The sequence below is a fragment of the Canis lupus genome, chromosome 32, assembly GCF_003254725.2.
Source record: "Canis lupus dingo isolate Sandy chromosome 32, ASM325472v2, whole genome shotgun sequence".
In the NCBI taxonomy this organism is placed as follows: domain Eukaryota; kingdom Metazoa; phylum Chordata; class Mammalia; order Carnivora; family Canidae; genus Canis; species Canis lupus.
In genome coordinates this window covers 23,930,308-24,449,066 of record NC_064274.1, presented here as the reverse complement: position 1 = coordinate 24,449,066, position 518,759 = coordinate 23,930,308, and the positions used below count along the sequence as shown (strand labels likewise).

General features: G+C 37.9%; 7 protein-coding genes and 8 long non-coding RNA genes across 43 annotated transcripts; 8 read left to right on the top strand and 7 right to left on the bottom strand.

Moving 5' to 3' along the window:
• Positions 1–1,147: 1,147 nt before the first annotated feature.
• LOC112644242 (uncharacterized) lies at positions 1,148–2,257 on the bottom strand. Its single transcript, XR_004811336.2, has 3 exons — positions 1,856–2,257; positions 1,536–1,596; positions 1,148–1,326 (listed from the first exon to the last, which is right to left on the bottom strand). It is a non-coding gene; the product is annotated as an uncharacterized LOC112644242 (long non-coding RNA).
• SLC9B2 (solute carrier family 9 member B2) lies at positions 1,148–64,766 on the top strand. Of its 3 annotated transcripts, none has more exons than XM_025422925.3 (13): positions 1,148–1,614; positions 3,153–3,223; positions 14,984–15,118; positions 15,782–15,962; positions 20,669–20,839; positions 24,484–24,626; positions 25,168–25,295; positions 26,820–26,995; positions 34,496–34,602; positions 38,563–38,712; positions 53,314–53,422; positions 56,344–56,480; positions 59,899–64,766. In XM_025422925.3, exons 3-13 carry the CDS (start codon positions 15,029–15,031, stop codon positions 60,118–60,120), a joined length of 1,614 nt encoding a protein of 537 aa, XP_025278710.1. In that variant the 5' UTR covers positions 1,148–1,614; positions 3,153–3,223; positions 14,984–15,028; the 3' UTR covers positions 60,121–64,766. The 3 variants fall into 3 exon arrangements, with proteins under 3 accessions (XP_025278710.1, XP_025278722.1, XP_025278701.1); XM_025422916.3 differs by lacking the exon at positions 1,148–1,614 and adding an exon at positions 2,263–2,442; XM_025422937.3 differs by lacking the exons at positions 1,148–1,614; positions 56,344–56,480 and adding an exon at positions 2,262–2,442.
• A 2,722-nt stretch (positions 64,767–67,488) lies between these two features.
• On the top strand, positions 67,489–127,373 carry SLC9B1 (solute carrier family 9 member B1). Of its 9 annotated transcripts, XM_049104930.1 has the most exons (15): positions 67,492–67,629; positions 67,899–68,028; positions 76,541–76,630; positions 88,062–88,131; positions 90,261–90,396; positions 100,755–100,925; positions 102,133–102,275; positions 103,400–103,527; positions 115,806–115,981; positions 119,883–119,989; positions 120,873–121,022; positions 124,537–124,645; positions 125,096–125,232; positions 125,609–125,765; positions 127,033–127,373. In XM_049104930.1, exons 4-15 carry the CDS (start codon positions 88,063–88,065, stop codon positions 127,197–127,199), a joined length of 1,650 nt encoding a protein of 549 aa, XP_048960887.1. In that variant the 5' UTR covers positions 67,492–67,629; positions 67,899–68,028; positions 76,541–76,630; position 88,062; the 3' UTR covers positions 127,200–127,373. The 9 variants fall into 9 exon arrangements, with proteins under 9 accessions (XP_048960885.1, XP_048960887.1, XP_048960888.1 ...); XM_049104931.1 differs by lacking the exon at positions 76,541–76,630; XM_049104929.1 differs by lacking the exon at positions 67,899–68,028 and having other exon boundaries at positions 67,495–67,629.
• An 18,311-nt stretch (positions 127,374–145,684) lies between these two features.
• CISD2 (CDGSH iron sulfur domain 2) lies at positions 145,685–162,533 on the bottom strand. The gene is made up of 3 exons (XM_025423060.3): positions 162,299–162,533; positions 148,185–148,399; positions 145,685–146,717 (listed from the first exon to the last, which is right to left on the bottom strand). Exons 1-3 carry the CDS (start codon positions 162,399–162,401, stop codon positions 146,628–146,630), a joined length of 408 nt encoding a protein of 135 aa, XP_025278845.1. The 5' UTR covers positions 162,402–162,533; the 3' UTR covers positions 145,685–146,627.
• Positions 162,534–162,554: 21 nt separating this feature from the next.
• On the top strand, positions 162,555–185,785 carry LOC125754190 (uncharacterized). The gene is made up of 2 exons (XR_007407761.1): positions 162,555–162,826; positions 185,588–185,785. It is a non-coding gene; the product is annotated as an uncharacterized LOC125754190 (long non-coding RNA).
• Positions 185,786–191,232: 5,447 nt separating this feature from the next.
• On the bottom strand, positions 191,233–198,536 carry LOC118353099 (uncharacterized). The gene is made up of 2 exons (XR_004811331.2): positions 198,320–198,536; positions 191,233–196,491 (listed from the first exon to the last, which is right to left on the bottom strand). It is a non-coding gene; the product is annotated as an uncharacterized LOC118353099 (long non-coding RNA).
• A 14-nt stretch (positions 198,537–198,550) lies between these two features.
• UBE2D3 (ubiquitin conjugating enzyme E2 D3) lies at positions 198,551–229,493 on the top strand. 14 transcript variants are annotated; one of them, XM_035709641.2, is made up of 9 exons: positions 198,554–198,691; positions 199,991–200,147; positions 214,890–214,953; positions 215,040–215,071; positions 222,512–222,589; positions 223,931–224,036; positions 225,885–225,978; positions 226,410–226,459; positions 228,001–228,105. In XM_035709641.2, exons 2-8 carry the CDS (start codon positions 200,124–200,126, stop codon positions 226,456–226,458), a joined length of 447 nt encoding a protein of 148 aa, XP_035565534.1. In that variant the 5' UTR covers positions 198,554–198,691; positions 199,991–200,123; the 3' UTR covers position 226,459; positions 228,001–228,105. The 14 variants fall into 14 exon arrangements, with proteins under 14 accessions (XP_025278807.1, XP_035565534.1, XP_048960894.1 ...); XM_035709640.2 differs by lacking the exon at positions 198,554–198,691 and adding an exon at positions 198,765–199,049; XM_035709644.2 differs by lacking the exon at positions 198,554–198,691 and adding an exon at positions 198,829–198,905.
• LOC118353100 (uncharacterized) lies at positions 200,171–208,033 on the top strand. Its single transcript, XR_004811332.2, has 2 exons — positions 200,171–201,272; positions 201,942–208,033. It is a non-coding gene; the product is annotated as an uncharacterized LOC118353100 (long non-coding RNA).
• A 1,286-nt stretch (positions 229,494–230,779) lies between the features above and the next one.
• LOC112647231 (uncharacterized) lies at positions 230,780–253,150 on the bottom strand. The gene is made up of 3 exons (XR_003128207.3): positions 252,808–253,150; positions 251,599–251,702; positions 230,780–242,524 (listed from the first exon to the last, which is right to left on the bottom strand). It is a non-coding gene; the product is annotated as an uncharacterized LOC112647231 (long non-coding RNA).
• Positions 253,118–368,552, top strand: MANBA (mannosidase beta). Its single transcript, XM_025423089.3, has 17 exons — positions 253,118–253,511; positions 268,512–268,606; positions 272,064–272,169; positions 273,173–273,343; positions 280,159–280,282; positions 295,521–295,696; positions 296,570–296,680; positions 320,797–320,948; positions 324,034–324,151; positions 325,845–325,931; positions 329,427–329,594; positions 340,361–340,579; positions 348,575–348,739; positions 358,401–358,545; positions 362,298–362,440; positions 363,380–363,637; positions 366,083–368,552. The coding sequence occupies exons 1-17, from the start codon at positions 253,317–253,319 to the stop codon at positions 366,305–366,307; spliced, it is 2,658 nt and encodes an 885-aa protein (XP_025278874.3). The 5' UTR covers positions 253,118–253,316; the 3' UTR covers positions 366,308–368,552.
• Positions 368,553–374,549: 5,997 nt separating this feature from the next.
• LOC125754188 (uncharacterized) lies at positions 374,550–380,728 on the top strand. Its single transcript, XR_007407758.1, has 2 exons — positions 374,550–378,580; positions 378,717–380,728. It is a non-coding gene; the product is annotated as an uncharacterized LOC125754188 (long non-coding RNA).
• Positions 380,363–478,166, bottom strand: NFKB1 (nuclear factor kappa B subunit 1). Of its 6 annotated transcripts, none has more exons than XM_049104925.1 (24): positions 478,148–478,166; positions 472,505–472,550; positions 467,540–467,615; positions 463,675–463,715; positions 459,093–459,191; positions 432,095–432,243; positions 420,589–420,752; positions 418,599–418,757; positions 417,007–417,111; positions 414,520–414,611; positions 412,996–413,134; positions 406,008–406,151; positions 404,574–404,663; positions 401,991–402,176; positions 400,722–400,863; positions 397,256–397,370; positions 390,863–391,064; positions 390,220–390,389; positions 389,586–389,688; positions 386,074–386,198; positions 384,613–384,679; positions 383,779–383,951; positions 382,900–383,080; positions 380,363–381,213 (listed from the first exon to the last, which is right to left on the bottom strand). In XM_049104925.1, exons 2-24 carry the CDS (start codon positions 472,541–472,543, stop codon positions 381,056–381,058), a joined length of 2,919 nt encoding a protein of 972 aa, XP_048960882.1. In that variant the 5' UTR covers positions 472,544–472,550; positions 478,148–478,166; the 3' UTR covers positions 380,363–381,055. The 6 variants fall into 6 exon arrangements, with proteins under 6 accessions (XP_048960882.1, XP_048960880.1, XP_048960881.1 ...); XM_049104923.1 differs by lacking the exon at positions 478,148–478,166 and adding an exon at positions 474,291–474,309; XM_049104924.1 differs by lacking the exon at positions 478,148–478,166 and adding an exon at positions 474,291–474,309 and having other exon boundaries at positions 463,675–463,712.
• On the bottom strand, positions 444,559–447,156 carry LOC125754189 (uncharacterized). Its single transcript, XR_007407760.1, has 2 exons — positions 447,091–447,156; positions 444,559–445,413 (listed from the first exon to the last, which is right to left on the bottom strand). It is a non-coding gene; the product is annotated as an uncharacterized LOC125754189 (long non-coding RNA).
• A 6,120-nt stretch (positions 478,167–484,286) lies between the features above and the next one.
• On the bottom strand, positions 484,287–488,160 carry LOC112644588 (SURP and G-patch domain-containing protein 2-like). The gene is given in 6 exon segments (XM_049104922.1): positions 484,287–484,550; positions 484,553–485,263; positions 485,266–485,995; positions 485,998–486,463; positions 486,465–486,783; positions 486,786–488,160. Coding segments are annotated over 6 exon segments (3,261 nt in total). The 5' UTR covers positions 487,768–488,160; the 3' UTR covers positions 484,287–484,497.
• Positions 488,161–498,048: 9,888 nt separating this feature from the next.
• On the top strand, positions 498,049–498,463 carry LOC112644599 (uncharacterized). Its single transcript, XR_007407759.1, has 2 exons — positions 498,049–498,132; positions 498,345–498,463. It is a non-coding gene; the product is annotated as an uncharacterized LOC112644599 (long non-coding RNA).
• Positions 498,464–518,759: the final 20,296 nt, after the last annotated feature.

Sequence of the window (518,759 nt, the reverse complement as noted above, 5' to 3'; positions counted from 1 at the left end):
CTATTTTCTTAGTTCAACTAAAAAAATCTTTCTTAAAATAAGCAATGACATTTGGCATGCGCCTAAAAACTTACAATGAACTAGCAGTATTGTTAGTTTAAGTGATATTTTTTAGATTAAGTGTAGATTTTTTTTTTCACCAAATTCCAGGCTAACAGTAAGAGGACATGAAATTTAGAAGCAATCTCTGGATCAATAAATATAAGTGAATCATATAGCATGAAATAAAATTAAAGAAAATAAAATTTGCAAGGGATGGTTGAAATAGATAAAGAGAATTAAGGAATACAAACTTCCAGTTATAAAATAAATAGGTCACAGAGATAGAAAGTACAGCATAGGGAATACAGTTAATAATATTGTAATTACATTGTATGGTGACTACACTTACCATGGTGAGCACTGAATAATGTACAGAATTACTGAATCAATACGCTGTACACCTGGATTTAATATAGCATTGTATGTTAATTATAATTCAATAAAAATGGTTTAAAATTTTTTTTCAAGAAGAAGCTTAAGCAGATTCATGGATGATAATTCTGTACGAGAATAAGAAGTTTTTTCTTGTTCCTTTAATTTTAAGGTTCTATGTTTGTTTTTTATTTGTTGTTACTTCAAAAGACCAAATGGTATGATGCACATATACTCAGTAAATGAGCATGTAGTCTTTCCTCTTAGAACCTTAATAATTAATATTAATCCATATTAACAAGGAAAATTTTGAAATGGACAATGAAAGGATAACATTTTATGTGTGAGGAAGAATATTATGTGGTTGATGAAAAAGTTAAAATTGACAGCAAAAAATATTTTGACTAGCATTCCCAAAGAGTTCATTGATTAGAAGATTTGCTTCGGGGTTCTGGACCAAGTATTCCACAACTGCATCACAGATAGCTTGGTTTGTTATCTAGACCAAGTCACCCAATTTACTTTGGATTTTAGTTTTCTGGTTTGTGAAATTAGGGAGTTGCACAAAATGACTTGGGTTTCTTTTGGTGTATCGTAACCAAAATGCTGTACTTCTCCTCAAGTGAAGTGATGGGACACTGAAGCTTATAATTATGTTATGAAGTACTTTATACTGTGAGTGACATACATGTGAATGTATAGCGAAGACGAATAAATTCTAAATAAGCACACGATGAATTCTGCAAAATGAATTCTAACATTAGCAAACGCTTCCTCGGAGTTCTCTCACCTAATTATGAACAGTAAAACATTATAAACAATAAAGGCAGAGGTAAAATCTAACCAAAAAGTTCAATGTTCTCCAAAGTCATGTTAATCAAATCCGGTGATGAGTCAATGAAGATCATATGACTGAAAGAAAAGGAAAAATCTATTTTATTCCTGTGGTAAGAGGAAGCTGGATACCACTAGAAATTTCTGCAAGCTTTAGGAGAAGAAGAGTTCAGTTCTTCTGAACACAGTAATCACTTTAGATGCTCTGAAGACCATTGGATGGAATGTAGGTTAAGCCATCCTACCCACAAAGTAAGACCTGAGAGAAGGGAATGAACGGTTTTTACCTGGTGGAGACATTTCCTTGACGTTGTCCCTCGTGCTTGAAAAGTGGTGATTAAAACTGGCCTGAGGAGTGAAAAACAGGTAAGAATTTTTATTTCTGAAGGAAATGAAAATGACCCGGCAAGGGGCATGTGCGTATACACACACACTCACTTTGGGGGGAAGGGGGGGGGGGAGGTAACACAGGAAAGGAAGACCCAGAAGTGGAAGGGAGTTTTACAGAAGAAAGTAACTGTTGATGGGAAGGTCAAAATCTAAGATGATGCGGTACGAAGGCATCGCGTTAAAGAAGCAATAAAGAGTCGAGGAGGGCAAGTCTTACCTCCCCTCATTGGTCACCCACACCGAAGAACCCTGTCTTCCCACCGTACCGGAGAAGACGCTTCTAAAAGCACACCGAAAGGTGGCGTTTGAACCCAAAATGTGGAGGTTGGTTTGGGGATCGTTAAACCCGGTAACCGGCTGTGGGGCCTGCACTCCTGGCTGCAGAGGAGCCGGCGCTGCGCGTCCCCGCCAGGGTCTCGAGGTCGCCTGGTCACCGGGGTCTGCGCGCGCTGGGCCACGCGCTCTCCGGGCGGCAGGGGCGCCGGCTCCCGGCCAGGGCGCACGGCCGAAACCCCACGGGCCCGCGCCGAGGTCTCGGGAAGCGGGCCGGGACCCTCCCTCCCGGGCTGGCTCCGGGGACCGAGACCGGGACCCTCCGTCCCGGCCTGGCTCCGGGGACGGCGGCGCCGGGAGCGCGCGGGGGAGGCGGAGCCTCGGAAACCCGCGGCGCCGAGCGCTCCGACCTCTGCGGGTCTCGCAGCCTGGGGCTCCGCCTGGGGTGATGCGCTGCGCGCTGGGCGGATCGAGGCTCACCTGCGGACCGTGTACCCTGTTGCGCAGCCCTCCTGCGCGGGAGGCCGCGAGGTGAGTAGCCCTCAGGGGACTCTAAGGGCCCAGAGCGTGTGTTTCTTGTTTGCCGGTGTTTTCCTTCTCCTCTCAACCAGACCGTGTTGCTGCTGTGGGCCACGTTAGCACCACCGAGGTGCTGAGAACCTCAGATCCTACTGACCCAGCCATCAGCTTGTTGTCTCATCCTTATTGTCTCACGCTAGACCCTGGGGATTTCTTGCCCTAAAAGATTAATATCAGAAAGCCACCGTTTCCTTTAGCCTCCCGTGCAGGAATGGGCACCACCAGTGGACAGAGACAAGGCGGGTACCTCACTTGGCCAGGTCAACCTCTGTGTTCACTGAAAGACACACACCCCGGCTTCCACTCTGTAAGGAGGCCTCCACGTGACATTATTGCTGCCACCAACTGCTCTCATGAAATTCTGGTTTACTGTTTCTCTCTAAGCTAAAAATGAAGCATTTCACTTCAGCAGATATCTGTGTGTCTTCTCTGGGCCAAGCTGGCATGGAGACAGGAAATCCAAATATGAATTAAATACAGTTTCTGTCATCCAACACCTCAAAAAAAAAATCCAATGAATCAGAATATACTTAAGTAATTAGTGTGATTCATGCTATACTAGTGATGTGAGCAAAATGCCAGATTCACCTATTTTCTTGAATATTAAGATCTTTAGCATTATAATCCTACTGACTAGATCTTTGCTTTTTTTTGTTTTTCAGGATTGCTGTAGAAGCGGGAAAAAGTCAGTGATAGAACTCTACTCCAGAAGTTGCTGTGCCAGATATAGAAGGTTGGCACTCACATCCATTCCTACCTACTTCTAGTATGTACAGGACAAACTGGAAAGCTAAAAACGCTTCTTAGACTCCATTCCAGCTAGAGTTCTAGGTGTAAAATTAGGATCTGGCAAGTAGATGATGAACTTGTCTGAAATTTCGAAGGCAAAGGCCATCTCCCTGCTATTTTTGGCTGTTTTCTGTTGGCAGGGAAGGTCCAGGACATGCCAGTCCTAGTCTTCAGAACTGTGGGTGTGGGAAGGGCCTTAACAGCAGTGGTGACGGCCAGACTCAGCATTGTCATGTTGTATCACCACCTCTGTGGCTGTCAAGAAGCAAATGAGGAAGGTAGTGAACATATTCTTCTTCATAGTGTTCCTTGTTCCAGGCAGCTTCCAGATCCCAGCTTCTCCGGGGTCACAGCTACAATGGTGTTCTCGAACTACATAGTCCTTGCAGGGCCTTCAGATTGTAACGAAAGTAGTACATTCCTCTGTGGTTCATTTATTAGTGCTTTAGATGTCATTCCTGGAGGCCCAGCCTAGAACCTGCACTTCTAGCCCTTTCAATAATCTCTCAGCCTTTAAACAATTCACTTAATTCCCTGTATAAAACTCTCTTCCTGTTTAAAATACCTGACGTGATTTCAATTTTATGCAATGATTAATATGTTTACCATGTGGCTTCTAAGGGTCACCTAAACCAAATCTCTTCTATTTCTTTAGATGGGAAATGAAACCATGAGATTAGACTCAGGGGCTTGCAGTGATGTGAATGCCTTCAGTTTGGCTCCTCCCTCTACAGTTGCCATAGACGCCTTACAGCTGAGTTTGGCTTCTGAAGATATTTGAGTTTGTTACCCATTGACTGGTAATGAGATAATTCAGAGATAATTAGATAATTCAGAGATTCAGAGATAATTCAGATTATCTCTGAATTCTCTTTATGTTACAAATGTAACGTAAAATACTTCTTCATTTAAAACATCTATAGAATATGTTCTGTGACAAAGGATTGTTGAGTATCTGGTTCATGACCAACTATTTACTAGTCCTGTTGATAATTGGCAGGTCAGCGACTCTTGGTCAGCACACAAACACCAATGACAGAACAGATCTTTCCTCTGGGAGAAAGGATTTATATCTTTGTCCACACAAAGCCTAGGAACATTGTATGTGGAAAAATGGAGCTCCGTATATGTGCACTTATATAATGAGGAAGTGTCCTCAGTATTGTAGTCATGTGTCATACAGGTTAAGAAGAGTATAATTATGATAAGTTTTAAAGAGTTAACAGCCTTATAAAGTCATCGAATATCTCTTGTCAATATAATAAAAGCTCTTTACCTATTTTAGAAATCTATTATTTCTTTTTCTGCAGTTTATATGAGGGACTAAAAGGCTTGAATTTGGCAGTGTCCCTTTTCTTTGCTTTTCAGTACAGTATATGTATGCTTTTTTTTCCTTAAGGAAAATATTATAAAAGGAAGATAAAGCATGGGGGAGTACTTTATTGGGACTCTATGATGTACTTAATACTATATTACAATTTTCTGCAACATAGGCATTATCGCCATTTTATAGTTGGAAAAAACTATCCAGACTGGTCAAGTAACTTGCCCAAAATGGCCCAACTGGGAGGCAGTGACACAAGGATTTACATTCAGGGTTTTCATCTCCATTTTCCTCTGATCGCTGCACATTTTGCACCGTTATGCTCATTATACTCTAATTAATATAAATATGCTTAGAATTCCCTTCATGCACTTTCCTTTTCACTAATCATCGTTTATTTTTTTTATTTTTTTTAAAGATTTTATTTATTTATTCATAGAGACACAGCTAGAGAGAGACAGGCAAAGACACAGGCAGAGGGAGAAGCAGGCTCCATGCAAGGAGCCCAACATGGGACTCGATCCCGGGTCTCCAAGATCACACCCTGGGCTGCAGGCGGTGCTAAACCGCTGCGCCACCGGGGCTGCCCCCATCCTTTATTTTTTTAAAAGATTTTGTTTATTTAGTTGACGGAGAGAGAAAGCACAAGCAGGGGGAGTGGCAGGCAGAGGGAGAGGGAGAAGCAAGCTCCCCGCTGAGCAGGGAGCCAGATGTGGCGCTCATCCCAGGACCCTGAGATAACCTGAGCCAAAGGCAGACGCTTAACTCACTGAGCCACCGAGGCGCCCCACTCCTCATCCTTAAACATGTGGTTCCTTTGCCAGTAATGATCTTTATTTTTTATAAGGCTGTCATCTTTCAAGACTTTTTTTTTTTTTTTATTCATGATAGTCACACACACAGAGAGAGAGAGAGAGAGAGGGGCAGAGATACAGGCAGAGGGAGAAGCAGGCTCCATTCAGGGAGCCCGATGTGGGATTCGATCCCAGGTCTCCAGGATTACGCCCTGGGCCAAAGGCAGGCGCTAAACCGCTGCGCCACCCAGGGATCCCACCTTTCAAGACTTGACTCAAATATCACTTGACCCCAGCTACACTGGGCAATACCTCCTCTCTCTGTTCAGCTCTGGGCCTGCACTTCTCATATCATAATTAAATTACCTTAAGATAATACTGTTATAACATATAAACTCCAAAATCTCAGTAACTTAACACAGTAGAAGCTTCTTTCTATTCATGTAAAGTCCAATCAAGTGTTCAGCTGATGGCATTCTACTCAGTAATTGAGGAACCCATGGCTTTGTCATCGCCTAAGACTTTAAAAGTTCTTAGGTTCCAGGCATTGGACAAGAAAAGAGAGGGTATGTAGCATATTGCATGGAGGTTTCTTATAGGTAAGAAATAAGAGTAGCATGCATTATTATGCTCACATCCCCTTGGCCACACCTCACTGACATGTAAGAGAAGCTGGGAAATGTCTACTATCTGTGTGCCCAGGCACCACAGGAAACTGATTTGATGAAACATACTGGTCTCCATCCCTCCCTAAAGAACAGGGACTACATCTCAGTAATCTTCGTATCTCTTGTGCTTTACACATTATAGAAAATCAGTAAAAATCTAATGAACTTTAGTAACTGTGAAGGGATGGAGTTGCTATCTCATGTGCCTAATATAAAAACTTAGGATGCTTTATTATGGTTGTTTAAGGAGTGATCTATCATTCTCTGACTAGGTTGCAACCTTTGAGTGTGGGAACCATGTCTGACCACTTTTTTTTTTACTGTTTTCTTTTTTAATTGAAGGATAATTGACACAATGTCACATTATTTTCAGGTGTGCAACATAATAATTCAACAAACCTATATGTTATGCTGTGCTCACCCCCAAGTACCATTTGTCACTACCACTGTCACCATAACATTATTACAATGCCATTGGCTATATTTCCTATGCTTTACCTTTCATCCCTTGAACTCTTCACTCTTGAATCCCCAGAACAAGAGCTAAAATCTGGCAAGAGCTTAATAGATGTTTGTTGAATGGATAAATGAGTCCTCAGAAAGAAAGAGGGACAGAGCAATTGCTGGGTCGTAGGGCAGGTCTATTTTTAACTCTTTGAGGAACCTCCACACAGTTTTCCAGAGTGGCTGCACCAGTTCACATTCCCACCAACAGTGCAAGAGGGTTCCCTTTTCTCCGTATCCTCTCCAACATTTGTGGTTTCCTGTCTTGTTAATGTTCCCCATTCTCACTGGTGTGAGGTGGTATCTCATTGTGGTTTTGATTTGTATTTCCCTGATGGCAAGTGATGCGGAGCATTTTCTCATGTGCGTGTTGGCCATGTCTATGTCTTCCTCTGTGAGATTTCTCTTCATGTCTTTTGCCCATTTCATGATTGGATTGTTTGTTTCTTTGGTGTTGAGTTTAAGAAGTTCTTTATAGATCTTGGAAACTAGCCCTTTATCTGATACGTCATTTGCAAATATCTTCTCCCATTCTGTAGGTTGTCTTTTAGTTTTGTTGACTGTATCCTTTGCTGTGCAAAAGCTTCTTATCTTGATGAAGTCCCAATAGTTCATTTTTGCTTTTGTTTCTTTTGCCTTCGTGGATGTATCTTGCAAGAAGTTACTGTGGCCGAGTTCAAAAGGGGTGTTGCCTGTGTTCTTCTCTAGGATTTTGATGGAATCTTGTCTCACATTTAGATCTTTCATCCATTTTGAGTTTATCTTTGTGTATGGTAAAAAAGAGTGGTCTAGTTTCATTCTTCTGCATGTGGTTTATGTATACAATGGAATATTACTCAGCCATTAGAAACGACAAATACCCACCATTTGCTTCAACGTGGATGGAACTGGAGGGTATTATGCTGAGTGAAGTAAGTCAATCGGAGAAGGACAAACAGTGTATGTTCTCATTCATTTGGGGAATATAAATAATAGTGAAAGGGAATATAAGGGAAGGGAGAAGAAATGTTTGGGAAATATCAGAAAGGGAGACAGAACATAAAGACTCCTAACTCTGGGAAATGAACTAGGGGTGGTGGAAGGGGAGGAGGGCAGGGGGTGGGGGTGAATGGGTGATGGGCACTGAAGGGGGCACTTGACGGGTGAGCACTGGGTGTTATTCTGTATGTTGGTAAATTGAACACCAATAAAAAAATAAATTTATTTAAAAAAAAAAGAAAGAGGGACAGAGTTATTTACATATAGTTGGGAAATAGTAACTGAGAAAGTGACATTAGAGTTAGATCTTGAATGACTGGTAGAATTTTACCAGGTAGAAAAAAACAAAAAATGAAACCCCAGACAGCGATAGTAGTGCTGTTTTGTTGCGGTTTTATTTGCTTCACGAATAAACAGGACACAATCAGACGTTTATAAGCTCAACTTTGTTTTTATTCAGTATTCAAATATTAAAACTGAACTTCAGGGACAGGGAAGGAAAAATATATAACCTTACAATCTATATAATCTCTATTAACTAAAAGAATGGCACTAAAAACCTTGACACTGATTTTTTTAGCTATTAAAATATTATTTTCTGAATATCTTTGAGAAATATCAGTACAGAGACAGTGTTCTGATTGTTCATCCTCCATAAAGATTTTGCACCATGTCAAGATGCTAGGGAGGCACATATAAGCCAAAGGTTCCTCATGACTGCTCTGAGCTGGCTCTGCATCAAAATCACCTGTTGTATTTGTTAGGACGCTTTTGGTGGCAGGTAACGTGACATTCAGCCAAAATTGCCGTTGAAAATACAAGTTTATTTTCTCACACGAGATGTCTAGAGGTAAGTAGACCCAGGGTTTGTTCAATAGCCCCAAAATATTAAGGTGTATGTTGCTTTCTATGAGCTAATCTTGACTTTGTCTTCATGAGTAAATGATGGCCACTAGAGCTCCAAGAAACACAGGTCCTATCCTCAGCTCCATCCCCTCCAACACACACATACACACCATTTAAAGGCAAAAAGAGGAGAAGAATAATGAATAAATAAAGTTTTAAAAATTAAGTTTTACAATTAAATAATTTTTTAAAAAAGGAGAGGGTTCTTTCCTCTCTTTGGAGGAAGGAGAATCATACCCAGTGGTGCCCAACAGCCCTTCCCACAGATTTCATTGGCAAGATATGAATCATGCTCAGTCTTAAACCAACAGCTGGCATAAAGGAATGGTGTTATAGAGACTGATTCAGACCAAGCATGATTTATCCGTAGGGGTGGAGAAGGTACACACTGGCATACCTGAGCAATAGCTCTTAGTAGGTAATAAGTTGTGTTGCAGCACTTGGGGAGATTAAATCTCTGGAAATTCTGATTTTACTAGGCCTAGAGGTAATATTTTAAACTTTCAATTAAATGCATTTGTCCTTGGTAGGGAGAGAAATTAGAAAGGAGAAAGCAAGTATTGGGCCCCTTCTTACCAAAGGATAATTTCCTTGTATTCATATCTCATTATGTAGTGTTTTACTTCACAGTGATTCAGCCAAATCACTGTATCAGTTAGCCAAATAGAATAGCAGTTGTTTTCCTTGGTTTCGTGTGGTCAGCACACCTAACACTTTCAGATAAGGTCATTTTGTTCAGGGAAACATTCTTAGACATTTTAATAATTAAATCAAGGAAATTTTAAGTCCCTCCGTTCACCTGACCTCACTGCTAGGTAGGTATCCTTTTGAAGGAAAGAATATTAGATCAGAGTTGATTAACAGAGAATCCAAAAACTGAAAGGTTTCTGTATGTTCTACATAAACATACTGTATCAGACTGAGAACCTCCACTTTCAATACATGAGTGGATAAACCTCGAAGGTAAGAGTTTTTCATTACAGAGCACTTAATGAACAATCATGGAGATGTTCTTTCAAATGTATGAATATAGCACATATAGTACTCCGGCCATATATATAAATTCTCAGTAAGATTACCCCATGAAGTATTGGTCTGTTCCTAGCTCAGACACACACAAAAAACAAGAATTACCAGGCTTTATCTGTGTAAAGATCTGTTAGCGTAATTTATCTGATAGTAGTAAGCATATTTTACTTGACCAAGAGCCCATGGACATTCACAAATTGAGAGTTCTTTGATTTCCTCTGGAATATTACAGAAAACACTTTTAAACATTGAGATTAATAAAGTACTCTGAAAAAGAGAAGGCTGATTTTACAGACATCTTTCTGTATATGAAATCGTATTTACAGAAGTGGTTTACAAAATGTGCTTTGCTTCACTTGCCAGGAGGAATAGGGGTCAGTGGACAGGGCTCCTGCAGCTCCATCTTTATTTGTCTCATGTGTTGGATTTCAGGATAGGGTTTATTTGATAAAAGATTTCCTTGGGCTTAAAAAATATTTGAAAACTGCTGTAGAAGATGTTAGGCAGTTCCCCCATCTTCTTTGAAAACCACAAAAACAAACAAAAAGACCTTAAATTGTATGTGGGATTAAGTTATCTAAAATGAAATTACCAGATTTTATCTCTGAAAAATATAATTATTGAGGAAAGCTGTATCATTTTCTTTTCTCTAAAGCTTTAAAAATTATATAACTTTTTAAAAATGAATTTTGAATTGCATAAGAATATCTTATTATAAAAATCCTTATTGTAAAAATGTAAAAATATAGAGAATAAAAATGAAATTCCGATCACTCTAATTCCATTTCCTTCCCCAAAGGCAACGACTATTATCAGACTTTTTCTATGTATTTACATACATATGCATATACATAATTGCTCATATTCTTGATCTGTTATTCTTGATGTACAATTTTCTCTCAAGTTTGGAGGAAAGATATAGGAGACTGCTCTTTTCAAGTCCATAGCACTATGATTTTGGTGGCATATGTCCCTAGTATTGCAACATGAAGCTCAAACTAAGCCAATATGGTTTCTAAGCATGTGGATCAGTTCTATGAGAAATTCTGTATACAGGGAATGCTAAAGAGAGACATGAGTGGCCAACAACCTTTGCATAAGTTTTTAGAAAACCCTTGACCTGCTAACCTCCTAGCAAGTGGCAATCATAACAGCCACATTCTTTGGCTTAGGTCAAACACATTCTTCTGTTGAATTCTATATTTGAGTCACATAACTTTGATTAAATTAACATGATTTACTAAATTTGGAACCTATAAAGTTCTACCATTTGACATGAATAAATTTTTTCTAATATGCCTTACTGTTGTGTTTTGGTCTGAATAATGCAACATCTTGGTTGAGGAGCAGAAAAAAACTGTTGCTTCTGTTTATAGGCCCTTTTAGTATTTATCTAAGATGTGTTTTGCCTTCCTACTTTTTGGTGTCCTTTTTTTTTTTTAAGATTTTCTTAAAGCATAGGGATAGAACCCATGGGCAAAAAGAGCAGCTGCCTCAGTATCATTTTGTATATACAGAAATCTCTCAAAGCATCTTAGTTTAACTGAATTTCTTTTTAAAAAGAGCTCCTTAATCCTTAGACTCTTAAGGCATATTTAAATGGCAAGTTGTCAGCCAATTAATAATTCAGAATATGTAAATAATATTTGTTGTGGGAACAGATTAAAAGTTCTAGTTTCATTTATTTTGTCACCAATGTTGTGCAACCTAAATGTATTAGTAACATTTTTTTATTATAATAAACTCTGTAACAGTCATAATAATGGGAAAGAATAAAGCTGAAGATAATACAAGATAGAAAACAAAAATATTTTCTTATAGGATGTATTTCCAAACTTCTAATAGAACATGTTTTCAAACTTACAATTAATTATAACTATATATGAGATTTTAAACAAAATATTACAGCAAAAAAATATAATGCAGTGATTTGGTAGAAATGACATGAAATCAAAGATATAGATTAAAGAATTCTATCATTTCACAAGTTTTTACACAGTTTTACTATGAGACTTGGCTGATACTGGCTATGTTGATTGAAAATAGTTATTTCACTTCTCTAGGCTTTAGTTTTCTCATGTGAATATTAAAGAGATTGAACCAGGTAATTTCTAAAGGCCTTTCCAACTTTTATTATTCCATTAAACTATGGTTCTTAATTACTAGGAAACCATCTAGTTTCTCCATATTTCCCCACTTTTTAATTTTTCCATTCAAGACACCCAAGTATCTCAGTTTAACAGCTTTCTTGAAGCTTTTATGGGATGAAAGATTTGAAAAGACTTTCATGAACACAATGAAAAATAATTGTCTCATTTAAATAGCATTGTTGAAAATGAAGAATTCCATTTAAATTAACTTTCTAGATAACTAACACCTATTTTATTGAATACCACATTTTTTTAACATTCTCTTTACATTTCTAAACCATACAATATACTTTAATGACTCTTAAAACAGAAAATATTAGCACATCATTTTTTTCTTTCCATTTTCTTGAAGATGTAAAATCACCTTCCTAAACATCTGTTATAAAGGGGATCCTTCAGCCAATTCAAGGTGTAAAGGTTCTTATTGAGGATTCATTTGGTGGCAAGTGACAGAAATCTAACTCAAACTTAAGGAATTTATTGGCTTACCTATAACTGAAAAGGAGCTGCTTCAAGGTATATCAACAATGTGGTTATTAATATGGGGCTTTCCCTTTTTCTCCTTCCATATTAAGGATCTGCTTTGCTCTGTGGTCACTTCATTCTTTGGAAGGCTTTTCTGTATGTCAAAAGAATTGTCAATAGTGAGTGTGGGCTTAGCAACCCAGAAAGAAAGCTCTTTCTCCAGGATTCCAGTAAATACCTTAAAGCTGACTCTCACTGGCCAGCAATGGATCACATGCTCATGCCTGAAACAATCAGTGTGACTGGGAAAGAAGGTCCTCATTGGCCAGGCCTATCCTCATCTCCAGAGCATTGGTAGAGTATTGGGAAGGTGAGGAGGACAGGAGTATCACATGAACCACATGGGTGGAGAATAGAGGAGATGTGGATTACATAAAAGAAAATTAATATGCTGTTACCAAAAGTCAGGGAGAAAGATGCTTGGCAGGCCAAAACTGGAGATATAGGAAAGATATTAATCCCCACATTGTATAGCCTTAAATTTCTGTCTTTCCATCTCTTTCCTGTCACCTATCACTTATGCTGCTCTCAGTTTGCCTCTTTTACAATCTCTTCCTACATTTTAACTTATAACATCTTATCTTCTGAGAGTTTAGAAACCAGATGAGCAAAGTCATTTGAATTGTTTTCAAAGTAAGAGTTAATGGGCGCTGAGTTGAGAGCTTCTCTATAAGCAAGGAGTATAAACTTTCTATTTTTTTAAAGATTTTATTTATTTATTCATGAGAGATCCAGAGAGAGAGAGAGAGACATAGGCAGAGGGAGAAGCAGGCTCCCTGCAGGGAGCCCAATGCAGGATTCAATCCGAGAACTCGGGATCATGCCCTAAGCCAAAGGCAGATTGTTCAATCACTGAGCCACCCAGGTGTCTCTAAACTTTCTACTTTTTAATGGATTTCATAACATCTAGACTCCACAAATGGTCATTTTTGTGAATTTTCTGATTTCTTTGCCAAAACTGCCTTCTTGGTAGGGGATACACTATTGTAATTTTAAGATTCAATGACTGTGAACAGCTAGTGCCATGAACATGGGTGCTTTACAATAAAGGTTACATTTTTGTCATTTTCATAAATTTAAGCGGGTTTCTAGAGTGAGACAGATGGTATAAGTGTTCTTTTAGACATGGAAACGTAGCAGAGAATAAACAACTGTCCAGTTGTAAGTTGTTTTCCTGGCTTTATTAAAATACTAGTATTTTATTTTACCTTTTCTCTCTGCAATACCTCTCTGATCTCAAATAAGTACTTTGGCATCCATGATGGAGATTTTAGGAGAATAGGGAATTTTTTTGGAATGTGAAAACCTATGTAAATTCCCATAAATAGCATACTATGCAAAATGCCAGGTTTTGATTGTTTTCATTAAAAGAGACTAGAATAATAAGTTCTCAAGACTTCATTTTAGTCAATAGCTTATGTCTATTAGAAATAATCATTTATACTTGTTGGCTGTTCAAAAATATTCTTCATTAAATGGAAGAATTGACTGATTTTTGAAATTTGATAAAGGAGGTGATTCTAGTAATACTGCCCAAGAGTATGATCCTCAAAAAGCTTGGCTTATTGTCTGGGAATAAAAGCCACCTCAGGGGTGGGCTTTTATATCTATATCGTATATCTCATTACATAGAACTGTGATATATGGTCATCTACAGCTTCAAAAATGAATAGGAAATGGAGTTTTTGGCTTTTCAGCCAATAGCATGGGAATCCAAGAGAGAAGAGATTAATGTAGTTGTTTATGGAGTCAACCTATAGGTCTTTCCTACAGATTTTTTTGTTACTTTATGTAAGTTTATTTTTCCTGGCATATTGTCAGCCTGCAAGGGAAAAAAAAAAATGTTTTGGTAATCTTCTAATTACTCACAATGACTCCCAAGAGACTAGGTGTCTAAGACATTGTGGCTATTCAATCAGTGTTGTATTATTTTAACTTTAATTTAGAAATATGAACCAGAAGGCAGCCCCGGTGGCTCAGTGGTTTAGCGCTGCCCCCAGCCTGGGGTAGGATCCTGGAGACCCAGGATCAAGTCCCACGTCTGGCTCCCTGGACGGAGCCTGCTTCTCCCTCTGCCTGTGTCTCTGCCTCTATCTCTCTTTATGTTTCTCATACATAAATAAATAAAATCTTAAAAAAAAGAGAAATATGAACCAGAAAGGAATTAGTGATTCTAGTTTCTTTGAAAATAATGGAATCCACCGATTTCTCTTTGGTCACTCATTTCAGCATTGAAAAATTGCCTACAACTTTCCTGTTTCATCAAGTTGACCTATTAGAGAAAACAATTTAACAGTAATATTGCTTGTAATATTGGAAATATAACCCAGAAAACAGGGTGGGAAAGAAATCATATAAAAATATAAACAAAGTTTTTTCAAGAGAGGTAAAGGTAAATAAGAATTAGTATACTAAAAAAAAAAAAAAAATTAGTATACTAGGGGGATCCCTGGGTGGCTCAGCGGTTTGGCGCCTGCCTTTGGCCCAGAGTGCGATCCTGGAGTCCTGGGATCGAGTCCCGCTTCAGGCTTCCGACATGGAGCCTGCTTCTCCCTCTGCCTGTGCCTCTGTCTCAATCTCTCTCTATGTCTATCATGAACAAATAAATCTTTAAAAAAAAGAATTAGTATACTATATTGTAATCAAAGAAAATATTAGCAATTTAAAGCTAAGAATAGAATAATTTAAAGTATTTTAGATATTTAGAGTTCTAAGGGAAAAAATAAGTGCGATTCATTCATTTAAATTGCTCAAATTGCTGCTTAATTCATTCATGTAAATCTCAAGTTTTTGTTCCATATCTATACTATTTCTCCTTCAAAACAGATCCTATTCCTTTTCTCTGTGTCATCTTGTTTTTAATTATAAATCATGGGGGACGAAGATAAAGCAATTGAACATGAAGATTTGGAACCATCTATAGGAATGGATCACACAGCCTCTACATATCAAGAAACACAGGTAACCTATGATCAAATGTAGAATATTCCAACCATTTTCTTAAAAAAGGGACTATGTATTTCCAAATCTATGATAAGATTGTGTTCTCTTCATTCTCTATCACTCAGTTAACAATTCTCCCATTCTTAATCTCCAAAATCGTACAGTAGGTACTTCTACCAGTTTTCCTAATCATCATTAGCAGCTGGCCCCACATGAGGCTAGAAAAATAGAGAGCCTGTGAAATGCTTCGTGTTCCCAGCCTGACCCCTAGAATTCTATGTTCTTCCCTCTCTTTTTATTGCTTAAATTCAAGTAGATTAATGAATTTGAATTTGTTTTCACCACAAAAAGTTATCTTTTTCTGGACCACTTTGACATATTTACCAACTATTACTTTGATTAATACCTTAAATAGAGTGATTTTTAAAGCCAGTACTACAAAACAAAATGGAACGGTATGTGATTCAAGCATTTATAATGTTATCAATAGTGACTCAATGGTAAATACTCCTAACATAGTTCTTGTTCCAACCATTTACTGATTAGCTACTAATATAGCACTATAGAGTGTTAGCCTTGATTCTAGCAATGGAAATTTGGTCTGTGATGTGGTGGCTCGGTAACTATAAAAATGTACAGCAAACTTACAGTTTTAAGGATTCTTAAATTGCCTTAACACAGGAGGAAACAGTTATGAATGCCAGGGGAATAGATGCAAAAGAACCAACAGAAGGAAGTAACCTACTGAATAGCAGTGAAAAAAAGCTACAAGAAAGACCAACTGAATCAAATAATTTGCAAAGACTAAGACAAATATTTGCTTGCCCTCCACATGGTTTACTGGATAGAGGAATAACAAATGGTACGTAAATGGTAAAAATTAATTCAGAAAGAGAGTAAAAGATGAAATTGTAATAATGAGAGATTCCAAAATGATATGGTTTAAAGAACAAAAATAAGTTGACTTCTCTCACACACAAAAACTCCTGGGTGAACAATTCATTGTGGTAGGTAGGTCTGGTCCACAGTCATTGAAGGGCCCATGCTGACAGGTTCCATCATCTTCAACACGAGGCTTCCCACAGTGCAGTTGCCACCCATTCCAGCTGGCAGGAAGAGGAAAAGAGCAGAGATCACGACATTTTCCTTTTTTGTATCTGAGTAATTTCACAAGATTACATTTGGGCTCCAATGAGAAAAATTACTGAGAAATCACTTGTAAACAGAAAACCACTACATAAATGTTGGTTTTAATTATTATTGAATAATGCAACTAATGTTTGAACAAACACAGCTCAATTTATACTTCCAAATGAATCCATCATTTTATAAGTAAGAATCTTGGTTTCCAATTCAACTTATTCCAGTACAACTACTATTATGTAAAATACTGGGGGGATTTTTCTTTGGGAATGTAATCTGAGCACTACTTCAAATATTGTCTTTGAGGAATGGATTTGGTTTTGGGAGGCAGCCAAACATTATAATGATATAAATTTGATGAATAGATGCATGTTCTGATTCAGTAATGCTGTTTTTTGTTCAAAAAGGAAATGTGTGTGTGTGAGAGGGTATATATATTTTGTACATTGGAGGATATGTAAAGTAGTACCACTACTGGAGTACATATATATGGATTCTCAAAATAAATATGCTGAAGAATATAACACATTAGATTTAAAAGTTTTGTTTACTAAAAATCAGACTCACTTCTTTATTGTTATACTTTATTTGTAAGCTTTGAAAGACATTTTTACCATTCTGAACTGGGATGGAAGCTAAGTATAATATATTATACTTTAGGCTCTACATGTTTTTAATGAAATTAGGTAAGTCTCTAAACTAGCATGAGAAAAAAAAATATCGAACTTTATTTAAAACATGTAGAAAAAACCAGGTTCCAAAATATACACCAGTTGATAAGGCAACAATTTAATACCTTTTCTGTCCTTTTTATTATTTTTTTAAACTTTCACCATTCAAGTCATGGCATATTTCTAGTTAAAATATTTACAGTAAAACAGATAGGGATTGCATTAAGGAAAGGTTATAAATGAATGATGTGATTAGGGATTCATTTTTTCTAATTCTATGATCATCGTCCATAAAGCTGCCTGAGAAATGGGAAATCATGATATATAAACACCTCTTCACTTGTTTTCCTGTACTCCTTCCTGTGTTCCTTCAGTATACTTAACTATTTTTTCTTAAGAAGTAGATCTTACATGCGAAAATATGATTTTCCAAAATCATAAATGAGAAAAATTACTAACTGAATTACTAGCTGAATTAAATGTTATTTAGAGCAACCTTGTAAATGTACATTTACTATGTACTTAGAACTGCATTTTGAATATGAGAAAGGAAAGGAACATTAGAAGTTTCAAAGAAAAGTGGCCTTTTTAAAATCTTTTATTTATTTATTCATGAGAGACACAGAGAGAGAAGCAGAGACACAGCAGAGGAAGAAGCAGCTCCCTGCAGGGAGCCTGATGTGGTACTCTATCCCAGGACTCTGGGATCATGACCTGAGCCAAAGGCAGATGCTCAACTGCTGAGCCACCCATGTGTCTCAGAAAAGTGGTCTTGAAGTGGAAAACTTTATTCTATTTTTCTGAATTTAGTACAAAACTGTTTTTATGCTGTGATTAAGTAAAATTTAGTAGCCAGCAGTTCCTACTTTCCTATTACACCTCCCGTACTACGTAGAAATTTCAGCTCCTATTCCCAACTGAAAAATACAAAAGCTTCTTAGTCATTTCACTGTAATGGCATCATAGCCTACAAAACTATAATAATTCCATGAAGGTTAAAAAATGGGACATCGGATTTGATCTCCAGCAATATGGTAGGTGAGACTCAACCATCCTCTCATTTATGTAAGTGAAAACATCTGAAAACAATATTTTAAGTCTTCTTAAATGTATCTTTTATCTGTCAAGAAAACAGGAAGTTGTCAGACACCAAAAACAGTATGACTAGAAGAGATAAATAAGCACTCAAACTGGCTTCTACTCTGGAGGCTTCTGTAAAATACCAGTGAACTTGAGTTTCTTTTTGAGAACCATGAACGTATCAGAGGCTATGCTTGAGTCTGCCCAGGTTAGGAGAAGTTTCATAGGAGACATCATTCTCCCTCACCCACATTAGGAAGCTGGAACCCAAAGTGATGGTGAATTTGAAGCAAACCTGCCCTGCAGAGGGGCCTGCAACTAAACCTATTTGTCTCAACTGTAGTGTTGGCTGGAGGAATGAGTCTTTACTAAAAATGTGTGACTTCATACTGATTTGTGTTCCAAAGTCACAGAAAAAAACTCAAGCTGAAAATATATCTAAAAGTCATCCTCGATTGTTTGGATTCTAAGCACATGATAGGAACAAATTCAGATCCTATCTGGAAAAACTCACATTCAACTCCAACAATTCCCAAAGATGAAGTTTCACGGAAGAGCTCACTGTTGCCAAAAAAACAAAAAGACAAATAACAAAATCACAACATGTATAAGGAAGCAGATTTCAAAAATGTGTATTATTAGAAAATAAAATACAAAATATTTTTAATATCTATAAAGAAGTTAAAGAGGAGGTAGGAAATATAGGTATAAAACAAATAACTATTTACAAAAATGAACAGATTTTGATAAGCACCAAATTGAAGTTCTAGAAATGAAGGACATAGTACAGTAATTGAAATTTAAAACTCAGTAGATTAGGTAGCGATTAAGTGAAAAGAAGATTGATAATCTAGCAAAGATCTGAAGAGATTACAAGGCCATGCACACAGAAGAAAAATGGACATTATGAAAACTGAGGTTAGGCAAATGGAGAAGGGACTATGACTTTAATTATTTAATCATAGTTCCAGCAAAGGAGAATAGGAAGAAGAATGGGGAAGAGGAAATATTTGAAGAAATAAAGACAGAATGTTCCATAATTGATGGAAAACAAATCCTAAGCAAACTAAAGATCATACTGAAATTAAACATAAGTACTGAACATTTCCCACTGAAATTGCAGAAAACTGAAGAAAAAGTGAAGATCTTCAAAACATCCAAAGAAAAAGAATTCTCTAAAAGAGACTTAAAAACAATAATGAAAGCCAGAAAACCAAGGAATAATATTTCAAGGAACTGGGAGAAAGTGACTCTCAGCCTAGAACTGTATACCCTGAAAAACAATCTTTTAAGAATGAGAATAAAGGTAATTACAGATAAATAAAACTAAGAATTTACTACAAACAGATCTTCATGAGAAATATAGTGTGCCTTGCTACAGTGTTTCCACACCATGAATTAGTTCATATAAAATGGTAAATAAGGAATTGTGTCAGTGTAATATGAAAGTTTGCATTTGTACCTAATTTTTCCTGCCACATTAATGTTTTGCATCATCAAGCAACAGCGAGTGAATGCAAAATGCATTGAAAAACAAAAAAAGATCAGGTATATGGTTTCTTACAATTAAAGATAAAGCCTTCCTAAAATTAGGACTTTCTAAAAAGCTGAACTCTTTCAGGCAGTTAGTTGCTGGTTTAGGGGCCTCAAAGACTTTTCAACTTTCTACACCATTGAACTATCTAATGAAACCACATGTGGATGTAGAAGCTGACAGTACAGATAAAGTAGCTGCCAACACTTTTCCCTCAGTTAAAACATCAACAATAACAACAAATATTTGATTGATGGAGAAGGCTATAATCTGGGTCATATTCGGATAGAACTGCTTTCTATTTAAAGCAAATGCTTTCAGGATTCTACATCAGTAAGTGTGGTTCCAGGGTTTAAGTCCACAAAAAAAGAGACCATGAGATGCAAATATCAATGGAGATTTAAGTATGCTGGTATTTTTATTAGGATTCTTACTGTTTTTGTCAGTACAGTTGATGACAGTTGGTTATAAGTTGGTTATAAGTTTGAGTAGTCTGCCCAAGTGCTTTCCCATAAGTCTGTATTTTCAGTGTACAATTTAGTACAACACAAGGTTTTCAAACAAACCTATTTCACATTCTAATAGAAATGCCTCTATTAAAGGAAATACTTCAGGCAACAAAATAATTGTCCCAGATAAAAGGCCTGAGTTACATAATGAATAATGATCAAAGTAGAAAATAGGTATGTGGGTGATTCTAAACAAACATTGACCATAGAAAAGAAACAATAAGAGCATTTAATTAAAGACAGAACTAAAATCCTGGAATGGGATTGTTCAAGTATTCTCCTGTTCGTATGAAGAAAGAAAGATAACCATTGTTTCCCTTTTTATTAAATAATGAATATTTATGGTAAAATTATAAAGAAAAATAGGGGAATTCAAGGTAGTAGTTCCTTCTGGCAGGCGATGGGGGATGGGATTAGGAGGGGCCATAAGGGATCCAAAGGCACTGGTAATATCCTGTTTTTTAAGATAGTTGGTAATTACCCAGTTGTTCATATTACTGATGTTCTTTAAAATTACACATGGTTATAAATGTTTGTGTGTATATATTCAATTTTTTAAAATTTTTACATTATATTCAAACCTACATATGACAAGTTACTGGTAGAAACTAGTTTTCTTGGTTTATTTCAGTTACCATGGTTGTTCTTCTCTGGGCTGTAGTTTGGTCAATTACTGGTAGCGAATGTCTTCCTGGAGGAAACCTATTTGGAATTATAATCCTATTCTATTGTGCCATCATTGGAGGTAAACTTTTGGGGTTGATTAAATTACCTACATTGCCTCCTCTGCCTCATCTTCTAGGTAAGTGCTAAACACTTTCTGTTTTCTTCAAGGGTAAATCATATTTTAAAAATTATAGTTTGGAACACTTTGGGAAATAAATATAAAATATTTCTGTATTTGTTGTGCTGAAGCCAAAAGCCAGTTGTTAAATTTTGAGTTTGATGAGCCAGTTGTTAAACAGTAATTTTTAAAAATAAATTATATATGTTTACAACTAAATAATTTGCATAAAAACAAGACCAATAGATTCTCAAAACTGATCACTTCCTAATTATTTTACTGCATTTTCCCTTTATCAGTGCACTTGAAATTATATAATTAATATATAATGGTGTGCCACTGGCTAGCTCTTCCCAACTGCACATTCATTGACTTCATATTGGTAGCTTAACACCAACCATGGTAGAAATATCTATAAAACAGAAATCAGTTAATGATACAGAAGAGGGGGCTTAATATACTGTAAGTCACTCACATCATTGACAAAGGGGTGAAGGGGTCATCTGCCAAATCAATATCAGGTGGCCATGTCAAAGCAGACCATCAGCAAAGGAAACAGTATCCCAGAGAAGTTGTTTTCACATTCATTTGGGAAATAAAAAATGCTTCTTCCTGCCCCCCACCAGAAACCTCCAAAAGAAACTCTTAACATATTTTTGAGTTCTTATTAGCTTATTATTTCCTTTGAACTGTGCTCATTTCAGCACTATTTGTAATGAAAAATCTGAAAAGTTCCATAAAGTCCATTAATTGATCCAAAAATTAGAGTACTTCCAAACAATGAGATACTATTACAACTATTTTTTTAAAGATTTATTTATTTGCTTTAGAGAGAGAGAGATTGTGCACAAGCAGAGGTGGGGAGCAGAAAGAGGAGAGAATCTCAAGCAGACTCCATGCTGAGCATGGAGCCCTGTGTAGGGTATGATCCCAAGACCCTGACATCACAACCCGAGCCAAAACCAATAGTCAAATGCTCAACCAACTGAGCCAACAAGGCGCCCTGATACTATTAGAAAATGAGGCACATGCACACATACAGAAGCATGCTTAAATAGGTATAGAAACTTTCTGGAAAGGCACAGAAAACCCTTAAGAGTGAATACCTTTGGTAAATGAAGGTTGAAAATTTGTACTTGGGTTAGGGCAATGTGCTTGTCACTTTATACTTATTGATAATGTTTTAATTTACCATCAGCATGGGTTATCCATATTATTCTTTTAAAAACGACTGTTGTAAATTAGTTCATACTTCCAGCAATTCTGGAAAGACTGTAACTGGAGAATCCAGAACTTAAGAAACTTTCTAGATTAAATGGCAGCAATGAGAGATGCCTGGCAGTGATGCTTCCTGGCCAAACAGTGTCTGGAGCAAGTCACAAAAACTATGCTTGTAATTAGCCTCTATTCTTACAGCTTACATACAGAATGTTACATTAGTAAATTAGTTTAATCATTTAATGTGTAGTGCTTGTAAGGACATGCTGAAAAGAGGATCCTTCTGGGGAAGAACAGAGTCTGAAAGCCTCATGATGTCTGATGGAGGAGACTTTCCTGTTGAAGGGGCCTCACAAACTCCTCAGCTACTTCAATTACGTATACTTCCCAGATGTGTCACACTTGATCTTCACACCTTGGAAGAAACTTCTAGCCCATCCAGAAACTTCTCAACTTCCTAGCCCCTTCTTCCCTTCTGTGAATTCCTCTGACTCACCCCTTCTGTCTGAGCTCATGTAATACTTTCCTATGTTTCCATAAAATTGAAGTTGTCAGTTTAACTTGCTCCCCTAGAGACTGAAAGCTTGTTGAGGTGAATGAAGTACCAAGCTTTTTGTTTCTCATTATATTTCTAATACCTACCATGATGTCTAAAATACTGAAGGCATTTGGTAAATGTTGTATGGCTGAACAAAAGAAGAGTCAGCAGCTGACATGATAGCAATGTCTATTTCATCATACCATAACTCACCAATAAGCCTTCGTTTTTTTTTTTTAAAGTAAGTTGTATCTTTTTTAAGATTTTATTTATTTATTCATGAGAGACACAGAGAGAGAGAGAGGCACAGACACAGGCAGAGGATGAAGCAGGCTCCATGCAGCGAGCCCGACATGGGACTTGATCCCAGGTATCCAGGATCACACCCTGGGCTGCAGGCGGCGCCAAACCGCTGAACCACCTGGGCTGCCCACCAATAAGCCTTTGCAAAGCAAGTTATATATTTTTTATTAAATTATCTGGCTTGAAGGTAAAATAGAGCCCATACAGGTATTGTTGGTAATTCAGGTCATCTGACATAGCAAATAATTTCAGGAACTGTTTGCTATTTGCACACAAAAGAGTGACTGAATTGGGCGTTATATTAAAACATTTTGTGTTGAGAATTTGACCACATTTCTGTCCAAATACTGCATCCTTTCTGTTTCAAGTTCAATTATTTAGGAATGATTAATGATTGCAATCATTTTTTAAAGATTTATTTATTCATCTTAGAGAGACAGGGCCGGTGCAAAGGGAGAGAATCTTCAATCCAACTCCCCACTGAGTATGGAGCCAGACTCGGGGCTCTATCCCATGATCCATGAAATCACGACCTGAGCCAAAACCAAGAAAGTCAGATACTCAACCTCCTGAGCCATCTAGGGACCTCTAATTCTAACCATTTAAATCTGCATATTAAGACCTTGTCTTAGTTCTTCTAATATATTATTTTAATTTTTTTAATTAAAAGTTTAATATTATTTCATCTAGGGACTAAGGATAAAAGAAGTGTTTTCTGGGATTACAGGGTAGTCTCTTTCACATCTCAAGTGCAGAAAAATACCTGTCAGAATGGTAAAATCAACAACACAGAAAACAACCAGTATTGCCAAGGATTTGGTAAAAGGGGAGCACTCTTACACTGTTGGTGGGAATCCAAACTGGTGCAGCCACTCTGGAAAACAGTATGGAGGTTCCTCAAAAAGCTAAAAATAGAGCTACCCTACAACTAAGCAATTGCACTACTGGTATTTACCCAAAAGATACAAAAATACTAATTCAAAGGGACATTTATAACCTGAACATTTATAACAGCATTATCTACAATAGCCAAATTATAGAAACAGCCCCAAGTGTCCATCGACCGATGAATGGATAAGGAAGATGTGGTATATTCATATGCAATGGACTACTACTCAGCCTTGAAAAAGAATGAAATCTTACTATTTGCAAGGATATAAAGAGAGCTAGAGAGTATTATGCTAAGTGAAATAAGTCAGTCAGAAAAAGACAAATACCATATGATTTCGCTCACATGAGGAATTTAAGAAACAAAACAGATGAACATGGAGGAGGAAAAAGAGAGGCAAATCAGAAAACAGACTCATATTTATAGAAAACAAACTGATGGTTACCAGTGGGGAGTTGAGTGGGGTAATGGGTTAGGTAGGTAATGAGTATTAAGAAGGGCACCTGTCCTGATGAGCAGGTGTTATATGGAAGTGTTGAATCACTATATTGTAAACCTGAAACTAATATTATACTGTATGTTAACTAGCTGGAATTTAAATAAAAACTAAAAAACAATATTAAAGAGACATGAACTCAAAAAATAAATAAAATGCCAAAAATATTTTCTATATTTAACTACTAACTAAAGAGTTATTTTACTTTTCCATTTTAGGCATGCTGCTTGCTGGGTTTCTTATCAGAAATATCCCTATCATCAGTGATAACGTACAGATCAAGTACAAGTGGTCTTCCGCTTTGAGAAGCATAGCCCTGTCTGTCATATTGGTCCGCGCTGGCCTTGGGCTTGATTCAAAGGTATGCACTGTAAATTTCTAATTATTGACTAGGAATTGTAGTGGTAGTCTGCAATTAGTGGTAGTCACTAGTGGTAGTCACTGAGCTTTAAACATTTTGCATGACATCTCAAGAAGAGATTGGAGTTTATTTCATGCAGGACTGACTATTCCCAGAAGATGTTGCTATATTCTTTCTTGGAGTAACGTTGAATTCCTGTTTGGGGACAGCACTAAGAATAAAGGCTCCCCTTTTCTCTGACAGAGATGTAGATCATTCTTAAAACTAATGGTCAAGAGAGAAGATATCTCATTTTTGATGTGCAAAGCCTTATGCAAGTGTTTAGAGCTAACTATACCAGCTCAAGAAACTGCTTGGTACATAGGGTGAGTCTCAAGTATACTTATTTTATGCTATTACTATTATTATTCATGATAACCCAGGCATGGTCTGCATACTGAAGAAAAGTTTGTTTGTTTGTTTTTGAAGAAAAAGTATTTAATGTCATAATCTCTTTCTGTCTTTACAGGATTATTTTAGTATCTCTATTTGTATATTTCAGGCCCTGAAGAAGTTGAAGGGTGTTTGTATAAGATTATCCATGTGTCCTTGTCTTGTGGAGGCCTGCACATCTGCTCTCCTTGCCCACTTCCTAATGGGTTTACCGTGGCAATGGGGATTTATACTGGGGTAATGATTTTTCTTTGTCATATGAAAATAGTGCAGGGATGTTAGGGCTTTCTCTGATTCCATACAAGAGAATGCATAACAGCATTTCTTAGGACATCGGAAAATACAACATCGATATTTCAGCATAATCTAAATATTGTAACTTCAAAATATAGTATATGTCTAACTTTTACAGAGATTGTGATTTAAAGTATTGAAGAAGTAATGGTCTTTTACCTACACCTGATTCCATGCCAGTGAGAGAAATGTCATATCTCACCTCAAAGTCTGTAGAAAGGATGATAAATACATCAACAGTAGTCCACATCTAATACTGTTTTTCTCCTTTTTCTGTCACCAGTTATAATTAAGTGCTTCCACTGTCTCTTCCTTCCACTGCCAGTTCTTCTAATGGGTTAATAGCCATGAGAAGTAAATAAATATAAAAGTAGTTAGTAAGAATTTAGTATTAATATTTAGGGAAGAAAAAAGAAATTCTTACTCCTCATGGTTGAGACTGTGGAGCTGGACTGCCTGGATTCAAATCCCAACCCTGTGACTTTCCAGTATGTGACCTTTGGCAAGTTAATGAATCTCTCTTCATCCCAATCTCCTGATTTACAGAATGAAGATAGCAATTATAGCTACTTTCTAGGATTATTGTGAGGATTAAATTAGCTAATATATGTAAATCGTTTAAAATAGACTTTGGCACACAGTAAGCACCATATAACATTTTCTGCTGTTACTGCTCCTACTGGGGTTCTATCACCATCATTGCTACTATGGCCTTCTCCTAGTCTGTTGTCTATTTTATATACCAAGTCCCAAAAGAATGTCTAACATCAGTCGGTTCCTATTTATTTATTTAAAATTTTATTTATTTATTCATGAGAGACATAGAGAGAGAGAGAGAGACAGGCTGAGGGAGAAGCAGGCTCCCTGCAAGGAGCCCAATGTGGGACTCAATCTCGGAGCCCAGGATCACGCCCTGGGCCAAAGGCAGACGTTAAACCACTGAGCCACCCAGGTTCCTAGGTCGGTTCCAATTTAAAAAGCATGTGGCTGTGTTTTTCAACCCTCATACCATGAATGCTTTAGTTTTGTTTGTTTTTTTTAAAGGCAGATTCCTGGAACTGAACCCCATTAGGTCTTCTGTACCACCCATAATTAGATATTTTTGGGCAACCCAAGTAACTGCAGTATAGGTTGTCTGGCCACATTTTGACATCATTGTAGAACTTGTGTGTGTGTGTGTGTGTGTATTTCTGATTTAGTGCTTTACTGCCATTTGAAAGATGGCAGTTAAAAAAAAAGAAAGATGGCAGTTATCTAAAATATAACCTCTAAAACAATAGCTTTATCTATAATTTCAACAACAATAATCTAAAGTATAATCTCTAAAACAATAGCTTTACTATAATTTCAAACAATAGCTTTTACTATAATCTAAAGTATAACCTCTAAAACAATGGCTTTACTATAATTTCAACAACAATAATAATGAGTAAGCTGCTATCACATTTTAAAGTGCTGCCTACTTAGTTTTGTTTTAGGTGCTGTATCTCCAGCTGTCGTGGTACCTTCCATGCTCCTTTTGCAGGAAGGAGGCTATGGGGTTGAAAAAGGCATCCCGACCTTGCTCATGGCTGCTGGCAGTTTCGATGATATTCTGGCTATCACTGGCTTCAACACATGTTTGGGCATGGCCTTTTCCACAGGTAAACAAGGAGCTGTTTTCTTGTGATCTAAAGACATTAATCATGATGTTACAAGCTAGGGATATTTGCTTGATAATTGAATAAGGCAGACTGAAATAGGGAAAGCAACTCTAAGAGCTAGTTCTATACCTAAGGAGGGACCTGTAGCTTCCCATTTTATTCCCTTCATCCTCTGGACATGGGCTGTTCCAGTGTTCTGGTCATTGCATTAGTTAGGGATTCAGAGTAGCAAAGTTTAAGGAAGGATTCGAATAGTTTTTGCGTGGAGCCTTCTGGGAAAGTTAAATTTTGCAGACTTCACATTTAGTAGGTTTTTCAAAAAGCACAAATGACTAGAGAGCCATCCAAGTGGAAGGAATAGCATTCTTCCAAAACAGAAAGAGTTTCTGCTCTCTTCTCTTTAACATGTTACAGGCGATACAGCAATGATGGTTATCTTATTAATACTTACTAAGTGATATGGATGTCTTTTATGCTAAGTAGTAGTAAAAGAAAGGTGTAAAGCATTTTTTGTCCCACACTATTATCAATACTTTTAGTCTCCTTTGGAACAGGAGTTTATTTTTAATCCATGTCCAAGATTGGGAGATAAGATTTGCAATTCCATATTACTGACAAAATGTAATTGTAGCCTACCTTTAGCTTCCAATTATTGTGGGAACACACTTTCTTGGAAAGTTATGTGTTCTTAGTCTCTCTACCCCCACAGTTATCTTACCATTTTACATTTATGCTGATTACTTAGAACCTCACCCCTTTCATTGCCCTAAATTTGCCTTACATCCAGTAATTAAATTAATCTTAGCAAAACATTGTTTTCATAGTGTTACCTTTTGGTACAAGAACCAATGAGATTTCCTTATTATCTATTAGGTCAAATCTACACTCTCATCTTTCTTTTAATTCTACTGTACCTATCCAAACTTGTGTTCTCACTGCCTTCCTGGTATACATCTTTGTTTACCTTTTTTGTCTTCTCCTCCCCAGCTTTATTGAGGTATAACTGACAAATAAAATTGTAAGACATTTACAGCATATGGCATGGTGATTTGTTATACATACATTGTGAAAGGATCCTCTGTCGAATAAATTAGCACTTCCATCACCTCACATATTTACCTATTGTTGTTGAGAACATTTAAGTTCTGCTTTCTTAGCAAATTTCAGATATCCAATATAGTGTTGTTACAGTTACCATGTTAAACATTAGATCCTCAGACCTCCTTCATTTTATACCTGAAAGTTTGTACCCTTTACCAGCCTCTCCCTGTTTCCCCTACCCCCGCCCTCCCAGCAACCACTTTTCTACTGGCAGGTCTGAGTTCAACTTTCTGTTTCTTTGCATCTTTAAAACAATGGTTCTCAGCCTCAGCTGCATACTAGAATTACTTGGGGAGCTTTTAAAAATACTCATCTGTGGGCACTACCTTAAACCAATTAAATCAGAACCTTGGGAATGGAAACTAGGCATTAGAGCAAGAGCTTGCATTAGAATCACAGGGGAGGGGGAGAAGGAGGGGGAGAGGCGGGGTGGGGCGGATTTACAGGGGTTTTCATAATCTGGGGAGAGTATGGGTTATAGATAAAGAACTTTCCAAGTCAACAATGCTATGTTCCCTCTGTGCTGCTCCACTAAATGTGGTCCTTAGACATTATGGATGAGAACTACCCGGAGCCTCTTTATACTGTGGATCCCAAGCCCTGCCAGGCTTACTGAATCAGAATTTTAGAGGTGGGTCCAAGAAGTCTTTTTTTCTTTCTTAAGCAACCTTACATGCCAGAGACTGAAACTAATTAACTACTTTCTACACATTTATAGTAAATTATTTACTGTAATAGCTTGAGACATATGCTATTATCACAGCTAGGTGATTCTGACAGTCACACCATTACCTAACATAGAGCTGCCCAGCTAAATAAAATGACTACAGAGGTAATTATTTTTTTAAATAAGAGAAATGAGTGACAAACTCTCAGGAAGGAATAACTGTTGCCCCCCTACCCACCTTAAGTCCATTAGCTGGGGCCCTGTAAATCAGACTGACAAAAAACAAATTAACAAGAGAAAAGCAGTTTGTCAGCCTGTGCACCCTACTTACAGAGGGGCATACTCAGTGATGACTAACTCAAAGGGGTGGTTAGACTTTGGGTGTGTGCATGTGTGCATGCCTGCGTTCATGTAGCATCTTAGCAAAGAACAATAATTTTGTAGAGAAGACCAAGACAAAGGAAAAGAACTTTGAGCTTTCGAAGGCAGCAAATTGTGGAAAGGCAAATTGGGAAACTAATGGTAGCTAGGGCTGCTTTTAACAAAATTTGTTATGCACATTACTCTGGTCCTGTCTCTGGGCTGGTAAGGATCCGAAATTGTCTCAGTGGTTAACTTCTGTCCTTCCTGGTGGAGGGGAGAAAAACACTTTAAATATTTATGTCCTTTTAGGCAAATACAGTGAGATAGATGCCTTTTCTTGATTCTGCTGCTTCTCAGTTGTCTTCTGCTCGAAATAATCCTTATGCCAAAGTGACATATCTTGGATGGTATGTTCTGCTACCCTACACTACAATAACAAGAAACCACATAACTAGTTAGTACATTTTTTCTTACAACAGTGGGAGAAAGGACTTTATGTGTTGAGCAATTTATTTTCAATATAATATACTAACAGGTTTTTTGAAATTAAAGTATTCTAAATTCTGTTGGCTATGGACGAAAACTAAGATTCTACTTACCTATATATTATATTTCTTTCTTGTTGATTTTGGGGTTTTTTTGTTTTTTGGATTGATTTTTTATGTCAAGTTTTTATGTAAATGCCAGTTAACATACAGTGTAATATTAGTTTCAGGAGTAGAATTTAGTGATTCCTCACTTACCTATAATACCCAGTACTCAGGACTCAGTGGTTGAGCATCTGTCTTTGGCTCAGGTCCTGATGCCGGGGTACTGGAATCAAGTACTGCATCAGGCTTCCCACAGGGAGCCTGCCTCTCCCTCTGCCTATGTCTCTGCCTCTCATGAATAAATAAATAAAATCTTAAAAAAATACCCAGTACTCATGACAAGTGCCCTCCTTAATACCTATCACCCATTAGCCTACCTCTCTTGCAGCAACCCTCAATTTTTTTCTATGATTAAGAGTCTGTATTATGATTTGCCTTTCTCTTTTTTTTAATGCATGCTCATCTGTTTCATTTCTTAAATTCCACATGTGAGTGAAATCATATGGTATTTGTCTTTCTTTTGCTGACTTAATTCTTTTAGCATTATAGTCTCTAGCTCCATCCATGTCATTGCAGATGGCAAAATTTCATTCTTTTTTTCATGCTGAGTGATATTACATCTTCCTTATCCCTCAATCAGTTGATAGATATTTGGGCTATGTCCATAATTTGGCTATTGTTGATAATGTTGCTATAAACATTGCAGTGCATTTATCCCTTAAAATCAGTATTTTTATATCCTTTGGGTAAATACATAGTAGTGCAATTGTTGGATCCTAGGTTAGCTCTATTTTTAACTTACTGAAGAACATCCATACTGTTTTTCAGAGTGGCTGCACCAGTTTACATTCCCACCAACAGCACAAGAGAGTTCTTTTTTCTCTGCATCCTTGCCAACATCTGCTGTTTCATGTATTGCTAATTTTAGCCATTCTGACAGGTGTGAAATGCTATCTCATTGTAGTTTTGAGTTTTATTTCCCCAATGATGAGTGATTTTGAGCATCTCTTCATGTGTCCATTAGATATCTGTATGTCTTCTTTAAAAAAGTGTCTATTCATGTCTTTTGCCCATTTCTTAACTGGATTATTTGGTTTTTGGGTGTTGAGTTTTATAAGTTCCTTATAAATTTTGGACACTAACTCTTTATCAGATATGTCATTTACTAATATTGTCTCCCATTCCAAAGGTTGCCTTTTAGTTTTGTTGATTATTTCCTTCACTGTGCAGAAGTTTTTTATTTTGATGAACTCCTAATAGTTTATTTTTGCTTTTGTTTCCCTTGCCTCAGGAGACATATCTAGTAAAACGTCGCCATGGCCAGTGCCAAGGTGGTTATTGCCTATGTCCCTCTCTATGATTTTGATGGTTTCCTGTCTCACATTTAGGTCTTTCATCCATTTTGAATTTATTCTTGTGTATGGTGTAAGAAAGTGGTCCAGTTTCCCCAACACCATGTGTTGAAGAGACTGTCTTTTTTCCAATGGATATTCTTTACTACTTTGTCAAAGATTAGTTGATCATAGAGTTTGAGGGTTCATTTCTGGGTTCTCTATTCTGCTCCATTGATCTATGTGTCTGTTTTTATGCCAGTATAGTACTGTCTTGATGATTACAGCTTTGTATATAACTTGAAGTCCAGAATTTCGATGCCTCCAGCTTTGCTTTCCTTTTTCAAAATTGTTTGGCTATTCAGGGACTTTTGTGGTTCCATACAAATTGTAGTATTTTTTGTTCTAGCTCTGTGAAAAATGCTCATGGTAATTTTCATAAGGATTGCATTAAATGTGTAGATTGCTTTGGGTTGCATATACATTTTATAATATTTGTTCTTCTAATCCAAGAGCTTGGAATGTTTTTCCAAGAAATCTTCAATTTTTTCATTAGTGTTCTATAATTTTCAGAGTACAGATCTTTTGCCTCCTTGGTTAGGCTTATTCCTAAGTATCTTATGGTTTTTGGTGCAATTATAAATGAGATTGATTACTTGATTTCTCTTTCTGCTGCTTCATTATTGGTGTATAGAAATGCAACAGATTTCTGTACTTTGATTTTGTATCCTGCAACTTTGCTGAATTTGTGTATCAGTCCCTAACAATTTCTTGATGGTCTTTCAGGTTTTCTACATAGAGTATCACATCATCTGCAAATAGTGAAAGCTTGACTTCTTGCTGATTTGATGCCTTTTACTTCTTTTTGTTGTCTGATTGCTGAGGCTAGGACTATGTTAAATAAGAATGGTGAGAGTGGACGTCCTTGTCTTATTCCTGACTGCAGATGAAAAGCTCTCAGTTTTTCCCCATTGAGGATAAATTAGTTGTGGGTCTTTCATATATGACCTTTATGATGTTGAGTTATGTTCTCTCTATCCCTACTTTGTTGAGTGTTTTTGTCAAGAATAGATACTATACTTTGTCAAACGCTTTTTCTGCATCTATAGAGAGGAACATATGGCTCTTACCCTTTCTTATCATGTTGATTGATTTGCAAATATTAAACCATTCTTACAACCTTAGAATAAATCCCACTTGATTATAGTGAATGATTCTTTAACTATTGGATTCGATTTGCTAGTCTCTTGAGAATTTTTACATCCATGTTCATTAGGAATATTGACCTGTAATTCTCTTTTGTTGTGCAATCTTTGTCTGGTTTTGGAATCAAGGTAATACTGGCCTCATAATATGAGTTTGGAAGTTTTTCTTCCATTTCTATGTTTTGGAACAGTTGAAAAGAATAGATATTAAGTCTTCTTTAAATGTCTGATAGAATTCCCTTCGGAAGCCATCTGACCCTGGACTTTTGTTTATTGGGAGATTTTTGATTCTTGATTCATTTTTTTTTTTTTTTGCTGGTTATCAATCTGTTCAAGTTTTCTATTTCTTCCTGTTTCAGTTTTAGTAGTTTATGTCTCTAGAAATTTACCGGTTTCTTCCAGATTGCCGAATTTGTTGGCATGTAGTCTTTCATAATATTCTCTTATAATTACTGTATTGCTGTGTTGTTTGTTGTGATCTCCCCTCTCTCATTTGTGATTTTATTTATTTGGATTTTCTCTTTTTGAAAAGTCTGGCTAGGAGTTTATGAGTTTTATTAATTTTTTGAAAGAACAGCTCCTGCTTTCATTGAGCCTTCTACTGGTTTTTTGTTTGTTTCTGTATTATTTATTTCTGCTCTAATCTTTATCACTTCCCTTATTCTGGCTTTAGGCTTCATTTGTTCTTCTTTTATTAGCTCCTTTAGGTGTAAGGCTAGGTTATATATTTGAGATTTTTCTTGCTTCTTTATGTAGGCCTGTATTGCTATATAATTCTCTCTTATGACTGCTTTTGCTGCATCCTAAAAGTTTTGGAATGTTATGTTTTCGTTATCATTTGTTTCCATGTATTTTTTTTCTTTAATTTCCTGGTTGATCCATTCATTCTTTAGTAGAATATTCTCTCTTTTTAAAGATATTTATTTATTTATTTATCTAATTTATTTATTTAGAGAGCATGAGGAAGGGGAGGGGCAGAGGGAGAGGGAAAGAGAGAATCTCAAGCAGACGACACACTGAGCATGGAGCCCAATGCAGGGCTCAATTTCACAACCCTAGGATCATGACCTGAGCCAAAATCAACAGTCAGATGCTTAACCAACTGAGCCACCCACATGCCCTTACTGTAGGATGTTCTTTATCCTCCATGAACTGGTGGTCTTTCCAAATTTTTTCTTGTGGTTGACTTCAAGTTTCATAGCATTGTGATTGGAAAATATGCATGGTATGATCTGTCTTTTTGTATTTGTTGAGGCCTGATTTGTTACCCAATATGTGATCTGTTGTGGAGAATGTTCCATGTGCACTTGAATATGGACTTTGCTGCTTTAGGATGAAATGTTCTGAATATATCTGCTAAGTCCATCTAATCCAGTGTGTGATTAAAAGCCATTGTTTCTTTGTTGATTTTCTGCTTAGATAATCTGTCCATTGATGTAAGTGGGGTGCTAAAAGCCCTTACTATTATTGTATTATTATCGATGAGTTATATGATGATATTTCAGAGAAGCTATACAACTAATAAAGGCTCATCTGGGAACAATTTAAAAAATAATTTGTTTTCAGATTTACTTTTAGAAATAACTTTTAGAAACAGTAAGTCCCCTACATTCATTGTAGTAAGAAAAGATTCTTAGGGCTCCTAGCTAGCTCAGTTGGAAAGAGCATGTGACTTCTGATCTTGGAGTTGTGAGTTTGAGCCCCATGTTGGGTGTAAAGAGTATAAATAAATAAATAAATAAATAAATATTTTTTAAAAAGAGAGATTCTCGATTTTAAGTTACTATATTCTACACATCAGAGCTACTAAAATCAAAATACATTATGATTTTAAAAAATTAGGCTCTTAAATGGCAATTTGAAAACTAGATCTGTCTTTTCACTCAACCTTTACCTATTGTATAGTAGAACAAATTAGCTCTGATTCATAAATTTTATTTTATTCATATTTTCCTAGGCCCTTTAGTAATTTTTATTGAAATAAATGAACAAAAAGGCATACAAATCATTGTGTGTGCCTGTTTTGAAATTTATCTGCAATAATATACATAGCTTTCTTATAATACAGGCCCATTTTATTAGACATTTTAAGTCACATGTATTTAAGAATGTGGAGATCAGGAATTATCTATATACTTTTCCTTCTATGTAATTATATGCTTTATGTTGATGATTAAAGTAAAGTCTAAGTATTTATGGACTTAGAATTCTGTCTGAAGTTTATCTTTTAATATGTTTTTAAGGCTCCACAGTTTTTAATGTTTTCAGAGGAATCTTAGAAGTGGTCATTGGTGTGGCAGCTGGATCTCTTCTTGGATTTTTTATTCAGTACTTTCCAAGCAGTGACCAGGTAAAAGAAATAATTTATAGGAAAGTCATGCTTTAAAATGTCATTGGAAAAACATTCTGGAAGAGTCCTCTGAAAGCCAATGTGAAGAACATAATCTAGAAAATAGCTCCGCATTCTAAAACTGTTTATTGCTGAATCAGTGCTATCCATGAGATTTATGAAGACGGCTAGAGATAAAGTTGACCCTTGAACAACATAGGGATTATGGGTGCCAACCCCCTAAACAATCAAAAATTCATGTATAATTTTGACTCCCCAAAAACTTAACTACTAATAGCCCACTGTTGACTGGAAGCATTTCTGATAACATAAACAGTTGATTAACATGTTTTGTATGTTGTAGGTATTATACACTTTTTCTTACAATATAGTAAGCTAGAGAAGTGAAATTATTAAGAAAATCATAAAGAAGAGAAAATATATTTATAGTAGTGCACTGTATTTATCAAAAAAAAATTGGCATATAAGTAGACCTGTGCAGCTCAAAACTATGTTGTTAAGGGTCAACTGTGTAAGATTTTAATACAACCCTAGAATTCTTTTGAAAGATTTTACTTATTTATTCATGAGAGACACAGAGAGAGAGACAGAGACATAGAGGGAGAAGCTGGCTCCTTGCAGGAAGCCCGATGTGGGACTGGATCCCCAGACCCGGGATCATACCCTGAGGCAAAGGCAGACGCTCAACCACTGAGCCACCCAGGCATCCCTAATCCTAGAATTTTTTCTCTAATTTATAGTATGTAAACTTCAAATTTTACCAAAAAATAAATAACATCAATTCCAAATACATAAGCCTTTTTTATTATTTTTATTTTTTATTTTACTATTATTCATAATGTTCAGCTAAATCAAGATATAAAATAGCTTTTGGACTTCTTTTTTTAGTACCAGCATATCTTAGATTCTAATTTTATCAAATACCTAAACTTTAATATCTTATTATAATATCATCTAATATTTCTTACCAAGGAGATCAAAGTTCTTTATTTTTTTCAAAGTTCTTTATTATGCACAATGATTTTTTAATATTCACAGAGTTTGTTTTGTTTTGTTTTACCCTCCTAAGTTCCTTGGGATAGATAAACATATAAAAGTCTTTCTTTTCTCTAAGAACTGGTATTATTTTGAGATTTCAGGGCATTTTGAATGGAATTAGAAACTCAACTAAAGTAGAATTTTAAGAAAATTAATATTTCCATTGTCAGAAGGTATATTCATTTGAATTTTTACTATGCTTTTAAAAACTCCAACAAAAATTATAAAAGATTTTATGAATCATAAAATTGTGAGATTTTCTAATTACAACAAAATAAAGAGAAAAATTATGGCTTACATTTTGTTGCTTACTATACATAAAAATGATGTGGTAAGTACAGTAAAGTGCCACTCCATTTAATATGGAAGCCACTAGCTAGCTACATATGGCTATAGCAGATAGAGAACATTTTAATGGCAAGATACAGAAATTTCCATCATCCCTGAATGTTCTTTTGGAAAGCACTGATCTAAAGCAATCATATAAATCTATGTAGTCTAGTGTAAACCATGAAAAAGACCCATGAAGAGAGTACTATTAATATAATCTTTTTTATTGATGAGGAAATTGAAATTTATGGAGAAGTGACTTGAACAAGTTCACATAGCTGGAAAGCAGCAGAGCTGGGAATGAACTCTGGTAATCTACCACTAGAGCCTGCATGCCTCCAAATCAAGAACTTCTAAAGAAGTACTTGCTTGCCTTCTAAACTGATCATAAAGTTTGGGCCATGACAACATTTTTCTAAATATGTCTCCTAAGACGAGGGAAACAAAAGCAAAAATAAGCTATTGGGACTACATCAAAATAAAAAGCTTTTGCACAATGAAGGAAACCATCAACAAAACTGTAAGACAGCCTACTAAATGGGAGAAGATATTTATAAATGATATATCCAATAGGACTTAATATCCAAAATATATAAAGAACTTCTACAACTCAACATCAAAAAAAAAACAAACAATTCAGTTAAAAATGGACAGTACCTGAATCGTTTTTCAAAGAAGGTATACAAATGGACAACAGACACATGAAAAGATTCTTGTCATAACTCACCATTAGAGAAATGCAAACCACAATGAGACATTACCTTACACCTGTCAAAATGGCTAAAATAAAAAAGACAAGAAATAATGAGTGTTGACGAGGATGTAGAGAAAAAGGAATACTTGTGAACTCTTGGTGGGAATGTAAATTGGTGCAACTGTGGAAAATTGTATGGAGGTTCCTCAAAAAATTAAAAATAGAAATACCATATGACCCAGTAATTCCAGTACGGGGTATTTACTCAAAGAAAATACTAATTTGAAATGATTATGCACCCCTGTGTTTATTGCAGCATTATTTACAATAGCCAGGATATGAAAGCAACATTAGTGTCCATTAATAGATGAATGGCTAAAAAAGGTACGGTATATATATGGAATATTGAGCAGCCATAAAAAAGGATGAGATCTTGCCACTTGCAACAACATGGATAGATCTAGAGGGTATTATGCCAAGTGAAATAAGTCAGACTGAAAAAGACAAACAGCATATGATTTCACTCACATGTGGAATCTAAAACCAAAACGAATAAACAAACAAAAAGCAGAATAAAGCCTATAACAAACTGATGATTGCTGGAGGAGAGAGAGGAGGGGGATGGACAAAATGGATGAAGGGGAGTGGGAAGTATAGGCCTTCAGTTATGGAGTAAGTCATGGGAATAAAAGACACAACACAGAATATAGTCAGTGTTATTATAATAGTGTTGTATGGTGACAGATGATAGAGCTACACTTGTGGTGATCATGGCATAACATAGAGAAGTGAATCACTGTGTTGTACAAATGAAACTAATACAACATTGTGTGTCAAATATGCACAAAAAAATTAGAAATAAAAATTTTAAAAAGTGATCAAGAAGTTTAAAAAGTTGAAGAAGAAAAAGTAAAGGGAGAAAGGTGCACATTTCCTAGACTTTAAAAACCAGCAGCAACAGAAAACTACTCTCAGTCTATAGGCTCTTAAAGCTTCTCAGTTATCAAGGTTTTTTTGTTTAGAGTTTATGTATTTATTCATGAGAGACACAGAGAGAGAGACAGAGACATAGGCAGAGGGAGAAGCAGACTCCCCACAGGGAGCTCGAAGCGGGACTCGATCCCAGGACCCCGGCATCACGACCTGAGCCAACAGTAGATGCTCAACTGCTGAGCCACGCACGTGTCCCAATCTTCAAGGGTTTAGAAAGAAAAACCAAGGGAGTGTTACATTAAAGAGAAAATAGCCTAAAAATTATAGAGCTATCACATCTTTAACCTTCACAGAAACCCTATAACATAACTGCTTTCAGGGAGGAGAAAACAAAGCCTGAAGAAGCTAAATAATGTGACCACTACATATGCCAGAGGTAAATAAGAGTTAGAGTTTTAACTCTGGTCTGTTGGCTCAAAGCCCATGCACTTTTTTTTACTCTTGCATTCATCCCTGTGAAATTCCACTTTGATAACTACAGAGGAAGGTAACTAGAGTTCCTGAAAGAGGAGCTGGCATCTGTACATGTGCTGACTCTATCTACTCTTATTAAGGAAAAGAAAGTATTATGGTGTGCATTTATGGGCACAGACAGACATTTTTATTTTCCACTAAAGTCCTGAATATAGAAAAACCAATCTTTAAAAATCAGCTATATATTGGGACACCTGGGTGGCTACGTGGTTAAGCGTCTGCCTTTAGCTCAGGGCGAGATCCTGGAGCCCTGGGATCGAGTCCCACATCAGGCTTCCTGCGGGGACCCTGCTTCTCTCTCTGCCTCTCTCTCTCTCTCTCTCTTTCTCTCATGAATAAATTAAAATCTTTAAAAATAAATAAAATATAAAAAATATAAAAGTCAGCTATATGAAATAATTGACCTAATCAACTTTTTTTCTCTCCTCAAGGACAAACTTGTGTGGAAGAGAGCATTTCTTGTTTTGGGGCTGTCTGTGCTAGCTGTGTTCAGTAGTGTGTATTTTGGTTTCCCTGGGTCAGGAGGACTATGCACATTGGTCATGTCCTTCCTTGCAAGCTTGAAATGGGCCGGCGAAAAGGTAAATTTCATTTGAAGTTCTACTCATTTACTTTCTTTCTGATCAGATAATTTTTTTCTTTCCAGATACTTTCTTAATATCAAATTACTAAAATTATTTAAAATGAAAGCTATTTTCTATGCATATATAAACGTATGCCAAACTGTATACACATGCGCCCTCTTCCCCTTTATATAACAATATAATTTGATGTCTTTACTTAAAATACATCATAGTTATATTTCCATGCTGCCTTCCTTATTCTTTGTAAGGGCTACAGAGTATTGCATTGTATGTGGTACTATATTTAACCACTCTCCTACTAACAGACATTTAGATTGTTTCTGGTTTTCTACTAGGACAAAAACTTTCAGTAAAATATCCTACAAATGCCATATTTCATAAACTCTAAGATATTATTGAGTCTAAGATCACTATTATTTTACATGCCACCAAGAAAGAAAATCCATGCTGCCAATTAAACTATGATATGACATCCTAATTTCAGAAATGAGAAAATGTGAAAAAGAGTCAACAAAATATAGTATACTTTGAGTTTACCTGTAGGATAAATTTCTAGAAGTACAGTTCCTCTATGAAAGAATATGTACACCGATAGTTTTGATAATATCAGCTTACCCCTTTAAAAGACTGCACCGGTTTGTATTCTCACTAACAGTATGAGAAGGTAATCTGTTTTTCTTTTTCTTTAATTTTTAAAATTTAAATTCAATTAATTAACATATAATAAACTATTGGTTTCAGAGGTAGAGGTCAGTGATTCATCTGTTTTATATAATACCCGGTGCTTACTACATCATATACTCTCCTTAATGTCCATCACCCAGTTATTCCATCCTCCCAGGCCCCTCTCCTTCAGCAGCCCTCAGTCTGATTCCTATACTTAAGGAATCAAATGGTTTGTCTCAATCTCTGATTTCATTGTGTTTTATTTTTTTTCCTCCCTTACCTATGATTCTGTTTTGTTTCTTAAATTCCACATATGAGTGAGATCATATGATAATTGTCTTTCTCTGATTGACTTTTTTGGCTTAGCGTAATACCCTCCAGTTTCATCCATGTCATTGCAAACGGTAAGATTTCATTTTTTTGATGGTTGAGTGGTAGTCCATTATTTATATATATATACCACCTCTTTATCCATTCATCTGTTTATGGACATCTGGGCTTTTTACATAGTTTGCCTATAGTGGACCTCACTGCTATAAACATTGGAGTGCACATGCCCCTTTGGATCACTACATTTGTATCGTTGGGGTAAATACCCAGTTGTGCAATTGCTGAGTAATAGGGTAGCTCTATTTTCAACTTTTTGAGTAATCTCCATACTGTTTTCCACAGTGGCCTCACCAGCTTGTGTTCCCACCAAACAGTGTAAGAAGGTTCCCCTTTCTCTGCATCCTTGCCAACATCTGTTATTTTCTGACTTGTTCATTTTAGCTGTTCTGACTGACTGGTGTGAGGTGGTATCTCATTGTGGTTTTGATTTGTATTTTCCTGATGCTGAATGATGTGGAGAATATTTTCATGTGTCTGATGACCATTCGTATATCTTCTTTGGAGAAATATCTGTTCATGTCTTCTGCCCATTTCTTGATTGCATTATTTGTTCTTTGGGTGTTGAGGTTAAGTTCTTTATAGATTATGGGTACTAGCCCCTTACAATTGCAAATATCTTCTCCCATTTTGTCAGTTGTGTTTTGGTCTTGTCAACTGTTTCCTTTGTTGTGCAAAAGCTTTTGATCTTGATGAAGTCCCAATAGTTCATTTTTGCCTTTGTTTCGTCTTTGGATACGTGTCCAGCCAGAATTTGCTGTGGCCAAAGTCAAAGAGGTTGCTGCTTGTGTTCCCCTCTAGGATTTTGATGGATTACTGTCTCACATTTAGGGCTTTCATCCATTTTGAGTCTATTTTTGTGTGTGGTGTAAGAAAATGGTCCAGTTTCATTCCTTTGCATTTGGCTATCCAGTTTTCCCATCATCAATTCTTGAAGAGACTTTTTTCCATTGGGTATTCTTTTCTGTTTTGTTGAAGATTAGTTGACCATAGAGTTGAGGGTCTATTTCTAGGTTCTCTATTCTGTTCCATTCATCTGTGTGTCTGTTTTTGTGCCAGTATCATACCATCTTGATGATTACAGCTTTGTAATATAGCTTGAATTCCAGAATTGTGATGCCACCAGTTTTGGTTTTCTTTTTCAACATTCCTTTGGCTATTTGGGGTCTTTTCTTGTCTCATACAAATTTTAGGATTATTTGTTCCAACTCTGTGAAATAAGTTGATGGTATATTGATAGGGATTGCATTGAATGTATAGATTGCTCTAGGTAGCATACATATTTTAACAACATGTGTTCTTCTAATCCATGAGCATGGAACATTTTTCCATTTCTTTGTGTCTTCCTCAGTTTCTTCTCTTAGTGTTCTTAGTTTTCTGAGTACAGATCCTTTGCCTCTTTGGTTAGGTTTATTTCCAGGTATCTTTGGGTTTGGGTGCAATTGTAAATGGGATCAACTCCTTAATTTCTATTTCTTCTGTATCATTGTTAGTGTATAGAAATGCAACAGATTTCTGTGTGTTGATTTTCTATCCTGCCATTTTGCTGAATTCCTGTATGAGTTCTAGCAATTTTGGGGTAGAGTCTTTTGGGTTTTCCACACAGAGTATCATGTCATCTGTGCAGAGTGAGAGTATGACTTCTTCTTTGCCAATTTGAATGCCATTTAATTCTTTAGGTTCTCTGATTGCTGAGGCTTGGACTTCTAGTACTATGTTGAACAGGAGTGGTGACAGTGGACATCCCTGTCATGTTCCTGACTTTAGGGGGAAAGCTCTCAGTTTTTCTCCATGGAGAATGTTATTTGCTATAGGCTTTTCATATATGGCTTTTATGATATTGAGTTATGTTCCCTTTATCCTTACACCGTGAAGATTTTTAATCAAGAAAGAATGCTGTACTTTGTTAAATGCTTTTTTTACATCTATTGATTGTATCATATGGTTCTTGTCCTTTCTTTTATTAATGTAGTACAGCACATTGATTGATTTGTGGATGTTGAACCACTGTGGCAGTCCAGGAATAAACCCCACTTGGTCGTGGTTAATAATCCTTTTAATGTACTGTTGGTTCCTATTGGCTAGTATCTTGCTGAGAATTTTGGCATCCATGTTCATCAGGGATATTGGTCTGTAATTCTTTCTGACAAGTCTTTCTTGATTTTGGGATCAAGGTAGTGCTGCCCTCATAGAAAGAGTTTGAAGTTTTCCTTCCATTTCTATTTTTTGAAACAGCTTCAGAAGAATAGATATAATTCTTCTTTAAATATTTGGTAGGGTCCAAGTCCCTGCTCTGCTGTGTCAGGTATACTTGGACCCAAGCTCGAGCTTGTAAATAAACCCTCGTGTGTTTGCAAAACAATAAAAATAAAAATAAATAAATAAATAAATAAATAAATAAATAAATAAATAAATATTTGGTAGAATTCCCCTGGGAAGCCATCTGGCCCTGAACTCATTTTTTTTTTAAGATTTTATTTATTTATTCATGAGAGACACAGAGAGAGGCAGAGATATAGGCAGAGGGAGAAGCAGGCTCCCTACCGGGAGCCCAACACGGGACTTTAATCCCAGGACCCTGGAATCACGCCCTGAGTTGAAGTCCAACACTCAACCACTGAGCCACCCATGTGTCCCTTGTTGGGAGATCCTTGATTACTCCTTCAATTTCCTTGCTGGTTATCAGTTTGTTCAGGTCTTCTATTTTTTCCTGTTTCAGTTTTGGTATTTTATACGTCTCTAGGAATGCATCCATTTCTTGTGAATTGCTTAATTTGTTAGCATATAATTGCTCATAATATGTCCTTATAATTATATTTCTTCAGTGTTGGTTGTGATCTCTCCTCTTTCACTCATGATTTTGTTTATTTAGTCCTTTCTCTTTTCTTTTTGATAAGTCTGGCCAGGGGTTTATTGATCTTATTAATTTGTTCAAAGACCAGCTCCTACTTTCATTGATCTGATCTAATGTTCTCTTGGTTTCTATTTCATTGATATCTGCTCTAATCTTTATGAATTCTCCTGCTGGGTTCAGTCTTTATTTGCTGTTCTTTCTCTAGCTCCTTTATATGTAAGGTTAGGCTGTGTATTTGAGATCTTTCTTGTTTCTTGAGAAAGGCTTGTATTGTTATATACGTCTCTCTTAAGACTCCCTTTGCTGCATCCCAAAGGTTTTGAACAGTTGTGTTTTCATTTTCATTTATTTCCATGAATTTTTAAAATTCTTCACTAATTTCCTAGTTAACTCATTTGCTCTTTAGTAGGATGCTCTTTAGCCTCCGTGAATTTGAGTTCTTTCCAAATTTCCTCTTATGATTGAGTCCCAGTTTCAGAGTATTGTGGTCTGACAATATGTAGGAAATTATCCCAGTCTTTTGATACCAGTTGAGACCTGATTTGTGACCCAATATGTGATCCATTGGGGAGAATATTCCATGTACACTCAAGAAGAATGTGTATTCTGTTGCTTTAGGATGGAATACTCTGAATAGATCTGTGGAGTCCATCTTGAAAGAAACCCTTGTTTCCTTGTTGATCTTCTGCTTAGATGATCTGTCCATTGCAGTGAGTAGGGTGTCCCCTACTATTATTGTATTATTATCAATGTGTTTCTTTAATTTTGTTTTTAATTGGTTTGTATAATTGGCTGCTCCCATGTAATTGTAAATATTTACAGTTGAATAGACCCTTCAATTATAATATAGTGTGCTTCCTCATCTTTTATTACAGTCTTTGGTTTAAAATCTAATTTGTCTGATATAAGGATCACTACTCCATCTTTGTTTTGATGTCCATTAGCATGATAAATGGTTTTCCAGCTCTCACTTTCAATCTGGAGGTGTCTTTGGGTCTAAAATGAGTCTCTTACAGGTAGCATATTGACGGGTCTTGCTTTTTTATCCAATCTGATACCCTGTGTCTTTTGATTGGGGCATTTAGCTTATTTACATTCAGAGTAACTATTGAAAGATATGTATTTAGTGCCATTATGTTACCTATAAAGTCATTGTTTCTGTATATTGTCTCAGTTTCTTTCTGGTCTATATTACTTTTGAGCTCTCCATTTGCTAAAAACATATCCTTTAGTACTTCTTGCAGGGCTGGTTTAATGTTCACAAATTCTTTTAGTTTCTGTTTGTCCTAGAAGCTTTTTATCTCTCTTTCTATTTGAATGACAGCTTTGCTGGATAAAACATTCTTGGCTGCATATTTTTCTCATTTAGTGCTCTGAATATATTATGCCAGTCCTTTCTGGACAGCCAGGTCTCTGTGGATAGGTCTGCTGCCAGTCTAATCTTTTCCCCTTTTATGTTAAGGACCTCTTGTCCCAAGCTGCTTTCAGGATTTTCTTTGTCTCTGAAATTTGCAAGCTTCAGTGTTATATATTGAGGTGTTGACCTATTTTTATTGATTTTGAAGGGTATTCCCTGCGCCTCCTGGACTTGAGTGCCTGTTTCCTTCCCCAGATTAGAGATGTTCTCATCTATAATTTGCTCCAATATACCTTCTGCCCCTCCCTCTCTTTCCTCTTCTTCTGGGATTCCAATTATTCTAATATTGTTTTGCTTTATGGTATCACTTATCTCTCGAATATTCCATCCAGTAGTTATCTTTTTCTCAGCTTCTTTATTCTCCATCATTTTGTCTTCTGTATCACTAATTCTCTCTTCTGCCTCATTTATCCTAACAGCTAAAGCCTCCATTTTTTTGTATCTCATTAATAGCCTTTTTATTTCAACTTGATTAGGTTTTAGTTCTTTTATTTCTCCAAAAAGGGATTCTCTAGTGTCTTGTATGCTTTCTACAAGCCCAGCTAATGTCTTTATAATTGTTATTCTAAATATTTCCAGCATCTTATTTATTAGGACATCTTACTTAATCCATACTGATTAGATCCCTAGGAGCCAGTACTGTCTCTTGTTCTCTTTTTTGAGGTGAATTTTTCCATCTTGTCATTATGTCCAGAGAAGAATAGATGAATGAAAGAACAAAATACTAAAATAGCAACAATGACACCAGAGAGATAGACACTAAACAAACCAGAAGAGACTTGAACTGAAAAAAAAGAAATTAAAATTAAAAAAAGAGAGAGAGAGAATATAATCAGATAGGTGAACAGAAGAGAGCAATACACTAGATTCTAGGTATATTTGGGTCTATTTGTTAGAAGAAACTACATCCCAAAATTGTAAAGAAAGAAAAACTTACATATATATACAAAAATAAAATTAAATACAATGAAAGGATGGACTGTAACTGTAAAAATGAAAATTAAATAAGACTTACAAAAAGAGTTGATAAAATAAGAAATTGGTGGAAAAGGAAAAAAATTAAGATTGAAAGATTAAAGAATCTTGAGGAAAAAAAAAACATGAATTCTATATACTATTTCCCCCTAGCCTGGAGTTTTGCAGTTCTGTATGATCCTTAAACTTGGTCTGAGCTGGATCTTCTCAGAGAGGGGCCTGTTGTACTGATTCTCATGTGTCTTTGCCCTGGTCGGAATTATACTACCCTTGTCAGGTGGCCAGTCTAAGCAAGCAGCTTGGGATTGCGCTGTGTGGCTTTTGTTCCCTGAAGGCTTTCCATACAGCTTTAGTTTATGAGAATGAAAATGGTAGCCTCCCAGTCTCCAGCCCCAGACGTGAAAGCTCACTTCCCCCCACTCCTCAGTGCACCCTCAAGGAAAAGCAGTCAATCACTCTCATCTCCTTGGCTCCTGTCTGCTCTCTGTGTTCATCTAGCCTGTGACTGAGCATTTTTTTTCAGGCAGCAACTCCATTTGGAGTCTCTAAACTTTGCAGACTCCTGCAGAGCACACTCACACCACTCCTCCCCCTTGGTGGGGGGTGGGGAGGGAGTGTCCTGGGGGGGTGGAGGTGGGGTAGCAGGGGGGTCTCGCTGCAGTTCTGCCACTTGTTGAGGCCCTGCTTAGAGAGCAGTCACCCAGTGGTGCTATGATTTGTGGTTTATGGCAACCCCTAGCAGAAAGCCCATCCCTGGGCTAATTGTAGCCGGCTTCCAGAACTCTGCTGAACTCAGGCAAGCCTGTTCTTTCTGTGACCCAGGGATTCTGAGACCACACTGTCTCACCTAGCATTCCACCCCTCTTGGCTACCTGAGCACCTTTCAGGTGGGGATGTCCCTCACCAGAGCACACTTGTAAAAGTTCCAATTTTGTGCTCTGCTCTATCACTTTCCAGTAGCAGTTTACAGAGGCTCCCTCCCCCTGCAGTTTATTTATCTTTCCCATATATTGCCTGGGATTAATTTTTCAGCACCTCCTACCTTGCAGAAAGTGGTTACTTTGCTTTTTGTAGAATTACAGCAATTCTTTTCTTAGATTGCTTGTTGAGTTCACAGGTGTTCAGAATGATTTGATAGCTATCTAGCTGAATGCCTGAGACCAGACAAAACTAAGGTCTCCTGCTTCTCTGCCTGGGATGTTTTTCTGAAGAAATCATTAAAAATCAGATATTTGGGGCAGTCTGCATGGCTCAGCGGTTTAGCACTGTCTTCAGGCGTGATCCTGGAGACCCGGGATCGAGTCCCACATCAGGCTCCCTGCATGGAGCCTGCTTCTCCCTCTGCCTGTGTCTCTGTCTGTGTGTGTGTGTGTGTGTGTGTGTGTGTGTGTGTCTCATGAATAAATAAATAAAATCTTTTAAAAAATGTCAGATATTTTGCAAATATGATGGGTGAAAACTGTATTTCATTATTGATCTGATTTGCATTTCTTTATGAGTGAGGCTAATCATCTTTTCCTATACCTGCTAAACCATTCAAAAGCTTGTGCCCATTTTTTAAAAGATTGTTTTGGTTTTTCTTACTGATTTTCAAGGTTATTAAATTATTTATTTCTCGATATGTATGATGGAAATCAGTTGGTGGCCATTTACTAACTTTAATTTCAAGTTACATCTTTATAAATTTGAACTTGACAGGAGCACATGCTATTCTGTTTAATGAAGAAATTATCTGTAGCTGACCTAACTAAATGCAGATATATCATTTTAGACAACCTGGAAACAACTGTTCAAAATAATTATGCTTAAAATAATGCCATTTGGAAAAATAAATGACGGTTATAAAGCTTGAGGTTAAGTATATAATTAAATTCAGTTGAGTGAATCTCTGCAGAGGTATCCTAGAGACAGAATTTTCTTGTGAATAAAGAACACTCAGATGAGTGGCTCCCTATAAGGATGTGATTACTAAGTTAGGACAAGTAAAAGTGAATCGTCTTGCTTCAGAGGAGAGAGGGATAATAAGAGCTGCCTGGAGCATTGTCTACAGAAGGGTATTGAGGACACAGGAAGTGAGCCTAGATGTATTGGGCTTTGAAGGAAAAGAGAAAGTCCCTTTCAAACCCTGCTCTATGTATTAGATGCACACCTGGGTTTGCTGTCTTACAAGAGGTTTGGTTATAAGGCTTATTTCAAGTCTTTTTTTCTTTCCTAGCCGCACCTATGTTATTCAATTTTACTTTTTGATTTCAGGTAACCTAACATTTAATAAGGGCAGAGCTATAGAGTCAACTAACTTCCTAGTTATAAGTTGGGTACTCATCATCCCTCATTTCTTTTAAGCATTTGATCTTATCAAAACATTTGTTTCCATGGCTTCACTTTACTTGTGAGCTGAAGCACAGTTATCACCTATCCCTGGTCAGTCTTCTGTGTAATCTCAGCTCTAGACTGAAGGACTGTGCTTCCTCCTTCACTTCTCTCTGTGGACTCACTGCTGTCTGTCTTCAGTCCTCTCCTGGGCTGCTGACAACCATGCCCTGCTCTTTGAAGCACTCAAATCTATTGTCTGCTCCAGGACCAAGATCAAAGTTTTACTTTAGTGAAGGATGCTGCTACATTCAAGTTGTGAACCTTTGTCCAACACCTGGGAAGTTTGCCTGGCATTGGCATTTTACAAACTGTTCATTTCTTAATGGTAACAACTTTTTTCAGCATTATTTTTTTAAACGTTTTATTTATTTAATCGAGAGAGAGAGAGACAGAGGCAGAGACACAGGCAGAGGGAGAAGCAGGCTCCATGCAGGGAGCCTGACTGGGACTCGATCCAGGGTCTCCAGGATCACGCCCTGGGCTGTAGGCGGCGCTAAACCGCTGAGCCACCGGGCTGCCCTTTTTTCAGCATTAGAAAAGTAAATTACCACAACCATAATTTTTAAAAGAAAATTAATTTTATTTTTGAGTATGAAGGTGATATATGCTCATTTTTCAACTTTGGAGGGGAAAAAGTCTGAAAGGAAAGAGGGGCACCTGGGTGGCTCAGTAGGTTGAGCATCGACTCTTGATCTCAGCTCAGGTCTTAATCTCTGGGTCATGAGTTCAAGCCCCACATTAGGTTCCATGCTGGGTGTGGAGCTTTCTTCAAATTTTAAAAAAAGGAAAGAAATCATTTGCAATTCCTTCACCTGAAACCAACAGTTCTGTAAACTATTTAAATATTTTAGGTTATTTCCTTTCATTTATTCAACAGAAAAACTCAAAAATGCTTATAATAAGATTTTTCAAATTGAACTTTACAGGTAAATGTTTTTCTGTTGTCACCTCTTTTAAAATCCTCAAAAATCACAATCAACTCATTATTTTATACTGTAATGGGTAAAGAGGGAAGGGAACTAATAACTTTTTTTCATCTTTCTTTTTCTAATCAGATTTTGGTAATTAAATTTTTTAAAGATTTTATTTAAATTCCAGTTAGTTAACATATAGTATAATATTATTTTCAGGTGTACAATATAGTGATTCAGCATTTTTATACATAACCTGGTGCTCATCACAAGTGTCTTCCATAATCCCCATCACCTATTTCAACCATCCCCTCCACCCACCTTCCCTCTGGTAATCACCTATTTGTTCTCTATAGTTAACAGACTGTTTCTTGGTTTACCTCCCTCTCCTTTTTTTCCTCTTTGTTCTTTTGTTTCTTAAATTCCACATATAAGTAAAATCATATGGTATTTATCTTTCTCTGACAACTTATCTAGCTTAGCATTACACTCTCTAGCTCCATCCCGTCATTGCAAATAGCAAGATTTCATTCCTTTTCGTGAATATACCACATCTTCCTTATCCACTCATCAGTCAATAGAATTTTGGGTTATTTCCATAATTTGGCTATTGTTGATAATTCTGCTATAAATACTGGGGTGCATTTATCCCTTAAAATCAGTATTTTTGTATCCTTTGAGTAAACACCTAATAGTGCAATTGCTGGAGACATAGGGTAATTCTATTTTTAACTTCTTGAGGAACCTCCATACTGTTTTCCAGAGTGGCTGTGCCAGTTTACATACACAGCATCAGTGCAGGAGGGTTCCCCTTTCTCCACATCCTTGCCAACATCTGTTGTTTCTTGTATTGTTAATCTTTGCCATTTTGACAGGTGTGAGGTGATATTTTATTGTAGTTTTGATTTGTATTTCCCTGATAATCAGTGACATTGAACATCTTTTCATGTGTCTGTTGGCCATCTGTATGTCTTCTTTGGAAAAATGTCTGTTTATGTCTTCTGCCCATTTTTTAATAAATTTTTTTTTGCCAGTCTGTATGGTTCTATGCTAGGCACTACGTGGATATTCTCATTTATGTTCACACACACACACACACAAAAGCCTTAAAAAATATTACCGTTTCCATTTTATAGAGACTATAAATCAGAAAGACACAAATAACATGTCCAAAGTCACAAAATTAGAAAGTGGCACTGTGATTTAAGCTCAGGCTTACCTGACTCCCAAGTATACTAATCTATAATACAACTGTAGCATTATTGGGCAGGGAACATTTTTATATTTTTGACATCTATTTGAATAACATATACCAAGTATATTAAAAACATACTGCTGTGCTTCATAATTTTAAAATTAGTCTCTAAATTCATAAATGATAGGATAAAAAAAAACAAATAATTAAAGGGAACCACAGCATTTGGGATAGAGCATAAAAGAGTAGTTTTAGGGGCATGTGGTGACTCAAGTCAGTTAAGCATATGCCTTCAGCTCAGGTTATGATCTCGGGGTCCTGGGATCAAGCCCCAGGTCAGGGCTCCCTGCTCAGTGGGGAGTCTGCTACTCCTTCTCCCTCTGCTGTTCCCCCTGCTTGTGCTCTCTCTGTGGCTCTCTCTCTCTCAAATAAATAAAATATTTTTTAAAAGAGTAGTTTTAGCAATAGGGAAATCAAGGGAGAGGCTATTGCCTATGGTGAGTGCACATTAGCTACAGGCAGGGAAAGGGAAACTTTGATGACTTCCATTCACACTAGTCTTTGAAAAACTATAGTATGGGTTAGAAAAAAGATTGTTTATAAACCAAAACACAGCATTTGGTTCTTCTGCATTTGTCATAATTTTGCCAGAATTGCCTGCAGTCCAACCGATTATTAGGTCAGTGTAATCCCACAACTCAGTGAAAGAACTAAGAACAATTTTTTCATATTTATCTCAAATATACTCACTTTTTGAAAGCCTTTGTCATATTGTTTTATCTGTTTTCAAATCCAGTACTGCTTCTATGACCTTTGTAGTTGTGGGATGGTTTTCCTGACATATTTTGAACCTTCTGAATTTTGAAATGCTCTTTTCTCTGAGAAGGGAAGTATCAGCTTAAGTACATATTGAAGTCATGATAAAAACTCTGTTTCTGATCATTTTCTTCTTTTGTCTATCCCTAAAAGTGATTTATGTTTTTGAAGATTCTTACTACTAGTGTAAACAAATGTGTAAAGTAGCCCTAACATTCAGTGTGGGCAACATAGTCTTCATTCCCCTGTCTCTTTTACACTTAGCCTATTCGATGACTCCATTTTCTTTATAAGCACATTCGTTTTAGTTTTGATGTTATGAAAAAGCATTAAGAAGATACATTTTGACTCAACCCATTATTAAGTTTTACAGTATATAAGTCCATGTCTGATGTTCAACCAGTCTAAAGTGTTACAATCAAGAAACAAATGGTGACCTTTGTCTACAGTTTAGAGATAAGAACTATTTGATAGAGAAAACTTTTTAGGCCATCTGCTTTCATTGAAGTTCTGAGTATGTGAAATATTTTTGAGGCCTTCCCTTAAATAATTAGTCATGGCAACAAAAGGCTCAGTAACCTAGGAATAATAGAGCTGATTTTTATTCTACACTAACGTGGATATCAACTAAAGTCTGAGTTTTATCTACAGTGTACTCTAAAAGCCAAGTTAAAAAGTAAAATTTAAAGATTTGTAGAAAGTTTTGGTAGAACTAGTCATTGGCAGTAAATGATAAAGGATCTTGGATGTCATCTAATATAAACCTCTGATTTTACAGATGAGAAAAAATAAGATGCTGAGAGAAAAGTGACTTGCATTTAGCAGGTGGCAGAATTTGAACCTAAGTTATTATCTGATTCCTTATGATGTAAAAATGTAATTCTTTACATGATGTAAGAATAGAACAATATAAGTAAATCAACCAACCCCTTCACATATGCACTCAACATTTATAAGCCAAGAGGAAATAGAATCTTTATCGGAATAAACATACCAGAATTAATAAGAAAAAAAAGAAAATAGAGACACATTGTAATCATCTTTTGTTAAACTGCTGAAAATAGATATGGAAAACCAGATTCTCAAAGACGTGTAATTATAAATACAAAAGTGTTGTCCAAAAATATAGATTCTTATTAGTTGATTAGAAAAATTTGTTTAGTATAAAATTTTAGATACTGTAATGAGTACTGCTAAATTGCCCTCCAAAAAAAAGCACCATTAATTGTTCTAAGAATTAGTGAGTTTCCTTACAGTTGCAGGTACTTAACATTATAAAAATTTTTAGTATTTTTTTCTAATATGGTGTCCCCCCAAAAAAATGTGGCATATCATTTTAATTTGTGTTTCATTGATTGCTGAATTTTAGCATTTTATATTTTTTGGTGATTTGTGTTTTTTCAGTTGTGAATTACTTGTAGGTATGCATTGCCCGTTTTTCTATTAGGCTCTATGCCTTTTTGTTATTGCTTGGATATTGCTCCTTATTCTGTTATACACAGCGCAGATATTTTCTCCTGGTTTGTCATCTTATTGTTCTTTGTTTGCTTATGGTTTCTTTTGCCACACGACATTCTAGTCGTGCTACCCTAATTGTGTCTATCTTTTTTTTAGGGATTTCTCAGTATGTGTTATAAAGTTAGTACTTGTATTAGTTAGGATCTTATGGGGAAAGGGAAATCACCTAGTAACTGGAATAGGGAAAATTTATTATTAACCATACCAGGGGATTAGATAACCAGGGATTGGCTTGTAAAATGTAAAAGACCCCTGAGGAATATAGAAATAGCAACTATAAACTCCTAGGGCTGAGATTGAGCCATGCCCTGGCATCTCTCCACTCCACCCACCTACTCCCACCCCCAGGCCTCAGATTCCAGATCTTGTTAGAAAGCCTTTGTTCACTGGATGGTAGAAAAGACCCCTATGGTGCCTGGCTTGGACAATTTGCTGGAAATCTATACTCCAATGTGCAGGAAATTCACCCTCTAGGGTGCAATCCAACTCCCTTGGGTTGGCTATGAAACTCCCTTGCAGTAAGCTGGGGGCAGCTTCTGGCCACTCGGTGGTGCTGTCTGCCATGCACTATAGGAGTCCAGCACTGCAGAAGCCACCTGTGTACTGAAGAAACCCAAGTGTGCTACAGGATCCTACTGTGAGGAGCCCTGAAAATCAGGAAGAGCATCTTCCTTGCAATATCTCTTCAGCACCCTCTACTGACAAAATTTAATATAATGCCAGGTAGCAAAGGAGAAATATTTAAAGGGCTCAGCTTCATTTTCTGCAGAGCCAACAAGGGGTAATAAATTAATAAACACAGCACTTCACTATACCTGAATTATATTTTTGTGCATGATTTGAGGTCACCTTAAACTGTTTTTTATAAAGATAAAATTGGAGAGGGGGCACTTGACAGGATGAGCACTGGGTGTTATGCTATATGTTGGCAAATTGAATTCCAATTTAAAAATTAAAAAATAATAATAAATAAAATAAAAAGATAAAATTGGAAACAACTTAAAGGGCCATCAATAAAGAAATTATTGAATATACTGAAAATTCTATACCATAGATTACTATATAGCGATAATTAGATGTATATCTAGATATATTTACTATTATAAGATGTCTAAATCATATTGTTGAATGAAAATTAACATTTTAAGCTATAAAATAATACTAAGTATTACATATGTACACACATACATATTGTATATTCACAAGTAGAAGTCCTCCTAAGAGGAGTCTAACAGAATTACTAGACTCTTTATCATTATCATCTATTTGCAAACAACTCTAAAGCACCTCATAAAATAACTATGTTGGAAATATCTTTATATAATTTTTTGTTTTATTTTAGCCAACCTCTTATTTATCGATGTCACAGAAATAAAGCCTGGCTCAGGTCAAATTGACTCAAATTTCAAATTAGTAAAATTCTTAGAACTTGTAACTTCATATAATAAAAATCTGTGTGGGGTATGTATATGTGTGTTTCTTCTAGGCAGAGGTTGAAAAAATTATCGCAGGTGCCTGGTACATCTTTCAGCCCCTTCTCTTTGGACTGATCGGAGCAGAAGTATCTATTGCATCTCTCAGACCAGAAACTGTAGGTAAGAATTTCCAAGTAGCACTTGCTAAAATTAACTTTTGTTAATACCTTTGGAATACCTTTGGTAGGTATTTGTCACAATTATATAAAAAGCTAATAATCTAAGTGTCTTAGAGTAGTAGGTCAGAAAATAATATTTGTCAATCTCAGGCATAGATTTTATACCATTAATATTATTCATTGTAAAGAAAAGTAACACTGCTAACTACTATCCAAAAAATGCAGGTCTTAAAAGTTTTTTTCAAGGATAAAAATATTCAATTAGACTAGTTCTGATGAAGGGCAAGAATTGTAAAGATAACTCATCAGTTCTATAATATACACCCATGGAACAAAAATGTTTCTTTTTTCATTCATGCATTTATTTATTCATACATTTGAAAGCAATCATATTAAAACTTTTGATTTCATAACACTGCACTTAAAAATTTTTTTGTGTACATGTACTTGTTATTTTCTCCTTTCCACTCATTCCATATTTGTCCATCTTTACTGGGAATCCCATCTTCTGCTATCTCCTTCTTGATCTCACACATAGATTCTTCCCCTGTCCTCATGTATCTTCAGATATCCATGTGACAGTTTTCTCCTCTTTGGAATTTAAGCAAACTCTAATCTCTCCTGTCTTAAAATAATTTCTTTCTAGGCAGCCTGGGTGCCTTAAGCGGTTTAAGCACCTGCCTTCATCCCAGGATCCTGGGATCAGGTCCCACATCGGGCTCCCTGCATGGGGCCTGCTTCTCCCTCTGCCTGTGTCTCTGCCTCTCTCTCTCTTTCTCTCTTTGTGTCTATCATGAATAAATAAAATCTTTTAAAAAATAAAAATAAAAAAATAATTTATTTTCATTCCAACACATGCTACAACATGGATGCACCTGGAGGACATTTGTCACCAAAAGACAAATACTGTATGATTCCATCTATATGAGGTATCCAGGGTAGTCAAATCATAGAGACAGAAAGTAGAATGGTGGTTGCCCGGGACTTGGGAGAGGAGAAATAGAATGTTCTTTAATAGATCAGTTTTGCAAGATGAAAAAATCTGGAGTTTGGTTACACAAAAATGTGAATGTTTAAGTTAATGCTACTAAAGTGTACACTTAAAAATGGTTAAGATGGTAAATTTTGTTGTGTATATTTTACCATGATTTTATATGTGTGTATATATAAGTATATAAAATCTCCTTTTTTCCATTTAACTTACGCCCTCACCTGCCACACTTCCTCTTAATCCCCTGTTCAAACTTTTCCAAAAAGGTAAATATATCTCCCTTTTCCATTTCAACTCTCACTCTCTTCTTCAATACATTTCAGCCTAGCCTCTGCCCATCACACAATTGACCCTGCTCTCACCAAGGTTATATTGTTAAATACAATGAATACTTATCAGTCTCTTTTTTTCTTTACTTGATCACCCAGCAGCATTTGATACTATTGACCTCTTTAAAACACATTTTACATTGAATTCTGAAACTTCATATTTTTCAGTGCACTTTGAGTCCTCACTTACACTACATATAGTTCTTCATCTAAGTTCTTCAAAGCCTTCAATGCTTCTCACTCCATGTTATTTTTCAGAGCTCATCTACACTTAGTAGCTTTGATTATAAACTACATAATTCCAAAATTTTTATTTCTAAATCTATGTACCTAATTGCTGATTGAACATGACCACTTGTAAATCTCACAAAACGTCAAACTCAATATGTTCCAAACTTGTAAATCATCTTCTCCCCAAACCTTCAATGCTCCCTCCTGAGAATGGTATCATCTCTTTTGTTTCTTATATTTCAGGCAACAAATACTTTTGAAATGTCCATCCTAGGTGCAATATCCTTCAATAAAAAAAACACAACACAAGCCATATTGCAGGTTCACAATAAATCCTCCAGCAGTGTCTATCTGTTGTTTGACTAGCCTTTTGAGCTTAAGAAAGCCATTTATCCTTTTTAAACTTCACTTTTTTCAACTGTTAAATAAGTAAAATTACCCAACAGATTGTAAGGATTAAAAGATTAATGAATTCACTTAAAGCTTAATACAGAACCTGGCACACAGTAAACATTTAACAAATATTACTTCTTAGAAAATCACCCTATTCCTTAGCAGTCACCTTAGCTGTGCCATTCTCAGGTTCATTTTTCTAGTCAGTCCTTATTCTGCCAATCAAGATGAACTGATCTTTCTCAGCAAAGGATTCTAAAGGATGGAATAAAGTAGCTGTGTCAACCTGGCTAATGGGCAGTCAGTGTATACACCAATATGGTGAAACAGGTGTAGACTGCCAGTGTCTATTCTGATTGGTCAGTCCCCCGCCAGTTCTGGCTGATTGCTTCCATACTGGCTAATAAATATTTTTCATATCACCTCGGGTTTATACTCTGTAAAGAATTCTCAACCATTTTGATGAAAATACCAACTTTTTCCTCTTCTGTGACCTCTTATCAGTATGTTCATACTGCACTTACCCTATAGTACTATAGTATTCATTGTTTATATTTCTTTTTTCCTCCAGCTTTGAAGTTTACAGAGGCAAACAAAGTCTGTACATTATACATTTTTGTATACCCAATATCTAGTCCAAATCCTGTCATGCATAGTTATTTAATAAATTCATGTTGAATTAACACACAGAAAAAAAGTTTGGTTCTTGCTGTAAAGCATAAGAGAAATAACATTCAAATCTCCTTTATAATATATATCAAATATGTTTAATTAATTTCTGATTTAATCTAGGAAAAATACCTTCTTTTAAACAAATAGTTTGTTATTGCCATTTTGATAAATTATGCCTATTTTTGTCTTCTTAATTTTTTGATATATTTAGATAATTGCAATTGATAGTATTTTGAATCAACAACCATGAAATTCAGTTTCTCTCTCACTATTTTATTATGTCTAAAAAGAAAGCATTTCTTGCAGGCCTTTGTGTTGGCGTCCTGGGCATTGCAGTATTGATACGAATTTTGACTACCTTTCTGATGGTGTGTTTTGCTGGCTTTAATATAAAGGAAAAGATATTTATTTCTTTTGCATGGCTTCCGAAGGCCACAGTCCAGGTAAAGATGATAGGATGGCTTAGCATTTTAACTCCTATGTCTATATGATACCTTGAAATTTTGAATAAGAGGGCTTATTCAAATTTTTTCCTAATAATTACATTAGGAAAAAATTTAATCTAAGTTTGATTTATGAAAAGGTTTATACTAATCTACTCTTTAAAAGTTTTATTTTGGGCATATTGATTTCCTAAATATGATGGCTTATTTAAATTTATCTAGATCATCAGCTTTATTGAAGTCAACTAAAAATCTGAGAATTCCCTACACTAACTAGAAATCAGTAGCCACAGGAAGAGTTTGGAATTTTCATCAGTCAGAGCCCTTTAAATCACCCAGAGAAATAGCTGTTAACTCTTTTCATTTTAGTATCTTCCAAAAAGAGAGTGAAACAGAAATAGCATGGACCATCTTAGTATTTGGAGATATTTCAATGTATGATAGATAATCTGTTATGCCTGACTACAGCCTTTATATATAAAGGAGAAAGATTTTTTAAAAACCAGGGAGGGACACCTGGGTGGCTCAGTGGTTGAGTGTCTGCCTTTGGCTCAGGTAGTGATCCCATGACCCTGAGATCAAGTCCCACATCAGGCTCCCCCCGGGGAGCCTGCTTCTCCCTCTGCCTATGGCTCTACCTCTCTCTGTGTGTGTCTCTCATGAATAAATAAATAAAATCTTAAAAAAAAAAACTGAGGAAATACGTTATTGATTTCCTAGATTATTGGTTGATAATAAATTTTTCAAACTAGCTAAACCTGTTGTCAAATGTATCAATCACATACATTGACCCCAAAATTGTTCACTATAATGAATAAGCATGAACAGATATGTGCTTGAAATTATTAATCATGTATTTGGTAGAATTTCATTACTAATGAAATTAAAACTATATAGATTATTATTTGTTGTAAATGTAGTATATTTCTGATTATAGTCTTTATTTTCAAACTAATTATAGCAAACAAGATTTAACTGTCTCCTCCCTGATTATTTTGCAATTGTTTAAACATGCAAATCTCTGTTTCATGAAATGAAAATCAGATTTTTTTTTAAAGACTTATTTATTTTGGGGGTGGCAGAGGCAAAAGGAGAGGGAGAAAGAAAATCTCAAGTAGACTCCCCGCTGAGTGCAGAGCCCAAGATGGAGCTCAGTCTTATGACCCTGAGATCATGACCTGAGCTGAAATCAAGAATTGGATGCTTAACCAACTAAGCCACCCAAACACCCCCAAATCAGATGTTTTTAATTTAGGAAGCTTTAGGGATATTTATGCTGTGTAACTATATGCCAGATTTTGTATGGCTGTGGGCTATGGCATTATTCCAGAGTTGTTTTCATTTCCAACAGACTTTCAAAGAAGTCTGAGACACTGGATAAGAATACCGTGAGGTTAGTAGTACAATAAGTAGAAGAGTTTCTCCCTCAGAGTGCCTTCAGCTTCCTCACTACCTTTGGTAACCTTAGTGGGTAAATATCAAAATAATCACTCTAATAGCTTTAGTATGAAAAATGTGTTTTGAAACATTAAAATTTGAGACGTGGCACTCTCCTGCTATCAAAGCCAATTTAAAATAAGAAAATATTATCTAGAATGTGTTGAATAATGTATGTACTGTGAAGTATTGTACTTTTTTTTTCTCTTTTTGTCACTGCACAAGAAACAAAACTTTCTTACATACTTATTCTACTTTAGTGTTTTTCAAACTTTTTAAATCATGTAATACTGTAAGAAATATATTGGGACATCAGGTGACTCAATCCATTAAGTGTCTGCCTTTGGCTCAGATCATGATCTCGGGGTCCTGGGATCAAGCACCAACTTGGGCTCCTCTCTCAGTGGGGAGTCTGTTTCTCCCTCTGCCTCCCCTGCTCATGCCCTCTCTCTGTCTCTCTGTCTCTTTCTTTCTAATGAATGAATAAAATATTTAAAAATATTTTTTAAATCACAACTCAGCATGCATACAAACCCCAAAACATACATGCATACAAACACACATCATAATATGTGCAATTCCTGCCAAGAATTCTTGAAATGTTGTATTAGCTATGGTACAAGGTAACCTGCTATAACTGAAAGTCCTCAATAAATTCTCTGGGCAATCCAGAGCTGGCAGGGTGACCATTACCCTCAGTGTGTGTCTTCCATCCATGAGTCCACCTTTCACCATTTCTTACAGAGGGGTGGGGAGAAAAAAGTTCACGTGTTGATTTCTTTCCAGAACAGGCTACTAGTAGCATTTATCACTTCTTCTCACCTCTCAGTGGCTAGAACATAGATACATAGCTTCAGCTAGTTGTAAAGAAGGCTTAAAAAACTCTCTATTTGTACAGCAATGTGACCAGCTGAAACTGAAGAGTTCTATTATAGAAGAGTGTATTCAGATACTTGTGGGCAATTAGTAGTCTCTGCCATGCGTCTCATGCACATGATATTTTCTTTCCTGTTTCATCGTTCTAGAGGCTAACATTGTGTTCTGTAGAATAAGGGAATAATCAGATTGTTTACTATATTATTTTGCCATGTGCACTGATAATATTGTGTTTTGCCTATAAAAGAAAACAAGTTTTCATGAGACTTTCTAAAAGATAAATCTTAAATAAAACATTTTGCCAACTCCTGAGGCAAAAATTAACCAAATACCTAATAAGATTAACTTCAACTTTTGAAGATATCTCACATTTTCAAGTTCCCTAATGTTTAACAATTAGTCTCTAGGGACGCCTGAGTGGCTCAGTGGTTGAGCATCTGCCTTTGGCTCAGGAGCCTGCTTCTCCCTCTGCCTATGTCTCTGCCTCTCTCTCTCTCTCTCTCTCTCTCTCTCTCTGTGTGTGTGTGTGTGTGTGTCTCATGAATAAATAAATAAATATTTTTAAAAAAACAGTCTCTAAAAAAAAAAAAAAAACAGTCTCTAAAAGCAGTACATATTCTTATGGGTCTTTTTGTTTTTAATTTTGTTTTTTACATTCAGAACTTCACCATCTTTCGGTATTACTGAATTTTTTCATCTTATGTTTTCTTACTTTGAAATTACCAAAGATGAAAGAATGAGATGACTAATAGCTTTAGTAGCTTTCATCTTTACTCAGGGGGAATTTAGTAAATGGGATCATGTCATAGTTAATTAATATCATAAGTCAATATTTGCCTTGTGTTTTAAATTATATTTTCCTGATATTTTTGTAACTCTGCCTTATGCAAATAGGTACATATGAATCATTATGCTTTCCCCCAAGCAAGGGCAGGGAGCATTTTCAGACAATCAAAACTCACTGCAGTATACTTTGAAAGAAGACTAGTGTAACTTTCTTAGCTGAGCAAAAGAATAAGCAATTTGTTATTGCAATGACAAAATAATTTACCTTTTCTCCATGCACTTGTCTTATGTTTACAATGTTACCTTTAAACTTTTATAGGCTGCCATAGGATCTGTGGCTTTGGACACAGCAAGATCACATGGAGAGAGACAGTTAGAAGAATACGGAATGGATGTGTTGACAGTGGCATTTTTGTCCATCATCATCACAGCCCCAATTGGAAGTCTACTCATTGGTTTGCTGGGCCCCAGGCTTCTCCAGAAAGCTGAACATCGAAATAATGGTGAAGAAGTTCACGAAGAGACTTCTATACAAGTTTAGAGGTGAAAAGAGAGAATGTTGAATATATAATGATCAGAAAGCTTCTAGCAGCTACTTTTACCAATTAGCAGAGGCTATGTAATCTAGATGCATATTGTGATATGTAATATTCACACTTTAAATGTAAAAGAACCAAAAGTATGGCTGTTTCTTTAAGGAGCATTTTTAGCCATTATCCTTCTATGTGGATCGTAATATTCTACATCTCCAACCTGATTTCTTGACCGTTTTTGTTTTTTTTTTCCCCCAAATACATGTCTTCATCATGTATCTTAATTTGTTTAGGGACATATACACTAAAATGTACTACCACAATTTAAAATCAACATGGAAAAGATCAAGTTCAGTGTCCTGTTCTACTAGCCAATAGCTTGTTCTAACTTACTGTTATTGTCATAGTTTCATGATTAATGGTCACCTGACTAGTCATGCCTTGAAATGTTTTTGGCTCCTCTTTTTTCTTTTTAAATACTATAACGCAACCCATCATCAGTTTCTACCCCTACTTCCTGTCCCAGTCAGTCTCTTCTCCATTTCTACCTTTCTTGCTACCTTTCTGTGAATTATCGTAACCGTCCCACCAAAATTTTCAAGTATGCGAAGTGTCTTCATTGGTTCTTCCTCTTGCACATATCTAGATATCAAAAGACCTTACCCTCTCTCTGAGGAGGCAACACAAGAGTCTCCCATTTTAGTAGTTCATCTGAGTTTGCCTTCCCCTAAGGAGTGCCCTGATTCAGCCCTTTCTTACTTGTTTCTTGTGAACCACATCTTTGGGCTCTTCCTCTTGTCTTTGTAAGAGATAGTTAATTTACAAATCTATGCTAGACTTATCAACATAATATTAATTAGGGTAAGGCAAGCTGCTATAATGAAGAAACAAAAAATACAGTACTCAGAATAGAAATTTATTTCCCTCTCATGAAACTGACTGACTGGTTGATGCTAATGGGATTACTTGACTCATGAGTCTGCTCATAGATCCATGTCCTTCTATCTTGAGGCTCTGACATGCAGTAAGCCCTAGTTTAAGATGTAGGTTAAAGGTGAATCTCTCCCATGTCTCCTTTCTAGACTTCAGGAAGTGGAGGGGGCAATCCAAGGCAAGCAATTTATTTTTGAGGAAGTGATATGGAATTTGGCCACATCTCTCCTTTTGCATTCTACTAGTGATGACAACACCCAGCTCTGAGGAAGTCTCAAAGTATTGCCTCCTACTAACCATTTTTTAGTGAGATTCCTAGGAGGAAGGAAAGATCAGATTTGGGAGATAGGAGTACCACTGTATTGAGTGTTACCATCACTTAGTAGCATAATCTTGCATGTTAAGAGGCTTTCTACAGATTGTACCTTAAACCCAAAGAGTGATTTCTGTGGCAAGACACTGTGGCATGCCTGTGAAAAGATAGTAAAGAAAGACTTATGGGATCCCTGGGTGGCTCAGTGGTTCAGTGTTTGCCTCCGGCTCAGGGTGTGATCCTGGAATCCCAGGATCAAGTCCCACATCCGGCTCCCCACAGGGAGCTGCCTGCTTCTCCCTCTGCCTATATCCCTGCCTCTCTCTCCCTCTGGTCTCTCATGAATAAATAAATAAAAATCTTTAAAAAAAGAAAAGACTTCTCTACATAGATCACATTTTATCCCACTTATTCAACAGACCGTCTCTGCTTTTGTGCATCACATTTAAGTTCTTCTTGACACTAAGGCGACTCCTGCGCAGTTGCTAGAATAATCATGTTTGAATATAGTACACAGCTTTTCTCATGGTGTATGTATACCTGAAGCATTTATTACTCATATCTCATCTAAACTCTTTAATCTAGATTCCAAAGTTCAGTCTAATTTTGAAGTAAACATTAAATATATGTGTTAAATGAATCGATTCTAAATATTCTGATCCTACTAAGCTGATCTGTATGAAGCCTGTCCATTCCTCTCTTGACCTTAGACTACCTTCCAGACCCTTTCTCCATGACTTTCACCTCTGTTCAAAACCAGCTTAATTTTTATTAAGCTAACATAATATGAAGCTATAACAGCTTAATTTTTACATTAACTTGACTTTAGTTATGCTTTGGTACTGCGCTTTCTTCTAGTTTATGCTCTTTATTTTTTTCCCTTTTTAAAAAAATGTAAATTCAATTTGTCAACATATAGTATAACACTCAGTGCTCATTGCATCGAATGCCCTCCTTATAGTATATGCTCTTTATTTGGATTGGGTTAATTTATACCAAAAATCAGATGGATATTTCAAACTAAACTTAATTGGTTAGGTACACCTTGGTGGTAGCGACATAAACCTAATGCTCATCTGGTCCTCTCCTTTTATAGGCTTTAAAACCAGATTCATTCAACAAATACTTAGTGAAAGCTTAGGAATACCTAGGCTCATCCTCAGAACTGTTACTGTTTCTGTCCTTAAGGATCTGACAGTCTGATAGAGGAGACAATTAAATAAGACATTTCAAAACAGTATAATTAAGTTCTATGATGCAGGAAATACGGGAGTGTTAGGGGGCTCATAACAGGAATACCCACCCAATCCAGGGGTGGTGCAGTTTAGGTACGGTTTCCAGAGAAAGTAGAGTCTTGGCTAGGATGTGAGGGATGAAGACTGAGACAGAAAAACCCATGCAACACAGAAGGGTGCTGCATTTAATGCTAGGTCCCACATTTTCTAGTAGTTTTTGTCAAAGAAACAGGCTTTGAATGCTTGTTAACTTATACAAAATACAGTTAATATAGGTAAATGAGAATGTTGTTATAAGTATTCAAGAACCCAAAGAAGAATGAGAAGTGGAAATTCAGTGTAGAAGTGGTGGAAGAGGCCATTCAGCTGCTGCCAATAGCCTGTTTCATTGTGGAGAGTATGCAGCAAGTTCTGTTCTCCCTTTCCTCGGTAGGTGGCCACCATCTAAATCTCTGTAACTGTCCCATATGGGCCTGTGCAGAGCTCACCATTGAAGTCTCTGGTTTATCACCACATTGTGAGCCACAGCTGTTGACTTGGTTGACGAACTCAGAGTTAGCATGATACAGTGTTGACTCAAGCCAACCAAACTTCCCCAACTCAACCATAGATAGGAACAATTACTCCAACCTCTGAGTCTCTGAAAAAGGGATGTATGTACTCCATACATACTTCTGTCAAAGCACTTACAGCCCTTTTTCAATTTGTTTATATGCTTGTTTCCTATGAAGTCAGCTCCTTAGGGGTGAGAGCCTTGTCTTGGTAATCTTTGTCCTCAGTACTTTGCACGGGGCATGAAACACAATAGGCATTTAATAAACATGTATTGACTGAATCACTGAGGGGATCCTCTTCCAGTACAGAAAACTACTTGCCGGGCAGACCCGGTGGCGCAGCGGTTTAGCGCCTCTTGCAGCCCGGGGTGTGATCCTGGAGACCCGGGATCAAGTCCCGCGTCAGGCTCCCTGCGTGGAGCCTGCTTCTCCCTCTGCCTGTGTCTCTGCCTCTCTCTCTCTCTGTGTGTCTCTATGAAAAAATAAAATCTTTAAAAAAAAAGAAAAGAAAAGAAAACTACTTGCCATATAACAGTTAAGATCTTAGTCTACTTGCTCTGTCTTAGTCTGCTTGGGCAGCTCTAACAAAGTACCATAAACTAAGTGACTTAAACACAAACATTTATTTCTCATAGTTCTGAAGGATGGAAGGCCAACATGAGGGTATTAGCATAATCAGGTTCTGATAAGGGCTCTCTTCCTAGTTTGCTTTGGCCTCCTTCTTGTTATGTCCTCACATAGTAGGGAAAGAGATGAGAATGGGGTCCAGGGTAGTGGTGGGGTGTATGTAAATGCTCTGGTATCTTTTCTTACAAAGACACTAATCCCATCATGAGGGCCTCACCCTCATGACCTCATCTAAACCTAATTAACTCCAAAGGCCCCATCTCCACATAAGATCACATTGGGGATTAAGGCTTCAACATATGAATTTGGGGGAAAACAGTTCACAGCAAGAATGTGACACTACTAAGGACACTGCTAAAAAAAAAAAAATCACTATAAGCACTTGTTCTACAGTGTCCTTTTTTTCCTATGGTCAGTGCCATCCATCTCTCCCTGTGAGGATTTTATTTTATCTTATTTTATTTTATTCTGGCAAGCTGATGAGATTTCAGCTCTAAGTTATTTTCACATTCCAATATTTTTTTCTCTGGTATTTACTCCAAATAACCTTGTTTGGACTCGGGTGTCCTTAAAGTTTCCTCAGCCACACATTTGCAAATGATCTCATCCTTTCCATTCTTTAAAAATAGTATTATTTTTTCCTGATTGCAAAAAGAAGACATTTTCATTGCAGAAAATTTAGAACACAGAAAAGTACAAGGAACAAAACTGAAACTTCTCTTAATGTAAACAACCATTTTATTTTGGTTCTTTTATATTTTGCTCTTGCAGTTTTAGGGGATGTCTTATTTTCAGAAAGATACATCATCCACTGAATTAGGTGAAAGGCAACATAAATACTTTGTATTTGACTTCTGTGAAATATACATATTGAAGTACTTTTGTTGTATATAAAGAATACTGAGCCTTCCAAATAATCATTCATTCACCTGGTAATAAAACAGACAAATCCTTGCCTTCATGGAGCTTATGTTTTAAAATCCATTTAGTCACTCACTCAAAATGCACTTATAATATGCTTACTGTGTGCCAGCCATTATGCTAAATGCTGAGGAATACAGTGATAACCAAGATGTGTGAGGGCTCTGTTTAATGGAATTTGAATTCTAGTGGGAAACTGAGACTGTGAAGAAAACAGATATGAATGAAATATGATACTCGCCTTCAAGAGTCTTAAATGGAAACAAGGTATTTACAAACAGCTGTAATCCAAATGAATGATTCAAAAGTGTTCTAAGTGAGCAAAATTTCCTGAAGGAGGCAAAACTTGAATTGGACCTTCAATTTGAATTGATGGATTAATATTAGAGAGTAAGGTGAAAAAGGAAACAACTAGATCGAGGGCGGGCATATTAGAAAAGTTTGAAATAGAAAAGCCTGGAATATAGTAAATAATTGGCACTTAAGGATGATGAAGAGAATTAGTGACAGGACTGGAAAAGAAAATTGGCAGTTAAATTGTACCAAGTAGATCATTGACCACATTTCTATTTTTATTACTAGCAATAGCAATTTATTGCTTCCCAAAGTACAGAATCATTTATATAGAGGATTTTTTAAGCTATTTCATCATGTCAAACTTAGTGAAAAATGCTGTCATTAATAAGGTTCTCATTCGTCAAAAGTGTTTTGCTTTCAGTTAAATGGTTGCAAATATAATCAACTTAATAATTTTTAAGTTACTATTGAGTTTTTATAAGAAACGACATTGATGTTTTTTAAACCCTTATTAAATTTTCATCACTGTTATCTTTAAATAAAGGACATTTTTGAAATGTTTCAGAATGTTCTATTTCTGTATGAATAATTTATGTGGTTCTTTGTAACAGGTGAGAATTGTTTTGCACTATTTTAGGAGCAAGTAATACAGGTTTTAGTTGATGAACACAAATTAAATCTGCCTTGAGCCTTCTGTTCTGATGAGAATTCCAAAACACCACTTGTTGATGTGCCCTAAAGCACTAAACTATCCAGTCGTTTCTTGCATCTGGAGCACAGAGCAGTGTGCTGGAGGCCATCAGACTCCTCTCAAAAGCCTTCCTTCCCAGTTCTACCATTTGTACTGACACCAGTACCCTGCTTTTCCCTTCCCTACCATGAGAACAAAGCATTTCCCTAACTCTATAATCACAAAAAATCTTGTCTACTCTCCTAAAACAAGGAAGAAAATGACTTCCAATCCTTGTTGAGATGCCTATGCCATGCTGAAGATGAAGGAGAATTTTTGTATTTGATCACCCAAGAAAGAGTTGTAACTTAAGTCAGATTTTAAAGGACAAATAAGAAAAGGGGAAGGAGAACGCCTAAAAAAAAAAAAAAAAGATTTTATTTATCTATTCATGAGAGACACAGAGAAGAGAGAGAAACCGAGACATAGGCAGAAGGAGAAGCAGACTCCTGGTAGGGAGCCTGATGCAGGACTCAACCCCAGGATCACACCCTGAGCCAAAGGCAGAGGCTCAACCATGGAGCCACCCAGGAGCCCCAAGAACACTTTTGATAGAATAACTTTAGGGGCTCCTGGGAGGCTCAATCCATTATATGACCTGCTCTTGATTTCAGTTGAGGTCATGATCTCAAGGTCATGGGAATCAAGCTCCTCCTAGGGCTCCTGCTGGGCCTGGAGCCTGCTTGGGATTCTCTCTCCCTCTCCCTCTGGCACACTTCCATTCCCTCTCACATGTGTTCTCTCTCTCTCTCTCCCCCCCACCCCCCCAAAAAAAGGAAAAAGAAGAAGTACTTTAAAAAAAATAAGGTAGGCAAAAAAGGGATAGAGTGTGGGGAGTTGAAGTTTGGAGTATCGGGAGCAAAGTTAGAAAAAAGCTGTTTTTCTAAACAGTTTGGACTCTCTCCAATAACTGGTTTTCCTCTTTTAGGACACTTGGAGATTCCATTAAAGGAGGTTTAGGACTAAGAACCCAAAGCTTCTAGGAGCCCCCACCCTCAACTGGAGTAGTTCTGCTTTCATTTAATATGAAGGTCTCTCCACATAAGATTTCATGTGGAGGAAAGAAAAAGGGGAGAGGGGTTATGCTAACCTGTTTTATACTAACAGGACAGTGAGTATTTGCTTTGTACAAGCCCTGTTCCAGACACTTGTATCAATTAATTTTTCTCACACCACCACCAACCACATCCTTTGCAAAAGAGAAAACTGAAGCCCAGAGAGCCTATTATGTATTTGTCTGTCGTTCCATATCTATAAAGTGGCAGTGCTGAAATTTGAGCCCAGACAGTCTTAATTAACCCCAGGGACTATTCTCTTTTACAATTGCACTATATTTAAGCTGACTTATGGGGAAACATGATGCAAGTTGTGACAAGTCACTTCTGGCACTTGCAGCCCCTGGCGGTGCTTTTTGGCTGAAGGGCCCTGTGATGTCAACCCTGTCCCTGGACTTTGACAACCCAACAGGTCAATGTTCACAAAAGACGTGAAAAGGAAAGGGTCGAACAGACGGAAAGCACACCAGTCGGTCCCGGGGAACCCCCAAACCCTCACCTCCGCAGGCCAGAGCGCCCCCCAGGGCACTGACAGGCGCTGGCGCCACTAGCCCCGCCCCCGCCGCCAGGCCCCGCCCCCGCTGTCGGCCCCGCCCACGCTGTCAGCCCCGCCCACGCCGTCGGCCCCGCCCACGCTCCGCCCACGCCGTCAGCCCCGCCCACGCCGTCGGCCCCGCCCACGCCGTCGGCCCCGCCCACGCTGTCAGCCCCGCCCAGGCCCCCGCCCCGCCGCCCTGACCGGATCCTGGTCCCCGCCGCTGTCCTCCACGCGGCGCGGCGCGTGGTCCACGCGGCGGTTGCTGGACGGCAGGGCCACTCCCGGGGGAGCGAGGGATGCTGAAGGAATTGTAGGTACGGTCCATTTTTCTCAACTTTCTCCCTTTCCAGGCCCTTGGGCAGTCCTGGCCCCTCGCCTCGCGCAGTCCTTCCCTCTCTGCAGGCTCAAGGAACCCCTTTCCTCCTGCTTCGGAGCGTACAGGGGCTCCTTTGCCAGAGGCTGGGGAAACAGCCGCACACCTTCTTCTCTCCTCCCCCTGACTCGTTTCTTTACTTCCTCATCCCACATCTCTTCTTTATTTTTCCTTTATTTTCCTTCCTCCTCTGTTTTTCTCACTTTACAGGTAACTCGCAAGTAAGAAAAAAGAGGTCGGTCACTCAAGACTGACCGCAAAATTAATTTTATTAAAAGCACACCGTTGTACACATCGTGAATATCTGCACATGAACCTTCACATGCTCCTGGGACTGGAGGTGTGTTCCAGGACTAGTTGCTTATCCGGGGAAGGCTTTCCTCCCTAACCTGCCCACCTCTCAGGTCCTTCGTCCCCGGATGATTTCTGTTAGCTTTATCACAAAGGAAAAGCCTTTTCGATCAGTGCTTTTGAAGGATTAAGGACGGTTATTGCACAGGTACCATGTGTCCAGTACATCATTCAGGAGTCATAAGAGCTCTGCAGGCCCATATCAGGTCCCTGACACCCCTCTCTGTGTGCCTTAGGGCCTATGAAAAATTAGATGGTATGATAGAAAGGAGCAATTGACCTGAGTACTCCCTAATTTTCCTTAAGGGTAAATAGAATGATTACTTGTGCAACAACACTGTGAAAAATTAACACTTGTTTCTATCACAGCTAAAGAATTAATGACCCCAAATGGTGTAGTCACTATGTGCCTGTGAAAAGGGCATTCGTATTTATTGCCTTCTGTGAGTAACAAAATTTATATAGCGGTTTTTATCAGTTGGCTGTCTCTTGCCATGAGCTCCTGCCCATTACCAGACAAAAGGAAAGAGGCAAGCGCATTAACAGTACTATATAAATGACATGTATATGCTTCATCTCATTTTGAACATTATTTTCATATTCATCCTGTTTATACACTTATGTGAATTGGAGTTGGTTAGCAAAGCTCCATTTTACTGAGGAGAGAACTAGACATAAATTAAACAGTACCTGGAACTGTATATAATATGTATATTAGTATATGCATTCAGTAAAGATCTGTTGAAGGGATGAATGGATGAGATCCTCAAGGAGCCATGCCTTCTTCGCCTTTGTATTGCCTGGATACAGAGCTAAGTTTAGTACTAGTAAATTTGCAAATGTGAGAGAGGTTGAGTGACTCAGGAACAGACATCCAATAATGATCTTTAAGGAATTTACTGTCTTGCCTTTATTCTGAATACAGTGGTAAGAAACAATGGCAAGATTCCTGTTCTCATGGAACTTAAAATTTAGTGAAAGAAGATATGAACAGGGAAATTTTGAATAATGTTAAGTGTAGTGAAGAAGTAAGCAGTATGACGTAAGAGAGATACTGGGGAAGAAGTTGCTTTAGATTGATTGGTTAAGGAAGGGCCCTCTGAAGAGCTAACATTTGTGCTGAGACCTCAGTGATTTTAAAAAGCCAACCATAGAAATACTTAGGATCAGAGTATTGTAGTTAAAGGAAACTCCAATTGCAAAAATCCTACAGTAGGAAAGAACTTGGCTTTTTCAAGAAACACCATAAAGACTGCTATAGCTGGAATATGGATAAAGTGGTATAATATGACCTTGAAGAGATAGGTAGGGGCCAAATCATATAGGGCTTTGAACAAGTCATGGAGGAATTCATTTAAAATGTGATGGTAAACCAGCAGGGAGTTCTTCTGGAAAAGAGTAATATAATCTGATTGATTTGCCCTGAAAAAAAAGATGTGTTCGGCCTATTATGTGGTTAATGGATCATAGGGATTGGGGAACAAGATTAGTAGCAGAAGACAATTGTGATCCAGGAAGGAATGACAATAGTTTGGGCTAAAGTGGTATAAAACTGGATAGATATGAGATTTTTTGGAGGCAGAACCTACAAACTTGATGTTACGAATATAGGGGTGAGAAAGAAGAGAAGCCCCTAGGTTTTTCTCTTGAATTTGAGTGAATGATTGTGCTATTTACCAAATGAAAAAGACTAAAAAAGAAAATGTGCATGCATATGTATTGGGGGGGGAGTGCTAAGTTCTGTGTAAGGAACCAAATATACAAAGTTGAGAATCATCAGCATGTAGAAAAAACTACTTGGAGAAAATGTATTTATAGAGTGCATTCCAGTGATTAGAGAGAAAGCAGAGGAAAAGAAGCAAGCAAAGGAGTTGGAAAAGGAGTAGCCAGTGAGGTAGGAAGAAAACTGAAAGAGTGTGGTGACTTAAAAGCCAAGACAACAAAGCACAGCCAGTACTACTGAAACATGCTGAAATGTCAAATAAAATAAAGAGATCTGACCATTGGATTTTGGCAACATATAGTAGTTATGTGCCTTGACAAGCACAATGAGGAGAAAATGTAAGAAGAAATAGACATAGCACTATAGATATCTCAAAATATTTCATGAAGAAGAGCTGAAAAATGTTGGTAATAGAGGAATATGTGGGGTCAAAGTAGAATTCTCAAAGATGGAAATACTGAAGTGTATGTCTAGGTTAATGAGAATTATCCAGTAGAGAAGAGAAAAAGGTATAGTATGAGAGAATGTGTATATTTTAGGAGTCAAGTCTTTTAGAAAACAAAAGGGAATGGAATCCAGGTAATAGGTAGAAGTGTTGGCTCAAGAACATGAACATAAAATTTATAGTAATGAAAGACAGTGGTATAGATGCAGATAGATGAATAGATTCAGTGATTTCAGGAGAGAGTTTCTGCCTGAGACTGATTCTCTTTTTCTCAATAAACTAGAAGGTCTGAGGCAAGATCAGTAAGGAGAGAGAAGAAGAATGTTTGGTTGGGTAGGAGGCTTAAGGAGTGAAAAGAAGGCATAAAACAGTCATTTTAGAGGGCAGAAGGCTGTCATACTTGTCTTAATCTGTTTAGGCTGCTATAGCAAAACAGGATAGGAGGAGAGAGGAAAAAATAAAACCAGATGAAATCAGAGAGAGAGACAAACCATAAGAGACCCTTAACCATAGGAAACAAACTGAAGATTGCTGGAGGGGAGGAGGATGGGGGGATTGGGTAACTGGGTGATGGACATGAAGGAGGGCATGTGATGCCGTGAGCACTGGGTGTTCTATAAGACTGATGAATCACGACCTCTACCTCTGAAACCAGTAATACATTATATGTTAATAATTGGATTTTAAAAATTTATATACAATAAAATGAAAATAATTTTTATTTTTAAAAAATATTTATTTTTTAAAAATATTTTATTTATTTATTAGAGACAGAGAGAGAGAGAAGCAAAGACACAGGCAGAGGGAGAAGCAGGCTCCATGCAGGGAGCCCGATGTGGGACTCGATCCTGGGTCTCCAGGATCGCGCCCTGGGCTGAAGGCTGCGCCAAACCGCTAAGCCACCAGGGCTGCCTGAAAATAATTTTTTAAAATAGGCTGCTATAATAGTTTATAAACAATTTTATTTCTCATAGTTCTAGAGGCTGTGAAGTCCAAGGTCAAGAGAAAATAAAGCATAGCACAAAATGTAAAAGGCTACCTCAATGCTGTCTATTATTATCATTATATATTATTTTTATTATTAGAATAAATACAGATCAGGTCTCCCTGTTATGATCATCTCACCCCTCCAGCAACAGGATTTTCAAATTTCGTCCTTTATCTCCACTTTACCATTTAAGAAATAGGGTTTTGCAATTTAATAAACAAATATTGATGGAAGTGGTTTAAAAAAACCAACAAGGAAAACAAACCAAAAAATTTAACAAGCAAATATTAAAGGGATAAGAGATGGCAGATTCAGTGACTGGTGAGAGCCCTATTCCTGGCTCCAAGATGGCCAAAAGGGATTAGAGAGCTCTCAGGAACTCATATTAAGGTCACTAACCCCATTCATGAGGGCTTTGGCCTCCTGACCTAATTATAAACCAGAGACCCCCACCTCCTAAAACTATCACATTAGGGGTTAGTATTTCAACATACTCATTTTGAGGGGACATAAATATTCAGTCGATAGCAATATTAGAGAAGTATAGTAGCATAGCTGGGCAGGATCAAGTGCCTGTTTGAGATTTGTGGCCTTGTGAGTGGATGTTGAGATAAGGTGGCAGGAAAGATCATCGGAGCCAATGAGCCATAAGACCAGACTGTTGGGAGGGTTGGCTACCTGTTTACTAGTTATTACTGGTAAATTTGTGGCTGAGTGAGTTCTTAAACCCAGATAGCCTGGCTTCCCAGCTCAATAGGTTACCATTTTACTAAGAAAGGGGTCACAGCAGTACTCTTTTGTGCCACCTACCCTTCCAGTTGATATTAAAAAAAAAAAAAAAAAATGTGGCTTGATTTTTTTTGATCCATATATCCAAATTCTAGATTTTCATAGACTGCTGCTTTTGTCTCTCTTATCCCTTTAATATTTGCTTGTTAAATTTTTTGGTTTGTTTTCCTTGTGGGTTTTTTTTAACCACTTCCATCAATATGTGTTTATTAAATTGCAAAACCCTATCTCTTAAATGGTAAAGTGGAGATAAAGGACGAAACTTGAAAATCCTGTTGCTGGTAGAAGTGGGATGATCATAATAGGGAGACCTGATCTGTATTTATTCTAATAATAAAAATAATATATAATAATAATAATAGACAGCGTTGGGGTAGCCTTTTACATTTTGTGCTATGCTTTATTTTCTCTCTCTCATTTAATTTTATAACTACCTTTTTCAGATGAGGAAACTGAGGCTCGGAGAGGTTAAGGGTCTTGACCAAGGACACATACCTAGTAAATGGCAGAATTATTAACCACAGTGTTCTGACAATAGGTCCCATATTTTTTACTGTAGTAGTTTGCCTCTTTGCTTTTTACACTCAATTATATCCAAAGTGATATCAAAGAAAAACTGCTAGATAGAAAGTAATGGCTGGCTAGAGGCTTTTACAATTCAAAAACTTTTTTTAATATGTTTAAAACTCAACAGTTAATGGGATTAGATAATTACCAACCAACTATGTTAGGTAATTCAAAGAACTCAGAAATGATTATGAAATCAGCACTGATTTAATCTAGTAGGGAAGTGAATGGAAATGCAAGTCACTAATAGCATTTCTTGGGCCCTCTCCCACATACTGTATGTGCTTCCACAGTACCCTGTATCAAGTAAACCTATGTATAAAGGAGAATGAATACAATACCAGTTATATAGTGGGCTATTGCTGAATATTTGTCAAATAATAGAACGATGTTAGTTAAAAGCGATTGTAATAGCAGGATGAATGCTGTGATAAGGGATGGACGCTATTAAAAGATGCATCCTGTAGAGAACTTCTAAAGGAAGGGCCTCAAACTGTTATAGAGTTAGTTGTGCAAAAAACAGGGGTTTAGGATTGGAAGACAGCCCACAGAATGTATAAAGTCTCAGAGATATGAAGCTTGGCAAGTTTAAATAACTAAAATATAGTTTAGTTGAAGTTTAAAAAGCCAAGTTAAAAATTAGATAAGCAAAAAAAAAAAATTAGATAAGCAGGGAAGGGGTTAGCCTTTATTAAAGTGAGTTCCATAAACTGGGATTAAGGAGTTTGATCATTTTTCTTCTGTGAGAAGCCACTGACGAATATTAGGCAGGAAGTTGCCATAATCATGCTACATTTTAGATTCTGCTGCATTGTGGAGATTACAAGGCGAGGACCAAGACTGGAGGTAGGAAGAACAGTTGGAAGGCCATTAGAGAGCTTATGGGGAAAGGTGCTTATGGCCTGGACTGGAGCAGTGGCAATTTATAATGAGAGAAGGGAACAAAATTTTCAATTATTTAGTAGCTTGTATTAACATGATTTAGTAACTCACTGGATATCAGCAGGAAAGGAGAAGGAATGACTCCTCAGTTTCTAATTTTAGCAACTGGTATATAGTGGCTTCATTCTCTGAGATAGGAAATTCTCTGAAGAAGGAATAGATTTAGTGGGGGAAGGTCTTGATTCCAGTTGTGCATATATTGAGTTTAAGATGCTTGTAAAGAGAATGAAGTAGAGATATCCAATAAGTACTTAAATACACTACTTAAAAATCTCAACAGAGCTTCCTAGGCCAGATTCATCAGCATATTGGTCATAATTGAAGCCATGAGAATATAATAAATTTCTTAAGAAATATATGTAGAGTAAGAAGGAAGGGGGCATAGGGAAGAATGCCGAGGAACCCCAACATTCGAAGGATGGATAGAGGAAAAGAAGACCAAGAAAAGACAACCAGAGAGATAGAATGAAGGTACGCCAAGTGATAAAGTGATGTGAGAATTCAAAAAGGGAAGACGACTTCTACTTTTGTGCTGTGACTTGCAGGAAGTTCTATTGGAATGTCCCTTAAGCAATAGATTTCATTTACAAAGAAAAGATGCAGTGGTAAAGTATTACAAGCAATGAAAATAAAAATGCATGGGAGAACAATTAACAGTTTAACATAACTGAAATGTAGAGTCAAGAGAACTAGAGAGAAAGCCATGATAGTTTGATGCCATATCGTGGAAAACCATGGATTCTGGGTAAGTTGTTGGTAACTTTATTATTTGGTGAGAAAAACCATTGTGATTGGGGCTAAGGGAAATACAGGGATATAAAACATGCTCTGAACCCTGGAATTTTATTGTGGAAACAAGATCTAGGTTCCTGAAAAGAATAAAAATTCGAGGTAATATCTGTTTAAGGAGAATGAACACTAAATACTATAGGAATTTTTAACAGTGGCAAAGTCAGCTTGAATTGGAACACTAGTTTAGCCCAGATTTGTATTGTCCCGATTAAATAATAATAATGCCAGCTAGTCATCATCTTAAAACAAAAGCAAAACAAAACAAAAATTCCTGTTCTAATTTGAATTCTCTGTATAAAGAATATTCTCTTTGTGAATGTAGCTCTCAAATTCATTTGTTTGGAAAGGCTTATACTGTAGTTTTTACTTGATGATCTTTGATGTACACTCAAAAAGACTTCTTTGTATGAAAGACAACATTAGTTCCAAAGATCCTAAAGCAATACATATAAATAGATATTGATGAAAAAAAAAGATATTGATGCATATGCTTTCTAATATTCATTCAATAAATATATGTTAAATGGCCATTATGTGTCAGTAATGCCTGGTGGCTTAGGGCATGAACTACATATTGAAACACACCTGAATTCAAATCTCAGTTCTGCTTGCATTGGAAGAAAAAGAATTGCAATCTCGTTTAGAATAATTTATACTTTAAGTATTATGATTTTTTAAAAGAAATTTCAGTTATTATGTATCCCAATTATTATTGCTGCTGTCAAACTTAATTGATATTTTAAAAATCTTTAAAGAAGAAAAATAAGGGATGATTTTAAAGTATTTAGCTGAACTACAGAGTGAATCATCCGTATTTAGAGAACTAAGAATTGGCCAGAAATTTTGCTGAATGATGGGTGATACAGTCACTAGATGTCACCATTGCACAACATTGCTTCAAAATGATAAACGCAAAAGTACAGTATATAGTACAAGAACACATACCAAGGAAGTTGTTTCTATTATGTGATATACATACATATACACATATATATACATGATATTTATATAATATGTGTAGGTAGTTCCCAAGCAACATGTGTTGGTATTCTCTTATGCTGTTTCTTGGTAGTTCCATAAGTGAATAGAAAGAACCATAGATTAAAACTGATAAGAACCTTAGCTCATCTAACCACCCCCCTCTCTACCTCATTTTATAAGTTTGGAATTGAGGTACAGGGAGGTGAAGTAAGAAATTTACTCAATACTCTATAGCAGATTAAAAGCAGAAAGCTTAGATTTCCCAACTCTTTGTGATACCACACTGTGTCTGTTATTAATATTCACAGTGAAATAGACATTCTTTTAAGATTTAATTTATTCATGAGATACACAAAGAGAGACAGAGACACAGGCAGAGGGAGAAGTAGGCTGCCCCATGGGGAACCCGATGTGGGACTCAATCCAGGACTCAGGGATCATGCTCTGAGCAGAAGGCAGATGCTCAACCACTGAGCCACCCAGATGCCCCTGAAATAGACATTCTAATAAAACCAGAACCTCTTAAATCCATCAAAAATTTCCACTATTTAAAAAATAAGTTTAACAACAACAAAAAATAAGTTTAACAATATAACATTACCTATTTTTAATAAAAATTATCAGTTGAATACCATAGCTTTTGCTATGAACTGTATGTACAAACATCTTACTTTATCTGCATAATAGTAAGATATGTAATATGTATTTATTTATTTATGTTTTGTTCCAAAAAGGATTTTTAAGAAGCTTATTGAGGGGCACTTGGGTGGCACAGTTGGTTAAGTATCCCACTCTTGATTTGGGCTCAGGTGGATATCTCAGAGTTGTGAGATTGAGCCTCTCACTGTGCTCTGCACTCAGCATGGAGTCGGCTTGGGATTCTCTGCCCCTCTCCCCCACTCTCTTTCTCTCTCTCTCTCTCTCTCTCTCTCTCACAAATAAATAAGTAAATATTTTTTAAAAAAGAATCTTATTGAAATAAATATATAATAAAAATTTTTAAAATGGTCATCATAAATATAAGATACTAGAATATAAACTACTATGAAGTCTTCTTTTTGTTAATATATGAAAATCATGCCCTAATGTCTAGTAAAATCAAATTTAATTGGCTAGTCTCAAATTTTGTCCTGCTTTCTCTAGCTGTGAGAAAAAAGTAAGAAAAGTAGATAGTATTATGTTCACTAAAAGATGACAAGATACTATAATTTTGCCAAGATTATACAACTAGTATATTTCTGATTTCAAAACCCTCATTCTTTCCATTATGCCAGCCATCCAGACATATAATGAGAGGATTCCTAATAGGATACAGTCACTGTAACCCTTAGACACCTGGATTACCACAATTCTGATTTATACAGGTAGGCTTTTGCTTATATCAAATTTATTTTTAAATAATTGAGCTGTTGACAAGATTAATTCTGTCAAGAAATTTACTCCTAAAAAATTATTAAAAGAAAGATAAATTTTATGAGTTTATCTACATTTTAAATTACAAAATTTGTATTATATTAAGGAAATGAGCATTTGAAAAATTGATTATAAAAGAGAAAGATGTCTCCAGGGGAAGCGAGAAGTCCAAAGGAAAATAGGAGATACTCAGAACAAAGAGGAAAGCACATAGGCACAGTATTAAAAAAGAGAGAAAGGGGCAATGGGGAGAGAGCTAAGGCTCATATAGCCTGCCTAGCCTGCTTCTGATCCTCACATTACTCAGTTATCTGTATTTTTCTCTTTATCTTCCTCCATTTTTGTATCAAAAATCTACATTAGTCCTAGTTCTTTAAAACTTCCACTATTGTTTTTTTTTCTATAGATGTGGAACCTTTTTCTAATTTGTCCTGTTGATTTCTTGTTTGTCTTTGCAGCATAATCATTAAGGATCTTATTCATTCTATAATTTGCTTCCTTTTTCTTAATGTATTTGTAAAGCCTATTCTTGGCTTTGGAATATCTTACTCTTCAACGAAAGATTCCTTTCTTGTTAACGTGCAGAAATGTTTTTGTTTTTGTTGTCATCTTGAGTATCTGGCATTTTAAAATCCTCAGTTCACTCTATATTTATTCCACAAATATTTACTGAGTGCTCACCAAGTGGTAGGCACTATGTAAATCAAAGGTAAAACTGGACATTGTGCCAGCCATCCAGACATATAATGAGAGGACTCCTAACGGGATACAGTCACTGTAACCCTTAGATACCTGGATTACCACCTCCTCCTCTTGTGGAATAAACAGCCTTCCAGTTCCCTCCAAGATGTGATAAGTCCACTGCAACCTCTTTTTTACTGCTCACAGTCAAAAACTAGACAAATTGTGAAGAGCAACTACATGAAGATTGAAAAGTAAACAAAAGCAAGTGGATTGTGAAGGAGAGTCAAAACTACAAGAGTGAATTTCTCTTGCTTTTGCAGCTTTGACCTGAAGACAGACTCCAGTCATAAAACCATGCAAAGACAGCACAGGAGGCCAAAACTACAATAAAAAATATATATATTTTGGGGCCTGATAATTGGTAAAATGGACTCCATAGTTTAATAAGAGTGTAAGGAATCCTTGTTATTGTTGTTGTTTTCCTTTTGTGGTTTTTTCCTCCAGGGCAGGTCCTATTTATAATGTTTTGGGCAGCTAAAAATCAGAGAAAATCCCCATCTTCTGACCAGAGAAACCAGAAAAGAAGACCTGGAGAGATACAGCAGGGTGCAGATTCGGAAAGGAAAAAGGTGGAGAATGAGGTTCCTTAGTTCTGTTTATGAACCCACCCAAGTGCCTTGGGTTACCTCCAACTGTTCATGCATGAGACAGGCCTAAAGCAGCATAACAGCTTGAAGAACTAAAGATTAAAAATTTTAAATTAAATGGGAGGGAAACACTGCCCAAATCATAGACTTAACCCCTGAGTGGCTCATGTATGGGACAGACCAAAGACAGCATAGCAAAGGCTTTGAAAACAATTGACATTGGAACCAGTGCCCTCAGAAGGTAAGAGAGAACTTATGCTCTGCATCTAACCAAGTTGATTACCTACTGAAAGAAACAAAAAATTTAAATATTCTTCATAGGATTTTAATAGGACCCAGAGTCTATGCAACAAAATATTAAAGATATACTCCAAAACTACTTGACATACAAAGAACTAGGGGGACGCCTGGGTGCCTCAGTGGTTGAGCTTCTGCCTTCGTCTCAGGGTGTGATCCCCGGGTCTGGTGATCAAGTCCCACATCCGGCTCCATGCATGGAGCCTGCTTCTCCCTCTGCCTATGTCTCTCAGCCTTTCTCTCTGTGTCTCTCATGAATAAATAAATAAAATCTTTAAAAAAAAAACAAACCAAAGAACTAGGAAATGAATGTCTTATAAGAAAAGAAAATCAATAGAGTTGAAAATTGTCTGATAGGAAGAGAAGAATGAAATAAAAGATGGAAAAATAAAATGAACATAGCCTCAAGAACCTGATAGGAAGAAAAGAATGAAATAAAAGATGGAAAAATAAAATGAACATAGCCTCAAGAACCTGTGGGACACTGTTAGGGAGTTTACAGCCTAATGAGACTAACACACTGAACAATCACTCTAATGGATACATAATTACAAACTGAGACAAATGTTCTAAAGAAAATGATCAAGATTCTATAACTGCATATAAAAACTGGACCTGACTTAGCCTAAGGGTAGAGGTGAGGATATGGCCCTTGAGCTGAGGGATGAGAAAGAGAAATCTTTCTATGAGGATATGAGGATATGGCCCTTGAGCTGAGGGATGAAAAGGAGTTAACCAAAAATAGGGGAGAGTGGTGGTGGAGAGTGTTTCAAATTAGAGAGAAAAGCAAGTGTTAAACCCTGCAGAAGGAACTTCGTTCGCACTTTCAAGGAACTGAAAGAACATCGGAGTTACTAACAGTAGGGAAAAAATGGATGGGGAATGGTATGAAATTAGGCTAAAGAAGGGACCTGGGACCACACTATGTAGAATCCTGTAGGTCATTGCAATGGACTGAATGTTTGTGCCCCCCACAAATTTATTTTTTTTTTAATTTTTTTATTTATTTATGATAGTCACACAGAGAGAGAGAGAGAGAGAGGCAGAGACACAGGCAGAGGGAGAAGCAGGCTCCATGCACCGGGAGCCTGACGTGGGATTCGATCCTGGGTCTCCAGGATCGCGCCCTGGGCCAAAGGCAGGCGCCAAACCGCTGCGCCACCCAGGGATCCCGCCCCCACAAATTTATATATTGAAATCTTAACCCCCAATGGGATGGTATTAGGAGGTGGGACCTTTGGAAGGTCCCTGTGGGTATATCTCTTATAAAGGGATTAGTACCCTAATAAAAGCAATCCCAGGGAGCTCTCTACTCTTTTTTGCCATGTGAGAATACAAGAAGTTGGCAGTTTGTAACCCAGAAGAAGACTTTCAAGCTTACTTGCTGAGACCCTGAGTTTGGATATGCAGCCTCCAGAATTGTGAGGAATAAATTTCTGTTTATAAGCCACTCACTTTGTGGTACTTTGTTATGGTAATCTGAACGAGGACAATCATGTTAAATATCTTTGTCTTTTTTTTATCCTAAAGCCAGTGAGGATTATTAGGGCACTCAACCAGTGAACTGGTGGAGGATTGAAAGATGAAACCTTTAGGATACCCGGCGTATAGTAATTGAGAAGCTTGAGCCTGTAAAGAGAAAGAGAAGAAATAAGAAGAAAGATGGGGACTAGATGGATATGAGAGAGTTATTTAGCAAGAGCTAAAAGAAAAATGTTTCACCACACCCTTGGTCACTTGGAGATTCCTTATGACCTTTGCCAGAACATTTTTTTTTGGGGGGGGTGAAAGGAGTAGAATTTTCAACTAGAGAACAATGAGGGGTGAGAAGTTTATGAGAAAAAGAGACTATGAGAACTATCAACTCTTTGAAAAGTTTATTGGTAAAGGAACAGATGGATGGGGCAATCACTGGATGAGCTGTTGGGTTTCTGGGAAACTTTTATTAAGATTAACTCATTTAAAAGTCATTGGGAAGGATCTAGTTAAAAGGAAGTGTGAGGGGAGGGATAGTTGGTACAGGCAGAGAAGGATCCTTGATAGTATAAAATTCTTGAGACTATAGAAAGGAATATAATCCAAAATACAAGTGCTCTGATTGCCTTAAATAGGAGGAAGGACACTTCCTTCAATGTAAGAAGAGAGAAAAAAGAGGAAAATAGATTTGTATGTGGAAATGGGAGGTAAGGTTATCAACTGAGAAAGAAGGGGAATGTGTGAAGGATCTGTGGTTTGAGAAGAGTGGAAAAGGGTTGGAATAGTTATTGGGGAAAGTGACTTGACAGAGAATATATTTTTTAGTATTGGTACATTTTAAAGGCTCACTGAAGGCTGTTGGTTATGAATTTATAGTGATGCCAGGTTACTCTAGTGTAGCTTTCTATGGCAGTATTCAGTTGCTCAGTTAAGTGAATGAAAAAAATGGGTTGGTTCAGGATCAATCAATTTTTTTCTAGAAAGGTGCAATGACAGTAACATATTTCAGGAGAGTATAGGATATTGGTAATATTTTGGAGATGACAGATCACACATTGAATACGAAAGGAAATAATGAGGGCAAGGGCTAAAGGCTTGAACCAAAGGTATCATTTCACTACACATCCTGATGAGGTTGAAGAGTAATTGGAAGGGATGAAGCAAAGGTAACTGAACAAGCAAACTAAAGGAAGATAAAGTAGTATTTTTAGAGGTAGATGTTTGAATTAGTGATTATTGATTATAGAACATTTCAGATGATGGAAGGGTCTAGCATGGCCTTTACTTTATTAAAAAGGAAGTAAAGAACTGAGGAACCAAGGTAGCAGATGAATTATCCAAGTATATGTTTAAGACTCACAAGCATTACAAATTTGGTGTCAGGTGCTCATCATGCCTTTGGTGAATAATGGAAAGGGACCAAGATGAGGTCAGTAAATGACAGTGACTAGAAGAGAGATAAGGTGGTATTGTCAAATCATATAAGCTCAAAGAAGCAAGGTTGTTTTTTTTAATAATGTTTAGAAATAGCAGTAGGGTGTCAGAAGGAATGCTAGCAAATAAACAGGTAGTATGTAAGAACTATAGGGGAAACAGTGTCCTTAAGAGAAGGAATTGGTTTCAGAACACAGAATTTAAGAGAACGCTTTGAAAATAGGTTGAGAATGTAAGAGACCCAAGAGTTTGATAATAGTCCATCAGAAGTTCTGGAGTACTCAGTCAAAGGGGTTGATGGATGAGGGGCATGTAGAAGGCTGAATCACAGGCGATGAAATGATGGCTAGGGATCTTAACACTTTATAATTGACTTCCAATGAGCTATTTCTAAATGATGTTAGCCTTCTATAACTTATCATTTATACTTTGTTTTAATAGATTTACTTATGTATTTTAAAGAGAAAGAGTGAAAGCAGGGGCAGAGAGAGAGGAAGAGAGAATCCTCAAGCAGATTCCATACTGAGTGTGGAGCCTGACACAGGGCTGATCCCAGGACCCTGAGATCATTACCTGAGCCGAAATCAAGAGTCAGATGCTTAATCAACTGAGCCACATAGGTGCCCCTTGTTATTTATACTTTATTTTGAAGTTCTAAAACCCTTACTTTTAATAGTTTCTTTTCTAAAATGGAAAAGCCAAAAAGTTAGATATCTCATAGATTTTTCTTCTTTTTCAAAATAGATTTATTATGGCCATTTCCTAAATGTTAGCATCTAAACCCTTGTGAAAGATTTAGTCTATATGTGGCACAGTCTCTGGCATATTATAGGCCCTTTAGTTTTAAGAGTGTAGGCTCTGGAACCAGACTGCCTGATTCTGGCCCCACCCAACTCCTTTATTTATACTGTCACCCTGGAGAAGTTAATTCAACTATTCCAGGAGAGTAAAGCATGGACAAAAGGAGTGAACCAAGGGGAAGTGGTAAAGTATACTGATCTGTGAAAAACAAATGAGGCTACCATAATTGGGGGGGGGGGGAGCGGGGAGTATCATTCGAGGCAAATACTTAGAAAACTATTCCCTAGGAGCTGGGGCAAATTGAGGTAAAACTGAGTGCCGTAAAGCTGTATCAACCAACCTCAGTCTCTGATTTGCTTAGTGATTAACACTCTCTCCCTCCCCCACCTCAATATTTCTCTGGAAGGTATTATCTAGAGACTATAAATTTTTGTACACAGTGTCAAGCTTTCAATAAAAATTATTAACCATGAGGGACGCCTGGGTGTCTCAGTCGTTGAGCATCTGCCTTTGGCTTAGGTCATGATCCCCAGGTCCTGGAATGGAGTCCTGCCCCCATAAGGAGCCTGCTTCTCCCTCTGCCTATGTCCCTGCCTCTCTCTGTGTGTCTCTCGTGAATAAATAAATAAAATATTTTTTTAAAATTATTAGCCATGCTAGCCATTAGATAAAACTGTATGACTACAAGCCAAGAGAGAAAATTGAAAATAAGAGCAGACTCAAAGGTGACCGAGAATTTTTAGTTAGAGTTAGAAGACAAAAATGTTAAAATGACTATGACTGTAAGAACTAAAACTATAAAACTCTTATAAGAAAATATAGAGGGAAGTTTCATGATATTAGATTTGGCAATGATTTCTTTGATTAGATAGCTAAAACACAGACAATAAAAGAAATAGATAAATTGGGCTACATCAAAATTAAAAATGTTTGTGTGTTGAAAAACACCATCAAGAAAAAGAAAAGGCAACCCACAGAATGAGAAAATATTTGCAAATAATATATCAGGTAAGTGATTAATATCCAGAATATATAAAGAACTCTTACAACTTGAAAACAAAAAATAAATAACCCAATTAAAAACTGGGCAAAGGACTAAAATATACATTTTTCTGAAGAATATATACAAATTACCGGTAAGGACATGAAAGATGCTCAATAATCGTTAGGAAAATCGAAATGAAAACCACAATGAGATACCATTTCATTAGGCTGGCTATTATGGAAAACAAAATAACAGGTGCTGACAAGTATATAGAGAAATCAGAACCCTTGTGCATTACTGGTATGAATATAAGATGATATAGCCATAGTCACTGTGGAAAACAGTATGTCATTTCCTCTAAAATGAAACAGTTACCATATGATCCAGAAGCTTTCCTTCTGTGTATATACTCAGAATACAATGGAACATCTTTAAAATTCTTAAAGGAAATAGGGGTGCCTGGGTGGCTCAATTGGTTAAGCCTCTGCCTTTGGCTCAAATCATGATCCCGGGGTCCTGGAATTGAGCCCTGCTTTGGATCCATGCTTGGCGGGGAGCCTGCTTCTCCCTCTTCCTCCACCACTTACCCTGCTTGTGCTCTCTATCTCTATCAAATAAATAAAATTTTTAAAAAATCTTAAAATAACTTGTAATATGGAATTCTGTATTCAATGAGAATCTCTTTCAAAAGTGAAGGTGAAATAAAGACATTTAAGGCAAACAAATAAGGAATTTATTGCCAACAGATCTGTATTAAAACAAATACTGAAGACAGACAATACCAAGACCAGCAGGGATATTAAAAAACTGTAAAGACAGATTACAACTAGTACAATAAAGAAAGAAAAAGATAAAATATATAAAATTTAGAAAGGAAGAAATAAAACATATTTGCTGACCACATGCTTGGTACTTAGAAAATCCAAAAGAATCTATTAGAATAAAGTGAATTTATCAATGCCTAGATGTGAAGTGAATAAATAAAAATTAGTTGTATTTTTGTCTATCAGCAAAAAACAAGTAATAAACTTTTTAAGATGATACTGTTTGACACATCCCAAAAACATCAATACCTAGAAATAAGCCTATCTAGAAATAAGTCTAATGAAAGATATATAAGACATCTACACTGAAAACTATAAATACTATTAAATAAACTAAAGAAAATCTAAGTACATGGAGAGATCCATACAATGTTAAAGGATTAAAAGACTCAGCACTGTTAAGATGGTCAGTTCTCCCCCAAATTAATCTACAGATTCAGTGCAATTTCAGTCAAAATACTACCAGAGAGAGAGAGTGTGTGTATGAATGAACAACTTTATTCTAAAATGTATGTGGAAAAATAAATAAATAAATAAATAAATAAATAAATAAATAAATAAAATGTATGTGGAAATACAAAGAGACAATCCTACTCTGAAGGAGAACAAAACTAGAAAACTTACAGCACCAGGTAACAATTTCTATTATATAAGTACTAGTGTAGTGTTGGTATAAGGATAGAAAAATAAGGGCAGCCTGGGTGGCTGAGCGGTTTAGCGCTGCCTTCAGCCCCAGGCGTGATTCTGGAGACTTGGGATCAAGTCCCACATTGGGCTCCCTGCATGGAGCCTGCTTCTCCCTCTGCCTGTGTCTCTGCCTCTCTGTGTCTGTCATGAATAAATAAATAAAATCTTTAAAAAAAGAAAAATGGGCCAGTGGAACATCAGAAAATCCAAAAATAAATTAGCATATATGTAGTCACCTGATTTACAACAAAGGTGATGCCGGAATGCAATGGGTAAAGGATGATCTTTTTAATAAATGATACTGAGTCAATTTGATATTGATATGGGAAAAAATGAATTTGTATCTCTTCTCACACCATACATAAAAATCAATTCCAGATGGATCATAGACCTAGATGTAAAAGGCAAAACATTAACGGTCCTATAAGAATATATAGGAGAATACTTTTATGATTTCAGGATGGCAAAGACTCATAAAACAATAAAAGCTTTAATTAGAAAAAAGGTTAATTAGACTAAATTAAAATAAAAACTCTGTTCATTCAAAGACATCAGTGTGAAAAGGCATGCCACACACTTGACGGGATGAGCACTGGGTGTTATTCTATATGTTGACAAATTGAACACCAATAAAAAATAAATTTATTAAAAATTAATTAATTAATTAATTTTTTAAAAAGTATGCCATGGAGTAGACGACAGTATTAGCTATTTATATATCTAATAAAAGATTTGTTTCTGGAATACATAAAGAACTCAAAAAAATCAGTAATAGCCAATACATTTTTTAAATGGGCAAGAGATTTGAACACTTTACTAAAGAAAATATTCAAATAGCCAATAAATGTGTGAAAATATGTTAGTCACCACGAAAATGCAACTTAAATCCACAATGTAACATCACCAGAATAACTAAAAGGAAAAAGAAGATACCAAGGTTAATAAGGACTTGAATAGTATTAAAGAGTATTTGGTTCAAATTCCAACTATGCCACTTGCTAGCTGTGTGACTTTGGGAAAACCTTCCTGGGTCTTAGTGTCAACACCTGTAAAATGAGAATAACAAATATTTCATAGTGTTGTGGAAATCTAATGTAATGATTCATGTCAACTGCTTAACATAATCCAGCTTGTATAAGCTATTATATCATTTAATCCTCACAATAACCAATAAATTTAGCAATATTATATCATTACAGATAAGGAAGTTGAGGCCTAGGGAGATAAATCACTTCTCACAGTTATTAAAAGATAAAGGGAAGAGTGAAACACATTTCTATCTCAGCTCCAAACTCCTTGCTCTTAGTTACCAAGCCTACAACTACCTACGAATTCCTCTCTTGGCAGATATGTAAAGAGAGTATTGAGTAGTTGCCAGGCATAAATATTACTTGACACAGCATCAATCTTCTCTTATAGTGGCTAACATGGACATTTGTTGTTCAGACTCCTTATCTAGGATTTGAAGTTCTATTGCATGGTCTGCTTGCCTGAATTCCAGTCCTCCTATCCTAACCATGACATAGCTATAGATTTTTTTAAAGATTACCTTATTGATTTTTTAGAGAAAGAGAAAGGAGGAGGAGGGAGAAAGGCAGAGGGGGAGGGAGAGACCATCTTAAGCAAACTCTGTGCTAAGTCCAGAGCCAGACTTGGGACTCAATTTCACAACTCTGAGATCACAACCTGAGTGGAAACCGAGAGTCAGACAGATGCTCAACCCACTGAGCCACCTATGTGTCCCAACATAGCTGTAGACTTTAAAATATGTTGCCTGGCTTTTTGTATGATTCTTTTTTTTTTTTAATGTTTTTATTTATTATTTATGATAGTCACACAGAGAGAGAGAGAGAGAGAGAGGGGCAGAGACACAGGCAGAGGGAGAAGCAGGCTCCATGCACCGGGAGCCTGACGTGGGACTCGATCCCGGGTCTCCAGGATCGCGCCCTGGGCCAAAGGCAGGCACCAAACCGCTGCGCCACCCAGGGATCCCCTGTATGATTCTTGATATTATGTTTGCCTATTCTTGTCCATCTGCCTAGTTATGACTCATAGTTTCTCCTTATTTAGGTCACAGCTCAAATGTCACCTTGATCACTGTAATATCATGCGGGTTTATTTTCTCCAGTACTTCATCACAATCTGAAAATACTGTTTATTGTTTTCCTCTTCCAACAAGAATATAACATCCATGAGAGCAGAAACCTACATTTATTTTATTTTGTTTTGCTGCTTTATCTTCAGAGCCCAAAAGAATAGACATTCAATAATCACTGTGTGGATGGACTTTGTGACCTGACCTCACAACTCTTATGCACTCCAGCTTAATTTTTTTAATGATTCTAACCCTCAGTCTATCCTTTCAGAACTTGACACAGCTTAGGTGATTTACCCACCCTCTTTGTACTTGGAATTTACTCACATTTAGCTTCTAGTCAGAAGAACAGTCAATGACAGGTTGTCATTCTAATGACCAGGTAGTTTTTATATTCCCTTTCGTTAAAATGGAATTTTACTTTAAAGGGACTTAGAGATCTAATTTTTTCATCACATTTAAAAAGTAAATGTTATTTTCTGTTTTAATGTCATAAATTAGTTATGATCCCTTATAAGATTTTTACACTCTAATATTTTATTTCATTAAAATGAGGCAATATATGTAAAGCACCTAGCATATGTGATAGGTACTCAAATATTAATGCTCCTTTTCATTAAAAATTTTCATTACTAAAATTGCTTGCCTTTTAAAAAATATAGATACTTTAAATACTGTGGGGTTTGGTCTTATCAAGTACCTAAAAATTAAGGCTTAAAGCTTTTAATTTTGTCCTCACTAGTAACTCAGGAATTGAAAGATATTTTTATGGCAGATACTCTTCCTACGCTCAAAAGCATCAAAAATCACAGAGAAGGTAGAAACAACAGATAATTTAGAAGTCCAATACGCTACCATTGCGCCACGGAGCCACCTACAACAGATAATTTAAATAAGTTTCCAAACCTAAATCTTCTAATGTGGTCCTATTTCATACCCTTTTTTTTTAGTTCATTCTTATTAAGAATAAAATTTATTTTATTTAAATGTTGACCCTCAAATCTTTCAAATGGATCACAAATAAAGACAGTATGTATCAGTAACTTCCAGATGTAGGTATTAATATTGTTGATCATATTTAATTTTTAAAAAGTTTGGACTCTTTTCTGACATAAATGTGACTAAAGATAGAGTAAAGCAATTGTGGAAATTATTTCAGTGCATAAAATAAAGAACTGAGTTTTCTGATATATGCTTTTAAGATATGACCCACCATTATGAACTACTGAGAAGTATTAAGTTTCTGTGTGATAGTGGTTTTTAAAATTTATGATTTTGCTTCATAACTTTACAATGAATATTTGGAGTTGTCTTAACCACAAAAATATCTGACTTGACTGTGATACAACTTTATAATAAAAAAATCATTAAAAATTAATCCCATTTAACCATCTTTGTTTCAGATAGATTTACAGTACTATTTTTTCAAACTATTTTTCTTTTAAATATTAGCATGTACACCATAGAACCACAAAATGAACATTTGGAGGATAAAAACACCCCATCATCTACAACTCTTCAGGTAAAAACCTAAAACTATTTTGTAATACATGACATAAAAATCAATCTGATCTTAAAATTTATCTTTCAAGTTTACTTATTAGGCTTCTATTATATGTCTGGTTAAAAAATAAGAAGTGGTCATTATTTTAAAATATTTTATTTATTTAACAAAGAGAAAATGAGAGCATAAGCAGGGGGAGCAGTAGAGGAAGAGGGAGAAGCAGGCTCCCCTGTGAGCAGGGAACCTGATATGGGACTCGATCTCAGGACTCTAGGATCATGATCTGAGCTGAAGACAGACACCTAACCAACTGAGCCACCCAGGCACCCCGAGAAGTGATCATCTAAAAATAACTAATTTAAATAAGTCCTAAGAAATTAGCAGAAGGAATAAAAAGATGGAAAGGGGTGATTAAAGATTATTTTGGAGCTAAAGAGGGCAGATTTTAGGAATAATGGATATGGCTTATTATTTCTTCTATATCTAGGAAAAACTCAGTAACTTAGACTACATGAGGTAAAGACAAATTAAATGTGCTGTGTATTTGAAGAGAACCAAATTTTTATTTTTCCAACTGTACAGAGCAAGTCATATACCTTCTTTTGGTCTAGTTCTACTGCATAATAATTGCCCATAATTAGAATGATAAATTTTTTACTTTTAAAAAATTTGTTTACTTTTTTTTAAGAGGTTTCTATAGTTCTTAGGGGCCCAAATGTTCTTCTTTTGGATATTTAAAATATTTGCCATTGATTCTAATTATTTATCTGTAAAGACCTCATCCTAGTCTATGTCAGTTTCTTTTTTTTTTTTTTTAATTTTTATTTATTTATGATAGTCACAGAGAGAGAGGCGCAGAGACATAGGCAGAGGGAGAAGCAGGCTCCATACACCGGGAACCTGATGTGGGATTCGATCCCGGGTCTCCAGGATCGCGCCCTGGGCCAAAGGCAGGCGCCAAACCGCTGCGCCACCCAGGGATCCCTCAGTTTCTTATAAAATCTGAAATAATAAAACTTAAAATAATATGGTCTTACCTCATATGACCTTTTACCCACACTAATCAAAATTCACCTTTGTGTCTTTACCTTGCCCTTTTGTATAGTGACAGACTTTCCAAAATGTTTCTATACTAGAAATCCAACAAATTAATCATGATTATATAGAGAGAACTATGTTATTAATAAAGCTACATAATTCATTTATATTAGCTGCAGTGGTGCCTCTGCCTCCCTAGTCATTAAATGTTTCCTCTTCCCTTCCTTATTAATCTGTCCATGCCTCTAGCCTTTGTTACCATTTCTTGTGACAATGCAATATTCTCTCTACACTTCACTTAAAGTATTATCAATACACTCAAAGTGTTGGCCTGTGTGTGCAGGTACATACAGGCACATTCATGCACACACATACACACAAATACACACATATTACATCATGGTAACAATAAGGCAAATTTGAAGATTTCTGTTTCAGGGTTAACTCTGTTTTGTTTTTTTTATTTTTGTCTTGTTTTGTTTACCTTGGAAGAAGCCTCTCAATTTCTCACAAACTAAGATGTCTTTTTTTTTTTTCTAAATCAGCAGTTTCATAATTAGAGTAACTACCATTTAAAAGCCTGAAGATGTAGCTAAACTCATGAACTACCTGTGGGTGTTATCTATAATTAATAGTGGGAGCGTGAACCTTAAATTTCTGAAAGCCTGATCTACTTTTCTCATTTTTTCCAGTTATATAATTTTTCAAATGAAATGAGTCTAAGTAAAATTATATTTCACCTCCTTTCCAACTTAGTTGTATTTTCATTCTACTAAAGTTTTATTGAGTAATCTGTGGAGGTAAGACTAAAGACGGACACTTTTAATTATTCTGCCTACACTATAGGCTCACTTATTCAATATGCACAAATCACAAATGAAAATGGCAGGGATTCAAATCTATAAAAGCCAAATCAACATGCACTACAAAGTGCACTCCTGTGACATCCCCAAATACCTAATGATATAGTGCATGAATATTCTTTTATATGTGTAATTCTCATGGTGACAGTAATAATATGAATTTAATTATGAGATTAGGTGGTTTTGTACATTCATAAAATTGCATGGAAAATATATTTCTTAAAAGATTTCCTTGCTTTACCTCAGAACCTCAAAGATAGTAATAATAAACATGAAGAAACTACGGAAACTGTCTTGTCACAAACAGAGGAAACAAAACCACAGATGGAAAAGAAGTATTCTTGTCCTCCACAAGGAATATTAAATAAAGTTATTACAAATGGTATGTGAAATTAGAAATGTAAGTGGAGAAAAAATGAGAGATATATTTGATAAATATTGAAATATAAACCAACAAAGCCACTGCTTTATCTATATATACCAGATCAAATCAGCTGCATACCTCAGCTATATACTTCAGCTCTTATTACAAGCAATTTGTGGACAAAAAGGAAATATTTCCTTAACTCTGTCAGAATAATAATTGCTTAACAGATATATGTTTTAATGTTTTCCATGACTTCTTATATTAAATCTTGGGGATTATAAACAGCATTTATTAAGGGGCTGGCTCAGTCGGTAGAGTATCCAACTCTTGATCTCAGGGTTGTGATCTCAAGCCCCATATTGATTGGGTGTGCAGTCAGAAAGAAAGAAAGAACATTGATGAAAGATTTTTATTTAAAGCCTACTTTTGATATTTAGTTTTTTTAAGAACTATTTATTTGAGAGAGAGAGAGAGAGTATGAGTATGAGTAAGGGGAGGGGCAGAGGGAGAGAATATCAAGCAGACTCCCCACTGAGCCCAGAGCCCAATGTGGGGCTTGATCTCACAATTCATGAGATCATGACCTGAGCCAAAATCAGCAAACACTTAATCAGCTGAACCACCCAGGCATCCCTGTTATTTAGTTTTAAGTCAGCTGGAAGGAATATTCCTGGAAATATTAAGGTTCTTAATAAAATTAGGACCCACATTTTTATTTTATTTTTTTATTATTTTTTAAATAAATTTATTTTTTATTGGTGTTCAATTTACCAACATACAGAATAACACCCAGTGCTCATCCCGTCAAGTGCCCCCCTCAGTGCCCGTCACCCATTCACCCCCACCCTCCACCCTCCTCCCTCCTCCACCACCCCTAGTTCGTTTCCCAGAGTTAGGAGTCTTCATGTTCTGTCTCCCTTTCTGATATTTCCCACACATTTCTTCTCCCTTCCCTTATATTCCCTTTCACTATTATTTATATTCCCCAAATGAATGAGAACATATAATGTTTGTCCTTCTCCGACTGACTTACTTCACTCAGCATAATACCCTCCAGTTCCATCCACGTTGAAGCAAATGGTGGGTATTTGTCGTTTCTAATGGCTGAGGAATATTCCATTGTATACATAAACCACATCTTCTTTATCCATTCATCTTTCGACGGACACCGAGGCTCCTTCCACAGTTTGGCTATTGTGGACATTGCTGCTATAAACATCGGGGTGCAGGTGTCCCGGCGTTTCATTGCATCTGAATCTTTGGGATAAATCCCCAACAGTGCAATTGCTGGGATTAGGGCAGGTCTATTTTTAACTCTTTGAGGAACCTCCACACAGTTTTCCAGAGTGGCTGCACCAGTTCACATTCCCACCAACAGTGTAAGAGGGTTCCCTTTTCTCCGCATCCTCTCCAACATTTGTGGTTTCCTGCCTTGTTAATTCTCCCCATTCTCACTGGTGTGAGGTGGTATCTCATTGTGGTTTTGATTTGTATTTCCCTGAGGGCAAGTGATGCAGAGCATTTTCTCATGTGCATGTTGGTCATGTCTATGTCTTCCTCTGTGGATTTCTGGGATGTCTTTTGCCCATTTCATGATTGGATTGTTTGTTTCTTTGGTGTTGAGTTTAATAAGTTCTTTATAGATCTTGGAAACTAGCCCTTTATCTGATACGTCATTTGCAAATATCTTCTCCCATTCTGTAGGTTGTCTTTTAGTTTTGTTGACTGTATCCTTTGCTGTGCAAAAGCTTCTTATCTTGATGAACTCCCAGTAGTTCATTTTTGCTTTTGTTTCTTTTGCCTTCGTGGATGTATCTTGCAAGAAGTTACTGTGGCTGAGTTCAAAAAGGGTGTTGCCTGTGTTCTCCTCTAGGATTTTGATGGACTCTTGTCTCACATTTAGATCTTTCATCCATTTTGAGTTTATCTTTGTGTATGGTGAAAGAGAGTGGTCTAGTTTCATTCTTCTGCATGTGGATGTCCAATTTTCCCAGCACCATTTATTGAAGAGTCTGTCTTTCTTCCAATGGATAGTCTTTCCTCCTTTATCGAATATTAGTTGACCATAAAGTTCAGGGTCCACTCCTGGATTCTCTATTCTGTTCCATTGATCTATGTGTCTGTTTTTGTGCCAGCACCACACTGTCTTGATGACCACAGCTTTGTAGTACAACCTGAAATCTGGCATTGTGATGCCCCCAGATATGGTTTTCTTTTTTAAAATTCCCCTGGCTATTTTGGGGTCTTTTCTGCTTCCACACAAATCTTAAAATAATTTGTTCTAACTCTCTGAAGAAAGTCCATGGTATTTTGATAGGGATTGCATTAAACGTGTAAATTGCCCTGGGTAACATTGACATTTTCACAATATTAATTCTGCCAATCCAAGAGCATGGAATATTTTTCCATCTCTTTGTGTCTTCCTCAATTTCTTTCAGAAGTGTTCTACAGTATTTAGGGTATAGATCCTTTACCTCTTTGGTTAGGTTTATTCCTAGGTATCTTATGATTTTGGGTGCAATTGTAAATGGGATTGACTCCTTAATTTCTCTTTCTTCAGTCTCATTGTTAATGTATAGAAATGCCACTGACTTCTGGGCATTGATTTTGTATCCTGCCACGCTACCAAATTGCTGTATGAGTTCTAGCAATCTTGGGGTGGAGGCTTTTGGGTCTTCTATGTAGAGTATCATGTCATCGGCGAAGAGGGAGAGTTTGACTTCTTTGCCAATTTGAATGCCTTTAATGTCTTTTTGTTGTCTGATTGCTGAGGCTAGGACTTCCAGTACTATGTTGAATAGCAGTGGTGAGAGTGGACATCCCTGTCTGGTTCCTGATCTTAGGGGAAAGGCTCCCAGTGCTTCCCTACTGAGAATGATATTTGCTGTGGGCTTTTCATAGATGGCTTTTAAGATATCGAGGAATGTTCCCTCTATCCCTACACTCTGAAGAGTTTTGATCAGGAACGGATGCTGTATTTTGTCAAATGCTTTCTCTGCATGTAATGAGAGGACCATATGGTTCTTGGTTTTTCTTGGTTTTTCTCTTGCTGATATGATGAATCACATTGATTGTTTTACGAGTGTTGAACCAGCCTTGTGTCCCGGGGATAAATCCTACTTGGTCATGGTGAATAATTTTCTTAATGTATTGTTGTATCCTATTGGCTAGTATCTTGTTGAGAATTTTTGCATCCATATTCATCAGGGATATTGGTCTGTAATTCTCCTTTTTGGTGGGGTCTTTGTCTGGTTTTGGAATTAAGGTGATGCTGGCCTCATAGAACGAATTTGGAAGTACTCCATCTCTTTCTATCTTTCCAAACAGCTTTAGGAGAATAGGTATGGTTTCTTCTTTAAATGTTTGATAGAATTCCCCTGGGAAGCCATCTGGCCCTGGGCTTTTGTGTCTTGGGAGGTTTTTGATGACTGCTTCAATTTCCTCCCTGGTTATTGGCCTGTTCAGGTTTTCTATTTCTTCCTGTTCCAGTTTTGGTAGTTTGTGGCTTTCCAGGAATGCGTCCATTTCTTCCAGATTGCCTAATTTATTGGCGTATATCTGTTCATAATATGTTTTTAAAATCGTTTGTATTTCCTTGGTGTTGGTAGTGATCTCTCCTTTCTCATTCATGATTTTATTAATTTGAGTCTTCTCTCTCTTCTTTTTAATAAGGCTGGCTAATGGTTTATCTATCTTATTAATTCTTTCAAAGAACCAACTCCTGGTTCTGTTGATCTGTTCCACAGTTCTTCTGGTCTCGATTTTGTTGAGTTCTGCTCGAATCTTTATTAACTCTCTTCTTCTCTTGGGTGTAGGATCTATTTGCTGTTTTTCCTGTAGCTCCTTTATGTGTAAGGTTAGCTTTTGTATTTGAGTTCTTTCCAGTTTTTGAATGGATGCTTGTATTGCGATGTATTTCCCCCTTAGGACTGCTTTTGCTGCATCCCAAAGATTTTGAACGGTTGTATCTTCATTCTCATTAGTTTCCATGAATCTTTTTAATTCTTCCTTAATTTCCTGGTTGACCCTTTCATCTTTTAGCAGGATGGTCCTTAACCTCCACGTGTTTGAGGTCCTTCCAAACTTCTTGTTGTGATTTAGTTCTAATTTCAAGGCATTATGGTCTGAGAATATGCAGGGGACGATCCCAATCTTTTGGAATCGGTTCAGACCCGATTTGTGACCCAGTATGTGGTCTATTCTGGAGAAAGTTCCATGTGCACTTGAGAAGAATGTGTATTCAGTTGAGTTTGGATGTAAAGTTCTGTAGATACCTGTGAAATACATCTGGTCCAGTGTATCATTTAAAGCTCGTTTCTGTTGGATTCGGCCTTCGGCCGCGCAGCCCCCTCCGCGGAGCCGCCCCCGAGCCCCCACCACCCCCCAGCTGCTCCCGCCCCGCAGCCCCTCCGCGGAGCCTCCCCCGAGCCCCCCGAGCTGCTCCCGCCCCGCAGCTTCCTCCACGGAGCCGCCCCCGAGCCCCCCGAGCTGCTCCGGGTCCCGCCGTGCACGCTGCAGCCCTTAGGGAGCTCGGTGCACTCTCCCGGGGCGCAGGTGTCTGTTAGTGTCCCCGGGAGCCCGAGGGCATCCCCGCCCTCCTGGGTCCTGCTCCACCTCCCCGCGAGCCCCTTTCCGCCCGGGAAGGTCGGTGCAGCTCCTGCTCCTCCGGGACGGGGCTCTCCTGTCCTGGGGACACTCGCCCCGGCCTCAGCCCGGCTCCTCGCGGGCCCCTCCCCCTTGGAGGCCTTTTGTGTCTTTATTTCTTTTTCCCCGTCTTCCTACCTGGATAGAAGCGCGAACTCTTCTCCCTGTAGCGTTCCAGCTGGTCTCTCTTTAAATCTCAGGCCGAATTCGTAGATTTTCAGGATGATTTGAAGGTTATCTAGGTAATTTGGTGGGGACAGGTGATTTGGGGACCCTACTCTTCCGCCATCTCGCCCCTCCTCCCCAGGACCCACATTTTTAAAAAGCTGCTGCCTTGTAAAGAATTGTATAAAATTTGCTTTACCATTAAAATTTTAAAGCATCTCATTGTCATATATTTATAAGTTGTCACCTAATAACAAGAAATTTTCTTGATTTTTTTTTCTGGATATATGATTTAACTTAGATTGGCTTCCACGAGTATACAGCCTATAGAGAACAAAAATTAGACTAAAATTTGATAAAGGATAAGCAACTGGGATCCCTGGGTGGCGCAGCGGTTTGGCGCCTGCCTTTGGCCCAGGGCGCGATCCTGGAGACCCCGGATCGAATCCCACGTCGGGCTCCCGGTGCATGGAGCCTGCTTCTCCCTCTGCCTGTGTCTCTGCCTCTCTCTCTCTCTCTCTCTGTGACTATCATAAATAAATAAAAATTAAAAAAAAAAAAAAGGATAAGCAACTAAAGTTTTAAATTTTTTTTTCTTTTTTTTAAGATTTTATTTATTGGGAGGGAGAGGGTGAGAGAGAGTGTGTGCACATGCATGAGCTGGGGGAGGGGCAGAGGGAAAGAGTGAAAGAGAATCTCAAGTTGACTTTGTACTGAGCACCAAGCCTGATGTAGGGTTTGATCTCATGACCCTGAGATCACACAACCTTAGCAGAAACCAAGATTCAGATGGACACTTAACCTGCTAGGCCTCCAGGTACTCCTAAAATTTTATTTTATTTGTTGCTTGCTAACTTTAAACTTTTAAAACCAAATTTCATTAATTGAAGTTTTCATTTAGTAAAAGTTACTTTTTAAACTAATGTCAGTATTTTTAAGGTTCTAAATCTGAACTTGAACATCTGACAGTATAAAGTGATTGGACTCCTTTATAAATATAATTTCTGTACATCGATCTTACATGCATAGTCCCGGGACCCTATACTCCATATAGTGGGCATTGTCTATACAGCAATTGTTAGGAGTAGGGTTAGGACCTGTGAAGAGAGAAAAATGTATTGGTCACCAAAGATTATCCATTGAGATTGAGAACTACAGTTTGCTCAGGAATTAATTAGGAGTTTTATAGCACCAGTATTGAAACTACAAACATACTTGGATCTATAACTGGTTTTCCCCTTTGTTTTCTTTCATTTTTGGTTTTTTAAATTTAGAGAGGTTTATAGGAAAAGGATCTTTCATGTTTCTAGCTTGGGGGGTGTATATTCTTGTACCCTTTTTTTCTGTCTCTGTCTCTATCTCTTGGTCTCCATCTCCATTTGTCCGTCTGTTCTTGTCTCTGTCTCTCTCACACACACACCCATACACCCTACTTTCACTAAAGAAACTCTTAAAACATATTTTCCAGATAATAGCATATAGAGATAGAGCTGTGATTTAACATATTTAACATTCAACATATTTAACTCACCAATCCCATAGTGCATATAAGTTAATTTAAATAAGAAATCTAAACTCTCAACAACATGCAGAAATCAGTCTCATCACTTCTATTCACACTCTTTCGGTCTTTTATTTGGGTGGTACCTTGCCTAGTTCCAAAGAAATGGATATTCTGGGGAAATAGGCTTAGGTTTTAGGCTATTAGTCCTTTTTTGTTTCTTTTAAGTGTATTTTCAATAAAGATACTTTATTTTCAATAAGAAGAACTTTATAACTTTTTTCATGAAGTTGTTTTTCCTTTAAGTAAATGAAAGTAAGTAAAAAAAAAAATTAAAAAATAAAATGGTTTTACTAAGGATGCCCTGGGGAGCTCAGTGGTTAAGCGTCTGCCTTTGGCTCAGGGTGTGATCCCAGATTCCCAGGATTGAGTCCCACATCAGGCTCCTTGCATGGAGCCTGCTTCTCCTCCCTCTGCCTTTGCCTCTACCTCTCTTTCTGGGTCTATCATGAATACATAAATAAAATCTTAAAAAAAAAAAAGAAAAGAAAAAATGTTTTACTAGATACTGAATTCTTGATTTACAGGGTTTTTTTCCCTGCACTTTTTTTTTTTAAAGTAGGCTCCATGCCTAGTGTGGAACCCAATGCAGAAATTGAACTTACAACCCTGAGATCAAGACCTGAGGTGAGATCAAGAGCTGATTTCTCAACTAAGTGAGCCACCCAGGTGCCCCTTTTTCTACACTTTTGAAATGTCACTCCTCTGCCTTTGGCCTTTATTTTTTCTGATGAAAATGCTGCTGTTAATTGCATTATTATTCCCCTGTACATGATGAATCATTTTCTTGCTACTTCCAAGATTTTCCTTTTGTCTTTTGTCATTAGCAATTTGACAATGATGATGTCTCTAGGTATGGATCTCTTGTGCTTATTTCACTTGGGTTTTGTTGAGCTCTTTATATCTATAAATTGATGTTTTTATTAACTTTGAGAGGTTTTCAGACATTATATTTTCAAATATGTTTCTGCTCCTTTATTTCTCTTTTCCTCCTGGGACTTCCTTTATGCATATGTTATTACTCTTGATGGTGTCCTATAGGTGTCTGCGGCTCTGTCCATTTCTCTTTATTCCTTTCTTCCTTTTGTTTTTCAAATTGGTTAATCTCTATTGATCTATATTCAAGTTCACTGATACTTTCTTTCAGAAGCTCAAAAATGTTATTGAGCCTTTCTAGTCAGCTTTTCATTTCAATTGTACATTTCAATTCCAGATTTCCATTTTTAAATAAATGTTATCACTTTATTGATATTCTCTATTAAATGACACATTGTTGCATTTTCACTATTCAAACATTATTTATAATGACTGTTATGAAAACTTTGTAAATCCAACATCTGGACTCATATACTCATTGTCTATTGACTGCTCTTTTTTTTTCTGAATGTGTTGTATATTCTCATATTTCTGAGTGTCTAGTAGGTTTGGGTTGAAAATTAAACATTTTATTATACATTATGGCAACTTCAAATTCAGTTTTATTTTTTTTAAGGTTTTTATTGTTGTTTGAGTAATTTGCATGTACTTAAACTGTGGAATCATTCTGCCCCATGATTTGATTTGCAGCAGCTGATGTCTCTTAGTTTTTGTTTATTTGTTTTTAGCCTGATTTCCTCAGGGTTTCTCTTTTGTCTGAATAGCTTAATAGTCACCTAATGATTTGGGAGAGACACTGTGTTCAAGCCAATAAGGCTTCCACCTTCTGCCAAGTGATCTGTAGGTGGGTTTTCTGGAGGCATCCAAAATTGCTGCTGGTAGTCAGTCTCACATCGTTTTTTTAACTTTTTGCCATACTCTCTGGAGTCTTCTCTGCACTTGCATACTTTCCCAATCAGCCATAGATATGTGGGAAACTCAGTCTTTCTGACTCTGTCATATCTGAGATCTCCCAGTTAAATTTTTACCTTGTCTGCTTCTCATCTCAACTTGAACTACAGCATCAAACTAGCACCACTGCATGTTTTTTCTGCCTGTTCTGAAACCAATCTACCATTTTTAGCCAGCAAAGTCATGGGTTTTCTCCCTCCATTCCATATCAGATCTGCCCTACCTCTTCTGGCAACAAAGCTGCTGGTTTTTAATCAAGCTCCATTCTGATAAAACTAGTTTTTCCCAAATGAAGTAAGTGGGGAGAAATGAGGGAAGGAGTGGTAGCAATCTCAGGCAAGAAGGCCTCAGACTTTGACCAGTCCTACCCAAAATCCTGGCTTTTTTTAAAGAATAAATGCTTCTTTCAAGGAAATACAAATCAAAATCATGATGAGATACTACCTCACACCTGTCAGAATGGCTAAAATTAACAATCCAGAAACAACAAATGTTGACAAGGATGAAGAAAAAAAGGGAACCTTCTTACACTGTTGGTGGGAATGCAAACTGGTATAGCCACTCTGGAAAACATTATGGAGGTCCCTCAAAAAGTTAAAGATAGAGTTACCCTATGACCCAGCAATTACACTCCTGGATATTTACCCAAAGAATACAAAAACACAGATTCAAAGGGATACATGCACCTTGATGAATCAGCATTATCAAAAATAACCAAACTATGGAGGGAACCCAGGTGTTCATCAACTGATGAATGAATAAAGAAGATATATGTGTACAATGGAATATTACTCAGCCATCAAAAAGAATAAAATATTTCCATTTGCAATGATATGGATGAAGCTAGAGCATATTATGCTAAGCAAATAAGTCAATCAGAGAAACATAAATACCATATAATTTCACTCATATGTGGAATTAAAGAAACAAAAGCTACTCTAAGATACAAAATGAAGTAAAGCTCATCATATTGCCATGACATTTTTTTAAAAGATTTTATTTATTCATGACAGACACAGAGAAAGAGGCAGACACACAGACAGAGGGAGAAGCAGGCTCCATGCAGGGAGTCTGACATGAAACTTGATCCCGCATCTCTAGGATCAGGCCCCTGACTGAAAGCAGCGCTAAACCACTGAGCCACTTGGACTGCCCTGCATGACATTTTTAAAATGTCATATGACAACTGTTAAGCACTTTAAAGGACTCACATATACTTTTTAAATAGTTTTTTAAATTAATAATACTTTGTTAAAACTTGTCCATAAATTGATAGGGACTTTGGAATATATGTTTTTTTAATAAATTAATTTTTTCTTGGTGTTCAATTTACCAACATACAGAATAACACCCAGTGCTCATCCCGTCAAGTGCCCCCCTCAGTGCCCGTCACCCATTAATCCCCACCCTCCACCCTCCTCCCCTTCCACCACCTCTAGTTCGTTTCCCAGAATTAGGAGTCTTTATGTTCTCTCTCCCTTTCTGATATTTCCCACACATTTCTTCTCCCTTCCCTTATATTCCCTTTCACTATTATTTATATTCCCCAAATGAATGAGAACATACACTGTTTGTCCTTCTCCGATTGACTTACTTCACTCAGCATAATACCCTCCAGTTCCATCCACGTTGAAGCAAATGGTGGGTATTTGTCGTTTCTAATGGCTGAGGAATATTCCATTGTATACATAAACCACATCTTCTTTATCCATTCATCTTTCAATGGACACCGAGGCTCCTTCCACAGTTTGGCTATTGTGGACATTGCTGCTAGAAACATCGGGGTGCAGGTGTCCCGGCGTTTCATTGCATCTGAATCTTTGGGGTAAATCCCCAACAGTGCAATTGCTGGGTCGTAGGGCAGGTCTATTTTTAACTCTTTGAGGAACCTCCACACAGTTTTCCAGAGTGGCTGCACCAGTTCACATTCCCACCAACAGTGTAAGAGGGTTCCCTTTTCTCCACATCCTCTCCAACATTTGTTGTTTCCTGCCTTGTTTGGAATATATGTTAAACAGATATTTCTTCAACCATACTAGCAAGCAACACTAGTCTATGCTATGTATCATTCATTATACGGGACTATTAATAAGACATTTAATAAAATAGAATTCATCTTTTGTATATATATATGTCTATGTAGGTATATAGATATATGCCTTTTTTTATATTTCAGGAGTTGCATTTTTTATGATATGGTGTGTAGCCTGGTCATTCTCAGGCCCTGAAGTTCTCCCTGGCGGAAATTTATTTGGACTATTAATTATCTTTCATAGTGCCATTATTGGGGGGAAACTTTTGGAACTCATTAGAATACCTTCAGTGCCTCAACTTCCACCTCTTCTTGGTAAGTGTACAGTTAGTTCTTATTTCTTTGTTATTAACTATATGTAAATTATGAACATACTACAGTCAGAATAGATATAATTTAGAAATATTTCAATGTAACATGATCTTTATGTATGTATTTACTATATATGTATGGCCGTAGCTTACTCATAGAATATTTATTCTTTTTACACATAAGCACACAGATTTTTTTCTGAAATACATTTGCAAATAATTTAAATATGTTCAATATATGATTCCTCTTGCTTTATTGTTTAGTAGGACTTTTTAAGTTAGTTTTAAATATATTCTAAAAAGGAAACATTTGGAAAAGACTGAATTTTTCTGTAGATAATCTAATTCAAATATTAATTGTAAGATTCAAATACTATAGTGACTAGGGCATCAGAAGGCTTTAAGGTTTTAGAGTAAGCTATTTGGTTATCTCCACTATGTACATTCATGGATGCATCATCTGCCTAACCAATATTATATCCTATTTCTTCATTAACATTATTATATAATTCTCCATCTGGACAGAGGAAAATTAGTGGAAGAACTTCTATTAGTGGTGTCTCATATCTTCTAAGTATTAAATACACCCAAATATTCAGTACTCTGTAAGTAGAGATAATCACTCCATTCTATTGCTAAACACCCTTTCTATGTCCACAACATCCTTTCAGCACCTGCTAAGTATTCACTGAATCTTTTTTTTCCTCCAAAACTTCCACTCCTGCCCTAACTTAGGCTATTTGTTTTCCATCTCTTCCATGGACTATGAAAGAGCCTTCTAATTGTTCTCTCCTTCAGTTTTATGTCTATCTAATTCATCAAGACCATCACATAGAAAATACAAGATTCATTATGTCACTTCCTTCTAAAACTTTCCTATGGTGCAAAAGCATAAAGGCATTGCCAAAACCAGTGAGAATGGAGGCTTCAGGGGGATTAGCTTTATATTATTTGGCCCCTCCTACCCATCTCCCACTCCCATCCTTGTTTTTTATGTTCCAACAACACTCAATTACTTATTGTAGCCATTTGAGATATGTCATTTCTTATCTTCATTCCTTAACTTATACTGCCTTCTCTGTTTGTATGTAAGCTGCCCTTCACCGAAGTAATGAGACATAGTGTGTTTGAGGAAGGGAAATTAAATATTTCTATTTTCTAACTTAGAAAAATGAACTGAATCAGACATGCCTTATTTTCTTTCTTTTAAGGGATGTTACTGGCTGGTTTTGCCATAAGGAATGTTCCATACCTCAGTGATTACACCCAAGTTAATAGTACGTGGTCTTCAATTTTAAGAAACACTGCCCTTACTGTTATCCTAATACAAGCTGGGCTTGGACTTGATCCACAGGTAGGTTTCTAATTATATGTTGAATAAAGATATTTTAAATACTAGAGGCTAGTAGAAAAGAAAAAGGCAGAATTTTTGTTACTGCTGTTGCAAGTAAAGCCTGTAAGGGAAAAAAAAGACAAAGATTTTGCAGAAATGTGGCATCTTTTAAGTTCTACTTCTGGTCATCATTATTACTGATATAAGGCAAAATTATTATGACGTGAGATCTCTATTTGAGATCATCTTTAATGATGTGAGATCTTTATTAGAGCTCATCTTTAATTATTTGCATAGAGATACGTGCCCCTTGCACAGCATTTGTATTATTTAGCAGCTGTGGCTTTTCTCTGGAGAATTATTTACTTTTCAGTTAAAAAAGGATAAGATCTACTCCTAAACCGTTTTTGCTTTTCTTTTATTTTGTTTTTCAGGAGGATTAGGAATTTGATAATATTTTTGTTCCATGACTTTTTTCCTACACTGAAGTATGTTCCTGATTATCTTTGCATCATTGTAGAAGCTAATCTTTTTAAATATTTCTTAAAATATCCCATAAATCTATTTGGGTTTTAAAAAGATGACTAGTCATGAATATAACTGTACTCAAACACCAAATATATGAGTTTAGTGGAAATATTTCAAGAGCATAAAGACAGTGATAATTATATCCTCCAGTAGAAAATTTGAGCCAATGAGAAAATTTTAAAATTCACCTTTTTAGTGAGGTATGCTGTTTTTAAGTTATTTTCTCTTTTGGCACATTGATATTTTCTATTATAATTATCAAATTAATCAAACATATCATTTCTAAAAGTTAACTGATAGAAATAAACCTATAGGTTACTTTCATTATACTATTTACAAGAAAGATTGTTGAAGGTAGGAATAGTTATTTAGTTACAGAGAAATGGAACTTTTAAAATAATTTAGATACAACAATGTTTTATAAAATGTGAAATAGTTTATAATCCAATCTGTGATGACATATAAAATTAGCTGCATTTGCATTTCAAGCAATCTGGAAGATTTAACTTAGTGAAAGCTAATTACTCAGAAAAGACCATATATTTCAAAATTTACTTAAATAATTGTCTTATTGGCCATTATAAATTTGTCTAAATGTGATTATTTTTATATTTCAGGCTTTGAAGAATTTGAAAAGAGTTTGTTTAAGATTGGCTATGGGTCCATGTCTAATGGAGGCATGTTCAACTGCTTTTATTTCCCACTTCCTTATGAATTTTCCCTGGCAATGGGGATTTCTATTGGGGTAACTTTTTCTCATTTTCTCTATGAAAATATTGAGTTAAGAATGCTTAGTTTAAAATTACCAGAATATTATATAGACAAACTTCTCATTAGAATTCTTTTCACAGTGGTAGAAAATCTTGGAAATTTGTTGGTCAGAAGCAGAGTCATAAAAAAAAAAAAAAAAAAAAAAAGCAGAGTCATGTCCTAAATCTACCATGTCCTTAACAAACATGCATATTCCCTAAATGTTTAGTGCAAGATAATTCACTTCATCAATTTATTCCTTCTCTCCTATATTTTAATCTATTTCTACTGTTCAACCCATCCAATGCCTTTTTCCTTATACATTGTATGTATATATTACATACACATATGAGAGAGATTCTGTATAGATATAGATATTATAGCAAAAACACTCTTTCCCTATATCCAATGTCCCATCTGTTTTTACCCACTATTCATTTACCTTCATGTCCCAATTCCTCACTGTCTCTAGATCCTGACTGAACTCCTTTTCATTTTTCAATGCATTTACCTTTGGCCTCCACTTATCCATTTGAATGTAAAGTTCACCCATTACATACATACTTATTGCCAAATGCAATGTGTTTTTTAAAATTAGTTTTTATTATAAAATACCCAAATGAATTTTATTTTTGAAAAATTAGAACCTTACAGACAAAAGTAAAAAGCCTTTTAATCATGTTTTCAAATCCTAGTACCCATGGCCCTACCCAAAATAACAACTTTTATGAGTTTTATGTTATCATTCTAGATCTTTAAAAATAACATTTTGTGTGATTTATATGCAAACACACAAAAAATACTCTTTCCAGGGATATAGCTACTGTATACAAATATACTATATAAATCATATCAAAGAATATCACTTTGTTTGCAGTTCCCTTTTTTTAATTCAACAGTATTCTTGAGATTTATACCTATTAAAAAATATAGTTCATTTGTTGTTTAATTGTTGTATAGTGTTACTTTGCATGATAAGACCAGATTTCATTTACAGTGTTACAAAAAATACATTTTATTTGTCTCCTTTTGCACAAATGTGGGTTTTCTAGAATGGTTACCTCGATTATGTGCATTTTCAGTTTTGATGGAACTGCCAAATTCCTTCAACCCTATATCCAGCAGGGTATGAAAATAACCTATTATTTTCAAATCCTTGCAAATTCTTGATATTATCAAGCTTTATGATTTCTTCCACTCTGGTGAACAAAAAATGATATTTCTTTGTTGTTTTAAGATGCATTTATGTAATTATTAATGAGCTTAAGTATTTTGATACTAGCCTGTTTATATCCTTTTTCTACTTTTCTGTTGAGTTATTCTTTTCTTTCTTATTATTTCAGTGTTTTGTTACAAATATTGCAAATATCTTGTCCTAATATACCACTAGATATTTAACTTTGCTTATGGTGACTTTCTTTTTATTTAAAAAGGGCATTTTATTATTTCCAACAGATAAAAGAACAAATACATAATATTCCTTGACCTTGAAAATCAAAAAGAAAAATGAGGCCATGGGGAGGCAGTGTAACTGTTTTTGATATACCAAAGGGTTTTTTGATGTAATCAAACTTATCAATATTTGTGTTTCTGTTTAATAACTTTCTATGTGTCATTCAAAAGGTCCTTTTTACCCTAAGGTCACAAATATATTCTTCTATATTGTATTCTCATTACTTTTAAGTTCATTTTTTTAAAATTCCTTTAAAATAGCTAGTTTATTACATGTGAGGATCTAGCTCCATTGTTTTTCACATGAATAGGTAGTTGTCCCAACACCATTTATGGAAAACTTCTTTCTTTTCTCTATTGATTTGAAATATTGATTTTATAATCTGAGAAATACCATATATTTGTTTTTATAATTTGTGTTCTGCTTTCTTCCAATCTATTTTGTCTATTTCAATGTCACTATTCTACAGTTTTAATTATTTTGCCTTTACAAAAACAGCATTTTTTTACATTGACTTCATTTTTCATTCTAAACCCTTATTCTCCCAAATGAGTCTTATAATCAGCTAGTCTAGTTCAATGAAAAATCATGAGAATATTTTAATTGGCATAGCAACAAATTAATGAATTAATTTGGAGGAGAGATTATACCTTTATAAAATTGAGACCTCTCTCTAATTATTTAGGTATTATCTTAAGTTCTACAATGTTTCCAATTTTAAGAAAGATCTAGGCTATCTTCATAGTTTTTTTCTTAGGTATTTCGTGCTTTTTATTGATGATAGATTTTTTCATAACGTTTTCTACTTAGTTTTTGCAGATATTTGAGAAATCTACTAATAAAGTTTTATTGAGGTATAGTTCACATACAATAGAATGAGCACCTATTTTAGTGAACATTTCAGTGAGTTTTGAGAAATTTATATACACATGTAACCACCAGCACAACTGAGATGCCAAATATTTTCATTAACCCTCCAAAAATTTTCTTTACTCCCCCCAGTTAATTCCACATGAGCCATAGGCAATTCACAATCTACTTTCTGTCACAATGGACTCAATTTTTTAGAGTTTTATTTTTTTAATAAATTAATTTTTTCTTGGTGTTCAGTTTACCAACATACAGAATAACACCCAGTGCTCATCCCGTCAAGTGTCCCCCTCAGTGCCCGTCACCTATTCACCCCACCCCCCGCCCTCCTCCCCTCCCACCACCCCTAGTTCGTTTCCCAGAATTAGGAGTCTTTATGTTCTCTCTCCCTTTCTGATATTTCCCACACATTTCTTCTCCCTTCCCTTATATTCCCTTTCACTATTATTTATATTCCCCAAATGAATGAGAACATACACTGTTTGTCCTTCTCTGATTGACTTACTTCACTCAGCATAATACCCTCCACTTCTATCCACGTTGAAGCAAATGGTGGGTATTTGTCATTTCTAATGGCTGAGTAATATAAGTGTGGACTTTTTTTAGAGTTTTAAGTAAATGTAGTTATGTAACATGTACTGTTTCCTTTCTGGCTTCATTTGGTCAGTGAGTTGTTTTTGAGATGCATCCATATTATCCATTCCATTTTATTGCAGAGTAGTATTTCATTGTATGAATATACCACTAACCACTTCTTGATGGATGTTTAGATTGTTTCCAGTTCAGCCATTATAAATAAAGTTGTATGAACTTTTGCATTCAAGTCTTTGTGTAGACATATGTTTTCATTTCTTAGGGAAAAACCTAAGAATAGATTTGCAGAATCACATGGTAAGATGTTTAATTTTATTTAAGGGATCCCTGGGTGGGGCAGCAGTTTAGCGCCTGTCTTTGGCCCAGGGCGCGATCCTGGAGTCCCAGGATCAAGTCCCACGTTGGGCTCCCAGCATGGAGCCTGCTTATCCCTCTGCCTGTGTCTCTGACTCTCTCTCTCTCTCTCTCAGTAATAAATAAATAAAATCTTTAAAAAAAAATGGGGCACCTGACTGGCTCAGTTAGTAGAGCATGTAACTTTTGATCTATGTGTTGTGAGTTCCAGCCCAATGTAGAGATTACTTAAAAATAAAATCTTTAAAAGAATAAATAAAAATAAGTAAAAAGTGCCAGTTTTCCAAAGTATTATAGTACATTCCCACTAACAATGTATAAAATTCTAGGCCATCCACACCCTCTCCAATACTTGGTACTGTCTGTCTACTTAATTTTATCATTTTTTAGTGGATGCATAGTGGTATAAAGTTGTTGTTTTAGGCAAGGGAAACAAAAGCAAAAATAAACTATTGGGACTGCATCAAGATCAAAAGCTTCTGCACAGCAAAGGAAACAATCAACAAAATTAAAAGGCAACCTTTGGAATGGGAAAAGATATTTACAAATGACATATCTGATAAAGGATTGGTATCCAAAATATATAAAGAACTTATAAAACTCAATACCCCAAAAAACAAATAATCCAGTTTAAAAACGGGCAGAAGACATGATTAGACATTTTTCCAAAGAAGACATACAGATGGCTAACAGACACATGAAAAGATGCTCAACATCACTCATCATCAAGGAAATACAAATCAAAACTACAATTAAATAACACCTCACACATGTCACAATGGCTAAGATTAACAACACAGGAAACAACAGCTATTGGTGAGGATACAGAAAAGAGGAATCCTCTTACGCTCTGGATAGGAATGCAAACTGGTGGAACCACTCCGGAAAACAGTATGGAGGTTTCTCAAAAGGTTAGAAGTAGAACTACTCAACAATCCAGTAGTTGCTCTACTGGGTATTTGCCCAAAGGATAAAAAAATACTGATTCAAAGGAATACATGCACCCTAATGTTTATAGCAGCATTATCAACAATTGCAAAATTATGGAAAGAGTGTGCGTGTGTGTATATATACATATATTCTCTAGTTCTATTTATATTGTTGCAAATGGCAAGCTTTCATTCTTTTTTATGGCCGAACAATATTCCATTGTGTGTGTGTGTGTGTGTTTGTTATATCTTCAAGTTCATTGATCTTTGCTTCTAGTGTTCAACATTCTCTCAATCCTATCCAGTGATTTTCTTTTTAATTCAGATGTTGCATTTTTTGTCATAAGCCATCATACATTTCTTTCCAACTTTATTAATATGTAATTCACATAAAACATTTTGTAAGTTAGATATACAACATGTTGATTTTATACACTTATATATTCCAAATGATTACCAACATACCATTAGTTAACACTTCCATCTTGTCACATAATTACCTTTTGTTTGTGTGTGTAGTGAGAACATTTAAGACCATCTCCCTTAGCAACTTTCAAGTATATAATACAGTACCATTATCACCATGCTGTACATTAGATCTCCAAAGTTTACTCATCTTATAATTGGAAGTTTATAGTCTATTGACCAACATTTCCCCATTTCTTCTACCCTTCAGACCCTCATAACCACTATTCTATTTCTATGAGTTCAGTATTTTTAGATTCCACACATAAATGATATCATACAATATTTGTCTTTCTGTGTCTGACTGACTTCACTTAGCATAATGCCCTCAAGGTCCATGTTGTTGTAAATGGCAGCATTTCTTTCTTTCTTTCTCATGGCTGAATAATATTCCATTGCATACACACACACACACACACACACACCCCACACACACACACACATACCGCAACTTCTAGTTTATTTGTGCATTCTATTGTCAGTGGGAATTTACATTGTTCCCAGCTAGGGGTTGCTATTATTAATGTTCTTACAAACATTTTTGTAAATAACTCTTGGTACATAGTTTTCTATAGATACATAATTAGGAATTGAACTGTTGGTTCACACAGTAACTATATGTTTAAAAATTTGGATTACATCAAATTATTTTTCAGAATTCCTAATTTACATTTGCACCAGTAGTATATAAGAGTTCCTGTTATTCTAATCCCTGCCACTTCTTGGAATTATCAGTCTTTTTATTTTTTTTATTTTTTTTAAGATTTTATTTATTTATTCATGAAAGACATAGAGAGAGGCAGAGACACAGGCAGAGGGAGAAGAAGGCTCCATGCAGGGAGCCCGACATGGAACTCCATCCTGGGACTCCATTCTGGGACTCCAGGATCCCGCCCTAGGCTGAAGGCGGTGCTAAACCACTGAGCCACTGGGACTGCCCTATCAGTCTTTTTTTTTTTTTCCTATCAGTCTTTTTAACTTGAACTATTCACATGGGTATGTTGTGATAGCTCACTGGGATTATTTCTATTTCTCTGATTTCTAATAAAGCTGAAGAGTGCCTGTTAAGTTTCTTTCCCATATTTCTAATGGGTTTTTGGTTGTTGTTGCTTTTTCTGATTTGTTGATAGGAGTTCTTAACATATTCTAGTCCTCTGTTAAATATGTTACAAATATCTTTTTCCATTTAGCAACTACCCTTTCTACTCCCTTAATGGTAGAAATTATTCATTTTAATGTAGGCCAATCTGTCATTCTTTTTCTTCATTGTTAGTACTTTCTGTTTAAGAAGCCATTCCCTGGGCAGCCCGGGTGGCTCAGCGGTTTAGCGCCACCTTCCGCCCAGGGCGTTATCCTGGAGACGTGGGATGGAGACCCACGTCAGGCTACCTGCATGGAGCCTGCTTCTCCCTCTGCCAGTTTTTCTCTCTCTCTCTAATAAATAAATTAAAAATCTTAAAAAAAAAAAAAGCCATTCCCTATCCAAAATAATAAAGATACTCTCTATATTATTTTCTGGTAATTTTACTGTTTTACCTTCACATTTAAATCCATAATCTACCATAAATTGATTTTTGACGTGAAAGAGGGCCAAGTTTTTTTCTGTCTCCCTGCTTCTCTGCCCTCAATTTAGGAATATCCAATTGACTCTGCACTATTGATATAAGTGACTGCTTTTACCAGTCCTATTGCTCTATAGTGTATCCTTTGTCATAAATAATCTGTCCATATAAGTATGCGTCTGTTTCTGGACTCTATTCTTAATCATTGTCTATTTGTCTATCTTCTGTGTTAATTACTACAACTTTGTAATAAATATTGATATCTTGCATAACAAAACTTTTATGATCTCCAGATGGTCTTCACTATTAATAACCCTCTGTATTTCCATATAAAGTGGGAACCATTTTGTCAATTTTTACCAAAAATTTTCATTGAAATTATGTTGAATCTATCAATTGGGAGATGATTGATACATTTATTGTATTGAGTTATTCAGTTCATACTCATGACTTGCCCCTCCATTTATTTAGGTATTCTCTAATTTTTCTCAAGGGATTTTTATTTCCTACATAGAATTTCTCTGTATATTTAATTACATTTATTTCTAGGCATTTAATAGTTTTGAGGCAATTATAAATAGTATGTCTGCATTTTTTATGTTTTTATTACTTGTTGCTGGTATTTAGAAATATTGTTTATTTTTTATATTATTTTTGTCTCCAGAAACCTTGTGCTCATTAATTAAAATTTATCTGTAGTTGCTTTGGTTTTTCTACACGTATAGCTATGTCATCTGTGGATAATGACAGCCATACCTCTTTCTTTCTTCTTTCTTTCTTTCTTTCTTTCTTTCTTTCTTTCTTTCTTTCTTTCTTCTTTCTTTCTTTCCTATTTTTCTTTCTTATGGCACTGATTAGGCCCTTAAATATAATAATGTTGATTAGAGTAGTGATAGTAAACATCTTTGTTTTGATTCTATATCTGTCATAAGTGTTTTGTAGCTTCCCTTAATTAGATTAAGGAAATTTATATCCCTTCTTAGTTTGTTAAGTTTTTATTATACCTGGGTGTAGAATTTTATCAAATAATTGTTTGCTCCTATTGAGATGATAATATAAATTTTCTCCTTTATTTTATTATAGTGAATTATGTTGATTAACTTTCTAATGTAAGCCAAAACTTTCATTTATGAAATAGATCCAATTTATTCATCCTACTTGTAATTTTCAACTTCTCTGTACCATTTTGTATTAGATATATATCTTACTAACAACTCAGAGCTAAATTTTAAAAATTCAGTCAAAGAGGCTCTTTCTTAACAGGTCCATCCAACCAATTCTTTGTAGGTCAATTTTTACTTAACCTTGCTTTTATTTCACTTTTTAAAATATTATACATTCATGTGAATTTCATTCTTTTTTCACTTTTTTAATCTTCTGTTGGATTAACAGCATTTTCTTTGTTCCACTTTTGTTTATTCCTTTAATACTTAGAAATTACAAACACATTCTCCTTGTAATTACCCAAAATTTTTGAAAAACCATACTTAATGGCTTGTTTTTACATTCCTTCACTGCCTCATACATTTCCCCACCAGTTAATATAATCTAGAATTTTAGTCTAAGATTATTTTTAAGTTTTCTTCACAATGAACTATAGATTTAGCAATGAATTTCACTATTCATCATTATTTCTTATGATGATAATCATAATAATTATAGTAATAGTAGTAATAGCAAACATTTATATGGTGTTACCATGTGTCAGGCACTTTGTGAAGTACTTGATAATTTATTTAATCCTCACAAAGTTCTGTGAAGTAGATACTATTATTATTCTCATTTTTTGCATACAAATGGAGACAAGGAGATGCTACATGGTTTTCCTAACATCAGATGACTAGATAGATAGATCCAAAACTTTGGCTGTGCCTAGAGCCTTTATTCTTAATGTCTGCATTATGCTACCTATGCCCTTTTATTTTTTTAAACTCTTTTCTTTATATCCTTCCTAATGAGTTGATCTCCCAGTTCTCTTAAAACTGATCAGTGGATAATAAACTGCATACTTGAATGTCTGAACATGACTTCTGTGTGACTCAGAATTGAATTTTAGATTCAAAAGTATTTTCGCTCAATACTTCAAGGGTATTGGTGTTATCTCTTTGCATTAGTTTTGCCCATGAGGAGTCTCTTATCAAACTAATTTTTAATTCCTTTTCTAGGTAAGCTATCCCAATCTTGTTTTCTCTCTCTCTCTTTGGAAGCTCAGTATTCTGAATTATTCCAATTAATTTCTTGCTATACAAAGTATGTTCTTTGGACAGCAACATTAGTATCACCTAAAAGCTTGTTAGAAATGCAGAATCTTGGGCCCAGATCTTTTGAAATAGAATCTGCATTTTAATGAGATTCTCATGTATCTTGTTTTCATATTAAAGTTTGAAAAGAGCAGTCTCAGATAGGTCTCTTTACTTAGTGAAAACTTTCAAACTTGTACAGGAGTAGAGAGAATACTAACAAACTCCCAAATATCCTTAATTTAAACTTGATAGTCCCTAATGAATCCTAAAGTAAATTACACAAATAATGGTATTTCATCCCTGTATCCTACAGTATGCATTTCTAAAAGGTAATGGCATTTTTCTTACTAAATTAACAATTCCTTAGTATCATGAGGTGAATCTTTTAAAAATTTGTTCTACTCAATATTTGGTGTGATGTGTCAATCAAAGGGTTGTGTATCTATTTTTTTTTCCAGGTCTTGAGTATGTCTTTTTCCTCTCTGGAGTTCTCTTCTATTATGCCCTTTTGTAACTCCTCTATACCTATTAAGTTTTCTTTACACTTTTTTTGTGCTTACCTTTTTGCAGTACATGCTGGAAAATTTTCTCTGCACAGTCCTCTAACTTATTAAGTCACTTTTTAGCTATGTTTATATCACTAATTATTTTAATTTGGAGAATTTATTGTTAAATAAATTTATGTCTTCCTAGTATATCTCTTTTCTCAGGTATAAATTTTTTCCACTTAATGAGCATGGTGCCTCAAAGTGACAGATTTCTCTAAATATTTTGTGATCCTTTAATGGGGGCCCATTTTTGTATTTTACTCTTAACATTAATTTGTGATTAGTTTATCTATTGGGTTTTGTTTGTTCGTTCGTTTGTTTGTTTTGTCTTCTTGAAGGGAATAGTCCAACCATATTACCAAACAAGGTATCTCAGAGGCTCAGGCTGAGACTAAGATTCTTATGCAAGTAATGTATTGAGGGAGGTCTCAGTAGAAACCTCTGAGTGAAGGAAGCTACGGGGAAAATCAATGGTTCCCAAACTTTGCTATACATTAAAATCACCTGAGGAGCTTTCAAAATTCCCAATAATCAGAAGGATAATGTCAGCAAGATGGAAGAATACAAAGCCCCAGGCTCTCCTCACACAACACTGACTTAAAAACATAAGAACCAGATTACCTTTGTGAGAACTCCCTTCCAAGTGCAAGGCCAAAGACACATGGGAGCAGTTAGAACACCTCATTGCACTTACCTACCATACCTCATCCCCTCCCTGCACAGCAAGGGGCAATTGGGAGAAAGCTCCCAACTCCTGGCTTCTCCATCAGGAAGGAGAGAAAAAAGCTAAAGCATATGTTCTTCATTTTGACTTTTTGAGCTGAGGGACTTGTTTCTGTCTCACCTGACTCAGAATGCTGGCAGAAAAAAAGAGTGGCACACTTTGGATACCTGAGGCCTATTGAAAACAAGGGATCTCAGAAATATTTGCACATCGATGTTTATTGGAACATTATTTACAATAGCCAGGAAGTAGAAGCAGCCCACACTGACAGATGAATGAATGAAGAAAATGTGGTGTTTACATAGAATGGAATATTATTCACCTTTTAAAAAAGAAAGAAATTCTGTCCCATTCTATAACATAGGTGAACCTTCAGGACATTATGCTGGGATAAGTAAGCCAGGACAATACTGTATGATTCCACTGATATATCTAAAGTAGTCAAAATCATAGTAATAGAAAGTATAATGATGGTTGCCAGGGGCTGGGGTGAGGGAGAAAGAGGACTTGTTTGATGGTTATATAGAGTTTTAGTTTTGTTAAGACAAAAAAGTTCTAGAGATCTGTTATACAGCAATGTGAATACAGTTAACACTACTAAACTGCACATTTAAAAATGGTTGAGGACAAATTTTATATTATGTCAATTTCCTTGCCACAATTTTAAAAAATTGTTTAAAATGCTAGTACCAGGTCAAAGACCATCTTATATCAAATCAGTATGTCTTGGAATGGGAGCCAGGCATCAGTATTTTGAAAGATCCCCAAGTACATTGTACTCAGTATCTCAGATCACTCCCACTGATCCCTACTTTCTGATATTTACAACTTTGTATAACATCCTCTTCTTGAATATGGGCTGGACTTACTGACTTGCTTCTAACAAACAAAATATGGTGGAAATGGTAAAATGTCAATTCTAAAATTAGGTCATGAGAAGACCATGCCTTCTATCTTGTATGTTCTCTCTTGCATTTTCTTTGATTGCTTCTCTTGGGGGAGGCCAGCTGCCATATTATGAGTACAGCCCGGTTGATTGACAAGCACCCATGACAAAATATTGAAAGCCTGCAGCAGCCATGTAACTAAAGCAGATCATCTTCTACCTACCTCATGAGAGACCTGGATTCAGAGGCATACAACAAAGCCACACCCAGATTCCTGGCCCACAGAAATTGTGTGATAAGTGTTGTTTTAAGCTACTAAATTTGGAAATAATTTGTTAAGCAGCTACCGATAAATAATATACCAGGTGATTCCAAAGTGCTGTAAAGTTTAGAAACGATCAAGCTAGGCAAATAAATATTTTCAGAGAATTCTAGGCTCTTCTTGAGTCCATGGGGAAGTTTTGAGAGTAAACTGTATCAGATTGTATAGCCAGAGGCAAAGTACTAAACTATAAGACCCTCTACTTCAGTCAGTAATTGACAGGAGCTGTCTAGAAGAAGGAGGAGTGGGAGGAAAACCTCCTTAGCATCCCCAAGTAAGCTCTTCTCAGCAGAGTAAGACTGCTAGAAAGCTCCAGGTGTAGGGGTTAGCAGCCAGCAGCAGCATCTGGGGGATGTGTGCACTGGTAAACAGGTTCTGGTGGAGCACCAAAAACATCTCTGCACAAAGTATATACTTCAGTCTTTATAAAGTGAATGTGGAAGAGATGAGGTAAGGTACTGAATGGGATATACCAACGAAAGACATTGCATTCACCCCAGGAATTTTCTCATTTGCCTTTGCTCATTGTTCCTTCTTTGGGGCAGACATCTCTGTTCCTTACTGACTTGTTCAAAAGTTAGAAATGGGATGGAGAGTACATTTGTCTGGCCATTCTTACTCCAAATAATCATCCATTGGATTTCCTCAGAGATCCCTCCTGCTCCTGGCATCTATTTCTGAGCTTGGAGCATTTTTAGAAATACCTTTTGTAGCAATATTTCCTTACATACACTTGTCCTATGATTTTTTTCAATCTTAAACTGTGTCTTATCTTCCTTGGATATACTTGGTTTCTTACGCACTGGAGATTCTCCTTTTTTTTTTTTTTTTTCTAGTTAGGTTATGAGTTTTTGTATTATTTTTATATCTTCATCTCAAAGATTTAGGGATGAAGGTAGAGACAGTTTGTTCCCAAACCAGCATCTTCAATGAAATCTCTATAACTTTCAACCAGTAGTAAAAAACATGTAAAAAATTTTACCACCATTAAATGACATTAACTCAGCATTTTTACTTTGAAGTTATTGTAAATCTGTAAAGGTTAATGTATTTGTTGTACAGTTTAATGTAAAACACTGCTTTGTTAAAAGGATGTTTTAAAATTGGTTTTCAGGGATCCCTGGGTGGCGCAGCGGTTTGGCGCCTGCCTTTGGCCCAGGGTGCGATTCTGGAGACCCGGGATCGAATCCCACGTCAGGCTCCCGGTGCATGGAGCCTGCTTCTCCCTCTGCCTATGTCTCTGCCTCTCTCTCCCTCTCTCTCTGTATGACTATCATAAATAAATTTAAAAAAAAAATTGGTTTTCAAAGTCTTTCTATTAGTTTTGTACTAGGTGCTGTCTCTCCTGCTGTGGTTGTCCCTTCCATGCTTCTTTTGCAAGAAAATGGATATGGCATTAAGAAAGGCATCCCAACCTTACTAATAGCTGCTAGCAGTATGGATGACATCATAGCAATCACTGGATTCAATACATTCTTGAGCATAGTCTTCTCCTCAGGTAAACAAAATACAACTGCCATCTCATTCATAGCTTTTTCTGGTCATTAACCAAGGTTTCTGGCTTTGCTTCTTTATTAACATTTATTTATTTTTGCATGTAACATATTTTCATTCTTCATAGAAACTCATTCTAAGGCAGGGAAGAAGTTTCAATGGATTAAGAAACCACTATTTAACAAAAGATTTTATTTTAATAACCAAATATTGTAATGAATCTGATATCCCATATTATCATTTTTCTGTTCATGTTGCTTTGAAATTTTATCACAGTTTTCAATAGAAAATTTTAAGCAGAAATATTATTAATACTGGTATTTAATATATGTTTCTAAAATGTGCCTTTTTGGCCATCATTATAAATATTTGTTTTGTTATTAAGAGAACCTAAATATATAGAGCATGAACAGCTATGTATCTTTTTGGTAGTGGTGGGACAAGATCTGCAGCAATTCTGAATCCCAAAATATTTGATCTTGAATGTCAGTCTCCAGAAATTGTGAAAGTAAATGTTTCCTTGTTTTGTAATGCTTTAATTATCTGCAATGTTTGAAATTCAGTCTTCTGTATTATTGAAGCACCAAAATATTTCTTAAGTTGAGCAATAATTTGTATAGTTTCTCTTAAAAACGTAAGACATAAATAAGGAAAAAAAGGAAAAGATAAAAATAAACTCTGTAACAGCCACAGGAATAATAACTGACTCTTGATATGAATCTAGACTTCTCCTTCTCTCTCTCTCTCTCCCCCTCTCTCTGACTTCCCTCCCAATAGTCTTCGAAATTTATAAGAATTGGCCTTACTTTCTTGTAACCTGATTCTTTCCAGTAAATATATTTCCATGATATTTTAATTGTATAGTTTTCTGTTGGCTGCATCATACTTATTGATGTAACCTGTTGAAAATTGAAGTTGACTCCAATGTTCACTATTAAAATAATGCTTGGGGGATCCCTGGGTAGCTCAGCGGTTTAGCGCCTGCCTTCAGCCCAGGGCCTGATCCTGGGGTCCCAGGATCGAGTCCCACATCGGGCTCCCTGCATGAAGCCTGCCTGTGTCTCTGCCTCTCTCTGTATGTCTTTCATGAATAAATAAATAAAATCTTTAAAAAAATAAAAAATAAAATAAAATAATGCTTGGTTGAATGTCTTATAGCCAAATAGTTGTGCCTAACCTTAATAATTTTGAAATATAGTATATATCTATACTATATATCGTACTACAATATCATGTCCTACCAGGGTGTAAAAGTGTGCCTCTCCCTCTTCACCTTCTTCAAAACTTGGTATTACTAGTCTTTTATATCTTTGTTAATTTGATAGGCGAAAGGTAAGTTCTCTTTAAATGAAGTACTTTGTACTTTGAATACTAGTAATATTTTAAAATGTTCATGTTTGTTGACCACTGGCATCCTGAAATGTTTTATAAATTACTTTTCTTGAAGTCTTTTGCTTTTATCTTATAGGTGTATTCATCTTTGTTTCTTTTTGATTTGTTAAGATTCTGCATAAAATTGAGAATGATAACCTTTTGTTTTATATCCTATAATTTTCCATATTTATAATTTTACTTTTGATTTTATCTTTTTTTGTAATTCAGAATTTTCTAATTTTTTATTGTCAATCTGACAATTTTTTCCTTCATAACTAATATCAGTAATTCTTTCAAAAAATATTTTTTGTGCTCCTCTTCCATTGTGCCAACAACTGTGCCAAATACTGAGGATAATTTTACTGAGTAATTTCTTGGTACTTGCTCCAAGTTCCATAGCTATTTCCACTCATTTAATAGTCACACAACAGTACTAATTTTACAGAATAAGAAACCAAGGAACAGAGGTTAAGTAACTTGCTCAAAGTCAGAGAATCCAAAAGTTAGGGAAGCCAAGATGCAGTCTGGCAATCTGACCCCAGACCACACTTTTAAATGCTATTCTATACTGTTTACGCAGCAGAGAAGACCATGTGGCTCATGTTCTCAAGGAGTTTGTGTTAAACAAATAATTACAAACTGTGATGAATAGTATATAGTATAGGGTACTGTGGAACATGCTACCAGAGATCAAACCTAATTTGAGGACAGAAAGAGTAAAAAACCAAAAGCAGAAACATGCTTAGAAAACCCTCTTGACTCATGACTATGTAAACTGTCATTTAAAATGTTAAGGATTTGGGGCACCTGGGTGGCTCAGTCGGTTAAGTGTCTGCCTTCCGTTCAGGTCATGATCCTAGACTCCTGGGATCAGCTCCTAGTCAGCTCCCTGCTCATCAGGGAGCCTGCTTCTCCCTCTCCCCAACCCCCCACTGCTGGTATTCTCTCTCACTATCTCTCTCTCTTAAATAAATAAAATGTTTTTTTAAAAGGTCCTTTTAAAGTTTTATTTTTACAGTAGATCTTCAATACATCTATATTTTAGAATATGGTAGATATGGAGACCTAACCCTATCTTCTAGGTTAATTGGCCTTTTTATCATTATATAATGCCCTTCTTTATCTCTTGTGACTTATTTGTATTTGACTTAAATTTTAATTTGTGTGATATAAGTATGACCACCCTGCTGTCTTTTGGTTATCATTTGCATGGAATATCTTTTTCCATCCCTGTAGTTATAAAACCTTAGAGTGATACTTTAATTTCAATCACATATAAAAATTCTAATCCTTTACATCTCACCCTCTTCACTTTGTTATCCATGTCACAAATTATATCTTTTTATGTTATCTATCTACTAATGCTGTCTTACAGTCATTTTTATGTCTTTATCTTAAATTCTGTAACAGAATTGAATTCTGTTTCAACACTTTAAATATACCATCCTACACCTTTCTGGTCTGTAGGGTTTCTGCTCTGAGATCCTCAGATAATCTTTTTTTTTTTAATAATTTTTGTTTATTTATGATAGTCACACAGAGAGAGAGAGAGGCAGAGACACAGGCAGAGGGAGAAGCAGGCTCCATGCACCAGGAGCCCGACGTGGGATTCGATCCCAGGTCTCCAGGATTGCGCCCTGGGCCAAAGGCAGGGGCTAAACCGCTGCGCCACCCAGGGTTCCCTCCTCAGATAATCTTATAGGAGTTTCCTTGTACATGATAAGCCACTTTTCTCTTGCTACAACTTCTTAATTTGTTTGTGGAATTCCATCAAGTTTTGGACTGTATATTGTTGTTAATGCCTTCTTGGGGGATCAAGGTTCTGTGGCTTCCCATTCTACCACCTTGCTTTTGTCACCCCACATTTCTATTATATTTGCATGAAAAAATATTTCTAAAATATATATATTTACACACCTACATTGGGCTAAATACCCATAGCATAACAACTTTTTTGTGACTTAGAATCTTTTTGGCTTTTAATTTATTACTCTAACTACAGACATGGGTACATAAAATATGTTGGAAACTCAATTGATTGCTGACTGGAATATTCCTAAGATTGACACTGGAATAAATCCTTTTTTCTGTTGTTAAATTTTTCTTTTTTATCTTTGCCATTTGTTCCTTTGTTATAATAGTATATCAGAAAAGAAACATTCCCAGACATGTGCTAGGTGCTAGAGGTGCTCCTTTGTCCATCTCTGTCCATTCTTCCACTTCCCCTGGTCTTTTAGGTTGTGTTTATAAGGGAGGACGCACAGCTTATTACTTTCTTGTTTTCTGGCCTATATTTTCAATGAACATTTCTGAATTGTGTGTATTTATTAAATCATTTGAAAGTACATACTAAGTTTATCAAATAGACCATGATGTTTTCAACTATATAAATATTAAAGGTCCACTTTTATATATTTGCTCTAGAAGATATGTACCTTTCTTTATGAACTACGTAGATTTGGTCTTCTGTTTTGTTACGTATGTGAAAATATTATTCTTTGAAATGTTTCCCTTATTGTGTGCACTTACAGGTGGTATACTTAAAAATGTCCTTGTCTCTTTTCGGGACATATTTATTGGTGTTCTGGCAGGAGCTATTTTGGGAATTTTTCTTCAATATTTTCCAAGTGAAGATCAGGTAAATAAAAAGTTAATCTATTTTTTGTAAGTATAGTTGTAGACATTTCTTTCAAAAATTTGAACTTTTAGAAGATCCATGAATATTACATGTAATATTTAATTCTCTTTCCCCAAAATAGCTCCCAGTGCTACTCTCTGTTTAAAATGGAGCACAGTTGTAATTGATTCAGGTCAATGGCTTTGACTGAAGTCTCTGCATCTTGATTTGGCAAATAAGAATATCAGAGAAGTGTACATAACCCAGAGTACCTTCTCTATTCCACCCCAGCCCTTTATTCATTCATTAAATTTCCTATTGACCCCTGACAATTTTCCCTAATCTTTTTTCCCTCAAATTTTCCCTTGAACATTTTTGGGGAAATAGATTGCCATTTATCTCTGCATATTTTCTGACTTAAATTCACTCCCACTCCCTTTGACTAAGGCAACACTATTAAACTCTACCCATTACTTCCCTAAAGTATATGCCATTACTCTTGTATTTCTGTTAACTTCCACCTTAACTTCCCTGTAACAGCTGTCTCAGCTAAAGAGATATTCAAAACTTTGTTTTTAAAGAATTCTTTGGATATGTTATATATCCAAACTACAGTTTATGTGGGTCTCTGTCCTTTCTTCTTTACTTATAGCTAAAGTACTGTAGCCATTTCACTGACATTAATATCAGAGATGTGGCAAAAGTTAAAACTTAATAATTGCACATATTTTTCACTTGATACCAAGTCTGCTAAAATATTTGGAAAGGAAGAAAGTAAAAATTTTAGACACTTTAATATGACATATAGAGACATGATACCAAAGGGTTAATAATAAATGGTAGATGTAAACATTATATTAAATGTTAAATGTAAAGTAATTTCTAAATATCTACCTAATTCTAGACAAAACGTCCACTGAAGAGAGCATTTCTTATTTCGAGTTTGAGTGTTTCTGCTGTCTTGGGCGGCCATCGTATTGGTTTACATGCAGCTGGAGGATTATGCACACTAGTGTTGAGCTTTGTTGCAGGGTTAAATTGGTCCACAGAAAAGGTAAATATCTTTAATACATCATTTTAAGATAAAATAACTGTATTTTTAAAATATCTATAATAAACATTTAGGAAATCTCTTTGTTTCAGTTGGAAGATGTTCCAGAAATTTGTGTCTTCAAGGATGTGTATAAATCAATCAAAGAAGTAAAAATATTTGGGAAAAGGACCTGGGAATACACTAAAATGCAATTAGAAGTTGAGTTATCACATCAGGCTGCTTTCTTTTTCCCAAGTTTTGTGCAATATGATTGTATAACTTATTGATTTAATTATTTTATTCATTAAAATTTTAGTTATGCAGTTAATACATGACAAATGCTCATAACAAATTAGAAAAATACAGAAAGCCCACATACAGAATGAAATGTAAAAGACTCCTTTTCCCCTACCACTCCCAAATATCAGATCCCCTTTCCTAGAATCAATCATCTCATTTAATCAGTTCTCCGTTTGTAGACATTTAGTTCCTTTCCATTTTTGTTATTATAATGCTACCATGAACAATCCTGTTCCTGTGTCTTTTTGCATATGTACAAGTGCTTTTGTAAAAATAGATTCCTAGAAATGTAATTGCTGACTTTAAAAATGGAATGTTTCTATTTTTGATTAGTACTGCCAAATTATCCCTTCAAAGATTTTAAACAATCTGATGGGTAAAAAATGATACAACATTGGTGTTCTTTGTTTACATTTCTGATTAGTAGTGTAGTAAACTTCTCTTCATATACTGTTTTAACTACCTAGTCATCTTCTTAGCCCATTATTTTAGTTGATTGATTTGCCTTTTGTTCCTAATTTATTTCTCTATACCTTAGTGTTACTACTTTTTTGTTCTATATATATTGCACATAATTTTTGCTTATTTTCAACTTTGTTTATACTGTCTTTTGTATTGAAGTCAAATTACCTATAGTCAAAACTGACCTTTTTTTTTTTTGGTTCTATATCTCGTTTATATATATCCTCTATATCTATCTATATCTTCACCCCAGATTGTAAGATTGTAAACATAATGTCTTCTATAGTATCATCTAATACTTTGGTAGTTTTTTTGTTTTATTTTTGCATTTAGTGCTTTAATTCATCTGGAATTTATTTTTGTAAATGTTGTGAGATAAGGATATGTGTGTGTGTTCATAAATATGTATACACATACATATATGCATATAAACTGGTTAGTCATTTTTTAATAAATTATTTATTGACTAACCCATTAACTATTCAGTGATTTTTTTTGAAAGACTTTATTTATTTATTCATGAGGGACACAGCGAGAGAGGCAGAGACATGGGCAGAGGGAGAAGCAGGCTCCCATAGGATCCCAATGTGGAACTCAGTCCCAGGACCCCGGGATCACGACCTGAGCCGAAGGCAGACCCTCAACCACTGAGCCACCCAGGTGCCCTAAAGAGTATATTTTAAAAATTAAAAGTAACAGGGGCACCTGGGTGGCTCCGTTGGTTAAGCGTCTGCCTTCGGCTCAGGTCATGATCTTGGGATCCTGGAATGGAGCCCCATGTCAGGCTCCCTGCTCAGCGGGGAGTCTGTTTCTCCCTCTCCCTCGGTACCGCCTCCCTACCCGCCTTCTCATGCTTTCTCTCTCTCTCTCTCAAATGAATAAATAAAATCTGTATTAAAGACAAATAAGAGAGACACCTGGGTGGCTCGGCGGTTTTAGCATCTGCCTTTGGCTCAGGGCATAGTCCCCGGACTCCCACCTCGGGTTCCCCACAGGGAGCCTGCTTCTCCCTCTCCCTGTGTCTCTGCTTCTCTCTGTGTCTCTCATAAATAAATAAACAAAATCTTTTTTAAGAAATGGGATAATGTCCCACCAAGAAGAAAGGGTAATATTGGGTTTTTTTTTTTCCTCTTTTAAACTTCACTTTTATAAATCAGAAAACTCAGTCTTAAGGGAGATAGTTACAAACATAGTTTATACCCAAAGATATTACAGTTTTATCTTCTTTTAAAAAAAAGATAAATAAGCGCATACTGAAACTAAAATTTCTTTATCCAAATTCCTGGAGAAGAGCTAGACTACTGTTATATCAATAGGGGACTTTGTTGTAACCACATAATTGGGGAAGTAGCACTGGGAGAGGTTCACTCTCAGAAAGGAAAGCCAGGCAGGCAATCAAATTCAGAATCTATGTATGGGGCAGCCCTGGTGGCGCAGCGGTTTAGCGCCGCCTGCAGCCTAGGGACCTGCAGCCTAGGGACCTAGGTCTCTACTGGAGACCCTGGATTGAGTCCCACGTCAGGCTCTCTGCATGGAGCCTGCTTCTCCCTCTGCCTCTCTCTCTCTCTCTGTGTCTCTATGAATGAATAAATAATCTTAAAAAAAAAAAGAATCTATGTATGTTTTTGTGTTTTGGGTTTGGTTTTGAGGAAAAAATAAGTTTTTTTTGAAGTTTCAACATGGGTCCTTTGGAAGCAGGCCTGACAGATTACTGACAGTTTTTGCCTGGTAGCTTAGGACATATCAATTCACCACTTTCATGGGATTGGGTTCCAAGATAATTGTTAAGGGAGATCCTCTCAACTTTTTGAGAGCTGAAATGGTTGCATAATTTTGAGTATGTGCTCATCTGACATGATGTAGTTCTAGTTCTGTCTCTGTTCAGTTACCTTATAAACAAAAGCTAGAATTGTTACTGAGCCACTAGAACATGTCTGGAACTCCAAAGATCTTATTTGTTCCAAGACAAAATTACAAAATAATATTTTTATTGAATAGCTTTGTAGATTTTTTTTCTGGTTTCAAGGAGCATTTATTTCTATTCGCTTCTTTTTTAAAGTTTTTGTTTTAATTTCAGTTGATTAACATGCAGTTATTGTATTAGTTTCAGGTGTACCATATAGTGTTTTAACACGTCATACGTTATCCAGTGCTCATCACAACATGAGCACTCCTTAATCCCCTTCACCTATTTCACTCATCCCCCCACTTCCCTCCGCTCTGGTAGCCACCAGTTTGTTCTCTATAATTAAGAAACTGCTTCTTGGTTTCTCTCTCTATATATATATTTTTTTCCTCTTTGTTTTGTCTCTTAAATTCCACATATGAGTGAAACCATATAGTATTTGTCTTTCTCTGATTTATTTCACTTAGCAGTATACTCTCTAGCCCCATCTATATTGTTGCAAATGACAAGATTTCATTCTTTTTTTATGATTGAATAATATTCCACTGTGTGCATGTATAGGTATTTACATACCACATGTTCTTTATCCATTCATCAATCAATGGACATTTGGGCTGCTTCCATGTCTTGGCTACTGTAAATAATTCTGCTATAAGCTTTCCAGATTTTTTAAAACCAAATTCTACTTACATGTTTGAGTAAAAGAATTAACCTACTCAATCTTTAAGTTTTACCATTTCTTCTACAAATAAAATATCTTAAGTTCATTAAATGTTAAGAGAGATTTTCATTTCTAAAATGCAATTTATTTTTATGTGTTACAACCACTAAACACAATAACTGAAAATATATTATTCTTTTCTACAGGTTAGAGTCCAAAGAATTATTAAAACTACATGGCATGTTTTTCAACCCCTTCTTTTTGGTTTGGTTGGATCAGAAGTATCTGTTGCATCTCTTAAATCAAATGCTATTGGTAAGAATAATTAGAGACACAACAAAATACAAGATTTGAAAATATTTAAGAAAATTATGAATAATTTTTACTTTGTTTACAATATGTCTTTGAATGCTACAAGAACCTTCTTCAGAAACTCCTGTTGATAGAGTTACTAACATACACTTGCTCTCCTGTTACCCTGTGTGCTCTGTTACCAAAGACAGCCTTGACTATTTTCCCTGAGGCATCCGAGGAAATGCAGATTGGAATTCTTTTCTGACAGAAAGTATTACAGACCATTAGCACCTTTTGAATACTTCCATTTATAGCAAAAGTTCAAAGTCTATTAGCTCCTAATTAAATAAATATAATCTATACTATCTTTCATGGTACCTTTACTATCAGATAATCTCTTGTACTTTTTCTAGGCATAAAGAACCACCTCTTCCCAAATATTTTGTTTATGTTTATTTTTATCTGTTGTAGGCATTTGTGTTGCTACCATGAGTTTGGCATTATTGATTCGAATTTCTTTTACATTTGTATTGATGTGTTTTGCTGGCTTTAGTTTCAAGGAGAAAATATTTATTGCATTATCATGGATGCCTAAAGCTACAGTCCAGGTAAGAATATTTTAAGTCATTTTAATAATTTTTAATATTGATGAGTTTTTAAAATTCCAAATGAATGCTACTTTATTTTTTTAAGATTTTATTTATTTATTATGAGAGAGACAGAGAGAGAGAGAGGTAGAGACACAGGCAGAGGGAGAAGCAGACTCCATGCAGGGAGCCTGATGTGAGACTCGATCCTGGGACTCCAGAATCACACCCTGGGCCAGAAGGCAGACACTTAACCACTGAGCCACCCAGGCGTCCCATGAATGTTACTTTAATCACAAAATGTGGGCTATTAACCTTACTTTTAAAATGTTTGATTGTAACTACTCATTGAAAATAATGTAATCTTTTAAAATCTCAGTTTTATTTATTTTTTTAGTTTTACTTATTTATTCATGAAAGACACACAGAGAGAGGCAGAGACAGGCAGAGGGAGAAGCAGGCTTCATGCAGGAAGCTCGACGTGGGACTCGATCCCAGGACCCCAAGATTACGCCCTGAGCCAAAGGCAGACACTCAACCGCTGAGCCACCCAGGTGTCCCAAAATCTCAGTTTTAAAAGCAATTCTTCTGAGGTTAAAAAAGTGTACTTTTAATGACAAATGCTTCCTATACTTATGCAACATTTTTCTCTATTTTCCCAAAATATAAGAATATATCTGAATACTGGAATGTTTACATTTTGCTGAATATTGTAGGACTAAATGTAATGCTTTTAAAGCAGAGACACATTAATTATTTTAAAAATATATCTTTCCTACATCTGCACCCACTCCCCCATACATGAATGCATATATATTATTTTTAATTATGCATTTAAATTATATTATTTTAATTAATGACCAAATCTCCCCACCAGGCTATATGGGAAAGATAGGAACAGTGTCTGCTTTCTTTCATTATTCCTCACCTCATACTTAACACAGCGCCTGGCACACAGGAGGTACACAATAAGTTAGCACTGCATACTTACAGAATGAATGATGAATGAATGAATGAATAGGGAGACCTTATAGTTTTACCCTCTGATTCAATGGTATTCTGCTCCTACTAAAAGGTATTGCTACTTATTGTTAGACTTTTTAACCTGGCAACATAAAGTCTTCATTTCCAGAGATTTTTTCTATTGTTATTCCAAAATAGAAGTTTGTGAGTTCTCATGCAACAAAATTCTCTATGTGTCATGGTTAGAAAAGCAGGTCCATGGGACCAACCTGGGTGTTTTCAATACCATGTTACTTACCTATAATATTAGACAAGTTACTTAATAATCTCTCAGTGTCCACTTTGTAGATTCCAAATCTCTTTATCAGTTTTACCATACACTGCCTCCCAAGTAGGAAGAACAAAGAAAAGAAAAGCAACAAAATCCTGGAGAACCATAAGAAACCTTAGTATTTTGTGTTTGCTGTCTTATTACAGCCAAGAACCTGATAATCTATGGTAAAGACAAATAAGCAAAACCCTGCTTTGTTTAGAACTCCTGAGGTTCTGAGAGTAATGTGAGCACTAAATATATATATATATTTAAACGGGAAAGCCGAGATGATAAAAATACAAGATCAGCCCCAAAATGCATGCACACTAATTTGTCACTGTTTCACTTTTCATCCAGACATATTTGCTAGGGAGAACATAGAATTGATGAGTAATTTGTGAAATTCCTCAGCACTTTAAGGCTTGTCTCTTTTCTAATAGCCTACTACTAGGTTGTGTTTGTTTTAACAGGGCCATTAACTTTTATTATGTATTAACTATTTAACATTTTTCTTTATGCCTCATCTTTTTACCCCCTAAATGCAGGCTGTATTAGGTCCTCTGGCTCTAGAAACAGCAAGAATCAGCGCACCCCACTTGGAATCATATTCGAAGGATGTGATGACAATAGCATTTTTAGCCATCTTGATCACAGCTCCAAATGGAGCTCTAATTATTGGCATACTGGGGCCCAAAATACTTACACGCCATGATCCAAGCAAAATCAATGTGGAATTGACAAAAGTAGAACTTCATTAAAAAGTTTATTTGCCATCACCTGCCTGTGTCATTTAATAAATTACCTTACAAGAGGAAAATTAAAACATACAAATATGTGGAGATTGTACATAGAACCAAGGATTTAATAAATATGTGATTTCATTATAGAGCTTTCCTCTGATTTTTTATTCCAAGGTTAATTTAATAAGAACAATGAAAATAGAATGCCCTTTTAGTATATATGTATTTTAAGAACAAAGCAAATCTGCCAGTACTCCAGGGAAGTCTAGAGTAATCCATCAGGCTGAATCTGCTGTCATATTACAAACTCGGTATAATAAAAAGTTGAATGAACCCAATGACAGAACGTTAAGATAGCCTAAGACTCCAGACAGGAGCAGAACTCACCATCAGTTTAGTAATTCAGTTAAATAGATCACCAGAAAAAGAAAAAAAAATGCCAGAAATAAATCCACCACCTTTGAGTGAGTCAAAAAAATGGATATCAAATTCTGTTTTTAGTGACTATCTGAATAAATGATATGTTGAGTAAAAGAACCAAAATTAGACTTACATTACTTCTGCAGTACCCTTAAAATGACAAGTTTAATAGTTTGTAAATGAAACATTGTAGTATTTATTCATAGATATAAAATTAAATCACAAATAGAAATAAGCCCTGATTTTTTCAATGAGTATAAAATAAAGTAATAATTAGCCTGCAGAAATGAAAGATAAGTAGACTTGTCCATGTGAGATTTTTCTTTTCCATGGTAATACAGAATCATCTTTCAATTCTAGCTGATGAAATCTGCTTTGCTTATGAAGAACCCATCCCAAGCAAAATGCAGCTTCAGTTTATGTCAGGATTCTTCATTTTAAAGTTGGAAGGGTCATGTAAAAGCTTCTCAAATAGCCTTAGTGGATGGCTTCTTAGAAATCATTCAGACTTCTTTGGCAAAAGCCAAACGCAGGAACTAAACATTACATAGTTTCTCTCTTCCCTCTTCTATATAAGATAGTAAAATAGCACAGAATGTGAAATTTACACATATTCTTTGCAAAGTGAAGCAACTATAATGTAAGGCAACCAAAACTATATATATATTCCTATTAGGACTGGGACCTTTCACAAAATATAACACTAAAACTGTCAAAAGGTTTTTTTTTTTAAACTGTCAAAAGTTTACACACACCTAGATAACTCTGGGAGGAGCTAAAATAGCTACTGTTTTAGCAGCATTTTCTTCAATATTTTTACAACTCAGCATGGATCCTATGCCTCATTTTCAACTATTTTAATTCTAGTACTAAAAGTCTAAAAATTTAAAAGTCTAAAAATTTAAAATTCTAACTGCCCCAATGTTTTAACTATTATTTAAATCATCAGGGCATATCATTTTTACTACTACTAATAAATAAATGAAAATATATTTACATTCACAAGATAGTACTTTACATTTATAAGAGACTTTAAAATAGAATGTTGATCTTAATAAAAGAAAAAGGTACAATAAATCACTTTGAGAATTAGGAACTATGTTTTTTTAAGTAGGGAAATTTGTCATTTTTTTGTGATTTATAGATTTTTTTCTTAAGTAAATTTTTTTAAAGATTTATTTATTTATTCATGAGAGACACAGAGAGACAGAGACAGAGACATAGGCAGAAGGAGAAGCAGGCTGCATGAAGGAAGCCTGAAGTGGGACTCGACCCCGGGACTTCGGGATCATGCCCTGAGCCAAAGGCAGACAGTCAACCTCTGAGCCACCCAGGCATCCCTTTTAAGTAAATTTAATATATGTCCATTAGACTGAAACACTCTACTTTTTAAAGTAGTTTTGCAGGCATTCAAATAATATTAATTTAAGATTTTCTATTTATGAAAACTTTTTATAAAAATTAACTTCCATAATGTAATTTTAAAATTACAACCAGCTAACCTTGTGTACAGTATTCAAGTGTTCATAGTATTTAAACAAGTAATTACAAGTATATTGTTCCTTATAAATTTTTGGAGTATGTCTTGGTTTACTTAATATTTTTTCACTATTTAAGAAATTTTTATTAAAGCAAGAATTTTATAATCCAGATTACGTTTTCTTGGTCAGTTGCCAATTCTGTTATTTCAAACAGAAGTGACATTCTGAGCTCTTCCACAGTAAAGAATTATAAAATTAAAAGAATGCTTTAAATTTTTGTGATTTGCTGAAAACAGTTTTTCCCAGCACCCATAAAACATTAGTTTTTATATTGCTAGTGTGCGTGCATGTGTGTTTAAATCAGGACGTAATCTAATGCAGTGTGTTTCAGCCCAGCACTATTTACTTTTTGATTCTCACATTGTCCTAAATATGGCCCTTTGTAGACTTCATAATTGATTCTGTACTTTGGACATGATACCATAGTGTTTCAATGCTTTCTTCCTTTCCGGCATAACAAGCTGCCCCAGATTCACACACATTTTCCCTACTCCTGACCTGGAATCAGGTAGTCTCCAAAAGACTGGTATCTTTCCATGAACATTGGTATGTTAAAACCAAAATCTGAAGGTTAGGAATGTTATGACCGGAAGATCATTGCATCTAGACCTTTTCAGTAAACATTGTCAAAAAATACATGTTTCAGAAATTACGAAATACATGTTTTAAAATAAAACTGGTATTTTTTTTTTTGCTATTACTATCATTGGTGATTTTAGGATATAATTCATAGCTCAGATTATACTTAGTCAAAATCCCTTCAGTGTGGATTAATGAGGAGAAAAAGTAAATGTTATATAAAATAATGCAATTGTAGGACATAAATTCTATAGGATAATTAAATATTTTAAAATTTCCTAAGGTATCATAGTTTTTGAATCATTTAAACAAATAAAACTATGAGGGGTACCTAGGTGGCTCAGTCTGCCTTGGGCTCAGGTGATGATCCCAGCATCCTATGATCAAAACCGATGTTAGACTCTTTGCTTAGCAGGGAGCCTGCTTCTACTATTCCCTCTCCCCCACCAACCCGTGTGCTCTCATTTGCTATCTCTCAAATAAATAAATGAAATCTTTTAAAAAATTAAAATAAAAAAACTATTAAAAACATAAGATTGAATTGTTACTCTAATTCAAATGTAACATTATAGGGCTTTTACCTTTATCTTTTTTCTCTTATGCTGAATATCTTGGTTCCAAATATCATTAACATAATATTAGCTTTATTTTATAATATTTAAAAATTCCAAAATAGCAATACCAATAATTATTACTTACAATTACTGAATTAAGTTTAAGATATTTTACAGTTCTTTTTGTCTTTAGACTATATCCCACCAAAGATGTCCACCAAAAGTACTAAATTCTAAAGTCTCTTGAAATTATATATATGATTATATATGTAATTATGATATATATACTTTGATATACAGTTATATTTGTTTCTATTTGCTTTCAGTTCTAAGATTTGCTTTTAAATAAGATTTATGTATAATTTTGGTTACATAAAACATTTATAGTTTAAAAGTCAAAACTACATGAAAAGGTACTTTTGGAAACTCTTGCTTCTTTTCCTGTCCTCTAACAATTCTAGCCCACTTTCTTTTTCTTTTATTTCAATTCTGTTTTCTCCATCTCTTTTTTATATTTTAGTAAACATAAGCAAATAAATATTTATTGTTGAAAATTATCCCTCTTTAATTATACAATTGGAGCATTTTATGTACACTTTTCTGTTCCAGGTCTGTACATAGAAATTGTCCTTGTTTCTGTTTCCCACTGAATAGTACTACATTGTGGCCACGTCCCAGCAGTTTGAGCAGTCCTTTGCTGAGCAAAGTTCTTTCCAGTCTTTGGATGTTATAAATAATCCCACAATGATTGAACACGTGTTTATATTTCATGTGCACATGTGTGTGCTTGGGCAGTCTTTTTTGGGTCACACCAAGAGCATATATTTTCAAACTTTGGGATTTTTCCAATCTGATAAAAGAGATAGCCTTACAGTAATTTAAATTTTTTTTTAATCATTAGTGAGTGGGCATCTTTTTCATTGATTTAAAGGTCATTTGCCTTTCTTTTCCTGTTAACTCTCTGTTCATGTCCTCTGAACCAGATTTTTGGTATTTCTCTTTTCTCTTTTAAAAAGCTCTTTACAAAAAAATAAAAATTAAAATAAATAAAAAGCTCTTTACATAAAAGAGAATAGTCAGTTGTCTGCGATATAAATTACAAATGTTTTTCTTCAATTTTTCTTATCTTTTGATTTTGTTAAGCAAAAGAGTTTTCTATTCATATAGTTAAATATATTAATCTTTTCCTTTTATGCTACAGATATTGATTCGAAGTTAGAAAGGAATTCACTCATTTTCCCCTTAGCACCTGTGTAGTTTCATTTCTCACTGTGACTTCTCTGATGCATTTAGGATTTATTCTGTTATATGATGTGAGGTATGGATTCAGTGTTATCTTTTGCCAAATGGTTATCCAGTTATCTGATTCTGGGTCAATTTGGTAGAGCTGCCAAAACAAGGTACCACAAGTCGGGTGGTTTAAAACAGAGTACCACAGGTCGGGTGGTTTAAAACTATGAGAAATTTACTTTTTCATAGTTCTGGAGATTAAGAAGTCCAAAATCAAGGTGTCAGCAGAGCCATGTCCCCTCCAAAGCCTCCATGGGAGGGTATTTCCTTGCCTTTTCCAGCTGGTGGTAGTCCCAGGCATTCTTTGGCTTGTAAATGTGTCACTCCAGTCTCTGCCTCTGTCTTTACGTGGTTTTCTTCTGTGCATCTCTGCATCATTTTCCCTTTGTGCATGTCTGTTTCTGTGTCCAAATTTACCCTTTTTAGGATGTAAATCATACTGGATTAGGGGCTCAACCCACTCTACTATGGCCTCACCCTAACTTAAATAATTACATTTGTAACGATGCTATTTTCAAATAATTCTGACATTCTGAGGATTAGGACTTCACATATCTTTGGGGGGAACACATTTCAACCTGTTATAAGTACCATTTATTAAAATAACTATCCTTCTCCCTTTGTGATTTAAGAGGTCTTCTTAAATATTAATTTTAAGAATTTAATGTATATTAAATTTCCATATATATTTGAGTCTATTTCTAGAGTCTTATTTTATTCCACTGATTTATCTATTCACCTACTAATACCAGAGTATTTTTATTAAATATTTATTTATTTGAGAGAGAGAGAGAGAGAGAGAGGAGGAGGAGCAGAAGGAAAGGGAGAGAATCTCAAGCAGACTCCCTACTGAGTGTGGAGTAGGATGTGGGGCTTAATCTTACAACACGGGGATCATGACCTGAGCCAAAATCAAGAGTAGGATGCCTAACTGACTGAGCCACCCAGGTGCCCCAATATTTTATGCTAATAAAGATATTATGTTTTAATATCTGGTAGAGCTAGCTACCCTCAATGCTCCTTTTCCCCTATAACTTTCCTTGCTTATTTATTTTCCTCATGAACTTTAAGATGAACTGTTTAAATACAGAATACAATTCTTGCATATTACTCTGCCTGCATCTTGAGAACAGCATAGCAATGTGTGGTAAAGTATCCGGTCCAACATTCACTGCACAAGAAGAGACACAGAAGGAGAGTGTGGATCAGAAAACATAAGTGCTTTTCATTAAAGAATTGAATAGACTATATTTAAATGACTTTCTTTTGTTTAAGGGAAAGAATGATTGTTGTATTTAATACCCTTGCTACTACATTAGTTTTATCTTTATTTTTTATTTTTTTAAAGATTTTACTTATTCCTGAGAGACACACACACACAGGCGGAGGGAGAAGCAGGCTCCATGCAGGGAGCCAGACATGGGACTCGATCCCGGGTCTCCAGATTCACACCCTGGGCTGAAGGTGGCGCTAAACCACTGAGCCACTCGGGCTGCCCAACATTAGTTTTATACTGTACATTATACTCCCATGGTGAGAGTATTCCTAATGTCATATTATTTTTAATAGAAACTAATTTTGTTGTCCTTGTTCATAGGAGCTATTATCAATTGGAATGTACACATAATTACTTCATGGTGTAGGAATCTCTAGCTTTTGGATAATTATTTGTGTCATTGTATTAAATAATAATCTTCTATCAGTTAGCTAGTTACATGTTTAAAGCATTGTCCCCCAGTGCTACTTGTTTGTATTTGGGCAGAGGACCTTAGAATTTCAGAATACAAGAGCAAAATGGTACTCGGTGATCATTTAATCGAACTTGCCTCATCTCCTACATGAGAAAACAGAAACCCAGATATATTATTACTTGGCCAGTGTCCCAGTCTGGCCCTCAAATCTACTTCTCTCAGCTAACCCTGTGAACAACAGTGGCCTGCATTGACCGCATCATCATTATTTCCTCTGCTCTTACCAACAGTCTTCCAATAGTTTCACTCTATATCAGTTCATCTCAAGTTTTCTTTTTTCTTTCACTGACAACATATTACTTAAAATATTGTTGTCAATAATTCATATCGATTCTGACGCACCTGGGTGGCTCAATCGGTTAAGCATCTGCCTTCAGCTCAGGTCATGATTCCAGGATCCTGGGATCCAGCTCTGCATCAGACTCCCTGCCCAGGAAGGAAGTCTGGTCCTCCCTCTCCCTCTGTCCCTCCCCTGGCTTGTGCTCTCTCACTATCTCGCTCACTCCGTCTCTCTCAAATAAAATCTTTTAAAAATTTAAAAAATTAAAATTTCATATAAATTCCAATGAAGTAGTCTTTGCATGTGTACTGCCCCCAGGGAGGTAGTATAATTGGGGCTACATAGTTCCTTTTGTCTGAGGGCAATTAAGAAGGGTCTTGGCTGCTAACTCTGGGAAACGAACTAGGGGTGGTAGAAGGGGAGGAGGGCGGGGGGTGGGAGTGAATGGGTGACGGGCACTGGGTGTTATTCTGTATGTTAGTAAATTGAACACCAATAAAAAATAAATTAAAAAAAAAAAAAAAAGAAGGGTCTTGGTAGGGCAGCCCGGGTGGCTCAGCAGTTTAGTGCCACCTTTGGCCCAGGACGTGATCCTGGAGACCTGGGATCTAGTCCCACATCGGACTCCCGGCATGGAGCCTGCTTGTGTCTCTGCCTCTCTCTCTTTCTCTGTGTCTCTCATGAATAAATAAATAAAACATTAAAAAAAAAAAAAGAAGGGTCTTGGTTGTGATCCCTCAACAGACAACACTTAAAGCAAGCAGGGGAACATGTTCCTCGGTCCTGAAAGAGGGATAATTGGCTACACATCACCACCCTTGTACCATTTGGATCTTTGGATCTATTGCTCCATATAATTTCATTCCCATCTAGGAAAAGCTCCTCCAGGATTCTTTTCTTTTGCTGGGGAATTTATGAAAGGAAGATTAGTGGAATGGACTATGTAGCTAGCCTCTTCCCCCTGCAGCTGGTCTTGCACCTTCAACTGATTGTCTCCCTCCTCTACCACATACTATCTGTTCTACATTTTTCATTACTTCAGCTTGCACCTCTGCTGGTCTCTGTCGCTTATCTGGCAGGGTGACACAGATCTGAAGGGTCTTACCATGTCATCATTTCTGAACATAGAATGCCACACTCGGCCATGGTACTACACTTGTCTACTTAAATTGTGCCATCAAAATTGAACAAAAGATTACCTAAAGATCCCCCAGTGGATCACTTGGAATGTGCCAACCACAGTCCTCTCTCCTTCCATTTTGTAACAACATTGAGAGAGACAAGAAGCTAAAATTTCCCAAGCAGTTCACTGTGAATGATGGAAATGTGCCATTCTTTCTTCTACCCTTGATCCTCTGTCTGCTGGATATATGGGACCATATAATGGCCATTGATAGAGAGTGTATACTGGTACCCCATCTGTAGCTTCAAATGGCTTCTAAAGCTTTTTCTATCACTCCATCAGTTTAGCAGGTTCTGTTTGTAATGATTTTATGATTTTTGATGGGATCACTGATTCACATTGTCATGTGTCCACTGTTACAACTACTGTGCTATAAAAGTGCCCTCCATGGCCCAATGCAATGATGACCAGGATTCTATGTTGGTTGATCAAACATTCTGTTAACCCTTGCATGATGGTTCTGTTTAAGGCCATATGAGCAGGAAAGCAAACTCATACTCAGAATAAGTCTCAGTTCCAGTCAAGGTCAAGATGAATTGCTCTCGTTCCCAATGTGTTCAACTTGCCACCATGTCCCACCAGTGTCCCTGAAGGATGGTGCCATAATGAGGCGTCAGTGTTGGTCTCTGTTCCTGGCAGTTTGGACATTCAGCAGCAGTAGATAAATCAGCCTTGATCAGTAGGAACTTCTGCTGTTTGGGCTTCTTTATAGCCTCCATCCCTGCCACTACATTTATGCACCAGTCACACCAGTACTTAGGTGGTCAGTGGAAGAAGCTGGCTGGACATCAATTGACTGAATCATTTTGTCATCTTGGCTGTAGGTAGATGCCCTCTGTAAGAGTTAACATGTGATACAAAGATTTTCATATCTTGGGTCTATTCCCATAGTTTCATCCATATGCCTCTTTACCAGATTTCTTTGTCTTCAATTTTCCAAGCTTTCTCCTTCCAACCCCTGACTTATCAGCCAAGCCATTTGACCATGAATATGAATTATTCTTATTTTGGACCACTTCTCTATACATGCAAAATGAATGACAAGGTACACAAACCAAAGTTCTGACTACTAGGAGGATGTTATTTTTTTGCTATCTTTCCAGAGCTAAAGTAGGCAGTCAAACAATTTTGGCTTGTATCCACATCTTGAGCTAAACTCTCAATAAACCAAGTTCAACTTTTTTCCTCCCTAAGCAATATGGGAATACCTATACAACCATAGTTGCAGACTGAGGGGAGAAACTAGTGAAATAGTTTTTTATGACATGGGAACCTGGGGCACCTGCTCATACTGTTTACTTGTGCCCTGTGGTACTTAAGCCTGATCCTTGATGTGCTACTTCCATCTTATGATGGGTTACTACTAGGCCAAGTTGTCCTCATGACAGGATAGGTTTAACAAAACCAAGCTCATTATGAGAAGTTCCAATCACATGGTCACTCAATACCCATTGCCAGGTGAATCCAGTATCATTAAAGTGTATGACTTATACAATATGATTTATAATTATCAGTAGATAGCATGGCCTTGCTAGAGACCCCCATAGGACTATGTTGTGATTCCTCCTGTTGCACTTTACCATACACTCCACATGGTGTCTTTCCCACTGCATATATCTTTAATGCCAGAGTCTGCTGGATTGTATGGCCCAAGTGATAGGGCAGCTTGTACTGTGGCTTGGACCTGTTGCAAAGCCCCATCCCACTGTAAGCTCCCATCAAAGCTGGCAGCCTTCTCTGTCCCTCAGCAAATGTGTCAGAGCATTATTCCTAAATTTGGAATATGCTACCTCCAGAACTCAAAGATGCCTATGAGACATTGTGCTTCTTTCTTCATGGTGGGAATACAAGATGCAATACTTTGTCCTTTATTTTAAACCTATTGCAGACCACTAGGCCCTTAAAATCTCTATTAATGTGCTAGGTCCCTTAATCTTCAAAGGGTTTTCTCTTACTCTGAAGGATGCATGTGTCCCAGATGTCCAATATACTTGCTACTTTTTATTTACCCAGTCAGTTTTAACTGATCAATGTAATGAACAAATGTGATATTCTACAGAACATCTAGACAGTCCAGGTCTCTTTGAACTGTATTATGACAGAGGGTAGAAAAGCTAACATACACTTTGGAAAGACTATAAATGTTGTCCTTCTCATGAATATGAGTTGCTTCTTAAATTTCCCTTACAGTACTGCTTCAGCTATACTGCACATCTGTTGGTCTATAATCTTTTCATCTTCATTCAATTTTAAATATATTCTAATTTTAGTATAATTACTTCTTAGTTCCATAAATTATTTAGAATTGTGTTTTTACTTTCTAAACCTTATGTATCTCTTTTGGATAACGTTTTTATTGATTTTTTTTTAATTTATAAAAGGGGAGGAAGGGGCAGAGGGAGAGGGAAAAGCAGGGTCCCTACTGAGCAGGGAACCCGATGCAGGCTCAATCCCAGGACCCTGGGATCATGACTTGAACCGAAGGCAGATATTAAACCGACTGAGCTACCTAGGCACCCCTGGATAACCTTTTGTTATTGATTTCTAATACCAGTGCTTTGTTATCTATACATGAATTTTAAAATGTGATACCTTTAGGTCTAATACCTGGTCAGTTTTTATAAGTATTTCAAGTTTATTTGAAAAGAATAAAAGAATAGGGATTATTTAATTGTTGATTATAGTTTTATATCACTTATATAGCCTTACTAAGTTTATGTCCATTTAGTCAATTTCTAAAAATAATGTGTTAAAATCCCTCAGTGTATTTGTGAATGTATCAATTACTCTGTATAATTCTATTAATTTTGACCTTATTTATTTTGAGGATATATTATTAGGTATCTACAATTTTAGAATTAGTATATCTTCCTCGTGAATGGTGGGAATACAAGATGAAAAGGAGGGAGTTTGAGCATTTCAAGGCTGATCACAGGGGGGGAATATGGCCAGGAGGTGGCAGTAGCACACACAAGCTTTATTTGGGTGATCCTTTGAAGGTTTGCATATTGGGGAAGGCCCTGACAGTGGGAGATTATCCAGAGGCTTAAGGCAAGGAGGCCATGGTTCCAGAAGGGGAGGATAGCCAAGGAACTTCTGGAGGAGAAAGGCATCAGAAAGAGGGCTTATGTGTTTAGGTGGTTTTTGTATGGTGCCACTCAGTTGCATGTCAGGGAGTCTCTAGGTCAGAGAATTCTAAAGAGCAGCAGCAGGTTAGGATCTTTGTAGCCCAAGATTTGTTTTATCTGTGGCAAGCAGATTTAGACAATTTCGTAGGGTATGTGAAGCAGCCAAGCTCTAAATAGCTAAAAATTTAATTAAACTATGTTTAAAACAAATGGATGTATAAAATTTTGATATGGTGTCAGTGGGCTTTTGAGCTAATCAACAACCCAGGCACCAGTATACAGAGGCTTCCTTTGCTTCATTCATATACATAACAGTGACTCCCTTTATAGCTTTTTTTTTTTGCTCACTATTGTTCATTATATTTTACTCGTTTTTTTGGGTTTATTTTTATTGGCATTATTTTTGTAAAAAGTCAGTTCATTGTAGTCTGGTATCTTACCACTTATTATCAAAACTGCTGTAGCAGCCCCAGTGGCTCAGCAGTTTAGTGCTGCCTTCAGCCCAGATCCTGGAGACCTGGGATCAAGTCCCAGGTCAGGCTCCCTGCATAGAGCCTGCTTCTCCCTCTGCCTGTGTCTCTGCCTCTCTCTCTCTCTCTCTCTCTCTGTGTCCCTCATGAATAAATAAAATCTTAAAAAAAAAAAAAAGATGCAAAACTACTGTAATAGGAATTTTATTTCATTCTTTGTCCTGCTTAACTGAAACTGCTCCAGGTAAGGTCATCAATGACCTTTATGTTATCAGCTGCAATTAATGTTTTACATTTTCTTACAGTGTTTACGGAGGTTTAATTTATGTAATTCAAAATGGGATAGCATACATGGAATTTAATATTTTTTTGTTTACTTTCTCCTCTTTCTCCCAAATTCTGTCTTTACTCCCTCTACCCTCTCCAGACAAGTAATGTCATCCTCATTAGAAGATTTCATCCCATTTTTCTCCACACTCATAAAATCATATGCAAACACACATACATATACACACACATGACCCAAACTAAGAGTGTATATATACTACAAGTCTACATGTAAATACACAGAAATGTATTATCATATAAAGGGATTTGGGGATTAAACACCCATACTTCATCTTGCTTTTTTTTTTTTTTTTTTTTTATTCATGAGAGGCAGAGAGAGAAGCAGGCTAGGCTCCATGCAGGGAGCCAGATGTGGGACTTGATCCCGGGCCTCCAGGATCACGGCCTGGGCCGAAGGCAGGCACTAAACCATTGAGCCATCCAGGGATCCCCTCATCTTGCTTTTTATCACTACATAGAAATGCTGAGTCAATTAATACAGTTCTAATTGTATTTTCCACTAAGATGAATGTTACAATAAAAAACATATATATTTTTCCATACATACTGATTTTATTTTCATAAGATTTCTGTGACATATATTTTTTCTCCCGTTACCAAGTTATCTTCCAAAAAATCATAATAATCCATATTTCTTCTCAGCAATGTATAAGGGTACTTTGGTCCCCTACTCCAAAATCCTCACCAGCAATAGGTACTGTTCTTCTTGATAGATGACCATCTAATGGGGTCTAATGGGGTATAAAATGACAATCCTCAAATGCTTTATTTGTATTTTCTTGAGGCCTAGTGAGCTGGAGCATAATTTTACATTTTGGTCATTTGGATTTACTTTTCTATGGTCATGTCTTTATATTATTTACCCACATTTTTGTGTTGTATTTTCTTATAAGTGCTAATTGTATAATACATATTATCATTATATATTATAAAATACATGTTAGTATAGTATAGATGTTAACTCTTTGTAACCCACACTGTAATTTCCTCCATATCCATATTATTAATATTTGACTTTATTTTTATCACAAAAAAGTTAATTTTTGCCACATAGGTTTTCCCTGTCATTAGTCTATTTTCTCTCCCTCTCTTCGAGACGCCTACTCTCTATCTTTAAAATGATTTTAGACATCATTTTATGTGTCACATCAAAGCCCTTTAATGTAAATTGGGAATCCAGTTTTGTTTTCTTTGAACTGAAACACCACCTTTGTCATATATTAAATGTTCATATATATCTACTCTCAATTCTTTTCTTTTTAAAAAAAATATTTTATTTATTTATTCTTGAGAGACAGAGAGAGAGAGAGAGAGAGAGAGGCAGAGACACAGGTAGATGGAGAAACAGGCTCCATGCAGGGAGCTCAATGGGGGACCCGATCCCTGAACTCTGGGATGATGCTCTGGGCTGAAGGCAGGCGCTAAACCGCAGAGCCACCCAGGGAACCCCTCAATTCTTTTCTATCAATCTTGTTTATCCTTATTTAATGCAATTGCTTTTCTTATATCAGCTGACTTGATTCTAATGTGTCCTAGTATATGGTGATATCTGGTGAATAAAGTTCCTCTCAGTTTTTTTTTTTTGTACTTTTTTTGTTCTTCTATGTAAACCTTAAGATAATTTTTTAAAAGATTTTATTCACTTATTCATGAGAGACACAGAGAGAGAGGCAGAGACCTAGGGAGAGGGAGAAGCAGGCTCTCTGTGGGGAGCCCGATGCAGAACTCGATCCCAGGACTGCAGGATCACAACATGAGCCAAAGGCAGACACTCAACCACTAAGCCACCCAGGTGCCTCAAACCTTAAGACAATGTAATCCAATCTTTTAAATACTCTTCGATTCTAATGTGAATTTTATTAAATTTGTATATTAATTTTATTTTTCATTATATATTTTTTAAGTAGGCTCCATGCATAGCATGGAGCCCATTGTGGAACCTCAAATCATGACCCTGAGATCAAGACCTGAGCTGAGGTCAAAAGTTGGACACTTAACTGACTGAGCCAGCCAGGTGCCCTTATATATTAATTTTATAAGATTTATATTTTTACACTAGCAAGTTTTTTTCATGGGTTGAAATGTCATTGTCATTCCATTGCTTTTAATAACATGTTCATAGTTCCCCTACCCCCACCCCCCATGGCCTTTTGCCTTTCTTGGTAAATTTCTTTTACTTTTTTTTTTTTCACTATTTTTCTACTATTGTGAATGGAATATTTTTCCCATTACCATTTCAAGATGCTTATTGCTATTAAATTTTGTAGATTCATTGTTTCCAAATAACCTACAAAATCTTTTTGTTTTTCCTAATCTCTGATTTCTTAGGCATACAATTGTATCAACAGTTTTCTATTTTCCTCTATTTGTACTGATTATTTCACTTTTTAATCTTGTCACTTTCACTGGCTCCTCCAAGATACTTTTTAATAATATATAATGATAGTAGGCATTTTCTGCTAGTTCCTGATTTTAGATGAGTTTGATTTTAAATACTTGTAGGCTTTTCATAAATAACCTTCATTGTTTAGTTTCCTTCAATTTCTATTTTACTGAAGAATCTTCATTAAGGGGTGCCTGGGTGGCTCAGTTGGGTTAAGCATCTACCTTTGGCTCAGGTCATGATCCTAGGGTCCTCTAATTGAGCCCCGCATCCAGCTCCCTGCTGAGCGGGGAGTCTGCTTCTCCCTCTCCCTCTGCCTGCTGCTTGCTCTGCTTGTGCTCTGTCAAATAAATAAAGAAAATCGTAAAAAAAAAAATCTTCATTAGGTATGGCTATTGGATCTTAGCAATAGTACTTTCAGCATCTATTGATATGATCATGTTTTCTTTAATTCGTTTATGTGATTGTGTGAATAAATTTACTGATCAAAATACTCTAGAGTACAGTTTTCTTTGCCATAGTATATTAATTTTTTTAACTGTGCTGCATTTTTTATTAGAATGTTCTTTGATATGTGTGAGATTTCTCTCAGTTTTTGTGTTTATCAGCTTTTCATATTAATATTATATAACTAAATTAAATGAGTTGGAAAGTTTTTCCTATTTAAGAAATTGGGGGTAGGACCCCCTGTGTGGCTGAGTGGGTTGAGTGTCTGCCTTTGGCTCAGGTTATGATCCTGGGGTCCTGGGATTGAGCCCTGCATCAGGCTCTGTGCTCCGGGGAGAGCCTGCTCCTCCCTCTCTGGCTTGTGCTGTCAAATAAATGGATAAATTCTTAAAAAAAAAAAAAAAAAAAAAGAGGAGGTGTAATTTAACATTGGAATTATTTTCCTTGCAATCTTAGCACTGATTTTTTAAGGATTCATTTTAGAGAGAGTGCAAGCACATGGAGAGGAGAGGCAGAGGAAGAGTGAGAGAGAGTCACAAGTAGACAGTGTTAAGCATGGAACCCCATGCTGTGGGGGGTGTGTGTGCGCTAGATCTCAGGACCTGAACTAAAACCATAAGTAGGACACTTAACCAACTGTACCACCCAGGTGCCCCAAGTACTTTTTAAATATGGATTTAAGGGGGATCCCTGGGTGGCTCAGTGGTTCAGCACCTGCCTTTGGCCCGGGATGTGATCCTGGAGTCCCGGGATCAAGTCCTACATCAGGCTCCCAGCATGGAGCCTGCTTCTCCTTCTGCCTGTGTCTCTGCCTCTCTATCATGAATACATAAATAAAATCTTTAAAAATAAATAAATAAATATGGATTTAAAAACTCACTTAAAAAACCCTCACTTTTATGTTCTCATTTGACAATCTACTAACATTTTACATTTCATCTTAGGTCATTTTTGGTCATTTATATTTTTCTAGGAATTTATTCATTTCCTATAGGTTTTCCACTATGTTGCTTATAAAGTAGTATGCAGTATTTTATTTTATTTTAGTATGCAGTATTTTAAAGTGAGTATCATTCTATCTTCATTTTATTTCACTTCTTGGCAGCACTCAAATAGCTTAACTGCACTAAGTTTAGAGTTTCTTAAATTTGTTGAATGGGTGTTACTGATGCCTATCTTCATTGTGATTAAGGCAGAGGAATATATGATGGATACTTAAGGGAAAGTACAGTAAATTTGAAAATTTAGTAAATCATTTCTTGACATTTTTTACTTTCTCACTAGCACAGGGTTCACTTCTGTAATTATGCAATTTCCTACCCTTTGCCCCTTTTCTATATTATTGGAGAATTACAGCCTTATATCAGAGATCAGGAATTTAACATTGCAGCTGATCAATTTGACAACAGTAAATATTGAATTTGACAACAGAGAATAGAGTCACAGATATACTCTTTTTATAAGTAAAGAATCAAATATTTAAACCAAAGGACAATTAGAGGGTGATGTCATCTATGAGTAACAACATAGGTATGCCTCACTGAACAAATTTTCAATGTCCTTCAAGACCATAACTAATGTAAAATGGCATACTATAATTGCTAATAATTAATATGGACTGTCTACTTTTTATACTAAAATAATGCTTGCTATAACATGACTCCACTAAACTGGATTTCTGCAAAAGATAAAAGCACTCACTATCTGAACATGAAAAAATAAAGTGAGCTTCCAGGAAAAGACTATCGTGACAAAGTAAAACACAACTTCAGATGATGCAGTGTAGCTAAAAGCAGAACAAAACAGATGGGCGTCCTCTGCAGTCCAACCTTTGGTGCAAAGAGACTCCATGACCAGCAAGACAGTGAGGCAGTCATAGGCCTGCCGCTGAGTGGTTTTCAAGCAAGCATATTTTATCCTCTCAAAGGTGGAGGTCATCTAATATGATTTGTGTGGTTTAAGTCACTGTTCCTTTAGTTTTCCTCATACTTTAACAAATTATGTATTGAATTACAGTCATTAAGCTTAACAAATGATTCAATTAAATGGAAAAACTTCCTATGATAACCCTCCAAATATCCAAGAATGAGTCAAGATATATTCTGCATAAATTTTCCCCCTGGATATACCACTTTAAGTGGCTAAGCTTTTTAACTATTTGAAGTGGAAACTGGTATCTCCAAATGTAAAACATATCCTGTCTCCTACCATACACTGTCTATCTTGATTCAAATTCATCATTAAACATCACTTGTATTGTCTGATCACAGAGATGCTCTCAGGGACAGTCATGTGCAGGGTCCTATGTTAAATTGTCTCAAGCTGCTATGCTTTTAATGTTCACATTAAATTTATTGTTTGGTTCTCTCCCCTGCCATCAGCTGTTATATTTTATTATTTACCTGTCACTAGAGCAAGACCTTATCCGTATCTGTGATTTTTTTCAGAGAAATCAGATAACCAAATTTATTAGAATAAGCAGACTGAAAGTGGGGACCTGTGGTATTCAATTTAGATGTTTCTGGTGGGTAGTTAATAAAATATCCACCATAACTTAAGAACCCTAATGAACAGTAGAGTCTTAAAACTCTCTTTGCAGAGGGAGAGTCTGATAACATGTTTCTACTGGAAAACTATAGGAACCACAATTAGGAAGGCAGAACTATATGATCAGCAACTGGCTTAAGTAGCTTCCCATAAACTTATTAACAAATTAGGTTACAAAATACAAAAGCCATTTAATGAATCATTGTATGAGGCATTGAACTCAAAGCTGAATTGTAATGTGCTTTTATAATACAATTTGTTTAATTACTCATATGAATGAATCATTAATACCTCAAGCCTGCTCAACAGTTTTGAATACCTGATACTTATGTAATGGTGGTGCTCATTTGCTGATTAAGGCGAAGAGCAGTTCCCTGGGTAAGGAGAGGCAGGCCTCAAAGCCATCCCATGACAGTAATAGTGTTGTTTCTTAAAAGTTCTAGAAACCCAAGACTTGTATTTCAAGAGCTGTTATCTTCTGTTTTAACAATTCAGAAGCAGTTATTAGGTAACCATTTTTTAAAGTAGATAAATTCTGTGAATTTACAAGAGGAAGTGACAGCCATTAATAATGTTTACGTAAAGGGAGTCATTAAAATAACAGCTTGCTACCAGCCCTAGGCTTCTGAAAAATCTGCACAGGTAGGAAAATATTTGGACACAGCTCTTTACCATATTTCAAAAACTGAAAATGTGGGGAGCAAAAACTATTCTGAGAGTACAGTCCTTATACTTTTGGGGTATTAAAGTTACCTTTTATGAGATAGTTTTCAAATCTTTATATAGTTTAGTTGACAAAATTTAAAGGTGATAATTTCATTTTAGTCTCCACATCTTTAGGAAATTTTAGCTTCTCCTGTGAAACCTAAGTATGGGAACCAGTAGAATACACATGTTGCTGTGTGGCAGTAAATATTTTAAAGAAAATATTTCATGACCGCAGACCATGGATATTCAAACTTTTGGTAAGGAAAATTTTTCCCAAAGCCCTATGATCAACTATGGAAAAATAATTGCTCCATCTGATAGTGAAGCCCCTTAAGAGTGTTTTTTTTTTTTTTTTTTTTTCCCTTAAGAGTGTTAAAGAGAAGGTTTTAGGAAAGAACACCCAGAGCCATAGTGACAGCAGTGGTATATTTCTACGTCTTTCCACACAGGGAGAGATTAACTATTTTATATATACACCTTGTAAAACTTCTCAAAACCACAACTATATTTCTAACCCGAACTTTAAAATTCCTGTTAGTCATGAGAGTCAAGATCACACAATAGAACCTACTGACATAATATGCAATAAATTACAAATGTACGTACTGGACTTAGTGCAATGTCCCATATGTACATGTGGTGACTATTAGCTTTGATTATTATTGGGAGAATTAAATGTTTGCCTCCTGTACCTTTTTTTTGTATATAAAAAAGACACAGTAAACTGACAGGATGTACCTTTAATAAACAGACTTAAGGACAGCTATTAATATAAGAACTGTAACATACAATAAAACTAAGTAGACCACGGCTAAAAAATTACACAAGTTTTAAAGATTCTCCAATAAGTTTATTTAGCAAACTTTCTTTATTTTATGTTTTATTGGATTATACTGTTATAAAGAGAAAAATGTATACGATTTTGAATCACTGAACCATTTATCATTTTATTTTTTTATTTGTTTAATTTTTTTTCCATTTATCATTTTAATGAGTTCAGATATACTTTATTTCTAATTAACCTTCAAATTGCAGCAGCTTATGAATTTAGTATAAGTATTCCTGCCATTCCATCCCACCCTGTCACTGAGTCAAAGAGTTCATGATACATGTACAAAACACACACCTAAAGAGACACAAACAAGCCTTTGTAAAGTAAACACATTTTTTTAATAATGTAAATAACTATTCCTTTTTGGAACTTTCTATATCCAGTTCATGTCTTTTCTGAAATTGGGATATTCACACTTTAATTAGACATAATGTTTATAAAGCAAAGCATTTATCTCTTTGAAAACTCAAGTAATTCTTGACAGCAATATTTTTCTTACTGATCTGAAAAGAACAGTGTGTGGAAGGCCAAAGAGGAAAAGTCACTTCAAATGATCAGAACAGAAGACTGAAAAATAATATGTTTAATGTAGGGAGAAAAAATTTAAGTGTAGATTCCATAGAAAATATTGATATTCAAAGGAAGAGCTTTGGACCCACTGCCAAAAACAGATTTTTCTCAGTTAATGAAAACCAAGACATTGTCTTTGAAGTAAGAATGAAAGGGTTGTACAATTTAATTTCTATATAAATGACCGTTTGAATACACAAAGTATCAAATATAAACAGTAGTGTAGAAGAAAATAAATTGGCAGAAATAATTACTCAACCAGTAGCAATAATTAAGACTACCATTTAAAAGATCTATACTTAAAAAATGAAAAAATATTGTTATAGAATTTTACAGCACACAACTTAGTTCAATCCTAATTCATTACTATTATACTTCTTTCTTCTTCAGTATTAGTGGGCCCACATTATCTCCTGTCAATTCATTGTGTTTATTATGTGAACCATCACAGGCAGGAAACTAGAAAGGAAAAAGAATTACAAGTGTTATTTTAAAAATGATTCAGTAAGTAGGAATATTTGTGAAATGCTCTTACAAGGAAGTACATAACTTTGAAGAAAAAATGATCAGATAGCTTTCCTGAGTAATGTATATTCTACATCTAACCTAACTACACTCCAATATCACAGCAAGTTTAATAATTTTAAATAGTTAATTTATTATTTGATATAGATTTTTTGGATTATTTTTGATTATTCCAAGAGTCAATAAAACAGGTTTAAAGGGCGATCAAAATAAGCTCTTGTTCTCTGTAGAGCTCCAAATTAGAACTCCTCTCTTCACTTATTTAAATTTGAAAAGAATGTACTGTTGAACCTTGAACAACAGGTTTGAACTGTATGGAACCATTTAACTGTGGATTTTTTTCAATAAACACAATACAGTACTGTAAATGAATTTTCTCTTCTTTATGGTTTTCTTACTAACAATTTTTTCTGTAGCTTACTTCATTGTAAGAATAATGTATGTAACACATCTAACATACAAAATAGTTGTTAACTGACCTCATGTCATCAGTAAGTCTTCTAGTCAACAGTAAGCAATTAAGTTTTGGGAGAACCAAAATATATTATCTCATGTTTTCCTACTATAAAACTCACACATACTGTATAGTTTTTGAAAAAATTTAAAATGCATATTTAGAAATTCACTCATAGATAACAATAATCCAGATTTTGAGATATTTTTTCCTATGCATTTTACTAAGTGTATTCCTTTTTTAAAAACAAAATTGGGATCAAACTGTACTGTGCTTTTCTTAATAACTACATCATGCTCTCATGTCATTAAAATAGTCTTAAAAACATGATTTGTAATAGCTTCCTAACATCCCATAATTTATATTATACCATAATCATTCCCATTATCAGACACTTAGATTTCCAAAACTTTATTACAAAAAAAAGTTGTGATGAATGTTACTATATTAAAACTTCAAATAACCTATGATCATACTACTAGAAAACAAATCTCACCAGCTACTTATAATACTTATCACTCCATACTTATTCCCACATTAAAAAACACCCATAATTATAGCTGCCATTTATTAGCTCATCTGTATATAAGGTACTGTACATACATCTCACTACATCCTAAAAAATGTGTATGATATTGACATATTATTAAAAAAAAAAAAAACCCTGAACATCAGAGATTAAAGATTAAGAAACCTGCCTAACCAAAGTCACACTATAAGTGGCGGACATCAGCTTTGAAGCATAAGATTTCTATCTTTCCTTGCACTGCTGTAACTTTTCTCATGTAGGTAAGTATCCAACATAAAATGCAAACTTTAACTTAGGAATATAAATTTTCAGTACTGAATACTGCGGAAAAATCATTCATCTCAAAGAACCTCAAAACTGGGACTTAAGAACAACTTTAACTGCACAATTTTAGAATACGTGCAAGCATATATCTTACCGTCTTAGAACGCCAACACCTACAGTAAGCTGCTTTAGTGAGACACAAATCTTCAATGTTTATTTCATTCACCACTTTGGGATTTTCCTTTTGTATTTTAAGATTAATCAAGCTATCCTTCTGTTGTTTTTTCTTCGGGAGGAATGGACGAATTGCAAGGTAGCCAAGTAGTGCAAGTACACCGAGGAAAGGCAGTAACCGAAGCCATTCTGAAACTGAACATGTACAGATTTAACAGTACTCTCTTAATAGAGCTCAAACAGCACATGTCGTCCTTGGGTTTATCCTTCACTTGTTCTTTACTTCTCATGTTAATCTCTTACCTAACTTATCTATAACATAACACTATGAATAAATAACACAATCAAGCTACCTATATCTGAGACCACTTTGTTTTATTTGTGGGCTAACTTAAGACTTGTAAAACTGGAACACAAAACTTTGAGAAATAGATCCTGTGTCAAATATCCTATTTTACTATCCTCACACTAAGTATATTGAACTTCGTTCTTATTTCAAGAGTAATGATCACCATTACAAAGTTCAATGTGTGACATATTTTATAGGTTTAGAAAGCATTTCCGCCATGTCTAAAATCATACAACAGGGGATGCCAGGGTGGCTCCGTGGTGGAGCATCTGCCTTTGGCTCAGGTCGTGATCCTGGGATCTGGTATCGAGTCCCACATCAGGCTACCTGTGAGGAGCCTGCTTCTCCCTCTGCCTATGTCTCTGCCTCTCTCTCTCAGTCTGTGTCTCTCATGAATAAATAAATAAATCTTTAAAAAAATAAATAACACAGCTTAAAAGAGTTAAAGTACAGTTGTACTCTTAGCATAGTCCATTGTTAACATTCATTAGCATGCCTTGGCACATAATCTTTAGTTTTTCTTTTTCTTGACTATGCTATTTCTACATAGTGCTTAGCAAGATATCAGTTAAGTACTCAGTGAAGATTGTCAAATGATAACATTAAGGATTCAGATAACAGATAACAGATAACAGAAAGGATTCTCTACAGAGCCCCACAGAGTCACAGCACTAGCCAGAATTTACTGACTGCATGCTGAAATGTTTATCTTGGTTTCCTTATGTATTTGTCTTCATAGACATAGGGACCATTTTATTTATTTATTTATATTCCCTAACCCCCCTGAGGCAGTATTTAGTATTCCCGAAGGCATTTAATGAACACTTAGGGAATAAGATGTATGTAATAATGAGAATTTTCAGTGTATGAAAATTTCAGTCTGTTCAGACAACATTTCTTTCGGAATCACTATGTCTTACAAGAATGTAAATTAAAGCATTGAAGACATGTTTTATCTGGAATCCTACATCAATGGTAAAATATTCATTTTTTGATATTCTGTTGTATGATATTTTTTTTAAAGATTTTATTTATTTGTTTATGAGAGACACACACACAGAGAAAGAGAGGTAGAGACACAGGCAGAGGGAGCAGCAGGTTCCATGCAGGGAGCCCTATGCAGGACTCGATCCTGGGTCTCCAGGATCACGCCCTGGGCTGAAGGTGGCACTCAACTGCTGAGCCACCCGGGCTGCCCTATTTTTATTTTTTAAAGATTTTATTTATTCATAAGAGACAGAGAGAGAGAGAGAGAGAGAGAGGCAGAGACACAGGCAGAGGGAGAAGCAGGCTCCATGCAGGGAGCCCGATGTGGGGCTTGATCCCAGGTCTCCAGGATCACGCCCCGAGCTGAAGGCAATCACTGAACCACACAGGCATCCCCGTATTTAAAATTTTATCTGCTCTCTTCTTGGTAAAACTACTTCCCAGAGATCATTGTTCTACCATGCAAGTATTAAAAGACTGGCTTAATACAAACTCTTCCAAAATGCAGGAAGCCCGATGCGGGACTCGATCCTGGGACCCCAGGACCACGCCCTGGGCGTCAGGCAGGCACTAAACCTCTGAGCCACCCAGGGATCCCCCAAAATGAAACTATTTTTGATACAACACCAAGCCAAAGGTTTGTTATTAGCTCTAAATGAAACAACCTATTTATATACTCTATGTATAGAACCTGCAAGAGTGCCTAGCACAGAGAAGATACATAATAAATGATAACATTTATTACTAGATTAGGGAGGTTGGTAGCAACTCCTTGCAAACTTAACTTGATAACAGTATATAGTTGAAATCTTTGGGAATATGACAATGTTAGTTGCCAGAATGAAGCTCTGTAAGGACAAGGACTTTGTCATGTTGGCTGTTCTATTCTCATAATCGAAGTGGAGATACTTCATATAGATTCTTTTAATGAACTAAAGTTCTGGAAATGAACTGTTTCTCCAGGAGAAGGGGGTCTGCCTATGGATCAGTTGTCCAATATAGGAGCCACTAGCCACACTGCTTTGATTTGTACCTCGGATTTTGTTTTAAACAAGTATGGTAAGATGACAGATGAGACAACTGAGTTGAAAGTAAAGTTTATTGTTTGTAATTCCCAAGAGGGGGTACACCATGCTACACAGGACCACGGAGGGAAGTACCAGCTTTGGTCAGGAGGAAGGGAAGAGGAAAGCACCAGCACAAATCTTTACTGTGGTTTCCATCAAAAAGGCAAAGGAATAATTTCTGTGGGCTCTGGGCTATAGGGATAGTCTGCAGTTGTCTAGTACTTAACCCCGGTGATTAGGGCAGGAGGAATACAGGCATGGTATGTGAGAGTAACATAAAGGTGATGGTTGGTTTGCATATGAAAAGTGAGTTCACAGGCAAGTTGTTTACTATCTCTAGGAATTAGCTACTCCTGGGAAGGTGCAGATTCTTCTTGGCCCCAAAGTGTCAAAGCACCATAAAATATAGAAAATAAAAAACATGATTAATACACATATACAGCTATTTACTTATAAAATTCAAAATTGAATTTCCAAGACAAACTAGTCACATATCACCAGCTCAACAGCGACATATGACTAGTGGCTACCATATCTGACAGCCCAGAGAACACTTCCATCATGTTTTTTGGGTGGCACTGCTACAGACCATTATTTCAATAACATCTCTGTAGTATGGCATAGCTGCTTTGACAGCTTCAGCACCCATCTCTTAACGTACCTGAAGGCACCCAAAGCTACCACCTACTAGCTGCCTTCCAGTGTTCTTTGCAAAGGTATTCCTTCTGTCTTTCTACCTCTAGTCTATTGGATTAATTTGTGTACACCCTTTAAGATTAGGGTCAAATATTGCTTTCTCCAAAATCCTTCCTTGATATAACAAAGCAAAATCGATCACTTTTACTTCCAAGCCCTTTTTCCTCGTTTATCACTCTACTGTCATCTGCTTATAAATTTGACTCATAAGCCTATAAGAAAAGGAGTTACATATCACTCTCCCTAGAGCAAAGTAGATACCTCCAAGGTGTTTTATGAATGACTTAAATAAACGAATGCCGAGCATAAACGTCAGTCCCTTTCTCAATCACCACAGAGTACTATGACTATTGATTTACACTTATCTTCTAGATCAGGCAATGAATGTCTGACATTGCTATTGACCCCAACACCTAGTAAAATATTTTGTAGTAGTTATTCAATAAATATTTATTAAATGTAGAGTAACTTTAAGTATTATTCTATATTACAAAGTTTAAAAATCATGAAAGGTTAAATGAGTCCAAGTCAAAAAGTAAATAGGAATTTAAAGTTGAAAAACTTCACTTAGATTCCTAAGTTCAATGATTCCTAGGTTTAACATTTCCTGTCTGAGCCCACAAATCTCAGGGAATAAAAGGCATTAATACTTTAAAAAATCTACCTCAGAAAATGTTCATTTGACATAATTCCTTGATAAAACATTACTCTGTGGTAATATGGTCATAAAAAATACTATTATCTCCTATAACAAAGTAATAATTGATACAACAGTCTGAGTGCAATTTACTTTTTGAAAGTGATAAACTTCAATTTAAGTATAGAAAAGCTTTATAAAAAAATAATACAGCGTATGAAGCTTAATTAAATCACTTTAAATATATTTATTAAGGTTGATTTTTAATGAACAAGTATGGAATACAGAAAAATCAAACAAATTTACAAAAAATTTTAAGAACAGCTATCTCCTATGAACCTGTATGATATATGCTGAGCTATTACAGATACTTTAGGTACTATGAAGGGAAAACTATTATCTCCTAATTGTTAGGTATAATGTATGTTTTGTGCAGTATATATTTTTTAATGCTTAGGATTATCAAAAATAGAATTTTTTTACAAAATTTAGAAAAGTATAAAAAAATAACTTTTAATCTTATCAGTCAAGAGTTGGTAACATTTTACTTTTTTTTACTTTTTTTTTTTTTTTTTTTTTTGCTCTATACCAAAACTAAGACCATGTTGTATACACAGTCCTTTCACTTTATTATCAGGGACATTTGGAAACATGAATTTTAATGGCTACATCCATCCATTTTGTCCCCACAATCACAATCTAGGATCTATAAAAGCAAAGGTCTTATTTGTCTTGGTCACCACTGTATTCTCAAATACTGCTTGGTTCAATTTATTTTATTCTATATTGAGTCATAATTACAGTTCAGCCTGTTGAGCTTTGAGGTAAGTGTTAAATTTGATGAGTTTTTGAACTATATAGACTTATAAACACCACCTAAAGCAAGATACAGGGTATTTCCACCATTCTAAAAAGTTTGCTCTTTTTATAAGCCCCTTTCTGAGTTCTCTCACCAATTTAAGTACTTAATAGATGTTACTGAATTAAGAAAACTGATCTCTTTGCTATTCTTAAACCATCTGGTTTTAATTTTTTACTATATAATAACCCATGATGTCGAGACAATGTGGTAACGCAAGTGTAGCAGCTTTCTTATTTGTCTCTATGTACCCAGTACTCAGTACAGTGCCTGGCACAAGAGCAGGATTTCAATACATAACTAATTCATAGTTTAGCTGTTGTATAAATCCAGATTCTCATATACTCAGAATCAGGTTTCTTTGGTCTGTACAACAGGAACAACATCATTTACTCATAAATACTCACAACATCCTAAATATTGTACTAGGTGCTGGGGATCCAGGCTGATGGACAAGGAAGGTCCCTGTTCTCATAGGTAGGGTATATATTTTAGAGAAGATAACCACAAACAAGTAAACAAATAAGCATGAATATTTTAGACTATAATAAGAGCTATGAAGAAAACAAACAAGATGATATAAGAAAATAAAGACTATCCTAGAGGCAAAGCAGTAGGCTGACTGCAACTTTAAGAAAGGGAGACAGGAAGGAAAAAAATATCTTTAAGCCAAGATCTAAAAGAAAGAAAAGCTAAGGGCTCCAAAAGACTTGAGAAAAGAAAAGAACTTTCGAAGCACAAGGAAGAGTACATGTAAAGAAACTTCCAACTTCATATAACTGCTGGGAGGAATGAATGAATGAAGTTGGAAACCACTCTGTAAAAACTATTGAGCACTGGGAAAGGAAGCTACTAATGCATTCTGCCCCAAAACTAGTTATGTAAATATCTGTCTCCTCACCCACTATCCTCTAACAGAGACTGACACAAACCAAGACTTCAATGAATTTTAACTGAAGTGAGTCTGTACTCATTAAACTGATATTTAAAGTGACTCCTGTTAGATATGCATATATTTGCCTTTGTTCAAGGCTTACAAATGATAACAGTGTAAGTTAACAGGTAAGAATTCTGTTTAAATGCACCCAAAATCATAAGATACCTAGGAATAAACCTAACCAAAGAGGTAAAGGATCTATACCCTAAAAACTATAGAACACTTCTGAAAGAAATTGAGGAAGACACAAAGAGATGGAAAAATATTCCATGCTCATGGATTGGCAGAATTAATATTGTGAAAATGTCAATGTTACCCAGGGCAATTTACACGTTTAATGCAATCCCTATCAAAATACCATGAACTTTCTTCAGAGAGTTAGAACAAATTATTTTAAGATTTGTGTGGAAGCAGAAAAGACCCCAAATAGCCAGGGGAATTTTAAAAAAGAAAACCATATCTGGGGGCATCACAATGCCAGATTTCAGGTTGTACTACAACGCTGTGGTCATCAAGACAGTGTGGTACTGACACAAAAACAGACACATAGATCAATGGAACAGAATAGAGAACCCAGAAGTGGACCCTGAACTTAATGGTCAAATAATACTCGATAAAGGAGGAAAGACTATCCATTGGAAGAAAGACAGTCTCTTCAATAAATGGTGCTGGGAAAATTGGACATCCACATGCAGAAGAATGAAACTAGACCACTCTCTTTCACCATACACAAAGATAAACTCAAAATGGATGAAAGATCTAAATGTGAGACAAGAGTCCATCAAAATCCTAGAGGAGAACACAGGCAACACCCTTTTTGAACTTGCCCACAGTAACTTCTTGCAAGATACATCCATGAAGGCAAAAGAAACAAAAGCAAAAATGAACTATTGGGACTTCATCAAGATAAGAAGCTTTTGCACAGCAAAGGATACAGTCAACAAAACTAAAAGACAACCTACAGCTAATTTCCAAGATCTATAAAGAACTTATTAAACTCAACACCAAAGAAACAAACAATCCAATCATGAAATGGGCAAAAGACATGAAGAGAAATCTCACAGAGGAAGACATAGACATGGCCAACACGCACAGGAGAAAATGCTCTGCATCACTTGCCATCAGGGAAATACAATCAAAACCACAATGAGATACCACCTCACACCAGTGAGAATGGGGAGAATTAACAAGGCAGGAAACCACAAATGTTGGAGAGGATGCGGAGAAAAGGGAACCCTCTTACACTGTTGGTGGGAATGTGAACTGGTGCAGCCACTCTGGAAAACTGTGTGGAGGTTCCTCAAAGAGTTAAAAATAGACCTGCCCTATGACCCAGCAATTGCACTGTTGGGGATTTACCCCAAAGATTCAGATGCAATGAAACGCTGGGACACCTGCACTCTGATGTTTATAGCAGCAATGTCCACAATAGCCAAACTGTGGAAGGAGCCTCGGTGTCCATCGAAAGATGAATGGATAAAGAAGATGTGGTTTATGTATACAATGGAATATTACTCAGCCATTAGAAACGACAAATACCCACCATTTGCTTCGACGTGGATGGAACTGGAGGGTATTATGCTGAGTGAAGTCAATCGGAGAAGGACAAACATATGTTCTCATTCATTTGGGGAATATAAATAATAGTGAAAGGGAATATAAGGGAAGGGAGAAGAAATGTGTGGGAAATATCAGAAAGAGAGACAGAACATAAAGACTCCTAACTCTGGGAGGAGTGGAAGGGGAGGAGGGCGGGGGTGGAAGGGGAGGAGGGCGGGTGGTGGGGGTGAATGGGTGATGGGCACTGAGGGGGGTACTTGACGGGATGATCACTGTGTGTTATTCTGTATGTTGGTAAATTGAACACCAATAAAAAATAAATTAAAAAAAAAAGAATTCTGTTTAAACTAAGAAAAAAACTTTAAGCACCCTCAGGAAATATAAAACCCCACAGACAGATTAGGTGATATGACAGGTGAAGATACAAAAATTACAAGACACAGTCCCACTCCAAAGAAGCTTTTCATCTAGTATGGAATACAGTTCTATAAAAAAGGATTACAGTACTGTATAATATGTGTAATTATAAATAAGCAATACAGAAAAAGACATGATTAACTCCGCAGGGATGAGCAGACTAGAGAATCTGGCACCTAACCAGGTTTCTGAAAGATGAGTAAGAGTATAGGAGTCCACAGGCTTATGGGAGGAGGGACTACATTTCACACAGAAGAAACAGGATAGGCAAAAGCACAGAGATATGAGGTGCATGAAAAGTTTAAGGAAGTAAGCACCACAATACTGTTGGAATGATGAAATAGGAGAGGAATTGTAGAGGTGGTCAGGTCCCAGATGATAAAAATTAACAAGTAAGTAAAATCTATTTGGTACATAAAAGGGAACTATTGATATATCTGAATACTAATATAAATGGAAAACTTCATTTATGAAATCAGATGGAATTATAGTATCAGATGGAAGATGGACTGGTAGAGAGACAGAGGGAAGAGCAGAGAGGGCCACTAGTTGGGAGGACAAGATGCAAGACAATCGGTTAGAAATCCACTGAAATAATCCCCCCTCCGCCCCCACAAAATAATGGAAACTTAAACTAAGGCAGCGGCCATTAAAGAGGACAAATGTATCCCCTAAAACTGCCTGAAGAGAAGATAGTCTAAAGAGAGAGAGGTAGAGACACAGGCAGAGGGAGAAGCAGGCTCCATGTGGGGAGCCTGATGTGGGACTTGATCCCGGGACTCCAGGATCATGCCCTGAGCCAAAGGCAGATGCTCAACTGCTGAGCCACCCAGGCATCCCTAGAGGAGATAGTCTGATGCTTTCACTGGGAACAAAGTGACAAATCTTCATTGCTTTAAAACTTAAGAACCACTAACTTAGGTAGTAAGATCAACAGGATTGGGTGAGTGATCAAGTATGGAGTATCAGGTAAATGGTGGAAGTGAGGCTCCTTCATGATTCCCAGATTTCTGGTTTTATTATCTGGATGGATGGAGATACTGGTCTGTAATCTAAAAACAAACCAAAACAGAACGTAAGAAGAGCAGTTTTAAGCAGGAAAAGACCAGTGTTGTGTTGTAGAAGAAAGGAAAAATATGAGGCGTTGACATCCTTAAAGAGTGTAAGGGAGAAACTAAAGGCCAACATTTACCAGCAAAAAAATTAGAGATACTGCTGGATTTCACAAGTCACAACTTTCTTTAAGACAGAGTGAAATAGACCAGTGTAGAGGCTGCTCTGCGATCCTAAAAGATGCCAACTCCCCCTGCTCCCTCATCCCAGAAAGACAAGGAAAAAGAGAAAAGAGATCACTGAGAGAGCTACCGGCAGGGGAAGTGCCTTCCTCAGGGACAGCTTTGTTTCATTTAGGGCAGGAAGATGCATCTATGAAAAATTATGAAGTAGACAAGCCAGGAGTAGAAGATAACAGTGTGAGAGATCAAGGTTTGGGGGGGGGGGGGGCAGATGTAGGTATTTTGGGCTGTAATTAAGTCAAGTACAGGGAACTGGCTGACCTCAATAAAAAGGCACCCAGTTAGTTAGGCAGCATTTTGCTTATTCATTTGAATGTAAAAGGCTTGAATTTCCTTAAATTTTTCCTTTATTTCAAATTTTTCACTTCAGAAAGACCTTCTTCCTCCATCAGTGAAGTGTTCCTACTTCCATTTTTTTTAAAAACACCTAAGTTTTCTACGTTAAAATAAAAAATCAGACCACATTTATACTAAAATACCATGCAGGGTTCTAAATGTGTTTTGTAATATTCTACTTCCCACTGTTAAGATAAACAGACTAAGAAGTTAGAGTGAAAGAACCAGTACCACCAGAGAAACAAAATCTACATAGAAAGAACATTTCAAAACAACCTGAGTAGCAAGCAATTTTAACATAAATTTTTCCAAAGTTCAGACATTATTAAAAGTATCTCCTCAGAGAAACAGAATTCAGCTTAAGACAGGGCAGATTCAAATAGCTACCTATCACACTTACTCCTGAACAAGATATATAAACAAAGACTATGATAAAGACATTTGTAAAAAGTACATATAGACACACATGGATCTCAAAGAGGAGTTCTATCCTAAGAAACTAGGGTAGTCGGGATCCCTGGGTGGCGCAGCGGTTTGGTGCCTGCCTTTGGCCCAGGGCGCGATCCTGGAGACCCGGGATCGAATCCCACGTCGGGCTCCCGGTGCATGGAGCCTGCTTCTCCCTCTGCCTATGTCTCTGCCTCTCTCTCTCTGTGTGTGTAACTATCATAAATAAATTTAAATAAATAAATAAAAATTTTAAAAAAGAAACTAGGGTAGTCTTTTTTGCCTTACTTACTCCTGACCAAGATATATAAACAAAGACTTATGATAAAGACATTTGTAAAAAGTACATATAGACACACATGGATCTCAAAGAGGAGTTCTATCCTAAGAAACTAGGGTAGTCTTTTTTGCCTTCTCAAAAGATGGCATATAATGATACCATAAAAATAATATTGGGAACTTGGTTCCTGGTAATAACATATTTTCTTGTGTATCATTTCCAGGTAAGATACAGAAATGATTTCTATTTCTGAATTGTAAAAAGAGAAAGTAAAATATTTCCAATGGATGGTTTTGCTATTACCACTTAAACTGTTCTCCACAAAGGCTAGTATAATCTTTAATTCTTTAATTACACTGACTTTTATATATGGTTGGTTTAACTAGGAAGAGGGAAAAAACTTTTATAACTTATAGGAACTATGTAATTATTTCATCAAATTCACAAAAACAGTTTAAAATAAAATTCTTTGATCTTTTAGAAATAGTCTCTTTAAAAAAAAAAGAAATAGTCTCTATTATTTACATATTAATAAATGCAACTTTCTGGGTTTGAACTTAATTTCTTATACATCCCTACTAAGAAAACTCACCTTTTGTTCCATTTCTTTAAAAAAAAAATTCTGGTACATTTTACATACAATAAAATAAACAGAACTTAAGTGTTTAGCTCTGAGTTGTGACAATTAAATATATGCCAGTAGCCTCAAGTGAAAATGTAAAAACATGCAAAATACTCCCATCACCCAAGAAAGTATTCTCCTGTCCCTTTCTAGTCTATTCTCCCACCACTGATATTTATAACCAAAGCTTTTTCACTCAACATAAAGTTTTGGAGATTCATCTGTGGATCAGTAATTTATCTCTTTTTATTGCCAACCCATATTTCACAATGAATATCCACTCTCCTGTTGGTAGATATTTTGGTTGCTTCCACTTTGGGGCTATTATAAATAAAGCAGGTATGAACATGCTTGCAGAAGTTTTCTTATGGATATAGGTTTTCAACCCTGTTCCACTTCTAAATTCTTCATTCAGAATTGGCCCTTTCTGGATAAACAGAGCTAATGCCTTTAATCCTGTCAGCTCTGATGCGTCTGTGTTACTCTGGAAAAAATACTGATCACCTTCGGATTCACTGCTTTATCTTTAGGAGCAAAACCCTTATGTTTCAAAGAAGCAACCAGGGTCAAGGAGGAAGAGCTATTATATTTAAAGTTCCATAGCAAGCTTTTAAAACTACAAGTAAACTGTTTCTGACTTTTGAATAGGAAGATTTTGTTGTTCTATTTTAAAAGTTTACACAACAGGGAAAGCTTTGTTAAAGATCAAATTATTGGAATAGACTATACTTCAAAAGTGTGGAATCACACAAATTTATCTTAAAAGACTCACTGTTAAACATGTGACCTAAACAAAAATAGATAAGTTGTTTCTAATAGATAAGGACTGTCTGTAAATACTGTAAAGTGATTAAGGATCTCCAAGTGTTTACTAAGAATGCAGAGTCATCATGAGAGGGCCAATTACTTTACAAAAAACCGCTAGATCTAAATAGGGAAGAAAAAAAACAGGCAATAATAATGTAAGCTATAACTGTTCTAATTTTCACAAATAAAAAATGAAAACACTTTTGGTGTCCTAGACATTTTAAACAATTGCTGAAAAGTTATCTTCCAGGTTTTTGTTTCAACAAGTGTCTAAGTATGGATTCTAGAAGTAAATGTAATTATCTATTACAATCTACTCTGAAGGGAAGACTCAGAGTGGAAATTGGTTGGTAGAAATTTTCTTCCACAGTGCTCCAAAACAGATTCTTCAACTGTTATATTGTCATTGTCCATTTTTCATACAGCAGTTATTACAAACATGCTAATACTTCCTAGCAAATAAACAATACAATGAGAAATAGAGTGTAGACACACCTAATGGAACTTAAATATATGTTTTTAAGACATTTATCAGAGTCGTCACTAGTTCTGAGAATCAGTCCTCAGTTTAAATATTTAACAGCTTTGAAGAGGAAGTTACTATATATTATTGATTTAAGGGAGAAAAGGTTTAGATTGAGTTTCCTTAATGTCTTTGATGGGAATTAAATACTTGTTGACAGTAGAAATCAAGAAAAAAAGCTTCTAAAAATCTAGTCACAAAATCATAGACATACCTTCTATCTGTTCCAACTACACTCTTATTTACAGAAAACTGAAATTAACATAAAACCAGCCACCATTAGAATCAATGCATAATTCAGGTTTCACTGGGCTGGGGTGGGAGTTAAGAGGACTTCCTTCTTTCTTGACTTTAAAAACTTGTCAGTTAATTTGGGCAAAGTATTAATATAAGTTGGCAAATGGGAACAAATGTCACAAAATGATCACATTCTTTCGAGCTCCTATTGCCAGGTGGTATCGTTTTGGTGAATACATTCAAGTGCGTAATTCAAAGGAGGAAAAAATCTCCTAACAATTGGTTCAAGGCTACTTACCACTGAACAGTGTGAATAAAATACATATATACGCAAACATTGCAAATTTCCAACTGCAGGGGAATGGTTAGGCCTACAATGATGTTAATCTAAAATAGGATTATACAGTTGTTAGAAAAAAGATGAGGAACACATTAAAATATGTAAAGCACTAAAGCAAAAGCAATGATAAAGAGGAAAAAAGCATCACATTTTTATTTAACTGCAGAATATCTATTAGAATAATAGGATCAAAAGAGGATTTTGATGTTTATAAATACTTAACTTGAAACATTTTTCATTTTATGTTACTTTTATGCTGCTTCTGTTTACATGTTTCTTTTAATGTCAATTATTCAGTTACCATGCTTTCTATTCAATGACATGCTTCCTACCAAGCCATAATTCAAAGAATCTCTAGATTTGGAATGTCATCTAGTTCATCTCAGTGAAATCTACTACCTGACTCTGCCTCTAAAATATATATATACACACACACACACATATATATATGTGTGTGTGTGTGTATATATATATATATACTCTTAAAAAAGCAAAACCACCAAACAGAATGGAGGTGTGTGTTGGAGCTGAAATCCATCTCTAAATAATCTTCACTAATTTGGTCCTAGTTCTGTCTTTTGGTCTACAGAAAATAAAATTTCTTCTTCTTCCACCAGTAAGCCTTCCAAAAGCTGTGTTTTGTGTCAGCTACCATAGAACTCCACACTGCTCCAGGCTAAGCAACCCTATTTATCTCAAAATTATCTTAAATTCATACTTCATTCCCTGACATTCAGGACAGAGGAGTTCAAAGTTTGCCGAATCGATATGGTCCCCCCCCCCCTCGCCATCCTAATCAGTCTCAATCTGGTTTACAAATACCCCACTCAAAACAAAACAAAACAAAACAAAACAAATATCCCACTCACACTATAACACTCAAAACCCAACATCATCTTCCAAGTGTTGACCACATTTAACGAAAAGAAAATTTTCGTCCTTTAGATATGAAATCCTGAGTTGTGGGTTCTTTGTGGGTTTGTTTTGTTTTGTGTGTGTGTGTTTTTTGTTTTTTGTTTTTGTAAAGGAGGGCTGTTAAATACAGAATGTCACATATGTTCATTAAATCGTCCTAGCTAGCCCCCGAACGCTCTCTGGAGAACTCCTGTTTCCTCAAGTTACCTTAACCACCGCTAGGCCCACAGTCAGGGAGTTGACCTCAAATGCCTCCGGGGCAGCGCAAGTCTTCCCTACGGGAACGGAGGTCACTCTCCGATGTGGTCACCGAACAAGACTGCCAAGACAGCTCACTACGGCGTGTGTGTCTGCGTTTCTCTCCCACACACACACACACACACACACTCACACGCGATGGGTCAAACCCCGCCGAGAGCTCGGGACGTCTGATTCACAGCCCTCCGATACCGATGACTTATCCTACTCTAACATAAACAAGCACTCTGCGGCGAGCCAGTGTGATGAGAAGTCGCGGCCCGCACCCCGTCCTCCGTCACGGAAAGACACGGAAGAGCCGCTAACGCGAGGACCTGAGGTGGACTCCCGCGCGCCCCGCGGCGCCTGCGCCTGCGCCTGCATCTGCGCCTGCGCGCGCCCCCGCCCTCCGCGCGCGGGGTCACGGGGTAACGCGCCGCTCGCCCAGCCCCGCCCCGCCCCTCGGCCCGGGGGATGTGAAGACCACCCCCGGCTCCCACCTGGGGAAACTTGCAAGGATGGGGACTCGCTGGAGGCGGGGGTTACCTGTGAGCCGGGCGAACCCGGTAATGCTCTCGGGCACAGGGAGCCGCTTTAGATACGCCGGGAGCTGCACCTTCACGATGCGGGCCACGCTCTCCAGCACCATCCTTGCCAGCAGCGTCCACTCCCCTCCCGCCTCGCGCCTCAGCTCCTCCCGCGCCTGCGCCCAGACGGGAAGCGGGGGCGGGCGGGCGGGCGGGCGTCGCGGCCTGGGTCCCGCGGCGGGCAGGAGGGGGCGGCGCCGGGGGCCCCCGGAGGAGTGGTTGACCTGCTGGGCGCCGATTGGCGGCGGGCGAGTGACGTGCGTGCGCCGTCGCCGCCGCCGCCGAGGGGGAGCGCGCGGCCGCGAGGCGCGGCGCGACGGGCAGGGCTGAGGAGCGAGGCCCTCCGTGGACTGTGGATGTGGAAGGGGTTCTGCTTGCACGTTGGGCCTTTTACAGCTGTAGACCCCGGAGGCCGGCAGAAAGGATACTGTGTCCGATGAGATAAAGCATGTGACAGTGCTTTGTAACCGGAAAGTGCCTTTCAAAAGTGAGTTTCTCCCGGAGTCGCTTTTCCCTTGGGCCTCGTCTGGTCTCGGCCCCTTCTTCCCGGAACCGGCTTGGGTGCCTTGGCCCCAGGATGGCACACTTCTGAGAGCACCCTCCCCTTCTTCCCCGCGGTGCCTGTCTCCGTCCCCTCACCCCCACAGGCCAGGTTTTTTTTTTTAAAAAAAGAAAAAATACCTAAGCGACGAACTGCTTAAAGCTGGCCGCTCGGCAGTTTTCTACAACCCTGAGGGTTTTGTTTGTTTTTGCCTCTTAGATGTGACCCGTGATAGTCCTTCCTTCTTCAGATACTTTCAGTTCCTTCTGCAGATCTTTCTTCTTTTTTCGGTTAACTAAAACTAGGAAGGTGGTAAAACAATATAAAAGCTTCAGGTGACTTTTATGTTGCAGGATTTCTGCTACAAGCTCAAGTATCCGTGAAGATCATTACATTTAATTATGTTTATAAAGATCTTTTTTAAAAATTGAAAAAAGGAGACAGCTTCACTTCCTTGCAGCGTCTTTCTTGACGTGACTTTCCTATTTTTACTGAAGTGAAATATCCGAAGTAATGCATTTGCTGACTGCATGTTGTGTGTGTGGTTTGCTAACTTCGTTCGGTGCCTCCTTACGGTTCTGAGCTCCACCTGACCAATAACCTGTAATTCCAACGAACTGCTCCTGGTGCAGGATTTCATTTTGTGTGACTTAGTAGAACAGACGATTGTACTAAGTACGTTTTCTTCTTTAACTTTCCCTTGGTATTTTTTCATTTTAAAGTGAGAAAAGGAAGACATTTTTCAAAACTTGTTCTCTGGACTCTTGAGTATGTGATGGCTTTTCACTTAAAAAAGATAACCATCAGTATGAGAGTTAGCTGAAATCTAGATATACTAATTTTCAATCACTTTACCCTGTTCAAAAAACAGTTACAATGGAAATTCAGTGAGGATGTTTAGATACAGGCTCATGAACTAGAACAACATAGAAGGGTATATACAAAGTGATGATCAAAAGGTTTACCTTAGGATTTCCTTTCAGTTTCCTTTTGGGAGCTTACTTTTGGTTTGGTGAAAGAAGGACCTTGAAGCTTGTTTATTATGAATATTTATATTCTCAGACATATTTGTCCTCCAAATTGTTCTTTTTAGGGGTTATCTTTAATCTCTTTTGATCAAGATGTAGAAGTACCCTTGGGGAATAATTGAAATAGGGGTGACAAAGAAGACACACACATGGCCAACAAGCACATGAGAAAATGCTCCGCATCACTTGCCATCAGGGAAATACACATCAAAACCTCAATGAGATACCATCTCACACCAGTGAGAAAGGGGAAAATTAACAAGACAGGAAACAAATATTGGAGAGGATGTGGAGAAAGGGGAACCCTCCTACACTGTTGGTGGGAATGTGAACTGGTACAGCCACTCTGGAAAACTGTGGAGGTTCCTCAAAGAGTTAAAAACAGAACTGCCCTACGACTCAGCAATTGCACTGCTGGGGATTTACCCCAAAGATACAGATGCGGTGAAACAGCAGGACACCTGCACCCCAATGTTTATAGCACCAATGTCCACAATAACCAATCTGTGGAAGGAGCCTCAGTGTCCATCGAAAGATGAATGGATAAAGAAGATGTGGTCTATGTATACAATGGAATATTACTCAGCCATTAGAAATGACAAATACCACAAATACCAATACCATTTGCTTCGACGTGGATGGAACTGGAGGGTATTATGCTGAGTGAAATAAGTCAATCGGAGAAGAACATTATATGGTCTCATTCATTTGGGGAATATAAAAAGTAGTGAAAGGGAATAAAGGGGAAAGGAGAAAAAAATGAGTGGGAAAAATCAGAGAGGGTGACAGAATATGAGAGACTCCTAACTCTGGGAAATGAACAACAAGGAGTGGTGGAAGGGGATGTGGGCAGGGGGTTGGGGTGACTGGGTGACAGGCACTGAAGGGGGCACTTGACAGGATGAGCACTGGGTGTTATACTGTATGTTGGCAAATCAAACTCCAATAAAAAATATACAAAAAAAAGAAATAGAGGTGCCTTGAGAGGCAAATTACAGCCCTTAAATATTTGTTTCTTAATTACAGGCCGCGTTTTCTTGACAAGGGCAAAACAAAGTGTGTTGAGTGAGATTCTTTAGACTTCGAAGGTTTTTCTTTAAAGGAATTAAAAGTAAATACTTCAGTTAAGATATTCAGTATAGTAAAATGTTTTTCTTTAAAGGAATTAAAAAGTAAATACTTCAGTTAAGATATTCAGTATAGTAAAATGTTCAGGTGCCAAAGGTACAATTTGATGTGACCACAGATCAGTGTATTCAGAATCTATCCAACACTCAAGAGAGCTTTGTGCTCCTTCCAACCATGTACCCCTACCACCACCACCACTACCACTACTATTGTGTCTTGCTTTGCATGTTCTTGAACTCATATAAAAGGACTTACATACAGTACACAGTTCTTTTTTTTTTTTTTAAGATTTTATTTATTTATCCATGAAAGACACAGCGAAAGAGACAGAGACATCGGCAGAGGGAGAAGCAGGCTCCCTGCAGGAAGCCCGATGCGGTACTCGATCCCGAGACCGCAGGATCACGCCCTGGACCAAAGGCAGACACTCAACCGCTGAGCTACCTAGGCGTCCCACAGTATGCAGTTCTTTTGTGACTATCTTCCCTGAGCAGTTTATGTGCATAGCAGGTTTGCTCTTTCCAAGTAGAAGAAATGTAGTGAGTGGAAGTCTGTGATCTACAGATCTTTCTTTTCCTTTCTTCCTCTCATCTTAAAATTCAGAGAAGATGCATTGCATGAACTACATAAATGTATACAAGGAGATAGTTCATAACCCCACCAATAAAATTCTTACTATGTTATAGGGAATATATTTTTAGATTCCTTTTACTTTAAAATTTAAATCTTATTTCAGTCATATTTTTTAATATGCATTTCATTCCCACATTCCCACATTCTTGGCAGTACGTGAAATAGAGGGGCTGAACATAATATCCTACACAGTAGTGACAGGCTTATCTAACCATTTTCTGACATTGTGTCCGACAACATCTGGTTTTATTAGTGTTTATTTCTTATATTTAGATGCCATCTTTTTTTTTTTTTTAAGATTTTATTTATTCATGAGTGACACAGAGAAAGAGAGGCAGAGACACAGGCAGAGGGAGAAGCAGGCTCCATGCAGGGAGCCGGATGTGGGACCCTGGGCTGAAGGCGGCGCTAAACTGCTGAGCCACCTGGGCTGCCCTAGATGCAGTCTTTAAAAGACATAAATGTCCTTTATGGTCAGAAAAGGCCAGACAAAATAATATGTGAATAAAGTTAAAGGAGTTATTTAGTGTTAAGAATTTGAAAGAGAATCAGTAAATCCTCTGCCTCCTTTGTGTCCTACCTAGGTCCATGTCTCTAATTACTTTATGTATGTATGTATGTATGTATCAGAGAACACACATAGGAGGAGCGGCAGGCAGAGGGGAGAGGGAGAGGCAGGCTCTTGGTGGAGCAAGGAGCCTAATATGGGGGGCTCCATCCCAGGACCCTGAGGTCATGACCTGAGCCAAAGGCAGACTCTTAACCCACTGGGCCACCCAGATGGCCCCCAACTCTCTAATTTCTTTACAAATTTCCTTCTATAAACTTATCTAATCCCATAAATTCAGATGTGATCAATAAATTGATGTAGCCCAGATCTCTATTTCCAGCCCAGACTTCTCTTGTACAGCAAATCCCAAATGCCTTCCGGACATCTCTGCATCTGTGCCCATTTTGCTAATGCTTCATTCACCCTTCTCATTGATTTATGTTTTCTGGAAAATAACACCTTATTGGCTATATTGGTTGCCTGTCTTCTTCCAGTCTAAGACTTTTCTTTGACCTTTGTTTATGGTATCTTTTCTTACACTGAAATTTAGTCTTAATGGAATCAGATTTATCTTTTCCATTATATTTTGTACCCTGGAGATCTTGTTTAAGAAATCCTTTCCTACCCCAAATAACATTTTTAACTATCATTTTATTAAAAGTTTAAAACTTTTATTCTTCATATTTATGTTTTTAATCAACCTACTTTTGTGCAAGAGATAGAGATCTAAATTTATATTATTTATGTATGTATAACTAATTGTTCTAAAAGCATTTATTGAATAGTTTAACTTTTGTTTTATGTCACTGATATCAAATCAGGTTTCCACACATCAGTGGGTAGTTTTTCTTTTCCATTGGTCAATCTGTATGACATCTGTGACACTATCATAATTGCTACAGCATTATAGTAGTGTTAATACCCAGGAGGATATTAACAACAGTTAATATGCACATATTCAAAATTATCTTGGGAATGCCAGTTATAGGTAACTATATGAATTTTAGAATTATCTTGTTAAGAACTATTGAAAAGAGTTTGTTAGAGCCTCAGTTTCTCCTCTGTAATATGCTGGTATTAATGGTTGTTATGACTAGATATAATTGTTTTCGTGTGCGTAATGAATGGTTATTATCAACAGTATCGTCATCTTGAGATCTTAAATTTAGAAATACTACCTTGTGACTACAACCTTGTTTATCTGTTTATCTTCTACTCCCTTATTCCTACTAAACTTATTCTTTGACTTTATCAAGATATTTAGTGTTGAAACCATCTCTGTTTTTCTAGTCTGGCCATTCCTGGATTTATTTATTTTTTCCATTCCTCCAAATTGTCACTATTTTACATTACTTATTTATTAAGCATTCTGATTGTTACTACTAGGCTTATTTTGAGCTTCAGGGACCCTGAATTTTAGTTAAGAGATAAGTTCTCCTCACCAGCATCTCTAAATGTGGCTGTAATTCCTCCTATAATTAGCATCTGCCCTGCCCTCCCCTCCAAGTCTTCTGCACTCTGTGTTCTGAAGCTCGTCATCCAAGACCTTGCTTCATCAGTTATCTTCTTAAATTTTCATTTTTCTTGCTGTCTCTTGACCCCACAAGCTAGTGATCTAGTGGCTTTTAGATTTCACCAATAGTTTTTTTAAATTGAGAAAATCAGCATAGGTTTGCCAACTTTTTATTTTGTCAAGAAAAGATATTTAAAAGCAGTATAACAACAAAAAACTACTACCACCTACTACTAGAAGGTATAACATAACAGTTAAGACATAGACTAGACTATGGAGCTAGACTCTTTAGACTACAATTCTGGGTCTGCCAAAATAATGTAACCTATAAAATCTAGATAATACCTACCCGTTAAGGTGGTATGTATATACTAATTCAGTGATTAATATACACAAAGCAACTAAACCCACATGGTGCATATACATGCACAGCTGTGTTATCTTATGTTGTTGTCATTTATCTTCTATTGTTGTCATAATTATTTTTTTATGTAACTATTAGCACATCTTTTATTATTATAGCTGCACTTTGTTTTTTACAGTGGTTGCCGTAGGGCTGCATGGTCAGTGTGTTAGTGTGGTGTGTCAGTGCTAATCACATGTAGCTCTTGGGGATCTTATTAAGATTGCTATAAATAAAAAATGCTTAAAGGGACCCCATGAAGATTTCTGGACTACTTCTGTGTATCTCCCTTCTTCCTTTATTCCACTCTACAAAGATAGCAGGTAGAGAAGATTGTACAAGTTTATAGAGAGAAAAAAACAGGCTTCATTTAATGTGCACAAAGGTAAATGTGTTGGACTTCCCAGTAGCAACTCTGGAAACAAAAGGATAATAAATAGAGCAGTGTTCAAAATTCTGAGGGAAAATTAATTCTAATTTAGAATTCTTTATAAGCTGACCTATTAATCAGTTACGAGGCTAGAATAAAGTTATTTTCAAACCTAAAAGGTCTCAGAAAATACATATTCCATACAGCCTTTCTCAAGCTAAATGAGGTTTAAGTCAAGAAAAGTAGGGCATGTAGTTAAGGAAATATGAAACCCCAAATAAGAGAGGAGTAAAGGAATTGCAGATTGATGGATTGGAACACTAAGATGAAATTAATGGAACACCTAACACAAGCATAGCTTGTTTTATTGTCCTTTATTGTGCTTCACAGATAATGTTTTGTAGTTTTTTTCCCCAAACTGAAGGTTTATGGCAGTCCTGCATTGAGCAGGTGTATTGGCACAAATTTCCAACAGCATTTGCTCACTTTGTGTCTCTGTGTCACATTTTGGTAATTCTCACAAATCAAACTTCATTCATCTGTGATCCATGATTATGACTTACTGAAAGCTCAGATGAGTTAGCATTTTTCGTAATAAAGGATTTTTAATTAAGGTTTGTACATTGTTATTTTAGACGTAATGCTATTGTACATTTAGTAGACTACAGTATAAACATAATTTTTATATGCACTGGGAAACTAAAAATTTATTTGACTCGCTTTATTGAGATACTTGCTTTATTACGATGGTTTGGACCTGAACTCACAATATGTCTTAGATATGCCTGTTGTCTGAACAAATTACTTGCAGGCTTACTCTCCTGGGCTGTAGTTTGGGGTTAAATGAATGATTATTACATCAGAAACTAATTTTTTTTTAAGATTTATTTATTTATTCATGAGAGACAGAGAGAGAGAGAGGGGCAGAGACACAGGCAGAGGGAGAAGCAGGCTCCATGCAGGGAGCTCGACATGAGACTAGACTAGATCCTGGGTCTCCAGGATCATGCCCTGGGCTGAAGGCGGCGCTAAACCACTGAGCCACAGGGGCTGCCCAGAAACTAAATTTTTAAAAAGAATTTTTATTAAACTTACAATTTATTTATTCAAACATTTTTAAAGGGATAAACAAAACCTGTTAAAAAGACTGTTTTGATTTTAGTGTTCTCATATACTTCCTGTTTCCTCATGAGGAACTCTATTTTAACTCCCTCACCATACCCACAGTTCTAAGAGGAAATACAGCAAACTGGAAGTGAAAACAAAATTAGATAAACAAAACTGTTATTGGTAAATTAATATCATACGGTAAAACTTTTAAAATCATCTTCCATAATACTTCCTGGTACTAAAAACAAATTTATAGAATTGCTGAATAGGAAATTCCTAGAGGTATGTAGTAGAATAGAGTGAGCTTTGAAAAAGTCTTTCTACCTATTCAATGAGTATATACAGTTTTTCCTCGATTTATGATGGGATTATGCCCCAACAAACCCATCATAAGTTGAAATTATTTTAAGTCGCAAATGCATTTAATACACCTAACCTAATGAACATCATAGCTTAGTTTAGCCTACCTTAAATGTGCTTAAAACACTTACATTAGCCTATATCTGGGCAAGATCATCTAACACAAAGCATAGTTGATAATATCTCATGTAATTTATTGAATACTGTATTGAAGGTGAAAAACAAGAGTTGTATTGGTGCAGAGTGTTGTTCATGTATTGTTTATGCTAGTGATTTTGTGGCTAGCTGGGAGCTGTGGCTGCTGCCACTGCCCAGCATCACTAGAGAGTATCATATCACATATCATTAGCCCAGAAGAAAATCCTAATTCAAAATTTGAAGTACAGTTTCTGCTGAATGCACACTGGTTTTTCATCATCATAAAGTTGAAAAATTGTGAGTCAAACCATCGTAAAGGACTGTCTGGTCTGTATTGAGATGCCACATTTGCAGTCATTAACTAGAAAAAGATTACAGTTAAGTAAATACAGGGGTGCCTGGGTGGCTCAGTAAGTTAAGCATCTACCTTCAGCTCAGGTCATGATGTCAGGGTCTTGGGACCAAGCCCCACATCAGGCTCCCTGCTTAGTGGGGAGCCTGCTTCCTAAAAGAAATTCTCACTGCCTGCTTCTCCCTCTCCCCCACCCCTGTGTGCACACGCACACTCTCAAATAAAATTAATAAAGTAAATACACAGATATAGGCATACATACATAATAAAAAGCTTGATTTTTATCATAGACCTTTAAAGTTTCTTTTTATTTTTTGAAAGCCACCTTTTTTGCCCAAAAATTCTCACTATCATTTCAAACCTCAATATCTGGAGTAGATCCAAATCTGGGAAAAGAAAAAGCAGGCTGCAAGAAACATGTATCCTATTTATAAATTTGTTAAACCATGTATATATGCATATTTGATTATACATAGAAAATTTCTGGAAGGATACTTAGAAAAATAACTACCTCTACGGACAGGATGATGGGGGAGAGGTGATGAAGCCTTTACTTTCTACTTTCCTTGTATTTTGTTTGAATTTCTTGCCATGTACAAATATTAGTTTATAACTTAAGATATTTTAAATGTCATGTTTTTCAAAAATGAAAGCACTAGAAACTGCAAGGGGAAAAATCTAAAGATCTTAACTACATAAAAATACTAAAATTCTGCACCTCAAAAGCATCATAAAATCTGATCAACCCTATTTATCCATCTATGATGTTCTTATTTTAAATTTTATTTTATCTATGATGTTCTTTAAACTCATATTCCATACCTAATATTCTCAACATGGCTTTTTAGTGATTTCTTGTCCCTTCTTTATATATTACTAACCTCCCAGTCAGCATCCTCTTGGTTCCTATTTTAGGCTTGGTTTCATTTTATTTTTTATTTTATTTTTTTTTTAAAGATTTTATTTATTTATTCATGATAGTCACAGAGAGAGAGAGAGGCAGAGACACAGGCAGAGGGAGAAGCAGGCTCCATGCACCGGGAGCCCGACGTGGGATTCGATCCCGGGTCTCCAGGATCGTGCCCTGGGCCAAAGGCAGGCGCCAAACCGCTGCGCCACCCAGGGATCCCTTGGTTTCATTTTAAAATTATGAACCTTGGACAGCCCAGGTGGCTCAGCAGTTTAGCGCCACCTTCAGCGAGGGCCTGATCCTGGAGACCCAGGATCAATTCCCACGTCAGGCTCCCTGCATGGAGCCTGCTTCTCCCTCTGCCTGTGTCTCTCCCTCTCTGTCTCTCATGAATAAATAAATAAAATATTTTTAAAAATAAAAAATAAAATAAAACTGTGACCCTTTACAGCTATCCCAAACAGCTTTATCCTACTTCATTTTTATAGCAAATATTACCTTCTAAAATGTCTTATTCCTTAAATAATGAGTTGTTTGATGTTTTTGTCTATGTTCCCCATGCACAAAATACACAATACAAATTTTTGTCTATCTTGTTCACTTATGAATCATCAGTGCCTGACACTAGTCAGTGTTCAGTAAAATTTTGTTGAATGATTAATTGAATCATTTTTAAATTCTTAAAAAAATTTTTTTTAAATTTTTTTTTAATTTTTATTCATAATAGTCACACAGAGAGAGAGAGAGAGGCAGAGACACAGGCAGAGGGAGAATTAAATATCTATATTCCTATAATTCGGCTTCAGTTGGTATATGTTAAGTAATTGGTTATGTTACATAGTGATCACGCTCCTCAGGTGTCTAGATAATTGGTTCACAAGCTTATTCTCTACTGCCCTTTCTAAAAAATATTTTTTTTAAATTTATTTGAGAGGGAGACAGCTCATGGGAGAGCAAGAGCAGAGGTAAGGGTGGGAGGAAGGGCAGAGGGAGAAGCAGGAAGCCTGATGTGACGCTCCCTTCCAGGACCCTGAGATCATGACCTGAGCGGAAGACAGATGTAACTGACTGAGCCACCCAGGTTACCCCTCTATGACCCTTTCTGATGATGGATATGGAGGAAGAGAAAAAGGGCAGACTCTAGTTTTTTATCCCTTCTCACAAGTTTAGGGATTAGAGACCAGAGAGCTCCAGGTACCACAGATGAGCTATAGTGCTCTATCTCTGTTGCTATGTTGACAGCTCCTCTGGGTGAGGATTTACTTCAAAACTCATAATCTAGCCGTTGTAATCCACCAAAACCCTAGAAGTTTGGGGAAGGAGTAGGGGAGTGAATGTTTCAATTCTCTATAGGGTATCTGGTCACACTTTATTTCATCAGCAACTCCCACAGACCCTTTGTTTTATTCTATACTGGGAAGCTGTTGCTAATGATATCTGTAGCAATCTTGTCTGGCACTGACTGTACCAAGGCAGTGGAGGGAAGTGCCAGGGAACAAAACGTAAAAACTTACTCCTAACCCTTACTAGGGTTTTCTCAGTTTTTTATCTTATTCCTCAACCCCTTGCTTCCCTATTTCTGTAGTTAACACAGGGCTGATTTGGAGTGAGAAAGCCCACAACCCTTACTAGTACTCCATTTTCTCAGAAATCATATATAAGAAACCTGCTTTAAATATAAGGACACTGGTTAACAGTAAAGGAATGGAGAAAGACCCACCCAGCTAATACTAATCAAAAGAAAGTATAGTTGCTATATTCAGGGAAAACAGACTTCAGAACAAGGAAAATTACCAGGGATAGAGAGGAACATTACATAACAATAAAGGTGTCAGTTCTCCAAAAAGATACAACCTTTAATGTGTACATCTAACAACAGAGCATTAAAATAGCTAGGGTAAAAATGGATAGAACTACAGAGAAATACACAACTCCACTATTATGGTTGGAGAATTCAACAACCCTCTTTCAGTAACTGATAGACCTAGCAGGCAGAGAAAATCAGGATACAGTTGAACTTTGTATTACCATCAGTCAACTGGATCTAACTGACATTTATAGAATACTTCACGCCAAAACGAAGAATATACATTCTTCTCAAAAAAGACATTTGTCAATATAAAAAAAATAGCCTGCATACAAAAGTTATAATTAAGGTTAATAGATATGCAGTAAATTTAGAAGAAATATTCATAAGGAAGTTTAACATCTATACTATACAAAGTCCTCATAGAAATTCATATTAAGGGAACTTGCAATTCAACAGAAAAATGGGCAAAGAATATGAACTCAGCAAAGAGTAAACCCAAATGTGAAAAGAAGCTCAGAATCAGGAAAAACCAAGGACATGAAAATTAAGATATTAGATGCCAGATTTGGCCTAAGAGAATGGCAAAACCATTTTCTTAATTCAGCTAACATTTATTAAATTATGATTATGTGGACAGCACTGAACAACACATACATCTAATATACGTGCTTACAAAGTACTATAAAGTGTATCAAATCCCTGGTTTTACAGTTGAAGAAAGGATCAGACAGGTAAATTGACATGGCAAAAATGACATAAAGGAAACATGGGAATTCACTCTATGGGAAATACTTTTCTGAGTAGGGAATTCATTCCAATGATGTGTGTGTGTGTGTGTGTCTAGATAGATATAGATTTATGTTTTGAGTTGGAGTTTCCCACATGTATACTCCATCCACTATTTCCCATGCCAATGCCATCTATCTCACAACTACTGTTACAATTTTCTTGTGTATCTTCCTAGAGCTTTTTTTCTTTTTTCCCCCTTCTGCAGTCTCTCTGAACTTGTTATGGTGTTCTTTCTTTTTCTTTCTTTCTTTTTTTTTTTGAGTTATAATTCACAAAACCTTATTAGTTTCAGGTGTAAAGCATGATGATTTGATATTTGTATATATTGCAAAATGATCACAGTAAATCTAGTTACCATACATAGTTACAGAATATTTTTTCTTGTGATGAGAACTTTTAAGTTTTTTAAGATTTACCTCCTTGGTAACTTTCAGATACGCAATACAATATTAATTCTAGCTACCATGTTGTACATCCCATTCTCATGACTTGTTTTATACTGAAAGTTTGTGCCTTTTGACCCCCTTCACCCATTTTGCCCACCCTACCTCTTAAAATCACCAGTCTGTTTTCTGTATCTTGGCTGGTTGGTTGGTTGGTTGTTTTTACATTCCACATATAAGTGAGGTCATGTGGTATTTGTCTTTATCAATCTTCTTTTATGTAACATAATACCCTTGAGGTCCATTCATATTGTTGCAGATGGCAAGATTTCATACTTTTTTTTATGGCTGACCCATATTCTAGAGTGTGTGTGTATACATATTTATATATTTTCTTTTTTTCCCTCTAAACTTTGATCATTTATCTTTCTTTTTACTATTTTTGAGTATAGTTGACAGTGTTAATTTCAGGTGTACAACACAATAATTCAACAAGTTTGCACATTATGCTATATTAACCACAAGTGTAGCTACCATCTGTTACCATACAATGCAATTACAGTATCATTATATTCCTTATGCTGTGGCTTTTATTTCCATGACTTATTCGTCCATATATACTACATTTTCTTTACCACCCATTTACCTTTCCACATGCACTTCGGTTGTTTCCATATCTTGGCTACTGTAAATAATGTAAATAATGCAGTGAATATGGGGTGTATATATTTTTTGGAGCACTTTCATTTTCTTTGAATAAATACCCAGAAGTATACTTTCTAGGTCACATGGTTCTATCTTTTCAGGTTTTTTTTAAAGATTTTATTTATTCATGAGAGACAGAGAAAAGCAGAGACATAGGCAGAGGGAGAAGCAGGCTCCCTGAGAGGAGCTTGATGAGGGACTCGATCCTGGGACCAGGATCACACCCTGAGCCAAAGGCAGACGCTCAACCGCTGAGCCACCCAAGGTCTTTTAAGTTTTTTAGGAACCTCCCTACTGTTTGCCAAAGTGGCTGTACCAAGTTCTATTCCCACCAACAATGCACTAGAGTTACCTTTTCTCCACATCCACACCAGCATTTATTATTTCTTGAGTTTTTGGTAACAGCCATTCTAATAGGTTTAATGTAATTCCCAGAGCTTTCTTATATAAAAACAAATCTATATTCTCCCCTTTTTAAAACAAGTGATCAGGGATCCCTGGGTGGCGCAGTGGTTTGGCGCCTGCCTTTGGCCCAGGGCGCGATCCTGGAGACCCGGGATCGAATCCCACGTCGGGCTCCCGGTGCATGGAGCCTGCTTCTCCCTCTGCCTGTGTCTCTGCCTCTCTCTCTCTCTCTGTGTGACTATCATAAATAAATAAAATTAAAAAAAAAAAAAAGTCCTTGAGGCACCTGGCTGGCTCAGATGGTGGAGCATACAACTCTTGATCTCAGAGTTGAGTTCAAGGCCCATGTTGAGTATAGAGATTACTTAAAAATAAATAAATAAATAAAAATGAGTCCTTTGCAGTTCCACTTCTGGTAATGAAGAAGTAGGTGAGTTTTGATGAGAACAACTAGAAATGTGGGATCCCCAGGACTTATTTTTAATGTCAAAAATTATACTAGATGCCTCTGACCTCTCTCTTACCAAAACACACAAGGTCATAATAGTACACGTTTAACATATAAACTAAATAAGTAAATACCTAATAAACATAATATATATGTGTGCATATATATGTATATATATATATATTACACACACATACATGCATGATTAGGCCCAGGTCCCCTGTGATATTCTGTTACTCTGGGATTTGTAACTCAAGGAAGGGAAACACTGCTAGAAGCAAAGACATAGTCTCAGGAAAGTTACAAGTATATTTGAAAGATTTTTTTTTTTTTTTTAAGGGAGAGAACACACAAGCTAGGGGAAGGAGCAGAGGAGAGAGAGAAGTAGAAGCAGACTCTCTGCTGAGTGGGGAACCCATCATGGGTCTCAGTCCCAGGACCTAGAGATCATATCTGAGCCGAAGGCAGATGCTTAACCAACTGAGCCAGGTGCCTCACAAGTATATTTGAAGGAACATGAGGAGCCCAGTTTGCTGAGATTTCACGTATAAAAGCAAAGGTAAAGTTCTGGTTTGTATTCTCTATACAATAGGAAACCATTGGAAATTTCTTCATTCTGGTATTTTTTAATAAAAGCTGTGTTAATCTAATAGTGATATGCATGATAGACTGAAGAAGTAGGGATAGAGGTAGAGAAATCTGCTGGGAATTTATAGTAATGGATCAAATATGAGTTGTTGATGACAGGCATCATAGTGTAATGAAAAGAATGTTGACATTAGAATCACAGGACTTGTAATTACTGGTCCTGTCAGCTCGGGCCAGTTATTTAACCTGTCTGATTCTGCTTATTTACATGCCTATCACCTTGGAGGCCTTTAATAGAATGATGAAATACTAATAACTTTTGCTTAACTCACAGAGTGGCTATACAAATAAATGATGACAAAAATCTTTTAAAATGTATATCATAAACTTAAGGTATAATGTGCATTTGAAGATCCAAATAATTAAAAATGGAGACAGGTAGGGAAGGAGAATGGTGAAAGAAAAGATGATTCAAATATGGTGAATCCTGGTGACATAAAAATAGTCACTTAAATCAGTCAGAAGAGGAACTGATTTGGGAGATCAGGACAAGGGTTAAGGAGAATACCGTGATTTACTTCATTTTAATTGTGGAAATGTTCAACAGGGCAGTTCTCTATTACATCTGTTAGTTTCATATATTCTTAGATATTTTCATTTGAGATGATTCAATCTCCTTTATAAATAAATTTTAAGTTGAGAGAAAGAAGTTATCTCCTTGGGAATATGTATTTCTTCCTCATTTTTAATTAAAAAAAATAAAGCCTGTACGTGCTGATTTGATAAAAGTTCCATCTATTTTGTCCAGTTTATTAGTGTGATTACACAGGGCATTGACTGGTTTAAGGATTATTTATTCCCTCCAATTTAATACCAAACTGCTGGGGTGCCTGGGTAGCTCAGTCAATTAGGTGTTTGCCTTTGGCTCGGGCCATGATCCTGGGGTCATAGGATCAAGCTCCATATTGGGTTCCCTGCTCTGTGGGCAGCCTGCTTTTCTCTCTGGCTGCAGCTCCCCCCTGCTTGTGTGCACTCTCTAATAAAAAGTAAAATCTTAAAAAAAAAATACCAAACTGCTATTCTTCAGCATGCATCACTCTAAACAGTTATCACTACTAGTACTTTAGGGTACTAGTACCTTACTAAAAATCAGGCAAACATTTTCTTTAATTTCTATTTGAATTTCATGTGAGACATAACAAGTGTCTTATTGAAAGTCTTATTGATCAGGGTATCTGGGTGGCTCAGTGAGTTAAGCATTCAGCTCTTAGTTTCAGCTCAGGTCATGATCTCAATGCTGTGAGATCAAGCCCCAAGTAAGTCTCTGTGCTTGATGGGGAATCTGCTTGGGATTCTCTCTTTCCCATTACCCCCAACCCCCTACTCACACACACATGTGCTCTCTAAAATAAATGTAGAAATCTTGGGGAAAAAAAGTCATATGCATGGTTTGTTTCTTTTATATTTTAAATGTATATGTCTTTAATTCAGACCGTGAACTTTAAGATGGTTTCTTTTCCTTTTGAAATGCTTGGTTTCTCCTAGTTGTGTTTAAAATTAAATTGTAATGGACACTCAACCATAGCAATAGCTCTATCTTTTGCACTAAGAATTTGTCCCCCATAGTTTGTTTATCTCTGGACTGCTTAGTATGTTACTGAATCTGTAACTTTACATTTCTAATAACATCCAGCATCTTTAGTAAGTTTAGACTTCAAAAAATGCTTTGTTCTCCTTTAGAAAGCTGATTGGGGGTTTAGACCAAACATTCCTCTTGTATCATCATTTGCTCCCTCTCATTTTAGTTTAGTTTCCCCTACTCTTACATGAATAGAAATTTGGTTGTCCAGAGTTGTTTGCGTTTTTTGGAGGTTTTGTTTTGTTTTGTTTGCCCAATACTATTTTCTATATTTCACAGACCTTTTCGTTCTACTCCAAATAAAATACTTTTTTTATTTTTTACGTGGGACCACAGAAATAATGTATTGGTATCCTCCCTTATCCAGTAGACTTTGGCATTCTCGACCCCAGCGTACTTGAAAGTGAGAAAAAAAAAAACTGAGCAATAAGGAAAATATGTAAGGTTTATTCTGCAGCAAAAATACTGATCTGTTCTTGAGGAATTAAGTGTTTCCCAAAGGTGAGGTCTCTGCGTGATTAAATTATTTTTCGATTATTCATCATGGACAGTAAGTCAGTGCAGTTTGAAGGTCCTTGTCATTACTGGTGAGCTGGTAAATATTTAACAACTAGCTCACCAGGGGGGAAAAAAAGCTTTGATTGTGGTGTTTACAAATTTTGAGGGGTAAATACTCCACTGTGGCTCATTTCAAGCTACCACAGGACATCACAGAACACAGAATTGGAAGGAGATGTATAATTATCAAACTATAATATAGTATGTCTACAATATGGATATGATAGACATAACCACAAAAACATGGATAATAGTAAAATGATCAAGTGAATTTTTAGTATTACTGAGTTTTATATATTGGATTTTAACATAATTGTCAGCTTATATAATTAATTTTTAATAATGGCTGTGTTTAACAGCCTGTAAATTTTCTAAAAATTTTAAAATTCACACTCATAAGGCAGCATAAGCCAACTCTAGGATAGTAGTGCCTACACAGTTTTAGAAGTGACTTAGGCACTAGCCAATATGAGTTGAGTTCTTCATGCCTTTTTCATATTCTTCCATGTATATGTTACCTTGTTATGACTTTATTACTTTCTGAAAATTCTAAGGCTGCTGCTATAAATGTTTAATTTGTGTTACCTATAAATAAATACAAACAAAAGGAACTCAATAAAACAATGGGAAAAATATAGAGACTTTTCTTCAAGAAGAAATACAGATGGCAAAGCAGCACATGAAAACATGCGGAACATCTTTAGTCACTAGGTAAAAGCAAATTAAAATGACAATGAGATATACCACTACATACCTATTAGAATGGCTGATTGAAAAGACTGGTCATAACAAGTCAGGAGGAACTGGAATTCTCATACACAGCTGGGAAGAATGTAAAACAGTATAAGCACTTGGAAAACAGCTTGGCAGTTTTTTAAAAGGTTAAATATGTACCTATCAAACGATTCAGCTATTCCACTCCTAGCTATTTACCTAAAAAAAGTGAAAACCCGTGCTCATACAAACATTTATACAAGAATATCTGTTACAGGCAAAAACTGGAAGCAACCAGAATGTCCACTGATGGGTGAATGGATATGGGAATTGTGGCATACCCATACATAGAATACTACTCAACAATAAAATTAATAAACTATTGAGTGACACAACAGGTAAATTCCCAAATAATTATGCGCTGAATGAAAAAAGTCACAGAGGGCATATTGTTTGATTCTATTTAAAATTGTACAAAATGCAAACTATCCTAAAAGACAGAAAATGGATCAGTGGCTTCCTGTGGATACAGGGGAGAAAGGGTTGGGGGAACAACAGGGTTTACAAAGGAGTACACGGATACTTGTAGTGATGCTATGTTTATTATCTTGATTTTAGTGATTGTTTCATGGGTATATACATTATGTCAAATTACCAAACTGTACACTTTAAGTATATGCAATGTATTGTACATCAATTGTACTTCAGTAAAGCTATAAAAAATTTTTAAAACTGATCTGACCGAGCAGCCCCAGTGGCTTAGCGGTTTAGCGTCACCTTCAGCCCAGGGCATGATCTTGGAGTCCCGGGATCGAGTCCCATGTCAGGCTCCCTGCATGGAGCCTGCTTCTCCTTCTGCCTGTTTCTCTGCCTCTCTCTCTCTCTCTGTGTCTCTAATAAATAAGTAAAATCTTAAAAAACAAAACAACAACAACAAAAAAAAACAACTGATCTGACCAATGGAAATGAGGAAAAAGCAACTGTTTTGTTCTAGACCACATACCTTTTAGGGTAAAACTGTGTAGGTTCTTTGGGTAGCCCTAAGCATATTGCCAGCTTATACTGAGAAGTCAAACAACTGAAATTCTCATGTCTTTATCACATGTCTGCTGTTAGGCCAGATTCTCTTCATCTGAGTGCCTATCTTTATACTTTAATATATTTCATACTATTTGTTTCTCACATGACTATTGTAATGAGGCTTTGGTATTAATATTCATTAGATCATTGGTTTTTCACTCTGTTTAGTGAACACTAGGGATACAGAACCATATGAGGTATCCTGAGTGGGTATGGGATCAGAGATAGAGGGAAAGTGATAAAGATTCTGAGTGGGCAAGTCCTTAGCCTCCAACTCAGGCAGCTTCTTTGTTTTGTAGACTTAAGGACTCTTGGTGGAGGGGGAAGCATGAAAAATCATCTATGCTTTCCATAAGCCACATTCAGAGGCTAATGCATAGTAGTTGCTCAATGAATACCTGCTGAATGAATCTTGATTAAAATAGAAAATGCCACTCTCACTTCTTTCTGTATTCTTCTCTCTCATGTGGCATATAAACTTTTATTCTGCCTTTTGAGTTTCTTGAGATAGGAGTATTAGTTTTTGAGAAGAGCTGTTGATTTTACACTAAAAGAACAGTACCAATTGCAAGGAAGATGGAAGAGTAGAAGGATCCTGAGCTCACCTCCCCCAAGGGACACACCAAGGTTACAACTACATTTAATGCAACTCACTTTGAAAACAACCTGAAGACTAGCAGAACAGCTTTTCCACAGCTAGGGATATAAAGAAAAAGCCACATTCAGAAGGATAGGAGGGGCAGAGAGTCAGGGACCAAACCCTTGGCACAGCAACCCACAAGCAGGAGGGATAACACAGGAGCTGAGGTCCTCTCTAAGGAGTGAGACGAATCAAGTCCCATACCAGGCATCTCTGGCTCTGGGGACCTGCACAGAGAAACGCCCATAAAACCTACCTCCGAAAATCAGCAGGACTTACCTTAACTCCAAGAGAGTCAGAAGGCTGTGAGAAACCAAGATTCCACTCAAAGGGTCAGAGCACTTTATCATTTGATCTGAGATCCAACATAGAAGCAGCAGTTTGAAAAGTACTTGGGTTATACATGAAGGAAATTTACTAATTTTAGGGTGTGTGCTGAAGGGGCTAGGAAGTGTTGGTGGGCACCATTTTTCTTGCCTTCTTTCAGCTTAGTTGGCCAGATGCTTGTGGGAGCCAGTTCTGACACAGTCTCCATCTGTCCTGATAACACCACTTGCCCCACCCCAGCATTCCCCTGCAGACCTGTCCAGCCCAATCGACACCACACCTGGCAAACACCTGGGTTTTTTTTTAAAGATTTTATTGGGGTAATCTCTACACCCAATATGGGACTGGAACTCACAACCCCAAGATCAAGTTGCATGCTCCACTGACTGAGCCAGCCAGGTGCCTTGGCTGCTTCAATTTTGACCAGTGTTTCCTCAAAGCAACTTCCACCCCGCCACATGTGGCGGGCAGCCCCAGGGCAGGCCAGTGCACCTCCAGAGCAACTCCTGCCCCAGAGAGGGAAGGGTTCCGGCCCCACCCAACAGCATGCTCATAGCAATTGTGGCTAAGACTCTTAGCTGCACTGGGAGCTAACTCCATCCACCAGCAGACCCACTATAGCCAGATTTCTCAACTAGCCGCACCAGGGTCCAGCCTTGCCCACAGTAGTCAAAGCGAATCATTACAGCCAGCTAGGTTGGAGGCCAGACCTGCCCACCAGTGTGCCTGCAGCAGTCATGCCCAGTCACAACAGGAGGGTGCATGCAGCCCAGGGGACATCGTTGGGAGTGCCTGGTTCTGGTAACCATAGAGGATTGTGCTACTGGGCCCCATGGGATACCTACATAAGGCCATTACTTTCAACATCAGGAAACATAGCTGACCTATCTAATATACAGAAACAACACAGACAAAATCAAGAGACAGAAGATTATGTCCTAAACAAAAGAACAAGACAAAACCTCAGAAAGAAAACTAAATGAAAGAGATAAGCAATCTATCTAATAAAGAATTCAAGGTAACGGTCACAAAGATGTTATTAACCAGTTTGAGAGAAGCATATGAACTCAATGAGAACTTCAACAAAAAGAAAAACAAAAAAGAATCAGAGTTGAAGAATAATAGAAATGAAAGAAAAAAAAACTAGAGAGAATCAACAGAAGAATGGAACAGTGATCTGGAAGACTGAGTAATGGAGAGAACCCACGCCAAACAGTAAAAACAAAAGAAAAAAAAAAGATAGGTTAAGGGGCTTCTGGGACAACATCAAACAAACTAACATTCATAATTCAGGGGTCCCAGAAAGAGAAAAGAAAAGGGCAGAAAACTTATTTGAGAAAATTGCTGAAAACCTCCCTATGTTTAAGAGGATGAAAACAATCATCTCAGTCTAGGCCACACAGAGAGGCCCAAATAGGTGAGCCCAAGGAAGTCCACATCAAGACATATAATAATTAAAATGTCCGAAATTAAATAAAGAATCTTAGAAGCAGCAAGAGAAAAGCAAACAGTTACATATAAGGGGAACCCCAAAAGGCTATCACCTAATTGTCAGCAGAAAGTTTGCAAGCCAGGGACACCTGGGTGGCTCAGCAGTTGAGCACCTGCCCCTGGCTAAGGGCGTGATCCACGGTCTCAGGATCCAGTCCCACATCAGGCTCCCTGCCTGGAGCCTGCTTCTCCCTCTGCTTACATCTCTGCCTTTCTCTCTCTGTGTGTCTTTCATGGATAAATAAATAAAATCTTTTAAAAAAATAAAGTGTTGGGAAAATTGGACAGCTAAATGTAAAAGAATGCAATTGGACCACTTTCTTACACTATACAAATTAAGTGCAAAGTGGATTAAAGACTTAATATAAGATCTGAAATAATAAAACTCCAAAAAAGAGACCATAGGCAGTAAACTCTTGGACTTAATATTTTTCTGGATATGTCTCCTCAGGCAAGGAAAACAAAAGCAAAAATAAACAATTTGCACTACATTAAACTAAAAGGCTTTTGTACAGCAAAAGAAACCAACACAACAAAAAGGCAACCTATAGAATGAGAGGAGACATATATATTTAAAAATGACATATCTGCTAAGGGGCTAATATCCAAAATATATTAAAAAGTCATACATTATCAGAATAATAACAATAACAACAACACTACAATTAAAAAATAGAGGACCTGAACAGACATTTTTCCAAAGAAGACATTCAGATGGCTGAGACTCATGAAAAGGTGCTCAGCATCAATAATCAGGGAAATGCAAATCAAAACCACACCGAACTATCACTTCATAGCAGTCTGAATGGCTAGTATCAAAAGACAAGAAATAGTAAGTGTTGACAAAGATGTAGAAAAAAGGTAACTCCTATGCTTTCTTGATGGGAATGTAAACTAGTGTATCAACTATGGAAATTTTCTCCAAAAATTAAAAATAGAAATACCGTATGATCCAGTAATTCCACTTCTGGGTATTTCCCCAAGAAAATGAAAACACTAATTTGAAAAGATTATGTAACCCTATGTTTATAGCAGCATTATTTACAATAGCAAAGATATGGAAGCAACCTGAGTATTCATCAACCGAAGAATGGATAAAGCACTCCTTCCAATTGATTTAAGTTGAAAAAAATGGAGTATTAATGGTCAACCCCTTCCTGCCTCTTCCCACTTAAAATTATTTTCATTTTTACCCATTCTAATCTTATTTCCTCTAGTGTCTGATGTTTCCCCATTGTTCAAAGTCAAATACTCAATTTTTTACCTACTGTCACATCTTGTGAAGAAAATGACTCCATATGAATCTTTCTGTTCTGTATCTCATCTTTCCTGATTTCCTCTGGAATATAAATATACTCAAATTTCTCTTTCTAAAAAAGCACCCTCCTTTGACCCTGAGTTACTCTAAGCTAATTTCCTATCTTCTAACTTCCTACCACGACCAAGCTCTGCATTTTTCCATTCACTCCCCAACATGCTTAAATTTGTCAACAGTACCTCAACAAAATTGAGCCACCAGTGACAAAGTTAGTTGACAAATTTTTTTTAATTTTATTTATTTATTCATGAGAGATAGAGAGAGAGAAAGAGGCAGAGACACAGTCAGAGGGAGAAGCAGGCTCCATGCAGGGAGCCTGACATGGGACTTGATCCCGGGACTCCAGGATCACACTGTGGACCGAAGGCGGGCGCTAAACCGCTGAGCCACCCAGGGATCCAGTTGACAAGTATCTAATCCTTAGCATAACTTTCTATACCGTTTCACACTTGATATTTTAGTAGTCAAATATATTTTGAATGAATAAAATGAGAACCTATGAAAGGAAGCAAAAAAGTTGCTCTTAAACTCAAGAATACCCAAGGAATTATAAATAGCTGTAGTAGCCAGAACAATGTCTCTCCTCTGATCTTCCATCCCACTGAAGATGTCTACAATCCCACTCCCTGGGATCTGTGAATATGTTATGTTTATAAGCAAGGGGGAATTAAGGCTGTGGGTGGAATTAAGGTAGCTAACCACCTGGACTTCACATGGGTAGATTTTCCTGGATTATCCATGTAGGCCCAATATAATCACAAATATTCTTATAAATGAAAGGAGGCAGGCAAGTGTATCTGAGTGATGCGATGTGACAAAGACTCAACGGGCCATTTCTGGCTTTGAAGATGGAAGGGGGAAAAAAAAGAAGATGGAAGGGGGAAAAAAAAGAAGATGGAAGGGGATCACGAGACAGAACTCATACTTCCTGTTTCAAAATTTACTGCAAAGCTACAGTAATTAAGAATATGGTAATAGCACACAGATAAACATATAGACCAAGGAAATAGAACTGAGAATACAAAAATTAACCCATACACATCTGCAGTCAATTTATTTTCAACAAGGGTGCTAAGACTTTTCAATAGGGAAAGAATAGATAGTCTCTTCAACAATTAGTTTTAAGACAAATACTTTGTGCCCCAGAACCTCTAGAAAAGAATCAATCTTGCTTATACCTTGATTTTAGACCAGTAGGACCCATTCAGACTTCTGACCTCCAAATATCTAAGATAACTGTTGTTTTAAGCCACTGAATTTGTAGTAATTTGTTATATCAAGAGTATTACAATAACCATTTCTAATTTTCCTTTACAGTACAGTTGAACTGAGATGCCTGGGTGGCTCAGTGGTTGAGCATCTGCCTTCAGCTCAGGGCATGATCCCGGAGTTCCAGGATGGAGTTGCACATGGGGCTCCCCGCAGGGAACGTGCTTCTCCCTCTCTCGGCCTATGTCTCTGCCTCTCTCTCCATGTCTCTCATGAATAAATAAATAAAATCTTTAAAAAAATAAAGTACACTTGAATCTTGTGACTTTTTCTATTGAGTCTGATCTGTTGAGTGGAGCTTGGAAGTGATAATAGGAAGGAAACCAGGATCAAATGAAGCATTCTTTATATCACTACAACTACTCTCTTGCTTATAATATTATCTAAATACTAACATCCTATAACCAGAAATAAAACCTTTATGAAAACTTAACAGGATACATATGTGCTTTAGGAACAAAAGTATAAGGAAATAAATAATTCTACTTTATTATTTTTTTTAATTCTGTGAGATTGTATGCTTCTCTAATTAGTGGGATAGAAAAGAAAGCTTATTGGTTTCTGTTAGGGAGCAACTGTTAATGGTACAGGAGAGGAATGTGGGTGAACTAATCTGGCACTAAAAAAGAAAAGATGGGGGTGGGTCCCAGAGCCAATCTAAACCATACAGTGACACTTAAAGTTAAATATACAGATTGGCCACCAATTTCCAACTTTCTAAAGCTTTCATCTCACCATTAAATATGATTTTACCCTCTGTCCAATTATACCTGCTCTGCTTGAGTTCTTGCCCTAAGTTACAGGAAGTAATGAATTCTTGTTATTTGAAGGTAGGAGAATTTCTCACTAACAAAACAGAAAGGTAGGATGCCTCATTCTGATGGGCAGAGATCATTCCTGCTATATCGACTGGAAACTCTTAAGGGGTATTTTCTCACAGGAACATGAAACATAGAGAGGTTGGATTTAGAGAATAGCCCTTTGTGGATTGATCTGGAGACAGAATTACTTTCCTATGAGATGTTATATTCTTGGTTCCTGAACAGGAATGAACCTTAAAGTGCACCTAAGCCCTCCCCCCCACCCAACTTAACTTTCACTTTAGAATCAACTTATTTATCTGTCCTACCTGCCTAGCACTTCTTGACTCAGAGTCACAAAGTCAGACTCAACAAATTTGACTTTAGGTATGTGACAAAAGGATTTTTTAATAATCTCTACATCAGCATTTCTCAAACTAGAATCCATGAATTCTTTCCCAGATTTTCCCCCATATTGTGATTTATTTAATTAATCTATAATAATAATAATATAGTCATAGTTCAAATCACTGCAATTGCCATTTATAACTAAATACTACCATGTGATACCAGAGCCTGTATTGTTAGTATTGTGTAGCAGTACTCTGTCTTAGGCAAATGAGAACAGGAATAGATAATAAACACTTCTGGCCATGGGAAAGCCAAATGACATCAGTAAAAGAATGAACAGAGGTCTCTTAAAGATCTAGTAGAGAAAACTGGTTAGCATATATGGAACAGAACAGTTAGTACAGACATGCCAAATTTAGAGAACCTAAATAGTGGCAATTAGTTCTGTATTTATTTATTTATGTTTCAGGAGGCAATATGCAAAACATTAAAAAAAGTGGCACATATTTTTATTAGTTTATACTTTTCTACATTTTATAAACTTTATTTACAAGATTCTTTAAGAGTTAAGAGCATAAAGAGTTCATACCAAGTATTATGTCTTAACCTATTTTTATTACAATGGTATAGATTATTATGATTTTTATATATGATTTTATTATAACATTCCAATAAAAATAACTGGAAGAGTCTCAAAAATGTTTTAAATATAAACTCTACCTAGTAAATACACTAAATGTACTATGGGTCTTTAGTGCAAGTACTGCAACTATTTTAGGTTTTTCTCACGATCACATTTCATCTAGATTATTTCAATAGCATCCCAAGTGGTCTCTGCCTCTAGTTTCCACCCCAACACACATTTCAGTTACATCTTCCACATTGCTTTCATATTTATCTTTTTGTGATTAAAATCTGATCAATACTTAATGTTAAAATTTAATTTTCCCACCCCATACCCTTCAGAATAATATCTGAACTTAGTACCCTGTCATGTTAGGCCCTAAATATATCCAGCCTGGTCTTCAACTGCTTTGTCTTTTCTCATTCATTTCCTCCTTTGCCCTCCCCTACCCCGATTGCAGCCAAAGTACTTGCCAAACTTGTAGTTTCCAAAACTTACCAGGTCAAGTTTGCTGAGACCTTACATTGTTCCCTCTGCCTAGGTTTTCTCCTTTTTTACCCCCCAGTTATGCCTTTTTTCATTTCTTTAAAGACAACTCTCTTCCACATAGAAACTTATCCTGAGCACCCCCAGCTAAATTAAGTACATTAATATTACTCTATGCATGCATTTATGTCATCACATTATGGTGACAGATCCTTAAAAGTATCCCCCAATTAAAAGACTTTCTGAAAGGTGGCAGCTGGATCTTTCACCTGTGCATATTCAACATCTAGCTCAATGCCTTGCATATAATACGCATTTGATATGTATTTTTTTAAAGGTTTTACTTTTTATTCATGACAGATACACAGAGAGAGAGGCAGAGACACAGGCAGAAGGAGAAGCAGGCCCCATTCAGGGAGCCCGATGTGGGACTCGATCTCGGGACTCAGGATCGCGCGCCCTGGGCCAAAGGCAGGCGCTAAACCGCTGAGCCACCCAGGGATCCCCTGGTATGTATTTTTTTAATATTTTATTTATTTATTCATGAGAGTCACACAGAGAGGCAGAGACACAGAGGGAGAAGCAGGCTCCAGGCAGGGAGCCTGATGCAGGACTTGATCCTGGGACTCTAGGATCACGCCCTGAGCCAATGGCAGGCGCTAAACTGCTGAGCCACCCAGGGATCCCGTATTTTTCTTTTCAAATCAACAGGGAAGATGGGAGTAATATCAACAGGTCTCTATTACATTAACATTCTTCAGCCTAAACCTTCACTTAAGGAGAAACTTCCACTTGGCCTAGTTAGACCCAAATATTGCTGACTGACAAACTGTGAGTCTCTTGGTTTTGCCTCAAGTGGCATGAAAAACAGTCCTATACTGGGCAGCCTGCGTGGCTCAGCGGTTTAGTGCTGCCTTCAGCCCAGGGCCTGATCCTGGAGACCGGGGATCCAGTCCCACGTTGGGCCCCCTGCATGCAGGAGCCTGCTTCTGCCTGTGTCTCTGCCTCTCTCATGAATAAATAAGTAAAATCTTAAAAAAAAAAAAAAAAAAAACAGCCCTATACTATAAACGGATGTTATTTTTATTTCATTTATTTATTTATTCATGAGAGACATGGGGAGGGGGGGTGCGGCTAAACTGCTGAGCCACTTGGGCTGCCCCTAAATGGATGTTTTTAAAAGCCACAAATAAGGAGGCTTTTGGGATGGAAGAATGCACTATCATATGTGAACAATGTTAGATTGACTACATTTCAAGTTAGCAAGTACAGAAAAGGCAATCAAGTTGTGTAAAACTGAACCACCATAATAATGGTAGCCTAAATTCTATGCCTGAGGGTAATTCTTACAGTGCTTGAGCAAAGAGGAGGAAGGAAAAATATATATCCTTTTTCCTTGTTTCCTTAAGAATAGTTTTGCCTTTGACATTTTTCTTCCCACTTCTGCACACCTCTTCAATGTCCTTTACCTTTTTTCCCTAATTATAGCCCAATCCAAGCCAGTAGGCATTTAGTCTTATCTCTAAAATGCTCCAGGGTAATCTGTCTTTTCATTACTGCAGAATAAAAAGGAAAACAAGGAAAAGCTAAATTCACAAAAATCTGTGAACATCTAATTCTATCTTAAATCTCAGTGGTTTTTGTTGAAAGTACTCTTGGACAGTTGAATTTCAAGATTGTAGCACCCAAGATTCTCCGTTTTTGTATGGGTCTTTTTATAAGACAGAGAAGCTGTATCATACTGTTCTCTTACCAAGTATATATATATATACTGTAAAGCCTAATCTCATTATTACTTTTGAGATTTTAATATGCTTTGATGATGGGATATCTCTGAAACTGTCACACTTCTATAACACTAAATAAGCCAAATTCTTTAAAACTTTTTTAGATATAGTGAATTGTTTCTTAGTAAATTTCATTCTTTTAGTGCCTGTGTTAAAACTACTGCTTTGGTGCAATGAAAAAATCAACAGGTACCAAATAGCGTGTATTAAAAACTGGCAGAAAAAAAAAAAAAAACTGGCAGTATTAGGCAACCAACTTTTTTTTTAATAATAAACTTATTTTTTATTGGTGTTCAGTTTGCCAACATACAGAATAACACCCAGTGCTCATCCCGTCAAGAGCCCCCCCTCAGTGCCCGCCACCCAGTCACCCACACCCCCCGCCCTCCTCCCCTTCCACCACCTAGTTCGTTTCCCAGAGTTAGGAGTCTTCCATGTTCTGTCTCCCTTTCTGATATTTCCCACTTATTTTTTTCTCCTTTCCCCTTTATTCCCTTTCACTATTACTTATATTCCCCAAATGAATGAGACCATATAATGTTTGTCCTTCTCCGATTGACTTACTTCACTCAGCATAATACCCTCCAGTTCCATCCACGTTGAAACAAATGGTGGGTATTTGTCATTTCTGATGGCTGAGGAATATTCCATTGTATACATAAACCACATCTTCTTTATCCACTCATCTTTCGATGGACACCGAGGCTCCTTCCACAGTTTGGCTATTGTGGACATTGCTGCTAGAAACATCGGGGTGCAGGGGTCCCGGCATTTCATTGCATCTGTATCTTTGGGGTAAATCCACAGCAGTGCAATTGCTGGGTCGTAGGGCAGATCTATTTTTAACTCTTTGAGGAACCTCCACACAATTTTCCAGAGTGGCTGCACCAGTTCACATTCCCACCAACAGTGCAAGAGGGTTCCCTTTTCTCAGCATCCTCTCCAACATTTGTGGTTTCCTGCCTTGTTAATTTTCCCCTTTCTCACTGGTGTGAGGTGGTATCTCATTGTGGTTTTGATTTGTATTTCCCTGATGGCAAGTGATGCAGAGCATTTTCTCATGTGCTTGTTGACCATGTCTATGTCTTCCTCTGTGAGATTTCTGTTCATGTCTTTTGCCCATTTCATGATTGGATTGTTTGTTTCTTTGCTGTTGAGTTTAATAAGTTCTTTAGATCTTGGAAACTAGCCCTTTATCTGATACGTCATTTAGGCAACCAACTCTTGACTTCTACTCATGTCATGATCTCAGGGTCCTGAGATTGAGCCCTGCACGTGGGGCTTTGCATTCAGCATGGAGTCTGCTTAAGACTCTCTCTCCCAGGCACCTAGGTGGCTCAGTGGTTGAGTGTCTGCCTTTGGCGTGGGTAATGATCCCAGCGTCCTGGGTTTGAATCCCACACTGGGCTCCCTCTGCCTGTGTCTCTCATGAAAAAATAAAATCTTAAAAAAAAAAAAAAAAACAAAACACCCTCTCCCTCTTCCCCCACATGCTAATGCCCACACCCTAATAAATCTTAAAACAAAACAAAACAAAACAAAACTGTAAAGTGTCATAGTGGCTCCATGAAGTCACTTACATACTAAATAGATCAGATCCTTCAGAACCCATTACAATCATTCCCATCACACCTTACAATTCCCTTTTTTTTTTTTTTAAGATTTTATTTATTTATTCATGAGAGACAGAGAAAGAGAGAGAGGCAGAGAGACATAGGCAGAGGGAGAAGCAGTCTCTATGCAGGAAGCCTGATGTGGGACTTGATCCCGGAACTCCAGGATCACGCCCGGAGCCAAAGGCAAACACTCAACTGCGGAGCCACCCAGGTGCCCCACTTCTTACAATTCTTTAACAATTTATTAACTTACTAAAGGATTCTTGCATAGATATATTTAAATAAATCCAGTATTGGCAAAACAAGGATCCATTTCTGGTCTAAATAACAGTATGTTTCTTTTGTTTTTTTTTTTTTTTTATATTTTACTGAAGCAACATGGATTATATTTTTGTTGGTAAGTAATATTAATTCTAAATACTTATTTTTCAATTAAGTCCTGATGTTGTTGATTTGCATATTGGGATCCACAAAATGGAGGCCACCTTAGGGGCCTGGCCCATGTCACAAATCTAAACATAAATCAGCCAGAGCTTATGGAAAACACCTGTCCAGAAAACCCAGCATACACCAATCAGAATTCCTCAACTCAGCTTTAGCTAGCTTACCTTACCCTAAAAAACAGGACGTATTAACCTTGTAAGGAAATCCCCAACCTCCTAGCCAACCATGCTGCTACCATCTTACTGCTTCTAATGCTCTGTAAAACTGGCCCCTTCCCCAAATCCCCTGACAAGAGTGCTCTACCACTTGTTAGGAAGTATACTCCCCCAATCCATGGATTATTTCTTTTAGAACATCAAATTTGTTACTACATTGTTTCAGTTTTCTCATTTGATACCAATCTTCAAAATCCTTACCTAGGTGATTTATCCATGATTTTCTTTTTGTTATTATTATTTTTAAAGATTTCATTTATTTATTCATGAGAGAGAAAGAGAGAGAGAGAGAGAGAGAGAGAGAGAGAGAGGCAGACACAGGCAGAGGGAGAAGCAGGCTCCATGCAGGGAGCCCAACATGGGACTCAATCCCGGGTCCCCAGGACCACGCCCTGGGGTAAAGGTGGTGCCAAACCACTGAGCCACCCGGGCTGCCCTTATCCATGATTTTCAACCTAATTTAATTTCATTTTTAATTTTAAAGAAAAGTTTTTATCTATTTAGACTTTTTGTAATTGGATGTATCTATTTCTGGCCATAATTATAAGCTCCTTAAAATTAATTTTTAATCACTATCTTTTATTAAATAAAATTGGTGAAAATACTCCCAAATTAAACACTAATTAACAGCAAAGCCTTATTATATTAAAATCTAACCTGAATTATATTGTTTGTATTGAAGGAAAAACCTCTTGCCAGCTGTAAATTTTTCACATTTAGAAGGATGCTATAGCTTATTTATCATCAGTAATCTGAGAATGTTGAGATATTGAAAATATTTAGTAAATAAGCTTCCAGGTTGATTTCACATTTGGTTCTATTTAACTTTTTTAACTCAGATAATTCACATAAAATTCTTTCAAAGTGTATAATTCAGAGGATTTTAGTTTATCTGTAGAGCTGTGCAACCATCACTGTTATCTAATTTTAGCACATTTCATCATCTCCCCCCAGAAGACCCCATACTCATTTAGCAATCACTTCCCATTCCCCCTGCCCCCTAGTCCCTGGCAGCCGGTAATCTCCTTTCTGTTACTATGGATTTGCCTATTCTAGCCATTTCCTATTAATGGAATAAAGCATGTGGCCTTTGTATCTTTATTTTTTCACTTAGCAGAATATTCTCAAGCTTCAAGAAATGTATCAGTATTTTGTCCTTTCTTATTAACTATTCCATCATATGGATATGCCACATTTTATTTATCCATTTATCAGCTGATGGACATTTAGTTCTTCCACCTTTTTAGCTATTATAAATAATATTCACATATATAAATTTTTATGTGGAAATGCTCAAATTTGTTTTTAGCTAAAACACTGGTGCATGGCTCATTATGTACCAAAAACCATCTTAAATTTAAGGTCAAAATGATGTTATTAGCATAAAATAAAGTATAGTTCCCTAAACCACATTAACTTGTCCTGACCATAAAAGGAGATTCTGAACTGGTAAGGTAGAGAGAAGGGATAATTTGATTCTTATGCAAACAATATGAAATAAACATTTGGTTGACTTGGGCTTCAAATTACGTATTCCAAGCAGCATATATAATCATACATTCTGAACATAAAGTCTAGACCACAGCATTTACAATTTATAAAATAATAAAATGGCATACACTGTGTTAGAGCCAGTATCCTTAGCAAGTTATAAAACCCCATGACAAAATTACATAAGTATATGCATCAATCTATGTTAATATTAATTCACAAGTACATTTTAATTAATCAGGACTCAAGTTTTTACAATAATGTGGCTTTGCTGATACATTCACATAATAGGACTTTTATACATTTTCATTAGTTTTTTTTTTTTAATTTTTAAGATTTTATTTATTCATGAAAGACACACAGAGGCAGAAGCAAAGACCTAGGCAGAGGGAGAAGCCGGCTCCCTGGGGAGCCTGATGCGGGACTGGATTCCGGGACTCAGGGATCATGCCCTGAGCCAAAAGCAGATGGTCAACCACTGAGCCATCCAGGCATCCCTCCTTAATTATTATCTATTGCCCCTTTATACTGATTTTCTTGATCCTTTATATATTTTTTTTTTGTTTTACATCAATTCACGCAAGATCTACTACGATTAGAAAGTTTTTGAGACTTCAGTGTAATATTCACTAGGAATTTTTTAAAGCTCTTTTCAAAATTTTTGTGCCTGTATTAATTTTTGAATGTGTTTCTTTCATATATAAAAACTTTTGGGCGGCCCGGGTGGCCCAGCGGTTTAAGCGCCGCCTTCAGCCCAGGGCCTGATCCTGGAGACCAGGGGTAGAGTCCCGCGTCGGGCTCTTTGCATGGAGCCTGCTTCTCCCTCTGCCTGTGTCTCTGCCTCTCTCTCTCTCTCATGAAAAAATAAATAAATCTTTAAAAAAATAAAAAAAAATAAAAAAAAAAAACTTTTTTAGGCCTTTGTAGACCCAATATAAAAACATGTCTTTTATCAGATATAGATGTTTCAACCACTGTAATTCAAATAGTCAAAAGAATGTCGGTTTTAACCTTATTTGCAACTGTAAGGTGAGTGCTAACACTAGATATGTGAACTAGGCTGCCCTAAAGCATCAAAATGTTTCTAGGCCATGTTCATTTAAGTTCAACTCTAACAAAATTGGGTAAAATTGTTAAGTTTGCTGGTATAATTATAAAAAGCAAAGTCTAATCAATAAATTCACTTTGGTGCGAAATAAAAATTTGAGATTACACAATCATTTGTTTCTCAGCATATATAATCTAGACTTTCATATATCAGGATTTATTTGTATGTCATCATTTCTTCTATACAATCTTGACAGTGGCCAACGTAAAAATATAGTGGCACCATTATAAAATAAAGGTTTAATACCAGATGAGAAAGCATGTTTGTAAGGCAGGGAAAGGCTAAGTGGATTTCTTGATCTTCTAAGCAAAACTCTATTGCAATAAAAATCACTGCAAAACAATTTTCCTGCCCGAAATGGTTGCTCACTTAGCTAAAGGTGGCACTGGATACTATAAACAATATTGCTGCAAAGGAAGAATTTAAAAAAATTCCTTTCAGTCGCTGGATGGAATTTTACTTGGAATATTAAGAAATGCATAAATAATTGAGGCAGCAAATACGTACTTGTTTCACTATTAGGTAAACTAATATCGCTCAATAGTCTAAGTACTAAAAAATAATTCAACAATTTACTGGTTGAGTGTGAGCTTTGAGGCCAAACTGCCTAGGTTTTATTTATTTTATTTTATTTTATTTTTTTCTGCCTAGGTTTTAAATCCTGACTCTACTATTTAATAATTTGGTGACCTTGAGTGTTTCATCTATATAACAGGGATTTGATAAGACAATGAATTAAAAGACCCCACACACAGTACTTCAAATAATAATTGTTAACACTTATTAAGTAATTTACACAGTATTTAATTTCACCTTTGGCTATTTCATTTTGGAGCTCTTCCACATTTTTTTTTTAAGGAATTCTTTTTTTAAAAGATTTTATTTATTCATGAGAGAGAGAGAGAGAGAGAGAGAGAGAGGGGCAGAGAGAGAAGCAGGCTCCATGGAGGGAGCCCGATATGGGACTCGATCCCGGGACTCTAGGATCACACCCTGGGCCAAAGGCAGATGCTCAACCGCTGAACCACCCAGGCATCCCCACCACAGTTTTTTTTTTTTTTTTTTTAAGATTTTATTTATTTGACAGAGAGAGACAACAAGCAGGAGGAACAGCAGGCAGCCTGATGAGAGGCTCAAGGCTTAATGCAGGGCTCACTGAAGGCAGACTGTTAACTGACTGAGCCACCCAGGCACCCCCTTCCACCACATCTTATTTGTAAAGGTGTGTAATAAATAAGAATGATATAGTAAAAACTAAGTTACCAGAATGCTTGGGGAATGAATCATCTGGATAGGGAAGTTTTCTATAGGGTATGTTTATAGGTACAGTTTAAAAAAAAAAAAAAAAAAAAATCAACGGATGGGATAAACTATTTCCTAGACCTATTATGTACTTTCATGTATTCTTAATAAGTATACTGGTAGTAATTAAACCTTTTTTAATGAATCACTACTGTTATGAATATAAATTATAACCATATGTTAAAATTTCACAATCCCTTCAAGGTTTACCAACAGGAATAAGTCCACTAAGACCTTACCGAAAATTTTTTATCATAAAGTTCATGGACAGAACTAGGGAGTATGTGAATTTGGATGGGGAAAAAATACATCTTTATTTTTACTAATCTCTAACCGAAATTTACTATTTCCTTCAATTTTAAAAGTAAGCAACAATACCTACATCTGTATCACCAAGAGAAGTAAGATACTTTACATCACAACATAGTTGTTGCTATGAATTTTACTTTATACATTTAAAAACATTACTCTTAGAAGAGTCCATGGCTTTACCAGACTGCCAACGTGGTCTGTGGCACAAAAAAGTGAAGAACTCTGACCTCAAATTTGTGCCAGTCTGTTATGCTTTGTTAATTAAGAGCATTAACATGTTCCATTACACTTTCATACTGAAGTTTGTTTAGATTAGGGGAATACAAATTGCTTATCTGAGACTTTTCTTTATGGACCTCCTGGATATTGTGAGTTCCCTTTGGGGGATGTTTCCTATCTCTTGTAACCTTGGCTTCTGAAAGAACAAAACAGAGGGAGAAATAAGTCAAAATTAGATTCAGAGGACACTGAAAGTAGAAATATAAAGCATCTTACTCCCCTACTTTCTAAATTATTTTTTTAAACAAACTTTTTTTTTAAGATTAAAAAATCTCTTTTTTTTTTTTTATTCGTGAGACACACAGAGAGAGAGAGGCAAGAGAAGCAGGCTCCATGCAGGGAGTCCGATACGGGACTCAATCCTGGGACTCCAGGATCACGCCCAGGGCAGAAGACAGGTGCTCAACTGCTGAGCCACCTAGGTGTCCCTCTACTTTCTAAATTAAAAGGCAGTATTAAATTCCACTCATTAAATACCCTGAAGTTAACTGCCTGGGTTCAAACTCTACTTCTGCCATTTATTAACTGTGTAATCCTGGGACAGTAACTTCATCTCCCGAAGCATCAAGTTCTTTATTTGTAAAAGGTTAATAAGCACAGTACCTGACACATGACAAGTGTTGCATAAACATTACCTATATTTATGATTACTCTTACATGTTTGTTTCACATTCTGGCCAGTTAATGTCTGACTGGTTAGATTAAGAACTTATGTTTATCAATATTATAGTCTACAGTGCCCTTTCACATACATTATGACACCTGAACTATACCACAAACCTGTAAAAAAAAAAAGGCTGCTATTATTATGTATAGTTCAGTGTGGGAAGAAACTAAGATGGTAAGCAACCACACAGTATCACACCAACGAGAATAGAGCAAGAACTCAAACCTGGATTTCACCCTCCACCCCAACTGCCTAATTCTGTGTTTCTACTCAAGTAGACCGGTTAAATCAGAGAACAAAGATTATTATTCTGGGAGAAGGGAAACAGGCTATGTGATGAGCACTTTAGTACTCTGCTATTCACGGGGCTGTACTCTGACCAGAATCATCTGTACCACCTGGGAGTTTGTTAAAACTGTGAAACCTCATGCTCCACCAAGGCCTACTACATCAAAATCTACATTCTGAACAAAATCCTTAGCTGATTCACAGAGATACTAGCTTGAGCAGGGTTTCACCAATTGCTCGAGTGACACTCCTCCTGACCACGTAAGCGGTATACATTAGCCCATTCATCACAGACCTACTTTAGCTTTTATTAGGTAATACTTTATTGTAACCAGAAATTGCTGCTTTTCTTTTTTTTTAAACTATATTTTAAAAACAAGTTAATTTTCCTCTTTGATTCTTTAAAATATCCACTTCGTTAAGTCAGGAAATGTTCGAAAACTTTAAGCAGGTCAGCGCTTACCTTTAATCCTTTTAAAAATTACTGTCGTACCACCCCTTTGCCTGAAGGATATACCCTAGAGAGCCAAACCACCTTCTCCATTATTTTACACCCGGCAGATTAAACAGGCCAATTCTGCTCTTCCCTTTCTGCCCGCCCCCGGATGTTTCAGTTAAGTAATACGTTTTTCTGACCCAAAACTCTGATCTTTTGAGTTTTGCAACTCTGTGGACCTAGAAGTTGAAACACGGCAAGAGGAAGAAGGAGGTGTTAAGTCTCTTCCCGTACCTCAATCCCGGCGGATGGTGACAGGCAAATAGCCTGCCCCTATTTCCCTACCCTCCACGTTAATCCATAGTTGAATCTGATGCCTAGACGACTGCGACTGGGAGGGGCTCTAGGAGGCCCCCTTTCCTCAGTACGGACCCTCTAGGTCAGAAACGCGCTGTGCCTCGGCACGTGAGAGCGCTCATCAGCGGTCCGCTCGGTTCTATTTACAACGAGTGTTGCCTCCTCCCCCTGGTTAACGAGCCCGCACGGGCAGGCGAGTGCGTATATATTGCTCACCTGCTCCACCGAAATCTCGGAAGGCCCGGATCAACCTGGACTAAAGGTACCCGGTGATTAGCCCGTGGCACCTCCCGCCGCACATTCCTGATTGGGCGCGTGAGGGACGGACGCGCCGGCGCGCGCTCCAACCCGTCCGGGGAATTCCAGTTCCCCTCCCTCCCACCAGCAGAAGCATCCAGGGGCGGTGCTTCCCGACGACGGCCCGCCCCAACTCCAGCCGGTGCCTATTGCATCTCGCGAGAACTTGTAGATTCGGGGGGCGGGCCCCCAACAGGAAGAGCTCACGCAACTGCCCTTAAGTCATTGCAGGGCTATCGCTCCGGTTAGCCAGCCACGAGGTTCTCGCGAGATCCGCCGCCTCAATACCAAGTGAGGAAACTGGGGGACGCTGCTGGGAGGGGCGTGGGTCTCGACCGCGCAGCTGCCGCTTCCATTACCTTCCTCCCATGGTCTCCTTCCGGTTCTCGATGCTTCTCTGAGTCTGAGGGTTTCCGCCGCTCGTCCACCCTCCCCCCCCCCCAGCCCATGACCCGCCTCCGGCCCCCGCCCTCCCAGTCCAACCTCCGATCTGTTTAGTAAGAAGGTGCTGTTCCGAAAAGAAGGAAGAGGGGGTAGCACAGATCAACTCGGTCCCGGACGTAGGAAGTAAACCGTCCCCCCGTCCCCCTTCGCTTCGTCCTGTGCTCGCGACGGCGGCGTTGGCGGACTGATACGCGGCGGTGAAGAGGCAGGAGGAGGGGGGAGGGGCGGAGCGTGGCAGCTGGCAGTAGTTCCGTCAGAGCGGACATCTTGTGGCTGTGTCGTGCGCGTGAGCCCCGTAGGGCCGGGGAGGCACCAGCTGCCGCGCGGGGAGGAGGCCGAGGCCGCAGCTTGAGGGAGGCCCCGGCCCCTCTGTACGCGTGGGTGTGGACGGCTAGGGGAAGGGAAGGGAGGCCGGCCCCCTGGCCGGCCGGGTAAGAGGGGAGATCCGGGCCTCGGGTGGCTGGAGTGACCAGCCTGTTGGGTGGGGTAGGGTGGGAAGGCTGGGGAAGCCGGGGCCTCGCCTGCCCAAGGGGGTGGGGGAATGGGCGCGTCCTCGCGCCCGAGCCGGAGCCTCAGGGGCAGCTCGGGCGCGTGGTGGCGGTGGCGGGGCGGGCGCGTGCGGGAGCGCGCTGGAAGGCGGAGTGTACGGTGGCGTCAGGGCCGACAGAATAGCTCTGGCTGCGGGGACGGCAACCTACAGCAAGTCTCTTTATTATTTCCTTCTCCTTCCGGGCCGCACCTTTGAGCAGAAACCGAAAGAACCCCGGCGTCAGTCCGGAGCCTCCAGTCTTCCCCCTCCCCCCTAGCCTTTCTTCGCCCTAGTGACGCCGGCGCAGCGCCGACTAGGCCCCGGCTCCTCCTCTGCTGGGCTCCGGACCCTGCCCCGCACCCACCCCTTTCTCCTACGCCTCTTCCTCTCCCACCCGGGTCTCTTTCGAGAGGCCGGGAAGTCAAACTTGTAGCCGCCCCCTCCGCTCTTCCCGTCACCCTCGCCGCCTCTCCGGGCCGAAGCACGGCATAGAGGCTGTTGGTGGCTTTGCCACGCCACCCCACCCACCCCGGATCGCGACCGTTTTAAGGGACCTGGATTCATCAGGGTCTCTCCGGGGCCTGTGCGAGTGCTGATCTGCTCCGTTTTTGCAAAAGGCGCCTGTGTCTGGCAGAGCCGGTGTGAGACGAAGAGAGACAATCCTTCCCTGCCGCCCGGGTAATCAAGAGTTTTGGCCGGACCTTTGAGCACACACCGAGAGAGTGAGGAGCCAGACGAAAAGCACAGACTATGGCGCTGAAACGGATTAATAAGGTAACCCACGGGGCTGAAGGGAAGGGGGTCGTGGGAGGAAAGGAAGGCTCGGTCTCGGAGGAAAGCGTGGGGGTGGGGAGGAAGTATAATTAGGAAAACGTCTTTCCTTGGGTCACTTCTGTGGGGGGGGGGGATGGGAAAGAAAGGAGGCTTAAAGCTAGAGAACAGAACACTTGTGGCGAATGAGCTGTTTATCTTGAGTATGTTTCAGTTGGAGTCGGCCCAAATGAGGGGTGGGGGAGAGTGATTTTAGGCGCTTGGGTTTTGCTGCTAAAAAGAGTTTTTTAGTCTTGTTTGAGGGTCAGAATTGCCCAGAGACGCTCCCGCAGATGTCATGGCGCTCCCTAGTCTCGGTGCTTGAGAACTTTGGCTGTAAGATCAAGGTTTTCGGGTTTTCTAGGGGGAAGAGTCGTAGGAAACTCCTAGGGGAGGTGATAGAAATCTGGCGGGTCCTGAACCTAATTGGGGGTCGGTGTAGAAGTCTCTTGGCGGCTGAAGAGTAGTGACTGAACCTAGTTAAACTTCATCGACTCTGAGCAGGTTACACAAGAATAAGTGGGGCTGGGAAGAGATGGGCTGACACGATGTTACCACTTCCTATGTTTTGTAGTTGAGACTTCTCACTCGAATTTATAAGAGGGACGCTGCGAACTGGTGTAAAAGGCTTCTGGAAGCTCCCTTCTTTTGACTGGGGGGTGGGGGGGTGGGCGGTACGGGTGTGATGGCAGTAAGGGAAGGTTTGGTGTACCTATCTTTGTCTCGGCTGATTTTATAACACTTTCGGAGATGATTGGCTACTTGAAACGTGGTTTGATAGAAACTATTGATAGATAGAAGTTGAAAGAAATACGTTTTTTCGAGCCTGGGGGGGGCGCCGGGTGAGCGGAACCTTCACCTCCGGTGGTTTAGTCTCATTTTCTTGCTCTAACTTCTATCCCGCATTTTAAGATGGCGGCTGCTTTAACTGGTTCAGGCTTTTTCCGGCATCTCCTTTCGTCATTATATGAAATAATATTCTTTGTTAAATGTTAACTTTTACATCAGATTGTACACAGCTCTTGAGACGTCCTGCTGAAGACTCGATGTTCAAACTCTCAAACTGCATTTCCCTTTTTTGTAACTTGTGTATGTGTGGTGTATTTGGTTCTTGCACAATCGAGGAGGGTGGAGTATTTACAGCTAACTTGAAAAAAATGTCATGGAATAAATTCAGCCTTACTAAAAAACTAGGGAGACCGAGGGGGCTGTGGGTTAGAAACTTCGGTTTTCATGGGTTACTTTTTTTTAAAGGAGTTCTATATGGGAGGCATGGCAGGGACTTGGCTTGTACTAAGTAGACCTGATGCTGCCTAATTTTAATTATGTGTGACTTTGAGTTTATTTGAGCAAACTGGTATTCTGAAAGATGATGGTTCAGATTTTCGTGTAATGAAAGAGACTGAAATCTTGAATTTTGATTTAGTCCATCATTGCATTGTCATTGTGCGTTTATGTAAAATATACACTTAAATGTTTGTTTTGGAGAGGAAAAAACTTTTAGGAGTTAAGATTTAAAGTAAAAAGGATTAAGCATTTCTTGACCCATTCTAAGGCCAGCAACACATTGGAGAAGCATGGTCGTATTTTACAGCATAGTTAATACAAAGAATAGAATATTCAGTACAGATCAAAACCTTTTATCTATGCGAATTAGTTCAGGTTACTGAGATGTGGAGTAATTCCAAATCCATAGCTTTTTATGCATGTGGAACAACACTTTAAAGGAAGGTCTCATTGATTTTTTTTCTTTTACAGGTGATACCCAGCTGCTGTGACACTACTTAATGATTTAAAAGCTTTAGAGAGGCAATATAATAGTTAAGAATGTGAACTTTGGAGCAGAAATTATCCAGTTAGAGTTCTGGGAATGGGCAAGTTATTTGTATGCCTCTATAAAGCGGATACTTGTTATCTACGAACAATAGTTGAGTGCCTAGTATGTTCTAGACAGTAGGGATGCAACAGCGAGCTAAACAAATTTAGGTACCTAGATTTTATTTCTTTTTAATTCTAGGATTAAAGAGGTCAATGTGTGGCTTTGAACAGGCCCCTGGCACAAGGCAATTCAGATTATTAATACTACTATTTTTAATCTTCAAAAACTTGCTAAAGAACTTTCTTAGTTTAGTACTTTTCATTAATACCGGTCTGTCTTTCGCTGTAAATATTTTGAAGGTATGCGTAATACAGAAACTGGACGTAATACTTTCCAAATTGGAAGAAACTGTGTTATGTGGGACTGTTGATTCAGCCTATAGAAGGTTTTTGAAAGGCATGTGGCTTGGTATTTAGCTGTTAATGTCAGAATCACATGATGAAACGTCAAAAAACAAAAAATGCAAGATCCAAACAATTTTAGTGAGTGGATAAAGAAGATCGCTCTTTTGGGGGGAACCTCTGTTCTAGAAATGAGGTCAAGTAGGCATTGATGTTAGTATGGTATTTCTTCTGTCATGTATCTGTTTGTTTTGAATTTACTGTCTACAGCCCCTAAATTCAAACTATTAAGAGATCTGTATTCCTTGTTGATACTTTCTTGAAATGCTTATCAATGGGAAATTTTTAGCCATTAGTAGTAGTTCCTTAGATCAAGCCTTTGGATTTTTTTTTTTCCTAATGCTTACGTTACGATATTTTGAGTATTTCTTAGACCAAGCAGCCCTATCAAATAATCTTACTTGGGTTTTTTGCTGTATTATTTATTTCATAAGCTGTAGTTTGGTTTTACAGGACTATTTAATTAAACAACTAGAATCAAAAAAAGGGAACTCCCAAGTTGATTAGTGGTGTTTGAGGACCACAATTTTACTACTTCCATTAAACAAAATAACATAGAGTGCTTGTATTTTGGGGAAATTTTCAGAACTTTACATAAAATAAGTGAGCTGAGCCTAGATGAGCAATGTTTTGTTTGCAGTGCGTCAGAACTATTTGAAACATCTGAATTAACTCCTTAAATATTACAACAACTCAAGGAAGTGGGTACAATTAAATTATTATCCTCATTTCAAGATTAGAAACCTGAGGCACAGAAAGGTCAAACAAAAACCGCCCAGGGTCATACCATGGGAGAATTGGGATTAGAACCTGGATAGTCTGGCTCTACATTGTGTCTTAACTGTTATATCAAACTTTAGGTTTTTGGTATTTAAAAGAGTTTTCTTTAGCATTATTGTGCTGCTGATAATAGTGAAGACTTAGCATTTACTATGTACCAAGCACTATTCCTAAGCCCTTTGTAAGAATCCACTTCTCTAATCCTCACAACAGTTCTCTGCGATAGATGCTCTTTACCATTCCATTTTATGCATGAGGAAACAGGCAAAGAGAGGTTAAGTTCCTTGTGTAGTCACACAGCCAGTGAGTGACTGAGATGCATATCAGATAGTCTACCTCAAAAATTTAAGCTTTTAAACTCTATGCTATACTGCTATTTCAGACCATTTGAGTTTCTCTTTTTATCAGATGAATGAATGAATGAATGTCAGTTTGGTCTTGCTACCTGTTACTCTCCTCTCCCATTTCACATTTAAATAACTGGGATTCAACTTCAATCTTATTCTCAGGTTATGGCTAAATGTGAACTAAGTGGTCCACTAACCTAAGTTTCGAAAACAAGAGTGAGTTTCTTTTTGATTGGTCTCTTTTCAAGGACTGTGGGAACCACCATGTGCCGACTAATTGCTAGATGTATCTTAAAATACACTTTTTCCCCAAAGAGCCTATAGGCTGGATAACATGGTTTTGCAGGTGTTTCTTTAAGATCCTTAAGGTGCTTCGGTAGCCAGCTAATTTTGTGGGATTGTTGTGTGACTCACGGATGCTGATGATGGTGACCTTGGAGTTTAGTTTTATTAAGAGTGACTAACTTGGACGTTGCTTTCATCCTCCTTCTCATCTGTAGTAGTCTAGTTTTCATTATTCCTGCAAATATAAAGTTGAATACTCTTATTAGCGCTAGGGGAGAAAACAACTACTTCTGTCTCTAGGTTGTAGGTTGTTTAATTCATGGATTCAGTGCTTCCTGTTAGTCCAAAATACAGTTTGATTCTTACAGATTTTTCAAATCCTTTTGACTATAATGATCCACCCCCCCCCTTTTTTTTATGGGTTTATTTATTTATTTATTCATTCGTTCATGAGAGAGACAGAGGGGCAGAGACACAGGCAGAGGGAGAAGCAGGCTCCACGCAGGGCGCCCAACGTGGGACGTGATCCTGGGTCTCCATGATCACGCCCTGAACCAGAGAGGCAGGTGCTAAACCGCTGAGCCACTGGGGCTGCCCTAATGATCCCTATCCTGTAAGGAAGACACTTGATTAGGTTCCTACTACTGACATAAAAGTTTTCAGATTAAAATCTGAAACCTGGGATCCCTGGGTGGCGCAGCAGTTTAGCACCTGCCTTTGGCCCAGGGCGCGATCCTGGAGACCCGGGATCGAATCCCACATCGGGCTCCCGGTGCATGGAGCCTGCTTCTCCCTCTGCCTGTGTCTCTGCCTCTCTCTCTCTCTCTCTCTCTCTCTCTGTGACTATCATAAATAAATAAATAAAAATTAAAAAAAAAAATCTGAAGCCTTTGGCTTTTGCTTTCTGTAGTATATGTTATGGTTTGTGAATTTTGACAAGAGCTGCATTTATATATCAGAATATTAAGCAGTTTCTTTAAAGATTTATTTATTTTTATTTATGATAGACACAGAGAGAAAGAGAGAGGCAGAGACACAGGAGGAGGGAGAAGCAGGCTCCATGCCGGGAGCCCGACTCGGGACTCGATCCCGGGACTCCAGGATCGCGCCCTGGGCCAGAGGCAGGCGCCAAACCGCTGAGCCACCCAGGGATCCCCTATTAAGCACTTTCTTAAAGACTATTGTATGTGGGATCTTAGCCAGATTTATGGAATCATTTTCTCTGGGAATAGGCGTAATTTTGAAGTGTCCCCTAGGTGATTCTGAGGCCTCCCTCTGGTTAAGATCCACAGACCTAGGGATAATCTTTTAATCAATACTTACATGGAGGTTTTACTCTGTTTGGCACAGTAGTCTAGTCCCAGGAGATAAAAAATGAGGAAGCCTTATTACCCACGAGAATCTCTGCTTTGAGTGGAAGAAACAAGTGTATAAATACAGGACTAGGTGTTTGTCAGAAACACCCATTTAAAAGAATTAAGGGGGGGGAGGGGAATCCCTGGGTGGCTCAGTGGTTTAGTGCCTGCCTTTGGCCCAGGGCCTAATCCTGGAGACCCGGGATCAAGTCCCACATCAAGCGCCCTGCGTGGAACCTGCTTCTCCCTCTCCCTCTGCCTGTGTCTTTGTCTCTCTCTCTCTCTCTCTCTCTCTCTCATGAATGAATAAATAAAATCTTAAAAAAAAAATAAAAAAGAATTAAGGGGAATCTTTTTTCACGTATTAGGTTTACCCATTATTATTAAAGACAGTTTAAATATTTTACCTGTATTTTATCATCTTAGGGTAGTTTTTCTAACTTAATTCTCATTGTCAAAACAAAGTATTTTGAAATTAACAAAATGATTTTCAACCTCTGCTTGGAAAATTTTGTGTTCATGATTTGATTTTGCTACCAATAGCAATGATCTTATTTAAAAATTGAACAGTGTAATTAAGAACAGATGAATTTAGTGAATATTTTATTAGCCAAGTTAATCTTGGTAGATAAGATTTTCAAAACTACCCTCTGCCTTGTTATTTGGGGAAGGGAAAAATTGATGAAGTATTTTATACTTTCCCTTAAACATCTGATTTTTATCTCCAACAATACTTCCAACATAATCTTGTATCATTCAGACTTTGAACTTTGCACAGCTGGATTTGTCATATTTGGCCTTGTCGGTTTCAGTTATGAATCACTACTTGGTTACTTGTTCATTTTTAGGATGGAGTACTGGTTCACATTCATCCTAGTCTTGTTATCATTTCAAAGCTAATGTATAATTGGATGTTTTCAACCACTGGACTCTGTTAATTTTGTTTTATTTATTTTAAGATTTTATTTACTTATTCGTGAGAGACAGGCAGACTCCATCCAGGAAGCCTGATTCAGGACTCGATCCTGGGACTCCAGGATCATGCCCTGGGCCAAAGGCAGGCAGACAGACGCTCAACTGCTGAGCCACCCAGGCGTCCCTATTTTTTCCATTTATGAAATACCTTGTATCCTTTTACATATCAAAGCTGAGAACCTGAATTTGGCTGTTTTTGCCTATGGAAGGAGAGCTTGAATAATTCTAAGTGACTTAAGTGGTGATCTAAAGAAAAAATTGTATTATTCGTTCGACCCATTTTTTATATCTTGTCTAATGAGCAAGCACACTGTCTCACCTGTAATTAGAACTAAATAGGAAATTAATATATTGTCAGTGATACAGTGAGACATGGTTTGTAGCACCTACCTACCTGTTAATCCTTAAGGTAAAAGAAACTTCCAGGATTTCTCAGAAATTACAAATTCCAAACTAAAATGATTTTAAAGTGACTATTCCTTCTAATTCATGTCTACAGTTTTATGAAATTGTTCAGATCCCCAAGTATTTTTGCCACGCTTCCTTCTGAAATAACTTAGGGGAGCATACATCTCTGAAATGTTTGCTGTTTTCTCCTTTACCATTTGTGTTTACACATGGTATATAGAAATTTCACAACATTAAATTTAGTGAAATTTTTTTACTTTATTGTAAAGATTTTATAAATTCATGAGAGACACAGGGAGAGAAAGAGAGGCAGAGACATAGGCAGAGGGAGAAGCAGGCTCCTCTCAGGGAGCCCGATGTGATGTGGGACTGGAGCCCGGGTCTCCAGGGTCGTGGGCTGAAGGCGGCGCTAAACTGCTGAGCCACCCGGGCTGCCTGAAGTTTTTTACTTTATAGTAAACCTGATCTTTATAAGAACAATTAAAATAGTTTTTATCTGCCTAATTAGGCAATTGTGCTGCATTTTGTCCTATCATTGATCTGAATATGTACCTTTATATTTTGCTAGGTTGTAAAGGCTCCTTGAGGGTGATTCTTACCTCAAATTTTCTTGTAAAGGCACTCTTCTTGCCTCCCACCTCATGGCCTCATCTCATCCAGCCCCCAACGTAGTATTTTCTTGTGCTCAGTATAGGTCTTAGAGGCAAGTCAAGGGCTGTCCTTATAGTGCTTTTCCCCATAGTAGTTATTTATGCATATTTTGTCTTTAAGTCAAAAAATTTTTAAAGAGGTTGACTCTTTAATAAAAATACAAGAAATTACTTTTCAGTAATGGCCTGAACTTCTAAGTTTTCCCAAAAGTGATGATAGGAATTTTGTCTATGCTACTGCTATCATTGGAACCTTTGTGTGATAATGTGCAAGATGAATGGTGGAGTATGGGATAACAAATTATTGTGAACATGGTGATTATTATACCCAAGGGTGGAACCCATGAACTTGGCGTTACCACAGTAATCATCTTTGTTTTCATAAATACTGACTTTGGTTCTTTAATATGTAAGTAGTGGCTATCATTGGAAGAATGTTAAGCAGATTGCTTAAATGGTTATTACTTAGAAGCATTAAATCTTCCTGAACACTGATCTAACATGGCTGTTGTGTAGCTTCATTGTTTGTAAATAGTTCTTGTATTTCCAATTTTATAAGTTCTTTAAAAGGTAGAGACTGGGCAGCCTGGGTGGCTCAGCGGTTTGGCACCTGCCTTCAGCCCAGGGCGTGATCCTGGAGACCCGGGATCGGGATCGAGTCCCACGTCTGGCTCCTTACAGGGAGCCTGCTTCTCCCTCTGCCTGTGTTTCTGCCTCTCTCTCTGTTTCTCATGGATAAGTAAATAAAATATTTTAAAAATAAAATAAAAGGTAGAGACTATTTTTTTATACTTCCCTATCATTTCTGTATGCTTTTGTGTTTGATACCTTGGTTTCCTGTTCTTCACAGCCTATGATTAGTCATTTCACTTTGAAATGAGTAAGATGTAGCAAGGGAAGCAAGAAGCAAATATTTAGCAGTCTGTTTAGACTTCTAGGCCAGTGTCTCAGCCTTTTCTTTCTTTTTTTCTTTCCTTTTTTTTTTTTAAGATTTTATTTATTTATTCACGAGAGACCTAGAGAGAGAGGAAGAGACACAGGCAGAGGGAGAAGCAGGCTCCATGCAAGGAGCCCGATGTGGGACTCGATCCCAGGTCTCCAGGATCACACCCTGGGCTGCAGGCGACCGCTGCGCCACCTGGGCTGCCCTCGGCCTTTTCATAATTTACTTTTTTTTTTTTTTTTTTTTTTTAAGATTTTATTTATTCATGAGAGAGAGGCATAGGCAGAGGAAGAAGCAGACTCCTCTTAGGGAGCCCGATGCGGGACTAGATCCCTGGACTGGGATCACGCCCTGAGCCACAGGCAGACACTCAACCACTGAGCCACCCAGGCGTCCCTCATGATTTACTTCTAACAGTCAACTGTCAAAAAGAGCCTGTGTGCTGTAATGATCAAAGCAAAGATCTTTCTCAAGATGACCTGGAGGCTGGGTCCCACAAAAGGAATGGTCAAACTCCTTAACGTTTAGTCATATACCTCCAGACCAGAACACTCAGTGGCATAAGCTATACCTTTTGGTTGCCTTTTAGATTTCTTGACTCTCTTATCCTTTGAGTCTGCTTAAGCTTTTAAGTGGAAAGAAGCATATTTCTAAGTGAGAAAAGGCCTGGATTCTCACACTTACCAGGTGTTCAGGAAGTTTTCAGGAGAAGTTCAGAGGATGGTGATCCAAAAAGAAAATTTTCTTCAAAGAACACACTATGGCAAAGAAATGTCTAACTTTGGTGAGGTTTTTGGTGTTTGTTTTTTTATGTCCTTGTATGCCCTTGGTCCGTTTTAAAGTGTCAACATGAGTGGAGACATTAGCAACTCCTAGTGTGTGACAGCCTCCCTGCCAACCTCTATGCTATTTTAGTGGTCTTAATAGTTGGCTGAGAGCCCACCTTAGTAATCCTCTTCTTGGGGAAAGGAGTGGTTAACAGTATGAAGACGTTACAGGTGCTGTATGTGAGCTGTTCTCTTTGGTCCTTGGCTGTGGTCCTCTCTACTATGAAGCAAAGAGCTAACTTTTTCAGTTCTTTGTATAATTTTGCAAATTGTTTTTGTCCCTAAAGCATGTGAAACTTTTAGGATCTAAAGCATAAGGTTAAAACCAAAGACAATTTTGAAAAATTTTTGAGTAGGGGCTTCATTGAAAATTGATCTTCAGTCCAGTAAATACAGTTTCCTCCTGGAATGGAACCGATAATTATTTTCTCAGTGGCTTTAATTTAAAGGCTAGGTAATGCTAGGTTCACACTGATTGTAGAGGAACTGATCCTTAGGAAACCTGTATTCCATATCATTCATTCTGGGGCATTTATTCCTTGAGTATAATGGAGAGTTGGGTTGGTACAGTTGAAATTTTTTTCTTCAGTTTGCCAAATACTGTATCAAGATCACCCTTTTGAAAAAGCAGCCATTTTGAAATCTATTCCTAGACCTCTAATTTTCAAGCATCTGGTAGATAAACTACTTTGTTTTCTGACCCATCCTTAAAGCTTAGTATGTCCTACACTTGAATGCAATCTTTCCTCTAGTAGGGGGCTCTGACATAAATAGAAATAAGGCCTGTTTCCCTAAGATTGTTGAAAGGGTAAAATGCTTGGTATTTAAGATCCTTTTTTCATTCTCCATGACTTAGTTCTCATGTTCTTCTCTTACCTGAACTACTGCTGTAGTTCCTAATGTTATCTACTTCTCTGTTGTTTGTATTAGGAATTTCTACAATATGGGGTTGAGTGAGTGATAGCCCCACAAATTAAAATTTTGGGTAGCATAACGTGTATTTTAGGAGATAGAAAGCACTTAGAGTCTTAGAAGTCCTAGTCACAAATAGCATTAAGAGCCAATGCTCTGAATGATACATAACAGAGATACAGACCTAGGTTTATATATATAGATCGTTTTTACATCGCTTAAAATTTGAGGCCCTACAAAACAATGCTATATGTGAAAAGGTACAGATCTAGTTGCACATAAAAATATGGAGAAATAGTGGAAGCCAAATTTGGGCTAATCTGTTAGCTCCTGTGGGGGAAAGGGAATGGAATTTGGGGAGTATGTGAGCTATCTTCAATTATATCCACAAGTTTTGTTTTGTTGTTTAATATGAAGAAAGTGTAAAAATGCTAACCTTTACTTAACTGACAGGCTGGGTACATAGACTCATGGGTACTTCTACGATATCACCTAATAATTTAAAAAATTAAAAGAATCTCTTCTAGTGTACTATTGCCAATACATCTTAAAAAATAATAAAAACCAAATATGATGTCTTATTCCTGCTTAAAAACTATCCATGGTTCAGGGTGCCTGGGTAGCTCAGTTGGTTGAGCATCTTCTCTTGGTTTCAGCTTAGGTCTTTATCTCATGGGTCCTTAGACTGAGCCCCAAATAGGGACTACCTGCTAAGTGTGGAGTCTGCTTGAATTCCCCACCCCCCCCCTGCACACGTACTCTCCCAAACGAGTGGGTAGATCTTCAATTAAAAAAAAAAAAAAGGGATCCCTGGGTGGCGCAGCGGTTTGGCGCCTGCCTTTGGCCCAGGGCACGATCCTGGAGACCCGGGATCGAATCCCACGTCGGGCTCCCGGTGCATGGAGCCTGCTTCTCCCTCTGCCTGTGTCTCTGCCTCTCTCTCTCTCTCTCTCTGTGACTATCATAAATAAATAAAAAAAATAAATTAAAAAAAAAAAAAAAACCACTATCGGTGGTTGACATTGCCTTTGGGATACTCTTGGACATACTCAAAGCTCATGAAAGATCCAGTCGTGGTTAACGATTTCTGGCCACATGTGCTACTTCCTTACTTGTATACCCTGTTGTGTTTCTGGTATGCCAGACTATAAGCAAATGTTTATAGCCTGTATTTTACACTTTTTGAATGAGTTTCTGTTTGGAATGCTTAGCCCTCCATCAAGACCTAGCTCAGTTGTCACTGTTTTTAAACACAGGCAAGGTTAGTGGGTACCTTTTTAGGATTCACAAAGCATGTGAATGCTTTTATTTTAAGCATGTTAAGCTGCTAAAGTGTGGTTTGGTTTTTTTTGTTGTTTTTGCATTGTGCCTACTTTATTTTATATTGAGTCTTTTGGGGAATGCATTCATGTTTTATCTTGGTATATTCAAACCTAACATGCTTGATGCCAGAAATGCAGTCTTGCGAATGAATGTTTTGATGGTGAAACTTGAATAGCAGATATTACACTTTTCATTTTAGAAATGGATTTAAATTAACGTCTAGTTTCTGATTAGATTAAAAGTTGTTAGACAAGACACATGACTGCGCCTTCTAGCTTAATTTTAAGACTGCTTCATTTAGATTTCTTTCTTAAAATACATGACTTGAGCATTACATTGTGCTTTAGGTGGGATAAAGTCTATATGGGTGCCAGTAGTAGCTCTACTTAGAATGGGTCTCTTCACTCTTCCGTTTTTTTCCCCCCTTTGGATTTATTAGAAGGAAACTGGAGTGGTTAACGATCAAAGGAAATAGCTTTAGGAACCCCAGAGCAAGCTACAACCTCAGGGACTAAAATTGCATGTGTATATGCCAAGTCAGCCCTTATTATCTCTGCTGCCCAATGTGGTCTCTTTTTCTTTGGATTCACCATGTAATTTCAAGGCACATGCCTGCCAACAGCTCTTGGTCACATCTTTACAGCTTCTGATTTAGAGAAAGAAGTGTTCCAGCTTCAATTTGAAAAACCAGGCAGAGATGGGTGGACTTGATTAGGTCAGGTCCTGGTTTAGGGTTACTTTCCAACCCTTTGAGCTAATTACAGGCTGAAGGAACAAAATTCTGCGATTAGTCCTCTGTCTGAGTAATGGGTGATTAGCAGCCACCATTAACTAAACACTACAATCACATGTTTGGAGTAAGGGAAAGCATTTTCATGAAAGAGTAAGATGGTTTATTGAGTAGACAAAATGTCCTATATAGAAGTGTCTAGGATGACTTGTGACTATGCTCTCTCATATTTTTCCTCGCTAAGTCACTCTATAATCTCATTTGCTTATGCTACGAGCATAATAATGTCATGAGAATTACTTGTTATGTTAAAGGTGAATGCTGGTACATGATTCAGAAGACGTGTTTTTTGTTTTTTAAAGATTTTACTTATTCATGAGAAAGAGAGGCAGAGGGAGAAGCAGGCTTCCTTTGGGGAGCTGGATGTGGGACTTAATCCTGGAACTCCGGGATCACGCCCTGAGCCAAAGGCAGATGCTCAACCGCTGAACCACCCAGACATCCCAAGACCTATTTTTGATCCTTAAAATAACTTGTCATTTTTTTTCAACGTTGCATTTAAAGTAGATTTTAGTACATAAGGTAATTGGCCTAATTTTAGATCTTTGATTATTACTTCAGAGGTGTCTTGTTCATGGAGAACTTGGAAAATAAGACATTTATAAATTATTTGAGACCAAGATCCTAAAATTATTGGGGGGAAGAGCTGAAATTAGACCTTCACTCTGGAGTAATAATGCCAGCACATAAAGGTTTTAATGATTTATAAATACTGTGCCTGAAAACTTTTCTTCTATAAGAAATCATTTCTTAGATTCTTCATAATTAAAACGTGTGATTTTCAAACAGGATATTATGTATTCTAGATCAACTTTAGAGATGCCTACAGTTGTATTTATAATGAAGTTGTTTCAAGGTCACTTGGCTATTTTGTTAGATCAACCATCATTGGATTGGTTTTTATTTAAAAATAACGGCTAGATTTTTTTTTTTTCCCCCTCGGGCATTTCAAACAAGTAACATAATTTGGGGTAGATCACTGTAAGAAACTAAGAGGTAAATATCTGGAAAAAGAGGGAGGGGATAGTTTGAAACAGGTAAGTTTTTAACCTTAAAATAGGCCTTTTTTTGAACCCTATGTTCCTGAAGGAAAGAGGGAATTAGACTGAATAAGTTAGCTTTTGGTATCGTTTCTTGGTTGGCCAGTTAAACAAAAGAATTTGTAAAAAAAAAAAAAAAAAATTTTGTTGTATAAGCTTTGGGACATGGGAGATTCTCTGTTCATTTTAGTTACAATTCTTTTAGATTACCTGATTCTTACCTTCAGTAAAATTTTTATACCTTGAGATGGTTTCAAAGTAGATTTCCATCATAACAAAAGTGGCTGATTATGAGATGTAAATAAATATCATACGAAAACTCATCTGGTCTATCTGTGACAAAGTAATTTGCTTGATAATGGCTAGTTGATTAATTCAAGTTGCAAGTACATTTCTTTTTTCTTTTTTTTTTTTTTTTTTTTTACATTTCTATTTTCAAAGAAGTATAGTTTCCAAAAAATTACTGGTTCAAAATTATTTGATACACAGGTGTTCATTTCTGCTTTTATTTTTAAGCTAAAACCATACATAGTTTCTTTTAAGCAGTTGTTTTTAACTTTCAGTCAAGAGTTTCTGTAATTCCTACTGGTGAGGATCAACGGTGAATTGGAATAAATTTTCTCCCATTTTTTAAATATGTTGAACATTTGAAGGTATATATTTACAAAGACCAGCATAAATGATCTGATACTCCATTATCCTAAGGTTGTGAATCCTGTATCTCTGGATGCTTTGATAATCTTAAAAGCAGATATGGTATGAGTTTCAGATGCAAGTTAATAGGGTTTATCAGAACAATCCCCCCTCCACACCCCAGTTTTATTGAAATAAAATTGACCTGTAACATTTTTTGGCTTAGATACACCACATAATATTTTGATATATGTATTTTGTGAAATGATTACCACAGGACAGTTCTTCTGCATTGTTTGTTTCTTAATGGGATGAATCTAGATTGAGCATTCCTAAAACATTAGCTATTTCCTGAAGTGCATTTCAATCATATGGTAGAGGCAAGTTTTTGCTCTGGTTGTCTTCCTGCAGTATCTTGTATTTCCACCTTTTTCTTAGAAACCCACTATTACCTCATGGTTCTGTAAATCCCTATAGAGATTTATATATAGGCATATATATAGATGCAGTTACATCATCTTTAAAAACGTAAGGAAACAGTTCTTATTACATTATCCATATTATGTACAGGTCATGGAAGAGCTAAGAATATATTTGTAAATAAAAGGTAATATGTAATTTTGGAAACTGCCTGTTTTACTAAGAGCAAACATCAGGCACTTTCAGAGTTGTAATTTTACTGAGCATTGTATAAAAGACATGGTTGTGTTGCAGGAATAAGATCAAACCAAAAAGGATACTTACCTCACCCCATGAGAGATTTTTCAAGTGGAAAGTGAGGTCTGTGCATAGTGTGGTTCAGAAATAACAGGATTTAAGATAGTAAAAACAAGGGCCTCTGAGATGTCCAGAAAGTTCAGCAAACAACATGAATGTTGAAAATTGCCTTGTCTAAGTTCTTAGGCCATGAAAGTATCTGATAAGAGTTTTTTTGTTTTGGACAGCTTTTATTGGTATAACAAATTTTTATATCTATGCCTACTAATGTCCCAGGATCTGGACCATAGTTACTTAGGTTTTCTCTCTTTTATTAGAATGTATTGATGTGAACTCTGTATGTTCCTTAAAGGATGGAGTGAAAATAAACAGTTGACCCTCTGCTTGCTTGTGTTTTTTTTATTATGGTTACATAACCCATGATTTTCTGTTTTGATCTAGGAACTTAGTGATTTGGCCCGTGACCCTCCAGCACAATGTTCTGCAGGTCCAGTTGGGGATGATAGTAAGTAACTCTCAAGTTGATTTTAACAGCTAATTTCAAACAATCTTGTCCATTTTTAGATAACAGTTGTTTTGTTTGTTTCCTAGTGTTTCATTGGCAAGCCACAATTATGGGACCTGTAAGTATTAAGAATCAAAATTTTTTGCTTTTAATTAAAAATTCAGTATTGACCTAGTTGTATTTCACTTACGTGTCTTACATTTATTACATTGTAGTACCATTTTGGAATTGCCATGGTTGTACTGCTTTTGAAAGGCACAATAACTTAATGAATTAGTCATTTGTTAACATTTGCTGTGTGTCCCTGATTTCAGGTTCTAGAATATAACATTTCTGACCTATCAAAATGTTTTTTTCACTTTATACTAGTTTTCTTTTATAGTAATGTTGTAAAACATTGTCACAGAGCTTCTTTTATAGAGCCAATTAACTTACTAACTCTTCCATGGTGTTACTCAAAGATCTTATTCTTGTTGCTGCCGAAAATCTAAGTTTTTGTTGTATTACTTTGATACTTGATTCTCTATAGAACTTTAGTTTTTTGCAAAACTTGAATATTTTTAGGTAGAAAGTGATATTTTGAATACAGCAAAATTCCTTTCTATCCTGGGTAGATAAGAAACTGTATATGCTGGATAATTGAATATTCAGAATTATGGATACCATCTAAGAATTTCACAGAATTAGAACGCAGTAAAACAACCTGGGGTAAGACTGTATCTTGCACAATACTTAATGTTTTTTGATTTGGAAGGCACTTGAGGATTTCTATTCTAAATTATATGTATGTCTTAATCTGCCCCCTTCCCTTTTGGTGGTTTAATCTCAACATGTGTCAATAATGTACTTGGTGAGATAATGGTCAATAATGGATGTCTATCATTCTAAATGGAGAAATGATCTTGGAAAAGTTAGCCAGTTAATGAGTTGGATCAATAAGTATTTATTTCGTAGTTCAGATTTTGATAACTAATCTTTTTTTCTATCTTAGTGTGATTACCCCACTGTGTTGTCAGCCATTAAGGATAGATATGATCCCTCTCATTCTTTAGGGAACTTAAAAATCTACTGGGAAATACAGGCAATTAAAACAGTGATAAAGTGGGAAGTAAGTGATACATGAATGAAGCACTTAGTAGGAGAAATTTTATGGGAAATCATAGCAGGGATGAGTTAGAGTAATTATGAAATGTTAGGACCTAAAGGTAAGGAGATTGTGAATCCAGTTAAGTTAAACTTGGTGATGGTGGTAGAGTGGGGTGATATTTAGCTGTGGTAAATTTTATTTTGCTTTAAAAATGCTTCCTTTTATTATTGGGTAGCAAAATTGTTACTTCTTTTAAATGCACATAGTTAGTGTGGCTTTTACCCAGTTTGGTCCCCAGAACATTCTAAAAGTTGGCAGTCTTCACATAAAAACCTCTACCAGGCCTTCATTGCACTGCATTAATGGCTTGGGGTGGAGTAGCAACTACCTCCCTTTTTTATATGGAGTCTGTGTCTCATAGTATTCCTATCAACTTAATTTTGCCTACCTAGTTTCTGTAGGCACTTAGATTTATAGTTTTTAGAATTTTCTCATAGATTACCAATTTTCAAAGCAGAGTACTCAGTAAAATACCTTAGTATTTCTACCAAGTAAAAGCTCATCTTCGATCCAGAGGGTGCTTTCAAGATGGCCTTATTTATAAAAAATTAGTTGTCGGTGTTAAGCACTAAAGAGTTGGTAATCAAGATTTCTAATTGGGCATAATAAACCAACTCTTTGAAACCAGTGTGATGTTTTCCTGCTGGACTTTGAGACTTCACGGTTTTTTTGAACTGTCTTTTCAAAAGGTAAGGAATATACTTACAGTAAATGAAAGTGAAGTATAAGTAAGTAGTTTATGCTAGCAATTTTCCTGAGAATAAAAAGGAGATTGCTTATCCTGACCTTTTTGTAACTGTTTACTTAGTTTGCTTTTATTTTCAGAAAACATTTTTCACTTGTTTTATACCTATTTCAGATTATAGCTATTCCTTGTAAATTTTTTTAGCAACTGTGAATGACCGTTTTCTGCTTTTAAAAACAAATACTTGATTATCAGAACTACTTAAATATTCTGATTAACAAAAGCAAAAACTATTTAAGTAAGCACCTGTTTAGATGTGAACTTGCAAGTAGTTAACAATTACCCTTACTTATAGAGTCATCAATGAAATACCTCATATTCTTATTTTGGCTTTTGATCGCATTTTTATGATAAAATATCACAGTTCAATTAGATAAATAATTGCTTTATTTTGTTAGTAAGTGACATGCAGATAAATGAGCTAAAACATAGGGCCATTGGTGGTATAACAACACATATATTTGCACATTTGCTGAAAGAATAAATGGTTACAAACGTACTTTTGCTTTGGAGTACTTCTTCTAGGTCAGTAAAAGTGATTGGTAGTGCCACATAAGTAAAGGTTCCTGACTAAGAAATGGAGCATCTAATTTGTTTTAATACAGAGTTAACTATTGAATTTAGTGTACTGTAGTCTGGAAATACTCTTAATCATTAAGTTTATGAGGCAGAAATGCTTCTTTCTAATAACTATTTGAACTGACTTATTCTTTCTGAAGGTAGGATACTTTGGAAGCACAAATACTAAACTAAACCTTTGAAGGAATTGATAGCATTGCTGGTTATGTGGTTTTTAAGCTTTGGTTTTTATGATTTTGTTTTTTTGTATTAAGGGCAGTTCCCATTAACGATGCAATTAGAAATTAACTCCTTACCTGATATTTATACACTTGATTTTTCTTCAGTTGGAGATGGAGCTAGCAGGAAAATATTTTGAAATTATTAGGAGAACCACACTGATACTATGATACAGCCATAGTAGAAAGTACCATTTTGAGGGTAATACAATGTAACCTTAGGCCTTGGTCTGAGCAGAATCAGCTGCAAAAACCATCTGAAGTCAACTAACTGGTTCATAGGTATTGTCTTATTGGTCCATTAAGGGTTATTTTTTCAACTAATTTTAAATGTATTGTCAGTTCCTATAAAGGCTAATGATCCGTGAAAACTCTTCCCTTATTTTTTTTTTTTAATTTTTATTTATTTATGATAGTCACACAGAGAGAGAGAGACAGAGACAGAGAGAGGCAGAGATACAGGCAGAGAGAGAAGCAGGCTCTGTGCACTGGGAGCCTGACGTGGGATCCGATCCCGGGTCTCCAGGATCGCACCCTGGGCCAAAGGCAGGCGGTAAACCGCTGCGCCACCCAGGGATCCCAAACTCTTCCCTTTTTAAGGAACTTTGTAGTCTAGAGGAAGAGGGAAATAAAAGTAAATAAGTTACAAGCATGTTGAATAGTATAACTGTGCACGGAAAGGTATAAAAGAAGGACAACAGGATTTTGAACTAAAGGAAAGGCAGTATTATCTTTTTTAAGGACATGTAAGCTTGAGATGGATCCTACAGTATAGGTAGGGTCCTAGAGATGAAGAAGATAAGGATGCAGATAAGAATATTTCAAGTTAGAAGAAAGAAATAATAGAAAAAAGAGGTGTGAAATATTTTAAGTGCAGTAAAGAGAACATATACAGGAGACGAGGTGGAAGATGAGACCAACTGTATTTAGTGGGAAAGAGATCATAAAGCACCTTGTGTCCTTAGGAGTTTGCAGTTTATCTTGAAAGCTGTACTAGATTTCAAGCAGGGGTGTAACTTGTATTTTACGACAATTTCAGCATTGGGGCAGGGGATAAATGAGAAGAGAAAGAGTGAAGGAAGGAATACCAGAAGTAAGACATTGCCGTAATTATAAACAAAAACTGGTAAGATCTTGAACGCAGAGTAGTGGCAGTGGGCATAAAGGAGAGGAAGGAAGCTAGCTAGTTCAAGAAACTTTAAGGGTCTTTAAGATTAATAACTACTTTGATTAATGAAGAGTTTGTGGTTTGTGTTTTGGACACAGGAAACATCCAGAAATAAATATTTATAGGCATTTGAATATATATGTCTTGGAACTAATAACTATACTAAAGAAAAATTAAAGAGTTGCCAAAATAAGTATGGGTCAGGAGATAAAAGCAGAAGATGGATCTGGGCAACTTAATGGTTGCCCTGGGGGAGGAGTACAGACACTGAGAAGGAGTGACTTTGGATTGATGGGAGTTAAAACCAGGGTGTAGAAGGTTTCTAAAGAAGAGATCTAATAAAATTCTGGATTTCTAAGATTTGGGTCAACTGACTGATCAAAGTATTCCTTTTTGCTTTATTTTGTTTGCTTTCAATTTTTTTTTTTTTTTTAAGATTTTTTATTTATTCAGGAGAGGCAGAGAGACACAGATGGAGAAGCAAGCTCCACGTAGGGAGCCCGACGTGGAACTTGATCCTGGGTCTGCAGGATCATGCCCTGGGCCGAAGGCAGTGCTAAATCACTGAGCCACCAGAGTTCTGCTTTCAATTTATAGTAAATTTGATACAGAGCCTCAATTTTTAGATATAATAGTTCGGTTACCTCAGGATTTTGTGATTTTTACCAGCTTTTCCTCTGAGTTGAAAGAATGTAGGGTTGAATTGTTCCTTCTGTATGTTCTTTTTTTGAACAAATGAAATTTGGCAAGACAACTGGGTGGCTCAGCGGTTGACCACTTGCCTTCGGTCCAGGGCGTGATCCTGGAGTCCTAGGATTGAGTCCCACATTAGGCTCCCTGCATGGAGTGGAGCCTGCTTTCTCCCTCTCTCTCTCTCTCTCTCTCATGAATGAATAAATAAATAAAATCTTTAAAAAAAAAAAAAAAAAAGGAAATTTGACTTTCCCTAAATCTTAGCATTAGGGGCCTGGTGCTTGGGTGGCTTAGTCCTATGCACATGCCTTCAGCTCAAGTCATGATCCCAGAATCCTGGGATCGAACCCCACGTTGGGCTCCATGTTCAATGAGAATTCTGCTTCTCTTCCTGCCTGTGCTCTCTTGCTCTGTCAAATGAATAAATCTTTAAAAAAAAATAAAAACTAAATCTTACCATTAGATTGCCTTTATTCAGAAGCCGTCCAATACAGCACTTGCGATTATATGAAACTTGGAATGTAAACTTAGAACTTCATGATTTGGTTTTATAAAAACTTTCACTATTTAAAATTACCCTAAACTTGTTTATTGTACATTGTACATTTTCCATATTAGTTTATTTTGTAAAAGCATATGCCATTTGAAGCATCTATTGCTAGTCATTGTAGCTGTTAACAAAGATAATGCTAATCTAATAAATTTAGATCATATTCTGTGCTTTGTTTTTTTCTGTACTTTTAATATCCTACTTTTCAGTGTTGTTTTTTGAATTAAAGTTTTTAGACAATAGGAAAAGAAAGAGCTTTGGAGTAAAAAGGACTCAGATTATACTAGTTGAATGTTTCTTTGAACTTTATCAGTAAATTGACATTTTTCCTTCAAGTTGCAGGTATCTCCTGTTCATTTTTCTTACTTGCAACATTTTATTTCATGTCTCTTTACCAGAATGTTAATTATCCCATCAAGATAAATTGTTCTCTATATCCTTTATATGTGCCTGGTCTATAGAATGAAGTTAGATTAATTCAACTGTTATTAAACTATTTTACAAAGGGCTGGGAATTAAATGAGCTATATTTTAAAGTTTCAGATCTGAAAACATTTTTACTTGGCTGATACCAGAATGGGCATTGTAAAAGGCTCATGTTAGCACTACACACATACTCTCTTGAATGTAGAGAAATGGATGTTGGTAATAACTCAGTTACTATACATTTTCAAAGACCTTGTCAGGTGGCTTCTTTGCATATCCATAGGCAGTTTTCATATTTTCTTCAACTTTAAGGTGAAAGTTTTTGACAAGGTCACTGTCCTTTGTCATCACTCTCTAATCCATGTTGACCAGTGATCTTTATAAGACCTGGATTTGGGGGCACTTGGGTGGCTTAGTTGGTTAAGCATCTGCCTTGGACTCAGTTCATGATCCCAGGGTTCTGTGACTGAGCCCTGCAACGGGCTCCCTGCTTGGCAGGGAGTCTGCTTCTCCCTCTCCCTCTCCTTCTGCCCCTTCCTCCTCTGTGTGCTGTCTCTTTCTCTCAAACTCTTTTTTAAAAAAATGTTTTTAAAAGCCCTGGTTTCAATCTTGGTTCTGTCTTCTACCACCTAAGTTTTTCCTTCAAGTCCCATTTTTATTTATAGGTAAAATGGGAACACAATTCTGTCTTTTTCCTGGTAAAATGTAAGATTCTAGCAAGTAGTGTTTTCCAAATGCTACTTCATACTAACTTTGTGTGATATTTAAGAGAGTTCTTCATACTCCAATTATAATCAACAAAGGAGGAAGAGTGGTGCTATAGCCTGAAAATTTCTATTTTTCTGTTGAAGTGGAAGAGAAAATGTTATATGTTGTTTTCCAGATCTAGTAATCCTGTGTATTGATTTGTTGTGGAAAATTCAGTATGCTTTTGAAGAAAAATATTCCATGGTTTCGGGGGTCCCTTGGGGGACACAGTTAAGCATCCAAATCTTGGTTTCAGTTCAGGTTGTGACCTCAGGGACCTGGAATTGAACCCGAAGTCAGGTTCCGTGTTCAGCAGAGTCTGTTTAAGACTCTCCCTCTGTCCTTCCCTCCTGTTCTCTCTCTCTCAGATCTTTAAAAAAAAAAAAAAATCATGGTTTTAATCTTTTTTTTTTTTTTTTTTTTTTTTTAATTAATGATAATCACAGAGAGAGAGGCAGAGACACAGGCAGAGGGAGAAGCAGGCTCCATGCACCGGGAGCCAGACGTGGGACTCGATCCCGGGTCTCCAGGATCGCGCCCTGGGCCAAAGGCAGGCGTCAAACCGCTGCGCCACCCAGGGATCCCAAAATCATGGTTTTAAATGAGAATTTTGAGAAGTTCCTGGCTGATTGGGTTGGAAAAGCTTGTGACTCAATTTTAGAATCAGGAATTTGAGTCCCATGTTGTGTGTAGACAATATTTAAAAAATAAACTTTCAAAAACTGAGAATTTTTGATGAGCTATTTGGGAATTAAACTTTTGTTAAAAACCTGTTTTGTTTCTGTTTTGCTTCTCCTGTGAAGATAGTTAAAGGTTAACCTGCAATAGCTAACATTTTGGTTTGCCAAAGTGATCATCAGAGTGGTGTGTTTTAAGTACAAAGCCCATATATGTGTATGTGGTTATCATCAGAAGAAATAAATATAAGACCTTATTTTAAAATTCAAGTTTGATATGCCATATATAGACGTTATTACAAAGTATACTTTCCTCTGTGAAAATCAAGATCTAGAACACTTGAGTTTCTGGTTAATTTTTCAATTCTTTGATGACTTACATAAAATTGGATCTAAGTAAAAGTAAGGGTTCATTGTTCTATAGTAAATTTTGATTGTGTAGTTTAGTAATACGAACTGAACTGTGGAATAATTTATACTCTTTATTGCAGTATAAACAGGTAATTTTGGTTCATGTTCGAGAAATGCTTAGGAAATAGAAATGTTACATGGGTTATTTCGCAGTGATATTTTAAATATCAGAGTTAAGCAAATTTTTCTTTTCACAGAATGACAGCCCATATCAAGGCGGTGTATTCTTTTTGACAATTCATTTTCCTACAGACTACCCCTTCAAACCACCTAAGGCAAGTATTCACCAAAATCCATTAGTATAGATGTGTGCTTTATTTCAAAGGAGTATAGTTAGAAATCAAGGTTCTACATAATTAATGCTAAATTGGGGTATCTGTAGTGAATAAGAATAATTAAGTTAAAAATATGTGTATTGAGTCACCAATACAGAATGCTGACTTTTAACCTCTAGTTAAGAGAGCAGTTAGACCTGGATTTGAACTTTGTAAATCCAGATAAGAACAGACTTATCCCTCATTGATGCAAGGTTGTGATACATTATGTGGGGAAAAAAAAAAGTTTTTCCTGTTATGCTCATATAGATTTTTCTTAACCTTTGCAATAGTAGGCTTCAGGTATTTAGTTACGTGTGTATTTGCCAATATTGCTGCAGTCTATGCTGTTTGTTGGGGTTTAGATGGGTTATTTTTCAGGGGTTTATGTTTGCATATATAACAATAAATGTAACAAAACTTAGAGTTTAATGCATGGAGGGGACTGGTTTACAGTTATTAAAAGCATATGGTCCTTGACTGTCCAGAGCAATTAACAAATCCAACCTATATGAATAACAACAGAAAAACAACATTGGGGCAGCTCCAGTGGCCCAGGGATTTAGCGCTGCCTTCGGCCCAGGGCATGATCCTGGAGACCCATTCCCACGTGTTGGGCTCCCTGCATGGAGCCTGCTTCTCCCTCTGCCTGTGTCTCTGCTTCTCATTCTTTCTGTGTCTGTCATGAATGAATGAATGAATGAATCAATCAATCAATCAATCTTTTTTAAAAAAAGAAAAACATTGGCACTTCAGCCATTTTTGCAGTCCTGTTATAGGTGCAGTATAACGGCTACTTTAAGTGAAACACTTTTGGTGATCATTCACATTTGTATTTTATGTACAGTGGAAATGCAGACTAACACACATAACTTTGTAACTTGATACCCTAAATACGTTGATCTGTAAGTTTGGTTTACATTCTGAAGTTCCTTTATTTTTTAATGTTGACTACCTTTCATGGTGTTCTTTTTGACATTATTACATGGTAAAGCCAAAGTTAACCTTCAGAATATCCCACCATATCATGATAATAAAATTTTTGCTTCAAAGTTATATTTTCTATTTTAATTAAAGGGAGCCCCTGAAATATCTTGATCAGAATATACAAACCACTTTCTGTAATTTTTAGTCTTTTTGTGTACAAATAGGTTTCAGCCTTTTGATTTTGTGTTTGTGTGACAGTATTTTAAGCCTTGCTTTAAAAGTCTTCTATTTCAGATTAGGATGCTTTTATTTTTACTTTGGAAAAATACCTAAAAGCTTTTTTTTTTTTTTTTTTTTTTTTTTAATTTATTTTAGGTTGCATTTACAACAAGAATTTATCATCCAAATATTAACAGTAATGGCAGCATTTGTCTCGATATTCTAAGATCACAGTGGTCTCCTGCTTTAACTATTTCTAAAGGTAAAATACTTTTAGAGAAAGTCTTGAGCTGCTCTCATTTTTTAATGGAGTTTTATTTTGGGGCCTACTTAACCTCCATATACCAACATTTTGGTAAGAGGTAGAGAAGAAAAAAATTATTTTTGCTCTTTCAGCCATATTGATTAAAGATGGGGGAAACATTAAAATTCAAAATGGGATATAGGCATTATTTGCAAATAATAAAGTTTCTTGAATAGATTTCAGTAGTAGTTTCCAATCCTAGGCCACTCACATCTCACTGGCTGCGTTTTATAAAATGGTATATGCAAAGTTAATAGAGCTTTTAAATCTTGGTTTCCATTCTAGGAATATTCTGATTTTGCTTTCTTGTGTGTTTATTACAGTATTTTTTAATAAGGGCCTGTTATGTGACAACTCTAATAGGTTGTCCAGTCTCCACATGAATATCCCAGATAGAATATCCCAGATAGAGTTCTTTCTCCGGTTTGAAGGACTATGGTGGTGTTACTTTTTCCCCACCCCACCCCCCAAAAATAATCCCCTACCTCAAAACTGCATAGTTGAAGGAAGTCTGCCTTCCCGTAAATTTTGATTTTTGTTGTTGACTTAGCATTCAAACAAAAAAATGAGTTTTTTTTAATGTTGCTAAAAAAACAACAACAAAAAAAAACAGACTAGTGTTTCACATATTTGTAAAACGAATCTGAAGTCTTCTGGAGAAGAAAAATCCGTTTTGGTGTATGGTGCTGTAATTTCAAGCGTGACATAATTTTAGATATTTTTCACCTTCTTGGGATACATTCTATTTCCCTTGCAACTCAAGCTCTCTTAACACCAGATACATTACAGATACTCTACAAATACAGGATCAAGAATATCTTAATACTAGATTCCAAGTTTATGATTGTTGGGAATACAGCTCAGCACTAGGTTTCTGTTAAATATGGGTTGCATTTTATATGTGTGCCCTCCTGCCTTTGGGTTTAAAATTATATTTGCTGTAATATATTATGTTACTACTATTTTATATGGTACTGTTATCTTTGAAGATTTTCATGACCAGTCTTTGTTAACACTTTTGCAGTGTGTGGCACATAACAGGCATACAAAATGAATTAGATACATGCTCTGGAATGCTTGGTATCTTCCAAGTTTATATATTAAACAGGTCAGACTAAGAACTAGAGTTGAGAAGGCTCAATTAGTAATAGAGATGGATCTCAGCATTCATTTAACTAATACTGTTATTTTATAAATTCAAGGAGACAAAACAGTGGAGCAGTTGGAATTTTTGTGTAACTCTGGAGAGCAGGGCAGAGAATGAATTTTTAAATACATCTTTATTTAAGTAATTGCTACTCCCAACATGGGATTTGCACACACAACTCCCAAGATCAGTAGTCATAGCCAAGCTCCCTGAGAGTGGATTTTTCATCAGGCCTAACATCTGAAAATAATATTGCATTAATGTTGCCTGCATATTCTTTGCTAGATTTTTCCTCCTCTCAAAGTACCAAGAAACTCCAGTTACTTAAATTCTAATACCACTTTTTAAAAAGGATAAACTAATAGAGCATCATTTGAAAAATGTCAGAACTCCTGAGTTTGTTTTTTATAGGTGGTCAGTACTAGATCCAACAAAGCTCTATTTCTAGCATTCCTTACTTATCAGGAGTTTGTCTTCTGTGAGCAAATCTCTACAGAGCTTTGTCCCATTGACATTAAGTTATAAACTAATAAAAAATCTTTTGAGGGTTGAGGCTTTTAATAGATGTTTTTAGATACATTTTTATTTATCTAAATGCCCAATGCTGGGTAACAGGCTTTTATTTTATTTATTTATTTATTTATATTTTTTTTTTGCAGTTCTTTTATCCATTTGTTCACTGCTATGTGATCCAAACCCAGATGACCCCCTAGTGCCAGAGATTGCACGGATCTATAAAACAGACAGAGATAAGTAAGTATGTAGTAGTTTAAGGAACATAAAGAGTGTGGTTTTTCTTAATGAGCTAGGCTTACACTCTGTTGTAAGTTGTGGCAATGCCAAGAAGATTTGAGGATTTATTTCTGGTAAGATAATAGTTAAGATGTACAGAAAGATACTTTTTGAAATGGGATTTTTAAAAAAATAAGTTTTCGTTTATGTGACAGTGAATAGCCCCTCTAAAATTTTATTTTTCTAACATGTTCAGGGCTTTGTCACTTACAAGTTTTTGGGAAGAAAGCAAAGTTTTCTTTACTCCAGTTATGTTTGTGAAATAAATACTGGTACTGCTATAAAAATTTGGTCTAAATTTCTCAAATATTTGAATTATCTTTATGTACGACTTCAACCATTATAACTTTGTTGTATGTTATAATTAATGCTAAGTGTACTTGTTCAATTAGGTACAATAGGTTAGCAAGAGAGTGGACAGAGAAATACGCTATGTTGTAGGGTAAGAGGATCTGCACTCTATGGTGCGCTTATTCATGGTACTGCCAGCACTTGAGTGCTGCATGCTTTAAGGCACTGTATTAACTAACAAAAAGGTAACATGGGACAGTTTTTTGAAAACTGTACATTTAACTGCTTGATCTCTGTTTAGCGTGAAAGTATACCAAGTAGTCATTATTGCTCTTGAGTATTTTTGCATGGCAAAACAGTTAAATATAGCACTAGTAAGAAATTAAAGTTTAATAAGTAGTATCTTTCTCAAATTACAATGGTATTACATTTTAAATTTGTTATGTTTTAACCTTTATACCAGTACTATATGGAATGTGATTTAGTTCAGATTTGGCCAAGAAATAATAATGTAAGGGAAAAACACATTTAATAAAGCCTCTCAGCATCTAAACTAAATGTTGATTACTGACAAGCATGCATTAATACCAGCTATATTTTGTGGCTCTCTGTATGCTAAATGAAACCTTTGTTTTAAAGTGCTGGCTTTTTGAGAGGGTGTCCTTAAATGAGGTAACCATGAATGGTAGAGAGAACTGTATGCCAAAGTTTAGAAATGTGGTCGAACCATGGTTGGTTCTTGGTTTGAAATGAAGCTAGTTAATGTTTTAGAAAGTTTAAACTGGAAATACAAATCTAAAAGTTCTCTTCCGCTCCCCTTTGATGTATATTCATTTCTTAAAGTTATCACTATATTTTTTGTTTGGTAAGTAGCCTATGTCATGGATATAATACAGGAAGAAAATGATAGTCTTTCTCAATATTAGTGATGTTCCTCAGTAATAAATAACCTTGCTTATGTGTGAATTATCTGTTGATCTTTCTAAACAGATGCCCCCATGTTATACTCCTAGTAGAGATTCCCGTTCATCAGGTCTCAAGTGAGGCTTGTTCCAGTAACCACCCTTTCTAAAAGTAACACATAAGTGTTATAATTAACACATACATACCAGTCACACCCACATCCCTCTTGAAATTTCCTTTTTTTCATCCTCCCCAGTGTCTAATCTTCTACCTGTGCTTAAATCTCAGAGGTATTTCCTGGTATTACGCAAGGCTAGTAATTTCTCAAGGTCTAGGATTCAGATTAAATTGTTTAGTTCCAGCTTTGGTGGAAATTTCTATAGGTTACAGAATGTGTGTGCTATTCTGACATAAATCCATGATGAACTGTAAAATAATTTTTTTAATGTTAAAATTTGTTAGAATGATACTAATTAGAGAATCTCTAATAGAACATTTAACTCGGTAGGGGAGAGAAAGGATCTAATTTTTGTTAGTCTCCCCAATCTCAGTGCCACTAGATTGTGTTTATTAATACTTAAACTTTCAGTGTATTAGAACATTGCATTGGAAGCATTAAGATTTCCATTTCCCACATTGCTTTGAATACCAATGCTTTTTCTCCCTGTTGGCTTAATTCTAATCATAACCATGAGAGATGACTCCATGATGAGTCTGGAGGTAAAATTGAAATATTTTTAAGTATTAAGAATTCTTTGACTTTTTAAATAACATCTTCTTTATTTACAGGTACAACAGAATATCTCGGGAATGGACTCAGAAGTATGCCATGTGATGCTACCTTAAAGTCAGAATAACCTGCATTATAGCTGGAATAAACTTTAAATTACTGTTCCTTTTTTGATTTTCTTATCCGGCTGCTCCCCTATCAGACCTCATCTTTTTTAATTTTATTTTTTGTTTACCTCCCTCCATTCATTCACATGCTCATCTGAGAAGACTTAAGTTCTTCCAGCTTTGGACAATAACTGCTTTTAGAAACTGTAAAGTAGTTACAAGAGAACAGTTGCCCAAGATTCAGAATTTTTTTAAAAATGGAGCATGTGTATTATGTGGCCAATGTCTTCACTCTAACTTGGTTATGAGACTAAAACCATTCATTCCTCACTGCTCTAACATGCTGAAGAACTCATCTGAGGGGGAGGGAGATGGATGCTCAGTTGTCACATCAAAGGAAGCAGCATTATTCTAGCATCCAGATTTTTTTTTTTTTTAAGCCTTCCACTGTTAGAGATTTGAGGTTACATGATATACTTTATGCTCATAACTGATGTGGCTGGAGAATTGGTATTGAATTTATAGCATCAGCAGAACAGAAAATGTGATGTATTTTATGCATGTCAATAAAGGAATGACCTGTTCTTGTTCTACAGAGAATGGAAATTGGAAGTCAAACACCCTTTGTATTCCAAAATAGGGTCTCAAACATTTTGTAATTCTCATTTAAATTGTTAGGAGGCTTGGAGCTATTAGTTAATCTATCTTCCAATACACTGTTTAATATAGCACTGAATAAATGATGCAAAGTTGTCAATGGATGAGTGATCAACTAATAGCTCTGCTAGTAATTGATTTATTTTTCTTCAATAAAGTTGCATAAACCAATGAGTTAGCTGCCTGAATTAATCAGTATGGGAAACAATCTTTTGTAAATGCAAAGCTGTTTTTGTATATACTGTTGGGATTTGCTTCATTGTTTGACATCAAATGATGATGTAAAGTTCAAAAGAGTGAATATTTTGCCATGTTCAGTTAAAAGTGCACAGTCTGTTACAGGTTGACACATTGATTGACCTGATTTATGCAGAATTAATAAGCTATTCGGATAGTGTAGCTTTTAGTATGCTGCACATGATACTGCAGCCCTGGAGTTCATAGATGGACTTGGGACCCAGCAGCTTTGAAACATGTATATGGAGTTTAAGAAATTTATTTACCAGGTGCAACCCCCCATCTTATTAAATTCTTTCTTCACCTTGTACACTTGACAGCTGAGAAAACCATAACATGGGAGTAATAATGAGTCAAAATTCAAAAAATAAAGTACTGTTTTGGTGTGGGAGTTGTCATGAGGCTGTGTTGAAGTGACTTACCTATGTGGGATATTGAATATCCATTGAAATGGATTTGTTCAGCCATTTACATTAATGAGCATTTAAATGCAACAGATATCATTTCAGGTTACTTAACATGAATGAATAAAAGTTAATGCTATTGGATTATTTTTTGTTTGATAAGTGCTATCTGTGCCACTAATTTAACTTCTGTAGTAACAAGGGCATTATCATTCTTCACCCTTCCTGATCCTGTTAGTTTTACTTCTTTTTTTTCTAGTTCTTTTGATTTGTCCATTGCTTTCTTAAAATCTTGTATTTGATTTCTAGCACATCTGTGACTTTTCTCCACTTACACATTTTGCACTGCTTATTACACTTAACGTGCAATCTTACTCCTTGTCTGCACACAGATGTGGAAAGCTAGATATAAAATAAATGTTAAAGCTTGATTTTTTTTTATAAACATTTTAATACGTAGTTCGGACATGGTTTATTGACTTAAGGTTTTTCTCTAAACTGCAAGTGAAATGCATGCCTTCCGAAGATGTTCTGACTTTGTTAATTCTGTAATTTAAGCATTTCATTGAGAAATATCAACCCAGCTATACAATTTTCCAATGAGTGAATTTTTTTCATTTCCTCTTTTACTTAAAAAACTACTCTTTAAAGGTAGACATCATACTGTTAAAGCTATTTTGGATTCAAATTACAAATGAGAAATTAGTAATCTTAAGGTAAGAAATACTGTTCTTTTGCTTTATTTTCAAAATAATTACTTCTGATTCTATACTCAAAATAATAGCTTTAGTAGGCCTATCTTTGAAAGCCAGCCGTGAATAAACAGTTTGTCAGCTTCTGAATTCCTAATTGACTTTCAAGTTGATTTTTTTTTTTTTTAGCCATAGACCACTTTTAAGTCATCTCTATGAATACTTAAACCATTGATTGTCATAATAATTACTAGATGTGTCCAGTCTCTGTATCTTTGATTTGATGCTTTCTACATTTCTTATGTCACTTAAGGGAATAAGCCATAAAGGCTTCTCCAGGTTTAAGAGAACAGTAAAGTACCTGGAAAACCAACATTTTTGAATGTATGGACACTGGACTTGAGATCATCTCCAATGAAACCTTCAAAAGAATCCAAGAATTTGCCCTTTCCCCCCATATATACATTACTAGTGCCATGTGTAGGGCTGGATGCATATTAAAAGATTAAAAATTGATTTTGGTTCTTAAATATATCTTTTAATGCATAAAGTCATTTTTAATACTGAGTTTCGATCTAAGAATTATAGTCCAGCTGACCTGTTAATAGTACATTATATTTTAACTAATTTTTCCTGGGCAAGTTTGCAATGTGATACTAGATTTTTTTTAAAAGCTTGTTAGTTTGCTTTCTTGTGTGGGTGTACTCACAATTTTTTAAAGTATGAACCACAGCTAACTAGTGGTCTCAGGGGTAGTGAAACACTCACTTTTATTTTTTAATGGCTTAGTTAAGATATGCTTCAGTTACTGATCATGCTGTGTTAGTGATTTTGGAGGTGACTCAAATTAGCCGTGTTTTGTGTTGGCATAACAAAACTGTTAAAATGATTGTTGATTACACTTTTAAGTGAATTTGTCTTTTATGAGGAAACCAGTACAAGTCACTAAATATTGTCTTAATAGTGACATCTGCATAACACTTGTAATAGCTAAGGTTAATTGAGCTTAAAGGAATTGTTACCATTAAAGTCTGTGTTTAAAGACACTTTGGTCTCAGTAATTCCAGCTAACATGAAATCCACACTTAATACTGTGTGTGAGTTCTATTTTGAACTTCTTAAAATAGTAGTTATAAAACAGTGGTCTATAAAGAAGACTGGTTCTCAAAGTGTGGTTCCAAGACTAGTTAATAATCCTTATCATTTGGGAAGTTCTTTAACATGGAAAATACCAAACCACACTCCAGGTCTACTGATAAACTTGAGAAACCCAGCAGTCTCCTTTTAAAAGCCATCTAAATGATTCTGAAGTCTGCTCCTAGATCTAATAGCCCACAGCAGCAGTTCTTGGGCCCAAAAGCTATTTGACACCTCTTGCTGTTTCATAGGAATAAGGGAACCTCCGTTGGATGCCCAAATAAAATTTATAGCACTTTGAATTACAAATAAGTTGTTTTACACATTTACTTAACTAATTTGATTGTCTAGCGAGGACCTTCAAATTTATAACAAGGACTTAACTGTGTATGTATAATTCAACCAATGGCCAAGTAGTATTTAAAGGGTTACCAGGTACAAAAGTCTGCTAAAGTGTTGGTTAGATAGCTAAGCAAGGATTTGAACACTGGTCTCATTCTTTGGCCTTAGAAAATTGTTTAGGTGGGTTTTTTGTGTTTTTTTTGTTTGTTTTTATAGTGAAAAGGTAAGTTTTCATAATGAGGGTGTTTGCAGTGTTCACTGGATTTAGCATATAATAAACATCTGAAAGTAGCTATTAAAGTTTTCAACACTCCCAAAGTAATACAAAAATTGTGATTTGGAAACAGGATTTAAGAATGACCACCTCTACACGCCCAACCCCCCAAAAATTTATGGAGGAACTTTGTAAAAGATCGGAAAGCCTAGGATAATCTTGTTTTCTTTAGGTCCCCAGTAATTAACACAATTTTGCATTCTTTCCTGCACTCTAGAACTATTTGGTCCTTTCTTGCCTCATTTTGAAGAATTTTTTTTTTTAAATGATTCTTAACTCTGGCTTGCTATTTCTAGTAATTGCTCTTTTAACGTGGAATTTTAGTTAAGGTTCCATTGTCCGTTAAATCATCCCAAATTGTACACTATTTCTGGATGAAACTCACGTTTCCCTGTACTGAAAATGGTTTTTTGAATAACTCATGTTCATTTTACATACTATTGTCTGAGCCTCTTAACCTCTATACCTTCCTTGTTGGTATATCAAAATTGAATAATGTCAAGTAAGACCAAACAATGGAGTTTCATGCCCTAATTGCTTAAGAATATGGTTAACCATTGTCCTCTGGCGTCCCAGCTATCTCGCCTAAACTGTGTAGCTTATTCTTTATCCACCTGCTACCTAAAGCTACCTTCAAAATGTCTAAAACCTACTGGGTTTCTGCACACAGATACACACACCCTGACCTCCTCTAACATCCATTGAGTTGGACTGGCCCAAAGCTAGGCATCAACCTTGACTTCTCACACTTGCACTTTCAGATTGAACAGCAATCCTTTAAGATCTGCTTTTAGTTTTTACTCAGAATCTTTAATCTTTATTCGCTGTTTTTACTGCTGCCACCATGGTATAAAGCTCCATCACCCTCTCGGATTACTGCTACAGCTTCCTCTGGTCCTCCTTGCTTTTAACTTTGCCGCAGTCTCCCACACACACCACTCAGGATAATCCTTTTAAGCCACATCAGATATGTCATCAATGCAAACCTGAATGTTTCCCATCTCATTCAGAGTAAAAGCTGAAATACTAAAGTGATTTGCAGGTTTTATTTTTATTTATTTTTTAATTTTTTAAAAAATTTTTTTAATTTTTTTTTTAATTTATGATAATCACACAGAGAGAGAGAGGCAGAGACACAGGCAGAGGGAGAAGCAGGCTCCATGCACCGGGAGCCTGACGTGGGACTCGATCCCCGGTCTCCAGGATCGCGCCCTGGGCTGAAGGCAGCGCTAAACTGCTGAGCCACCAGGGCTGCCCGATTTACAGGTTTTAATGACTTTTCCCACCACCTCTACTTCTCTAGTACACTTCCACTGCTCCCCAGGTCCCTCAGCTCAGCCACACAAGGCCTCTGGTGAGATTTGAACATGCAGACTTTTCTCTCACCTTAAGATATCTGCCCTTGGTTCCCTTTGACCTAGAATTATCTCAGAAGCCATATAGCTCCCTTTTCTCTCTAAGTATTCAAATGTCAAACCTATTAAAGTGGTTTTTCTCAACTCTGCATAAAATACCAACAACCCTGCCATTATGGAGTGCCATGGCATATTCAGTATTATCCACCTTGAATTTGATATTTGATCATGAGCTAAATGGCAGACTTTACCAAAAATATTCCTTGCTGTATGTTTAACTCCAAAAGTACAAAAAACAAACTATACAGTAGTACTCCCTTGACCACAGTCTAAAGTTACCCATGGTCAACTGTGGGTCAGAAGCAAATCATCCTGTTATATTGTCAAGAGGTCAGTGGTAGCATAAGTATGTCACATTTACCTCACTTCTCCCATCACAGACATTTCATCCTCTCCTATTACAAGAAGGGTGAGCACAGTGCAATAAGATTTTGAGAGAAAGCCCACATTCACATAACTTTTATTATGTTGTTACAACAGTATGTTGTTACAATTGTGATAGCTTATTTTTGTTAATTTTACTGTACCTAATTTATAAATTAAACTATCATAGGCATGTATGTATAGGAAAATACATAAAGGGTTCAGTACTTTAGCAGTTTGAGGCATCCACTGGAGGTCTTGGAATGTATCCTCCACAGATAAGGGGGACTGATGTAATGCATGGAACTTTCTTTATTCTCTGACTACTAATAAAAGTATAACAATATAAGCATACATAAAGTAGCATCACAGTAAATGGACAGTTTAGCTTCTCTTAGCATGGATGCTTATCCGGATAAACTCCTGTACAAAAGCAACTAAAAACCCTGGGGAAAACAATTTTTTTAAAAAAATGTGTCCGTAATCAAGAAAGGAGTACTCACAAGCCAAAAACAAATTGAAGCCAGAAGCCCAAAAAGAAAATATAACCAGAAACCAACTTTCACTTCAGAAACACTTGAGAAACCAAGTGAACTATAATTTTTGTGAAGCCCAGAATGCATCCAAAGAGTGGTGGCAAGTAAGAGAAGCCCCTCCCTAATACAATGGAGTCTGCATATCCTGAAACTTGGTGCTCTGTGGCAGGAGAATATTCGCTCAGAATCTGTAGTAATAGTTTGGCCTTTGTGAAGATTTGCAACCCTAAATCTTACTACATAAGTGGTCCCAGAAAACTCAAGCGAAAGATTTAATTTTTTTAGAAGATTTAATTTTTAAAATAGTTCCAAATCAGAGCAGCCAAGTATTGGCAGAAGCAAACAAATACTCTGCAGGAACTCAGTAATAGCTCACAGTTACATAGAAAAAAAGTATACAAAGGAACATGGCACCATGAATGGGAGCTGTGTGACTTGCAAAAATTTCAAATATATCAGGTCATCAAAAATTGGAAAGAAGTAAAACTATATATTCACAGATGACATGATACAGAAAATCCTAAAGAATCACTTAAAAATTATTAGAGCTAAAAATGGAATTCAGCATAATTGCAGGGTACAAAAATCGCAAGAATCAGTTCTATAACTAGCAATGAACATCGGAAATTTTATTTAAAAAAACAATTCCATTTACAATAACATCAAAAAATAGGAATAAATTTAACGAAGGAAGTGTAAAACTTTAACACTAAAAGTTACAAAACATTTCTGGAAGAAATTAAAGAAGTCCTAAATAAATGGAAAGACATCAAAGACATCTTGTGTTAATGGATTAGAAGAATTATTATTGTGAAGATGACAATGGTCCTCAGCATATTCAGTGCAATCCCTATCAAAATCCTGATAACTGTTTTTTCAGAAATGAAATATTTTAAAATTCATAGGGAATTGCAAAAGAACACAAAGAACCAAACAATCTTGAAAAAGAACAGTTTGAGAACTCATACTTCCTGTTTCAAAATTTACTGCAAAACTACAGTAATTAAGAATATGGTAATAGCACACAGATAAACATATAGACCAAGGAAATAGAACTGAGAATACAAAAATAAACCCATACACATCTGCAGTCAATTTATTTTCAACAAGGGTGCTAAGACCCTTCAATAGGGAAAGAATAGTCTCTTCAGCAATTAGTTTTAAGACAACTGGATATTCACATGCAAAAGAATGAATCTGGATCCTTATATGCAAAAATTAACTGAAAATGGATCAAAGTCCTAAATGTAAGATCTTCAACCATAAAACTCTTAGAAGGAGTGAATTTTCATGAGTCTGGATTTGGCAATAAATTCATAGAAATGATACCAAAAGCAAAAGCAATGAAAAGAAAAATAGGTAAGTTGGATGTGTCAAAATTATAAACTTCTGTATGTCCAAAAACACTATGAAAGTGAAAAGAACCTATAGAATGGAAGAAAATATTTGCAAATCATATATCTAATAAGCATCTAGTTTGCAGAATATATCAATCTTTAAAACTCAATAAAAAGACAAGTAACCCAATTTAAAAATGGGCAAAGGATTAAAATACCTCTCTAAAAAAGATCTACAAATGGCCAGCTGGCATTTGAAAAAGATGCTCAACACCATTGTTTATTAGAGAAATGCAAATCAAACCACAATAAGATACCACTTTGTATCCAATAGGATGGCTATAATTTTTTTTAATGGAAAATAAATGTTTGTGAGGACTCGGAGAAATTAGAACCATTTTACATTGCTGGTGGGAATGTAAGATGATGCAGACTTTATGGAAAGCAGGTTGGCATTTCCTTAAAAAGTTAAACACAGAATTACTACATGACCCAGCAATTCCATTCCTAGATACATACTCCAAATAATTGAAAACAGAAATTCAAACAAATGTTTGTACATGAATGTTCATAGCATTATTCACAATAGCCAAAGGTGGAAACAATGGATGAATGAAAACATTGTGGTATATTCGTATGATGGCATATTATTTTGCTATAAAAAGGAATGTAGTACTGATGCATACTACAATGTGGATGAACCTTGAAAACATACTAAGTGAAAGGTGCCAGACAGGAAAGGTCAAATTTTGACTTCCAAGGAAGATGGCAGAGTAGGAGGACCTAAGGTACCTCATGTACAATGGATAAAGCTAGGTAACAGCCACATCAGTGTAAGTAACCCACAAAATGACCCGAAGACTGGCAGAATCAAAGAGGGTAGGAAGGACAGAGACACAATTGGGAGCTAAATGGACCTACAGGAGGGAGGGATGCCATGGGCACAGAAAGAAGAGAAGAGCAGACCCACACCAGGCACCCCAGGCATGGAGGACCCACACTGGGGAGACGAATCCCCATAACATTTGGCCTTAAAACTCCAAAGGGCTGAATTTCACAAGTTCTTAAAATCAGCTAGACCTAAAGCTTGGAACTTAAAAAATTAGCAGGCCAGTGGGAAAGCTGAGAGGGCAGGAGGAAACTGAGGCTCAACCCTTCAAGAGTTGGCACAACAAACCATCTCGCAGAGATATATCATGGAAGCAGTCTGAAAAAGTATACAGGAGGGAGATTTGTTTACTAATCTCATAGCATGTGCTGGAGGGGCAGGGATCTTTGAGAGATTTCTCCAGGAACAAAGGAGCTGGAGGGCATCATTTCCCTCCACTCATCCTTTCCTCCCCACCATAAACACATAGGCCACCTGCAGGAACCAACATGTTGCCAACACTCTACTATCTACCTTTTGTCCACTCCAAATCTCTTCCCATATCAGTATACTGCAACTCTGGCAAACGCCTGGTGTGACTCAAGCCCAAGGCAGCCCCAGACGGGCCCACTAACAACAAAAAGACCAAACCCTGACCCAAACAGACAAAGAGAGCCATTACAGATAATTGGACTGAAGGCAAAAGCAGCTCAGCCACAATAACAGGGTGCATGCAACTTACATAGGAGACACCCCTGAAACACCAGGTTCTGAAAAACAGGGGATATTGCACTGCAGGGCACTATAGAACCTGTTCTTCATAACGCCACGACTTTCAAGAGCAGGAGACATAGCTGACTTTCCTAATACGTAGAAGCAGACACAGACAAAATGAGGAGACAAAGGAATATGTCCCAAATGAAAGAACAGGACAAAATCACAGCAAAAACCTAAATGGAGATAAGTAATAGGCCTGATGGAGAATATAACATAATGGTAATAAAGATACTCACTGAACTTGAGAAAAGAGTGAAGGACCTGAGGGAGACCCTTAACATAGGAAACATAGAGTATCAGAGATGGAGAATTCAATAAATGAAATTTAAAGACACTAGATATAAATAACTAAACTAGAGGAGGCAGAAGAATGGACTAGTGACCTGGAGGAAAGTGTAATGGAAAGCAATCAAGCTGAACATGAGAGAAAAAAGAAAAAAAAAGAGGGAACTTAGTAACACCATTAAGCCTAATAACATTCACATTATAGGATCCCAGAGGAGAAGAGAAAGAAAAAGGGGAAGAAAATTTATTTAAAGAAATAGTAGCTGAAAACTTCCTGAGTCAGGGGAAGGAAACAGGAATCCAGATCCAGACAGCCCCCCAACGAAATCAACCCAATGAGGTCCAAAACAGTAATAGTAAATTTAATGGCAAAATGTTATGATAGAATTTTATTTTTTAAAAGAATTAAAATATCAACAAGAGAAAAGAAAATAGTTATGTACAGGGGAAACCCTATAAGACTATCAGCTGATTTTCCAGCAGAATTTGCATAATAAGAGAATATTATGAAAAATTATATGCCAGCAAATTGGATAACCTAGAAGAAATGGATAAATTCCTAGAAACACATAACCTACCAAAACTGAAGCAGGAAGAAATAGAACATGTGAACAGACTAATAATCAGCAATGAAATTAAATCAGTAATCAAAAAACTTCCAACAAATCAAAGTACAGGACCAGATGGCTTCACAAGGGAATTCCACCAAACATTTTAAAAAGAGTTAAGATCTATTTTTTCTCAAACTACTCCAAAAAGAGGAAAGAAAGTAGCTGGATTCATTCTATGAGGTCAGCATCACCCTGATACCAAAACCAGATGAAGACACTACAAAAAGAGAACCAGAGGCCAATATCTTTGATAAACATAGGTGTAAAAATCATCAAGATATTAGCAAACCAAAGCCAATAATACATTAAAAAAAAATCATTCACCATCATCAAGTCGGATTTATTCCTGGGATGCAAGGGTGGTTCAATATTTGCAAATCAATCAATGTGATACATTTTATCAACAAAAGAAAAGATAAAAATCATATGATCATTTCAATAGATGCAGAAAAAGCATTTGACAAAGTACAACATCCATTCATGCTAAACACTCAACAAAGGTTTAAAGGGATTCATACTTCATCATAATAAAGGCCGTATATGCAACATCATCAAAGGCCCACAGCAAACATCATCTTCAATGATGAAAAACTGAAAGGTTTTCAACTAAGATCATGAACAATACAAGGATGTTCACTTTTACCACTTTCATTTAACATAGTGCTGGAAGTCATAGCCACAGCAATCAGAAAAGGAATAAAGTCATCCCAATTGAGAAGGAAGAAATAAAACTTCCACTCTTTGCAAATGACATAATACTATATATAGAAAATCCTAAAGACTATACCAAAAAACTACTAGAACTGATAAATGACCTTTCAGTAAGGTCATGGGATACAAAATCAATATACAGAAACCTGTTGCAGAAAGAGATACGAAGTAGCAGAAAGAGACATAACGAGAACAACCCCATTTAAAATTGCACAAAAATAATAAAGTACTTAGGAGGGCAGCCTGGGTGGCTCGGCAGTTTAGTGTCACCTTTGGCCCAGGACGTGATCCTGGAGACCCGGGATAGAGTCCTGCATCGGGCTCCCTGAGGGAGCCTGCTTCTCCCTCTGCCTATGTCTCTGCCTCTCTCTCTGTGTCTCTCATGAATAAATAAAGAAAATTAAAAAAAAAATAAAGTACGTAGGAATAAACTTAACAAAGGAAGTGAAAGACCTATACTCTAAAAACTATAAAACACTGATGAAAGAAAATGAAGACGACACAAATGGAAAGATATTCCATGCTCATGAATTGGAAGAACAAATACTATTGAAAGCAATCACCAGATGTAACGCAATTCCTATCAAAATACCAACAGCATTTTTCACAGAACTAGAACAAACAATCCTAAAATTCATATGGACCCACAAATAGTCAACATCAATAGTCACAATCTTGAAAAAAATGAATAAAATTGGAGATATCACAATTCCCAGTTTCAAGTTATATTACAAAGCTATAGTAATCAAAACAAGTATGGTGCTGGCACAAAAACAGACAAATAGATCACTAGAACAGAACAGAGAGCTCCAAAATAAACCCAGAATTACATGGTCAATTAATCTTTGATAAAGGGGGCAAGAATATGCAATAGAAAGGGACATCTCTTCAATAAATGGTGTTGGGAAAACTGGACAACTGCATGCAAAAGAATGACAATGGACCACCTTTCTTACACCATACACAAAAATAAGCTCAATATGGAATAAGGACCTAAATGTGAGACCTAAAATCATAAAAATCCTAGAAGAGAGCACAGCTAGTAATTTCTCTGACAACGGCTATAGCAACATTTTTCTAGATATGTCTCCTGAGGCAAGGGAAAAAAAGCAAAAAAATAGACTACTGGAACCTACATCAAAATTAAAAGCTTCTGAGGCACCTGGGTGGCTCAGTCAGTAAAGCAACCAACTCTTGTTTTTGGCTTGGGCCATAATTTCATGGGTCATGGGATCAAGCCCTACACCAGGCTCCACACTGAGCAGAATCTGCTTGGGATTCTCTCTCCTCTCCCTCTGTCTCTCTCTCTCAAATAAATAAATCAAAAAAGAAAACAAAAGTCTTCTACACAGTGAAGGAAACAATCAACAAAACTAAAAGACAACTTACTGAATGGGAGAAGATACTTGCAAATTACATTTCCAATAAAGGGTTAGTATCCAAAATATATAAAGAGCTGATACAACTCAACACCAAAAGAACCCAAATAATTGAATTAAAACATGAGCAGAAAATACAAACAGACATTTATCCAAAGAAGACATATATATACATGGCCAAAAGACATATGGAAAGATGCTTAACATTACTAATCATCAAGAAAGTGCAAAGCAACACTACAATGAGATATCACTTCATACCTGTCAGAATGGCAAAAATCAAAAACAAAGAAACAATTGTTGGCAAGGATGTGGGAAAAATGAAACTCTGTGCATGGCTGATAGGAATGCAAACTGTACAACCACTGTGGAAGACAGTATAGAGGTTCCACAAAAAATTAAAAGTAGAATTGCCATTTGATCCAGTAATTCCATTACTGGGTATTTACCCAAAGAATACGAAAACACTAATTTGAAAAGATATATATGCACCTTTATGTTTACTGCAACATTATTTACAATAGCCAAATTACAGAAGCAGCCTACGTGTCCATCAACTGATGAATGGATAAAGAAGTGGTGTATATTGAATAGAATGTTACTGATCAATAAAAAAAGAATGAAATCTTACCATTTACAACAACATGGTTGGATCTAAAGAGTATAATGCTAGGTGAAATAAGTCAGTCAGAGAAAGACCAATACCATATGATTTCACTCATATTTGGAATTTAAGAAACCAAAAAGCAATAACCATGAAGAGACAAACCAAAAAACAGACTCTTAACTATGAAGAGCAAATTGATGATTACCAGAGGGTAGGTGGGTGGGGGAATGAGTGAAATAGGTGAAGGGTATTAAAAATACACTTATCATGATGAGCACTGAGTACAGAATTGTTGGATCACTAATATTGTACACCCGGAACTAATTTAATACTACATTAACTATGCTAGAATTAAAAAAAAAATTTTAAATAAACATTTCGGAAAAGAAACAAACAAATCACATATTGCATTATCCCATTTATATGAATATAATATAATTCAGAATAGTTAAATCTATAGAGACAAAAAGACTGATGTAGGCCAGGGATGTGGGTGTAGTGGTGGAGATTGGGGAGTAGCTGCTTAATGGATATGACGTCTTCCTTTTGAGTGATAAAAATAAATTGGAACTAGATAGAGGTGATGGATGCACAACATTGTAAACGTTCTAAATGCTGCTGAATTATACATTTTGAGTTGGTTTATTTTCTATTATGTGAATTTTACCTCAAGTGTGTGTATATATATATATAATAAAGAATGGTAGCCAATACTTCTGTAATACTTTTTTGATGCCAACTATTCTGAATTCTTCATATATATTAATTCTTATTTCTCATAGCAAACATACTTATATATTTACATTATCAACAAATACATGCTTACTTACAAACTAACATATTTATATTATTATCCCTGCTTATATAGATGAGGAAGCTAAGTGACAAAGAGGCTAAATGATTTACCCAAGGTTACTCAGGTAACAGAAGCTGGGACTTAGGTCCAGGTGATCAATTTCCAGAGTCTTATCTCTCAACGATTATGCCAGAAATGAAAGAAGTTTGAAATATAAAGAGCAAGAGATTATAAAAATTAAAACAAGATGAAATCAGAGAGGAAGACAAATCAGAATAGATTCTTAATCATAGGAAACAAACTGAGGGTTGCTGGAGGAACGTGGGGATGGGGTAACTGGTTGGTGGACATTAAGGAGGGCACATGAGGGACACCTGGGTGGCTTAGCGGTAGAGCACATGCCTTTGGCTCAGGGTGTGATCCTGCGGTCCCAGGATCAAGTACTGCATCGGGCTCCCCGCAAGGAGACTGCATCTCTCTCTGCCTCTGTCTCTGCCTCTTTCTGTCTATCAAAATAAATAAAATCTTAAAAAAAAAAAAAAAGACAAAAAGGAGGGCATGTGATGTAATGAGAAGTGAGTATTATATAAGACTGATGAATCACTGAACTCTACCTCTGAAACTAATAATACACTATAAATTAACTAAAAGAATTTAAATTAAAAAATTAACAAATAAAATGAACATAACATTAAACTTTCTCAGTAGAGGGTATTGGAGGGATATTGCAGGAAAAAAAGGCTCTCCAGCAGTTCCTGGTGTGAAGTGGTAGTTGGCTGGTATGGGCCTGAAGACATTCAGTAAATTCCACATGCATACAACACATTTCATATATCACTTTGCAGCCTTGGCCAGGTGATCATCTTTTTGCAATCCCCTTGATATGGAAACCAACGTTCCTGTATGGCCTACACACAGCCTCTCGTGTCCTGGAGCATCGTACACCAGAACTTACTTCTACAAGCCTCTGTACAGCATATGCGCTTCCCACCTGTAGTCCAGGGGTCCACATAGAACTGCCACTCCTTCAGCAAGTAAACTAGATTACCTGCAAAGAAACAATAAGTAGATCGACTTGAGCAAAAATGAAAGATTTCTCAATAAATCTTGGAAACAGAAGATAGTGGAATATTATCTTCAATGCACTGAGGAAAAATAGTTACCACCGTAGAATATTATAACAAGAAAAAGATCTTTCAAGGATAAAAATGAATAACATGGATAAATGTGAGGAACGTTACATTGAACAGGAACCTGGCTAACTGTGGGACTGATTGGTTAGACCTGGGTCCTGGGGATGCTAAGGCCCATGTGGGTTGCCATGCTGGGTTGTTTTGAGTCTATTGGGTTATGGACACTATAATTTCCCATTGACAGTTAACACTGGGCATGGATAAGAGATATTCCACTGACTCCCCAAGGTTCCAAACATAATCATCCCGGCATTCATTAAGCTGTAGCAACTCTAGCTTCACATGGTAATCAGAATTCATTACCCTAGCCAGTACATTAACTCTGTTTTTTTTACCTGTTTGTCCAATAGTATGAGGAACACAAAGTGACTCCAAAATATTAGTCGCAACTTCCAATTGGGTGGAACATTGTACCTGCCCCACCCCTGGAACCAAGACTTCTGACCTAACACAGGCAACACAAATTCCGTTAGTGAGTCACTGATAATGATGAAAGGAGAGGCAAAAGCTACTTCTACGTCTTGGTTCTTATACCTGAGTATTCTAGTTCTGGGGGACACAATCCCATATATCGGCCAGAGATCAGTATACATACTGCATCCTGAAGGAAATAGCCCCAACCTCACAAGATGCTGTCCTCTAGCTGACACCTATGCTAAAATTTCTATTTTGCTGTTTTTGTTTTATAAATTTATTTTTTATTGGTGTTCAATTCGCCAACATATAGAACACCCAGTGCTCATCCCGTCAAGTGCCCACCTCAGTGCCCGCCACCCAGTCACCCCCACCCCCCGCCCACCTCCCCTTCCACCACCCCTAGTTCGTTTCCCAGAGTTAGGAGTCTTTATGTTCTGTCTCCCTTTCTGATATTTCCCACTCATTGTTTGTTTTGTTTTGTTTTGGATGGCTGCTCCTGGGTAATAGGGTACTTGGTAAAATCAGTGATTCTTAAGTTCATGAGCCCATCTTCACATTTCCTTTGACACCGAGTGGGTCTGTTTTCTAAGGCAATGTTGTAGTAATATGTTAAGAGAATGAATTCTATAACTCTGGGATGGTCCTAATGGAAACACTGCAGTCAGGAAAGGCAGAGCATTTTCAGAATATGTATTAATTCCAGTAAATCAATTTGATGGCCCCACCAAGGAGGAAGGGGTCCAGTGTAATCAGTCTGCCAACAGGTGGCTGGCTGGTACCATTATCTAGAACTCAGCATCTGTCTCTGCTGCTGGCTGGCTTGGCAACCAGCAAAGGCAGCAAGTAAGATCATCCTTGGTGAGAGAAATCCCATGTTGTTGGAGCCATGCTTGGCTTTCATCTTGGCTACTATTGTCACTTTCTTCAAGTGCTCAATGTCAAGTACTGGAACGGTGCACAGAGAGGCTGGTTAAAATCCATAGGACTGGGCTTTCTGTGTACTTGATTGTCAAGACCCTCCTCTGTGATACATGTTCTCTTGTGAGCATTAATGTGAGACACGACAAAACTGCATGTGTTGTGTCCACTCCTACAATGTCCATCCACATATTATCTACCCAGGCCTCCATGTCACCCATCTTCCACTCTCATTTCTTTTAAGTCCCCTCTTTTTAAAAAAGATCAAAAGATATATTTATTTGAGAGAGAGAGAGAGAGAGAACGCACACAAGAGAGAGCACAAGCAAGGGGAGGGGCAGAGAGAGAGGGAGAGAAGCAGACTCACCACTGAGCACACAGCCAGACATGGGGCTCAATATCATGACCCAGGGATCATGACAGGAGCTAAAATCAGGAGTCAGACACTCAACCAACTGAGCCACACAGGCACTCCTCTTTTAAGGTCCCTTTAAGGCCCCAACCAAATAAGACTTTTGGCTCTGCTCAGATGTTCGATATATAACTGTAGCTCAGGCTACCTCTCCTTTCACATAAAGTGAAAAATCAAACATAGGTCTCACAACTCGGTATAATAAGATTTCCTTTTACCAATGTCATGCAGGGCCATTCTTGAATAGTGCTGTAATGTGGTTGGCGGCTATCCTTTTATGGGTAGTTCCAATATTGGAACCACCTACATGTGAATCAGACTTCTGTCAATTGGTCATAAGGAACTCCCCAGGAGGTCATCAGTGCAGCAGAGATAAGTGACATGAAAGACTAGACCATCTATTCATACTTGAGTTCTCTGGGCTTTGCTTGAGTCTGAATATATCACTTTCTACATACAATGGGACATTTCTGCCTCTACCCAGCTTTATGATTTGGTTGATTTGATAAACCGCAGTTCAGGCTGCATGGTCCTCTAATGTACCATGGTGAGATGTTTGATCTTTGCTAAGATCCAGTAGCATCCTGGGACCTATTTTTCAGAATAGTTTTTTATGGTGAAGTACACAGCTTTGTTCCAGAATATAAGGACACCTGGCTGGCTCAGTGGTTGAGCGCCTGCCTTCGGCCCAGGGCGTGATTCTGGAGTTCCAGGATGGAGTCCCACATCAGGCTCCCTGCATGGAGCCTGCTTCTCCCTCTGCCTGTGTCTCTGCCTCTGTGTGTGTGTGTCTCTCATGAATAAATAAATAAAATATTTGGAAAAAAAAAAAAAAAAAGGATATACACCATGACTCTTCAATTGGAGCTTGCTCCAAACTCATTTTCCTCCATGGAGAAATCTCCAGCACTATCAGATCTGTTGGATCACATGATGTAAGTATAATTTTTCAGGCCCAACCAAAGGCAATTACAAAGGCTTTACCTGACAGGCCTTCTGGGAAAAAGCCATCCCCTCATACCAGATTTAGCATACAGCCAAAGTATTACAATCTCTAAAGGGAATTGCAGTGAAGGACTGATGTTCATGCTCTTCACATATTTACATCTATCGCCCCAGTAACTTCATTCCTAGGTCTCTTTATCTGAGGTCTTGGGCAAAGGTCTTGTTCAGCTGACTCTGCTGATATCTCCTTATTGGTCAGGACAAGTGAGAAACCTTAAACACATTTATCCTTACTTAGACTCAGTACCCAGCAATTTTCTACTCCTAGCCCTTCCTCTCTCCACCCACCACTGCCCCTGTCCATAAAGCAACCAGAGCCTCAGCAGTGAGATAACCCACGTATCTCTGCTGATCCACCTGACCTTCAACTGGTATGCCATTTCATGGAGGAAATGATGCAGGGAGAATTGGCATCTTCTCTATTTTAGTCTTTTTTTTTTTTTTTAAAGATTTATTTATTTATTTATGATAGACAGAGAGATTGAGAGAGAGGCAGAGACACAGGCAGAGGGAGAATCAGGCTCCCTGCTGGAAGCCCGACGCGGAACTCGATCCTGGGACTCGATCCTGGGACTCCAGGATCGCGCCCTGGGCCAAAGGTGGGGGCCAAACCGCTGAGCCACCCAGGGATCCCCTAGTCTTTTGTTTATACTATCACAAGTAAGTGATTAAAAGCTTCATTGTTACTTTCATTTTGGCTTCTCGTTGCTTTGATTGGTTGTTCCAACACCTGGCAGCTCAGTTCTCTCTCCCAATTCAACTGAGTTCCTGATAGGGTAATGTTCAATTTTGTTTGCCTTCTTCAATACTGTCTTAGTTATTCTGGGCCTTTTGCCTCTTTCTATAAACTTTAGATTCGGTTTGTCAAAATCCACAAAATAACTAGCTGGGATTTTAATTGGGATTCCAATGAATCTATAGATCATGTTGGGAAGAATTGACTTCTTGACAACATTGAGTCTTCCTATCTGTGAATGTAGAGCATCTCTTCATTTATTTCATTCTTCCTTGATTGCTTTCATCAGAGTTTTGTAGGTTTCCATATAGATCTTATACATTTTTGCTAATTTATATTGGATGTTTCATTTTTGTAGTGCTAATATAGTGTTGTGTTTTTTATTTAAATTCCAGTTGTTCATTGGTGATATATAGGAAAATAACAGGCTTTTTTATATTAATCTTGTATCCTGCAACCTTGCTATAAGTTGTATATTAGTCCCAGAGGTTTTTGTAGTCGTTCTTTCAGATTTTCTACATAGATAATCATATCTTCCTTCACAATTTATACACTATTTACTTCCTTTTCTTTACTGCATTAGCTAAGACTATGATGCTGAAAGGGAGTGAGTGGTAACAGGGGATATTCATGCCTTATTCTTGATCTTAGCAAAAAAGATTCTAGTTTCTCATCAGAAAATATAATGTTAGATGTAGTTTTTTTGTAGTGTTCCTTATCAAGTGGAAGAAGTTCCCCTCTCTTCCTAGTGTGCAGGGAATTTTTTTTTTTTATCATGAATGGGTATTGGGTTTTGTCAAATGTTTTTCTGTATTTATTTATATAATCATGTAATATTTATTTTTTAGTTTGTTGTTGTGATGGATCACATTAATTTTTGAATATTGAATCAGCCTTGCATACCCAGTATAAATCTCACTTGGCATGGTGTACAATTCTTTTTATATGTTGTTGGATTCAATTTGCAATTTTTTTTGTTAGGGATTATTCCATTTAAGCTCATCAGAGATACTGATATGAAGGTTTTTTTTTTTCTCATACTATCTTTGTCTGGATTTGGTATTAGGGCAATGCTGGACTCACAAGGTGAGTTAAGGAATATTCCCTCTGTTTTTACCTCCTGGAAAATATTATAGAGAACTGATGTAATTTCTTCCTTAAATGTTTGGTAGAATTCATCAGATAATCTATCTGGGCCTGATGTCTTCTATTACTGAAATGTATTAATTTAATTCCTTAAATAGATAATGGTTTATTCAGATTGTACCCTACTCCTGCATGAGTTTTGGCACATTTTGTCTTTCAAGGAATTTGTCTCTTTCATCTAGGTTATTGCATTTGTGGTCTGGAGTTAATCCTTTATTATCCTTTTAATGTTCATGGGATCTATAGTGATATCATTTCTTCATTTCTGATATTAGTAATTTCTGTCTTCTGTCTTATTTTTTTCTTAGCCTGGCAAGGGTCTTATTGATTTTTTTTGAAGATTTAATTATTATTATTATTATTATTATTATTATTATTTTTAAAGATTTTATTTATTTATTCATGAAAGACACACAGAGAGAGAGAGCATGCGAGAGAGAGGCAGAGACACAAGCAGAGGGAGAAGCAGGCTCCATGCAAGGAGCCTGATGTGGGACTCGATCCTGGGGCTCCAGGATCACATCCTAGGCCTAAGGGAGGCGCTAAGCCACTGAGCCACCCAGGGATTCCCTGAAGATTTAATTATTTTAGAGGGAGAGAGAGAGAGAGAAAGAGAGAGAGAGATGCAAATGGAGAGGGAGAGAAAGTGCCAAGCAGACTCCATGCTAAGCATGGAGCCTGACACAGGGCTCAATCCTATGACCTTGAGATCATGACCTGAGCCTAAACCAAGAGTAATTTTCAACTGACTGAACCACCAGGGCTTATTGATTTTATGGATCTTTTAAAAGAAACAGACTTTGGTTTTGTTTATTTCCTTTATTGATTTGCTATTTTCAATCTCATTGATCTCTCCTCTAATTTTTATTATTTCTTTACTTCTGCTTACTTTGGATTTAATTTGCACTTTTTCTAGCTTTCTATTGTGGAGGTTTACATCATTGATTTTAGATCTTTTCTCTGGAATACAGGAATGTACACACTTTTTTTCACTGCATCTCACAAACTTTGAGTTGTATTTTCATTTTAATTTAGCTCAAAATATTTTTAAATTTCTCTTGAGTATTCGGGAATCCCCGGGTGGCTCAGCGGTTTAGCGCCTGCCTTCAGCCTAGGGTGTGATCCTGGAGTCCTGGGATCGAGTCCCACATCAGGCATCTCTTTCCCTGCCTCTCTTTCTCTGTGTGTGTGTGTGTGTGTCTTTCATGAATAAATAAATAAAATCTTAAGAAAAAATTTGTCTTGAGTATTCATCTCTGATCTATGTGTTTTAAGAAGTATTTTGTTTAGGGAACCCTGGGTGGCGCAGCGGTTTAGCGCCTGCCTTTGGCCCGGGGCGCAATCCTGGAGACCCGGGATCGAATCCCACGTCGGGCTCCCAGTGCATGGAGCCTGCTTCTCCCTCTGCCTGTGTCTCTGCCTCTCTCTCTCTCTCTGTGTGACTATCATAAATAAATAAAAATTTAAAAAAAAATTAAAAAAAGAAGTATTTTGTTTAAACTCCCAGTATTTTGAGATTTTTCCAGTTATCTCTCTGTTATTGATTTCTACATTAATTCAATTGGTCTGAGAGTATACATTGTATGATGTCTATTATTTTAAATTTGTTAAAGTGTGTTATATGATTCAGAATGTGGTTTGTCCTGGAATGTTCCATGTGAACTTGAGTAGAATGTGAATCTGTTGTTTAAAAAAAAAAGTGGTCTAAACATGTCAATTATACCCAGTTGAATGATAGTGTTGTTGAGTTCAAGTATGCTCTTACTGATTTTCTGCTGATACTGATAGATGGGTGTTGAAATCTCCAACTACATTTGTGGATACATTTTTTTCTCCTCCAGTTCTACTAGTTTGTGACTCACATATTTGGTCTTCTGTTGCTCTGTTGTTAAGCACATACACATTAAGGATTGTTATGTTTTCTTGAAGAATCAATTCCTTTGACGTTATTTACTTCCCTTCTTTATCCTGATTATTTTCTCTGCTCTGAAGTCCGCTCACTATGAAATTAATATAGCTATTCCAGCATTCTTCTGATTAGTATTAGCATAGCATGTGTTTCTCCATTCCTTTAATGTACATCTGTCTTTATATTTAATATAGGTGACTGTAGGCTGCATATGCTTGAGTTTATTGCTAAACTCTGATAATCTCATCTTTTAATTAGTATATTTAAACTACTGGCATTTAAAGTGATTATTGATATAATGGGATTAATAACTACCATGTTTGTTACTGTTTTTTATTTGTTGTTCTTGTTCTTTGGTTCTGTATTTGTCTTCCATTCTTTCCCTGACTTTTGTGGTTTTAACGAGCATTTTATATGATTCCATTTTCTTTCTAGCATATGAATTATTATTTTTTAACTTTTTTTTAGTGGTTAACCAAGAGTTTGCTATATACCTTTTACAACTCCACTGTCAAAGTCCACATTCAAAACATTATACTGCTTCAAGTGCTTTATAATAAAATATTCCTAGTTCCTCCCCCCTAGTACCTTGTGTCATTACCGTCAATCATTTTACTTATATATAAGCTAAAATCACCAAATACATTGTCACTGTTATTATTTTGACCAAATTATTATTTGTTAGATCAATTAAGAATAAGAAAAATAAAAGTTGTGATTTTGTCTTTACTTATTTCTTCTCTAATGCTCTTCTTTTTCTTTATGTAGATCTAAGTTTTGGCACCTATATCATTTGCTTTCTCTCTGATGAGCTTTTTACATCTCTTGTAAGGCGTATATTTGACAATATAGTCCCTCATTTTCTGTTTGTCTAAGAAAATATTTTTTCTTCACTTCTGAAGGATAATTTAGCAGGGTACAGAATTCTAGTTTGGTGAGTTTTTTTTTTCTTTCCTTCAACACTATACATTTCACTCTACCATCTTCTTGCTTGCATGGTGTTTGAAGAGAAATTGGATGTAAGTTTATTTTTATTCCTATATAGGTAGGGTGGGTTTTTTTCCTCTTGCTTCTTTCAAGATTTTTTCTTTATCTTTGGTTTTCTAAAGTTTGAAAGTGATATGCCTAGTTGCATTTTGGGGGGTTTTTGTGGTTGTTGTTTCGTTATTTATTCTGATTGGAGTTCTCTGAGTTTCCTCAATCTGTAATTTGTCCTCTGATATTAATTTGGGGGAGATTCTCAGTTATTATTGTTTCAAATATTGCTTCTGTTCCTTTCTCTTTTTCTTCTCCTTCTGATATTCATATTGTTTGTTCCACCTTTTTAAGTTTTCCCACGGTCCTTTACTATTCTATTCCATTTTCCTCCAGTCTGTTTTCTTCACTTTTTGATTTGGGAAGTTTCTGTTGACATATCCTCAAGTTCAGAGATTTTTCTCTACTTCTATGTCCAGTTAATTAATGATCCTATTAAACACATTATTTATTTTTCTCCATGTTTTTGATTTCTAGTATTTCTGAATCTTCCTTAGAATTTCTTTCTTAGACTCTCTCTGTGCTTACATTCTCCATTTGGTCTATCATGCTATTTATCCCATTAAAACCCTTAGCATATTAATCATACTTAGATAATCCTACATTCCTGCCATATCTGAGTCTGGTCCTAGTACTTTCTCTTCCTATTTAAATTGTGTTTTTCGCACTGTAATTTTTTGTTGAAAGCCATACATGGTGTGCTGGGTGAAAGGAACTGTGGTAAATAAGACTTTAGTAATATGATGGGAGGATGTGAGAAGAGGAGAAGCTTTCTTTTTCTTTTTCTAAAGATTCTATTTATTTATTTTAGAGGTAGAGGAGGAGAGTTTAACTGTCTAGGGAGATACTTCTGGCCTATTGTCTCTAGCTTTGGGAATTAAGCAGACATTCTAAGTCATTTTTCTTTCCCTCATTATAATTTATGTAATTATCTCATGGGATTAGAACATCCTTGGCCTTCTTATACCTTGGTGTTCTAATGATTTTACCAACTTCATATATTTAGAGCTGATGGAAGCATTGTCACATGGGCCAAAAAGCCATCATTGGTCTTCTGTAGCAGGATGCTGACCCTGCACACCATTTAACTTCTAGAAGACTTATTTTTATTTTTAAACCAGGAAACCATCATTTGATCTAAACAATTTGAATTCTGGAAAGAATCAAATGAGTGATCAAAATAGAATCCATTTATACAGTGTAAGGACTTGTGACTATTTTTAAAATTGTGTTTCATGTTGTGACTTTAAATTACTTAAGTTGAGAATTTTTTGGCTAAAAATAAGATTTATTCTTCCTGGAGAATGGACAAAAAATTATCCTATAACAAAATGAAAATGCATCATGTTACCTGTGCCAGTCCAAACTTTAGGCAGAATAGTTATTAGGGGTTTGGTTTTCTCAAAGCAGTTCTATCTCAAGGTGAAGCAATCCAAGTCACGCCATGTTTGCTGTCTGGAATGGAAGGAGAAATGATAAGTGTGTATTCTTATTTTTTTCTTAAAATATATTTTTAAAACTCTTTCTTAATAGAACAACAGAACATATCCAAATACATTTGCTGGGATCAATTTTCCTTTGAGTTGGCTTAATGGAATCTCTGAGATTTATGGAAAAAATTGCTTTGCCATGTCTTGCCATCATGTCTTGTCATTAGTTTTGAACAGACCAGGGCTGACTATATAATGTACTGAATTATGGCATATTATTTGAATTGAGAGCTTTGCTCCTATCAAAAGTAAGAATGCTGCTGAAGTGAGGAAGGCTTTGAGCCAGCCAGAGCCTTTTCACTTGGGTATCAATAGGCTCTACTACAAGAAGACTAAGCCAGAATGGAGAATTTTGGTCCTGTCTGCCAGCGTATTGATAGGCAAGTCACCTGACCCTTTGGACTCTGTTCCCCCAGCTGTAAAGCCAGAGGCTTGAACAGGATAATCCATAATGCCCCTAAAGCCGAGATGCTAGGCTTGTGAAAAATAAAGACTCTGAAAAAGTAAAATACCATCCTTTGTCTACAGATTTGAGCAATTCCAGGGGCAGTATAAATAGCCAAAACAAAGTTCAGATTTGATACGGGGAGAACTCTTCAAAGACTTCCTCCTAAATATGGAAATAAGGGAGATAACATCAGCACGGGAATAAATCTATTTTATGCTATGTGAAATTCCATGTCAACTTCCTAAGATCACTGTTACATCCTATTGCAAAATGGTCTTAAGTAGACCACGTGATGATGAAAGCCTGCGCTATTCCTTGGGTAACCCTGCGTGGTTAGCCTTACACGGTCCCTCATTTTAGGCTTACAACAACGTGAGAAAAGCGCACCGTCTACATTTTCGAGTTCAGGAAACTTTCCAGTTCGAGTCTCACAGTCAGCGACCAACAGAGGATTTTAAATTCTCCTGCGCATTTAGTGCAACGTTCTGGAACCTCCAGAAGCCTCTTCCCTAAGGCTTTTTAAAACAGTGTTAAACGGAGTCCACTAACATTAACTAACGTGCTGTTTTTCTCTGGGCCAGGCCCTAGGCGTGCAACCTAGGGGGTCCTCTCGGAGACCCACCTGTGGAGCTCGGGAGGTGAGCGTTAGCGCCGCCGGGCGCGTCCGCAGCCCCCGCAGGGCGGATGAGGGTCTGCGGGCACCCGGGGGAAGGGAGATGGCGAGCGGCTTGGTGCTTCGGTTCCTCCAAGCAGTGAGGAGCCTGTCTCTTGCTGCGTCCCATCATCCTGTCTGTCCTTGAGCTTCCCCAGGCTTTGAGCGCCACTTTGTGCCCAGGGCTCTGCGTCCCAACTACCGCGCACAGTCCTCGGCCCCCGCCCCCGCCCCCGCCCGGTTCAGGCACCAGGGAAGCAGGAAGACGCGCGGAGAAGCGCGGGGACTGCAGACGCCCGGGCAGGACCCGGGCAGGGCAGGACCACGCTGGGCCCACCCCCTGCAGCTCCGCGCTCCCCGCCGGGGGCCGGGCCGGGGCGGGGCCCCGCCGCTCAGCTGACCTGGGGGCGGGGCCCGCGCGGGGAGCCCCGGAGCCGCCGCCCCTTCCCCGCGCGCGGGCAGCCGCGGCCGCTGTCGCGATGCGCTTCGGGCCGCTGCTCCTGCTCCTGCTCCTGCTCCTGCTCCCGCTGTGCGGCGCGGGCTCCCCCGCCTTGTCGCGCAGCCTCAGCTTGCGGGGAGGCTGGAGGATCCGCAGCGGGAACGGCTCGCTGGAGCTGCCGGGGGAGGTCCCCGGGTGCGTGCACAGCGCCCTGCGCCGGCGGGGCTTCATCCAGGTACTGTGTGCGGCCGCCCCGCCCCGACTCGCCCCTGCGCGCCCCTGGCGGTGACAGCGCCCCGCGGGCCCTGGCCGCGCTGCAGCCGGAGGCCGGGCTCCTGGCTTTGGCCCGGTCCCTGCCCTGGCGTCCTGCGGTCTGGCCCGGGGCCGTGCCGAGGCAGCGCAGCTGCAGTGGGCGGAGAGCACCCCGGGGTCCGCGCCTTGGGGGGGGGGGGGGCGGGGGCGGCCGACGCAGGCTGGGACTTGAGCAGTTCTGGAAAGCGGAACTTCAGAGCGGCGCACAGTGCTGCTCCTTGCGGTTTTCCTATTGCGGTAGTTCTCCACCGAGGAGTGTCTAGCAAGGACTTGTTACTGACGGAGCCTGAGGCTTTGCTGAGTGTTGGCTGTAGTCCGGAAGGTCTGCTGTTCTCCTTGGGGTTGATGCAGCACGGGCGGTGAGGAGAGGGAGCCGTGCAGGTGTACGGTTAGGAGGAGGAGTGCTAGTGTAAAGGCCAAGTAATTTTTAAGGCTGATTGGGATGTGAAGAAAGATGACGGTTCCTCTCGGGGCACGTGATCCGTGTGTGTGTGTGTGTGTGTGTGTGCGCGCGCGTGCATGCCTGTCTTAACAGGTGCTCCAATTTATAGACTCCTTGTGGAGGACTGTTGCGATTTGACTGCCTGTGTGCGCAGGTTTGCAAATAGACTTTTCCACCTTCCACTGTTTCTGTGGTTACATCAGCTGCATGTGGCGTTCCCATTTTTTAATCGTTCTTGCCTGGGACAGGATATCCTTGATACATTGTCCCAGCCCCCATAACAACCCTTCAAGAGTAGATCTTATCTGCATTTTATGGATGACATGGGGTTATGGAGCCCAGAGTAGTTAGAGAATTTACCCAAGATCACCCAACCACTCAGTGGCAGAGGTGGAATTCTAGCCCAGGCTGGCCTGACTCCATTCCATAGTCTGGGTTTTCATCTGTTCTGCCCTTACTGGTGTTTTGAAAGATTATGATATTCCTGTGATTGACTATGAGGAGTTTCTTTCACAGTTTACTTAAATGACGGGATCATCAACTAGGGTTTGGCAAAACTTTTGATTGTTTCACATTAGCTTTTTTCGAGAAGTACGTATCAGAAAGGAAGTGAATGCTGTAAATGACACTGAACATTGTCTAGTTCAGTTTTAAAAATAACTAATTCCCCAATTTAAGTATTTTGCCTACTTTTACTTAACAAACTACTTGTGACATAGGCCACAGCTGACCTGGGTACCTTGAGGCTTCCCTCACATAGCTTTGAGAATGCCTGTGTTTATTTTGCAGAGTCTCTCCTTGCCTCATTTTAGTGAAAAATTAAGGGCTGTGAGATAATCAGTGACTTTAGCAAACCAAATGGTTATTCCATGTTACAAGGCTACATATTAAGAAACAGTGTTTGGAGGGCACCTGGGTGGCTCAGTTAGTTAAGCATCTGCCTTCCGCTCAGGTCATGGTCCTGGGGTCCTGAGATAGAGCTCGGGCTCCCTGCTCCTCCCCCTCTGCCTGCCACTCTCCCTGCTTGTGCTCTCTCTCTCTCTCTCTCTCTCTCTGGGTCAAACAAATAAATAAATAAAACCTTTAAAAAAAAAAGCAACAGTGTTTTATTATTAGCTTATGAAAAGGAGGTTGCTCAGAGTATGAAATAACTGACTTTTCCTCATGGAAATAATTTACAATGTTTTGTTAAATATGTTCAGAAATTCTCGGAAAAACGTAAAGTTCAGTAAGGTGGAAGTGGGTTTTAAATGGTAGTGGGTGAGGGGTCAGACAGGCTTTTGGGGATTGGGGAACTCAAGCCTAATCATCAGTGACATCAGAATTATTATTGAGTGATATGCTACCGTTATTCCACCTCCTTTATTACAACATCCCTTTTTGGTGTTGGCCTCCCTCAGGAAATATTCTACAGTTTAGAGCAGACACTGGCCCCAGTACTGTGTATGAGAACTTGAAACATATCTTGCCAAAGTTATTTACTTATTTATTCACCTAATTCTAAGTATTTATTTGGTACTTCTGAATAAATAGCAGACCCTATTCAAAGTGCTTGAAATTGAGTAGTGAACAAAACGGACTCTTTGTCCCAATAGACGTTCTGGTGGAGGAGATAGACAATCAACAAATTAATAGATAATAATACTGGCAAGTGGTGTGCTGAAAAGAAATAAAGCCAATTAAAGGAAGGGAGAGTAGAAGGGCTGGTTGGGAAGGATTGCTATTAGAAGAAAGTGGCTAAAGATAGCCATTTTGATAAAGTGAGTTTTAAGCAGAGATCTTTTTGATAAGGTTAATTAAGAAGAAGTGGATTTCCAGCAAAGAGGGCAAAAAGCAAAACAACAACAACAACAAAAACCAAGAGTGGAGAAGGGAGAGTCCTTGAGGTGGGAACATGCTTGACAAGTTCTAGGAATGTAAGTTGGCCGGTGTGGCTGGAGACCTGTGAGCCAGCAGGGAAGGGAATATGTTCATAGAAAGCATCTAGGGCAGATCATGCAGGGTTTGTAAGCCAAGGGAAACACCTTGGATTTTATTCTCTACATGTAATGGGGAAGCTATTGGGAGTTTTGAGCATAGAGTTGCATGAATGGATCTGCCTGTTGGGAGGTCATTTGGCTGTGTGAAGACTACAATGCAACAGAATAGGATCATGGACACTAGGTAGAGGACTATTGCCCTTAAATGAGCAAGAGATGACTTCCTGCTTGGACCAAGGTGGTAGTGGTGAAATGGTGAGAAATCTTATGAGAACACATTTTATTTTATTTTATTTTTATTTTTAAAAAGATTTTATTTATTTATTCATGAGAGATGCAGAGGGAGAGAGAGAGAGAGAGAGAGAGAGAGAGAGAGAGGCAGAGACACAGGCAGAAGGAGAAGCAGGCTCCACACTGGGAGCTGGACGCAGGACTCGATCCCGGGTCTCCAGGATCACACCCCTGGCCAAAGGCAGGCGCCAAACCGCTGAGGCACCCAGGGGTCCCTGAGGCTGTGTTTCCTATACAGAATCTAAATCTTAGGTGTCTTGGAGAGTCTTTTGGGCTGCCTGCTAAAGGTTATCATTCAGGGACGCCTGGGTTGCTCAGTGGTTGGGCGGCTGCCTTCGGCTCGGGTCGTGATCCCGGGTTCTGGGATCGAGTCCCATATTGGGTTCCTGCAAAGAGCCTGCTTCTCCCTCTGCCTGTGTCTCTGCCTCTCTCTCTATGTCTCTCATGAATAAATAAATTTTTTTAAAAAAGGTTATCATTCATTCAGCCTACTATTATACACACACTTAAGTATGCATTATAGTAAAAAGGAAATGAGTAAGACTCAGCTCTTGTTTTGTGGGAGGTCACATTCTTGTGAGGCAGAAAACCTAACTAGTCACCATATGATATACTAAGTGCTTAGATAAGGGGACTCTTGTTAGGAATGTTCTCAGCTTTCCTGTGCAATTCCTCAGTGGTGCAAGTTTGAAAAGCTTTTTTTTTTTTTTTTTTTTTTTAATAAAAGATATTCTCAGTGTGCCCAAATTAGAAAATATAGGTAAGAAGAACACTTGGAAATCTGGCTTTCAGAGGTAACTACCACTAAAATTTAAAAATGTGCTAGATCCATTTAGAACTTTTCTGTCTATACACATTTCTGATAATTATTTAAATATATAAGTGTAACAATTTTTTACGTAGGCTCTTTTTGATAGTTTTACACATGTATAATATATACATATATATACATATATAACCATGTTTAATGGTTCTTTTTTATTTCATTGTATATATTTGTTATCATTTATGATCAACGACATACTATGGGATAGTTATCTGACTCCATTGTTTTCTATTCTTTGATGATCCTTTTAACTAAATTTTAGTGTATATCCTTATTTTCTTAGACAATTCTTAGAAAAGCAATTGCTGATTCAAAGGGTATACACTTTTTTAGTCTTTTAATATGTACTTCTAAGCTTTTCTCAATAAAAATTGAAACAGTTTTAGATTCCCATTATCATTTTATCAGAGTGTTCATTTTAGGTGCTAGACTTGGACATTATTTAATTGATTTATTTTTAAAAAGATTTATTTATTTATTTTAGAAAGCATGCAGGCACATGTGAGCAGGGGCAAAGGGCAGTGGGAGAGAGAGAGAGAATCTCAAGCAGACTCCCCTCTAAGCAGAGAGCTTAGAGGGAGTGTGGGCCATGTCTCAGTCCCTTGACCCTGAGATCATGTTCTGAGCCAGAATCAAGAGTGAGACACTCAACTGACTGAGTCACCCAGGCACCCTATTAGGACATTATTTTATTTTATTTATTTTATTTTATTTTATTCATTTTATTTTATTTATTTTATTTTTTAGGAATCCAACTTGGTTTCCTTTATTTTATTTTATTTTATTTTATTTTATTTTATTTTATTTTATTTTATTTTATTTTTTATTTATTTCTGATAGTCACAGAGAGAGAGAGAGAGGCAGAGACATAGGCAGAGAGAAACAGGCTCCATGCACCGGGAGCCCGATGTGGGATTCGATCCTGGGTCTCCAGGATCGCGCCCTGGGCCAAAGGCAGGCGCCAAACCACTGCGCCACCCAGGGATTCCCTAGGACATTATTTTAAAAAGCAAAACCATAAATAATTTATAGTGAAGTTGAATACCTTTTTCATGTTTATTGATGAGTTGGGGTTGCTTACTCATCTTCTTTATTTTTCCATTGGCTATTCATCTTTTATAATACAGATTTGTTAGACCTCTTTACTTGTTATATATATTTTTAAATGTCTCATATGTTAACGATATGTTTTTTCATGTAGATGTCTTAAAGTTCTATTATTGAGATCTTGTAAGTTTTTTTCGTTTTATGATTTCTTCTGTCTTTGATATTATACTTTGAAAATAATTCCCTCTTTCCCAATTAAATAAATATTTATATGTATTTCCTTTTTTTAGTTCATTATAAATCCTTTATATATTTAAAATATTGATCCATTTGAGTTTTTCAAATGGTTAGTTTTTTATATCCCATAATTTCACAGTTTTTCTTTTGTCAACTGATATAAAACATTACTTTTTCACGTATGAAATTCTCACATACTGATAGTTTTATTACTCCCTCTCTTAAAATTATTTTTTAAGAATTATAAATGTTTAATGCTGATTGAACAAAAGAATTGATGCACAAAAATATAAAATATAAAGAACAAGGAAAATAAAACAATAAAAAGCATACTACAAAGCAGAAGTTACCACTGTAAAATTTATGTGTATCTTTCCAGATTTTTCTAAGTATATACAAACACAGCAGTATAAAAATGAAGTCAATTCCTGAAATGGTTTTGTAAGTACTTCATTTAAAATATATGGTGGGAGGGGCAGCCCGGGTGGCTTAGCAGTTTAGTGCCACCTTCCGCCCAGGTCGTGATCCTGGAGACTCGGGATCGAGTCCCATGTCGGGCTCCTTGCATGGAGCCTGCTTCTCCCTCTGCCTGTGTCTCTGCCTCTCTCTGTGTGTCTCTCATGAATAAATAAATAAAATCTTAAAAAAAATACGTGCATCAGTGTGGATAAATGTATGTTTGTACTCTTGAAGTAGCCAGGAGGCAATTGTCATGTAAATATACTTTTAAAAGTTTTTGTTATGTGGATTTCAAACAAATACAAAAATGAGTAGCAAAATGAACTTCTATTTACCCATCATCCTGGCTTCAACACAGTTCATTTTGTTTAGTCCTCCATTCACTATGCCATGCCTTATTTTGAAGCAATCCTAGACATCACATCATTTCATCCTCAAACATTTCACTATGGATTCTAAATATAATGCCATTATTATACATTTGAATATTTTTGTTCTATTTCAGAGGAGGAAGTCTCATGATGACCAAGTATAAACTTATTCTTAAATAGAAGGTACTTTTTCTGGATTCTGTACTCACCTTCTACAAAAGACTTAAAAATGGAATATTTGATTTTATTCAATCATTTTATGATGTGATATGATCTCGAAAGCTTTTAGAAAAGGAGTCATTTAAAGATCTGTATGTTTTCTAAAAGTTTGCTTAAGTGATCTGTGACATTAAGGAGTAAAGGACTCTATTTGAAGTTTAAATTTGAGCAGAAATAGTCATTCAGTTTTGGGGAAGAGAGAACTACAAAATTTTTAAGGCTTCTTTTTTAAGATAGCTTTAGAAAATCCTGATTCTTAAACCTCACATAGGCTTCTTTGTTTGATGCCTTGTGGGGTGTGTTTAGGACATAGGAGGATTTGCTTTTCATGGCCCAACGCTGGGAATGAAAGGAACATCTGAGAGTTGGATCTTTAGGTAAGGGCTGGCTGGTCTTTATCACATATTAAGTGTGTATAGTCAATCTACACTATGAAATTCATCTTCCTATAATGATTATTTAATGTCTTCCATGTGCACTCTCCTTGACCCTTTTAGGTGTACCTGTTCATATAATTCCCACCACAATCCTGTGGAGAAGGTATCATTACTTACATTGACTGAGGCTCAGAGAAGTTATGGACTAAAAGATCATGCATCTGTTAAATGGTGGGGCAGGGATTCAAGCCACATCTTCTTTTGACATCCCATACTGCCTGTTGGCAAGAATAAATAGTAAGCAAAGAGAACAATTACTGTTTTAACTTGAAGATATCGAATGAAAACAGTGACAAGCACAATATACTGTTCAAAATATACCACCAGGGCAGCCTGAGTGGCTCAGCGGTTTAGTGCCGCCTTTGGCCTGGGGTGTGATCCTGGAGACCTGGGATCGAGTCCCACATCGGGCTCCCTGCATGGAGCCTGCTTCTCCCTCTGCCTGTGTCTCTGCCTCTCTCTCTCTCTCTCTCTCTCTCTCTCTCTGTCTCTGTCATGAATGAATAAATAAAATCTTTAAAAAAATTATTAAAAAAATGCCACCAAAAGTATCCCATTGCTAAAAGTTCTTGATAAATGCTAGCTAGCAATTGCTGAGGGTCAACCCACATGTCCCTTCTCTGTTCTGTCTTTTGGAAGTCTTTGAGTTTCGGTCATCATTCTGTGCCAGAACTGCTCTGGTGCCTTAATCTCCGATTCTGTCCTCTCCTGATTTGTGGTTGGAAATTTTGCTCCACTCTTCTACCTGAATGTCTTCATGGAGTATTGAAAGTCAGTATATCCAAATGCTTCCTCTCTCAGTTCTCCCAATCCTTAGTTTCTCTTCTTTTACCTACTTCTAATAAAAGCACCAACATTTTCTCAGAGAATAGGGCTGGAATTTTGATGCCATTTTTGTTTCTTCTCACATATATTGCTACTTCTTGGATCTTGTAGGTCCATCCTATGACATCTTATAACCATTTCTGCCCTGTCATTTATACTGCTATCAACCTAGCTTATTGTTTTCTTTTTTAAAAAGAGGTCAACTAATTTTAATGACTTTTACAAAACGATAAGGGATATATAATTGATCCTTGAACATGGGTTTGAACTTTTCCTTGAACATGGGTTTGAACTGTGCAGGTCTACTTACACACGGATTTTTTTTCAGTAAACATGGCAAAATACTGTAAATGTGTTTACTCTTCCTTATGATTTTCTTTTTTTTTTTTTTAGGATTTTATTAATTTATTCATGAGAGACACACACACACACACAGAGGCAGAGACACAGTCAGAGGGAGAAGCTGGGCCCATGCAGGGAGCCTGATGTGGGACTCAATCCCGGGACTCCAGGATCACGCCCTGGGCCAAAGGCAGGAGCTCAACCACCGAGCCACCCAGGTGTCCCTCCTTAAGATTTTCTTAACATTTTTTTTCTAGCTTACTTTATTGTAAGCTAGAATACAGTATATAATACATATAACATACAAAATGTGTTGACTGTTTATGTTATTGGTAAGGTTTCTGGTCAATAATAGGCTAATAATAGCCTTAAAATAATAATTTTAAGGAGTCAAAGGTTAATAAGCAGATTTTTAACTGTATGAGGTTTAGGAGCACCATATTGTTAACTGTACTACTGAGGGTTAACTGTAACAATACAAATATTTAAAGATGGGATACATAATGAAAGTAAGTATCCTTCCATCCTTCTCTCCTAGTTTTCTAGTTCCCTTCCACAGAAACAACCACTGTTAAGCAGATTCTTGTGTATATTCATGTATCTTGTGATATATGTCTGTATACATATGGATTTTTCTATATTTCTCTCCACAAATGATTGCATTCTATGTATATTGTTTGGTACTGACTTTTTTCTTTAAGTTGACATATATCCTAGAAGTTATTTCAGCTCAGTACCTATAACAGTAACAATAGCTATCATTTGTTGAATGCTTGCTATATGCAATGAATGGTTCTAAGCACTTTCCACATTTTACCTCTTGCAATTCTCCTACTGATTCTAGGAGGTATTAGTATTACCCTGTTCTAGAACTGAGAAAACAGAAATATAGAGGTGTTATATGAGCTTCACAAGATCCCACAGGTATTTGGGCCAAGCTAGGATTTGAACTCATGCAAACAAGGTTGCTCCCCACTGCTGTTCTTACCTGTCAGCTCCACCCCACCCCCCAACTCCCAGCTTCATCTCAGAGGCAGGAACTATGGCTGTCGATCTGTTCAACTGGCCCAACCTCGATCCCTGAGCAAGTGTGATCTCTGGCTCCTTTCACCCTTCATGTCAGTCAAGAATCTCTCTCCGGGCATTTATGCTAATCTTTCATGAGTTTTAGCCTGGCACTGTGGAGTGGGCTAAGAAAAGCATCTTGTTTCTCCTTTTAAATTACCCTTTAAATTCTCTTTGGTTAGAAAACAAGGAGTTTCCTTAACTTGCAATCTCTTTTTGCCTAAAGCTGTGGTACACATGAAGCAGTATTTACTAGTTTAAGGATTTTAGGCAAAAACGATGTTAAGGGGCAGCCCTGTGGCTCAGTGGTTTAGCACCGCCTTTGGTGTAGGGCATGATCCTGGAGACCTGGCATCGAGTCCCATGTCAGGCTCCCTACATGGAGCCTGCTTCTCCCTCTGCCTGTGTCTCTGCCTCTCTCTCTCTCTGTCATGAATAAATAAATAAAATCTTTAAAAAAAAAACAAAACGATGTTAAGGCCAACCAAAATGTCTTGACTCATGAACTTGGGATCTCTTATACCTATGCACCTTCTGAAGTAAGAATCATAGCTGAAATTCATTTTGGAGATGGATAAACTGAGGTTTGGAGAATACAGCTTCTTCGGAATGCAACACATAAATACCCTATGTAGGTTAGAGTAGCTTAGCTTCCTATGAGCATTTTTTTCTTCTTTTTCTTTTTATTATATAGTATTCGATACATGGAAAGTTATATGCACATGTGTGTTTATGACTTTTAAAGTCTAATAATTAAATGAATACCCATGCCCTTAACCATCCAGTTTATGAGCCTGCACATTGCCAACACTATTGGAATTACCTTGGCTCTCCCATTCCCATCACCCGCCTCCCACTAAGGTAACCACTATCCTGAATTAACGTTTTCTTGATTACCTTTCTACAAATTATGATTTTGCTAAATATCTGTGTATCTTAATGTATTGTTTTTGAATAAATGTTTTCTTAAACTTTTTTTGCCAAAGTGTACAAGAAAGTATCAGTGTATGAAACAGTTGCAAAGACTTATTTTTCTTTGTAACTCCATTTGAAGTCATTATACCTGGGATAGAATCAGGCATTGGATTGAAGCGGAATTGGGGAGTGGAAAAGGTACACCTGGTTAGGAATTTATGTATTTATAAGCAGTTATAATAGATGAAATTCAGAAGTTTACAGAGAAAATGTGACTGATAATGTCCTTTGTATGGTGTGATGCCACATGGTTGATATACAGCAAGCATGGTAAATGCCAATTATAAATTACTAGCACAGGCTTTATATAGCATGTTTATCTCTTGGTTCCTGCTTGGTAGATAGCACTGACATTGTAACTGTTGGTGGCATTTGTGACATTAATGGCAGTGTTAGGTAATGATTGAGCATATAGACTCTGGAGCCGGACGTCCCGGGTCGTACTCCACCACTTCATTTGACTTTGAGCCTTGGACTCTTTGTTACTAAATGAGAATGATGATAATACCTGTCCCAGTGGTTGGGTGATCATCTGGTATAGAAGTGTAAGTGTATGTGGCATGAGGCACTGTAGTATAGTTGAAAGAATGCAGACCTTGGTGTTAGATTGAGTTGATTTAGTTTCTAGATTAGTTGTGGAACCTCAAGAGTGGAATCTTTTGGAACTTTAGTTTCTTCCTCTGTGAATTTACTACATATGTTTGTTATGAAGACAAGAGTATGTGAGTACTTACCTTGGACAACAAATGGTACTTCTATTGTTTTTTAGGGTTCATGGGTTTGCTTAACAACTCAGGTACTTACATGGTTTCTTAGTCATCAGGTGTAACACTGAACTGCTGTTAGCTTTATTTTACTTATTTCTTGTTTGTTTTCAGTTTTCAACTTTTTTTTTTTAAGATTTTATTTATTTATTCATGAGAGACACAGAGAGGCACAGACATAGGCAGAGGGAGAAGCAGGCTCCAAGCAGAGAGCCCAATGTGGGACTCAATCCCAGGTTTCAAGGATCACACCTGGGCCAAAGGCAGTGCTAAACTGCTGAGCCACCTGGGCTGCCCAGTTTTCAACTTTTTAATCAGTGCTATGAAGGATGCCCTAACTGCTAAATGAGACACAACGGAATATTTTTCCTGGTATTAAAAAAGTGACATTCACAAATATTTTAAAGATACTTTTATGTAATACACATGGTGACCTTGAATTAAAAAACACCTCTAATCATGTTCTTGATTCCTTATAGTTGCATTTGAAAATTGCTTTCCACTCATGATAAACATTGTGTACAGGCTTCTAAAATGTCCCTAAATGCACATTATTATCTCTTTTTTTTTTTTTTTTTGTAAAGCACTCTGGCCAAACATTTTTTTTTTTTGCCAGCACAAGTAATCCTTAGAGCCCAAACTAAAAAAGTGATAAAAGGAAAAATACCAGATTCTACAGATGTCCCAAAATTTGTCTTTATTTCTTTTTAATTTTATTAATTTATTCATGAGTAGCACACAGAGAAAGGCAGAGAGATAGGCAGAGGGAGAAGCAGGCTCCCTGCAGGGGAGGACACCAGATCACACCCTGAGCTGAAGGCAGATGCTCAACCACTGAGCCACCCAGGTGTCCCCAGAATTTGTCTTTAAATGGGAGAAAAAATTTAAAAACCACATGGGGCTTTCTAAAATGTCTTTAACAATCTACCTTGGGAGGCCATTTCAAAAATAGAAGTTGATGCATTAAACAGATGTTTCACTGCAGCTCTAAAAATTTTTATAAGTACAGCCATTTGGAAGAATGATCCTGGGTCAGAAGTTTTATTCCTGTGTATCTACATTAGGTACACATGCCTCATCTCAGTTGTCATAATTGTCTCTGTAATTTCCTCTGGAGTAGTGGTCATAACCACTCTGGCCTTCCATATCTGTATCCTCCAGGTAGACTGTCATATCTGCCACTCCCATAGTCCAGTTCCCCACCACCTCTAGAGTAGCTGCAACCTTGCCCCAAAGGCACCCCCTCTAGTTCCCTGAGCCGACTTACCAGAGTGATCCATGTGGATCGGTGACCATCCAGAGACTCTCCATTCATGGCTCTCACGGCTTCTGAGACATGCTCTGTCTGGTTTGGTGAAGGTGAAGAAATTAAAACCCCAGGATTGCTGAGTCTCATGAGTCCTTGACAACAACCACCTCAGAAGTGGGCCCAAAGCTGCTGAAGTGGTCTCCCAGAGCCTGCTTATTGGGGTTACATTTGAGCCCTCCCACAAAAAGCTTCTCTTCTTCAGAAGCTGTGACAGTGAGTTTGAGTACTACAAATTCAGCACAAAGACTGGAAGAATAGCTATCGTCAAGGAGCAGAGAGACTGGGCTGTTAGCTTTAGATAGGACTCAGAATTTTAATATGATCTAAGGGGGTCAGACCAGTCTGGAATCAAATTAAGTTGGTTGCTTAGCATTTGGAATAGTTATTATAAATGTAGTCTAAGCTTCTGTAATCTTTATTTTAGGGAAGGTAAGATATTTTCCCTTAGAGGAAAGTTGTGAGTAAACTTTATCTTTTGGAGCAATTTTAGGTTCACAACAAAATTTAATGAAAACGTTCCCATATACACCCCCTGACACAGAAATGCACAGCCTCTCCCCCATTACCAACATCTGCCCACCAGAGTGGTACATTTGTTATCATCAGTGATCCTACACTGACACATCATTATCACCCAAAGTATATAATTTACATTAGAGTTCACTCTTGGTGTTGTATATTCTGTGGGTTTTGACAAATTTATTCTGATATGTATTCACCATTATAGTATTATTTAGAGGAGTTTCACGGACTTCAAAATCTTCTGTGCTTTGCCTATTCACCCTTCTGTCCCTTAATCTCTGGCAACCATTGATTTTTTAAAAATATTTATTTATTTATTTATTAGAGAGAGAGTGTGTGTGTATGGGGGGCAGAGGACTGGGAAAGAGAGAATCTCAAGCAGACTCCCAACTGAGTGTGGAGCCTAATGTGGGGCTCAATCTCGTAACCCTGAGATCATGACCTGAACTGAAACCAGAAGTCAGATGCTCAACCAACTGAGCCACCATGTGCCCTGGCAAGCCCTGATCTTTTTAGCTTTGCCTTGGTTTTGCCTTCTCCAGAACGTCCTGCAGTTGGAATCATATGGTATGTAGCCTTTCAGATTTGCTTCTTTCAACTAAAAGAAAAATTTTAATCTCTAAGTTCTATTTGTCTAGAAAAAATATATCTGAGAAGCTTGGCCTCTTGAACTCAACATGCAGCTTCCTTCAAGGGGACTCGCTCCCCACGAGCCACATCATCAGCCAGCCCCACGGCTTAGCAGGATGACATGTTGCAACTGCGTTAGCCTTCACACCCTCTTCTCATGATATTTTTAACCGTTCTGGACTAAGTCCACAGTGTAGAGTTATAAATAAGGCTGGGTGAAGATACGTGAACAGGCTAATAATTAGGTACTTCTTTAAACCTGTATCCTTAAATATTTATTCCGTGCTTATTCAATGGGGGGGGTTGAGTCCTCTGTGTGTGGGAAGAGTAGAAAAGGAAACAAGTTGGCTGGGCCTGGCACACCCCACTTAGCAGAATACAACGTTACTGTTGATCAGTCCTTAAAAGTCAGTTTGATGATTATTGGTTGTTGTTAAATCTCATCATCAACTACACCCTTCCCTAGTAGTATATTAAAATATTTCTTCCGGAGGTGCCTGGCTGGTTCAGTTGGTAGAGCATGAGACTGTTGATCTTGGAGTTGTGAGTTCGAGCCCCACACTGGGTACAGAGATTACTTAAAAATAAATAAAGTCTTAAAAATGAAATAAAATAAAATATTTCTTCCAGGCAGGAACAATTGCTGACAGATACCATTCTTTGCATCTTGACATATGCCCAGCCACGTTGTAGTGCTTCTCATTGACTTGAACTCTGAGCAAGTGCCCAACTGGCCATTGTCAACCTAACTTGGTCATCTGTTAGATGTTAGACAAAGTTGGCTTTTCCTTTTCCATCTGGAGATGCAATCCCTGAGGAAATCATCCTTGGTCTTGTCCCAGATGGAGAGGGCTGCACTGTTTCCCTCTTGAAGCTGTGATGATGTTCACAGAAAGATGGGCCAAAAAGCTTCACTTACCACTTTCTTTTCTACATCCTCATTTGAAAGGTAAACAGTGGAAAATGGGTAGGAGAAGAAAGATCTCTAAGTATTATGAAAGGGAGGGCCTGGGACTGGACACTCAGTGAGAACAGTATCTGTGAACACCTAGCAGGCCTGTCACCTAGGGTAGAGATTGGCAACCATTTTCAGTAAAGGACTGGACACGATTTTAGGCATCATGGGTCATATGGCTTCTGGCATACCCACTTAATTCTGCTATTGTAGCATGAAAACTGCCCTTTATGAGTTGTAAGGGAATGAGCATGTTTATGCTCCAATAGAACTTTATTTATTGACACATGCCCATTCTTAGCTCACTGGCCACACAGAATGGGCAGTGAGCTGCATGGCCTGTGGATTGTAGTTTGCTGACCTGGTCTAAGATAATATAAGCAACCTGAAGTTTGTCTGTGCTGGCTGTGTATTCTCTGTAGAGATCGTTTTTTTGTGCTTTAATAAAGCTTAGTGAAAAATGACTTTGGAAATGCTAAGTGAATCCAAGAAGTGGGAGTTCTGCTGATGTTTGGGTAGTAGAGGAGAACCATTCCCCCCTGGAGGCCAGCTGGTTATAGTGGCACAATAAGCACGGTGAGAATAAAAGGGGTGTAAGAGACTGAGAGTCAGGGCGCCTGGGTGGCTCAGGTGGCTAAGCGTCTGCTCATTGGCTCAAGCTGTGATGCCAGGACCCTGGGATCGAGCCCCACATTGGGCTCCCTGCTCAGCGGGGAGTCTGCTTCTCCCTCCCCCCTGCCACTCCCCCTTGCTTGTGCTCTATCATGTTCTTTCTCTCTGTCAAATAAAAAATAAAAATAAAAAATCTTAAAATTCCCCGAGGGCCACATACCAGAAGTTTTGGCTTATTTTCTGCCAATACCTTGGAAGTTCTGTGTTTGGTTTTAGCAAGGACAGGTAATCTTCATCTCCATACATGTTCTTATTGATAATGAAACTATGTTATTTCTATCTCAAAGCTCTTTCATTGAGGTATTTTGTTGGACTTTTTTAAAAAAACATTTTTTAGTATTTTTTAGTTATGTTAATGCTATGTTAATTTTGTTGGAAATTAAATGAATGGAGCTTTAGCCTTGGGGATGAGATGTTCCAGCATGTGAAATGCTTATACTCCTAGGCCAAGAATTCATTAATTTTTAGGTGACAAATGGCTATTGTTAATAATTTATTTCATGTTTATTTAATTTATTATTTTTGCATAATCATCTGCCATAATTTTTATCAACAGGATCCTTACTACAGATTTAATGATCTTAACTACAGATGGATCTCCTTGGATAACTGGACCTATAGCAAGAACTTTAAAATTCCCTTTAACATTAGGTACGTAAGTGTGTATATCAGTATGTACATCTGTATGTATTTAGTTATTATTATTGGTCTTCTTTTTCTTTCTTTGTAATAACCTTTTGTTTATTTAGAGTACATATCAGAGAGTTGCCAGACTAAAGCATTCTCCTATAAAAGTGAATATTTATGTTTTGATTTTATATAAGAATGGTGCCACTGATCATCAGTCATGAAATTATGTCTTACTCGGTTATTCTTCCAGTGGTTATAATGGAGTCACTCAGACCTATTCAATTCTCTTATTTCCATTTCCTTCTCTCTGGTCTCCACCCCATAATCAATAGAGTGTGTATTTTTATAATTTGTCAAGTAAGATCAGAGATATATCATTTGTTCCATGTGGTGTTAAGCAGCTATCGAGGCCATGGCATTGGCCTTAATTATGTCATGAAGCCATGAGGAAAAGCATAGTACAGTTTCAATAATGTTCCATATAGCAGAAAGTAACCCATTTGTATCTACCACCATTATAGCTAAATAAAAAAAATCTTCTGTCCCTTTTGTCTGACTTTTTTTGGGTAATTATTTACTGGCCTCTTAAAAGAGAAATAAAACCAGATTCTAGTGCTCAACATCACAACTTTGCTGTGCTCCAGGCTCTTATTTCCAAATCATATTTAAGATATCTGTTAAGGGGTCCTTTTTCATCTTGAATTCAGCATATCCAAAATTTAAACAATTGACTTTCCCACATAAAGCTTACTTTATATTCTGACAGCCTTATTGTTTCTCCTAATGTAACACCATTTTGCTGACCTTCTATGCCTAAGGTGTTTTTGGTTTATACTGTCTTCTTCATCTCTGTATGCAGTCTGTTAATTTCTGCCTATCGTTTTTCTTGATTCAGCCCCTTCCTCCTCATTTCTCAGTTTCCACATTTGCCTAGGCCTTTGGTAGTGAGTGCCTGCAATTGGGCCAAAGCTGTGTAACTAAATTTCTTGCTTTGTCTTTTTATTCTCTGGTCTTGGTATATAGAAACATTAGACTCATCTTCCCCAAACATTAGATTCATCTTTCCAAAATATTGGTTTTACCATGACGTTCTTGCTCAGAGCCACCTGGGTGGCTCTGTAGTTTAGGCATCCAGCTCTTGGTTTCAGCTCAAGTCATGATCTTTGGGTCTTGAGATCAAGCCCCATATTGCTTCATGCTCTGCACTCAGTGGGGGAGTCTGCTTGATATTCTCCTTCTCTCTCTCAAATAAACAAATAAATAAAATCTTAAAAAAAAAAGAATGACAGTGTTTTCCTTTTTTTAAAAAAATTATTTATGTATTTTAGGGAGAGGAAGAGAGAGAGGGAGAGACAGAGAGAGAGAGAGTGAGTATGAGTGGGGGGCAGGGGGAGAGGCAGAGGGTGAGGGAGAAAATGTCAATCCCCTGTCCAGTGGGAGTCTGAGGCTGACTTGCTAGATTCGGGGTAGGGGGTACCTTAATCTTATAACCCTGAGATCACGACTTCAGCCGAAATTAAGAGCTGGATGCTTAACCAGCTGAGCCACACAAGCGCCCTGACAGTGTCTTCATTTTAATTGACAAAACCAGTTTAATCCTCTCTGATTGTCTGAAAATACTGCTTAATCTTGCCTATTCCTGTGCCACTTCCTGCAGCCCCTCCTACCCTGCTGACTTGACCAGATTCCTCCCTGTAGCTCCCTAGTGCAGCCTCTGCACCTGAATCTAGCCTATTATCTTAATGTACTAATGCTGTTAGCACTTCCTTATTTTGAATTTTCTTTTCTTTGGGGGTCTACCTTCTACTTAGACATTTCTACTCATTAAAAAAAAAAAACTTTATTGAGACCTAATTCACACACTGTACAATTCACTCTTTTCAAGTATACAATTCAGTAGTTTTTAGTATATTCAAAGAGTTGTGCCACCATCGCTAACCTCACTTCAGAGAGAAAGCCATACCCATTAGCTGTTCTCAACATCCCCATCCCCTCATCTCTATCCCAGCACTAGGCAACCACTGATTCATTTTTTTATGGATTTATCTCTTCTGGGAATCTCACTTAAATGGAATCATACAATCTGTGGTCCTTTGTGACTGGCTTCTTTCACTTAGCATATAATGTTTTCAAAGTTCATCCATGCTGTCACATTCACCACTTCATTTCTTTTTATTGCTAAGTAATGTTTTATTGCATGGATATACCACATTTTATTTATTATATTTGTCCTTAAATTCTTGTTGCTTTCTTGAAGTTTTCCCTTGTAACATAAGCTTTAGATAGCACCGGTAGACTGTCCAACAAGACTATATTAATATTATAAAGTAGAAGAGATTGAGAGGGTTTTTTTTTTTTTTTCATTTCCTGTGTTTTAGGCTTGAATGGCAACTAGACTGCAGATTACTTAAATTCAAAGAGTGTTTTAGTTACCAGTAGGGCTTAGCAGAGTGCTGGGCACGTAATATTCACTCATGAATACTTGTTGGTTGGCTAATGTGTTCTTTTAGATAGTGTCAGTAAATGTAATATTTTGTGAAAATATTTTAGGTCTACTATTTAACTTAATTATCATAAGAACTTTGTAAAGTCCTAGAAGGTCAGTATGTTTCAAAATTATAAGCTGTGCTTATGATTTTATGGCAATTGAAATATTATTCTTTTTTTAGTTTAAATTAAATTTGTCAACATATAGTACTTCATTAGTTTCCGATAGTTTTCAATAATTCATCAGTTGTGTGTAATACCCAGTGCTCATCATATCACATGCCCTCCTTAATGCCTATCACCCAAATATCCCATCCCCCCATCTATCTCTCCTTAGCAATTGAAATATTATTAAGAAAGATTTGCCTATCACCCAAATATCCCATCCCCCCCATCTATCTCTCCTTGGCAATTGAAATATTATTAAGAAAGATATTATTAATGTTATTATTAAGATTAGATCAGGCAATATAACAAGGGTATTATGCTAAGCGAAATAAATCAATTAGAGAAAGACAATTACCATATAATTTCACTCATATGTGGAATTTAAGAAACAAAATAGGATCATAGGTAAAGGGAGGGAAGAAAATAAGATGAAATCAGGAGACAAACTGTAAGAGATTCTTAACTATAGGAAACAAAGTGAGGGTTGCTAGAGGGGTGGGGGGATGGGGTAACTGGGTGATGGGCATTAAGGAGGGCATGTGATGTAATTAATGAGCGCTGGGTGTTATATGCAACTGATGAATCACTAAATTCTACTTCTGAAACTAATAATACACTATATGTTAATTAAATGAATTTAAATAAAATGTATTAAACCAATGCTTTTGAAAATTTCATTGGAAACTGCTTTTTAAGAATGTGTATTTTCTGTGAAATATTTATTCCTTTAGTTTTTAACTAATGAAGATTTATCTAAGCTAAAGTTTTTTTTTTAAGCTAAAGTTTTATACATCTTGTTTTAAAAATCTTTTCTTTTTTTAAGCAATTGGCAAAAAGTGAATTTGATTTTTGAGGGCGTTGATACAGTTGCAAAAGTCCTGCTAAATAATGTTCCTATTGGGAAAACAGATAACATGTTCAAAAGATATGTAAGTATACAATGACATCAGATTAAAACCTACTTATATGTGTTTGTGTGTTAATTGTTGTGAGTAGAGAAAGGTAATTGCATAATTGCCCATGCAGGCAGCTACAAGCTCTTTGAAGCACTGGGTAAGTTACTTTCATTCTCAGTTGCCTCATTGTAGAATGATGAAAACACCACAGACCCTATGGAGTTGGGAGGATTTAATAAGCTAATTATATAAAATATTTGACACAGTTCTTGGCACATGATAAGTGTTCAGTAAATGCTGTTCCCCTCTCTCTCATTTGGTGATTCAGTTTCATGTAAAATGCCAATTGACAAATTATTAAAAGAGAAAATGTTCCCTCCTTTCTGGAGTAATACCATTAAGATGTCATATCCTGATCTTCATTCAAGAATATACTTTTGAAACCAAAATAACTTATGACTTAGAATTACATGCTGTTTATACCAGAGAGTCAGGTTGTCACAAAGCCCCTAGGAAACTCCTTGGCAACTTCAAGACCAAATGTAAATAGCCAGAGCAGACATTCCAGGGCTAAAGATACTTTCTTCTTGCTCTCTTGGCCTAGGACCATCATCTGTTCATACAAATAGAAGGAGAAACCTAGAAATCTACTTTTGGGGAGGAGAATGTGCTCAGCTGTAACTTTATGCAGGCAACTAAGTTATACTTTTTTTTTTTTTTTTTAAGATTTTATTTATTTATTTGAGAGACAGAACAAGCAGGGGGAGCAGCAGGCGGAGGGAGAGGGAGAAGCAAGCTTCCCGCTGAGTGGGGAGCTCAGTGTAAAATCATGACCTGAACCAAAGGCAGGCACTTAACTAACTGAGTCACCCAGGTACTCCTAAGTTATACTATTTCAGTGAAGTGCTTTCTTCTACAAAAAGCCTAACCCTAAAGATTTCAATTATATTATGCATCTCTCATACATTTTTATATGTCTGTATCTAAAATTTTGCACATGAGTCTATTGCTATATCTCTTCTTTCCTTTAATGCAGAGTTTTGATATTACCAGTGTGGTTAGCAATGTGAACTCCCTTGAGCTGCGTTTCCAGTCACCAGTGTTGTATGCGGCCCAGCAGAGCAAAGCTCACACTAGCTACTCCGTGCCTCCAGACTGCCCTCCGCTTGTACAGAAGGGCCAGTGTCATGTCAACTTTATTCGAAAGGTAATGGTGTTGCAAATGGAGGGGGCATTAGCCTTGATAATGGGATGTGCTGGCATGTGAAATGCTTGTTTGACAGCACCAATCTTATTTCAGAAGTTGGGTGTCTCTTCCTGACTGCTTTATGGGATGGAAAACTTGAAATCAGAACCAGAAGATTATATGAATTTTTGTGGAGAATCTTTGTCTCCCTTGATTTCCTTCCTGAAACATACTTCAGAACTTAAGTAACAACAGAAAAAGAAGAAAAATAGGTGACTGATAATGTAATCTTACAAATTATTTTTTAAGAGTTTATTAATTTTTTTCAGAGAGAGAAAAAGAGAGGAGGAGCTGGGGGAAGGGCAGAGGGACAAGCTGACACCCCACTGAGTGAGGAACTCAAGGTGGGGGCTCCATCCCAGGACCCTGAGATTGTAACCTGAGCCAAAGTCAGATGCTTAGCTGACTAAGCCACCCAGGCACCCCTATAAATTATTTTTTTAACATTTAGGTTTATCAAACTTTTCACCAGGCTGTACAGTTTATATTTATTAGCGATTCTCATTAATAGGAAGCCTTCTGCAAATATTAATATATTTGCTGATGTGCTCTTATATTTTATTGCTAGGCTCACATAAAATCTAACAAAAATGAATAAAAAATCCATAAAATGATTATTTTTCTTTTCTTTTTTTTTTAAAGATTTTATTTATTAATTCATGAGAGACACAGAGAGAGAGAGAGAGAGAGAGGCAGAGGGAGAAGCAGGCTCCATGCAGGGAGCCCGATGAGGGACTCGATCCCAGGTCTCCAGGATCAGGCCCTGGGCTGAAGGCAGCGCTAAACCACTGAGTCACCGGAGCTGCCCGATGATTATTTTTAAGTTTCATCTGAATCTAAATGACTTGAGTTTATTCCAGTATGTGGTTGGATTAGTATTCTGTGCGGCATTAATTTTTTAATTTTATTTTTATTTAAAAATTTTTTAGGGATCCCTGGGTGGCTCAGCGGTTTAGCGCCTGCCTTCGGCCGAGGGCATGATCCTGGAGTCCCGAGATTGAGTGCCGCATCAGGCTCCCGTTGTAGAGCCTGCTTCTCCCTCCTCCTGTGTCTCTGCCTCTCTCTCTCTCTCTCTCTCTTTCTTTCTCTCTCTCATAAACAAACAAATAAATCTTAAAAAAAAAATTTTAATTGTGTTAAAATACGATAGCACATAATTTTGCCATCTTAATCATCTTTAAGAGTGTGGTTTACTAGTATTAAGTATATTCATGTTGTTGTGAAACCAATCTCAAGAACTTTTCATGTTGTAAAACTGAAACTCCATACCCATTAAAAAAACAACTCTCTATTTTCCCCTCCTCCCAGCCCCTGGAAACCACTGCTATTTCTGTTTCTATGAGTTTGACTACTCTAGATACCTCAGATAAGCGGAATCATGCATATTTGTCTTGTTGTGCCTGGCTTATTTTACTTAGCATAATGTTCTTCATATTGCATAGCATGTGTCTGAATTTCCTTCCTTTTTAAGTCTGAATAATATTCCATTGTTTGTGCATGCCACATTTTGTTTATTCATTTGTCTGTCAATGGACATTTATTTGGGTTGCTTCCACCTTTTGGCTGTTGTGAATAATGTTGCTATGTATGGATGTACCAATATCTCTTTGAGATCCTGCCTTCAATTATTTTGCATATATACCAAGAAGTGGGATACTGGAGTATATGGTAATTCTATTTTAATTTTTTTTAGAAATTGGCACTTAGTTGTAACAACAAATGTAATCATTGGTTTCATTATGAAGATACTTAGAGGGGATCCCTGGGTGGCTCAGCGGTTTAGCACCTGCCTTCGGCCCGGACATGATCCTGGAGTCCTGGGATTAAGTCCCACATCGGGCTCCCTGCGTGGAGCCTGCTTCTCCCTCTGCCTCTCTCTCTCTCTCTGTCTCTCATAATAAATAAAAACTTAAAAAAAAAAAAGAAGATACTTAGAATATTTTTCCAGTACTTGTTAGCTAAAGCCTCAGTTGATAAATGCTGATTATTTAAGTTAAGTGGCTCTCTTCAGGCTGGATGGATTTTTCATTAAATTATGTTTACGTAATAGAAGTAGTAAGGTCAAAATTATACCCCCTCTTGTTTTAGTCAGCCTAACTAAATTTGTGTCAGAGTCTCAATATAACCATTTGTTCATAGTACTATAAAGGAACAGTCTGTAACTGATCATTCAGGTATTCTGTGAAATACTGTGTACTTATTCTTCTGTTTAAAATTCATCTTTTGTTTTTGGCCTTGGGCTTCAAATGGCACAGTGGTTTGAATATTAGAGTTTGCACGTTTTCTCTCTCCTCTTCTATCTTTAATCTTCGATCAAAATGAAGACTTGAGGATCCCTGGGTGGCGCAGCGGTTTAGCGCCTGCCTTTGGCCCAGGGCACAATCCTGGAGACCCGGGATCAAATCCCACGTCGGGCTCCCGGTGCATGGAGCCTGCTTCTCCCTCTGCCTGTGTCTCTGCCTCTCTCTCTCTGTGTGTGTGACTATCATAAATAAATAAATTAATTTAAAAAACAAACACAAACAAAAAAAACAAAATGAAGACTTCCTAAGTCCTAATGTTGCCTTTTTAGGTCATCAGTAAAAATATATAATGTTATGCATATATTCATGTGTAATAATCCTCTATCCCTCATTCAGCTTGTGGCATTTAAAAAATGCTTTTGGGGCACCTGGGTGGGTCAGTTAAGTGCCTGCATTTGGCTTGGGTCATGATCCCAACTCCCTCTCCCTCTGATCCTCCTGACTGCTTGCACTCTCTCTTTCTCTCTCTCTCTAATGAATAAATAAAAAATCTTTAAAAAAAACCCACACACTTTCAGGTTATTTAAATGGAACAGAGTTCTATCTGAAACCAAGAATCAGACCCAAATGTTCTGTTCTCAGGATGTGTGGAACGCTAACCCTGGGGCAAACTTGCCAGAGCAATGAATTGTATCTTGATGTTTCTGGCTAGACCAAAATGGTCCAATGGAAAGAGACCTAAATTGGAGAGCAAGTCAGGCATCTTAGATCTGAATTCTGGCTTTGTGACCAGAATGATCTTAGGCAAGTCCATCATTTACATATGGAGCTAATCCTTTCTCTTTTTGACTGTGTTGATAGGAGCATACAGTGAAATAATAATGTAAATGCACTTTGCATATGATAAAGTACTATATAGCTAGCTATTCAAAATGTAGGGTATTGTTATTATTTATTTTGGGGACTTATTTCTGTAGTTACGGATGTCTAAGTGTATAACTGATTATATGAATTTAGTGGAGTAGAGATGTCAATGTAAGTCCCCTCTTGTCTCTTTTCTGTCCAGTCTGGATGGTAGGACACATCACTTCTGCTACCCTCTTAACAATGTTCTCCGCCATCCCCCTTGTTTTCCACTGATATCTCTGGACATTCCTTCTAAGTTTCTTTATCCAGATCAACCTACCCCTTTTAGAAGTTGTATTATTCACCCTCCTCTCTGTTCTAGACACTTTCCTCTCATTGTATACCCTCTCTAGGCTATCTCATTTAGCTTCACTTCTTCAATAACCAAATTTCTAATGACTTCTAATACTGTATTTTCAGTCCGGACTTCTCTTCAATTCCAGACCTTATACTGGATTGCCTACTCGGCATCTTCACTTGCCTGATTCATGATTCACAGGGACTTACAGCTCAGGATGTCCAAAACTATAGTTGGATTTAAACCCTTCTCCCAGGGTTCCCTGTATCATTGAATGGAGTGCCATCCAGAATAGTTGCTCAAGCCAGAAACCAAAGAGCTATTTTTTTTAAGATTTTATTTATTTATTCATGAGACACACACACACACACACACAGAGAGAGAGAGAGAGAGAGAGAGAGAGGTAGAGAAAGAGCTATTTTTGATAACTTCCTCTCTCTTTTCCCTCCAACGCATTACAAAGCGTTTTGAGCATGTGGACATTACCTCTTTAATAGTTCTGTGATCTTCCCATGCTCTATGCCTGCTACCATGCTTGAGTTTAATCCATCATCATTTCTTGCATGAAACATTACCTTGGCCATCTAACTAGGATCCTACAACCTTGTTTGCCTTCCTCCAATAAATTTTCCATAGATCAGCCAGAGTGATGTTTTCAGACAAAAATTGTTAGAGCACTCTCCTTCTTAAAGCTCCTCAAAGGGCAGCCCCAGTGGCTCAGCGGTTTAGCGCCACCTTCAGCCCAGGGCATGATCCTGGAGACCTGGGATCGAGTCCCACGTCGGGCTCCCTGCATGGAGCCTGCTTCTCCTTCTGCCTGTGTCTCTGCCTTTCTCTCTGTGTGTGTGTCTCTCATGAATAAATAAATAAAATTTATTTTTTTAAAAAAGTGATACATCCTAAAAAAAAATTAAAAAAAAAAAAAGCTCTTCAAAAGTCTCTCATTGCCTTTAGGCTAAAGGTCTGGGTTTGGTTGGGCTCATGCCCACTTCTCTGGTCGTCTCCCTATTTCTTCCCATTGCTCCCTCTTCATCTCCTGGACTGTATCATACTCTTATACCTCAAGGCCTTTGCATGTGCTGTTCCTTCTGAAAGGGATGCTTTTACTTCCTTATCCTTTAAACACACTGGATAAGTCGTACTCATCCTTTAGATCTCCTTATAAAAGTCACTATTATTCGGGGATACCTGTCTTGACACCTTTTTCTCCTCTCCCCCATTGTATTGTTCCCTGTCGGTGTCTTTTGCATTTGTGATTATTTATTCAATACCTGAATTTCTTGCCATACTGTGAGCACTATAAACAGGATTGTCTGTTTTGTAGGTTGATGTACTCCCAGCCTGAAATATAAAGAGCACTTCACAAATCTTTTTTTTAATAAGTGAAAACTTTCATTTGGAGAAGTTGTATGAATAAGAGTGATTTGTAGGCTTTGATGGGGAAAATAGTCTGCTTTATGAGATGTTGGATATTTTCGCCCTCCTCCTTATCTCTGTCTTAATAAAGGAATTATATACCTAAATTTACAAACTCCTCAATAAATAGCCCCAAGATGGTTTTCATTCCAAACATGAGAATCTGATACTGAAGTGGTCAATTTAGACAAATGTGAATGGTGTGAAGTGATTTTAATTCTTTGCTTTTCTCTGTAATGGAAACTAATTTATCTTTATCTCAGGTAAATACAGATCTTAGGAAATAATACTTAAATGAGAATGATTTGGGTGATTCCTCAGGCTCTATTCTACAAATGCTCCATTCAGAAAGGTCTTAGTACTCCCTGTTGTGCTTATTCCTTTTTAAAAGCTGAGCTCATAGCCTCAGAATGTTAATTATCTTTATTTTTAAATGTTTTCTCATTCTTTATGGTTATTACACTTAAATAGAATATTCTTTATAGTTATTACACTTAAATACAGTGGTAAATTCAGAGATATTTTGGAGAAGTTTAAAGAGTATTGTATTGCGTCAACGTCAGATGCTTTTTTTTTTTTTTTAAGATTTTGTTTATTCATGAGGGACACAGGGGGAGAGAGTGAGAGTGAGAGTGAGAGAGAGAGAGAGAGAGAGGCAGAGACACAGGCAGAGGGAGAAGCAGGCTCCATGCAGGGAGCCTGACGTGGGACTGATCCTGAGTCTCCAGGACCAGGCCCTGGGCTGAAGGCGGCACTAAACCGCTGAGCCACTCGGGCTGTCCTGTCAGATGCTTTTGAAGAATAAATGTACATAATCAGATTTTTATGTTCTGAAAACATTTCTGCCAAATGTAACTATGTTGCATAGGTTCGTAGTTATTGTATTAGTTATCTATTTGCTGTATAACAAGTTATGCCAGAACTTATCAGTTTAAAGTAACATTCATTATCCTAGTTTTTCTCTGTCAGGAATCTGAGTGTGGTATAGCCATGACTCAAGGCCAGTCATGAGGTTACAGTCAAGTATGGACCAGGGTTGTGGTAATCTTATGGCTCTACTAAGCCTGAAGCATCTGTGCCTAAGCTCACTCGTGTGGTTATCACGATTGGCTGATAAGCCTCAGATTGGCTTCTAAGCCTGCTTACTCTTGTGGGCCTCTCCACAGAGCTGCCTCACAGCATAGCAGCTGGCTTCCCTCATGGCCAGGAGAGCGCGTGAGAGAGCACCCAGAACAGAAGGTGCTGTTTTTTATAACTTAATTTTGGAAATGATATCACCTCTCCTGTATTCTCTTGGTTAGAAATGATTCACTAGGTTTAATCCATATTGGAGGAGAGGGATTACACAGGGCATAAATTCCAGGAGGGGATGGTTGTAGGCCATTTTAGATTCTCTATATGGGAAACATGCATAGAACACAAACACTATTATGGACTGAATTGTGTGTCACCCCCTGAATTTTTATGTTGAAGTCCTGATCCTCAGTAGCTAAAAATATAACCTGGTTTGGAGATAAGGTCTTTAAAGATGTGATTAGATTAAAATGGGACCTTTAGGGTGAGACATAGTCAAGTATGAATGATGTCCTTATAAGAAGAGGAAATGTATATGTGTGTGTGCACAGAAAAAGACTATTTGAAGGCACAGGGAGCAGGTGGCTATCTGGAAGCCCAGGAGAGAGGCTTCAGGGGAAACCAAATCTGCCAACACCTTGATCTTGGACTTGCCAGCCTCTAGAACTGTAATACAATAAATTTCTGTTGTTTAAGCCATCCAGTCTGTAGTATTTTGTTATGACAGCCCTAGCAAACTGATATATATGTATATAATATTTTTAAAGAACAGATCTTTCATAGTGTTTAAATTTCGTGGTAATCAGGATCTATCTTCTTTTTTCCCTTTGAAATTATAGGAGCAGAGTTCCTTTAGTTGGGACTGGGGGCCATCCTTTCCTACCCAGGGCATCTGGAAAGATGTCAGAATTGAAGCCTATAACATTTGTCACCTGAACTACTTCACGTTTTCCCCTATATATGGTAAGTTAAGAGATGTGATTCTTGGTTTTCATTTTTGAGCCGCCTCTTTGTGATAAAAGTTGGGTTTATAATTTGAATAAAAAGATATACTTTTCAGAGACTCATTTAAAAAATTTTTATGGCACATTAAAATTTTAAGCATGAATAATATATACAAACTGATTTGTGGTGAAAATTTATAATATGTAGCAGGAAGGAGGTAGATAGATACTTTAAAACATATTTTGGAAAGAAAAAGAAAGAAAGCCAGAGCAAGCTCTAAGTTTCCTTGAGCTGAGTGTTCCTTCTAAAAGAATTGGGCCTGCTGCTTTGTATTCCTCTTATGGCCTGTATGCTCACTCTCAGAACTCCAGCTGTGCTGAGGTCAGGTCTTGGGTGCTCTCATATCACTGGACTGTCTATCACTGCACATTTTCTCATTGAAAGCCATGACATACCATGACATACCTTGATAAAAGTTGAAAATAAACTGGAATGCAAACGAAGCATAAAGTTTTATAAGGTAAAGAAAAATGCTTTTTCAGCGGAAGGAACTATTCACAAGAAAGGAACATTGAATAAAACCTCAGACATCTCATTGATGTCAACAAATCAGTGAAAAGCTGGTTAGATATTTGTTGTTTGCCTGGCACTTTGTTTATTTGGCGTGGAAAGGACCTGGAGTACATGTACTCTTGCCTGCACATTGGTTGGGGTGGGGGGGGGATGGGAGATAGGAACAATTTACCACACTAAACAAGACTGTGTAATAGGCTTGTGGGATGGGAACCCCACAAAGTCAGGGAAACTGATGAAGGAGGATCTTGAATGCTCAGTCCAGTTATGGATGAAATCAGCAAGCAAGAGCATGGTATGTCCATATAGGAGTTCTGTTATCTTTAAGGCCCTGGTGACTTGAGATTGCTATTCCATTGAGCCAAAAGCTGTTTGGCTTCTGTTTTCTAAAAGCAGAAGACAGTCTTATAGAAGACTGAGGAATCACTAAACTCTACCTCTGAAACTAGTGATACGTTGTATGTTAATTAATTGAATTTCAGTTAAAAAAAAAGAAAACCAAAATAAAGGCAGAAGACCAAAACAAATCAGAAACTGTTGGTAATTGAGGTTATTAGGTGCTGCTACACTTTTAAATATTAAAAGGGCATAAAAAGATGCAATTTAAATTGCATGTGTAAATGTGGCTGTTCTTAACTCTCTAGGGCTTCTGAACTATTTAGCCAGGTAACTTGAACTGAGTTTTGCTACTAAATTCAAAGAATGGTTTATTCTTCCACATTCCCATCGATATTTTTTCCTCAGGTATAATAAAATCTAGTGTAAAGAGGGGTCTGATTTTGCAAAGAGTTCTTTAATCATTGTGAAGTTTAATCAGTGTTTTAGGTGGTTTGCAAAAAGCGCTATGAGTTCTAGAGACCCTGATACCTGAAAATATTTCAGTAACACTGCTCTATTTAATTTAAAATTTTCAATATGAAACTAAACATTTCTTCCTGAATATGAGTCATTAAAGTTCAGTTTATTAGTCACTAGTGACTGTGTGAATTTTATTTGAATTAAATCAATTTAAATGATGTTTAAAATTTAATTTAGATTCAGTATAATCAATTCCCTATATCAACTGAGTTTTTTATATTTTGTGACTGTAATATATTTTGTAATGGGGAGTCCTTATAATGGTGGTTTCCAAACTTTTGCATTTTTTAGTATCTTATGGTCATTTGTTTCATTTTGCCCTAAACTCAGTTTCCTCAATGATTTTCACATATTCTTAATGTTTAAGATAATAAAAACAAATTCATATCTGAAAAAAATACTGAGGTCAAAGGAAAACAAGAATTACTCCTGTTATCTCTCTCTTTTTAAAGATTTTATTTATTCATGAGAGACCCACAAAGAGAGAGGCAGAGACACGGGCAGAGGGAGAAGCAGGCTTCCTGTGGGGAGCCTGATGTGGGACTCAATCCAGGAACCAAACCCCGAGATCACATCCTGAGCCAAAGGCAGACACTCAACCACTGAGCCACCCAGGCATCCCACTCCCATTATCTCCTTTATCTAAGTATTAAGAGATACCAATTCATTGATGTGACTTTCTTTAAAACTTTATTAGAAAATCTTTATTTGAATAATTCCTCTCTTAGCCCTGAAATATTCTAATGAGGTATTTACTTATTTATTTATCTGTTTATTTATTTAATTTTTAATTTTTTTCTAATCAGGTTTTAAATAGCAGTAGCTGGTCTAGAGCATGCACATTTTCAGTATTTTGAACAGTGTAAGATTGACCTGGTACTGAAAAGGGAAGCTCAGATGTTTTATACTGTGTGTAGGAAACCCAGCAAGTTTCTCCTTTTCTTTTGAGTTGGAGGAGTCGGTTTAGTTCTCAGCTAGGCCCTGGCCTGCCCCACAGAAGCCTATATTGAGGGTCATTGCTGCCCTTTGCTTATAGGGAACATAATATTACAGTATAGCAGAGATTTGTCAATCTTGCTTAATACCTTGCTTAATGCATTTTTTTTAAAGATTTAATTTATTTATTCATGAGAGACACAGAGAAAGAGGCAGAGTGAGAAGCAGGCTCCCTGTGGGACGAGTGCCTGCAGGACTCGATCCCAGGATCCCAGGACCCCAACCTGAGCTGAATGCAGAGGCTCAGCCACTGAGCCACCCAGGTGCTCCATTGATGCATTTTTTAATGTATTCATTTTGAATTATGTTTTCATTGATCTTTGAATTACTTTACGCATAGAATAACAGTATTCATCCTTAAAAATATCTTTATGGGTAGGTAGGTTGCTTGACTAATCTCTCCCGTAATTAGCTGCCTTGTTACCTGAGTAGAATTTTTTCTCTGGAATTTACCAATTTATCTTTGTTTGGGGGAGATTTTGCTTTGTGTCTGTTTCATCTTTGAGGATTTTGTCCGGCTGAGCAAGCAAGGAGATCCTGCTGTTTGGTAAAGAAGGGGAAAACAGCTGTTGTAACTAACTGTAAACCTGCCTTTCTGGCTAATGCAAGCTGTTCGCTCTTTGAAAAGCAGCTGCTGAAGGCTGTCCTATAATTCTAGCAGGAGCACAGGAAAATATCCTCTATTTGAATTGAAACATTCTGAGGCTTGGTCATTTCAGCCTGTCGTCATTACGGTTTCTTCACATGCACAGGACTACTTTTTTACTGCAGCTTTTCATCACCTATTAAAGATGCAAGAAGCGAGCAGGCAAAGGAGATACTGTTAGATGCTCAGCAGGGCGAAGCTAATCACGGCAGCTATCTTTGAATAGCTTTTTTCCCCCAAAGAGATGAAGCATCGTTTTCATCTTACATAAGCAACCTACCATCCTTTGCAGATCTTCCCCTGCTGACCTGAATGTTCTTCCATTTCCATGCTAGTTCTTAACCACCCAGATGCCATCCTGTATTCTTAACTGTGACCCTTGGGTATATTTTGTTTCTCTCCATAGATTCAACATCTTGATTTTTTGGATTGGGATGTAATTTGAGTGCCTGTCAAGGTTTACAGACAGTAATTTCAAGAAATATATTTGCATTCTTTGATGCTCCCATGACTGTTGGCATGTGCTTGTGAGATAGTTGAGGTTACAGAGATGGTATTTTGGGAAATGGAGGAACTGTGGCAACATATAATTATGCATTTAGTAGAGGGTCAGGCGCATTCTCTATGTAGATTTCAACGATCTTTTTCACAGACCCTTTTATTTATTTATTTTTTAAAAGATTTTATTTATTTTATTCATGAAAGACGCAGGTAGACAGAGAGGCAGAGACACAGGCAGAGGGAGAAGCAGGCTCCATGCAGGGAACCCGACGTGGGACTCGATCCCGGGTCTCCAGGATCATACCCGGGGCTGAAGGCGCTGAGCCACCGGGCTGCCCTCACAGACCCTTTTATTAAGAGGCTAATATTTTGTTACATTCTGTCCTTCCAAATACTTTGTTTCACATTGAATGTATTTGATATTTGGACATAGGATTCTGAAAGGCAATTGCTTTTATCATTTTATTTTATTTTTTTTCCATTATGGTAAGTGTACTCTTTAATCCCCATCACCTATTTCACCCATCCCCCACCCACCTCCCCTCTGGTAGCCAGCAGTTTGTTCTCTATAGTTAAGAGTCTGTTTCTTGGTTTGTCTCTCTCTCTTTCTTTTTTCCTTTGCTCATTTTTTTTTTTTTTAAGATTTTATTTATTTATTCATGAGAGACACACAGAGAGAGAAGCAGAGACACAGGCAAAGGGAGAAGCAGGCTCCGTGCAGGGAGCCGGATGTGGGACTGGATCCCAGGTCTCTGGGATCATGCCCTGGGCCAAAAGCAGGCGCTCAACCGCTGAGCCACCCAGGCGTCCGAGCTCATTTGTTTCTTAAATTCCACATATGAGTGAAATTATATGGTATTTGTCTTTCCCTGACTGACCTTTTCCACTTAGCATAATATGCTTTAGCTTCATCCACGTTGTTGCAAATGGCAAGATTTCATTCTTTTTATGGCTGAGTGATATTGCATTGTGTGTATATAGATCACCTCTTCTTTATCCATTCAGCTATTCATGGACACTTGGGCTGCTTTCATAGTTTGGCTATTATCAGTTATGTTGCTATAACCATCAAAGGGATGCATGTATCCCTTTGAATTCATGTTTTTATATTTTTGAGGTAAAAACCCAGTGGTGTGTTTCCTGGTTCATAAAAGTATCTTTGTTTTTTGCTTTCTTCAGTGTTTATACACAAATTTTGATGTGTGCCTGCTAGTGTATTTCTCTTTGGGAAGTGAGAGATAAATGCAAGGTGGAGAACACCAGACTCAGGAAAACTGGGCGCTTGACTTGTCTTTATGCTCAGGAGCTTCTTTTTTTTTTTTTTTTTTTTTTAATTCATGAGAGGCACAGAGAGGGAGAGAGAGAGAGAGGCAGAGACACAGGCAGAGGGAGAAGCAGGCTCCATGCAGGGAGCCCGACGTGGGACTCGATCCTGGGACTCCAGGATTGCGCCCTGGGCCGAAGGCAGGCGCCAAACCGCTGAGCCACCCAGGGATTCCCGCTCAGGAGCTTCTGAGCTAGGTTCTGCAGTTGGGGCCTTGGGAACCTCATCTACAAAGTGATGAGGAGATTGCTAAGTTTCTTGTGCTTTTAACATTCCATGTTTCTTTTCCTGTGTTCTTAATTTACGACAGTCATTACAACCTAGTGAGGGTACAAGTATAGAAGAATTCAGTTTTTCTTGAAGCTAGACACAAGACTAAAGACTTGATAATTGCGGCTTAATTATCATCAGTTAAAACAAGGGTTTGGATATACTTTGAGAGTTTTTCTGGTAGTTATGGCCACATTTGAATTAAAGTAACTCAGCCATCTCTTATTTTTCTGCTTCTATGTCTTATTACAATTTTCTTTTCTCTTAAACAACTGAATAAGTACTTTTATTTTTTTAAGATTTTATTTTTGGGATCCCTGGGTGGCGCAGCGGTTTGGCGCCTGCCTTTGGCCCAGGGCGCGATCCTGGAGACCCGGGATCGAATCCCACATCGGGCTCCCGGTGCATGGAGCCTGCCTCTCCCTCTGCCTATGTCTCTGCCTCTCTCCCTTTCTCTCTCTGTGACTATCATAAATAAATTTTAAAAAAATTTAAAAAAAATTTTATTTTTAAGTAATGTCTACACACAACATGGGGCTTGAACTCATAACTCCAAGGTCAGGAGTCACACGTACTACCAACTGAGGCAACCAGGCACCCCAAGCTGTTTTCTTTTCTTTCTTTTTTTTTTTTTTCTGACCACATCCCGACAAAGAAGTGAATATAAACGGAGCAAGCTGGCATACTTTAGAGGATTTTAAAGGTTAATGTATTGGCCACAGCTATACAAATTGGAATTGTCTTGATTGTTTGCATGAAGAAGCAGCACACATGATTATGGTTGAATAGCTACCTACTTTTTATACAAATTTCCATCTAAGTCAGATTCATGGTGGTTGGTCGGTTGGTTGGTTTTTAAAAGGACCTCACTGAGGGATCAGTGGTTTAACGCCTGCCTTCGGCCCAGTGTGTGATCCTGGAGTCCTGGAATCGAGTCCCACATCGGGCTCCTTGCATGGAGCCTGCTTCTCCCTCTGCTTGCGTCTCTGCCTCTCTCTCTCTCTCTCTCTCTCTCTCTCTCTTTCTGTCTCTCTGTCTCTCATGAACGAATAAAATCTAAAAATAAATAAATAAGTAAAGGGACCTCACTAAATCAGTTTTCGAAAAATCTGAAAATTAGTCAGTGGCCAGAACCACATTCTCTGCTATCCCATGGGTTGCCTGCTGGATTGAGGTTCCATATAAACTAGAGACCATGGTCTCTTCTGCAGGGAGCAGGACGTCAGGTAGGGCATCCCTGAATCTCTGGGCCAGGGAAGGGCTCAAGTTGTAGAGAGAGCAGGTCAGCCTTGCCTGTCTACCCTGTTTTGATAGAATTCCTGTATTGTTTGGGCCCAGTGTTGATTAGAGTAAGGAAAGGATGTAAAATTTTGTTTAATTGGGAAGGATATCTGGGAGGGGATTTTGAGTCATATAATAGTTTTTCTTCTTAGCTACCTCCATCCCCAGTACTTTGTCCATTTTTGGAATTACTTGCATTCTACTGCAGGAGTGCTGGGAGTAATAGGTATTAGTTATTTTTTTAATCTCCATGTTTTATTTATTTTTATTTGTTTTATTTTTTATTTTATTTTTTTATTAGAGTGTAGTTGACACATAATGTTACATTAGTTTCAGGAGATTAAACAAATCTCTATGTTATGCTGTCCTCACCACAAGTAAAGCTACCATCGGGCACCATATCACTCTATTATCGTACCATTGACTGTGTTTTCTATGTTGTGCCTTTTCTTCTGTGACTTATTCATTTTATAATAGGAAGCCTGTATCTCCCACTCTCCTTTATCCATTTTGCCTATCCCCCTCCCAAACCTCTGCCCCTTTGGCAACCATCTTTGTTTTCCATATGTATATATCTATTTTTATCTTTTCTTTGTTTTGTTTTTTAGATTGCACATGTAAATGAAGTCACGGTATTTGTTTTCTCTGACTTACTTCATTTAGCATAAAAACTTCTAGATTCAGGGGCGCTTGGGTGGCTCAGTTGGTTAGGTGTCCAATTCCCGATTTTGGGTTGGGTCATGATCTTGGGCCTGAACCCTAAAACATGGGGCTCCCTGCTCAGCAGGGAATCTACTTCCCCTTTCTCTCTACCCCTCCCCCAGCTGTGCACTCCTTTTCTCTCTCTAAAAAAATAATAAATCTTAAAAAACAAAAACCAAACCTCTAGGTCCGTTCTTTTTTGTGACTGAGTAGTATTCCATTATACACGCATACACATTGTAGCCTCTTTATACATTCATCCATCAGTGGACACTCTTACTTAGGTTGCTTTTATATCTTGGCTGTTGTAAATAATGCTGCAGTAACCATAAGGATGCATATATCTTTTTCAAATTAGTGTTTTTGTTTTCTTTGGGTAAACACCAGTAGTGGAATTACTGGATCATATGGTATTTCTATTTTCAACTGTCTGAGGGATTTCCATAAGTTTTCCACAGTGGCTTCACCAATTTACATTCCCATCAACAGTGCATGAGGGTTCCTTTTTTTTTTTTTTTTAATTTTTATTTATTTATGATAGTCACACAGAGAGAGAGAGAGAGGCAGAAACACAGGCAGAGGGAGAAGCAGGCTCCATGCACCGGGAGCCCGACGTGGGATTCGATCCTGGGTCTCCAGGATCGCGCCCTGGGCCAAAGGCAGGCGCTAAACCACTGCGCCACCCAGGGATCCCGGTTCCTTTTTTTCTACATCCTCACCAACACTTGTTATTTCTTGTCTTTCTGATTCTAGCTATTCTTACTGATGTGAGGTGATATCTCATTGTGGTTTTGGTTGGATTTCCCTGATAATTAGTGATATTGAGCATCTTTTCATGTGTCTTTTGACCAGCTGTATGCCTTTTTTGGAAAAATGTTTGTTTAGATCCTCTGCCCATTTTTTAAATTGGATTATTTGTTTTTTTGGTGTTGAGTTGTATATGTTCTTTATATTTTGGATATTAACACCTTATAGGGTATATCATTTATGAATATCTTTCTGCATTCAGTAGGTTACCTTTTTATTTTGTTGATGGTTTTCTTTGCTGTGCAGAAGCTTTTTAGTTTGCTATAGTCCTGCTTGTTTATTTTTGCTTTTGTTTCCCTTACGTTAGGAGACATATCTAGAAAAATGTTGCTTGGCATGATGTTGGAGACATTACTCTCTATGTTTTCTTCTAGGAATTTTATAGTTTCATGTCTCACATTTAGGTCTTTAGTCCTTTTTGAGTTAATTTTTGAGTATAGTGTAAGAAAGTGGTCCAGTTTCATTCTTTTGCATGTAACTGTCCAATTTTCCTGGCACCATTTATTGACAAGACTGTCTTTTCCCATTGCATATTCTTGCCTCCTTTGTCATAAATCAATTGACCTATAATCATGGATTTATTTCTGGAGTCCTGATTCTGTTCCATTGATCTATGTGTGTATTTTTGTGCCAGTGTCATATTGTTTTGTAGTATATCTTGAAATCTGGAATCGTGATACTTCCAGCTTTGTTCTTTCTTGAGATTGCTTTGGCTATTTGCTGTAGGAGTGATGGGTATTCCTTAGGAAAAGCTAATTTATCAATCCTAGGAGAGGTATGACAGAAAGCTGTATTCTAGAAATGTTTTTTTGTTGTTGTTGTTGGTTTTTTTTTTTTTTTTTGGTTGTTGTTTTAAGATTTTATTTATTCATGAGAGACACAGAGAAAGAGGCAAAGACATAGGCAGAGGAAGAAACAGGCTCCCTGTGGGGAGCCCAATTTAGGACCCAATACTGGAACCCTGGGAACATGCCCTGAGCCAAAGGCAGAAGCTCAACGCTGAGCCACCCAGGTGCCCCTATATGGATCTTAATTTATAAGAGGGAGCTCTCCTTAATAAAAAGATAGGATTATATGTTTAAAAAGTAACAAGCAAAAAGTATTACCAGGTAATACCAGGAAGATTATTGATGATTTAAGACTCTACATGTGCTTTAGGAAACTAAATTGCTTAAATTCTCCATGGCTTCTGAAACAAAGGGTTGTATTCCATTTGGAAGAAGAGGAGAGGGACAAATATGTTGGCATAGTGTCTCTACTGATGATGTGATAGACTTGCATGTGTTCATACTGAGTGTTTGAATTCTGCAGTCTTAGTTTTTTCAGTTAGTAGCACAAAAGGAAGTTAACTGGGTGAGCCTCAGAGGACTGCTGATTTCTTTAGAATTTTCCCTGTCAGAAATGTTAGAAACTGCCAGTAACCTTTGAGAACTGCATTATTTGTCTTCCTGCCAGAGGCTCTTACAAGCAGCTGATTTTTCACTGAAGAGAGGTGATAGGAAACATCCAAGGGGTTAGCTTGAACTTGGTGGTTATTAGTTGGTAGGAGGTACCTCGAGAGCAGAACTAAAATCTCTAGGTGAAAATTAAAGAAAAGGGGATTTCAAATCAATGTGAGGAAATGACTTTACAATAGGCATTAGTCAAGGCTAGCAAAAAGGGAAGGCTATTTTGTGAAGCAGAGGTTCTTTTCATGACAGATACTAGAGAGATTAGAATAGCCTTTTGAGGGAAATATTTTAGAATAGAGAGCAGTAAACTTTTTCTGTAAAGAGTCAGATAGTGAACATTTTAGGCTTTTGGGCTGTATCACCTTTGTTGCAACTGTTCGACTCAGCCATTGTAGTGCAAAGGCAACCAAAGACAACATGGTACACAAGTGAGCATGATTGCTGTAGCCTGCTTGGCCTGCCATAACAAAATACCATATTCTGGGTGACTTCAACAACAGACATTGATTTCTTATGGTCTGGGAGCTGGGAAGGCTCAGATCAAGGTACTGGCTGATGGGTTTGTAGAGAGGGCTCTCATTCTGGCTTGCAGACAGCTACCTTTCTTGCTGTGTCCTCACATGATTAGGGTGATGGGGAGGAAGAAAGAAAAACAGACAGACAGGCAGACAGAAAGAAAGAAAGAGAGAGAAAGATGAAGGAAGGGAAGGAAAGAAAGAGGTAGATTTCTTCCTTTTAGAAGACCCAGACCTATCAGATTAAGGTCTCACCTTTATGACCTCATTTAACTTAAATACTTCCTAATGACCTTACCACAGTCATACTGGGGAGTTTGGGCTTCCACATATGAATTTTAGAGTGAGGGTGGGGACACACAATTCAGTCCATAGCAACTGTGTTCCAATAAAGTTTTTTTTAATAAAAACAGGAGGTAGGTCAGATTTGGCCCAAAGACCAATTGTTTGTCAGCCTATGGTCTAGAGTGAATTAAACACTTACCAGAAAGTAGACTAGGCAATCTGTCAACATACAGTTCAAAAGTTTTATGAATCTGTGCTGCTGTGATTAAAGACTCAGCCAAAAGATATATTTGATGTCTATCTTCACTTGTTATCATTAAAACAAATGCTCCCCTATGTAATTAAACTCTCTCCCTAATGTAAAGATTCTGAGCACCAATAAGACATGGTTTTGGCAGAAATTATTTGGATACAATTGGTATAATTTAGAAGTTAAGGATTTAGTCTCTAGTTTCAGACTGTCTTGGTTCTTGTCCAAGCTCTGCAACTTACTAACAGTGTGACCTTGGGTAAGTTACCTACCTCCTCTGTGCTTCAGTTTTCTCATCTATACAATGGTGATAATAATAGAATTTACCTTATAGAAATGTTGTGATTCTTATTTTTTATTTATTTATTTATTATTATTATTTTTTAAATGTTGTGATTCTTGAATAAGTTAATGAATGTTGAGAGCATAAAACAGTGCCCAGCTCACAGGAAGTTCTTGGTGTTATCTATTATTATTTCTTTTTTTTTTTGAGATTTTATTTATTTATTCATGACAGACACACAGAGAGAGAGAGAGAGAGAGAGAGAGAGAGAGAGGCAGAGACACAGGCAAAGGGAGAAGCAGGCTCCATGCAGGGAGCCTGATGTGGGACTCGATTCCGGGTCCCCAGGATCAGGCCCTGGGCTGAAGGCAGCGCTAAACTGCTGGGCTACCAGGGCTGCCCCTATTATTATTTCTTGAAATAAGAGATAGTAAGGGAAGCAAAGGGACTGTGATAGGGAGCTAAAGGTCACGTAGCTATCAAAGATTTAGGGATATTTTAGAAAATAAATACCTTTGGATCAGATTGTAGTGTGTGTTTTTAGGGATATTTTAGAAAATAAATACCTTTGGATCAGATTGTAGTGTGTGTTTCTGTTTAAAAACAATAAAAATGCTGTAAAAGGAAACTTGAGAGACTTACTATATACTTGATAGGAGAAAAGTATTTTTAACAATCAAGTGTGGTTGTCTTGATATATGTTACTATATCTTAGGAAAACTGGACTCTATGTGTGGGTAAACTCCAGAATTGGCTGGATCAGAACAGATTAATTCAGGGTTCATTGACTAGTGTTCCTAAAAATGGATCATCTAAGGGGCACCTGGGTAGCTCAGTTGGTTAAGCCATCTGCCTTCAGCTCAGGTCACGATCCCAGGGTCCTGAGATAGAGCCCCATGTCTGGTTACCTGCTCAGTGAAGAGTCTGCTTCTCTCTCTTCCCCTCCCTGCACCCTGCTTGTGTGCTCTCTCTCTCTCTCTCTCTCTCTCTCTCTCAGAGAGAGAGTACAGGTGAGAGAGCACAAGTGGGGGTAGCAGCAGAGGGAGAAGCAGACTCCCCACTGAGCAGGGAGCCAGATGCCAGGCTCAGTCCCAGAACTGGAGATCATGACCTGAGCTGCAGGCAGCCTCTTAACTGACTGAGCCACACAGGTGCTCCTAAATAAGTAAGACCTTAAAAAGAGAGAATGGATCATTTTATAAATAAAAACAGTTCTTAAGTCTAGGATTAGTTTTAACTTCCATGTACAACCAATCTATGTATGCATTTGATTTTTTTTTAAAGATTTTATTTATTTATTCATGAGAGACACACACAGAGAGGCAGAGACATAAGCAGAGGGAGAAGCAGGCTCCTCACAGGGAGCCAGATGAGGGACTTGGTCCTGGACCTGGGATCACATCCTGAGCCAAAGGCAGATGCTCAACCGCTGAGCCACCCAGGTGTCCCTGTACTTTTGATTGATGTGAGATGCAGATGTGGTCCTACATTTGTGAGGAGTGACAGTTATAAAATCTTTGCTCACTGATCAGTATATACACTTTTCCTTCATTTGCAGCAGAGCCATGTTTTTTAGTCCCCTCCTTATTTGTAGGAGAAGGGTCTCTAAGATATTTCCCAGCTGATAACCTCCTTCTGTCCCTTCTTCACAGAGAAAAATAGAAGCCTCTAAGCAGGAAATTCCTTAGTTTCTTGCCATAGATCATACAAAGCTAAGTGCATCTGCACCAGTCAACCGTTCTCCTTTCTGTGGCTGTAAGGAATGAGAACTCTTGTTGGTGGTTCTGACATCTTGCCTACCCAGCCTTTTTGGATACTTCCTCCCTGGTTTCTCCTGTGAAGCCTAAAAAATGTGGATCTGTTTTTCCACTCTACTCTTGCCCAAAGCCTGCTTTGACATGTCTTACTTTACAACCAAAACCAAACACAGATTCAATTCTGGAGACATTAAACAATATAAGTTTAATGGATGATGGAGGAAGGGGTTATATTGCATATAATGTAAAACGCTACTTCAGAACTCCCTTGAAACATTCTACCCCATTCACAAACTCCACTCCCAAAGTGTTATTCCTTGGCAGCTGTCTCATCTTTCTTTTCTCCCTGTGACCTTCCTCTTCAGCTTGACTCCCTTTTTCTTTACTTCCTCTCTGTTGCAAGATTTTCCAAGTGGCACCTTCTATCCCTTTTGCACAGACAGAAATTTCATGTCTCTGCTTCTTTTGTTTTTATCCTGCTGTATCATTGTGATGGGCCCTTTGTAATTTTTTTTAAAAATACAGATCTGATTGTGTTATCCTTTTTGGTGAAAAATCTCTAGCGGCTCCTCATTGGTCTAGGATAGAGTTGCCAGACTCCTCACATGAGCTGAACCCTGCTTACTTCCTCAGTAACACGGATCTCCCTCTCTGACCAGTTTCATTATTGTTCAATTTTTTTTTAAAGATTTTATTTATTTATTCATGAGAGACAGAGAGAGAGAGAGAGAGAGAGAGAGAGAGAGAGAGAGGCAGAGACACAGGCAGAGGGAGAAGCAGGCTCCATGCTGGAAGCCCGATGCAGGACTAAATCTCAGGACCTGGGGATCACGACCTCAGCCAAAGGCAGACGCTCAACCACTGAACCACCCAGGCTGCCCTCAAGTTTTTGTTAATGGCATTGTTCTCCTCAGTCATGGCTCTTCACCCTTTCTTTTCATTGTGCCTAGAATACTTCTCATCTGCCTCTGAATTTAGCTAAAGCATCCTCCTGGGCCCAACTAGATACTGGTTTTTCATAAAGGCCTTCCCTCACCCTATGTAAGTGAGCTTACACTTACCTTCCTTCCTGTGTATATTTTCTCAGAACAACCTTATATTTCTCCCACCCTGGTATTTTCTCACTTTTATATTTGTCTATATTCCATTAGATTCTTAACTAATGAGGTTAGGGACCATGTTTATCCTGATCACCATGTAATTGCTATCACTTAGCAAAGTACATAGCACATAGAATGTTCTCACTAAATATTTCTTGGTTAAATAATCTACATTTAAAATAACAGTTGACTGTTGAACAACCTGGGGATTAGGGGTGCTAATCCCTGTGCAGTTGAAAATTCACATATAACTTTTTTTTTTTTAAGTTATCTCTACACCCAATGTGGAGCGTGAACTCACAACTCTAAGATCAAGAATTGTGAGCTCTACTGACTGAGCCAGCCAGGTACCCCATTGACTCTCCCAAAACTTTACTACTCCTAGCCTGCTGTTGACCAGAAGCCTTACAAATAACAGATAGAGGTGATTAACAGATATTTTGTATATGCATTATATACTGTGCTCTTAAAATAATACCTAACTTTTTTTTTTCCGTATTTCTAAGCTATGTAGTTCAACTGTGAGTTTTTTCAAATTGTCACAAATCTTCAAAAAAATTTTCCAATATGTTTTTTGAAAAAAAGTCCTCATGGGGCACCTGGTTGGTTCAGTGGTTGAACGTCTGCCATGATCCTGGGGTCATGAGATCGAGTTTTGCATTGGGCTCCCTGCATGGAGCCTGCTTCTCTTCTTTCTGCCTATGTCACTGCCTCTCTCTGTGTCTCTCATGAATAAATAAATAAAATCTTGGGGCCCCTGGGTGGCTCAGTGGTTGAATATTGGGTTGCCTGCCGAGAGCCTGCTTCTCCCTCTGCCTATGTCTCTGTCTTTCCCTGTGTCTCTCATGAATAAATAAATAAAATCTTTAAAAAAAAAATCTTAAAAAAAATCCTCATGTAAGTGGACCCGTGCAGTTCAAACCAATGTTGTTCAAGGGTCAACTATATATTTGTTTTTTTTATACCTAATTCTACTACATCTAAGTTTATACCTTATTATATGGCTTTAAAACTGAATTTGGGGATGCCTGAGCGGCTCAGCGGTTGAGCATCTGCCTTTGGCTCAGGACATGATCCCAGGGTCCTGGGATCGAGTCCCACATCAGACATCAGGCTCCCTGCGTGAAGCCTGCTTCTACCTCTGCCTATGTCTCTGCCTCTCTCTCCGTGTCTCTCATGAATAAATAAATAAAACCTTTAAAATAAAAAAATAAAATAAAAACTCTGTATTTTTACTTTGTCTTATGAAAAGGAATAAGCATGTATCAATCTTAGAAAATCTATTATATTTTCATTTGTGACATTCTACTCATGTCCTATTTATAAAGTTTTTATGACTTAATGATTGTCACATTTTTAGAGTAGAAGTATATAAGACACATACTTTTGGTTATTCTTCCTCAAAATGAATGATGTAATAAAACACAAAAAAACAAAATGAATGATCAAGCTCCCAAGATTAAATGAGAATTTCCACTGGACTTTTTGTCATGACTGCATCTGTGGAGTGCTTATTAGTTTAGAAGCTGCTTTTTAGTCTTTTCTTCAATGAATCCTAAGGAGTATAGCAATAATAATGCGTGGCATATTTCATATATATATATGTGTATATATATGTGTGTGTATATATGTTTCTTTTTTTTTCTCTATGCCTTAGATAACCATACCCAGGTGTGGAGTCTTGAAATAGAGTCTTCTTTTGATGTTGTCAGCCCAAAGCCAATTTCTGGTCAAGTGATCGTATCCATACCTAAACTGCAAACACAGCAGACATACAGCATTGAACTTCAACCTGGGGAAAGGATTGTTGAGCTATTTGTGAAAATTAATAAGGTGAATGATGGCACTTCCTCAGAATCACCAGACGAAAAGCAGTACTATTCAAAAGAAATGGCTAGAAAGAGGGGACTGAGTATGAAATAAAAATATACCTTTCTATTTTCTCCTTCACTTTTAACCTCTCATATATTTTGTGTGTTATGAACTAAGGAATGATATTCCCAAATTTTAAGATTAAGAAAATGGAGAATATGTGATTTGGCATACTTTTATCTCAAGAAGTCAGCTGTTTTGTATCTTAATTTTTCTGTACTGTTTGCAGTATCCTAAATCCAAAATACATTTTAAGCATTAAATTTAAATACAGTGATTACTTTTGGTACGTATTAATTATTTTAAATATTGGTGCTTATTTTACATGCAGAATTCTAAATCTAAACTCATGATCTTTCATGGGTTGAAGTGAGCTGGATTTTCCCTTTTCCCTTTCCTTTTCTTATTCCTCTGATTGATTGTTGTGAACTGAACAGGATGAAGTAAAGCAACATTCAGTGACTATTCAGATAAAGTGAGAACTCCAAACAATTTCTAGTTCTGGGCTTGAAAGAAGAGTCAACCTCAAAGTCCAATTCTTAGTGTTAATAATACAGAGTAAATGTAAGCTTCAGTGTTGGAAATAATTGTTTCTCTGAAAACCTATGTTATTCTATTCTTTTCTTTTCCTTTTGGTGTATTAATCCATGCTAAACACCTAGCATGTTGATTTTTAAATATTATCTATGGAATGGTATAATTTGGCATAATATAGAACCTAGAATTTCTGTGTTTGACTCTATGAAACATTGATATAATACTCATAATCACTATATTATTTTGATGAAAATTTGCCACAGATTACTTACAATTACTTACATTGTTTCTTGAAAGAATGTTACTGTAGAAACTTGGTGGCCTCGTGGACATGGACACCAGACTGGATACAACATGACAATTCTTTTTAAACTGGTTAGAGGCTTAAGTATTGAAAAATCAACTAAGGTAAGCAAATGCTTTAAAATATTTTGTGAGGAAAAAAGTATGTTTCTTGTTAGAACAGCCATATAGATCTTTGTAAGAAAAGAAACCAGAAGAGCTCCTGTGATCTCACTCACTCAGAGAGCCATTAGTGACAGTTACATGCATTCCAAAGCTTCTCTGTGTATCTATATTTATAAATGGATCAGACTTTACATGTTATTTTATTTATAAATATTCTCCTGTGTTTGTAAATTGTACATTGTATCAAAGTAATACATATGTATAATTTTAAAGCTCAGATATTATCAGAAGGTAACAGGGTACCTTGCCCATCCCTTCTTATTCCTATTTTCTATTCCTCAGAATCAATCATTTTTAACTTTTGTTTATTTCTTCTGTTTATTTTCATTTTCCCAAATAACATGCTTCTACTGGTGTTTTCTAATTTTTCAGTTTGATGTAATATCTACTGACTTCAAACCTAGGGGATGAAGACATAATTCTTTCACATGATTCTCTCTCATGACCCCTGCTTGGCCCCCAGTGTACACATTTTGCCTCCCTCTGCCCTCCCCATGTCATCCAATGGCCATTTTTGTTACTTTAGTATTCAGTGTTTACATTATTATATTACAAATACACTATTCAAAGCTGAAGCACATGGTATATTAAAATCATATTTTCTTTCTTTTGCAACTTTCTGTTTTCCTCAGAGTTAATAATTGTCTCATGTTACCAGTTGCTTTGTTTTTCTTTTATCTTCCCCTAAATCAGGTACAAACTCTCTTACATACTTGAAATATCCTTAAATTTAGTCACACTCCTAGATGCTCTATCCATTGTTTATTACTATTATTATTCTTTTAATTTTTGTTATCTCTCAAAACTCTCTCTTCTAGAGCCATTTCTAGAGTAACCAAGGAAGAGCATCTCCCTGATCTTAACTTGGTTACTCTCTAGATCTTCTACTTAACTGTTGTCTTGGAACTTCCTTTTATTATTCTTGGAATTTTCTTCATTTGTCTTCTAGGAATTCTAGGTATTCCCTTCATCTTTTCTTCTGGATTAAACATGGAACCCTGTTTCTTTGGACTTATTGTTTATCTTTTTTAAAATTTGACTTTCCACTTTTGCTGACTTTCCACTTTTGCTGATACACTTTTTCCAATAGATTCCTGAGAACAGCTGAGTGAAGTAAGTCAGTCGGAGAAGGACAAACATTATATGTTCTCATTCATTTGGGGAATATAAATAATAGTGAAAGGGAATATAAGGGCAGGGAGAAGAAATGTGTGGGAAATATCAGAAAGGGAGACAGAACGTAGAGACTGCTGACTCTGGGAAACGAACTAGGGGTGGTGGAGGGGGAGGAGGGCGGGGGGTGGGAGTGAATGGGTGACGGGCACTGGGGGTTATTCTGTATGTTAGTAAATTGAACACCAATAAAAAATTAAAAAATAAAATAAAATAAAATAAATAAAAAAATAAAAAAACAATAAAAAAAAGATTCCTGAGAACAGGTGTGTAGGAGATAACATTTTTGAGAACTTGGAAACATGCAAATACATAAAGTCTATCCTCACAGTCACTTGATAGTTTGGCTGTGTATGGGAGTCTAGGTTGGAAATAATTTTCCTTCAGAATCTTGAAGACATTGTTTCATTAGCTTTCAGTATTTTTGTTTTGAAATATAATTACATTCTAATTTTCGTTTTCTTGTATAGGACTATGTTGGCTTCTGGAAGCTTTTAGGATTTATTTATCTCTAATAATCTAAATTTAAACATTTGAAAATGAGTGGATTTTTGTTGTACTTGTTCTTGTGCTAGTTATCCTTATGGGCTCTTCCAATTTAGAAACTCAATCTGGAAATTTTCTTATATCTTTTATAGTTTTTATTCATCTTTGTTTTAATTTTTTGATACAACTGTTAATCAGATATTGGCCCTCCTAGACTGAGCAATATTTTTAGATTTTCCCCTCTGTATTCCATCTCATCTTTTTATTCTGTCTTTTGGTCTCTTGTTATTCCCACTAGAGATCTTCCTTGAGTGCCTGGTGATCCTTGGTGTCCATTCTGAAGATTAACTCACAAAAATACAGATAAGAAGTCCTATAAGAGCTTCAATATTTGTTATTCAAATGGAAACCCAGCTTTATCATGTGGTGATGCCCACATATCAGTAGCTATAGATCGTGTGTGTGTGTGTGTGTGTGTGTGTGTGTGTGTGTGTGTGTGTTTAGCTTTGCCAGTGAGGACATTCTCCACTTTCCTGCCTGGAGAATATAAGACTGGTTGTTACCATTCAGGGAATCTAGTGGCAGAAGAGGACTAAGGTTCTGACATGCAGCATGTAGTTTCATCGGTTCTCCTTCTCTCAGTGTGCTTTGTATCTTCAAACCTCTTTGATTCTGAAAGGTAAATGATAGGTGAGACTCAGGATCCCTTTTCCAAACAGTGTACTTGAGTTCTGCTTTTAGAATTAAAATACCTTATGTAGGTCATTATACATAAAGCTGCCTTTTCATGTCACTTTAAAAATTCTAAAATTGAGTCAAGATCAAAACTGGAGTGATCTAGAGAGGACAATGGGGAAAAGTAGTCCCTGTACTCCAAAATACTGCTCTCAAAGTAACTAGAAAAATCTCTGCCCCCTCCTCCATCTGTCAGGGACTATTATTAAAAAAAATACAATAAAAATGTTTCCTCCTGAAAGTATAACCATCTATTTTTGTCTCTAAATCTGTGAATAAACCTTGTGGTAATCTTAGCTAGAGGATATTGAAAGGAAAATATATCTTTAGTCTAAAGAAATGACTAAATCCTGCCTGGTTTGAGATACAGCACTAAGGATTAGAAAGAATAGCACTTTGGAATTTATTAGCTATAGGCTACTTATTTAATCCTTCAAGTTTCATTTCCTTACATGTAAAATGGGGCAGTAAAGATGAAATAACCTGGATCTAGCTTATAATAGTGTATTGTAAATAGTACTAATCTTAATCCCTTTCATAGATCTCCTCCTTCCCCCAACAGCAACCTTTGGTGTTTGCAGTTGGCTGGTGTTATACTCTGGTGTCAACCCTTATATTTGGTGTTACCTCTTCTTGGAGCCAGACACCATGCTAAATATGGAAATTAGAAGCTCATTATCTATTTTTTCTTTGTTTAATCATGCTCTATATTTTCTGAGACATTGTGAGTGTGTGTGTGTGTCCACAGCATATGTAGGGAGAATATCCTAGAGTTGTCTAAAGGGCCAAAACATTTATTCTTATTCTAACCTTCTTGGTGGAAGATGTCTGCTCTCTCACATGTTGAATTGTTGTGTGTTATTTTCATGAAAGGAAGAAGAACTTCTATGTTTTTTTGTTTGTGGGAAATAATTCTTTTCATTCAGGCTACTATGGTTGCATTATTGTTTATTACATTTGTTTATTTATTTTTCTTTTTTCTCACCCAGTTACCACCCCCCCACACACACTGTTTATTACATTTAAAGATGCCATTTTTCAAATTGGCCAGCAACAGGAGAGAAAGAAGATGTATTTTCCCATGCTTTATATTAATGTGTACCTGTGAAGTGTACCCTTTGACTGTGGCAACTGTAGAGTTTGTTATTTTTGAGACTCATTCATTCACTAAATACTTAGGGAACATCTGGGTTTCATCCACTTTGTTAGGCTCTGGTGATAGAGCAGTGAATAAGACATTATTTCCATTTGTCTCTTAGTTCTTAATAAACCTATAAATTTAGTTTGGAAATTAAATAATTAAACAAGCAATTGTAATAAGCACTCTAGAGAAACATAGAGTATTGTAGAAGCACCAGAGCGGGAACATCCTGGGAAGATTCCTATAGAATGGTATCTGTGTTCTAAGGGACAAGTAGAATTTGACCAAACAATGTGGCAAAGAGGTAGAGGGACAAGAATATGTCGTGGCCCAGGAACTTGAAGCAATATTATGTGATTTTGGAAGTGAAAGTCATTTCAATGTGGCTGCATTTGAGTTTGAAGTAGAACAAGGGGTGTTTTAAAGGTAGGCTAAGGGCAAGATTGTGTAGGGTCTAGTAAGCCATGTGAAGGAACTGGACTGACTGCCTTGAGGGCAGTGGGAATTCTATGAAGGATTTTAAGGAAAGAGCGTGATCATATTTGTTTACAAGGATTGTGCAGGTCAGATTGGAAGAATGACAAGAATGGGAGGCCACTAGAGGACTGTGGTGGTGGGCAGCCCGGGTGGCTCAGCAGTTTAGCGCCGGGTATGTTCTCATCTGCTGTTTATTCCCTTTAGTTTATTTTTATTTTCAGTTATTGTATTCTTCAATTTTGTTTGATCTTTCTTTCTTTCTTTCTTTCTTTCTTTCTTTCTTTCTTTCTTTCTTTTCTTCTTTCTTTCTTTCTTTCTTTCTTTCTTTCTTCTTTCTTCTTCTTTCTTCTTCTTCTTCTTCTTCTTCTTCTTCTTCTTCTTCTTCTTCCTTCTTCTTCTTCTTTTTCTTTCTTTCTTTCTTTCTTTCTTTCTTCTTCTTCTTCTTCTTCTTCTTCTTCTTCTTCTTCTTCTTCTTCTTCTTCTTCTTCTTCCCTCTTCTTCTTCCTTCTTCTTCTTCTTTTTCTTTCTTCTTTCTTCTTCTTTCTTCTTTCTTCTTCTTCTAATGTATCTCTTTGTTGAAATTCTCACTGAGTTCATCCACTTCCTCAGTCCAGGGCGTGATCCTGGAGACCTGGAACGGAGTCCCGAGTCAGGCTCCCTGCATGGAGCCTGCTTCTCCCTCTGCCTGTGTCTCTGCCTTTCTCTCTGTGTCTCACATGAATAAACAAATAAAATCTTAAAAAAAAAAAAAAGAAGAAGAAGAAGAAGAGAAGACTGTGGTGATGATCCAGGCACAAGATGATGATTGCTCAGTCTGTAGAATTGCTGAGGAAATAGATTTGAGAGAGATTTAGGAGTTAATACCACAGACTTGTTGATGTAGATATGTAGAGAGAAGAATGAGTTAACATTGGTTCTTAAGTTGCTGTTTGGGTCACTTAAAAGGCCGCATTTCTGTTCTTTGAACTCAATTACTCAGACAGAAGAGCAGGTTTGAGGGACAGGATGGAGTGGAAATTATTTCTATGTTAGATGTGTTTTGTATGGAGTGATTAAGAGATACCTAATAATAAGGAATAATATTCAATGGGCATTTCATTATATAGGTCTGAAGCTTAGGTATTAGATCTGGATTAAAGATTAGATGATATAGAAGTCAACAGAATAAGTTAATTGTAGTCATGGGAGGCGATGAACTACTTCAAGAACTGCATAGAGAGGAGCTCTAGAACAAAACTCCAGGGAATCATAATAATGAAGCAGGAAGGGAGAAAAAATTTCCTATAGAGGATTGAAGAAGAAATGACCAAAGAAGTAGAGGCAAAACCAATTGAGTGGGGAGTCACAGAAGCCAGAGGAAGATAGTATGAGAAGCAAGAATGTTTTTTTAAAGAGTGTTAAATCCTGCAAGGAACTCAAGTTAGAAAAGGAGTGAGAAAGATCCCTTAGGTTGGTAATAAGGAAATGACTGCTGGACCAGACCAGAATGGATGTCAGAGTGCATTGGGTCAAGAAGTGACTGAAGGTGAGGAAGTAGAGACAGTGAGAATAGACGACTGTGAGAAATGATTCGTGGGAATCACATCTGAGCCAAGTGGTAGTGATGGCCAATTGGGGTCAGAAGACTGGCTACATACCAGCACTGTGCAAATAAGTAAATATATTGAACTACTGAGATCCAGATTTTTCATGGTTGGAGGAAGGTGGAGAGAAAAGAGAAAACCAGAATGGATTGGAATTGGAGCTAATAGTGTGAACTCATGATTTTCAGCATATGTAGATAAAAATAGAAATATACAGATGTAAATGCATGTGTGTATATTTACACACACACATTTCTTTGCTCTTTCCAGGCCTTCCCAGAGGTCTTGAGAATAGTGGCACTCTGGTAACAATGAACAGAACTAGTGTTCAGATCTTGGTTTTTAAATTATACTGTCTACTTAAAGGGATCAGGGCTTTTCAGGGAAGTGATGGAGGCTGGGGCTGGAGCTTAGAATATCTTGCTGCACTAGAAAATAAGAAGGTACTCAAGAATGATTGGATAAGTTGGGGCACCTGGGTTGCTCAGTTGGTTAAGTATTAGACTCTTGATTTCAGCTCAGGTAATGATCTTAGGGTTGTGAGATCAAGCCCTGTGTGGGGCTCTGCTCAGTGGGGAGTCTGCTTAAGATTCTCATTGTCTTTCTTACCCCACTCCCAGCTCACATGCACACACACACACTCTCTCTCTCCCTCAAATAAATGAATAGAATCTTAAAAAAAAAAAAAAAAGAATGATGGGATAAGTCAGAAGGATATTGGAACCAGTTTAATGTGCCAAATCTGAGAAAATTGAAGCATTAAAATAAAAGAGTGGTAGTAAAAGATTATAACCCATTTAACAAGTAAATGAGAGAAAGGAAAGTGATTCCTTAAAGAGGATAATCAACTAATAAATGTAGAAGGAATAATGGAACTAGAATAATAATCATTTGATAACTACTGTGGTTATAAGTAATTCAGGTAAGAAATATGAATAAATGCTGAAACTGAGGGTAAAAGTGGCATGAAAAATGAGATATTTACATAGCCTCAAAGCATCTCTCAGCAAACTATTTATAATTACAGTGGAGAAAAAAATGCAGTGAGGAAACTTAGCAGACACTATCTTGATTAAGTGATTAAGGTTATCACCACCAACATGACAAAGTGACATGGTGTCCACCCAACAGGCTGCAACAAGAATTTAGAATCACTTTTGTGATAGTCCTGCCAAAGCAGATAACCTGGATCTAACCCAGAGGAAGCATCAGGCAACCTAAATGAGCTTTAGGAGCTAAAACCTTCAAATGTACTTCAATCTACTATAATCTTAAAAAATGTCAAGGAAGGACTGAGGAACTAATCCACATTGAAGAGACTAGAGAGATGTCACAGCTGGGTGCAGTGCTTGATCTTTTCTCTCTCTCTTTCTTTCTTTCTTTCTTTCTTTCTTTCTTTCTTTCTTTCTTTCTTCTTTCTTTCTTTCTTTCTTTTCTGTAAACAATGTCACTGGGACAACTGACAAAACCTAAAGGCGTCTCTCTCTGGGTGAAGGGTATTCGAGAGTTCTTTGCACTATTTTTGCAATTGTTCTGTGACTTCAAATGTTGCAACATGAGAAAGAACACCATTAAAGAGAATGAAGAGCAATGACAACAAAATCCTGATGGGAAGAGTCAGTAGCCAGGGCAAGAGTGAAAACAGTTCAAAATCTGAGAGGTGGTTGAGAGGGCTATCTCTGATAAGGTAGGGGAGGGAGGATGGCGTCACCACAGTAGTGAATGGATTCAGTGTTTTGTTGTCATAGGGGTTAAAGATAAAATAACATATGTAGAGGAGAAGATGGAGCATGAGGATGGAAGTAATTTTGAAGATCTCTAGGACCACTTAAGGCATAGTTTCTTTCTATGGGAATTGCAGCCTCTTCTTTCAGCAGAGTCCAAAGAGGAAAAAGTGAACCTGAACAAGAAAGTTCAGGGAGTTCTGGTCAGGTAACTTTTTTCTCTCCTGGGAGCTAGGATGTAATGTCTTGTTAAGAGGAGTGGAGGGCAAGTTAGAAATTTGAGAAAGTGAAGCCTTGAGATAAGCTAGTCTAGAGAAAAGGCTAAAGCAATATGATGGGATTCTGGGGCAGCATTGAGGGCCCACCTGAGGCTGAAAACTCTGAATCTCTTTATCTGAGAATTGTGATACCTTCACTTTGGATAAATTCTGATTTCTGATTGTGACGTGTTTGGGTGGTTTGGTGGTATTGTACAAGGTGTTTTGGTGTGCACTGTGGTTTCAAATTGGACCCTCTGCCTACCCTGCTTGTACTCATGCCAATGAAATCCCTTGTATTTGAGCAACGCTTTAAAGTTTGAGGTGAGGGACACCTTGGTGGCTCAGTGGTTGAGCGTCTGCCTTTGCCTCGGGTGATGATCCCGGGGTCCTGGGATCGAGTCCTGCATCAAGGAGCCTGCTTCTTCCTCTCCCTATGTCTCTGGCTCCCTCTGTGTGTCTCTCATGAACAAATAAAATTTTAAAAAAAGAAATGAAGTTTGAGGTGAGGCTTGGATCCAAAACTAGATATCTTTCCATGATATGATTTTTTAAAATGGTCTTGTTATTTCTAGAATGTTAAGAGGAATAGTAGTTCTGTCATATAGGAGTCTTAAGGTACTGTTTTAGTTAGCCTGTTAAAACCTTACTATAACATTTTAATCAGTTTGGTATTCTTCTCAGAAGATGGCCAAGAAGGTGATTAAAGAAAAAAGAGGATAAAGGAATAAGGTATTTTACCTTGGAGAGCTGAGGACGTGTTTGCTAATTCTTTAACTTGTTATTCTTGAAATTTTTTATTCGTCTGTAATAGGACAGAGGTGGAGAAGGAAGTGAACTTAAAGTGGAGCATGTGAGACCAAGGTCACCCATGGGAGTAGCTGTGTGGTAGTCAAGGTTGTGCACACTAGAGTGGGCAACTGAGGAACACCTCAGCATTCATTTGCAGTGGGAACTTTGAAAAGTATTTATGTCTATTAGACTGGGATGGTAGAAGTTGTATTAGATGATCTCTTGTGCCTCCCCATGATTCTGTGATTGCCTAGAATGAAATACAAATTTGAGCTCTTTGCAAGGTTCAGGAATCAGTGTTTGCCTTTGAAATTTAGATTAAAAGTATAGATTAATTTCACGTTTTGTAAGTGAAAGATAATACCTAATTCACCTTTGTTTCCAGGGTGGTTCTTAAGGAAAATAAGTATCTTGCCAGTCCTAAATTTCTTCATGGTTTCAGACTTGCCAGTGTTTCAGCAGGCAAGGAATTTGACAGCTATCTGCCATCATTATCTGTGTCTTGCTCCTATTTCTTTGGTGGGAATGCGCCAGATTGGGATTTCTTTTCTTCTTTTTTAATTGAAGTAGAGTTGACACGCGATGTTACATTAGTTTCAGGTGTACAATGTAGCGATCGGACAGCTCTGTATTATATGCTATCTATGCTCACACATGTAACTACCATCTCCCACCATATGATGCTATTACAATACCATTGACTCTATTCCCTATGCTGTATCTTTTTTCTACATGACTTACTCATTCTATAACTGGAATCTGGTATCTCCTACTTTCCTTCACCCATTTTGCCCAACCTCATACCCCCTCCTGTCACTTTGTTCTCTGTATTTACGGGTCTGTTGCTGCTTTTGTTTGTTTTGTTTTTTAGATTCCACATGTAAGTGAAATCATATGGTCTTTGTCTTTCTCCGTCTGACTTATTTTTACTTAATAACTTCTAGGTCCATTCATATTGTTAAATTGGAATTTCTTTTTATTTTCTATTTATTGTAAATTGTAACACACATGCAGAAAAATACACAGAACATATGTGTAATCTAATGATTTCTAATGATTTCTAATCAATCATTAAGCATTAATGAATTCTAATGATTTCTAATCATTCATTAAGCATTAATGAATGATTAGAAAAAGCACATTTATGTAACGCGTCATCCTAATCACGAAATAGAGCATTGCTTATCCCTCTGGAGGTCCCCCTACCCTTTGTGAGCCCTCCCCAATCACTGTGCCTTCCTCCTTCTCAAAGATCCACTATCCTGCCATCTAACACTGTAGTTTATTTTTGCCTGTCTTTAACCTTTATGGACATGGAACCACATAGTATGCATTCTTTTGTGTCTAACTTGACTCAACATTGTATTTGTGACATTTAGATATGTTGTCAGATATAGCTGTAGTTTATTTATATTGCTGTGTACTATTTCAGTGTTTTATACATTCTGCTGTTAAAATTTAGGTACTTTCCAGTTTTGGCTATTCTGAGTAATGCTGCTATGAGCATTATTGATTCAAAGCACGTATGCTCCCAACAGCATTTCTGCCGGGACTGGAATCACAGGATCATAGGGCATGTGTAGGTCAGCTGTGATAGCATGCTAAACTGCCTTCCAAAGTGCTTGTATTTCACTTTTACTCCATATACTCACATGCTCCCCAGCACTAGGTATTGTGTCAGGACTTTTGTTCTTATCACTGGCCCTTCCTTATCTCACTGCTATTGCTCTTGTATTCTGGTGGTTCTATTATGATCTTAAAACATAACATAAAAGAAAATGTAACATTACATAAAATTGGTTTATGTAAAACTATTCCTATTTTAAAACATCTTATTGAAATCCATCGTGCTTCAGTTTTCTTTCGTGACTCTCTTCCATTGAGATTAGACATAACACATTTTAATTTTTTGTTTACTGAGTATGTCTCAAGACAGCAGCACAGTTGACTCAGACAAAAGACCTTAGGGAAGTTATAGATTTTAGATGCAGCCCATGCAGCAGAGATGTACTGGATCTAGTAGGAGGGGAAAGGCTGACTACATTTCTTTCTGAACACAAAAAAAATCTTGATGATTGAAATTTTTTTATTGTTGAAAGAAATAACTCTGAGACACATCTGTAAGTATGAAGAGAAATAATATGATGAAAATATAGGAAATTTTAAAATAAATTACGAAATAAAAGATAGGCATTGGGATATTATAAATTCTGTCCAACAAGTCATTTCAGGGACTCTAGAATGTAAGTCTGGTAGAGTCTGCTTTCTTTTAACAAAGGAAGTTTTGTGTAGAAGTGTAATGAGAGAGGCTACTTTGGGTAAATTGGAAAAAAAAATCTTCCTAATCACTGTTTTGCCATTTTCTGCCCAGGTTTATTGAATATTTTTATCCTACTAATTGATTATACTGAATTCCTACCTAAGACGTGTTAAAGACGTAATAAATATTTTTAAAGGACTAATATAGTTTACCTTTCTGGAAAAATAGGAACTCAATTAGTTGATACTTCTCTTTAGCATAACTTACTTTATATGACTCTCCCATGTATTCCCTATGTAAGGCAAATCTTGCTAAAAGCAACAGAAGGTAGTTGCTTATATTTGACCCAGCATCAGTATTCTCCAATTAAATTATTGTAGGGAAATAGAAGAAACAATGTAATAATATGTAGTCCACAATTAGAAATTGTATTGCACAGTTTCTAAGTCAGAGGAGGTAAAAAATTGCCCCTAGCTATCACAATTAGAAAAATAATGGAGACTTAACTTCTTTTTTTTTTTTTTTTCCAAATTTTGCTTTGTTCTTTTTTTTTTTTTTTTAATTCCCAGTTTCATCTTTGCAGTACCTATAGTGCAGAAAGAGAGCACAATACCAGTGAGATGTTTTTCTTTTTTCTTTCTAAGTGCTACTCTTGGCTCTCTAAAGACCTTAGAAGTACATAGCCAAAAAATATGGAATTCAGAATAATCAAGGTGTATTTCTGACCACTCTGTACTTCTGATCAATACTGAGAGTTTATAGAGATTGTGAAGTGTGTCTCCCTCTGTGTGTCCTAGGTTTCCTAACATAACAAATGGAGTAGCTTAGAACAAAAAGAATTTACTTTCTCATAGTCCTGGAGGCTCAAAGTCCAAAATCAAGGTGTTGGCAGGCCATGTTTCTTCTAAACATGGGCTGCCATGTTGTATCCTTCCTTGCCTCTTCTAATTTCTGGTGGTTGTGGGTAATCCTTGGCATTTCTTGGCTTGTAGGTAGGTTACTCTTATCTTTGCCTCTGTCATCATATGGCCTTCTCTCCATGTGTGTCTCTGCATTTCTTATAAGGATGCCAGCCATTGGATTAGGGCCCATCCTAATCCAGTATAACCTCATTTTAATAACTAATTATATCTGTAAAGACCCTATTTCCAAATAAGGTCACATTCTGAGTTTCTGAGTGACATAAATTTTGAGGAACGCTATTCATCTCAGTAAATTTCCCTCTTGTCTTTCTTCCTGTCCAATTTTAATTAAACATTTCCAAAATGGTTATTGGTAGTGGCTTACCCAGACCGGGTCATGGGAGCAGTTAGCCCTGGGTACAGGCATTAAGTCGTTGCATGTGTGTAGACTACAGGTTGGCCTGTATTTTACTATTAGATATCTGGCAATTCTATACAATGTCAGTGATTAAATACTCCTCCCTGCAAAATCTTTTCTTGGTCTAAGTTTTATCCATCTGTGGGATTATTCCTGAGTTTTAATAACATATGTAGGCTTCAATTTAGCACATTTTTATTAATTTCTTTAATAAAGGTTATATTCTACCTAGAAGTAAATTTGGAGAACTCTTGGTTATATAGTTGTCCCCAGGATAAAGAAGACTCAGCTGCATATAGTCATTTTGAAAGTAAGTTTATTACAGTTTAAAATAGTTTAAACTTGTTTTGTACATGGTTTATATACAAAGTCTCTATCTTATTACGTATTCTTACATTTAAAAGTAGTTCGGAAACAACAGCAGAGTGATTATAAAAAAAAAACAGAAGCTCAGCATGAGCTACTTCAGTGTGAACTCTTGGAATTTTTATTTTTATGCTTAAAATTTTAAATAGAAATAATTAATAAGCTGAACTTATTATTCATTACAAGTAAAATTATTCATTACATGTAATTATTCATTACAAGTAAAAACTTCAATGTAGGGGCACCTGGGTGCCTCAGTTGGGCATCCAACTCTTGATTTTTGACTCAAGTCATGATTTCAGGGTTATGGTATTAGCCCCACTTTGGGCTTCACACTCCCCAAGAGTCTGCTTGGGATTCTGTCTCTCCCTCTCCCTAACTTCCCCCCGCCCCACTCATACACATGCTCTCTCTCTCTCTCAAATAAATAAATAAGTCTTTTTAAAAAATTAAAAACTTCTGCTCTGTCAAAGACAATGTCAAGAGAATGAGAAAACATGTCGCAGATGGGAGAAAATGTTTGCAAAAGACCTATCTTGTTGAACAAAATACGTGAAGAACTCTTAAAACTCAGCAATAAGATGATAACCCAGTTAAAAAATGGGCCAAAGATCTTAATAGAAACTTGGAAGAGATACAGATGGCAATTAGGCATATGAAAAAATATTCCATATTATATGCCATTAGGAAAAATGCAAATTAAAACAAGACGGCTCTATGCATCTGTTAGAATGGCCAAAACATGGGGCACCTGAGTGGCTCAGGTCATGATCCTGGGGTCCTGGGATGGAGCCGTAATCTGGCACCCTGTTCAAGGGGGAGTCTGCTTCGCCCTCTTCCTCAGACCCTTCCTGCTGCTAGTGATCTCACTCGCTTGGCTCGCTCTCTCTCTCTCAAATGAAAAAATTTAAAAACCAAAAAAAAAAAAAAAAAAAAAAGAAAATTAGAGTGGCCAAAACTTGGAACAGTGACATTTCCAAATGCTGGTGAGGATGTGAAGCAACAGGAGCTCTCCTTCATTGCTGATGGCAATGCAAAATGGTACAGTCAGTCACTTTGGAAGATAATCTGGTAGTTTCTTATAAAACTAAGCATACTCTTACCATATGATCCAGCAATTGATCTGCTCATTGTTTATCCAACGGACTGAAAATTTATGTCCACACAAAATCCATCTCTGTTTACAGCAGCTTTATTCCTAATTGCCAACACTTGGAAGCAAACAAATGTCCTTCTGTAAGTGGAATGATAAACCTGGTAGATCCAGACAATGGAGTATTAGTTAGTGCTGAAAAGAAATGAGCTATTAAGCTCTGAAAAGACTTGGAGGAAGCTTAAATGATGATTACTAAGTGAAAGAAGCCAATCTGAAAGGGCTCCATATGGTATGAATCCAAGTATATGACATTCTGGAAAAGATAAAACTGGAAACATTGAAAAGATCAGTGGTTGCTAGGGGCTGTAGGGAGGAGGTACAGAGGGATGAATAGGTGGTACATACTGGATTTAGAGGGCAATGAAACTACTCTGTATGACACCATAATGATACATGTTATACATTTGTCCAAACCTATAGAATGTAACACACTATGAGTGAAGTATAATGTAAGTTGTGGTCTTTGGGTGATAATGATGTGTTAGTATAGGTTCATCAGTTGTAACCAATGTACCACCATAGTGGAGGATGCTAGTAATGAGGAAGGCCATGCACTGTGGGGCAAGGGGTATATGAGAAATTTCTGTATCTTCCCCTCAATTTCGCTGTGAATCTTAACTACTCTAAAAAAAATTAAGTCGTTAAAAAACCTAAATAGAGGATAGTGTGAACTGGGATGTATAATATGTAATATTTTATTTGGCAAGTGCATATTTGAATTCATATGTGAAATATTTTACTAATTTTTATATCTTTAGAATTGAAATTCTTTACTTGTTAATTTTTTCTTCCAATTTTTTATTTAAATTCTAGTTAGTTAACATATAATGTAATATAGGTTTCAGGAGTAGAATTTAGTGATTTATCACTTACGTATAACACTCAGTGTTCATCATAACAAGTGCCCTCCTTAATACCTATCACCCATTTAGCCCTTCCCCACCCACCTCCCTCCATCAACCCTCAGTTTATTCCCTATCATTGAGTCTCTTTTTTTTTTCATTGAGTCTCTTGTAGTTTACTTCCCTCTCTCTCTCTCTTTTTCCCTTCCCATATGTTCATCTGTTTTGTTTTCTAAATTCCACATGTGAGTGAAATCATGGTATTTCTGTTTCTCTGACTGACTTATTTCACTTAGCATATACACCCTAGTTCCATCCACACCATTGTAAATGGCAAGATTTAATTCTTTTTTTAAAAAAAAATATTTATTTATTTTAGAGAGAGCATGGAAGCAGGGGGAGGGGCAGAGGGAGAGGGAGAGAAACAGACTCCCCTTTGAGTGCAGAGCCTGATATAGGGCTCAAACCCACAACCCTGAGATCATGACCTGAGCTGCAGTTAAGAGTTGGATGCTCAACTGACTGAGCTACTCAGGTGCCCCAAGATTTCACTCTTTTTGATGGCTGATTTATATTCCACTGTGTGTGTGTGTGTGTGTGTGTGTGTGTGTGTATACACACCACATCTTCTTTGTCTGTTTATCAGTCAATGGACATTTGGGCTCTTTCCATAATTTGGCTATTGTTGATAGCACGTGCCACTATAAACATCGGGGTGCATGTACCCCTTTGAATCTGTATTTTTGTATCCTTTGGGTAAATACCTAGTAGTGTAATTGTTGGATTATACAGTAGTTTTATTTTTAGCTTTTTGAGGAAACTCTACTGTTTTCTAGAATGGCTGTATTGTTTGCATTCCCACTAACAGTGTAAGAGGGTTCCTCTTTCTCCACATCCTCACCAACACCTGTTGTTTCCTGTGTTATTAATCTCAGCCATTCTGACAAGAGTGAAGTGGTATCTCATCCTGGTTTTGATTTGTATTTTCCTGATGATGAATGATGTTGAGCATCTTCTTATGTATTTGTTAGCCACCTGAATGTCTTCTTTGGAAAAATGCCTACTCATGCCTTTTGCCCATTTCTTAACTGGATTGTTTTTTGGTTGTTGAGTTTGATAAGTTCTTTACAGATTTTGGACAAAAACCCATTATCAGATACGTTCCATCAGTTGCCTTTTAGTGTTGTTGATTGTTTGCTTCATTGTGAAGAAGCTTTTTATCTTGATGAAGTCTCAGTAGTTCATTTTTGCTTTTGTTTCCCTTGCCTCTGGCAACATGTCTAATAAGAAGTTGCTATGGCTGAGGTTAAAGAGGTTGCTGCCTGTGTTCTCCTCTAGGATTCTGATGGATTCCTGTCTCACATTTAGGGCTTTCATCCATTTTGAGTCTATTTCTGTATATGATATGAGGAAGTGGTCCAGTTTCATTCTTCTGCATGTGGCTGTCCAATTTTCCCAACACCATTTGTTGAAGAGACTGTCTTTTTTCTATTGCATATTCTTTCCTGCTTTGTTCTATGCTTCGTTGACCATATAGTTGTGGGAATTTTTAATTGTTTTAAAACTAAAGAAAGAATGAAAGTGAATTGACATTAGTGGTATGATTTAGTAGTTGCATATATTAAAAATCCCAAAATCTTTTTGATAGTACTTCAGATGCTTCATAGAGATCAAATGTGTAAGTTAATCAGATCTGTTTGTATAAAAGGTGGTAAGAGTTGATATATGGAAGTCATTCTTATATTTCTGGAAATAATGCAGCTGAACTCACAGAGGATATCTTGAAACAACTGGATTGTTGTTTCATAAACCTCTTTTGTGGTCAGTGGATAGGAGAGTGCTGCATATGTGACCAATATTCACATTGGTTTATATAGAAATCAAAGAGATTAATCTCAGATTTTATTTCTGTCTTTGGAAGTCATTCTTTGAACCTTGTGGAATTTTTTTTTTGGAAACATTTCTTCATGTGTGATGTTTTCTGGAACTTTGGAAAAATTTTATTCATTCTTTTAAATCTCACCTCATTGTTGGAAAAAGCTACAGAAAGTCTTTCCTAGACAAGATGGAATGCTCATTATGAGGCGAAGACACAGTAAATTTTGAATGGTTAATCTACACTTTGAAGTACTGTGCGATCCAACAGAATGTTGGATGCATGAGAATCAGCTCAGATTTTGTCTTCTGCTACTGCAGTTTTTCTCTTCTGAATTATCTTTTTTTTCCTGGTGTAGAATTTTAGTTGAGGTTAATCAGATACAAACATATTCACAAATAGCCAGAATTTGCCTTGAACAATGTACAGTGAAATGCCAAGCTTTCAAACTTTTCTTTGACGATAAGTGCCCAGAAATTTTGGTGAAGTCTATTTACTGTACAACAACAAAATGTTAAGAAATGAACATTTACAAAGGAAAAAAGAATCAAATTCTGAAGAAGAGTGTCAGGAGGAACAACAAAAGATGCTGATCTTACATTGCCCAGAGAAATCAAAATAGCCGTGTTGAATACCCTAATCATTTTCACCAAGAACTAGATACTTGTTTAACTCAATGAATCAAATAATGTCTGTGTTCACTATCATTTAGCCATTTTTTTCTGCTTTAGCTACTTTTAGAAAAAGTGGGAGTTTTTCACCCCAAAGGCATTTGTAAACACTTTGAGTGAATCTCAAAGAAACAATGGCATGGATACTATTGCATTTTTTGGAATTCATTGAGAAGTGGGGTTTTTAGGAATCTCTGTCAGACCTACCTTTATGTCTAATACTTTCCCAAAATATTTGTATAGTTTGGGCTTCATTTGAAAAAAAAAAATTTTTTTATTTTATTTCTTTATTCATGAGAGAGAGAGAGAGAGAGAGAGAGAGAGGCAGAGACACAGGCAGAAGGAGAAGCAGGTTCCATGCAGGGAGCCCCACTCAGGACTCGATCCCAGGACTCCAGGATCACGCCCTGGGCTGAAGGCAGGTGCTAAACTGCTGAGCCACCCAGGCTGCCCGAAAAAAACATTTCTAAATTAAAATTAATAAAAGGGGTTCTTCTATCAACTATGCAAGGATAGATTGACAAATCTGGCTATATTCTTTATAAAGCATATACATACAAGGAAGATCAATTTTGACAAAGTTCTTGATATTTTTAGAAGTTAAGGTTCAAAATAACAAGTATTATTCATTTCCATAGTGAACCAATCTATGGAAATGTTATTTACTTTTTTCAAAAACATTAATATAATCAAATACATGAATCCATTAGTTTTCCTTTTTTCTACTCGTATTTATTTTACTTAAAAGTGGTATGATATTATATATAACATTAAATAAAAGAAAGTGCTTTCTGGATAATCATTTCATTTCACTATTATTACTGAAAATAATTTTGTCATGTAAAAAAGTGTTAAAAAGCAATTCTGTCCATTCTGGATCTCTTTTGTACTTCTGGCTACAGAAATACCAGGTAACTATGCTGGTGTAAACTTGTATCTGTTAACTTCTGGTTGTGCTGTCTGCATATTTCTAGGGCGCAACAAAGAGAGACTCTTCTGTGTCATCCTGCACAGGCCTGTGTCAGGAGAGCTCTTTGTGGAAACCCAGCACGTGTTTTCTCAGTGCTTCTGCATGTTAAAGCACTTTCAGAGCAGACAGAAATGTGTTTGATTGTCTCTAAAAATACATAACATAGGTGAAATGATTTTAGGTATATTTTGGAAATCTATGAAAATTATTTGAAAAATATTTCCGGTACCATTTGTCAATTTCTGGAAATAAGGTTCTTCTTAAGAAGAAAATTCTTAATTTTCATCATAGTGATACTATGACAGCTTTTTAAAAAAAATTTATATATTTGTTTGAGAGAGAGAGAGAGCGAGAGCTTGCATGAGTGGGGCAAAGGGCAGAGGGAGAGGAAGAGAGGGAGAAGCAGACTCCCCACTGAGCACAGAGCCTGACCAACTGGGGACTCGATCTCAGGACCCTAAGATCATAACCTTAGCTGAAACCAAGAGTCATATTTCAACCAACTGAGTCACCCAAGCACCTCAAGTATGACAGCTTTTTAATTATTTGGTTACAAACAGCTGAGAAGGGATATGAAGTTTATGAATCTATGATTCATTACATCATCATCTGGTCTACCAGAGGGAGAAATGTGAGAAGTACAGTATTATCAGACACATACCCCGTAAGCTCTTTAGTTAAGATATTCTTAGCTCTTGTCTAAAAAATGTGTTCACCTATTCTGTACTTTGAAAGTTAATCTATCTATTTAAAAAAATGAAATCATAAGGCTCATTTAAAAAATTTACTTAGTGAGTTGCTAATAGAATCTTCAACAATGGATAAATAAGTTTGGAAATTTAAAAAATTTTAAATTCAAATGGCTTGGCTTACACATTTAGGTTCTTAGGTATTTATACCTTTTTTCTATTTTTAGACAATAATTTATTTTGTGCTGTTTAAAATAGTTTTGATCTTGTAATTCACTCAGGATGTAAATATGTTACTCAGGGTTCTTTTCAAAAAAGCTCTTTCAACGCCTATTATTTCCTCTAAGTAAAATACCTCTTGCAGAAGAAGACTTTATGTTACTCATCAGGACTCCCAGAGGACATGGAGAATTACTGATACTAATCATAGACCCACCAGCCTTTAACCTGTTAAAGAATGCCCAGCGGAAAAGGTGGCTGGTAATTCCTGCTTCACCTCTGAATACTGTCAGGTGCTTTAGGGTTTACTTTGACCTGAGTCATAAAATTGTGAGATGTTTATAAGAGTGAGAGATGGGGATAGCTATCTTTTCACAAGAAAATTTGAGCAGAAAAGAAAAAAATGGGGAAGATGAGTTTTATCATTAATATTATTTGTAGTATTAATCGGCATAAAGAAATAAATAAGTTCTATTTTATAGATTAGTGATTCTTGAATATTTTTTTACTCACAATGACTTTACATCCATAAAAATTATTGAGAACCCCAAAGTACCTTTGTTTACATGGGTAAGTTTAAAACTGGGGATTAAATATTTATTCATTTCAAATCACAGTATCAAATCCATGACATGTTAGTATATGAGTTATTTTATGAAAAATAAATATATTTACAAAACAGAAAATGTAGTGAGAATAGTGATATTGTTTACATGTTTACAAATCTGTTTAATGTGTTGCTTAATGGAAGGCAGCTGGATTCTCATGTTTCTGCATTCTTTTTTGCAACACGTTTTCATTGACATATACAAAGAAAAAATGATCTTACATAGATACACAGTTGGAAAAGAAAGTACTTTAATAGCCTTTTCAAATAATTGAGACTATTCTATGTACTACACAAGAACTTAAGTAGTGGTAGTTTCTTAAAGTTAGTTGCAGTGTGGAATCTGAAGCCATTTTAATGAACTGTTTGTACTCTGTTACATTAAAATCTGTTGGTATTTCTTGCATCTTTAATGGATCTTTTAAATTATTTTTTTTTTATTGAGACATAGTTGACAATGTGACATTAGTTTCAGGTGTACAGCAGAGTGACTTGAAAACTCTGTACCTTATGCTCTGCTCACCACAAGCGCAGCTACCATCTGTCACCATAAAATGTTATAATACCACTGACTATATTCTCTGTGTTATACCTTTTATTACTATGACTTATTCATTCCTAATGGAACTTTTATCTGTATGTGATATCATAATATAATGCAATGGTTATTTGAAAAATATTAGAGTTTTTAGTTATTAGAAAAATAGAGAGTTTCAAATGTTTCCAAACATTGAAACATTCCATTATATAATACCACATTAACATTTGTTAATATCACCCTGATGTTATCTGAAAAGTCTTTTAAGTATTGGGAAACACTCAAGCTCATGGTAGTGGATACAAGTTTTCCTAAATCCTAATTTTTGCCTGTAAATTTGAGTTTTATCTTTGTCCACAATACTTTTGCTTATGTTCCTTGAAGTGGCAAGGCTCACTTCATTCATTTTTCAGAAAATATCTGCCAATAGCCATGTCTGAATAACAATAGTTTGTTCAAGTTAAAATGAAGTTTCATGAACCAGATGACTAATTCAATTTACAACTCAAGCAATGGCCCAGATGCTTTTCCTCAAGAAATCCATCGTGTGGCACTTTATCCAAATTTCCTATTCCATTATTTCATCACACTATTCTTTTTTAAAGATTTTATTTATTTATTCATGAAAGACACAGAGGAGGGGCCGAGACATAGAGAGAGAAGCAGGCTCCCTGTAGTGGAACTTGATCCAGGACCCCAGGACCCCAGGATCACTACCTGAGCAGAAGGCCACTGTTATCAGTTCAGCCACTGAGCCACCGAGGTGCCCCATCACACAGACTGTTATAACGATGTGTACTCAAGGTTGGGATTTAATAGGATTAATAATTTTTGCTGCTTTATCACAACATTCCTAAGTGAAACTGACTTTTTTTTCCTTCTGATGCCTGAAGGTGAAGGGTACAGTGACAATTAGCACAGTTTGGATCTACTGCCTTGATTTTTGCTGAGGCACCAGCAGTGTTACCCACCACTGCTTTTGTAACATCAGGGCAAATGTTAACACAGTTGTTGCTAACTTTGAGATTCAAAGAAACTATTCAATACTTTGAATATTTCAGCGTTTCTTATACTGTGTTGCCAGAGATTCACATAAATGAGAACTTTGATGATTCATTGTGCTGATTAACAGATAAATATCAGCCAACAGTAAGTCCATCATTCTGGAGATTCATGCATTTGTAAGGCAAAGTGTGACACTCAGATGAAATATCAGCTCAGTATCCTGTTGCTGCTAAATCTTTAATTGGATGACTTACTATATCATTGCAAAGTGACAATGCTGTGATTTCATTTTCTGACTTTTTATCCAGTAGGCATTCAGCAATGTGAACTGTAAAACTCTCTTCAGCTAATATGTGCGCTTCTCCAGCTGTGTAATATGATAACCAATCCTGTAAGATGCTCCAGTGACTTTTTCATTCCTAGTTTGAAAACATTATAATACAATATAAAATAATATGCTACAGCATAATAAACAATGTTTGCCTTTTAAAGAGCTTATCTTGTCTAAGTTTAAAATATTCAGTTCTTTTTTCTTCATACTTAGAATGTTTGGTCTCAAAATGATACTGCAACTTAACTGGCACCATAAATATTGTTTTTTAAAATGTTATATTGCATTAGACACAATAAGATAAATTTGTTTTTAAAGATTTTATTTATTCATGAGAGACACAGAGCGAGAGAGAGAGAGAGAGAGGCAGAGACACAGGCAGAGGGAGAAGCAGGCTCTACGCAGGGACGTGGGACTCGATCCCGGGTCTCCAGGATCACAACCTGGGCCAAAGGTGGCGCTAAACCACTGAGCCACCCAGGCTGCCCACAATAAGGTAAATTATTAACAATTATAAAGTTGAGGGAAATACAGATTTCCTCATAATTTCTTTTTTAAAAATATGTATATATTTCAAATATAATTTCATTTTTTATTTGTAATTTTACTCAGTTTCTTTGGAGTAGGTTCTTCCTTTCCATGAGTCAGAAAACTGATGTTGGGCACCTGGGTAGCTCAGTTGGTTAAGCATTCAATTCTTGATATCAGCTCAGATCTTGATCTCAGGGTTGTGAGTTCAAGCCCCACATTGGGGTCCACGTTGGGTATGAAGCCTACTTAAAAAAAAAAAAAGAAGAAAGAAAGAAAGAAAGAAAGAAAGAAAGAAAGAAAGAAAGAAAGAAAGAAAGAAAAAGAAAACTCTGATATTTCATTTTTTTCCCAGCATTTTTTAGATGGAGACAGTATAGTTCTAGGTTGAGAATGTTAGTCTTCTAGTTGCGGGTTCCCCCTGAAGAAAAAGTATATTATAAATAATTTTTTAGAATAAAATAACATACTGAACTTAAATGAGTTTCAATTAAAATTTATTTTCATTTGAAAACTTAAAAATATCACTGTGAAACAAATTAACAAGAGGCACCCAGTCCTTTTGTCTTTCTGTGTAGATTGCAAGGGAAACTTTGAGATTCAAAAGGAGAATTTATTGCATGATAATGAAGTTACCAAGATTATAGCAGGAATAATCAAACACTACTATTAAGAACACAATAGAAGCTAAGAACAAACTGAATTAATCTCTGAAAACACACCTCTTTATATACTTAACCTCTACTGTAGAAGTAGAGCACACCAGAATATGCAAGTATGCATTCCATTAGCCAACAAAGTGATGATGTCATCACATATCATGTAGCTTCTGGAAAATTCCACCATACATTTAAAATAGTGTGAGAGTGAAAAAGGCAAATGATGTTTTAGCTTTACAATGAAAATGGATTTGAACACAAGGACTCCCCTGCAGGATTTCAGGGTTCCCTTGTAGCCCCCAGCCATTCTTAAAGAACTGCTGCTCTAGATATTTGAATTTACCCATCAAGGTGTTTTAAAAGTTATCTGTGAAAATCATTGAGCATTTTTTACCTTTTGCAACCCTACAGCAGGTATGGTAATTCCACGTCAAGATCCTCCTCAACCAAGCTTTATTCTGTGTCTTCTCATAAAGTTAACTCATACCTTTTTGTCATGTCATAGTAATAGGGCAAGGGTAAGAAAGTACAAGAATGGTGGACACTTTTAGTTCATAAAATAAGTTGATTAATTCATTTATTTAATTAGGGAAGAAATGCATAGTCTTGATTCAAGGCTAGGCTTTGTTGGTGTAGAACTATGTTCTTCATTCCTTGATCCAGTTTATAGCTGGAAGGAATGAAGATTTGGATAAGAACATAAATCTTCTCTATCTAGAGTCTTGCTGCTCCTGCTTAACTGTGGGAAATCCTGGCTAGAGTGTCACAGGGACCAAAGTCTCAGCATTTTCTCACACAGCAGTTATAATATTGGAGTGTGTGCTCCAATTCCATCTTCCAGTTGAAACACCACTTACATTTTTAGAACTCTCTCAAACATTGAATTTAATGTGATGATTAGCTGGGATTAAATTGTTGCCCATTAAGCAAAATGATTTTATACTAATATGCTATTAATATTGGAAAGTTGTTAAATTGTGAAATACCTTGTGCTGTTTGTCTTTGATTCTAAGATGCACTTTTTAGCATATTTTAACAACATTGAAATGAGAGTGTGTTTTCCTATCCAAGATTCATCAGTTTAACTGGTGGGATTTCTCCCGTTTTTGTGAAATAGTATAAGTTTTTGTTCAAATATATTTCTTTTGTTTAAAAGAGATTTATTTATTTATTGGAGAGAGAGAGTGATCTCCCTCTGCCCCTCCTCTGTGTGTGTGGGGAGGGGCAGAGGGAGAGGGAGAGAGAATCCCAAGCAGATGCCACACTGACGCTGACATGGGGCTCAGATCATGACCTGAGATGAAACCAAGAGTCGGATGCTTAAAACTGAGCCACCCAGGCACCTCTCAAATATATTTCTTATGATGAAATTACAAATGCCTGTTTCATGAGGAAGACTAGAATATATTTCCTCTTTAATAGTTTCTGTATTTTATATCTACTAAAAGATACAGTCTGGCATTAATTTATTATATATATATATATTTTCTGAAATGTGTACTTCCATATTAAGTGCCTCATAGCAAATTGGAAATTAACATTAAATTATGTTCATGTAAATTGTTTAAAAGTTTGTTTTCCTTTTTAAAAAAAGATCTCTTTCGCTTATGTTTTAAATTCGATGTTCAGTATTTAATTTTGTTCATAATAGGTTTATTTTAGGACGGTGGAACTTATAGAAGAGCCCATTGAAGGTTCTCAAGGTCTGAGTTTCTACTTCAAAATTAATGGATTGCCCATATTTCTGAAAGGCTCGAACTGGATCCCAGCAGATTCATTCCAGGATCGAGTAACCTCTGACTTGTAAGTTATTTTCTGTTTCTTGTTTTTCTTTTATTAACAGTCCCACTAAGCTAAAGAGTTACTCATTTTTACTTTCTTTGTTTCCAGTGGAAGGAATGGAGACAGAATTCTAGGGTGATGGAAACTTTAGAATGGAAAGGATTTTTAAATCATGTATTCTATTCTTATGAGCTATAGATAGTCTTAACAGCTAAATGACTTGAGACTGCTGAAACCATCCAGTTTTTAGAAAACTATTATATATTTCCTGTGGAAGAACAAGAAAATCATTAATGCACACTTTGGATAGTTAGTTCCTGAAAAAATGATTAATTTTTTTTCAATTTTTCAAGGAATACCTTAAATATTTCTGTGCATTCTTTTAAAAATATGGAAATCCATATTTCCTTCTTCATTCTAAGCTACTTGTATATTCTTTTACTTTTATCTTAGTAAAAGGAACTAAAAAAGCTTTGCAATTTTAAATCAAGAAGAAAATTGAAAGTGCTTATCTAAAGCTTTGAGAATAGCACTTTACATGAAAATAGTATTTCCTGATTGCAATTATAAACTGTCTTGATGATAGTAAAAATAAACTTTTTTAAAGAGAAAATAAACACTTAGCTTATTTACATGTGTATAAATATGCATTGTGGTATATTATTTGCTGTTTAGAATTTGCCAAAAGTTGCAGTAATTTGCTTTTACTTTAAACTGTGTATGTTGTATCGAATTTCATGTGAAAATGAAATTATTCTCCAGACATAGACACAGATAACTTGCTGCCTCTTTTCATCTCCTGGCTCCTGTCATCTCCTGGCTGGTGTTGGCAGTGACTGTTCAGTACAGCTGGGCCAATTAGTAAACCTGCTGAAGCACAATGCTCCGGGTGCTTAGTGGGCCAGTTATTGGCCTTCTTGGCTCCTTTCTGGGCTCTGTTCTAGAAATGCAAGGTAGATGTTCTCAAAGTGGCTGTAAATTTCTGGATTTTCCTGTGGGTGATGTGAATAGGAATTGGAAAAATCAGAAAGGAAATTTACTAGAGAAAGAAGCAGGGCACCTGGGTGGCTCAGTCAGTTAAGTGTCTGCCTTTGGCTCAGGCCATGATCCCAGGCTCCTGGGATTGAGCCCCAAGTCAGGCTCCTTGCTCAGTGGGGAGTTGGCTTCTGCCTCTCTCCCTCCTTGTGCTCTCTCTCTCTGTCTCTCTCTGCATCAAGTAAATAAATAAAATCTTTAAAAATAAAAAGAAGAAGCATAGCCAGTGCCCTACTTATGATGGTTCGGCATGATTTTTTGCCTTTATCATGCTGTAAAAATGATACACATTCAGTAGAAATTATACTTTAAATATGGAATTTTGGTCTTTTTCTGGGCTAGTGATATGCAGTACAGTAATCTCTTGTGATGTTGGGCAGTAGCAGAAACCTTGGCCTCCCAGGCAGCCACGTTGTACTGATAGTCAACAACCTATACACTCAGAACCATTCTGTACCCATATATCCATTCTGTTTTTTCACTTTCAGTACAGTATTCAACAATTACATGAAATATCAATACTTTAATTATAAACTAGACTGTGTGTGAGATGATTTTGCCCAACTGTAGGCTAATGTAAGTGTTACGAGCACATTTGAGGTAGGTGAGGCTAAGTAAGCTAGGATGTTTGGTACGTATTAGGTGTATTAGGTGTATTAAATGCATTTTCGACTTAACAATATTTTCAAGTTACAATGGGCTAATTGGGATATAATCCCATTGTAAATTGAGGAAAATATGTACTAGGCTGGAGGAATTGAAAAAAGGAGATGAGAGTAAGCTAGGTATCAATGTGCAAACTTTGATTTTTGTCTTATAATTTGAAATGGTTCTATAAAATTACCTCATACTCTAAGGTTTACAATTTTTTTATTTTTTAAAAAAATATTTTATTTTATTTTATTTTATTTTATTTTATTTTATTTTATTTTATTTTATTTTATTTTATTTTATTTTATTTATTATTCATGAGAGACACACAGAGAGAGGCAGAGACACAGGCAGAGGAAGAAGCAGGCTTCCTGCCGGGAGGCCGATGTGGGACTCGATCCCGGATCCCGGGATCATGACCCAAGCCAAAGGCAGATGCTCAACCACGGAGCCACCCAGGCATCCCTACAAATTTTTTTCTATAAGAAAAAAAAAAAAAAACAATAAAAAATTTAGTTTCAAAGGGGATCCCTGGGTGGCGCAGCGGTTTAGCGCCTGCCTTTGGCCCAGGGCGCGATCCTGGAGACCCGGGATCGAATCCCACATCGGGCTCCCGGTGCATGGAGCCTGCTTCTCCCTCTGCCTATGTCTCTGCCTCTCTCTCTCTCTGTGTGACTACCATAAATAAATAAAAATTAAAAAAAAAAAGCATAATAATAATGTGAATTCAGAAGGCAGAGAAAGATATAACACACAATTTTTCCAGGTTGATGTGTGTATAATTTTGTCTCACTTTCTTCACCTAGCATCATATCCAAACCATCATATTTTATTTTATTTTATTTTATTTTATTTTATTTTATTAATTTAATTTAATTTAATTTAATTAATTTAATTTTACTTATTTATTTGAGAGAGAGAGAAAGCAGGAGCAGGGCAAGGGGCAGAGGGAGAGAGAGAAGCAGACTCTCTCGTGGAGCAGGAAGCCCAATGCAGGGCACCATTCCAGGACCTTGGGAGCATCACCTGAGCCAAAGGCAGACCCTTAACCGACTGAACCACCCAGGTGCCCCCTAAACCATCATAATTTTAGAATGTGTTTTTCTAACAGAGATTTGAAATGTATTTATCAACACCATGTGTTTTAAAATCTTTTTTTTTTTTTAATATCCCAAAATTTCAAGTTAACATTTGTTTTTAAAATTTCTTCTACTGGGGCAGCCCCGGTGGCCCAGTGATTTGGCGCCTCCTTCAGCCCCGGGTGTGATCCTGGAGACCCGGAATCGAGTCCCACGTCAGGCTCCCTGCATGGAGCCTGCTTCTCCCTCCGCCTGTGTCTCTGCCTCTCTCTTTGTGTGTCTGTCATGAATAAATAAATAAAATCTTAAAAAAATAAAATAAAACAAAATCTCTTCTACAGGTTACGGCTCCTTTTGCAGTCTGCTGTGGATGCTAACATGAATACTCTCCGGGTTTGGGGAGGAGGAATTTACGAGCAGGATGAATTTTATAGACTCTGTGATGAACTAGGAATAATGGTGCGTAGTTGACAGCATTTTATTGATTGATATGTTACTATACCCTCTCTTTGACCTCCTGTGTTCTGATGTGTGACATGGCTCCTTCACTTCTTTCTCAGAGCTGGGACTGATAATCCATTTTTTTGCAGAGGAATAAATGGCATCTTACAAACCCAGAACCATAGATGATGGAATATCATAATTATTTAATTATTTTAAGTGGGAGACATTTATATTTCTAATTTTCTTTGTGATATAAGGGTGTGCATACGTATTTTTTTTAAATTTTTTTATTTATTTATGATAGGCACAGAGAGAGAGAGAGAGAGAGAGGCAGAGACACAGGCAGAGGGAGAAGCAGGCTCCATGCACCGGGAGCCTGACGTGGGATTCGATCCTGGGTCTCCAGGATCACGCCCTGGGCCAAAGGCAGGCGCTAAACCGCTGCGCCACCCAGGGATCCCTGTGCATACGTATTTTAAAATTTAACTTTAAGGAGACATAACAAGACCTAGAAAGAAGAAAAATACAATTCAATGAAGTAAAGCTGTGCTTGATATTGTTATTAAGTAGTCCAAATGTGTTTTACATTGGTGAGGGTTAAGCACAGGAAATACAGTCTTTTACTTCTGGTATTACAGTTCTATAATATAAAATACTCCATAAAAGAAGAGTGATTATGATAATATTGATAATGCTGATGGTCATGATAATGTGACAATATTCTATAATATTTATTGAGTACCAGGCATTGTTCTCAGTGCTCTGCATCTATTATTTTATTTCATCGTCTTGCCCATCCTATGAAGTAGTTGCTGCTGTTTTCCACCCCCATTTTACCAATAAGGAAACTGACACGTGGAGGTGAGACTGAATAACCTGCCCAAACCCAAATGGTAGGAATGTGGTAGAACCAAGGTTCTGACTCAGGGCCTGTGCTCTTAACCAGTGCATCCTAACAGCCTCTCTAGAAATGAACTTATGTGGGAGTGTCTGGGTGGTTTAGTAGGTTAAGCATCCAACTCTTGATTTTGGCTCAGATCATGATCTCAAGGTCATGAGATCGAGCCCTGTGTCACACAGAGCCTGCTTGGGATTCTCTCTCTCTCTGTCTCTCCCTCTCCCCCCTCAGCTCTCTTTCTCTCTCTCTTCCTCCCTCTCTCTCTCTCTCAAAGAAAAAAAAAAAAACAAAAAGCCAGAAAAAAATAAATGAACTTATGTGGTTGTATTACAAAAATGTCCATGTAGTCATCCTTTTTGCCATGAAAAGTTAGTCCCTTTATAAACAATCTGGTTTATCTCTCAATACCAAATTCCCAGTAAAAAATTGAAGTATTGCAAGTGAGGAGGGGCTTGGAGAAGGTTCTTCTCAAATTTCGTATTTCCCTCAACACACTCACTGTTTCTTATTTGAATTCCCTTTTTCTTCTCTTTCTTTTTCTCCCTACTTAACATTTTCTTCTCTCAGATTTCCCCCACAATTTTGTATAGTTCTGGAAAGTCCTGAGGTCCATATGAGAGCCTCTCCCATTGCCTCAATCATAGTAGTGTTCAAATGATCACACTTATCCAGCTAACTTGTTTTTTCATTTGCCTGAAAGATAATTCCCAAAGTTCAGAATGAAGAATTTCTTTCTGTGTAAAAAAAAAAAAAAAAATATATATATATATATATATGGAAGTACTTTATTGCTTTTTATTGGTTTGATAGGTATGGCAGGATTTTATGTTTGCCTGTGCCCTTTATCCAACTGGTCGGGACTTCATGAATTCCGTGAGAGCAGAAGTTGCTCACCAGGTATGTTATTATCATTCCAAGAAGAAGGAAAATGCTTATGTTTCATTTTGGCTTTTGTTAAACCTTTCCTCATTTTTTTTTTTTTTTTTGTTGTTGTTGTTCTCTTTGCTAAATCCCATGAAAATCATGTCAGATAATTGACTTCCTAGGTAATTACACCCAGTCCCCCGGCTTTAACACCACCAATATGCTGATGACTTTCAGATTTACCTCTGATTCTGACATCTCTGCTGAATTCCTAGTGCTTATATCCAGCTGCCTATTTGGCGCCTCTGCTTGGAGGTTTCTTTTCTTTCTTTCTTTCTTTCTTTCTTTCTTTCTTTCTTTCTTTCTTTCTTTCTTTCTTTCTTTCTTTCTTCTTTCTCTCTCTCTCTCTCTCTCTCTCTCTCTCTTTCTTTCTTTCTTTCTTTCTTTTTAAAGATTTTATTTATTTATTCATGAAAGACAGAGAGAGTGAGAGAGAGAGAGAGAGGCAGAGACACAGGCAGAGGGAAAAGCAAGCTCCATGCAGGGAGCCCGACATGGGACTCGATCTTGGGACTCCAAGATCACACCCTGGGCCGAAGGCAGGCGCTAAATCGCTGAGCCACCCAGGGATTCCCTGCTTGGAGGTTTCATAGTCATCTCAGCTGTAACATGTCTGAATCAAAGTTGCATTATCTTCTCTGAACCTGCTTTTCCTGCAGCTTCTCCCACCTCAGTAAATGGCAAAGCCAGTGTTCTCATTTCTCAGGTCAAAAACTTAAAATGATTCTTGACTCCTTGATTTCTTTTGCATTCTATGCAAGGAAGTGATTATAACGTAGCTGTGTCCACTGTAAAGGACTAGAAACAATGAACCACTTAATAATCTTGTGTTTCCTACTGAAATCATTTTTCCCATTAAGGGAAAGGTTCCTTAGAGAAATGGCTGATTCCAGGTCTGGGACAGGAAGTATACTAGATGATCCTAGAATATTTTGACATAGAGATAACAAGGAAGCTATCAGAGGTATGTTAAAGAACTTTGATAAGACTCTCACCAACCAAGAGTGGGACAGTTTGAGATTCAGTAAGGATAAGAATATCAGTGAGTTGAAATCCATCAAGTATGTTAAAATTCATGCTTTCATAATTATAATGTCTTTGGTGGACATTTGCATGGAAAACTAAAAAAAAAATGCAAGGAAGTGATTACTCTAATACTCAAGATAGTAGTTACTGTTGGAAGCAGGAAGGAACTGCAGTTAGAAAGAGATACATGAGTTGAGCGTCTGCCTTTGGCTCAGGGTGTGATCCTGGATTCCTGAGATCGAGTCCCCCATCGGGCTCCCTGCAGGAAGTCTGCTTCTCCCTCTGCCTGTGTCTCTGCCTCTCTCTGTGTCTCTCATGAATAAATAAATAAATAATCTTTTAAAAATTAAAAGGAAAGAGGTGCATGAGGGCTTCTGGGGTTCTCTTTCTTAATCTGGGTGGTGGTTACAAGGGTGATTGCACTATAATAATTTACTAAGTCATAATATGTTTTTTTATATCTGTGTTTTATTTTTTTAAAAAAGGTTTTAAAGGTACAAACGAATCATCTCTTCCTCAGAGCTCTCCAGATAAGGATACTCACCATGTACTATCTTGTCTCTGTGGGCCTCCCTGGCCCCATCAGGCACCCTCTTCCTGTGCCATCTGTGCTCTGGAATACTTTCCCCTCACCCTCCCTATGGACCACTCTCTCATTTTCTTCTGGCACCTCTTACCTTGATCGTGACTTTGGGAAAAAACTTTTCTATATTTGCAAGTCTAAGTCGTCACATCATTTGCCTTTGTGACCTATATCACACTTTGAATTAGTTGCTCAGTGTTTTGTTTCCCCTGGAAGATTGTAATCTCCCTGCAGCCTAAGAGCTTGTTCTTCTCTGTAACCCCACTATCCAGCTGGGTTATTTATCAGTAGGATAGATGGATGGATGGATGGATGGATGGATGGATGGATGGATGGATAAGTTTTAAAAATAATAATTTTAGTTATATAGGTTGCAAACATTTCCATTAATTTTTTTTCTCATACAAATAAATAAAATATGGTATCTCTGTACCTTCAGTTCTTTTATGTATTATTAAAGAGAACTTTTTATGCAGACTTTGTTAAAATTTTAAAGTAAAGCTTGTCAAAAAATTCTAGGTTAGTTTGAAGGATATGTGTAGCACAGAGTCACTGGAGCTTTTTGTCTCTTCAATATTTGTTTTCAGTAGCATAAGAAACATGCCAGTCATAGTTGGTAGCAGCTGTCACTTACCTGGGCATGCACAGAGGCAAATAAAGGAAAGAGTATTCATAAGTCTGGTTTAGAAAAACGTAAGACTAATTTGTAAGAATGAGATAAATCTCTTTAATGCACTGGGTAACAGGCATTAAGGGGGGCACATGATGAGATGAGTACTGGCTGTTATACTATATGCTGGCAAATTGAATTTAAATAAAATAAAATAAAATCCCTTTAATACATCCTTAATGCATCCCTCTTTCATGTAGGAGAGACTTAGCATCTTGAATGGAAGCCATAGTGAGAACATCAGCTAGGATCCATCACTGTAATCATGTATTACATGGAAGAGAAGCTATAAATACCAATAAGGTTATTTTGCTAAAATATGTTCCAAAGGAATTTCTCTTGACTATTGACTCACTGTGTTCTCAAAGAGATTTAATTGCCTTCTTCTGCTGGAGTACATCTTCCAGTGTGTCAGAGGAACTGGATCCTTCCACCTTTATGTAGGGTCAGCCCACAAAGAGCCCAGTTCATGCAGGCTCAATTCTTAAGGCTGCCAGGATTTTCAGATTCTTTAATTTCTTCTGTGTTCAGATGTATTCAGTAACTTACTTAACCTTAGTTGGTTTCTCAGGATATGACACAGATAGTTATTTCTGGAGACATCCTCTTGATGCCCTAATCTTTTTTCCTTTAGAACATTCCATATATTTGTCTTTAACATACAGAGTATCTCTGGGATTCACTTGCTTTGTAAAACCCTCTTTAGTTGTCTGTGTGGTTTTCTGATCTCAGAGGGGCCACGACAACATCAATCCCTCTTTCAGCAGAAGTGGTTGTTCTACGTTATTTGTTTCTTCACACAAAACCCCAACTTGTTCTTGAGAAACTCCTCTGTAATGTAATGTCTCCTGCCTTTTGTATTTCTTAGAACATTTTTGTGGCAAGTCAGAAAATGATGAGGTTGATTTATTTTTCTTTTTTAATAAAAGGGATTATGTTTTCTTTAGGTTTTATACAGTAGAGAAGAGGAACCTATCTTATTGGTGTTTATAAAGTCTAGGTAAAAAAAAAATCAGAGATTTCTTAAAATGTATTCCCACGGGTAATGTTACAACCCTTTTCTAATGAGTTTTCTGGTACATAAGAATTTATGTACAGAAATGAAATGGCTGTCATTTTATTAATTATAGCTATGAGGCTTTTTTTCTTGTTGATCATTTGAAAATTGTTTTGTTTTCTGAAATTTTAGATCAGGAGACTGAAATATCACCCCTCCATCATCGTATGGGGTGGAAATAATGAAAATGAAGCGGCCCTGATGATGAATTGGTATAATATACGTGCCAGTGAACTGCATACCTACATCAATGACTATGTGGTACTGTATGTGAAAAATATTCGAAAGATTGTCTTGGCAGTAAGTAATGACTTTTCATGCAACAGAATTTAAGAACCTGTTTTAAAAATGGATCAGTTTGAATATTGGTAGAATATATTTTTGTGCCCTTTTTAGGGCAATCTTCAACAATATCACTTTAATACAGAACAGTCCACTGTATTGCTGCAGCATGTGAACAGATTTATGTGTTCTGGAGTTCTTTGAGAATTAACTTATCGGTGGAACTCACTGCATACACACCAATATTGTGTTTATAACTGCAGATTATCATGGACTCTTTCTAGAGCCCATCCATGGAACCTCAGAAGTTGAGAATTTCTACTTTAAATGATTTACTGATATGCCACTTCCTTTTTTCTTTCTTTTTGTTCCTCAGTATTAATATAGTGCATTCTGTGAGTTAATTTTCTAATCACAAACTAGTTCTAGTATAAGCTCTATTAGCTATAATGCTTTGTTCTTTTATTCTGTGCTAGATTTGATTTGCTAATACTTTAGTTAGAACTTAAAAATTTATATTCACAAATGAACTCAGTCTTTGGTAAGAATTGAAAACTCAAAAGCCTAGAAGAGCCAAAATTGTTTTAAAATATTAAGTAGAGTAGATGAGGCTCACAAAGAGAGAAGAGGCATCTGTGGTAATAGGATATAGATGTTGGGTCTCATATTCAGCATTAAAAAAATGATATATAAACAAAGCTATTTGTGAGATAGATTTAGCCCAGAGAACCCAGCTTTTGGTTCATACACATGTACCACATGTGTTAGTGCTCGCTGCACAGAATAAGTTACGAGTCTTTTGTTGTTGTTTTTAATGTCTAGGAACAGTTTATATAAAATAAAGATTATCAGTTTTACTGAGACAGATTAACCCATAAAATAATCTGGGTCTAGTGCCTTTGTAGGGGCAAAAATGATCTCCTCTGTAATATATTTCATTTCTCCTATAGTTATTATCCAAATTTGGGTTTATAACTTCTGGAACTATGGATATTTATGTTTCCTAGGAACATAGCATTTCACCTAGAACTATATTTCTGTGTAAATAGACATGCTCTATAGAGCAGGCTGTAAGTAGAGAGGTTGTGCAGGATGAGAGACTCCAGGATTGTCAGTACAGATAGTGTTTGGATGTGGAGGTTGCTCCCATTCATGTGTGTGTGTGTGTATCCATTGTGGATATCTGAAGTTACCCCAGACATCCCAGCTAGAAGACTTCCATAGACAAGGAGAAGGAGACACAGAGCTGACTCAACTGTCCTATGGATATTTCTTTTCTATTTTTCTTTCTTCCTTTCTGTTTTCTTTATTTCCTTCCTTCCTTCTTTCCTTCCTTCCTAAGAGACATAGAGATGACTTCTCCTCCTCCTCCTCCTCCTTCTTCTTCTTCCTCCTCCTCCTCCTCCTCTTTCTTCTTCTTCTTCCTCTTGACTACCTTCACCCATTTTACCCACCTCCTACCTCACACCTCTAGCAACCACCAGTCTGTTCTCTGTTTTCATGAGTTTGTTCTTGTTTTTAGATTCCACGTATAAGTGAAATATGTAGTATTTGCTTTTCTCTGTCTGACTAATTGCACTTAGCATAATTCCCTCAAAGGCCATCCATGTGGTCACAAATGGCAAGATTTCATTCCTTTTTTTTTTTTTTTTTTGACAAAGAGAAAGACAGCATTAAGTGGGGACGGGAGAGGGAGAGAGGGAATCCCAAGCAGACTCCATGCCCAACACAGAGCCCAATGCAGGGTTTGATCCCATGGCTCTGAGATCATGACCTGAGCCGAAATCAAGAGTTGGACACTCAACTGACTTAACCACCCAGGTGGTCCAAGATTTCATTCTTTTTTTATGACTGAGTCATATTCTGTTTTATATATATGTATATATATATATATATATATGCCACATTTTTTAATCCATTCATCATCAATGAACATTTTGATTATTACAGTATCTTGGTTATATAATGCTGCTGTGAACATGTGGGTGCATATATCTCTTTGAGTTAGTATTTTTATTTTGTCAGATAAATATCCATAAGTTGGATTGCTGATCATATGGTAGTTCTACATTTAATTTTTTAGGTAACTTTCATATTGTTTTCCTTAGTAACTATACAAATTTGCATTCCCAACAACAATGCACAAGGGTTCACTTTTTTCCACATGCTTGCCAACATTGGTTATCTCTTCATATCTTTTGAAAATAGCCATCCTAACAGGTGTCAGGTGATACCTTATTGTGGTTTTGATTTACAATTCCCTGATAATTAGTTGAGCAACTTTTCATGTACTTATTGGCTATCTGTATGTCTTCTTTAGAAAAATATCTGTTTAGATCTTTGGCTTATTTCTTAATTGGATTGTTTTTTTTTTTTTGCTGTTGAGTTGTACAAGTTCTTTATATATTTTGGATATTAAACCCTTAGCATGTATATGATTTGCAAATATTTCCTCCCATTCAGTATGTTGCCTTTTCATTTTGTTCATAGTTTTCTTTGCTGTGCAGAAACTTTTTAGTTTGATGTAGTCCCACTTGTTTATTTTTGTTGCCTTTGCTTTTGGTGTCAAATCCAAAAACTCAAGCCAAGACCAATGCCAAGGAGCTTTCCACCTATTTTTCTATTAGAAGTTTTATAATTTCAGATCTTACATTCGAGTCTTTAATCCATTTTAACATTAACTTTTGTGCATGGTTGAAGATAGTTGTTCAGTTTCATCCTCTTGCAGGTGACTGTCCGTTTTTGTTTTTTTTAAGATTTTATTTATTTATTCATGAGAGACAGAGAGAGAGAGAGAGAGAGAGGCAGAGACACAGGCAGAGGGAGAAGCAGGCTCCATGCAGGGAGCCCAATGTGGGACTCGATCCCGGGACTCCAGGATCATGCCCTGGGCCGAAGGCAGGCACTAAACTGCTGAGTCACCCAGGGATCCCCTGTCTGGTTTTTTCTAACACCATTTTCTGAAGAGATTGTTTTTTCCCCATTGTATATTCTTGTCTCCATTGTCATAAATTAATTGACTGTACACATATAAATTCATATATGTGTACAGTCAATTAATGTTTCTGGGTTCTCTATTCTATTCCATTGATCCATGTGTCTGTTTTTATGCCAGTACCATAATGTTTTAATTACTTTTGTTTTGTTATATATTTGGAAGTCAGAAAGCATGATGTCTCCATCTTAGTTCTTCTTTCTCAAGATTGCTTTGACTATTCAGGGTCTTTTGTAGTTCCATAGAAGTTTTTGGATTATTCATTCTATTTTATGAAAAATGTATTGCAGTTTTGATAGGGATTGTGTTGGATCTGTAGATTGCTTTGGATAGTATGGACATTTTAGCAATATTAATTCTTCCAATGGATGAGCACAAAATATCTTTTATTTATGTCTTCTCCAGTGTCTTGTATCAATGTCTTATAATTTTCAGTGTCTTATAGTTTTCTTTCTTTTTTTAAAAGATTTTATTTATTCATGAGAGATACAGAGAGAGAGGCAGAGACACAGGCAGAGGGAGAAGCAGGTTCCATGCAGGGAGCCCGATGTGGGATTCGATCCCCGGACTCCAGGATCACACCCTGGGCTGAAGGCAGCACTAAACCGCTGAGCTACCTGGGCTTCCCTTTCAATAATAATTTCAGTCTTTCACTTCCTTGGTTAAACTTATTCCTCAATATTTTATTCTTTTTGATGCAGTTGTAAATAAGATTGTTTGACATGATTGATTGTCATGATCATACGATTTTTATCCTTCATTTTATTAATGTGGTATATCATGTTGATTGATTTGTAGGTGCTGAACCATTCATACATCCCTGGAATAAATTCCACTTGATCATGGTATAAGATTTTTTTAATTATACGAGTTTGGTTTGTTAATATTTTGTTGAGAATTTTTGGATCTTTGTTCATCAAGGATATTGGCCTGGAATTTTCTTGTGGTGACTCTATTTGGGTTTGGTATCAGAATAATGTTTGTCTTGTAAAATTAATTTGTAAGTTATCCCTCCTCTTCTGTTTTCTGGAAGAATTTGAGAAGGATAGGTATTCTTCTTTGAATGTTTGGTAGAATTCATCAGTGAAGATGTCTGGTCCTGGACTTTTGTTTGTTGGGAGATTTTTGATTGTTGATTCAGTCTTCTTACTAGTTAATTGGTCTGTTCATGTTTTCTATTTATTCATGATTCAGTATTGGAAGGTTGTATGTTTTTTAGGAATTTATCCATTTCTTCTAGATTGTCCAATTTGTTGGTGTACAGTTATTCATAGTAGTCTCTTACAATTCTTTATATTTGTGAGGTATCAGTTGTAACATCTTTTTCATTTCTGATTTTGTTTGATTCCTTTTTCTTCTTGGAAAATCTAGTTTAAGGTTTGGCAGTTTATCTTTTTTAAAGAACCTGATTGATTTCATTATATTGTCTTTTTACTCTCTATTTCATTTATTTCTGATCTGATCTTTGTTATTTCCTTCCTGCTAGTAACTTAGAACTTAGGCCCATGTTTGTTCTTCTTTTTCTAGTTCATTAAGGTGTAAAGTTAGTTTCTTTAAATGACATTTTTCTTATTTCTTGAAATAGTCATTTATCTCTATGATTTTTCCTTTTAAACTGCTTTTGCTGCATCTTGTAAGTTTTGGTATATTTCCATTTAAAAAAAATTTTTTTTTAAGATTTTTCGCTTATTTATTCATGAGAGACATACAGAGAGAGGCAGAGACACAGGCAGCGGGAGAGGCAGGCTCCCTGCAGGGACCCCGACGCGGGACTCGATCCCAGGTCTCCAGGATCATACCCCAGGCTGAAGGCGGTGCTAAACCGCTGAGCCACCGGTGCTGCCCTGTATTTCCATTATCATTCGTCTCAAAGTATTTTTCGATTACTCTTTTGATTTCTTTTGATCCATGATTGTTCAATAGCATATTCCTTAATCTTCATGTATTTGTGAGTTTTCCAGTATTATTCTTAAAATTTATTTCTAGGGATCCCTGCGTGGCGCAGCAGTTTGGCGCCTGCCTTTGGCCCAGGGCGCGATCCTGGAGACCCGGGATTGAATCCCACATCGGGCTCCCGGTGCATGGAGCCTGCTTCTCCCTCTGCCTATGTCTCTGCCTCTCTCTCTTTCTCTGTGACTATCATAAATAAATTTTAAAAAAAACATACATCTTTAAAAAAATTTATTTCTAGTTTCATACCTGTGGGGTCCAAAAAATATGCTTGAATATGATTTCAGTCTTCTTAAATTTGTTAAGACTTTTTTTGTGGCCTAGCAGATGATCTATCTGGGAGAACATTCCATGTGCACCTCAGAACAACGTGTATTCTGTTGCTTTTGGGTGATATACTGTATATATCTTTTAAGTCCATCTGGTCTAATGTGTTATGTAAAATTCTGTAATTATAAATGCTAAAGCAGAACTTGATGTATATCATATATGATTATGTTGCTATGTTAAATAAGGGGAAAGAGAGAGCAAAGAGCTTTTCCCAACTCTACCTTAGAACCCTTCCTTTATGGTATGGTGGTTCTCTTTCATCACTTCTTTTTATTTATTTTATTTTTTTTAAGATTTTATATATTTATTTATGAGAGACACACACAGAGAGAGAGAGGCAGAGACACAGGCAGAGGGAGAAGCAGGCTCCATGCAGGGAACCCAACGTGGGACTCGATCCCAGGTCCCCAGGATCACACTCTGAGCTGAAGGCAGTGCTAAACTGCTGAGCCACCTAGGCTGCCCATCACTTATTTTTTTAATATCTTTTTTTTATTACTTATGATAGTCATAGAGAGAGAGAGGCAGAGACATAGAGGGAGAAGCAGGCTCCATGCACTGGGAGCCCGATGTGGGATTCGATCTCGGGTCTCCAGGATCGCGCCCTGGGCCAAAAGCAGGCGCCAAACCGCTGCACCACCCAGGGATCCCCCATCACTTATTTTTAATAGGCATATTGTACTTACATATTCTATATCCATACACATTATGTAATATAAATTAGCTTTTTTTTTTTTGCAAGGAAAAGAAGCAGCTTTTATTTTGTTTTTGCAGTAATGCCTTCAAATGATATAACTTTTAAAAACTTTAATGTTTAGAATGTGATTTAATAATCTGTCCTGATTTTTATCTGTGATTAGGTATTTTAAATATTTGGGTATATGCTGAAATACTTTGAAAAGCAATACATTTAAGAGAATAGTATGTGATTTTATCACCCAAATATGTTTGGTTCATGGTGCTGTTCATTTATGTGAAGAAACTTCAGTGAGAATTCATGAAAAACCAAGGTTCAGATTTTTAGCTTATCTGATATACTTAGTCATGTGTCACAAAGAATTTTTTTCTGTACACAAAGTGTGATGATATAAGCTTTAATTAATATTTATAAAATATTTATTCTATAATCTTTTTACTCATAGTGTTGGTATTACATTATTCATATCTGATGGATTTAAGAAATGGATTTTAATATTTGAGGATTTTCATTTCACAGCTCAGTGGTTAAGAGCTCATGATTCCAGGAGGATAAGAATGAGGCACATGGCCCCTCAGTGATGCAGACATTAGAAAGCCACTTCCTTAGAACAGCTCTATATTATGGAAATGGGACCATGAATTTGGTGGACATATAGCCATGTCTTCTATACATGAGTTCTTTACCATTTACTCTAGTCCTATGAAAGAGGCACTGTTATTTTTTCCATTTTACGGATGAGACTATTGAGTTTTAGATCTGTCCAAGAATTATAAGATTCTGATTTGAGATTTAAACTCAAGTTGTTCTGACTTAATAGCCTCTATTAGTTTCTTTTTTTCTCCTGCTGTGCCTTTTATTACCATGATCTAGTCATTCTGTAACTGGGATCCTGTGTCTCCCACTCCCTTTCACCCATTTTGCCCAACTGCTGATCCATCGCCCTCTGTCAACTATCAGTTTACTCTGTGTATTTATAGGTCTGATTCTTTTTTGTATTTGTTTATTCATTTTTGTTTTTGCTTTATATTCCACATGTGAGTAAAATCATATAGTATTTGTGTTTCTCAGTCTGACTTATTTTACTTATTTATATATATATATATATATATTCCTTATCCATTTGTCTACTGATGGACACTTAGATTGCTTCAGTATATTGGTTGTTGTAAATAACATTGCAATAAACACAGAAGTGCATGTATCTTTTTTTGAATTAGTGTATTCATTTTCATTGGGTAATACCCAGTAGTAGAATTATTGGATTAAATTATATTTCTATTTTTAAGTTTTCAAAGCACTTCCATACTGTTTTCTACTGTAGCTGCCCAATTTACATTCCTACCAACAGTGCACAAGAGTTCTCTTTTTCCCATATCCTCACCAACATTTGTTGTTTCTTATCTTTTTTATTTTAGCCATTCTGATAGGTATAAAATGGTATTTTATTTTAGTTTTGAGTTGCATTTCTCTGGTGATAAGTGATGTTGAGTTCCTATATGTCCATTGGCTATCTTTATGTCTTTTTTTGAAAAAATGTCTATTCAAGTCCTCTGTCCATTTTTAAATTGGATTGTTTTTTGGTGTTGAGTTGAATGTGTTCTTTATATTTTTGTGTGTGTGTGTGTGTGTGTTGAGGGTTTCCTTTGCTTTGCAAAAGCTTTTTATTTTGATGCTATCCAAATAGTTTATTGTTGCTTTTGTTTTTCTTGTGTGAAGAGACATGTCGAGAAAAATATTCCTGTGGTTGAAGTCAGAGAAATTACTGCTGGCGTTTTTTTATAGTTTTCAGGATTTTTATGATTTCAGGTCTCACATTTAGGTCTTTATTTTGAGTTTATTTTTGTTTATGATATTAGAAGGTGATACAGTTTCATTCTTTTACATGTATCTGTCTAGTTTTCCCAGCACCACTTATTAAGGAGACTGTCTTTTTCCCATTGTATATTCTTGCCTCCTCTGTTGTAGATTAGCTAACCGTATAATCAGTGGTTTATTTCTGGGCTCTCTATTTTTTTTTCTCAAATATTTTATTTATTTATTCATGAGAAACAGAGAGAGAGAGAGAGAGAGAGAGAGGTAGAGACACAGGCAGAGGGAGAAGCAGGCTCCATGCCAGGAGCCCGATGTGGGACTCAATCCCGCGTCTCCAGGATCATGCCCCGAGCCGAAGGCAGCGGTAAACCTCTAAGCCACCCAGGCTGCCCTCTCTATTCTATTCCACTGATCTATGTATCTATTTTCATGCCAGTACTATACTATTTTGATTACTACAGCTTTGTAGGATATCTTGAAATCTAGAATTTTGACATCTTTAAGCTTTGCTTTTCTTTTTCAAGATTGCTTTGGCTATTTGGTGTCTTTTGTGGTTCCATACAAATTTGAATATTATTTGTTCTAGTTTTGTAAAACCTGCTATTGGTAATTTGATAGGGTTTGTGTTGAATCTACAGGTTACTTTGAGTAGTATGGACATTTCTACAATATTTATTCTTCCAATCCACAAGCATGGACTGTCTTTCCATTTGTTTAGGTCATGTTCAATTTCTTTCATCAGTGTTTTATAGTTTTCAGAGTAGAGGTCTTTCACCTCTTTAGTTAAGTTTATACCTCGGTATTTTACTCTTTTTGGTGCAATTGCAAATGGTGGTGTTTTAAAATTTCTCTTTTCTGGGGGGTGCCTGGGTGGCTCAGTTGGTTTGACTCTTCCCTTCGGCTTGAATCATGATCTCAGGGTCCTGGGATCGAGCCCCAAATCATGCTCCCTGCTCAGCGGGAAGCCTGCTTCTCCCTCTCCAATCCTGCTTGTTCCCTCTCTCACTATTTCTCCCTCTCTATGTCTCAAGTGAATAAATAAAACCTTAAAAAATAAAATAAAAATTCTCTTTCTGTTGTTTTGTTATTAGTGTATAGAAATACTACTGATTTCTGTGTACTAATTTTGTATCCTGAGACTTAGCCTCTTATTCTTAAGCACTAGACCTGTATTTCTTACATGGAGGCAGTTCTGTCTCCCAAGGGACAGGGGCACATTTGGCAATGTCTGTAGATGTTTTTTGGTGTATATGGGGGTACTACAGGCATCTAGCAGGTATAGGCCAGGGATGCTGCTAAACACCTCCTCCCCTCCTGCCTTCTTTCCCTAGTCACCAACACACAAAATTTATTAAGCTCAAAATGTCAATAGTGCCAAGCCTGAGAAATCCTGCAGTAGACTGTACACTACCCATGTTGGTAGAAGATAATATAGAGGCACAATGTGATTAAAAAAGATTAGGAACAGGTATTGAGGAATAAGCTAAATGTTAATTACAAAATGATATAAAGGATTGGCAAAATAGCAGGTGCTGGTGGTTGTTGAATGTAGAAAGTTAATGGTTCTATTATTTTTCTGTCAGCCACTTGGCATTTCTAGAAGTTGAAAGGGTTTTTTAAAAAAGTAAATGATCTGGGATGCCTGAGTGGCTCAGCGATTGAGCATCTGCCTTTGGCTCAGGGCATGATCCTAAGCGTCCCGGGATCGAGTCCCACATCGGGCTCTCTGGATGGAGCCTGCTTCTCCCTCTGCCTGTGTCTCTGCCTCTTTCTCTCTCTCTCTGTCTCTCATGAATAAATAAATAAAATCTTTAAGGAAATAAAAAAAGGTAAATGATCTGACATGAACAGACATTTCTCCAAAGAAGCCATACAGATTGCCAACAGACACATGAAAAGATGCTTAACATCAGTCATCATTAGGGATTTGCAGATCAAAACCACAATGAGATATCACCCTGTCAGATATACACCTGTCAGATTGGCTAAAACAAAAAAGACAAAAAATAACAAGTATTGGTGAAGATGTGGAGAAAAGGGAACCCTTGGAACTGTTGGTGGGAATATAAATTTGTGCAGCTGCTGTGGAAAACAGTATGGATGTTCCTCAGAGAGTTTAAAATAGAACTACCCTGCTACCCAGTGATCACACTACTGGGTATCTACCCAAAAATACAAAAGCACTAATTCAAAGGAATACATGCACCCTTATGTTTATAGCAGCATTATTTACAATAGCCAAATTATAGAAGCAGCCTAAATATCCAGTGATAGGTGATGGGTAAAGATGATTATGGGGTGTGTGTGTGTGTGTGTATGTGTGTGTGTGTGTGTGTGTATACTGTATATATTGTATATATAATGGAATATTACTCAGCCATAAAAAGAATGAAATCTTGCCATTTGCAACAACAGGATGACGCTTGAGAGTATAATACTAAGTGAAATAAGTCAGAGAAAGACAGATAGCATATGATTTCACTCATATGTGGAATTTAAGAAACAAAAAATGAGCAAAGGAAAAAAGAGAAAAGCCAAGAAATAGATTCTTAACTATAGAGAACAAACTGATGATTACCAGAGGGGGTGAGTGAGGGGATGGGTGAAATAATGATGGAGATTAAGAAGGATACTTGTCATGATGAGCAGTGTGTAATGTATGGAAGTGTTGAATCACTATATTGTACACCTGAAACTAATTTAACACTATATGTTAACTATTTTGGAATGAAAAGAAAAACTTGGGCAGTCCCAGTGGCTCAGCGGCTTAGCGCTGCCTTCAGCCTAGTGTGTGATTCTGGAGACCAAGAATCGAGTCCCACGTCAGGCTCCCTGCATGGAGCCTGCTTCTCTCTCTGCCTGTGTCTCTGCCTCTGTCTGTGTGTCTCTCATGAATAAATAAATAAAATCTTAGTGTAAAAGAAAAACTTAATAAAGTAAATGATTTGTACTTTACTGGTGAAAATATCTTTTAAATCACTTTATTCTTGATTTCAGGAAGACAGCTCTCGTCCTTTTATCATATCCAGCCCTACAAATGGGGCCGAATCTATTAAAGAAGGCTGGCTCTCTGTCAACCCATATGACAGTAATTTTGGTGACGTACATTTTTATGACTATATCAATGATTGTTGGAATTGGAAAGTTTTCCCCAAAGCTCGATTTGTATCTGAATATGGATATCAGTCCTGGCCTTCCTTCAGTACATTAGAAAAGGTAAGCCACTTTTGATTTCCCAATAATTCAAAATGGTAAGCAGTGGGCATATTCCACTTTCTCAACAGTATTTCAGAAAGTAAAATGAAATGTACTTCTTGGGGCACCTAGGTGGCCCAGTCGGGTAAGCATCTGCCTTCAGCTCAGGTCATGATCCTGGGATCCTGGGATCAAGTCTCGCATTGGGCTCCCTGCTCAGCAGAGGGTCTGCTTCTCCCTCTCTCCCTGCTTCTCCCCGCCCCACTGTACTCTCTCTCTCTCTCAAATAAATAAAATCTTTTTTTTTTTTTTTTTAAGAAAGGTACTTCTTATTTAAATGAAAGTTTAGGAAGACCATAGAAGAGAACTTTTTTTTTCTTTAAAGTTTTAGGACCGGGGCACCTGGGTGGCTCAGTGGTTGAGCGTGTGCCTTTGGTTCAGGTCATGGTTCCCAGGTCCTGAGATTGGGTCCCACATAGGGCTCCCCACAGGGAGCCTGCTTCTACCTCTGCCTGTGTCTCTGCCTCTGTCTCTGTATCACTCATGAATAAATAAATAAAATCTTTAAAAAAATAAAGTTTGGGGAGCTAAATTTTTGTAGTCATCATTTTGGGGATTATACCTTTTCAATATTGCTTTTAATAATGTTCCTTCACTTAACATTTAAAAATTAAACAGGAACCAGTGGTTGCTTAAGCCTGACTTCTTATCATGCATGAAAGTGACTCTCACTTCTCCTTTCTATATATCCAAACAACTATTTTATCATTTACAGATATTCAGAACTGGATGGTTTGCCACAGTAAGAGAAATGAATGTGATACATAAACTTTTGTCTAGTGCTCTCAGATCATATTATTTCTTTTGTCTCTTCTCCTTCCTCTTCTGTTTCCTCCTCCCATTTTTTCTCCTTTTTTTTTTCATGTTGGTGTATTTGATTTTCACTATGGCATTTCACTTTCCTTGTTCCTACAGATTCAGTTTCATAGATGGATTCAATTTCAGAGTTGTATGTGTTCTTAAAGCAGCTTTATTGAGATATAATTCACTGACCATACAATGCACCCATTTAAAATTTTTTTAAGATTATTTATTTATTTATTCATAGAGATGCAGAGAGAGAGAGGCAGAGACACGGGCAGAGGGAGAAGCAGGCTCCATGCAGAGAGCCTGATGTGGGACTCGATCCCAGGTCTCCAGGATCACACCCTGGGCTGCAGGCGGCGCTAAACCGCTGTGCCACCAGGGCTGCCCAATGCACCCATTTAAAATGTACACTTAAATGGTTTTCAGTATATTCACAGAGCTGTGCAGCCATCATCATGACCTAATTTTAGAGCATTTTCATTACCCCAAAGAAACTGTGTACCCAGATTACTCCTTATTCTCTCAGTACTTCCCACCCTAGCTCTAGGCACCCCTAATCTGCTTTGTGGTCTATATATTTGTTCTGCACATTTCATATATTGGAATCATAAAATATGTGATCTTTTTAGGTTGGCTTCTTTAACTGAGCATAAAGTTTTCAAGGTTCATCCATCTCAAATCATGTACTTGTCATTCTTTTTTATTGCTGAATAGTATTCCATTGTACGGATGTACCACATTTTGTTTATCCATTCGTCAGTTGATGTACATTGTGTTATTCCCACTTTTTGGCTATTTTGAACAATACTGCTGTGAACATTTATATACATTTTTTTGTGTGAACATATGTTTTCAGTTCTATTAAGTATACACTTAGTAGTGGAATTACTGGGTCATATGGTGACTGTATGTTTAACATTCCAAGGAACTGCCAAACTGTTTCCCATAGTTTGTAATGACTGCAACATTTTACATTCCCACCAGGAAATGTATGAGGGCTCTAATTTCTCTACATCTTTATCAACATTTATTCTCTCTCTCTTTTTTTTTTTATCATTTCCCTGGAAATTTGCATTTCCTTTATGGCTAATGATGTTGAGCCTCTTTTCATGTGCTTGTTGGCCATTTGTATATTTTCCTTAGAGAAATGTCTATTCAAACGCTTTGCCTATTTTTTAATTGGCTTATCTTTTTGTTGTTAAATGTGCCAGTGTTTATAGCAGCAGTGTCCACAATAGCCAAAATATGGAAAGAGCCCAGATGTCCATTGACAGATGTGGTATCTATATCTATATCTATATCTATATCTATATCTATATCTATATCTATATCTATCTATACCTATATCTATCTACACACACACACAAACACACTGGAATATAACTCAGCCATTCAAAAAGGATGAAATCTTGCCATTTGCAGTGATGTGGATAGAACTAGACTGTATTATCCTACATGAAATAAGTCAGAGAAAGACAAATACCATATGATTTCACTCATGAAGTTTAAGAAACAAAACAGATGAACATAGGGGGAGGGAAGTAAAAACAAAAGAAGAAAAATAGAGAGGGAGGCAAACCATTAGGGACTCTTAACTATACAGAACAAACTGAGGGTTGCTGGAGAGGAGGTGGGTGGGTGGGGATGGGGTAACTGGGTGATGGACATTAAGGAAGGCACTTGATGCAGTGAGCAGTGGCTCTATACATATGCAACTGATGAATCCTAAATTCTATCCTTGAAACTAGTAATATACTATATGTTAAGTAAACTGAATTTAAATAAAAAGTTTTTAAAAGAGTTCTATGTATATGAGCATGTATGTATGTATGTATATATTCTGGATATATTTTTTATCAGATATATGATTTGCAAATATTTTCTCCTAATTTGTAGGTTTTCTTTTTTACTTAATTGGTAATATCATTTAAAGCACAAAAGTTTTTTTTTTAAAGATTTTATTTTATTTATTTTTTAATTTTTATTTATTTAAAAATAAATATTTTGTCATAAATAGTCATAAATATATGACTATTTATGATAGTCACAGAGAGAGAGAGAGAGAGGCAGAGACATAGGCAGAGGGAGAAGCAGCCTCCATGCACCGGGAGCCCGACGTGGGATTCGATCCTGGGTCTCCAGGATCGCGCCCTGGGCCAAAGGCAGGCGCCAAACCGCTGCGCCACCCAGGGATCCCTAAAGCACAAAAGTTTTAAATTTTGATGAAGTCCTTATCAATCTTCTCTTTTATCTCTTGTCCTTTTATTATTGCATCTAAGAAACCATTTTCTAACCTAAGATCACAAAACTTTACTCCTATGTTGTCTTCTAGTTTTAGCTCTTACATTTAGATCTGTGATCTATTTTGAGTTAATTATTTTATATAGTGTGAGGTGTTCAGGTTCGTTTTTTTGCATGTGGATATCTAATTACCCAAACATCATTTATTGAAAACATTATTCTCTCCCCCCATTGATTCTCTTGACCCCTTTGTAAAAATAAATTAATGATAAATGTTAAGGTTTATTTTTGGATTCTCAATTTGTTTCCATTGATCTGCCTATCTATTTTATGCCAGTATGCACACTGTCCTCTATTTATAGCTTTGTAGTAAGTTTCAAAAGCAGGAAGTGTGACTCCACCAACTTTGTTCTTCTTTTCAAGGTTGTTTTGACTCTTCTGGGTGCCTTCCATTTATGTATCAGTTTTAGAATCACCTTGCCAGTTTCTGCAAAAAAGTACACTGGAATTTTGATAGGGATTGTGTTGAATCAGTTTGCAAAGTATTGCCATCTTAACAATATGAAGTCTTCTGATCCACGAACATTTGATGTCTTCTTTCAATATTTTGTAGTTTCAGTATACAAAGTTTATACTTTAAATTTATTCCTAAGCAGTTTATTCTTTTTGTAAATGGAATTATTTTTTTGGACTTATTTTCACCTTGTTCATTACTTGTATGTAAAGAGACGGTTGATTTCTGTAGAGTGAACATATATTCTGCAGCCTTGCAGAACTTATTTATTAACTTTAATAGTTTTTGTGGGGCAGCCCAGATGGCTCCGTGGTTTAGCGCTGCCTTTGGCCCAGGGCGTGATCCTGGAGACCCGGATCAAGTCCCACATCCGGCTCCCTGCATGGAGCCTGCTTCTCCCTCTGCCTCTCTCTCTCTCTCTCTCTCTCTCTCTCTGTCTCTCATGAATAAACAAAATCTTAAAAAATAATTTTTGTGAATCCCTTATGGTTTTCTATATTTAAGAGCATGTCATCTGCAGATGGAATTAGTTCTACTTCTTTCTTTTCAATATGGATTCTTTTTATTAACTTTTCTTGGCTAATTGCCCTGGCTAGAACCTCCAGTACAATGTAGGATAGAAATGGTGAGAACAGACATCTTCGTCTCATTGCTTTTCTTAGGGAGGAAGCTTTTAGCCTTTTCCTGTTTAGTAAGAAGTTAACCATAGGTTTTTCATAAATGCCTTTTATCAGGTTGAGGAAGTTCTCTTTTATTCCTAGTTGGCTGAGTGGTTGTATCATAAAAGGAAATTGAATTTTGTCAAATGCTTTCTTTCTTCAACTATCGTAATAATCAGGTACCTGGGGGTGCCTGAGTGGCTCACTCAGTTAAGTATCCAACTCTTGATTTCAGCTCAGGTCATAGTCTCAGGGTCATGGATCAAGCCCCACACTGGGCTTTGCACTCAGCACAGAGTCTGCTTGAGTCTTTCTCTTTTCTCCCCCTCCCAATCCCCCAACTCATATGCATCCACACGTGCACACACTCTCTCTCAAAATAAATAGTCTTTTAAAAAGTTATAAAAAATAATCAAATACCTGTAGCTTTTGTTTCCCCTCCCTTATTACTCATGTAACCACAAAAAATTTTAAGACAGTTTCAAAATCTTCCTCGATTTTACCACTTGAACCAAACTATATTTGCTTCCACACAATGAAGTTATGTTGTATTTCTAACTTTAAAAAATAATGTCATAACCTTAGCTCTACCCCTTGTTTTTTTTATTACTCCCATATTGGGTGGATTTTTTAGGAATACTATTGTTTCAAAATGAAGGAGATGGAGTTGAGCATCCTGACCCAGGTAGGAATAAGCATTAGAATGGGAAAGAAGGACTGAAAGAAGCAAAATCATTTACTGAGCAGACACTCTTTACCAGAGACCCATTGTTCCACATAATAATAATCTCTACCACCACCTCCCCCATCCCCTTAACTGAGGCCCAGGAGGAAATCAAGGTACTAGAGTGAGAGTTCTGTCATTATCCCCAGGTAGCAAGTAGCATATCTGTATTCAAATGTTATCTCACACCAGAGCTGAACTATTTTTTTCATACATTTCAGGAGGTGCTATACATTTCAGTGAGTGCTATAAATTGCTAAACCTTTTTCTTAAATCTATTAGCCTTTCTGTTTACCTTCTGACAATAATGCAGTTTTGGGGAAATGCCTGATTATGTTCAAAGATACTAAACACTATGTTTTAAAATAGGAAAGGTGAAACTAAGTTCTGTAAATTCTGTTTATTTTTTATTTTTTATTTTTTTATAAATTCTGTTTATTATGAACTCTTGATTTAACGATTACCTCTTTTTTGAGCTACATTGCTTAGTTGAAGATTTGAATTAGGTAATTGGGAAAATAGAAGAATCCAAAAGAATAACTTTACATAAAACTTGAATTTTTAGTTAGAGGTTTTTTTCATGTATCTAACAAAAATATTAAAATGTCCCTTACTAGTTTGGTATATATTATTTCTTTGTAAAAATAATAATATTTTCAATAGTCCATTATCAGTATTGCACAATGATTAAAAGCTTGGGCTCTGGAATAAACAGATCTAGATTTGAATACTAGAACTGTCATATACTAGCTATATTGCATTGGAACAATTAATTTTTTTTTTTATTTTAGTGTCCTTATCTATAAATTGGGTTTAGTAGTAGTAAAATACCTTTGGGGTGGGAAGGGAGAGAGAGAGAGAAAAGAGAGGAAGAGAGAAGGGAGAAAAAATGTGTGTGTGTCTATATGCAGATATGCATGTGTGCATGCGATCACGTGTAAAGATTAAGTTAATTTACACATGAAGCACTTAGTACAGTTCTTGACACGTAGCGACAACCCTTAAAATGTAAGCTATTATTGTCAATAAAGTCCATTCTAGGAGGATTTGTATGAAGGTTTTTTTTTTTAAGATTTTATTTATTTATTCATGAGAGACACAGAGAGGCAGAGACACAGGCAGAGGGAGAAGCAGGCTCCATGCAGGGAGCCTGATGTGGGACTCGATCCTGGGACTCCAGGATCACTCCTTGAGCTGCAGGCAGATGCTTTAACCGCTGAGCCACCCAGGTGTCCCTGTATGAAGGTTTTATTTTCTTCAAAGGCATCTACGTTTAAAGAACTAGAGGCTGGAGCTAGACTGTGCCAACTAACTTAAGTTCTTGCACAAATTACTGAACCTTTCTGTGCCTCATATCTAAAATAGAGTGATGATAATACCAACTTGTAGAGTTGTCATGAGGATTAAGTAAGTAATATTCTTAAAACAATTAGAGCCTTATCTGGCACTTTCTAATTCCTTCTGATAACATCATTACAGCTGAAAATTATAAGACTCTCAAACCATGGCTATCAGAAATTAAAAAGCTTTCCACATAACAGAAGATCAGGTTACCAGTTATGGGATACATTCATATCATTACCAATCAGGGCTGAGAAGCCTGAAGATGTGTTTCAGGCTTTAAAAAGGAAGAAGCATTGAAAGAAGGGAAGTATTGAAAGAAGTAAAGGTGTGTACATCTCAAATGTGTACAAGATGACTGTAAATACTAATACCTCTTTTAAATAAGTAACTGTAGTAATTAGTGTTCTCTGGTGGTAACAGTTTTGGAAAACATATATAATTTGGAAAAACTTCCACATTGAACATGGGTAATGTACACTACTTATATTTTAGTATAAAAAAATTCCTAAAGAATAACTTTTTCCTTTCGAAGTGATGGGTCTGGGCATTTCATGTTTTTTTTTTTTTTTAAGATTTTATTTATTTATTAATGAGAGACCCAGAGAGAGAGAGAGGCAGAGACAGGCAGAGGGAGAAGGAGGCTCCATGCAGGGCGCCTGACGTGGTACTTGATCCTGTGTTTCCAGGATCACGCCCTGGGCCAAAGGCAGGCGCTAAACTGCTGAGCCACCCAGGGATCCCTCATTTCATGTTTATAGGGAATTAGAAGTCATGTTTTATGAACAAAGATTAATATTTTTAATTTCCAGGGATTTTTGAGAATGGGGTAGACTGTTTTTCAAAGTCTTTGTGTAATCTGAATTAAACTGATGTTTTCAGGTGTAGGCAGCAGTTGTCTTATATCTTTTTCAGATGCTAACAGGACATTAAATCATAGGCCTAGAAGCCAGAATCATTGTTTATTTTTCTGTAAAAGGTATACTGCTAACATATGCATGGTATTTGTTTTTATTTCTTAGTTTGATCCGATGATCACTTTGTAAAGAGATGACTGAGTGTATAAATTGTGCCTGGCTTTTAAAAAAAAAGATTTATTATTAGGGGAAAAGAGTATCATTGGTTTGTGTCTTCAACTATTTCAAAATTAAACATTTGTATATGTCAAATATATTTAGTAGTAATTGAGAAACAAATGAACAAGTGCTAAAGCGTTTACTGTCTTAATAGTCATATTTTATTCTTGTCAAAGAATTGACAGTTTTAACAGAATACTGATTTCAGTCCATTATTCATTTTTGACAGTTTATTCATTTGAATAGATAAAATGACATTTAAAAATAAACATGATGAATATTCTAAAAATAGGAATAGTGCTTTGATAGGACAAGACTTTTGATATGAATGCCAAAATGTAACTTTCTAGGCTTGAGTAAGGGAAGGTATAGTTGCCAAATCCTAGTTTTGTGATTCAGTTTTGCACAGGGCTACTCTTTCACCAATAACAAGTATGATGGCAAAAACATTTACCATCTGTGAAATTAGAGTTGCAGAATAAACCTTGAGCTCTTTTCCAGTATGCAGAGCACTTTTTGAGTTTGTTAGAAGTGTGTGGAAAAATAGTTTCACTCCTAACTTCCCAATTTGTACCTCTTTTCTTCACTTGAAAGGTTTCATCTAAGGAGGACTGGTCTTACAACAGCAAATTTTCACTTCATCGACAACATCACGCAGGTGGTAATGATGAAATGCTACTTCAGATTGGATTTCATTTCAAACTCCCGGAAAGCACAGATCCATTACAGACATTCAAAGATACCATTTACCTTACTCAGGTAGGCATTTTCATTCTGGAGTTCAACAGGTTCCTGCAATTACATAAGGAATCATGTAGATTTTGTAAAAGCCTTATGTGGTGAAAAAATATTCAGGTTTTTATTTCAGTGATTGAGGAATTTATCTACTTCAAAATAGATAAATAATGACATGTAATACTTGTAACAGTTAATTTTTGGTATTTGTCTCTCTTACAAAGAACAAACAGCTCAGAAAGTTCTACAACGAATTGTGCATTAAAACGTTCCCTAACTCAAGATCACTATAAAGTGTTAGTGATTAAAACAATAGCTTTCCCCAAAGATAAAATGGAACAATGGAACACAATAGAGTCCAGAAACAGACTCACGTATAATATAATCACTTGATTGACGGCCATGATGTCACTGCAATCCTGTGGAAAAGGATAGTTTTATCAATAGACAGTACTGTATCAAGTGGGTCTCATTATAGGAAAATAAATGAACTTTGACTCCATACACAAAAATTAATTTGATCAGTGATCAAAGAATTAACTATGGAAAGTAACATATTTTTGTCGCCTTGGCAAAGATATCTTAAACAGGACATAAAAAAACTAACTATGAAAAAAAAAGATAAATTGGACTTCATTAAGATTATGGACTTTTATAAACTAAGATACCATTAAGAGAGAGAAAAGACAAGCCACAGGTTGGGCAATGGTATCTGTAACATATATATCTGATAAAAGATTTGTATTCAGAATAAATAATTTCTGTAAAGTAATAAAAGGATATAACCTACTAAAAAATGGACAAACCCCTTGAACAGTCACTTGACCAGAGAAGATATCCAGAGGTCAGTAAATATGTGAAAATGTGTTCAATTTCATTCTCCATGAAGGGAATGCAAATGAAAATCAGGATAGGATACTCCCACACACAAGGTACACAGTGTCATTTTAGCACAATGGCTAAAATTAAATAGATTGACAATGCCAACTGTTGGTGAGGATGTGCGACAGCTGGAACTTTTAGACATTGTTAGTAGGAATAGGAATTTATTTAACCACTTTGGAAAATTTTATGACAGTTTCTATCCAAGCTAAACATTCGCTTCCTCTTTGAATCAGCATTTCTACTCCTAGCTATGTACCCAAGAAAAATGAGTACATATGTCTGCCAACAAACATCTAAAATAATGTTCACAACAGCTTTATTCATAATAGCTCCGAATTGGAAAGAGCCTAGATGTTCTTTAACAGAAAGATTTTTAAACTATGGTGTATTTATGTGATAGAATATTCCATAGCAATACAAAAGAATGAACTGCTGATATCAGCATCACTTGGATGAACCTCACAAACATGTTGAGCAAAAGAAACATTGAAGTTTTAGTATAGACAAAATGAATCAAAATGATGGAGAGCAAATTAGTGGCAACCATTCTTGTGGAGAGGATACTGAATTATGGCTAGAAAAGTGCATAAGGAAACTCTCTGGAGTGCTAAAAGAAAGCTTTATACCTTGATCTGGGTGCTGGTTACATGGGTGTATACATATGATAAAATTCATTGAGGCATACACTTAAGATCTCTATATGTTACCTTATGCACCTTCTTGGATTATTTTTAAAACAGCTCTATTGAGATATAATTGACATACCATAAAAGTCACTCATTTTAAATGTACGAATAAGTGACTCAGTATATTTATGGAGTCATGCAACCATGACCATAACCCAATTTTAGAACATTTCTTATATTCCCAAAAGATCCCTTGCTCCTATTTGCAGTTACTCCCCTTTCTCACCTTCAGCCCCAGGCAAACGTTAATCTGCTTTTTTGTCTGTGTAGATTTTACTTTTCTCAACATTTTATATAACTAGACTTATACAATGTGTGATATTTTGCATCTGGCTTCTTTCACCTAGCATAACGTTTTTGAAGTTCTTCCATGTTATAGCATGTACCAGTACTTCATTCGTCCTTCTTGCTAAATAGTACTCTGTTGTAATGGATATACAATATTTTATATATCCATTCATCTGTTGGTAGACATTTGGATTATTACCGATTTTTGACTATTATGAATAATACTGCTATGAATATAAGCATACAAATCTTTGTGCACATATTTTGATTTCCTTTGAGTTGACATTATACATTACTGAAATTGTTGAGTTATATGATAAATTTATGTTTAACTTCGTAAGAAACCATCAAACTGAATTTTAGGTAATCTTTTCTTCTTAATGTTTCCATTTACTCTTTTTATTTGCCTATTTTATTTTATGAACCTGTGAACTACATACATACCTGAGACTATATTAAAGTTGGGGCACCTGGGTGGCTCTCAGTGGTTGAGTGTCTTCCTTAGGCTTAGGGCATGATCCTGGAATCCTGGGATCAAGTCCCGCATTGAGCTCCCCACAGGGAGCCTGCTTCTCCTTCTGCCTGTGTCTCGGCCTCTCTCTCTATGTGCCTCTCATGAATAAATAGATAAAATCTTAAAAAAAAAAAAGAGTATATTATAGGCACTTCTTATTTATCTGATGTTTTTTTCCATACTTATTTCAAGTTCGGAGAGAGAAGGCAGGAGCCTAATCCCAATCATATGAGTTGATCTGAAGTAGATTAGAAGTTTTTGTTAAACATGATCACATTTTAATTTTTGCATCTTAGCACCTAAAAATATGCCAATTTTTATCTAAACTCATGCCTACTCTCATCAGTTTTCTCCTATATAAAAACATTAAAATTCTGGATGGAAGCTGAAGCAGAAAACTGTAAGCCAAAGAATACTCTTTTTTAGAAGGTGATAAACTGATTTAAAAAATTTTAATGTTTTAACCATAAGCTTATCAGTTAGGGAAGTTTTGCCAGTGTGGTGTAATTTATGAACTTACCTCAGAGAACACAAGCTAAAAGATAAAGTTGATATCTGTCCCTTTTAAAGTGTTGAGTTCATTATTATTAGCTTTTCATAACCAATATTCTGTAAAAGTGTCTCAGTTTTGATACATGAAATAGGCTGATCCTTATTCGTGTGTGCACACACAGGAACCTTTCAGTTGTTTTTCCTGCTGGCTGTCCTTCTCCCAGCTGTTCATTTTATTACTGTTACTTTATTCTGTTTCCTCAAAAACACATTCAGAGAACTGACAAAAATAATTGTTCTTTCTGAACTCATTAGCATTAGTGGTACACAGGAGCTGGGTGTACAAGTGGAATTATTTGTTGCTGGTTTTTGTTAGGGAAGGCTTTCATCTGATAATTTAGCACTGGTGTCTTATAGGCATTGGCTTGGAATTGGATTTGTGTTAGTTCTACCTTAGAACTTTCTGATATACTTACCAGATGGGATCTGAGGTGGAAAAAAAAAATCAGAATTATGATTTTTTTGTTTTGTTTTTAGTATTGAATTTTCTTGACTGAAATATAGACAGGATATGTTAGAATAAAACATTCTTTTCCCCCATACTACTGTGATTTTAGAACAATCATCTTTGACATGTGCATTAGAAAGAAAAACCTTTCTTTGGTCCATTTTTTCTGTTCCTGCTTCTACCTTCTCTTCTTTTTCTCATTGTCTGTCATACTATTATTCTAAAGAACAGAGTAACTGCTTGTATACCACATTTTAAGATGTTCTATAAAGTAATTTTTTTCACCTTTCAGAAAAATCTTAGCTGAGAAAGCTTTGTAGTAAGTTTCTTCACATTTAGATCTTTTCCTATCTTTTCCTTATCTTGTAATAGCAAAAGCATACTCAGTTTGTACTTCTTTAATTCTTCTAATATTCCAAAATAATCTTGCTTCACCTTTCATTCTCCTACCTTATCCTGTTATATTATATTCCAAATAGCCTACTTACCTAGGCCCACTCTCTTAAGCTATGTTGCACAGGCCTCACTGCTTAGTTTGAAGACTGTCTATACTAACACATCTAAACTGTTAGTCACCTTCAGTCTGTCAGTATGGTGTCTTACCAGCCACTGAGAGAGGAAGCTGGGTTATTGACAGTTCTTACTAACCACTTAGCTTATAGCTCCCTCTAGTGCCTTCATTTATTCTTCACATATTTGTTAAGCATATAATGAGGGCTAGATGCTTGGGAATGTCTTTAAGAGATTCATATTCTTTAGGGATCCATTTTGTCTTCCTGTGTTGCGTGTAACTTGATCATAAGAACAACAAAAAAAGTTATACTGTGTTATAGGCTGTATATCGATGATACTTGCTACCTTGGGACAGTTATTTCTTTGATAAGCAGCACTGAGATTTGATAGAAGATCCAAGCTATGCTGAGCTTTTAAGATGGATGGAGTGAGTAAAGGAGGGGAATGATTAATAGAGTACATTATATACTAACATATTTATATGCAACATGTAATTTAGCAGTCAAACAATCAATATTCTTTGGGTGTAGTAAATGCCTGGCCCTGGGCCATGAGATGCATTGCATATCTTCTCACATAATTCTAACAATATCTCCAAACATCTATATTTTTGTTTTAATTTTATATTTAAACAAGATCAGAAAGGTTAAGTATTTTGCCCAAGTTCTCAGGCAATGAACGGAGCAAGTTTCTGCCTTTTAAACTACAATATTATATCCTTTCACAGTTGAGATAAGGGAAGTTCTATAACTACTGAGGTGATTGGTTGGACTATAACATCAATTTTCAGTACTTCAGTAAAGCTGACATCAGAAATTTGGCACATTAAAAAAGGCCTTATGGGAACAATAGAGAAATCAACAAAACCAAAAAGTTAGTTCCTTGAAATGATCAGAAAAATTGAAAAAACTGTAGCTTGACTGGCCAAGAAAAAAAGAGAGAAGATTCCAATTATGAAATGAGGAATGAAAAAGGGAACACTACTGTTGACCTTAAAGAAAAAAAAAGGTGATTAGAGAATACTGTAAATAATTGTATAACTGAAGTCATTTAATCTGGATGAGATGGCAAATTCATAGAAAGACACAATGAAAACTGACTCAAGAAGAAATAGAAAATCTAAGTAGGTCTATGACCACTAAACAGACTGATTAGTAATAAAAAATTGTCCTCTACAAAGATGACTTCACTAACGAGTTCTTAAAAAAATGTTTAAAGAAGAATTAACACCATCTTTCACAAATTCTTCCCAAAAAACAGAAGGGAAAACGTTTCATAACTCATTCTGTGAAACCATTTTTATTCTGTTGCTAAAACCAAAGACATATAAGAAAAGCAAACAAGAGACTAATATCTTTTATGAATATAGACAGAAAGAAATCTTCAACAAAATACTAACAATCTAAATCCAGCAGCATATAAAAAGGTTTATAAACTATAATCAAGTGGGATTTATCCCAGAATGTAAGATTGGTTCAACATATGAAAGTAAATCAATGTAATATGCCATATTAATAAAGGAAAAGAGCTACATGATTATTTCAATAGATGAAGAAAAATCATTAGACAAAACACCCATTTTGTGACAAAAAAAAAAAACACACACACACACACAACTTTTTAACAAGTTAGGACAAGAAGGGATTTCCTCAACCTGAGAAGAGCACCTATGAAGAACCTACAGCTAATATATTATAGTGAAAAATTTCTCCCTAAGATCAGGAACAAGACAAGGATGCCTGCTCTTGCCACTTCTATTCAAGAGTGTACTGGAGATTCTAGTCAAAACAGGCAAGGAAATCAAATAAAAGTCATCCAAATTGGAAAGGAAGAAGTAACACTATCTCTGTCTGCAGATGACATAATTTTATATAGAAAAGCTTTAAAAATCCACCTAAAATACCTATGAGAACTAATAAGTTAATTCAGCAACTTTGCACGATATAAGATCAATTTACAAATATCAGCTGTATTCTAAGCATCTAAGCATGAACAATTTGAAAATGAAATTAATTAATTACATATACAATAGTATCAAAAAGAGTAAAATATTTTTTAATGTTTTTAACCAAAGAGATGCAGGACTTGCACTGTGAAAATTACAAAACATTATTGAGAGAAATTAAAGAAATGGAAAGACATGGATTGGAAGACTTAAGATTATTAAGATGGCAAGGCTCCCCAAGTTGATCCACAGATTCAACATAATCCCTATCAAAATTCCTACTACCATTTTCAGAGAAATGGGAAAATGATCCTAAAATTCATATGGAAATGCAAGAATAGTTAAAATATTCCAGAATAGTTAAAATATCTGGAAAAAACAAATTTGGAAGAGCCAGACATCCTACTTTCAAAACTTAACTACAAAGCTACAGCAATTAAGATAGTGTGGTATTGACCTAAGGCCAGACATTAGATTGATTGAATAGAATTGAGAGTCCAGAAATAAACACCTAAGTCTATGGTCAACAAATTTTCTACAAGGGTTCCAAAACAATGAAAGGATAAGAAAAATAGTGTTTTGGACAAATGATGCCAGAACAAATGGATATCCACATGTAAAAATTAATTTGGACCTCTACCTCACTCGATATATGGATCCTCCACTTAAAATGGATCAAAGACCTAAATGTAAGTGCAAAGTCATAAAATGTCCAGAATAGGCAAATCCATAGAGTCAGAAGAAAGTGTAAATGAGTGGTTTCCAGATGCAGAGGAGAGGGGAGAATGAGAAGTTGCTATTAACCAGTATAGTACGGTGTTTCCTTATGGGGTGATAACATTCTGGAATTAGGTAGTGATGAAAATGCACAATCTGTGATTTTACTAAAAACCAATGAATTGGAAGCTACAAGGGTGAACTGTATATTATGAACTGTATCAATTTGAAACATGGCTTCGTTGGAAGATTCTTATTGTCAGGATAATTTTAAGTAAATAAAGAATATAAATTACATTCTGTCAGGAGGGCTTCCAAGGGTAAAGGGTGTGATTCTAGGGAGTGTAGCCCACCTACAGCTCTGTCATTCTGGAGGACAGGGATAATGGGTTTTTGTAAACAGCTAGCAATCTCCATCCCAGTGGCAAAGCTGGAATTGGAACCTAGGTCTTGGTGTCCTGGTCCAATTTCTTTTTACCCTACCATCTGTTTCTCCAAGGAGACTGATTTCATAAGTGTAATCAAGCAAGCTGCTGAAAATAGACTTTTTTGAAACTAAAATAAGATTTGTCTGCTAAGAGTGGGACTGAGTAGCCTAGGAAATGACTAAGCATTTATTCTTCTTATATGTAAAGATTGTCCTCTTTAGGGAAGGTTGCATGGTGTATAAATACAGGTAAATTTTTAAAGGGAAAGAGGCAGTACCAGAAATTTTCCAGGGAAGTGGGATTGTACAACATCCCTTTAAGAAGGATAGTGGGCAATGGCCTTCTGTATTTTTATGAACAAAAGTGTCATTCATTACCCTCAACTGGCACCTACTGGTTTGGGTAAACCCAGATCCATGATATTGGCATGGCACCAACTGTCTGTAGAGTGTACTGCACTGTGCTAGAGCCCAGAGTGCTCAAGAGTCTTGATTATTCTCTTTCCCACCAAGTTCAGATATGATAGGCCACTAGTTAGGGCTTGCCTAGTGCCCTGTTCTTTCATTGCTAGCAAGGGGTAGGAATCCTGCATGCATGTAAAAAAAAATTAAGTTTAAAAATCCTAAAAGATTATTAATATTTACCTATTAAGGCAGAAAAGATAAATTACAGTGAGGAGGTTGTTAGGTATACAAAAATAAATATGTCTTGCAAATAATTCTGAAAATTGAAATAGAGACTTAAAAATCAAATGTTTGTGGGGTCTAGGAAGGTAATTTAAATGGATAGGAGTATGATTATTGGGAACTGTGACAAAATGGAATATGTAGGCCCTGGCTTAAGACATTAAACAACATCCAAACAAGAAACAAAAAAACACCCACCTCCAAAAAACCAAAAACCAAAAACCACCCACCTTTGTGGACCAATTAAAATCTGTGTGAGGCAAAGGTCAGCTTAGAGACCACCAGTTTAGTTTAATAGCAGCCTCATGACTGGAACCTAGTAGAGCAATATGCAGCAAGGAGTTTAACATTTGTCATATGTTCTTACCAAAAGAAACAACACAAGAACATAAAATGTTCTTAGCTCTTACACTGAAAGAAAAAACTGGAAACCATTCAAAAGCCCAATAATTAGAGAATGATGAATCACACTGTGGTATAACTGTATAACCATTTAAAGCACAGAGATGCTAACTAGTGCCAGGGCATGGAAATGTACACATGTGAAAACTAAATGAGAATAAAATACTAAATGTATATGCTGCAAATATGTGTTCACAAAGGTTGGAAAGAATTTGGAGCAATGTAAATAATTTGATGCTGCAGAGATTTTTTTTTTTCTGAAAAAAAGCTTCAGTGAAGAAAAAGAAAAACACAGGTCACCTCTACCTCTATCCATAAAACATGTAGTTGTCCTCTGGATTAGATCTAACTAAGTGCAACCATGACTGTTTAATAGATTATGGGTTTGTCTTAGAAGTTTTTCATTTTTGCCTGAAATAGATAACTTAATTTCCTAGTCTGATATACACTGGAAGAGCTTGTTGACTTATGTAGAAGACAGGTAAAGAGTCATGTAAGTAAATGTAAACTTTAAACAGTAATAAGTGCTAAGAAGGAGAGGTGAGCAATGTTAGGAGTATGGATAGCAGGGGAAAGAGGCCTAGCTGAGGAGTGATGACTGGCCTCAAAAAAGAGGAAAGAGAAAAAGAGGGCAGAAGCTGGCAGCCAGAGGGGACCCATGTGGTGAGCAGAGAATGCAGAAGAGCTGAAAGGCCAAGGTGGCCTGAGCATGGAGAGCCAGAAGCAATGGACTGGAGGCCAGTGAGATGCAGGGGTCAGACCTGGGAAGGTCTTGGTGGTGAGCTTGAGCCCTGCGTTGGGCTTTGTGCTCAGTGTGGAGTCTGCTTGAGAATCTGTCCCTCTGCCTCTCCCCCTGGCTCACACTCTCTAAAATAAAATAAATAAAATCTTCACACACACAAAAAAGTGTATGATAACAGCAGCAATGAAAGAATGAGTTTTCAATGATGTTGCCAATAATTAAGAGTCCTTCAAAAAAAAAAAAAAAAAAGTCCTGCATGAACTTCTTTACTGCCTCTCAATAGGAACTAAATTCACTTGTCTCATTGCTCCAATTTAACATCTGTTCTGCTATAATGGAGGAATTACATTCATAAGAATTTTCACGTTATCTAAAGTCATAAGAACAATTGCTTGAATAAAAAAAAAGGGGTTAGGGATTGGACAGTATCACACGCATAATGTTACTTTCCCTGTAGAATTTTTTCTAATAAAACTTTTTTCCTTAGTAGCTATGAATACATTTTTAAAACCCATCACTATGAAAAAAAAATTAGTGTTAGACTATATGTGTCATTTACTCTGGAATAAAAGTGTTTTCCATCATTGCCTACACTATCATTAGCAAGGTACCTTTTATACCGTCCTGTTTCCTCCATCACCCAGTGTTACGATAAACGAAACACTAAGACTCCCAAACAAATCAGCCGTTGTAGACAACACTCTTGTCATGCTGAGGGTCTAGTTCCAGTTCTAGTATAATAATGGTAGCTGTAACGCTAATCAGGTTCCCTAATTTATCCAACCTGCTTTAAGAAACACCAAAAGCCTGAGTTTTCTCAGATCCAGACACTAAGGTCAAACCGTAACACCTGTGCTTCAATGTTTTCCCCTGAATCAGGTGATGCAGGCCCAGTGTGTCAAAGTAGAGACTGAATTCTATCGGCGCAGCCGCAGTGAGATAGTGCGTGGGCAAGGATACACCATGGGCGCCCTTTATTGGCAGCTGAATGACATCTGGCAGGCTCCTTCCTGGGCTTCTCTAGGTAAGTGTTGCAGCATTCTTTGTGCGCATGTGTGAGAGAAAGCAATTCCCCTGCAGAGAGGCACTGAGAATGCTGGGAGCCTGAGGGGTCAGATTAATCCGAGCGGGGTTCACAGGGGTCCTCCTGCAGCCTGTGAACTGGGGCCCGGCCACCCCGCCCACCTGCCTGGTTTCCCCAGGAGCCTTAGAGGCAGCTTAGTTTGAGTTCTGGGCTGTGCAAAGTCATAAAAGCAGGCTAATGAAGAGGGTTGATTCATGCATGTAGATCTCAGCCATGTGTCTTATAATTATTGCTGAACATTTCTAATTTAATTAGGAAGACTTTCCAGGCAAAAGAAGCATTCATTTAAGCCTCTCTTCCTCTATTTAGAAGAATTCAACCAAGTGGAAGGCTGGCCCCGCTGACTGTTAATAAATATGTCCTTTCCCTTTAGGTCCAGAAGGTCATCTTTATTTTTGCCCTGTTTATCTCTTGGGGGGGAAAGGTAGTGGAGTCAGAAATCTACGTAGGAAGGGTTATCAGTTGCAGCAGTTCAATTGGCAGTAGGAAGATGACTGGCATGGTGCCTGCAGTGCGAATTATTCTATTTTAATATTTTTTTTAATTAAGGAGTAATAGTCTTTGACATTCACTAGCGGTGATTTGAAGCAAAGGTCAGTTAATGTTAACAAGAATTTTGACTCAAAAGTGAGGCAAAGCCATAAAGTGAAAAAGCCCCTTTGCTGAGTGAGGCTCTCAAACTAGCTGTGGACACAAATCCAAAGGAGTCTGTTACCCGTGTGCTTGGGTCAGTGTGCCGAATCACCTCTTGCAGTAAATTGGAGTTTTGATCAAGTTTCTCTGACCAAACTCTTTATTGACAGCAACCAGATGAAAGAATATTGAATGAGAATCGGGGGTAGACTGGGGGGAGTAGGCTTTCTGGGATGCTTAAAACTGGACAAAGAGGTATCATTCAGAAACATTGGACCCTAACCCTGCCATCTTGTATGTGGATGAGGTCGTGGAAGCAGAGTTTGGTTTGACAACTGGGAGAGCCCAGTCTTTGTAAATCTTTCCTTAATTGACTGTACTGAGATGATTTTAATGAATCCTTTAGAAAGGGTGAGTAAACCCAAGTATAGGAGTATGATGGCAGAGCAAGCATTCATTGTCTAAAGTCTCGCAGGACAGTGTCTCTGTGGAGAGGGTCACCATCTTCTTGTAGCTGTTACAAGAAACAGGTGCCAGGGAGAAGGTGTGACAAGGTATGTTATGTCTGCTCCTGCTCTGGGCGGCCGCATAGCCTCTGTTTGATTCTACTTCGTTGGTTCAATGAATCTGGTGCTTATAGTGTATGCAGGTGGGGTGGGGAAGGTATGTGTCACCTCTTCTCCTCTAAAATGGTGCTGCTTGGAATCTATAGATTCTTATATATTTCTTTTTAAAAAATTAGTCTCATTTTTAGTTAGAATTTTACAAATACAGAAATCCACCTGGACATTTATTTTGCTTGGCTCATAAACTCGGACAGTTACAGAGCTAGTGGAAAAGCCAGAAATCAGATAGCATTTTTAGAGCTGATTATGCAGGGTATTTTTTTTTTTTATTGGTGTTCAATTTACCAACATATACAGAATAACCCCCAGTTATGCAGGGTATTATATTGACATCTATACTTTGTCACTGATTAGTAACTAGTATGTGTATCAGTGAGACCTTGTGCTTCAATTGCTGTTCTCCTATATTCTATGTGTGGCCGTGAAGCTGGAGCCGTGCATGTGAAATCTCTTCTCCTGTAATGGGTATCACACGTGAGTGTATATAGTGTATATAAGTTACCTCAGGTCTGAGCCATCTTCCATTTATGGGAAAACTTTCCAAATACAGTTGATGCTTGAACAACATGAGATTGAACTGTGCAGGTCCACTAATATGCAGATTTTTAGGGTAAATATAGTACAGTACTGCAAATGCATTTTGTCTTCCTTCTGACTTTCATAATATTTTCTTTAGCTTTGTTGTAAGAATACAATATAGAATACATAGACAAAATATGTGTTAATTGACTATTTCTGTTATCTGTAAGGCTTGATCAACAGTAAGATATTAGTAGTTAAGTTTTGGGGGAGTCAAAAGTTTCTTGTGGGTTTTTGACTGCACGGAGGTTGGTACCCCAATCCCATTTTCAAGGTCAGTTTTATAAGTTCTAGTTCATTTTATAGATCTAATATGAAAGGCCTCTCCAATAGTAAGGGTTGCAGTTGAAATTTTGGAAAGCCTGAAGAAATTGGTTCTATCTGAACTTCAAACCACATTTGTCCATCTCGACAGCTTGCACTGTGAATTCTGGACATGATACTCCCTCCACACCACACCTCCTCACCCTCCTCCTCCTCCCTACCATCTCTCTGGAAGTTGTTCCGTGATGCAGTACTTTGTGGGAAAGATCTTTTTGAAATAGAGGCATGTTAACATATTTTTTGGTTTGTGTGTTTAGCATACTAGACATGCCAACAGGGCACAGAATTCAGAGGTTCTTCAAAGCTTCTAATTGTATCTGAGCAACTGTCATTAATTGTCATCTCTTTGGATGTGCTCCTCCAGGCTGACTTGCCAATAGTATTTGTGACAATAGTTGTTTTATTTCACTCAGAGGCTTTTGTGCTCATGAAAAAGGAAGGAAAGTTTGAGTGCTAATTAATGCTTTCTGTTACTTTTTTAATTGTTTTATTTTTCCAAGTGTGTTGTTTGTTTTTTTCAGATGTACCATACAGTAATTAGACATTTCTATACAAGATGCTCACCATAAGTGTAGTTACCATCTATCACCATACAAAGTTATTATAATATTACTATGTTCTTTTCAACTTATTTTTTGTATTTTTAAAAGATTTATTTATTATTTCATTTTTAAAAAGATTTTTGTTTATTCATGAGACAGAGAGAGAGCGGCAGAGACCTAGGCAGAGGGAGAAGTAGGCTCCCTGTGGGGAGACCAATCCAGGACTCGATCCCAGGATGTCAGGATTATGCCCTGAGCCAAAGGCAGACACTCAGCCACTGAGCCACCCAGGCATCCCTAAAAGACTTTATTTATCTGAGGAAGAGAGGGAGTGTGTGTGAACGAGGGGGGGGGGGGGACAGTGAGACAGAGAGAGAAAGGGGAGAATCTCCAGCAGTCTCTGCACTGAGCTGAGACATGGGGCTTGATCTCACAACCCTGAGATCATGACCTGGGCTGAAGTAGAGACAGATGTTTAACCGACTAAGCCCCCTGGGCACCCCCTCCCTGTAACTCTTATAAATGAATACTTATAATATTATTTATACAATTGTGATATTTTCTTACAGTTACAAATATATGTAATACTTTTACTGCCCTGCAACTGATTTCCCTCTTCATCTGCATGTAGTAGATGCAAGTGTATTGGTATATTAGCTCTTGGAAGCCGAATTATGCATGAGAAAGTGCTGCCTAGGAGTCAAGTTTGGGCTCAGAGTACGGCCTGTGGCACGTTTGATTTAACTGCTTGAGCCTCTCCTTCCTCTTTGCGAAATGGGTGTTAATGCTGACCTCACCCAGATGTGAGCGTGCCATGAGGTAATGTCCCAAATGCCCCCGAAGCCTCAGTGAACATGGGTTCCTGCTCCTGTTGACTCTCTCTGCTTGCTCAGTCCCTAGAATCATGACAAGTCAGACATAGCTGGCCCATGGGCAAGATGCCCCTGATGACTTGACCCTACCCATCTCTTAACTTGCCTATTTTTAGAGTACGGAGGAAAGTGGAAGATGCTTCATTACTTTGCTCGGCATTTCTTCGCCCCACTGCTGCCAGTGGGTTTTGAGGATCAAGACCTGTTTTTCATCTATGGTTTGTCAGACCTGAGCTCTGACTGTAAGGCGAAGCTCACTGTAAGTTGCTTGGAGGATTTTTCTCTCTAAGGCAGAGGGAGAGGTGTTTTTGGTTTTTTTTTGTTTTTTTTTGTTTTGTTTTGTTTTGTTTTGTTTTTATTCTGTAGTTATTTGGTTGTGTTTCTTTTGGGAAAAAGAAAAGATAAATTAATTTTATTGAAGTATTTCTAGTGCCTGTGGCAGAAAACAGGCTGTCCTTGGACTCAGAATACTTGTATATTCAGGGTAAAACTCTACTATTAAAAAAAATTAAAAATAAAGAAAACTCTGCCATTTATCCTCTGACCTTAAGGTGTAATGCCTGGTGACTTGTTTTCCTCATCTGTGAATATCATATCTTCGTTCATCATCCTAACTTAAAGGGTTTCAATGGGTAGTGAATAAAATAATGAGAGGAAAGCAAATGATGATAAACTGTAAAGTGCCACTAAGATATAAGGTTACATAATCACAAGAAGCTAGAAATGCCCTAAACTTGACAGAAAGAAATCCTTAAAAAATGGTTTGTTAAAGTGAAAATCTGTAAAAGCATTCAGAATGTCTATGGAAAAAATACACCTGTATTTAAAATAATGCAAGGCAAGAAAAGAGGGTTGAAACTCAGAGAGTCTCAGGCTACAGTTCGGGGGACACTGCAAATAGGTCACGGTTATGGAATAAGGACAGTGCACCAGGTCCTGCGTCTTCCATGGATTACTTTATTTTGTTCTCAAAACAGCCTGTGAAGTTAGTGCTGTTATTATTCTCATTTTACATGGAAGAAGGGAGCCTTTGAGAAGTTGAGTAACTTGGTCCATTACAAAACTAGTACTAAGTGGGGCTGGGGTTAAACCCACGGTTCAGTCTCTTAACTAGTTCTGCTCTTCTTTCACCTGTTATTCTCTTTTAAAAAAATAGTAACCAAGAATGTTTGCTTTTGCTCTGTCTTGTTTCTCCCAGGTGAGAATCCACACGTGGAGTTCCCTGGAGCCCTTGTGCTCCTCTGAGACGGAGTATTTTGTCATGAAAGCAGGGAAAGCTGTTCTCCTCTATGAGGAGTTTGTGCCTATATTGTTGGAGAATTGTGGGAATTGTACACGCCGGAGCTGTGTGGTTTCCTTTTACCTTTCAACTGACAGCCAACTTTCGAGCCCAACCAACTATCACTTCCTGTCCTCACTGAGTGAGACCGTGGGGCTCCACAAGGCGCACATCACTGTAAGTGATTAAATCACTGTAAGTACTGGTGGGCTTGGGGTCACAGTGGCCCCTGCCAAGCTGTCCTGCTCCTGGGGCAGGTACATGACATCCTGCATTTTGCAGGATTTTTCCTTGGTGCCGAGTTTACCTAGGATCTGGGGAATATTAGTCTCTTCCCTCTAGAAGCAAAGCCCAAATGACTTTTTTTCTAATTCAGTGTTTGTCAAAGTTTAGGGTTCCTGCCCCTCTTGCTGTCCCTTGACCCCTGCACAGTGGGCTGGAGGAGAGCAGGAAGAGGCAGCAGGAGTCATCATCCTGGATTGCTCCTGCACCGCATTCCAGGCTTTGCTCTCCCTGCCCCCCGCCCCACCCTTGGGCTTTACTGCTTCATCCCTGAAGTATCATGTGCTGCATTGACAAGTGACCAAATCTGTGTAGAGAGTGGAGCAGCGTGCTGCGTGCTGCGGCCAGGAAACCCCAGCAGAAGCACTCTGAGTTTTTAAGTATAGTCTATGAATTTTTAAAAATTTCCCTCTACTCTCTCGGACTTATCGCTTCAAAGTAGCTTAATCACCAAACCTATAATTGCCAAGAAAAAAACTGGGATGACCAGGGTGTGTTGTTACAAACATAGTGCGGCTGGAGAATTTGCAATCTGTCTAGTTGATTGAAAACCTTTCCTAGCCTTTTCCGTATACATGGTGATTGAATGTATTCTCTAGAAAGTTTTATTCTCTATTTTTAGGGAAGGTTAAATTTGTTTTATACCTGAACTTCACTGAGAATGCTTAAGTGAGAGAGGTTTTTTTGGCATTGACTTCGAAATAATCATATTAAAACTCAGTTCTTGAAATGAAAACATCTCTCTCTAATTTATAGTAAAGTATTCACAGACTGAGATGTAAGTCATCTGTAACAACTGATGGGTAACAGCTATGAAGGGAATGTCATACATTTACACAGCTTCTTTCCAGAAAAACAAGAACAACAAAACCAAAAAAGTGTATATAGCAGCAGATAAATTTAGGTGGATTTAGGATTTTAAAATCTTTTTCTGTTTCCTAAACCAGACCTTCATTACCTTGGGGCAAATAGGTGTGGGAGAGAAGTGGGACTTGTTCCTTCCTCCTACCTCATTTGGATTTCAATGAGACTTGCCCTTCCTAAAGTGATATAATAATAGTGATAATAGTTCACCTTTATTGCAGGCTTAACATAGGCCAGGCACTTAGGTGTGCTATCCCCTGTAGGATGCCAGGAAGTTGTTTACCATATCTCCCTGAAGCCAGGGTACAAGCTTGAGCCCAGGCTCTGCAGTCATATATAGATAGGAGACTTCAGGTCCGAAGAAGGCAGTAAGAGGAACCAGGCACCAGTGTCCCTTCTGGCTTTGACCTTGAGCAACAGTAGCTGAGGTCTCCCTGGCAGCCTGGCAGGCTGGATGTGAATTGCACGCCTGTGACTGCTTTAGGGTCTTCACCGAACAGCTGGGCAGCATGATTTGGGAGTTTAACATCTAGCTTCAGACCCGAATCTCTGAAACTCCGAGAGATACCTAATAATACATTTTGTTAAATTCTTTTTCTGTCTCCTCCAATGTACAGTTTCTTGTGTATGACTCAGAATCTTGCATGAGGTGTAAGGCCAGAATTACATAGAGTAGAAGTTGCGCCTTGAAATTTGTTATGCCACACATCACGTCCAACATCAGACCTATGGTGTGGCATGCCTGCACGTTTGAGGGTTCACGTTTCATGTCAAAGGCACAGCTTTAAATACCAGATCACTCTCAGCTGCATGCTCACACTGAGAGAACCTGACAACCCCTACCCTCTGGGGCACAGCCCAGCCTTTAGCATGTGCTAATTGGCTAGCTAATGACAGGGTTTAAATTGCACTTTCCTTTGCTGATATGGTATGGGATTCACACGCGTTAGAAGTGCTAACAATGTGATTTTATGGTGCTATGCAATCAAAGAGAAAAAGCTCTAACAGTAGAGCTTTTGTAAATGCCTGGCAGGTGGCTGTCTAGATTGCTGGATCTTTCCAGAGGATAAGCTCCATGGTTGTGCTCCACAGCTAGCTCCACATTATACCCTGAGAAAGTCATTGAAACTTCCCAGCGCTTAGGCCAAAATGTTCCTGTCTTGATCCCCTGAGAAAAACTCTAACAGATATAAAGCTTTGAGTGTCTTGTGAAATATTCTCCTTAATAACTGGAGGCTACATATTTCTACACGTGGTTGGAGATTACAATTTGGTAATTTCCCACAGCCTTAAATAAATTTCCACGTATTCTTTAGTATCTGACACAGTGCATGGAATATAGGACTTTGGCAGCTGCAGAGCCAAAGCTCTTGGAGATGCGCTCCTTGTTGGCTCACATAAATGTCCTGATCGGCACTGTGCACAGAATAGATAGGTCTTGTCTCATCGTCCACTTAATTTATCTTTTTCTTTCAGGCTGTCATCTCTCAGCAAGGTAACACATTTGCTTTTGATCTGGAAACCTCTGCTGTCGCTCCCTTTGTTTGGTTAGATGTAGGAAGCATCCCTGGGAGATTCAGTGACAATGGTTTCCTCATGACTGAAAGGACGCGGACTGTATTATTTTACCCTTGGCAGCCCACCAGCAAGAGTGAATTAGAGCAATCTTTTCGTGTGACTTCCCTGATGGATATTTACTGAGGGATTACAGGTTGTATTTTCAGCGGACACTGGAATAAAGCATTTCTAAGGCACTGGCTGGAGCTGAAGACAACCAGAGAGAAGATGAAGCAGCTAGGAGATGTGTCTGCCTGCTACCACATGCCGGATTCATCTCTCTGTGAAGAGTTTGTACGGCGTGTTCTGTCAGTGAAGGTTGTTCTTCAGTCTGTGCCAGGACTGCGATTTTAGCCCTCCCCCTACACCTCCAGTGCCACATGACCCAGTTATAACCCAAACACCTCTTCCTACCCAGAAAAGGAAGTCCACACGTTGTCTTGTCAGGAAATCATAGGAACATGACAGTTGCAGTGTCTGTGGAGCCAAATTTGGAAGGTTGTGAGGTCATGTAGGTTTCTTACAGTTAGCTTTGAAAAATAGTGAATTATCAAAATGAGGCTGCTTTGTTGTTATTCTCCGAGGAAATGGAGATTCAACTGTCACAATAGATAGGGATTTCTGGGTAGTAGTTGTATTGGTTGTTCTTGGAAAGTTTGAGGCATTGATTGCTGCCATTTGATTACTCTCTTGGGTAGGATTCTTTTTCATTTGTGGGTTTTGTTATAAAATATTGTTTTGACTGGGATGCCTGGGTGGCCCAGTCAGTTAAGCATCCCACTGTTGGTTTCAGCTCAGGTCATGATCTCAGGGTCATGAGATTGAGCCCTGAGTCAGGTTCTGCACTGGGTATGGACCCTGCCTAGGATTCTCACCCTCTGCCCCTCCCCACACTTCTCTCTCTCTCAAAAACAAATACTGTTTTGGCATTAACAGCTTCTTTTTTCAAAGGCCATTTAGAGTGATTCTCCTTTGAAAAATAAGCTCACATTGAAATGGACATCACTGTGGTCACCCTTGGGTGTCCTAACATTGTCACCCATAATTATGTGTGGGTTATAGATGGGGCAAAATCCAATGAACTTTCCAATTCAAAGGCTGTGATTTATATTTGATTAGATTTATATTTGTTAACCCTGGCAGCAAAGTTGTACTTTTTTTAGCTTGGGTTTAAATCATTTTTACTAATATTGATTATAAATTGCTATAAAATTGTTTTATTGAGCATGATCGTTTATAAATTGCTTTCATAATGAAGCAAATGGAGCAAAATGTTAATGGAGGATATGTAAAAATTCTTTTGTACTGCTCTTGCAACCTTCCCATAAATTTGAAACTGTATCAAAATTTAAAAGTTATATAAATTGCATTGACAACATGGTATTTCATCTGTGGCTTATTTAATCACTCCATAAACATTCAACTGTGTCCAATACTGTGCTGGGCATTAACTTCCCTTTAGCTCTGGCCAACTTTTTATTCTATTTGATAAACTGGGAGAATTTGAAGAATCTGGATTAAGGTATTTGATGGGTTTTCTCTGGGAAGAATCATGGAATTGGTTATGGAATGGAATGGCAATGAGAGTTTGGCTTTAAAATCAAGACTAATTAGATATAGATTTGGTTTTAAACCTGAGAAGGTTTAGGCCACAGTTCAGTGACTAAAAAGAAAATAAATGCATGCAATCCAGGCCTCTCCTTCAATATATGAGTTTCCTCAGTTATTTCAATATATAAAAAACAGTCTTTTGAAAACCTAGGACTTGGGGATACAACTCAGAAGATTCTTAGTTGATAAATACACAATTTTCTTGTCAATGTTGAAATCCTGTCTCCATTAAACTAGAGAATTTTCTAGGCCAGGCACCCTGTGAGGTGGGCTTTGAAATTGATGGACCAAAATTTATATCACAATTCTGCCCTTTCTAGCTCTTAAGTTACTTAGCTTCTGTGTTCGGTTTTCTTATGGTGAAACGGGATTAAGTACACTCCCCTTGTAAGTTTGTTTTGAAGAATAAATTTGAAATTGAGCTAGGGGGCTAGGCCCAGAGCTGGCACATAGTAAGGACTCTGTGAATGCATGCATCATCCTGGGGGGTGACCCTCTTGTCCTAGGAAGGGCTGGGCTTCTAGCCACACTGACATGGATTGGAATCCAGGTTGTGAGGCTGATTGGTTATTGTGAGCTTGGGTGACTGCTTAAACTGGAGTTTTTCTCATCTGTAAAATGGAGATAATTCTAACCTTCAAAGTAGTTGTGAGGACTAAACAACTGGAACAAAATAAGTGCTATTTAATTGGTGGTTGTAATTTGTTTAACATCATAATCATTATTTCCCAATTAATACATGAGGCAGGAGTAAAAATAAAGGAAATTTAAAGGCAAATGTCTTCTGGACTTTTTTTTTTTTTTTTTAAAGTAGGCTCCATGCCCAGTGGATCCCAGTGCAGTACTTGAACTTACCACCCTAAGATCAAGACCTGAGCTGATATCAAGAGTCAGTCACTTAACCAACTAAGCCACCCACGTGCCCCTCCAGATATATTTTTAAGAGGCGAGAAAGATATCAGAAAATTTGTAAAGGAAGAATAAATTAATGAACAGACATAAATATGTGCTGACAATAACTGATTCAAGGAGAACAATGTGCTGTATACACATTATTTCCATAAGACAATGGTAGCATTGTCTTCCACAGCTCATGAGTGGCACTGTTTAGTCATCACTACCATTTAAATAGATTTTATTTTGCCATACATACTGGGTTAGAGTCTGATGTATTTACTCTTGGCTTTGGACTTCCGAGAAGACTTTTCTGCTAGTAGTTATGCAAACATTAACAGAGAGAATGGAAAGAGAAGGATGGGGTCCTTCTGCCATGCTGGATGCAAAGCACATTCCAGAGAGTGTGAGATGAAGAGAGGTCAGTTCACAGGATTCCATCTTCTCATTTGAGAACCAAGAGGACAATAAAAATGGTAATTTTCTCATTCACATTCACTGTAACTCTTCTTATTTTTTTTTTCTTACTTGACTTTTCATTGTGAGAGGTTTTCAAACCATGGGAAGTCACTTAGAAAATAAAAAGGAAGATTGTTTTCTCTGTTGGAATGAAAGTGAACTGGAACACAGTAGAAATAAAGCTGACTTTCCCATGCATTCCCAAAGTGACAGGGACCTGAGACAGAAGGAAGAGTTTCTTGGGCTCTCACACATGAAATTTATTCCCCAACTTGGTAAGATTTAGGGAGAAAACAAGTAGACATTTCTTGTGCATGAAATTCAAAGCATTTCAAAATAAGCCCTGCGAATGCAATCTTATCAATTCATTAAGCACATAGAATCAGAAGGGGCATGCAGGGGGGTATTTAGTAATAGCCTGAAGTGAATGGAGAGATTCTTGTTTTCTAAGAGACTTAACAGAAAGCATCAACCACAGTGATAGTGTATAAGACCCTAAAAGCACAGAGAAAAACCAGTATTAAGACACGTCTATGTTCTGACTCTAGACTGTTTAACTTGAGAATTTACTTGTTAATTTACTAAGGATTTATTGAGGGCACCCTGAGCAGCGGGCACTGTCCTTGTCACTGGGGGTATCGCGATGATAAAAGGCAGACAAGTGTTCTCACTACTGTCCATTGTGGGGGTGTTGTCAAAAACCAACCTCTGTACTTCAGGGCCAAACTATAACTCAAAGACAGAGTTTGGGATAAAGAGGAACAATAGCTTTACTGCTTTGTGGGGCTCAAGAGGCTGCAGCAGGCTATGGCCTTCAAAAACTGTAAGCCCTCCCACCACCACTGCCACCCCCAGGTAGGGCCTGGGGAGTTTATAGGGAAGTACAGGATCTGGCTGGTTTCAACAGGAACTGAATAGGCTGCCAGCTTCCTTCATCCTGTTAGTCCTTTTCAGGGTGGTCCTGGGTTCCAGAAATAAAAGGCTAAGAAGGGAAAAGGGGAGGTTTGTGGAAGAAAGGACACAGGTTACTTTATTTAAAGATTTTATTAATTAGTTAATTATTTATAGCAAGCGAGCAAGAGGGAGGGGCAGAGGATGAGAGAGAGAGAGAGAATCTCAAGCTGACCCCATGCTGACATAGAGTCTGAGGGAGGAGTAGTGTGATACCACCACACCGAGATCATGACCCAAGTCAAAATCAGGAGTTGGATGCCCGGGGCACCTGGGTGGCTCAGTGGTTGAGCATCTGCCTTTGGCTCAGGTTGTGATCCCGGGGTTCTGGGATTGAGTTCCACATGGAGCTCCCCACGGGGAGCCTGCTTCTCCCTCTGCCTCTCTTGTGTCTCTCATGAATAAATAAATAAAATCTTAAAAAAAAAATAACATGATAAAAAACAAATGAAAAAAAAATGTTTTTCAATTGAGAAAAGAGTCTTAAAAGATCCTTGCTGTAGTTAATGCAGAAGAAACAAAAAGCACAAGACCAGGTAGTTAGTGAGGCTGGACTCTGAACTTGTGATTGTTAAGCTGAGGCTGGGCAACCTGCCAAGATTTGTCTTTGAGCCCTTGAGTAGGGGCCAAATCTGGAATGGGCTCTGCAAAAATAAAGGGACTGCATCACTGTGTCAGGCTTTATCACTATCTCTCCTTATATCTTAGACACAGGTTACTGAATCCTGCCATGAAAAAAATATTGGCAACAATAATGCAGCTTAATCCCTTAGCTCGGGTCTCAGCCTTCACAAAGGTTTTATTGAGCAACAACTTGTGGCACGTTATGCACATAGTACAAAGTACAGTGCTGTACAAATGATATCAGCAACATTAAGTGACCCAGAAATCCTGGGAAATGGGATGTTAGGTTCATGGAAATTTCTGGTTGAGTACTAGTAATCATTTCCTGGCTTATCATCCACGTGAGAACAATCCTCTTGTTCTTACTCTGTTATTATTACTCATTAGGGCTTTTGTAAAATTTACCTGATCCTGAGAGTCAGTTCACATATACCCAATGGTTGAGGCCGACGTAATGGGCCAGGCCATCTTACAGCCATATCCCCTTCTTCTCTGCTAATAAAGGCAACTTTGTGTCCAGCCCCAGGGACTGAATTGTAGTTGGTTATACTAATTTTATTCTCTGCCAATGATTGGTCTAGGGTGAAGCATGTGACTCAATTCTGGTGAATGAAACACAAGTTGACCCTTGATGTGGAGTTTGGGGTGGGAAGGTTTTCCTGCCTGACAAGAAAGAGATCTGAGGAAGAACTCTGCTGTTGGGTGCAGTTGAGAAGTTGCTGTGTGAGGACTCGATGCTTGGAGCTGTTACAGCCTTTTTGTGAGCTTGAAGGACACATTGTTAATACCAGGGGATGTCAGAGATGTTAAACTGCTGAGCTAACCCTGCAGTCTTCTAACACTGGTCTGCTTATGAAAAATAAGACCCTATTTGTTTAATCCAGTTGTAGTCAGGTATTCGGATTTTATAGCCCAAAACATCCTAATTGATTATAGCGGCTAAGGGTGTGGGTTTGAAATCAGACTTACTTTTATGTTTGAGTTCCAGATGCAAACTAGTAGGCTGTTTGACATTGCAAATAAGTTACTGAGTCTTTCTGTGCCTTAGCTTATCTTTAAAAGTGAGAGGGGCTCATGGGTGGGCTCAGTCAGTTAAGCGTTTGCCTTCAGTTCAGGTCATGATCCCAGGATCCTGAGATGGGGCTCCACATCAGGCTCACTGCTCAGTGAGGAGTGTGCTTCTCCCTTTCCCTCCCCGACCTTCTCTCTCTCAAATAAATAAATAAAATCCTTTAAAAAAAGGCTGGGGGAGTAATATGGGGAGCCTCTGTGGCTCAGTCAGTTAAGTGTCCAACTCTTCATTTCAGCTCTGGTAGCGATCTCCAGGTTGTGGGACCAAGCCTGGCATCTGGCTCGCCACTCAGCATGGAGTCTGCTTGGGACTCTTTCTCTTCTCCCTCTACCCCCATCCCCGCTTGTATAATAAATAAATAAATTAAATAAATAAATAAATAAATAAATAAATAAATAAATAAATAATAAAATAATGCTAATGAAGACTAAATTAGATGATGCATAGAAATTGATAGCGCACAGTAACTATTCAACAAAATGTTAGCTATTATAATGATCATTTCCTCTGTGTTAAGTCATCAAAGAAAGCCTAGGCAAGTGGGCAAAACAGGAACTTACTCAGGCACTGGGTGATGGCTGGGAACAGTATCAGTCAGGGTCGCTGCTGGGAGTAAGGGGCCAGCAGTGGCTCCCGGAAGGGGAGAGGTAAAGACCTTGATTCCTTCCCAAAGCCTTAAGCTCATCACCCTACCTGGTCATCCTGAATGTATAATTGTAGGAAGCTTGTCAGGTCACACAGGTCATATTTGGCCAGCAGATCATTTTGTTGGTGCTAATAAGGATTTGAAGAGTTAAATTACTTGCTAACATTTTTAAAAATGTGAAATCTAGATCTATCTATCTCTGACCTTGTAATGATAAAAGAAAACCACTATTGGTTTAATCTAATCATAGTCAAGTGTTCTTACTTGTAATCAGAAGCATTCAAACAGATGCAGGCATGCGCTGGGAGGTTAGACACAGCTGGGCCTTGGAAAGAGTGGTGTGGGCGCCTGGGTTTTCTCTCAGCCCAGGGCCTCCTAGTCATCACTTCTCTGCACTTGCATGTCTCTAGTAAGGAAGGCTATGGAGGCCCAACTTGCCCAGGTGAGTGAAGAGCCCTGCTTTTTCATCACCGGAAGCCAGCCTAAGTTGGGTGATTGGCATGCTTCCCTATCCCTATTTTTGGTACTTGAACAAAAATAACTAGATTTTGTCTTGTTAAAGATCCAAATCGTGTGTGTGTGTGTGTGTGTGTGTGTGTGTGAATGTGAGTATGTGTACACACATAAAGGCCCCATGTAGTACAGTGCCTATGAGTTCATGCTCAGATATGGAACCTCCGATGTACAAATTTGGTTCCAAATCGTACTGAACTTGAGCAGATCACTTAAGCTCCACACCTCTGTTTCCTTATCTTTAAGATGGGATTAATAGTAATTAGGATCTCATAGGATTGTGAAGATTAAATAAGATGCAGAACGCAAAATGCCTAGGATGAGCAAGTAGTAAATGCCGGCTTACAAGGCTTATTCCTCTCAGTAAGGTTGCCCTGGCTGGAAGGATCAGGCCTAGGAGAGTTTACATTTTTCTTGCCAAAAGAAAAAACAATTTAAGTCTTCTCTGCTAAGGGAAAATAATCATCAGGCTTCTGTGACCTGAACTGAAGGAAAAACACTGAGGCAGAAAGCCCAAGAAGTTTCTAATTCCCTTTTCTTGTAAGCCGTTTTCCAAATTTGTCGAAGTAAAAAAAGTTGAGTAGCAAGAGGCATACCAGCTGTTGCATGATTGTGCAAAATTCTGCTGCTTCCAGCAGAGGCCTCCTGTGCACAGGAAATGGGGCTGCTGATAGGGGAGGGGACGGAGGCGGGCCAGGGCACTGGTTTCCAGGAGGCTTCCCCTGAAGAAGGTAGGGAGGAGGCTCTGGGGAAGAGCCTGCAGAGTCTCCCCCTGCACCCGCCCCCCAGCCCCTCTCTGCCTCAGAGTGCTGGAACCCAGTGCCCTGGAATGGATGAGTCTTCTTCAAGGAAGGAAAGAAAGAGGGAGAGGAGGATGGGAGGAGAAAGGAGTGGGGGGTGGGGGCAAAGAGAAAGGAAGAAAGAAAGGGAGAGAGTGAAAGGGAAAGAAAGAGGAAGAAGAGAGAAGGGGCCAGAGGAGGAAGCCAGGCAGACAGGGGAGGGAGGGAGGGAGGAAAAATAGAAGGCATGAGGGAGTGGGGAGGGATTATGGTTTTTAATCCTAATTTAGTTACTACAGGTCATGAAAACTTGGCACAAAGCCTCCTGGAGAGGTGATGGATGAGGGAGAAGTCAGAGGAGCTCTGGCAAGGTGCAGTGGAGGCGAGCAGAGGGAAGGGGCGGAAACCCAGTTCAGGCTCGTCTGAAGAAAGGCAGGACCTTCTGGTGACGAAGAGGGAGATGGAGACTGGCTAAGGAGGCGACCACCTGGGCGTGCGGGTGACTCGCCGCCCACAAATTCTGTCTTGAAGCTTTAAACCTGGTATCGCTTTGCCTTTTAGAGCTCAAGTGGTCCCTGGCTCATGTAAGTGTGTGTAGTATGATGACTGTCACTCAAGAGGTGCTCTGGGCCAGGTAGGAAGGAAGTCAGGGCCAAAGAGCAAAACTGGGAAGGAAAAGGCCTCTAAGGACTGCTGGGTCCAGGAGTACCTGGACCTCCTGGGCGGCTGGGCCCCTGCGGGGGAGGTCACGTCCTCCCCCCGCACTGCAGTGGTCTTAGGTGTGGTGGGAGGGGTGCAGGCCGGGGACTCTAGGGAGGGGGTGCAGTCGGGCTTCCTAGGGCTGTGATTTCTGGCCCTCTGGCTTCTCCGGGCCAAGCAGCGCTGCAGCTGTGGGGCGGGATCCCACGTAAACTTGGGGGGCCCTCGGGAGAGTTTGGAGGTCTCGGCTGAATTGTTGGGGGAAGAAAACACAGAACTGGACAGAGTGTGGAGAAGCAGCTCCCGAGAGCCCCAAAGCAAAGGAGGCCGGGAGGAAGGACAGGGAGGACAGCGGGCAGGAAGAGGAGAGCGGCCCCTGGGGGGCTGCTCGCAGGGCCTGGTGCGGGCGCCCTGTGTGGCCGTGGGCACTGCTGATGGGGTGCTGCTCCCGGCCACTCCCGCCAGCCTTCAGTGCCTGCACTTGGCCGCTGTTCCTTCCCTCTCCCAGATGTCCGTGTGACCTTCCCCTTGGGGCACAGCCACTCGTTCAGTGAGGGGGCAGTGCGAGCACTGAAGGCCGAGTCCAGCCCTCACTGTTTACACCAGCTCAGGAAATCCCGGGTACCTCGGGGGCTTTGCCGTTTTGTGGAAAATGGTGGGAATTAAACCCCTCCCTGTTTACTCTTCAGATTGCTATGGGAATAAACATTTGGAAATATTGTGTAGGGGAAAGTTTGGGATTTTGCTTTTGGGTTTTTTCCCTTAAAACTACAAAAGGAAATGTATTTCAAAAGCAGAAGGGGACGTTTACATCTGACAAAGTGATAAAAGGGTGTCCTGCAAAAGAAAAAAAATCCATTAACTAGAAGTATCTCATTTGAATTTCTGAAACAAAAATAATTTGTTGTTGATTCTTTTTACGTTAGGAAAGGGAAGGGGAACGGCACAACAGTTTGGAACTGAGAAAAAAAAATCTTTTTTTGCCAGAGAATAGTCCTAGCACCCTGTTGTCTGGTATCCAGCATCAACTCATATAACCTCCTCTGATCCTACACATTCCCCTCATGTGCCCGGAGGTTTCATCTGACCATCTTCAGCACCAACTCGGCTTCCTGGGTCCTAAGAAGGAACCCTCAGAGAAGGGGTTTCTAGAGTTCTGTTTCATTTGCTATTCTGGCCTGGAGGGAATATTAGATCCCCAGGAACCCACTGCTGCTCCTGATTCCATCTGAGGAATGGGAATCAGGGTCCTGCCAGTTCTCTGTGGATCGCAAGGATGATAAACCTGCCTGCCCCTCTCCTTTGGGTGGGACCTCAAGGCCACCCAACAAGACTCTTAATCTTGGCATCAGCAAGCCCAAGGTGTGTTGTGCGGCATTCAAGGAACCACAAACCTCAAGGCCTGGAGAGCAGGAGTCCTCCTGGGTCAGTGCAAGGGCCACACGACTCTGCTGTAATCCTCCTCTGCCCGCCTGGTCTAACACCCTGGGTCATCTCCCAGGAGTTCCTGGAAGGAACTGCGACTGTCCTCACAGTGCATCTTCCATTCTTAATCCTAGGAAATGATTTTGCTTTTGGTAATGGCCACTTACCATGACTGCAGGGGGACTTTCAGGGTGAGTGAATTTTTGCATCTAAGCTGGAATTAGAAAGATCCTTTGGGTTCAAGCTCCTCTATCAGTTGGGTAAAAAATTTTGATCTGTGCCAGAGCCTGGGATCTGTTCACCAAGATCAACCTCCCTCCTAATATTGGGAACAAAAGTTGATCACGCCTATAGCCTCGCTGCTCTTAGCATGGCCATGGGACTGAAGTCTTTCTCTAGTGCAATGTGAGAGGAAATGGCCATTCAAAACTCGGACATGTACTTCTCCATGCCCTTTTGCCCTTCCAGCTGCCTGGGACCCTGGGAGCGAAGGGTGGGAGGAAGAGGACTGTCAGCCAGGATCCTTTCAGGACTATACGTACATGATCCATACATGCCCCAGCCACCCTGTCCCTGCTGCAGGTGTGCCTTATGAAAGCACCTTACTGGAATCAGGAGATCCTGCGGTTAAATGCTTTATGTGTGCTTTAGTTTAGTCATCTGTAAAATAGGGACTGGGGGTTTCTTCACAGGTTTTTCAAACAAGAAATATGAAATTATGAATGGTGACCACCCATTGTAGTACATAAGCCTGGCATGCAACAAGTGCTCAAAAAATGTTGACTGAATATATAACTTCATACCTGGAGGATTATTGTGATATTTCAATGAAGTTACCATTTTAGAAAGAGAGAGATCAAGATGGAAAAGCTAGTTGATGGAAGTAACAAAATGATAATTCAGTCCCTTCCTCCCTCTCATTCTAAGAAGCTTGAACATTTTGTAGGACTTGTCATTTGTCCAGGGTAATGGAAGCAGGCCATTGGAGGCATAATGGAATCCATAACAATGGAGAGTCAGGGAATCCATTTGATTTCCTCTTTTGCACCTCCCTCAACCAACAGGACAAGAACCTACAGTCTCTGGGATTGGTGTTTAAATGAAGCAGCAGACTCTAGTAGGGATTATACAGACCAGATACTTTCTATCGTAAGTGTTTAAAAAAGATAACAACTTAAATGATTTACTTAGGTGATCTTTAAGATACCGTCCAGCCCTAAGTTCCATGATGCTTAAGAAAATAAGCAGCATTAGAAAAAAGTAATCTCTGTGTCCAACATGGGGCTCGAATGAATAGTCCTGATATCAAGAGTCGCATGCTCTACTGACTGAGCCAGCCAGGCGCCCACAAAGAGAGAGCACTCTGGTTTCACCTGCTCTTGATTCCTGTGCCTCCCCAAGCCCATTACCTGGCAAAGCACAGATCAGAGGAAAATTTCCCCCAAAAGCACAAGGAGAATGAGATGCACCCAGTGACCTTCAGTCCATGGATAATTCATACCTAGACATCTTAGCTTGGTTTTAGAAGGAAAATCAAGTCAGGTTAACACTTAAGGAGCATACCCATTTCATGATATTCCGGGTTCATTTTGTATTTTGGTTGGGATATATTATGATCCCAGCCTCCTTGTATAGAATTGTATGGAATTTGTTTTTCCTTCTTTCTTAGACACAACAGCTTTCCTTCAAAGGTCTTCAGACATGGTTAAAGAGTAACCTTGGGCTCTGACAGACCTGCATTTAAATCTGGGGTGAATTAGTTAATATTTAGATCATCCTCCCTGTAAAACTGAGGTTAAATACCTCAGAGGGATGTCCCCCATAATTGTCATTTAGAAATCATTAATGCAAAGGGGATCGCACATGAGTTCGCCTGGCTCCTCCCGTTCCTTTCTCTTGCTAAGGTGTGGAAGGTGTGGTTTGTGAGGCTGCATTCCACCTCCACCGCAGTGACCAGGAATATCCACGGAGGACCCCTTGGGGGGGGGGGGCCTGGGTGAGGAGGCCTCCCTCTGCCAGGAGAGCCTGCCCGTCCTGCGAAAGCCTAGGTGATGCCTGCAGAGGAAAGATGACAAAGTTCTGAGAAAGCTATTTTTAAAAGGCTTCCTGCTGAGAGACCAGCTTTCTGGAAAGGTTTATTCTGGGCCCATTGTAGCATCCCCCTGGTCTCCCACATTCCTCCTGGTGTTTATCTCCATCTGCTGGTACAATAGGAAAGACGCTCCTTCCTCAGAGGCATAGCCTTTTTGCTCGAGCAACGTGCAGAGGCTCAAGCCACACGGAGATGTGGGAGGAGAAAGAGGAAGTTTCTGGAACAGAAGAGAAACCAGGTTTCTTATTGAAGAAGGGGAATGTTATTTTTAATTCTCGGCATGTTTTGCTTAGTGGTTCCTCCTGGAGTCAGCTTCCCTTTAAAGTGGCTTTCTGGCATGGGAGCTATCAGGTTAGAGACCGGGAGAGTGGTAACACTCCACAGGTAGGACTTAAAACATCGACCATTGACCATTATTTCACTCGTGAACCTGCCATTTGCGCAGGGCTCGCCTCTCCTTGGGCAGCATCGGCAGAGGCAGCGTGAAGGTTAGACCCGTGTGACTCAATGGCTAGCACCTGAAATCATCTAGAGGCTTCCCACCCTCACACATCTGCTGGTTGGTGCTGGCGTTGGCTGTGACCTCAGTGAAAGCTGTTGGAACACCTACACATGGCTTCTCCATGTGTCCACTTGGCTCCCCCAGGGCATGGTAACTGGGTTCCAAGAGGGAGTGACCTGGGGCTGGGGGTAAGGGGTGGGGGCGAGGGCCCCGATGGACAGAGCTGCATTGCAGTTTCCAACCTAACCTTGGAAGCCACTTACCATCACTTCTACCCTTGTCATAGGCCTGCATGGATGAGGGAGGAGCACAGGCCCCTCCCTCAGTGGGAGGACTATCTGCCTTCACACGGTAGAGAGGAGACCTGGTGTTGGCCAGCTGGAAGAGGCCACTGAGAGCAATGGGTGAAGGAACACAGGCACAGGCTTGTTGTTGGAAAATTAAGGAAAGTAAGGTTTTGTTTTTGTTTTTTAAGATATAGCTTTCAAAAACTGGAAGAATGGATTGGAGCATGTGGAGAAATGGCAATGTAATACAAAATAGAAGTCAAATTTTAAAAACGTATTTCATTTTTTTGTTTTTGTGTGAAATGAAGAACCCAAACTGTATTACACCAAAGAACAAAGCCTTGCTTAAAAATGCCTCCTCTATTTCAAGATTATTCATCCATGATTTCTGGTATTTCTAGCATTTTAATGGTTTCATTTCTGATGTATTTGGAAATTATTTGATAAAAGGAGGGAAATGGGAGTTCAGATGGACTTCCTCCCAGTGATGAACGAGATGGAGTATCTACTTATTAACTATCTTTTCCTCATTGAATTGAAATTTACCATTATACTAAATTCCTATATATTTTGGGGTCTACTTCTAGACTCAATTATTTTAATCTATCTTTTTATCCCACAGCAAGATAATTCTCTAACCCATATGCTCTGGAACTAGACTTGGATATAAACTCAGAAGCAGCTTAGCCACTGCCTCGTTGAATTCTTGGGGCTCAATTTCCTTTGTACATTGGAGCTAATTCTGTCTGCCTGATTGGGTTATTTTCAGGGTTGCATGACTTCAGGTGTTGAGCACTAGAGGTTAGCATTAGCTCCCAGCCCCTGTGCTGGTTGGGCTCTGTGGCAGCCGGCTCTGAGATGGAGCCTGGGGCCCTGGGAACAGTGCCTGTGGCAAGCGGGGGAGGAAGCCGTCCTGGACAGAGGGTGGGTAGAGGGAAGGCCGGTGCTGTGATGCAGACCCAGACAACAGCTCAGCCAGTAAGAGGGCCCTACAACCTAGTCCTGGGCTGAATAGCCTTTTGTATGCCATGTCAATCAGTGTTACTTGGGGCCATCAGGGAAATGAGTGTGACCTGTTGAGGTGGCTCTCTGTGGCTGAGACAATCCCAGAAGGAACTGACAGGCAGAGAGAGCTTTGGCCAAGTGGGAGCCCAGAGGTGGGGTTGACATGGCCTTTGTTAAAGAGGGTTCTTGGTTGCAGATGACAGTGTTCATCACAGCACCTCCTCCAAATGCTTTTCATTTTTCCCCTCCCTTGTTTCTGAGCCTCTGTGTGTAGAGCAGTCAGCCAAGCCTCATGCTGGAAGGCCGCTGGCCCCAGGACCCCTGGGGTGCTGAGCGGGCAGGACTTGAGGCATCACAGACCCAAGAGAGCCCACTGTGGGGTGGGAGGAATGGCCCTGCATGAGGAGGAGGGGGTGAGGGGGATACAACTGAAATGAAATGAGCCAAGTGAGGATTCGATTTGGCAAACCCAAAGCTTTCATCTCAGCTTAAAATACGGCTCTTTTGATCATCTTTTGGGTTCATTTCTGGGTCAAAAACTTGACTCTAAAGGGGAATGTGAATGTGATAACCGGCTGTGGAATGATCCCATGATTACAAGGAATCATCGTAGAAAAGTATTTCTGGAGATCAAACAAAATGAGGTCATCAATTTGCTTTTCCTTTTATTATAAAAGTAAAATAAAAAATAGCATTTATAAATCCAACATTTTTTTCCTTTAAAGTATTTGATCTAAAAAACATATTTACAATAGCAAAATGCAGAAAAAGGGGGAAAAGACCATTTTCAGCACTGATTGTAACCATGTTTACATATTGACATTATATGTTCTTTTTTCAAATCACATAGATAACCACATTAGAAAAAGCAGTAAAGCCTTTTTTTATTATTATTATACACCACATAACTTTCATTTAAAAAATATCCCTTTTCTTAATCCTCAATCTGAATGCACAGCAGTGCTGTGGACGGCGAGAAGGAACACCAGGTGGGGACTGTGCCACCTTTGAATGCCAGCAGGAGCGCAGCGAGGGGCAGCAGTGGTGACAATGGAAGCAGCTGGAAAAGCTCAATAAGCAGACTGGCCCACATGGAGGCGTCAGGCCGGCTGAGGCCTTGACTGCTCCAGACGCTGTGGCCGTGGGCCAGACCAACGTTCCTGTGAGAACCGAGAAAGAAAGCCTACTTCAAAAGGCCTTGAATTAAATTCAGAGAGATTCAGGCAGGCCGGTTTTCTTCCAAGCACCCTGGGATGCACTTTGCCTTCTTTCTTTTGGACAACGGTGGAATCGCAGAGCTTTGGTTGACCTAGTGTGGGCAATGGGCAGTGGGCTAGATTTTGCCCTCTATCGGTCCTTCCTGCCCGTACTCGTGGGGCGCTTTGTTAAGAGTCAGCAAGGAGCTGCCACTGGTCAGAGACTCTGTGAAGCTGAGCTTGCGGAAGGAGGTCTCCACGCCGCTGTCACAGATGCTGTCGTCTCGGACCTCGTCTGCGGGGAGAAGCACAGATTCACTGGGAAGCATGGCTGGGAAAACGCAGAGCCCTGGCCCTCGGACACCTGCTCTTCCAGCCAGGCTCCCAGCAGGCTTGTGGGCTGCTCTTGCCCATCAGCTGCCACGGGTCCCCGCAGCGTGCCCCTGTGGCCTGCCTGTCCTACGCAGTGGCTGAGGGCGGGAGAGCCCTAGGCAATGGAAACACCGCGGAGACAGCAAAGTTCGTCAGGTGTTTTCACATCTCTTCCTCACCCTCACGTTTATCAGAATCCCTTCTGAATTTTCCTGACTCACAGTGTGCCTTTTTTTTCTTAGAAATCGAGTCTATTTTTCCAACCACCAGGTTACCTATTTTATAGCTGGGGAAATGGCTGAACCCAGGCAAAAGAAATGGGTGACAGAAGTAGGAACTAAAAATGAGATATCTCTCTGGGCCTCCTGTGCTATTAAATGCTATACACTGCCTCAAAAACATTCTAGTAACAAAAAAAAAAAAAAAAGGTGGTTACGGTGAAAATGAGCCTGTGATGAATAATTAAGTCACATCCTCCCTGTTAAGAACCTCTTTAGAGACCTGAACAATGTTGACTTATTTCCTATAGGGAGAAAGTGACCAAGAAATAGAGTCTAATATACACAAATCAAAATGCCATCTTCTTGTATCTTAAGTTCCAATATTAAAATATGAAGACCTTAATGGCAGCGACATGCTATTGTTTTGTTATAGATTTGTTGATTTATTTGGTCACCCAATCTTTATTGGGTTTCTATTATGTGCTAGGACGTATTTTTTTAAATGACTGTAAGTCAGGGATCAAATAAAAATTTAAAGATGTAAGTATTTTCCTATTTCTTTGTGTGGAAGGAGTCATTAGGACACGAGGGCTGTTATTTCTTTCCAGCGTGTACAACATCTGTCCCGACTCTCCTAGGAAGGCCCCTCAGAAGGTGACACTTGTGCTGAAACTGAAGGGCAAGAAGGAGCCACCAGGTGAGGATCTTTGCAGGGAAGGGGAAGGGAAGGTTCGGGTTCTTAAGACAGGATCAGACTTGTGAGAGGAGTAGTTGGGGTCAGGAGGGTGCAGGAAAGTGGGGCGGGAGGAAGGGCCTATGAAAGGGATAAAGGAATGTTGCCTTTATTACTAACTGCTCCATCTTCAAACCTCGAACAGTGCTAGGTGCAAAGGATGTGCTCAGTAAAGATTTGGCGAATGGATAACTGAGAGGTATACAACAGGTACAGGTATCACACTAACTTAAAAAGAATCTCCTTGCCTGTTGTGTCAGGAGTGGACCGAAGGGAGAGGGGTGGGCTGGAAGCAGGGAGACTGACTAGGAGTCGCTGCCACAACTGAGGCAAGAAACGAAGGTGGATGCACAGGGGAGGCGGTCTCAGAGGAAGCTGGGCGGGGTGCGTGCGCAGTGGTCAAGGGGCAAGTGCTTCTGCCTGACGTGGCCAGGCCAGGCCAGGCCAAGCATTGGACTTTCAAAGAGGAGGGAATCCTCGGTGCTCAGAGTGGTTGTTGAGAGTGCGAGTGAGGATACGCTGGCAGGGACACAGAGGGTTACTGGGCTGTGCTGCGAGTCCGTGCTGTGTGTCTCAGGGGCAGTGCTGCGGGCCGGGCAGGAGGCCCAGGGGAAGCAGGAGATAATCTCAGCTGCTTTTTCTGTTTTTCCCTTACCTACTGGCGACCTCGTGGAGGCAGATGAGAGGGGCAGCGAGAGGGTCTGAGGTGCACCCTTCCCTGGGCTGGGGGCCGCAGTTTCCGGAGCGCAGAAGGCCGCCTGGATCACTTCGATGGCTTCGGTATAGCCCATCTGTCTCAGGGCCTCCACCAGCTCTTTTATTGTCCCCCCGGAGACCTGCAAGGAAGACGTGAAGAGTGTGTTCTGGTGTCAGGAACCAGCAGGCAGGCTGTCACCGCGACGCAGGCCCCTGCGAGAGCCCGGTGGTCCTGGAGGGGTCAGAGCCAAGAGCGGCTAAGAAGACAGGTGACCTTCGAGTCGAGTTTCCTGTTTCAGTTCAGAGACCACTCAGGAAATCACAGAGAAGCGGCTTCCAGTAAGCACAGAGGACAGAGAGGGAGAGAAGTGCTGAGGCAGTGAAACTCTACCTGCCATGAAGGTCATGCAGTATCCCTGCTTAGGCTGGAGCTCTGAAAACCACTGAGAAACAAGAACTACCAAGGAAATTTCAGTAGACAATCATTTCACCTCACAGAAAGCTGACTCGGTGTCCTGACATGAGATCAAGGCGTGCGCTTGGGGACAGAAAGAGAATGCATGTGGATCACAGTATATCACGTTGGTTCAAAGGGTCAAAGTTCTGCGACAAACCTGACCTTCTAGTAGGGTTTCTGCAGGAAATCTCAAGGTATTTGAAAATAGGGAACACCTTGGGATATCTGAAAACCACCTTTCTCACGAAGGCAGATTTTCCACTCTGGCCTAGGTCATGACTCATCTTCCTCCTCGGGGTCGAGGGAGGGGGAAGGGGACCATGCTTGGGTCAGTGATGTTAACAGAGGGGAGTCAAGTAAAAATGTGAGCTGATGTGTTACCTCGTAGTTATCCATAAGAGTTTTAGAAGGAGCAGGACTCAGCCGGAAGGCATTATTCAGTATCCCCAGACCTAATTTCTGTGCCAGAGTAGCCCAGTTTTTGTCCGGATCAGGGATCTCTAGCAACTTGTAGAGCTGCAATTTAGCATCCTCAGTCAGCTGTTTCATGTCTCCTGAGGGAATGAAGAAGAAACACAGCTGTCCTGAGCGACCAGAGACCCTCGGGGGGTACTGAGCATGGCCGCACGGCTGCCCTCTGACACCCGGTGCAAGCAGTGAGGCTCCTTTACTTGGTGTCAGCAGCAGCCCCGCTAAGGAAGGCGGTATACGTGTCTTAGCAGATTACAACGGGATGTTCTCCTTTGCATCCGCCCAGGAACTTTTGATTCTGAAATAAGCCGCTGTGCCTTTTGCAGGACAGCCTGGATAAATGCTGGTTCTCCCTTGCCCCCCTTTTTTAAAATTATTTTTAATTTTTAATAAATTTATTTTTTATTGGTGTTCAATTTACCAACATACAGAATAACACCCAGTGCTCATCCCATCAAGTGCCCCCCTCAGTGCCCGTCACCCATTCACCCCCACCCCCCACCCTCCTCCCCTTCCACCACCCCTAGTTCGTTTCCCAGAGTTAGGAGTCTTTATGTTCTGTCTCCCTTTCTGATATTTCCCACACATTTCTTCTCCCTTCCCTTATATTCCCTTTCACTATTATTTATATTCCCCAAATGAATGAGAACATATAATGTTTGTCCTTCTCCGACTGACTTACTTCACTCAGCTCCCTTGCCCCTTTAAATGACAGTGTGGATCGAACACTGGTTCAGAGCTCACCTTGTGCAAGTAAATCGTCAGATGTAAACTCTGGCTCATATGGTTTCCCATTTAGTATATCAAACACCTGTTGGGAAGATAACCGTGGAAAAACGTTATACATGAAAGGGACCAGGCAGGGAATCAATCTCTTTGGAATAAAGAATTCACTGGGTCCTCCTGCAGGGGGCCTAGTACCCCAAAGATGGAGGAATGCCAAGAAGTCAGTCCTGTGGCCCACAAAGTCATGACAATGCCCTCTGGGAAAAGAAAAGCCCCAGGGGCTCTGGGGCCAGGAGGCTGTGCCTTACAGGGGCTTCTGAGGTGGGCAGGAAGACCCGAGCCAACCTCACAGAGAGCCAGGGCCATGGTCCTATGGAAGGACAAAGAGTCCAGGCCACCAGCTCAGCCATGTGTTGGTCAGAGAGTCATTGCTAAGTGACATTTCCCTGAGAACCGGGATGAGGAACGAGCTTATATACACAGAACTGGAGGCTGTGCCTCCTCCCTTGCCCTCCACCCCAGAAAATGGCTGCTGAGAAGGAATTTTAAAAACCTGCTCACACTGAGGTATGGTAATGCTCACACGGCTTGGTGTTCTCTTTCCAGCACCGTCTACATTTTAAACTGAGGTGACAGGAAAGCCTTAGGTTAAAAGGAAAAACAACATTCTGTAGCTCTGGAGACCTTTCTGTGTCTTCACAGTTACTCGGTGCTCGCTGACTAGGTAAGGACAACATGGGGTCACTGAAGTGGGTTATCTTTCTGTGCTCTGTGGTAAGGCTTCTGGGAAAGCCAGGCGCTCAACATAAAAGGGGAACTGTGTGGTCTCTGTGAGGGTCACTCAGCTCAACACCCACTTGGCGGGCTGAGAAGAGGAGAACGAGCAGTTTTTGGATGTGGAGCAGCACTTGTCCCTAAGAAAGTCGATCTGGTTGTGCTGGAGATGTGTCTGCGGCCCTTCTCCCTCTGGCTCTCCTCCCTGGGCCATAAACACCCACTCACGGCTTTTCATCTCAGGTCACTGGACTTTTGGGGAAGAGTTAGTCTATTTACTAGATTTATATTTATTAAAATTCTCAAGAATCCCTCGGTTCTTTTTATATAAAGAAATCACTTGCGAAAGTTCTAAGCAAACTAACATTTATCCCAGCTTCAGAAATGGAGACGGGAACAATTCTGGTGTGAGTTCAGAACGAGGAAACTCTCACGTGAATTTCGTGTTTTCTCTTGCAGAGCCCTCTCTCACAACTGAACTGTGATCTGATTAGGCATACACTTTTACACTCAGAACTCCGCTGACCTAGATCTTTCATGGATAGGCTTTTCAAGATAAATATGTCTCTTGATAAGCAGACTTTCTTAAAAATAAAAGGCATGTGCTTTGGGGGATAAAGACCCAAAAAGACCATCTGTTCGTACATTCCTCAACCATTAGCTCCCTCTGGAGCTGCCATCAAACAGACTGAAGCTAGCACTCACCTGCCAGTTGGTGGCCATATCTAGAGGTGTGGTTCCAGGCACGACTCCTTCATCCTCTCCATCTTTTTCCCAAGAGTCATCCAGGTCATAGAGAGGCTCAAAGTTCTCCACCAGAGGATCTGCACCTATGAAGTCAAGTTACACAGCATTAGGCAAACCCCGTGTTGTCAACTCTGAACTACCTGCCGGCAGAGGTCAGACTTCCAAAGGCAAAGCACAACAGCCACTCGAGGCAATTACTCAGATAATTTTTAATACATAACATGTTTCTACTGAAATATTCAGAGAGCTTCTTTTAAATTCCCATTTATTGGGCAGCCCAGGTGGCTCAGTGGTTTAGTGATGCCTTCGGCCCAGGGTGTGGTCCTGGAGACCCGGATTGAGTCCCACGTCAGGCTCCCTGCATGGAGCCTGCTTCCCCCTCTGCTTGTGTCTCTGCCTCTCTGTGTGTGTGTGTCTCTCATGAATAAATAAATTAATAAATAAATAAATAAATAAATTCCTATTTATTTTGGTGGTAAAGATGTCAGATGATACTCTATATAGCCAAGGACATTTTCAAAAACAGAAGACTTGGAGTACCCTGACCCTCATATTTAACTCTCTAGGGCAGTTTTTTTAAATTATTTTTTTAATTGGAGTTCAATTTACCAACATATAGCGTAACACTCAGTGCTCATCCCGCCAAGTGCTCTCCTCAGTTCTAGGGCAGTTTTCAACCAAATGATGCACCTGTACTCTAAGGAGTTAACAGCAGCAGTTTTCAGGGGTTGGGGTGTGCCCTGTGGATCAGGGACCTGAGTCAATGTTCAAGTTTGTGCCCACCACTGAGCATTTCTCAGGCTATTCTCCCACTTGCTCAAAAGGGCAAAGACGTTTGCTGCATTGGGACAACATGCTCACTTTTATTCTTGGGTACAGCACGGCCAGGGTCCCAATACTTTAAAGAGACAAACAACACAAAAACCTTCTACTAAGATGGATAGTTATTCAAAAGTTTAGGGCTGATCTTGGAAAACCCTAGTCTGTTTCTTAACGTGCAGCAAGAAAACACCAAAAGTAACTCAGAGATTAGAGCTAGAGTTACTTCTTAGAAGCTATGTTGATGAGAGTGTTTAGTCTGATGTCTAACAAACAGTAGTAAGTTCAGCACACCCTTCTGGGAAGAGCTCGTTTTTATCTTGCTGGGAGATCATTTGATTTGTGCCAACTTCAATAACAGGAGAGGGCCTAATGAGAGTCAGAGAAGGATCTTCATGCTGTTTCTTATTTCAACCCTCCAGCCCTGGCCTGATCTAGAAGACAGTGAGTGCCATCTGACCATGGAAACAGAAGAGAAATTAAGAGGAACAATTTATGGACTGGAGAATGCTGGAGGGGCTGAGCCATATCGGTTCCTTAAGTGACCTTCCTGACTCTGAGCTCAGGATGAGGTTTTCTTTTTTTTTTTTTTAAGATTTTATTTATTTATTTATGACACACACACACACACAGAAAGAGAGAGAGAGAGAGAGAGAGAGGCAGAGACACAGGCAGAGGGAGAAGCAGGCTCCATGCAGGGAGCCCGACATGGGACTTGATCTCAGGATTCCAGAACTGCGCCCTGGGCCAAAGGCAGGCGCTAAACCGCTGAGCCACCCAGGGATCCGCCCCCCACCCTTTTTTTAAAGATTTTATTTATTTATTTATGACAGACACACAGAGAGAGAGAGAGAGAGAGAGAGAGTCAGGACGAGGTTTTTTATCTGAGTGCCTTCATTTATGTAATGGAAAAACCGTTACTTGCTGCTCCTTTCATGGGATATTGAGAATTCAAGAGAAAGCATTTTTGATAGGGCTATAGCTTCCTGTCTGAAGGCATTTCTTAATTACAACCAGTGACTTCCCAAACAATTCATACATACTGCAATCAGAGTCTTTTATTCCAGAGAAAGTTGGGAAAAAGAAAAAGTTTGACTTGACTGAGACTACGAAAAGGCTATTGTTTATTTGGATATGCTTTTATTTGCTTAGAAATATGTGGGGCTCCTAAAGAAAAAGTTTCTACATCTTCCTGGACTCAGTTTTTTTTTTTTTTTGGACTCAGTTTTTATTTTTATCTTTATTTTTATTTTATTTTATTTTTTTAAATTTTTTTAAAGATTTATTTATTTATTTATGATAGACATAGAGAGAGACAGAGAGGTGCAGAGACACAGGAGGAGGGAGAAGCAGGCTCCATGCCGGGAGCCCGACGTGGGACTTGATCCTGGGACTCCAAGATTGCGCCCTGGGCCAAAGGCAGGCACCAATCCGCTGAGCCACCCAGGGATCCCTGGACTCAGTTTTTAAAAGGGTATTTAACTCTCTCTGTTTTCTTTAATTTATGAAGCATTTACTGTCTAAAAAAAGTTTGAATAACTTCTATAGTAAATCAGATAGCTCAAGGTTTGAGAGACTACTTCCATTAAACATTTGTTGAGGTTCTAAATATACAAGGCAAGAGAAATTTAAGAGTGAGCAGAATAATGTTCTGTACTTCACAGGACTAGAGAATAAATGGAATAACACCTGCAGGTCCTAGAGCAGAACAGGGGAGAGAAACAGTAGAGAGAAGAAAGTCTGGAAGTTCAGATGGATGAGCTGTGATTCATAACTATGCCCTTACTAGGACCCCGGGACAGGGTCCCACAGGTCTCTCCATGGTTTCCTTGGCTGTGAGATGGGAAAAAAAATAATGGTATTTATCTCTAAGGGTTATTGCAGATTAAATGAGACAGTGCATCTGACAGGCCTAGCACAGTGCATGGCACATAGCAAGGTTAATAAATGCTGGCAATTTCTAGTGCCTCACATATGGTAGTACTTAATACACCGCCCATTTGTTTTTTCCCTATTATTTCAACTTCTAAAGGACCTCTCTTGCTGAAGAAAATTTTAAAATTATGTCTTATACCAATAAACTTTTTTTTCCTGGAGACTTCTGACATGATCTGAGGTTGGTACTGCCCAGAGGTTTTTTTTTTTTTTTTTTAAGATTTTTATTTATTTACCCATGAGACACACACACACACACACACACACACACACACACACAGAGGCAGAGACACAGGCAGAGGGAGAAGCAGCCTCCATGCAGGGAGCCCCGATACGGTACTCGATCCTGGGACTCCAAGACCATGCCCAGGGCTGAAGGCAGGCAGTAAACTGCTGAGCCACCCAGGGATCCCCTGCCCAGAGTTCTTTAAGGAATCTAATTCAACTGTAAGAAGCTCTCCTGACATGAGAATCAACCTAAACAACCAACATCCAAAACACATGAATCAGAGAGTACAGACTGACATGACCATCAGGACCAAGGCCAGGATTGCGAGTCCCAACAGCTCCATTACGTCTGTGGAAGTGTGATTTTTATTTACTCTTGCCTTTCAGCAGTAGCTCCACGGCTTAAAGAGGGAGACGTGGCTGCTCTAGTGGAGTTTCGTTTGCATTTCTGACAGTATTTTCCATCACTAACCACCAGGATGCCTTACCTGCTGCTTTGAGAAGAGCTGCCAGCCTGGTGGACCCTCTCCCGGCTGCTATGTGCAGGGGTGTAGTTCCATCGTAGGTCGTACTGTCTACATGGGCATCACCCTAAAATCCAGTCCACAGGAAAGAGTTAGTGGAAGGTTCTCTCACCCTGTAGTCCCCACCTTCTCCTGTTGGCATGATGTGTAGGTCATATAAAAGGTCTTAGTACTACCCAGGGTGCTATTTGGGGCAAGCTCTGCCATTGGAGAAACCCCCAATTAGAGACCTGGGGCCGATGGTATGAGGACTGCCCAAAGCTGACTACTCTGAAGCCCTGAGTAGATATGGAATAAATAGAGGTGACTGTAGGGAGAAAGGCTGTTCCTTTTTTTTTTTTTTTTTTTTTTTATTTATGATAGTCACAGAGAGAGAGAGAGAGAGAGGCAGAGACATAGGCAGAGGGAGAAGCAGGCTCCATGCACCGGGAGCCCGATGTGGGATTCGATCCCGGGTCTCCAGGATCGCGCCCTGGGCCAAAGGCAGGCGCCAAACCGCTGCGCCACCCAAGGATCCCGAGAAAGGCTGTTCCTGACATCATCCTTAACTCCCCCTCCTCGGGAATTTACTGCAAAGGCAAATAGGGGCGTCCTTCACCTCTAGGAGCAGGCAGCCAGCCAGGGAGATGTTGTCGTGCTCCACGGCCAGGTGAAGCGCCGTGCGCCCCGACTTCCGCTCCTGGGCGTTGACGTTGGCCCCGGCGGCCACCAGCAGCAGCAGACACGGCATGCTGTTGCTCATCACGGCTATGTGAATGGCGTTTAGACCTGCAGCCCAAGCACAGAGACAGTCATGGAGCTGGAAGGCTGCTCACAAGATGACACAACCGGGCCCTAGGGAGGGAATGCTGTCGAGTTATGGCACATCTAGGGTCTTTCCTCCGGAGATCCTAAAAAGGCGCTGTGAGTCTGCTGTTCTGCACGTAAAGCCACAGTCTCCTTATGTGCTCTCAGGAGACACTGAAAGCAAATAAACATTCTCTGGATAAATGATGCTTTCTACACTCCAAGACCAGCGTTGGCTCAGTCCTCTGTCTTTTCCCCCTACTAACTGTTCCAAATCATCTTAAAGACATTAGTTATGGCGAGCAACAGAAATTCTCACGAGAGATTACAAACTCCAGGTGACTAAGGGAAGCATTTCTGGGTGCAAATCAAATAACACACATTTATCAAGTAGCTACAAATTGTTTAGAAAGCAGAGAAAGAAGGTTATTGCATGATGCCTGATTGTCTCTTACCTTCCCCGTTAGGGTGGTCCATAAGTAGTGCTGCCTTTTTGTGCTTGAGTAAAATACTGAGAATCTTATCTTGTCCTTCTTTGGCAGCTAGGTGCAAAACAGAGTTACCCAAGCGGTCCAGAAGGCTCAGGTCGGCCCCGGCCCTCAGCAAGTCGTCCACCACAGCCTCCTGCTTGGTAATCACTGCCAAGTGCAAGGGCGTCTGGGAAGTAGAGAAGGGTTAGGAGAGACACTGGTCAGTGGCAAACACTTCAAATGCCTGGGCTTGAACCTATGGGCTTGGTAGCTGCCACTGCAGTAGGTGGCATCATACTTCAGGGCCATTTCCCGTTGCCAACTCCTCACCTTTGCATAACCCGTGCTAAAGTACATATGCTGAACTGATACTGAGCCATGGGATAATTAAGATTTTTTTTTAATGTTTGCAATTCTTTTAAAATTTTATTTATTTATTTGAGAGAGAGAGAGAGAGAGCGAGCACGTGCCAGAGAGCCAGAGAAAGAGCATGAGCGGATATGAAAGGCAGAGGAAGAAGCAGACTTCCTGCTGAGCTGGGAGCCCAATGGGGAGCTCTACCCCAGGATGCTGGGATCATGACCTGAGCCCAAGGCAGACACTTAACTGGACTGAGCCACCCAGGTGCCCCTATATTACAATTAATAACTTTCTTGTTTCTCAGTATTGCCTGCTGACTGTTGATATGTTAATTCTTCTATTAATAAATTTAGCTTTCTTGAATTTCTAGCAGGAATCTATCTTCAGCTGCTAATTCTGTATATTAACAGATCAAAGCAAGACTTAGTTTTACTAAAGAAGTTGAAATGAACTACTCAATAGAAACCAATTAACAAAAGTGCTGTCATTCTATTTTGACATAGAAAATGAGTTTGCTGAATTAAAAAAGTATTTTCCTATGGACTGGCTCCATGAGGAGAACAATCAATAGAATAATGGCACACCCAATTTTTTAAAGATTTTATTTACTTATTCATGTGAGAGACAGAGAGAGAGGCAGAGACACAGGCAGAGGGAGAAGCAGGCTTCATGCAGGGAACCCGACGTGGGACTTGATCCCTGGACCTAGGATCACACCCTGAGCTGAAGGCGGATGCTCAACCGTTGAACCACCCAGGAGTCCCTGCAAGCTTTAATTAGTAAAGAATTTTAAGCAGAATTTGGGCTGAGATAGATTAGTAAAAAATTAACAAGGTTTTTATTTCTATAGCTTTTTCAACGTTAAAGTTCCTATCGCTGGTGAGAGGGATGTGTTCTACTTCCCAGTACAAGGAGGGTACCTTTCGTGTGGGAGAGGTATTTCCTGCTTTCAGGGAGTCAGAGGAGGGTCTGAGCGTCCCTGCACTGGCTGCTTCCCAAGTGGCTCCAGTTCAAAATAATCAGCATGCCACTGTGGGCACCCCCATTTTATAACAGGTTATCAAAGGATTCTAAATATTATAACCAGGACCACAGAACCATCTCACTAAGAGGGCTCAGATGAACATACTGAATTGCTGACACCTAACAGGTGCATAAATAGTCCATCTGATTACTCTGCCCAGAAAGCAGGGCCTCGGCGAATGCAAATGAGATGTTTTGCAAACCGAGTGTTTTCAAAATGAACAAGACAAACACAATCATGAAAGGATCTTTCAAAGAACTGAGGTCACTGACAGAGAATAGCGATATATTTTTATATAGATCATTATATTGCACAGGAGTTTGTGAAATCCAGCCTGTCTAGTGACAACTTGCCTAAACTTTCTCTCTCAGTCAGCGATTGCTGGCCACAGCAGTGACAACAGGATAAGTCGTCGATGCCCTGGCTGGTGTAGGAAGATCACAACACTGGAGGTGCTGAAAGATGCTCCTGCGGCTTGTGCTCAGTTAATTGCATACAGCAGAAATAAGACAGGCTTTTTGGCCAAATTTCCATACTCTCCTTTTTTTTTTTTTTTTAAAGATTTTATTTATTCATTTGACAGAGAATGAGAGCACCAGCAGGGGAGTGGCAGGCAGAGGGAGAGAGAGAAGACTCCCCAATGAGCAGGGAGCCTGATGCGGGGCTCATCGCAGGGTCCCAGGATTAAAATCTGAGCCAAAGGCAGACACTCAACCACTGAGCCACCCAGGCAGCCCTCTCTCTCTTTTTTCTTTTTTTTTTCTTTTATACCCCAGCTTTAAAGAGAATGATGTCTCCAAAAGTTTAGATACTGTAGCGAAGAGCCTTCCTCTCAAAAATATATATGTAAAAAAAAAAAAAAAAAAAAGGTTGCATTCATTTATCTGAAATGCTATTTGGGGAGATGGAAAAAGTCTAGAAGAGAATGAGATTGTAGAAAAGAAGATCTGAAATTATAAACTATTATACCATTCAGAAATTAGTAATTATCTCTAGTTTTAACATGATTCTCTTCACGTTATACAATTTCTGTTACCATGAGTAAGAGCTTTTTTTTTTTTTTTTTTTTTTTAAGTTTTCTCCCACAGACCCACCAAAGGTTTTCTACAAAATTTCAGGCATTAGGTCTTTAACCCCAGGACTATATCATATAGTGTGGTTTGTATCTGAGAGCATAACCAAAATATCTCTGTATTTCAAGTGTGTATGTTTATGTTGCCAGTCTCTGGAAACATATTTACAAATGCAATAGTTATACTTGGGAGTGGGGTTGGGGGACTTATATACTGCCGGGGAGGGCAATTTTTGATTTTCCAGTGTATTCCCTTATGTATGATTTAAAGAACTATGAACATATGTTATATTTTTAAAAACCAAAAACATAAAAGAAAAAATCCACGTGCACGAAAGCCCTCATTAATGTTACATAGGAAGACACGCAGATAAAACAATCCATATCCACCACACTGGAGTGGTGACCTATGGCACAGGGTGGAGGAAGAGAGAGGGTTTGACGGCAACAGATTTCAGAAATAGTTCCAGAAGAACCCTAACTCTACGCACTGGGATTATTTTGAGTGTATCTCCAGAGAGTGGGTGGGGAGAGAGATCTGCTCATGACAGATGGCCACCAGAATGTACTAAGATTAGTGAATGGTATTTCAGGAGGTTGTCTAAGACAATTGCCAAATAATCCAAATTACTTAGAGAACTGTGTCATTTTTCTGTTGAGAATAGATAACAGGAGAACCTTTACAAAGATAAACAAGTCCAAATTTTAGCCTTGTCTAGTTCTCAAATCAGAGTTGTCATGAGGTATAAGTTTGAGACCTAGATGGCATTAGCAGGGGATCCTAGGATCCTCGTCCATGAATGAGCGCGGTAAGTTGGGGGGAAATGGATCTGTGTTCTCCTGAGAGGCCCCAAATCGGAAGGCAGGAAGTATCAAAGGTGGTGGTTTTGAGATTTTTGTGTCTAGCACACCAGAGAGTCTCAATATATGTAACCAATGATACAGGAAGGAGGTTAGCACATAATAAATCACAACTACTAATCCTCTTGTGCGGTGTCCTTTGCAGGGCCTATTTATAAACAGAAAAACAAGTAATTCCTTGAATCTGACCTACAGGCAGTGAAGTTGAGCAGTCTTTGAGAGGAGGACCAAGAAACGACAGCGTCCCGTTCCCAGTTTTATTCGCATGCTTGTGATGGTTTGAGAGGAACAATCAGTCCTATAAAGCCTGAGAGAATGGAGCTTTAAGGGCCAGATGACTCTCTAAATACCAACAACCCTCAACATGGTATGAAAATTTGAAGACATTCTTTAAATGTCTACCTAAAATTAGACTTCACCCTCATTACTTTATATTATGAGTCAGTGAAGAATCCCCGACTTCATTCTTCCTCTGACATTAGGCACTACTGCCAGGGGAGGAGCTTAAAGACTTATATCAAATGGCAAAAACATCTTTCCCTTATCAGGAAACACCTATTCACACTTAAAAATCTAGTGAGAGGGGCACCTGGGTGGCTCAGGGGTTGAGCGTCTGCCTTCAGCTCAGGTCATGATCCCAGGTCATGATCCCAGGTCCTGGGATCAAGTCCCGCATCGGGCTCCCTGCAAGGACTCTGCTTCTCCCTCTGCCTATGTCTCTGCCTCCCTCTGTGTCTCTCATGAATAAATACATAAAAGCTTAAAAAAAATCTGAGAGCTATACGTAAACATTTCAGTTCTGCTTCGAGGAGATCAAAATGATTCACACTACCTGCCTTAACAACTGAGAACTGGAACAGGTGCCTTTCCTGTGCAGTTAATTGCAGATGATTATCAACATTTTTAGAGTAACGGGTATGCTTGGACCAGGGATCTGAGCCCACCGCCAAGGCCAAGGAGGGCTGGGAAGTCACTTTGGGTGGACTGAAGGGAAGGAGAAAATGGGAAAGGTGATACGGAGTGAGACCAGAAGCCTGGCACCACAGCCAGGTGGGTGGAGGTGAAGGCAGCTTGGAGGGGAGAGTGCCCCGAGCGAGAGACAGAGCAGCCCTGGAGGTAGCACGCCCTTTGGCCAGAGTGGCTGGACCAAGTCTCAGGCTCCCAACACCAGCAGCCAGGCTTTGGTTCTGTCAAGTGGCAATTTCAGTCTCCTATCTGCTTTTCTCACCTGAAGTCTGCATGTGCCCATCAGGCAGCCTCCCTGGTCCCAGCTACCTTTTCTCTATTACATCTGAAGACAAGTTCTCTGTAGCAGGGTTCACCAAGTTGCTTTTGAACCCACTGAATTCCTGCTCGAACCTGATCTGTGCAAAACTTTGGTGTTCCCTGTTTTCCTCGATTTGAGCTATCTTTCTGTTTTTGAAAGACACTCTCTCCTTAACCAATCTGTTTACTTTCCTGTGTTCTGATTTCAGCACCCTTTATTTGATATACACTTAATTCAGATGTTGTCAAAATGTGTTGCAGCCTCAAAATTCTTATATATCATTGGTTTTCCAAACTTGATTTTTTTCAATTGTATTTTTCTTGACAGATGTGGCATATTTACCGTAGGTTCTCCTGTATTGCTTATTTGAAAGTTTCTAAGACAGTGGATCTTAAAAGTTCTATTACAAAAAAAAAAAAAATCTGTAACTATAGGTGGTGATGGATGACAAGTAAACTTATTTTTGTGATCATTTTACAGTATATACAAATATCGAGTCACTGTACACCTTAAACTAATAGAATGTTACCTGTCAATTATATTTCAGTGAAAAAAAAGATAACATCACTCATCATCAGAGAAATACTAATAAAGCCTGCAGTGAGATATCACCTCACAACCTGTCAGAATGGCTAAAATAAAAAACACAAGAAAAAAGTATTGGCGAGGATGTGGAGAAAAAGGAACCCTTGTGCACTGTTGGTGGGAATGCAAAATGGTGCAGACATTATGGAAAACAGTATGGAAGGTCCGCAAGAAGTTAAAAAAAATAGAACTACCCTATTACTCAGTAATCGCACCCACCCCAAAATACAAAAGCACTAACTCAAAGGGATACATGCATGCTGATGTTTATAGCAGCATTACTGACAACAGCCAAACTAGGAAAATAGCCCAAATGTCTACTGACAGAGGAATGGACAAAGAAGAAGTGATACACACACACACACACACACACACACACACACACACAGTGGAATATTAGCCATAAAATAGAATGAAATCTTCCCATTTGCAATGAGTGGATGGATCTAGGGGGTATTATGCTAAGTGAAATAAGGCAGTCAGAGAAAGACAAATACCATAAGGCTTCACTCATATGTAGAATTTAAGAAACAAAACAAATGAGCAAAGGGAAAAAAAAGACAAACGAAAAAACAGACCCTTAACTACAGAGAACAAATTGATGGTTACGGGGGGAGGAGAGAACCTTCAGAGAAATAGGGGGGGAGGATTAAAGACTACACTCACTATAATAAAAAGAATAAAGTAAATTTGAAAAAGAAAAAAAGAGAAAATGGATCAACTCTTTGACAGATATCTTTTTTTAAAATATTTTATTTATTTATTCATGGGAGAGAGAGAGAGAGAGAGAGAGGCAGAGACACAGGCAGAGGGGGAAGCAGGCTCCATGCAGGGAGCCCGACATGGGACTCCATCCCGGGTCTCCAGGATCACACCCTGGGCCTAAGGCGGCGCTAAACTGCTGAGCCATCTGGGCTGCCCTCTTTGACAGATTTCTAATGTTTAAACCTTGCTTTTCCTTCCAGCAGCATGTTGAATTTCACTGAGTGATTTCTATTATACTCACAGGTTAAAGGATCCTAAATCATAAATAGTATTCCCAAGTAATGGGCTTTTAGGATATAACCTAAAGAGATGCACTGTATTTTTGTTACTGTTCACATTATTAGAAATAACACATACACACATGTGAGCACGTACAAACTGTGGATTTTTCTTTTTTCTTTTTTTTTTTTTTTTTGATTTTTCTTAGTTGATATGTCTGCTTACCTGGTAGAGATCATTCCTCATATTGATAATGTCGTCAGAAATCAAACCAGATGTGACTTCTAGTAGATCCCTCACAAGTTGAGCATGAAGATGGATGATCGCTAAGTGTAAGACACTGGAACAGAAACAGAATGGCAACAATCAACTAAAGGTTAGTGGAAAAAAAAAATCCCCAGAAAGGATCAGACCTGCAAACTGTACCTGGGTCTCACACTTCATTGTATTTGGCCCCCAGATGTCTTGAATCTCAAATGTCTTAAATCTGAGGCAGGAATGTTCTACTGCCTAGCCAGGCAGCTACACTCATTAACCTTGCCTGCCTCACCTCTGGGGGCATATTGGTTTGACCCCATGAGGTGTAAAGGTACCTGGGCCTCGAGGTAGAGCCACCTAAGTTCAAATCCCAACTCTGCCTTCCTGGGAGTGTTCATGACATTTTCTCCTCTAGCTTTTTCCTGGCTTCCCTTGACATAGAGATGATGTATGTAAAATGCCTAGCACTTGGAACTGTTTAGGAAAGTGTAGTTGCCTTCACCTAGCCTTCTAGCCTCCTCCAAAATACAGTGTGGTGGCTTTTCAAAGATCTTCCCAGATCCCAGGAGGGATGGGGTTAGGGTTTTAACTACTGGGATAAGACTCTTGAGGTAAACTTCTGAAGGAACAATGTGATTTTATTTCTCCCTTGCAAATATTCCCTCTGCCTGGAATGGTTTTGCTTCTCTTCTCTGCCTGGATAGTGCCTGCTCCATCCTTCAGATTCCAGTTCAAACCTTCCCTCCTCCCCAAACTTCTCAGGCAGAGCACACAGTCTCCCCTCAAGTTTACTGCTTGGTTATGCAACTACAGTTTTCTATCTGTCTTTCTCCCTCTCTGGCCTGTGATCTCAGGGCTGGTCCTCCCTGGGTTGGCCCTACAGCCCTGGCACACAAGTTAGGCACTAAGACAAAGGTGATAGAATGAGCCAAGGGGCTTAGGTTAAAGAGGTCGAAAATATTGGCAGGTGTCAAGCATCACTCCTAGGGACACAATTTTTTAATTAACAAAAAAACCCTTACTATTAAAATTACTTGAAATGACTCAATAGTAACAACAATAAAATGTGGCTGCTATGGGTTTATTAGTTTCTATTTACCAGACCCTGCTAAGTTGTTGACATATATGGCTTTATTGGTCATGACAAGAAGCCCTACGAGGTAGGTAACATTATATCCTCATTTTTCAGCTGGTGAAACTGGGACTTGTAGGTCTAACAGAACTCAAACCAGGTCATATAACTATCGAGTGGTGAAGCTGGGAGTCCAGCTCAGGCTCATCTGGCTCCAAAGCCATCTCTTGATCCCTTAGACCATCCTGCTGAAGGGGTACCCAGACACTGCTCTGTAGAACTACAGAGGGACACCCGAGATAGTGAATACTCCAAAGAATGGGCAGATAGTGACGCACAGTATACTCAAAGCATAGCACGGAGGCAGGCTGTCTGGGATTCTAAGGCACAGGCTAGACTTTCTCCAACTGAAAAATACAGGGTGTCATGTTTCGCAGGCCTCTTTCTTAGCAAAAGCAAGTGCATCTCTCAGGGGGTGGGGAATAACGGTGCAAGAGGGCTGAAAAAACTGACCCTGTGACTTCAGTACTAGAGAGAGCAGCTGAATGATGTCGAGGTTTCACTCCTGTTTCTTGAAATATGAGGCTGGAGGAAGACTTCTAAAAAGGGCCTGAAGTCTGACGCAGACATGATGCACATATACCAAGAAAAAGGTCATACTTCAAAACAGCAAAAAATTTCCAGGCGCAGCTCAGCAGTTCCTAACAGAGGTACATTCCCCTCCCCCATAAATCCTCACCCCCTCCTGGGAATTTCCCCAATACAGAAGTTCTCTTCTCTTTCTTTTTTGTATTTTTTCTGTGATGACTAATGGCCTCAGGATCCAGATTATTAGCTGAGCGTGACAAGTTCAATGAAAACAAGAGACCTGAGGTGTGAGGACCAACAGCATTCATGTGAGGGTTCCTTCCTCCTTGGTCTCCCCTCTCTGCCCTTTAGCTGTGGCCAACCCTAAGAGCCTGCTCATGGGAGTCCATCTGTGGTCCGAGGAGGGGATCCTATTCACATTCAGCCTGGGCAGGGAAGATCACCTCCTAGGTCCCTCCACATGTGTCCTTAGAGGTGCCTGCACCTTCCCCTTGGTGCACCCCCTTGAATGCACACACTGTGTATCTTTTTCACAACCCCCCCCCCCCCCCCCAGTCTACCAGCAGTCTCTGGCTAATTTCTACAAGCGCTCATCTTTCTTCGGCTCCTCCATTCCGCAGGCCCCTAAAAATGTCGCTTGAAACGCTGTCAGTTCTGTCTCGGTTAATTCGCTGCTTTCTCTTGTGGTTACATGCTATTGAATGCTAATTGGATTCTTTAACCCTGTAAAAACATTCTGCTGTTCACAGCATTACACAAAGAAGGCTCTACTGGTTCCTCTCATACTGTATAACAGGGCCAGTGGTTATACCACATCCTTGGTTACGCTGCAAGGAATGAGAACAAAGGTCTTCGTTTGAAACCCTGAGGTTGGCACTTTCCTAAAGCGTTTGATTCAGTTTTTAAACCGAGGTTTAAAACACAGCACTCAAGAGCTCCTCTGCAGAAAAGGATTTCTCAGTGTTGACACTATTTTAGGAAAGTTTTTAGATAAGGCACTTGACTTCAATCTGAGGGCTGTTGTCTCTTGTTATTCTCACAGGCTTTTGAGATCATTTTAGAAGTCTCCATGAAAGGGCCGAGAGAACTGTTTTAGAAAGAAGCCAGGTGCTTTGCAAATATAAGCTCAGTAACAGCAGAAACGGACGCATGGTGATTGGAATGCTGGCCGACTGCCGCATGAGTCAGAGCAGTCGCAGGAGCCCCATCCAGTCACAGACTGGTCACCAGTAACAGAGGCAATAGGGAAGGAAATAGTAACTGGGAAAGAATGACAGTTGCCTCTTACTTGTTTTGTTGTTGCTGTGCTGTCTTTATTGGGCTTTTTCTTGAATATCCTACCATTATAAATATGCAGTTGGGATAATGAGTGCTTTAGGGATCTGGCTGGATCAAATTTTACTATTATGCCATTTCAGTAAATAAAACAAATGTTATTAATCCAATAAATATTTATTAAAATTTATTCCAAATTTATCCCAATAAATAACGCAAGGTTTCTGAAAAAGTACCATTCCCCATACGCATCGTAGTTTTCTTGCTCAGAATGATGGACTCTTAGATGAGAACTAGCTATTCTAGAACCCAACAGGTGGGAGCCACAGGACAGGAGCAGCAAATTACGGAGTCAACCTTACTGACACATTCTTGTCCATGATAGTTTTCCAGTTATTGGCCCAGTACCTTTAAACGATTATTTTGTCTCCAGCCAGTAAGCACACAATGATTTTCTCTTCCTTCCACTAAAACAGCCTTTGTTTACAAGTGACTTACCTGTCCCCATTCTCATCCTGCACTGCAGTGAGATGGCGCTGGACAGCCAGCAGCATTTTCACATCTCCTGTCACCGCATAGTCAAAAAGGGCATTGGCATGCCGCTTGGCAAGCTGCATAGCCTTTTCTAGAAAGAGGTTATCTGCAAGGCAATGACCACAATCACAGTTGAGTTTCCTATACTTGCTCTACAGGTATGGCATGCTTGAGGTCAAAACCATCAGCATCAAGTTCTGACACCTCGACACACATCATTTTAGTTGCAAATGCTCCTTTCAGTACTTCTGGATTGTGTTCACTAGAAAAAGCACAATTGGACATTGGCTTACTGACAAATATAGAGGCTGATGTGAAAAATCTGTCTGTGGTTTGTTAGGGGAAAGACATTTAGAAATATCTGTTATCCTAGGGGGAACACTCAACCTCTAAATACTGTTGATTCGATTTACTATACTGTAAATAATCAATCTCATGATGAAATAATCCTCCACTGGAGTCTTAAACAACTCTCTCGTTAGGCAAAGTGTCAAAAAACACAGTTTATGCCACAGACAGACTTTCCATAAGCCATTGGTATTCTTGTGAAGTTTGCTTCCTGAAGGTAAGGGGAAGGCAAATTGACTCCTGCAGGCCAAAACCATGGGTGGCCTGTTTTTCTATGATCCCCCACCTAATAGTGCTTTGTACATTTTTAAGGTGGTGTTAAAAGAAAAAAAAATATGTGGTAGAGAACGAGTCAAAATATTTGCTATCTTTCCCTTCTCTTTTCTCTAATGAGCACTGGTTCAAAATATGCAGAATGGACGGTCCCTCTCAATCCTAATTGTTCAAAGAGGGCCTCAAGGTAAGAGGAAATTTTCTTATTTTCAGGCAAAGTTCTATTCAGTATGACAGTCAAGCTATAGTCTAGAGAGAGGAGATTATTAAAGTCATGAAAACTTTTCTCTATTATCTATGATAGAAATGAACTGGATTATCTCTCACGATACCCCGAAACTGTATAATTATGATGGAAGAATGCATATGCAAACTTCAGTACTTTATATTTGGAGAAAACACAGGGAAAACAGAAATATCAGTGTGAATAAATAATCGGACACATGCTTTTCAAAAGCTACAGAAGTCTGAAGAGCATGTTGAAGTACATATTGATATATCATTTTTAGATTAACAGAAAATAGACTTGTTTTCTGGCAATAGTTTCCACACCTCGAACCAACCCAGCTTCTCACCAGTCAGTACAATGTAATCGTGTGTGTGCTCACTTACCTTGAAACCTAGAATTCTCTTCCTTTATGCCCACTGTATATGTCAGAGTAACCTCATCAACCCCCATGCTGGACTCCTTATCTTGTTCTGTGGGTTCAGTTACTTTCCCAGAGAGGTTTACTGCCTCTCTGTCCACATTCTTGCCACAACCTTCAGAATCATTTTTAGATGGGGTGTCTATGGTTCCTAAGATAAAAGCAGAAACATCAGTTTCTTCTCAGTAAAATCTATTAAGTTATAATTTGCTGTTTCAATTGTCAGATAAAGATGGGAGGCAAGTTTACTGAAAAGGGAAAAGAAAAACTAATTTTTAAAAAAGATTTTATTTATTCATGAGAGACACACACAGAGAGAGGCAGAGACATAGGCAGAGGGAGAAGCAGGCTCCATGCAGGGAGCCTGATGTGGGACTCGATCCCGGGACTCCAGGATCACGCCCTGGGCTGAAGGCAGGCGCTTAACCGCTGAGCCACCCAGGCATCCCAAAAAATAAAAATTTAAAATTCCTTTTAAAATAGTCAAATCAGGGGTGCCTGGGTGGCTTAGTCGGTTAGGCATCTGCCTTTGGCACAGGTCATGATTCCAGGGTCCTGGGATTGAGCCCTAGGTCGGGCTCCCTGCTCACTGGGGAGTTTCCTTCTCCCTCTCCTTCTGTCTCTCCCCTTGCTCATGCTGTTTCTCTCAAATAAAGAAGTAAAATCTTAAAAAAAAAAAAGTCAAATCATAAGTAACTTGTTTTGAAGGTATTTTAAACTCTCACTTCTAAAAGACACATTTTTTTACTGAGGTATATAACTGACATAACATTATATTCATTCAGGTATTTTATATATATATAGTGTAGATTATATATATAGTATATTATACAGTATAATGATTTGATATTTTTATGTATTGTCAAATGATCACAATAATTCTAGTTAACATCAGTTAGCATGTGTAGTTACAGAATTTTTTTCTAGTGATGAGAGCCTTTAAGATCTTGAAAAATTTTTGTTTATATTTCTAAAAACTTCCATTTCATTTTGATTATTTGTGAAGGAGAAAAAATGAAATACAGCTCTTTTGTGAATTACAGGGAAGTGGATTTTTTCTTTTTTTTTTGGGGGGGGTTTTTTTTTTTTTTTTTTTGGATTTTTTCTTTTAATCAATGCATGTGGAGCCCAACGTGGGGCCTGAACCCATGACCCTGAGTTGAAATCAAGAGTCAGATGCTTAACTGACTGAGCCACCTAGACATCCCAGAGAAGTGGAATTTTTAAAGTTTAAATGAAAGCAGAGGAATTACTTTTTTCCTGATGCTAATTAACCAAGCAAGTTGTTAAGACATGCTATCAAGTCACATTCTTCAGCGTGGGAGCTACTTGGTGTGCCATTTCTATGCTCCTTTCGGTCCGACCATGTCATCTGACAGGTACTATGAGAACACCTAAGTTTTGTGGGCACAACTGGCTCAAATCCTGGTTCTGCCAATAACAGATATGTGCCTTCAGTAGAATGACTGAACATTTCTGAACCTCAGTGTCCTCTGTAAAATGGGAGACACTACTATTTTCCTTACAGAGCAATCATGAAGTTTACAGTCAAAAAATGTAGAAGCACCTGACATGAAACCAGCATTCCATACCCGGGAAGGCTTTATCGTGTTACTTCTTCAATGGATACACTAGAATGGACATGTTATATAAACTATGAAGCCACGGTGTGACTACTGCAAATTAGGGGATGCATTTGATGGGAAAGACTATTTTCTATAACTCAAAGTGTCTTCAAAAGTATAGTATTTGAGGGAAAAAAAAGGGAAAGAAAAGGTAAGTTTGGCTACCTTTTTATGTTTGAATGGTCAAGTTTACATGTCCCATTTTATTTTATTTTATTTTATTTTTTTTGGTCCCTTTTTTTAAAAAGACTTATTTATTTATTTATTTAATTTATTTATTTAATTTATTTATTTATGATAGACATAGAGAGAGAGAGAGAGAGAGGCAGAGACACAGGAGGAGGGAGAAGCAGCTTCCATGCCAGGAGCCCGATGCAGGACTCGATCCCGGGACTCCAGGATCGTGCCCTGGGCCAAAGGCAGGCGCTAAACTGCTAAGCCACCCAGGGATCCCCTACATGTCCCTTTTTAAAGCACTTCTCTTCTCCCAGTTCATGCCACTTACAAAGTAAATATGTAAGTATAAACATAGCATTGGGAACAGAATTTACACTTGCCACAGCAAATCATATTTTTTGGAAAAGTATCTTCTTAGTTTATTTACCTTTATCATTTTTTTTTCCAAGATGGCAATGCTGTGATAGGTAATGATAAAAAACTTTTTGGCATTAATTTTTTTATTCTATTCTCAGTATTAAAACAAACAAACAAACAAACAAACCAAGGACGCCTGGGTGGCTCAGCAGTTGAGCGTCCGCCTTCGGCCCAGGGTGTGATCCTGGAGTCCCGGGATTGAGTCCCACTCCTGCATGGAGTCTGCTTCTCTCTCTGCCTATGTCTTTGTCTCTGTCTCTCTCTGTGTGTCTCTCATTATAAATAAGTAAAATCTTAAAAAAAATAAAAAAAACAACTATATTACTTACCATGTTTCATCCCGGCATTAGATTTAGTGGTTCCAGGATGGAAAGTAATTCCACCATATGTAGGAAATCCATAGTGAGGGAAACCATACCCTGAAATGGCAACCAAAATGATTAAAATCTCATGATGTTTTGTTAGTTAGTTTTTTTGTTTTGTTTTGTTTGTGTTTTACAAAGACTTAACAAAGCTTGGTGTCTTTCCCTAAGGTGAGCACAGGCTTTGGTGAGGAAAGGCAGCGTGCTGGACACAGTGCTTCCGTTGAGTTAGTAAGACACATTATGAGGGATCATGGGATGATCAGAATTCCACTCTGACCAAATTTACATTTTGGAAATTCAGACAATACCCAGACTTGGGGCAGCATGCCCAGGCTTGGGGCAGCATGGAGTTCATGCTGGAGAAAGGCTCCCACTCTGTGTGGAAAGGAGAGGCTAATGGTGAGTGGTCACCAACCATACTCAGACTTGCTGACACAGAGGACCTTGAAATAACTTCTGGCGGGAAAAACTGAACCAAACAAAATACAGAAAAAAATACTGACTCCTCCAAGGAAACATGACCACATTGTTCATTCTCAGGCATTTTTGGTGGAAGCATAAACTCGTACTTAAAACTCTTTGCGGAAGCAGCTGGTATTAGATGTCATACTCTCTGACACTGTAATTTTACTTCAAAGAATCTAATTTACAAAAACAATCTGGAATAAAAGAACAGCAATATGGACAAAGGAGTTCAGTAAAAAACCAGTAAAAAACAGGAAACACATTCAAGTAAGTAATACTATGGCATGTTCACTTGATGAAATGATGCTTAAAATATTATGCTTACATAAAATTTATATTGCCATGGGGGAAATGCCTAGGTTAACCCATTAGGGGAAAAGCAGCATATATGATTCTATATACACAATCATTATTTGTTGATAATAAATAGGTATATATATATATATATATATATATATACACACCTATAGGTAAATAGGCTAAATACTATTTTGAGGATTGCAGCTGTGCTCATGAAAATGCAAAAAAATACATAGTATAATGTTTGCACAGAAAAAAATTGAGAAGTTACTCTTCAATGACCAGATTTTCTGTATCTTCAGACTTTCTACAATGTAGTATATATAATACGAAACCCTTCCAATATTTCCAAAGAAAACCAAGACAGTATGGAAGGGAAGAAAGGAGAAATATGCCAAAATGTTAACAGACATATTCTTTAGATAACCAGTCTAGAGTGACTTTTCTTTCCTCCTAGAGTTTCTGGTGTTATCTATGTACTGCAAAATGAACATGCATTTCTCTGTTGGGAAATTTTAGTTAATTTAATATGTCACAGCCGCTCAACCTGCAGACAGTCTGGGAAATCTAGGAAAAGAAAATTCTACCCTCTCCAATGTGAAAAGCTCTAGAAAGAGCAGCTTTAATTCATACCTGGACCCGTACTTCCAGCACCGCCTCCTCCACCACCGCTGCCAAACATGCCTCCGCCTCCAGCTCCTGCTCCACTACCGCCACCGAAACTATCTGAGAAATTAGGCATGAGCTTCTGCCGTTTCCTCTGCACTTCCTCTTTATCTGTATTTAAAGGAAGAGAAACCAGAGGAGAAAAGACTGATTCCATTCCACTACTAGCCACAGAAAGAATATTGATTCTGATGGTATTTTTAAACATCTTAAAGGGAAACAGAAATCACCCAAGGAGGAAGAGATGCCAAATTTCAAGAAGCATTATATTTATTCCAATGGATTTGAAGACTAAGAACCTGCCTCAGAGACCACAGAACAGTACACACCCAAATCCTCTCCACAACAGTTTCTGAAGTCCACAATGTCATTCAAAATAGTGAAAGACTAGATTTCCCTTCAAAGGTTAAGATACTGAAGCTACCGGAATAAGAAAAACAATATTGAGCATTTTCATTTGGTCATACACACACGATTACCAACCGACTAACATTTATAATGCATCTACATGAGCTAAGTGCTAGGGAGAAAGAGAAGTAGAAATAATGTCTTTGCTGTCAAGAACCCTCTAATATAATTTTAAGGTTGTGGAGGAAAGACTTGGAGAGATAGCACCATAATGCTATGTATGCTTAATTGATGGTGCACATCAATTTTTCCAGGAGTTTAAAGAGGGACTTTTAGGAAAGTCTCTGTGGGCTAGAAAATTCAGGTAAGGCTTCCCAGAATCAACTCTGTATCAGGGGAGGGCAATGGGAGGATTTTCTGGAAATGAGATCTAGAGGGAAAATAATGAAGGATAGATGCAAGTTGCGTGCTTCTGAGAGCTGCAGTGGATCGGTCCAGCTGAAGTTAAAGTTTAGCATGAAAAATGCCTGAGAAATGGGGCTGATTGAGACCACACTGTAGAGCTTCTGGATTGTAAACTAAGGGATTTACAAGCAGGAGAGCCACTGTGTGTTTCTGAACTAGGGGATGATGTATACTGGGTGGTATTTTAGGAAGCCTCCTCTGTCACTGGTGCATAGGACAAAATAAAGAATCAAAGTGAGAGGCAGAGACAGCACAGACTAAAGAGATGGGGGCTGTTCCTTACTGGGCAACACCATGACAATACAAGTGGGCAAACCCCAGAAATACAATGAAAGAGGGATTGGTAGTCACTGGTGACTGATGAGACTCCAGGAAAGTCTAAGACCACTACATGACTAAAATACAGTGATGCTCTCTGAGATTTTTGACTATCCAGGTCTCGACACTAGTTAGACTGTTGTCCCTCATTCCTGTAGTTGCTGTTTTTCTTTTGCTTTTCACTATCTGTTGTTCTCACCAGCCCCACTGCCTTTGTGGTCCATTATTGTGTTCTTGTTTCTTCTTTCTGTTTCTGTTTCTTTCTCTTTTCTGATCTTCCTACCATATCTTTTTTTTTTTTTTTTTTTTTTACTCCCTTTTCTCTTTTGGGCTAGAAGGGTGATGGAAGGTTTTTGTTTAAATAAATAGCCAACGTGGTGTTCTTTTTTTTCAATCTGCAGGCTGATACCTAATAATTGTCCTATTTCTGATTCTTCAATGTTGATTCTGGCCATTGTTTATGTTCAGAAAGATCTTCACTTACTTCTAAATCTGTGATTGTTCCAGTCATCTCAGGGCTCAAGAGATTTCTCCTACTGATTACCTCACAGTCACCTCAGTGCAGCTGGAAGACTGAAGAATGGAAGAGTAGGATACAGAGAAACACCCATAAAATAATCGTTTAAAAATGGATTGTATCCAGACGTGTTAGGAAGAAAGCCAATGTGGGTCAACTTGAAGAGAAAGTGCTTCCACTAGAAAGGGTTGGCCTCAAAGTGGAGAAACTTTAAATGTCCTTATCAAAGGTTTTGGACTGATTTATAAAATTTTTCCATCCATTGACTATAACCAACTAATAGTCATACTTATTACTCATCCTATAAACTGTTGATCTCACATAGAATATTAGTTCATTAGAAATATGAAATACAAGAGGGAAGCAGACAACTTCATTCATCTTCAGGGATAAATGTTATCTACTGACATATTTTCTAGCAAAGCATTTGGTATTTGCTGCTTCCTCCTTTGGACTTAGAAAACAGATGTTCACTATAAAATGGGAATTTTTGAGTCGACTTAAAAAATACCAACTATCCTATATTCATTAAGATTTCAATGTCAAGAAACTGATACAGAAAATTTCATTCTCACAAATTTTTAAATAAAAGAATCTGCAGTCTAAATTTCCCCAGAAGTGACCATGGACATTTTCCCATTGTATTCATTTATCTTTGTGGTCTGCCTTTGACAGTGGCACCATGGGTTGTACTATGAAACATCAATCTATTCTAGAAGGGACCAAAGTGGTCACTTACTATAAGCTTTCCTTTTACAGAAGAGGAAATAGAAGCTAGGATGATTAAGGGACTTGTCAGAGGTCAGGGCATGGTGAGGATCAGATCCAAAGTCTAGTCAGCTTTCCATTATATTAGGCTGCCATTCTTTGGGAAATGCCCCCAAAATATCTCTGCTTCCCTCCCCCCACACCCTGTCCACCCCTCACTTTAAAGATTTTATTCATTTACTTAAAAGAGAGGGTGAGCAGGAGGGAGATGGAGAGAGAATCTGATGCCGACTCCATGCCCAGTGTAGTGCCCCATGTGGGGCTTGATCCCATGATCGCAAGATCACCACCTGAATCGCAACCAAGAGTCGGACACCTAACTCACTGAGCCACCAAGGGGTTCCTCTGTTTCTTTTAATAACTGGTGATTATGATAATAGTTTAGTTCACAAACTATTATCTAGATGCACTTTTAGTTTTTACCCCTTTTTGCTATGTGTATGCCTTAAAAGGACTTCATTCTCATTTCCAGGTTCTAAGTATTCTAGTAAAGATGTCTGCATTCCTTTCATAATTTAAATATTATGATTACATTTCTTCTGAATCTTTGTCTTTTCAGACTGAAAAATCACATGGTCTTTTTTGCTTACACACAGCAGTTCCTCAACTCTCTTCTTCCCTTTTCAATCATCCCTCTCTCATTATTTTAATTGTCTTCCCTAAACCCAACCATCTTCATGAAGTTTGTATGAGGTATAATGTCAATAACCATACAGGGTGCAGAGTTCTGGGCTGGCTATAAAATAAAAAGGAATATGTTATATTTCTTTGCTTGATGTCCTCCTTGATGGCACCCAAGAAGTTACTAGCCAGCCCAACTTGGATGAGGATGGCAACTTGGTCAGTCAATCAATAAGTCACCTTTCATATTTACAAGAGCCAGGATATGGAAGCAGTCCAAGTGTCCATTGATTAATGAATGGATAAAGATGGTGTGTGTGTGTGTGATAATACACACATATATAAAATGGAATATTATTCAGCCATAAATAAGAATGAAATCTTGCCTTCTGCAACAACATGGATGGAGCTAGAGAGCATTATGCTATACGATATAAGTCAGTCAGAGAGAGACAAATATACGATTATATGATTTCACTCATGTGGAATTTAACAAAACAAACAAGCAAAGAAAAAGTAAAGAGAGAGAGAAATAAATCAAGAAACAGACTTTTAATTACAGAGAACAAACTGATGGTTACCAGAGGGGAGGTATGTTGGGGTGATGATGAAATAGGTGATGGGGATTAAGGAGAGCACTTGCTGTGATGAGCACTGGGTGATGTATGGAAGTGTTGAATCACTACATCGTACACCTGAAACTAATATTACACTGCATGTTAACTACTGTAATTAAAATAAAAACCTTAAAAAAATAAGTCAGCTTTCAGATATATCTCAGCATCTACCATATGACATATATTAAGGGGTGCCTGGCTGGAACAGTCAGTAGAGCACACACATATCTCTTGATCTCAGCATCGTAAATTCAAGCCCCACATGGGCGTAGAGCCTACTTAAAAAAAAAAAAATATATATATATATATATATATATATGATTTATTTTGTTCTAGATGTTGGAAATGCAGCAATGAACATGAAAGACCAAATCTGTGACTTAAAGAAAATTTTTCCTATTGGAGATGGAAGAAGACAATAGATATATAAATTAATAGATAAGAAAAAAAATAGATAAGACAATTTTACATATTGATAAAAATGATGAATAATACAAAATTAGGTAATGACATAGGGAGGGACTGCAGGTGCTGGAGCAGTAAAAGGTGTGTCTAATAACTTCTAAAAAATGTATACTATGATTCCCTGGGTTGTATAGTTTGGATTCACTTTCATACATTCACTCTTATATTAAATGGCCTGCTACTTTTCTGACCAGTCATATGCCTAGTGTGATAATTGCTCTTTGTGATTATTTCATCTTGGGATTTTATAATCCAGACAGTTTTACTTACTAAGGTAATTTGTTACCTTCAATAAAACATTTCTAGTCTCACACTACTTATCACAATGTATTTTGGCCATTCTTTCTGTGGAGCTCAACTTCTAATTCTTTATTTTTCCAGATGGTTCATCTTATTTGTTTGTATTACATGGAGCTTTTAGTCAATGACAGTCTGAAAGTGTTTGAAGCATGCAGGTGGGGATTTTGAACTTTCAGGAGACCCCATTCTTTAACCCCAACATCTGATAAATCCTATTACGGATGAATGTCTGAACATGCCCCTGCTGCATCTTACTCTTTTGATGAACAGATACTACTGGAAAAGGTAGACAGGCAGCCTAGAAACCAAGCTCAGCTTTGTAAGTTTCTAGGCTCATACATGTGTAGATAATCTTGGTATCCTTTTAAAATATAATCCTCTGTGTTGAGAAGAACTGACATTATGTTAAGACATATTTTAGGAGAAGAAATCTATTTTTTCCCTCAGAAAGTCCCCCCAAATTAGCCATATTTCTCTTCTGTATCTATTAAAGAAGAGTGTTTAATTGAAAGCAGTGATTTTCATCTGCAGCATCTGGAAGACCTCGGGCTGTTGCTGGGTGGAGAAATAAGGGTAGATGGGCTTCTGGGAAGGCTGAATGGGTTGGCTCCCCACTTCCACTTTAACCAGAGGCCATCAGGCAAATGTCCTGGGATTTTGCATGAAATTTTATGTGGATGGGGGAAAAAAAGGCTCTTCTGTTGACAATGTTTTCACACCATGGTAATGGAATGCACTATCAATTGGGTCCATCAGTGGACAGGTCATAACCTTTGAAAAGAAACAAGAACTCATGGAATTATCTTCTAAATGCCTCTGCCACAACACAAATTCTAGGAAAAGCACCTCTCTTCAAGGAATACGCATCACATGTTTTTATCACAGGATCCAACACCCACGTGGATCATCACTATGGCACCTTTGTGGCTTCAGATGCCAGTCAGGATGTGCCCTGTAATAATCATTTCATTGACCTCCCCCTGTGACCTCCCTCTAATCCAGGGATTTCTGATTTTGTTTGTGCTAGGACTCCTTTTTCAGTCCTGCGAAGTCTATGGATCTCTTCTCAGAATCATAGTTGTATATGTAAAATACAAAATAGGATTATAAAGAAAGCTGATTATATCAAAGTCCATTTCTTAACTTTAAAGACCCCCGCCCCTCCTTGGGAGTCACTGGATCTAGGTTAAGAAATATCTTTGAACAATTATCTCATTTAGGAGTCTATCACACTCATTCTGAGAGGATTCTCAATGCTGAATTTCCCACCCTGCCCTCTGGATTTCCAGTCCTATCTTTTGATTGGCTTGTTAGGAATTTGCCAGAGGAACCTAAAATGCAACATATTTTAAATTGAGGTCCTTCTTTGCCTACTCAAACCTACTTTTTTGCTCCCTTGATTGTTTCATCAACTCAACCACATAACAATTGTCCTAGGCCGGGATTCCTCAAACCATCTATGATTCCCCAATTTTTCCTTCACCTCCTACCTCAACCAGCATCTGGGTCTTCTTGACACCACCTTCTCCTTTCATTCTTTGCACTAATATCTTTATGAACCTCACCATTTCTCACATGGACTCTTGCATTACTCTTTGGACTTGTCTGTTGGACTTGTACTCCTTATCTGCTGCCCAGATGGTCTCAGTGTCCACAGAAGGAAGTCAGAGCCAACATTCCAAATCCAAACAGGCCTGGTCATTACCCTCTCCAGAGTCAATCAGAGCTCTCAGCTGCCAATCACAGTACTTCTGAGCCTGGCCCTGGCCTTCAGTGGTCCATTCTGGTGCTCACAAGGCTCACTTCTTTCTGAACAAACACTAATTGTTTGGCTCCTCTAGTCCACTAAGCCCAGGAAACCCTTTTCCTTCCTTGTTTCTCACACAACTACTGAAATACACTGGCCCCCCTTTACCCCCACCTGGGCTGAAGGACCTTGAAGAAACTGACTTCTTCATGGCTTCTTTCAAATCAACAGTCCTCAGCAGTCTCATATGTGTTTGTGGATGCTTCTCTTTGGAGCTTATCAAAATCATAATTCACATTATAACTATGCATGGAGACTATTCTTTCCCCTTCTTGGGGTATCTTTTGTGAGGAAAAGATTGGTGCTTCATTCATTTTTATGGTTCCACACTGCATGGTGGCTGAGTCTCCTGTTCTATTGCCTGAGGCCAGTTGATGGAATGGCTGATTCTCCTGAATAGGAAGCTATCATTCCATCTCAGCTGCCTGAACCCCAAGATCCTCAACAAATGACAGACTCTCAGATTCAAAGACCAATTCTCAAATATCTAAATCTCATACAAGTTTGGTAAAAAAAAAAAAAAAAAAAAAATAGCATTGTTTTGAAAGGCTGGACTTAATTCCATGAACCCCAAAATAGTATATCACTTCTCTCTTCCCTAAAAATAAGTACCATGGGTCCAGGGGCCAATTCCTAGGAAGTCATTCAAAGGAAGTGGCTAACAGATCTTTTCTAATCAGCTTTGTTCTTTAATGGGAACAAGCACAAGTATGTAAGCAACCAAGTTACCTTTGATTTCAGGGTAGTAGAGAAAAGGTTTGGGTTCACTAGTTTCCAAATCAGATTTCCTCCGAAGCTGGACGAACACAGAGGCTGGTTTTGTGATGTTGACATCTTTATACTTTGGCGTTTTGAAGACAATGGCAAACTGCAGGATACAAAGATCCAAATGTTGGGGTAGGCCCACTTTTTCCCCCCAGCAATGCTACTCATTAAATGTATTCTTTATGCCCAATGTTTAGACATATTTACTAAAAAATACAGCAACCTAGAGAAAGTTACAAACCCAGAATTCTATACTCATACATTGTGACACAATGGCATTCACTGAAAATTCTCCTTGCCACCCCTAGCACTCCAATCCAGGCAATTCCTACTGTGAGCCTGCTCCCAGAGGGAAACACGACACCTTATTAATTCCTTTTGTATTCTCCCAAAGTTTCTTTATGCATATGCAAACATGAACATTCTTTTTTATATCCACTTTGTTTTATATCTTTAAAAAAATTTAATGTTATACTTCTGAGATTTTTTCCATATTAGTTCATAGATTACTCATTCTCTTTAATAAGTGCATAATACTCCGTCACACAATACACCATTATTTAATTGGCCACTTCCTGATGTACATTTGGATTGCTTCCAACTTTGGGGAGTGGAAATAGTATTTCTCAATCACTCAGAGTGATTAAGATGGGATACAGCATTTTCATTTCTTAGTCATATACTCAGTTGTCACTGGGAACTCTTGATTGATTATGAGGATATCAGCCTCAAGTAGCAGACTCTTCCTTTCAGTGCTTTTCATTAGAACATCTCATTAAGAGATCTCATCATAATTACTCTGGTGAACACTTAATGCACCAGCTGTGTCCCCTCAAAATTCATATGCTGAAGCCCTAACCCTTAGTGTGGCTATATCTGGAGAAAGAGCTTTTATGGAAGTAATTAAGGTTAAATGAGGTCATGAGGGTAGGGTTGTGACTGGACAAGATTTTAGTGTTCTTATAGGAAGAGACACCAAGAGCTTACTTACTCTCTTCTCTCTGCCATGTGGGGACACAGCCAGAAGGTGGCTGTCTGCATGCCAGGAGAAGAAAGCTCTCACCAGGAACCGACCCTGTCGGGCCTTGATCTGGGACTTCTAGCCTCCAGAACTGTGACGAAATAAATTTCCGTTGCTTAATACACCCAGTCGATGGCATTTTGTTATGGCAGTCTGAACAGACTAATGCAAATACTTAAAATAGTTCCACTAAAGGATCCAAGGGCCATTGCCTAAAGGTTAGGTGATCAGACACCCAAATGAAATGTCTTGACAAGGTCTCAGAGCCAGTGGTCTAAGGCCTTGCTCATAATTCTATGGTAGATAACTTATCTGGAAAACCTTCAAGAGTCTTAAAAATAGTATCCTTTTATGCAAATTAAATAAATATTTATGATTTTTTTTTCTTTTTTGTACATGGAAATTAAGCACTGAACTTCAACAGGACAGAAAATGAAAAATCATCACCATCACCATAATCCACTTACTTGTCTATGAACATCTGTGGGGGAAAAATCCCCAAATCCTTCCCAGATCCCACCATTTTCTTCCTCTTCATAAAATCGAATCTGGATGTCATCTGCAAACAATCACATTTAGGTATATAATTTCACATGGAGAAATAATATTTATAAGCCTGCTGTTTCCAGATTCTACCTACTATGTATTTAAACTTAAAAAAAACAATTAATATGAAAGATACTTTTAAAACCTTTTAAAATGTTCACAAATTACTGAATTTTTTTGTTACCACACTAATGGATCTTGAGTTTCATTTACATTCAAAGAATACTAGATTTACCTCTTCAATCTGCCTTTTCTCTTACTTAGTCTTTTTGACCTTCCCACTTTCCATCACTAGCCCAATTCACTCCTGAGAAATATGAAGGATACTGAGGAGTATTATAATCCCCAAAGGTGGTTCAAACTCCATATGGATCTACATAATAATATTTAACTTATATGAAGTTAAAGTTAAGTATACTTAGTAAAGTATACTATATGGCAGGCACTATTTTAAGTGATTTATATGTACACATTAACTGATTTCATCTTCACAATAACTGCAATGCAGGTATACTATTAATATCTTCATTTTGCGGAAGAGAAACTGTAGTCCATGGAGGTTAAGTGACTTATCCAAAGTTGAATAGCTAGTAAATGGAGAAGTCAGAATTTGAACACAGATTCCAGGCTCATAAACATATTCTATGCTGCTTCCCTATGATACTTTTTCAGTCCATACTGACAAGTTGTTAAAAATATTGTATCAGTCAAGTTCCTTTGGATGAGATTAGAATGCCTAAATTTTACACTTCTGTCATGGATTCTACTTCTGCAGAAATATCATAATATAACTCAGATTGGCATCTCCCTGGCTTCACTTCTCATTTTTATAGGAAGGACTGCACTATTGACTTATGAAAACTAAGTTCATATTTCTATTTAAATAGAATTTACAGGCAGCCCAGGTGGCTCAGCGGTTTAGCGCCGCCTTTAGCCTGGGCGTGATCCTGGAGCGCCGGGATCGAGTCCCACATCGGACTCCCCGCATGGAGCCTGCTTCTCCCTCTGCCTGTGTCCCTGCCTCTCTCTCTCTCTCTCTCTGTGTCTCTCATGAATAAATAAATAAAATCTTTAAAAAATAAATAAATAAATAGAATTTTAGGAATATTAGGGTTAGATAAAACATCTCATTAGCTCCTGGTCAATTCCTTTGCCTTCAGGTAGGACTAAACTGGACCTAGTTATTCAGACTCTTCAAGCCAGGTACAAGATTTTTCTTTTTTTTTTTTTTAATTTTTATTTATTTATGATAGTCACACAGAGAGAGAGAGAGAGGCAGAGACACAGGCAGAGGGAGAAGCAGGCTCCATGCACCGGGAGCCTGACGTGGGATTCGATCCCGGGTCTCCAGGATCACGCCCGGGGCCAAAGGCAGGCGCTAAACCGCTGCGCCACCCAGGGATCCCAGGTACAAGATTTTTCTTAATGAGCCATTCCAATGTAATGATGATGATTAAGAATCACATTCATAAGCAAAGGTACTCAGATTGTGTTTACTCATTGAATGTACACATATTACTGGATAGAATGGGTTAAAAGAAGGCTGATACCAGATTATGCAGAGACAGTGGAAACTTTTTTTTGGATAAAGATACATATACCTTTACCTTAAAATATGATCCCATCTTTTTCTGACTTTTTAATCTCGGGCCATTTTCCTCAAATGATAATGTTCTTTCTTTTTTTTTTTTTTTAAGCCATCATTCTTTTATTTAGTAGCTATATTTTCAGTTATGCATTCTTTACTTTGAAAACGCTCACCACTTTGTCGTGAGTAGAACTTTATTATACTATTCTATTACTGTATTTTAAAAATGAGCTGTTTGAGAAAATACTACAATCGCTTTCAGCTTTTGCTTATTTATAAATCTTGTACCATTGCTAATGAAAGGTAAATGCCAAGAACCTCTTCTGAAAGTGAAAATTATGAGAAATATGCTCTGAGAATTTCCCCATAGTCCTTATTCTCTTTTTCTTAATTGACATCAGAGTGTCACATGAAAGTTTTGGAGAAGCCCTCTCAGTGTTGCAATGAAGCCTTATAAGATAAATTAAATTAACAATTTTATACTATATAAAATATTATTTATTCTGTGTGGCATGTGTGTGTGAAACATGGGCTATTACTCATTTATTTTAGTTTAACTAAGTTCAGATGCCAAAGTTTAAAGTATAGAAATATTAAAATGTCACTGATTACAATGATCACTATTTTTTTTTATTTCGTTTTAAAATTAATTAGTCAGCTTAAAAAAAACCCACAGACACACTTGGAAGAGGTGAAATGTGTACATTTTTTAAAAGAGTTCCATGTAGAAAAGGGATATTACTGAATCTACTGCCAAAAAGTGACTTACAGACACACTCAGAATTACATTCCACATCTTGAGATGGGAGCATATATTTACCTTTCTGAACCTTGTCACAGAGAAGATAAATTTCTTCCCCTCCTGTTACGCATCCAGCTGTCCTGTCCATTCTTACAATTTTCAAGTTGGACGCATTGGGGGCTTCTGATCACAGGAGAAAAACAACAACATCACAATTTATTCTCAGCTTCATAAGTCAATCTCCTATGGGAAACCCAGCCCTTAGCACACATTAACCAAAACAAAGTTCAAATAGGTTATCGTGGTGAGCATTGAGCAATGTATAAAACTGTCAAATCAATATGTTCTATGTGTAAAAGGAATATGATACTGTTATGTTAATTATACTTTAATTAAAGAAATAAACTGATGTCTTCACTTACATTGCTTTAACAAGGATACAAATAAAAAAGCTTCTGGAAGTCCTCAGAAGTCCTCACTTCTTGAACATGGATCATTCATTACTACCCAAACAGACTAGGCAGAAAGGAACAGTATTTGTGTCTCCCACTAAGACAGTAAGAAAGATTCATACAGAAAGAGAAAGAACTTTTCTGATGTTTCAGGAAGTACCAAGCCAATGGATTTGTGGAATTTCATGTAGGTCAAGACCTTCAATTATTTCCATGTTACCGATAGGCTGTTTACAAGAGTCTTCAAAATTTAGAAAAAGTACAATTTTCTTAAGCTTATTTTATTTTACAGAAAAATACATTCTTATTTTACAGAAAAGAAAAAGGCAGAGGTTATAGTTCTTTTCCCCAGACTAAATTAGAATTCTGTGTGGTTGGGGCAAAAGTTTCTTGTGGTAATAGTATAAAGCTTCCTTTTTTTTTTTTTTTCCTCCCACAGCTGCATTTTAAGGTGATCTTTAGTATACAAGTCTACATCATTTTATAACTCTTTCACTTCCCTTCAAACTTGTTTAAATTAAAGAAATTGGCCAGTTGTTGTACTTGGGGCATGGAGTTTTCTACTTAGACCAAATTCTATAAACTTTCAGTGAGCCTAAGTACCACACTTGCAGGCTTCTTTGATTTGTTTAATAAATCCCATGCATACCAAACAAGAAATGTGCATGGTAAAGGTTGAAGACCATGGTAAAACTCTTAAAAAGTTCTAGGAACTACAGACTGAAATAGAATTTTGAAGTCACATGCTGTTCACACTACTCATTTGGTTAACATGTAGTTCTTATCTTGTTAAAAGCTAGAACATGCAAGTACAAAGATGGATGAGAATAATAGTTGTTTTTATTAACATCTCTTTAGAGCCTCAACAAAAAATATTGAAGTGTTTTTCTAGGAACACTAATAATATATCCTCATGGAAAAAAATTCATAAATAATAAAAGATTTGCCATCATCAAATGGCATGTGAAAGACTAGCATGCACATTTGAGAAAGGAGAACCACATTTATTGCTCACCTCATAACATTCACTTTTAATCTAGACGTCAACTTTTCCAGCTAGATTTTAGTATTCCCATTTGTAGATGACAAATGTGAGGCTCCAAATGATTTAGTTACTTGCCCTGGGACTCTGAGCTAGTAAGTAACTGCCAGGGCTGGGTTGAAAGTCTGTACTTGACACTATACCAAGCTGCCTCCAATTAGAAGTCAAGGACTCACTGCTGTCGTAGATGGCATCTGACACTACGGGTTCCAGGCGCCTTGTGAAGCTGCCGGTGCTATCTGGAAGAAAAGCTGTAAACATGAGCCGCACCACACTGAGGTCCATCTCCTTTGTCTGCTGAAGAGCTGCCTGGCGGATGATCTCCTTTTCCCGATCTGGGACCATACAGCACAGCGCATTCGTGCCCAGGGAAAGAGTAAAGCATGAATGTTTTAATAAGATGTCTTTATAAAGCCCAAATAAAGAATATAAATTGAAAATAAAAACCTGTTTTTTTCTTTTGAAATTATTTGTATTGCTAATAAAATTTTAAAAATGGTTTCATGTATGTCATCCAAATTAAAGGTATCCAGAGAAGCCCTCCCTGTATTTTCTGTGAATATAGTGAAATAGTGAAAACTGTCCTCCACTGGCTCTCTCCTTTCTTATCTTCTCCTGAATTCTCCTTTTTCTCCCTACAAGACATTACAGCTGAAGCCACAAAAGATGTGATGCCACAATAAGCTGATTAGGCATCAGCTGTATTGTGAAATGTGAAAATAAGTATTCCAAAAGCTCCCTAGCACAGGGACCATGTTCCTTTCACCATGCCTCGCACAGTGCCTGGCACATAGGAAGTACTCAAAAAGTGCTTCTGGAGAAACTGAGTAGCTCCATTGCATCAGACTCCTTCCTCGCCTCCTGATGGAGCTTCGTGCTGATGGATCTAGCTGTATTTAACTCATAGTGTCACCAAAGGTGGTGAGTACTGTTAAAGAGCTACAAGTGAAGAGAGATGGAATTACAAAGGAGGGAAGAACCCAGAGGCTTTGGAGCAGAAGAGACATATGCTCTATATCTTGAAGGGCTGGTACAACTTGAACTTATGAAAGCGGTACATAAAGGCATTCCAGGAAGAGGGAACAGCAAAAACAGAAAGAATATGCCAAGGTGAGGAAGTGAGAATTCCTGGTGCTTCTACGGAATAATTCAGTTTGATGTGAAGGGGTGTAGTAGGAAAGAGCATTGGAAATGCACATGGGGCCAGGTCTTGAAAGGCCTAAAATGCCAGCTTACCGAATTTGGATTTTGTAGGCAGCAGGGAGATACTGAGCAGTGGTGTGGCAGGGGCTTTTGAAAGATTCATCTGGCCACAGGGTGCAAACTGGTTCAGAGGTGGAGATGGATAGCAGCAGAGCAAGAAAAACAGAGTGGGCAGTGGAACTTGCTAGAAAGAGGACAGAAGAGTGGAGCTACAGACTGGAGATACAGCATAAGCAAGGAGGAGGATTCAAAGTTGATGTGAAGGTTTTGAGTCTGGATGTCAGAATGTGTTTAGTGAAATAACAGTGATTGGTTTGGGGTCGCCTGAGTATCGGATGACAACAGGGTGACCAGACTAATGGACAACATGTAAAAGCAGCAATGGCACAGGTGGGTAGGACAAGGATTGGGGCTGAAAGAAAAAAATATAGATAAAAGCAGGAAAACATAAAATCTTAGCATTTTTACAAGAAAAAGAATAGTTTATGATGTGCCTGAAGAGTACGAAGAGACCAAAGAGGTTCCTTCTAAGAAGGTGAATAGCAGGAGGTAAAATGGCAGGAAACTAAAACAGAGGAACTAAGTGTTGAATTATGAGTTGGTTTTGACAGGCTGAAGAGGGCAGGGTACGTGCTTTAGGTAGGTAGAGGAAGACACATACAAAGGTGTGAAGATGTATCAGGTGTTCAGAGGGAGCTGATGAGGAGAGGAGGTACATGGTGCAATTGGAGGTAAAGCTGGAAAAGCTGGCTGGGGCCAAACTGAGTGAGGGCTTGGTAAACTAGGCCACGGAGGCACAGATTTTATTCTAGAAAATAGCAGGATGCCATCAAAGGTTTCTGAGCAGGGAAAGTGGGGTAGCAGCTTGAGGTACGGTCTGGGACATACGGAAGAGTGTGTGGTCTACACACGAGCAAAGGAGAGCCTGACCTCAGGGGACCGAAGTGGGGAGAGGAGGCTCACCTGTAAGCTGCCGGTCTCCTCCGCCTTCCGCTTGCAGATAGGCGAGATCCGGATGCACCAAAAGGCCAGGATTGTAGCCCTTCGTACATGCCTCTGTCATTCGTGCTTCCAGTGTTTCAAATACTTTTTTCTTTGTCACATGAAGTATACCCAGGTTTGCAAAGCTGGAGAAAAAGCAGTAACAGCAACAACCATCACCAAAAGTTAGGCAGTCGATAACAAAGAGTCCAGTTTTCCATTAGCACGGTGGCTTTTAAAAGATTCCACAGGCCCTTGGTTGCTGGAGCCCACACTATAATCAAACACCTTACTATTTCTGCAGTGGAACATATAAGGTAGACTCACCAAATGGAATAATAAAGACTATAAATCACTGCACATCAGGTCAGATTGGGTTTTGCCACCAAATGAGTCTGGCAAACTGAGCAAAATCTTTTGGTTTTCAGGGTTTATTACACTTTCAAATGATTAAGGGAGTGGGGTACACACACACACACACACACACACACACACACATTTTAGTAAGGAAGTTTTACCCAGTCTCATTTTAAAGTATTTTCTAGGAGAGTTGTTTAAATTTTTTAAAAAAATTCTGAATATGGTAGTAACTTATCTAGTTTTTTGTTTTTCGTTTTTTAATTTATTTTTTATTTTTTTGTTTGTTTGTTTTGTTTTGTTTTAAAGAATAAGAGGAATGGGCAGCCTGGGTGGCTCAGCGGTTTAGCGCTGCCTTCAGCCCAGGGCCTGATCCTGGAGTCCCGGGATCGAGTCCCTCATTGGGCTCCCTGCATGAAGCCTGCTTCTCCCTCTGCCTGTGTCTCTGTCTCTTTCTCTCTCTCTCTCTCTCTCTCTCTCTCTGTCTCTCATGAATAAATAAATAAAATCTTAAAGAAAAATAAAGAGGAATGTTTTATTTGGAAGGATTTTTTTTTTCTTTTTTCATTTGGATCATCCTTGGGTTTCTAGATGGGATTTAAATGGAGTGCCATTTCCTCTTTGGTTATCTGTAAGGATGGAATTATTTATTACTACTATAATGCCATCCAATTCTTACATGGATTCAGGATGGAGAACCTTTTATCTTATGAAGCCTACATACCTTTTGGGCAAAAACATGTTAATAAGCTAAAAGTAAGTTAAGGGATCTCAAAGAAAAAATATGAAATACTTCAGCCATTCATTTAAAAAATATGAAACACACATACATGAAACAAAATAAAAATGTCCTTTACCAACGAGACTTGTTCATTAAACAAATATTTGTTCAGCTCCATAATTTAGAAGGTAGTAAGTGTTACCAAGAAAAATAAGTTAGGGATGGAGAAAAGGAAAGGCAGTAATAGAAGATACGATGTTTTAAAATAGGGAGAGGTCAGAAAAAGCCTCATTGAAAAGATGGCAACTGAGCAAAGACTTTAAGAGAGTGAGGGAAAAGATGTGGATATATGAAGAACAGTATCAAGACAGAAGGAATAGCAAATGCAAAGACCCTGAGGTCAGACATGACTGGTGTTTTCAAAAGATAACAATGGCAAGGAGGCCAAAGTTGCTGGAGGAAAATCAACAAGAGGTCAGTAGTAATTGAAAAGTTCAAAGAGGTAACTGGGGGCACAGATCTTTTAAAGCCTTACAAGCTTTTCAAAAACTTTTCTTTTGCTCTGGCTTTTACCCAGAAAGAAAGAAAGAAAAAAGATTAGTAATGGAAAGGCAGAAATAGGGGTACCTGGGTGGCTCAGATGGTTAAGTGTCGCCTTTCGCTCAGGTTATGATCTCCAGGTCCTGGGATCTAGCCCATGTCGGGCTCCCAACTCAGCGGGGAGTCTGCTTCTCCCTCCCCCTCTGACTCTCCCTTGCCTCTCCCCTTGCTTGTGCTCCTTCTCTCTCTCTCTCTCTCTCTCAAATGAATAAATAAAATCTTAAAAAAAGGAAAGACAAAAATATTATGACAACTGGACTAGATGAAACAAAGAATAAGATACTGCATGAATGATGAACTACGGGAAGAAAATATAGGAGGTGAAGGCAGAATGAGATGAGCATTCATACAGAGGTCCAGGGACACAATGAGAAACGTGTCCAGACAGTGATAGAAAAAAGTAGGACATGAACTAGCATGATGTATAAATTTGTCAAATCACTATCTTGTGTACCTGAAACTAATGTAACTGTGTGTCAGCTACACTAAAACAAATAAATAAATAAATAAATAGTTAAAATAGCTGAGATACACAAAGAAGAAAATAGACCAAAAGAATATAAGCTTCCAAGGTCAAAGATCTCCAATGTCTAGAACAGTGCTTGTCATATGAGTGTCTAATAAATGTCAGTTGAATTAATGAATGCATGAATACAGCACAGAAAAATATGCAACATGACATACTGATATGTATGGAAGCAGAGGCAGTTTTTCTGAAACGACACCTTCATCTTTTGGCCTTTTAGGCTGTACTCCTACACAGAACATCCACAACTACCTATATATAGGTAGTAAGAGTGACAAACACCTATGTTACACTTTACACTTTGCCATTTTGAAAGTAATTTTAATGTATATTATTTAACTAATCCTTGTGAAAAGGGCATCAGCCTTATGTGAATAATTTCTTTATTCTGATAATAAATGAAACAATACAGAAGCCAATCTTCTGTTTCAGTTAGTGATGGGAGTAGATTGAACCTTTTACCTTAAGTAAGTAACATGAAACCCATGAAAAAATGGTCTTCCAACCCTGGAGAACAGGTAGCATAGGATCGTGATCCTTAAGAGAAACAACTAAGATGAATCCTGCAATTATGCTGGTTTAATGCCTAGAGTCTCCAGGCTGCAGCAGAGGAAGGGAGACCCTGCCAGGACCTGGCAATCTCTCTGAGTTTTGGAGACAGAGTTAAAAATTTGAGGAGGCCAAAGAGGCTAGAATTCACAGGCAGAGAACCAGAGAAGAAAGAACCATATACAGAGATATATTCAGAGCTGTACAATGGCCCTGCCTTGAGTCTTCAGTTAAGTACTGATCAGAGCATGTGTGTGAGACTGGGGAAAAAACCACCAGAATGGGGCAGGCAAAACATTTCTTGGAGCACACATGGAACTGGAATAGTTTAAGAAACCTTGTAATACATGAATCATCAGGATGAATATTCAAAAAGTTATTGGCTTAGTTATAGCATCAAATTAACCCTAGACTAAAGGCTGCTCTACTTTCCCTAACAAAGCTTAGAAATAAATCTAGAGGGATCCCTGGGTGGCGCAGCGGTTTGGCGCCTGCCTTTGGCCCGGGGCGTGATCCTGGAGACCCGGGATCGAATCCCACATCGGGCTCCCGGTGCATGGAGCCTGCTTCTCCCTCTGCCTGTGTCTCTGCCTCTCTGTCTCTCTCTGTGTGACTATCATGAATAAATAAATAAAATCTTAAAAAAAAAAAAAAGAAAGAAATCTAGAAAGGATCAAAATGTTCTTGAATTTAATTTCATCCAAATGTTCAAAAATATTTAAAGGCATACAAAAAAAAAAAAAGAAAAGCCAGCATGCAACTGTCCAAAATTCAAAATATCTGCCATTCAATCAAAAATTACCAGGCATGCAAAGATGTAGGAAAATGCAACTCATAATTAGGATAACAATCAATCAATAGTAACAGATCCAGAAATGAGAAAGAACACAAAATTTGTAGAACATACATTAATATAGCTACTATAGATATATTCCATATAGGTAAGAGGGTAAAAAGCTTTAATATGTTAAGGAGTACCTGCAAGATATAAAAGAGACATCACACAAACCTACAGAGATGAAAACTGAATTCACTGAAAGAAAAACACATTAGATGGAATTAAGAACTTGTTAGACACTACAGATAAGAGGATTAGTGAACTTGAGGACACGGTAATAGAACTATTCAAAACAAAACACAGGAAAAAGAACAATTTTAAAAAATAATAGATCACCAGTGAGCTATGGGACAATTTCAAACAGCCAAACACACAAGTAGTTGGTGTTTCAGATGAAGAAGAAAAGGAAGAGTGGATGGAAAAAATATTTTTAAAAAATAATGGCTGACAGATTTTAAAATTTAATAAAAAACTATAAACCCAGAGATCAAAAAATCATAATGAACTCCAAAACACAAAAAGTCATGAAGAAAACTACACTAAAGCCCATAATAAAACTGCTTCAGACTAGCAAAGAGAAATGAAAACTAATGAAGAAAAAATCTGGAAACCTGATAGAGAAAAAAGACCCGCTATGTGAAAGGAACAAAATGTCAGAATGATGGCAGAGGTCTGAAAATAAGGCAAGCCAAAAGACCCTGGGGCAGCATATTTTAAGAATGTGTAAAGAACACTGTCAACATGGAATTCTATACTCTTCAAAAATATCTTTCTAAAACAGAGACAAAATAAAGAGTTTAAAGATGTATGAGAACTGAAGAATTTATCAGCAGCAGACCAGCAGTAGAAGAAAAAGGAAAGGAGGGTCGTTGGGCAGGAGAAAATGCTACCAGACAGAAATCTTGATCTATGAAACAGAATGAAGAGCACTGCAAATGATAAATATGTATTTCAATATAAATCTTTTTTTCCTTATTTACAATTTCTTTTAAAAGATAATTGAGCATGTAGCCACTCTGGAAAACAGTATGGAGATTCCTCAAAAAGTTAAAAATAGAGCTATCCAATGACTCAACAATTGCACTACTTGGTATTTATCCAAAGGATACAAATACAGTGATTCGCAGGGGCATCTGCACCCCAATGTTCATAACAGCAATGTCCACAAGAGTGAAAATATGGAAAGAGCCCAGATGAATGGATAAAGATGATATGGTGTGTATATATATATATATATATGTGTGTGTGTGTGTGTGTATATATGTATATATACATATACATACAATGGACTACTACTCAGCCATCAAAATAAATAAAATCTTGCCATTTGCAACAACACGGATGGAACTAGAGGATATTATGCTAAGGAAAATACGTCAGAGAAAAACAAATACCATATGATTTCACTCATATGTGGAAGTTAAGAAACAAAACAGATGAACATAGGGCAAGGGAAAGAAAAAATAAGATGAAAACAGAGAGGCAGGCAAACCATAAGAGATGCTGAACTCTAGGAAACTTTCAGAGGGTTGCTGGAGGGGAGGTGAGTGGGGGGATGGGGTAACTGGGTGATGAACATTAAGGAGGACACTCAATTTAATGTTATATGCAACTGATGAATCATTAAATTCTACCTATGAAACTAATTTTAAAAAGATAATTGAGCATTTAAAGCAAAAATAAAAAACCTGTATATTGTGGAATTTATCACATCTGTAGGTACAGATATAGTACACAAAGCACATAGGCTGATAGAAGAGAAATGGAAGTACTATTCATGTACTATATATAAAAAAGTATAAAGTTACTTAAAGGTAGACTATGGTAAGTTAAAGATGTGTAGCATAACAAGCTGTAAAACAACTTCTAAACACTATATAGAGGTATAAACCAAAAAGAAGATAAAATCTTAGCAAACAATCTAAAAGAAGACAGAAAAAAGAGGAAAAGTGGAACAAAAATCAGATGTGATAAGCAGAAAGCAAATAGCAAGATGGTAGATTGAAACACAGCCCAATCAATAATCAGATTAAAAACATTGTTTTTAATACCTCAATTATGAGGCAGAGAGTGTCAAATCGAATTAAAAAAAATAAGACCCAGGTATATGCAGTGTATATTTACTCTAAATATAAAGACACAAATAGGTAAAAACTAAGAGGATGGAAAAAAAATGTTCCAAGCTAACATTAATCAAGAGAAAGCTGAGGGATGTCTGAGAGGTTCAGTTGGTTAAGCATCTGCCTGTACTCAAGTCATGATCCCAGGGTCTTGAAATTGGGCCACACTGAATGAGCACTTCCTGCTCATTGAGTCTGCCTCTCCCTCTGTCCCTCCCCCACCCTGCTTGTGCTTTCCCTATCTTGCATAAATAAATAAAATCTTTAAAACAAGCTGAAATAGCTCTGTATTAGTATCAGTCAAGGTGGATTTTAGAGCAAAAAAGTATAATCAGGGATAAAAGAGGGTCATCTCATAACGATAAAGGGATCAATCCATTAAGCAGACATAAGAATTCTAAATGTTTATGTATTGAATAAAAGATCTTCACAATATAAGAAACAACATCTTATAAACTGGAAGAAGAAATAGATATATCTATAATCAGAGATTTCAACACCTCTCTCTCACTAACTGATAGAACAAGTAGGGAGAAAGTCAGTAGGGATACAGAACTCTTGAACACTACTATCAAACAACTTGACCTAACTGACATTTATAGAACACGCGTTCTATAATGTGTTCTAATACGCGTTCTATAGCACGCGTTCACCTTGATTAGACTACTCATTCTCTATAATTGCACAATGAACATTTACCAGACGCACCATATTCTGATGTATAAAAGAAGTCTCAATAAATTTAAGAGGATTGAAATCATACCAAGTGTCCTCTTAACAGAATGGAACCTGATCAGATATGAATATACAAAAGATAACTAGGCAGGGGTATATTTAAATCAAGATGTAAAGATTAACTGTCAAAGCTTGGTAATGCGTACAGTGAGGGCTCACTGTGGTATTCTTTCTACTTTTGTGTATGTCCAACAATTTCTAGAATAAAATGTAAAAGAAAACAAGAGCAGGCATTTATTACTAAGCACATGCAACTGAAAAAACTGAAGATCATAAACATTAATACAGGGGAATGCAAGATGGTATAGCCACTTTGGAAAACAATTTGGCAGTTCCTTATAAGACAAATGGACCCTACAATTCTACTCTTCAGAATTTACTTGAGACCAAAAGAAATGAAAACTTATGTTCACACAAAAAGTGGTTTCATCTTCAAAAACAAGAAATAAACGAAACATTCTTCAACAGGTGGATTGATGACTGTGATATACATGAGTACAACGTAGTACTACTTTGTAACGAAAAGGAGTAAACTGCTGATACACACAACTACCGGGAGGAATGGCAAATGCACTCTGCTAAGTAAACGAAGCCAGACTCAAAAAAGCTACGTGGTGTATGATTCAATTTTTATGTCATTCTGGAAAAGGCAAAACTATAGGGAGAGAAAACAGATCAAGAGTTGCCGGGGCCTGGAGTGGGAGGTAGAGTTGACTCCAAGGGGCACATAGAATTTTTTTGGTGGGGGGAGGGACAATGGAACTATATACTTTGATTGTGGTTCTTATTCGAGTATTTGTGAAAATTCATTGAACTGTGCACTTTAAAGGGTAAATATTACCGTTTTTAAATTATACTTTAGTGAAACCCGACAAAAAACTTTTAAACAGATGGCTATCACAGCTAATAACAGGACTGGGACTACAATCTTGTGTCTTACTCAGGAATGCCATATTCTATACTAGTGGTTTTCAAAATGTAATTTCTAGAGCAGCAGCATCAGTGATTCCTGAGAACTTATTAAAATGCAAAATTTGAAATCCTATCCCAAATCTACTGAATCTGAGACTCTGAGAGTGGGGCTTGGCAATTTGTATTTCAGCAAATCCTCCAGGAGATTCCAATGTGCCTAAAGTTTGAGAACCACTACTCTATGCTATGCGAGACCAATGAGATCAGAATCTCTGAGAGGAGGGCCTGGTCCAGTATTTTTATGAAGTGACCAAAGGTGACTTTAATTAGCAGTCAGGTGTGAAATCCTCTACACTGTGCCAGATGTTCTATCATCATCATTATCAGTTGGGAACTACTGCTGCCCTCTGGGTAGGTTCAAACCCCCATGTCATTAGGTTGGGATTCTCAAGAGGCTCCTTCATCTGGCCTTTCTTCCTCTCAGGACTCAAACACTGATACTATAGCTGGTACAAGATTCAAAAGTACCCCTTACTCACAATCTACACCCTAATTTGGAAGTTGGATACTTCTAATCTCAGTCCATACTTTGTTCATTTTCTCCAACCAGCATTTTTTTCTGTGTATTTGGGGTTAACACTCTAAGACTGCCAATAATCAATTGTTTTTGGACCTACAAAAATACCAATTTAATACAGTTTGTACTAGCTCATTGAGAGAGGTCTTGTTTCTCTTTTGTATTTATATATCCACTTCTAGTGCATACCAATTGGTAAATGCTGTAAATATGGGTTTAAAAAAATGACTTCAGATCTCTCTAAATCAGGGCTGCCAGGAAACAGGGGGTGTGGTGATTATTGGTGAGGAAGATGGCTTAAAGCAAAGTCAAGTAACATAGTTTCCATTGATTGAAATTTCAGAGAACTAAGATGTTGTTGAAGCAAACTGTCGATATTCAAGGTCAAAAATAAAATACTGAACTAAAATTATTTTTATGAGGACAGGCACTAAAAGCTAACTAAGCAAATAAGTCAGAAATAAAATTTAAAACATTAAAGCTAAATAAAAAAAAATTTAAGGCAAAATCCCCCAAATGTAAGCATTTAAACCTACAGTTGTGACTCAAATTATCTAAAACATGAATATTTTAATCTAGATAACAAAATATCTTTGAAAATAGAAACTAAGTTTTATTGAGAACCCCAAAGAAAAGTATTTCTTTGGCTTTGATAATTTATTTTTTAAAATTTGCCTTTATTTGTTAAATTTTAATTCCAGTATAGGTAACATACAATTTTGCATTAGTTTCAGGTGTACAATATACTGATTCAACAGTTCTACACATTACTCAGTGCTCATCAGGATAAGTTTACTCTAAACCCCTTTCCCTATTTCAGTCACACACACCCTCATCTCCCTTCTGGATTTGATAATTTAAAAATTATTTATCTTCTCAGAGTTATTTTTAAAATTTTTTTTGTATATTTTTTATTGGTGTTCAATTTGCCAACATATAGCATAACACCCAGTGTTCTTCCCGTCAAGTGCCCCCCTCAGTGCCCGTCACCCAAGTCACCCCAACCTCCCGCCCACCTCCCCTTCCACTACCCCTTGTTCGTTTCCCAGAGTTAGGAGTCTCTCATTTCTGTCGCCCTCACTGATATTTCCCACTCATTTTCTCAGAGTTATTTTTTATATATTCTTTTTGATATGCTGGATTGGTGCCTTGTTTGTGAATATATACTCAGCCTAAGCTGTGTTACTGAAAACAGGTTATCTTGGTTCCATTTCTAGTATTGACAAGTCTAAGGAATAACTCTGGCTATCTTCCTAAATTTTTCTAGGTGCTATTCTTACCTACAAGTTAGGGCCAAATAATAGTAATCGATGACATTCCATAAATACATATGTTGCAAGTCTGCTCGTGTCATTTTATAATATTAGCTAAGTCTAGAATTTTCGAGAGGTAAAGGGCCTGGAGATTAATTACGGAGCCCAACACTCATATTTTATAAAGGAAGGAATTAAAGTGCTCAAGAAGTCATACAAATTGCCCCTAATCCAGATTACTAGCACATTCTCTCTACTAAAATGCAAGAGGTTCTGACATTGGAAACTTAAAAAAAATAAATAAATAAGAGAGACAAATCATGAAGGAAATACTGTAAGCAAAAGTTTCTCAATTAAAAATCAATTATATTGGGACTCCTGGGTGGCTCAGCAGCTGAGTGCCTGTCTTTGGCTCAGAGTGTGATCCCAGAGTTCCGGGATTGAGTCCCACGTCGGGCTCCCTGCGAGGCGCTTGCTTCTCCCTCTCCCTATGTCTCTGCCTTCTCTCTGTGTCTCTCATGAATAATAAGTAAATAAAATCTTTAAAAAAAATAAAAATAAAAAAATCAATTATAAAAGGAGTACCAGTATTTCACAGAACAAACACTCTTGAATAAGAAAGTCTACTGAGTCTGTTGTAACTCCTAAGTGGCATCCTCTTGACTAAATTTCTCACTGAAATTGTTGTATAGGGTTACAAAAATCTCACAGTGCTATGATGAGACATCTTGATCAGTCTTAGGAGTGTAGATGCTCAAAATGTTTGTTGAATGAATGAGTTCTCCCAATAACAGAACCCCACTGCAAGAGAGTAAAGGATTTCCTTCCTTTCCTTAGAAACAGGGAACTTACTTCTATTCCCACTGTAGGTTTCAAACCAAATAACCATTAGTTCCTTCTAAAATCCTAGAAGATTACTAAGCCAAGCCACAGAAACACCAAATTATAGACAACATACTAGCAGTTTTACAATAACAAATATTATTCGTAAGGAACTTCATCTATAATTTCCTCTAAAGGATATGATTATCACACAGATTAGACAGGACCAACACTTCAAACTGACAGCAGCCTACTGGGGTAAATCCGCAGAAACACTAAGTGATCAATTAGTCTGAAACCCTGACAATTACCCTACATTTCAAAGCTCTCATAGGTCAGTCAGGAACTGTAAGAGTATTCCAAAACAGACGATGAACCAACTGTGACATACAACAGGAAACAGGCCAGTCTTTCAAGAGAATGTTGAAACAAGTTCATATAAAGCACAACTGAATTTTTCAAATCAATTTAAGCTTCTTCCTCCAATCTAGAGTCTTTTTTTTCTCACATCAAAAGAATCAGATTTTAGTGACTTAAAAGAAAGCTCTCTCTCTAGGTTTTTCACACTTGAATATTTTCACAGTCAAACAAAGAAATACCTAGGAACATGAAAGCTCAACCTCCCCAATGACAACCAACTTAAAACTTGATCGGAATTCAAAGCCTGAAATACTTACCATCCACTTAATTACAGTTGATTTAAACAATTCCTTTCTTTTGAGTGAATAGTCCAGATTAACTGGGATTTTATCACTAACTGTTTAAAACAGCATTAGGAAACCCTAGAAGATATTCTTAAAAATGAAACAATTAATTTAAAGTTTCTTACTCCTTTTAGGCTGCATCTATTTTATAATATTTCATTCATTTAAAATTGCTTGTTCTGTCTGCATTTAAGATTCTTAAATGAATATGTCTGAATATGTATTTGTGTTTCAAGTCTATGAATGTCAGAACAAATTTGCATTCCTTATCTGGGCACACTTTCTAAACAGCATAGATCTGAAACAATATTGATCTATTTTATGTTTAAAATGTTCATACCATAAATCTAGGCTCGATCGCTCATTAAAAGAATCATCAAGAGTATAAAACCACCTATTAGGTGTTTATTTCTGCCATAGTTAGGTTTCTTCTAATTTGTCCTTATCTTTATTTCCAGAAGGAAGATACAGCTAAAAGTGGCACAAATGCTTCATAGGTTGAGTGACCGTTTAATTTATCATCCAAACTGGGCCATTTCTGAGACTGAAAGGGGGTGTGTGTGCTATAAATAATTAGGCCAGAACCACGGTGCAAACTTAGGAAAACTTAGACATGTGGATATCTTTCCCCTTGGAGTCCAAGTGAGAACTCACAGTTTTATTTCAAGGCCCTCTGAGAGTCTTGGGAAAGTTCTGTATGAAAAGGACATAATCAGTCAAAGTCCCATGTTGTATCCGCTCCTACCTTCCACAGTATCACATGCTCTCACTTACCCGACCACCATGTCCTTGGGTCCAGCAGTTACAGTGCAGATCCCATCCTCACAGTGTTTTCCCACCAGGCTGTGTGCATGCAGGTGGATGTTTTTCCCATTTGTGACCAACTGAACAATAACCTTTGCAGGTCCCACATAGTTGCAGATCTATACAAGAAGCACATTTAAAAAGTTAGTACATCTAACTATACTGCAACATGGAAAAATGCTTATGACAAAGCCATAAGAGTAAAAAGTATGATACAAAATTAGGCATACCTATACATATATGATCACAGTTCCATTTAAAAAAATATATGATGAATAAATGATGGGATGGAAATAAAGTACAATGCTAATGCTGGTTGTTTGTATATGGAGGATATACTCCAGGAAGCAGGCCGCTTATAATGTTGTATATATTGTTAAAGTTGGGACAGCACATCTTGGAGGATGCTGTGTAGCCACAAGGCATCCCTCTTCCTATTAGCCAAGAACCCATTTTTATCTGCATTCTCATCACAGCTTTCAATCACAAATGCTGGGTAAAAGATCCATGAGAAGGGAAGGGGGGATTGGTGGATTGATGGAAATCAAGGGAAGGAGAGGGGGAACAGAAACAATATACCCCAAGTCTCTGCCATGAGATTAGGCAGGAGACGGAATTTTGCCAGGGATCTGGCTCTGAAGGTTGGCCATGGACACTCAAGACCATGGACTTGGCCTGTGGTGATCTGTCGGGACACTGCAGCCTTTGGCAGCACTCTCTGCTATGAGCTCTGATAACTGGGTTACATATATCCAGGTCATAGTAAGTTTTTTCAATTCAAATAAGTGCACTCCCTACACACAAATCCTTAGATCTGACATCTATTTAGCTCTTGTTTTATAAAATCGGATTTTTCCATGTAAGGTAATTTATGTTTTTAATTGTTATATCTTTAAAATAATGACAATAGCCATAAAAAGGAGTAGCACGGAGATAATGGCATTTTCAAGCAAAGACAGCTCGAACAACCTTTCTCCTCTAGTTGGTCCTCCAGCTCCCATCGTAGACCACAGAGTCCTCCCTTGAGAAAGCCCCAATACTAAAGTCATACTAACAGAATAGACCAATGACTTTATTTTTACTTTTCTGAATTCTATAAGTCAGAATTCTATGATAAATTCAGCCAAACTATTGGAAATACATTGTATTTCCTCAAAGGGTCACCAGCCATCCTGGTTTGCCTAGGATGGAGGGTGGGAGGGGAGGTTTCTAGGACTTTCAGGGCCAACACTGGGAAGAGTTGGTCATCCTATATCCTTAGCTCATATTGTCTCCTTTTGAGGAAGTGACCTAAATCCAGAATCTCCCAACTATACAATCATTAGAAATATTTTAATTGTATAAGCAGCCCATAGCTCAGAAGGAAAAGAAAGTAAATGGAAATCCCATCTAGCAATGAATCCTTGATGGAAGTCTTTCTAACATTGACTTAAGGAAGAATCTACCCTTGCCAAGAAAATTTCTTGGAAAAAGATCCCCTTCAGCCAGTCTACTTCTATTAGCAAGATCATCAAATGGATTCAAATGCCATCGAGATAGGGTTTTGTTAGGATTTTTTCAGTATGGATTTTTTTTTCCCCAAACCAATCTCTCACTTCAAGAGTTGAGGCAAAGTAGATCAGAGCTGGGATTAGGGTTTTGAGGAGAGAAGTTTCCCACCCTGAGCAAAGGACAGAATCCTTTCTAATCAACAGTGTAGCTCCCCTGGAAACCTGGGGCCTCTTTGCCTGAACTTCGGCCCAGAACTTCTGCCAAAGTTTGCTTTCAAACCCTCTAATACCCATTCTCAAGGAGAAGGCCCTTCCCAAGAAGTGGCCTCCTGTCCTTGCAGATGTGTCTTTCATCACAAAGAACCTTTAGGATTAAATTCAGTTTTGACCACCAACTCAAAGCACAAATAATTTCTAAAACAGGTATAGCACTTAAAGAAAGCCTTCTGGGTATAAAAACAATTATGAATTTAGTGTTTTCCCTTTTAAAATAGGAAGAAGAAAGCCTCTGCCCCTCAGGGAAGGACAAGGAATGAAAAGTTCTGGGTTTGCTCCAAAATTGGCTGCTGTGCCTGCATAGTCCCTGCAGAGCCAATGCCAGTTCTGGGCCTTGGTGTCAACATGTGAAATTGGCCTTTGTTAGGCTGACATATTCTACAGGGACTTCTTTTTTTTTTTTTTTTTTAATTTTTTTTAAATTTTTATTTATTTATGATAGTCACAGAGAGAGAGAGAGAGGCAGAGACACAGGCAGAGGGAGAAGCAGGCTCCATGCACCGGGAGCCCGACGTGGGACTCGATCCTGGGTCTCCAGGATCGCGCCCTGGGCCAAAGGCAGGCGCTAAACCACTGCGCCACCCAGGGATCCCTACAGGGACTTCTTTAGCAGTAAATGTACAGTGAAAAGCACTAAATAGACCATGTAATTTCACTTGTAAGTGCTCAGAGCACAGGAATGCAACAGTGTAAGGCATGATGAAATGCTTCACTTGGGTGAAATCAGGTAGGATTTCTACTTAAGCAGAACACCCGAAGGAATCTAGTGATGAGAGCCCAATCCCTTTGGATATCAGGACGCTTCAAATGTCACCACTATGAAGGAACCCGTCACTAGTACTGAAGGAAGGAGTGGGAGGTGTCCTCAAAAAAAGTACTCACATCTTTTTCTTGCTATTACTTCATGACCGAAGGGTGGCAAGAATGAGGAACTGAGTAGTCTCTGAGGTAAAAGGACCTGAAAAATTTGCCAGTGACTAATGCGCAGTGTGATCCATTTAAAAGACTTCAGGTCAGCATGGCATCATCTGGTTTTTACATCAACCACAGGGCAACGACAGGGAGGCCCCTGGGTTTTGTGGACTTTCCAAAATACTGACTTGAAAGAAGAAAGCTGAAGTGTGGGGACAGAAAAAAAAATGATACTATTTTCAGGTTGTATGGCAAATCAAGACAATGGAATTCTAACTCAGAGGAGGGCATACTTCAGAGAATGCTGCCATGACTTGAGAGCTACTAGCAATTGATTCAGAAATTCATCTGTTCCTCAGAGAACTGGGGCCTTCCTTTTTATTCAGCCTCCCTTTTACTTCTTTGAATAGTGGTTCCCTTGAAAATCCGGTTTCCAGAAACCAATGTATCTGCCAGGAAGGCTGGGTTATTCTTGAAAGAGTCTGCACAGAGCCCGCTCATAAATGCTGAGGGCTTAGACACCAGTGTCAGCCAGGGAGACGACGGCGAAAACGTGAGTAGTCAGCTACCAAGGGACACCGTACAAACATGTACTCCAGGGGCCGACTAGCTAGGTTTAAGGGCAGTTCCACCATTTACTAGCTGTATGACCCTGGGCACTGTTCAGTTCTTCATCTGTAAAACAGGGATCAAAACGGAGCCTTGCAGGTTTGTTAAGAGGGTTAAATAGGTTAAAGTTCGCAGAACACTACCCAGTAAATTAGAGCAATATACAGTGTTAACGATTATCTTATTGATCACTGTAATGCACTCCCCTATTTAGAGATATTTAAATGATACAACTGGCCTGAGATAACTTTTTAAAAATCCTGTCTAAAGGCAGGAGCTGGAAAAAAAAAAGACCAATTCTAAGCACTTTTATTCCTAGGGTTAAGTTTGTTTTTTTTTTCCCCAGAGTGCCATATTTTACTGGTCTTTCTTAATTTTCTAGTAATAATTGTGTTAATATTATAGTAACAGCTATCATTCTTGGAGGTGCTTGGGATTTATCAGCTTCCTTGATGAAATTAAACCTTTCTTCCAGGAGCTTTATGATGCAATAGTACTGACGATCACAGGCTAGATCTGCTTTCTGAGTAAAAAACAGAAGCCTCGTGTCGCAGATAATACTGAACTTAGTCAAATCACCTCCTTTTATTGAAAGTTACTCTGTCAGGCTCTAGTAAAGTTCATACTGGTTCTTAAAAGGTGACTAAGAGAAGGAGTCTAAAATTTTCTGGCAATCAGAATTTGAAATGTCCTGTTTACTGAGGAAATTTGACCAAATCACTTTGGCAGAAGAGGGAACATGAATGTATGACATGACACACGAAGTAGTTCTTTTCTGTTTATTTTTTCTCAAGAAGTGATAACCGTGAAGAGGAGGGGGAAAAAATCCATAATTTTCAAACCAATCTATCCTACCTTTACCTGTGTACCTAACTTTGCCCCTCTACCACTAAAGCAGCAGAGCAATCTGCGTCGATCCAAGAACTCTGAAGTCAAGCTGCCAGGCTCAAATCCCTCTGTTGCCACTTATTATAGCTGGGTCAATAGGGAAAGATGGTTAACATCTCTGGACACCAATTTCTCCATCTTTAAAATGAAATGAAGTGCACTTAATTTCACAAATTGCTTTTAAGGATTAAATGAGTAAATACAATGCTTGCATCTAATGGGATTAGCAATCTCAACTATAAACCCTTTCTCCTATCCAGACTATTACTTCCCTGAAAACTAAAACATACCCATCTCCTGAAGGAGTAGATCTTAGGCTCCTTCTATGTTTCATGCACTGCAATAGGTCGGGGAGTGAAGGGATACAATGTGAGTGCAAAACAGACATAACCTCTGTTCTGATGGGAATTAGAGAGTGGAGCTGAGAGCACTCTAAGAAAGAAACTCACAAATGAATGTAAATGCCTAACTGTGAAGCCCTTACAAAAGACATTCGAAATAGGGATCTGACTGTGTCAGGAAATGGAGAAAGGTTCCTGAGAGCAATGAAAGCTGAGCTCCGAACAGAGGGTAGGAGTGTAACAAGGGAAGGGGTAGGTAGGAGACAGGAGGTTGAGAAGAGTATTCCCAGCAGGGAGTACAGCATGTACAATGGCTCTGTGGTAAGGGTCCTCCTCATTGTCTTCCCAGCCATACTCATCACCGCTTCTCAGTGTTTCCTGCAAGTGGTTCCAATCACCCCAGGGGTGTCCCTCCCATCTCTTCCCTATCTAGAACCACTACTCATTCTCTAAAGGTAAGACCTAAATATGCATCCTCCATGGCATTCTCCTCACCACTTTAGCCCACAAAACTCCACGACTGTCCCCTTTTGGGGGAATGTGATTGGAGTGGGGCAGGAAAAGCAAATGCAATTTTTTGCAATAAGAAGATGGTAAAACCAATGGACAACTAAAAGGTTACTGGCTTACCTTTCTTGGCTTGTTAAACTCCCAGAGCACATACATCTGTGCTTCCTAACTTACTGTTCTTATAGAAGGGAAGGGAAAATGTTAACTCAGCTGATCCTCCCCTCAGCTCTATGGGGTCAGCAGTGGTAGCCCATTCCACAGATTAAGGACTGAGGCATATTAAGGTGAAGCAAACTGCCATCATTCCTGTAACTGGTGTGCTGGGCAGCCGTGTGAACCTGGGTCTGCCCAACTCCAAAGCCCATTCTCATTTTCCATTACACTGGCTGCCATTGGCTCAGTGACTTTCCTTCTGTAAACATCAGGTCTGCCCCGTGTTGTACAGTTCCCCTTCGCCTAGTATGGTGCTGGTACGTGACGGTTATTCCTGAATAACCTGTTTGTTTGGTTTTGTTAGTGTGTGTTGTGAGGAAAGAAAGGAGGTCTCGGAGTTAGTAGTGAGGAGGCAAAAGTGTGCCTGTCCTCCCGCAAGGCTCCTTTATTTAAAGAAAACATGCCACGGACACTATTCAACCATGCATTCATTCTTCTCTGTTAGGCTGAAAGTCAGATGGTAAGACAAAGAAGAAAGTGAGGAGGAAGCACAGAGAGGAGGTTGAAGGAGGAGAAGGGGGAGGAGAAGAGGAAAAAGGAGGAAAAGAATAGTTTTCATTATATATCTTCTCTCAGTGGTGACAAACTGATTTTATTGTTATTTATTTGTTGAGCACCCTGGAAGAATAGAATAACCTTTATTAAGTGAGACAAGATAGAACCCTGTCTAACACAGCTTCCGGCGTGGAGTAGGAAGATGCTCTGTGTCTTCTGAATAGAAGTAAGTGAGGTGAGGCGGGACGATGTGAAAATATCCTCTTCCCCCCACCCAATTCACTGGTAATGAATGGCTGTTTTTCCAGGAGTTGCTCCTGGCTGTGCATTGATCCAGTCACATTCTTTTACCTTGTTTATTGTCCTACTTATCTGACCAAGAACACAGATGACTCAGATGTCAGGCTGGGGTAAGAAAGGCACACTCTGCCATTAATATGACATGTGCTAAGAGGGTGTTCTCAACTAATACAGAGAGAGGAAGAAAACCTCTGGCTACCCTATTAAATCTCCGTTCTATTTTAATTTTCAGTTTAATTACATTAATATCACTGCTCATAAATCATGATTATTTCAGAAAATAAGGAACATGCTTTTCTTTAAGAATTGTTGAGACCTGGGGCACCTGGGTAGCTCGGTGGTTGAGCATCTGCCTTCGGCTCAGGTTATGATTCCAGGATCCTGGGATGGAGTCCTGCATCGAGTTCCCCACGGGGAGCCTACTTTTCTCTGTGCCTATGTCTCTGCCTCTTTCTCTCTGTCTTTCATGAATAAATAAATAAAATCTTTAAAAAGAATTGTTGGGACTTGTACCTCAACAGGTGTCATCACCTCATTAAGAAATTACAAATAAATCCTTACACTTACACAGCCCAATCATTCATGGTTGCAAAAGAATAGATGAGGAGTGCACACTATGTAACTTATGGATCAAGTGTGTTCCAAATGTTCACTTATAAGCCAGTTTTTTGGAATTGGGATTTAGACTAGGGTAGTGGTATCCTGGTCCATCTCTTACCTTCCTTACTGCACTATATGCATTCTCAAATTATTATTATTTTTTGAACAAAGCATGACGTATATAATTTCTAGTCACTCTCAAAAAATATCCCGACTAGCCCCAGTGGCTTAGCAGTTTAGCACCGCCTTCAGCCCAGGGCGTGATCCTGGAGATCTGGGATCGAGTCCCAAGTCAGGCTCCCTGTATGGAGCCTGTTTTTCCTTCTGCCTGTGTCTCTGCCTCTCTCTCTCTCTCTCTCATGAATAAATAAATAAAATCTTAAAAAAAAAAATATCCCAAGCCTGACCGCTTCTTCCCACTACCATGGCTGTTCCTTGGGTTAAAACCATTGTGATTTGTTTCCTAACTATGTTTCCTGTGCCTGCCCCACTTCCCCACCACCTATTCTCCCGAGTGATCCTGCTCAAGTCAGGTCATGCCAAGTCTTGTCACTCCTCTGCTCAAAGTCCTCCCAAAGTGAAAGCTGTTGAAGCTGAGTGATTAGTACAAGGGGACTCATTATATTGTTCCAAGTATAAATGATTAAGATTTTCCATGATAAGAAGTTAAAAAACAACAACTCCAAACCCTCCAATGCCTTTCTGTCTTAGAGTCCTGGGCGATCTGACACCTCCACTCCCATTTCCTCTTTGATCTCAGCTGGGCAGTCAAATTAGCCTGCTTGCTGTTCCTGACTGGGCCAGCTCAACTCCCCTCGTCAGAGAGCTTCTGCACTTGCTGTGTCCTCTGCCTGGAATACTCTTTTCTCTGGATACCTGTATATTCTCTTGCCATCCTTCAGGCTTTGGGGCTTTCACTGCTCACCCTACTCCTATCTAAACTTGACCACTCCAATCCCTGCACTCCTGGCTCCTTTCTCCTGCTTTATTTTTCTTTCTACTAGTTACTACTTAACTTACTACACACTTTACTTTTATTGATTATTGCCTACGTTCCAGACTAAAATAGAGGCTCTGTCGGAGTCGATTCCTTTCCTAGTAAATCCCCAGTGCCTGCAATGATATTTGTCATATTGTGGGTATACAATGATTCATTCTTTAGTGAATGCACGATTAAATAATTAAGCTATGATTAAAATGTTACCCATGGAAGGCAACTTATTAGCATATAAAGAGCTGTGTGAAGTTGAAGATGGAAAAAAAGTAACTATATTCTTTCTCGTATTATCTTTTCAAAAAAATAAAACATGGCTAGATCCTGATATAACCTCTTACTAGGCTATTTAAATTAGAACATGAAAAAAAAATAAATTAGAACATGATTATTATGCATCAGAGCACAGCATTGGGCTAAATTGGTGGAAGGGTTCTGGATGGGAGCTCTAGAACCCCAGGACAAGTAAGAGGAATCTGACTGCTGAGTAGTAGGAATTCTGGTAGCTGTGGTTGAAAAGGAAGGGAAGGCCACTCTTGAATCATCTCCCTTGGAAAACCAAGGTAGCATCTCTCTTCACATCCAAGACACCCCCATGTACTTCCTCTCCCCACCCTACTGCTGCTGCCCCATTCATGCATTCTTCCACAGTGCTAAAGAATCTTAGCACCTGACTCCAACATATCTCTATTCTTTGCTTTGTTATTACCCTTAGAGGTCCAGAATTTACATTTCTAGTCCACCTCAATTTCACAGTCCCTTCCTCCTCATGTGAGAGGGCCCTTCTTTGATTGATGTTTACTCTGGTGACTGACAGGAGTAACCACCTCACAGGACTTCATCATGATACTGAACAGCTATACTTGCAAGATCTCAATCTACTGGGGCTCTCTATCGCCCCCTCCCCCCCAGTCTCCCTTTCAAAAAAAAGCATCAGGCTCTGGAGTCAGATGTCCTGGCTCTGAATCCTGGCTCCTCCCATTACTAGCTATGTGATCTTGAGAAAGGGGGCTATGTTTTCCCATCTGTATAATGTGAATCACAAATACATAATCTCTGAATTTTCACAAGGATTAAAGGAGATCATTTAAAGTGTCCAATATAGTTCTCGATACATGGCAGGCACAAAATAAAGGACAGTGATTCTCATTTGTCTCTTTGTTCCTTAAGCAGATTATCTGCAGCTGAGATTTCCTCCGGCTTTGTGGAGAAGGTGGAAACCATTGCCTTCGAATCTCTTTAACCTCCTTCTTACTGTTCCCCAGGCTCAAAATGTCCCTGTTACTTCACATATCCTCTCCTAATTCCGAGAAAGGTAGCTCTGTTCCCTTTTCCAGAGTTAACCATTCTGTTTTTGCCCTTAGTGCCATGCTTGTTCCAAACCTCCTTGAATTACCCTCCTCCCTTCCTCTCAAAGGGATCCTTCTCCTTAGTCACAAAACATGTCCAATCTTCTCCCTTAGTCTAAAAAAAATCGCTCTCCTGATAATAATGATGACAACAGTGAAGGTTAGCATTTATTCAAACCTATGGGCCAGGTGCTTACACCAAGAAATACAGAAATATAAAATGATTCTTTCATTTCACCTTCCCCCTATTAACTCAGCGAGTAAGGTTTTTAAAAGGTACCTACACCTGCTTCAGTGCCACTCTCTTTCTTTCCAAGTGTGCAAGCAGAGCTCTGATCCCCTATGCTGTACCTAATCTGTAGCCTTTTGCAAATGAATTAAATCCCCTATTCCTCAAATGAAAGAGTGCTTCAACGTCATGGTCAGACTCCCTGTTTCCAAATCCACTAGCCATTTCTTATTCTTTATTCCGCTTAACTTCTCAGAAACCTGGAATGTACTACCATTCTCTCGTAGAAATTCTCTCCTCCTGTATTTTACATACTTCTACAAAGGTGCTCTCCTTCCCCAAAGAGAAGTCCCTTCAGAGATTCAGTCATTGGTCCACTTCTAATCTTACCATGATCACTCTCTTGATGTTCTTATCCAGTCTCCCAGATTTGATTATCTGTGCCAAGCAGATAACTCCTTGATTTAAATTCCCTGTGCTTACCTTTCTTTGAAGTGTCTGTAACACTGCCAGCTGTCTGCAGAGCACCTTCCAGTCCATAACGTCTTTATAACTCAATCTGCCCATGACTGAACCTGTCACCTTTGTTCTGAAACCTACTCAACCGTTAGATGAACCCACCTCCTTTCAAGCAGTGGAACTGGAATCCTCCTCATCATCTTAGATTCTTCCCCATTTTCCACATTCAAACAGTTGCCAAACTTTGGCCAGGTCATAGCCCTAAGGTCTCTGCCATTTATCTTTCTCTTCTATTCTCATTGCCTTAGTTTTTATCCATCTCGGCCTGCACTCTGGGTTTAACTCCTAAAGAATCACTGCAGTTCTCCTACCTGGTGTCTCTGTGCCTTTCCCTTCCAAAACCCCTTAGCACATTGCTACCATGCTATAGTCCCAAAGCACAATGCTGAGTAGAGCATCACATTCTTGTATTGAAACCTCTATGATAATCTACCCATTCGTCGCAAAACCCAGCCTAAATTCTTGAACCTTGCACAGTTTGGGCAGTCATACCTCTCTAGCCTTATTCCCACCTTCCTCTTTCATGTATACTCTTCAAACCGGCAGAATTATTCACTATTTCCCATTCAACCTCAGATTTCTATTTGTGAGGCTTTGCTGCTGATTTTCCTGCTTGTGCTGTTTTTGCCAGTTAGATGTTAGCTCTCAAACTTCCACCTGTCCCCCAAGATTCAGGCCAAAATGCAATCTCTGCCTCAGGGTCTTCTATGACCAACCAAAGTAGCGAGCTCTTACAAGTCTATCTTTGTCTGGGAGCCACTGGGTCATCCATTCTTCTATTCAAAACAAAAACAACCCGAACAACTTTATTCAACCATCTCTACCTGGCGGCTACAGGTGCTGATTATGTAGCGGTGAACCAAACAAACATAGTATTTTCATCTTTCAAATATTTTAGGGCATATTTTAGTTCCTCTATTAAACTGACTGACCCTTGAGGACAAAGGCACTAGTTATTTCTTCTGTTTCCCCAAACCCCAGCACAAAAACAGTATCCCATTAATCAATTCTTAAAAGAACTAATGACGCAGGTTTGACCTTGGGTTTCAACACCAAATAAACAAACAAACAAACAAATAAACAAACTAATGACTGAGTAAATCATTGGCTCCAGGCTACAAGGAGGAAGGAAGGAGCAGTGAAGTGGTTAGCCGCCCCAGGGCACCAGTGAGGAAAGGCCCCCCCACCCCCCACCCCTCCCAACAGCAGGGCTCATCAGGCTATCTTGCCTGGAGGTCACTGTCCTGTGACAGGGTTTCTCACTAACAGAACCTGGAGGGACTGCCTGGAGGAGTTTCTGAAAAGTTCTAACAAAAGGGGGATACAGGAAGCCAATAAACTTATAAAATTCTATTAACTCTACTAACTCCTTGGCTTAATCAGTTAGGCCATGGAGCCCTGGCACTATTTTTAGTCCTAAGATTATTTTTCTAAGAACTTGTACTCCCTTAGGCTTTTCCACTGAGAAAAAAGAACTGCCATTTATGCAGAGACTGGCCTCAGAGATGCTACCTCTTTAACTTTTATAAATTCAGTTTTTAGGCAGGATTTAACCCTGACATGCAATTTCCCAATTGTTCTGGGGCTTGGCCAAGGTGGTAGGATGGGTGGAAAACAATCATCAAGGTCGGTTCCAGGTAAAACAGAAGTGAGAGCCAGAGGAGGGAAGCACTGTTTTGGCCACAGGCTCTGTGCGATCGGGACGGTGGACCTCACATTCACCATCCCTGCCACACTCTGCCGGGGCAGCGGCAGAGCAGGGCTTTCTCCGCCAGCATCCCAGAGCCACGCTGTCACCCTCCCAGCCAAAAGCAGTCCGGACCTTAGAGTGTCAGTTTATGTTTTTAAGTCACTGAAAAATATCCCAGGAGTGCAAAATCTGGAAACTTTAACCTACCTAAAGCTGTAACTTATTCTCAAGTGTGATCCCAGGTTTGGAGAAAACAATAGGGGTGCTAGCACAGTTTGCAGAAAATGAAGAAATTGTGCTGAATATAAGTGCCTCAAAATGCTTACATTTGTGAAAGAATGTTCTCAAGTCTGCAAATTTTCAGATAATAGCTGGGTCAATTTTCAGTGTGAAGTTTTAGTGCTCCAGTGAGCATAGCATCCAGAGCTGTAGCCACCAGTTACTGCTCTGATCTTGGGCTAGCCACCTGTCCTCTTTGGGCCCCTGAATCCTTCGTGTGTAGAACCACTACGTAATGCCTAATACATCTTCCAGCTCTAAAATTCTATGATTCCTGTTTATATGTATAGGACACACAGGACAAAACCCAAAGATCACATTCTCAAACTGAAGAAAAAAGAAAGTTTAAAATCACAGAATTTCTGAGTTGGAAGGAACCTAATAGATAATTTTAAAACTGTGAACATTTTAAAAACATTTCACCACAATTACAAACTGAGAAAACATACAATTAACACTCAAATTACCTGTTGCAATGGGGCCTCTGATAGCATGGAAAATCAAAATTCAGAGACAAAGAAAACCTTTATGTTAGGCACAGATTTCAACTTTTGTCATTAAAACTGAAATTGAGTACCCAAAGAGTTTATTTTCAGTTAATTCAAGGAGGGCCCTGTCCTGGGTAGGTAAGTCCTAATAATAAAGATCTGTCTTTCCAGGGGGATAAGTAAAAAATGCGTCAATTACACAAGTTGGGGGGGAGGAGAGACAGACAAGCAAAACAAAGTCAGAAGGAGAAATTTTAGTCTACGAAAGTTTTTTTTTTTAATCCGCACAAATTACACGAAAATAACTATAAGGATCAGACCACAGATATAATAAGACTGAAGTATGTCCAAAACAAAAACTTTAGGTTTCTGATTTATGTATTCTTTGAAAATAGAAATTATTAATATAACTTTTTAACATTATTTTTAAATAGTGTAAAGTCTCTCAACACTTTGTTTTTGACCCAAACGTGATTTGAAATAATTAAGATTATCTTCTGATTCGGATACTCAAATTGTTATTAGATAACACTTATTTCCTTCTTCTTCAAGGCGTACAGTCATCCTCATGATACATTTTTCTTGCTTACAAAATCTATTCTCTTACTCCCACTGAAACCCACTGGTTAAAGAAGTAATTAAATAATTTGGCTCTCAATGACTGAAAGTACTTAGAGACATCATTTTCTATAGAGTTTAATTTGTATCGGATCAAATACAGCTGCCTGGACAGGAATGTGGACCACTCTGGGAAGAAGACAATTAACTGGTTCTTTCTTCAGAAGGAAAGTACATAAGATAAGGCATTTCAATTCTTCTTCCGTGATTTCCTGTGGAAAACCCCTACTAAATCAGGAGAATGATGAGCGAGTAGAACTGGGAAATTTTCTTTGTCTGATTTCTCGTTGCCACTTTACTGGCTAATTTGTATCCCAGACCATGATGGAGCCAAAGAGAAAATGCGACCAAAGTGTCAGACTGAGGTTAACCAACATTTTGTACCATCTACACACTATGATGTAAGCCAAAGGAGGAAGGGGGAAACACCAAAATTTCTAACGAGCTCCTCATCAGTGAGGATTCTGGAAAAATGGCAGGACTTTAACCCTGTTAAAAAAAAAAAAACAACCCTTCAATATGATAACTTTATATTGTTCAGCCTGTGTAAGATGACTAAAACACAAAGTACATGAAATGAATCATACACTTCGATGCATGGATGAAATATTCTGCAAGTTATTAATTTTTATCATTTTTAGAGATTTGTCAGAAAATGATAACTGCCCTATAACCAAATCCTGATTTCCCTTAATATAAAGTTATTAATTTATTAAGCAAAAAATATCTTCAAAGGCATTAAAAAAAGGAAATTTTCTGACCCTCAAGGATCTTCCACCAGTTAGCTTCCCTGCCCTGTAGTATTCCAGTTTATTTCTGAACTAGCCCAGTGGCAATTAACTTCATCCTGAGGCTATACGTTCCACCTCAGGCAGCTCTAACTCTCAGTAACTACAGAAACCTCTCTCCCTGGAGGGCTTCCATTCATTGCTCCTCATTTCATCCTCTTGTGATAGACAGGATAAAGTTCACCTTTTCTTTCCCATGATAGCCATTCAAATATTTGATGACAACCAAATTCTCCAGGCTATAAATAATCTCGGGTTCAAAGACTACTCCCCTTTGAAGGAGGTTTGAATTCTGTCATCATTCTGCCCTGAAAACACTCAAGTTGGTTTCTATTTGTCTATGTATGTGGTGCCTATCAGTACACACAGTACTCCTGGGGTAGTCTTTCAAAGAGTGGGAGCGAGACCACCACATCCGTGGTCTTATACATCCTACTTCTGTTAATGCAGCCTAATGTGGAATTACTGATTTGGTGGTCATATCACATTGTTGTGATGTTAAATTCACTATTACCTAAAACTTCTAGCTCTCTTTGCCCACAATGTATTTGTGGTAATTTGTTTTCTGGATGCATTAATCTCCTTTAAATATCACTGCTTAAGAATTTAGCCCTTTGCTCCCTGCTCAGCAGGCGTCTGCTTCTCTTTCTCCCTCTTCTCTCTCCCCCTCATTCTCTCTCTTACACATTCGCTCTTAAATAAATAAGTAAACAATCTTAAAAAGAAAAAGAATTTAGCACTTTGCCTTGCTTTTCAAAACTAATTTGAACTCAAATTGTTTGTTACCTATACTTCATGTTTCTGCAAAAGTGATAAGGCCTCCATTGAAGACATTAATAAAATACACTGGAGTGGCTGGGGAGAAAGATCCCTAAGGCTGGAACTATTCCTCCATTGACAGCACCAACATGAGAAATACTGTTAACCCCTGAAGTAACAAACCAGAGGTCTCCAGCATCTCACCATGTTACCACTCTAGAAACCTGCTAAACAAGAAACAGGAAGTACATTTGGTGTGATCTGTTCTTACTAAGGGGCTTGAGATGGATATCCAGCTCTCTAGCCTCTGGTTTGCCAGGAGCATTCAGTCACAAATCGGGGTGGGCAGTGGGTTGGAAGTGTGGAAACCAGAAGGTGATCTCAAGTAAGGCTGTGTTTTCCCCCAACCCTCCCCAAGATACACACATGCACAAAAGCTTTCATGCACGCACACACATACACACACACTGCAGAGCATCCTTGGAGAGGTATTCCTTCAGCAAATCTGGGTAACATCTATATTATCATCCTGTATATATCTGTTTCTATGAAACCCTGGGGACAGAGATGATCATATTCATGTGTGTGACCACAGAGCATAGCTCAGCACCCTGCTTACCATGTGGGATGCACTAGATAAACATGTGCTAAAGACAGCCAAGCATCCTTTGAAACCTAGAAATGGAATAGTCTAGGTTTAGATGGATTCAGGTTTCTGAATATTCCAGAACACAATTTACATCAAGGCTCTCACTGATTCCTTTTGTATCTATATTGCTATTCTTAAAAATAACAAAACAACTTGACTTTACCATGATTTCTAAAGAGTCTAGTTAATTTCATGTAAATAGCAGATAATGAGATTGATAAATACTGATATTCAAAAAATAAAATTACATCGATAAGGATGGGAAATTCCTAAAACTGAAAACAAACAAAAAGGCTGATTACATATCCTAATGATACCATATCTACAGAGAAGGATAAAAATTTAATCTAAGATACTTTTGAACACATTGCTTTGAATATCCTCTCGTGAATATATTTGAAGATCAAAAAAAAAAAAAACAAACTGCAAAGAAAGTCTGAACTGTATTTAGTAAGCCTGCAGCTAGTATTGTTATTAGTATAGCAATTTAGAAGCTATTCTGTGTGTACTACAGGGCTGAGCAAAATGAGGAGGTATACTGATACCATTGGCAACTATGGTTTTCATTATTAGAGAAAGGTGATACAGATATGGAATGGGGGAAGGAAAGGAAGAAGCCAGTGGGGTTAGACTGGAACTAGAGGTATCAGAATGAATTAAAAAAATTTTAATTAATTTTCTAGCTCTGTCTAGTGAAAGCCTGAAGAAATTTCTCTGATAAAAGGAGCTAGGGCTTCTTGAAGAGATGGATGATTCCAGGGTTGGCTCAGGGAATGTATAGAACAAGCCTGCTGCATTATATTATTTCAGAAACAAGAAAGTATTCAAAAAGTGAGTGGGTACATATCAAAAGGATAGAGGAGCAAATACAAATAACTTTCACTGGCCAAGACTGGGACCAATTTAAGCATCAAAATAAATAATGACAGGAATGGCTTAAAATACATGCACTAACAAAATAACCAATGAGTACAACTGATACTAAAAAAAGATTTTTAAAGGAATGTGAAGAGAAAGTTCTGTGTTTTTATTTTTTCGAGAAAGCTCTATTTTTTAAACAGAATTCCAATTGACAAAAAGTAAAAGGAATGATATAGGTAGAAAATCACCAATTGCTAATAATAATTAATTCAGGAAAGAATCATCCATGAATGTAAAAACCACTGGAAGAAAAAGACAAGGATGGTGGCTTGTATCAGGGTGGCAGAGTGAAGGTGGTGACAAGTGATTAGGTCCTGGGTAAGATTGGAAAGCACAACCAGTAAGACGGCCTGACAGATCAGATGTGCGGTAGAAGAATAGAAGTGTTCAGGATAACTCCAAGAGTTTTGGCCTGAGCAACTGGAAGGATGGAATTGCCATTTTCCAAGAAGGGAAAGATACTAGGAGAAGTAGTTTTGTAAGGAAGATTTGCCATGGAGAGAGTCCACTGAGGAGCCCAAGGGAGAAGAGGCCCCATTTCAACTCAGAAAAGTTGGGAGACTATCTAGGATATGATCTCACACCCGTTTTCTTTACGAAATTGTGTAGTGGTACAAATGGCATCGGTCTGGCCAGCTCACAGGAGTAGATGGTTAAATTTTCAGAAATATTGCAAGCCAGCACTTCACACTGATAGCTTGAAATTGACCATGGTGGGAGTATTTACATCCAGGAAATTGACAAATACTACAAATCAGGGTTTTTGCTTTTGTTCTCCAGGAAAGCTGGTTATCAAACATTTACTAGCACACAACTATACTAAAGGCCCGACTCAGTGGGGAAATAATATAGGAATTACTTTCTTAAATAAATTATTCAAAACTCTACCAAACTTCTCTAACTTGAAAGATTTTCTACTACTCCCCAAATATATAATAATGATATATAAGGGAAAACAATGGATACATATGTGTAAATATCTTGCTAAGTGCAAAATGGGACTGAAACGGTCTTTATCCCATGCTTTAAGACCACTATTTATAGTGGTCATATGCGTAATGAGTTGAATAGTATTCCCCTGAAATTCATGTTCACCCAGCACTTCAGAATGTGACCTTATTTGGAAATGGGGTCTTTGCAGATGTAATTAATTAAGGTGAGGACATACTGCATTATGATGGGCCTGAAATGCAATGACTGAGTTTTACAAGAGAAAGGAGAGGCAGATTCAGACAGAGGGAAGACAGCCATGTGAAGACAAAGGCAGAAACTGTGGCGTGCTGCAGCTAACAAGTCAAGGAGTGTCAAGAATTGCCTGTACGCAATCACCAGAAGCTAAAAAGAAGGCAGGAGTCTTCCCTGGAGCCTTCGGAGGAAGCATGGCCCTGCTAACAACTTGATTTTTTACCTCTGGCCTCTAGGATTGTGAGAGAATAAATTTCTATTGCTTTAAACTACCCAGTTTGTGGTAATTTGTTATGGCAGCCCTGGGAAACTAATACAGTGCTCATGCAAATGAAATTCATGTATGCGTAGCGTCTAAGAGAACACAGTTAAGAAGCCTAACAAAAGTTTAATATACCCCTTTCTGGCTTCCTACTACCTATATTTTCATAAGAAATCATGTGCTACATCTAAAGGTAAGCTTTTTGGCACAGTATCTCTTTGCAATCTCCTACTTTAACAACTCCAGATAAAAGGAAGGACATGGTGGAAATAGAGTGGAAGCAATACTAATTAGTGAAGTTGTGCTAAAAATAAATTAGTGGACTGGTGAAGCTTTTGTATAACTCCATGATTCCATAAACCAATCAGCATAGTTGTCATTCAACACTCAAATTAGTGCGGGTATGCAAAAATAAAATTAAAGGGGCGCCTGGGTGTCTCAACTAGGTAAGTGTCCAACTCTTGATTTCAGCTCAAGTCATGATCTCAGGGTTATGGGATCGAGTTCTGTCTTGGGTTCCATGCTGGGTGTGGAGCCTGCTTAAGATTCTCTCTCTTCCTCTGCCCTCCCCCCACAACCCCTGATCACACATGTTGTCTAATAAATAAATAAATAAATAAATACACCTATAGTTTTTAAGGCTTACTATGTGCTATGCACTGAATAACTCAATTTTATACATATATCTTATACAGCAGGTATTATTTATCTTAACTTTACAGATGAAGAAACTGAGGCTTGGCTGAGTTGAGTGACACTGCTAAGTAAGTGGCAAAACTAGAAATCAACATCACACCCAAGCCTAAAGTAACTAACTTTAGAGCTAATGCTTTAAAACCTAAAGGTGTGGTCCTCAAGCCACCTGATCTTACCTCCCACCTTAGAACCTCTAAGTGTAGAATGGGAAACCTGCAGCTTTATCACCTCCTTCCAGGACTTCGGTCAGACGCCTGTTGCTCTGTCTCCTGTATCCCTTATCTCACCATTTCCTTCAAGTTTTCCACCTTTCTGTGCTACATCCCAGGGCATTATTTCAAATATATTTAATAAATGAAATCAACTCTCTCTAATCTTGATTTTAACTCATTCACTGAGTTAAATCATTTCAGTGACTATATTTTTAATTTGGAATCCTGTTTTCTTCTTAACATTAGTTTATAAGCAGTATTCCATATTATACAGAGTCTTCATATTATTTTTTAAAAACAAGTAGCTTCATATTTTATCCTGTAGTTATATCATGATTTACCTATGCACTCATCTGTTGTTAAATCTTGTCATTATATGACATGAGTCTTTAGAAGTTATCATAGAATTACAGAAGCCCAGATTGGCTAAATGATCCATTGTGATTAAGCATGTGTGGAATAGGGGATCCCTGGGTAGCGCAGCGGTTTAGCGCCTGCCTTTGGCCCAGGGCGCGATCCTGGAGACCTGGGATCGAATCCCACGTCGGGCTCCCGGTGCATGGAGCCTGCTTCTCCCTCTGCCTATGTCTCTGCCTCTCTCTCTCTCTCTCTCTCTCTCTGTGTGTGTGTGACTATCATAAATAAATAAAAATTTTTTTAAAAAAAGCATGTGTGGAATGGGTCCCAGGCATCTCTGCAGTTACTTCTGGGTGATTCTGATGTCTCAGACCACAGATTTAAAGGCCCCTCACACAGACCCTTAATATTTCAATAACGAATAGTATCCTGTGATGGTTAAGAGTGCATGGATTCTTAAAGCATACTGCCTGAACTGACATCTTCACCTCCATCCCAGAAAGACTATGAGACTCAGGGTAAGCTTCTTAAGTTTTCTAGGCTTCAATTTTCAGTTTAACAAATGGAGCTCAGAGAACCTATGTCAGTAGATTATTGTGATACCTAAACGAGATAATGAAAGTACGCACAACAATCCATTCTTATAATTGTTCTGTTGGGTGGACAGGGACCTCAAGGGAGAGGAACCGTCTGTGAATGTCCACATGCACCTTCCAGTCCACCCTCAGGAGACCTCAGGGAGGCAAATGTAGACCAGAGGGCTCTGATCTGGAACTCCTGTGCAGGTGAGAAGAGGAGGCTGAGACTTCAGGGTAGCCTACAGCCTCACCTCTAGACCTGCTGACAGGCAGAGAAACAGCTTGTCTGTGGAGGAAGGGATTTCGAGGGTTGTAGTACTTCCAGATACCCTTATCTTTTCAAGAAGAATTACCAGTATATGACTTTATGAGACCTGAATTTTTGAACGGAATAAAGAGACACTACATATAATCTTCAGACAGAACCCAAAGGGGTTAGAAGCCATCAGAAATTTGCTATAGACTGAACAATGGTCCCAAGACAATCATGTATTCAGAGAAGAGTAGAGGGAAGAAAAATGGGAATGGGCAGCAGAAGAAGGTCACCAAGCCAGACCAACAAAAACAAAACTAAAAATTCAGGAATTTGTGGTTGGTTCCCTTGATAATCTCTAAGGGTTAAGACTCATAGCTATGATCTCTGCCAGAAGTTTCCTCAATGAATAGCTCACTCTAGTTCATAACAGAGGCAATGAATACATACAGTGAATTTAGAGGGCTATTTTAAAAAATATTCTACTGGGTAATATTTTATTCTAGAGGCTGAATGCAAGACTTCTGAATTACTTGAAAGAAAAATTGTCTAGAAGTCTAGATTGTGGTTACACATGGAAGAGAATTTTATCTGCTTGCCTAGAGCAGGACCGGATACACAGGGCTCAATGACTATTTGTTAAAGGAATTTTCTCTCTTTTGACTTTAATCACTAATGGTTACTTCATGCTGAAATCAGTATCAATATGGAAGGGCAAGAGGGAAAAAGCAGTGAGGCCTATTCACCTTTTTTGTTTGCTGATAGTAAGTTTCCCTTCTTTTTCATCCTGTAGTCAAAGTAAAGGGAGGCTTTCCTGAGCTTTGTGTTGGCACGCTGAAGTATTTCAACTCACTTAAAATGGATTTTAAAAAAGGAAAAACATAACTATAAAATTAAAAGGTACAAAAATTAAAAATTTATAAAGATATAACATATATATATATAAATACACACACATCAATCTTTTAATTAGCTGCTGTCAAAAAGCTAAAGAGATATGTACTCTATGGCATTGATTCTTAACCCTGTTTGAGTCCCTTCCTTTGAAAACCTGATAAAAAAGTTATCTCTTCAGAAAAATGTATATACATTTACATAAAATTCTGCATGGAAATTCAGAAGTCCTAAAATTCTCTGAAAACACCCAAAGGGACCCAGGTTACAAAGCCTTCTCCTCAATATACAGAGCAGAGGGCTCCCCTAGGGGGAGGTCTTTTTTTTCCCCTATGAACATATGCAAATAGGAAACAGCTTAGGGGTGTTGATATAAATTTTAATAAATGCTACGAGCTTAGGTTCTATATGTATGCCTCATTGATTATTGGTGATTTTCTTCCCTGTTGCTTTTAGAAATTGAGTCAGATTAAATTATTCAAAATTAGTCTTAAAACCATATCCTCAAAATGACAAACCTCCTGGATCAGACAAGTCTATACAAAGCAAAGGTTATGCAAGGATATGTGATATCTCTAAATGCCACAGCAGATCAGCCAGTCTTTATTTGACCTCGACACAACTTAACATTTAGGATTTTTAAGTGAGAGACACCAGGAGTGGGGACTTAAAACAAAACAAAAAAATATTCAAGCGGGCAGGAGGGACCACCAAAAAGCTGTTGCTGACCTACATATCTCAACACGTGCCTTCTGTTCAATGTACAACACTCGGGAAAGAACACATATGTGAGAACAAGCTTTCAGAAAACATTTGATTAAAAATAGTTATGCTCACATCAGCTGTGGTTCAAGTTGTAGTCCATCGCATTTGATATTTATAACTGAAGAGAAAATAAAAATACCAACTGGTAAGCTATTTGTATTTTCGAATCAAGGTCACTGACACTGCTTTCTGGTTGGCATTGAGTGGGCTCTGCTGGAGGATGTCAAACTGGCTGAGGATGGGTGCTTTCTGCCGCTTTGGAAGAGAACACTGAGAGTTTCTAAAACCCCACGGGGCTGCTCCTGTTGGCACCCTTCCACCTCTGCGAAGAGGAAAGCGGTTTGATTAATAAAAAAAAAAAAAAATCTGATGCATAACTTTCGGGAAAAAGAGGGAAACGAGCCTTCCTTGGCACTCCTTGCTGAGTCAAAAACAGGCAAGGACAAGCTTGGCCCGGAGGAAGAAGAAGGTACTTGTGCTTTTCTGCCAGCCTCTCCCATTAGGAGTTCCGTGATGAAATGAAAACTGAGGAAACTTTAAAGAGAAACTTTATTGGAGAGTATAATAGAATATTAAATGTTTAACAACAGGAAAGCTATTCTTTAAGAAGGGTGAGGCATAAGGGTTAGTTTGCATATTTACTTTCCCAAGATTTTTCTCTTAGTGCTATTTTTTGTTGTTGAGTCAGAATAAACTCCATAGTGTAAATGAATACATTTTATCTAAATGATAAAGAGGAATCAGTAGGTTAAAAGTGAACACTGATCTTCAGTGGAGCCTAGTTTCAACTCCTATTTGCCCTGAAACGAGCCATGATATATAATAGAAAAGTAGGGTGGATATCAGTAAAATCAATTTTCTTGAAAATGTCAGTATTTATGGAAGCATACTTACGCAGTAAAAATAGCAAAGCATATTAGAGAATGAAATTTCACAATAGTGGTTTACTTACCAAAAGAAGGAAAAAATTATAGGTGGATAGAGTTATAGCCATAACTATGTTTCATTTGAGAGAGAGATCAGAAGCGAACATGGGAGAATGTTAAGATCTATTAAATCTAGATAGCATATGCCATGTTTGTTGTACCAATTTTTAAATACTCTTGAAGTATGTATGAAGTATTTTGTAATTAAAACAATTTTTTGAAAAGAATGTGAAGACTTACACAGCAAGGCTCTAGAAATCTGATTGGGATTCTGCCTTGAAAGAAGCATGCAGAGCACCAGATGGTCCCATAGCCTATAGCCCGAGTTCTAGAAATAATCTCTACCCAGTAAGAGTGGGTCTAAGCCTACCCCAGAGCCAACTTATTAGAAATAGGGTTTTAGGGATGGGACAAAATTCCAGTAGAAAAAGTAGAAGTGGGTAGACCCCTAGCGTTTTTTTAAAATGATAACTTGAGTATCATATTTGGACAATTAACAAGAGAGTAACCCAACTAGATTTTACATTCACATACTGTGTAAAGTGTAGTTAGAGGTCTGCAGCTCTGAAGTCACAGCCAACCCCAGGAGCTTTCTGGATGGCCCCCGGCCCTTTGCTGGTGCCTGCATGTGACAGAATGCATGGGGAGCCACCAGTTTCTCAGAGGCCCGTCAAGGGAGTGCTGTGCTCCAAGAGAGGGGTGAGGCAAAGAGAGGGAGTAAGAACGGAGAGGAGAGAGAGAACAGGAAGAGGCTGGAGGTGAGGAAAAGGCAGAGCCTGTAATATTTCACTGTTACAGCTAAAGCATATGTAGGCCTCAGAAATGGCATTTCTTCACAGTAAATCTAAATGACCCCTTCTGAAGTTCCTGCAGGAATGGATTCTGGGGTAAGTGCGGGGCGCCCTCTATTATACCTTCCTCCCTCCACTGGAAGGGAGGATGAAGGCCATTCCAATGATGCTACCATTGTTCACGCACAACCTCGGCTCTGCAGGTTCACTGCCTTGGCTAAACCTATTTCACTTTCACTTTCTCTTCTGTTGTTTCTCTTCTGCAACAGTTCATAACCGAGTGCCAACAGAACTCCTAAGTTAACTTTTAGATATGCAGTTATCATAGAATATGGAATGTTTAAAACATCTTTTTTCTTCTCTTTAATATCCAGATATGCTAGCTCAGAGATCCCAGAAGAAATTATATAGTCATCATGATCATCTTGAAAATAAGTATCTTCTAGTAATGGAGAAAAGTATGTATGTTTGCAAAATAATATACTTAGGCAATTCCATATAACTCATATGCTACAGCATTAGAGTAGAAAAATACACATAGGAGAAATGTTAAGGTTGATCTGACCCTGCATCTAGATCAGCAGTTCTAAAGCAGGTTCTAAAGCATTTTGCCCCCCACTCCCAAAGTCGGCATTTGGCAATGTCTAGAGACATTTTTTGGCTGTTGCAACTATAGAGAGGCTATTGGTTTCTAGCAGGTAGAAGCCAGGGATGCTGCTGAATATCCTGTGATGCACAGGAAAGCCCCCCTAACAAAGAGTTTTCTGGGCCAAAATGTCAGTATTGCGGAGTCTGAGAAACCCTGACAGAGTTGTACCCGGCCCACCCCCTTCCAGCCCCACACAGAACAAGAGCTTAGTTCACTACAACAAAAGACATGTATAATTGGAAAGATCCTCCTGATAAGAGATATATACCAAGAGCAACTCTTTCCTCCGTCTAAATTTTTACAGAGAATAAGGATTGAAAATCCATTTGAACCTGAAAGGTGACCCTTTTACTATCACTGTTAACAGTGATACTGGGAGAAGAGCTCTGGGACAAACGCCTCATGGTGTGTCTTTCTCTTCCTCCTCTCCATCCTTCTGATTAAGAGCTTTTAAGATAAATAAAATGACTTCCTTTAACTGTTATGAACAACAGAGGCACTAAAACTCTCACTGAACAATGATAGCTAGGAGAACAGTGACAGTTTGTAACAGATTCTCTAAACTGTTCTTCCTTTTCTTACAATTGGACTAAGTGCTTAATGAATGTATCTTGAATTAGTGAATAAAAAATAAATGATTGGGTGAAATAATGACACGTATCTCAAGTTCAATAATGAGCAATCTTACACATTTATACTGACTTTATTATTTGTTGTTTATATACCTATTTTCCCCCTAGTATTAAAATCTTTGATATAGAAACTATGATTTGATAAGAACATCTAATGTCTCCATTAGGATGCTTCATTTCTGAATTATTTTGTAAATGTGAGGCAGCAACCACTACACGAGGAGGATATATGAAGACTGAGCATAAATGGATGAAGTTTTTAATTAGGTGATACATTTACAACAAATATGCTATGTATTTGTTAGTATCAAAAACTGTTACTTAGCCACAAAAGACTGGAGCAGTACAAGTAAATAGTTCATGAAAATACCGTAATTTACATTTTTTGTACAGAACCAGTCTAGAAAAAAAAAACAAACATTTTTTTCTCTTGATGTTAATTCCTCAGTAGTTAGAACCAGTATCAATGCTGATAACATGTATCTTTCAATTATCCTTATTATAAGCACATACACAAATGCATAAAATACTTATATATATATATGATACACAGACACATATGTTAAAAAGATAAGTACTAGGAGTGCTTGGGGGGGCTCATTCAGTTAAGCATCTGACTATTGATTTCAGCTCACGTCATGATCTCAGGTCTTGAGATCAAGCCCCACATGGGGCTCCATGCTGGGTGTGTGGAACCTGCTTAGGATTCTCTCTCTTCCTCTCCCTCTCCCTCTGCTTCTCTGTCACATTTGCACACAGGTACTCTCTCAAAAAGAAAAAGAAAAGAAAAGAAAGGAAAAGAGAAGAGAAAAGAAAAGGAAGGAAGAAAGGGAGGAAGGAAAAGAAAGAGAAAAGAAAAAGAAAAAGGAAAAGAAAATGAAAAAGAAAGAAAAAAGAAAAAGAAAAAGAAAAAGAAAAAGAAAAAGAAAAAGAAAGATAAGTGTTGGATCTGACTCCTTACCATCAGAAGCCTCTTGGCCCCCTGAGCCTCTCTCCCTCTCATCTTCAAGAGTTCCAATTCTCTGCTCTTTATTTTACTATAGTCTCCCACATCCTATTCCCGAGGCCCCTGTCTCCAAGACCCTACAGGCACACACTCTGCGGGAGAGTGCAATAAGCAACAGTCTGCTGTTGGAAGAAGAGCCACCAACCATTGAGAAAGGCAAGTGAATTCCTCTGTCTGAGCCTCAGTCTCCTCACAGACATTATGCTTTTCACCTGTCAGAACTGTTAGGAGGATTAGAGGAGATTATGTATGTAAAGCACTTGGCAACTCTTTGGTGCTTAATAAATGCTAATTCCTGTGTTTATTGCTGCTCCTCTTTCCTTGCCCAGATTCTAAAGGACTTGAGCCCCTAAGACTGTGGTCTCCTTCCATGAGTTAAACACATTATATTGACCCCACCTAATGACCCTGCATGGGAAAATCTTTCATTCTGTAGGGCAGCGAGGACACTTCCAATGCAAATATGACAAGTAGGGCTGAGACCATGTAATAGGGGTGAATTTCACTCAAAAGGTAAGGAGTAACATCACAGTATTTTGTCTTTTGTCTTGGGACTGGGATGAGACACTAGAGAGTTCTGGACCTAGAAGTGGAGAGGGAGGAGAGGGAGGAAGCAGAACATAAGGCTGGCAAAACCAAAGGCAAATTTCCTCCACATCACGGTTTTACTGAGGGTCTGTCCTGTTGCCTTTCACCTTCTCACAAAGACAAACCAAGAGTAAAAGAAATAAGTATGTTCTACCCTGAGAGGCACACACCCCTCGGTGGAAACTGAATTGATAACCCTTTGCCAAAGCCTAGTATTACTGGACAAATAAAACTTTTACAAATAGCCAAACTGTAATTATCAACTGGCTTATCTGCAAAATTCTTACCAGTCCATGAACCACGGCATCATGTTAGAACATAAGAAACTCAAAACCACTCTGAGAATGATATTCTCAATTAAACTAGTGAACAGAAAAAGAACCTGAAGATGTGTAAAGGTTTGACCAGGCACGCTCCAGACATGTCAGAAAGCAGTGGGTTCTGAGGACCAGCACGTGTAGTTGCATGGTTGCTCAAGAGAGGCCCTGCAGTACTTTCAAGCTCTCTGAAAACACTCACACACACTCTCTCATTCAATCTCTAGAAGACTCTATGAAGTACAGACCATTAACATTTCTGCAATGTACACAGTAGGGTCCTGAGGTTTAGAAGTGTCAGATAACCTAGGCAGAGGCAGACGGCTAGTCACAGAGCCTGGATCTTAGTCCAGGCTCTTGAATACCATGCCACATAATCCACAAACCCAGTCATCTGTTGTTTTTCACTAAATCTTCAAAGGGCAAGCATCACCGGGGTGGCTCAGTCAGTTTTAAGTGTCTGCCTTCAGTTTGGATCACGATCCCAGGGTCCTGGGATCAAGCCCCACATTGGGCTACCTGCTCAGTGGGGAGTCAGCTTCTCCCTCTGCCCGTCCTCTTACTTGTTCTGTCTCACTCCCTCTCTTTCTCTCTCAAATAAATAAGATCTGGAAAAAAAAATCTCCAGAAGGCTGAAATTAAGCACTTCTTTCAAACACTTATTAAAATTTCCAGAAGTATACAACTAAAAAACCCTTGGAGATGATCAAGAAATAGTAAAAGTCAGTCAACATTGTAATGATTTTGACTATATGGAAATATTAATCCAATTTAAAAATTTGTCACTTCTGCTAAGAGACAAATTTCTACTTAAAAAGTAGAAGAATCATTTAAACATCTTAGAACCAAAGGCAGACTATATTCACTTAGAGCATCCCTTTCTTTTGCTCTTAGGAAATCCAGTCTTCCAGAATCATATAGAAGGACACCACAAACTTACTTTGACCTGAGGGTAGGACTTCTTGTTCTTTTCACTAGATGCACCAGGGAGTCCACCATGGGATGGGCCTTCACATACATAACGGAAACGAAATCCTCTCTGCAAAGGTGAATACAGAGCCAACAAACTTGAGAAATACTCATTACAAATTATACGAACAAAGTTATATATAAATGTTTCATTCTTGTGTGTATTAGGTGAGAGAGGAAAAACATAACCTGTGAAAGAGGACTGCAAACGAGACCCACTTTTCCCATAATCTTATTATAAACATAGATGTTAATCGATACTTGTGCACTGAGCTGTGGCTTAAAAGCCAGATCCCTCACCCTGCAGAACCTCTTCTGCTGTGCCTACGTGGGGAGTGAACCGCTGAAGAGTTTAAGCCTTGGACTTGACATGCTGCAGCTTGTTTGAATCAGAGCTTCCTCATCTCAAATTGCCGCTGCCAAGCTCCTGAACTTGGCCATGTTACTGATTTGTGCTTCTTTGACTTTTACTAAAAGGAGTTCTTTTATCTACTCTGATTACAGTTGGTTCAGAAGGGAATACAGAAATGTCCTGTTAAATATATTGCTTCAGTGTTGTAGAAGACACTATGCAACAGTTCAGAAGATAAGATTTTAGGTTTTATGATTATTGATATTATTAAGCTCCAGCTTAATATATTAACTGACCCGAATAATCCAAAACCAGATAATGTCTTTCAATACTATTAACTCAAGAATTCTACAGATGTAGTAAATCAGTGAAGAGATAGCTGGAAGCCTTTAGCACGTGAACTACTGTGGGCAGATAAACACTGAAGTTCTATGTTTGTTTTTTTTTAAATCTATACATATGAGAAGATAAGACAAGACCATCTGTAAGGTTTATTCCAGTTCTAGCATTTTATGATTTACAAAGCTAACAGTTATAACTGTATATATTTGCATACTAAGAATAAAACTAGGACTATTATGACAATGGATCTGATATTAGGGAAGCTTAATATTAAGGGAGCTTTCAGAATTTTTCCTAAAAGGCTCAACTTAAAATGATGTCAATCAATATGTGGTAGTGTTATAGTTTAAACTTAACCAAAGGTTTTCTTCTTTCAAATCCTTTTCAAAGATCTTAATTAAATTAGTTAGTTCTTTAAGGAACATCCCCACCTTTCAATTATTTTTACAGTAGGACTGATTTCATATAAACGCTAGAGCACTAGGCTATCAGGAGCTCTGCACACCCACTACCTGGTGGTAGAGGCTTTCTACCTTGCATACTCAACAACCACAAAGCCTGGCAAATGCAAAGGTTTTCACAGCTTTGAGCTCATGAGCCAATGTAAAAACTCTTGTCCTCCTTGATCGCTCTATATGCACTATGTATCATAGGGTCTTACAAAATAGTCTGAGTGGTCCAAGGGCCCTGAACTAATTTACACCTTTGATAAACATCTGGAAATGTCCCTATATTTTCTGAGAACTTTCTGATTTCCAAAGAGGATCAGTCCGAAAGCATATTTTATGGGATGAGTAAGGCCCAAAGTAAATTCCCTAGTGTGGGCAAGTTCCTCAAGTCATACGTGGACCCAGAGTGTATCATCAACTCAATAAACTGAGACTTAAAATACTTTTGCATATGACTCCTCAGGAGATTTCAAACCCAATACCAGGGAAACCCTGAGGTATGGTTAGTCATTAGGAGCAATTTTGCGACTTTGCTTCTCACAAAATTCAAATTAAAACTAAGTTACAAATTCAGCCCTATGCCTTTGTGGACAAAGGCTGCTGGCTTATTTTTAATATTTAAATGAAATTTCTAAAAGCATGAAAAAGCAGCAGCATGTGCAACATGAGCCTCCAGAATTGGCTAACCATAAAGATAGAGATTTATTGACTGCTAATCTATTTAAATACAACTTCAGTTTTTATTTTTTATTTTTTATTTATTTTTTTTCAACTTCAGTTTTTAAAAAGCATTAGATAATTAGCACTGAATAATATGCAACAGAACTGGATATTCTAAAGATTAGTGGTCTACGCTATGACTCATCTCTGTCTGAGCTAGGGAAAATTGCAGCAAAAAAAAAAAAAGACAATTTTTCTAACTTTTTAAAAAATATTTTTTAATGAACAATTTTAATAAAGTAATTCGTTATCTTTAATCACAAAATTCCTTTAGGCAGGTGGAGAAATATATACATGTATGCTTTTATATCTTATTGGGAGTAGTGTCAAATACAATATGAGTAAAGAGACATGTCTTAATAGCTTGCTTACAGTTTAAATGGTTGCATAAGAATATCTAAACTTCTCTGCAAAGGAATTTTTAACCTGAGGATGGAAATTTATTACATTTTTTTCAGGAAGATAAGCTGTCTCCACATGTATAGTCTAAATGTGTTTCTGATTCTAAATTTTTGAGATTAGAGGTTTGTTGATCCACAACCATTCATTTTAGTAACTCCATTTGCTTACAATGAATCATCAACCTCAAAAGCAAGGGCTACATCTATCCTGTCAGAAAGTCTGACTTAAATACAATTTTTTACTTTCACTGGAGTCAGACATCAAAATAACATTAGTTGGTAAACAAACACATTGTTTTACTCAGGTGAGCTTTTCGACATTTACGTGTAGTGAATTAAATTTTGAATTTTGGAACTACATAGCCCTTTAGGTAAATCATATGTGTCAATTTTTCCTTATGACTGGTAAACCTGTAATAAGGAACTGCATTTTAAAATTCTTATTATTTATGCTTATGAAAATAGATACTTGAAAAACATGCTTTGCCTAGTATGTAGAGAAACAGATTTTAGTTTGATTTCTCACTTTCATGGGTTATGCAGGTTTTGCTAGCTAGAAAAATTTCCAGGCCAGGTCATTGCATAGACTTCTAGGGGATAAACTTCCACTGGGAGAGTCTTTCAGAAAATTAGCTACCTCTTGTGAGAATTGGACATGGAGGGCAGCCTGGGTGGCTCAGTGGTTTAATGGCGCCTTCAGCCCAGGGCCTGATTCTGGAGACCCGGGATTGAGTCTCACGTCGGGCTCCCTGCATGGAGCCTGCTTCTCCCTCTGCCTGTGTCCCTGCCTCTCTCTCTCTCTCTCTCTCTCTCTCTATGTCATGAATGGATAAATAAAATCTTTAAAAAAGAAAAAAAAGAATTGGACATGGAGGTAAAACAAAGGCAAGTCATGTTGGCAGTCCATGGAATCTGTCTGCCACTGCAAGCAACTGGAACAATAATACTACGAACTCTCATGGGGCATTCTGTCTCCACATCAAAAACTTTTATCCAAGTTCAGCTTTATAATAATAGTTAAGAAAGTTATATCCTTTAAATTCCAACCAAAATCCAAACACATGTCACAATTACAGTAACCACAATGAATGCTTTAAGTTCTTGACCTAGTTAGCATGTGTTAAATGTTATACAATGCAAAAGTGTTACACTCACTCAGTTGAGCTACTAAAAACATTTAGAAAAGTTTTGGGTAATAACTGCAAGACAGCAGGTATACTCATCTCCAGTCTCACACTAATGTGGTAAGCACATCCGTTCAGAGATTTACTTACTTTTTTCTCTCTCTCTCTTTTTAAAAAAATATTTTATTTATTTATTCATGAGACAGAGAGAGAGAAAAGCAGAGACACAGGCAGAGGGAGAAGCAGGCTTCATGCAGGGAGCCTGATGTGAGACTCGATCCAGGGTCTCCAGGATCATGCCCTGGGCTGAAGGTGGTGCTAAACCGCTGGGCCACCAGGGCTGCCCTTACTTTGTTCTCATTCTGTGGGGGGACTATACTATTCTCCTGAAAATCTCATAATAATTGAGCTGTCCCCAATAAGAAAAGTATTAAGACTTTTCTTCTTCTTTCATAGCAATGGTCCCACCCAATTTCCAATAAGTATTCATCTACAGAGTGGGGGGCATGGTAAGGAAGCCACTTCAATTCCCAGGTATCCTCAACAAAATCTAGTGGTAAGAGGAAGAGCCTGACAAAATAAAATGCTCCTGTCCTGTCTCCAAAGGGGCTGACTCTAAAGTTAACACCAGAGGGCAGAGGACCCAATCGTCCATTCTAATACTTTATCTACACCCCACTGGTACTTATAGTATCTTAGGTCACATGTTCCAAAGAACAAATAGAAAAGGGTGGGGCTTCTAAAGGAAGGAGGAAGGCTAAGAAGTACCGCATGTACATGGACAGGGTTGATGGGTGTATCTCAGTATATATAAACTGCATACATGGCTATTTCCTTATAAATGAAAATGAATGGAGACAACTTAAGTTTTTCCTAGGGAGTGGCTGCTAAGAAAAGATGGTGGAGACAGTGAGATAGCAAGGATCTATAATCATCTAGGTTTCACAGAACTACTACTGAGGCTCAGGACACTTGGAAGAATGACTAAGAGAAATATGAAGTAGACAAATGAAATTGTCACATAAATTGGCAGGGTGTTAAAGTTCTAGATAAACTACTTCCTTTGTAAAATTCACTTGTTATTCTATTCAGTGCTTGAGATATGAATTCAGTGCTTATGGATCTAGCATTTAAAGAGGAAGTCCCATCCCTTTAACCCTCTTACCTGTTTAGGTTGCTCTAATATTTGAAGATATGGACCATCTGCTAAAAGCAAAAACAACAAACAGAAAGCAAAAGAAGTGTGAGGCTTCTGAAATTTGCTACAAAATATAAAGCAAGTGAAAAACTCTGAAATTATGTTTTTAAATAGAGGTTTCAAAAAATTCATTTTTTAGCTACAATTCCATACTGATATAATCTACCTTCCTCACCTGACTAGCAAATTTGTGTTTAACAACAGTTTTATGCCTTTAGAGAGCCACAACAAATAAACATTTGTTGAATGGTGATAGCATATTGCACAACCCAAGAGAAGGTGGATGTTCGTCTGGCAAGGATGAAGATGTCAACAGCTTTCAGAATCTTGACTACTAACAAAGCACTTTTAAAATGACACAAATACCAATTAAAAGCAGCAACCATTTCCTGGGCACCATGACATTTCCTTTTGCCTTCACATCATTAGACACTGACTTCCATTCCTCAAAGAGAATGTGCTTAATGTGAAAGTATAAGAGGCTGAGCTAGCACCCACATGTGTGAAATACAGAGATAGTGATCTCAGGCTACCTGCCTTTCTTGAGCTAAGTGTTTGGTTCCTTTCCCTTATTTGAATCCCCAAGTACTGTCTTCATTCCCCAAATGGCTAGGTTGTTTCCCCCACCCTCCCAAATATCATTTGGCCTATCAGACATGGTTGACTTCTCTTGTTAATTCATAGTTTTGATGTTTGTATACAATTTCCGAATACTGCGTACTCTCATATCAACTCTTCTGAAACAGCACAGGCATTTTATAAAATCTTGAAAATAATTTAATTGAAGATAGGCACATTCCAATTAATTAGTATGAAAACATAAAGAAGACTAGAAGCTTAATCCATACCTTGACTATATTTGACTTTGGAAAATTCAAAGGCAAATTGGAACCTCTGGTAGTATAAAATCAAATTGTTCAATATGAGAAAGTCCCTAATCTCCCCAGCTAGTTTTTATGTCAATAGTATAACAACCTATAGCTCTGCAATACAGGCATATGGTGTTTCTCACTCATTTGACAGTAAATTAAGGTGTTTGATACTAACAAAATTCTAGGAGAATGTTTCTGTGTTCATTTCAGTCTTCACTGTCTCTTGGCCAGAAGTTCATTCTTTTAGATAACAGAGGTTCATATTATTTTAGATAAATAAATTCACAAAGATTTAAACCTTCACAATGAAATTAAAAATAAACTATAACTTAAGAGAGAATTTATTTTTATCTTCTCGATGTTATGATGAATCAGGATAAGGCTAGAGAACTGGAGGAAACAAAGGTATAATTATTTCCTATTATTATGTAAGAAATTTATAAGGAAGTCAGTTGAAAAATATACTGTACAAAACATGTACAAGAAAGGAAAAATTGGTAGTGACTGGGCAATGCCATATAATTTAAGAAAATTATCTTCTCTTGCCTATATGAAATTTATCCCTGGATATTTTAAAATACTTTTAGAAAAAAATTCCAATTTAAAAATTCCCCAAAATGGCTAGAATTTAATTTTTGGTAAGGAAATAAAACTGCTTAGAAATAGAACTATTCTCACACAACTAATATAACTTGTGTGATAATGTAACAGATCTATTCATAAAAACATTCCCTCTAGGATGCTAAAATCAAGAAGAGAGGCCTCTAAAAAAGTAAGTTTTATATGTCATGGAACATACAGAAGAGTTACATCATGTTTACATTAAACTCCAAGCCTCTCACTTATTAACTCTTCTAAAAATACTTGAAGGTTTCCTATTATTTTTGCTGTATGGTTTAATTTCATTTAAATACGTGAAATTCTAAGGTTTTGGAATTTTATTACTGAAATGGGGCCATTTACTCTTTTAGGGAATACACTCAAAAGTTAAGTCAACTAGAAAATTAGATTTAATATGCATGTATTCAATTTAATGCCAATTTTCTTTTGGCCACATTTCTATGCCATGAAGTAACATCCTACTACATAGAGAAATTTAACTTACAGTACATATAATGTTACAGACCTAAAAGTTGTATATATCACATAGAGTTTCCAACAGGTAGTAGAACTAATAATCTCAGATTTCAAGGAGATAAAACAGTCCAAATGAGAATTACAAGTTAATATTGGTTTACATAACCTCTCTACCCCTTTAAAATGTGAATAAAACATCTATACATCTTCCTGGATCATAAAAATTGGACTATACCACCACAACAGACAGGGGAAAACATAATAATAAAAATGATGAGGTAATAATTGGGATATGAGATTTTAAGGTATAATTTTAAGAGTTTTTCAAATATTATGGCAAAAATTATTTTTACAATGTGAAGCTCTGACCACATAATATTTACTGAGATGTTTCTTTTGATAATCTTATTTCAACCTCCACAAATTTGATGAAATAAAAACATCTATTTAATTAGATGAAATAAAAACGTCTATTCAGGGTACTGTTTGGAATTTACAAGGCATTAAATGGAAATGTTTATGTTTTCTGAGGGCAGAACCAAGTTCTTAGGCTTTCAATAAAGCACTGATACTAAGAAAGAACTTTGAACCCCAGAATAAAAAGTTCACAGGAAACACAGAAGCTACCAAGATATTTACTTGTTCACAGGAAGCTGACCTACAGCTCAGATTGGACAGCACTTCATGAGACCTCACTTACAGCAGCCCACAAAATATGTTATGTGGAGTAAAGAGAGAAAGGCCTCAGCAATACAACTTCTGCTAGGGAAGGTGAACATATAGCAGATTTGCTTTTTCCCTCCCAAGAATTCCTAGAAATACATAATAGAGATAAAAATACAGAATATTTTCATCTAAAAAAATGAAAAGTGGGTACCAGAGTAACAATAATAATTTCAAACAAGAATGATACAAACTGGATGAAGTCTCCCAATGAGGACAAGCAAGTCCACAGTAAATAGAATACCTGATGTCCACTTTGGTGATTACAAAACTCTCTGGATCTTTTTCTTTTTTTTTGTAATTTTTTTCAAAGTAATCTCTACACCCAATATGGGACTCAAACTCACAACCCCAAGATCAAAAGTGGCATGCTCTACTAACTGAGCCAGTCAGATGCCCCAAATACAAAACTCTCTGTTTTATATACAGCTTCCATAATTTACTCATATTGCTTCAGAACATATGTTAAGTCTCACTGGTGATATGAGGAGCACATAAAAAGAGCCATCACACAAAGCTTACATACAAATCAATAAATAAAAAGAGACTAAATGAGCTGATTTAAAAATCATTCATATGAGATTCAACAATTTGTCCATGGTAATAGTATAGTCATGTTAGAAGGAAGGATGATTATCATGAGTTCCACCCAATTGGTTAGAATGTGAAGTCAAAGGTTTTTAGAAAGGTGATTTTTCTACAGAGATGATTTTTAGGATTTTTGTAAACTTTTATAACCTTGGTTTCCCCAGTACCTGGCATACTGGACAGCACACAAGAGACTCAAATAAATGTTTGGGGAATAGATCTGAGAAGTTCAGAATACCTCATGTGGATCTGGGATAAAGGAAACAGGAGTTATAAAGAATCCAAAAGCTAAAAAGATTGGGTGAAAAGGAAAATGCTACCAGTAAAAAAAGCCTTTCTGCGCCATCCTCAGAAATCACTAACAATTATATAAATCAGATAATGAGTAAGGGGGTGGAACACTTTGTGCAAATATAGTTCCAAAAAGTCCAGTTAGTTTTTAAAACATATAGTACCATTTCCTTTCTTGGCATATTACTGACTTTCTAAAAGAACTACTAGCAAATCTCAAATTTAGAAAAAAGCAAAAGCAAAATAAATGACAGAGCAACAGGCATGAAGAGTGCTCTTACCTGTGGGTAGTGGCATCTCTGGTTGAAATAATTCTGGATTAAATATTGTATGAGTCAAAGGATCCAAGTGAAACATCTGTAAAAAAGAAAATTTAATTTGATCCTTATTTGTCTGACATTGCATTAAATATTTGAAGTTGAAACACCTAAAACAATTACTGGAACAAAAACTAAAGTAAAAAAAAAATCTGAAAATATTTCAAATCGGGATTTTAAAAACACGTTCATGAGACTTAGCCAAATTCTCATGTGTACAGAACTCTACATGTCTGGGCCATGTTTATGTGACAAAGGAATTTGAGAAGAAAGGTCAGAAGCCAGCACCCAGTGTGGCTTGCTTACTAATATTTCTTCAGGGTCCAGTATATGTTGATCACAGAGGGGATATTTAATATCTTTTGAATGAATGATTTAAAGCTGTACTCTCAAAAATACGAGCATGGGGATATAGTCCTAGAAATCCTAGAAATATTTGATGATGGTAAAATAAACTCCAACTCTAGCCATACAACTTCAAGGCCTGTAAGAATTAAGCATAAACCCTGGAGCAATTTACCAAAAAACTGAAAATATAACCTACAGTTGAAGCAGCAGATATAAATGAGCACTGAGCTCCCTCACTTTTTTTTTTCACCTGTACTTACCTAGCACAATGCAAAATACCTGGAATTTAGTGGGTGTGACAGGCTGGATAATGCCCCCCACCACCACACCGCCCCCCGCCCAAGACAACTACATCCTAATCCCAGAACCTCTGAATGCTATCTCATATAGCAAAAAAGGATTTTGCAAATGTTATTAAACTATGAATATGGAGACAGAGGGGTGCCTGGGTGGCTCAGTCGGTTGAGTGTCTGACTTCAGCTTAGGTCATAATCTCAGGGTCCTGGGTTCGAGACCCACATCACACTCCAAGCTCAGTAGGGAGTCAGCTTGTTCCTCTCCTCCTCCTCCTCCTCCCCCGTTCATGTTCTCTCTCTCAAATAAATAAAATCTTAATTAATATGGACATAGAGAGAAAATCCTGAATTATTGAAGTGGGCCCAGTAAGAAGGATGGAGGGGATCAAAGTGAATGGCAGGAGGTATGATGATGAAAATAAGAGGTTGATGTGATGAAGGGGTCACAAGTCAAGGAATGCAGGCCACCTCTGGAAGCTCAACAAGGCAAGGACAGGAAAGCCTCCAGAAGGAATGCAGCCCAGCCAACACCTGGATTTTAAACTTCTGACCTTCAGACTGCAAGAAAATAAATTTGTGATGTTTTAAGTAACTAAATTTGTAGTAATTTGTTACAGTAGCAACAGAGAACTAACAAGCAAGCAGTATGTATTGAGTGATTTATATATTCTATCTTGATAAGTTACTAATAATTACTTATCTCAAGAGAAAATTTTCTTTCCATTTAGTTCATTCAGGGCTTAAAATTCATATTTCTGAGCTAAGCATTTGTTTCAATGTAAATAAGTCATCTGTTTGAAACATCTGTGGACTGCACAAAAACTAGCCATATTCCATTTTTTATGATATGCTAGTTAGTAAGTGTGCTGGAGCTGGTATTAAACAAAAACCAGCATTATGATTTACTCCTTTTTTTTTTTAATTAGTATATTATTGGAGGTTCCTGGAACCTAAGAGCCTAGTATGCCTAGTTAAATCAAGAGTAAGAAACAGTGTTTAAATAAAGAACATTTCAGATCCAGTTGTGAGGTATGCAAATTTTCAATTGAGGAACAGTAAATGTGCTCCACTTCAATGCTGAAGAGTGAAGCTCATCTACACTACTCATTGTTCACTGTAAAGGAAATATAGGAATCAAAAAACATGGTATTATAAGAAACAGGCCCCACCTTACGGAGAGTATTCACAAGTCTCAGAAGAGATGACCTAGCAAAAAAATGTCTTCCCTATTGTCCTGCAGGTGGCTGAAATCACTGAGGAGAGGGCAGAGCACTGGTCTCAGGAGAGAGACACACAGTCCACTTCAGACAAGAAAGACAGAAGCCACGTTGTGTGCTGAAGCTTGCATTGTGTATTGGGCCACAGCTGGAGAGCAAATTCCGGAATACATTAAAACACTGAGGATATTTCGCTGAGGACATGTAAACTTCAGGAAATATACACCGTTAAGTTAGAGACAAGGGAAAAAAAAAAAAAAACCCTCCTACCTCAAGGACCTCTCGCCTCAAAAATGGAAATATCTGATCGTACCGCACCCCTGTTGCTGATGATCACAAAAGTGCCCACATAAGAAAAACTCTCGAAATGAATGTTTTCAGCAGGTTTTACTTTTGTGTGGCATAAAGGACCATCTCCTGTTGATAAGATTTCCTGTGTATAGACAGGAAAGCATGGTCTAAAACCAAGCAGAACAACCCTAATGCTGGCTAGAGTTTGCCTTCAAATGTTCGAGATAGCACATTAAAAGTGAAAGGTAAAACATGGGTTTTAGATAATATGAGTAGCCAAATATCTTTTATGCTGTAATCAAAGAAAATGTTCCTAGATTGATCCTATAGACCATTTGCACAATAAAATGCAAAAGGAGCATCTTAATGTGAAAAGCAATGCTTACTTTCTAAATAAATCAGAACATTGTCAAGAGTAAGGAATGCTACACAAGTCTATTTTATTTGAAGAAGTGATACAGATCCCTTAAAAAGTATTTCACTTTTAGTTTTATTTTTCTGACTGATTATTTGCATGTGTAAATTTGGAAAATCCTTTTTTTTTTTAGGTGGTTGCCATTAAAGTTTTAATGTGAAATGATTATGAATCTTGGACCAGGGTCTTCTCATACCTAATGTTCTCTCTCCTGGTGTAGTCTAGCAAACTACATCTTACAAATTGCAGCTTACATAGACTTTTTCTGGAAAGTCCTTCATAACCCTATTCTTCTCTCCAGGTAGTAGAGTGATCCCTTTCAACATTTCTAGCTCATTCTGTGCAAACTACTACAACAGCATTTACCACTATATAGAAACTATGTTTCTGTCTCTCCTATTAGAATGGCAGCTGTACCACTTACTTTGTAGTCCTTCTTAGCCAGGGTTCTGGTAGTCCATAGTAATGCCTCAATAAATAGCTGATAAATGAATAAATCTCAGTATTTTAAATACTTCTTAAAAATCATTACATTAAAAGTTTAATATTGCTATTGTAATTACCCTAGAGTCTGAAAGCTGCTTTCAAGTGGTTCATTTAATATACATTTCATATAAAATACATACATATGTATGCATGTGTATATATACAGAGAGTGGGGGAGGAGGAGGAATGGAAAAGAAACAAAATATTAATAATCAACAGAGATCTGTTGGACTATTCATTTTTTTAAAGATTTTATTTATTTTATTCATGAGACATGCGCAGAGAGAGAGAGAGGCAGAGACATAGGCAGAGAGAGAAGCAGGCTCCGTGCAGGGAGCCCATTGTGGGAGTCGATCACGCCCAAAGGCAGACGCTTAACCGCTGAGCCACCCAGGCATCCCTTCAATATTTCTATAGACCTGAAGTTTCTCAAAGTAAAAAGCTGGGAGAAAAAGGGGAAAAGGGGGCAGCCTGGGTGGCTCAGCAGTTTAGTGCTGCCTTCGGCCCAGAGCGTGATCCTGGAGACCCTGGATCGAGTCCCGCATTGGGCTCCCTGCATGGAGCCTGCTTCTCCCTCTGCCTGTGTCTCTGCTTCTCTCTCTCTCTCTCTCTCTCTGTGTGTCTCTCATGAATAAATAAATAAAATCTTTAAATAAAAAAAAGAGAAAGAGGGGAAAAGGACACGAGGTATCCCTTCACAAGTGAAAATAAAATTATAATGAATAGTTTTATGTTCCCAAAACACATTCATTGCCTATTCAGTCTTTCCAACACCCCTGTGAGTGTGGGGCTAGCATTCCTATTTTGCAAATGAGAAAAGTGGGATGGTGGGGGGTAAGTGATTCTTCAAATTTTATGAGCTGATCAGTAGCAGCCAGCACCTGCATCAAGATATCTGAATTCTATGACCAAAGGTCTTTGCACTACACTAATCTGCCTCCTCATTAGATGAGTTTTAAATATTGTATTTCCCTCAACAAAGAGACATTCAAGTCCTAATCCCTAGTGCCTACATACGTAGCTTTGTTTAGACATGAGGTCTTCACAGATGTCATCAAGTCAAGATAAGGACATACTGAAGGGTGGATTCTAAGTCCAATGACTGGGAACTTTATAAGAGAAGAGAGAGGGAGACTTGGATACAGTGATGCAGGAGAGACACATAGCAAAGAAGGTGGGTCTGCAGAAACAATGCAGCTACAAGCCAAGGAGTGCTGAGGACTGCTGACACCCACCAGTGGGCTAGGACAGAGGCCGAGCACAGATTTTCCTTCAGAACTTCCAGAAGTAACCAGCCTTGCCATCGTGTGGATTTTGGATTTTGATATTTTCTAGTCTCCAGAACTGTGAGAGAATATATTTGGTTTTTGTTTGTCTGTTTTTCTTTGTTTTTTGAGAAGGAGAGGGGGAGGGAGCAGAGGGTAAGGGAGAGAGAATCCCCAACAGGCTCCACACCCAGCGTAGAGCCCAACATGGCTGGATCCCACAACTCCAAGATCATGACCTGAGCCAAATTAAGAGTCGGACGCCCAACTGACTAAGCGATCTAGGCACACCATATATCTATTTTTTTCAGCCATCTGGTTTGTGATAATTTGTTACAGGAGCCCTAGGAAACTAATATGGTATTTATCATTTGACTTGTAGCATATATAATTTTTATGTAGTCGTGTGTGTGATAAGAGGGTTTAAGTTACTCATTTTATGTAACATGTCCTCTCTGACCTCACATGGAGAGACACAGAAACTGCAAAAACAATTTAAAATAAACTTTTACCAACGTTAGAATTTTTCTGATAAATACTACTGCTGCCTCTATATATTTTAAAGTATGAATACATTTACAAAAAATTATCAGTGAGATTATAATACTTACTTGCTCATGCGCTCCCAAATATGTATCGTCTTCTGCCATTCTGGAGCTGTGCATCAAAACAAAACAGAACAAAACAAAACAAAACTGTAAGAATGGAAGGACACTTAAGAAATCCATCATGCAGGAGAACACTATATTATTCCATTACAACCAAACTTAATCTTTTTTAAAAGATCTTAGGAAGAGGCATCAACCTTAGAAGAGTAGTTCCTTTTTGGAATCTAAATCTAACAGCAGGAAAACTGCACAATCAAGGAATTACCATTCATGTACAATCCAAAACTCTGTCAAGCTCACAACAGTGTCCTGGAGTTTGGTGCAACCAATCTTCACCTTCTGTATAAAAGTCAGATGTACTGAAATTCTTAGAGGTCATTTCTATTTGTCACCATCTAGACATCAAGGATTTAGTCTTAGCTTTTTGTGTAGATTATTTTCCAACCTTTCATGAATTCAGTGATGGTCCTAGAACAGTACTCAAGATTTCTGCTCACTGCTCGAGTTGAGGAGCTCAGAGAAGGTCCTCCTGCTGTCAGAAGGCCTGATCAGTGCTTTGCACAGCACAAGGGGAGGACAGCCACCGTGTGCCATGCTCTGCTCTCTAGTGTGTTCCACTGCAGTAAGCCATTTCCTACCACTGTCAAAGTGGTACAGAAGGGCATCTGGGTGGTGGCTGAGTTGGTTAAGTGTCTGACTCTTGGTATGGGCTCAGGTCATAATCTCAGGGTCATGAGATTGAGCCCTGTTGGGACTCCATACTCAGAGAGTGGAATCTGCTTGAGATCCATTCCCTGTCTTTGCTTTTGCCCCTCCTCTCACTTGTGTGTGCACACACACACTCTCTCTCTCTAAAATAAATAAAACTTTTTTAAAACAGTGGCAGAGAAAAACTGTAAGAATCCTTATTATCAAGGCTATAGTCTCAGATTTAAACAACCGTAGCCAGATACTAACATACTGCAGGCCCTAGCAATCTTCAACTACCCAGAGGCCCTGAGAAAAGTGAAAAACCACATGGCCAGATAAAAACAGTGTCTAAAAATCACATATCATTTTGGATTTACTTACTTTAGAAATATCCTTATTATTACTTTAAATATAGCTGATTTTATTTAAATTTATCTAGATCAAATTTTAGATCTATTTACATGAAAGATTAAAGGACAAAAAAGGCTGAAAGCAAATATTAATTCCTGAGATAAATTTTTCTTTTATTTTTTACTGAAATATAGTTGGCACATGATTTTACATTAGTTTCAGTTATACTGCATTTCTGAGTCAAATTTTTTCTTTCTTTTTTTTTTTTTTCTTCATGAAGTCTATAAAGCACTCAAGGGCCCTTGGGACTTGGGCTGAGAATGTTAATTACATGCCAAAATCTGTTCTTTCCTTTTGCACGGTGATAGGAGCTGTAGCTGGAAATGTGACTGCTCAGCTAGAGTATACCTCTCCACTTCCTTTGGTGAAATGCTCACCAATGGAATGTCAAAACTATTTGTGTGCCACTTTCAGGTCTGGGCGTAAGGCCCTTGACATGCTTCCTTCATATTTTTGTTTTTGTTTTTTCTCTTTGCTGCTGGATAAAACCTAGACATGAAGAAGACCTAGCTTCTTCCACACAGATGATGATGAATAATAGCTAATACTGGCGATGATATGAGAAAGAAAGAAATTTCTTTGTTCTTTGACCTAGAATATTGCTCGGTCCCTCTCTTAAAACAGACTAGCCTTTACCCTAATGAATACATCTCCAGTAAGAACAAAATCCTCCAAAGAGGACACTGACTTCAAATGAAGTCCTCTCTTGTCAGAGACCTCTGTGCCTGATGAGGAGTGAGCAAGCCTTGTGAGGACTGCTAGTGGGATACAGAGCAGTGTCCACCTGTAGCAGAAGGTTGAAAGGTACATTCTGTAGGATTAGAACTCTAGGCAGATTTGAAAGAAATACTTGTCTAAAATATAAAACTGCTAAAGATTGACAAATAACTGTAATCAATTAAGATAAGCAATTAATTTTCCTTTTAAAAAAAGGAAAATTGCCCTGATGCAGTAAAAAAGGAATTAAGTCATTCAAAACTCCAAAGTTCTTCCTGCTGCTGGGTGTGTGACTCTGGATACACAATGACACTCACTGTGGCCTCTGTTTCCTCATCTGTAAAGTGAGAAGTTTTTGTTTTTGTTTTTTAAGATTTTATTTATTTATTCATGAGAGACACACACAGAGAGAGAAGCAGAGACCCAGGCAGAGGGAGGAGAAGCAGGCTCCATGCAGGGAACCTGATGTGGAACTCAATCCCAGGACTCCAGGATCACGCCCTGGGCTGAAGGCAAGTGCTAAACCGCTGAGCTACCTGGGCTGCCCAATATATGGATTTAATATAAAATGGTCCTCACTTAGATTTAAAAACAAACTTAATTTACTTTCTTAGAACTGCCACAGGATTCCTATCATGATCTTTATTGTAGTTAAAACCTTAATGAATATGTAGGCATTAGACACACTATGCTACCTAGTTAAACACAGTCCTCCTGCCAATATTATCCCCATGATTTATGCACAAACGTGTGCCAAAAGATCAGTTTTAAAAGCCTAACAGCAGGGGTGCCTGGGTGGCTCAGTCAATTTAACTGTCTGCCTTTGGCTCAGGCCATGATCTCAGGGTCCTGGGATTGAGCCTCACATTGGGCTCCCTGCTCAGTGGGGAGCCTCCTTCTCCCTCTCCTTCTGCTTGCTGCTCCCCCTGCTTGTACCTCTCTCTCTGTCAAATAAATGAAATCTTTAAAAAAAAAAGTCCAATAGTAGCCCAAGAGAGACGTGGGTGGTGATTAAAATCTGAACTTTTATAGTTAAATGCACCATACAGAGCTAGAGTAACAGTAACCCTCAGAATGATGTCAATGTTAAATCATAATTTAAAAACAAAATGTCAAAAGAAACCAGGAATTATTTAGAAAGGATGAATCAATGAGAATTATTTGCATTAATTGTAAAAGCAAGTTTTATTTCAAAATTTTGAAATACCGACTAAGCCTTCAGAACTGAAGGATTAGGAAAGACCAGGGAAAGCCCCTAATGCCCCCCAGCTCCCTGAGCCCTTCCTCTCACTTTCCCTTTGCACAGTTCCGTGCTTTTGAGGAAGGACCTTGAAACAGAAAGGGAGATAGTGGGTTGACTGGTGAGAAGACGAGCCTAAGCTCTCTGCATCTCTCTCCCCCAAGGGTGAGGTTTTCAGGAAAATTTTCACACAGTGGAAAGAGAAATAGAAAATGTGGCTTGCTAGCAAGAAAAACAGCTTCTCCAGCACATTGTTTGTATTTCTCACATGAGAGGCATAATGTTATAACTGGCTAAATTCGAAATATGTGACAAATTCTATAGGAAATGCCTAATGGATTATTTTCTACACATCTGTGACAATCTCACTACTGACATCAAAGGCTGGCACAGAGAGTTCTTAGTGAAGGCAGCAAGCAAGACCAAGGCCACTTCCCTCCTTATATCTGGAGGAATTTTCTAGGATTAGATATATTCACATTTTTTGGTCAGGGTCCACTGTAAGAAAACATACTTTTTAAAATTCTATTACATTTCATTAAAAAGAAAAACAACAAACTTCTCAAACACATTGATTTCATGACCCACCAGTGGGTGACAATCTGCAGTCTGAAAAACAGAATGTTAGGTCATTCAGAGGATGCAGCTGGGAATGAGAGAGATACAGTGTCTCTATTTTCAAGATTATATTCAGCTGTACAGACACCACCTAGGTGTCACTTTAATACCTCATCCTGGACAACAATGAGGATGAAATTACAGGAAAAAGAGTGACTTTTTGCTATTTCTTTGTTAAATAATAAATTGATATAAAGGCTATTTATCCAGATAGAGAAATTTTTTGGAGAAAGTGTACTGTAAAGCACAAATACATGTGTACTACATATAATGTGAAATATTCAACTGACACTTATCTTTTTGCTCTGCAATCCTACTCCCAGAAATTTGTACTAAAGAATTAGATGAGCAAGTGTGCAAAAAAAAAAAAATAGTACAAGGATATGCATTGTTGCAAAAAACTGGCAACAATCTAAATGTTCTTTGATAGCAGATGTTTGATTATAATTATGTTACACTTACACCTTATATATTATGTAGCTGTTAAAAATAATTCAGATCCATATATAGTGACATGGAGACTATTACTCCCTAAGTTACACCTTCCTTTTATAATTCTTTTTTTTTTTTAAAGATTTTATTCATTTATTCATGAGATTGAAAGAGAGAGAGAGAGAAGCAGAGACACAGGCAGAGGGAGAAGCAGGCTTGATCCCGGGACTCCAGGATCATGCCCTGGGCTGAATGCAGGTGCCAAACCGCTGAGCCACCCAGGGATTCCCCTGTTTTAATCTTCTAACTCATATATGTAATTAGAAATATATGTTTTTAAGGAAAAAAGAGAAAATCAAACGCCATGCTGAACTTAAAAGTTTAACATGTTTAACAATTAATGACATATAGTGAATAAAACATGAAGTATGAGTAAGTGAAAAATTTCTAAACACTACTGGAATCCTTTTCATAATAAATATGATAGAAAAAATTAACTTTAAAGGGGATATTTATTTATATCTTCTGATATTTTGGTTTAGTGATCATGAAAGAAAAATTAATGGTGGGTTTACTTTTCTCAAAATAGCTGTTTTTTTTTAAATCAATATTTATAATCTATCACATTTAGATAGATTTGTATAAACTCATTTTCCATCTTTTTCCACACCTCCATCCATTTTCAGTTCCTTATTGCTTTATTAGGGTACAATGCAACCAATTTAATCAATGTAGAATAGCTACCTCATAAATACAAATACATTGTGGCTGGAGCTGGTATAAGGTTCCTGTTCATAATGGAATACCACTCTAATAGATGGCAGATACATACACAACATTCAAATATTAGCTCATGGGAAGCTTACTAGCATAGCCAGTAGCACACAGTAAATGTTAACCATTTTGTTAGAGCATAATAAATAAGTTAACTTATGGGAAGAGTAATAAAAGACAGTAAGGGTTTTAGGCATTTTGAGAAGAATCAAGTACTTCTCTTTCCTATCCTACATTGTGGGTACATTGCCACATTCTTCTTTATCCCTATCCTTATAACTGTTGAATAAAATGTTTGCATATTTTGCCACTAGAGACATTTGGCAATGTCTGGAGACATTTTTAGCTGTCACACTGGTGGATGGTTCTATTGGCATCTAGTGTGTAGAAGGCAGAGATGCTGCTAAACATCTTGTAATGCACAGGACAGCTCTTTATAATGAAGAAATATCTGACCCCAAATGTCAGTAACACAACAAAAGAGAAACCCTGATGAATGCCTTCATATGCCAGTACTTTGGTTCACATGTAAAAAGAACTAAAAATTCACTGATTACCTTCCATAAATCAGGAATTATAGCTAGTGCTTCACAATTTAATTTTCACAATATTTCCTGAGAAATATGGTCCCAGATGAGAAAACAGATTTACAGAGATTAAGTCATTTGCTGAGGTTGACAGAGTAATGCTAGCTAACCTGACTCTACAGACTATGGTTCGTTCATTCACCCAAGAGGCAGATATGATTTTTTTCCTTGACTTACAATTTTATTAATTTTAATACAGCATCTTTGCTCCTGGTCTCCTGCATGTTCAGGTTGGAGTTAGTCTACCTATAGCAGAGCCTGAGAAGGGGAATAGGACTGTGACAACGCATCCAAGTGAGTTCTTCCTGAGACAATAAAATGCGAAGGTGAAAATACCAAACAATCATAGCTCAAGCAATAGTTGCTTTTTATTTTGTTTTGTTTTAAATATCTTCCTTGTTCAATTATAAAGGATAGGAGGAGAATCTAGAGACTTTCTAAAATATGTCCATAGAAAACACCATACTCTCTAATGGTATAATAAAAGTATGTATATCTTTAAGGTATATTGAAATATTCCTTGAATGTTTTCCTCCTTTCATTAATTTAGTCACTCATTAAAAAAATATTTAGGCTTCCTATGTATCAATTACCAAAGAGAGCAAAGTATACAAGAGCGTATTCCCAGAGTCTACAGTTGTGGTAGATTGAAAGCAATGACCAAACATTCTTTGTAACTCCACCCAACAAATGGTAAAATCTATTTCTCCATTCCTTGAATCTTGGAAGGCCTGTAACTTGCTCTGACCAACAGAATGAGATAGAAGTATGAGTTTTAAATGCAAGCTTCTAGAGGCCTTGCAACAACCATTCCTGCTCTCTTGGAACTTTGCTGCCATGTGAAGAAGCCCAAGCTAGCCCACTGGAGAATGAGACATGTGGAGCAGAGAGGTCCTACTGGAGGCCCCTCTAGACCAAACAACATCAGATGTTAAACAAAAGTCTTCAGAGATCAGCAGAGCCAGCCCAGACCATACAACCTAGAGAGTCCACCAAATTGAGAGAAATAACAAATGTCTGTGTTTTAATTAGCTTTGTGGTAATTTTTCACACAGCAAAAGCTAACCAATGCAACAGTTTAGTAAGGAGGAAGACAAATAGGCAAAAGCAATCCAACATGGTAAGTGTCACAGGAAAAGGAGAGTGTTTAAGGGCATGGGTTAGTTATCTTGGTAATTGAGTAATTACATTTTCTTTGTTAGGGTCCTATTCAGAACCTACTTCCGAGCCCCCACCCCCCACTTTGTACTCATTTTTGCTGTATTTGCTTATTCACTTCCTAATAAAACAAAGGAAACAAGTTCATTAGCTAAAAATACTGTGATGTAAACAGAAATAAAATTAGCAGTATAAAACCTTCAAAATGTAAATATTTATACATTACATTATACTGCCTATTAGCTTTAGGCAGTGATACCACTAAAAAACAAAATATAATGCTTTTAATACTTTCAACTCTCTAATAACTAATTAATCATTCCTACAGCAATGGCCCTGCTCTTACCTTCCTAATTTCTGCCAATAAATCACTGTCTCAGGTACTCAGGGTCAAAAGTTCTGTCACCTTTTCCTCCTTTCCCTCTCCTTCTCTCACACATATTCAGTAAATAACCGATCTGCTGATTTCTTCCTTGTATTATTTCTTGTATCTGCCCATCCTTTCCATTCCCACTGTTTGTATTTGAGCTTTCACTGCCTCAGTTCTGCATGACAGTAGTAGCCTCCCTACTATTCACCCTTATAAACCCAACAGTCCTCAACCACTCAGCTTATTATATTGCATTAAATCACATTATAAGCATCATCTATTTCTATATCCTAACCAAAATCCTTTATTATAAGCAGACTGAGTTTTGTTCATGGTAGCCTTGCATCCTGAAATGCCATCTCTCTTACTTAAATATTACCTACTCCTCAAGCTTCGACTCAAATCTGACCCCTGCCCAGAAACCCTGTATTTACTCCACAACCTATAGCTCTGCAGTTCACATAAGAGCTATAACACTTATGTGTACTGGTTATTTTACACTTGACAACATACTGCTCTACTACAATTTAACTTTATATAGTTGCCATCTTCTTAAGTGGGTATAAATGCCTAAAAAGTAGATATAAAAGCTTTGCTTTTTTGTATCATCAAATTAGTAAATTGTAAGTACTTTTAAAAATTGATATTGTATTAATAGTAGGAAACACTGTAATTTCAGATTTGTCAAAATGTGGACTCCTGGCTTCAGTCATGACAGAGTAATGATTATTAAACTTGCCTGACTCAACTGTAAAACTATACAAAATACTTGAAGCAATAATAGCAGACACTGGACATGGCAACACTTGAGGTGAGCTCTAAATTCACTTTTTGACAGAGTATGTCCCAAACCATGATACAAGGAAGTAGAATTGAAACAGAGAACAGCAATCCCACTCATCAGGGGTCAGAAATGAGTAATTTACACTGACAAACTGGCTCAGAAATCTGCATACGAGTGACTTCTACTCAACAAATACATATTAAACTGTATTAGTGCAGGACAAGATTCCACCAAGCCTACTAGAAAAACAGCTGCCAGTGATCTAAAAGCTGAACAGAGATTCCATAAGTTTTGGGAACTTATGAGAAACATTGAAGTTCCAATCATCCAGGGCAAAGAGATAAAGAGATATTACTGAACAATCTGAGCATTCACCTGTGACCCCAGAAAGACCATGCTATGGGAATAAGGGGCATACTCTAGAATAAAGGCTACTCTAAACCGAACTTTATAAAACCAGATGATTCACCAGTAAATTTATTGCCTATTACAACAAAATTCAACATTCAATAAAGGAAGACAAAAATACATACTCTACAATGTGGTACCCACAGTGTACTACAAAAAAGCATAAAACATGCAAAGAAGCAAGAAAATATGACTCAAAAGAAAAAAAATGACACAAATTATGGGATTAGCAACCAATGACTTTAAAACTGTTAATAGCAATACGTCTAAGAATATAAAGGAAAAGATGAACATAATAAATGGATAGGGAATCTTGGAAGATAACTGGAAATAAAAAAGAAAAAGAACCTATGGAAAATTCTAAATCAAAATGGGATTTTACTGGGTGACCTGATCAGCATATTAAACACTATAGAGAAAAGGATCAAAAAACTTGAATATTAGTCAACATAAACTATCTAAACTGAAACACAGAGAAAAAAGGCAAAAAGAAATTAAGACACTTTCAGTGACCTATGAGATAATACTAGGTGGTCTTACATATGTGTCATTTAGAGCCCTAGAAAGAGAGAGAGAAAAAATATTTGAAGAAACAATGGCCAAGAATTTTCCAAATTTGGTTTAAAAAAAAATAACCCATAGATCCAAGAATCTCAAAGATCCCCATGTTGGATAAAGACAAAACCATGTTTAGTCATATCACAACCAAACTGATAAAAATTTATTCTAACGAAAACAATCTTAAAAGCGCCCAGGGACAAGGGGGAATAATGATAAGTATGATGGCTGACTTATCAGAAACAATGATGGAAATGTTGAAAGAAAAAAAAAAAGATTAGTGTACAGTTCTATACTCAACAAAAATAACCTTTAAAAATTAAGGTAAAATTGACATTTTTCAAATAAACTACAGCTGAGAGAATTCATCCTCAGCAAGCCTGCAGCCTGTTAAAGAAAGTTCTTTATGCTGAAGGGAAATGATACCAGACAGAAATTTGGATTTACATGAAAGAATGGAAAATGCCAAAGATGATGAAAATGTGGGTAGGTATAAGACTTTTTTCTTGCGAGCTATTAAAAAAATATGGTATATTTTGGGTTCTATAACATATGCAGAAGTAAAATGTGTAACAAAAATAGCACAGAGGAAGGGAAAAGGACAAGTGGAAGTATACCACTGTCAAGTTCTTACATTATATATGAAATGTTAAAGTATTAATTTATGGTTGACTCAAGGATGCATACTATAATCCCTAAAGTAACCAGTTTAAAATACAGCCCATAAAGGAGATGAAATGGAATTTAAAAAACAAACTTATTCAAAAGATGCAGGAAGGAGGAAAAAACAAAGAACAGATGGCACAAGTAAATAATAATGACCAAGATGTAGCTTAAGCCCAACAATATCAATAATTATATTAAACGGAAATGGACTAAACAGACCAAAGAAGGTAGAGATGGTCAGACTGGGCAAAAACAAAAACAAGACTCAAGTATATGGTTCTCATAGAAATTAATATTACACTTTAATATTAAAGACTCCAATAGTTTAAAAGTATCAAGATGGAAAGTTATGACAGTTATACCATGGAAATGCTAAATATAAAAAAGCAGGCTATACTAAAATATCAGATACAACAGACTTCAAGAAAGGAAATATTACAAGGGGCAAAAAGAAACATTTCTTAAGAATAAAAGAGTCAATTCATCACAGAGAAATAATGATCTTAACGTGTATGCATATATTCAGAGCTTCAAAATACAAGAAGCAAAAGTGTCAGAATTAAAGGAAGAAACAAATATCTACAATTATAGTTAACATTTTTAACACTCCTCTCTCAGTAACTGATGAAAGCAAATCAATAGAACATCATATTCAGTAGTAAAGATATATAGTAAAGATATAGAAAATGTAGGAACGTCATCATTAAAACTAAGTGCATGTATAGAACACTCCAATGACTGTGGAAGACACATTCTTTTCAAGTGTACATGAAACATTCACGAAGACAGACCATATGTCAGACCATAAAACAAGTCTCAATAAATTTCAAAGAGGTGAAAGGATACAGATATGTTATCTAAACACAATGAAATTAAATTAGAAACCAATAATAGGTATCTTGAAATTAAATTAGAAACCAATAACAGAGAGATACCTAGAAAATTCTCAAACGCATATAGTTAAGTCAAGATGTTAAACTGGGGGAGGAGGGGAACATACCTCTTAAAATCAATAAAACATAGTAAACATAACCTCTTTCCCTGTGTGAGAGCAGCATATAAATTCTTGCTGTATCATGTCCACTGCAACCATGGAGGACAGGGATTTTCTTTAAAAAGATCAGAATGTATTCTAATGTGTTCCATAAGTATCAAACTTTGCCTACGCTTGTATTCTTAATCATAGATGATTAAAGTTTATAGGATCAAAGAGATGTTTTGAACATTTTCTAATCATTATAATTATATGTGATATATATTAAATGTGATATATATTAAATGGCAGATTCCATTCTAAGTAAATTTTTGTTATAATTATAATAAAATGTGATAATAATTAAATGTGATATATAATTAATTGTGATATATAATTAAATGTGATATATATTAAATGGCAGATTCCATTCTAAGTAAATTTTTGTTAATAGTATAGTAGAATAAAAATGGTGAATCTAAATTTGTATAGCTATAGAAGTTCTCTAAAGATTATAGTAAATTAGATAAAACCTTACATGTTATAACTAAAGTCACTTATGAGATATTGCTGACTTCCACTTCCACATAAAAACCAATTCAATAAGTTTTCTCAAGGTTTGAAGTCTTTCATTTAGATGGCATCAGAAAGAGGTTTGATTTACTATAGATTTCTTCGCTAAAAATAAAGTGTGATGGTGGGGGTAGGGAGTGAGGAATGAATAAGTGGAACACAGAGGATTTTTAGGGCAGTGAAAATACTCTTGTATGGTATCATAATGATGGATACATGTCATTGTACATTTGTCCAAGACCACAGAACACACAACATAGAGAATGAACCATATACAAACTATGGACTCCGGGTGCTTACAATGTGTCATTGTAGGTTCATCAACTGCAACAAATGTACCACTCCGATGGGAGATGCTGATAACAGGGAGACTATGCATATACAGGGGCAGGGATGTATGGTAAATCTTTGTACCTTACCCTCATTTTGTTGTAAACCTTAAACTGCTCTAAAAAATTAAGACTTAATTTAAAAAAATGGAGTACAACCAAATTTTAATATCATCTCTGGCCTTTGTCTTGAACACCATTTTGGAGAATTTGTATTTTCAGATCGAAGAGGAAGTAGATATCAAAAATTATGAATTAGAGATTAATATTATTTTAATCAGATATAGAAAAAATGATCACGTTCTCTTGAGTATGGCAACTTCAATTTGGATTTTCATTTTTATTAATCTTCACATATTGATAAAAGTATATCCTTCATTATTTATTTATTTATCTATTTATTTATCTATTTATTTATCTATTTATTTATTTATTTAGGGGGGTTTCCTCTACATTTATTGTAACTGCTAAATGATTAACAACATTCACAACTTCTTAGATTAATAAAAAAGAAGAAAGAAAAAAAAAACCCCAAAAACTTCCATTTTGTAACATCACAAATGTCTTCTAGGTTTTACCAAGGACCAAAAATGCTAAAATTCTCTATATGATTTCCAGTGATGGAAACAAGCCAGAGACAGTAAGCACCCAAAGTGGTGAGTTAGCACTTTCTGGATGCCTGTTGTCCTCATGGAAGAGACCCTGGAACTATTTGTTGGCCCATTTGTGTCTGTACATCTGCATCATCCTTTGACGGAACACGTATCTTCCTTGTGCTCCTGCCCGTCAGCACCTAACGCTTCCCCTTCCGATGCAGTTCCCATGCTGACGGGTTCCCTGATGCCCTTCCCACAGGAGCCCAGGCCGTGGCCCTCCTTCCAGCCCATCTTCTGCAGCATCTGGAACCCCAGGTTCTTGTCGGTCAGCTTCTGCTGGGCGAAATCAAAATCCTTGGGTTTCTTCTTTTTGGACATGGGACAACCCCGAGGTCTGTCGTAGGCAATTCGAACTGGTTCATGAACTTTGGGTTCCTGGATGAGACACAGCCTCTCTGGAGCCGGAATCATGCCAACCTTCAAGGACTTGCTACTGACCCTCTTCCGAGGGAAGCAGGCCCCTGAGGTGGCCTGTGATAGGGCAGGTGCACCCGCCGGGCCATCTTCGGCTGCCTCGCTTGGGAGGCCATGGGGGGGGGGGGGGCTGCCCTTATAGCCCTCGGACTTGGCAGCCCCTCCTGGTTGCCTGGAGGCCCCTCTAGGAGTGGAGGCCTCTTCGGTCCCCTCCTCATCCTCATCTTCCTCGTCTTCATCATCCTCCTCAGGCATCACCTCTGGGCTTTCCAACTCAGCCTCATGCTGAGGGGGCTCATCTTCAAACTCTCCTTCCCCTTCCATGGGATCAAGGGGGCTCTCTTGAGAATCAGTGCTCTCACTGGTGTGGAGGTTCAGTGGAGATGATGTAAAACAAATTGATGGCATAGTTCAAATACTTTCTTTCGATAGAATTTGAAGGCTGAACTATTTTGGTCATGGAGAAACCACAAGTCAGGGTTGTCAGTACTATTTTCTACGCTGAATTGTTCAATTTCTGGTCCCATCTGAGCAACAAATCTGGCCAGTTTCTCTGCAGTCTCCATTGTCTTCATGTCAACGTCAGCAGATGGGCAGGGAGAGGAGGATTGAGGAGCTTCAGAGACTTCCGCTCCTGCTGGCTTGGGGGATAGGCCCAAGACTTCTGGGCTGGGGTCCCCAAGAGAGGGTCCAACTGGGTCAGGTGGGCAGTCCTTGACAGTATCATTTCCATCTGGCTGGGACAGCTTTCCCTGCAATGAACCTGGAGCCTGCCGGCCATGGTGTTTCAGTCTGGTGCTTGAGGAGAGGAGGGTCTGGGTCCCAGTGGTTGCTTTCCTCACCTTCCAGCCCAGAAGCCCTTGAGTGCGGAGCAGCTCCCGCTGGAGGTCTGGGAGGAGCCTCTTCTTGAGGCTCCGGATTGTCCAAGCATACAGCATGGCCCAGACCCCACATTCTGCTGCTATTGGCTTTTGATCTGCTCCTGGCAAGGTGTGGCGTATCCGCTGCATTTCTGCCAGCTTCAATTTGTAGTATTTATACTCCAGACTACTGTCATCAGACAAAAACCAGTAAGCAGGGTCCTCCTTGAGAAGAGCTCTCTCTTTGGGAGATAGGCTGCCTCTGACAATGCGAGTGGGACCAGCTGATCGATGGTGTCCACCACCTTGTGATCTGCTCGTTGGGGGACAGCATCATTGAGACCACTCGGAGACTTGGCCTGAATTTTGGGTTTGGTAGGAGGAACAACTTTCTCCTCATCTTGGGTAGGCTCAGGTTCAGCTTTCTTGACCTGAAGTGGACACCCACTGGTGACCAGCCAGGCCTTCAGGTGATCGATGTATTCTCTCCCAAACAGAGTAGAGTCCTCAAAATTTGGAAATGCAGCAGGAGAGGGAGCTATATCTTGGAAGCCAACAGCTTCTAAGATTTTCTCTTGCTGGAAAGAAGAGGCCAAGGAGAAAGTCTGTCCCAAAAGGGCTAAAGACTTCTGGCAGAGAGAATTGGTGGTCTCCAGGGCAACAGCCAAGTCCAGGGGGTTACTGAGGGTTTTCATCTTGACACTCAGCTCATAGGCATTGCAAGCCATGAGCAGGGGTGTGACACTTCAGAAGGCCGTCTTGAAGCCTCATTATGTACTTGTCAAAATGCTTTATGATTTCAAAAAAGCAATTTTTGGTCTTCACAGCACCTTTGTCTAAAAGCATGTTTAAAAACTCATTATCAACTCTGGGTGTTTTCAAAGCAGAGTGCTTTAAAAATTTGATCGTAAAAAAGCAAAAATTTCTGTGCTCTGGTTTTAAGGAGCATTTGAATGAAGCGAGCATTTTAGCACAGGTTTTGGTTTCGAGTTCAAAGAGCGTCTGGAAAAGCTGAGAAAATTTAACATCATCTTTTATGGTGTGGAATCCTGCCCATTTGATATCCCAAATCTTGAAAAAACATCAGACTTATCTATGAGGTCGAAGCTCATCTTTCTTCTGGGAAGCCGAATATCCTTCAGATTGAGCCCCAAAGGGATCTGAGTGGGAAACTGGATATCTTCTGTTTCTGGGTTTGTCCCCAGGGTCACATCAGGACTTGAGGTGGTTTTCTGGATTTGGTTGGTGCCCTGAGTTTTGGGAGTAATATGATTTACAGTGGGTACGTTCTTCGTGCTCACACTTCTTAGTGTGACAAGTTTACCAACTCCCCCTTTAGATGGGAGCAAGCCCTGAGTCTCTCCCTTTCCTAAAAGGGTCCCTTCCTGGTCAACAATGTTTAGACCTCAGCCTCTGCCCTGGACTTGGCCACTGCCCCTGAGCACAGAGTCTGTGTCCCCTGGACGGTCCACGTTGTAATCCCGACTTTTTTTCTTCAAACACTCTTTCTCAATCAGCCTAGAGGAACCAAAGTCCCCAAGCAGTGCAGAAGGACCAAAATTACACTCCTGTGACAAAGGGGATTCTTGAGAAACGGGGTGGCCAAAGTCTTGTTCCCAAGAGCCACGGAGTGCAAATTTCCAATCCTGAGAACGGAAATGTCCCAATTTCCGGTGGCCAAAAACTTGGTCTCGGGAATCAGGGTGGGAAAACTCCAGATCCTGGCCACACTCTTTGCGAATGTAGTTGTCTTCACTTACAGAAGGATTGCTTGATCTGAAGGAAGGTCCTGGAAATACATCACCTCTCAAGCTTTCTCTCCCAGTGTCTCGAGGGTGGGCTATAGATCCAGCCAGAGTGTATCTGCTGTCACTAGGAATGTCATCATACATATCTGCTCTTGCTCTTGGGACTGTCCTTAGAAGATCTTGAGCTTTAAACTGAAGAGCTTCACCTACAGCCTCACCACTGGGGTCCATGTGATATTGGTTAGCTTTTTCTTGCAATACAGCATCAAAAGTCTCCTGTGCAATTCGCCTAGCTGCCATGAGCCGCCCCCCACCCCCAGCTGCCGCCTCACGCTCCTCATCCGCACGGCGGCTGGGGGGGGGGGGGGGCTCCTTTATGTTTTAAATGAAAAGGATTAATTATGTGAACCATCAATACTTGCTTGGTTCTACAGATATGGTGACAATTGGTCTGGAGGAAGAAAAGCATTTCCTTGAAGAAATAAGCACAACGGTGACCTTCCAATTGCACATACACATAAATGATGATTTGTAAGCATCAAAATCAGGCCTGATATGGGAAATTTCAGTCCTTAATTTAGTTATGAAGGCATTTCCACATTGACCATTCACAGAGATAAATCCTTCAATTTATGCAGATGTGAATGTATAAAGTGAACAGGAAGAAAAAAATGAACTACATTCTCTTCCATGTCTGATATGGTCTGATGTGAATACTTCTTTCTCCCGTGACTCTTTGTCAGTGACCTTGACTGCTGGGCAATAAAGAATAGTAGAATAAAGTGTGAGTTAATTTACTCACACTCAAAAATGACAAATTAACATGAAAGTGTGATTTGTTTTATATTTTTACTAACATATTTTATTTAGTGATTAAAGTCTCAAGTGAACTGACCTAAGGGCTTTTAACCACAAGTTCATACTTGTGTGAAGCTCATTATTAGCACCTTGGAGCAATGAATTTATTCAGTCAATTCTCAATTTTATGTAGATGAACTTCTACGTGGACTTATGGACTCAACATGCATAAGGTCCAAAAGTCATTAGTGAAACCTTTTATTTTTATATTTTGTAAGATATTTATTTATTTATTTGACAGAGAGAGACCAAACAAGCAGGGGGAGGGGTAGAGTGAGAGGGAGAAGCAAGCTCCCGTCTGTGCAGGGAAACTATGTGGGGTTCAACCCCAGGATTCTGGGACCCTGACCTGAGCCAAAGGCAGACACACAATGGCTGAGCCACCTGGGCACCCCCAGTGAAACCTTTTATATGACAGTGAAGTAGGGTAGACGGTCCTGAACATGAAGGGACAGAAATAGGTTTTTCAGGGTACTGGTAACATTCTTTCTAGAGCACCACCTAAGATTCACTTTGAGGTAAATCATTAAAGCTGTAGTCTTATGATTAATGCAATCTTTTACTTATGTGATTCTTCAATTTAAAAAAGGCTAATGTAAACAGAAAAATTTTAAAACTGAAAACATGACATGATCTAAGCTCTGCGAAATTATGGATTTCTGTTTTGTTCAGTTTTCCAATGTCTAGTACCTGGCACATGTAAAGGACCCAACATATATTCAAATGAACAATGGCTAAAAAAGAAATCCTACTATGCAAACATAGACGATCTCCTATAAGAAAGCAAAGATTCCCCTACCTTACCTCTCATCTCCAATCCTGCTTTTCAGAGTGACTAACTTTTTAACACTTTTAACTCTCTTTTTGGTTTTCCTGGGTGTTGTTTCATATTTCCAAATACTATGTTTATGTCTTTTTTCTTCATTTGTCTATTTTAGACATTATGTTCTTGTTCTGACACACTGAACTCACAATACCATCATTTTCCTTTTTTCCTCCTCTAACTATAGCTATAATGAATGAGAAGTTGAACCCATTTAGAGTTAAAATACTGAATTTTATATTCAATTTCTGTATCCAGCTTGTCTTCAATTTCTTTGGAGAAATATGAATGTAAGTTCATAGCAGAGATTAATTATTAAGCAAAAGATGCAACCCCAGAAACACCTGAAGCCAGAAAGAAACTAGACTGAGACCATAAATGATAACTAATAACCCCAAAATGAACAGTTCCTTATATTATCATAATGACAAAAATTGTCTTTGTACCTTCCCACATACATTTTTCTTAAGGTGACCTGTCTCAATAAAGCAAGAAAATCTCAAGTCTTCCAAATACTACTACTCTATCAAAGAAACAAATAATTTTAGAACTAGATGGTTTAGTCTAACCCTTTCATTTTTATACACAGAGAAAATGAGACCCAGAGAAGTTAGTTTGCCCAGAGCCACAGAGCTTAATCAATAGCTACCTAGTCAATATCTGCTGACATTCCATCTAGTTATTTACTTACTCATTTAGCAAACTTACCGGGTGCTATGCAAAGAAAAAGTAAGATGAAATACCTGCCCTCAAGATATTTTCTGTCTCGAAAACATAAGAAGTCAAGAGAACACGGATTGGGGGGCACATAACTCTTCATGGAGACGTCAGGGAGAATGGATAGAAGAGAGAGAGAAAGGATGTCTGAACCACCTCTGAAGGTTGAGTAGTTGGCTAGGGAGGAAAAGACACTCCTCACACAGGGAATGTGTATGCAGAGGCATTGAAAATGAGAAAACATAATGGATAAGGAAATGAAAATTGATGTGGATGATTTGAGAAATAGGGGATTGGTGAAGAGCAAGAGTGGGAGGTGAGCTGTGCAGAATCAGCTTGTGAAGACAACAAGAGATTCATTTCAGAAATATAAAGATTATGACAGGGGCAGCCCCGGTGGCACAGTGGGTTTAGCCGCCACCTGCAGCCCGGGGTGTGATCCTGGAGACCGGGGATCAAGTCCCACATCGGGCTCCCTGCATGGAGCCTGCTTCTCCCTCTGCCTGTGTTTCTGCCTCTCTCTCTCTGTGTCTCTTATGAATAAATAAATAAAATCTTAAAAAAATATATAAAGATTATGACATGATCAGACTTGTACTTTAGAAAGCTGACCTTTATGCTGGAATGAAAGATGGAATAGAAGGAGATAATGAATGAATCAGGAGACAATGCAAAAATGAAAGTTATAAATTCAGCGAGGAAGGGATGGATTCTGGGTATGAGGAAGAGGCTGAATTAACAGAACTTGATGATTGGAGGAGATAAGTGAGTATGCATGAAGAATAGTTTCCTAGATTTCTGGCATTAGGAAACTACTGAATGGATCACAGTGGGCTAACATCTGCATTTCTTTTTTTCTTTTTAAGATTTTATTTATTTATTCATGAGAGACACAGAGACAGGCAGAGACATAGGCAGAGGGAGAGGCAGGCTCCCTGTGGGGAGCCTGATGCGAGACTCAATCCAGGATCACCACCTGAGCCAAAGGCAGATGCTCAACCACTGAGCCATCCAGGTGTTCCTAAAAACTTCATTTCTTAATGTGTGTGTTGGGCTGGGAGGTTGCAATTTGGTAAATGAGGATGACGCTAAATTTGATACTGACATACTGATGGGGATATCTATATGAAGATATTTAAGTGGCTCAGCAATAAAATTATTTTCTGTGGCTTGCCTTGAATGACCGGGTTCCTTCAGTTTAACAAATATTTAGTAAATATAGCACAACTGCCCCCCAAATCATCCATCTTTTTCAACACAGGACTGGACTACCTTTCTAATTCCTATTTGGCTATTACAGTAGACTTTCTAAGAGAAATGGGATACTTTCCCTGACTATCATAAAAAGAACTTGAGCATAAATTATTGTTTAGGTAATGTTTCAAAATAGGAACTATTAAGATGTTCTAAGATGTGCTTGTTAAATTCATTTAAATGACTAAAATGGGAAATTGGGTAAAGACATGAAGAGAAACCATAAAGATATTTTATCAAATGAATGCTATATCATGACATGAGAGCAAGGAAATACATTTAATTGTTAAACACATGCTTTTAAATTTACCAGGTGTACTGAGGTTTCCTTAATCACAACTGATTTCTAAAATATTTTAGGAATGAAGGGGAAATAACCATTGTTTTCAATTAATCAAAAATAGGATAATCCGCAGATGAATGCCTATAAAAATGTTCTTTTTCAATCTCTCTTTTCATTATGGCCTCTCCTTCTCATCCATGGTACAGAGAATTTATTCTTTTCTCTGGAATTCTGATTCATTTTCTAGGTTATTTTTCTTGTTCATATTCAAGTCAGTAATAAAGTTCAAGATCTAATTTTATAGAGAACACTCCCACTAAGTCCTTACCTATGCTTTCATTATCCTTGATTGTGACCAAATCTTTGAGACTTATAGGTTTAAAACACACACATACACACAAATACTTAACTTACATACCTTACTATATGTTAACTTCATAATGAATGAATTAAATAATATAGTATGGGATTCGCTCTGGTTTTGGTTCATTTTATCCATCTCCAACAAAAAGTATTTTCCTAGGCTTCCTGGTTCGCTTGAAATCAGCAGTGTGAATACATTTTATAAAATAATCTTTTCTAGGCACCTGGGTGGCTCAGCTGCTTAAGCATCTGACTCTTGATTTTGGCTCAGGTCATGATCTCCGGGTTGTGAGATCCAGCCCTGCATCAAGCTCCGTACTGGACATGGAGCCTGCTTAAGATGCCCTCTCTCTCTCCCTTTGCCCCACTGCACACCCCCTCCATTAAAAAAAAAATATATATATATATATATATATTTATATATTCTTTTTGACTGCCTAGATTCTATATTAAATTTTAATTTTATATAAACCAATGGTTTTGTGTATTCCCTCAAGTACTTCTCTGAATATCCAACAGAACTGAAAACATCCAGTTTATTTTTTTTTAAATCTAGTTTAATTTTTATTCTTTATCTTCTTCATGTTTCTTCCTACTCTAAATTTCCTCTGTATAAACAGCCATTCATACTCCTTCCAACCTTTTTGTATTACCTTTAACTTTCTAAGCCATGAAAATGCTTATATTATTGAGAGAGCATTACACAAAATGCTATAAATTGTAAGGGATTCTTTTCCTTTCACCTCACCACTATACCTAGCCCCTATTTAAAAGAAAAAAAAAATACTGAAGTTTATAAACCAGGTCCTAATGATCAAACACCAATAAATGCTTAAATCCTAAAAAAAACAACCTTATAATTAAGAACTAGCAGACAAATTCTTCAACTATCAATAAGATTTGAGGAATTCAAGTTAAAACATTAAAAAAATAGTCATTCTCTCCATTCCTAAAATTCTTGTCTTGGAAGGCATATTTTCTAAGACAATCAAGTAACTTCTTCTCACTATTTGAATGAATTGCAGGTGTGGACACAGGACCAATAGGCAGGTAGACTGATTAGGGAGTCCGTCATCATTTTTTTCTTCTTTCATGCTTGATATATGTTAGAATTGATTTCTGGAGATAAAAACTGACTTCTGGAGGGAGAGATATGTCCTGACATTGAAATAAAGTGTAATATGTTCAGTCCAAATCACATGATAAACAATAATAACAAGTTTTTTAAATGACTGCTATATTGACAAAATTCATTATAGCAACTGAATGTTTTTAAATGTTAAATGCTTTCTATAGAGGTGTGTTTAACTTTATGCAGGTTTTGTATTTTTTTAGTTGAAGTTAGAAAAAAGACACTTGCCTACAAATACTCATATCAAAAGCCTTAAACCTAAGAAAAATCCAGAGCTTTATTTTTCAGGATGGAATATATGAATTGTCCATAGATTTTTGACTAATACAGTAAACCTAAGGACATTAGTTTTGTGTTTTTGTTTATGCTTCTCTTTATGCCTAGGAGCTGTAGACTGAGCTGATTATGTAATGGAACACAGCAGAATGTATCCTTCTCTGCAACTTCTTGCAGGGAAACTTCAGGCAAGGTAGTTGGATTATTTTATTATTTTAACTTACAAATTGCTGCTGGGAGTAGTTTTCAACAATAACAGCTTTACAGTGGACTTACATATAAGTAAACATTTAGTTTCTTTTGCAGTTTGTTGGCAACAATAAAAATGATTACACATATAAATATTTGTAAACAACTTTTAAATTTAATTTTTAAAACCTGAAAGTATGTTGGTAAGTGATTCAAAGACAGGTGAGTGTCAGAACCAGAATTAGGTGGGCAGCAAAACACAGTGGACCAAAATCAGCAATTTCCAATAAAATGGTTCTAACTCTCCCTGGGGTCAGGACACCAGGACTGGGAGTGCTGGCATTGTATTCTTTTCTGGTCTGGATGGTAGATTTCATAAATTGTGTCCACAGACAATACATGGTTAGATTTAGAGTTTTAAGGACAGTTTTCTGAAAATGCTACGAGTGAAAAATAATCAGCCAAACCCTGACATGAGGAGGTCCTGGGTATTGCAAAATCACTAAAGTATGAAAGTGGAAAATACAATAAACCTTACTAACTGCCTGCTTCTTCCTAAGATTTCCTGCTAGTAACTATTTCCCCTCAGTTTTTTATAGGTGGTAAGTATTTAATTCTGGATGGCTTAACTTATTTTGTTTTTACTTTTTAATTGATTAATTTAGATAGGCTTTAACAAAGCTTTGGATTACAAAGAAGTGCATGTAGCATTGTTTCCTTTTTTAGATACTAATGTTGAAATTACAGTTTCAATGGAGAAATTCTAGAGTAGCCAAAAAAGTCAAATTTATTTACTTGCTTAGGCACCTTTTATCATTTCAATTACTTTATTACCCTGCTTCATAAGTGCCTCTAAAACCTGGAAACTAAAAGCCATTTTCTTTTCCAGTTCATAAACTCCCTTTCAGAATGAAATGCTTTCCTTTTGAAAGGCACTGGGTACTTTTTATTAAGCTCCTTGTTCTAGTAAACTTCAAGTAATCTTTAGATAAGAATATAATATCTAGGAAGCCATAACTAGATTTTGGTTTCTTTCTTCCCTAAAGGCAAGGCAAAATAGTGTAATTTTTGTTCCTTGCAGAAAACAGCTGTCTTATTTTTGAACAAAGAAAACTTATGCCATTCCTTCACTCAAAAAATAGTTATTGATGACCTACTAGGTACCAACAAATACAATGCTGAATGTCAGATATTTCTTTGTCAGTGTAAATTAGATATGATCTCTTTTTGGCTGGAACTATAGGATTTTTATTCTTTCAGATAGTTCTTTTCTTCTCCTTTCTATTATCTTAAAAAATAATTAGAATAGGCCATATAGTCTTTATATTCTTCTTTAAAGCTCTACTAGTCAGAATCTTTTTTCACCATTTAAAGAACTTGAGTATCTATTGAAAGTATGGGTCAGAATAAAAGCCGGTTGTAAGATTTTTGGCCTAATGGTGAAATATAAAGTAATAAGCCAATTTGTAATCCATTTCATTATTCTAACTTCAAAAATAGGCAGCAAATTAAAGCAGTTCATGAAACCTGTACTACTGATAATTAAATCTATGAGTTACAGAAAAATAAGGAAAATAATTAATTGATTTCTTTTTAAGATTTATAATGCAATGATATTTTTATAATTAACACTCTAAATTAAATATTTTAATTCATAATCTACTCTTAAAGATTCTGTAATCTTTAACAAATGACATCTTATACTACTTTTATGTAAAACTGTTAGGCCTGGGCAGCCCAGGTGGCTCAGCAGTTTAGCACCGCGTTCAGCCCACCGCCTGATCCTGGAGTCGCAGGATGGAGTCCCAAGTCAGGCTCCCTGCATGGAGCCTGCTTCCCTCTCTGCCTGTGTCTCTGCCTTTCTCTCTCTCTCTCTCTCTCTCTCTCTGTGTGTGTCTCTCATGAATAAATAAATAAAATCTTTAAAAAAATAAAATAAAACTGTTAGGCTTTAAATTATCTGTAGTGAAGCAATAAAATACTATTTCACAACTTATTTCTAAACTATTAGTTGATTTTCAAGGGTAGGTCTGTCAACCTCAACCAAAATATAAAAGACAGCTCTGTAATTTGTACCCAGGAACACTCTCTCAAATATAGCAGAGACCAAAGGTACAAAGCAAGTTTATCATCATGAGAAGAATGCTATTTTTTTTTCCAATAGTGAGACACTAGAGACTCATGAATGAAATATCACAAACAGTCTCAGTTATGTTACTCTACTAACTCTACCAAATTATATGGCTTGAAATATTAATCTTTATTGTTCAAAAAAAAAAAAAGTCAAGGAGCCAAACTAACTTGTAGGACTGTGTCACAAGTCTAAACATTCCTTCCTAAGGCTGAATGCTTCTAGTTCTTGAAAATCCTCAAGGTCCTCCTAGAAATGACAGGGTCAACTCATAGGGGTATATGTGCTTCTGACGGTTTAGCTGCTCACCTCTAAGAACACTACAGTGGAGTTCAGGATTTGTGGGAGGTGCAAGAATGCAAACGAGAATTAATTCCCAGAAAGCAGCACAAACTGCTTCTACACTGAAGTGTAGTTTACTGGTCATCAAGAAGCAGTTGTCAATTAACTCTAATCAGACATAAATGTAGATCTATGAGTAAGACATTTTAAAGTGTCCTATGACACTAAAATTCTTTTCCTCCTCCTCTTCCTTCTGTTCTTACAATGTTAACAATCAGGCCACCTTATATGATTCATACAATAAACAGAAAACCAATAAAACAAACAATCTCCCTACTAATTTGCATAGCCATTGACTCTTATACATCCATTCCTGATAATATGATTCCTGTTCAATCTGTAGACTAGAATAGCATAATCTCAATATTTACTCTATTGGTTAAACTACTCTGCATTTCCAGATACACATTCTACTGCAGTCATCTCTGTGCTCAGAAGAGCATATCTACTAACATGTTCTCAGAAGAAAAAGGTATTTTCACTACTTTATCAAGAATCCATCTGGAAAGTCATATTTTTTAACTTATTATTTTAAAATGTCAATACTGTTGTTACTTCTTCCAAGTTCAAACTAATTGAAGGTTATGAAGTAACCACTTCCCCCCTCAGAAGCCAGAACTTTCACCTCTTCTGAACAGGGGAATACCTCTCATAAATTAGGTAAAAAAAAAAAAAAAAAAAAATCTTGCTGATTGAATGATAGTCCAAGATTCCTGCAGCTGCCAATTCTTTATCTAGACCTTCTATCTTACCACAGTGAGCAATCCCTGAAAGGCAAGCTAGTAGCTTACTTCATCAATTATCTGGAAGTCCGAAAGCAGTAATAAAAACAACCTGCCTAAGAATTAGTTTCTTAAACTAGCTTCAGTTTGTTCCAAGAACAGGACAAGGGAAATAGGAGGAATATGATCACAAATCTAACATTCTGCCTATTTCAGACTGAGCTTTTTTTTTTTACCAACGGCAACTCAGTCATCTCAGATGAACTTGTTTAAGAGGTAGAAATAAGAAGGAAGTGCAAAGATCAAAGTAGTGCTTACAAAGGGGAACGACTATTTTTGTATGTATACTCCAGTATTTACTAACTGGGTTTGAAAAACAAGGTGTTTATTCAGCCCATCTGAATGCCAGCTGCAGAACATAAGATCAAGTCGAAATCTGAAAATAAAGATAACAGACTTTCAAACCATAATTTTCAAACCCACCAACACCTAACTGGATTACATTTCCCTTAAAAAGTCTTTCAAACAGATTGGAAGTGATTTACTATCCACAGCAAACAGTATTTCAGTGCCAGCATTAAATCTACACATAATGAGCCTTTCTTTGTGTTCACATTTGTCCAGAAGGCTGTGGCCCAGGAAGACATTTTATCTAAACAAGCTCCAGAGGGCATTGAGAGTTGCAGGTATATCAATATGGATGAATAATTTCAGGAGATTTCATATTTCCACTTACATGTTCAACTCCCCTTAGCAACTTAATTACATGATAAACGTAAAATGCTACAGGAAACAAATCTCTGTATCTCCTGTCTTCCCAAGCTCATAAGCTCAAAAAATACTTTAAGTTATTTAGATTTCTTTAGTGCATCAAACAGTAAACTGGTTTATCTCTAGAAAGCACAATATTAAAATTAGGAAAACAACATACTTCAGCTAAGAACTTCGGGTTAATCAAGACTCCCTTTGAGTTTTAACAAACGCTATGCAATTTAAACTACTCAAAAATATTCTGCTGAGATGTTTGCTAGAAAAACAAGCACTGAGCCTCTTGATCCCAAACTTCGCTGTTTACCAAAGACCATCAGTTTATAGAACATTTGTACTCCAGAGTTTATTAAAGGTTTTAGTAATACTATAGTCATTTTCCCCGATTATGGGCCTTATAACAAAGCCTTTAAGTTAAATATAGTCATTTAATAAGCTGCAATGCTGAAAAACCTTACTTGGCAAAGTCCATGAAAAGGTCTTAAACCTAATTAAGCACTGTATCATCAAGTCCCATTCAGATTTCAGAACAGGCCAATAAATAAATCAGGGCGAACTTCTACACTGGTATCTATTTTTAAAGACCATAAGAAAACTTGTATTTAAAATAGTCTTTGTCTATCGCATTGTTTTTGTTTTAGAGGTCATGCATGATACATCGTGGCGTTGACGTGCAGTCCCAGTGTTTTACATAATCAGTGTTTAAAAAGTGCTCTAAGTAGATCGTTTCTTTTCTCAAATGCCAGGCTGTGTAGGATCAGTACCAGGCCCTCCTTGGTTTTTGAAAACGAAGATACAGATCCTCTAGTAGGTGAATATAGTCCGTCCTGGCTGGTCAGCGTGTGCGCGTGTGTGTGTGTGTGTGTGTGTGTGTGTGTGTGTGTGTGAAGTGGGGGCTTCTTTTTGAAGTGGGAGATGAAGGAATGAGGCTGTTCTCTCCAACCGGGGGGGCTGGGAGGGCTTTCCCAGTCCAGAGGACTGACACACACTTCTGCTTTCATTTCATGGACCGCCCTTAGGTGAAATCTGGTTCAGCACTGCACCAACCACCTTCCCCTCTCCGAAGCGCACCTCGACACCCTCCGGCCACCCGGCGGGAGCGGGTGGAGGTGGGGGCGAACCTTAAAAAAAATAAAAAGTTTGCAAATGCGAGCGTTCCCCTCGGGTTCCCGCTGCCGGCGGGCGCTGGGACGCGGGCGGGGAGGGCGGGGAGGGCGGCCGCGGCCCGGGGTCCCGGGGTCCCGGGGTCCCGGGTCGCGGCGCGCCTCTGCCCCGGCCGGTCCCCCGCGCCTCTCCAGCGCGGTCACCCGGGTCCCGCGTCGGCTCCAGCCCCGCGGCCGGCGCGGGAATGAGGAAGTCCGAGCAGCGCAGGGGGTGCGGGGCGGGAGGTGGCGGGACGCGGGCCACACGTCCCCGGCGGGGCCCCCGCTGGCCCGAGTTCGGCTTACCCTGGCAGGCGAGTCCGCGCTCGGCCTCCCCGCGCCTGCGGGCTCCCCTGCGGGCTCCCCTGCGGGCTCCCCTGCGGGCTCCCCTCCGGGCCGGCGCGGGCCTGCGGGCGGGCGAAGGCAGGAGCGGCGGCCGGGGCTGGCGGGCGGGCGGGCGGGCGGGCGGGCGGTGTCTCCGGGCCGGGCCGGGCCGGGCCGCTCAGCGCCGCGCCATGTCCGCAGCGCGGGCCGAGGGAGGCGCAGGGCGCGCGGTGGCCGGGCCGCGGCGGCTCCGGCCTGGGCTGCGCCGGGCGCTGTCGGAGCAGGGGCGGCGGCGGCGGCGGCGGGGCTTGGGGCGCGGGGCTTGGGGCGGCGGCGGCGGCGGAGGAGGAGGAGGAGGAGGCCCGACCGACGGGAAGGGCAGGGGAAGCTGTCAGCGCGTCGCCGGCCGCGCCGGTGGCGAAACCTCCTCTTCCTGCCCCGGCTCGCGGGTGCACTTCTCTCTCGGCCTCTCTCGCTCACTCTCTCACTTCCTGGCTGGAAATTCCCACTGACGTCGAGAGAGAAGACAGACCGACGGACACCGGCGCGCACGCAGCGGGGGCGGGAGGTGGGGTCGCCGCCGGGGGCGGGGGAAGCCCGCGCTGCTGGGGGCCGCCGTGCGCCCCCCGCCCCGCGCGCCCCGCGCGCCCCGCCCGGCCTCGCCGCCCCGCCCCGCCCGGCTCCCGCCCCTCCCGGCCGCCGAGGGGCGCAGGCCGGGGGGCGGCCGGACGCGTGGGCGCCCCGCGGAGCCCCGAGGGCAGGGGCGGGCGGGTCCGGGGCCCCGGGCAGGCCCGAGCATCTGGAGGCGATGCCGGCGCGGCCTGGAGCCCGGCGTGCGGCGCGGGGAAGTGGATCTCATGTATGGACGCCTCGGAGCCGTCTCGTTTACCCTGAAACCTCTCCGCAGGCTGAAGCGGGACTGCTGCATCCTAACCGACTTGTGTCCGGTGGATCCCGAACATCTTTAAGACCTTCTGCGAGGTCCTCAATCGCCTTCCTGCTTGTGACAGTTCTTCAGAACATTCATCCGCAGGGTGTTGTCAGGCCTTTAGGATAATCGCCGCGGATAGAGTCATGCAGCGGCGGTAGCGCTACTTTTGGGTCGCAGCTCGTGAAGGAAAAACTAATCCAGCGGATGGGAGTTTTTCTGTCTTTCTTTCTGGAGGGGCCACTACGAGAACCCCAGTGACCACCATCCACTAGCTTTGGGGCTTCTTCATGTTCCAGGCACTGTGTTAGGCAAGGGCTGGGGATACTTAAGGAAAGACTAGCTCCCAGAATAAGAAACCTTGAGCTAAAGTAGATACTACAAGGCTCATTATCCCACCACTGAGTTCCCTGGCCACTGTGTAAATTTAACTTAAAACCTTAATAATCTCGCAATAACTAGGTGGTGTTATGGTGTTGCTATGGCATTTGATTGCCCTTGAGAGTTGGCCATTGTTTTCAGGCTGCTCCCAGCCCCCCCCCCTTTACACCCCCCCTTTCGTCCCTCCCCGAGGCTATGACAAGGTTCTCCAGTGCTTGGCGGAGGAACAGAGACCCATTTGGCTGGGTCTGGGGGTCTGGGGGGAGTCTCTGCAGATGAATGTATAGTGTAGGTAAAATGATTTTTGCCACTCACACGAGTATAAAGAGTGCAAATTTCCATTAGACAAAAGAGCGTTAGGGGAGTAGTTTTCTTCTTTATGGGGCAGATGTGAACATTCACAGGCTTCATGCAGGGGTGTGGGGTGTGGGGAAGTGGGGATGGCATGGCCCATTGATGAAAGAATGGAGAGATAGGATTGCATGACATATTTTGGGAACAAATAAAAAATTTTTTTAAGATTTATTTATTTATTTATGATAGAGAGAGAGAGAGAGAGAGGCAGAGACCCAGGCAGAGGGAGAAGCAGGCTCCATGCCAGGAGCCCAACGTGGGACTCGATCCAGGGACTCCAGGATCGCCCTTGGGCCAAAGGCAGGCGCTAAACCACTGAGCCACCCAGGGATCCCCAGGAACAAAAATTAGAGAACATTATTTAGTAAAATGGAATTAAATCAAATTTCAAATTCAAAATTATCCCACAGGAGAAACATAAAATTGAGGATGGAGTGGGAAGAAGCAAGTATATTAGTTTCCTGAGGCTGCCATAACAGTTACCAAAACTAGGTGGTTTAGAATAACAGAAAGTTATTCTCTCACAGTTCTGGCGGCCAGAAGCCAGAGATCAAGTTATTGGCATGCTCCCTTTGAAGGCTCTAGGGAAGAATCTTTGCCTCTTCCTAGCTTCCAGGGGCTCCCACAATCGCTAATACTCCTTGGCATTTAGCTGCATCCGTCACACATCTCCCTCTGTCTTCACATGGTTTCTTCTCTGTGTCTCCTCTGTGTCTTTATAGCTGTATCTCTCCTTTCTCTTATCAAGACCCCAGTCATTGAAGCCCACCCCAATCCAGTATGATTTCATCTTAACTTGATTACATCTGTAAAGACCCTATTTCCAAATAAGGTCACGTTCATAAGTGCCTTGGGTTAGACTTCAACCTTATCTTTTAGGGGAATGCAATTCCATGTATTATAGTAAGCAAAGCTGTAAAATTTCCCCATCTGCTCTTTTTGGTTCAGCGGTTAATCTTCCTATACTCTTGATTTGTTTCCTAACACTTTCTCTACACCTGGTACATACCTGCTTTAAGGAATGTTTCTTATAAATTCACTACCCTAAAGTGTCAAAGGGCATTTGCCATTATCAGGCTACAAAGAAAAAAGAAAGCCTAAATATAGAATTTCACACATCAGGACTGTGGAAAGGGCAAGTTGTGTTGTGTTTGTCACCAGTCTTTGAAATTACATAAACAACCCTTCTCCTGAAGCTGAGTGTTGGAAATGTCAGTGTCCAGAGAATTTTGAGGTTGAGAACTCTATAGTGTGTGCATTGACAATGAAAAAATGAAACAGGGTGTGAAGGGGGATTCACAAATACAGATCCATATATCTGAGTCTTACAAACTCTCAGACCCATCTTAGTGATATAACAGGCCTAAATTGTATTTCTGTAGAGGTTGCAACTTGCTTCAGGTCATGAAACTACCTTCAGATGCTTAGAAACACCCAGGTTACAGGCCTTGGCCATGGGCGCCAAGATGAAATAGAAAGGTTTTACTAGATTTGAAATCAGACTTGAGGTGGAGTCTTCGATTTGCCTTGAATTATCTGTGTAACCCTCTGCCAAGTAATAGTTTGTATGAATTTCAGTTTCTTCACCTGTACAATAAGCATGACATTATGGCTTATATTGTCTATTTTGCTGTATAATAGCTTTCTATAATGTCTTACATTTATATGTTGTATTGCTATGATCTGAATATTTGAATGTTCATATGTTGAAGTCCTAACCTTGAAAGTGAAGGTATTTCATAATTGATTTAGTATCCTTATAAGAGACCCTAGGAGCTTCCAGTCTGGTGAACACATGGAGGTGGGGCGGGGGGGGGGGGGGGGGGGGGGAGGGGAATGGCATGCCTGGAGTGAGCATGGAAGCTCTGTGCCCTTTCCCCATACCTTGCCCTGTGGATCTCTTCATCTGGCTATTGATTCACATCCTTTATCATGTCCTTCAATACACTGGTAAATGACACAGAAATAATTCAACACTATGGACCATTTTTCCACCTATGGACTATATATCATCCAATGACTATCAGTTTGATGGAGAAGCCATTGAGGAGTACATATGCTCCTCCATTCAGTAGAGGCACGAAGAGGGTATCATTTGACTAGTGGCAGCTGTGTCAGACAACACACACACACCAGCCAAAAAATCAACAAATTATTTGGAAGCTATTACAATGGTTTGTGGAACAATTTGTGCTACAAGCAGATCTTCTGGCATATATAAACCAATTCCTGAAGAATGGACAGCAGCTGCAAATATACAGCTTTAGTACTGCAAAGGCTGGTTTCCCTACTTCCTATCCTTCAGTGCATTCAGGGATGTTAAAAGAAAATATCACATTCAAACAACTAAAGAGATTATTAAATTCTCTCGTATGCTGTTGATAAAAAGAGGGAGAGACTCCAGAGACCTAGCTCCTCCCTTCTGCTATGTGAGGATACAACGAAAAGTCTGCAACCAGGAAAAAGGCCTCACTAGACCATGCTGGACTTTCAGTATTCAGAAACGAGAGATATAAATCTTTGTTGTTTATAAGCCACCCCGTTTGTGGTATTTTGTTATAGCTGCCCGAGTTAGCAGACTAAGATATATACAAAACAAAAACGTATGTATAACGTTATTAACAACCTTACCTCACAAAGTTCTAGAGAAAAAGAGGAGATAAAGAATGTAAGGCCTATACAAATGTAAACATTTATCCTAAGAAAAAAGACTTGAAATTAATTTTTGTCATAGGCTTCCAGGGCATATGTACTTGCACTATTGAAAGACACTGAGTAATATTCTCTCATCCTTGCAACGTCTCTCCGTACTGATAGTGGAGTATTTCATTTCACCACCATTAAAGTGCTTGCCATATTCTGTGTTGTGCTTGCACAGTTAGCATGTCTTATTGAAGGGACACTCAGTTAGCCTATATAAGTGGTTATAAAAGAGAAAGAAGATACAATCTCTACTAGAAGAATGACACCTTATGGAATAACCAAGACAAAAGCAATTTGTACAATGGATTATTTCACTAAGAGTAAAACCAACCTGATAGGGCAAAGAAATCATCTTCCTCTTTCAATTATATAAAGAATTGAGAATTTTATTCCCTTGGCAATGAAGACACACTGAAATAGAGACAGCAACACATTTAAAAGAAGAATGTCACTGGGGCACCTGGCTGGCTCAGTTGGTAGAGCATATGACTCTTGATCTCTGAGTAGTGAGTTGGAGCCCCGTGCTGGGAATAGAGTTTGCTTAGAAAACAAAACAAACAACAACAATGACAAAAACCAAACAGTATCATAATTCTAAAAAAAATAATACAATAAAAATTAAAATATTAAAAGAAGAATGTCCCTGTATCTTTCCTATCAGTTCAAACAAATATTTATGTACGACCATCACTGCCTTCAAAGAGTTCACAAAACACAAAGGAAGCTTAAAATTATTATATAAGGCAGAATATAGTGAATGTTTTCATGGAGGTATATTAAATACTTAGGTATAGGTAGAGAGAGATACCACAATGCTGTCAGTATTGTCGGGTGCTTATGCCCTTGGGCTGCAGAGTCGGGTGCTAAGTTCAGATCTGAAGCTGTACCTGTTTGTGCTCTTCACAGAAAGTAATTCGCTCCTGCTCTGCCCTGACTAGGTGTGTGACCCTAGAAAAGGAACATCATTATTCAAAGCCTCCTTTTTCTTACGTGTTAGACGTGATTACAATTAAATCCAACTCATATTGGTATTGTAAGGGTCAAATGAGATGCATACCAGATGCTCAGGAAACTCATTTATATTGTTTATTATTATGGATATTGTTGTTTTTCAAAGGAAAAACTTGATGAAGAAGATAGCATCTAGCGAATGTTGGAATAGTGAATAAGATATGATGGTGAATTGATGAAGAGAAAGAAAACAGATTGGATGAGGGGGTGAGACTTAAAGGCATGAAGTCTGGCTTTAAAACACACTTAGTGGGGCAGCCCCAGTGGCCCAGTGGTTTAGTACCACCTGCAGCCCGGGGTGTGATCCTGGAGACCCGGGATCGAGTCCCATGTCAGGCTCCCTGCATGAGCCTGCTTCTCCTCTGCCTGTGTCTCTGCCTCTTTCTCTCTCTATATATATATCTCTCTCATGAATAAATAAATAAAATCTTAAAAAAAATAATAAAACACAGTTTGTAACAAAAAGACTTCCACTTCCTAAAAGTAGAATTGTATGTTGTAATAATTAATATAAAAAAATCTAGATTTAGAGGCACCTGGGTGGCTCAGCCAGTTAAGCGTCTGCCTTCAGCTCAGATCATGATCCTAGGATCCTGGAATCAAGCCGCGGTAGGCTCCCTTCTCAGTGGGGAGCCTGCTTCTTCCTCTCTCCACCCCTTCCACCCACCTACACCCCCCCGCCCCCCGCTCATGCTCTCTCTCACTATCTCTCTCTCTCTCAAATAAATGAAATCTTAAAAAAAAAATCTAGATTTATTCCCAGACACCCACCTGCAAACGTTTTTTGTCTGTCACCTCTCTAAAAGCACACTCATAGCATTTAAAATATGTCCCATAAATATTAAGAAAATATTAAAAAAAGACTATTCTCTTAAAAAGTGTAAACTAAGGGCTTGATGGAAACAAGGGAAGCACATATTGTTTCAACAAAGAATTGGCCATAAAAGCATATCCTATACATGGAGAGACTCAGGAAGAAGGAGAGGATGTGAGAGAGCCAGGATTTTATTCTAAGTCAACCTGACATCTACATGTGGGAGGCTGAGATGCAGGTGGTGGGAAACAAGTTGCAATTTGTGAACATGTAGAAGTCCTGGCATCATTTACACTTTTCTTTGAGTCAGTAAAGAAGGAATGGAATATATATTGTTTTTCTCTTTATGGATATCACAAAATAATAGTCTTTTGCTGCTTCTAGACAATAATCATTCTGGAATTTACCAACAATATAAGTGGGCAAAACAAATACTTTTTTACAAAAACTTGGATAGTACAATATATCCTAAATAAATGAACTACTCAGTAAAGCCAGAAAGAGTTGATATTTTACGGGGTCCTTTCATAATCTAAGTAAAAGATGATTTGGACTCAAGCTAATATATGATAGTAGAAATAGTAATCTCTATCATTTATTGAATGCTTACTATTTGTGACATTGTTTCCAGTCATATTTATATGCTGTTTGGAGTAATAATACTAGCAACTATTTAAAAAAAAACCCAAATCAAAATAAAATAAAATAAAAATTTAAAAAACCCAAATCTTGATGGTTTAACACAATAAAAGTTTTAAAGTTTACTTTTCTTTCACACAAAACTCACTGCAGAAGTTTGTGGTTGGGTAGCTCACCTGGGCAGCTCTTTTGCAGTGATCCAGAATCTTTCCATCATCTAACTTCACCATTGTTATGTGTTGTTTCCAGTGTTGCCTCAGAAAAGAAGAGAGAGCAAAGGAAATGTAATCTTCTTTTAGCCGTCCTTTATTGTAAGTGACACCGTACTTCTGTTGACATTCCATGGTCCCACTTAGATGCAATGGACCTGGGAAACAGTTTGGCTGGGTGTTTAGGAAGAGGACACAGGTTAAGTGAGTGTATTGTTAATAATCGCTATACATTTATTAACTTATTTAATTCTCAAGCAATTGTATAAGATAGGTTGTTATTTTTTTTTAAAGATTTTATTTATTTATTCATGAGTGAGAGAGAGAGAGAGAGAGGCAGAAACAGGCAGAGGGAGGAGCAGGCTCCATGCAGGGAGCCCGATGTGGGACTTGATCCCGGGTCTTCAGGATCAGGCCCTGGGCCGAAGGCGGCACTAAACCACTGAGCCACCTGGGCTGCCCCAAGATAGGTTGTTATTACTCCTGTTTTGACAGATGAGAAGTCAAATCATTGTTCTAAGGTTTCATAACCATTATGTAGTAGGGGAAAACAGATTTCATCCCAGTTGATTTGGCTTTAACACCCATGCTCTCAGCCACTAAACTAAATTATATTTCCAACAAAATGAAAAGGAGAAGAATTTAAGAGATTTTTTAGAAATTAAGGCCAATAGGACATGTTTATAGATTATATGAGAAGAAGAGTGAGAGACAGCTCTGAGATTTTTCATCTGGGTAATCAGAATGGTAACATCACAACTGAGAAAGAACCTATGGGAATATGATACATTCAGTTTTAGACATGTTAAGTTTGGTAAACTCAATGAGATCTCCATGTGAAAGTGACTCATGCTCAAATGGAAATTAAAGCCTGAGGCTCAGAGAGACATAGGGTTGGAGCTCTAAATCAAGAAATAACTATAGGAGCACATGGGTGGCTCAGCTGGTTAAGCTTGCCTTTGACTCCGGTCATGATCCCTGGGTCCTGGGATCTGGGATCAAGCCTCATGTGGGGCTTCCTGCTGAGGGCTTCTCCCTCTCCCCACTGCTCCTGTTCTATCTCTCTCACTATATCTCAAAAATAAATAAATAAATAAATAAATAAATAAATAAATAAATAAATAATCTTAAAAAAAAAAAGAACTTAAAAGATGTGATAATTGTAATGAACAAATATTAGTGACCAAAGAAAGTTGGAAGAAAAGAGAACCAAATACAGAAATTTTTTTTTTTTTTTCAAATACAGAAATTTGAGGAATAATTATTGCTGGGATTGAGATATGTGTGTGTGGGGGCGGGGGGGAGGTCAGGAGATGCTTAAAGGCTCCCAAGGTGCCATCAAAGGCAGGTAGAAGGCCGAGAAAACCAGAGGAGAGAGAGAGAGTTTCCAGGAGCAGAGTGCTCAACAGTGTCAAATACTGAAGTCAGCTCTTGAAAGGTGAGGATGAGAAAAGACAGTTGAATTTGGAAATTATGAAATCCCGAGCATGGCTATAGGGGATGGTTGTGCAGCCAAGGGGGGAAAAAAAGCAGTCTGCATTCTGCTTGTCCTGTTTTCTCTGGAAGAAAAGGGAATTTTATTAACTCTCAAAATGGTGCTGATAACAGTGGCTGTGGTCTGATGTTACTATATGCAATTGTTTCAGTATAATGATGAGAGCCAAGAACCAGATCATAGGGGGCTGAAAAGTGAGTGGGAAATGAAGAGTAAATGCAAAAGAATCTCAGAGTTTGGAGGGAGAAGGAAGGAAAGAGAAGTTAGTGTGATTCTTCATTTATTTGACTAACATTTATGGAATTTTGGAAAGGTTGAAAGATAGTTTAATGGGTTAGTAGAGTTCATAAGAGAAAGAGGATTAACGTAGGGGCAAGGTGCCAGAAGAAAAGAGAACTGGGATCTGTGGAGGTCATAATCTAGGTAAAGAGATTAGGGAAGACAAGTCTTCCTGTGTGAAAAATGAGGAGGCAGAGCAAAGGTAAAAGAAGATTAGAAGATTAGACTCTAATCACCAGCTATAATGCACTAAACTTCAACTAAGAAAAGTTTATAAGGAGTATATTAGTTTGTCAGGGCTGCTGTAACAAAATGCCACAGGCTGGGTGGCTTATAAAAAAATTAATTTTTGTATTCTCCAAATACAGTCACATGCTGAACTACTGTGGATAAAGAATTCAGCATGTGAATTTTGGTCAGGACACGACTCATCTTATAATAGAGATATCCTCTATTGATTTTCATGAATACATGGAGCTAGAAAAACCAACTCATGCCAGTTTGCCCAGAACTATTCTGGCTCAAGCACAGAAATCCTTTGTCTAAGAAACCTCAGTCCCTGGCAAACCAAGGTAATTGATTAGGCTACATGAAGCCAACAAAATTAGTTTGAGTGAAACCAGACTGGCTAATGGGCATCCCATTTAGACAGGTGCCAATTACTTGTTTTTATGAAGGAAGTTTCTATTTCCTGAAAGATTCCATATCTAGCTGTCAATGCTATTCATAAGTGATGGTTTGAGGCCTGTATATCTCTCTTTCTGTATATATCTTTAATATGTTTAATAATCTATCTCTCTCTATTTATATCTTTAATAAGATAATTATGTCCTTGCATACATCTTTTTCGTGACAAGATTTTCAAAGAATCCTGAAGAACTCATTATAATAGTAATACCCATTATAATAGATCTCTATTCATGATATTGGTAGCAAGACTTCTATAGAAAACATTATCAGGACTTGTCAAAGTGCAAATTCAAACAATGCTGTTTATCAATTGACTATTTGACTGTTTCACAATTTTTAAAAACTTTCAGTTCAGTATACTTTAAAATTACAGCCATATCACATAAGTAAATTATTTTAGCAGCACTTATATTGTCCTTACAGCCAACCTTTTCTGAGGGTGTTAGTGGTGTGTGTGTGTGTATACACATGCCCACACAGTTGTAGGCAGATGCCATTAGATCTACTGAAGAAAGTTTGGAGTGACACTGGGAGAAACAAACCCTGGTAGTCCTGAGGCTATCACGCAGTGAGACCCACAGATCCTGAGTTGAAAGGGCAGTGAGGTTACCAAACCCTACTGACCTCAGTGGAGTCTTTTCCATTTGCCAAAGTTGTCTAAGATCCTCCTATTTGCTTCTCTAGTACCTGGACTATTAGCTCATTGTATTGAATTGTATTATATTGAATTGTATTATATATATCATACAAATCGTTAAGTCCATATTTAATTATTTTTTAAAGGTTTTATTTATTTATTCATGAGAGATACATACACACACACACACAGAGGCAGAGACACAGGCAGAGGGAGAAGCAGGCTCCACGCAGGGAGCCCTTCATGGGACTCCATCTCGGTCTCCAGGATCACACCCTGGGTGGAAGGCGGCGCTAACCGCTGAGCAACCCGGGCTGCCCTCCTATTTAATTGTTTTTAATATAAAAAATGTAAAACTTTCAAACATAATGTCACAAATTAAAAGTACAGAGTATAAAATATAACCAATTGGACTTCCTCTGTGTAGCAATCCGAGTGCGGATAGAAAACAGATGGTATCTTAACAGTCATGAAAGAGAATTTAATGAAGAAATTATTGACAAGGGTGGGGCAAAGTTAAGGGAAACCAATAAGTGGTGGTGAAGCATCCCAGAGATAACAAGAGCAGGGAGACTTTATCACGCCTAGGCTTTTAAGGGCAAGGAGAGACAATGGTTGCTCAGAATCAAGAAAGAGCTTGTAGGGGCACCTGGATGGCTCAGCGGTTGAGCATCTGCCTTCCCCCCAGGGCGTGATCCTGGAGCCCCGGGATCGAGTCCCACATCAGGCTCCCTGCATGGAGCCTGCTTCTCCCTCTGCCTGTGTCTCTGCCTCTCTCTATGTCTCTCATGAATAAATAAATAAAATCTTTAAGGAGAGCAAGCAAGCTGGTGGCTGTAGAAGAGTTTTAGAAAAGAGTTGGGCACTTCACTAGAGAAACTGGCCAGGGACCACTCACCACATGGCAGGAAGGGAAACAACAGAATATATTACTCAACCTCTCCCCCCAATTCACATCTCCAGTGTTTCCCGTTAAGAGGACTGAAATGCAAGCCAAAGCCACAGAGCAGGATGGAGAGAAGTGGAGAGAGAGTGGATCTGGAGGAGCAAAAGCAGAGTATCCAGACCATAATGCATATCCAAAGTCATTATTATAAAAAGAATTCAACTGGTCAGTTTATAGTGGTGCACGCAGACACCTGCTGTTAATTCATCTGTCCTGACGGGAACAGAGGGTGGTTGTGGGGCGTGGAATAGTACAATGCCTGGAAATATCATTATACAAGTGTGATTTTAAATACCCAGTAATCCAGTTCCGTTTACAAGCGCGTTAAAGGGAGATTATAAGTAGGCAAGAGAACTACCTATTCTTACAACAGACTAGATCAGCAGAAAGCCCCTCCTAAAACCAGATTACATTGGTCCATGGAAGATTAACTTTTGGTGGTTTGAACCTAAATTATTTCTAAAGCATTTTATCCACCTGGTCAGATCAAGTCACTTCTCAGTTCAAGATCTTCCAAAGGCTTCCTCAATCACTCAGCACAAATAGCAAAATCTTTAAAATGATTCAAAAGGTCCTTCAAAATCTGTTTGATGCTTCTCTGATTTCATCTTCTACTTCTCTGCTGGTTACTCTCTCTGTCCCCGGAAAGATGTTATTGCTGTTCCATGAACACATCAAGCACGCTCCCCACATTGCCCCCAGGACCTTACATATACGCTGTCTTCCATGCTCGAAACACTTGGCAACGCTCCATATGGTTCACTCCCTCACTTCCTTCACATTTCTGCATAAATGGCACTTTGTAAAATAGCAGCATCAGCCCTTCAGCCTCTGGAATACAATTGAAATATGATTGAATACAATCATATTTATGTAACACTGTTAATTCGAGTCACTTTTTTCTTTTTCAAAGTGTGATCTGGCTATATTCAAGTAGCAAATCTTATATTTTGGAATTTCCTTTAGTGTCACTTGATTGTCATTGTTCTTAAGAAATTGTTTCATTGAATATGTAGTCTAGATTAGGAGTTACTTTCTTTTCATACACCGAAAGTTTCATTGTACTCTCTTTAATTTTCATTGTTGCTTTCAAAAAAAGTCAGCCTGGATCAGCCTGATTGCTCCTTTTTTGATCTTTTCTTTTCTTTTTTTCTGATTTTGTTGTGATGGGGGTAGGTGTGGTCTACTTTTATATGCCCTATTTAGATTTTATTGTGTTTTTTAGTTTTATTTATTTTATTTAAATTCAATTAGCCAACATATAGTACATCATTAGTTTCAGATGTAGAGTCCAGTTATTCCTCAATTGCATAGAACAACCAGTTATCCTCACATCAAGTTCCCTCCTTCATGCCCATCACCCAGTTACCCCATCCCCCACCCACCTCCCCTCTAACCACCCTCAGTTTGTTTCTTATAGTTAAGATTCTCTTATGGTTCATCTCCCTCTCTGATTTCTACCCATTCTGTTTTCCCTCCTTTCCTCTGTGCTGTTTCTTCTATTCCCCATATGAGTAAAACCATATGATGTTTGTCTTTCTCTGACTGACTTATTTTGCTCAGCATAATATCCTTCAGTTCCATCCACATCAATGTTATTGTTTTTTTTTATAGGGTTTTATGGATCTCAGAATTTAATATCTTTCTGGAAAAATCCTAATCTATTACATTTTCCAATATAGCCTATTATTATGACTAATATTATATTACTGATTACTAACATTACTACTAATATTATAAATACCATTATAAAGTTATTACTGTAACTTTTAGGTATCAATATCTCTTAATATCTTTATCTCTTTATGGTACATTCTGAATAATTTCTTTACATTTATCTTCCAGTTTACTAATTCTCTTTTCAGATTTATCTTCCAGTTCATCAATTCTCTCTTGAACCACATCTCATTTGCTATTTGCTACAGCAACTGAATTTAAAATAATAAATTATCCACATTTCTTGAAGTGGTATCTTTGGAAATTGTTTGAAGCTTGGGTTGAAATTGAATGCTCTAAAGAATATTTATGGTTTTTTTTTCCCCCTATACTTTGGGCACATTATTGGGTTGAGAACACTTATAACAATTTTTTCTATTTTTTAAAGATTTAATTTAATTGAAAGAGAGTGAGAGCACACAGTACATGAGCCAGGGTGAGGGAGAAGATGACTCCCCAGTGAACAAGAAGTGCTACTATGTGGGGCTCAATCCCAAGACCCTGGGATCATGACCTGAGCCAAAAGACAGATGCTTAATCTACTGAGCCACCCAGGTGCCTCTAGCTTGGGAACACTTTAAGTTAAATTCCCCACTTAAGTGTATTTGACCTCTACATATAGGGTGAGTGATTATGAATTCCCAGGAGAGAATTTTTTCCTCTTTTTACACAGTGACAAGGCTTAGACAGGCAATTTTTTCAGCTGTTCATTCCTTTTTTTTTTTTTTAAAGTTTTATTTATTTATTCATGAGAGACAGAATGAGAGAGAGGCAGAGACACAGGCAGAGGGAGAAGCAGGCTCCACGCAGGGAGCCCGATGTAGGACTCAATCCCGGAACCTTGAGATCAGGCCCTGAGCCACCCAGGCATCTCTCAGTTGTTCATTCTTGCTTTCAGCTTTGAGAATGTATGAATTTCTGATTTTCATGCAACCTCAGCAATTCATCAATTTTTAAAACATGTTATGTGGGATTTTAATCAGTTATTTCTATTAGTTATTTCATTTTAGTCACTTCAATCAGGAAGTGCACACTGAGAAACACATAGTTATTTTTAAATGATAATTTTCCCCTCCAGTTATAGCATCTGCATAGATTTAACTGTTAATCTCTTAAATTTTAGTTATATCTTCTCCAGTGATTTTATTACTTTTTAAAAAAGTTTTCATCTGATTCTGCCAACAGATCTATTTCAGAGAAACACCTGTTTGAAGTGTTTATCTTGGTTTTCCTCTCTGGCTTGTTGGTACTACTAGGGCAAGTAGTTATTTTCCATTTCCTGCTCAGACCTCAGAGTTTGTATACACTGACCTATAAGTATGGGTCAAGTAGTTTAAGGTCTTTTATGTAGTGGCAAATTTGCAAGGAGGAAAGTTTCTGCTCTGGCGGACTGGTGGTGAAGCAACTGGCAATAGTCAACGTCCAGCTGAGGCTTTGGAAGAAAGCCTTTCTTCTTTCAGATCTCCCTGGGTGCAAGTGGAGACTCTTTCCTAGCCTCGGGGGCCAGGAGCAACTCATCTCATGGGTACAGCTCTCCTCCATACTATCTGTCTGGATGAGGTCACCTCTCACAAAAAAACAGACACATAAATAAGCATGTGTAGCTCTTTTCTGAAGGTGTTAATATGTTTCTCAGGACGATCTTTCACTAGGGACCATGAAATTCAGAACTTTGCTTTAGGCAAAGAATTCTATCCTGATTGCATATTGTAATTGTTAATGTGATTCTCAAATGAGAATATGCTTATCTTGGTTAGGATGTTTTTCACTGCAAGGTGTAGAACCCTGACTCAGGATGATTTAACAATTATGGAATATTATTAGATCATATAGTTGAAATCCTTAGATAAAGAGGACTTCAGATCCAATGCAATCAGGACTTTGGGCCCCTTCTCCTCAGAGGCATTTGTTTCTGCTTTCCTGTCTCTGTGTTAGCAATTTTCTCTTGCTGGCTTTCTTCTTGGTCAAAAGATGGCTTCCAGCTATACCATGGACAACATTTTTTTTTACACTGAGAAACTGAGAGAGAGAGAGAGAGAAAAAGAAAGAAAGAGAGAGAGAGAGAGAGAGAGTTTGTTCTTACAGTTTTTTTTTTTTTTTTAGATCAAAGTAGAACTTTCCCCAAAACTTTCAGCAACCTTTTCTTTGATTCTTACTGGACAGAACTGACTCATACACACATTCTTCTTATTTTATTTTATTAAGGATTTTACTTATTTATTTGAGAGAAAGAGAGCAGAGTGAGCGAGAGAGATCACAAGCAGTGGGGAGGGACAGAGGGAGAGGGACAAGCAGAATCCCTGCTGAGCAGGAAGCCTGACACAGGACTTGATGCTAGTACCCCAACAGCATGACCCGAGCTGAAGGCAGATGCCTAACTGACTGAGCCATTCAGGCTCCCCCATGCATTCTTTTTAAATGGCTTTATTGAGTTATAACTGACATACAATTAGCCACACATATTTAAAGTATACAATTTGGTAAGTTTTGATATGTGTATACACCATGAAATCATCACCACAATCAAGATAATGATGATATATATTATCCCCCAAAGTTTCTTCATGGCCTTCTGTACTCTCTCATTTTCACTCCTCCATCCCCAATTGATGTACTTTCTGTCACTATATATTAGCTGGCATTTCCTAGAGTTTTATATAAATGGCATCATTCAGTGTGTACTCTTTTACTGGGTTTCTTTCATTCAGCGAGATCATCTTGAAATTCATCCATGTTGTTCTGTGTATCAACAGCTCATTCCTTTCATAGTTGGGGAGGATTCTGTTATATAGATATACCACAACCTATCGACTTATTCCTCTGTTGGTAACCATTGGGTTGTTTACAGTTTGGGGCTGCACAAATAAAGTTGTTAAAACATTTGTGTATAATTGTTTGTGTAGACATATACTTTCTTTGCTCATGGGTAAATGCCCAGGAGTGAAATGGCTGGCACAAATGGTCAGCATATGTATAACTTTTTAAGAAACAGCAATCTGTTCTCTCAAGGACGATAGTATTTACAATCCCACCAGCAACTTATGAGAGCTCTAGATCCATCATACTCTTGTCACATTTGGTATGGATGGTCTTTTTAATTTTAATCACTATAAATATGTATGGTGGTATCTCACTGTGATTCACTTTGCATTAACCTAATGTCTAATCTTTTCATGTATTTATTTGCTATTTGATGCAATGTGTTCAAATATTTTGTTCATTTTTAGTGGGTTGTTTGTTTTCTTATTACTGAATTTGAGAGTTGTATGTTCTGGGTAGAACTCTTTTATCAGGATGGCTGGGTGGCTCAGTGGGTGAGTATCTGCCTTTGGCTCAGGGCATGATCCCAGGCCCTGGGATCCCTACCTCAGGCTCCCCACAGGGAGCCTGCTTCTCCCTCTGTCTATGTCCTTACCTCTCTCTGTGTGTGTCTCTCATTAATAAATAAATAACATCTTAGAAAAGAACTCTTTTATCAAATATATAATTTGCAAATATTGTCTTCCAGTCTGCAAAGCTTGTCTTTTTATCCTCTTTTGAAGAGCAAAAGGTTCAAATTTTGATGAAGTCTAATTTATCCATTTTTTTGACAGCATTATACCCAAGAACTCTTCACCTAGTTCAAACTCATAAAGATTTTCTCTGTTTTCTTCTATAACTTTTGTAATTTGAAGGCTGAATTTAGATCTATGATACATTTTCAGTTAAGTTTTGCATATAGTGGTGCAAAATATGGATTGAAATTCCTTTTTTCTTTTATTAAAGTATGGTTATCCAATTGCTCCAGTATCATTCATTGAAAAGACTAATTTTTCTCCACTAAATTGCCTTCACAACTTGTCAAACAATTGTCTATATGTGTGGGTCTATTTCTGGAGTCTTTATTTTGTTCTATTGATCTTTTTTTCTGTCTTGATAATATGATGTTTAACCATTAGAGTTTAATAATACATCTTGAAATCAGGTAGTACTAGCTTTCCAACTTCTTTTTCAAAGCTATTTGGGCTATTTTAGATCCTCTGAGTTTCTGTATGTATTTTAGAACCAGCTTGTCACTTTCTACACTAAGTATACCAGGATTTTGGACCCCTTTAAAATTACAGGTCAATTTGGGGAATATCATTGTGTTAATAGTGAGTGTTCTTGTCCCATAAATAAGGGTCTCTGTTTATTTAGAAAATCTTTTAATTTTTGTCAGCAATGTTTTGTAGTTTCCAGTGTTTTAAAATTTTCATAGTTTTTTGGTCAGATTTATCCATAAATATATATATATATATATATATATATATATATATATATATATGTGTGTGTGTGTACATATACATATATGTATATATATACACACACAGAATCTTTAATTAAAGATTTTTATTTGAGAGAGACACCGAGAGAGTGTGTGCAAGAGGGGGGAGGGGCACACAGCGAGGGAGAGAGAAATTCAAGCATACTCCTGCACAGAGCATGGAGCCTGATGTGTGGCTCAGTCCCAGGACTTGGAGATTATGATCTGAGCTGAAATCAAGAGTCAGTCATTTAACTGACTGAGCCACTCAGGATCCCCTCGTATTTATATTTTTAATGATATTTGTTTATTTAACTGGTAATTGGCTAGCTGGTAAATACTGATCTGTTCTCAATTTCTATATTTTTGTTATATCAAAGATGTCACATAAATGGAATCATACAGTATGTAACCTTTTGAAAAAAAATTATTCACTGAGTCTAATTCCTTGGAAATTCATACAAGTAACTATATGTGTCAATAGCTCATTTCTTTATATTGCTGAGTAGTATTCTGTGGTATAGATGCTTCAGCTTCTTTGCCAGTTGAAAGACATCTCAAGGGCAGCCCCGGTGGCTCAGCGGTTTAGCGCTGCCTTCAGCCCAGAGCCTGATCCTGGAGACCCAGGATCGGATCCCACGTTGGGCTCCCTGCATGGAGCCTGCTTTTCCCTCTGCCTGTGTCTCTGCTTCTCTCTCTTTCTCTCTGTGTCTGTCATGAATAAATAAATAAAATCCAAATAAAACTTTTTAAAAAAACATAGAAGGAAATCTTTGGGATACCAGCTAGGCAAAGGAGTCTTAGATTTGACACAAAAAGCATAATCTGTGAAGGAAAAAAAAGATACATTGGTCTTTAACAAAATTAAAAACTTTTGTTCTGCAAAAAGGTGGCTAAGAGGATCAAAAACCAAGCTGCTGCCTGGGAGAGTATATTTGCAAACCACATGAGCAACAAAGGACAAAGTATCTAAAATATAGAGAGAACTCTCAAAACTCAAAATAAACAATCCAGTTAGGAAATGGACAAAAGACATGATCAGAAACTTAATTGGATAGACAGATGGCAAGTAAGTACATAAAAACTTCATTAGCCCTTAAGAATGTATACATTAAAATCACAATGAAGTTTTATAATACATCTATGGCTAAAGTAAAAAATAGTGACAATGTATAGCCGGTCAGTGTGAAGAAACTGGAGGACTCCGATATCACTGGTTGAAACGTAAAAATGATATATAGTCATTCTGGTAAGCAACTTAGCAGTTTCTTAAAAAATTAAACATGTGGGGCACCTGGCTGGCTCAGTCAATAGAACATGTTTTTTTTTTTTTTTTTTTTTTTTTTTAGGAGAGAGAGAGAGAGCAGGGAGGAGGGGCAAAAGGAGGAGAGAATCTCCGGGAGGTTACATTCTGTGACCTTGTTGGACTTTCTTATTAGTTACAGGAGCTCTTTTGTAGGGTCCTTCTGATTTTCTACATAAAATATCTTATCTTTAATAGAGACAGTTTTATTTCTTCCTTTTTTGACTGTATGCCTTTTATTTGTTTTCTAGTTTTACTGCAATAGCCAGAACCTATTGCATTATGTTGAATAAAAGTGGTGAGAGTGGGATGCTTACCTTGCCCCTATTTGAGAAAGAAAGCATTCAATCTTTAACCTTTAAGTGTGATAATAGTTGTGAGCTTTTATGGATGCTGTTTATGAAGTAGAGGAAGTTCTCCATTCTATTTTTTTTATATTTTGTTTTTATCATGAATGGTTTTTGAATTTTGCCAAAAGTTTTGTTGCATCAATTGGTATGATCATGTGATTTTTTTTTTTTTAGTTTTGTATACTGTGAATTATATTGATTGATTTTTAAATATTGAAGTAGACTTGGATCCCAGAAAACAATCCCATTTTGTGACAGTATAACTCTTCTTAGATATTGCTGAATCTACTTGTTAAAACTTTCACATTTTGGGGATCCCTGGGTGGCTCAGTGGTTTGGCGCCTGCCTTTGACCCAGGGCGCGATTGTGGAGTCCCGAGATCGAGTCCCGCATTGGGCTCCCGGCACGGAGCCTACATCTCCCTCTGCCTGTGTGTCTCTGCCTCTCAATCTCTCTCTCTCTCTCTGTGTCTATCATGAATAAATAAATAAATAAATAAATAAATAAATAAATAAATAAATAAAAAATAAAATATATCCAGTATAAATAAATCTTTAAAAAATAAATTTTTCACATCTTTTTTCATAAAAGTTATTCATCTATAGTTTTCTTTTTTGTACTGTTTTTGTCTGGTTTGGTATCAGGGTAATACTAGCTTCATAAAATAGATTTCTCTTGTGTTTGCTGGAAAAATTGGGTAGAATTGGTGTTAATTGTCCTTTCAATTTTTGGTAGAATTCTCCAGAACAATTCTCTGAGCTTGGAGATTTCTTTTTTTGAAGCTTTATAATTATGAATTCAATTTTTTAAATAGTTATAGGGCTATTCAACTATTTTATACTGGATAAGTTGTGGTAATCTGCATTTTCCCAGGAATTGATTGATTTCACCTCCATTGTCAAAGTTGTGCATGTAGAGTTGTTTCTTTACTACCTTGTGATGTCTTCAGGGTCTGTAGTGATTTCCCTATTTTATTCCTGACATACCTGTTTGACCCTTTTTTTTTTTTTTAAAGATTTTATTTATTCATGAGAGACACAGAGAGGCAGAGACATAGGCAGAGGAAGAAGCAGGCTCCCTGTGAGAAACCTGATGTGGGACTAGATCCCAGGACTCCGGGATCATGACCCGAGCCGAAGGCAGGCACTCAACCACTGAGCCACCCAGGTGCCTGGTTTGACCCTTTTGGATTAAAGTTTAGTTACAGGTGAAATGAGAGGCTTTATCCAGT

Bases quoted from the DNA above. Each gene is read 5' to 3' on its own strand.
- SLC9B2 (XM_025422925.3), top strand. From the start codon at position 15,029: ATGGGGGACGAAGATAAAGCAATTGAACATGAAGATTTGGAACCATCT. The intron at 20,840-24,483 runs GTAAGTGCTAAA...TTTCCATTTTAG, and splicing joins TCCTCTGCCTCATCTTCTAG to GCATGCTGCTTGCTGGGTTT. The intron at 34,603-38,562 runs GTAAAAGAAATA...TCTCTCCTCAAG, and splicing joins ACTTTCCAAGCAGTGACCAG to GACAAACTTGTGTGGAAGAG.
- SLC9B1 (XM_049104928.1), top strand. From the start codon at position 88,063: ATGTACACCATAGAACCACAAAATGAACATTTGGAGGATAAAAACACC. The intron at 102,276-103,399 runs GTAGGTTTCTAA...TTTATATTTCAG, and splicing joins GGCTTGGACTTGATCCACAG to GCTTTGAAGAATTTGAAAAG. The intron at 124,646-125,095 runs GTAAGAATAATT...TATCTGTTGTAG, and splicing joins TCTTAAATCAAATGCTATTG to GCATTTGTGTTGCTACCATG.
- CISD2 (XM_025423060.3), bottom strand. From the start codon at position 162,401: ATGGTGCTGGAGAGCGTGGCCCGCATCGTGAAGGTGCAGCTCCCGGCG. The intron at 148,400-162,298 runs GTAACCCCCGCC...GTACATGTTCAG, and splicing joins CGGGTTCGCCCGGCTCACAG to TTTCAGAATGGCTTCGGTTA. The intron at 146,718-148,184 runs GTAAGATATATG...TTTCCTTTCTAG, and splicing joins GGTGTTGGCGTTCTAAGACG to TTTCCTGCCTGTGATGGTTC.
- UBE2D3 (XM_035709641.2), top strand. From the start codon at position 200,124: ATGGCGCTGAAACGGATTAATAAG. The intron at 200,148-214,889 runs GTAACCCACGGG...GTTTTGATCTAG, and splicing joins CGCTGAAACGGATTAATAAG to GAACTTAGTGATTTGGCCCG. The intron at 224,037-225,884 runs GTAAAATACTTT...TTTTTTTTGCAG, and splicing joins TGCTTTAACTATTTCTAAAG to TTCTTTTATCCATTTGTTCA.
- MANBA (XM_025423089.3), top strand. From the start codon at position 253,317: ATGCGCTTCGGGCCGCTGCTCCTGCTCCTGCTCCTGCTCCTGCTCCCG. The intron at 325,932-329,426 runs GTATGTTATTAT...CTGAAATTTTAG, and splicing joins GAGCAGAAGTTGCTCACCAG to ATCAGGAGACTGAAATATCA. The intron at 329,595-340,360 runs GTAAGTAATGAC...TCTTGATTTCAG, and splicing joins TTCGAAAGATTGTCTTGGCA to GAAGACAGCTCTCGTCCTTT.
- NFKB1 (XM_049104925.1), bottom strand. From the start codon at position 472,543: ATGGCAGAAGACGATACATATTTGGGAGCGCATGAGCAA. The intron at 406,152-412,995 runs GTAACTTGGTTG...CTTTAAATACAG, and splicing joins CTACTACCCTGAAATCAAAG to ATAAAGAGGAAGTGCAGAGG. The intron at 389,689-390,219 runs GTGAAGGACGCC...ACTGGATTTTAG, and splicing joins CTGGCTGCCTGCTCCTAGAG to GGTGATGCCCATGTAGACAG.